Here is a 576,716-nt window from a genome sequence, read left to right as displayed (position 1 = left end):
CCAAGCCATAATATCATTGCTTTGTAAGACAGAAGCTTGAGATAATCGTTTGCCTCTAGCGATATCCTTTTTCTGGACTAAGACTACAGGCTTTTATGGTCATTTAGAAACATAGTGCAGTGGGCAAAGCGTCATTTTATGATGCAAATCCCCATGTTTTTAACCAAAATTCAGCATTTTCCCCAGAATTTCAGGATCATTTGTGGTTGCTGTGAGGTTTTTGTCTGTTGCAATTGCACACAAGGCATCAAAACCAATACAAGTGCAGGTCTTGGTCAAGGAGTTTGTTTAATGAACGGCGTCAACCTCAACATTTGTGTCAACCTCGACATTGCTCACAGGTAATGGTGGTTTTTGCAACAGACAAAAACCTCACAGCAACCACAAATGATCCTGAAATTCTGGGGAAAATGCTGCATTTTGGTTAAAAACATGGTGATTTGCATCTCAACATGACGCTTTGCCCACTGCACTATGTTCCTAAATGACCATAAAAGCCTGTAGCCTTGGTGGCTTAGAAGGTAAGAACAAAAATGGTATCTTTTGCAGGCATCTGGGCTAGATAGTTGATAAAAAAATACCCTCTCTGCCAGCCACTCACAGCTCAACTTGATACTTTGTGTGCACAGCAAAACGTTTGTCTTGCCAAACCCATGTACGTAAATGCCACCACTGCAAGAAGTATTTGGGAAATAGCCAGAGGAACACATATGGTAATCCAAGAGCCCAACCTAATGTATTAATTGGGGGCCTTAGCTCTTGCTACTGAAAGTGTGTGATGGAATCTATCCAGTCGTAAAGGTGGCCTTACATGTTAAAATCTGCTCGCTTGGCGAGGTTGCCAAGCAAGCGGATCTTTTCCTGGTATCCCCACCTACGCGTCCAAACAATTGAATTAGAACGTTGGTAATAGGCGCAGTCGGTTCAGGGACCGCATCAACGAGCCGATGTGCTACTAAATTTTTTAACCTGCCCGATTGATATCTGCCCGATTCCAGGCCAGATGTTGGTCGGGCAGGCCTGTCGTTAGTGCCCCTACACGGGCCGATAAGCTGCCGAATCGGTCTAAGGGACCGGTATTGGCAGCTACAATTGGCACGTGTATGGCAGCCTTTAGAATTACTGCCCCAACTCAGCAGCAAGACCATTCTGTTGAAGTAAGAGGGGGTAACTGGGCAACAATGAGTAGAGAGGTCCTGCCGAGAGTGCCCAGATTGCCAATGACCTTTATGACCAGTATGAAATGAATTTTTCTTCCACTTCCTTCCTCTTTACGCTGCGAAATTCAACTTAAATTAGACAAGATTCTAATTTTGGTCTAGAAAATCTAGAAATAAGGGTATTAATAGCTGTTGTAGAACATGTAGGAAAGGTGTAGAGAAGGGCATGTGGCTTTCTGTCTGAACTGTCACCATTTGATGTAATTTAGAAGGTGGGGAAGGTGTAAATGACTGATAAGACTCTACGCATTGCAGGGCCCTTATCTACAACCCTTGCAGAACACATGCACTCAATCATTAAACATACGAACGTCCATATTTGAAGAGAGAGATAAAACCCTCACATGGTGTAGACATGTCTGTAACATGGACGTGGAACGCCGCTGTATGCCATTCAGGCAAATGTCCAAGATTCTGTGTGAAGATATGAGAGGGGGGAGCAATCACATAGCTTTCAGAGGGGTTTATACAGAACGGAGAAGAAATGAATAAGTATGAGTGTGATTTTAATAGGGGATTGTTTGAAGAGTCACTTAGCCTTATGTCTATAGTAATTATAATAATATAGCACAGGTATGGGACTTGTTATCCAGAATGCTCGGGACCTGGGGTTTTCCGGATAAGGGATCTTTCCATAATTTGGATCTCCATAACTTAAGGTTACTAAACATGAACTAAATATGATATAAACCCAATAGGGCTGTTCTGCCCCCAATAAGGGGTAATTATATCTTAGTTGGGATCAAGTACAGGTACTGTTTTATTATTACAGAGAAAAGGGAATCATTTAACCATTAAATAAACCCAATAGGGCTGTTCTGCCCCAATAAGGGGTAATTATATCTTAGTTGGGATCAAGTACAGGTACTGTTTTATTATTACAGAGAAAAGGGAATCATTTAACCATTAAATAAACCCAATAGGGCTGTTCTGCCCCAATAAGGGGTAATTATATCTTAGTTGGGATCAAGTACAGGTACTGTTTTATTATTACAGAGAAAAGGGAAATCATTTAACCATTAAATAAACCCAATAGGGCTGTTCTGCCCCCAATAAGGGGTAATTATATCTTAGTTGGGATCAAGTACAGGTACTGTTTTATTATTACAGAGAAAAGGGAATCATTTAACCATTAAATAAACCCAATAGGGCTGTTCTGCCCCAATAAGGGGTAATTATATCTTAGTTGGGATCAAGTACAGGTACTGTTTTATTATTACAGAGAAAAGGGAATCATTTAACCATTAAATAAACCCAATAGGGCTGTTCTGCCCCCAATAAGGGGTAATTATATCTTAGTTGGGATCAAGTACAGGTACTGTTTTATTATTACAGAGAAAAGGGAAATCATTTAACTATTAAATAAACCCAATAGGGCTGTTCTGCCCCAATAAGGGGTAATTATATCTTAGTTGGGATCAAGTACAGGTACTGTTTTATTATTACAGAGAAAAGGGAATCATTTAACCATGAAATAAACCCAATAGGGCAGTTCTGCCCCAATAAGGGGTAATTATATCTTAGTTGGGATCAAGTACAGGTACTGTTTTATTATTACAGAGAAAAGGGAATCATTTAACCATTAAATAAACCCAATAGGACTGTTCTGCCCCAATAAGGGGTAATTATATCTTAGTTGGGATCAAGTACAGGTACTGTTTTATTATTACAGAGAAAAGGGAATCATTGGTAAAAATTTGAATTATTTGCTTATAATGGAGTCTATGGGAGATGGCCTTTCTGTAATTCGGAACTTTATGGATAAGGGGTTTCCGGATAAGGGATCCCATACCTGTAATATAAATATCCAAAGATTAGTGATATTAATCCTTCTTAATGCACACTTTTTTTCAGATTGCCATTGTCAGTGCCACTTCTTAAAAGGTGGTATGGTCCATGGTGTGGCCTGATATCAGTGGAGGCAAAATCAGCAAAAATGTCACTGAGAATATCCGGTAAAGCTGGAGCAAGTTCACCTATTTAGCTTTAACTCACAGATAAAATAGTATGGCACAATGGAGCGAAGTTCCCAGCTATGGAAGCCATATACAGCCTAGGTTCTTCCCATCCTCCTCCTCCTTCTTGTTGTACATGCTTAGTTACACTTTAGTAGAGTGGACTTCAGAGAAGGTGCGTTGAAACAGTCCATGATAAGTAATCGCCAGCCTTCTTTCCTATCAATCTTTTCTTCTCGAACCAATAACCTTATGTGAAACTAATCCATAAGTTTCCATCCCACACATTAAACCCTTTGAAAAAGAAATCAGGTGAGACTTCACTTATTCACACTAGTGACCTAGCAGGCAAAGTATCTCCAACCTCCGTGTCAGAAGTGAGGTGTGTTAGTGAAATCCCCCTCGTCCTTCATCCTCTAGTGAACTCAGCTATAAGCTCAGTAATGCCTGTAAAGCTTTAGACACAGAAGACTATCTATACAGATATTGTTTCAACCGGGAGAACAAAAGAGACATGGCAAAGAAAAATATAAAGACAGATGATATGACTGATGTTAAGAGTCATTCCCGTGTATACATGCACATACATGTAATAATTAAGAAACGTTGAGATCTTTATTGACCAAGAAAGGTGTTCTCAACCTTTCTTTAATACAGTTCCTCATGTTGTGGTGTCTCAGTTCCTAATGTAGTAATATGTTTACCTGACTAACACCTAAGACCAGGGGAAATATGTGTTTTCCGATGGTCTTAGGCGACCCCTGTGGAAGGGTTGTTCGATCCCCCCAAAGGGGTCCTGACCCAGAGGTTGAGAACCGATGTTCTATTTACTCGTATTGTCTATTTACTGATGTGCCAATGGTCCCACCTCAAGTCAACCCCACAGAGTGTAAGGATATCAATATCTATATTGCCTCCTACTGAAATGAAAGTTAGGGAGGGTCAAGGACATGATGCTTTTGATGGTCTCATAGGCTCCACTGTCTTAATGAAGAGGTAGGAACCAGAAGCTTCTGGGTAGCCACCACTGACCTCCATTCTTTCTAAATTTGCCTGTTGGTTTGTGGATGTTCTTCCCACAAGATTGGCAGTAAGAGGAATGGGAGACTTCTGATCCTCCATGAAAGCTGAATATATCCTCAATATCCGTTAATGGGACGCGCCACCATATTTTCGAAAGGTAAAAACTAAGTAAGCTTAATCAGAAAGGTCTATGTAAATACAGCCATAAGCACTCACAGAAACACTGCACTGAGTTCTCTGTCAAAAGATTTGTTGTCTCTGGTTTCCTGTGCCAGAGACACGCAGCTCTCTCCTCTCTCCCCTCTCCTGCTCCCCCCTCCCTCAAGAATGCTAAGAACTCAATTCTCCCCCCTAGAAATGTGGTTCTGAGCCAATCAGCATGAAGCTTCCTCATAGTCTTACTAACTGAGCATGTACAGGGGTCTTGATCTTGGTGCAGGAGCGAGGCATTATGGGAACTTTCTTTACACAGCTCAGCATTTTTTTTTCTATGAGGCTTTTGATCATCTGAACAGGAGAAATATGGGGAGACTTAAGGGCACTATTGAGAGAACTGAAGGTATGCCTGCAGCTTGAGATTAACTCTTTATTAGCCTTTCCTTCTCCTTTAAAATTCAAATAAACTAAAATGAGGTTGAAAATCTCTATAGAGATCATTTGTAGGCTGGGAGTAAGTCTTGTTGTGGGGGAAAGAGAATGCCAGAGATGGGTGTAGCTCAAGAACAATCTTGAATGTGAGATTTAGGACTGGGGAGAACACCAGAATATGTGAAGGGAGTCCGTGTAAACATGGGTTAATGGCAATGCTCCTTGTAGAGTGTAAGCTCTTTTGGGCAGGGCTCTCTTCCCCTCTTGTATCGGTTACTGATTGCTTTATATGTTACTCTGTATGTCCAATGTATGGAACCCACTTATTGTACAGAGCTGCGGGATATGTTGGCGCTTGAAGGTTCTCTTGGGGTTTGCAGGACAATGAAGCTTGATTAGATGTTGTGTTTTCACATAAAAAGTCCCCACATAGGCTTCTGTTCCATTAGCACATCCTTCACTGGAGGATGATCTGAGCAGAGGCTACCTAAGCTTGTCATGAACTGACACCTGTTCTGGGTATCATGTTATCCCTTTGCAGCAGTCTGGTTAGCAACGGTGATGGGAGAAAGGATAAGGTATCAACTACTATGTTTCCATAAGAGGATAAATAAAGCAGCGGTTAAAGGTTTTGTTTTGCTTAAGTGCCCCAGCACTAGTGCTTCATACTTTGGTCGTTCTGGTGTCGTTGGATGTTCTTTATCCACTGAGTGTTTCATTTTTATACATGGGTACTACAGTACAGGTATGGGATCCATTATCTGGAAAGCTCTGAATTATGGAAGGCCTGTCTCCCATAGACTCTATTCAGATTTTTATAACTGATTTCCTTTTTCTCTATAAAAGATATAATTACCCCTTATTTGGGGCAGAACAGCCCTATTGGGTTTATTTAATGGTTAAATGATTCCCTTTTCTCTGTAATAATAAAACAGTACCTGTACTTGATCCCAACTAAGATATAATTACCCCTTATTGGGGGGCAGAACAGCCCTATTGGGTTTATTTAATGGTTAAATGATTCCCTTTTCTCTGTAATAATAAAACAGTACCTGTACTTGATCCCAACTAAGATATAATTACCCCTTATTGGGGCAGAACAGCCCTATTGGGTTTATTTAATGGTTAAATGATTCCCTTTTCTCTGTAATAATAAAACAGTACCTGTACTTGATCCCAACTAAGATATAATTACCCCTTATTGGGGGGCAGAACAGCCCTATTGGGTTTATTTAATGGTTAAATGATTCCCTTTTCTCTGTAATAATAAAACAGTACCTGTACTTGATCCCAACTAAGATATAATTACCCCTTATTGGGGGCAGAACAGGCCTATTGGGTTTATTTAATGGTTAAATGATTCCTTTTTCTCTGTAATAATAAAACAGTACCTGTACTTGATCCCAACTAAGATATAATTACCCCTTATTGGGGGCAGAACAGCCCTATTGGGTTTATTTAATGGTTAAATGATTCCCTTTTCTCTGTAATAACAAAACAGTACCTGTACTTGATCCCAACTAAGATATAATTACCCCTTATTGGGGGCAGAACAGCCCTATTGGGTTTATTTAATGGTTAAATGATTCCCTTTTCTCTGTAATAATAAAACAGTACCTGTACTTGATCCCAACTAAGATATAATTACCCCTTATTGGGGCAGAACAGCCCTACTGGGTTTATTTAATGGTTAAATGATTCCCTTTTCTCTGTAATAATAAAACAGTACCTGTACTTGATCCCAACTAAGATATAATTACCCCTTATTGGGGGCAGAACAGCCCTATTGGGTTTATTTAATGGTTAAATGATTCCCTTTTCTCTGTAATAATAAAACAGTACCTGTACTTGATCCCAACTAAGATATAATTACCCCTTATTGGGGCAGAACAATCCTATTGGGTTTAATTAATGTTTTATTGATTTTTTAGTAGATGTAATGTATGAAGATCCAAATTACGGAAGGACCCCTTATACGAAAAACCCTTGGTCCCGAGCATTCTGGATAGTGGGTCCTATACCTGTATTGTGAAACATTCACCAAATCATAGAGACTAGCAACCTGCCGACTCAGCTTCAAAGGACTATAAGGAGCAATATATTTACTGAATGCCCCAAAGGGCAGAGAATGGCAGAGGGGCTCACGTTCCAAAACAGAAATGATTTCCAGAAGACAGGGAGCCATAGTATAGGTTGTAGCCGGAACAGGTAATATCCATTCCCCAGCTTGTAAATAAACCCTCCCAGCACAGCAAGAGAACAGAGAAGTGCCCTTGGCTTCCATTCAAAAATGTGCTTTCAATGAGCTACAAATTCCATTCTGCACTTCAGATATCTCTTTATGCCCCGTGCCCTCCCCATCAGGATAAACACTGACACTTTTGCCTAGCAACAACAGGGTCTTGATCATGAAGAAAACGTAAACGGAAGTCAAAAAGCAACTGCAGTAGATTATTCCCTATTTATTTTGCTATCTGTCTTTCCCAAAGGGGTCCTGGAAAAGTGGCATCTTGGTCCTACCCCTAATCATGCTTCTCCGAATACTTGCTTTTATACGCTATGCATGTACTTAGCAAATTTTAGGGGCCATTTAACTACACAAGATTGGATGCAAATCACCAAGGTTTTTTTTTTTACCCATAATGCAGTGTTTTCACCTATAATTGGAGCTGCATTATACCTGATGCGCCAAAGTGTACACAATTGCAGTGCAAACTACTATATAGGGTTGGACTAGGCCGACAGGACACCGGTGGGTCCTTTCTCTCATTGGCCCCATCACTACCGACCCAAGCCTGCTCCCCTACCCCGGCCACCCCTGCTCCTCTGCCTGGGCCACTCCCTCTCCCCTGCCCCCCTGCCTCCCTCCCATCTCTCATGGGCCCCATCACTGCCGACCCAAGCCTGCTCCCCTACCCCGGCCACCCCTGCTTCTCTGCCTGGGCCACTCCCTCTCCCCTGCCCCCCTGCCTCCCTCCCATCTCTCATGGGCCCCATCACTGCTGACCCAAGCCTGCTCCCCTACCCCGGCCACCCCTGCTCCTCTGCCTGGGCCACTCCCTCTCCCCTGCCCCCCTGCCTCCCTCCCATCTCTCATGGGCCCCATCACTGCTGACCCAAGCCTGCTCCCCTACCCCGGCCACCCCTGCTTCTCTGCCTGGGCCACTCCCTCTCCCCTGCCCCCCTCCCATCTCTCATGGGCCCCATCACTGCTGACCCAAGCCTGCTCCCCTACCCCGGCCACCCCTGCTTCTCTGCCTGGGCCACTCCCTCTCCCCTGCCCCCCTCCCATCTCTCATGGGCCCCATCACTACCGACCCAAGCCTGCTCCCCTACCCCTGCCACCCCTGCTCCTCTGCCTGGGCCACTCCCTCTCCCCTGCCCCCCTCCCATCTCTCATGGGCCCCATCACTACCGACCCAAGCCTGCTCCCCTACCCCTGCCACCCCTGCTCCTCTGCCTGGGCCACTCCCTCTCCCCTGCCTCCCTCCCATCTCTCATGGGCCCCATCACTGCCGACCCAAGCCTGCTCCCCTACCCCTGCCACCCCTGCTCCTCTGCCTGGGCCACTCCCTCTCCCCTGCCCCCCTCCCATCTCTCATGGGCCCCATCACTGCCGACCCAAGCCTGCTCCCCTACCCCGGCCACCCCTGCTCCTCTGCCTGGGCCACTCCCTCTCCCCTGCCCCCCTCCCATCTCTCATGGGCCCCATCACTGCCGACCCAAGCCTGCTCCCCTACCCCGGCCACCCCTGCTCCTCTGCCTGGGCCACTCCCTCTCCCCTGCCCCCCTCCCATCTCTCATGGGCCCCATCACTACCGACCCAAGCCTGCTCCCCTACCCCGGCCACCCCTGCTCCTCTGCCTGGGCCACTCCCTCTCCCCTGCCCCCTCCCATCTCTCATGGGCCCCATCACTGCCGACCCAAGCCTGCTCCCCTACCCCTGCCACCCCTGCTCCTCTGCCTGGGCCACTCCCTCTCCCCTGCCCCCCTGCCTCCCTCCCATCTCTCATGGGCCCCATCACTGCCGACCCAAGCCTACTCCCCTACCCCAGCCACCCCTGCTCCTCTGCCTGGGCCACTCCCTCTCCCCTGCCCCCCTCCCATCTCTCATGGGCCCCATCACTGCCGACCCAAGCCTGCTCCCCTACCCCTGCCACCCCTGCTCCTCTGCCTGGGCCACTCCCTCTCCCCTGCCCCCCTGCCTCCCTCCCATCTCTCATGGGCCCCATCACTGCCGACCCAAGCCTACTCCCCTACCCCAGCCACCCCTGCTCCTCTGCCTGGGCCACTCCCTCTTCCCTGCCCCCCTGCCCGAGCCCGCTCCCCAGGAGGTAAAAGAAATGTGGCATGGAGGCAAAGGGGAGAGGGATGGATGTTATGAGTAGAACCCTGAGGCCCCGGTGGGCCCTGTGCTTCAGTCTGACCCTGCCACTGTGGGACCACTGGCACTACCCCCGTGTCCAGGGTAGAGATTAGTGATGAGCGAATCTCTCCCGTTTCGCTTCACCATAAATTCACGAAACGACAAGAACAACAAGCATTTGTTGTGTGATTTTTTTTGTCGCCCACGCTTTTTTGACGCGACTGTGCTCAATTTGGTGCGACCTCGCCCTTTTTTGCTGTGACCGTGTCCAATTTATAGCAACCGCACCCTTTTTTTAGAGCAGCCGCAACACCCTTTTTTTTTGACGTGCCCGCGCCCAATTTATAGCGACCGCGCCCTTTTTTGGAGCAGCCGCAACACCCTTTTTTTTTGACGTGCCCGCGCCCAATTCGACGCCCAATTTATAGCGACCGCGCCCTTTTTTGGAGCAGCTGCAGCACCCTTTTTTTTGACGTGCCCGCGCCCAATTCGACGCCCAATTTATAGCGACCGCGCCCTTTTTTGGAGCAGCTGCAGCACCCTTTTTTTTGACGTGCCCGCGCCCAATTCGACGCCCAATTTATAGCGACTGTGCCCTTTTTTGGAGCGTCCGCAGCACCCTTTTTTTTGACGTGCCTGCAGCCAATTCGATGCATGAATTTTCACAGAAGTTTCGGGAGAAATGCGGACATTCGCCGCAAATCCATGCCTGGTGAAAAAATTTGCTCATTGTTAGTAGAGATAGCATTTGGCTTCCTCAGCATCCATAGGCTCAGTTGTGCCCCTTTCACCATAACAGGCAGGATGGGCACATTAGGGCCGATTCACTAAAGTGCGTTAAAACGTGCACTATTTATAGCATGTGTTAAAAAAATTTACCGCGTCTAATTTTTCGCGTCTTAACGCATGATTCACGAAAAGCATACTTGAGTTAATTTAGACGCGATGCTGTTTGCGTTATTTAAGTTGCAAAGACTATTTCATGCGGTATTTGACGGAACGCGCGCTAATTAACGCAGCACTCCATGTTAGCCATACACGCCATTACTTTCGTAAAACTACTGTACTGAAAATGCCCATTTCCCTGCAAACTGGCGGCTGCGTCACTCTGGGGCCAACACAGACTTGAATAAATCCCACTGCAAAGTCCTTATTGTGTTGCCAAAAGCTCATGAACTGTACTTTTCTATAATTACCACCTGCCCCAAGTAAGGGTTAATTTTCGCAACTAATTCGATATTTAGCACGTCTAAGGGGCACATTTACTAATCCACGAACGTCCGAAAAGCGTCCGAATGCGTTTTCCGTAATGATCGGTATTTTGCGATTTTTCCGTCCTCATCGCAACTTTTTCGCAAATTGTCGTGACTTTTTTGTCGCCGTCACGACTTTTTCGCGAATTGTCGCGACTTTTTCGTCGCCGTCGCGAAAACATCGGATTGGTTTTTATGCCGTTTACACTTGCTCAATACGAAAAAATCGCGACGGCGACGAAAAAGTCGCACAAAATACGATTAAGTCTTGACGGCGTCGAAAAAAACACGCAAAATACGAAAAAAATGCACTGGCGACGAAAAAGTCGCAAAATTTTGGTTTCCAATCCGATTTTTTCCCTTTTGGGATTCGGATTCGTGCCCCTAAGTGTTTGTGAATCATGCGTTAGTATTATGTCTGAGCGCTAATTACCGCAATGTGGTAAAATTAACTCACGCGACTTAACACACGAGGTAATACTTTAGTAAATCACGCGTTTTTTTTAACATCAATTTTAACATTCATTCATGGAGTTAAAGCTGGAGATCGATGATACAATGGTGTCCTATGACGTAACATCTCTGTTCACATGCATACCCACTGCCGAGGCAATTGATACAGTGAGGAAACGGCTGAAACAAGACACCACCCTCAGCAGCAGAACAAAGCTGACCCCAGAACAAGTTTGTTCCTTACTGGACCTATGTCTCAATACCCCTTACTTCAAGCACAAGGAAGTTTTCTATAGACAAAAACATGGCTGTGCCATGGGTTCGCCTGTGTCTCCAATTGTAGTGAACCTTTACATGGAAGAAGTGGAAAAGAAAGCTCTGAACACCTTCAAGGGAACAACACCAAGTCATTGGTTCAGATATGTGGATGACACCTGGGTCAAAATTAAAGAACGCGAGGTTCCAGCCTTCACCAAACACATAAACTCGGTGGACAAAAACATCACGTTCACAAGGGAAGATGTGAAAGACAGCAAACTGGCTTTTTTGGACTGTGCTATAGTTATCAAAGAGGGGAGGGACCTGGATATTGAAGTATACAGGAAACCCACCCACACAGACCAGTACTTGCTGTTTGATTCCCACCACCCTTTGGAACACAAACTGGGTGTAATTAGGACTCTACATCATCAGGCTGAAACTGTGGCATCCAATGCAGAGGCCAAGGAGAAAGAATATAAACATCTAAAAGGAGCTCTGAAAACTTGTGGGTACCCAGACTGGGCCTTCATCAAAACCAAATCAAAGACCAACAGAAAGACCAGACCTACAAACAGAAGGGAGGAACACAGCAGGCGAAACAACATAGTCTTTCCAAATGTTGCTGGAACATCAGAAAAACTTAGGAGAATTTTCAGCAAACATTGCATTCCTGTGTTTTTCAAACCCAGCAACACCCTGAGACAGAAGCTGGTGCACCCGAAAGACCCAACACCCAAGCACATGAAAAGTAATGTGGTCTATGCTGTCCAGTGTAGTGAAGAGTGCTCAGACTTATACATTGGGGAGACAAAACAACCTCTCTGTAAGAGAATGGCCCAACATAGGCGGGCAAACTCCTCAGGACAAGACTCAGCGGTCTATCTACACCTCAAAGAAAAAGGTCACTCTTTTGAGGACAGTAACGTGTATAGTTTGGACCGAGAGGACAGATGGTTTGAAAGAGGTGTGAAAGAGGCCATTTATGCCAACCTGGAAAAACCATCCCTGAACAGAGGAGGGGGCCTGAGACACCGCTTGTCACCAACATACAATGGCGCGTTGACATCCTTACCCCGGCAGTTTCACAACAGTTCACACTTCCAGTCATGTACTTTGAAGGATTAACACCTTCATCAATGAGAATCTTGGTACCATTGTGATTGGATCATACCTTCTTACACCTGTCAGTTTCAGCTAACACCTAACTGAATAAGTTCAATGGAACCATTGTGATTGGATGTCTGTGACTCTACTACCATCAAGAGTTTAAATACCGGGGAATTCCCTACCAGTCATTTGAACTGAAGAAGCCACTCGGATGAGTGGTGAAACGTTTTCAAGAAAAACTCAGAAAAGTCCAGTTGTTTTAGACTTAACTCTACTAGATACTGTATATCATGACCTGGATGAATGAGAATCTTCATAGACATCAATTTTAACGCAAAAAAAGTGCGATAAAACGCGACCTTTAGTGAATCAGCCCTATTGTGTAACCATGCATTTGAAAGCAAGTATATTTATGAGTTACATGAATCTCAGTTGCGTCCATGTTGGAGAACCCACATTCATATACAACGTCTTCTCTCTCATTGTTATCCCATCACCCCCTGAAGGAATGTTCCGACACTCTTTACATTCTAGCGGATGAATCGCATGATCTCTCATACTGTAAGTACTGTAAGCGGGGCAATATTCCCCGGCAAAGCTAATATCCTGCCAATTGATCCGGAACCATTCAATCTTAGTAGATCAATCTGACACAGTGTAGACCCCTCAACATTTTAATCAGTGCAATAATTCATCCTTGATTTATGGCGGCTTTTTACCCTAATTCAGGAGCTATTCTGACAGGTTCTTTTAGGCCGACTTGCTGTTTCTTTCTCTCTGTATCAATATCCATTTACATGTTGCTGATGTAGCGCATGATAAATACAGAGTCGGGGAACGGCCGACCCCCCCACTTTGGGGAAAGCGCTGCATCATCCAATAGGAATTATTGATGTCATAGGAGAGGCAGAAAAAAACACATTTAGACTTATTATTTCCTTCACTTTAGGAGCGTGCCTCCCCCTCTCCCCATCATTCTATCCATTGACAAAGATGTAAAAATCCCCGGGACAGAAGTGCTTGTCTGTTTCTCCAAAGCCATAACATGTTCAATCTAATGGAATGGATGGATTCTACGTCCCTTATGTGAACACGCAAGTAATCTCATTAGTTTCCCCCAGAAACACCGGTAACAAATAGAAATAATGTCATTAAAGGAAAACTATACCCCCAAACAATGTAGGTCTCTATAAAAAGATACCACATAAATAGCTCAAATGTAAAACTCTGCTTTATCTAAATAAAAAAAAAATAAATGTATTTTTTGGTAGTATACAAAGTATTTTGCAGAGAAAAGGGAATCATTTAACCATGAAATAAACCCAATAGGGCTGTTCTGCCCCCAATAAGGGGTAATTATATCTTAGTTGGGATCAAGTACAGGTACTGTTTTATTATTACAGAGAAAAGGGAATCATTTAACCATTAAATAAACCCAATAGGGCTGTTCTGCCCCAATAAGGGGTAATTATATCTTAGTTGGGATCAAGTACAGGTACTGTTTTATTATTACAGAGAAAAGGGAATCATTTAACCATGAAATAAACCCAATAGGGCTGTTCTGCCCCAATAAGGGGTAATTATATCTTAGTTGGGATCAAGTACAGGTACTGTTTTATTATTACAGAGAAAAGGGAATCATTTAACCATGAAATAAACCCAATAGGGCTGTTCTGCCCCAATAAGGGGTAATTATATCTTAGTTGGGATCAAGTACAGGTACTGTTTTATTATTACAGAGAAAAGGGAATCATTTAACCATGAAATAAACCCAATAGGGCTGTTCTGCCCCAATAAGGGGTAATTATATCTTAGTTGGGATCAAGTACAGGTACTGTTTTATTATTACAGAGAAAAGGGAATCATTTAACCATGAAATAAACCCAATAGGGCTGTTCTGCCCCAATAAGGGGTAATTATATCTTAGTTGGGATCAAGTACAGGTACTGTTTTATTATTACAGAGAAAAGGGAATCATTTAACCATTAAATAAACCCAATAGGGCTGTTCTGTCCCAATAAGGGGTAATTATATCTTAGTTGGGATCAAGTACAGGTACTGTTTTATTATTACAGAGAAAAGGGAATCATTTAACCATTAAATAAACCCAATAGGGCTGTTCTGCCCCCAATAAGGGGTAATTATATCTTAGTTGGGATCAAGTACAGGTAATGTTTTATTATTACAGAGAAAAGGGAATCATTTAACCATGAAATAAACCCAATAGGGCTGTTCTGCCCCAATAAGGGGTAATTATATCTTAGTTGGGATCAAGTACAGGTACTGTTTTATTATTACAGAGAAAAGGGAATCATTTAACCATTAAATAAACCCAATAGGGCTGTTCTGCCCCCAATAAGGGGTAATTATATCTTAGTTGGGATCAAGTACAGGTACTGTTTTATTATTACAGAGAAAAGGGAATCATTTAACCATTAAATAAACCCAATAGGGCTGTTCTGCCCCCAATAAGGGGTAATTATATCTTAGTTGGGATCAAGTACAGGTACTGTTTTATTATTACAGAGAAAGGGAAATAATTTTTATGTTTGAATGAATTAAAATGGAGCCTGTAGGAGATGGCCTTCCCCAAATTTGAAGCTTTCTGGATGATGGATCCCACACCTGTAATTCTGATCAGTTTTTTATACAGGAACGCAGTAATAGGCATAAATATAACAAGTGACCAAAATGCAGCACAAATACTAATACACTAGAGCAGCTCAATATTAAACACATCACTGAGTAATAAAGGGCAAGTCATACATTGCTCCATATACTCAGTAGGATGTTTTATTGTAAGGGATCTTTTTCACTAGTGATGTTACTACACTCTTTTATTATTATTTCAGGGGTTCAGTGAAAGGTTCTGTGTATAGTAGGAACCGACAGTGTTGTACGGAAGCACCGATAATAATAATAATAATAATGATAATAAAGACTTTCTATATACAAGGTATAAGGACATATGTATTAGTGTAGCAGCTTTGCTGATAGGAAACATTTGTCTGTCCTTAATATTATTCAGTTTCTCAGGTTCCCCCAGGCAACACACTGTAATAAACTCAAAATATGTTTGGCTCTTTATTCCTGTGAAACTTTCTTTTGTTATGGAGATATTGTGCTTGTGGGCAATGGGCCGGGGTACAGCGGGTACAACGTTGCCAGAGACCCATAGAGAGTAGATGAGTGTTACACTTAGGGGCTCAAAAACAGCCTGACTATTGACTGCTTTGTTAATGATTGTTTGGCTAATGACCACCAGGCTAATGACTGCCTGGCTAATGACCGCCAGGCTAATGACCACCAGGCTAATGACCGCCAGGCTAATGACCGCCAGGCTAATGACCACCAGGCTAATGACTGCCTGGCTAATGACCACCAGGCTAATGACAGCCTGGCTAATGACTGCCTGGCTAATGACCACCAGGCTAATGACTGCCTGGCTAATGACCACCAGGCTAATGACTGTCTGGCTAATGTCCACCAGGCTAATGACCACCAGGCTAATGTCCACCAGGCTAATGACTGCCTGGATAATGTCCACCAGGCTAATGACTGCCTGGCTAATGACCACCAGGCTAATGAACGCCAGGCTAATGACTTCCCTAGCTAATGTCCACCAGGCTAATGACCACCAGGCTAATGACAGCCTGGCTAATGACTGCTTGGCTAATGACAGCCTGGCTAATGACCACCAGGCTAATGACTGCCTGGCTAATCACTACCAGGCTAATGACTGCCAGGCTAATGACCACCAGGCTAATGACTTCCTGGCTAATGACCACCAGGCTAATGACCACCAGGCTAATGACTGCCTGGCTAATGTCCACCAGGCTAATGACAGCCTGGCTAATGACTGCCTGGCTAATGTCCACCAGGCTAATGACAGCCTGGCTAATGACTGCCTGGCTAATGACCACCAGGCTAATGACTGCCTGGCTAATGACCACCAGGCTAATGACCACCAGGCTAATGACTGCCTGGCTAATGACCACCAGGCTAATGACCACCAGGCTAATGACCGCCAGGCTAATGACTTCCCTAGCTAATGACCACCAGGCTAATGACAGCCTGGCTAATGACTGCCTGGCTAATGACCACCAGGCTAATGACTGCCTGGCTAATGACTGCCTGGCTAATGACCACCAGGCTAATGACTGCCTGGCTAATGACCACCAGGCTAATGACCACCAGGCTAATGACTGCCTGGCTAATGACCACCAGGCTAATGACAGCCTGGCTAATGACTGCCTGGCTAATGACCACTAGGCTAATGACTGCCTGGCTAATGACCACCAGGCTAATGACCACCAGGCTAATGACCGCCAGGCTAATGACTTCCCTAGCTAATGACCACCAGGCTAATGACAGCCTGGCTAATGACTGCCTGGCTAATGACAGCCTGGCTAATTACTGGCTGGCTAATCATTGTTTGGCTAATGACTGCCTGGCTAATAGTTGCCTGACTAATGACTTCCTGGCTAATGATTGGCTGGCTAATGACTGGCTGGCTAATGCCTGGACAAGCCTGTTGCTTTATTGCCCTGCTTATGCCTTCTTGCCCTCCTGCTATACCTGTTATTACCGATGCACCAAATCCAGGATTCAGTTTGGGATTCAGCCAATATTCACCCTTTTTTAGCAGGATTCAGATTTGGCCGAACCTTAAAATAACGTGATTTTTTGTCACATAAACACAGAAATGTTTCACTGGGCACAAAGTGCAAACGTTACTCAGTTGTTACCGGACTACAAACCCCAGAATAATGTAACATATAATGAAGGGTGAGGCATGCTGGGAGCTGTAGTCCAGCAACATCAGGGTTGTATTCTTAAAGCAATATTGCACAATAAAACTTTGAAATGAGGATTCGGTTCAGTATTCGGCTGAATCTTTTGCAAAGGATTCAGGGTTCGGCCGGATCCTAAAATAGTGGATTCTGTTCTACCTTCTCCTACCCAAGGCTGCCATATCTGCCCCTCACTACAGCCCCCCCTATAGAAAGAAGGCAACAGCAATAACATGGGAGCAGCTCTGCCTTTATTCATATTAATGTCCCCAATAGAATCCTTCCCAGCAAGTCACACTGAGACACCATGGAAACTGCACCCTATAATGTATAATAATAAGGTTATACAAACGAAGCTGCAGCTCAACCCCATAATCTGCTTTATTTTTTATTCAAACACATTGTGGGAAATCTAGAAAGAGAATCTGAAGGAATGAATGATCTCCAGTGAGTCCCATACCCCCATCCCCATTATAAATACTTGCTGAAAGGATTATTATTATTATTATCCAGCTTTTTGTATAAACTGTTGTTGCCATCGCTTTTATATTTCAATATTTGCATTCTGTTATGTAATGAGAACGATTATTGTATTGTGTTTATTCTACAAACGCACCGATGGAATTCTGCGGTGAAATTCTCCCCTTTGGCCGCTAGGTGTCTCCTTCTGCTTGAGGATGAAGGAGCCCCGGTTCCTGCGCTGCTCGGATTCTTATTGGCTGGGTGAATTAGTGATGCTCCAGGGTAACCCCTTTTAAGAGCAAATCTAAGTACATTATAGCTCTGTCTTTGCGTCCCTTAGTGGAAAGACAGCGGCGACCCTGAGGATTCCCACTGCAGAGCAGCCATGAGTGCGGTGAGTCCCTATCAATCCCTATGAATCCAATGCTGATAATGAGCTTTATTATAGAGCTGCAGGTGTCCCACATGTACTGCTCAGTATAATGATATGTGCAGGTATTGAGGGAAATTATATTATATTATTATATTTTTAGATAAAGAACATGATCTTTGTGCCAGTTATACACTGTATTCCAATGTAATATACTCATTATTGCCATGAACTAATTGCTCTCTCCTTATTTGTTGTTATTTGTCAGTTTTACTGTAATGCATTATATTAAGGGGAAGGCATTGACATCTTAAACCTGACAAACCTTTGAAATGGATTTTGATGGTGCTGTGGGTAGCACCGCTGCCTGGAACTACTGCCGGGGTCCCTGGATTTTGATTCCAGCCATGGCACTAACTGCCAGGTGTTTGCATGTTCGGCTATGGGGGTTTCCTAGGAAAACATACAGGCTTGTTAATTGGCTACTGATAAAACTGACCGCAGTGTGTGATCGGGTCCTTAGATTGTAAGCTCTGCCGGGGCAGGGAATGGTGCGTTGCGATATGATAACTGCTTAGTATAAATACCAAAACTGCACCCTAATACAATTAGTTCAGTGCAAGGCAAAGGTTAAGGGTAGGGTAGAAAGAATTAGCCCAAGATATATAGGTAAAAATAAAATACAAACATCAGTGGCCAACTTGCACTCTTCCATGGCCAACGGCCACCAAGAGGTGTAGCCAGCAACTGCTGGAGGGCTGCGGGCAGAATTATTATTATTATTAACATTTATTTATAAAGCGCCAACATATCCCGCAGCGCTGTACAATAAGTGGGTTACATGCATTGGGACATACAGAGTAACATATAAAGCAACCAATAACCGATACAGGAGGGGAAGGGAGCCCTGCCCAAAAGAGCTTACAATCTACAAGAGAGAAGAATGGATTAAGGTTCCCCCCTTGCCCAACACACACTGTGCCAATATGCCAATGTGCCAATGTGCCAAGGTATCGCTTCTGTGTTTGAACTCCTTTGGCAAAAGAGAAGGGGCAAGTATTGAGTAACAAACAGGACCAATTAAGCCAGGTGTAAATATTTCAGAAGAATTGATACCCCCCCTGTGGGGTAATCCAGCATCTACTGATACGGCCAGCCTGTGGCTCGTATGAATATTTCAGCATTTCTCGGGGAAAGCGGAGAGGTTACAAATGTCATTTGCAGAGAGAGATAGACAGGTATAGAGGGAGAGAGATAGACAGGTATAGAGGGAGATAGACTTATATAGAAAGAGACAGGTATAGAGGGAGATAGATGGACTTATATAGAAAGAGACAGGTATAGAGGCAGATAGACTTGTATAGAAAGAGACAGGTATAGAGGGAGATAGACAGGTATAGAGGGAGATAGACTTATATAGAAAGAGACAGGTATAGAGGCAGATAGACTTGTATAGAAAGAGACAGGTATAGAGGGAGATAGACAGGTATAGAGGGAGATAGACTTATATAGAAAGATACAGGTATAGAGGCAGATAGACTTGTATAGAAAGAGACAGGTATAGAGGGAGGTAGACAGGTATAGAGGGAGATAGACTTATATAGAAAGATACAGGTATAGAGGGAGATAGACTTATATAGAAAGAGACAGGTATAGAGGGAGATAGACTTATATAGAAAGAGACAGGTATAGATGAATCCATAGAAAGACCCTCCTTTGGGAAGTCTTAGTTGATTATGAGACCTGTCATTCCGTTTGCTGGAAATTTTAGGGGTTTTCCAACGGTGGCCCAAAACAATGAGGGTATCGGATAGGTATTTTGGTGGTGAAATTGCCAATATGCTACAGAAACAGCCACGGGCAGCCGTAGGGATACTCCATGAAAGGGGAGATCATTCCAACACATCACCTCTGGGTGTCCTTGTTCTGGACGTGGCCATAAAGAAGCAACAACTGGCCCTTCTACTCTGGAATTGCTTTATATATGAGTCCCCCCCACCTTTGCAGTAAGTGATGTCCCTGTACCCATCACTCTTTTCTCTTTATGTTCCCTCAGTTCCCCCCTTTATGCTGGGTCCCAGTACTACCCTTCTAAATTCACTTTATATATAAGAATGTTTCTATCAATTTGCCAATAGCTTTCTGTGGGCTGCGCCCCAAATCTTGAGCATTATATTTAAGTGGGGTCTCGGCAGTGACCTTATAACACCCCTTTCTGCTAGTTGCACCTCTTCCTATGCAGCCGAGTATATGAGTCTCCATTCCATCACTTTACCGTATTCCTTGCCCTCTACAATAATTCCTTTATACCATGATCCTGTTGCCTTTAGCTGTCCGAGGGTGCTGGGGGGTCATTTACAAATGTGCAATTCTGGATGCAATTTGCGATGGTTTTATCCATAATGCAGCATGTTTCCCAGCAGTATTACCTACGTACGTAGGTTCTCAGCACAATTGTGTCTGATCCATGAGAAGCAGTGCAATAGCTTTTATGAATTGGACTCACCTGCACTCATAATTGTAACCCTGGAATTTACCAACACCCTCCCTCGGGGCAGCGAATGTGCCAGGGTTTCCCTTCGTCCATTGGCGTGCTTGCATGCAATACATCCAAACAGACTGGGCAGTGGCGGTAGCACCAATACATGCAAGTCTGAAAAGTGTGTTGAGGCACAAGTACCTTTAATGAATAACATCAATACTCCCAACAACTGGGTCTATTTTTGTTCTTTAGGACTTATAAAAGAGCCCTAAAGTTTTAATGTCACCATATTGCCCTACACTTCCCATACAGACCCGCCTACCCTCTCAGTGGCATAACTATATGGCAATGGGCCCAGTGCCCACAGCTACCCCCTTTTGGCACCCCACCTCCTACCTACTCCCACCTCCCACTCACCACCCACACTGGGGAGGAACTGGGGAGGGGAGTATTTATATAACTATAGAGGAAGCAGACCCCACAGTCTGGGCCCCCATGTCCCCCCCCCCCGGCCCATCAGCAACTATGGGGTCTGTATACTTTAAAGTATAGTCAGGAAGTATCTGGTGTATTTGGGTGGAACAGGGCATGGTCAGGAAGTATCTGGCGTATTTGGGGGGAACAGGGCATGGTCAGGGTGTATCTGGTGTATTTGGGTGGAACATGGTCAGGAAGTATCTGGTGTATTTGGGTGGAACATGGTCAGGAAGTATCTGGTGTATTTGGGTGGAACAGGGCATGGTCAGGAAGTATCTGGTGTATTTGGGTGGAACATGGTCAGGAAGTATCTGGTGTATTTGGGTGGAACATGGTCAGGAAGTATCTGGTGTATTTGGGTGGAACATGGTCAGGAAGTATCTGGTGTATTTGGGTGGAACATGGTCAGGAAGTATCTGGTGTATTTGGGTGGAACATGGTCAGGAAGTATCTGGTGTATTTTTGTGGAACATGGTCAGGAAGTATCTGGTGTATTTGGGTGGAACATGGTCAGGAAGTATCTGGTGTATTTGGGTGGAACAGGGCATGGTCAGGAAGTATCTGGTGTATTTGGGTGGAACATGGTCAGGAAGTATCTGGTGTATTTGGGTGGAACATGGTCAGGAAGTATCTGGTGTATTTGGGTGGAACATGGTCAGGAAGTATCTGGTGTATTTGGGTGGAACAGGGCATGGTCAGGGTGTATCTGGTGTATTTGGGTGGAACAGGGCATGGTCAGGAAGTATCTAGTGTATTTGGGTGGAACAGGGCATGGTCAGGAAGTATCTGGTGTATTTGGGTGGAACAGGGCATGGTCAGGGTGTATCTGGTGTATTTGGGTGGAACAGGGCATAGTCAGGAAGTATCTAGTGTATTTGGGTGGAACAGGGCATGGTCAGGAAGTATCTGGTGTATTTGGGTGGAACATGGTCAGGAAGTATCTGGTGTATTTGGGTGGAACATGGTCAGGAAGTATCTGGTGTATTTGGGTGGAACATGGTCAGGAAGTATCTGGTGTATTTGGGTGGAACATGGTCAGGAAGTATCTGGTATATTTGGGTGGAACATGGTCAGGAAGTATCTACTCCCACCTCCCACTCACCGCCCACACTGGGGAGGAACTGGGGAGGGGAGTATTTATATAACTATAGAGGAAGCAGACCCCACAGTCTGGGCCCCCATGTCGTCCCCCCCCCCACTGGCCCATCAGCGACTATGGGGTCTGTATACTTTAAAGTATAGTCAGGAAGTATCTGGTGTATTTGGGTGGAACAGGGCATGGTCAGGAAGTATCTGGCGTATTTGGGGGGAACAGGGCATGGTCAGGGTGTATCTGGTGTATTTGGGTGGAACATGGTCAGGAAGTATCTGGTGTATTTGGGTGGAACATGGTCAGGAAGTATCTGGTGTATTTGGGTGGAACATGGTCAGGAAGTATCTGGTGTATTTGGGTGGAACATGGTCAGGAAGTATCTGGTGTATTTGGGTGGAACATGGTCAGGAAGTATCTGGTGTATTTGGGTGGAACAGGGCATGGTCAGGAAGTATCTGGTGTATTTGGGTGGAACAGGGCATAGTCAGGAAGTATCTAGTGTATTTGGGTGGAACAGGGCATGGTCAGGAAGTATCTGGTGTATTTGGGTGGAACATGGTCAGGAAGTATCTGGTGTATTTGGGTGGAACATGGTCAGGAAGTATCTGGTGTATTTTTGTGGAACATGGTCAGGAAGTATCTGGTGTATTTTGGTGGAACATGGTCAGGAAGTATCTGGTGTATTTGGGTGGAACAGGGCATGGTCAGGAAGTATCTGGTGTATTTGGGTGGAACAGGGCATGGTCAGGAAGTATCTGGTGTATTTGGGTGGAACAGGGCATGGTCAGGAAGTATCTGGTGTATTTGGGTGGAACAGGGCATGGTCAGGAAGTATCTGGTGTATTTGGGTGGAACAGGGCATAGTCAGGAAGTATCTGGTGTATTTGGGTGGAGCAGAGCATGGTCATGGTGTATCTGGCGTATTTGGGCGGAACAGGGCATGGTCAGGAAGTATCTGGCGTATTTTGGCGGAACAGAGCATGGTCAGGGATATGAGCAAATCTTCAAATATTATGTCATTGACCTTCAGGAGGTTGGCTTTGTTGGCCATATTGTTCTACTGTCTCAACCTCGGACTCCCTACAACTACTGATCCAATACCATGGCCTCTCTCTCCTATACCCAATGCCATGGCCTCTCTCTCATATACCCAATGCCATGGCCTCTCTCTCCTATACCCAATACCATGGCCTCTCTCCTATACCCAATACCATGGCCTCTCTCTTCTATACCCAATACCATGGCCTCTCTCCTATACCCAATACCATGGCCTCTCTCTTCTATACCCAATACCATGGCCTCTCTCCTATACCCAATACCATGGCCTCTCTCTTCTATACCCAATACCATGGCCTCTCTCTTCTATACCCAATACCATGGCCTCTCTCCTATACCCAATACCATGGCCTCTCTCTTCTATACCCAATACAATGCCCTCTCTCCTATACCCAATACAATGCCCTCTCTCCTATACCCAATACAATGCCCTCTCTCCTATACCCAATACAATGCCCTCTCTCCTCTCTGCAGTCCCTTCAGCCCAGCTAATGGCTGCTAGTTAGCTAATGAGAGTATGCTGGTTACCATGGTTCTGCTCGGATGTCAGCATTTCCACGCTTTGCCGGTGAGCCCTCCAGGATTTCCTATGCAAACCTTATTTTTGAATTTAAATTGAGCTTCACGCTTTGCCGTATTCAAATCAGACCTCTCTATTTCCATAAAATTCAATTAGCGCCTGTGGATTTTCACAACCCTGAAAGGGATTTCCATAATATTTTCCATGGAGTGGCTGCCAGTCAACGTGCCTTTTTCTCTCTCTTCGTGCCACTTTCTCATTAGGAGGCTGTGAAATCATAAAAGAACATTCCAGCGCTTATTAAAAATAGCATTTTTACAGCTGCGGAGAAACTTAAAATGAACAGTTTTATGCGCTCGCCAGGAAGCCGCTTCTAAGAAACGTCGCTCTGATTTATTGTCTTGTCAATTTTTATCTGCCATCCATTCGGCGGGATCAGTTGTAAAAATTCAGCAAAATGCTTGGTTTCAAATGCACTCAGCCCGCACAATGGATCTTATAGTTGGTTTTACTTCCCCTTTAAAACATCTTAGTAATTCTTGCTTTTAGCCACTGAACTCATTTCATTCCATATACAGAGGGTATGCATCTTGGTTCACTTATAGAAACACCATAAACCATAAAGCCCTTTACATTTGAGGTCATAGTTGCCCCTTAATTCTCTTCCTTTCATTTGCCAGTAGATACATTAGGGTTGCCAGCTCTTGCATAGAGTACACTGCCCATACCCACTGGTGGGCCTCAAGTGGGACTCTGATATTGTTGATTTTGTGGTGAATCAAAAGCCTTATAGAGCAGGACCATGGAATCACCACTGATGACTCAACTCAAGAAGGTTTATCCACCCAGAGTTATCAATACATGTGTATAATGGAGGCCAATAGAGCACACAGTCCTGGGGGGGCCTTGCTAAACTGGAAAGATATTGTGGGTGGTGGTTTGATATAATTGAAAAGCTTAATAGAGTAGAGCAGTGATCCCCAACCAGTGGCTCCATAGCAACATGCTGCTCCCCAACCCATTGGATGTTGCTCCTAGGTGCCTCAAAGAAGGTTCTTATTTTTGAATTCTTGGCTTGAAGACAATAAAGTAGTTGCATAAAAAACATGTGTACTGCCAAACAGAGCCTCCTGTAGGTGGGCAGTCCACATAGGGGCTACCAATAGCATCTTCTAACAGAGGTCAACAAAGGCCACACCCATAGGACCTTTCGTCCAGTATCAAGTTCTCATGATGCTTTTTTGCTCTTGGGTTCTCTGATAAAATGGTCCGAGATGGTCAATGGGACATGCTTTATTTTTAATTATTTTGGTTCCTCACCTAAACAGTTAGGTGAAAGAGCTGAAGCACCCAAAAATAATTCATTATAGGAGACTGAAGAAGATCTGTGTAGATATTGTGATATAATTGGCAGCTGAAGGACGTCCAGTGACCTCAGAGTGCTCTGTTGGGAAGCTATGAATGCTTGTTATATACAAACTTACCAATACAGGTAGACTACGCAGTCTGTGTGCCCAGGTAACCAATATAATTCCCATTTCATGCCTTGAAACCAATCTGTTCCACAGCATGAGTGTTTGCCTGGAGGTAAAGAAGCTTCACACTCTCTGAGTACTTATACTTCTTAACTGGGGGAGTGAGACATAATAGCAAAATAATTGATATACAGACTATAATTGGTACAAATGAATAGTTTAAAGGGGAAGTGCACCTTCAAATTATCTTTAAATATGTTATAGATATGCGGTTCTCAACCCAGGGTCGGACTGGGGGTTGAAGGGGCCACCGAGGCTCCTGCCCCAGGGGCCCTGCAGGTGCCCAACCCCCCCTTGCAGGGGGAGCGCCAGCAAGGGTCGGCGGCCCAGTCTGACCCTGGCTCAACCTGTGGGTCGGGACCCCTTCGGGGGTCGAAAGACCCTTTCACGGGGGTTGCCTAAGACCATCGGAAAACACATATTTCTGACGGTCTTAGGAATCATTTTATGTTTGGGGGTCACCACAACATGAGGAACTGTATTAAAGGGTCGTGGCATTAGGAAGGTTGAGAACCACTGCTATAGATGAACCTGTTCTAAGCCACTTTTCAAATGGTCTTAAATATTCGCAAATACGTTTATAATAGTGCTGGTTACATCTAATCTACTACCCCTTTAACATTCAGTGCCAGCAGCTTTCATTTATATTGTGCCTTAGACTCACTGTTAAACCTCCTCTATTTGCTAGATACAGCGCAGCCCCCGGTGACCAATTAAAGCATCAGAATTCCTCGCCAGAGTTGTGTTTATTAATGAATCGCATATTTCTGAGTGGAGCTGTAATTCTGGCTGCTTGCCTGTTTAGTGGGGTTTTACATGCTTATAATTTTCATGTTTATATAGAGGGGATTATACCATGCTTATAGGAGGGGTGGGTGCCCCATGCATGGAAAATTCCTCCTGTGCATATTTGGCTCTACAGAGTATATATGGCTGGAGTGGTGCCAATCGCTGCTTGGCTATTGTACATAACTGGGAGTTATGATGGGGATTTATCACACACAATCGCACAAAAGTGCAAAAAGCAAGTGCAAGTTGTAATGGGTTTTTTTTTGCACTTTGCACCCTGCCCCATGGGGGAGCACCTATAGATACAGTTCTTTGAGCTCCAAAATGGCGTGCAAGAATCTACCCACTCTTCATGAATACAGTGCTTTCTGCATTTGGCAGTGCTGCATTCACAATGGGAGGGTCGGTAGGGTGGGTGTGGCCTCTTATTTGTGTTACATCTGCAGTGGGGCATGTACTAAATGATACAAATTCTATACAAAGCACTAACAACGTATCAACCACTCAGGTAATCTCTTTCTTTGTCTAACGTACTATTGACCAAACAAAGCTCATTTCTGATTGGTTGCTAGGCAAATGTGAGGTGCTGTAAAGTGATGGTGCCCAGAGTTCAGTTCTGAACAGGGCTCTGCTAGGAGTTTGTATGTTGGCCCTGTTGCCTGAGTGGGTTTTCTCCTACACTCCAAGAATATACAGGCAGGTAAATTGGCCACTGATAGAATTGACTATACTGTATCTAAATGTGATATTTACCTTAAGGTGCCCATACACGGGCCAAATCTAGCTGCTGATATGGGTCCCTTAGACCAATTCGGCAGCTAATCGGCCCATGTATGGGCACTACCGACGGGCCTGCCCAACCGATATCTGACCTGAAATCGGGTTAAAAAATCTAGTCAGATCAGGGACTGCATCGGCTCGTTGATGTGGTCCCCGGACAAACTTTGCCTATACCCTTCGTTACAATTCAATCGTTTGGCCCCAGGGCCAAACCGAATTAGCTTGGATTCTCCCGATATCGCCCACCCGTAGGTGGGGATATCGGGAGAAGATCCACTCACTTGGCGACATCACCAAGCGAGCGGATCTGAAGGTGTATGGCCAGCCTTAGATTGTAAGCTCCAACTGGGCAGGGGCTGATGTAAAGTCTCTGTAAAGGGCTTTTTGCTATATAAATAAAGGCTAATAACCCAATCGGAATTACACATACCCCTACAGCCCCTAATATATACAGTATATTTATAGAAAGGAACGGTTTATACTCACTGTAAGGACCAGAAAGCCAATTCCCCCATATGGGAGAGAGCCGTACGAGGCACAGTAAACATGTCTATAAGCACCGGAACATTCTCTGTTCCTCCAGTCTAAGGGTAACCTTTCCAAATGACACGGATAATATTTTACTGAAATAAAAAGCCTCCTCTGGAAACATTAAGCAATCTCACAACTCGTGTGTCACTTACTGCTTATTATATAAGTCATTAGAGGTAGAAATGTCAGGGTTCCAGGTAATCAAAGGGTGTCAAAACAGAAATGGGATTTAGTTATATAAATGATGAGATATAAGGGCAAAATTCCAACACTGATCGCCTTTTTTTTTTCTGCCCAAAACTCATTTTCCCCCAGGATTCCAGTGTCATTGTTGGGGTCTGTTATATTGTATGCACCCCATTTTCACTAATGTGGACTCAATTCAATGTCTGCTTTGGTGCTTTGTGCACACTTCACACATTTTTATAGGGTACTCAGCATCAATAATGGCATTAGCACCCTATTTACTCACAGACCCAACCTGCTGAGGGAGCCTTGAACTCATTGGGCTTGAGTTCATAAATGAGCCTAATAATCTCATTACATTAGTAAGTAATAACATTACATTAGTAAGTAATTATACAAACTAACTGGGATGTAGGGGCACATTTAGTAAAGCCCAGGATACCATAGGCAGGTGTTAAGTAGAGGGTTCCATTATTCCTTTCAAGTCTGAATGAGCTAGGGGACACCTCTAGGACATTCTTCTCCTAGACTTCATGGGTATAACTTTGCTGAATGCATAACATACATGGTTTGCACTCCTTTCTGGGTATTTTTTCTTATAATTTCATAATGGGGATAATGAGAAATTAGTTTATGGATTTAAACTCCCAGAAAGCAAACCATGGAAGCTTTTGGCCATACCCATCCTTTATACAGTGACTACTCCACTTGCTCCTTCATTGCATCTCCATTTACTTAGGTGTTTACCACTGAGATGATCAGGGCAACAATTGTGGAAATGTAGCCATATAGGGGCAGATTTAAGCTGTCAATTTGGGTCCATCAGACTTATTTGGGAGATTTTCAGCCTGTGTATGGGGACCACTGACAGGCCTACCCAATTGATATGTAGCCTAAAGTTGGCCCAGTGTCAGTTGGGTAAGGTTGATTTTCCCACTGGATTGGGGACCACATCGGCTCTTTGATATGGTCCTCACTCTGACGGGTCCTATTCCTGTCATGGTAATTCAGTTGTCCCCTCGGGATTACTCAGATATCACCCACCTTAGATGGGCAAATCGGTGGAAAGATCCGTTTGCTTGGCGAACTCACCACCGAGCAGATGGTATAGTGTATGGCCATATTACAGATTTGTTTTGTCCTCAAGATCCTTTGTTTATTCTCTCTCAATCATAATTATCCCTACATTTCAGATTGTTGATGTGATGTCGTTAGCCAATCTTTACATTGTCACTTAATTGTCCAACCTTCCCTCCATGCATAAGTCTCTGCTAAAGTGCCCTAAACAAAATCCAGGCATGATCCCAATGGATTCCATCCCTCAGAAGAGAACATCTGATTATTACATTACTTCTTCTGGGGTTTGTTAGGCCACATCAGGTGCTATGGAAGAAGGGATGCCCAGGTAGTACACAGTCAGTTTAATGAAGATTTACCCCATGTATAATGGCTGAATTTGGCTTGTGTAACTAATACATACACAATAGGAGGTCTTCAGATATAGTCACATAGGCAGGGGGCTTTGCCTGATGCTACTAAGGAAGTAGTTGAAACCAGAAGAACCACTCATTTTGGTGTCCACCATACTAAGCAAGACCAAGAATAAAGATATATAAGGTCTCTTTTTACTTTACAGGTCTGTAAATATTCTGTATGAGAAATAGTGATTCTGAGAATACCTCTTTCTGTGCAAATAGCCTTATTGATTTGCACATTTGCATTTTTTATAATGAGCAGAAGCTTTCATACCGCAATATGGCCTTTGTTAGAGGTATCTGTGCCCTCAATGGATTCACTACCATGAACAAAAAATGGTAAAATAATTGCTTGGCCAATCAATAACCTGAAAAGGAACATGGGATGTACCCTTGTTTCACTATGCAGGGAAGGCTGAACAGAGATTGATAGCTATAGCCAATCCATAGTGTATATTGTCCTTCTTAGCTTGAAGGTCTCTCTTCAGAAAGGGAGCGATAGAGATCTACAGAAGTAGGTGGGAGAGAGTGAGAGACAGATACAGATATAGAAAGGGACAGTGTTCTACCTGATATCTCTACAATCAATATCTTTCAAATACCAGTTTGGGACACATTATCCAGAATGCTCGGGACCTGGGGTTTTTCAGGATAAGGGGTCTTTCCGTAATTCGGATCTCCTACCTAAAGTATGCTATAAACACTATTTAAATAGTAAATAAACCCAATAAGATTGTTTTTCCTCCAATAACGATTAATTATATCTTAGTTGGGATCAAGTACAGGTACTGTTATTATTACAGAGAAAAGGGAATCATTTAACCATTAATTAAACCCAATAGGGCTGTTCTGCCCCCAATAAGGGGTAATTATATCTTAGTTGGGATCAAGTACAGGTACTGTTTTATTATTACAGAGAAAAGGGAATCATTTAACCATTAAATAAACCCAATAGGGCTGTTCTGCCCCCAATAAGGAGTAATTATATCTTAGTTGGGATCAAGTACAGGTACTGTTTTATTATTACAGAGAAAAGGGAATCATTTAACCAATAAATAAACCCAATAGGGTTGTTCTGCCCCCAATAAGGGGTAATTATATCTTAGTTGGGATCAAGTACAGGTACTGTTTTATTATTACAGAGAAAAGGGAATCATTTAACCATTAAATAAACCCAATAGGGCTGTTCTGCCCCAATAAGGGGTAATTATATCTTAGTTGGGATCAAGTACAGGTACTGTTTTATTATTACAGAGAAAAGGGGATCATTTAAACATGAAATAAACCCAATAGGGCTGTTCTGCCCCCAATAAGGGGTAATTATATCTTAGTTGGGATCAAGTACAGGTACTGTTTTATTATTACAGAGAAAAGGGAATCATTTAACCATTAAATAAACCCAATAGGACTGTTCTGCCCCCAATAAGGGGTAATTATATCTTAGTTGGGATCAAGTACAGGTACTGTTTTATTATTACAGAGAAAAGGGAATCATTTAACCATTAAATAAACCCAATAGGGCTGTTCTGCCCCAATAAGGGGTAATTATATCTTAGTTGGGATCAAGTACAGGTACTGTTTTATTATTACAGAGAAAAGGGGATCATTTAAACATGAAATAAACCCAATAGGGCTGTTCTGCCCCCAATAAGGGGTAATTATATCTTAGTTGGGATCAAGTACAGCTACTGTTTTATTATTACAGAGAAAAGGGAATCATTTAACCATTAAATAAACCCAATAGGACTGTTCTGCCCCCAATAAGGGGTAATTATATCTTAGTTGGGATCAAGTACAGGTACTGTTTTATTATTACAGAGAAAAGGGAATCATGTAAACATGAAATAAACCCAATAGGACACATATTACAATGGTTAGGGCTGCAGAAATGGCCATGGGTTGGATACCTTATCGCAGACCAGTTCAACACACCCTAGAGCTTATTATAAAGCAGCGCAATCTGGAAAATCAATTGTGATTTTTCAACTTTGCCTGTTTAGGAGCAATAACATTTATAAAAACTGCTGATACGAGGATCCTTGTATATTGTGAGAGGCTGCACCATTACTGAATGAAAAGAGAAAGTGCAACGTGGGCATCTCATTAGGGAGAGTGCCTGCCTCAGCCTTAATATCCCGTATAGGGCAGCTTATAAATCTGCTCGTCTCACCCAGTAATAACATGTAAAAATCTTATTTATTATGGGATGAATCCTTGGCAGCATTCTAGCCCCTAAGAGAAATATAGCGACAGAGCATTATAATGGAATCACCACGAAGAGATGGAAGCTTTCCATTGGACGTTGGTGAGCATTATACTTTAAGCAAATATAATTAATATAATTATGTCCAATGGCAACACAATACACATAATGGCGCCTATTAAGCATGAACCTGAGTTATAGGAAATGGAAAAAAAACAGAATTTAATGTGTACTGTATTACAATAGGATCTGTCGCATTCTATGTGCATGTAATTATCACAATGCTCGTTAGCTGTTTGTTTACATTTACAAATTACTTTTTTTAGCTGCTACAGTATATCTGATAAAAGGCACTTACTACTGGTATATGGCCATTTATATTAATAGGAATCTAGGCTACAGATATTCCAAGAGATGCTGAAAGATATATATATATAACACAAGAGCCATGAATACTGTATAAAATATATCTTTAAAGAAATACTTATTTTTATGGGGTACTTTTTATTTCTAAATGACACTGTTACACAGCAAATAATTCCCTCTGTCATTTAACCTTTTATTCTTGAACCAAGAAATGTATTTGTAGCTGTAATATTGGTGTGTAGGCGCCATCTCAGTGCATTGTGCCTGAGTCTGAGCTTTCAGCCAGCGCTACACATTAGAACTGCTTTCAGCTAACCTATTGTTTCTCCTACTCCCATGTAACTGGAGGAGTCCCAAGCCGGACTTGGATTTCTTACTATTGAGTGCTATTCTGATACCTACTGGGAGCTGCTATCTTGCTCCCTTCCCATTGTTCTGCTGATCAGCTGCTGGGGGGGAGGGGGGGAAATCACTCCAACTTGCAGCGCAGCAGTAAAGTGTGACTGAAGTTTATCAGAGCACAGGTCACATGGCTGGGAAATGAAGAATATGGCTAGCCCCATGGGAAAAACAGATGACAATGCAGGATTCTGCTGGAGAAGCTCTATTAACTGATGGGTTTTATAAAAACAAACATGTTTTCCCATGACAGTATTGCTTTAATAACAGTGCTTAGTGATGGCATCTGTTATAATTGATGCATAGCGATATAAGATGTGTCCCATGACTCACTGAAATTTGTGTTTTATAACAAATATGTGAATATGAGAAGTCACCTTTGAATCCCCTGACCTGTAGTAATGGTCACGAATTGGTTAGTATTCTCTATATAATGCATTTATCGCCATAACTACTAAATTTAGGTGTAATGGATTACAATTCCTCTATTCTTAACTGGCCAATCAATGGCCAAGTATCTGTAGCCATTGGGATGGTGTTAGTAACTCTTCATGTAGATTCAGACTTGCATAAGAAGCCATTGTTCTCAGACTGTGGCCATTCCCATTCAAAGAACCAGTAGAGTACATGGGCTAGCAGCTGTGGCACTGTGGAACCAGGACCAGCAATGGAAATATATAGAAATAGCTACGGTGGGAACAACAATTTGCTGATCCTTCCATAGGGGCATTTAACATTTTTTTCACCTGATTCTCTTGAGCTCAGGGTTCTTCAGAAGCCAGTTATTAATGGTCTTTGGGGCAATTCAAGATTACTGTATATACTCGAGTATAAGCCTAGTTTATCAGCTCCCAAAATGTGCTGAAAAAGTCACCCTCGGCTTATACTCGAGTCGGGTGCCATGTGTCCCTCCAGACTAGCACCTTGATTGAGTTAAGGGGGGTAGTATTCTTAAGGCATAATTTTTGATACCATATTGTTTTTGTTGACCTTCTTCTCCGCTTGCAGAGCTAGTTTACTGTTTTTCTTTGAAATAAATATTTAGAAACATATACCCCACTGATGCCTCATTTAATGTAATTTTATTGGTATTTATTTTGATTATTGAAACTTAGCAGTAGCTGCTGCATTTCCCACCCTAGGCTTATACTCGAGTCAAAAAGTTTTTCCAGTTTTCTTAGGTAAAATTAGGTACCTCGGCTTATATTCGGATCGGCTTATACTCGAGTATATACGGTATACTTATTTATTTTTTACTCAATCAGCTCTCAGTATTACATTATATGTATTACACTATATATGGAGTATATTAGCACCCCCCACCCAAATCTCACCATAATTGGCTTTCAGGCTCAGCCCCCCCCAACCCCACCCAGCAATCATTTCCCTACATGGTGCAAACCATAAAATCCTTCTAGAAATACTTTCCAGCACAGAGATAGTTACATCTGATTAAATGTTCTATTCACCGAGTCAAACTGATGGGACTTTGAATGTCTATTAAACTTGGATCTATAAAGCTCTCTCTCTGCGCTGTTCCTGATATGGGCACAGACTGAGAACCGAGATCAATTCAATTCAACTTCCATTTTCTTCAGACATTGACAGCCCAAAAATACGCAGAACATTCTATTAATTCTGCACTTTAGAGTAATGTTCATATTATTAGGTCCTTGAGCCCTGCTCCCATGCTGATAGAGGGGTTGGGGGGTAGGATAAAGAGTAAAATAACTGGAGCAGTGACAATAAATTCACCCAACGTGTCGGAATCTTGGAGATTGTGGTTGGGAATTTTCTTTACATTCATTTGCTGCCAATTTGCACCTCGTTCAAAGCAATTTGTGGAGTGACTTGCAGCATCTGCCGCCCTAATTAGCAGCGTTTGGCTGGTGTTTATGTGATATTTTCTGCATTATGAATATCAACACAGCCATGTTGATATGATCGGATGATTGTCAGCGTATGCGGGTGTTGGGCCTGAGCAACACATTGTAAGGTTGGGTTGAACTGCAATATATTGGTGGCTGAGATGAACTAAGGACCTTACTGCCCATATAGGCACTGAAGGGCCCATACTGGGGATGGGGTAGGGGGTATCTGGTCTATTGCCCATGTACAGATGGAACATGCATTATGTCACTTCTATGTTGCTCACTTCTTGCTACTCACACAGTAATAGTTTAACTACTCACTAATTCAGTGATCCCCAACCAGTAGCTCGGGGGGAACATGTTGCTCCCCAACCCCTTGGGTGTTGCTCTCAGTGCCCCCAAACCAGGGAGTTATTTTTGAATTCCTGACTTGGGGGCAAGTTTTGGTTGAATAAAAACAAGATTTCCTACCAAATAAAGCCCCTGTAAGCTGATAGGGTGCATAGAGGCTGCCTAATAGCCAATCACAGCCCTTATTTAGCTCCTCCATGAACTTTTATGGTGCTTGTGTTGCTCCCCAAGGCTTTTTATATTTGACTGTGGCTCACAAGTAAGAAAGGTTGGGGAGCCCTGCACTAATTAATATAACCAACATGCAGATTTCTATTGTATACTTTTACTATGGCTCCTAAAGACATACCAGTACCTTTACAGTCTCAGCTAAAGCCTACAGGACACAATATTCAGTATCATCACAGTTTTAAAGGAGAAGTAAATCTTTATAACGCTTGATCTTGTTGGGCCGTCGTTTGAGTGTCAGTGGCACTGCACATGCTCAGTGTGCCCTCGGGCTGCTGGTGAGAAGCTAAGCTTAGGAGGTAGTTACATTAGCTGACCCTACAGGGCTGATTATACATGAATGCTGATGCAGGATACACGGGTTTCCATGCTGCCATGTTATGTGAACTTGAATTAAGGACTATGCTGACTTGTATTGTGACTGACTCTGAAGGTGCCCCTAGTAGCTTGACGTACACTTACCTCTGGGGTAGACATCAAGGGAACAGCAATGACCACTAATAGATGGCATTAATGGCTAATAGTGATGGGCGAAATGTTTCGCCAGGCATGGATTTGCGGCGAGTTTCGCCATTGGCGGATTGTTTCACAAAACGGATGAAAAAATTTGCCGCAGAAAAATTCGCCGCACATCCAAAAATTGTCGCCCGCATCAAAAGAAAAGTCGCGGGCGACAAAAGAATAGCCGTGCGACAAAAGAATAGCCACGGGCGACAAAAGAATAGCCGGGGGCAACGAAAGAATAGCCGCGCGATAAAAGAATAGCCACGGGGGACTAAAGAATAGCCGGGGGCAACGAAAGAATAGCCACGGGCAACAGAAGAATAGCCGTGCGACGAAAGAATAGCCGCGGGCAACGAAAGAATAGCCGCGGGCAACGAAAGAATAGCCGTGCGACAAAAGAATAGCCGTGGGTGACAATTTTTTTTTGATGTGCGACATTTTCGCCGTTTCGCGAATCTTTTGAAAGTTTCGCAAATCTTCCAGCGAAACGAAACGGGACAGATTCGCTCATCACTAAGGGCTAATTTACAGCGTTACCTCTGGCACAACATATTATATGATGAGATATAGAAATATAAATACATAGATTATGTCTGTTCTATGCACATGTAGGGATATAGTAACCTTAACTCATAGATTGTCAAGGGATTTTCGTAAAAGCCTAAATTAGCTAAATATATCAGATGTTCTATTAAAAGCATGAACAAAGTAATGTTTATATAAATACACCGTATATCTCCATACACAAAGGTGGCAGGTGTTATTGTTACTGGTATAAACACTGGGCCAGACTTATAGACTTATACAGCCCTCCCTGCACTAAGGACGTGTCCAAATATTATGAGTCCTGTTTATTTCTCACATAAATCCCCACGTTTATTACAATAAAACAATTAAGGAAATCTCGTCACAATGCCCCAGTGTTTAATATTGTTACTGTATCTACCATTAACTACTGGGGACCTGACTATTAGTCTCACATAATAAAATGAATAATACGATTAAAGGGGAAATCTGATTGCACCGTGCGTAAAACTGCTAATTGACCGGAACACAAGTATTTACACGCATTTTAATACATGCTCATGTTGTATAAGTGATGGGGGGGCAGATAGGCACCCCTTTTTTGCATGTTGCTCCTTAATATAAATCTAGGGGAGTACTAGGGGTCATTTACACTGTGCAGGGTGCAAAGTATTACAAACTTTGGCACTATTTTGGCACATTGCACCCTGCCCTGCATGAAGGGGATTTGCCACTATACTCAGAAACAGAGCACTGAGAGCAGAGTCCTCCCTGTGAATACATTGCTGCCTGGGTTCTGTGGTGCAGAGTACAGCCCGATGCCAGATAGAAACGCTTTCTGCTTTTGAGCCCCTTATTGCTCTTGCACCCAGTGTCGGACTGGGATCCCAGGGGCCCACCAGAAATCCTTAGCCCATTCACTCTGAAAACTATTTTTCCTCCTTTCCTCACTCAACCACGTTATTCTCCTAGTCTCTTTTATTTACATGCTAGCATTTATTCTTCCATCTATTTCTCCTCTTTGTTCCCATTCAGAAATAGGGAATGACCATGAAACAGGCCAAATGGTCAGGAGCAGGAGGGCCCACTGGCACCTGGGCCCACCGGGAGTTTTCCTGGTATCCTGGTGGGCCTGTCCGACACTGCTTGCACCCCTGTTCGGGGCAGTGGTATAGCTACAATACAGCAGACAATGGGGGAACCCGAGGGAGAGGGGAGCCCTGGCAGTCATGGGGTCTGCGCTACGGGTCCTAATCTGCTGCCCACTAAAACTTGCAGGGGACAACTTGTGCTTCCCTGCAGTCAGTTGCAAATAAAACCAATTTCATTGAAGGTACTTGTGTCAAAATGAGCTCCTTGTTCCTCCCAATAGTTACACTTGGTGCCGCTCAGTCCTTCTGTTCTGAATTGTGCACCTATTGACGCAACGCTACCCCCAACTCCGAACCAAGCGGTGGCTCCATTGTTTCTTCAATGCTTTGCACCAATCAGAAATGACGCCAGAGTACCCCGGGAATGACAACAGGCAGACCTCAAAAATAAATGGGGCAATTGCACCCAGTCGCATCCATTTTGGGGAATCGGATGCAGTTAGGTAGGCGCAGCACAGGTTCACCAAGAGAATCTCACATTTGCTTCCGCAATGAAGTTGGAATGCTGGGGGGGAAAAATGATGCATTGTAGGAAAAAAACATGGCAACTGCGCTTGAAATTGCACTTTGCTCACTGTACTTGCAGATATAAATGAGCCCTTTAATGTTATAGAAAGCAAACAGCATTATACAAGGACTGTATGGTGCTATTTCCCTTTTAGGAAGATGTTATGGCAGATACATAAAATCCGGTATTTTCCGACCATAAGAGCTTTATAGAGAATAGGAAATTTGGGTGCTACAGCGAAGTGCTAATTTAGGGTCCATTCGTTTGAAGTACAATTCAGCGCTGTGCCCAGACTGCCCTCCAATCCATCTTACGCCTTCAGATGAGACACTAATGCATTCATATTTAAACATGTCAAGAGACTTATTTGTCTTTAAAATGATGTATTATTTTTTGCTTTATGCCAACACACTCTAAAAGTCAATTTAAAGAGCCTCCTATTGTTTGTGTTAAAGCCAGGAAGAGCTTTCATGTCCGTTCCACATTGGAGCTCTGGAAAACACTATATTTAGGCAGATGCAATAAGGGCACCCAGATGGTTTAAGGAGTATATTGTGTATAAATTCACATAACTCGTTTGGCATTTACAGTGGAAGCGGCCGATGCCTGGAGCCAAGTCTTGAAACCACACAACGTAGTCTTTGTATTCAAAGCCACAGGGGTGTCTTGTCTAAAATACATATTTGGTAATGTGAGCGCCTAATACACCGAAAAACAGGAATTCCAGGCTTTTAATAAAGACATAAATAAGAGTTAATATATTAAGTCATGTACAGATGGGATGTAAGGCAATTAATAGGGGGGAAATGAGGTTACATGGAACACCTTCTTGAACAGAGAGCCATGAAAACAATAAGAGCTTTATTCACGGGGGGAATAATTCCGGGGGGGAGAGATTGTTATGTCATTGGGATGTTTGCAATATGGAACTCTTTATTTGTGTCCCTGTGTGTGTGGTCACTGTGGCCCCCACGTATCTCTTGTGGCCCATTCACAAAGCCAAAGCTTGGATAAATGGTGTTACTTGCTACTGTTGGGTTGTCCTCTCCTCATTCTCTGTTCTTCAACTTCGGTCAAGGTTTGATCAGTTGGTAAAAATCTCACGTTTCCTTTCTAGAATAGAAATAGCTCTGAAAACAGGTCTGCTCTAGAACCCAATGAGAAGGATCACTTGCAATTATGACTAGTCCATAGTATGGCTAGGCTTTGTTTGACCTTGCACTAGAAGCACAGAAATGTATTTCCACTAGTGATCAGCTTACAATAAGTGTTACAGTGGGTATAACTAAAGGCAAGGTAGATTGTAAGCTCTTTTGGGCAGGGCTCTCTTCCCCTCTTGTATCGGTTACTGATTGCTTTATATGTTACTCTGTATGTCCAATGTATGTAACCCACTTATTGTACAGCGCTGTGGGATATGTTGGCGCTTTATAAATAAATGTTAATAATAATAATAATAATGCTATGGTAAAGGTATGGTAAAGCAATGAATAATGGTAGCCTGGAAATGTTCACTATAGCTCCTCTATAGTTACCTACCTACATGCCAAGTGGGAAAAAGTTAACAGACCTTTTAAAAAATCAAAGAACAACTATAGAAGTGTATAAGGGCGAATTACTGGACTGCCCTGATTGGCCTTGAATGAAACAAACAATGCATTCCTTGTACAGGTATGGGGCCCGTTATCCAGAATGCTCAGGACCTGGGGTATGCTGGATAAGATCTCCTACCTTAAGTCTGCTAAAAGTACAGGTACTGTTTTATTATTACAGAGAAAAGGGAATCGTTTAACCATTAAATAAACCCAATAGGGCTGTTCTGCCCCCAATAAGGGGTAATTATATCTTAGTTGGGATCAAGTACAGGTACTGTTTTATTATTACAGAGAAAAGGGAATCATTTAACCATTAAATAAACCCAATAGGACTGTTCTGCCCTCAATAAGGGGCACAGTATAACTACTGTACTTCTGAAAGTAAGAGTAAGAAAGGATAATAGAAATGCTTTGCAGCCCATAGTCTGTAGCTTAAATGAAACAACTATAATAGATTTTATTTACACTTCTGTGTTCCCACTGCCACCCCAGGTCTCCTGATGGAATGAATGTCATGCTGAGAGATCCACCTGTCCAAAATAAAAAACAGCTCTCCATCTGAAACTGAGTTTAACGTGACCATAAACTTCCTTTACTGTAATACATTGAGAGCAGATGTCTCAAATTCATTAGGTGCTTACGGTTCAAGGGGAAATCAACAAGAAAGAAGCACTTTCTGCCCTCGCATCTCTTATATTCATACAACAAGAAGCGCTCAGCTGTAAATTCCTGCTGCTATTGAAATCAACACAGTCCAAATGTTCTATGTACGGCATGTCTAGCTGCATTGCAGTCATTTCAGGGCATCCTTATCTGCCGGGTAATAAAATAAAGGGAAAAGTAGCTTCTGGCTACTGAGATAACTGGGAAAGGCATTGACGCCAAATTGTAAAGCTTCACACACTCTCAGATGTTATTAAATAATCCATCGTAGTTACAGAATTCCCAGTTAGAAATGTAAGTTTGTGGTGCATGAAACTGGCAGTTCAGTCCTTGGCTAGATAGCCTAGATCTGCAAGTACTTGGTGCTCCCCCTCTTGCTCTGCTCTATAACCATGGACTAGAAACCCAACTCAAACCCATTATACAGTCTTTGATATTGCTGGTTGCAAATCCAGCTCAATCTGTTCTACCATTGACCTTAAATATGCAACATCATATGCAACATCTACCCCCTCCAATCTGTCTCCCTTTTCCATATCTGGCTCTAGTATAGGCATCCCCAACATCTGTGTCGGACTAGAAACCCACCAGGGGCCCACCAGAAATCCTTAGACAATAGGCCTGCTTTCCTTCTTTCCTCACCAACCTCTTCATTCTCCTAGTCTAACATCTATTCTTCCATCTATTTCTCCTCCTTCTTCCCATTCAGAAAGACCATGAAGTTGGCCAAATGGTTAGGAGCAGGAGGGCCCACTTATACCCAGGCCCACCGGGAGTTTTCCTGGTATCCTGGTGGGCCAGTCCAACGCTGCCCAACATTTTTAACTTGTGAGCTACACAAGCATGAAAGAAGTTCTTTGGGGATAGTTACAAAAGTGTAGTTTGGGGATGACAAATAAGGATTGGCTATTTGGTAGCCACATGGGGACTGCTGGTCTGCAGGAGGCTCTGTTTGGAATAAAACCATGTGCTTCAAAAACTTGTCTCCATGGCCTACTTTGAGGCCACTGGGAGCAACATCCAAAGGGGGTGGTTAGTAACATGTTACTAGGGATGCACCGAACCCACGTTTTTGGGTTTGTCCAAACCTCCGAACCCACCCAGCAGGATTCGGCCGAATCCCAAACCGAATCTGAATCCTAATTGGCATATGTTAATAAGCGAAAAAAATTTTCACTGACGATTTAACCCTTTCCGAATTCTAATTAGCATAATTAGGATTAGGATTCTGTTCGGCCGGGACCACAGATCCAACCGCAATCAAATCCTTAAAAAGACACTGGGATTCGGACAAATCCTGAACCGAATCTGGGATACAGTGCATCCCTACATGTTACTCACAAGCCATTGGTTGGGGATCACTGCTCTGGTGTATTGGCCGGAACATGTATATGCTCAAAAGACAGGGAAAAGAGCACATTTTAGGTAAAATAGACACCAAAAATGTAAATCTGGCCATAAATAGTGGGACGGACTTGTTTAGCAACCCTGGCAAATAAAAGGAGCGTATGGAGACCTTTTGGGATTTTCAAACCTGCCCAATAGATATCTGGGGGCCCCACAAAGCAATAAGTTGCCGACTCAGTCCGGAGGTGCTTAGGGGCATCATTGCTCTTCTATAGAAACACATTTGAGGAGATAAAGGAATTAACTCAATGACTTGAAGTGGCTACGGGGGCAGTAGTTTGAGTGCTTGTTACATTAATGTCCAACCATTGGTCGGTCTATGGACCCCTGTGCAGACAGAATGGATAAGATGTGGCCATAAAATGGGAAAACTATGGGGCACATTTACTTACTCACGAACGGGCCGAATGCGTCCGATTGCATTTTTTTCGTAATGATCGGTATTTGGCGATTTTTCGGAAAATTGTCGCGACTTTTTCATAGCCATTCCGAATGTTGCGCAAAATGTTGCGGTTTTTTCGTAGCGTTACTACTTGCGCGAAAAGTCGCGACTTTTTCGCATCTTTTGTGCCGAGTACGAAAGATTCGGATTCATTCAAGCTTCAGTATGGTGACTTTTCTTGGGCCAGGTTGGAGCTGCAGAGTGCCATTGAGCCCTATGGGAGACTTTCCTTGGGCCGGGTTGGAGCTGCAGAGTGCCATTGAGCCCTATGGGAGACTTTCCTTGGGCCGGGTTGGAGCTGCAGAGTGCCATTGAGCCCTATGGGAGACTTTCCTTGGGCCGGGTTGGAGCTGCAGAGTGACATTGAGCCCTATGGGAGACTTTCCTTGGGCCGGGTTGGAGCTGCAGAGTGCCATTGAGCCCTATGGGAGACTTTCCTTGGGCTGGGTTGGAGCTGCAGAGTGCCATTGAGCCCTATGGGAGACTTTCCTTGGGCCGGGTTGGAGCTGCAGAGTGCCATTGAGCCCTATGGGAGACTTTCCTTGGGCCGGGTTGGAGCTGCAGAGTGCCATTGAGCCCTATGGGAGACTTTCCTTGGGCCAGGTTGGAGCTGCAGAGTGCCATTGAGCCCTATGGGAGACTTTCCTTGGGCCGGGTTGGAGCTGCAGAGTGCCATTGAGCCCTATGGGAGACTTTCCTTGGGCCGGGTTGGAGCTGCAGGGTGCCATTGAGTCCTATGGGAGGCTTCCAAAATCATGCTAAGTCTGAAAGTTTCGCCCGCCGCTTACGAGCGCTCAATACGAAAAAGTTGCGACAAGATACGAGCGAATCGTAATGGCTACGAAAAACTCGTGTTGTTTCGCGCAAATCGCATTGGTAACGAAAAAGTCGTGACAATTTCCGAAAAGTCGTAAAGGCGACGAAAACATCGCAAAAAATACGAAAAAGTCGCAAAATGTTCGTTTTCGAATCGGAATTTTTCCAATTCGGATTTGGATTCGTGGGTTAGTAAATGTGCCCCTATGAGTTTACATCTGTTTGTTTGACTGATGGACCACTTGGGCAGACTACTGCTATTTGACTTCCAATGTGTACGGCCAATATTTATATAAATATAATACAATATAATACAATATCTTTACCCATAGGGTTGCCCCCTGGCTGGTAAAGCCCCTGCTAGGGCAGGGGCAGGTACACATTTACAGTCAATATAATTGCCGGTAAATTAGCAATTTCGGTTAATTTTTTTTAGTAATGACTGTCTGAACTGTCTGAGCTTAGGCACCAAACTTAGAATTAGTAGAACTATATAACAATAAAGCTGATAATAACGGCAGGTCAATGCTAATAGCCTGGTTATATTATCATGGATAGTTGGATAGAATAGATAGATATATCCATACACATATGCAGAATATAATAGAAAAGGCTTAGAACAAGGAATACACATTTGTGTATATTTTGCAGCATATGAAGCAGCCTGCCAATCTGTTAAACACTCTATTAAACATTCATATCCCTCCAAGCAGGCAACAGGAACAACCGCCCCCCATACGGGGAGAAAATGAGTTATTCTCTCATAGCGCCCCCCCACGGAGTCCTCTTTCCGAGCCGTTTCCATATTTCAGAGGCACTGGGGGGGGGGGGGGGGGGTATATTCACTCATACACTGATGCCCCCCCCATACACCTGTCTGTGTGCAGCTGCATTTATTTCCAGAAATAGCCTGAAATTCCCATTACAAAATATCATCGTTTTACAAAGAGGGAGATGTGATTGAATGTTGATGTTTGCAAAAGGCTGCAATGTAGTTAGTGGCTATTGACTGAACATTGATTGTGTGGGAAAATACAACATTTTAATCATAAAGGGAAAAGGTGCACAAACACTATCTGAGGTTCCAGAAATAATACACATGTATTTATGTGCACAGATATATCTGATTTATTCAATCTTCGGCACAGCACTTACTTGCATGCTTTGGGTGCATTCATCTCTCAAGTGGCTTCCAGGCCAGGAATAACAGTTATATTCCCAGTAGGATCAGACTGGGCCGGCGGGGCACCGGGAAAAAACCTGGTGGACCCCACCGGGTCAAAGCCGATCCAGCTGGCGCTTCCCCGGCCCACAGATCTCACCTTCCCGACGTGGGCGATACCGGGTGAATTCACCTACGGGTGGGCGATACCGGGTGAATTCACCTACGGGTGGGCGATACCGGGTGAATTCACCTACGGGTGGGCAATACCGGGTGAATTCACCTACGGGTGGGCAATACCGGGTGAATTCACCTACGGGTGGGCGATGTGGGCAATACTGGGTGAATTCACCTACGGGTGGGCGATACTGGGTGAATTCACCTACAGGTGGGCGATACTGGGTGAATTCACCTACGGGTGGGCAATACTGGGTGAATTCACCTACGGGTGGGTGATACCAGGTGAATTTAGGCTAATTTGGGCCAAACGAGCAAATTAAAATGCCGGTAATAGGCACAGTCGGTTCAACGATCCGACTAATTTTTTAACCTGCCTGATCGATATCTGCCCAATTTCAGGCCAGATATCGGTTGGGCAGGCCCGTCATTTGTGCCCCTACACGGGCCGATAACCTGCCGAAACGGTCTAAGGGACCCATATCGGTAGCTACAATCGGCCCCTGTATGGCCACCTTGAGACTCACAGTACAATGCTCCCCACCTTCATCTGGTTCCAACGTCAAGTAATGGATTCTGGGAATGAAGGTCCCTCTGCTTTGTGTGCCCAACACACCATGCAAAGCAGTGGCACTAGAAGTCCCTGAATCCATACATAGTTCCAAAAAACTCCTTGAGGTTTTCAACATCTTTAATAAACTTTGTTGTGCGTATATTTGCCATTGGAATTCTTGTTTCATCATGAGATCATGATTACATCACTCCGGAAGGGGCGTGTCTTGTGACCCCTCCCCTCACTTACCCTTTTTTTATACTGTAACCTGTCCGTGTATCACTAGGCTTGTAAAGGACCCATGTAGGGAACGATATGTTGCCCTTGGTACATGTGTATAGGGGCTAAATAAACACCCCTTTCACTTTTACCCCTGCTAATTGCATCATTGCTGCTACCCATATCAACCAATTAGATATATGTATAAGCATATGACTGTCACCCACACATAAAGAGCTGTATAATAAAAGTCCTTTCACAATTAAACATGAAACCCAAATCCTTTTTTTAATGAAATCATCCGCAGGCATAGAGGCGGGGCAGGCAATATATGATTGAAAGCTCAGATTTTTAATCACAATTACTTTCATTTTCCAATCAGCATTTCCTAGATATCCAATGAATGCTTAAGAACAAATGCAACAGAAAATACTTCTGTTTTTGCCACAGGCATAGAGGCGGGGCAGGCAATATACGATTGACAGCTCAGACTTTTAATTACAATTACTTTCATTTTCCAATCAGCATTTCCTAGATATCACCTAGAATGCTTAAGAATAAATGCAACAGAAAATACTTCTGTTTTTGCTGCAGGCATAGAGGCGGGGCAGGCAACATATGATTGACAGCTCAGATTTTTAATTACAATTACTTTCATTTTCCAATTAGCATTTCCTAGATATCACCCAGAATGCTTAAGAACAAATGCTTAAGAAAATACTTCTGTTTTTGCCGGAGGCATAGAGGCGGGGCAGGCAGTATATGATTGACAGCTCAGATTTTTAATTACAACTACTTTAACTTTCCAAAGGGATTTGGAAATATTTCTTAAGGTGACAGGTCCCCTTTAATGTTGTGTGTTATTTTGCCAATTGGTGTGATTCGTCTAAAGATATATGATCCCTAACATCAGCACGGAAGTGATATTTCCTTTCTCCACTCAAGTCCGGGACTATCCTTATTCATCTGGACCTGTCGGAAAAATGTTTTTCATTCCCACCCCCTCTCCGGGATGAGCCGGTACATAGTAATTTACTCCGAGTATCTGAGGAATAATTTATTGCCCCGGCTTTCTTACCCACTCTGCCAGATTGATGTTGCGGATGCGGCTCTGTGATTTAGGGAAAGAGAGACCCCCTTTGAGCGATATTTGTATAAATGTATCTCCCCCCCCCCCAGTATGGCAGGTTCTCTCTGGGTATATTGATTCCAAGGCTTCAGATATTGGATCTATAAATTATTTGCGTAACCGTAAGCCCGAAGTGCTGAGAAAGTGCTTGATGTTTGCGTGATGGAACGGCGCGAGGCAGATGTCTCCATTATTTATTAACCTGCGAGTGGAATAATTAAGAATGTGATATTCCAGCGGCATGTTCCGTGTAGCCTTTGCCTTCATTCATTTATTTACATCTCAGTTATTTATGGATCAGATATGTACAACGGCAATAGATCCTTAGTAAATCGGCCGGGGACAGATGGAAGCAAGAAAATCATCATTTTGGGGCTAATGTTCCTGGGGAATTAGTAATATTAGTAATATACGCTATAGGGACACTTTCATTTCCCAAACCAAGGGGAGTAATAATTAGTGATGAGCGAATCTGTCCCGTTTCACTTAGCCATAAAATTTGCGAAACGGCAAGAAAATTCGCAGAACGGCGAAAAATTTGTGAAATGCATTTGTCGCGTGATTTTTTTTGTCGCCCGCGTTTATTTTTTTGTCACGAGCGTCTATTTTTTTGTCGCCCGCACCTATTTTTTTGTCACCAGCGTCTATTTTTTTGTCGCCCGCACCTATTTTTTTGTCACCAGCGTCTATTTTTTTGTCACCCGCACCTATTTTTTTGTCACCAGCGTCTATTTTTTTGTCACCCGTATCTATTTTTTTGTAGCCCGCACCTATTTTTTTGTCGCCCGCGTCTATTTTTTTCACCAGCGTCTATTTTTTTGTCACCCGCATCTATTTTTTTGTCGCCTGCGCCTATTTTTTTGTCACCCGTATCTATTTTTTGTCGCCCGCACCTATTTTTTTGATGCGACTGCACCCTTTTTTATATCCGCGCCGAATTTGACGCGCAAAAAAAAATTCAGCCAAATTTTTTCAGGCCGAATTTCACGGCAGTTTCGCGAAACAATTCGCCAATGGCAAAACGCGGAAATTTGCTGGAAATCCATGCCTGCCGAAAAGAATCGATCATCGCAAGTAATAATCCCTTTCAATGCCAGGCCTAGCCGGCTGGTTGCCCTAGGCAACCCAGTTGGTTAACCCATTCCCCCACCATCATGAGAATGTGCTGTGGAGGGAAAAGGGCCTGGACTAGGCAACAAGAGTGGTAAGTGCCTAGCACCCCTACACCATGCCCTATCCATGTGATTTTTCTCTACCTGGTCCCTTCTTTGAAGGTTCCCACTAGAGCAGCGGTTCTCAACCTGTGGGTCGGGGCTCCTTTGGGGGTCCCTTTCACAGGGGTCGCCTAAGACAATTGGAAAACACATATTTCCGATGGTCTTAGGAATAATTTTATGGCTGGGGGTCACCACAACATGAGGAACTGTATTAAAGGGTCGCTGCACTAGAGTTTGGAACATTGTTGGAATTTGCTTCCATCCATGTGGAAGGGGTTGGGCACTGATGTTGGGGATCAGGCTTGGCTTGCAATTCATCCCACAGGAGTTTAGTTAGACTTATGTCAGGGTGTTGTACAGGCCAGTAAAGTTCTTCCAGTCCCATCTCAGGCCTTTATGGGCCTGGCTTTATGTATGGGGCATTATTGTGCTGAAAGAAGTTGTTGCCACAGTAGGGAGACCTATTTAGAATGTCATTGTATGGTGTAGCTTAAGGTTGGCTTTCAGTAGAACCAGCAGTAGCCCCATCCGACACCATGGAAAGCCATCCAGATTTCTTCTCCAGACTAGGCATTTTGCATTCAGACAGGTAGTGTTGTCCTGGAATCTGCCAAACTCAGACTGCCTACCAATTGCAGCTGACAGTTGGCATTGCACATGGATATGTTAGGCCCTCCTACCTTGTATGTATGTATGTATGTATGTATGTATAAATTTATTTATAAAGCGCCACAAGGGTACGCAGCGCTGTACAGTCTTACAATATACAAAATTACACACAGGGAGGGCAAGTGTTATATTAAATACAATAAATATGTATAAATACACAGGGAATAAGTGCCATGGGGTATGAGACACAGTAGGAAGGAGGTCCCTGCCCCGTAGAGCTTACAATCTGAGTGGTTGGGTAACATACAGGTACAAACTGGAAGGTAAGAGTGCATCAGGTATGGGCATTTGCCCTTAAGCGCAGGACTGGGCAAAATAATGTTTTAGTGCCCCAGAAGGTAACAGCTGAGCTTTTTCTTAAAGAGAGTGAGTGAGTGTTCCCTACGGAGGGATTCAGGGATAGAGTTCCAGAGGGAAGGAGCAGCGAGATAGAAAGGGTTAAGACGAGAGAGTGCAGTAGGTGTGGATGGTGTAAAAAGACGGAGGCTCTGAGAGGAGCAGAGGAGACGACCAGGAACATGCAGGGAGACCAGTGAGGGAATGTAGTGAGGAGCAGGGAGACCAGTGAGGGAATGTAGTGAGGAGCAGGGAGACCAGTGAGGGAATGTAGTGAGGAGCAGGGAGACCAGTGAGGGAATGTAGGGGCAGGGACCAGTGAGGATGTAGTGAGGAGCAGGGAGACCAGTGAGGGAATGTAGTGAGGAGCAGGGAGACCAGTGAGGGAATGTAGTGAGGAGCAGGGAGACCAGTGAGGGAATGTAGTGAGGAGCAGGGAGACCAGTGAGGGAATGTAGTGAGGAGCAGGGAGACCAGTGAGGGAATGTAGTGAGGAGCAGGGAGACCAGTGAGGGAATGTAGTGAGGAGCAGGGAGACCAGTGAGGGAATGTAGTGAGGAGCAGGGAGACCAGTGAGGGAATGTAGTGAGGAGCAGAGAGACCAGTGAGGGAATGTAGTGAGGAGCAGGGAGACCAGTGAGGGAATGTAGTGAGGAGCAGAGAAGTGAAGGGCTTTGAATGTTAAGGAGAAGGATTATTGAGACCAGGGAAAGCCTGAAACCTTCTCATTGTAGTATAAATACTCTGAAAATAAAGGAGTTTGTAGCCAAATGAATGGATAGCTGTGCAAGTCAAGCCAATGAATTAATTTAATCCCAAGGTAGTTGATAGGTGAGAGAAATGCATCTACACTTGTTTTGTTGGGCGCCCTCCTACCTCGTATTAGTAGCACAATATGGGATGAAACTATAAAATATATTCCATGTCTATTTTTATGTCGGTGACCTCTGACTTCTATGTTCCCAAGTGATACTTGTTTAATGAAATGACATTGCGTCACAGGGCAGCCGTTCCCTGTCCCATAAAGTGCCCCACGTACCTGCTTGTATTTCACTTGTTGCCCTTGTACTTACCCTTGACCAGACATTCATTTATGGTGTCCGAGTCCTTGAGGGACGGGAGGTCGTTGTATTAAATGTAATTACGTTTTTAGCTTATAAAAGTACATTCTCTGTTGATCAGGTTCCTCGCGACATTGATCGGCCTGAGTACTTGTCATAAATATTGTCATATTTTTTTTCTTTTTATGACTCCAGATAAACTTGATCCTTCCCCTTGGAAAGTAATATATTCAAAAAAAAGAAACAAATCATGCATTTATATCCCAGTAAATATCATTTGGGTTGTGTGTGGATTTCAGATGCAGGTATGGGATCCCTTATCCGGAAACCCGTTGTCCAGAAAGCTCCGAATTACGGAAAGCCCGTCTCCCATAGACTCCATTTTAATCAAATAATTTGGAATTTTAAAACTGATTCCCTTTTCTCTGTAATAATAAAACAGTACCTGTACTTGATCCCAACTAAGATATAATTACCCCTTATTGGGGCAGAACAGCCCTATTGGGGTTATTTAATGGTTAAATGATTCCCTTTTCTCTGTAATAATAAAACAGTACCTGTACTTGATCCCAACTAAGATATAATTACCCCTTATTGGGGGCAGAACAGCCCTATTGGGTTTATTTAATGGTTAAATGATTCCCTTTTCTCTGTAATAATAAAACAGTACCTGTACTTGATCCCAACTAAGATATAATTACCCCTTATTGGGGCAGAACAGCCCTATTGGGTTTATTTAATGGTTAAATGATTCCCTTTTCTCTGTAATAATAAAACAGTATCTGTACTTGATCCCAACTAAGATATAATTACCCCTTATTGGGGCAGAACAGCCCTATTGGGTTTATTTAATGGTTAAATGATTCCTTTTTCTCTGTAATAATAAAACAGTACCTGTACTTGATCCCAACTAAGATATAATTACCCCTTATTGGGGGCAGAACAGCCCTATTGGGTTTATTTAATGGTTAAATGATTCCCTTTTCTCTGTAATAATAAAACAGTACCTGTACTTGATCCCAACTAAGATATAATTACCCCTTATTGGGGCAGAACAGCCCTATTGGGTTTATTTCATGGTTAAATGATTCCCTTTTCTCTGTAGTAATAAAACAGTACCTGTACTTGATCCCAACTAAGATATAATTACCCCTTATTGGGGCAGAACAGCCCTATTGGGTTTATTTAATGGTTAAATGATTCCCTTTTCTCTGTAATAATAAAACAGTACCTGTACTTGATCCCAACTAAGATATAATTACCCCTTAATGGGGAAGAACAATCCTATTGGGTTTATTTAATGTTTTATTGATTTTTTAGTAGACTTAAGGTATGGAGATCCAAATTACGGAAAGACCCCTTATCCAGAATAACCTTGGTCCCGAGCATTCTGGATAATGGGTCCTGTACCTGTACTGTATTAGTACAACAGGCAGTAAGATGTCTTTCAACTTTGCCTATGTTTTTGGGACAAAATTGGAAGCCAGAGAAGGGCTAGGGTATATTGGATGACATGGGGTATGGAAGGGAGTAACTGGGGTGGCTGGGAGGGGTTACGGGTTCCTTTTTAAGCTTCCCAGTTTCTAATTCCAATACTATTCATATATCTAATGTTGGCATTGCAGCCTGACTATGGTAACGGGACAACCTAGATGGATGGAATTTTTGTCGAAATATATTTTCTCACCAATTTTGAGAATGTTATTTTAAGACAGAGTAGAAATAGCATTCAGAGTTATAAGGTCACTTCTTAGCTAATATTTAGCCCCATGCAGATCAGAACTGGCTGATTACTGACATTTGCTATGGGAGGGGCCATTGGCGCCCACCTCTCTCGTGCACCGTGATTGTCACTGGTTGTTTGAATATCAACAGCTGATTGCAGGCATTCAAGAACGGTTGCAGTTTCAAAGAAAGCTGCTATTTGCCGAATGGTACCCATTGTGTGTTATTTCCCTGCACTTTACCCCCTTGGTACAATTGTCAATTACCCCCAGAGCACATAGGCGTCAATATAAAGAAAGTAAGAAATTCTGAGCAGTGCCATATGTGAGATACCAGCAGATACCCAAGTCCTTCCAAATGGAATATTCCAACTAATGTCAAGAAAACCTATTGGTTTGCCAGAGCCTGGTTGGGTCTTAGCCCCCTCTTACCCCATGTATAAGCCTAAAACAATGCCCCCCCTGTTCAGCACTTGGTCATATATTGATGGGCAGGGGGAACAGTTCTCTACTGATCTAGAACCACATGGATGTTGTTTCGTGGACAACTGTGTGAATTGATAATAGAATGACTGGGTTGGCCCAATTTTATCTACCACTGTTGGGTCAGATATTTATGAGGCGGGGGGAAATCTGACTGACCCAGGGCTACATGAATGGTGTCTGTAGGTGGCTGTGATTTGGTTGCCAGCTCAAGAGGAGATCAACATCAGTCTAATTTTTGAGTGTATCCATAGGTCAGCGGGTTTACTTGGAAGGGTTGAACTTGATGGACTTTGGTCTTTTTTCAACCCAACTATGTAACTAAGTAACTATGTAAGCAAAGCTATAAAAACCCTTATGCTGCATGGCTTTGATGCATCCATCTGAGTGCACTGGATCCCAAGCAGCCCCAGTTCTCCTGTTTGGTTACATTTCCATGTGATCAAAATGTTTACAAACACAAATGGAAACAAGTAAAGGGCAAGTAGAACAGGGAATAATAACTTTCTTTGATTTTCAGGGCCATGAATGAATGTGATATTATAGCTGTATTTCTAGGGCCAAATCTGCTGGTATTGGGTTTCATTTCCGGCTACTAATTAATAGTATGGATACTATGGATTTACTATATATGTATGTATGTATATCTTTATTTATAAAGAGCTACTTATGTACGCAGCGCTGTACAGTGGGATATATATACATTCTGTAATATACTATTGATCATTAAGAGATATATATATGAAAAATACTTAAGCCTTGTTTCTTTCTTCCTACAGAGACCAGGTTCTGAGGCAGCAGGTGGAAAGGACAAGAAAGCAGATGGAAATGGTAAGAGTGAAAGCGGCTGCTCTTAATTATAGTATATAATAATATAATAATAATGACCTGGAATGCACGAACAATGGCAACTCAAGATCTTGAACCATTTACTTAACTAGAAGCTTCAAGTAAAAATAAACCATTTAGGTCAGGCCTCTGAGTCCCTCCCCTCCATCTATTGCATGGAATGTGCATGTGTATGGATAGATCCCTTCCCATTACCCTCCTGTTGTTCTATAATCCACTAACAGGACTCTTGGGATTCGGTGGGGGCTCGGCCAGCCCAGAGGAGCTGTAAAAGGAATTCCTTATAATGAAAACACTCGGACTGTATCACAGCCTGTATAGGGATATACCTACAAACAATGTCAGTATAGATATTACCCTCAACTAAGAATAATTCTGCAATTACAGTGGGGGTGCATTTTTCTCAATACACAAGAGCCTTAAATAACCTGTAAATTATATTCTCATAAACAGTGCTTGGTGATGTATTTTTGTCACATGGCTCACTGAAACTTGTATATTATAATGAATAAGTCCCCTATTATAAAATTTGAGGATATTAGAAATTACTTTGGATTTCCACAACCTGTACAAAAGCATTCAGTAGGGGGTACATTACCCCTTATAATACATGAGTGATACTCAGAGTTCCCTGTATAACTCAGCCTGCAGCCTTGTGCCTTTATATGGGCACAGAACCCCTCAGTGACTGCTAATATCCTTATCATTTACAGTAGGGGATACATTATCCCTTATAATACATGAGTGATACTCAGAGTTCCCTGTATAACTCAGCCTGCAGCCTTGTGCCTTTATATGGGCACAGAACCCCTCAGTGACTGCTAATATCCTTATCATTTACAGTAGGGGGTACATTATCCCTTATAATACATGAGTGATACTCAGAGTTCCCTGTATAACTCAGCCTGCAGCCTTGTGCCTTTATATGGGGGGCACAGAACCCCTCAGTGACTGCTAATATCCTTATCATTTACAGTAGGGGGTACATTATCCCTTATAATACATGAGTGATACTCAGAGTTCCCTGTATAACTCAGCCTGCAGCCTTGTGCCTTTATATGGGGGGCACAGAACCCCTCAGTGACTGCTAATATCCTTATCATTTACAGTAGGGGGTACATTATCCCTTATAATACATGAGTGATACTCAGAGTTCCCTGTATAACTCAGCCTGCAGCCTGGTGCCTTTATATGGGCACAGAACCCCTCAGTGACTGCTAATATCCTTATCATTTACAGTAGGGGGTACATTATCCCTTATAATACATGAGTGATACTCAGAGTTCCCTGTATAACTCAGCCTGCAGCCTTGTGCCTTTATATGGGCACAGAACCCCTCAGTGACTGCTAATATCCTTATCATTTACAGTAGGGGGTACAGTATCCCTTATAATACATGAGTGATACTCAGAGTTCCCTGTATAACTCAGCCTGCAGCCTTGTGCCTTTATATGGGGGGCACAGAACCCCTCAGTGACTGCTAATATCCTTATCATTTACAGTAGGGGGTACATTATCCCTTATAATACATGAGTGATACTCAGAGTTCCCTGTATAACTCAGCCTGCAGCCTTGTGCCTTTATATGGGCACAGAACCCCTCAGTGACTGCTAATATCCTTATCATTTACAGTAGGGGGTACATTATCCCTTATAATACATGAGTGATACTCAGAGTTCCCTGTATAACTCAGCCTGCAGCCTTGTGCCTTTATATGGGCACAGAACCCCTCAGTGTCTGCTAATATCCTTATCATTTACAGTAGGGGGTACATTATCCCTTATAATACATGAGTGATACTCAGAGTTCCCTGTATAGCTCAGCCTGCAGCCTTGTGCCTTTATATGGGCACAGAACCCCTCAGTGACTTCTAATATCCTTATCATTTACAATAGGGGGCACAGAACCCCTCAGTGACATTGATATATAGGCATGAAATCAGCCTTATGCAACCACGACCTCTATAAAAGCACAAAACCTGAGGCCTCGTTACTTTATAGGTCGTATGAATGTAACAGGTTTATAAGGCCACGAACCTCATTGACTTCCATCAACAAAGTGACATTTTATGGGGCTCGTTTATGCCGTACATCTCCCGTATCTATATACAATGTCATTACGGCAGTTTTGCATGTAAAAAGTTTAGCAAAATTGGACTTTTAAATGTCATATTTTTAAATCTGACACAGTGTCGTTGGTACATTTCCGCATGTTATTTCTAGGGGAGGCTGTAGTAGACATAAGGCAAGCTGGCGGATGAGTAATATAGATTCCTAATAACATTATACTGTTTAGCCTTGTTAATGTGCAGCTTTATTGTGAATATAAAGTGCATTCAGCCCCCAAGGCCACATTCTCTGTGCGTTCTCTCTCTCTATTCACTGCATTGTAGGCAGTTTCTCTCTGTCCTTGGAATATGTTACTGTTACCCTTCTGTATTCTATGGAGTAAAAAGGCCCAAGTACCCAGTCTATGTAGAACTTATACTCATTGTGATCATTTTATCCCTGAACTCCCACGTTCCCACCATACAGTAACTACAGGTGAATAAAATGTATTGTCAGTACTGGAAATGTCTAAAAGAAGTTTAAGTTCCTATTCAACATAATGGCTCCGGGCCTGGGTATTGGTTGCAACCAGACCTGTATCTCTAAGGAACCCACTAGATCCACTCGCAGCTATAGTCCTAGATCCTTACAACAAATAGTAACTGCAAGTCCCTGGTATCATTTGACCATGACCATCAATTAATTACTTTGGTCAGTTCATCTTTAAGCCCACTGGCTCAACTGGCCAATCACAACACAGAACGATTGGCTGCTTAGAATAGCAGATAAGGAGAGACTGGGCAGGGGTCCTTAGTGGGTTATAAAGAAAAAGGGCCTCTTGGGGTGGGATAGGCAGGGAGGTACAGTATTAACAGCAGGTTCTTAGTTTCCTAGCCCAGGGGGTATAAATGGCACAATGGCAATGTTATTAATGAAAGGGATGCGAGGACAATATCACTAGGGGGGCAATCCTGGGGACACAAGAAAATAAAAAGAAAGAAGGAGAAAAAGAGACCTATATAGGTGATAAGTTAAGACACGAGGGAGGAAAGGAGTAAGGAGGAAAGAAGGGGAAATATTTCTAGCAATAAGATGTTTTAAAGATGTTTTTAACTCTATTCTGCTCTATAGTTTGTATATGTACTGCTGGGACTCTATAGTCTTCTCATCTGTATGGCAAGGGTACTGTGGGCTCTGCATCTCTCCTACTGGGGCCCCTTGGCTCTGCATCTCTCCTACTGGGGCCCCTTGGCTCTGCACTTGTACTACTGGGGGCCCCTTGGCTCTGCCCTTGCACTACTAGGGCCCCTTGGCTCTGCACTTGTACTACTGGGGCCCCTTGGCTCTGCCCTTGCACTACTAGGGCCCCTTGGCTCTGCACTTGTACTACTGGGGGCCCCTTGGCTCTGCCCTTGCACTACTAGGGCCCCTTGGCTCTGCACTTGTACTACTAGGGCCCCTTGGCTCTGCACTTGTACTACTGGGGGCCCCTTGGCTCTGCCCTTGCACTACTAGGGCCCCTTGGCTCTGCACTTGTACTACTAGGGCCCCTTGGCTCTGCACTTGTACTACTGGGGCCCCTTGGCTCTGCACTTGTACTACTGGGGCCCCTTGGCTCTGCATCTCTCCTACTGGGGCCCCTTGGCTCTGCATCTCTCCTACTGGGGCCCCTTGGCTATGCCCTTGTACTACTGGGGTCCCTTGGCTCTGCACTTGTACTACTGGGGCCCCTTGGCTCTGCACTTGTACTACTGGGGCCCCTTGGCTCTGCACTTGTACTACTGGGGCCCCTTGGCTCTGCCCTTGTACTACTGGGGCCCCTTGGCTCTGCCCTTGTACTACTGGGGCCCCTTGGCTCTGCCCTTGTACTACTGGGGTCCCTTGGCTCTGCATCTCTCCTACTGGGGCCCCTTGGCTCTGCCCTTTTACTACTGGGGCCCCTTGGCTCTGCCCTTGTACTACTGGGGTCCCTTGGCTCTGCATCTCTTCTACTGGGGCCCCTTGGCTCTGCCCTTGTACTACTGGGGTCCCTTGGCTCTGCATCTCTCCTACTGGGGCCCCTTGGCTCTGCACTTGTACTACTGGGGCCCCTTGGCTCTGCATCTCTCCTACTGGGGCCCCTTGGCTCTGCACTTGTACTACTGGGGCCCCTTGGCTCTGCATCTCTCCTACTGGGGCCCCTTGGCTCTGCATCTCTCCTACTGGGGCCCCTTGGCTCTGCATCTCTCCTACTGGGGCCCCTTGGCTCTGCACTTGTACTACTGGGGCCCATTGGCTCTGCACTTGTACTACTGGGGTCCCTTGGCTCTGCACTTGTACTACTGGGGCCCATTGGCTCTGCATCTCTCCTACTGGGGCCCCTTGGCTCTGCATCTCTCCTACTGGGGCCCCTTGGCTCTGCATCTCTCCTACTGGGGCCCCTTGGCTCTGCATCTCTCCTACTGGGGCCCCTTGGCTCTGCACTTGTACTACTGAGCCCCCGAGACCTGTGGGGCCGGCTGCTTGGGTTTAATGATGGCGGATTTGCTGACAGGGAGGAATCGGCCCTTGATTATCAGCAGCCCCAAGGCAAACGCTCCATAGCTCATCCGTGTCTATAAATTATTACCAAAGGCTGCACAAAAGTCAATAGATGATTTTTCTTTAAAATTGCCAAGAAAAAAATCAATTAGGATTAACAGAATTCACTGTTAATATTGTAACGTGTCACTTCTGGTATATGTATGTCTGTATCATTATGCAGAAGATATTGCCTGCGGGAGAGAAATAATATTTGTAATGGGAAAGATTTTACAGAAAGGTTTGTTATGAGATAAGGGGGCCCAGCCTGAAGGCCAGTTAGGGGGGGATTTGGGGTGAGTGCTTATTTGTGCCCTGGGTACCCCTGGAACTATAGCAGGGTGACTGTTACCCCAATGTTTCTATATATCTGTAACCTTGTTATGAGCTAAGGGGGCCCAGCCTGAAGGCCAGTTAGGGGGGGATTTGGGGTGAGTGCTTATTTGTGCCCTGGGTACCCCTGGAACTATAGCGGGGTGACTGTTACCCCAATGTTTCTATATATCTGTAACCTTGTTATGGGCTAAGGGGGCCCAGCCTGAAGGCCAGTTAGGGGGGGATTTGGGGTGAGTGCTTATTTGTGCCCTGGGTACCCCTGGAACTATAGCAGGGTGACTGTTACCCCAATGTTTCTATATATCTGTAACCTTGTTATGGGCTAAGGGGGCCCAGCCTGAAGGCCAGTTAGGGGGGGATTTGGGGTGAGTGCTTATTTGTGCCCTGGGTACCCCTGGAACTATAGCGGGGTGACTGTTACCCCAATGTTTCTATATATCTGTAACCTTGTTATGGGCTAAGGGGGCCCAGCCTGAAGGCCAGTTAGGGGGGGATTTGGGGTGAGTGCTTATTTGTGCCCTGGGTACCCCTGGAACTATAGCAGGGTGACTGTTACCCCAATGTTTCTATATATCTGTAACCTTGTTATGGGCTAAGGGGGCCCAGCCTGAAGGCCAGTTAGGGGGGGATTTGGGGTGAGTGCTTATTTGTGCCCTGGGTACCCCTGGAACTATAGCGGGGTGACTGTTACCCCAATGTTTCTATATATCTGTAACCTTGTTATGGGCTAAGGGGGCCCAGCCTGAAGGCCAGTTAGGGGGGGATTTGGGGTGAGTGCTTATTTGTGCCCTGGGTACCCCTGGAACTATAGCGGGGTGACTGTTACCCCAATGTTTCTATATATCTGTAACCTTGTTATGGGCTAAGGGGGCCCAGCCTGAAGGCCAGTTAGGGGGGGATTTGGGGTGAGTGCTTATTTGTGCCCTGGGTACCCCTGGAACTATAGCGGGGTGACTGTTACCCCAATGTTTCTATATATCTGTAACCTTGTTATGGGCTAAGGGGGCCCAGCCTGAAGGCCAGTTAGGGGGGGATTTGGGGTGAGTGCTTATTTGTGCCCTGGGTACCCCTGGAACTATAGCGGGGTGACTGTTACCCCAATGTTTCTATATATCTGTAACCTTGTTATGGGCTAAGGGGGCCCAGCCTGAAGGCCAGTTAGGGGGGGATTTGGGGTGAGTGCTTATTTGTGCCCTGGGTACCCCTGGAACTATAGCGGGGTGACTGTTACCCCAATGTTTCTATATATCTGTAACCTTGTTATGGGCTAAGGGGGCCCAGCCTGAAGGCCAGTTAGGGGGGGATTTGGGGTGAGTGCTTATTTGTGCCCTGGGTACCCCTGGAACTATAGCGGGGTGACTGTTACCCCAATGTTTCTATATATCTGTAACCTTGTTATGGGCTAAGGGGCCCAGCCTGAAGGCCAGTTAGGGGGGATTTGGGGTGAGTGCTTATTTGTGCCCTGGGTACCCCTGGAACTATAGCAGGGTAACTGTTACCCCAATGTTTCTATATATCTGTAACCTTGTTATGGGCTAAGGGGGCCCAGCCTGAAGGCCAGTTAGGGGAGGGATTTGGGGTGAGTGCTTATTTGTGCCCTGGGTACCCCTGGAACTATAGCAGGGTGACTGTTACCCCAATGTTTCTATGTAGAACAATGGAGTAAGTCCTTATTCAGAATCAATGCAGGAAGAACCCACGCAGGGGGAATCCCCAGTACAGAATCTGTTTTCTATACAACGTGCCATTGTGCCCGTTCAGCCGTGATATGAATTGTGATATCATCAAAATCCGCTCTTTTATTTCCTTCCCTTGTTAGCATAATGTATAATGCCTCATAGAGCAGCTGGCAAATGTTATCATAGTGCATGATGGAGATGTATGAAGGCCATAAAAGAAAGCTTTAAAAGACCTTAAAATGTAGTATTTGTTCTGCCAGAGTCTGGAGCGACACGGGGAGACGGGGAGGCCGGGATGGCACAGTTCCCAGTATAGTAATATAATAAGAGACAATTCTCCCTGAGTTCAGCCAGTTGATCAGTAAATATAAATGGGCCAGGTGTGGGGAGGCACAAACTGCATTATGTGCGGAGGCAGCACAATAGGAATTCAACTTCTATTTTGTTTCTTTGTTTATTCTCAGCCTTAAAAACAATGGGCAAATTAAGATGAAAAGCTATGTACTGAGCCATGCCTACCTGGGCTGTAGCACCGGATCAAAGAAAGAAACAAGGGCAACATCTGAATGAGCAATGTCAGGGCGGCTTTTATACTGGGATCACAAGGTGGAGCTATTATAAACCCTTTTTATCTATCAAATGTAAAAAAGGGTAAGGGAGCAACACAAGCATAAAAGAAAGTTCCCAGGGTGACAAATTTGAGCTGTATTTGGCTATTTGGTAGCCACTATATGGGTTGTCGGCCTACAGGCAACTCTGTTTAGCAGTACTCATGGTTTTTATACAACTAAAACTTGCCCCCAAGTCAGAAATTCAAAAATAAGCACCTACTTTGAGGCCACTGGGAGCAACACCCAAGGGATTGGGGAGCAACATGTTGCCCCCGAGTCACTGGTTGGGGATCACTGGTCTAGATATAAGTAACACATTAAAATCTTTCAAATGACATTTTTTTCTAGTTTTCAAGATATTAGCAGTTTTTACAGTGCAAATTAAATGAATTTGAGACAACGCCGCTGCCCGCTGGTCATTTCGGAGGCTCAGTACACTTGATAGAAAATGACGTTGGTAAGAAAAGGAAAGTCTTGTGATGTTGTTCAGCTTAGAATTGACCAGGGAAACATCAGGTGACTCTTCACTGCTCACTAGCGTTACTTTCTAAGCACAGCAACATCACAAGACTTTCTTCTTATCACAAACTTTTTGTACCTTTTTGTATTTTCTACCAAATGTGATGTTGTCCAAAATGAACAGTAGGCGGTTTCAAATGTATTAGTAGAATGTAAAAACTAGAAATAATGTCAATTGAAAATAGGAAGCACTAAGGGCCGCCCCCTGGGATCATAGGATTCACAGTGCACACAAACAAGCCAAGGCACACATACATGCTAGGCCCCATCAGCCAATGAATGGGCAGAGATCTGTCTTTTGCTTCCTACTTTGCCTAGGGCAACTCCCATTGACTTCTACGCAAACTTGCACACTTTTAAATGCTGAAGTTTTACATTTGAGTACTTTATAAACATGGAACATTAAGTCTGATCACATGGGTATGGTGCAGCCAGTCATCAGTCAGTCTTTCTTCTATTTTAGAAGATGTGGAAGATACATGTAAATGGTTTCTCGGTAACCATTATAAAGAGGTATAGAATGTTAACATTGCCACAATAACCCCCCCAAATGGCAGTACTTTTTACTCATAAACATAAACCACAGAGAAGCTATGACTCCCTTGCCTTATTACTTACATCATTTTGCTGAGAAGCCAATAATATCCCAGTATGGGAAGGAGCAGGTTGCAGATTCATGGCATAACCAATATTGCTTAGTTTTAGGGAAAAACAAGGAGATAACCCTCGGCTCAGCGATCGTTCGTTATGTCCTTCCGTCGTGCAATGAGATATTCATTAATCTAGGGAAAATACATCAAACGTGTCAGCCGGCTGGTCAAGGACGATTGTAAATTGAGTGGTAAAAATTGATCATTTACAGGTAAAAATCCCCTGATATTAATAATGTGGATCATTAACAAGAAGAAGCTGCACCTCCTCCACATAATGCCCAATATATTTCCATCATGATAAACTCAATGTCTTTACACAACCCAACCATTACGGGTTCTAACTCCAACGAGTCCGTACAAGGCTCAGGTTGCAAACACAAAGATGGCGTCAACTGATCCAGTCGTATTGGGCATTCAAATAAAAACAACTGCATCAGTAATAACAGTGAAAAGTTCATAGTCTTAATATTCACATAGAAATATAAATAAGCCAATTATATAATGTACATTTGTCAAGAAACTTTGTCTGGAGGCGGGAAACAATTAGATCAAGTGTTGGTTAAACTGCCAAACATTGGTTAGATAAAGCCATTCGAATATCCAATATCATCACTCCTGGGTTTTTATGTTTTTTTTCATTGAAAAAAAAAAGCATGATGAATATAACTCAGACCGACATGCCAGCCAAGAATTCCAACAGCCCTATTGGGTTTATTTAATGGTTAAATGATTCCCTTTTCTCTGTAATAATAAAACAGTACCTGTACTTGATCCCAACTAAGATATAATTACCCCTTATTGGGGGCAGAACAGCCCTATTGGGTTTATTTAATGGTTAAATGATTCCCTTTTCTCTGTAATAATAAAACAGTACCTGTACTTGATCCCAACTAAGATATAATTACCCCTTATTGGGGGCAGAACAGCCCTATTGGGTTTATTTAATGGTTAAATGATTCCCTTTTCTCTGTAATAATAAAACAGTACCTGTACTTGATCCCAACTAAGATATAATTACCCCTTATTGGGGGCAGAACAGCCCTATTGGGTTTATTTAATGGTTAAATGATTCCCTTTTCTCTGTAATAATAAAACAGTACCTGTACTTGATCCCAACTAAGATATAATTACCCCTTATTGGGGCAGAACAGCCCTATTGGGTTTATTTCATGGTTAAATGATTCCCTTTTCTCTGTAATAATAAAACAGTACCTGTACTTGATCCCAACTAAGATATAATTACCCCTTATTGGGGGCAGAACAGCCCTATTGGGTTTATTTAATGGTTAAATGATTCCCTTTTCTCTGTAATAATAAAACAGTACCTGTACTTGATCCCAACTAAGATATAATTACCCCTTATTGGGGGCAGAACAGCCCTATTGGGTTTATTTAATGGTTAAATGATTTCCTTTTTCTCTGTAATAATAAAACAGTACCTGTACTTGATCCCAACTAAGATATAATTACCCCTTATTGGGGCAGAACAGCCCTATTGGGTTTATTTCATGTTTAAATAATCTTTTAGCAGACTTAAGGTATGGAGATCCAAATTACAGAAAGATCCCTTATCCGGAAAACCACGGGTCCAGAGCTTTCTCGATAATGGATCCCATACTTGTATTATATTAGAATATATTCTGGTAGTTTTTGAATATTTTGTTTTATTGTGTTATGCTTATTACTAATATAAATATATACATAGAGGCCCCTTTTCAAGTACAAAGAAAGTCACAGGGAAGCTGGTTAAGTCTCTTTTTTGTGGCTTATTATTCAATATTTTCTATAGAAGGCACAGAATTAAATGTGCAGTTAATCTTCCCAGTGAGTGCAGAACATATTGGGGGACGTTGCTGAGTTTCATTTAGTAAATATACAATAAAGCCAAGAAGGAAAAGTCCTACGGAGCATTGATTTCTCTGACCTCGAGCCATATGGTCATTAAAGCAGACAATGAACGGGAGAACTCAGCAGCTTTTACTCCTGCTCAACAATTTTCTGAATCTATTGATTTTTTTTTTTTATTAATTTTTTTTTTTAATGTTAGCTCAATGGAACAGGTTCATGTGATTTAGTTTAATTTTATGGGGAACGCCACCCAAAACATGATTTTGTACCTTAAGGTCTATTTGTTTATCTCTTTCTGTTCTTTGGTTATTGCATATGCTTTTTTATTTGTAAAACCACTGAAATATGCTTTTCTATCATCAGTTTTGGGTGGAGTTCCCCTTTACAAAATACAAATAGATTTTTTATTATTAATCTCTGGGTAAAATGGCTTCTGTCTATGTCATTCCCAACACATGATGAATGTGCATGTATTGTTACCAATTGTTTATAGGTATTATTTTATTGTTGGTCCTTCAGTGCATTTTTGATCTATTAATAGGCTATAAGTAGATAGTCCAAATGCCTAGTGGCCATTGGCTAATAGATAGTCCAAATGCCTAGTGGCCATTGGCTAATAGATAGTCCAAATGCCTAGTGGCCATTGGCTAATAGATAGTCCAAATGCCTAGTGGCCATTGGCTAATAGATAGTCCAAATGCCTAGTGGCCATTGGCTAATAGATAGTCCAAATGCCTAGTGGCCATTGGCTAATAGATAGTCCAAATGCCTAGTGGCCATTGGCTAATAGATAGTCCAAATGCCTAGTGGCCATTGGCTAATAGATAGTCCAAATGCCTAGTGGCCATTGGCTAATAGATAGTCCAAATGCCTAGTGGCCATTGGCTAATAGAAAGTCCAAATGCCTAGTGGCCATTGGCTAATAGATAGTCCAATTGGCTAGCTACTGTATGACTGGGGTCACGTGTCTTGAGTCTTTAGGTGACCTTGTATCTTGCTCATGTGCCTCTTGCTTATGGGTGTGTATAATACGCTGGTGATGTACATCATTGCTTTAATTAAGCTTGATACATAATTGGGGCTAATAACCTCTGCATGGCTCCAGGTTGACATCCCTAAAATCAACTACTGAAAGAAAAAGTTCTGGCCAATAGTCTGTGTTGTCTTGGTTCTCTGTCTTGGTTCTTCTGTAGGATTTTCTTGCTTGTCCAGATTGTACAGCTGAAGGGTAACAGGCTGGACACCCCCATGATTTCTTCTCCCTTTTTTTAAGGTTGGGGCCCACCTCTTCTGTAAGTCTGGCTTACAGCAAAATGTTTACTCAAGGGGAAGGTTTCCACTTCCTGTCATTTATATAGGGAATAATATACTTCCTATTGTAAAGCTATTAGATTTTATTCAGTGATCCCCAACCAGTGGCTCGTAAGCAGCACGTTATTCACCAACCCCTTGGATGTTGCTTCCAGTGGCCTAAAAAGTAGGTGGCTGGCTGTCTTGGAGGCAAGTTTTGGAAGCCCAGAAACATGAGGCCACATGGGGCTATCAAAAAGCCAATGACAGTCCTTACTTTGCATCATTACTTTACCCTTAATGGGACTGCACTAGGCAAACCCATAATAGAGAAGGATCTTGGAGTCCTTGTAGATAATAAACTTGGCTGTAGCAAGCAATGCCAGGCAGCAGCTGCAAGGGCAAACAGGGTCTGAGCTGTATTAAAAGGGGTATAGATTCACGGGAGGAGGGGGTTATTCTTCCCCTTTACAGAGCGCTGGTAAGGCCCCATCTAGAATATGCTGTTCAGTTTTGGTCTCCAGTGCTCAAACGGGACATTACTGAGTTAGAGAGGGTCCAGAGAAGGGCAACTAAGCTGGTAAAGGGTATGGAAAGTCTCCGTTATGGGGAAAGGCTGGCCAAGTTGGGTTTGTTTACACTGGAGAAGAGGCAAGTGAGGGAATACAGGGTTATGGGAGATAGCTCTTAGTACTAGTTGATCCAGGGACTGGTCCGATTGCCATCTTGGAGTCAGGAAGGAATTTTTTCCCCTCTGGGGCAAATTAGAGAGGCTTCAGATGGGGTTTTTGCCTTCCTCTGGATCAACTAGCAGTTAGGCAGGTTATATATAGGCATTATGGTTGAACGTGATGGACGTATGTCTTTTTTCAACCCAAGTTACTATGTTACTATCATGCGATACAAGTGACATCACAAAGCACTGTTGCTAAAGCTTTATTTACAGGTTACTCATCGCTACAATGTTGTACCATATTTCTGTTCTGGATATTCTTTGCGCTGAAACCAAAATGCACCGTGAGAATGAATTGCACGGTAACAGCATAAGAAGTTACCCTTCAGTGTTCAGCAAATGAGAGCTCTCCCAGCTAATGGGTTATTCTGCGCCGTTCCACAAACGAATTCCCCCGAGCGCCATGCACTCGGCGCGATAATGAACTTGTAAATAAAATGATGGAATTAAAACCAATTGTCAGTCCCTAGGAACAAATCGATGGATCTCATACCGCACTGTAAGAAATGTTTCTTTGGTAAAGATTTTGTCTCTTGGTCATTATTATTGTATGATTTTGTATAATATTCCTATGCCCTTCTGTACGGCTCGTTTATCATTTCACGGCAGAGACATATTGCAGTCGGCTGACGTTATTGCAAATGGCATAGAAATAAGAGTTTCTACTTCTGTAATGTGCGTGTTTTTAAATATATGAAAAGTCTCTTTTGATTTGAAAAATATTATTTTTAGTTCAGTAAGAAGATACAAACCGCAACTTAATCAAAGTAAAGATCGGGGGGAAAGAATTAATATTGGCCAAGTTATAATCATTTGGAGATCAATTGGATGACGTCTATGCTACTCGTTGGCTTTACCCTTTCCCAACGACCCTTAAGTTGGCTGGAATTGGCCCAAAAGCCATGTCTTTGTCTATCATTTTGTCATTATTTCATTTTCAAGTCTTGCCGTTGACAACAATGGAGATTTTTGGAGATAAACTTGTTTCTATGGCTCACACCTTGGCCAACAAGCATGTTGTATTTTACTGTAAATGTGAAAAAGAGGGTCAAATTGGTCCAATGGGATGGGAGAAAAGACCCCGGTGGGTCCCAACCCTGTTGGGTCCTGTCACTGCCAACAAGCTAGCCGCCACCGACCACCACTGCTTCCCACATCACTGTGCTAATTACTTCCCTGTTAAAAATTAATGATGGCCGTGCCTTCCACATCTTTAATTTTTAACAGCAAAGCGAGTAGCTCAGCAGAGTGGAATGACGGTGGCTAATTGGTGGTCCCTTAGGTGGTTGGGTGCTGGGTCTTGAGACAGGTACCCAATGGGCCCCAGTTTCACCAGTCCAATTCTGTGAAAAGGGTAGCCATTAGTGATGAGCGAATCTGTCACATTTTGCTTTGCCATAAAATTAGCGAAACGGCAAAAAATTCGCGAAAACGTTTTTTTTTGTCGCTCGCGTCTATTTTTTTGTCGCCTGCATCTATTTTTTGTCTCCCGCGTCTATTATTTTGTCACCTGCGTCTATTTTTTGTCGCCTGCGTCTATTATTTTGTCGCCTGCGTCTATTTTTGTGTCGCCCGCATCTATTTTTTGTCACACGGGTCTATTATTTTGTTGCCTGTGTCTATTTTTTGTCACCTGCGTCTATTATTTTGTTGCCCGTGTCTAATTTTTGTTGCCTGCGTCTATTATTTTGTCGCCCCGTGTCTATTTTTGTGTCGCCCGCGTCTATATTTTTGTCGCTCGTGTCTATTTTTTTTTTCGCCGCGTCTATTATTTTGTCACCCACGTCTATTATTTTGTCACCCGCGTCTATTTTTTTGTCACCCACGCGATGAATTTTTTTGCGGCAAATTTTCACGGAAGTTTCGCAAAACAATTCGCTGCGAATCCATGACTGCCGAAAAAATTTGCACATCACTAGTAGCCATACTTTAATTACATGCTCATACCCATCAACTGCATGCCACGGGACATGGTTATACCGATCCAAGGGGGTTCACAGCGCTAACATCGCATCATCATCATCCCGTTAGTGTCCTCGCTTAAACTGCTGGCATTCTGCAGGTAAAAGTCTCCCTGAATTTAGTAATGTATGGGATGAGCTTTACAAAGTGACCCCTGAGGGGATGAGAGACTGGATTTGATTTCTTGCCTTGTCGCTCTTCATTTAGACCTGGGTCCACTGAGTCACATTGCTAGGAGGCAGTTTGTAACTAATAACATATGAATTGTGAGAAGATGGAAAGAAAAGCAGAGTTTTGTTATCCTTTATTTATACACTGATTTATTCCACGGAAGCCTACAGAGATCATACATCAGGCCCTGGCCCAGTGGAGCTTCCAACGTCCCTATCCCATTCACACACAGTCGGGTCAGTTCCATCAGGAGCCAATTAACCTGCCTGTATGGGTTTGGAGTGTGGGAGGAAACTTGAGGAATCCCATGGATAGAACACGGGTAGAACATACAAACCCAATGCAGATAGAGCCCCGGTGGAAATAAAACCTAGGACCCAGTATTTATTCCTAAAATAGTCTTTATTTCCTTACGTTTGTTCAGAACAGACTGACGGTTCCCAGTTTGTCGAGAGTAAAATGAAGCTCAAATGTAAAATCATTTTCATCGAGTTTATACCTTCTCAAAGCTGAATTATTTCTCCAGATAATGACAGGCCTTTGACTTGCCCTTCGTCTGCTTTGTCTCCTGTATCGATTCATTGTCTTTCCTTCTGCCCGGCACCATTTTGTGGTTTAATACACTGAGGGAAAGGCGATTCATTGCTGTGCGGCCATAAAATGTTGAACGATTTTTGTGTAAAAGACTGTATGGAACATACGGAAATAGCAATGCTGTGGCTTTTATGTCTCAATTCAGTGTATTTGCAGTGCAGACTGGGTAAAACCTGGCTGTAAAGTATATTTCAGGAACGTATTTATAAAAGTCTTATAATGCCTTGGTACCTGTGTATAATTACACGTATGAATATAACTGGTTGTATGTGAATGTTTAGCCATAAGATTGTGGCATAAAAATGAGCCATACACAATCCAACTCCTTACCAAGAATCACACAACAACACATAACAATCAAACACAACATCCACAAATCAACCTCCTCCTTCATCTCCATGCCACCCATTTTCTTTAGCTGGTCCCCCAGGTATCCTCTTTGTGGCCTACAAACCCATCTGTATTTCCCAGAAACAGACAGGTTCAAACAGGTTCAGACAGTGAACCTTCTCCTGATATCTAACCATCACTTACTGCCCAGTATGATGGCCACTGGGCCACCACATTTCCCTTCTTCCTTGGCTTCTTACCCACAACACTTTCTTTCCAACTGCCTGATCCCTCTGCCACCTCACTGCTCCCCCACCAAGTACTTACCCACTAACTATATGGTTCCTCTTCCCAACCTCAACACACTGTCCAACCTGCTGCTTGCTCAATAATCCCCCAGCCTAATACGCCTACCCGCCCACTGCCCACTCTCTTCTTTACTAGGTTTTCCCTATGTCTGCCCTATCCCCTACCACAGTGTTCCCCAACCAGTGGCTCAGGAGTAACATGTTGCTCCCCAACCCCTTGGATGTTGCTCCCAGTGGCCTCAAAGCAGGGGCTTATTTTTGAATTTCTGGTAAGGAGGCAAGTTTTGGCTGCATAAAAACCAAGTGTATAGCCAAACTGAGACTTCTGTAGGCTGCCAGTCCTCATAGGGGCTATTAAGTAGCCAATTATAGCTCTTATTTGCACCCCATGAATCTTTTTCATGCTTGTGTTGCTCCCCAACACTTTTTCCATTTAAATGTGGCTCACAGGTATAAAAGGTTGGGGATCCCTGCCCTACCACAACACTCTCTACCAAGCTTACCACGATACTTGTCTTCCCATCCCATTGGTTTCTCTAAAAGCCCATAACTACCCCAATTTTACTGTGTTTCCCCTTTCACTGCTCAATCCTTCCACCTGGGCTTAGTGCTTTCAATAGTCGATCATCTCCCCACCCCACTGACTCACCCAACATCTGCCCAAACCCTCCACCACCACCTACAGTACAAAATGTAAGATACCCTACCATACATAAACACCCTCCCTATACATATATTTACATTGCAAATAATATCTGACGTTCATGTTCCTACAGATGACCAGAAGAAAGTCCAGGAAGACTTTGATATCGACATGGAAGCCCCAGAGACAGAGCGCGCAGCAGTGGCAATACAGTCCCAGTTCAGAAAATTCCAAAAGAAAAAGCAGAATGATGTCTCCTAGTACCCACCTGTTGCCCTAGAATAACAATCAAAAAATATAGAATGATTTATCAGGAACTAATAAAATATAGGATGCATGTACAGAACCCCCCTCTATTTATAGCCCATAAGCAGACATTCATCATTTAGAACTGAACTTTGCAAAGACCGACGCACTGCACGATGTTTATCTGAAAAGACGTCTAATCTGTAACCTCCTGTTTTATGTGATGTTAAAATAAATCATGGCTTCCATGAACTAAATAAACTCAACCTCGTTTTGTGGATTCTGTGGTTCAAATATGATCAAACACAACAAATGATTAGCGATAACGTTTCTCTTTGGTACACACATGTTTGGGGTTGGTATTGTTACCGTATGTGGCAGATGTAGGTGCCCCACTCAGTGCCAAATAAGACCGCCATTTTGGACTCTTCCAATAATAAATTGTGTTTCTCTAAATGAAGGGAAGGTCTTTCACATTTGTATTCACTCTCAATAACGTTGATACCGGTGGTTCTTAGATCAACAACAACTGTTTGTAGACCAAGATATACTGTGAAATATCGTCTGAAATATACATTCTATGTGGAACGAAAGAGGACAAAGTCATATGACTTTGTCCTCTATCGTTCTACAGAGAATGTATGTTAAATATTTTAGATGATAACGCATTGAAAACAGTGATGAGCTAATGTTTTTGCCAGACATGGATTCCCTGTGAAATCTGCATTTCACCATTGGCAAATTTTTTTGCAAAACGGCTGCAAAAATTGGCTAAATGAGGAAAAAAGTCACAGTCATGTCAAATATATTGCAGTCTGGTCAAATAAGTCACATCAAAAACATGATGCAATAACCGTATTTCCCCCGCCCCCCCCCAGGGGCCATTGCCAACCTCCCAACCCCATCTCCCCTTAGGGGTATGGAGTTCTGTGGCCTAGGGGAGGAGACCCTGCTGGCCTGGGGGAGGAGACCCTGCCAGCCTGGGGGAGGACACCCTGCCGGCCTGGGGGAGGAGACCCTGCCAGCCTGGGGGAGGAGACCCTGCTAGCCTGGGGGAGGAGACCCTGCCGGCCCGGGGGAGGAGACCCTGCCGGCCCGGAGGAGGAGATCCTGCTAGCCCGGTCCAACACTGTGGATTATGGATAAACAGTCAATGAAGTTTGAATGGCCACCATACAGATTTGCTTTCAGCCGGCAGTACAGTTCAGTTTAAATAAAAAGTACAAATCCCCTTATAACATAAAATTGCCTATTTTACAGCAATAACTAATGCCCCTGCTAGCGACACTGTATAGAATAATAAAGAGGATTCATTAAAACATAAGTACCAATGGATCCAGTGCTTCTACATTCTACATTTTTTATGAACTGCCTCCCCGTGGAACAGCCATTTGATTATTTCTTTTCTAGAAACAAATTTTCTCAAGCCACTTGAGCACAGGCACAGAAAACAAATATTTTCCAGAAATATTGAACATTGATGCTTAATTTTCTAGTAAAAGGCCTAGAGGCCAGGCTCACATCACTAGGTTGGCAGTTAGTAAGTTAGTCTCCTCCCACGACATCGGATCTCAAATAGAGACTCTGTGTAACCCCGGAGAGATAATTTTGCCCCCCAGAACCCTATAATGGTGCCTTCTATTCTCATAGGAGAAGAACATTATATAAATGTTACCCTTAGCTTAAAGAATAAGGAGTCTAAATAATCTACTGTAAGTGTAAGTAAAATTATATGTGGTCTATTGGTTTCCATAGTCTCCCTATGGGCTATAGAGAAGGTTTGGCAGTGTCAACTTAATGTTGTGGTGATGTGGTAAAGTAATGAAAGATGCAAAGTCCTTGTGGCTATACTGTAGGAACCAACCCTTGTGCCGCGTCTATAGAGATTGTAGCTAAGAAAAATAAAGCTTGGGTTAGAACTATAATAGGGTGGTTATGTCTTGTCTTTCCCTATATAAAGTAATAGAAGCCCAAGCCAAATGTTTCCCATAGACGGGGAATGAAGTCAATTTGAGTGCAGTAACCCAACTCAATCACATTTTGCTTTCATTCCTTCAGTTGAAAAGCCAGTGATTGGTTGTGGGCTATAGGTTATATTGTCTATAAGTGTAAATTAGCCCAGAGGGATACAATTATCCCTGACTCTGTAAAGCTCTAGACATTGTACCACTATACACCAGTCTGCCTTGAGGATCACATTCTAATACAGGTATGGGATCTGTTATCCGGAAACCCGTTATCCAGAAAGTTCTGAATTACGGAAAGGCCGTCTCCCATATACTCCATTATAAGCAAATAATTCTAATTTTTGAAAATGATTCCTTTTTCTCTGTAATAATAAAACAGTACCTGTACTTGATCCCAACTAAGATATAATTACCCCTTATTGGGGCAGAACAGCCCTATTGGGTTTATTTCATGGTTAAATGATTCCCTTTTCTCTGTAATAATAAAACAGTACCTGTACTTGATCCCAACTAAGATATAATTACCCCTTATTGGGGCAGAACAGCCCTATTGGGTTTATTTAATGGTTAAATGATTCCCTTTTCTCTGTAATAATAAAACAGTACCTGTACTTGATCCCAACTAAGATATAATTACCCCTTATTGGGGGCAGAACAGCCCTATTGGGTTTATTTCATGGTTAAATGATTCCCTTTTCTCTGTAATAATAAAACAGTACCTGTACTTGATCCCAACTAAGATATAATTACCCCTTATTGGGGGCAGAACAGCCCTATTGGGTTTATTTCATGGTTAAATGATTCCCTTTTCTCTGTAATAATAAAACAGTACCTGTACTTGATCCCAACTAAGATATAATTACCCCTTATTGGGGCAGAACAGCCCTATTGGGTTTATTTAATGGTTAAATGATTCCCTTTTCTCTGTAATAATAAAACAGTACCTGTACTTGATCCCAACTAAGATATAATTACCCCTTATTGGGGCAGAACAGCCCTATTGGGTTTATTTAATGGTTAAATGATTCCCTTTTCTCTGTAATAATAAAACAGTACCTGTACTTGATCCCAACTAAGATATAATTACCCCTTATTGGGGACAGAACAGCCCTATTGGGTTTATTTAATGGTTAAATGATTCCCTTTTCTCTGTAATAATAAAACAGTACCTGTACTTGATCCCAACTAAGATATAATTACCCCTTATTGGGGCAGAACAGCCCTATTGGGTTTATTTAATGGTTAAATGATTCCCTTTTCTCTGTAATAATAAGACAGTACCTGTACTTGATCCCAACTAAGATATAATTACCCCTTATTGGGGGCAGAACAGCCCTATTGGGTTTATTTAATGGTTAAATGATTCCCTTTTCTCTGTAATAATAAAACAGTACCTGTACTTGATCCCAACTAAGATATAATTACCCCTTATTGGGGGCAGAACAGCCCTATTGGGTTTATTTCATGGTTAAATGATTCCCTTGTGCGGAACACTGGCGCTTCACTCATTCTGCAGACGTGTGTGAGGCGCAGGGCAGGGCCGCGGATGCAATGAGCCCCTAATCACTAACATTGCTGCTCTATTAGCGGAGATTAGAAGGGGTTATATCTCAGGATCTCGCTTGGGTTAATGAGTTGCGTGTATGATGCGCCGTATAATCTGCACATTGATCTAAACATGTCGGGGTCACTTAACAACCAATGGGACGCCCTTATAAACCTACAATAAACTCTTAATGAGGTTCTGCTGGTGGAAGTAAATGATGGAAGTAAATAAAAATAAATTGAAAGACTATATATTTATAGATCTATTGTACTGTACTGTGTCAATCCTTTTGTTTATGTTTCATCCAATCACAGCATCACCTCCTACCTTCCCCCTTTATTAAAAAACAGACCCCCCCACATGAATTCTTTTGGGTGGAAAAAGCTGCAGTTTTTTTACTAACAGATTTACATGAATATTTAAAAACATCAGCAAAACATAAGACAAATGTAAACCATACACAGTAATGTCCCTGTAACCTCTGTTAGCCACTGAAGGCTGGAAGTTATAATAAAGAGTGAGGGGTCTCACTGCTACACATTCCCCTTCCATCAACCCCCTTTCCATGGCCCACACTTTGTACCCCTATCAACCACCTCCCCCAGGGAAGCCCCTCCCAAGCCAACTCATCACCCCTATCAACCACCTCCCCCAGGGAAGCCCCTCCCAAGCCAACTCATCACCCCCTATCACCACCTCCCCCAGGGAAGCCCCTCCCAAGCCAACTCATCACCCCTATCGCCACCTCCCCCAGGGAAGCCCCTCCCAAGCCAACTCATCACCCCTATCACCACCTCCCCCAGGGAAGCCCCTCCCAAGCCAACTCATCACCCCTATCACCACCTCCCCCAGGGAAGCCCCTCCCAAGCCAACTCATCACCCCTATCACCATCTCCCCCAGGGAAGCCCCTCCCAAGCCAACTCATCACCCCTATCACCATCTCCCCCATGGAAGCCCCTCCCAAGCCAACTCATCACCCCTATCACCATCTCCCCCATGGAAGCCCCTCCCAAGCCAACTCATCACCCCTATCACCATCTCCCCCAGAGAAGCCCCTCCCAAGCCAACTCATCACCCCTATCACCATCTCCCCCAGGAAAGCCCCTCCCAAGCCAACTCATCACCACCTCCCCCAGGAGAGCCCCACCCACGCCAACTCATCACCCCTATCACCAGCTCCCCTGACCCATTTTTGTGGTGGTGGGGTGCCACTCGTGGTAGAAAGGTCTGTAATACTTCTTCCTTCCTTTCTGAAACCCTTTATGACTTCTCCCTTCCAACAAAACTGTCTGCAAGATATAATAAAGATTGAGGAGTCTCACTGTTAAGCCCAACTCGCCCCCAAAACTCATGACCCTTCCATCGACCACCTTTCCATGGCCCACACTTTATACCCCTATCACTACCTCCCCCAGGGGAGCCCCACCCAAGCCAACTCATCACCCCAATCACCAGCTCCCCTGACCCATTTTTTTGGTGGTGGGGTGCCACTCATGGTAGAAAGGTCTGTAATACTTCTTCCTTCCTTTCTGAAACTCTTTATGACTTCTCCCTTCCAACAAAACTGCCTGCAAGATATAATAAAGATTGAGGAGTCTCACTGTTAAGCCCAACTCTCCCCCAAAAACTCATGCCCCTTCCATCGACTGCCTTTCCATGGCCCACACTTTGTACCCCTATCACCAGCTCCTCCAAGGGAAGCCCCTCCCAAGCCAACTCATCACCCCTATCACCCTCTGCCCCTGACCCATTTTTTGTGGTGGTGGTGGTGGTTGGGTGCCACTCAAGGTAGAAAGGTCTGTAATACTACTTCCTTCCTTTCTGAAACCTTTTATCACTTCTCCCCTCCTACAAAACCCATATAAACTACAACCACCCAACCTATCTTGCTCCCTATTCCTGGCCCTGTCCTGACACTGTCATTCCCCAGTTCCTCACTCACTCCCCATCTTTACCTCAATAATTGGATTGCAGTGTTCTGCCGTATAAAATGGATTTATAATGACGGATCATCACCGACAGCTTTTTTATCGAGAGTATGGGGTCAACTAATGAAGTTGTCCTCACAGTTTCAGAAGAACTGCTCTTGATGGGACTGAAGAAGAACAACTCCTAGAATCCCACAGACAGCCAAAGGTCACACCATCCATGTTGGTCTCTGCGTCAGTGGGAGGTTACTGTATCTAATGAAGCTCTTGTACTTGTAGCCAGAGGCACATTATAAAGTCATTCATTAGTTTCCATTTCTGAAACCTACCTGTAGAGATGGTCCTTCTCAGGGCTAATTTGCGGCTATAGAGAGAAACGCACCTCAATCTCACAAGCTAGGGAAGAACAGATGTTCTGTATCAGGCTGATCCTACTGCTTTCATCATTTTATCACTGGTTTTATCTCCAAATTTCCCTGCAGACTTCTAAAATATGAACATTTCATTCTTTTGTGACACCTTTTTATTTGTTCTGCCAGGTTATTTTGTAGTTTTACTTTCTGAATATACCCACGCTCTTTTTTCTCAGAGAAACCCAAATTCAACTTTTTTTGCCGAGGGAAATAGTAATAAAAGCCAGAGAACCACCCGAGGCACAAACAGAGGAGCCGCTAACATTATTAATACGGCCGGAGATATAAAAATACAGAAATTGGGAAATATAAAGGCTATGAGCCCCCAGGTGATATTATTCTTCTGTTTTTACTTTTTTTGGCAGGGCATTATCACTTATGAGACCTGATTTATGCAGTTTCAAAAGACAAATAACATGTAACTTCACTCTCAGCCAATTGCCATTCACACAGTTTTGAACATTTTGCCCCCCCCCCATGGAGCTCCGAAACTCCTGAGCAACATAATATATGGAATAAGTAATCAATAAACCATGGTTTTGCTCCATTTGCCCCAAAGAAAGTACAAAAGGCAGGCACGTGGACCCTTAAGGTCCCCATACAGGTAAGATCCGCTCGCTTGGCGAGATCGCCAAGTGAGCGGATCTTCCCCCGATATCCCCACCTACGGGTGGGCGATATCGGGGAGCTTGAAGTTAAAAAAAAAATAATCAGATCGTTTGGCCCTGGGGCCAAACGACCGGATTATGTAGGCAGCAATGGGGCAATCGGTTCGGGGACCGCATCAACGAGCCGATGCGGCCCCTGATCCGACTGAATCTTTTAACCTGGCCGAGCGATATCTGGCCAGATATTTTAGGCCAGATATCGGTCTGCCAGCCCGTTCGTTTCTGCCCCTACACGGGCAGACCGAGTCGGTCCAAGGGACCCATATCGGCAGCTATTATTGGGCCGTGTATGGGGGCCTTTAGGGGGAGATTTACTAATCCACGAACGGTCCGAAGGCATTTTTTTCGTAATGATCTGTATTTTTGCTACTTTTTCAGCGCCGTCGCAACTTTTCTGTATGTTCCGCAACTTTTTCGTCGCTGCCGCAACTTTTTCGTATATTTTCCGCGACTTTTTCTTCACCGTCGCGAAAAAATCGGATTGGTTTTTCCGCCGTTTACAATGGCTCAATATAAAAAAATTGCGACGGCAGCGAAAAAGTCGCGACAAATACGAACAAGTTGCAACGCCGACGAAAAGACGGCAAAATTTTCGTTTCCAATCTGAATTTTTCTATTTTGGGATTCGGATTCGTGGATTAATAAATCTCCCCCTTAGTCTAAAGTAGGCAAGTAGTGATGGGTGAAATTATTCGCCAGGCATGGATTTGCGGCAAATTTCAGTGTTTCGCCATTGGCAGATTGTTTTGTGAAATGGGCACCAAAATTTGCCGTGGAAAAATACACTGTGCGTCAAAAAAGATTCCCGAGCGGCGAAAACATTTCCAGCGCGGCAAAAAAAATGACGCACGGAAAAAAATATTGTCGTTATTTCAAAAATATTTCGATGCTCGGGAATTGTTTTTATGGCATTTTCGCCATCCCACGAATGTTTTGAAACATTCACAATTTTTTTTTACACTTTTACGCCATTTGAGAATTTTGAGAATCTTTTGAAAGATTCGCAAATTTTTCGCCGAAGTGAAACGCGACCGATTGGCTCATCACTATAGGCCATCTTATACATGTTTACGTTCAAGGAAAATACTTGTGATATAATTTTTTTCCCCTCTGCCAATCTCTGCCTTTCAGGGGCGGGCCAAGCCAACCGGGCGCCCTAGGCAACCCGGTCGGCCAACTCCACCCACCTCCCGGCCCCGGGGCGGGGCGATTAGATCGGTCATTGCCTCCGCCACTAATGACAAGCAGCGGAGGCAATGACAAAGTAGTACTAGGGGTAGACAGGAGAGGCTCCCTCAATCATTGCGCCCTAGGCAGCTGCCTCTTCTGCCTACCCCTAGTTCCGGCCCTGCTGCCTTTTGATAAAGCGGAAACGCGCGGCAAGGCATTGTGAAGTTTTTTTAATTGATCTTTTATTAAAAAAAAAATGTTCTCCTTTTTACTAATTGATTAATTTAGACACTGAGGTAATGATTTTGGTTAAGTAGGCGTCTAATTGGGGTCAAATTCTATATTATGGGTGAAAGGTTTGTTTTTAATAATTGATAATTCTTATTCTTTTTGATACTTTATCTTATCGGGGACCGCGTTGGCTTGTTGATGAGGTCTCCGAACCTATACCCATCTAATTCAATCATTTGCCCCCAGGTGGGGATATCGGGAGAAGATCCGCTCGCTTGGCGACCTTGCCAATCGAACTAAAGGTGGCCATACACACTAAGATCCATTTGCGAAATAGCAAAAAACGCCGCATATTTCCGCTAGGTCTGCCAGCTGCCTTTGCGGTTTTACGCAACCCTGTGTCAACAAAGTATTTTTCAGAGAAGTTTTTGCCCTTGATCCCCCTCCTGCATGCCACTGTCCAGGTCGTGGCACCCTTTAACTTTAAAATCAGTTTTCTGGCCAGAAATGGCTTTTCTAGGTTTTAAAGTTCGCCTTCCCATTGAAGTCTATGGGGTTCGCAAAGTTCGCGAATATTCACACTTTTTGGCGTAAGTTCGCGAACGGGTTTGCAAACTTTTTTTTTGAGGTTCGCTACATCCCTATCTGGGACCGCATCGGCTCATCGATAAGGTTGATGGCGACCTCGCCAAGCGAATGGATCTTAGTGTGTATGGCTGAGGTAATGATTTTGGTTAAGTAGGCGTCTAATTGGGTGGTCAAATTCTATTTTATGGGTGAGAAAGGGTTTTTTTTAATAATTGGTAATTCTTGTTCTCCTTGATACTTGATAGCAGCCAATATCGGCCCCTTAGATTGATTCGGCAGCTTATTGGCCAATGTAGGGGGACTACCGACAGGCCTGCCCGACCGATATCTGGCCTGAAATCGAGCAGATCTCAATCAGGCAGGATTGAAAATTAGTCGGATCTGGGACCGCGTTGGCTCGTTGATGAGGTCCCCGAACCTATACCCATCTAATTCAATCATTTGCCCCCAGGTGGGGATATCGGGAGAAGATCCGCTCGCTTGGCGACCTCGCCAATCGAACGTATCTTAGTGTGTATGGCCACCTTTAGCCAATGTTTTATATAGCTATAATTCGAGATATCTTGTATCTTTTTTCCTTTTCTCTTTGACTAATTTAGACGCTGAGGTAATGATTTTGGTTAAGTAGGCGTCTAATTGGGTGGTCAAATTCGATTTTATGGGTGAGAAAGGGTTTTTTTAAATAATTGGTCATTCTTGTTCTCCTTGATACTTGATAGCAGCCAATATTGGTCCCTTTGATCGATTTGGCAGCTTATCTGCTCCTGTATGGGCACTAACGACGGGCCTGCCCGACCGATATCTGGCCTGAAATCAGCCAGATCTCAGCCGGGCAGGTTTGAAAATTAGTCAGATCTGGGACTAGAGATGTAACGAACTGTTCGCCGGCGAACATCGGCTTTTCGCGTATATTCGCAATTTGGGTTCGCGTGGCGTTTTTCCGCTGCATTTTTTCTCGGCCTAAAAATGCCGCACAAGCCACACATGGCGTTTTTCAGCAAATCCCGTTTCCATGGTGCTAATAGTGCGAAATAGCAAAAAACGCCGCGTATTTCCGCTAGGTCTGCCAGCTGCCTTTGCGGTTTTACGCAACCCTGTGTCAACAAAGTATTTTTCAGAGAAGTTTTTGCCCTTGATCCCCCTCCTGCATGTCACTGTCCAGGTCGTGGCACCCTTTAACTTTAAAATCAGGTTTCTGGCCAGAAATGGCTTTTCTAGGTTTTAAAGTTCGCCTTCCCATTGAAGTCTATGGGGTTCGCAAAGTTCGCGAATATTCACACTTTTTGGCGTAAGTTCGCGAACGGGTTTGCAAACTTTTTTTTTGAGGTTCGCTACATCCCTATCTGGGACCGCATCGGCTCATCGATAAGGTTGATGGCGACCTCGCCAAGCGAATGGATCTTAGTGTGTATGGCCACCTTTAGTCAGCCAATGATTTATATAGCTATAATTCGTGATATCTCCATATCTTTTTTCCTTTTCTCTCTGTGTACTTAAGGTGTTTTTCATAACGATGATCTAGGAGGTAACTAATTGAATTAGTTGAATTATTTACAAATTAATTGTATTGTTTATTTAAACACTGGCACTTTATAATTAATGAATTAATTTATACAAAGAAATGTGGCACCGGCGTTTTATAGAATGTTTTTTTAAGTATTTCTCCTAAGTTGGAGTAAGTTTGGGTTTGAAACTGAGCACTATTTAAGCACGTGCACTTTATAATCAATAAGCACTGGGCACTTTGCTAGATTGGTTAATGAATTATATATGCCGTGATTATAATTGCAATTAAGGCAGTTAGTGGGAGCTTTTGAACATTTTTTTTTTTAACATTTTGAGCGTACGTTTAATATAAAGGGGTTGTCTTTCTCTTTAACATTTTTTATTTTTGTTCATTATACCCTTAAGGAGACACTTATCGTGGAGAATTTGTATATTTGATGAGAAGGATTCCCTCCTCCCTTTTTAAGATTTTTTCCCCTCTATCTCTAGCAAGAAAATGTTTGAAAAAAAATCATTGTGAACTCAAGAATATTCAAAATCACTTTTTTTGCCTCAAAGTGTGCATTGCCCTACTGTATTCTCTATGACCTCTTTGAATCCACTCCATGCCCTTTTACTTTCTCCTCTTTCTTCTCACCGTGCACACATATTAATAAATTAGCAGTAGTGATGAGCGAATCTGTTCCATTTCGCTTCGCCGAAAAATTTGCGAATCTTTAAAAAGATCCGCGAAACGGCGAAAAATTCGCGAAACGGCGAAAATGTCGTGCGACAAAAAAAATTTGTCGCCCGCGACTATTATTTTGTCGCGCGGCTATTGTTTAGTCGCCTGCAGCTATTATTTTGTTGCACGGCTATTGTTTCGTCGCCCGCGGCTATTATTTTGTTGCGCGGCTACTGTTTCGTCGCACGCGGCTATTATTTCGTCGCGCGTCTATTGTTTTGTCGCACGCGGCTATTATTTTGTCGCGCGGCTATTGTTTCGTCGCCCGCGGCTATTATTTTGTCACGCGCCTATTGTTTCGTCGCACGCGGCTATTATTTCGCCGCCCGCGGCTATTATTTCGTCGCGCGGCTATTCTTTTGATGCCCGCGACAATTCTTTTTTGACGCCGGCGACAATTTTTGGATGTGCGGCGAATTTTTCCGCAGCAAATTTTTTCATCCGTTTCGCGAAACAATCCGCCAATGGCGAAACGTGGAAATTCGCCGCGAATCCATGCCTGGCGAAACATTTCGCCCATCACTAATTAGCAGTCATTGGTAGATTTTAAAGAAAGGGGCGGTAGTGATGAGAGAAAATTTTTACCGGGTTTCATTCCACTCCATTGATCTCAATTCATTTTGCAATTTTTTTTGACAAAGCAAAGCAGGATAGTTGCGGTACGATACTAAGGGCTGTTCTTGCTGAATTGTTTAAAATGAATATCTATGGCAGATATACCGATTTTGAGCTGCTGGCCCTTCTCCATTACTGGCCTTATCCTAGCTCTTCTCCATTACTGGCCTATCCTATCTCTTCTCCATTACTGGCCTTATCCTAGCTCTTCTCCATTACTGGCCTATCCTATCTCTTCTCCATTACTGGCCTTATCCTATCTCTTCTCCATTACTGGCCTTATCCTAGCTCTTCTCCATTACTGGTCTATCCTATCTCTTCTCCATTACTGGCCTTATCCTAGCTCTTCTCCATTACTGGCCTTATCCTATCTCTTCTCCATTACTCGCCTATCCTAGCTCTTCTCCATTACTGGCCTTATCCTAGTTCTTCTCCATTACTGGCCTTATCCTAGCTCTTCTCCATTACTGGCCTTATCCTAGTTCTTCTCCATTACTGGCCTTATCCTAGCTCTTCTTTATAACTGGCCTTATCCTAGCTCTTCTCCATTACTGGCCTATCCTATCTCTTCTCCATTACTGGCCTATCCTATCTCTTCTCCATTACTGGCCTATCCTAGCTCTTCTCCATTACTGGCCTTATCCTAGCTCTTCTCCATTACTGGCCTTATCCTAGCTCTTCTCCATTACTGGCCATTTCTAGTTCTTCTCCATTCCTGGCCTATATTAGCTCTTCTTCATTACTGGCCTAACCCAGCTCTTCTCCATTACTGGCCTTATCCTAGCTCTTCTTTACAGTATAAATGGCCGTGTCCTAACTCTTCTCCATTACTGGCCTTATCCTAGCTCTTCTCCCCCTGCCCCTACACTGCTGGCAGGCCCAAAATTGTTAAAAGAGAATTAGGGAGCATTAGGGAATTAGCACACAGGAGATTTATATAGCTGTTTGAATGTTACTCAATTTTCGCTCGTTTGAACTAACAAGTGAGCATAGGTCCCCATCGGGGCCTAGGGGTGCCCTCACTGGAAAACCAGCTCTGACTACTGACTTGATACAAGGGTGTGAAGACGCTATAGAATATGTATAAAGTAAGAAAAAGGTTGCACCAGAAAGTAAAAAAAAAAAATAGTAGCTAATAAAAACCAGGTGTGGAGAGCAATACAAGCAAATACAATCATACATTTATTGTTTAATATCTCCAATAAAACAAACATAAAGCAAAATAAAATAAAACCTTTAATGGAATGTTACTGTGGACTCTGCCAAGTCCTGTGTTTTATTCCTGTTTTTGTCTTCAGTTTGCCTGACACGGGGGCAGGCTGGGGGCAGGCTGGGGGCAGGCACGGGGTCAGGCAGGGGGGCAGGCAGGGGGGCAGGCAGGGGGCAGGCAGGGGGCACGTAGCAGTGATTGGGAGAAACTGGCAGTTAATAGTTTGCTTGATAGGTTTCGGCTTATAGCGCTTCTGCTTGAATGATTCAGGCTGCATTGTGAATGTTTATTCTGTCTCGCGCCAGGACATCGGGGGAATTTTGATTTTGGAGTTTTGAAGTTAAGAAAAATAGCAGTTTATTATATATTTCTTGATGCCAGATAATGTTTTTCCAGTTTAAAATTCTAGAGAAATTGCATAATACACGACAAATTGTGAATGTATGTTTCCTATTGCCTTGGGAAAACTAAGAGAGAGAAATGGAAGAATTGGAATATAGGCATCAATGATATACCCCAATATATTAATGATATACCCCAATATATTAATGATATACCCCAATATATTAATGATATACCCCAATATATTAATGATATACCCCAATATATACCATAGCTAAAATCTTGGCGTCTGGTCAGTAAAGACTCCTCCTACACATATTTAGGGATATCCCCGCCGATTGACTTACTTTTTGGTAACATTATCTATGATATCAGTCATAAAACTGAATGCTCCAATACTTTTATTACTGACGTTTTTTTCATGATTCATATTTTTTTGTATAAAAATCCGATTTTGTCGGGGAAAAGTGATTTCTTTCACCATACAATGCGACAAAACTGCGACAAATCCGAAAGCAAAAATACGCCATCTAAAGGCTGTCGCCATCACATCGAAGCCAATGGCAGGTGTGCTTTCTACAACTGGAGGGTCTTTCTTTGCTTCGAGGTTTTTGGGGGGTTTTGATACGTTCATTGGTGAGACAACATGAAAACGTCACGGCTTTTGCGTTTTTTCTGCATCTTTTTGCGCCTGTGCTTTTTCAATTTGGATCTTTTCATAAAAGATTCGGCATTCGTGGCTTCTTTGAAGAATGAGTTTAGCGGTCGTTTAAAAAAAAAAACTTTAAACCCATGAAGATGCAAATGTTGATAAATCTGCTTCTTGGCGATAATTACAATAATTACATATAATTATATTAACTTTTCTTTTTTCTTTTAAAAGATTTGCGAATTTTTCGGCAAGGCGAAACGGGACAGATTCGCTCATTACTAGTCATGGATTTTCTTTTCTGCAGTTCAACAAAAAAGCCACACAAAGGGGCCGATTCACTTAAGTGCGATAAAACGTGCGCTATTTAGAGCGTGTGGTAAAAATGTTATCGCGTCTTAATTTTCGCAACTTTTCGCACGATTCACTATAAGCATACTTGCGCTATTTTACGCACGATATTGCATGCGTTATTTAACTCGCGAAGACTATTTCAATGCGGTATTTGCCGGTACATGCGCTAAATTACGCACGCGAATAGTCGCCGCATATGAATAGTAGCTTAGAAATAGTGTATAAAAACTGTCGCCGCATATAAATGGTAGCATATAAATAGTAGCATATAAATGGTAGCATATAAATGGTAGCATATAAATAGTAGCATATAAATGGTAGCATATAAATGGTGTATATAAATAGTAGCATATAAATAGTAGCATATAAATGGTAGCATATAAATGGTAGCATATAAATAGTAGCATATAAATGGTAGCATATAAATGGTGTATATAAATAGTAGCATATAAATAGTAGCATATAAATGGTAGCATATAAATGGTAGCATATAAATAGTAGCATATAAATGGTAGCATATAAATGGTAGCATATAAATGGTGTATATAAATAGTAGCATATAAATAGTAGCATATAAATGGTAGCATATAAATGGTAGCATATAAATGGTAGCATATAAATAGTAGCATATAAATAGTAGCATATAAATGGTAGCATATAAATGGTGTATATAAATAGTAGCATATAAATAGTAGCATATAAATGGTAGCATATAAATGGTAGCATATAAATAGTAGATGCTTATAAATAGTAGCCACTAGTGATGAGCAAATGTGTTCTGGTTATCTTTAGTGAAATATTAGCAAATCTTTCGAAAGATCCACGAAATGGCAAAAATGTTGTGCGGGCAAAAAAATTGTTGCCCACAACTATTATTTTTTGACGTTTGTATAAATGTTTGGACGTGCGGTGAATTTTTGCGTAGCGAATTTTTTCATGCGTTTTGCCATTGGCGGATTGTTTTGCGAAACGCATGAAAAAATCCGCCGCGGAAAAATTCACCGCACATCCAAAAATTTGCTGCGAATCCATGCCTGGCGAAACATTTCATCACTTGTAGCCGAATATAAATAGTCGCGCAAATGAACACACACCATGTTAGCCATACACGCCAATACTTGCGGAAAATTACTGTATTAAAAATGAATTTCGCTGCAAACTGGCGCCTGCGTCACTCTAGGAGAAACACAGACTTGAATAAATAACACTGTAAGTCCATATTTTATTGCAAAAAGCTCATTTACTGTACTTTTCTATAATTTTTCGCCTGACTCATTATGTAGCAATATTTTCTTATATGCCGCCGAGATCCTGCCGAGAGAACCCGTGGTCCCTGCAAGGCGGAAATGAATAAACAGACTCCCGTCAAATACAGAACTGATGAAGACACATTTTCTACTTTAAAAAACCTCAAAGAAGCCACAACTTTTGTAAAGGTTTTTTGGGGTACAGAAGATGGAAAATATTTTATAGTAGGGTGCGATGCCATTCCTGCCGTTAATGATCTTTCAACTGGAAAAGGGCTATTCCTTTGGCAAACAAAGGGACAGGACTAATGGGGGCAGGTGAAAAGCCTTCAAAACCTTCCGACTATCAATGTAGTATGTGTGTTTATCTATCTAAGAATATTAAGGGGGAGAATTATCAACAGTCGAGTTTGATTTTTTTTTCACAATTCAAAAATTTGAGTTGGAATTATGGTTCAGAAACTTGAATGTTTGCAAAAAAACCCGAAAACTTGAATGTCAAAATTCTCCATCTAAAAGCTTGGGAAGTCAATGGGAGTCGTTCTAGGGAAAGTCAGGCCATGCTTTCAAATTGAGATATTCAAGTTTTAGTTGAGTTTGTAAAGTCGAAAATTCGAGATGTTCAAGTTTTTTTAATCACACGTGTTTAGTGACCATTTGATATGAGAGTTTATTTGATTTCGAAAAATAAACTCAAGTTCAAAAAACTTGAAAATTGATGAATAAGCCCAGAAGTGTAGGCTTGAGGTACATTAGAAGTAGACAGAATAAAAAGATACCTGAAAGGGTAGTGGTTTTCCTGAGTTATATAATGGCAGAGAGTCACGTCCCATTGGAGGTTCTGTATGGCAATATAAGGGTGTCCCATATGATAGGAAGGATTAGGTGACTACTGAAGAAGTTTAAAAGGATAGGATGGGTTTAATCTCATGGATCCCCCGTATGTGTCCAATGAGGTGCATGGAAATCCCAACATTATATCCTTACATTATTGTGTTAGGGACAATTTACAGAGCTAAGCCAATCAATTCATAGATGTAAAACATCTATTAACCTTTAGACCAATGTATGGATAGCCAAAATGTACAGGGCTTTAAATACATGTAGCCAGTTAAAGTATTAGCACTTTCAAAGGACTGAACACCCCAGTACTCAGCCTGGGAGACCCAATGGGAGTGTAGTGCTAAGAAGCCCTGACTGGGCTAGGACAAGGCAGAAGATAAAATGGGCTGATTAGTAGAAGCAGGCAAGGAATTATGAGACAGGTTATCTGGCAGGTTATAGAGCGGAAGAGGTATTTGATGAGCAGATCCAAGGTAAGGCCAGGAGGCAGGGGCTACTAATTAGTTCAGGGGAAGGGGAGGTCTCTTTTTTGTTCCGGTTGGCACAGAGAACAGCATCCCGTCAACCCACCATGTAAAGTTGCCTTGGGGTGGGGAGTGTATGTATGGGTTCCTTTATTTTCCACATCTTGGAGAAATACTTGACATGGGTTGAGGGCCTATGTCCCAGATTGATATGTATTGGAAAAAAAATGGCGTTTGGTCTCCTTGGGCTGGAGGTCCCAGGAAGCAGCTATTATGGTGCTTTGCCCATCCAATGATTTTGCAGAAGGAGGAAACATGGTGGCTAGCTCATTGTGGTTTGGCAAGCATTCCAAAAGGTTGTTTGTATTCTTTATGTGGCCTGTTCCATCTTAACCTGGATATTCCTATTGTCTCCTGGGTGGGAAAGGGGACAAAGTAGGTGGTGATATAAAAATGGGTCAATGTGAAAGATGGTAGATAGGCTGCCAGACTGCCCAGGGTAAGACCAATGTGAAATAATCCCAAAATAAACCATTTTGTAACTGAAACAAACCTTTCTGGAAAGCAATAAAAAGTCATCTGAGCAACAAGAGGCTTCCCGTAGGCAGCAGCTGGTTATTAGTAGGATGAATGAGTAGGACATGGGAGCTCCAGGCCTCCTCGTTACTGATATTTTCTAGCTTGTCTGTTAATCAATTGACTTTTCTTTCCCGTATCAATCACTCAAGCTAGATTAGCTGGGTTATCAACCCTACTGCAGATTTGCTGTTACTAATTACTGTGCTTATAGGAGGGGAAAGTCCCGGGAATAGACAGAAAGCTAAGCCTGTAAATCATTTCAGAAGGACAATGTCCTCTCATTCCTACACAAGCAATACTTGTGCCTCGTAGTTTCTGATCAATTTGTGTCACATGGTACGCAGGGTTGAGTTCAAAATGGAGCAGAAATCAGAGGAACGAGCAGGAAAGAACCCAAACAGTTTCTTAGCTTTTGTGCCATTATATTAAAATAAGTGTGTTTTTCCCAAAGGGTAATTTAAAGAAGCTCTAAACAGTGTTGGACTGGGGAACCTGGCACCTAGCAGAGAACCTCGCCCCAGGGGCCCCCCAAATACATAAGCACAACTACTGCTGCAGCCACTGCGCTACCCTTCATAACCCTCAGTGCCCCTCCACCCCCTGCTATGTACACAGAGGAGCAGGGCTTTCTTAATAAAATTGATGGCCTAAGGGCAAAGTGAAGCTTGGGGCCCCAAAAAATCCACTGTGGGCTCGTTGCCACTCCTTTTAGTCTTCATTAACCCTAGACATGCCAGTAAGATCACTGCAGAAACAGAGGAGCACTCCATTAACTGCAGACATGCCAGTAAGATCACAGCAAAAATGGCCAGTGAGTACTCCAAGCACTCAAATGGATAATGAGCATATTAACCCCAGATATGATAGCGATATCGATACAGAATATGGACAATAAGCTTATTAACTCAAGACATGCCAGTAAGATGAATACAGAATATAAACAATGAGTATTTTAACCCCAGACATGCCAATTCAATCACTTAAAAAATGAATAAGCACTTCATTAACAACAGACATACCAGTAAGACCACTGCAAACCATGATGAGCACTCTATTAACAGCAGACATGTCAGTTAAATCACTGCAAACCATGATGAGCACTCTATTAACAGCAGACATGTCAGTTAAATCACTGCAAACCATGATGAGCACTCTATTAACAGCAGACATGTCAGTTTAATCACTGCAAACCATGATGAGCACTCTATTAACAGCAGACATGTCAGTAGGATCACTGCAAACCATGATGAGCACTCTATTAACAGCAGACATGTCAGTAAGATCACTGCAGAAATGGATGAGCACTCTATTAACAGCAGACATGCCAGTAGGAGCACTGGAGAAAAATGGATTGAAAGCATTAAATATTGAGCATTATATTGAAAGTGTTAACAGACCCCCAATTGCACAAGCAAAATACCACAAATGTTTTTCTCTCCCGTGCTGCCATGTTGCTTGCCTTTCTCTCCCTCCTTCATATCCCCAACTCCCTTACTTCTGTAAAACAAATTCAAGATGGCCTTGTGTTCCACAGTGGAACAACCAGATGTACTTTCTGCAGTTACAATGCATCACAGTTGTCCCAAATCTGTAGTGTTCATGGTTCCTAAATGTCACCCAACGTGTGACTAACTGTCCTCTACACAAGAGGGATGGCTGACAAACTTGGCGTTCAATAGTTTGTGAAGCTTGTTGAATCTTGGGGATCCACTTTATGAGCCAGATTGTTCAATTTGACCAAGGGGCCATCGTGTTACTGAGCTACACTGTATGGCCAAAGTACCTGTTTGGCAACCGTCTTATTCCAAAACCAAGGATGTTAATATAAAGTTGATCCTCTGTTTGCCGCTTGTACAGCTTTTACTGTCTACTGGGACGACCATCCACAAGATGTTGGAACATCAATGATAGGTTGGGCACCGATGTGATGAGGATGAGGATTGGCTCACATTGCTGTCCCAGTTCATCCTACTGGTGCTCAGTTGCGTTGAGGTCACGACTCTGTAAACCAATTATGTAAAGACCTTTTAAGAATGTGAGTTTCTGATATAGTAACTAGTGGTGGGCGAAATGTTTCACCAGGCATGGATTCGCGGCGGATTGTTTTGCGAAACGGATGAAAAAATTTGCAGCGGAAAAATTCACAGTGCGTCCAAAAATTGTCGTAGGCGTCAAAAGAATTGTTGCAGTGTCAAAATAAATAGTCGCGGGGTCAAAATAAATAGTCGTGGCGTCAAAATATATAGTCGCGGCGTCAAAATAAATAGTAGTGCGCCAAAATAAACAGTCGTGGCGTCAAAAGAATAGTCATGGCGTCAAAATAAATTGTCATGGCGTCAAAATAAATAGTCACTGCGTCAAAATAAATAGTCATGGCGTCAAAATAAATAGTCATGGCGTCAAAATAAATAGTCATGGTGTCAAAAGAAATAATTACGGCGTCATAATAAATAGTCGCGTGTCAAAAGAATAGTTGTGGGCGACAAAATTTTTTTACACGTGGCATTTTCGCTGTTTCGCAAATTTTTAGCCGTTTCAAAAGATTCGCAAATTTTTCGGCGAAGTGAAATGGGACAGATTCGCTCATTACTAATAGTAACACCTGTATGGGTGCAGCTGCAATAGCCAATAGGGGGTGCCTGGATGATTTTGGCCAAGCAGTGTATAAGCTGTTCTGATGCCAGCCTGCTGGGCCACCTTCTGCCATCTTGGAGCTAACTCCTCTGTGTAACCAAGAGACAGTGGGCAGAGCCGTAGTGTCACTTCAGGCAACAGAACTCACCTCATGTGACATTAAACCAACAGGAATCCATTCCGTTCTATTTGTGTTCATTTCAGTTCCTCAGGAAGAAGAGGTCCATTTTAATATTCCTCTCTGATTAGTGAGGCTACAGCAGCGATAGCCGCTCTGCCCCGGCCAACAAAACTACATCTGTCAGCAGTTTAACTAATAGGCCAAGCAAATGGGATTGCAGGCAAGTCGGTCACACAAGGAATGAGGTTATAGTTCCTAATAACACTTCCATTTTACAGCCCACGATAACAAATAAGACCTTAAACCCCCCCATCAAGTCTCAGAAATGTCGGAGGTTGGAGGTCGCTCTTCCCTAATCCCTAAATTGCATTTCTACATTAACAACAAAATCATATAAAACAGTTTTATTGGGCGGAAAGAAACATTTGATAGAAAATGTATTTGATATAAAAGTCAGAAGCCCCTCCTTCTGGTCAGTAGCCAAATGCGCACAGCGAGTTCCTAAATGTCAGCGAGTAGTAACAATAGTAATAAATATGTATAATAGAGACGGGAAACCGCCAAAGTACAACTGGGAATCGATGGGCGAAATAACTCAGCAGGCGTGGATTCCCCCGAAATTCCACGTTTCACCATTGCCGGATTGTTCCGTGAAGCAGGCAACAAAATGTCACCCATTCTCAATTTCCCACATTTTTCGGCAAAGTGAAACGGCACAGATTCGCTCATCACTACAGCTGGGTAAATGCACATTGGCGAGAAGGCCTTCGGCATTGGAAAGGAACTGCTATGGGCGTAAACGCGCCAAATGCGCACAGCACGTTCCTAAATGTCAGCGTGTAGTAACCATAGTAATAAATATGTATAATAGCGATGGGAAACCGCCAAAGTACAGCTGGGTAGTGATGGGCGAAACAATTCGGCAGGCATGGATTCAAGGTAAATTTCCACATTTCACCATTGCCGGATTGTTCCGTGAAGCAACAAAATGTCACCTGTGTCAAAAAATATGATGTGCGTAAAAAAAAAAGTTGCGCACGTCAATAAAAAAGTTGTTCATGTAAAAAAAAAAGACGCATGCAACATTTTCACCATTTCATGAATTTTTCGGCAAAGCGAAACGGCACAGATTCGCTCATCATTACAGCTGGGTAAATGCACATTGGCGAGAAGGCCTTCGACATTGGAAAGGAACTGCTATGGGCGGAAACGCGCCAAATGCGCACAGCAAGTTCCTAAATGTCAGTGAGTAGTAAACATAGTAATAAATATGTATAATAGCGATGGGAAACCGCCAAAGTACAGCTGGGTGTGATGGGCGAAATCATTCGGCAGGCATGGATTCTCAGCAAATTTCCACATTTCACCATTGCCGAATTGTTCCATGAAGCAACAAAATGTCACCCGTGTCAAAAAATATGATGTGCGTAAAAGTCACGCATGTCAATAAAAAAGTTGCAACTTTTCCATTTCACGAATTTTTCGGCAAAGCGAAACGGCACAGATTCGCTCATCACTACACATTGGCGAGAAGGCCTTCAACTTTTGAAAGGAACTGCTATGGCCGTAAACGCGCCAAATGGTACTGGATAGTGATGAGTCAATATTTTCGCCAGACATGGATTCACGGCGAATTTCCACATTTCCCCATTGGCGAATAGTTTTGCGAAACTTCAGCAAAAATTTGCCATGAAGAAATTCGGCGCGCTTCTAAAAAGGTTGTGGGTGAGTCAAAATAGACACGGTTGCGTCAAAATGGGCGCAATCACGTAAAAATGATTGCATGCAACTAAAAAGACGCACAACAATTTTTGATTTTTAGCCCGATTCGTGAGTTTTTCTGTCCTTTGGTGAATTTTTCAGCGAATCGAAACTGGACATCATCTCATCACTAGCAACGGACCTTTTTTTAAATTTCTTTGCATATTTTTCTTATTTATAGTTTTTGAGATGCTATTTCAGTTTCAATTCAATTTGATTTTTATTATTTTTTATCATCTCAAAAACTATAAATAACGGTTTATAAAGCACCCACTGCAACTGACTGCACGGTTAGGGCCACAGGAGATACTTTTCTAATGTTGACCAAGTTCACTTACCCAGATGTAAGTTGAATAGAACCGAGGGCTAATCATTTTTCTTTTAATTAATGAGTTATTTCAACATTTTTTTTTACCAGCTGTAACTTCAATGTGTTATTTTCGAGCTTTTTAAGTCATGGGACCTCTGGGAAATGTATCTGCAGGAGCAACGTCAGCAGTGGCGGCAAGGTAGAGTCTCCACTGGGTCCTTTTGGGGCCCTGGCTCAGGGTCGGACTGGGGGGTGCAGGGCCCACTGGCTGCGCCCCCCTAACCTCCCCTCCCAATGCCCTCCCCTGAGTGCACATAAGTGAAATGAGTCAAGGGAGGACACCGGCGGCTGGGGGAGCGGCAACAGGCATTGGATCTGTGGTCCAGTCCGACCCAGCCCCGGCTAATGCTTCATTTCCGTGAATCAGTTCCAGTGATTAGTGAATCTGTCCCCTTTTTGCTTCATAGAAAAATTCACGAAACTGCTGAAAAATTTGCAAACTGTGAAAAAGTCTAAAAAAAAAAAAAAAAGTCTATAGGCGACTTATTTATGCGCTTGACTTTTTTTTCTTACTCCAAATGCATTAAAGTCAATGGGCATTTTTGTCTCTGCTAATTTTTTTTTTTTTTTCAACCGAATTTTTCGCAATTGGGCTAATGGCGTGGAAAAATTCACCACGCAACCAAAAAAAGTTTGGTAAAAAAAAGTCAAACGCGCCAAACAAAATGTTTTTGATGTGCCTCATTTTTTCGATACATGCAACAACTTTTTTGGACAAACGATTCTTACTAGTGATGAATAAATTTGTTCGCCAGGCCTGGGTTCGCAGCGAATTTCGGCATTGGCGAATTGTTTAGTGAAACTTCAACGAAAAATCATTGCAGAGAAAAATTGTTGCGTGTCAAAGAAACTGTGATTGTGTCAAACTGGGCACGTTAACATAAAAATGGGCGTGGTTGTGACAACATGGGTGTGGTCACAGTAAAATGGGCGTGGCTGTAGCCAAATAGGCGCTGCAAAAAAAAAAAAAAACGCAGACAACAAAAAAGTTGCGCAACAAATGCATTTTACAGATTTGTTGCTGTTTTTGTGAATTTTCTTGCCACCTCGTGAATTTTCTGGAGAAACGGGACAGATTTGCTCATCACTAATTTTTACTCATTTTGGGAATTTTTTGCCTTTTTGCTAATTTTTCAGCGAAACGGGACAGATTTGCTCATCTACAGTATACTCATCACTAATCAGTTCCATATAACTGTATCACTGAAATATGGGAAGTCATGACTTTCCTGCAATGGCTCCGGGTCAATACGAGCGCCCAGTGGAACTGTCCCAATGGAACCCTCCCAATGGAACCCTCCTAATGGAACCCTCCCAGTGGAAACCTCCCAATGGAACCCTCCTAATGGAATCTTTCCAATGGAACCCTCCCAATGGAATCTTCCCAATGAAACCCTCCCAATGGAATCTTCCCAATGAAACCCTCCCAATGTAATCTTCCCAATGGAACCTCCCAATGGAATCTTCCCAATGAAACCCTCCCAATGGAATCTTCCCAATGGAACCTTCCCAATGGAACCTTCCCAATGAAACCCTCCCAATGGAACCCTCCCAACGGAATCTTCCCAATGAAACCCTCCCAATGGAATCTTCCCAATGGAACCCTCTCAGTGGAACTGTCCTAATGGAATCTTACAATGGAACCCTCCCAATGGAATCTTCCCAATGAAACCCTCCCAATGGAATCTTCCCAATGTAACTTCCCAATGGAATCTTCCCAATGGAACCCTCCCAATGGAACCTTCCCAATGGAACTCTCCCAATTGAATCTTCCCAATGAAACCCTCCCAATGGAACCCTCCCACCAGAAAGACAAACTGTAAAGCAATAATGTGCCTGATCTTTTAAGTGTATAGGTTTTTCTAAAAAGCCATAATCTGATTTGCCGCTATCATTATGGAAAGGCCTGAGGAAAACAAACAAGCGCCCCCCTTTGGGATTTCCGTTGGCTGCAGTCTGTGCCATTGATTGAGGGAATTTATTTGACATGTTTATTAAGACATTGCCTCCAAGGCTTTTCCTAATGGGCGGAATGTCCGGCCGATCATTTGCACCATACGAGACAAATCGCCAGCGTGTACATTCCCTTCAGCTATAAATATTCTCCTGCTCCGTGTGGAATAATGTTGTACATTGCGCAGCGGGGTCTGAGGGTTCCAGGTAGCGGCTGCTTTGTATGAAAGGAAAAGCTCTATGAGAAACATATTCAGCGTGACGGCTTCAGGCTCACCTTCAGGAGTTGGATTCATTCAGGGAAATAAGTTCTTCCGGCTTTAACTAAAGCTTCGGAAATTGCATTTATCCACTTTATGAATTCCCAGGCTGCTCCTGCGTCGGTCTGAGTGAGACAGAACCAAATTGCTTTGATGCTGGAAACGTTCTGCAGTCAGAAGAGATTGACGGAGCTGTAAAGTCTGAATTGTTATAAAATTAACCAGAAAGAATCATATTAACATCTCGCTGTTTCCGTGCTTCACAGTCGCACGATATTTAACCTTTGGGCATTTCAAAAACATTTGTCCCCCATTTAGTTATTGGTTTGATCTGGTCCAGCCAATTGCTCCAGCCAATTAGAAACTAGGGATGAACCGAATCCAGGATGTGGTTCGGGATTCAGCCTTTTTCATTAGGATTCGGATTCAGCCAAATCCGCGCTCTTGGCCGAACCGAATCCGAATCCTAAAATCACGTGACTTTTTGTCACATAAACATGGAATTTGAACATTTTTCCCTTCCGAAACCTCATTGGCACGTGGGAATTAGGATTCGGATTCAGTTTGGTATTCAACCAAATCCTTTACGAAGGATCCGGGGGTCTGGCCGAATTCAAAAAAGTGGATTTGGTGCATCCCTATTAGAAACAGACCAGAATGTTGAATGCCCCCAGTTAATGTCTCTAATAAAGCTCCGTTTCAATTGTCACTTTGCTATGAGTTCCCCATTACTCCACCTCTGGAGCGGTAACTACACAAATAACACAAATAATAATCAGTCTATAAGTTATTATTTTGCCTTTACTTGTGCATATACGGTCTGTGCACCATTACTGTGCTCCTTCAACATTTTTATCCAGGTCCAACCAACTCAACAATATTTTAGTCCTGGGCCAAACCAAAAGGCCACCATATTCATAATCAGCTGACCAGGGCCATGCAGTATTCCAAGGGGTCCCTCAACTTTTTTTCCTTGTGAGCAACATTTAAAAGGGGAGCAACACAAGTGTGTAAAAGGTTCCAAGATGGTGACCAATATGGGCTGTGATTTGTTATTTGGCAGCCCAATGTGGACTGGCCGCCTACAGGAGGCTCTGTTTGGCAGAACATGTGATCTTTATGGCTCTAAAACTTGCCCCCAAGTCAGGAATTCAAAAATAACTCCCTGGTTTGGGGGCACTGAGAGCAACATCCAAGGGGTTGGGGAGCAACATGTTCCCCCCATTGGTTGGGAATCCCTGCATTTATTCATCTAATCAGCTTTGCCTTGGGTTGGGCCCTATTCTAGACCTTCATCCTTCCCATAGTTAGTTTTACTCCCCATAGCAGGGTCTAGATAACAATATAATGTACAGAGCAATGTCTCCCCCATCTCTTTGGTTCTGGAGCACAACTGCCAATCACACACACACACACACACACACACACATTCATTTATTATGAAACCATTATACTCCGCCTGCATTGCTAGATTGCTTTTCCACTTTGGCAGCCACAATACACTGTTGTCAAATGCAATTTTCATGGCTAGATTAATTTTTATAATTATCTCCAGTATTTAAGAGCTGCCAGCATCCATAGATCAATGTTCAGTAAGTACAATAATACAACTCCTTGTCTGGTTACTATCTATTCATTAGACATAAGATAATTCCATAGTTGGCTTGTGTTACCCCCTAAATCACTTACATTCAAGTACAGGTATAGGACCTGTTATCCAGAATGCTCGGGACCAAGGGTATTCCGGATAAGAGGTCTGTAATTTGGATCTCCATACCTTGAGTCTAAAAATATCAATAAAACATTAATAAAAGCCAATAGGCTTGTTCTGCCCCCAATAAGGGGTAATTATATCTTAGTTGGGATCAAGTACAGGTACTGTTTTATTATTACAGAGAAAAGGGAATCATTTAACCATTAAATAAACCCAATAGGGCTGTTCTGTCCCCAATAAGGGGTAATTATATCTTAGTTGGGATCAAGTACAGGTACTGTTTTATTATTACAGAGAAAAGGGAATCATTTAACCATGAAATAAACCCAATAGGGCTGTTCTGCCCCAATAAGGGGTAATTATATCTTAGTTGGGATCAAGTACAGGTACTGTTTTATTATTACAGAGAAAAGGGAATCATTTAACCATGAAATAAACCCAATAGGGCTGTTCTGCCTCCAATAAGGGGTAATTATATCTTAGTTGGGATCAAGTACAGGTACTGTTTTATTATTACAGAGAAAAGGGAATCATTTAACCATGAAATAAACCCAATAGGGCTGTTCTGCCCCCAATAAGGGGTAATTATATCTTAGTTGGGATCAAGTACAGGTACTGTTTTATTATTACAGAGAAAAGGGAATCATTTAACCATTAAATAAACCCAATAGGGCTGTTCTGCCCCCAATAAGGGGTAATTATATCTTAGTTGGGATCAAGTACAGGTACTGTTTTATTATTACAGAGAAAAAGGAAATAATTTTTTAAAATTAGAATTATTTGCTTATAACGGAGTCTATGGGAGACGAGATTTCCATAATTCGGAACTTTCTGGATAACGGGTTTCCGGATAAAGGATCTCATACCTGTATATACAAATTATCCAAATAAATGTGTTATATCCATTTTCTGTTAATTCACTAGTTTTTTCGCACTACTTGCACTTTGTAGTCACAATTGGCATCTCCCCATTTCCAAGGTTACTTGACCTCGATGGTATTTTCGTTTCACACTGACTCCTCTCATTATGCACAAGGGACTTTGGGGATCTTTAACGAATTCAGTTAATTAAATGACACGTGAATGAGGTAACAGAGCACTTTGTTAAAAATAGTGATTTTTTCTAATTGGAACCCTACCCGGGGGGGGGGATGTGCCTTTCTTTATTACTATTTGGATAGAGCTGAACGACACCCACAGAGACATCATTTTTCTCTCAGAAGAATCTTGGTTTATCTGGGCTGTTCCATTGCCCCTTTCCCCTATTCCCTATTTTTATAGCTCTTCTATTCATCAAGCCAAAGAAGCCTCCATTTGCAGCAATTCTAGCTTTGCAGACCTTTAGCATTCTAGCTGCCGGCCTTTGAAGATTTTCATTGGAAATTTCAACCCAAAGCCTCTGTAGGTTTTCCCCATGGTTTGGCCAACACATTGGGGATTTTACTCTGATCTGTTCCTTCAGTTTCCCCAGTACAGGTGTTGGATTCCCTTATCCGGAAACCTGTTATCCAGAAAGCTCCAAATTACGGAAAGCCTGTCTCCCATAGACTCCATTTTAATCAAATAATTCAGAATTTTAAAATTGATTTCCTTTTTGATCCAACTAAGATATAATTACCCCTTATTGGGGGCAGAACAGCCCTATTGGGTTTATTTAATGGTTAAATGATTCCCTTTTCTCTGTAATAATAAAACAGTACCTGTACTTGATCCCAACTAAGATATAATTACCCCTTATTGGGGGCAGAACAGTCCTATTGGGTTTATTTCATGTTTAAATGATTCCCTTTTCTCTGTAATAATAAAACAGTACCTGTACTTGATCCCAACTAAGATATAATTACCCCTTATTGGGGGCAGAACAGCCCTATTGGGTTTATTTAATGGTTAAATGATTCCCTTTTCTCTGTAATAATAAAACAGTACCTGTACTTGATCCCAACTAAGATATAATTACCCCTTATTGGGGCAGAACAGCCCTATTGGGTTTATTTAATGGTTAAATGATTCCCTTTTCTCTGTAATAATAAAACAGTACCTGTACTTGATCCCAACTAAGATATAATTACCCCTTATTGGGGGCAAAACACTCCTATTGGGTTTATTTCATGTTTAAATAATCTTTTAGCAGACTTAAGGTATGGAGATCCAAATTACAGAAAGATCCCTTATCCAGAAAACCCCAGGTCCCAAGCATTCTGGATAACAGGTCCCATACCTGTATTAAAAAAAAACCTTATATAAAACTTCATTCTTATATTGCAAATGTTAAAACCACTTATTTGGAAAAATTAGGATCACAAGGGAAATTGATAGAGAGATGGAGGCGTCCCAGGGAAAACTTCTATATTAGTTACTGTCCCATCCCTCGGGATTCCATACAGTGGGAGAAGACAGGAACCCTAGGGACGTGGTCTCTATGGCAAACAAACCCCATGCAATGACCTGTTAAAACCTACATATATGTATATATCCGCTGGCATAGGCTATCACTCTCTCCTCTCCATCTTGGACTTGGGCAGCACAGCCCGTAACCCCTGCAGGCCGACATCTGTATACAGCTGAAATGGCAAATTGTAATCCCCATAGGCCAGTACTGGGGCCAAGGATAAACAGGTATTTAGTCTCTCAAATGATGCTGTTCAGACCCGTCTTTATATAATAACACGTCCCAGGTAAGCCAATGGCTTCTGAGCCAACCAACATTGGGTGGGCTTTCCTTTCCATTCCATAAAAGATCATGGAGGAGCCAAATAAGGGCTGTGATTGGCTATTAGGGGCCTCTATGCACCCTATCAGCTTACAGGGGCTTTATTTGGTAGGAAATCTTGTTTTTATTCAACCAAAACTTGCCCCCAAGTCAGGAATTCAAAAATAACTCCCTGGTTTGGGGGCACTGAGAGCAACATCCAAGGGGTTGGGGAGCAACATGTTCCCCCCGAGCTACTGGTTGGGGATTCCTGCTATAGATATATCAATGCAATGTCATAGTTCATATCTCCTAGACACCATTCCATTAGTCTTTGGAAACTTCTAGGTGCATTTGTCAGCCCAAAGGGAATTCTGTAAAACTCCTACAGGCCCATAGGGGTGATGAATGCCGTCTTCTCCTGGTCCTCTGGTCCCACGGCCACTTGCCAGTAACCACTGGCTAAATCCTAAAGGAAAAATAACGTTTCAATGTGGCTAGTGGGTACAAGCATTTAACCACTGATAGTCCACACAAAACCGGGGAGGGAGCCATCTTTCAGACCAGGCCAATGGGGGCTGCCCAAGGACTCATCTCGATGGGGAGGTCAGTGGCAAAGGAAACCTATAGTCCCCATCATCGCAGGCATTTACCCCCATGTTGCAGCCGTACTGTACTCAAGGCTGTGATTCAGTCAAGTTCCAGCTGCCTATACCCAATTGCTGTAGGATCCCTCGTTGTTCAGCTTCATTCGGGAGGCATTTGGGCTCAGTGGAGCCCTGCGGGCAATATCTCCCCTCAGTGGCATCCAATACGTCCTCTGGAGTAATAGCAAACACCTCCGCCACAATAGCATTGATGGGCATCATAAACAGTGAAGCGCCAGGGTTCATTATCCTTACTGGCACCAAACTGTCTTGCCCCATTTCCACCGAGCTTTGCTATCATGGCCCTTGTGCCAATGAGCCCTTCCTCTTGCTCCATGGGGCACATATCAGCTGTCCCCCCAGTCTGCCCCTCGACCCCAGGCTCCATTAGTTTAACTGTAGGTCTTCTGAGGCAGAGCCCCTCTCGTCCATAGGGCAAGACTGAGCAAAGTGTCCAGGTCCCCCCGCAGTGCCAACATCGTAGAGGCCCCACCGACTCTGGCCCCTTATTGGCACAGATTGATTGGTGTTCCCCCGGTGCAGGCTGGTCATCTCTTGGACTCCTTCACCCCTCCCTCCAGGCCATGGACTGTGGCTGTGAATGTTCTCTGTGTATAATATTATCCGTATCCCTTGGCCACAAAATAAAACCACATTTTGGAAATATCGTGCACCCGGCTCTTTTCATTAAAATTCAATCAGCGCTGAAATCAGATGCAAATCCATGCGATACCTGAGCAGCTGCAGCGGAATCTTCCCTGGAATTGGATTTGGGGATAAAACTCCCATTTTGCCGACTCTGAACTTCCCGGCTGGCGGCGGCGGCGGCGCAATGCGGATCAAACAGACTTAACATCTGCTGCCGCTTCCAGCAAATAGAAAGCGACTGAGATATCTCATTGCGAATGTTCCCCCAGCCTGGGCGCCCAATCCAGCCGCGCCGGGAATTCATTATCCGCTCACTTGTCAGACATGACGGTTATTAGTTCAGATGTGAAGCCAAAGAGAGAGACTCGCCGCCCCCATCTGCATTCACTGTCGCTGAGCTGATTATTTCTATATAATAGGAGCTGCCTGGGAGCAGGAGAGATATCATCAGAGATTTAATTCAAAAATGGGCGATAGAGTGAAGTCGTACAGCTGCTGTAATGTAATGTGGCTTCTGTAACAAAAGGAAAACTGCCATCATCATCATCATCATCAAGTGTTGTCTCATTTAATTGTATAATGTAATGTTTGCTCAATATTCATATTCTGTATTCTATATAATAGCCTCTGGGAAGGGACTGGGGCTGTGGGATAGCAGGTATAGTAGGGAGAGATGGTGCCTATAGTAGCAGTGGGGGAATAATAGCCTCTGGGAAGGGACTGGGGCTGTGGGATAGCAGGTATAGTAGGGAGAGATGGTGCCTATAGTAGCAGTGGGATAATAGCCTCTGGGAAGGGACTGGGGCTGTGGGATAGCAGGTATAGTAGGGAGAGATGGTGCCTATAGTAGCAGTGGGGGGATAATAGCCTCTGGGAAGGGACTGGGGCTGTGGGATAGCAGGTATAGTAGGGAGAGATGGTGCCTATAGTAGCAGTGGGATAATAGCCTCTGGGAAGGGACTGGGGCTGTGGGATAGCAGGTATAGTAGGGAGAGATGGTGCCTATAGTAGCAGTGGGATAATAGCCTCTGGGAAGGGACTGGGGCTGTGGGATAGCAGGTATAGTAGGGAGAGATGGTGCCTATAGTAGCAGTGGGGGGATAATAGCCTCTGGGAAGGGACTGGGGCTGTGGGATAGCAGGTATAGTAGGGAGAGATGGTGCCTATAGTAGCAGTGGGATAATAGCCTCTGGGAAGGGACTGGGGCTGTGGGATAGCAGGTATAGTAGGGAGAGATGGTGCCTATAGTAGCAGTGGGATAATAGCCTCTGGGAAGGGACTGTGGCTGTGGGATAGCAGGTATAGTAGGGAGAGATGGTGCCTATAGTAGCAGTGGGGGGATAATAGCCTCTGGGAAGGGACTGGGGCTGTGGGATAGCAGGTATAGTAGGGAGAGATGGTGCCTATAGTAGCAGTGGGGGGATAATAGCCTCTGGGAAGGGACTGGGGCTGTGGGACAGCAGGTATAGTAGGGAGAGATGGTACCTATAGTAGCAGTGGGGGGATAATAGCCTCTGGGAAGGGACTGGGGCTGTGGGATAGCAGGTATAGTAGGGAGAGATGGTGCCTATAGTAGCAGTGGGATAATAGCCTCTGGGAAGGGACTGGGGCTGTGGGATAGCAGGTATAGTAGGGGGAGATGGTGCCTATAGTAGCAGTGGGGGGATAATAGCCTCTGGGAAGGGACTGGGGCTGTGGGATAGCAGGTATAGTAGGGAGAGATGGTGCCTATAGTAGCAGTGGGGGGATAATAGCCTCTGGGAAGGGACTGTGGCTGTGGGATAGCAGGTATAGTAGGGAGAGATGGTGCCTATAGTAGCAGTGGGGGGATAATAGCCTCTGGGAAGGGACTGGGGCTGTGGGATAGCAGGTATAGTAGGGGGAGATGGTGCCTATAGTAGCAGTGGGGGGATAATAGCCTCTGGGAAGGGACTGGGGCTGTGGGATAGCAGGTATAGTAGGGAGAGATGGTGCCTATAGTAGCAGTGGGGGGATAATAGCCTCTGGGAAGGGACTGGGGCTGTGGGATAGCAGGTATAGTAGGGAGAGATGGTGCCTATAGTAGCAGTTGGATAATAGCCTCTGGGAAGGGACTGGGGCTGTGGGATAGCAGGTATAGTAGGGAGAGATGGTGCCTATAGTAGCAGTGGGGGGATAATAGCCTCTGGGAAGGGACTGGGGCTGTGGGATAGCAGGTATAGTAGGGAGAGATGGTGCCTATAGTAGCAGTGGGGGGATAATAGCCTCTGGGAAGGGACTGGGGCTGTGGGATAGCAGGTATAGTAGGGAGAGATGGTGCCTATAGTAGCAGTGGGGGGATAATAGCCTCTGGGAAGGGACTGGGGCTGTGGGATAGCAGGTATAGTAGGGAGAGATGGTGCCTATAGTAGCAGTGGGGGGATAATAGCCTCTGGGAAGGGACTGGGGCTGTGGGATAGCAGGTATAGTAGGGAGAGATGGTGCCTATAGTAGCAGTGGGGGGATAATAGCCTCTGGGAAGGGACTGGGGCTGTGGGATAGCAGGTATAGTAGGGAGAGATGGTGCCTATAGTAGCAGTGGGGGGGGGGGGGGGAGGGGATAGTAGCCTCTGGGATAGCGATTACAATAAATGAATGTTGGCTCAATAGTTTAGATATTGCTTCTTATTTTAAATTTACAGGTTTTAAACACATGATTTTCCCTGATTGGCCGGAGCTAAAAAGAAATCGTTTGAAGGGAAAATCCGAATGTTATTTATCATTTGATGAATTTGTCCAATTTCCGCCTGAAACCCAAAGCCGGAAGTGTAGGAGCCGCTCGAAGCAGAGTTTTTGGCAGAAGGATAATTGGAGACTCTCAGTAACACTCGGCCGGGGGGGCAATTACTGCTCGTTATTCAGCTGCACAAACAGAGACACAAGGTTGGGGGCAGATCTATAGTCCCGCAACAGAGAAGCCAATATGGAGGCCGGGCCTGTGTGTATTTATGTAACACTTGTTTGGCTATGAAAGGGTTAATCCAGGCTAGTAGTTATATGGAGAGCATGGGTTACATGCCACTCTCTTTCCTAGGATGGGTGGAAGAGACCTGACCGGAATGGATGGTGTAGTTGAACTACAACTCACTGTAGCTGTGTAGTGCAGGTGAAGTAAATAGGGATGTCAGAAAGGTTCTGGAAATTTATTGTCCAAGACACAGTTTCAAGCAGGGTTATCAATACTCACAGACAGGCAGAAGTTAATTGATAGTAGTACTCTGAGGGAGAAGAGAGGGTTCACACCGGTTTATCCCACCTCTTGGTAGAGTCTGGGCAGGGTAAATACACTTTTCAGCAAATACCCCTTGGGAGGTAGTCTGGGTAGTATCTGATCCTTCTGGTTGATAAACCCTAGTATATAAGTCCTCCGGGTGAGTAGGGATCAGGGTTTATTCTACGCCTGTCTCTATCTCTACTCCTTTGCCCTACACTGAGGCAACATTGCCGGATGGGAGAAATACTCCCAGAACTAACTCTCCTTTGCTGGGGCTATTAAACTGCCCTTGGTTACTAGAGCCAACTATGTCACTTTCCTAGAGAGTGCTATGATAGACCTGCTGTGCTTACCAAACCTCATTCACGGGGCCCTGTCCCAGACTTCTCCAGAGGAGATGGTATCCCCTGGGGTAATATGGCTTCTGGGGCCTATTTCTGCTCCCAGGCTCAATGGAGTGTTGCTTGGAAGGCAGACTGCAGCCAAAGAGGAAGCCACGCCCTCCTGCTAGACACTATATCAGTCGTGGGGGCGTGTACAACCTGACTAAACCAATAGGATATAGTTACATAACTGAAACCTGAGTACAAGGGCTCTGCCCAATAACAGTAAAGAGTGTGAAGAGGTAGGGAGCTTAACCCTATGAGTGCCTACATTTATATTACACATTTATACGAGTTGTATGTGCTGCAAAAAATAGTGGAGAACAAGGTATTGATGTCTACTGCTGGACCCTAGAGCTTCACAGATTCACACAAGCAGCACAATGGGGTTTATTTACAATGCTGGGAGTAGAGAGTTGTCCCATAATGTCCAATAAAGAAAAATAAAGCTACATAATTTAGTCTAGAAAGCCTGAATTCATATGCGTAATACACAGTTTTACAGTAAAGCAGCTCGGTAATGTGGAATTATGGGCAAGGTGAAGGCCTACATGGACCTACATGGACCTGCTTGGGCCTTTCCAACTTCCCAGTCTCCTTCTGACTGGGTGGAAAAGTTCTCACTGAATTCCTGAATCTCCTGGCCTGAGGGAATTATCTGACGGGACGTGTGGGGATGATGGGAAAGACCAATGGGAAAGAGGACCATGATTGGTGGATCAGTCATGGCCGCACTGAGGCTCTCTGCGATCGACAAGGGTAATGCAAACCAACCAAGCACAATGGTGCCCTACTGAGTAGTGAAGAATGTTTTATTATAACACACAGAATATTCCAACACTCTATAGTCCTAGGGACAATAAATAAATACTTAACGAAGACCATTTAACCTTCCTGCTGCCAGAGTTGTTGACCTATCCATGATAATAATGATACGGATATAACAAGGGATTGGCCAATGGTATAAGCCTGAGGGATCCCTTCTGGTTATTCTCATGTTACAGAAGTTCTTCCCAAGATTCACATCTCTCTTATCAATTCCATGTACATTGCACAAACCCACAATTCTCTGCTCTAGTCAGGTGTGTCTTCTCTTTAACAGTGGAAAGGTAATAGTATTGCGCAGTACAATCACCCCATATACTATAGATCAGTGGTTCCCAAACTCGGGGGGCCTATAACCTGGGGTGGCTCAGCCTGGGGGCCCAGTAGGGTAAGATTTGGGAAGAGGGACCATTTGCTCTAGATACTCCTAAAAACCAGCTTGAAGGTCGGTTTGGGTGAGATTTGGGGTGAAAACCTATTTTCTTGGTACTGGGGTTATACTATAACCTTGCTACCAGCTAAGAGGGTTCTAAACAGAGGTTGGACCTCAAAGGTGGATCTTATAATGAAAAAGACAAATTCCGTTTGCTTGGGTTCTTCTCAAAAACTGTGCAGACACTGTAGAACATTATCATTGTGGGTTCCTGGTATTAAAGGTATTTGGATCTTATTTTTCAGGCTTGCTCTGAGAAAGATTCAGGCAGTCGCCCAGGGCAACATGTGATGCTTCTTTCTCACAATGGTTTGGCCAACGCTACATCTCATTGGCCATGAATAAAGTAGACTGGTCCTTACAGCCAACAAGACTCAAGATAACACAAAAGGACTAAACGTGGGCACACACGGGCCATTTCATCTGCTGATATCGGCCCTTTAGACACATTCAGCAGCTTATCTACCCGTGTATGGGCACCAACTATGGGCCTCACCGACCAACATCTGGCCTGAAATCAGAAAGGTTTGCTTTTTCCATTGGATCTGACAGTGCCTATACCCGCCACTTTGATGTGATCATTTGGCCCTAGGGCCAAATTATTGAATTAGCCTAATACTGCCCACCTGTAGGTAGATATATCGGGAAAAGATCTAGGAAAGCCATTCCCCAACCTCACTGCCCTCACCGTGAGGAACCCCCTACCCAACATCCCCCGGCAGGGCATTCCCCAACCCCACTGCCCTCACCGTGAGGAACCCCCTACCCAACATCCCCCGGCAGGGCATTCCCCAACCTCACTGCCCTCACCGTGAGGAACCCCCTACCCAACATCCCCCGGCAGGGCATTCCCCAACCCCACTGCCCTCACCGTGAGGAACCCCCTACCCAACATCCCCCGGCAGGGCATTCCCCAACCCCCTCACAGCCCTCACCGTGAGGAACCTCCTACCCAACATCCCCCGGCAGGGCATTCCCCAACCCCCTCACTGCCCTCACCGTGAGGAACCCCCTACCCAACATCCCCCGGCAGGGCATTCCCCAACCCCCTCACTGCCCTCACCGTGAGGAACCCCCTACCCAACATCCCCCGGCAGGGCATTCCCCAACCTCACTGCCCTCACCGTGAGGAACCCCCTACCCAACATCCCCCGGCAGGGCATTCCCCAACCCCCTCACTGCCCTCACCGTGAGGAACCCCCTACCCAACATCCCCCGGCAGGGCATTCCCCAACCCCCTCACTGCCCTCCCCGTGAGGAACCCCCTACCCAACATCCCCCGGCAGGGCATTCCCCAACCTAACTGCCCTCACCGTGAGGAACCCCCTACCCAACATCCCCCGGCAGGGCATTTCCCAACCTCACTGCCCTCACCGTGAGGAACCCCCTATGCTGCTTCACATGGAAGCTCCGGTACTCTAATCTATAGGGGGGGGCCTTTTGTTCTTTTCTATAGGAAAATATGAAACCTCATAGCTTAACCCTTCCATCCCCTTTACCAGTTTAGTTGCAGTCTCTGCACTCTCTCCAGCTCATTAATATCCTTCTTAAGGACTGGAGCCCAAAACTGCCCCCATACTCAAGGTGAGGCCTTACCAGGGGCCTATAAAGGGGCAAAATGATGTTTCATCCCTTGAGTCAATGCCCTTTATATATGAGATGTACCAGCGCTGTGAGTAATTAGGAGACTGTTGAAGCCACAAGATTTTGCCGTTAATGAATCACTTATTAGACGAGTTATTACACTCATTTATTAAAGTCAGCCCCAAATATCACCGAAGCCAATGAAGCCGTATATAATGGCGCCATCGCCTGACCCTTCCTAATAATACAGGGAGCCTCACCTTATGTATCATTAATTAAATACACTCTGATTTATATTTCATTAACTGACTAATTAATGTAGGAGCCAGTTTGCTTTTTAATTATCTGTTTGGCAAAGAGTTTTAATATTTAAATTCCAGCAGCAAAGATGTTACTGTCAGCCTTAATGAAGGCCCCCGGCACACTGACTTACCATAAATAAGGCTCAGCGGGAAAGGAGGGGGGTACGGTACATAGGGTGCATAGGGTGCATAGGGTGCAAAGGGTGCATAGGGTGCATAGGGTGCATAGGGTGCATAGGGTGCAAAGGGTGCATAGGGTGCATAGGGTGCATAGGGTGCATAGGGTGCATAGGGTGCATAGGGTGCATAGGGTACATAGGGTGCAAAGGGTGCATAGGGTGCATAGGGTGCATAGGGTACACAGGGTGCAAAGGGTGCATAGGGTACATAGGGTGCATAGGGTGCATAGGGTACACAGGGTGCAAAGGGTGCATAGGGTACATAGGGTGCATAGGGTGCATAGGGTGCATAGGGTACATACGGTGCATAGGGTGCATAGGGTGCATATGGTACATAGGGTGCATAAGGTGCATAGGGTGCATAGGGTGCATAGGGTACATAGGGTACATAGGGTACATAGGGTACATAGGGTGCATAGGGTGCATAGGGTGCATAGGGTGCATAGGGTGCATAGGGTACATAGGGTACATAGGGTACATAGGGTGCATAGGGTACATAGGGTGCATAGGGTGCATAGGGTACATAGGGTGCATAGGGTACATAGGGTGCATAGGGTACATAGGGTGCATAGGGTACATAGGGTACATAGGGTACATAGGGTACATAGGGTGCATAGGGTACATAGGGTACATAGGGTGCATAGGGTACATAGGGTACATAGGGTACATAGGGTGCATAGGGTACATAGGGTGCATAGGGTGCATAGGGTGCATAGGGTGCATAGGTTACATAGGGTGCATAGGGTACATAGGGTACATAGGGTGCATAGGGTGCATAGGGTACATGTATATCATTAGGTCCCACATCAAAGGTTGATCACTTAACCTTTAACTCCTCTTCTGAACCATTTTCAGTCTCAGAAAGGTAATTGGTTCTGACCCGTAATCAACATTCTTCTATGTTAATGTTAGTAACTTTTTAATTTCTTCTTGTTAAAAAAGAATGAGACCCTTTGCCAAAGGAAATGTATCCACTAGTACAACTGTTTTAGGGGAGGAATCCCACAGCTTCAAAGCTTCACTATAAACCCCTTTTCCCACCTCCTGTCTTCTAATCCCAAGGCCTTTCCTTGGCTCCTGTAGAAGGGTCTACTGGTGAATATGGCATCAGAGAGTTTATGTATGGCCCCCTTATTAAGGAGACGACTTCAGATGATATCAAATATGGCAGCAACTCTACGTTCCCTTGGGTGAAACAACTCCACCTTGGCCAGCTCTTCTGATACACCCCCAATACACCCTATAATAAAGTCCCTTTTGCATATTGGGGAGCAAAACTGTATTGTAGGGACTGTAACATACCGGCTGCTATAGCTGAGTGTATTATATACAAACGCCCGTAGATCCTTCTGTATTAAGAATTCAGTTTACTCCCATCAAAGGAAAAGGCCCTCTGCATGTTTCTGTGAACACATATGAAATATTTGATCAAATCATAAAATATGTATTCCAGATCTTTTTTTCATCATTGGCCTGTGTGTTTTCTCTGTATAAAGCCGTTATCTAATGAGAAATATTTGATGACACGAGAGGCTCCAGTGGAACCGACCCAGATGGGATTCTGCCTATAGGAAATAGTTGCTGTGTAGCTGCTTAGTGACGCTTCTGGCCCCGAAGCTACTTGTTTACTCAGTAGAGAACTCAAGATGGCCATACACGTACCAATAATATGTTTAATATGATCATTGGTAAGTGTACAGGGGGTACCAATCCCGACCCATATCCATGTACTCTAGAGATCAGTCAGTTGGGAAAACTGAATCTACTGATGCGCCATGTTGGCCAATTCTTGGGTCAATGGCAGAGGAGGAAGTGAATGGAAGCCACAGCTCTTGTTGGTCAGGTGATTGGTTTGGCCTTGGTCAAATGACTGGAGCAGTAGGAAGGCAGCTACATCATGTGACCCCTTGTATTCCCTCCATCAGTTTGGTTTGTAGGGCGATTGCTGTATGTATAGGAGCCTTTCCAAATGGAGATGGATCAAGTAACGTGGGCTATTAGCTGTCTCTAAAACAAGATACATTACGACCCTACTGCAAAGGGGTAATATAGGGGATTGGAAGATTCCATAGCACATTTGGGGGGTGCTAATTTTTTTGCTTTTACCAATTACTACTCACTTGTAAAGGGTGCAGCATATCCCCTTATCCCATAAAAATGAGTCTCTTTCAGAGTATGGGCTGAAGCTGGACTGGTAACATGGTATATTCTGATTCACCTTTATTAAATCCAGTTCATAAACTTCTGGTTTCATGGTGGCCAGTGGGGTAGCGGGTGGGGTTGCTGATAAGGCACTTGTGGTTCCAAGTGGGTAAATATGTGGGTTGCTGGTATGGAGGGTCCAGGAAGGGTTTCAGAAAGACCTGATAACTGAAAACCATCACAATAAAGTCCAGAACATAAGCCAAGAGATACCTACGGAGATACCTACGGGTCTGGGCTAAACATATTGATGATAAAATCTTCTTCCCCATAGTTAGGGGCCCCCAAACTCAGCGCTACAGAACTAAAGCTCCCACAATGGCTGTCTCTTCCCCAAGAAAGAGAGTTGGGAACCATCATGGGAGCTTTTATGATTTTATTATGTACCTCAATGTCTATTTCTGAAGAGACTTCTGCCTCTCTCCGCCATATTCTCCGTCACCATTTATACAGATATATTCTTTTTTTAAACTTTCCTAAAAACTTTTTTTAATCTCTGCTCAGAACACGCCGCTCCGGTTCCCTTGGAAATGAATGCCAGTACACAATAACAGGAAGTATAATATCTCCGGATCATTCCGCCATTATATCCGCAGGCTCCGCTCATGTTCTTGAGATAATAGGTTTCGGAATAAAGGGAGCCGAGACCGTCGCGGCTGCTGAAATTATTGTCAAATTCTACACGATACAAAGAGAAGAAAACCCATTCCGGGATGATTATGCTGCAAATGGAAGATTATTGTTGAGGCTAGAGACATTTTCCAGCGGAACAAAGACGTTTCAGAGATGTAACGGAATCCCCGCGGGTGCGGCTTTCTGCCAATTCTAATTTCCATTTTTTCTTGAAATCAAAGAGAATGTGGGGATGTTTAATAATAAATGTGTAGGATTCCCCAGATCTTGATTATATTTGTTTTTATCAGGCCGATGGAATCGTCTTTCCTTTGTTCTTCCGGCAGTAATTGCCATGGAACAGCAGTAGAGAAAACTGCAACTCATCAGTCCTCATCGTATTGTCAGTTTGGATCCTTTTCCCACGTCAGCCCCAGTCTGTTTGGTTCTAGTGTAGAGTGTAAGCTCTTTTGGGCAGGGCTCCCTTCACCTCCTGTATCGGTTATTGATTGCTTTATATGTTACTCTGTATGTCCAATGTATGGAACCCACTTATTGTACAGCGCTGCGGGATATGTTGGCGCTTTATAAATAAATGTTAATAATAATAATAATGTAGATTGTAAGCTCTTTTGGGCAGGGCTCCCTTCCCCTCTTGTATCGGTTACTGATTGCTTTATATGTTACTCTGTATGTCCAATGTATGTAACCCACTTATTGTACAGCACTGCGGGATATGTTGGCACTTTATAAATAAATGTTAATAATAATAATAATAATAATAATAATGATAATAACACAATAGTGTGAAGTTAAATAGCTAAGTACCCTTCCCATGACTCCCTTGGTCCCAAACTGTGGTGTAGACTCCATAAAGGTCCATCTGTGGAGTGGGTAAGGGCTAAGCCTATGGGCCAGTTATGATTACTCAGTTGTTATTATATTTATATAACTAGTATATTCCATAGCACGTTGACTATGGAATGGTTGGGAATGAACAAATGTTGGTTCACAAAGCTCTATCCAATTAAATTAAAGTCTGAAGACCACACGTCTGTTGGCTATAACTTAGGACCCTGCTGCAACTACATACAGTAGTCTGGGGCCCTGTGAGCCTCTTTCACCCAAGTATTAAAATGTCAAACCACTCCCCTGCCTGTCATAGGCCACAGCCCCCCGTCTGGCTATTTGTTAGTGGGTTAGAACAGGTATGGGATGTTGTAATAAAAGTTTTGTTGAGCTAACTAGATAAACAATGGCACGGTCTTATAGAAACCATAAGCCTTACTACAGATATGGCTAAAAAACAAAAGGAGTTCTGGGAATTAATCCCAAAGGTCTCCAAGAAAATGCCATTTACGTGGGTTTACCCTATAGGCTACAGCTCCCCCACTGGGTATAAAGCAGAAGCCGGGATAATAACTGATCAGCTGATTCCCAACTACAGACCGGTTTTGCCCTTCTTGGGGCTCATCAGTGCAGGGTTTGCTGATCAGCTTGGGTAGAGTCGGGGGGGGGATCCACAACTATATCCAGTATTGGACTGGCCTACCAGGATACCAGGAAAACTCCCGGTGGGCCCAGGTGTCAGTGGGCCTCCTGCTCCTGACCATTTGGCCTACTTCATGGCCATTCCCTATTTCTGAATGGGAAGAAAGAGGAGAAATAGATGGAAGAATAGATGCTAGCATGTAAATAAAAGAGACTAGGAGAATAAAGTGGTTGAGTGAGGAAAGGAGGAAAAATAGTTTGGAGAGTGAAGGGTCTAAGGTGGCCCCTGGGGTCCTAGTCCAACATTGACTATATCATAAGGGTTGAGGAGACTGCCCCATACATATACATATAAACAAAAGGAATTCTAGGAACTAATCCCAAAGAGCTCCAAGAAAATTCCATTTACATGGGTTTATCCTATAACAGATATATCTAAAACTGAAAGCTAAAGTGGGGGAAGGGCCAAAGTAATATTATCAGATCGTCACTTCTTAATATTAAGATTGGACAAATACCAAGGGAAATAGAAAATGAAACCATACTTGACTTTAAAGGAGAAGGAAAGGTAAAAACTAAGGGGGAGATTTACTAAGGCAGGAACGCTTTGAATGCGTCCGAATGCGTTCTTTTCGCAACGATTGGTATTTTTGCGACTATTTAGTCGCCGTTGCAACTTTTTCGTATTTTCCACGACTTTTTTCGTTGCCATCGCAACTTTATTGTATATTTTCCGCGACTTTTTCGTCCCGTCGCGAAAAAATCGGACGACAATGTTTATAATCGCTCAATAAGAAAAAATCGCGATGGCGACGAAATAGTCACACAAAATACGATATAATCGCAACAGCGATGAAAAAGTCACGAAAAATACAAAAAAGTTGCGATGCCGACGAAAAGACGGCAAAATTTTCATTTCCAATCCGAATTTTTGCCATTCGGGATTCGAATTCGTGCTTTGGTAAATCTGCCCGTAAGTAAGCTTTATCAGAAAGGTAAATACAGCCATAAGCACTCACAGAAACACTGCACTGACTTCTCTGTCAAAGGATTTGTTGTGTCTATTTTCCTGTTCCAGAGACACGCAGCTCTCTGCTCTCCCCTCTTCTGCTCCCCCCCCCCAAGAATGCTAAGAACTTCCTCCCCCCCCTAGGAATGTGGATCTGAGCCAATCAGCAGGAAGCTGACTCATAGTCCAACTAACTGAGCATGATCACTTGGTCCCGGTGTCGGTGCAGGAGTGAGGCATTATGGGATTTTTTTTTACACAGCTCAACATTTTTTCTTCCTATTTAGCTTCTGATTATCTGAACGGGAGAAATATGGGGAGACTTAAGGGCACTATTGAGAGAACTGAAGGTATGCCTGCAGCTTGGGATTAACTCTTTATTAGCCTTTCCTTCTCCTTTAAACACCAAGTTGGGGGTTATAAAAGCATGCATGGGATTGGTCGCTGAATCACAGCCTGATTCCAAGTATCACTGACCTTTAGAAAAGGAACACAAATAAAACAACGAGCCCATATAGAAGTGATAAGTCTTTAATTGATAAATTATTTTAGAATTGGAAAACTGAGGCAAAGACGGGTGAGAGTTCTAGTAAAACAGCGAATCATTGGTTTAAGAGTCCCAGCTGATATTAAACAGCCCCCCCTATGCACTCCAACCCATCTCGTACCCAAACACAGTGAAAATTCTGTTGAAAAAAAAAAATAAAACTGCAAATATTTTGAAAGAACAGACATCTGTCATCTATGTATTCAGTAATGATCATATTTCAACCCAATATATAACCATAGTGCATAGTGCGGTGCCAAACAAGGGTGAAAACATCCGTGAGCCCCTTCATGCTCTCTCCCTCGGTACCAGTACAGTTACTCGCGTTCCTATTGGCCCAAATAGTGACATTAAAAAAAACAAAACAAAATGAATTCACGCAGAAAACTACGAGCAAGAACGAGTTTGTTGTGGGGTTTTTTTTCACCCGGTTTCAGAACTGTTCATTTAGACATTTTATCAAAAGCGACTGTCCCCGTTGGATGGGGACACAGTGGCGCCATTATACAAACATATAAATACATAAATTATAATAAGCATAAAAACAGACACGGGTTTCTTATGAACACAACAAAATGGCGGCTTTGATTTACCATGTTAATATCTCCCAGGAAATGAATCAAACCGGCGTGGAGTTCAGTGAAATACGCATTCCCCGGTCCCATTTAATTGCAACATATTTCAGGTAAATGTCATCATTACCGAGCTCATATGGGCGAGCGTTGGGCGACATTTTAGGGAAAAAAGCAAATGGCGTGTCAACGGAGATTTCTGTACTTGGAGCAGTTTATCAAGGAAACCAGAGTTCCGGAGGTTTATTTATCAATTTTTTTTTTTGCAATTCCAATAAACGGAAACGTTCGATTATTTATTTCAAAAATGTATATAAAAAAAACCCAATCAAACCGTGAAACGGATTTCCCATTTTTTATGCAGAGATTTTGCCCAGAACCACTCCCATTGGCTTCTACGTGAACTCACAAGCTTTTAGATGCCAACGTTTAATCGATTTTTTGCACATAATAAATATCGAACATTTGAGTTTGGGAAACCATCATCTGAATTTGGGAGTTTTGGCACAAAAAAAATTGAATTGTGGGAGAAATTGATTCGAACATTGATAAATCAGCCCCTTTTGAAAGAAGAAACCGTGATTCCAATAATATTGTAATATTTTTTTATACATTGTATGGGGGCGTAAATTATTTCTAGAGGTGTGGCTTCCATGATCGTCTCTCCCTACCTTCCTTGTCCATCTACCCCCACCCCATGTACATGCACAATGAGTTACTCAAGGTCGTAGGTTTCTTGCACACAAATGCTAATCTGTTAATCCCTGTGACATCATTAGAAGGAGGAGACTTGTGGAACTTGGGGGCGGGGCCAAATCTGGAGTTATGCAGGACGGCTGTATATGTGAAGTGGAAGAGTAGTATTATACAATGATACACATAAATTGGACAAAGCTTTCCATTGAATTTTCATGAGATGAACCAAGTTTTTCTTGTGAAAATGAAGCTGGCCCTATATCTATGGACCTAAATGGGGATTGAAAACATGGAGTAGATCTTAGGGCCAATCAGGTTGGTTTTAACTGAATTTATGGGACTGATGCATTCTTGAATTCTATTGGGTAATGTTTAGAAACATCAGAGTAGAATATTCCAGAGATTTTATAGTGAAGTAAATAAGACCATGAATTTATGGAAAATGGGTATTTATTAGTGATGAGCGAATCTGTCCCGTTTCGCCGGAAAATTTGCAAATCTTTCAAAAGATTCGCGAAACGGCGAAAATGTCACGCGGAAAAAAAAATTGTTGCTTGTGACTATTCTTGCAACAATTTTTGACATGCGACTATTCTTTTGACGCCCGTGACAATTTTTGGTGCGCGACTATTCTTTTGATGCCCGCTACTATTCTTGTGATAATTTTTGGACACGCGACTATTCTTGTGACAATTTTTGGACACGCGACTATTCTTGTGACAATTTTTGGACACGCGACTATTCTTGCGACAATTTTTGGACGCGTGGCTAATTTTTTCACCTGTTTTGCGAAACAATCCACCAATGGTGAAACACAGACATTTGCCGTGAATCCATGCCTGGCGCAACATTTCGCCCATCACTAGTATTTATATCACTAGTTTGGTGATATTGGATCATGGGGGTAGATTTATCAAAGTGTAAAATTACAGTACAGCACAGTCAAGTTCCGCCACTCTCTATGGGATTTTTTATCAATGGGTAAAAATTTGAGTTGACCATATGAATAAAAAGCGGTTGGACGGAACTTTACTGCGATGAGCCGAAATGTCACCGTTTGGAAGATCGGCCCCGTAATGCGGAGAGTGAACATGCCGACAACTGATACTATGCTCTTTGGTTCTCGTTTCTCTTGAACTGATGACGTTTCACCATAAAACATTTAAAGCAATTTAACACAAACGGGTTCTTCAGAAGACAATCTAGAACGAAGGAAGAGTCGCCTTTATAAAAATATATTATCCGTATCCGTGCTGCGGTATCATGCTTTGTGCGTATATAAGCCAAAAGGTGAATTCTCTCTTTGGGAACAGACTAAGATGCTTTCGATTGAATGGATTTCACCATAAAAATGATTGGCGATGCTATTGGCCGGAAACGTATATATAAATACCCTACAATAACCACTGAAAGCCTCTATGACAGGGGTAGGGAACTTTTGGCTCAGGAGCCAGATGTGGCTCTTTTGATGGCTGCATCTGGCTCGCTGCCAAATCTGTAATAAAATAAATAATGGGGGGTGTGGCCTGTGCGCGGTGGATAGAAGACGTGTTATAAGCCTTAGAACACGTCTTCTACCTGCTGAGCGCAGGCCACGCCCTCCTCTGCATCGCATCCGGCATACTTGGACCCACCCTACCTTGCCCCGCAGCATCCGCGGCCAAACATATTGTATGGCACTCACGGAATTACATTTTAAAATATGTGGTGTTTATGGCTCTCTCAGCCAAAAAGGTTCCCGACCCCTGCGCTATGACCTCTTCTTACCGTAGGAACTTTACTCAAGAATATTTTTTGGGAAAACCCTTTAGAAATGGTGTGTATTATGATGGATATTCATTGCCAATCAGAGCACCGGGAGTTACACATTGGAAAAAACATGTATTAAAATTCTAATTATATTGAAATTCAAGTTTTTGCCAAGAGTTTATGAACTCAAAATCTCAAAAATTTGGCAGCTACAACCTGGCAAGCTTCTACAGAAGGCAGTGGGAGATGTATATTCGACATTCAAGCTTTTTTTTTTGTTTTTTACACACTCGAACTTGTGGAAATGAATGGAATGTGATTCTTTAAGAAATTAACGAGATCGAGGGTTTGGATTCAAGTTTTTGTCTTAATCATTCTAGCCCGATTGCTACAAAAACTTCATTCGAGATTTTTTTTCACCATTGAGTTCCAGAACTTTGATCCATAAATGAGTGAATCGACCCTCCCTATTTAAGCATGATCTGATCTAAACCTAAAAAGGGCGACTTGGCAAGGACCTTCCTTCTTATTGGGTGATATTATTTTGAGGCCCAATCAGGCATGTAGGCTATTTTATAGATACTATAAAGCATTGTGGTTTGTATTCTGTGAATTGATCCAAAAGCCAACTAATGATTTATTGATCGGATCGCTACTGTTGTATATCTCCGCATCTTTCTTGGTCCAACAAGGGACACGGTTTGATGCCATTCTGGTCTACACTAAAAGGAACCCAATGGCCGAAGTCTCTAACCTTAGTGACAAAATGGCGGGCTAGTGATTTGGGAATAGACTCATCGTTACTTCTTTGGAAGGAGGAAACCCAACAGAAGCTGGTCAATTTGGTCTTCCACCACTACTGGCCCTAATATACCCAGATAAAGAAGACCACCTCCATATCAACTAGTAGTAGTAGTAGTAGAAATCTGGTTGGATAGACCAAAGTTGCACCATTGATTCCTGAATGCCCACTTAAGTAGGACGGTGAATACGCCCCTAATTTATTAAAACGATTTGACAAAAAGTATGATTTATGGTTTTGTGGTGCTTTCAAAGTCAATGACAATGGGGTAAATAGAATTCTTGGGGGGGCTACAGCTTTTGAAAAACTATTTCTTTACAGTGCACATCAAACACAAGTGAAATATTATCCAACATCCTTTCAAAATCACATTGTGCAGTAAAATGTGAATATACACATCTCAGTGATTACAGCCAGTATATAACGGTAGCGCCTAGGAACAGGCACGCAGTTAGGCAGGCATTCATTGGATCAGGGCTCTGACTATCTGTCATTATCTGGGCTTTACTTTATCACATGAAACGGGATTTATTGTATTTTATGTTCAACAAACATTTAAACTTGGTTTTCTCTTGAGTTTATCGATTCAATGGAAATTCAAAAGCATTCAAGATGGGCGTTATTGGACATCGCTTATATTGAATTTGGCACTTAAAGCATTCGGCAGTCATTGCCGAACAAATTGTACCAACCACCATTAAAAAACAATGCTGCTATGAGTCCTCTATCAAAAGAAACACACGATTTTTCGACTCCTTTTTTGTAAACATGTTCTTGGGTATCAGACTTCCTCTCTCAGAAAAATCCTTCATTCCTGGGGCCAGAGTCTGCGCAGCTCTCTCCTGCTCCCTCCCCCTCATAAAACTCACTCCCCCCCCCTCTCTTAGGAATGTGTAATCTGAGCTACCAATGGCTAAAGCTGCAACAGTAAGCTACAGAGACCAAGCTAAAATGGCAGCTGCTACCTTAAACAAATGGAGGGAGATTCTAGGGCTCTTTACTTAGGGTATGGTAAAGCTTTCTGCAGAATAAAATGGCAGTAAAATGCCAAAATGACTTTGCTTCACCTTTAAACTTGGTTGTTGGTAACCCCATTATAGAGGAATTTATTTCATTTGAGAAAGCCTTCTATAGAGCCAACTGAAAAACCAAAATGTCTTCCAACTGATTACACATTCTTCCCTTAGGAATGTATAATCTGAGCTATAATGGCTACAGCTCCCCCCACCCTTAGCAATGTGTAATCTGAGCTATAACGGCTAGAGCTGCAGCAGGAAGCTACAGAGACCAAGCTAAAATGGCAGCTGCAATCTTAAACAAATGGAGGGAGCTTCTAGGGCTGTTTACTCAGGTATGGTAAAGCTTTCTGCAGAATAAAATGGCAGTAAAATGCCAAAATGACTTTCCTTCTCCTTTAAACTTGGTTGTTGGTAACCCCATTATTTATTTAATATAAGACAGCCTTCTATAGAGCCAACTGAAAAACCAAAATGTCTTGCAACTGAAGATCATAAGCCTAAAGGTCAGAATATAATTAAATATGAATTAATGTCACTTTTTTTTATAATAGCTTCAAGTTTTATGTTTATATGCCAATTTAGTGCCCACAGCATGGCGCTGCATAAGAATTTTGAATTTCCATTGAAATTTCGAAGCCATTTATACCGATATCGATAATAAACGGCTCCACCAAGGGAATCCCAGTCTAACAGAGCCCTTAGTTTCTTCGTTTATAGCCCTTTGTCAAATGCCATGCCCAACGTCACATTAACAGTTCTGACATTTTCACCTGATAACGTAAAAGGAGGTATTGTTTGAATTGCCGTTTCATGGAGGTACAAAACGTGAACAACAAAATAAAAGAAGAGAAACCCCCTATTTTAAAGCCTTGTAGAGTGCATATTCTAGAAAATATTACTGAGCCGGCAAATCAAAGCAGGCGTCACAGCAAAAAGGCAAAAGACCTTTTTTTTTTATTTCTGAAAGACGAAATGTAAATCGATAAATTAAAAAAAAATCCAAAAAAAACCCTCTGATATCACTTATTCTATGTAACAAAAAATATCGACTTGAAATTTATTCATAAAAAAGTGCAAACAAAAAAGTCTTTTCTCTGTGTCGTCCCGCCGATAGCGATCCAATGTGAAGCCAATAATCGAGTGAAACCCTTTCAAGTAAGTTGTCCCCATGCACCACGGTGTATAAAAACGGCACAAATGTGGCGGCCGCTGATGGAAAAATGACTGAAAAATAATCCTATGAAGAGGCGGAGCTCCGGGAAGATGAATGGTGGTTGGACGAAAGAAAAGGTGAGGAGTCTTTGCACTGTCTGTAAATATCTCTTTTTTAAAGGTTTTGGCAAATTCTTTGTTTTGTTTGATGTTTTTTTTTTTTTTCCTTTTTTCTTTTTTTTTTTCTTTAAATTATAAATGTTGGAATTCAGTAGAAAAAGGTAGCTTTGATTTGCATGTTTATTTGTTAGTATTTACAGTCTTTGTTTGTTATACCAAGGTGTAGGATTTTGTGTAGGGATTGCTTCCTTTTAAATGGCCCCTGGAGTCCAGCAGTGATTCCTGGGAACTGCTTATTTTAGCGGCCTGTCCTAGTTCTGTCCCCTCCCGGGGAGGTAACGGCGCCGCAGCGCTAGGCTGCCATGACTGTACCTCTCTGCTCGAAGGGTTTTCCGTGGGTATTGGTTCAAGAACAGTTGGTCGCTTCAGGGACCGACTTTTTTGAGGTTCCAAGCAAGGCTGCCCCATGCCCACGTCTCTGCTAGTTCCTGAAGCACCTCGATTTAATAAAAAGTCCATTCTAAGGTACGGTGGTAAGTTCATCACGTCACCTTGCAAGGAAACAGAGGGCAGGCAAAGAAAATGTAATTAGTTTCATAATGAGCAAGGACAATATTCATATTAAACATAGGAAGAAACATAGGAAGAACATAGGAAGAACATAGGGAGAACATAGGAAGAACATAGGGAGAACATAGGGAGAACATAGGGAGAACATAGGAAGAACATAGGAAGAACATAGGAAGAACATAGGGAGAACATAGGGAGAACATAGGAAGAACATAGGAAGAACATAGGAAGAACATAGGGAGAACATAGGAAGAACATAGGGAGAACATAGGGAGAACATAGGAAGAACATAGGGAGAACATAGGAAGAACATAGGGAGAACATAGGAAGAAGAAGCCATTTCTGACTACAGTAAAACACTCATGATTGTGGGACTTCCCAGCTGTCCCTGGTTTGGAAGGATAGTCTCAACTACAGACTAGAGAGGCGGTACTTATTATGAAGTAGGTGGAGTTTGGGTAGATTGTAAGCAATGGCCAAAAACTACAGACTAGAGGGGCAGTACTTATTAGGAAGTAGGTGGAGTTTGGGTAGATTGTAAGCAATGGCCTAAAACTACAGACTAGAGGGGCAGTACTTATTAGGAAGTAGGTGGAGTTTGGGTAGATTGTAAGCAATGGCCTAAAACTACAGACTAGAGGGGCAGTACTTATTAGGAAGTAGGTGGAGTTTGGGTAGATTGTAAGCAATGGCCTAAAACTACAGACTAGAGGGGCAGTACTTATTAGAAAGTAGGTGGAGTTTGGGTAGATTGTAAGCAATGGCCTAAAACTACAGACTAGAGGGGCAGTACTTATTAGGAAGTAGGTGGAGTTTGGGTAGATCGTAAGCAATGGCCTAAAACTACAGACTAGAGGGGCAGTACTTCTTAGGAAGTAGGTGGAGTTTGGGTAGATCGTAAGCAATGGTCTAAAACTACAGACTAGAGGGGCAGTACTTATTAGGAAGTAGGTGGAGTTTGGGTAGATCGTAAGCAATGGCCTAAAACTACAGACTAGAGGGGCAGTACTTATTAGGAAGTAGGTGGAGTTTGGGTAGATTGTAAGCAATGGCCTAAAACTACAGACTAGAGGGGCAGTACTTATTAGGAAGTAGGTGGAGTTTGGGTAGATTGTAAGCAATGGCCTAAAACTACAGACTAGAGGGGCAGTACTTATTAGGAAGTAGGTGGAGTTTGGGTAGATCGTAAGCAATGGCCTAAAACTACAGACTAGAGGGGCAGTACTTATTAGGAAGTAGGTGGAGTTTGGGTAGATCGTAAGCAATGGCCTAAAACTACAGACTAGAGGGGCAGTACTTATTAGGAAGTAGGTGGAGTTTGGGTAGATTGTAAGCAATGGCCTAAAACTACAGACTAGAGGGGCAGTACTTATTAGGAAGTAGGTGGAGTTTGGGTAGATTGTAAGCAATGGCCTAAAACTACAGACTAGAGGGGCAGTACTTATTAGGAAGTAGGTGGAGTTTGGGTAGATCGTAGATTGTAAGCAATTACCTACAAATATCCTGATTTTTTAAACTGACCTGTTTGTGGGCTACTACCCTAAAAACAGTGGTTTGTGAGGGAATATTTTTGAAGTTTTATCAGTACAGCTGAAAGAGGCAATGTAGCCAATCAAGGTTGCTCTTAACTGGAAGAGGTAACGTTTATTGTTAGAATCAGAATTACCAGTATTAAGCTGAATATGCATGGAGTAATCTAGATATCTGACCTGAATGATAGAAATACAGATGTATGTCTGGTGATAACACACGGAGAACCAAACTGGGGGAATAACACCAGCTAGAGGGCCAAAAGTTGGCATTATTGGGGGCCCCAGCCTTTAGTCTCCCATAGGTATCACATAGTTATCAATCTGGAAGTTGTGCTCTAGGGAAAATGGACATCTACTTGGGCTTCCATCCATAGCTTGTATAGGTGGTCAGTACCATAGCCCTTCCAGGTGTTCCCATGGGGACAGGACTACCGGCTGTGTCCAAAGAATGGAAGTTAACGGTTACTTTCTAACAAGAACACAAGTAACATATTGCTTCATTATTCCCAATACCGCAGATCAGGGAGTTTGTTTTGGGTGATGGACAGACAGCTAGGGGGTTGGATTGTAATCCCACGGATCCTCACTTCTAACAGACTCACTTAATTCTCACCGACCGCCTGTGGAGTTACGAACAGACAAACGATAATTATGCCTTATTATTATTATATTATTATTATAACAGAATACCCATTACCCAAGTTATGCACTTGAACACCAGCCCAATGGCAGGACACTTTATTTGTGACATTTATGTACTGCAAAAAAGAATATTTAGCTTAAATATTTCCTAATAAGGACACGAGAGGGATGGGGGGCTCCATACGTTACTAGATGTGCCTTTGGGGAAGGAAATGAAGGCAGCCATACACGGGCGAATCTTCTACACTTTCTGACCAATCACCCACAGGCCAAATGGACGGAAAGCATATGGGGACACACATAGGGGCACATTTACTAACCCACGAACGGGCCGAATGCGTCCGATTGCGTTTTTTTCGGCGTCTTTTTGTGTAAAAACGCGAGTTTTTCGGCGTCTTTACGATTTTTGCGTAAAAACGCGAGTTTTTCGTAGCCATTACGAAAGTTGCGCAAAGTCGCGATTTTTTCGTAGCGTTAACACTTGCGCGCAAAGTCGCGCCTTTTTCGTAGCGTTAAAAGTTAAAAGGCGCGACGTTTCTTAATGGCTACGAAAAACTCGCGTTTTTACGCAAAAATCGTAAAGACGCCGAAAAACTCGCGTTTTTACGCAAAAATCGTAAAGACGCCGAAAAAAACGCAAAAAATACGAAAAAGTCGCAAAATGTTCGTTTACAATCGGAATTTTTCCAATTCGGATTCGAAATCGTGTCTTAGTAAATCAGCCCCATAGTGTGACATATCTTCATATTGTTTAATCGTTTGTGTAGAGTTCATTCCTCATCTGCTAATGGGTGATTATGGCAAATTAGGAAAGTAAAATTTCAAAATGGCCCAATCCCTGAACCAAGCCATACTGATAATATATACGGCAGACTATAAGTGACGTGCAGGTCGACAAAAAGTCTACTTGCACCCAACCCTAATCTGTCGACTTGTTATCTGCACCCAACTGTCTATGTCTATGTATATAAATGTCTATGTATTCATAGACCCTCCCCCTGCCTGCCCCCTCTGATGTCACAAAAGGGGCTGGGCATTTGGGCACGAATCAATAAATACTTACATCAAAAGGCAGAAGTGGGGCATTGTAAGGTCACAGGTGGGGTGGGCGAATGGAAAAGGACTACCCACGACCTGTGGAAGCCCAAACCCGCCCAACCCGTAGCTTTTGGGCCAGCCCACATATCACTATAGACTAGGCCTTTAATCTACAGGCAGCTTTAGATTGGAAATGCTATGGGCCTTGTGAATTATATGCATAAAATGAGAAAGACATATAAGAATAAAGATATTCTTGTCAGTTAAATAAGGTCCTTTTTTTGCCCTTTTCTTTCAGCTGCTTCAGCTTATGACAGAGGGATCAGGGGATCATAAATCTGAAGGGTGCTTGATGCTCCATTGTACTGGACGGAGCATTCTATTTGCTTTAAAGATGCTCCATAGAAATGCATGTTATAGTTGTTAGATTTAATCAAATGGACATGGATTTTGAAGCTCCAGAAATGCAGCTCAGTAGATTCTATGACCCCCGGTTCCAGGTCTGACTGAATTTTCCTGCGTTTTGTCCTTAGAAATAATGAGAGAAGATCAGGAGATGTGGGAAATAATGTACAAGGGAGCATCGTCCTGAATGAAAGGAGATTTATTTGTCTTGTTCTGTTGCTAATTTGTACAGGGACAATGCAGTTGAGGGATGTTGCCTTTCAGGCCGAGGGTTATTAGCTTTGCGCTATGGTCCGGTGCCCGCAGGCTCTAATTACCGCATTTCAGCGGCGCTGACATCTTATCACCGAGGAGCGTAAAACCTTTCAACTATCTTTGTCCTGCAGAAGAGCAACTCTCAATAATTTACGTGTTAAAACCCAATTAGCAGGAAAAAGAGCAGTAAATTCAGGCCTGTTTGTGAAGCAAGATACTGATACAATAGCGCAACGGAAGGCACATTGTTTCTTTATGTACGCGGGAAACAAGAGCCAATTCCTACTGGGAGTTTGGGCAAGTTGGTATCAGTCTAGTAGCCCAAATCAGCCAATCAGCACATGGTAAAGTGCACATAAATAATGAACTTGGGTTATGATTGGTGGGCTGAAAACCCAGAGGCAAAAAGCTCTTATTGGCATAAAATCATCAGTTGCAGTGGCCCAACAAGCTCAACCATTCCAAGAATGGAAAGGTGCCCCCCAAGAACCCCCAAATCCCCATTACAAGTTCCCAGTGAGTTGCGGTGGAACTATGGCATTATAGGCTTGGTTCCAGATAGCCCGAAGCAGTCACATTGGGGATCATTTCTAAACACTGGGCAAATATGCACCCAGGCAGTAACCTATAGCAACCAATCAATGATTAGCTTTTTTTTTTTCCAGCCAGCTGTAGGTTAAACATTAAAAGCCATCATCTGATTGGTTACCATTGGGTTCTGCCCAAGTGCAGAATAACCAAGGGTTTATAAATGACACCCATGGTGTTTTTTTCATAGCACATTAAAAGCTTTTTCTCCTCAAATAGAATCTTGTCTATGAGTTTTCATGTGATAAAACATGAGACAACTTTTTCTCACTGAACTGAATCAGGCTTCAAGCGAAGGCTAGAAATGTAGCTATTGGGCTACAGATGTTGATGGGCAAATGAAACCAGCTACAGCCAGTAGGGCAGGTCCACTAAGGTCATAGTTTTAGGTAGGATATGACCCTTAATCCCTTGTCGGTAGGGATTACTGGTTTCCATTGGCTAATGCAAATGTACTGGATTTTAGAGAAATCCCTCATTAAAGTGATTGTAACCCCAATCATAACCTGCCCCACTGCGCCCCCTAGTTTTGCTATAGAAGTTTCTGAAAAACGTAATTATAGAAAGAAAATTCACCAATGAGCATTCTACTGACTAAAAAAGTGACCAATGAGAATGCTGATTACCAGCACTGTGTCAGGCCCCTTGCTGGTACCTTACATATAGAGATAATGATGGCATTTTCCCGTCATTATATGGCACAGGAATCAGACATGGGGATAAAGGGACAGACTTGTTCAGTGCTGGGAAACTGTGCTTATTGCTCCCAACTCCAATTGCAGGAACAGAGAACAGGGAGCCGGATTTACACAGATCAGCTGGGATTCTCATTGGGGGATTTCTTGCATTTTAATGCAGCCGCTGGCCCTTGAGATTTTGGGGAAAGTATAGTTGTGCAATATTGCTTTAAGAATACAACCCTGATGTTGCTGGACTACAGCTCCCAGCATGCCTCACCCTTCATTATATGTTACATTATTCTGGGATTTGTAGTCCAACAACAGCTGAGTAAAGTGAGCTGCGCAGCAGGATTAAAATCCCCTTTAAAAGAGTCCCACATAAAGCAATAACCATGGTGTTGGGTTGGAATGATCACAAAGCACTAAGCAATCAGTGTTCTAAACCTGCAGCTTTAGGGATGTAAAGCCAAACACTGAATGGCTGGAATACAGTGGGGGGGCCCATATCCGACTAGTGGGTATTATTAGCCCTGTGGTACAGTGAGTATTGCAGCAGCCTACGTTATTCATGTACCATACCTAATTATAAACTCATTTAATCATTCATATTTTTTGCTCTCCTTCCGTTCTGTATTTTGAAACAAAGATATAAAAAGACGGAACGTTAACAAACAAGGAAACTGGTGCCGTTTGAGCTTTTGCACAAATAAACCTTCCATCATCTGCAAATGGGCACTATACTAGCTCTTTATTGTACCATTAGCAGCCATGGGGTGAGTGAGAGCCCATAAGCCAGTGAGTGAGTTACTGTAAGGCATTACTGGCTCCTCCTGTTCAGCCATTAGCCGGTTAGAGGTAAAGCAAAACATTTTAGGTTATTGCTGTCAAAAAAAGAACAGCAAATGGGGATGTTTATGAATAAAATGCTTTGGGTTTATAGAGCGTTTCGCCTGTTGCTGCGCAGAAACACTAAAAATGGAAACACTAAAATGTCACTTTACAGCTTAAGTCGTTGCCGATAATACCTGAAATAAAGTGTTTCTTTAAAAAAGTCTTATAAGAACATAAAATTGATCAAGAGAAAAAGGGATTCGAATCATTCCAATAAAGTCTAAAAAAATAGTCTGTGTTATTATTATTATTGTTATAGCGAAAAACAAAAATCAATTCATAATCCTACTTAGCTATACAGTGCTTTGGGTCACTGTGCCTTTTAATGTTGTGTGACTTCAGGCACACTTTACTGCTGCGCTGCAAGTTGGAGTGATATCCCCCCCCCTCACCCCCAGCAGCCGATCAGCAGAACAATGGGAAGGGAGCAAGATAGCAGCTCCCAGTAGGTATCAGAATAGCACTCAATAGTAAGAAACCCAAGTCCGGCTTGGGACTCCTCCAGTTACATGGGAGTAGGAGAAACAATAGGTTAGCTGAAAGCAGTTCTAATGTGTAGCGCTGGCTGAAAGCTCAGACTCAGGCACACTTTACTGCTGCGCTGCAAGTTGGAGTGATATCCCCCCCCCTCCCCCCAGCAGCCGATCAGCAGAACAATGGGAAGGGAGCAAGATAGCAGCTCCCAGTAGGTATCAGAATAGCACTCAATAGTAAGAAATCCAAGTCCGGCTTGGGACTCCTCCAGTTACATGGGAGTAGGAGAAACAATAGGTTATCTGAAAGCAGTTCTAATGTGTAGCGCTGGCTCCTTCTGAAAGCTCAGACTCAGGCACACTTTACTGCTGCGCTGCAAGTTGGAGTGATCACCCCTCCCCCCTCACCCCCAGCAGCCAATCAGCAGAACAAGGGGAAGGGAGCAAGATAGCAGCTCCCAGTAGGTATCAGAATAGCACTCAATAGTAAGAAATCCAAGTCCGGCTTGGGACTCCTCCAGTTACATGGGAGTAGGAGAAACAATAGGTTAGCTAAAAGCAGTTCTAATGTGTAGCGCCGGCTCCTTCTGAAAGCTCAGACTCACTCACACTTTACTGCTGCGCTGCAAGTTGGAGTGATATCCCCCCCCCCTCACCCCCAGCAGCCGATCAGCAGAACAATGGGAAGGGAGCAAGATAGCAGCTCCCAGTAGGTATCAGAATAGCACTCAATAGTAAGAAATCCAAGTCCGGCTTGGGACTCCTCCAGTTACATGGGAGTAGGAGAAACAATAGGTTAGCTAAAAGCAGTTCTAATGTGTAGCGCCGGCTCCTTCTGAAAGCTCAGACTCAGGCACACTTTACTGCTGCGCTGCAAGTTGGAGTGATATCCCCCCCCCCTCACCCCCAGCAGCCGATCAGCAGAACAATGGGAAGGGAGCAAGATAGCAGCTCTCAGTAGGTATCAGAATAGCACTCAATAGTAAGAAATCCAAGTCCGGCTTGGGACTCCTCCAGTTACATGGGAGTAGGAGAAACAATAGGTTAGCTGAAAGCAGTTCTAATGTGTAGCGCTGGCTGAAAGCTCAGACTCAGGCACAAGGCACTGAGATGGCGCCTACACACCAATATTACAGCTACAAATACATTTGTAAGTCCAAGAATAAAAGGTTAAATGACAGAGGGAATTATTTGCTGTGTAACAGTGTCATTTACTGTAGAAATAAAAACTACACCATAATGACTTGTTGACTCCAATGACAGAGAACACCCAATGGAACAGCTATTGTGTATAACCCTATAAACATCTCTAGTGGAATCCGAGGCTCGCATGTAGGGGTTTATGTGGCCGCGACGCCCGTTCTGCTGCCGGGAGTCAGAAGCAGCCGGGGATGCAGGAAACATGGAAATAGTCTGAATAAATAATAACAGGAGGAACCACGTGGCACTTAGTTTCCAAGCCGAGTGGAACACCTTCATATATTTTTTAGTTGCAGGCTGGGGAGAGCTACTCCTGTAGCCAGTCAGATGTGTAATTCAGCCGTGACTATCTCATTGCTCAGAAACAGATGCAGTTACTTCAGCCTTTCCCTATAGTGTTATTGGCACGTGCACCCAAGTGCACGTGGATCTTTATCAATCTGATTTGCCCGTTGCCTTCTGAATGATTCCCACCCAAACACAGCAGTTGTTTTTATTTTACTCTACTTTTTTAAAGGGAAACTATCCCCCCAGAATGAATACGTAACCAACAGACAGTTTATATTATATTCAGTGACCTATTAAAGAATCTCCCCAAACTGGAATATATATATCAGTAAATATTGCCCTTTTACATCCTTTCCCTTGAGCCGCCATTTAGTGATGGGCTGTGTGCTCCCTCAGAGATCAGCTGACAGGAAGTGATGCAGCTCTAACTGTAACAGGAAGTAGTGTGGGGGCAAAAGACAGAACTCTGCCCATTCATTGGCTGATGGGGCCTAGCATGTATGTGTGCCTTGGCTTGTTTGTGTGCACTGTGACTCCTATGGTCCCAGGGGGCGGCCCTTAATTCCATAGGCTTAGGATGTTTCTAACAATAAAAAAAATTAGTGTTTGTGCAGCTTATGAGTGTTTCTCTCTCATATAAGGATATTAAAAGACACGGCCATATACAGGTCATGGAACTCCAAGGTGACTTCTAATTTTATATTTCAGCAGGGGGCACTTTATTATAATACATATGTTTCAGTGGGTCATGTGACAGAAACTACATCACTGAGCACCGTTTATAAGGGTATAGTTTACAGAATATTCATGGCTCTTCTGTATTATATAGTGAATAATATATAATAATAGAGATATTAATAGAGATATTATAAGTCACTGAGGAGTTCCACAACCATGTACAGGTCATGGAGCTCCGTGTTGACTTCTAATATCATCATATTTTACAACAGGGGGTCCTTTATTTATTATAATATACAGATTTAGTGAGTCATGTGACAGAAATGACATCACTGAGCTCTGATTATAACTGATGACATCACTAAGCAGCGTTTATAAGGATATAATATACGGTTTGGTCCCACAGGGAAATGACCGCACTGTATATGATACAGTTACACTCTCAATGCCTAACATTACTCTCACATTAAATATCAGCACAAAGTGCTCTCCCCTACGTTTATCCCTGTCAGCAAGGTAGGCACCAAAGACAATGAAATTACGCCAGCATGAAATTAAAATGTGCCTTTCTTAATCCAACTGCAGTATAAAGCAGAGGGGAAACGGCGTGACTTGCTGCTAAACACACGCCTATGCCTCGCGTCGGCCAATTTGATGGTTGGTTGCTTCCCTGAAATGTGAAAATGCTTTATTGCTTTGGCGCACAAACAGGAGCTTTTTATTAACAGGATACGTATAAACATTGTTACCGGGGAGCTGGCGTCGCTGGCACATTGCTCTATTCCCAGGGATCGCTGAGGGCATAAACGCATGGGGTTAACCCCTTTATTTCTAAAAGGGAAGATGGAAGCAGGCTATTGTGTGCCCCCTGACTGTGTGCCCCCTGACTGTGTGCCCGCTGACTGTGTGCCCGCTGACTGTGTGCCCCCTGACTGTGTGCCCACTGACTGTGTGCCCCCTGACTGTGTGCCCGCTGACTGTGTGCCCGCTGACTGTGTGCCCGCTGACTGTGTGCCCCCTGACTGTGTGCCCGCTGACTGTGTGCCCGCTGACTGTGTGCCCCCTGACTGTGTGCCCCCTGACTGTGTGCCCCCTGACTGTGTGCCCGCTGACTGTGTGCCCGCTGACTGTGTGCCCCCTGACTGTGTGCTCCCTGACTGTGTGCCCGCTGACTGTGTGCCCCCTGACTGTGTGCCCCCTGACTGTGTGCCCCCTGACTGTGTGCCCCCTGACTGTGTGCTCCCTGACTGTGTGCCCCCTGACTGTGTGCCCCCTGACTGTGTGCCCGCTGACTGTGTGCCCCCTGACTGTGTGCCCGCTGACTGTGTGCCCGCTGACTGTGTGCCCCCTGACTGTGTGCTCCCTGACTGTGTGCCCGCTGACTGTGTGCCCCCTGACTGTGTGCCCCCTGACTGTGTGCCCACTGACTGCGTGCCCGCTGACTGTGCCCCCTGACTGCATGCCCCCGACTGCATGCCCCCCGACTATGCCCCCTGCTGGCACATTGCTCTATTCCCAGGGATCGCTGAGGGCATAAACGCATGGGGTTAACCCCTTTATTTCTAAAAGGGAAGATGGAAGCAGGCTATTGTGTGCTCCCTGACTGTGTGCTCTCTGACTGTGTGCCCCCTGACTGTGTGCCCCCTGACTGTGTGCCCCCTGACTGTGTGCCCCCTGACTGTGTGCCCCCTGACTGTGTGCCCCCTGACTGTGTGCTCCCTGACTGTGTGCCCCCTGACTGTGTGCCCACTGACTGTGTGCCCCCTGACTGTGTGCCCCGACTGCATGCCCCCAACTGTGTGCCCGCTGACTGTGCCCCCCAACTGCGTGCCCCCAACTGTGTGCCCGCTGACTGTGCCCAATGACTGTGTGCCTCCGACTGCGTGCCCCCTGACTGCGTGCCCCCGACTGCGCGCCCCCGACTGCGCGCCCCCAACTGCGTGCCCCACGACTGCGTGCCCCCCGACTGCGTGCCCCCCGACTGCATTCCCCTCGACTGCGTGCCCCCCGACTGCGTTCCCCCCGACTGCGTTCCCCCCAACTGCGTGCCCCCTGACTGCGTGCCCCCTGACTGTGCCCCCTGACTGTGTGCCCCAGACTGCGTGCCCCCTGACTGCGTGCCCTGACTGTGTGCCCGCTGACTGTGCCCCCTGACTGTGTGCCCCCTGACTGCGTGCCCCTGACAAAGAACCTCCTTTTCTGGTGGGGAGTTTGAAACGCGTTGGGTTTTATGTAAATAAATAAGAACATTGTTGTATATATCGTTTTGGAGTGCCCTGCTTTTCTTCTATTTTTTTTATAGTATTTGGGGATCTCACAGGGGACCCCAGAAGTGAGCACCCACCTTATTGGTGCTGATATTGAAGGTGTGCATCACCAAATATTGAATACTATTAATATAGATGAATAATAACTGCTGGGTATATTACAGGCATGTATGAACTGTATCCTTCCAATGTGTAAGGCCACAAGCTGGAAATCCCTACTGGCCCAGCTCCAGGCCTGGATAACAAATGGGTTTAATCAATCTTCCTCTAATTCCAGGGAGCCTCTCTCTGGCAAATGGAAAATGAGCTTAGAGCTATGGGGGGAATATAAGAGGCCGAGCTATAGGTTGTTCTGACCTTTCCTTCTACGGCGAGTAAATGGCTGGTCTGGGACTGGGGCTAGGAGTCAGCATCTCTAACAAGACCAGTAGAGTTATTGGCACAAATATACCCGGTGCCTTCACACAGATTCTACAGATGTTTCTCTGGATAACAGGAGCATATGATTTCCATGTAACAGCAGCGGGGAATGTAAATGATATGGCTCCTAAAGGAACCAGTAGATGTTGATGGGAACAATCCCTGAGGTACACATACCCAGTAATGTTGCCCATAGCAACCAGATCAGAAGAACCCCCTAGTGAAATGAGGGAAATTTACATACCAATTATATAAGAATGTAATGCATAAAAAGTAGATAAAAATATATTATTTATTTCAATCCATTACAACCCCATATGGATATCCCAACGCGTTTCGTGCTTACTCGGAACTTAATCATAGGCTCTGATCTTTGCTTTTGTTGTAGGTGATGATTCAATTCTAATTGCTGATTGGTAGCTGTGTATCACCCCAAAATATTATGCATCTGCCATCTAGGTGATATCTAGGAAGTGCTGAATGGAAAGTAAAAGTAATTGTAATGAAAAATCTGAGCTGTCAATCATATATTGCCTGGCGGGGCAGGCAATATATGATTGACAGCTCAGATTTTTAAATACATTTAGAACAGGTACGGATGATTTAATAAAAAAAAGAACTTGGAATGCATGCTTAATGTTTAAATTAAGCTTTATACTATACAGCTTTTTATGTGTGGGCGATGGTTCCCCTTTAAATGGGGTGTCCCCTCTGGTCCTGGTCTGTGGGAATGCTTTGTCATTCATCAGAAGCAACGTAGGATGTGAGTAGCCAATTACTATTCTGCTTTCATGCAAGGGAATATAGTTTACTGGGTAAGGGAACATCACCCTATGGGTGTTTTTACTTTTTCAGGGTAAGTTGCCCTTTAATCTGGGTCTTATCTCAAAATACACGGCTAATTTAGGAATAAAAGATGGAAATTCTCATTAGGAAAGACACAGAGAATCCTAGGCAGGAATGTCTATAACTAAAGGGTAAATGAGGATTGTGTATGTGATTAATAAAACTGCAGCGAAGTGGAAAGAGGTCGATTTGGCTAAAAAATGCCGAAAACCGTCCAAGTCCCATTAGAGAGGAGATCAGAGATTAATAAAATAATGTTTGTCAGCAAAAAAACGGAAGGCAAAGGACCAGGGAATTGACTTTTTGCTGAAGATAACGGAATGACTGGCGAGGAATCAGTCAGGCGTAATGAGTTTTTCTAGATAATTTCCAATCACTTGCAGAGCTTCAAAGCTGGAGCTTTAGTCTAGATAGGAGTTTTTCTAGATAATTTCCAATCACTTGCAGAGCTTCAAAGCTGGAGCTTTAGTCTAGATAGGAGTTTTTCTAGATAATTTCCAATCACTTGCAGAGCTTCAAAGCTGGAGCTTTAGTCTAGATAGGAGTTTTTCTAGATCATTTCCAATCACTTGCAGAGCTTCAAAGCTGGAGCTTTAGTCTAGATAGGAGTTTTTCTAGATCATTTCTAATCACTTGCAGAGCTTCAAAGTTTGAGCTTTAGTCTAGATAGGAGTTTTTCTAGATAATTTCCAATCACTTGCAGAGCTTCAAAGCTGGAGCTTTAGTCTAGATAGGAGTTTTTCTAGATAATTTCCAATCACTTGCAGAGCTTCAAAGTTTGAGCTTTAGTCTAGATAGGAGTTTTTCTAGATCATTTCCAATCACTTGCAGAGCTTCAAAGTTTGAGCTTTAGTCTAGATAGGAGTTTTTCTAGATCATTTCTAATCACTTGCAGAGCTTCAAAGTTTGAGCTTTAGTCTAGATAGGAGTTTTTCTAGATCATTTCCAATCACTTGCAGAGCTTCAAAGCTGGAGCTTTAGTCTAGATAAGAGTTTTTCTAGATAATTTCCAATCACTTGCAGAGCTTCAAAGCTGGAGCTTTAGTCTAGATAGGAGTTTTTCTAGATCATTTCTAATCACTTGCAGAGCTTCAAAGTTTGAGCTTTAGTCTAGATAGGAGTTTTTCTAGATCATTTCCAATCACTTGCAGAGCTTCAAAGCTGGAGCTTTAGTCTAGATAGGAGTTTTTCTAGATAATTTCCAATCACTTGCAGAGCTTCAAAGCTGGAGCTTTAGTCTAGATAGGAGTTTTTCTAGATAATTTCCAATCACTTGCAGAGCTTCAAAGTTTGAGCTTTAGTCTAGATAGGAGTTTTTCTAGATCATTTCCAATCACTTGCAGAGCTTCAAAGTTTGAGCTTTAGTCTAGATAGGAGTTTTTCTAGATCATTTCCAATCACTTGCAGAGCTTCAAAGTTTGAGCTTTAGTCTAGATAGGAGTTTTTCTAGATCATTTCCAATCACTTGCAGAGCTTCAAAGCTGGAGCTTTAGTCTAGATAAGAGTTTTTCTAGATAATTTCCAATCACTTGCAGAGCTTCAAAGTTTGAGCTTTTTTCTAGATAAGAGTTTTTCTAGATAATTTCCAATCATTTGCAGAGCTTCAAAGTTTGAGCTTTCATCTGCCACCATGACAAGGCAATATCGTGCACAGTCATTGGTTGGAAGAAAGAGCATGTGATTTACAGTATAGAGTAGAGCTACTGCCATTTCTTTCTATGTTGGAAAGAGCCAATCTAAACCCTACGCCTAGCCTACAGGGGGAGGAGCAAAAGGGCAACTGCTGTGGAGCTCAAGTTTTAGATCAGGACCACCCAACCTAATCTCTAAAGTGGTTATTCAACTCCAAGGGGTCCCTTGGGGTTACCTTTTGGACGGCCTTGGCCAAGGGGTCATGTATAGGGTCCCACACAAGCTTCACTGCTGGGATTAAAGCCCTGGGCCTATGTTGCGTAGCTGAATGGGCTATTAAGCGCAACAGAGAAAAATGTTGTTTTAGTCCAGCAATAAAGCACAATGTAAGGACAGACTGCAGCTAATAAACCATAATAAGCCATAATAAGCAACATATGACTATATATGGAGCAGACTCTGTCTCCCGTAACTGTAGGTAAGGTGTTTACACGCTGGATTGCAGAGGATGTCTGCAGATACAGTGCGGCAATGTCAATCCTAGTTCTGCCTCGATGCGCCACTGTATCATGCGGAAACCTCTTGGAATTCACGATGCATACACAATCAGCAGCAGTACAGAGACACAACAGAATGCTGAGGAGCCTATAGAGCTGATTCTCACCTGGTCTATGCGCCTTTGGAGCTGCCATAGTTTGCACCTTTCCTCCATCTAGAGGTTTTGGTGGAGATGCAGTAAATCTGCAGATTCCAGACTCTGACGGTGTGCTAGAAGTCAGGCTGTCTGTGTACTCATTGGTCCCTGCTGTGAGTTGCTCCGAGGATGTGTCAGAGATGAAGCATTCTGTGATGGTGAACTTGGCGTGACGCAGCTGCTCTTCCATCTTGGCATGTTCGTATGCTCTGGCTAGCTCTTCATAGGTGGAGGAGGCACTTTCGGTGGACACCATGCTACTCCGTGCTCTGTCTGTATAGAAATAAACACAAGGACATACAAGTACTTATCTGAAAATGGCAAAGCAGCAGGCATTCCCCTAGCCTAGTGATCCCACGGGGGCACCATGTTGTTCCCCAACCCCTTGGATGTTGCTCCCAGTGCCCCCAAACCAGGGAGTTATTTTTGAATTCCTGACTTGGGGGCAAGTTTTGGTTGAATAAAAACAAGATTTCCTACCAAATAAAGCCCCTGTAAGCTGATAGGGTGCATAGAGGCTGCCTAATAGCCAATCACAGCCCTTATTTGGCTCCTCCATGAACTTTTATGGTGCTTGTGTTGCTCTCCAAGGCTTTTTACATTTGACTGTGGCTCACAAGTAAGAAAGGCTGGGGTCCCTGGTCTAAGGCAAGCAACACAATATTGCGGATCTATTAAGTACTGGGTATATTGATTTAATAATCTATAATAATGTGTTTGTGTAGCTAAAAATTCCTGAACCAATTTTTTTTACCCAGCATTCCAATAAGTAATTATGGTGGTTGATAAAAGGCTATTTGGGCCATTGTAATGCTGAGGTTTAATCATGGGAAAAAACATGGCAACAAGGCAGCCCCAAACCCAAGGTGAGCCATGGGATGGAGGCAGAAATCCGGTACCCTCTTCTTACAGTTACAAACCTTTAAGGTCCTGAAGATGAAGACTCCTTTTGTCTAATCTCCTGGGAAGCTACTATGAACCCAAGGACAATCTACTGATGAACTATCCTCCACTTAATGGACCTAAATCACTCAACAGTCTTCTTACACATTTGCCTGATATGGTTGAGAGGTTCTTATAGTCTTCTGGTGGCCCTTTTTACCATACATAATCATACATAATACATAATTGTATCTTGGAAAATCTTGGAAATTCTTTCATCAATAAAAAACAGATCACTACTAAGTGATGTTGGCCAATGTGTCCTAGGGCTATAACTATCTACTGACCAATCTATTAGCCTCTACCTGCTGTAAAATCATTCTGCCGGAAAGGCCTGGGCTGCAAATAATTCATCGGTGTATTTACTTTTGTTCTTGTACAAACATTGGTTCGCTGCCATTTTGTGGTTAAAACAATCAGTATGATTCATTGTAGCACGTACGTTATGCAAAAACTCATTTACACGGGTATTTTGCTTAATCAACAGTTTACTCAATTTCTGTTTAATATGTATGATGGTCTAATTCTTATACACACAAACCCTTTGCATTCGGTTGCGTTGATGTCCCAAACCAGTTTTCCATAATAAAGATAAATATATGGCCCATTAGCCAAAGAACATTGGTACCTCCTTAGTGGTTATTAGCGGGTTCCCAACAGCTTGGCACTTGTATTCACATAGAGAAGTGCAATGGCAGCAGTTTTACAATAATTTTGCTGTATATTAATTATACTGTATAACTGTTTCCAGCATTATATACAAGTATATATATATATGGTCTCAGAGTGAACTACCAATGCTGGTATACTTTATGGTTTCTCTCTATACAGAATATAAACAAACTGTTCCTGATAGACTGTGCAGCACAATACAGGGAATTGCCTATTGAGGTTTAACTGTATAGCGTGTCTCTGTGCAGAATATGAGTGGGCTGTAACCGCAGAACTGTACTTAGTACAAAGAAATAACAGTGCTGACACTTTGCTCTCCCCAGGCTTAGAGAATATCTGATATCTAAGTGCCATGAAGTGTTCAGCTGCCCATTCAACCAGTGATGCCAGGCAATGCCCCCTCTAGCTCCTATTAGTGGTTTTGTAACACACAATAAGAGTACTGAAAGAGCTGCCAGCCAACCTGTGAGACAATGGTGGCTTAGGCAAGAATGAGACATTCTTCCTCTGGATCAACTAGCAGTTAGGCAGGTTATATATAGGCATTATGGTTGAACGTGATGGACGTGTCTTCTTTCAACCTAACTTACTATGTTATTATGTAAAGGTATAATGACCTCTTAACACGCATTTATGGGATTGAAGTCTAAAGCAAACTAATGGCTGTCTCATATAAATAATTAATATAACACTATTGGCTCTTGGTGTTCAATCATACAGCATTTGTAACAATGTTATTAATAACCTGGGGTTCATGGCTAGTATAGGATCAAGCCCAATCAATAGTCCATAGGGGAAAACAAATATCCTTCCTCTGCTGATAGTGAACCCTCCTTTCCCCAATTAATACGTGTTCTTGCCAAGTTTATAGTCCATAGTCTATACCTATGGTTATGGTGATTAATATGAAGATTCTCCTATACCTTCAGCCACCCTATCCAAACCCTCAACACACGTATATATTTACTGCTTTTAGGACAATGCACACAATCTGCAGTTGTGCTGGAACCCCTCACTATCCCCAGCAGAGACCCTCACATTACTATGTAGCTGTGTAGTAATTAACTGTTGGAATATTGCGTGTGGGTTTGAAAAGTCCTGTAACACCAAACAGGAATATTAAACATCCCGCAATGCACTAAGCAATTAATAACAGTTCAATAAACTGCTTTCTTTACTTGCAAATGAAAAAGTGTTTGCTAAAAACTTCATTAATAACCTTCCTGTATTTTTTAACACCGAGCTTTCCTGAAAGGTTGGCCCTCGTCCCTTTAGGTCCATCTTGACTAGTCAAGCTCTATACTAGTTCTTATACTAAATAAAGAGCTGTATTTATTTACTGGCATGCCCATAGCTCTATCAGTATTGCTCTCACTGCTATTCAATCAGGCTCTCTCAAGTCATTAGAGGGTATTGGGTTGAGCACAGGCTATGGGCCTACCCCTGGGACTTATCCCACATCTTGACATCTGGATTGTCCCCAGTGTGATCCTATCCATAGGGAATACCTGTATCTTGTGAAGGGCTGACACTGTAGCTGTCGCTTTCCTTGTCTACGGAGCCGGCGGCTCTGGGAGTCGGAAGCCTCCAGTCTGTTGTGAGTGTGTGCGCAGATATGGTGGGGTGAGGTCTATTGAGAGTCCACTGGCTGGCGTATCTGTTGCGGGCTGCCGGCCCGGCCTTTGCATTCTTTCTAGTAGTTGGATCTGTGCATAGGGAAAAAATCATATAAATTCACATGATGTGGAAGAACCAACAAATGGGGCTTTAGGTCCTTTGTAAATCCATGTTCTACAAAATGGAGATTTAGGTTTCTCATGAATATATATTGTATATCTATTAATACTCCTGCTTTTCAGCTTATTATTAAAGCCTCTCCAGTGCAGCACAAATATATACAATGGGAAACCTCAACCTCAAGGGCAACTGATCTTGCCACAAACCCTTTCGGACCAATTGCAACAACTGTAATCCTGCTTCCCAATATCAGTTTGGTCAACTAGCCAGCCGGACAAACCATGACTTAATTCAGGGCTCGTTGGCAGACCTGGGACCTATGACTACGTGTTGAAAGACACGAAACGCGTCAGGACAATTGTGAATAAAGCTATTTCTTAAACCTCCTTTACCCATGTCTGGAGTGCGTACCCATCAAGAAATTGTGCTTGAGACCTGGGACTTCCAAGCTGCACTTCTCATGAGCAATCTGATTATTTGGCTTGGCCAATTAATATCTCCATGAGTCTGAACAGATATCAATCAGTAAAAATGATCATTGGGCCCAATGTACATGAGTTTAAGCAATATACATTAAGTTCTTAATTAGTTTCTTAAAAAATCCCAAGACATCATAGCTGAGGAGCTGCAGGTGGGTGCATTAATCGCCTACTGCTAAATCCAGCCTTGGTTCTGCACACACAGCCCAAAATGATGAAAGAAGCGGAGGGATTCTGCCCAGAAGAGGGCGGTGCCTTCAGCAGCCTAAAGCCGCACTCACATTCTTATTGCTGCACAGACGGAGTCGGTTTCCTATATTTCTGCCTTTGCTCCTCCATCAAATACACTCTCAGGTTTGAAAGCTTGTAATCTTGATAACAGACTCGTTCTATAAAAGCCACAGTGATATTATTGCAACTTTTATTTATATATATATTAATTTCTAAAGACGTCTATGCACAGCTGCTCTGTAGTGATGAAAGAAGCCAGACAGATTCCCAGCGAATTTCCGCATTTCGCCATTGGCAAATTGTTTTGCGAAACTGTCAAATTTCAGCGCATCAAAAAAAGTGCCAGGAGGCCCCCATATGTAATAAACATGCAGTAGATAAACAGGCACAGAGGCAAATGTAATGTAAAATGCAAATGTATTTATTAATAAAATATAATTAGAGGCAACCCCTAACAGGGTCAGACTGGGCCGCGGCCCTAGTGGGCCCCGGTGGCCCAGACAAGACCCTTGCCTGCCCTCCCCTGGCCGACAGTTCCTCCCCTGATGCTTTAAACTTCTGCGCGCTCAGGGGAGGACGTTGGGTGGGGGACCCTGCGGGGGGTTAGGGAGGCTCAGCGGGGGGGTAAGGGAGGCTCAGCGGAGGCCTCTGTGGGGGGGTAAGGGGGGCTCAGCAGAGGCCTCTGCAGGGGGGGTAAGGGAAGCTCAGCGGAGGCCTCTGCAGGGGGGTAAGAGAGGCTCAGCGGGGGCCTCTACGGGGGTAAGGGAGGCTCAGCGGGGGCCTCTACAGGGGGGTAAGGGAGACTCAGCGGAGGCCTCTGCGGGGGGGTAAGGGAGGCTCAGCGGAGGCCTCTGCGGGGGGGTAAGGGAGGCTCAGCAGAGGCCTCTACAGGGGGGTTAGGGAGGCTCAGTGGGGGCCTCTGCGGGGGGGAAAGGGAGGATCAGGGGGGGTTAGGGGTTGTGGGGGATGCGGCCAGCAGGGGAACCTGCAGGGCCCCTGGGGCAGCAGCCCCGGTGGGCCCTGCACCCCCCAGTCCGACCCTGAAATGCTCATACACACTCAGCACATGAGATCCCATTTAAGAGGATGGCACAATGGCATTGCCCTTAGGAACTTTCTTTTACAGAATGTTGATGCTTATATGAACCTACAAACTGCTGGCTAACTCATTCTGGGAAGGCGTCAACAGAAAACTGCTGCTATCTAAGGCCAAGTGTGGGCCCCTGCTGATGCACAAGAAATGACAGTTTGTGCTTGTGTTATGTATCCGGCCTCCCCTATCCCTCACCTCCCCATATATCCCCGTACTTACAGGGCACTGGCATCACGTGACTTTATCTCTAATTTATGCAGGAAACAGTACGCAATGTGTATTTGGAGTAATTGTTATATATCTCTAACATGACAAGGGTAGAAAGGTAATGTATGAGCTAGGGATTTACCCAGCCTTTACCTGTAGGGAAAGTAATTACTGCACCATCAGCGCCAAACCGCCAGCGCCAAACTGCCAGCACATCTGATAAACTCTGTGTGTCGGTGCAGCCCCTACAGCGTAGCCTTAAAAATAAATGTGTTTCATCTTCCCTTGGATTTTCCGACCTGATTTTATTATTGTCTCCTGATTCTAAAAGAATTCTGTCAGGGCTGTCGGCGCCCTTGTGCTGTATTGTATTTTTAGGATGATGAGACTTAAAGCGTCTTTCATCTCCCTGAAATACAAATAGAAGCCCATTCTTCATCCTTTCAGCAGTGTCATATCTAATTCCATACTGTGCCCCCTCTGCCCTGCCTCCTGTCTTTTTAATATCCGAGTGTCAGGAACAGAGCTGGCTCCTCACTGCCATCCCAGAGCCTGAGGTGCTAGAGCTGCTGTGATGTTCCAAATAAATTGTCATTTCTCATTTAGTGCCTGTTTTCTACCTAACTGCCACCTTTCATGTGCATACCTTTGTTTTCTACCTGAATGGATTAATTCCATTAGCAAACATGTACATGGGCCCATAAATGGAATAATCATACGTATAAAGGTAAAAGCCTAAATGCCCAACCCAATAGTTAACTGTAGGACCAGCTTGGGCAAGCAGCGCCAGAACAAAGGGTAGGCAGAGGAAGTGACCAATGGGGGGCTGCACTGGCACTGGGGGGGGGGGGGGGGAAGGGTTGGGTTGCAAGTAGGTTGGGAATGGGCTTGGTAGCTTAATGCACAAATTTTCTTAACATCCTGTATATATTGATATAATGGGGGAGTGCAGAGGGGCTCTTGTTGCTGTCTGTATGTATTTTGCAATCACAGCCTCATTGCACCCCGGCCTAATGGTTTTAAAATTTAGCGGTGGGAACAGCTTTCCCTTTCTTGCTATAGTTTATACAGGAGCAGTGGCCAGCTCCATGTTATAGCTCCCACCCTTCCCAGCTGCAGTCAGGTGATCCCAGTGGGCCAATAAAAGGGCAGCCATTTGAGGGTTGTAACCTTGAAAGAAAGCAAGTTGCAGGTAAAACTCAGTCTCTGTGTAAAATGTATAATGATGTAGTAGAATTCTTAATGGATCAGATAAAAGTGAGTGTAAGACTGGCCAGACCGGGGGTGAGTGAGTGTAGGACTGGCCAGACCGGGGGTGAGTGAGTGTAGGACTGGCCAGACCGGGGGTGAGTGAGTGTAGGACTGGCCAGACCGGGGGTGAGTGAGTGTAGGACTGGCCAGACCGGGGGTGAGTGAGTGTAGGACTGGCCAGACCGGGGGTGAGTGAGTGTAGGACTGGCCAGACCGGGGGTGAGTGAGTGTAGGACTGGCCAGACCGGGGGTGAGTGAGTGTAGGACTGGCCAGACCGGGGGTGAGTGAGTGTAGGACTGGCCAGACCGGGGGTGAGTGAGTGTAGGACAGGCCAGACTGGGGGTGAGTGAGTGTAGGACAGGCCAGACTGGGGGTGAGTGAGTGTAGGACTGGCCAGACCGGGGGTGAGTGAGTGTAGGACAGGCCAGACCGGGGGTGAGTGAGTGTAGGACTGGCCAGACCGGGGGTGAGTGAGTGTAGGACAGGCCAGACCGGGGGTGAGTGAGTGTAGGACTGGCCAGACCGGGGGTGAGTGAGTGTAGGACTGGCCAGACCGGGGGTGAGTGAGTGTAGGACTGGCCAGACCGGGGGTGAGTGAGTGTAGGACTGGCCAGACCGGGGGTGAGTGTAGGACTGGCCAGACCGGGGGTGAGTGAGTGTAGGACAGGCCAGACCGGGGGTGAGTGAGTGTAGGACAGGCCAGACCGGGGGTGAGTGAGTGTAGGACAGGCCAGACCGGGGGTGAGTGAGTGTAGGACTGGCCAGACCGGGGGTGAGTGAGTGTAGGACAGGCCAGACCGGGGGTGAGTGAGTGTAGGACAGGCCAGACCGGGGGTGAGTGAGTGTAGGACAGGCCAGACCGGGGGTGAGTGAGTGTAGGACAGGCCAGACCGGGGGTGAGTGAGTGTAGGACAGGCCAGACCGGGGGTGAGTGAGTGTAGGACTGGGCAGACCGGGGGTGAGTGAGTGTAGGACTGGGCAGACCGGGGGTGAGTGAGTGTAGGACTGGCCAGACCGGGGGTGAGTGAGTGTAGGACTGGCCAGACTGGGGGTGAGTGAGTGTAGGACTGGCCAGACCGGGGGTGAGTGAGTGTAGGACTGGCCAGACTGGGGGTGAGTGAGTGTAGGACAGGCCAGACTGGGGGTGAGTGGGATATTGCAATATATGGACAACCCCTGTTTTGATTTAAGGGTATTTCTCTGTAGAAAACATACCAGTAAATGCCCAAGCCAACTGATGAGTATAAGTCCAGCTTAGACATACTGCCCCCCTCCCAGCACAGGGGCCAATGAGCAATGGGCTTGCTGGGTACTTTATTCCCTCGGCTGTATCCCTGAGAGCCTGTAATGCAGAGGCCTGAGTTACAGATTAAGGCTGGATCTTACAGGCCAATATTACATTGTGCCAATGCGATACAGACTTATCTGTTTAGTTTCAACTCAGCTGAGTGATGGGGGGTGCTCCCTGCCAGTCCCATAAAGGAAAGCAATATTCTGATGCAAAGTTGCAGGATTTTGTTTCAGCGCTTTAATCAATTAATCATTCAGCTAAAAGCTTCTCAAAATAAACCAATTTATTATTAAAAGCATTCGCAGCTGATTAAAGGAATGCAAATCACTTACTAGGAATTAGCAAATTACAATTACAAAATACTTCTTTCTCCCTCCAGACTCACAAAAAGGAATTTAATGGAAACATGGTTATTTTTTCACTTTAAATTAAAAAAAAAATAAAAAAAGAAAGCTACAAGATCAGTAATTAGAGGAATATAAATATTAAATATAATGTAGCCTATCACTCAAGTATTATAAGGGATAATGTACCCCCTACTGTAAATGATAAGGATATTAGCAGTCACTGAGGGGTTCTGTGCCCATATAAAGGCACAAGGCTGCAGGCTGAGTTATACAGGGAACTCTGAGTATCACTCATGTATTATAAGGGATAATGTACCCCCTACTGTAAATGATAAGGATATTAGCAGTCACTGAGGGGTTCTGTGCCCATATAAAGGCACAAGGCTGCAGGCTGAGTTATACAGGGAACTCTGAGTATCACTCATGTATTATAAGGGATACTGTACCCCCTACTGTAAATGATAAGGATATTAGCAGTCACTGAGGGGTTCTGTGCCCATATAAAGGCACAAGGCTGCAGGCTGAGTTATACAGGGAACTCTGAGTATCACTCATGTATTATAAGGGATAATGTACCCCCTACTGTAAATGATAAGGATATTAGCAGTCACTGAGGGGTTCTGTGCCCATATAAAGGCACAAGGCTGCAGGCTGAGTTATACAGGGAACTCTGAGTATCACTCATGTATTATAAGGGATAATGTACCCCCTACTGTAAATGATAAGGATATTAGCAGTCACTGAGGGGTTCTGTGCCCATATAAAGGCACAAGGCTGCAGGCTGAGTTATACAGGGAACTCTGAGTATCACTCATGTATTATAAGGGATAATGTACCCCCTACTGTAAATGATAAGGATATTAGCAGTCACTGAGGGGTTCTGTGCCCATATAAAGGCACAAGGCTGCAGGCTGAGTTATACAGGGAACTCTGAGTATCACTCATGTATTATAAGGGATAATGTACCCCCTACTGTAAATGATAAGGATATTAGAAGGTATCAAAGTGTTTAGTGACCATATAAAGGCACCATGACATAAAGAGAGCTTTTATAAAGGCCTTGGAACATTGAAGTGACTTTCTATAACATTTCATTTTAAAGAAAAGTACATTATTTCTTATAAATACAAGTCTGAATGAGCCACGTGAGTAGGCACAGTTAATAACATGACTACACAGCATTTATTAGGATATATTTCACAGGTTATTATTGGCTCCTGTATAATAAAGTGACTCACTTGTTCCGGGTCGGGCATCTGAGACATCCACCAGGGGCCCCGTAGCCTGCGACACCGACTGGTAATGCACCGTGTGAGTCACAGTTAGCGACTTCTGCTTTGATGACTCTCCGAAATCGGCGTCGGTCAGTAGCACCGTAGACCTGTCATCTGTTAGGGACGAGGATAAGATTTGTATTTAGTGGAATGAACGCTGATCAGGGCGCTACGCTCCAATGGCAATGTGCCCAGTTATTTAATAACAGACTGCCAAACATTGATTCACAGTTGGACTTTCCACAGCAGTTCTTGCAATTCTCTGTTTTGCTTCTGCAGAATATATGAATAAAATGCTACTTGCTGCGTATAAATCTTGGTTAAAGGGAAAGTAAACCCTGCTGCGCTGCTCAACCAAACGTTACTCAGCTGTTGCTGGACTACAAACCCCAGAATAATGTAACATAGTCAGTTAGGTTGAAAAAAGACGTACGTCCATCACGTTCAACCATAATGCCTATATATAACCTGCCTAACTGCTAGTTGATGTAACATATAATAAGGTTGAGGCATGCTGGGAGCTGTAGTTGTATTCTTAAAGCAATATTGCACAATAAAACTTTTCCTAAACTTTTCCCCACATCTCAAGGGCCAGTAACTGCATTAAAATGCAAGAAATCCCCCAATGAGAATCCCAGCTGATGTGAGTAAATCCGGCTCCCTGTTCTCTGTTCCTGCAATTGGAGTTGGGAGCAATAAGCACAGTTTCCCAGCACTGAACAAGTCTGTCCCTTTATCCCCATGTCTGATTCCTGTGCCATATAATGATGGGAAAATGCCATCATTATCTCTATATGTAAGGTACCAGCAAGGGGCCTGACACAGTGCTGGGAATCAGCATTCTCATTGGTCACTTCTCTTGCACTTAATATGAGATTTTTGGTCATTTTGGTGATTTTTCTTGCATCTATAATTTCGTTTTTTGGCAACTTCTATAGCAAAACAGTGTTATGATTGGGTTTACATCCCCTTTAAAGCATAAACCCACCTGAAATGGCTCAGGGAGGGCACAGTTTTGTTTACAAAACAATAGAAGCTAAGAGTAAGAGTTGCTACCCTAGCTAAACCCTAGCATCCTGCTAAACCCTAGCTGCTACCCTAGCTAAACCCTAGCATCCTGCTAAACCCTAGCTGCTACTCTAGCTAAACCCTAGCATCCTGCTAAACCCTAGCTGCTACTCTAGCTAAACCCTAGCATCCTGCTAAACCCTAGCTGCTACTCTAGCTAAACCCTAGCATCCTGCTAAACCCTAGCTGCTACTCTAGCTAAACCCTAGCAACCAGATAGCTGCAGACATTCCAAACTGGAGAGCTGCTGAACACAGAGCTAAATAATCTAAAAAACACAACACAAGACCAATTATACATTTTCCTAGACTATCACCCTCTGTGTCACACTAACAGTTAATTCCAAGGTGAACAACCCCTTTAAATACCCCACAAATATAATTAAACTGATATGTAGCCTTGCTTTCCTCTGATTTCCCATGTATCTATTAAACCTGCTCCACCCCAGTGATCCCATGTTCTATTTAATGTGGTTCATGGAACAAGAGCAAGGCAGTGCTTTGATACCTCCGAACGATTATATTATTTTTTGTACTTGCAGCATCTTGTACAATGTAATGGAAACAGTGTCAGCTAATAAATGAGAGGAGCAACAAGAGAGACACAGTCTGGCTGCTGCTGATTTCCTTCTGCGGCTGCAGAGCTCGCACCTTGCTCCGGCTCTGCATACAGTAACTGTGTATTATATCATCAATGAGCCTGACGGGGAAAGTGCCTCTGTACGAGGGGCAGAAATCATCCCACTGCAAATAGCGCTACACGGATTCTCAATCGTTAGGCTTATGGCAGATGGAAGGGGTTTACAACGAGGCATAGCGTCAATTCCGTGTTTGTGCCATTGAAATTGCACTTTTCCCTAATGATTAAAGCAGCCCAGTGTTTGTGCCCAACATGGGGTATGTATCTGCTGGTATAGGGCGAAGATTAAAGGTGCCCATACACGTAAAGATCTGCTAGCCTGGCGAGGTCACCAAGCGAGCGGATCTTCTCCCGATATCCCCACCTACGGGTGGGCGATATCGGGTGAATTTAGGCTAATTCAGTCGTTTGGCCCTGGGGCTAAAAGATCGAATTATAATGACTGGAATAGGTGCAGTCGGTTCGGGGACCACATCAACGAGCCGATGCGGTCCCCGATCTGACTGAATTTTTTAACCTGCCCAATCAAGATTTTGACGATTTTCAGCTCGTTCCTGCCCCTACACGGGCAGATAAGCTGCCAAATCTGTCTAAGGGATCAATATCAGCAGCTGCAATCGGCCTGTGTATGGCGACCTTAAGGAGAATGTTGTGCAATGAAATGTGTTAGGCTGTACACCTTGTGTGTTAATGAGTATTGAGCTTTAGGCCTGACTATGGGATTGTATGCCTGCTCATTTCTCTTTGTTCCTAAGCTTCTACCTTTATTATTTATACATTGGCCTTGGATGGTTCCCCTAATCCCCTGTTTGTGCTGGGGTTTGAGTTTTTAAAGATTTCCAAATAGCCATATCATCCCTTAGTCCACTGATCCCCAACCAGTGATTTGTAACATGTTGCTCCACAACCCCTTGGATGTTGCTCCCAGGGGCCTCACAGTTGGTGCTTATTTTTGGATTCCTGGCTTGGGGGCAAGTTCTGGTTGCATAAGAACCATGAGTACTGCCAAACAGAGCCTCCTGTAGGCTGCCAGTCCACATAGGAGCTACCAAATAGCCAATCACAGCCCATAATCAGCACCCCAGGAACATTTTTTATGCTTGTGTTGCTCCCCAATTCTTTTTACATTTGAATGTGGCTCACAGGTTAAGGCTGATGCCACACGAGGCGTAGGGCTGATATTTTCGGCAAGCAGAAAAACACTTGGCGACAATTCAGCCCTGCGCCCGCTACTTGTGCCTGCACCCGAGCGTATTCCATTCATTCGGGTGCAGGCACAAGTAGCAGGCGTATGGCTGAATTTTTGCCTGCCAAGCTTGCCGAAAAGATCAGCCCTACGCCTCGTGTGGCATCAGCCTAAAAGGGTTGGGGACCCCTGCCCTAATCCATTTCTTCAATGGTGATGAGCTGATTACTGGCCAAGAGAGGGACCAAGAGAGATATCAGTGGAGGATGGCCAGATATTAATTAGACTGCCTGAAAAAACTTGTCAAGCGCGGGCTGCGTCAGGTTGTATCCCGAGGGGTTCGCAAAGGCGCCTAATGTTATCTGATCATTGGCCTGAGGATGGAGTAATTTCATAAGCCTGATCTGACCCAACAACTGATCAAAGCTGCCAGCCAAGTATATGTAATGTTGGCCATGCACTGCCAGATCCGTTTATACACTGGAGCCTATGAATACCTGTCAGACGAGGATCTCATCAACTCATCAATATACCCTCTTTTTGCCCAGTTTTTGGCCAGATGCCGGTTGGGCAGGCCTGTCAGTGTGTACCATACATTAGCCAAAAATAGGGTTGCCACCTCTCTGATTTTGACCTGGACAGCCCAGTTTTCGGAAGAGTGCCAGGTCGGATTGAATGGAAATGTATTTTGTATTTATTTGCATTTTACAATTGTATTGACCCCTATGTGCTCTATTATTCCATTGTATTGTTCCAGTGTCGGACAGGGACCCACCAGAAAACCTTGGACCCTAGGCCCACTCTCCAAACTATTTTTCCTTCTTTTCTCACTCAACCTCTTTATTCTCCCAGTCTCTTTTATTTACATGCTAACATCTATTCTTCCAACTATTTCTCCTCTTCCTTGTCATTCACAAATAGGGAATGACCGTGAAACAGTCCAAATGGCCAGGAGCAGGAGGGGCCACTGACCCTTGGGCCCCCCGGGTATCCTGGTGGGCCAGTCCGACACTATATTGTTCTACTGTACAGCGCTGGGCGCACAAGAAGCCCTATAAGAATGAAAATATCGAGAAATACAAACAAACTGAGACAAGGAAACTGACAGTTAGCCCGCATTAGCTGTCATTAGGTACATCAGCTGATTTCCAGGCTGGATCGGTGCTCAGTCCAATAGTGTAGAAATGGCCAAATAAAGCAGTGTAGGAATATAATGAGTATATGAAAGAAAACAGAAGGGTTTGTGGCTTAGGGATACGCAGCAGGTGGAGCAGAGCCGGGGATGATGGGAAGGTTAGGGGGAGAGGGTGGGGGTTAGTATATAAGACTTATGAAAGGAAAGTTAAATGAGGCCTTACAGTATATAAACACATTGTATGACTTTGCCATCTGCATGGGCTGGAAACATTCCCCTTAACCATTAAAAGCCCCATTTGACAAGAGAGAGATGTGTAAAAAAAAAATACAAGCACTGGGTAGATTTTTTGCCCAAACAAGGCTGCAGGCAGATTGTACTCGAAAGCTTCATTTTGAGCTGATATACGAGTTATGAGCCTGGTTATTTGCCAAGAAACTCCCAACAAGGTCACATTGAACAAGAGCATTCTGTACAACGGGCTTTTGGTAAGATCCGATAATAATATAATAAGTACAAAGGCACAAATGAGAGTTTAAAGGAGAAGCTAAACAAAATAGAACTGGACTTTCCAGGCTGTACAAGGAGGGAGAATTATCATGCATCCAGATCTCTGATTGGCTTACCAATACACCCAGGCTTACCCTATTTATTGTAAATCCCACCCCCTCTCATTAGAGGGACTGAAGAATGTTTCTCAGTGTCAGTGTATTTATTATTTCAAAGCCAGTGTGATTTATCTGCCCTTTTGTTAAAGGTACAGTAACACCAAAAAATGAAAGGGTATTAAAGTAATTAATATATTATATACTGTTGCCCTGCACTGGTAAACATTGTGTGTTTGCTACAGAAACCCTACTATAGTTTATATAAATACCCCGCTGTGTAGCCCCGGGGGCAGCCATTCCTGCACTGGTACAGCTGGGGTGTTTGCTACAGAAACCCTACTATAGTTTATATAAATACCCCGCTGTGTAGCCCTGGGGGCAGCCATTCCTGCACTGGTACAGCTGGGGTGTTTGCTACAGAAACCCTACTATAGTTTATATAAATACCCCGCTGTGTAGCCCCGGGGGGGCAGCCATTCCTGCACTGGTACAGCTGGGGTGTTTGCTACAGAAACCCTACTATAGTTTATATAAATACCCCGCTGTGTAGCCCCGGGGGCAGCCATTCCTGCACTGGTACAACTGGGGTGTTTGCTACAGAAACCCTACTATAGTTTATATAAATACCCCGCTGTGTAGCCCCGGGGGCAGCCGTTCCTGCACTGGTACAGCTGGGGTGTTTGCTACAGAAACCCTACTATAGTTTATATAATGATAATGATTGATTAATGATAATTAAATCAGACTTACAAAGAAAGAACTGGGTTAGTATAAGTATATGGAACCTACCAATGGTCTCCATCGTGTCCCGTTCCTCTATTAGAAGCTGGGCTCGCGGGATATCAATGTGCATCCTTAGAGTCTGTTGCTTATTCAGGGTGTCTGAGGTCCGAGTATTTTTGCTATAAAAGATAAAAAAAGAAGTTCTAAGAGAACCATTTGGGAAACGTGAGTGTCTATAATGAGGGAACAGAAGCAAACTGCAAGCCTAGCCCTGCATTTAATGGAGTAGTGCTAAGAGGCCCAGGAAGGTGCGATTTGTCAGCAGCCACAGAGATAAAACCAGTCAACGTGAATGACGTAAGGTTACATTTCTACTCAGTCAGGAATCTGTACAGATGGTACATAGGCTCTCAGAGATACAAGAGAATAACTAAAAAAAGCCCAGGGGCAGGAAAATACAATGAGCTAGCACTCTAAAACTATCCGCGTTCCCTGTGTCATTCTTCCCATATGGTCACTACAAAGGCTGATCTGTACTGTGGGCAGAAGCTACAGTGCTTGTAGCATGGGCTCCTAGCTTTCATCCTATCCAGAACTCTATCTTCAAGGAGTCTGTATGTTCTACTGTTGCATGGATTTCATCCGGGTTCTCCAGTTTCACCATATGCTTCAAAAAACATAGAGCAAAAGGCCATTTATATCCATATATACATCCATATATATATATATATCAGTCAGGGTGTAAAATCTTTTCTCCCTAGGCATTAATAATGGTCCAGTCATTGACCTGGGGTTCAACTGATTGGATCATCCCGATTTGGCCCAGCTTGTTGGTGGCCAAACCGGCTTAAGATTCACTTATTGGGATTGCAAGCTCCACTGGGGCAGGGACTGATATGGATAATAATATTATCTACATGAAGGTTGAATACTTCATCAGAAGCAAGAACAAGCTAGTGTACATCAGCACCCACAGCTTACAGAAATCTATATAACAGAACCTCCCTACTGGGTTTCAGCAAGCTCTCTCTGTTAGTAGCAGCCCAAATGGTATTATTATCATTATCTGTTATTAATATAGGGTTGACACATTTATACAGTGCTTTACTCACATCAAACCCTGCCCTAATGGAGCTTACAATCTAAAGTCCTTATCACATACACACACTAGGGACAATATCAAGAAAAGCCAGAAAACCCATCTGAAGGTTTTGGAAGGAAACCCAGACAGACACAAGAAGAACATACAAATGCCTGACTGCCCGTGCCCAGGCCAGAACCAAACTCAGGACCCCAGTGCTGAAAGGCAGAAGGGCTCACCGTTGAGCCACCATGCTGCCTGTACCAAAGGGCTGCCTGTACCAAAGGGCTGCCTGTACCAAAGGGCTGTACCAAAGGGCTTCCTGTACCAAAGGGCTTCCTGTACCAAAGGGCTGCCTGTACCAAAGGGCTGTACCAAAGGGCTTCCTGTACCAAAGGGCTTCCTGTACCAAAGGGCTGCCTGTACCAAAGGGCTGTACCAAAGGGCTGTACCGAAGGGCTGCCTGTACCAAAGGGCTGTACCAAAGGGCTGCCTGTACCAAAGGGCTGTACCAAAGGGCTGTACCGAAGGGCTGTACCAAAGGGCTGCCTGTACCAAAGGGCTGTACCAAAGGGCTGTACCGAAGGGCTGCCTGTACCAAAGGGCTGTACCAAAGGGCTGTACCGAAGGGCTGCCTGTACCAAAGGGCTGTACCAAAGGGCTGTACCGAAGGGCTGCCTGTACCAAAGGGCTGTACCAAAGGGCTGTACCGAAGGGCTGACTGTACCAAAGGGCTGTACCAAAGGGCTGTACCGAAGGGCTGCCTGTACCAAAGGGCTGCCTGTACCAAAGGGCTGTACCAAAGGGCTGTACCGAAGGGCTGACTGTACCAAAGGGCTGTACCAAAGGGCTGTACCGAAGGGCTGCCTGTACCAAAGGGCTGTACCGAAGGGCTGCCTGTACCAAAGGGCTGTACCAAAGGGCTGCCTGTACCAAAGGGCTGTACCAAAGGGCTGTACCAAAGGGCTGCCTGTACCAAAGGGCTGTACCAAAGGGCTGTACCGAAGGGCTGCCTGTACCAAAGGGCTGTACCAAAGGGCTGCCTGTACCAAAGGGCTGCCTGTACCAAAGGGCTGTACCAAAGGGCTGCCTGTACCAAAGGGCTGTACCAAAGGGCTGTACCAAAGGGCTGCCTGTACCAAAGGGCTGTACCAAAGGGCTGCCTGTAACAAAGGGCTGTACCGAAGGGCTGCCTGTACCAAAGGGCTGTACCAAAGGGCTGCCTGTACCAAAGGGCTGTACCAAAGGGCTGCCTGTACCAAAGGGCTGCCTGTACCAAAGGGCTGTACCAAAGGGCTGTACCAAAGGGCTGCCTGTACCAAAGGGCTGTACCAAAGGGCTGCCTGTACCAAAGGGCTGCCTGTACCAAAGGGCTGTACCAAAGGGCTGTACCAAAGGGCTGTACCAAAGGGCTGCCTGTACCAAAGGGCTGTACCAAAGGGCTGCCTGTACCAAAGGGCTGCCTGTACCAAAGGGCTGTACCAAAGGGCTGTACCAAAGGGCTGTACCAAAGGGCTGTACCAAAGGGCTGCCTGTACCAAAGGGCTGTACCAAAGGGCTGTCTGTTCCTGGAATACAGCAGTGACAGAATAATTCTGGAACCCAAGCAGCTCTGAGCATCCCTTACTGCTGAAGTGCCAAAGGTTTCCTCACCCCCTAAATTTACATTTCAGATGAGGAAGTGCAATTTAATTTAATTCATTAAATCTCTCTAAGCCGCGCAGCCAATAATCACTCCTTTACAGCACTTCACAGAATCACCTTAGTTTGCAGAGTTGCTTAATTCATTCATTAATACAGTATTGATTCAACTAAAAGTATCACACCGTGCCAGTAGGTAGCTCCCAAGCAATGGAAACCTATTATTCAGGCTGTTTAATGATGAGACGAGGGGATTATTTTTAGGCTCGTCTGCAATTCTGTTTGAGAGAGGGAATGATTTTCCTTAACAGGCCTGAATGGCTCCAAGATTCACTAGCAGATTGTGGGATACAATACTGTATTTGGTCAAACTAATGAACTGGCTGCATTTTGCAATGCCAAAATGTATTTCAAAATAATGTTGGTAAAGACTAATATTCTACATGCAACTTTGGTAGCAATTCTGGATGCTCGAGAGTCTTTAGAAAAGAAAAAATGAAGAACCAGGAATGGCTTCATGAATAAAGGCAGAGAAATGTAGACCAATAATTAAAAATGGCTGAGGATATAGGGGCTCAGATATAGGAGGCAAAGTGGTTGATTACAGTTCTGTACAGTGGGTAAAGGCTCAGAGCTACAGATTTATTAGTAGGATGGATAAGTACATAAAGTCCTTCAATGGCACATACAGAAAAAATCCACTGGCTCATTGCATAAATGGGCACAACTGCAGATCTAGGAGTAGGAATGACTTGGTGGATAAATGGGCACAACTGCAGATCTAGGAGTAGGAATGACTTGGTGGATAAATGGGCACAACTGCAGATCTAGGAGCAGGAATGACTTGGTGGATAAATGTAGGAGTAGGAATGACTTGGTGGATAAATGGGCACAACTGCAGATCTAGGAGTAGGAATGACTTGGTGGATAAATGGGCACAACTGCAGATCTAGGAGTAGGAATGACTTGGTGGATAAATGTAGGAGTAGGAATGACTTGGTGGATAAATGGGCACAACTGCAGATCTAGGAGTAGGAATGACTTGGTGGATAAATGGGCACAACTGCAGATCTAGGAGTAGGAATGACTTGGTGGATACATGGGCACAACTGCAGATCTAGGAGTAGGAATAACTTGGTGGATAAATGGGCACAACTGCAGATCTAGGAGTAGGAATAACTTGGTGGATAAATGGGCACAACTGCAGATCTAGGAGTAGGAATGACTTGGTGGATAAATGGGCACAACTGCAGATCTAGGAGTAGGAATGACTTGGTGGATAAATGGGCACAACTGCAGATCTAGGAGTAGGAATGACTTGGTGGATAAATGGGCACAACTGCAGATCTAGGAGCAGGAATGACTTGGTGGATAAATGGGCACAACTGCAGATCTAGGAGCAGGAATGACTTGGTGGATAAATGGGCACAACTGCAGATCTAGGAGTGACTTTAGCTGGCCATACACAATACACCAGTATATGGAGGCTCATATTGAGCATACTGGGTAACCTATCAGTAACCAATCAGTTATTAGCTTTTTCAGAGAGCTGGAGGTTGAACAATAGAAGCAAACATTGAATTTTCTGCAATGGGTTACTGCATGGGTGCCCAGTGTTCTTTATGATCTGCAGGCCCAGGTGTGATTGCAACTCCTGTAGTCTAAAGTGCCTCTCTGGCATGTTATAGGCATGGCCATTTTCATTTATCATAAGCATATCATACTTTTTTTCCCATAAAACTAAATATATGAAAAACATCTACTATCAATGTATTATTGCCTCCCTGTGTGATGCCCTGAAGATTAGTGGCAGTCGTAGCTCTCCAATAGGGGGGATTTTAGGATTAGAATGATTGGAAGCTGGCAGGTTAGCAGTCAGGGCCTTATGACAGGAGAAAGAGACAGCAGTAAAACCACTCAAAGTTTACCAGGGATTAGGCAGCCAATACAAATAAAGGCAAGGAAGGGAGTTTAAATTAAACCTGTCAATTACTCTCTGCCATGCAGATCAGATAAGATGGATTTGCAGCATGTTGTCAGCAGATTAGCCCTGCAATATACACAAAGCGTAGACACTAAGTATACAGGGAGGCCAGTCATTGTATTGGGAGAATACATTAATAGAAATGCTCAGTGTGCATATAGGTTATTCTGCAGTGTAGGCCTTTCTGCCAGTATCTAGTCAGTATCTGCCAGTATCTAGTCAGTATCTGCCAGTATCTAGTCAGTATCTGCCAGTATCTAGTCAGTATCTAGTCAGTATCTAGTCAGTATCTGCCAGTATCTGCCAGTATTTAGTCAGTATCTGCCAGTATCTGCCAGTATCTAGTCAGTATCTGCCAGTATCTAGTCAGTATCTGCCAGTATCTAGGCAGTATCTGCCAGTATCTAGGCAGTATCTGCCAGTATCTAGTCAGTATCTGCCAGTATCTGCCAGTATCTAGTCAGTATCTGCCAGTATCTAGTCAGTATCTGCCAGTATCTAGTCAGTATCTGCCAGTATCTGCCAGTATCTAGTCAGTATCTGCCAGTATCTGCCAGTATCTGCCAGTATCTAGTCAGTATCTGCCAGTATCTAGTCAGTATCTGCCAGTATCTAGTCAGTATCTGCCAGTATCTGCCAGTATCTAGTCAGTATCTGCCAGTATCTAGTCAGTATCTGCCAGTATCTAGTCAGTATCTGCCAGTATCTAGTCAGTATCTGCCAGTATCTAGTCAGTATCTGCCAGTATCTAGTCAGTATCTGCCAGTATCTGCCAGTATCTAGTCAGTATCTGCCAGTATCTGCCAGTATCTAGTCAGTATCTGCCAGTATCTAGTCAGTATCTGCCAGTATCTAGTCAGTATCTGCCAGTATCTAGTCAGTATCTGCCAGTATCTAGTCAGTATCTGCCAGTATCTAGTCAGTATCTCTAGTCAGTATCTGCCAGTATCTAGTCAGTATCTGCCAGTATCTAGTCAGTATCTGCCAGTATCGAGTCAGTATCTGCCAGTATCGAGTCAGTATCTGCCAGTATCTAGTCAGTATCTGCCAGTATCTAGTCAGTATCTGCCAGTATCTAGTCAGTATCTGCCAGTATCTAGTCAGTATGTATAGTTTTTAAAGAGCTGGAATTTAAAAGGCAGAGGAAAGGTCCCCATACACCTTAAGATCTGCTCGCTCGGCGATGTCACCAAGCGAGTGGATCCTCTCCCGATATCCCCACCTACGGGTGGATGATATCGGGAGAATCCAGGCTAATTAGATCGTTCGGCCCTGGGGCCCAACGATCGAATTATAACGACGGGTATAGGCAAAGTCGGTTCGACTAGATTTTTAAACCTGCTTGATCGAGACCTGGCTGATTTCAGGCCAGATATCGGTCGGGCAGTCCCCTCGTTAGTGCCCATACACGGGCCGATTAGCTGCTGAATCGGTCTAAGGGACTGATATCGGCAGCTAGAATCGGCCCGTGTATGGGGACCTTAAGAAGAGGAGGCATCAAGAGAGTCAACAAACGGTGCATTCAAATTTCAGGGCTGGTCCTACCAGGGCTGAGAATCGGCTTGGGAGCCAGCATAAAGGCTAGTTGGGATGAGATTGGGGAGAATGCCTACATGGTGTTCTAGATACCCCTGGTAGCCCAGACTGAAGGTCAGGCAAGTCAGGGAGACATTTGGAGGACATACCTGCTGCCCTAGATATTCTTGTAACTATGACAAAAGGGCTCATATAACTGATTTCATATATATATGGCCAAATGTTGCAACTCAAAGCTTGGGTACAAACCCAGTGGGCGAGGGGCAGAGATCAGTTGGAAATGATAATAATAAGTTTCTTACCTCATGAGCATTTCAGCTAAACTCTTTGCATCTGTAATAGAAAAAAATAGCAGTCAGTATACTTAACACAATGGCGTAGACAGTCAAAGATAATACACAAATAATTATAACAAAAACACACAATGGCTTAGAGTTAGACAGTCAAAGATAATTCCTCTGTATTATAAGTTCAATACAACAAAGAGCGGGAAGGATAAAATTGTAGGGCTTGGTAAGCTGGGCAACCAATGTATTATGATCAGTTATGTTTTGGTCCTATAACAATTGATGGGTTCATATACTATTATTATTATCCTTTATAGTGGGAAGAAACCCACATAACCACAGGGAGAACATACAAACTCCCTGCAGAAAGTGACCTGCCTGGAATCAAACACAGAACCCCATAGTTACCCAACAATACTCTATACCACATTAATGGGGTTCTTCTATATTGCCATGATACTCCTTATAACAAGATCATGTCACTTATTCACAGAAATGCATTCACTGAGAATTGATTACAAATTGACCTTTACAACTGCCAATCAGTGTGTGAACCAATCATATTAATTAATGGTTTAGTGGGTAGAACTGCTGCCTTGCAGTGCTGGGGTCCTGAGTCAGGGCACTGTCTGTATGTTATCCTAATGTCGTGTAAGTTTCCCTTTATACTACAGACTAATTTAGTTGCCTTTTATGAGGAGGTGAGCAGAACCCTGGATGCTGGAATGGCAGTGGATGTCATCTACTTGGACTTTGCTAAAGCGTTTGATACAGTACCTCACAGAAGGTTAATGATCAAATTGAGGAATATTGGCCTAGAACATAATATTTGTACTTGGATAGAGAACTGGCTGAAGGATAGATTAAACAGAGTGGGGGTAAATGGAACATTTTCTAATTGGACCAGTGTTGTTAGGGGAGTACCGCAGGGGTCAGTCCTTGGTCCTTTGCTTTTTAACTTGTTTATTAATGACCTGGAGGTTCAGACTGGCTAATTGACAGGTTATTGACCAAAAGTGTATGTAATAGGGACCTTAGATAGTCAGCTCCATTGCAGCAGTGACTGATGAACAATCTCTGTAAACACATTGACTGTAATATAAATGGATTTTTGGGTGAGGGATGTTCTGCCGCTTTGTAATTATTCATTTCTTTTTGGAACAGAAAGGAAGCCGCACTGACAGACAGAATCAAGTCTGGGAAACAATGACAGGGCACGGTGTACAAACCCCCCAAACACATTCAAACTGGAGGAATGCGGATGTCAGAGCTTATGAGCTCTTAATGTGTTTCATCCCCTTTTCTCAAGGAAGAAACACATTTATTTTTCCCCTCGGCGGGCAGAGGGAATTAGACGCTGCTCGCCCCGTGCCACATCGCCTGTTGTTCCAACAAGGGCCAAGGTTAGCTGACCTCTCTGGATATCATTCAACGAGACAAAAAAAAGGGGTGATTGTGCACAATGCAGCCATTAGCCGGCGCGCAGAAACTGATGAAAGATACAGAGAGCCGCCGGCTCATTTTACAGGCGTGTAAATAATATATGGGAGCAGCGAGCTCCAAAAAGACACCTTTAAACTTTGTGCCGGCAGCGCTGCCCTTTGTGAGAGATTGTGTGACACGTGTATGGCTATACAGCGAGCTGCATCAGTAAAATCCATGGCACTTGGCACGATGCAGCCTCGGATGCAGTAATCCAAGAAGCACGGGGCTCGGGAGAAGTGGGGCATCTTGCATTATGGTAATTTCCCAGCAAAACAAGCCGCAGTCAGCTCTTTTGGGCAAGTCGATATTTTTTTTTTTCTGTACCACGGCAGAAAATTCATCATGAAGAGTGCAATCTGCTGTAACCCCCTCCTCCCGGTGCAAATAGTGTGTCCGGCACAGTGCAGCACGGTACTGCAACAGGAGTCCCCCCAATAACTAAGGCTGGTATTAGGGTACATTAGAAAGGTCCCCCGGGTTTGAAGAGCGGGAACATAGGCCAGGGGCAAACATTCATAAAGTACCCAAAGTTGATGTGAGGGCAACATTTTCACCATTTTGCGAATCTTTTGAAAGATTTGCGAATTTTTCAGCAAAGCAAAATGGGACAGATTCGCTCATCACTAGTGAGGGCTTGCAGCTCTATGAAAACAAGCGGTAAGCCCAACAAAAGTCATGTCCACCCACCCATATCTGCTCTAGGTGCTTCTATTCCTGTAGCACTTGGCACAACGACATGTTAAAGAGCCCCACACAACACAGAAACCCCTAATATCCCTATCCCTGTAATCTGTTCCTTCAAACAGTAGGAATAAATACCATTTTATATGCTGAAATCCAGCTGCAAAACAGTTCTACTCTTTCTGCATCATTTGTAATCCTGGCAGGGGAGGAGGGACTAAAACACTGATGTTACAAGTTGTAACAACTTCCCCACAGTTTACAGGCAGCATACAGGAACTACACAACCCACAATGCATTGCACTGGGATGTTCCTTTCCTTATTGACATCACGTGAGCAGCAGGGAATTGTGGGATTGGGAGGAGGCAGGCTGAAGGCAGGCTGAGGACAGGCGACTACTGTTACATTTTATTTGAGTCACAAAGTAGTCAGCCAGATCAGCAGGGGAACAGGGGGAGGGGCTTATGGAACAGGGGGCGGGGCTTAGGGAACTGTTCCAAACCATATTATTACATTAAACATCATGAAAAGGCTGCATATTTCTTAATGAATATATATTGCAAAGTTGCTTGAAATTATGTTTACTGTTTGGGTGGAGTTCTCCTTTAATAGATTACAACCTGACACACTTGTATTTTCCACTGCAGTGAATGGAAACTTTCTATGAAATGTGCCAGATATATATATAAAGCATGCTTCTGTGTATGAGTTGCTAGTGCTGGCTGGGAGGATGGGATATATGATAGAGATGCTAGGGGCAGTGTGTAGGCACCACGGGGGCCTGTCTTTGCCTGTGAGCCAGATGAGAAACACTAGATTGCATTAGTGTACAAATACTCAGAGATGTAGAGGTTTTGACCCAGACAGCCCTCCCCAAAACCGGCTGTTCGGGTCAAAACTGGACAGGTGGCAACCCTAGATGTAGCAGTCCCACATATGATAGGGCGCCTAGATACTGATCCCATGGCACTCACAGGCTTGGCACATTAGGGCACTCCCCTGACCGTTTCTACTCACCTCTGAGTCTTTTGAGTCTTTGCTCCCGCCGCCTTCTCCTGACAATCAGCAGTAGCGCAAACAGCAGCAGGACCCCAATCAGGATGCAGGAGATAGTAACCAGCATCTTTATCCCCTTGTTGTTACTCATTCCTTCCTCACTCGCCTCAACCGACTTTACTAGAGGGGGGATCGTACCTGTAAAGAGAGTTACAGACACCGTTAAGGGAAAACAGAAGCAATTTCTAATCCATCTTGTTGTTAAAAAAGCTGAATTCATAGTGAAAAGGAAAAAGAAGTGGCAAAGGCATTTCCTATTGACTTCAATTATATTATATTATTATTATATTCAATCAATTATAATAAGTATCAAGGATACACGCCGCAATACTGCCCCTAAATAAACAATATAGTAATACAAGGAGTAGGCAGTCTCACACATGAAAGGATCATTTGGGGGCACAAAACAATCCTCGATTTATCCAAAAGATTTATCACAATATGAGTTTAAAGCTCAATACAAAAAATGTATCCACATTCTATTCATTCCTATGGGATTTTTAGAAGTGTATTTATCAGTGGGTGAACGTTACAACTCACCATTTGATAAATACGCTTATAAAAATCCCATAGGAATTAATAGAACATGGGTGAGTTTTTATGTATTAAGTAGGGATGCACCCAATCCAGGATTCGGTTCAGTATTCGGCCTTTTTCAGTAGAGATGTAGCAAACTGTTTGCTGGCGAACTAATTCGCGCGAACATCGGGTGTTCGCAAGTTTGTGAACTTTTCGCGTATGTTCGCAATTTGGGTTCGCGTGGCGTTTTTCCGCTGCATTTTTTCTCGGCCTAAAAACGCCGCACAAGCCACACATAGTGTTTTTCAGCTAATCCCGTTTCCATGGTGCTAATAGTGCGAAATAGCAAAAAACGCTGTGTATTTCCGCTAGGTCTGCCAGCTGCCTTTGCGGTTTTACTCAACGCTGGGTCAACAAAGAAATTTTTGCCCTTGATCCCCCTCCTGCATGCCACTGTCCAGGTCGTGGCACCGGAAATGGCTTTTCTAGGTTTTAAAGTTCGCCTTCCCATTGAAGTCTATGGGGTTCGCAAAGTTCGTGAATATTCGCGCTTTTTGGCGGAAGTTCGCGAACGGGTTCGCAATCTTTTTTTTTGAGGTTCGCTACAACCCTATTTTTCAGCAGGGTTCGAAATCGGCCGAATTCACAGTCCTGGCCGAACCGTATTCGGACAAATCCCTTGGGATGGATTTGGGGGTTTGTCCGAATCCAAAAAACTGGGTTCGGTGCATCCCTACTGTAGTATTAAGCTCTAAACTCAATCTGTCCCTAACTGTCAACTCTGACCCGGCAACTAGACAACATTTTACATTGCACATTAGGGAGAGGTAGATTAAAAATTATTTAAAAAAAAAAAAAAAAAAAAACCAAAAATAGTAAAAGAGAGCCGATTCTAAGTGTAGTAGCAACGTGTAGGCGACACAAGGTCACTGTATAAGGAACTTCTCCTATAATCCATACTCAATAAACTTGATTGGAACAGCAATGCTGATAATTATACAGGCTCTCTGGGGGGCATTTAGTATGAGAGGTATTAGGGAATGGGGTACTTTCTCCCCCAACCGGCAGCTAAAACTTCTCAGTAGGAAACGATTGATGCGGTTTCTCAGTAAATAAGGCTGATTCATGCTCGACGGCAGAATTTCTGCTTGGATTCACGCGGCTTTCCTGCTGAAATCAATTGTTGTTTTTATAGATCTGCAAATCACGCGATTAGAAGATGTCATTTGCATATGCAAACTCATAATTATTGTATTTATACAGCAAAATCATAGCAGCGCCGCTTAATGACTTCCCAGTAAACTGTCGCTGTACCCTTGTAATACATTGTGCCGAGCCAACACTGCACTAATGATAGTTTAAAGGGGCACTAAACCCAACCGTAAAGGTGTCTGCGCCCCCTAGTTCTCTATAGAAGCTGATGAAAAACACAAGTACCCATGGAAACCAACTCACCACTGACTATTTTACTGATTGAAAACTCAATTATAAATGCAAGAGAAGTGACCAATGAGAATGCTGATTCCCAGCACTGTGTCAGGCCCCTTGCTGGTACCTTACATATAGAGATAATGATGGCATTTTCCCGTCATTATATGGCACAGGAATCAGACATGGGGATAAAGGGACAGACTTGTTCAGTGCTGGGAAACTGTGCTTATTGCTCCCAACTCCAATTGCAGGAACAGAGAACAGGGAGCCGGATTTACACAGATCAGCTGGGATTCTCATTGGGGGATTAGTTTGCATTTTTGTGCCTCAGGATTTGCACCCCTGGGGTGCCAGGATTCACACACTTGCACTTTATCTGTGATCACGGCACTTTAATTCTCTGGCACCTTATTGCAAACACTGCTCTTATACCCCAGTCCTTTCGGCAGTGGGTGTATCTGAGAATTTATAACATCCGGCCAATTGGCTGGCCACCTTTTTATAATTTTATCTATTTATTTCACTCTTCACATTTGTTACTTTCACTTTTATGTCTTTTTTTTGTTTGGATCAGTGCAATTGTCTCCTTGGTCTTGCCTGGCTCTAGGGTGGAGATGTGTGGCCATTATGTGCCTTCTCCCCCTGAAACCTGGCCCCGCAGAAGGCGCTAACGACTATGGGACCTCTTCGGTGGTCATTTGTTTATCCTTTCTCCTTAAAGACATGAGGCCGCAGAGGATTGGACTTTGGGCTGATACAAGAGCCCAAAACATATAGCCAATCATTTCTAGCCATAGTCTTTTTAAAGCTTTAGTGTCCCTTTAAACAAAACAGGGATTGTTTGTCCATATATTGCAAACTGGCCAACTATGGTGTAAGATTAGTGTAAATCTATCTCAGTCTATTGTTGCCTTTACATTATTTATTTCAGGTGCTGTGCGGAGACTGTGATTTGTCTGTGAGTCTGGGGTGAAACTACCAGAATGCTCCTGTTTAATGGGTTGGTTGGAAATGTTCCTTCAGTAGTGATAAATTAGGCAATAAGGATGTGACTTTAGAAAAAAATGGACTTACATATTAGGCTGCCACTGTTATGTGCAGGGAAAATGGCAGATCAATTTGGAATTCATTTGCGCTTAGAGGGTTTGTGGCTGAGTAATGGAACGTAATATTTCACTTGGGAATTAGCACCGGGACGTTTCACAGCACAACAGGCTTCTCCGTGGGGAAACTTCTCTCTTTCTATTAACAAGGGGAAACTTGGTTTTCTCAGATGGAGCTGAAAAGGTCAGTGCAAGGAAGTCGTAGAAAAGTCGCGAAGATTCCGAATTCTCCGACTTGAAAACTGAATTTTTCGACAAAAACCGGCATCAAAAATCTGAAACATCTAAAGGCAAAAGAAGGAGAGGGAAGGGACATTTGCCATTGACTTCTACATCATCTCGGCACGTTTTAGCTGGCAAATTGTTGGATTTGGATTCCTAGCCGTTTGGACACATAGTAAAGGTGACAATACACGGGCTGATTCTAGCTGCCGATATCGGTCCCTTAGACCAATTCGGCAGCTAATCGGCCCGTGTAGGGGCACTACCGACGGGCCTGCCAGTGTTCGAAAATCTAGTCGGATCGGGGACCGCATCAATGAGCCAATGCGGTCCCCGATCCGACTAGATTTTCAAACCGACTTTCCCTATACCCGTCATTATAATTCGATCGTTTGGCCCCAAGTGGGGGATATCGGGAGAAGATCCGCTCACTTGGCCACATCGCCAAGCGAGCGGATCTGAAGGTGTATGGGCACCTTAAGTCTCAAAAAAGTTGCGACTTTAGCACTAAAAGTCCTAATAGGAAAAATAAAAATCTGTCAGTCAGTAAATGGCCCCCTAAGTGGCACAAAGTACAGCTTGTGGCAGTTGTGGGGGGGGGGGGGGGTGCAGATTGGATATTATCCTGCAGTACCTTGGTGGCACCAAGACCAGTGACCGCCTATTCAGCAAGTTTATCAGTGACTGGGAACCCCAACTGGCATTCTCTGGCATTGGAGAATACAAAATATGTGCAGCTGAAACAAAACCAAATCTATTTCCTATTCTGTGTAGCAAAGAGCAGTAAGACCCCCAGGGAGTGGCTACCGGGGAATTAGGGGTGCACTTTTTAACCCTCACCCATGCCAGTGACAGGCAGAGCAGGTTTACAAAGGCAGAAATGGTAGCCCAATGTGTTGTCATTAGGATTCCGGGACACATAATAGGTTATACACATAGGTATAATTTGGACAGTATATATATATATATACATTCAATACCAAGCGTCTTGGTTAAGAGGAAAATAATACACTGATCCTTGGTTTGAGGGTGGAGGGGTCACTGAACCATCTCACCAGTTATTGACCGTTGCCCCCTAGGGTTTAGGGGTCAGACTTTGCTTGAACCTTCTTTACTTTTCCCTGTAACTCCATGGAGGACAGTGTGGCATTAAAGCAATGGAGCCCTCCAGTTCAACACCCCCACCTTTCCTGTCGGAAAAAATAATGCCCCAACCAATATAAGAGAAACAGGCAGCATACCATAGTCTCATTCTAATCTATAGCACAGACTGCCTAACTGCCCTTAAGTATACTACAGGTATTGGACCCGTTATCCAGAATGCTCGGGACCAAAGGTATTCCGGATAAGGGGTCTTTCCGTAATTTGGATCTCTATACCTTAAGTCTACTAAAAAAATCAATAAAACATTAAATAAACCCAGTAGGCTTGTTTTGCATCCGATAAGGATTATTTATATCTTAACTGGAGTCAAGTACAGGTACTGTTTTATTATTACAGAGAAAAGGGAATCATTTAACCATTAAATAAACCCAATAGGGCTGTTCTGCCCCCAATAAGGGGTAATTATATCTTAGTTGGGATCAAGTACAGGTACTGTTTTATTATTACAGAGAAAAGGGAATCATTTAACCATGAAATAAACCCAATAGGGCTGTTCTGCCCCCAATAAGGGGTAATTATATCTTAGTTGGGATCAAGTACAGGTACTGTTTTATTATTACAGAGAAAAGGGAATCATTTAACCATGAAATAAACCCAATAGGGCTGTTCTGCCCCAATAAGGGGTAATTATATCTTAGTTGGGATCAAGTACAGGTACTGTTTTATTATTACAGAGAAAAGGGAATAATTTAACCATTAAATAAACCCAATAGGGCTGTTCTGCCCCCAATAAGGGGTAATTATATCTTAGTTGGGATCAAGTACAGGTACTGTTTTATTATTACAGAGAAAAGGGAATCATTTAACCATGAAATAAACCCAATAGGGCTGTTCTGCCCCCAATAAGGGGTAATTATATCTTAGTTGGGATCAAGTACAGGTACTGTTTTATTATTACAGAGAAAAGGGAATCATTTAACCATTAAATAAACCCAATAGGGCTGTTCTGCCCCAATAAGGGGTAATTATATCTTAGTTGGGATCAAGTACAGGTACTGTTTTATTATTACAGAGAAAAGGGAATCATTTAACCATGAAATAAACCCAATAGGGCTGTTCTGCCCCCAATAAGGGGTAATTATATCTTAGTTGGGATCAAGTACAGGTATTGTTTTATTATTACAGAGAAAAAGGAAATTCGTTTTAAAATTCTGAATTATTTGATTAAAATGGAGTCTATATGAGACAGGCGTTCCGTAATTCTGAGCTTTCTGGATAACGGGTTTCCGGAAAATGGATCCCATACCTGTACTTTACATTAGGGGAAATGGGGGCTTAGTTATACCAATAACGTAGTGTAATCGGAGGAGACGGGATACTGTCCCACCATGAAGTGTATATAATGTGATTATGAAATGCTTGTATGTAGGTTTCCATATCCGTTCTTGTATCTGGGTTCCCATCAGTGAATGTAATGGGGTATAGGCACCAGGAATAATGCATTTGCTCACTCTGCGAAACCCTCAGCCCTTAATTCATTCCTAATCGGAACATCACCCGACTGACACTGCAACTGAAATTGGCCAATTAACTGCCGAGTTCCATCATTTCAGGGGGAATTATTGCCCTCGTAAGAGCGCAGAAAGCCAATTCCAATTCAGCCCATCTAACAACCTGGAACGGCTCTTCTTTTGTCTGCCTAATGAAATCAATAAGTACCATTATGCAAAATAATACAGTCAGAATGTGTTCATTAAACACAAGGAGATGTTACCATAATGGAGTTCGGCGCTACAAAAAACAGACAGTTATGGCCCTAGATATTAGCAGGAAGGTGACAGTTACTTGAGCAGAACAATCAATGTTTTAAACTAAAAAATAAAGATTTTGCAAGGTGGGAATGTAGGAAAATGGCTGATCCTTCTGAAGGTAGGAGAAATGATTGGGCCTTTCATGATTAGATATGTCCTCGTTAGCTATGGAATAAAATAGTAATTGCACCTGGTTAACAACACGTAAAGCCTCATTTACAACTGTGTGGTTAAAGGACATGTAACCCACCCCCCCCCCAAAAAAAAATATTTAATCAGAGAACAGCCTCTTTAAAATCTTTAATTACCTCCCACCCTGTTGTTCAAAGGTTAATAGTAAGGCTACAACATCCCATTAATCATTTGGGATTCCTTCTCCTCCCCTAACGCCCTCATCCCCCCTCCCTTAGGAACTGACTTTGGCTGTTGGCTACTGAGCATGCTCAGTTCTTCTCAACCCAGGATACCAAACACACCCCCCAGCTAGCAGCCAATAAAGAGATGGCATTGCTGGTTTCCATAGAAACTCTGTTCTAGTTGTGCACTCCAATCTATAAGATGTTTGCTTTCAAACCAGTGATCAGTAAATGCTTCCAGCTGATTTGTTGCTATGGGTTACTGCTCCTGGGCAAACTTAGTGCCTCTTATTACATAACCCCCTAAGACTACAGATATACACACAAGAGAGTGATCATCTCACAAGGCTGGAGCAATCTTCCTTTATCTGGAATAGGCTGAATTACAGCACTGCTAGCTGAAGGAGCCTGCTCAGCATGGTGTAAGTGTAGCACCATACACTGTTGCTGTAGGAAGAGCAATTCAGTACCTGAGCTATGGAATTATCATGCATCTTTCAGTTGAAAATACATTTTATCCTATTAATTTGTCACCGTGCTAAATTTATCAAGAGCCTTCTCTCTGGAGTTCCATTTACCGCGCCGGCTCCCAATGATCTGTGATAGCAATAACACACTTTAATAAGATGTTCAAATATCGTATCTGCAAATTCACACGGCTATAAAAGAGAGCATTGTAGCATGCAAGGAATAGAAAAAAGCCCTTTCTAGCTCCACGGTGATACAGCATGACTAACTGCCAGCTACTGGGAGAGAACATCTCGCCCCCCCCCCCAACCCCACAGGACATGGGTTCTGTATATAATATAAAGAAAGGGAGGATTAGGGAGAAACGAGCAAGGAAGGACAACAAAAGGGGCAACAGAAAAAGGGCACGGGGTGGATGGGACCTTCTCTCCCACTATCAAACCCCAAGTTCCTGGTAGCCAATCCCTACTGATTCCCATTTCCCACCCCCCTGAATACAAAAGGTGCGTTTCGCGCTTGCAGAGAGAGTTTAAACTGAAATATTTCTATTACACCATTTGAACTTAAGAATTCTCTAGTCACAGAGACGCCTATGGGAACTATTTGCCGGAAGGAACCGGTGTCTTCACGCCAAAATGATAACACTCTAGTAAAAAAAAATATGGGGAATGGAGAAGGAAAAACGGGGGAGGGAGAAAAACTAAGAATATTTCTTGATTTTTGGATAGCTGCCAAAGTACTGGGAATCAGCATTCTCATTGGTCAGTTGCTGGGGGCACAGTGCCCGTTAGCAGATGGGTATTTTTTTCCACATCCAGAGTGTGGGCTCTATTTACCCATGCCTCCAGTGGGGTAAATAATTTATAACCCATAGGTGCTCTTTAAGTAGCTGATTTGAGTCTGTCAGACTGATTCAGCAGCTTATCTGCCTGTGTATGGGGCCCTCCCTGACCGATATCTGGCCAAAAATCGCCCAGATGTCCATTGGGCAGGCTTGACTTTTGTTGGATCGAGGACTGTATCGACCCATTGATGTAGTCCTCACTCTGCCCTTTCCTATCCCCTTCATTGTAATGCAATTGTTTGGCCCTAGGTATCATAGGTAGCACGGTATCACCCACCCGTGGCGGGAATATTGGGGGGAAGATTTGCTCATTTGGTGACCTCACCAAACGAGTGAATCTTACCGTGTATGGCCACATTAAAGTACGGTTGCTAAACGCCTGCCTTGTATTTGTCCACTCTGTTTAGGGATGTATTGAATCCAGAATTCGGCCAGAATCAGCTGAATCCACACTCCTGGCCGATCCGAATCCAAATCCTTAATACAGGGGTCCCCAACCTTTTTTACTCATTAGCCACAGTCAAATGTAAAAAGACTTGGAGAGCAACACAAGCACCATAAAAGTTCATGGAGGAGCCAAATAAGGGCTGTGATTGGCTATTAGGGGCCTCTATGCACCCTATCAGCTTACAGGGGCTTTATTTGGTAGGAAATCTTGTTTTTATTCAACCAAAACTTGCCCCCAAGTCAGGAATTCAAAAATAACTCCCTGGTAGAGATGTAGCGAACTGTTCGCCGGCGAACTAATTCGCACGAAAATCGGGTGTTCGCAAGTTCGCGAACTTTTAGCGAAGTACGCAATTTTGGGTTCGCCTTAGCTGGAGCCAAATTTTGACCTCTCACCCCAGAGCCAGCAGATACATGGCAGCCAATCAGGCAGCTCTACCTCCTGGACCACCCCCGGACCACTGCCTTCCATATATAAACCGTAGCCCAGCAGCCATTTTACATTCTGCCTGTGTGTGCTTGATGAGTTAGCATAGGGAGAGAGCTGTGCAGGGGTTTGAGGGACAGTTTAGGTAGCTTTGCTGACTAGTAATCTACTTTCTACTGCTCTTTATGTAGCTGCTGTGGGCAGCTGTCCTGCTGATCTCATCTGCTGTAACCCAATAGTCCTTGTAAGGACTGCTTTTATTTTCTGATTACTGTTACTCTTCTTTTCATTGTGTACTGCAGCTCCATCTGTGTGTGTTGGAGACAGGTGTGCTGCTCATAGTAGTGCACTAAGCACCAACCGCACATTCACATCATTTTTTTTTTATTTGTGTTTTTTTACTTTGCTACTGTAATTTATAGAGCCCAGTGCTATTAGTCTAGCTGTGTTGGGGGACTGGTGTGCTGCTCCTAGTAGTTCACCCCCAGCACCAACCAGAGATCACTTTTTTTTCATTATTAATTTTTTTTTTTTTATTATTTAACTTACTGTTCTTTAACGTGTCCAGTGCTGTTTGCTGTTGTTCATAGTAGTGCACCAAACACGTTACACATAGTAGTGATATTGCATTGCAATAAAATCACCTGAGCAACGTTTTTCCACCAGCAATAATATATTCCGTATCCACTACTGCGGCGTTTTGTCTTTGCGTGTGAACCGGCCGTAACCTTTACACGACTTGATTGGCATGTAGGCGCCGGACGTTTTAAAGCAGTTTATTACACAAGTTTAGGAATGTAGTGTGATTTCTGCCCTTTACAGCACAAAACGCAACCCTGTGTCAACAACGTATTTTTCAGAGAAATTTTTGCCCTTGATCCCCCTCCTGCATGCCCCTGTCCAGGTCGTGGCACCCTTTAAACAACTTTAAAATCAGTTTTCTGGCCAGAAATGGCTTTTCTAGGTTTTAAAGTTCGCCTTCTCATTGAAGTCTATGGGGTTCGCAAAGTTCGCAAAAGTTCGCACTTTTTGGCGGAAGTTCGCAAACGGGTTCGCGAACTTTTTTTGTGAGGTTCGCTACATCTCTACTACCTGGTTTGGGGGCACGGAGAGCAACATCCAAGGGGTTGGGGAGCAACATGGTGCCCCTGAGCCACTGGTTGGGGATCCTTCCCTTAATATCATGACTTTTCGTCACCTAAACACGGAAGTTGAACTTTTTTCCGCTGCGTACTTCGCATGCGGTTCTTTTTAACCCTTCTGTGTCTTTATTTGCATATACAAATCGAACATGCCCACATCTTTCACAAAGGATTCGGGCTTCGGCCAAATCCCAAAATAGTGGATTCAGCAATTCTGTTTCACAAACACTGGTAAATGACATTACACTGGTTGTTGGAATGAAGCCCATATATATATATATATATTAATGCCACCATACGGGACCTTATTGTAATCAAACTGCATAGGTGAGAGTTTCGGAAATGGCAACCAGCAAGGGAAAAAAAAAGACCATATGAAGGAATTATTTCCCCTCTGGGGCAAATTAGAGAGGCTTCAGATGGGGTTTTTTGCCTTCCTCTGGATCAACTAGCAGTTAGGCAGGTTATATATAGGCATTATGGTTGAACTTGATGGACGTATGTCTTTTTTCAACCCAACTTACTATGTTATTATGTTACCACGGAGGGTTTGGAAGTCAGTGTTGTTTGCAAGCTGTCTCCACCCCGAGCTACAGTACAGTATGGAAGGCATAGATCTCCATTAGCCCAGCGCTAGCATCAAACACTCTAATCACCCTCATAAATCTTACTGTTCCGCTTGACTTTGTGAGATTTTCCAGCCCGTCACAGTAAAAAGGCAAATACAATTGAAGCCAGGCGCATTTTTTACGGTTTGTTTTTATTGGTGAAGTTGACGGTCGGATGCAAGTGCCATCTGAGGTTACACAAAATGATGTCTCCCGTTGGAGAACTTTAAATTGTATTTGCAAAATGCAATTACGCCCTATGATCGATCGAGCCAATAAAAGGCCCGGGTTCAGCGTTATTTTTGTGTGAGACCGAAATAGCGAAGCAGCTTTTCATTTATGCAATGTCTTTCTAAAGCAAGACTTAAGCTGCTGTAATGTAATAGAGAGATTCAGTTAGAGATGTGCAGCCATAGCGAGAGCTTTATTATAAAAATAACACATTGCACTGTATTTTCTCTATGGCTCGGCCTCGTGGTTCTTTGGTTAAATCTAGCCGGGACCAAATATTGGATTTGGGGTTATGTAATAAAAGGCACCAGGTTTGCTCAGGAACAGTAACCTATAGTAACCAATCAGCAGATAGCATTTACTGGTCAACTATTTAAAATCAGACATGTTATTGGTTGCTATGGGTTACTGCTCATGGGCAAACTTATTTATTAGATATGGGGGTTTGAGTTCTAAAGAAGAGCCAGAGTTCTTGGGCACATTGCCTTGATAAGGCAGAAGCCAAATGCCACCAAAATGCCACCATTATGCCCTGTCACTCCCTATTTATGCATTTTTACTATGGGTAAGAGTTTTAATCATATGGACCATATATTGGGTTGAATTTTGATGTTCATAGTCACTTCTCCTAGGGATTTTCTGACTTGGGTTTTTCCTGCCAGATTTGACCCAAAGTCCACATTAAATAGCAACAACGGAAATATCCAAATTCAGCCTTTAGACTTGGGCTCCTCTTGTTTTTTATGTCAACTTTGGCTGCAATTTTAGGGTTTAGACTAAAGATCCCCATACACTGGCAGATCCGCTCGCTTGGCGATGTCGCCAAGCATGCGGATCTTCTCCCGATATCCCCCACCTACGGTTGGGCGATATCGGGAGAATCCAGGGTAATTCGATCGTTTGGCCCTGACGGGCATAGGCAAAGTCGGTCCGGGGACAGCATCAACAAGCCGATCTTCTAACCTGGCCAATCGATATCTGTCCAATTTCAGGCCAGATATCGGTCGGGCAGGCCCGTCGGTAACTGTTACTTGAAGTTCCTAAACCTGACTGTTTTGCCAACCTGACTGTCCCTTCCCAACCTGTCAGTTACAGCTTCTAATGCTAACAGACAAATATGGCCGCCCCCTCATAGAGGAACACAGGGATCAGACAGGGAATGTAAACGCATCAGGCAAATATTTATATGGCAAAATTATAAAGTTCTTGCAAAGACAATGTTATGATAGATGTAAAAAAAATTACTTTCTGGTGTCAGTATCTCTTTAATATCTACTACATTACTATGTCATATTTTCTTTTTTATTCAGATATCTTTAAGGTGGTGCAACATTTACCGCTATTTTTGAGAGGTGTCTAAACCAATCTATTGACCCATGTCTCCTACTCATGTTTGCAATTTAATACCTTCAGTCTTAGTGTATTTAGTGTCCCATCAAGTAGCAAACATGAACAGATAATTACTTAACAACTGCCCCCCAGTATAAAACAAGAATATAACACAGCAGTCTATGCTGTTACTTTGGTCTGTGCAGAAAGCAAATCTATCCTGTTTGTTAAGGCAATGTTAAAACTGGATTTAGGATAGGACAGAATAACGATTAAATCTGGCTTCCCAGCATTAAAAAGGCTGCTATGATAATATCAGAAATGCCCGACCTGTGACCCCATCATTACATTAGAACCCCACATATCTGACTGACTAGAGCTAAAATGAAATATATTATGAGAATTGTATTTTCAATATAATGTTCTGGATTAAAATTCTTATATTTGTTATTAGAATTATCATATACTAACCAGCCCCCCACCAGGAATAGGGGCAGCAAGTATTTCAATTATATCAGCTTACAAGCAGCCAGAGTATCAAGATATAATTAATGTCCAATACATTTCAAGGTACATTGCAAACCAACCAATCAGGATGTAGCTTTGAGTGGCTGAATACTACTAGAATAATAAAAGCAAACAGCTGTTTGGTTCAGAGTGGGTTACTGTACCTTGCCTGACCTTCTATGTTTTCACTAGGGAGTTGCCAAAATAATGATCACAATGTGTCTATACTAGAGATTTCATTATTTCTGCCATTTATTCTAATAGGGAAAGTTGTTTTGGCCACAGACATCCTGACCAATATAAAGCAATATGGATGAGCTGGACACTTACTTCCATCATAGTTAAGTGTTGAAAAGGTAGCTTGTTTCTCAGCGCAGCCGGCACTGTTACACACTCTCATCTGCAGCTCGTACCACATAGCCTCCTGCAGGTCATATAAAATATAAGATTTGGATAGAGACGTCCTTTGGGCTAAGGTCCATACAGTGGTTCCAAAAGGCCTGTACTCCAGGTTAAATGAGGTAATTGGGCATCCCCCATCATTCCAGCCAATAAGATTCAGTCTCACACGCGTCGTATTGGTGCTGGCAACCAAGTCCTGCTCTTTGGAAAACTGCGGCTCTATAAAGCATGAAAGAAATGTCAAATAAACCTAATAAACCAAATAAATCTATATATATATTCTTTCACCAAATACTATAAAAGCTAAAGAAGTATTCTGCTGACTTTATAAAGATAAGGTAAAAACAAATACTATTTGAAAGATGAATATCTGAAAAGGGACCCTATTGGATCTTGTAGGATATGGGTACACATGTCAGACCAATGACTGAAATTCTTCATTGATTGTATCTCCATGTTACTTGTTATTAGCAGTGTTATTTGTATCTCATGTAAGAAGAATTTGCTAAAGCTTTAGTTACAGAAAACTGGCTGAAGTTTGCAATATATGGGTGGATGGACATCAGGGATTGTCCCTATTCACTCAAGTGATAATAATAAGGTATGGGATCCATTATTATCCAGAAAGCTCCGAAATTACAGTGATCGCCCATAGACTCCATTTTAATTTAATAATTCAACATTATAAAACATATTTCATTTTTCTCTGTAATAATAAAACAGTACCTGTACTTGATCCCAACTAAGATATAATTTCCCCCTTATTGGGGGCAGAACAGCCCTATTGGGTTTATTTCATGGTTAAATGATTCCCTTTTCTCTGTAATAATAAAACAGTACCTGTACTTGATCCCAACTAAGATATAATTACCCCTTATTGGGGGCAGAACAGCCCTATTGGGTTTATTTAATGGTTAAATGATTCCCTTTTCTCTGTAATAATAAAACAGTACCTGTACTTGATCCCAACTAAGATATAATTACCCCTTATTGGGGCAGAACAGCCCTATTGGGTTTATTTCATGGTTAAATGATTCCCTTTTCTCTGTAATAATAAAACAGTACCTGTACTTGATCCCAACTAAGATATAATTACCTCTTATTGGGGGCAGAACAGCCCTATTGGGTTTATTTAATGGTTAAATGATTCCCTTTTCTCTGTAATAATAAAACAGTACCTGTACTTGATCCCAACTAAGATATAATTACCCCTTATTGGGGCAGAACAGCCCTATTGGGTTTATTTAATGGTTAAATGATTCCCTTTTCTCTGTAATAATAAAACAGTACCTGTACTTGATCCCAACTAAGATATAATTACCCCAGGGGCGGGCCAAGCCGACCGGGCGCCCTAGGCAACCCGGTCGGCCAACTCCGCCCACCGGCCCAGATCGGTCATTGCCTCCGCCGCTAATGACAAGCGGCGGAGGCAATGACAAAGTAGCACTAGGGGTAGGCAGGAGAGGCTCCAGCCTGGCGCTCCTCAATCGTTGCGCCCTAGGCAGCTGCCTCTTCTGCCTACCCCTAGTTCCGGCCCTGAATTACCCCTTATTGGGGGCAGAACAGCCCTATTGGGTTTATTTCATGGTTACATGATTCCCTTTTCTCTGTAATAATAAAACAGTACCTGTACTTGATCCCAACTAAGATATAATTACCCCTTATTGGGGGCAGAACAGCCCTATTGGGTTTATTTCATGGTTAAATGATTCCCTTTTCTCTGTAATAATAAAACAGTACCTGTACTTGATCCCAACTAAGATATAATTACCCCTTATTGGCAGAGGCACAGGGCAGATCCTGTGTCTGTGGGGGGCCCAGGGGAACTGGGGACTGTGAGGGGGGAGCAGATGACCAAACTCCGCCCAAAAAATTAAGGGTGACCCATAATTTTGAGAGCAGGGCCCCCAAAGTTACACTGCAGAATTCCTATTCAGATTTGTAAGGATAATAAAGTCATGAATGGGTTCCCATTAATCTCAGCTCAGATGCTTATGGAGGTGATACGGTTTTACTCCCCATGTACTAGTGATTCACTGAATCAACTATTTTCGGATTTGCCCGAAATACGGAAAGGCAGAGATACGAGTGCTATATAATGGAAACATTTGGAGAGACAAGTGATTATCTAATTTAAAGCAGAATATATTTCATTTTCAAACAAAAAATGAGAAAAGAAACTGGATAACGTATAATTACTTCCTGCTTTGGATGGGCAGGACAAGACTCCAGTACCTTTCCCAAGGGTTTTTGCCTCTATGATCTCACTGATGCGCCCTGGGCCGACGCCGTTCTGGGCTGTCAGAGTGAACTTGTACCAAGTGCCGCATTTTAAATTCTCCAGGCGGTACGATCTCTCGCTGGGGCTGATGGGAAAACTGCCCCATTGTTCACTGTTATCCTCTGAATATTGCAATATATATCCTACAATACATAAAGGCAAACGTTAGAACCACCATAAGTCTTTTAAATACAAACTAAAAGAAACCTGTAGTGGTATAATTAGCTTTTTCCTACATTTTAACCCAAAAACCACTATATACAAATATTTATACATTTCATAAATAGGCACCAACCTAAGTAAGCACTAAGGGACAAGATATTGAACCTCGATAATTTCTCAGTTTCCAAAATGGTTTTGAAAGTGTCCTATGGGGTGAAAATACTTACCAACCTTCACTAAGAAATGGACATGAAGGGGCAGATTTATAAAAATGCGAGATTATAGTTCACTCACTTTCTATTTACAGGTATTGGACCTATTATCCAGAATGCTCGGGACCTGGGGGTTTACAGATAGGGGATCTTTCCATAATTTGGATCTCCATACCTCAAGGATACTAAAAAAACGTTTAAACATGAAATATACCCAATAGGGCTGTTCTGCCCCAATAAGGGGTAATTATATCTTAGTTGGGATCAAGTACAGGTACTGTTTTATTATTACAGAGAAAAGGGAATCATTTAACCATTAAATAAACCCAATAGGGCTGTTCTGCCCCAATAAGGGGTAATTATATCTTAGTTGGGATCAAGTACAGGTACTGTTTTATTATTACAGAGAAAAGGGAATCATTTAACCATTAAATAAACCCAATAGGGCTGTTCTGCCCCAATAAGGGGTAATTATATCTTAGTTGGGATCAAGTACAGGTACTGTTTTATTATTACAGAGAAAAGGGAATCATTTAACCATTAAATAAACCCAATAGGGCTGTTCTGCCCCAATAAGGGGTAATTATATCTTAGTTGGGATCAAGTACAGGTACTGTTTTATTATTACAGAGAAAAGGGAATCATTTAACCATTAAATAAACCCAATAGGGCTGTTCTGCCCCAATAAGGGGTAATTATATCTTAGTTGGGACCAAGTACAGGTACTGTTTTATTATTACAGAGAAAAGGGAATCATTTAACCATTAAATAAACCCAATAGGGCTGTTCTGCCCCAATAAGGGGTAATTATATCTTAGTTGGGATCAAGTACAGGTACTGTTTTATTATTACAGAGAAAAGGGAATCATTTAACCATTAAATAAACCCAATAGGGCTGTTCTGCCCCCAATAAGGGGTAATTATATCTTAGTTGGGATCAAGTACAGGTACTGTTTTATTATTACAGAGAAAAGGGAATCATTTAACCATTAAATAAACCCAATAGGGCTGTTCTGCCCCCAATAAGGGGTAATTATATCTTAGTTGGGATCAAGTACAGGTACTGTTTTATTATTACAGAGAAAAGGGAATCATTTAACCGTTAAATAAACCCAATAGGGCTGTTCTGCCCCAATAAGGGGTAATTATATCTTAGTTGGGATCAAGTACAGGTACTGTTTTATTATTGCAGAGAAAAAGGAAACCATTTTTAAAAATGAGAATCATTTGCTTATAATGGAGTCTATGGGAGATGGCCTTTCCATAATTCGGAGTTTTCTGAATAAAGTGTTTCTGGATAATCGATCCCATACCTGTATTACTATAGGATTTTTAGAATTGTACTTATTAAATGTTAAACTCTAACGTTCACCCAGTAATAAACATGGTTCTCCAAATCCCATAGGAAGGAATAGAAAGTAAGTGGAAAGCTCTGATTTCCCCTTTTTTTATAAATTTGCCCCCAAATGTGTAGCAATTTAAGACATAGACCAATACAACAATATCACATGTTTAAAGATATTACTTTCATAAAATGTATTTGGCTGCCTATTAATTGAACTGGATTAATAATTGTGTGTTGCTAATGACTGTCTTAGTAATGTACAGCTTCTTTAATAGTTACTTATAGACTTTTCCTTGGTCTATGAAACAATAAGACAGTGATGTAACACTAAATAGGCTTACAAACTATGATATAAAGATGATTAAACCTCTGATGGATCAGCCACAAGCCCCCCCCCCCCCCCTATAAGAGCAGTGTATAAAGGACTGAGCGAGCATACCGTGGGCGCACTCTTTGGCTTATCAGCAGATTCCATGATATGATTTGCTAGCACAAGAATATATTCTCACCCGTCTGAACAAAGCTATCATCTCGATAGTAAATTGCCACTCTAAAAATAAATAATCTCATTCTGGGGAGCAACAAAGCAGAGGAATAGTTATGGCTCATTCATTCACTCTTGTCAGGGGTAAGAGCCAGCGACTCCCCAAGTCCTTTATCTGGGAAGCTGAGCCAGTATATGGCATTAGGGACATTAATAAAGAAATAGTTAGAGCTGTCAGGGCCATTCCATCCGTCTATTTCTTTTCTGTCTGTGCCCAAACAAGTTCCCCCAGTTACTGGGCAAAAACACACACACTTTTTATTGTTTTTAACATTAATGTAATGTGGTACTTTTTATTTCTAAATAATTTTTATTTGCAAATAATTCCCTCTGCCATTTAACCTTTTATTCTTGAACCAACAAATGTATTTGTAGCTGTAATATTGGTGTGTAGGCGCCATCTCAGTGCCTTGTGCCTGAGTCTGAGCTTTCAGCCAGCGCTACACATTAGAACTGCTTTCAGCTAACCTATTGTTTCTCCTACTCCCATGTAACTGGAGGAGTCCCAAGCCGGACTTGGATTTCTTACTATTGAGTGCTATTCTGATACCTACTGGGAGCTGCTATCTTGCTCCCTTCCCATTGTTCTGCTGATCGGCTGCTGGGGGTGAGGGGGGGGGATATCACTCCAACTTGCAGCGCAGCAGTAAAGTGTGCCTGAGTCTGAGCTTTCAGAAGGAGTCAGCGCTACACATTAGAACTGCTTTCAGCTAACCTATTGTTTCTCCTACTCCCATGTAACTGGAAGAGTCCCAAGCCGGACTTGGATTTCTTACTATTGAGTGCTATTCTGATACCTACTGGGAGCTGCTATCTTGCTCCCTTCCCATTGTTCTGCTGATTGGCTGCTGGGGGTGAGGGGGGGGGATATCACTCCAACTTGCAGCGCAGCAGTAAAGTGTGCCTGAGTCTGAGCTTTCAGAAGGAGTCAGCGCTACACATTAGAACTGCTTTCAGCTAACCTATTGTTTCTCCTACTCCCATGTAACTGGAAGAGTCCCAAGCCGGACTTGGATTTCTTACTATTGAGTGCTATTCTGATACCTACTGGGAGCTGCTATCTTGCTCCCTTCCCATTGTTCTGCTGATCGGCTGCTGGGGGTGAGGGGGGGGATATCACTCCAACTTGCAGCGCAGCAGTAAAGTGTGCCTGAGTCTGAGCTTTCAGAAGGAGTCAGCGCTACACATTAGAACTGCTTTCAGCTAACCTATTGTTTCTCCTACTCCCATGTAACTGGAGGAGTCCCAAGCCGGACTTGGATTTCTTACTATTGAGTGCTATTCTGATACCTACTGGGAGCTGCTATCTTGCTCCCTTCCCATTGTTCTGCTGATTGGCTGCTGGGGGTGAGGGGGGACGGATATCACTCCAACTTGCAGCGCAGCAGTAAAGTGTGAGTGAAGTTTATCAGAGCACAGATCACATGGCTGTGGCACCCTGGGAAATGAAGAATATGGCTAGCCCCATGGGGCTGCTGGAGAAGCTCTATTAACTGATGGGTTTTGAAAAAAACATGTTTTTCCTTGACGGTATTGTTTTAGAAATATAAATGGAGACCAGCAAATGCCGATTGGTTGCTGTAGGCTGTAATACTGTCCATAATTAGATCCCATTTTATTAAATGCTACTTTTATTTTGCTCACTGCAAACCAACCAGCAGGCTTGCCTTGATGGGAGTATATAAAGGGCAGTCTGCTATGAGCAAAACATTGCAATGATTTATTTGGTAGGTGTAAATAAATCTCCAGCATTTACTTAGTACTGCTGCGCACTGCACATTTCTACTGCTCCCCCCAGATCACAGCTTGCTGGGTTAGGCTGAATCCATCGCTTCCTTTGTAAATAATTGAATGCCTCGTGTTACCTCTGATGGAGCTTCCACCATTGTCCCCAGGAGTCCAGGAAAGGGTGATGGAGGAAGAGGTGGTTTTGGACACGGTGAGCCGCGGCTGGTCAGGTGGTACTGAATAGGAATTAAAATGGTTAAAATATGAATTAACCAGGATGTTTTGTTTGATCTGAACCATATATATCATTGCAACCACTGAAGCATCTTAATGAATAAGAAATATGTTTTAAAGGAAAACTACACCCCCAGAATGAATACGTAGCCAACAGATAGTTTATATTATGTTAAGTGGCCTATTAAAGAATCTCCCCAAACTGGAATATATATATCAGTAAATATTGCCCTTTTACATCCTTTCCCTTGAGCCGCCATTTAGTGATGGGCTGTGTGCTCCCTCAGAGATCAGCTGACAGGAAGTGATGCAGCTCTAACTGTAACAGGAAGTAGTGTGGGAGTAAAAGACAGAACTCTGCCCATTCATTGGCTGATGGGGCCTAGCATGTATGTGTGCCTTGGCTTGTTTGTGTGCACTGTGAATCCTATGATCCCAGGGGGCGGCCCTTAGTATGTAAAATGGCAGTTTCCTATTTAGGATTACCCAATGGCACATACTACTAAAAATTATATTTATATGAAAATGGTTTATTTAGATGAAGCAGGGCTTTACATATGAGCTGTTTATGCAATATATTTTTATAGAGAGATGGGAACATGGTGTATGTTGAGGAAACACAGCATTGCCTTCATGTGGAAGAGGACACCAGCTGACATGGTTCCAAAGCAGAATAAATGAAACCGTAACTGTATCAGCCAGAATGCATTCCCTGCCATATCATTAATGCAGTGTATGTGTAGCTTGCAAATGAGGCCCATACTGCGCAGAATTTTACCGAACCACCTCCCAATGGTGCTGCATGAACTGTAAACTGCATATTATCAAACCAAGGCCACTTTTACGCAACAAAATATATATGAATTTGAAAATATTAAAGGGACAATATTAATAAATATGAGCGTCCTATAGCTCAATTTCTACTTGAACAGCTGCCTTGGCTACACAGCAGCTTATTGATATTATCTGTAGAAGTAAAAACACTATTTGTAGCAGTGCACGGTAATATTACAATATACAGATGCAGCCAGGAGGTTTTTATATTTTCTCTCATCATGTCCAGACACCATTTTTTGAGTGTTAAATCCTGCCTCTAGATGGTGCTAGAGTGCAAAGACTTGCCAGCAAAACACAATAGAAAATGCCATAGATCACAGACCATGTATTGGTATTTTTTTCCCGTGTTAACTGGAACACAATAAACCTGTATTTAAATACATTCAACCCCTTTGTTTGTGTGTGTTACTGGTCCTTTAAAGAAACAAGTGACAATAAAAAAATATTGCGTGACTACAGAATGGGGATAAAAGAGGAATAATGACAGGTGACAGAATCCATAGACGGCAGGGCCAGAATATAAGCTGCATAGGGCTACTCACTATGGCAGGGATCCCCAACCTTTATTAGTTGTGAGCCACACTCAGATGTAAAAAGTGTTGGGGAGCCACACAAGCATGAAAGAAGTTCATTGGGGGCCAAATAAGGGCTGTGATTGGCTATTTGGCAGCCCCATGTGGACTGCTGGCCTGCAGGTACAGCTTGGAACCCACAGGGAGCCATGTAAATAATGGCCATTTCAATAAAGGGTTCAACCTTCACTTAATCTGGCCTAGTGCTTTATCAACGAGGCCCCAGGTTCTAAACCTGGACAAGCAAAGTCTGATTTATTGTATATTTGCCATTTAGTTAGATAAGAAAGTGGCTTATCTTAAAAATGGAACACTGTTATGAGGATAATAAAGCTGTATAAGTTATTGCTGATTAATGCACACAGATGGTAGGGTTCCCCCATAACTATGGGTCAGTGAAGGTGTAGGTGTACGGGGGGCTTACCTTGCACTTGGAGATTCAGCACAATCTCATCAGATCCCCAGCTGTTGGTGGCAATGCAGCTGTAGTAGCCAGAATCCTCGGCTTTGACCGTGCGGATGATGAAACTTCCGTTGCTGTAGATACTTCTTCGCCCATCAATCATGACTAGACTGGGTGTCCCGTTACTACCTCACAGAAAACAAAAGTCATAAATTAAAGGAATTACAATCAAAATAAGGCACGCCTGGGGAAAGCAAAAGCATAGCTAGGCACATATTCCTCAGTGGGGCTCGCTTGGCCTTCTGTCTGAGGTTTTATGGGTTCTTTGTTATATAATGCATTGCTCCCCTTTATCTAAATATTGTATGGTCCACTGCAGGGATATAAGGGCTGAGAATGGGACATAAGGGCTGAGAATGGGACATAAGGGCTGAGAATGGGACATAAGGGCTGAGAATGGGACATAAGGGCTGAGAATGGGACATAAGGGCTGAGAATGGGACATAAGGGCCGAGAATGGGACATAAGGGCCGAGAATGGGACATAAGGACTGAGAATGGGACATAAGGGCCGAGAATGGGACATAAGGGCCGAGAAAGGGACATAAGGACTGAGAATGGGACATAAGGGCTGAGAAAGGGACATAAGGGCTGAGAAAGGGACATAAGGGCTGAGAAAGGGACATAAGGGCTGAGAATGGGACATAAGGGCTGAGAATGGGACATAAGGGCTGAGAATGGGACATAAGGACTGAGAATGGGACATAAGGGCTGAGAATGGGACATAAGGGCTGAGAATGGGACATAAGGGCTGAGAATGGGACATAAGGGCCGAGAAAGGGACATAAGGGCTGAGAAAGGGACATAAGGGCCGAGAAAGGGACATAAGGGCTGAAAAAGGGACATAAGGGCTGAGAATGGGACATAAGGGCTGAGAATGGGACATAAGGGCCGAGAAAGGGACATAAGGGCTGAGAAAGGGGCATAAGGGCTGAGAATGGGACATAAGGACTGAGAATGGGACATAAGGGCTGAGAATGGGACATAAGGGCTGAGAATGGGACATAAGGACTGAGAAAGGGACATAATCATAAATTCATTCCTAAATAATGAACAGCAGTACAGTATATATTCATAACCAGATATAAATATTTAGGATCAGAATGTGGTTTCTGTGCCATGGGTATGGTAGCTTTGCCATTTGATGACCCTGGGGAGATGCAGGCACCTGGAAGAATGAATGAGTAGCTAGACACGGCCAGATCAGCAGCAAATTAGCCTTCCTACTTCCCCTTGTATTTCTGGAATCAAATTGTGACCCCTACTATAAGCTGTCGGTATCCCTTTAAGAGCCTTGTGTTGGGCTTCTGACAGCCAAAACATGTTAAATCACTGATGCCAAGAACAGATTTGATTTGAGGTATTTGAGATTTCATTAGTTTTAAATTATATCCGAGGAAGCAGTAAATATTCATGGCCAGGCACGACCCATATCTATCAGTGAGACTATAGAGCAAGTGATACAGTTAATTTAGCAGTTAGATTGGATAGCTGCCATATGCAGCCCATCCATCATCTCCGCTAATTCATTCCTCAGCAGCTCCGTACCAATGGAACAGACGAATGGCTCCATCTGGCCAGTAAAGCAGACAACCGAGAGCCTTACGGGACCTTTACGCACAAGTGAAGTACCCTGAGATGCCCTCGGGTAACCCGGTTGTGCCTCAGACTTCTGCAGCTTCAAATCATTTGGTGCAATGTTGTAAATAAAGTATGAACTGCATCCCCTTAAAGCAACAGTTCAGTGTAAAAATGAAACTGGGTAAAATAGACAGACTGCGCTAAATAAAAAATGTTTTCAATATAGTAAAGGCACCATACATGTAAAGATCTTCTATCCCCACCTACGGGTGGGTGATATCGGGGGAATTTAGGCTAATTCAGTCGTTTGGCCCTGGGGCCAAACAAACGAATTATAACGAAGGGTATAGGCAAAGTCGGTTCGGGGACCACATCAATGAGCCGATGCAGTCCCCGATCTGACTAAATTTTCTAACCTGCCCGATCGATATCTGGCCGATTTCAGGCCAGATATCGTTCGGGCAAGCCAGTCGTTATCTCCCCTACATCAGTCCAAGGGACCGATATCGGCAGCTACAATCGGCCCGTGTATGGCCACCTTTAGTGGCAAAAAGCTATAAAGGCTGCAGTGGGCAGATGTCTAACATAATAGCCAGAACACTACTTCCTCCTTTGCAGCTCTCTAAGCTGTTAGCAGTCAGTAACCAATCAGTAAGGTGAGGGGGGGCCATATGAGACATAACTGTCAGTTAGTTTGCTTTTGAATCTGACCTGCGGGCTCACAAACTAACTGACAGTTATGTCCCATGTGGCCCCCGCTAAAGTCACTGACTAACTGTGAGGTTAGAGAGCTGAAAGCAGGAAGTAGTGTTCTGGCTATTACGTTAGACATCTGCCCACTCCAGCCTTTATAGATGACATTTGTGCCTAACTAACTATATTACACATATTATTTATTTGGCGAGTCTGTCTATTTTACCCAGTTCCATTTTTACACTGAGCTGTCCCTTTAATCCTTGCCCACGTTACTATATAACCCACTAGGTTCGGAAAGAATACTTTGGTTCCTTGTATGTTGGTCATTTAATAAAGACATGGCGCCTGATGAGCTGGAGGACAAGCCTATGCAGCATGTAACCAGTATAAGTGAGAAGCACGTACGTTGCGCAGAGCATTCCAAGGTGACATTTGCCTCTCGCAGAGCCCCCAGCAGCACTATCACACAGTAAATGTTTACACAGTGATGTCAGTGCAGAACTTGCTGCCTGTGCTTCTCCTGTCTCCCCATCAGCAGCCACTCAGCCCAAAGAACAGCAGACTGATCGGCCGCTCCCGGGGTTGCAATGATATCTGCTGGCAAGGGGGGCTTTTCTCTCCCTAAGCTGAGAGTTCACTCTGAACTTGTGAATCTTGGTACAGTTGATAGGGATCTTTGGGGGGCATGGCTATATTTATCATACTGAGTCCTCCAACGTGTCCTCCGCTTATTTGTCCCATCCCTGACCCACGGCAATGCCTTCTGCAGCACAGGTTGGAAATGTCAAAGCCGTTACCATGTTCAGGAATGATAAGGACAGCAGCAAAGGTCGTTATGTGCAAACTGTTCTTTTAAAGAGATAGTTCCCCTTCATGCTAACTTTTAGTACAGGTATAGGACCCATTATCTTTCTGTAATTTGGATCTTCAAAATAAACCCAATAGGGCTGTTCTGCCCCCAATAAGGGGTAATTATATCTTAGTTGGGATCAAGTACAGGTACTGTTTTATTATTACAGAGAAAAGGGAATCATTTAACCATTAAATAAACCCAATAGGGCTGTTCTGCCCCAATAAGGGGTAATTATATCTTAGTTGGGATCAAGTACAGGTACTGTTTTATTATTACAGAGAAAAGGGAATCATTTAACCATTAAATAAACCCAATAGGGCTGTTCTGCCCCAATAAGGGGTAATTATATCTTAGTTGGGATCAAGTACAGGTACTGTTTTATTATTACAGAGAAAAGGGAATCATTTAACCATGAAATAAACCCAATAAGGCTGTTCTGCCCCCAATAAGGGGTAATTATATCTTAGTTGGGATCAAGTACAGGTACTGTTTTATTATTACAGAGAAAAGGGAATCATTTAACCATGAAATAAACCCAATAGGGCTGTTCTGCCCCCAATAAGGGGTAATTATATCTTAGTTGGGATCAAGTACAGGTACTGTTTTATTATTACAGAGAAAAGGGAATCATTTAACCATGAAATAAACCCAATAGGGCTGTTCTGCCCCCAATAAGGGGTAATTATATCTTAGTTGGGATCAAGTACAGGTACTGTTTTATTAGCTTATTTCCTTGCATCTATAATTATGTTTTTCACCAACTCCCATAGCAAAACTAGGGGGCGCAGTGGGACAGTGTTATGATTGGGTTTACAACCCCTTAAACACTGGCTCTAGTTTATGGATATGTTATATAGGTCTTTATAATGGGATTAAGAGGGTCATTAAGTTGGGGGTTGGGGGAAAATCCAACTTAATGAGTTACCCACTGGTGCTTTTTGCACTAAAGCTCTCAGCATTAGATAGAAGCTGGAATATACCATTCAGTGCAGAGAGCCATGCTCATGAGTCCATTTGTATTACACAACACATGCAAACACTGTCTCCTAGTAACTTTTAATTAACTTTGCAATTAGCGCTTCTTAAATGACTTCCTGCAACTTTATTTTTCTATCTGGTTCCAGCCCAGTGAGTAGAGAATAATATAAATAAGAAAAAAGTCATTTCAATGTTTCATGTGATTATGCATGGAAGGAATGGAACCCTTATATTCTGCCAGTGCAGTTTCTAAGCTTCTAAGCAAAGGTTTTACTTACGGCAATAATACAATGAGGGGTGCAACGCCCTGGAATTCGCATTCACTAACACGTGTGCTCAATGTGCGGTGCAACAAATGGACACAAAGTGCATGTTTATTTAACCAAAGGCAGAATTCCAACACTGCAGCACTTGTGCATGGGTTTAGTTAACGTGTATACGCATGGTTAGTGTGGGATTGGCCAGCTGAAAGGTGGCTGCGTGTTTACATGAAAGAAGCAAAATAAAGATCAACTTTAAACTAGAATTTAGCTGAAAAAGCATCATTCTATTTTAAAGGAACAGCTCAGTATAAAAATGAAACTGGGTAAAATAACAGATATTTGTAATATAGTTCGTTAGGCAAAAATTTCATCTATAAAGGCTGGAGTGGGCAGATGTCTAAAATAATAGCCAGAACACTACTTCCTGCTTTACAGCTCTCTAATCTCTTAGTAAGTCAGTGGGGCTCATTTATCAACACCGGGCAAATTTGCACGTGGGCCATAGCAACCAATCAGCAAGTTGCTTTTTCTAGTAAGCTGCAGGTAGAACAATGAATGCAGCACTTTGATTGGTTTCCAAGGGTTACTGCCCGTGGGCAATTTTGTCCATTTTTGATAAATGACCCCCAGTGACTTTAGTGGGGGGGCGGTATGGGACATAGCTGTCAGTTAGTTTGCATTTGAATCTGACCTGTATGCTCACACACTAACTGACAGTTATGTCCCATGTGCCCCCCACTAAAGTCACTGACTGACTAAGAGGTTAGAGAGTTAAGTCACTGATTGGTTACTGACTGCTAACAGCTTAGAGAGCTGTAATGCAGGAAGTAGTGTTCTGGCCATTATGTTAGACATCTGCCCACTCCAGCCTTTATAGATGACATTTTTGCCTAACTAACTATATTGAAAACATTTTTTCTTTTGCGCAGTTTGTCTTTTTTATCCAGTTTCATTTTTACACTGAACTGTTCCTTTAAGACTGTAAAGGTGATGTAACAAAAGATGCACCTGGTGTAATAACCAACAGCAACCTGTTCAATGTTGGCTATCAAACACATGGCCAGTAAATGCTCCCAGCCGCGGGCCAACAGGACTGGTGCAAAGATTGTATCTCTGATTTCATGAACCACTTTGACAAAATGTAGAAGCAGGTAATACATTTAGTTGCCGGTTACCTTTCCTTCATCCACTTGACAGTAGGAGAGGGGTCCCCGACAGCTTTGCAAGGCAGGACGATATCTCTCATCCATGGAGTTGTGACGGTACCACTGAACGTTAAGATCCGAGCCGGAGCTGGGGGCAGATGAGAGTTGCGTCAGTATTGCAAAGGGACCCTACCATCATCTGTTGGGGCTCCCAGGGAACGCGGCACAATAGACTGTTTATTTTCTGCTATTCATTTCACATGTCTGAGTCAGAATTCTATTTTGATGTGCCAGGAAAAACTATTTTTTCCCACATGGCCTGCAAGTAATTCAAAGCAGCACAAAAAAATTGGTGAAGGTGATAATGACTAAAACTTAAAGAAAAATCTGGATTCCTACATAATTGTAAAGTATACTGTAAAGAATATAAAAATATTATCAGGGAAGTAGTGAATTGTTGCATTCAATAACAATATCTGTTCCGCTGCAACAATGAGTAAGGAACAAAATCTACAAATCTGCTATAGAGGCAGCTAGAATCCTTATACTGGAGGTGGGAAGAATTACATTTGTTCCCTCACATATATATATATATATATATATATATATATAGCAATAGCAATCCAAGCTGCCGGCACTCACGAAACAAACCAGTCAAGGTCGCCTGGGTGCAAAAAATCAGCAAAGCGTACAGAAAAAGAATTCAGCAGTCGCACTCACAGGTCTTAAATGAAAATAAAAAGTTGTTTATTGCCAAAAAGGGTGAACTAACGTTTTTACATTTGTTCCCTCACATATATATATATATATATATATATATATATATATATATATATATATATATATATATATATATATATATATATATACATATATTGTAGATCCTTAAGCCCTAAGGTTTGATTGACTGATCCCCTACAATGCCTCCAAACCCAAAACCCCTACTAAAAAAAATGCAATGCAGGGCCCTCTCCATGAATACATAGGCTTCCCCATCATTTAGATGTGCAAGTTAGGCCGCACCAGTGCACACAGACGCCAACAGAGCCCTGTACTTGATCCCTCGGAAGTTAGTAAGGACAAGGCTGCCTTGTGCCTGTTGGTACTAGTTATAGATTGCAGCCAGATCCTGGAAGCAACTACTTTTTGACTAGCCATTAAGGGGTGCATTTTTGTTTTGCACTTGCATCCAGCGCCTCAGTGTGTTAACCCTCTTGTCTTTAAAAGAATGAGCTAAAGATCCCACAGAAACTGGAAGGACTTAGCTTCCCAAACACACAGCTCTAATACAGGGCATCACTGCATAACAGCTATTATAATGGCCCCTTCCCCTACCTGCAATGGCTGAGGTTAAGTAGAAACAAAAGCACTAAAACCCAACTGCCTAAACCATTTGCCTTAGTTTAGGTGAATAAGGAACATTTCCTTGGGCTTAAAAAGCTTCATAGTGCTCCCACATCTCCTTTATATATATAAGCACCTACAACATCTGACTCTCTGCCGACGGCTGGATCTCTTACTCTGGGATCAGGTCCATGATGCAGGTCACACTGATACAATCTATGCAATGTTGGAAATCAATGCTGTAACTTGTTCTACATGGACTGGAACAACCATGTTTGCCCTTATTCCCCTCTTTCTTATCCCCTCTTACTTCAGCCAAGGCTTTCCTGGTTATTTTCCCTTTCCTTTTGCCTTTTTTCAGCAGAGAATGTTTTTTGCAAAAGGTCAAGTTACATAAAAAGCACCATTAAAACTCTGATGTATCTGAGTAACAAATCTAATAAAAACATGCAATTACTAAAGAAATTAATGCTAAATCTAACATTAAAAAAGGCACAACTCAGAAGGTCAATTAAAATGTGAAATGTGTGTGTGTTTCTCCCTCCCCAAACAATCCCAGGCATATTATTAAGCTATTTATCTCAGCCTAAATTATTATCAAGAGGGTGATTTTCCACACAAGCCTGTCCCCGAGGGCAGGGAAGCCAAACGATGTAAGAAAGGGAAAATATTCTCTGCATGGTGCCTGGCAAAATACGTTAGCATTTCCAGAAATATATAAATATATATGAGAAAAAAAGCCCCACTCGCACAACATGAATTATTTAAGGTGAGACCTTTGTTTCCCATGTCCCTGTGTCCTTTGGCTAATCTGAAGGTGGTGCCTACGCAGCAGGAGTTCTCTCAGCATTACCCACACAGGCTTCTCTATCTGACAAGCACATTGTGCCACTCCCTCAGCAGTGCCCTTGGCGCAGAGCTTACAATCCATCATCCTGAGCCAAATACCAGTTGCACTTTATTACACCCTAATTACACCTTTGGCGGTGCTTCCTCAGTGGTCATTTATTTGTTCATTGAAAGCTTGAGCCAGATTTCCTTGGTGGCATAAAAATCAAACCTGTAGCCGATTTATTTCCCTGCCGCTATCGGCATACGGGGGGAATAGGCAGGGTCATCTACATTTGTCATTGAATTGGCATCACTGCCAAGAGTTTACCTAAATTGAAGAAAATGTTTAATACTCTCTTTATTTTTTTGCCTTAAAATGTATACGACAGCTCAGCAGCATATCTTGGTGGCAACAGGCCCCCTGCAGAAAAATCTTTTGAGAGGGCCTGGCGCGACTAGTCCCTCCTCCATGCCCCCTTCTCCTGGTCCAACCACAGCACTATATTTAAGGTAGGAGAGGGGCCGGGGAGGGGGGGCTAAGGTACAGCAGATCGTGCCGCCCGGTCCCCCCAGTGACCATGGGGTCTTCTGTATATAAAGTTACGCCACAGCCACAATCCAGGATTCGGTTCAGAATTCAGCCAAGATTCGGCCTTTATCAGCAGGATTCGGATTCGAATAAATCCACGCTCCTGGCCGAACTGGATCTGAATCTTTAAAATCACATGACTTTTTGTCACAAACACGGAAGCTGAAAATATTCCACCGTATGCTCTTTAGCCCTTCTGTATCCTAATTTGTAAATTATATAAATTAGGATTCGGTTAAGTATTTGGACGAATCCTTTATGAAGGATTCAGGGTTTGGCTGAATCCAAATATAGTGGATTCGGTTCATCCCTAATATGCAACTTCTGCGATCTACAATGGCCAAATGGCAGGTACTTCTACCATTTGGTTAAATGTCACTCTATAGGGCTTATTTACACAAACAGTGTACTGTGATAAGTGCAAATGATCAACAGAAATTTGCTTTTAGTGCCCACAATGTTTTATTTTTTTCTGTCAATGGCTCAATGAGGTGGGGACATCAGCGTTCCCTTGCAAGTCCCCTACTTGGGTTTGATTCAGGCAGGAGAACCAATGATCCAACAATTCCTTGTGCCCCACTAGTTGGCTACTGACACAGGGGCCCAGAGGCTTATAGGAGCAGGTGTGTGGCTAACGTATTTCTTGGAGCACACAGGGATGGAAGATAGGCTTCTTGTTGCTAGCCAACCCCTGATGAGCCTCCCAGATCCTTTCCAATGATTTATTTACAGACAGTGGCTTCAGCATCTTCATTTTCCTTTGGTTGTTAAGGTGTAAGGTTTAGACTGTAGGACTGAATCCATCACTGTCATAAAAATGCACCTTGCTTGTCCACCATTCGATTTCTGGGCTGCATCCAGCAGAAGGGGGACGCATTGATTGCTCATTAATCTGCGTTTCACCGGACATTTATAAATGAAGACTCTTTGCTGACTGGGAACAAAACCAAACCAACAGTTTAGGAAATGTGGCTAAAAACAACAGACTTCAGAAACGAAAGCCCATCATTACTCTCAGCTCAAGAGAAGACGTAGCGATGGATATGGGTGAAATGTGCGATTCTTTTATTGTGGCACTGAAATATGGATGCTACGGGGAGACTCTTACGGTTTTTATCAGCGCTGCAATCACGAGGGGCCGACTGTGGGTGGTACTAGCGTGCAAGTTAGCGGGTGGTAACAAGCACAAGGTACTATGGAGCCCTATACTAATTACCTGCCTGGGGCAAGTGGTAACTAAAGAGCCACCTTGCTGCTCTCTGGCCAAATTGTGGAGCACATAATCCAGCAACCATTGCCCCAGAAACAACCCCTGAGCCCCAAAGGGCATCATCTTCCCCCCCTTGTGGCAATGGTATATGGCCCCTGTGGTCAGAAGTGGCCAAATCTCCAGTCATTTGAATGACCAATTAACATCTCAGTTACTACTGGAAGAGCCAATAAAGTACCCCCTTTTATTTTCCTCCTTGTAAAGCTCTATGCAGAGATATATTCAGTGTCGGACGGGCCCACAGAGATACCAGGAATATTCCCGGTGGGGCCAGGTGTCAGTAGGCCCTCCTGCTTCTAGCCATTTGGCCTAATTCATGGTCATTACTTATTTTTCTATGGGAACAAAGCAACTAAATATATAGAAGAATAGACTATAGTATGTAAAGATAAAAAAAAATAGGAAAATAGTGACTGATTAAGAAATGGATAAAAAATAGTTTGGGAGTGGGCCCATGGTGTAAGGTTAGGGGCCCAGTCCGACGCTGGATATATTATATGGATTTAATTGAATCCAGCCTCATGTGAAACTACACACAGAGCTGAGACTTCATTTCTCATGTATAATTGCAAGCGGTTTCCTTGGAACCACGTTTGGTTATGTTTTAATTTTTCCCATTTCAAGCGGTGAGAATCCGAGTTCTTTTCTCCTTAATGACCAAGGTTTTGTTTTTCGGTTGTACAGCACGATGGCAGACAAGTGGAGTCTCTGCAAGGAGAGGCATAAATCATCCCCGCGCAGGCACTTTAGAAGATTTTCAACTTTCATTCTGCCGATGCCACTCTGCTTTAGTTTGCCGTGAAAATAATGAGCGTAATAATGAGATTCTGATGCCGCTGGGAGCTTCCCTGCAGCGAATCCCTGCCATGGTTATCCATTACTCCAGCTAAAAGCAGCGACCCCCGGCTTAGATGTCACGGATAAGACACCCACCCGCCTCTACTAACATAACACAAGAATTAGGCTTTCTGGATTGAATGCCTCTGGGTAGGAAATAAGAACTACTGTGCATAAGTGTAGTTAAAAAAAAAACCCCAAAACATAATTTCTTCATTTTTTTGTGTGTATTATAAAAACATTTCCCGGTGAGATTAAGTCACACCATTTACACCAGAGGGAACGCGCGGTAATTGCGCTTTAGCACAGACAGCTTGTTGGGAAGGTTCCCATTATGAATGTGAAGGCTGGAGGCAAAAGGTTTGCGGGAACGGGAGAGAGACAAGAGTTACTAAAGGAGACAGGGTGCATAAAGGCATTCAGGCAAATCTATTCCGGTGTAAAGCTGATAATTCCATTCACGGCACATTCCCTGTTCCTGAGTATCTCCCAGAATCATTAGCTCCATGCCACTCGCAATGAAACATTACTGCCTAATATGTAAGGGAGTATTCAGGGCACAACTGAATCCCTGTTACAGCACCATTTCAGGCTTTATTAGTATTGATGCGGCTATATATCCAAGGCTATCTTATGCTCTGCAACAGGGATCCCCAACCAGTGGCTCGGGGGGAACATGTTGCTCCCCAACCCCTTGGATGTTGCTCTCAGTGCCCCCAAACCAGGGAGTTATTTTTGAATTCCTGACTTGGGGGCAAGTTTTGGTTGAATAAAAACAAGATTTCCTACCAAATAAAGCCCCTGTAAGCTGATAGGGTGCATAGAGGCTGCCTAATAGCCAATCACAGCCCTTATTTGGTATCTTTCATGGTGCTTGTGTTGCTCTCCAAGTCTTTTTACATTTGACTGTGGGTAAGAAAGCTTGGGGTCCCCTGCCCTACAATATAAATTACCCTTGCATACTTACCATTGAGGAGACACTATGTGCTGGAACAAGGGCAGTTGCCCCCTCTGTGGAGCCCCTAAAGACAACTGACTAGTACCTCTGGGGAAGACAATACAATGGCATTGATATAATGGGGTAATTATAATAATGCCTAAGGCCCCATTTTTTCTTCAACAATGGACATTTGATGTGAAAGACAATACTGTGCCAATGAATTTTCCTCATCTAAGTACAGAAGGAAAGCGCTCTAAAAAGTAGTATTGCTGGCTGATTTATTGAAAATGTCTCCAAAACCCCCACTAGTCCCGCCCATCTGTTCCACTTCCTGCTGCCTCCTTCCCAGGCTGTGCAGGGGGGCCAGTGGCACTTAGCACATTGCACTGTAGGATAGGAACCAATCAGCAGCTAGGCTGACCTGATAGGGAACTGAAGCCTGTTTTCAGGGCTGTCATTGGCTATCCCCCTCCTACTGTTCTTCCAGCAGGGACCATTAGGACACGCCCACCCCCCATTTAAGACACGGACAAGGATCTGAGAGGATCTATAGGGAGCTCCAATAAAGGGGTCATTTTTACAGACAGTATTAATTTTCAGACCAAAGTGAAACCAGCACCATGTATTATTCATAACCGCCTACAGGATTAGATGTATCCTTTAATGTCTATGTGCCCATTTGGGTTAATCTGCATGATCCCTGTGAGGTTCTATGCTAAACTCTATTCTGCACAGATAAACAACATTGCACAAAATGGCTTCAGCCTAAACATCCTGAGAAGTGGGGGGTCTGTAGTTGAGCGGACCCCAACATTACCTTTAGCCACTGGCTCCACAGTGATAATGTCGCTGCTGTTGCCACGGCCCGCTGCCGTTACGGCTACCACCCACACACTGTATTGCCTGTTCCGACTCAAGCTTGGTATTCGGTAGAAAAAAGAATCAGGGGCAGCCTCAAAGTCACTGATTACCTGAAAGGAAAAGCACATTTAACATTAGGAAGAGCTTTCCTGCAGACATGTCAGTAAGTGCACGCTCAGTCCAACTCCATGATGGGTTCCTTACCTGCCGACTCCCACCAAGTGATTAAACCAATGCACTGGGAAATGGAACATATTAAATTCTAATACATGATATGCACTTATATTGTAGTGTCACCCACTGTGACCTACAGCACTTATATTTGCCTATTTGTGTCTGTTAGTTCCCCTTCCATATAGATTGTAAGCTCTACGGGGCAGGGACCTCCATCCTCTTGTGTCTTTGACTCTTAACTTATTGCAACTGTATCTTGTATTTATCTGTATTTATTGTTATACTTTGTATTTATCTATTATTATCTTAATAACCCCCTGTTTGTATTAATGTATCCTACTGTACAGCGCTGGGTACATAAGTAGCACTTTATAAATAAAGTTATACATACATACATACATACATATGCACCAACCCCAGGGGCGGGCCAAGCCGACCGGGTGCCCTAGGCAACCCGGTCGGCCAACTCCGCCCACCTCCCCGCCCCCCCGAACGGCGCATGCGCACCAAAGCACAGAAGGTGGTGCAGGGGGGGGGGCAATTAGATCGGTCATTGCCTCAGCCGCTAATAACAAGCGGCGGAGGCAATGACAAAGTAGTACTAGGGGTAGGCAGGAGAGGCTCCTGCCTGGTGCCCTCCAATCGTTGCGCCCTAGGCAGCTGCCTCTTCTGCCTACCCCTAGTTCCGGCCCTGACCACCCCAATAGGAACCTCCCAACACACCAAGGACTAAACCAAATGCTTATAAAAGATCAGATGTCTATGGTGATTGATAATACTGAATAATATCCTTAAATATACCAATGGGAACTCAGGGCAGATGGTTGCAAAGGCACTAATTCTGGAGACCAAAATGGGGACCCGGACCATCGTGGGTGCCACAGTAACCGTACCCCACCCTTCCCTGCCAGACTGACAAATATACCCCACCCTGCATTCAATCAAACACGGGTACCGCCATCATACATCCTTGTCTCTTTTCGTGCATTTAGGGCAAAAACAGTCCCAGAACCCCCACTACACCAAACATAGATAGGTACACCCTTGGCTGGTTTAAATGCATTTCGGATATGCCACAAAAAATGAAGAAATACACATGGTATCCACCATGACTTGATCAGAGAGCCCATTGCTGTATAAACATCTATATCCATCACAACTGAAAGTAAATGTCTGTACATTATAAAATATTGATACATTTGGCTGTTATACAATAACACACACATGCCAGGTCTATGTACACTGTGGAAGGTAACATCAATTATCCGGACAAATATTTACAGAACTTTATTGGACTTGCTCTGTTTGTGCCTAGACAGCAAATCCAAGGTCAAATCAATATTCCAATTCATAGGCAATGGGTTGTTAAATGATTGTATTGCGATGCGGTGGTGGAATGGAGCAGGGGTACGGGGAAGGGATTACTCTGGCACTAGTCTTCTCCGGCACTGCTTATTAAATATAATAAACAATAACAGCCTTTTTTTAAGAAGGGGTTGCCTTAGAGTAAGGTATGAAGGCACAGAATGGGTGACCCACCTATTGCTCCCAACACACTTCGAGTTCCATCATGAACCAAAGCAAATAATGTCTAATTATCTATCAATGTGTGGGGACAAGCACAGTGACGCAATATACACAATATACTACATGTTGCACGGTTGGAGTACTTGACCCAGTGGCAAATCTGTGCCCTTATCGACCAATCTGAAGACCCCAGTGATAAGAACACACCGCAAATGGAGGTCATACTCCCAGTCAAATACATTGCAGAGGTCACGCTGCATTGTGGGTAAAAAAGAAACATGGCAATTTGCATCCAAAAACTGCTTTGCACGCTGCACATTGTCTGTATTTGACCCTTTTTATCTTTGTAATTGCTTTACCCATTCACACTTATATACTTGATCTATGTGCAAAAATGCCCGTTTTACAATTTTATAATGAAATAGGAAAAAACATATGTTAAATGTTTTATATATTTCCAATTAACTGGATAAACTTACATTGTAGATAAACAAAAAAAAAAATGAGCCCCTCGGTGACAATCAATGCACGCTATGAAATCAATGTGTGTTTACTACAAAAGCCATTCACGTGCTGTCAACCGCTAATGGAACCCGGTTGCCATTTAGTAAATGAAGTTGCTCTATGAGATCATTAGCTAGAAGGCTTTGTAAGTGCTCGTGTTTCTTAAAGCTTTCCGATAAACCAACGAACATGTGACCCGTGGCTCTCACCATATCCCCATAGCTGATATTTATGGATGTGCAGCCCTTGGTGGCACCTTAGTGACAGGGCCTCCGCCATGTTTGGCTGCAACAGTCATTGTGCTCAGTTTCTGCATTTGTATATGAACTTACCATATATATATTTGACCACCAACACACACCGATCATAGGGCCTATTTATCCCTGTTTATGTGGGTTGTGTAAGTTACCCATCCCTACAGTGAGGATGTGTATCTATGCCCTTGGGACGGATAGGTTTGCATAAGCCCAGGGCTAGTAGTTGCATTTCTTGCTCCCTAGAGGAGGAAGAAAATGTCTCTTTGGACTCCACTTGCTGCCAGGGGTGGATGCTGCCGGAAAGCCTGGAGTAGGGGCTTCAGTAGAAGAGCAAACCCTAAGGTAAGCAAGGCCTAAGTGAAGTCTGGGATAAGGGAACCTTGAATGAAGTAAAAGTAGGGCAGGATTAGGGTTGCAACCTGTCTTGTTTTGGCCAAAAACCGGGCTGTCCGGGCCAAAACTGCCTGCCTGGTTTTCCCAGTTTGGAAGACTGGGCTGGATTCTCCAAATCTGACGTAGGGATTTGCCAATCTCCGATCACCGTGTCACAGCCCCATCCCATGATGTCAGCGGGCCGCCCCTTGTAAAATCACTGCCCTGCCCAGTGACGCCATGCCCCTCCTCCCTGCCCAGAGTTCCCAGGCAGGAGAGGTGGTAACCTTAGCCCCTGTTAGAGAACACTCTAGGAGACAGGGCTAAATAAAGAGCAGATTTGTGCTCAACTGAGGAGGATTAAGGGGGTAATTTACGTATCACCTGCATACAAGTGCAAGGGCAGCACCTCTGCCCAGGGGAACGGCCGCAATGGCCACCTCTCTTGTACCTCCCAACATAAGAAGACCATAGACAGGAATATAGTTACCTGTCATGCCCAAAGCGACAGCAACATTTTGACCATGTCCACCTTTAAGCCACACACCCCAAATACAATGACCCCTCCCATGTAAACTGGAACAGTTGAGAGTTTACGCCCTTGTAGGGTAAAAAAAATCAGGGAGTAGTGCACAGTGCAGTACCAGAGGGTGCAGGCCAGCCCTGCATTGACACCTGTCATGGAGCAGGCAGTAAGCATAGGGCCCCACTGAGTCCTGTGGCCTCTGTGGCTCCCTAACGTGCATGTCTAAAGGGGAGGGTATGGGGCTGAAAGTGGGAGGCCTATGCTATCACCCCCACCCCTCATTTCAAGTTTTTATTGTCATATAAAAATAACAATGAAGCATCATTACTGTAATGAAATTTTTTGACCCGTGTTCCTCCCAACTTTACACAGACAAAAAAAAAAAAATACAAATATTAAATATAATAAAAGTGAGCAATAAAGGGCACATTAAACCTATTTTTTGCACTTTGCACACTGCCTCAGAGGTTATTATTTACCCCTCAGTGTGGGGTACTCCCCTGAATGACACCCACCAGTTTGTAGAGACTCCAGTGGGCAGAGAAATCTTAGTGTAATCCCTTGTAGCACCCTATGAGCAATGTGGTAGAATGGGAGCAGAGTGGGAGTAGGATGAGGTAAAACAACCCAAAGGCAACCCAACCTCACAACCCAACAACACATCACAGTTTCATATATATATATATTACTGCTGTCACTCAACAGGACACTAAAGGTTACTCTCAAGTTCGACTCCTACTTAAACATATTGCTTTGTCCATTGTGAGCGCTCAGCTTTATTCCATTATTCAGTTTTCCATAAGAGAAGTCAGTTTATAGTGTATTATTCTATGGAAATACAACTGAGACCAAGCTATGTGTAATAAATCATTTGTCTGCTGAACATATGAAAAGCCATTTATATATTTGGCAAGAAGCTCAGTGCAAGTTGATGTGTACCTTGGCATACAGCTGGCATGTATCTGGCATATAGCTGGCATATAGGTGGCATGTAGCTGGCATGTATCTGGCATATAGCTGGCATTTATCTGGCATATAGCTGGCATGTATCTGGCATATAGCTGGCATGTATCTGGCATATAGCTGGCATGAAGCTGGCATATAGCTGGCATGAAGCTGGCATATAGCAGGCATATAGCTGGCATGTAGCTGGCATATAGCTGGCATGTAGCTGGCATATAGCTGGCATGTAGCTGGCATATAGGTGGCATGTAGCTGGCATGTATCTGGCATATAGCTGGCATTTATCTGGCATATAGCTGGCATGTATCTGGCATATAGCTGGCATGTATCTGGCATATAGCTGGCATGAAGCTGGCATATAGCTGGCATGAAGCTGGCATATAGCTGGCATGAAGCTGGCATATAGCTGGCATGAAGCTGGCATATAGCAGGCATATAGCTGGCATGTAGCTGGCATATAGCTGGCATGTAGCTGGCATACTGTCTATTTAGAAAAATGCACAGTAGAGATACTTTACCTGGCACAAGTGGCTTCATGTACATAAATATATTAATATATCCCATAAAAGGGGTGGGTTTGGTCTTCATTTTTTATTTCTCATAGATTTTTTTTAATTATTTGCCTTTTTCTTCGGACTCCAGCTTCAAATGGGGGTCACGGACCCCGGCAGCCAAACACTATTGCTCTGTGAGGCTACAATTCTTTCCATGTAGGCCCTTGTCTATTCATATTCCTGTTCCTTTTTACAAGCCACTACCTGGTTACTAGATTATTCTGGGACCTAGCAACCACATAGCTGATGAAATTCCAACATGGAGAGCTGCTGAACAGAAAGCTAAATTATTCAAAAACCGCAAATAGTAAAAGATGAATATCAATTGTTTTATTGTCTGGTTTTCTTTTTCCCTTTAGAAATGGGTTGCCGGGTTTTTGGTGGCATCTCTTTGCTTAGTAGTTGCCCAAAGAAGCTGGGCAGCTTTGTGCAGGCTCGGATGGAGTGAAGGATGAAGGATGGCTCGGAGAGGGAGTGGGAAATATACCTTTCTATGTATATATAGTATAGGTATATACACATACTGGCTTTCAGATTTCTCACACCACCATTCGGGATTCTTAGCTTTGCCCGGTGCCGACAGGGTAAGCCCCGCAGTGTAAAAGTGCAGCCGTAGCGGAGGATTCACTGGGAACTAATGACATTTAGGAAGAACAGAGCAGGCTGAGAGTACAGAGCAGCGTGACACATACAGTAAGAGCATTTTAGTGGAACATCCATTTTCCCTCCTGGAAGGAAATGATATAAATTCAGTTGGTCGTTGTTACAGCACAGAGGAGCAGCAACAGGGAGCTGAGATCCAATCAGAACAGGTATATAGTTCTTGAAGTGCTTGGGGTAGCTGTTTGATCTAATGCCCCCGGGGTTGTTACGGCCTTATGTACAGAAAGTTCCGCCATGGCCAGTTGCTTTGTAAGTCGGAAAGGGTTTGTTACTGTGAGAGCTGTGAGGTTGTGGGAGTCCCTCCCTGAATCAGTCGTACTGGCTGATACATTATATAGGTACAAGAAGGGGATGGGTGGGTATTTAGCAAGTGAGGGAATACAGGGGTAGGGGGATAGCTCTCAGTACAAGTGAGGGAATACAGGGGTAGGGGGGATAGCTCTCAGTACAAGTGAGGGAATACAGGGGTAGGGGAGATAGCTCTCAGTACAAGTGAGGGAATACAGGGGTAGGGGGGATAGCTCTCAGTACAAGTGAGGGAATACAGGGGTAGGGGAGATAGCTCTCAGTACAAGTGAGGGAATACAGGGGTAGGGGGGATAGCTCTCAGTACAAGTGAGGCAATACAGGGGTATGGGAGATAGCTCTCAGTACAAGTGAGGGAATACAGGGGTAGGGGGGATAGCTCTCAGTACAAGTGAGGGAATACAGGGTAGGGGAGATAGCTCTCAGTACAAGTGAGGGAATACAGGGGTAGGGGGGATAGCTCTCAGTACAAGTGAGGGAATACAGGGGTATGGGGGATAGCTCTCAGTACAAGTGAGGGAATACAGGGGTAGGGGGATAGCTCTCAGTACAAGTGAGGAATACAGGGGTAGGGGGATAGCTCTCAGTACAAGTGAGGGAATACAGGGGTATGGGGGATAGCTCTCAGTACAAGTGAGGGAATACAGGGGTAGGGGGGATAGCTCTCAGTACAAGTGAGGGAATACAGGGGTAGGGGGGATAGCTCTCAGTACAAGTGAGGGAATACAGGGGTAGGGGGATAGCTCTCAGTACAAGTGAGGGAATACAGGGGTAGGGGAGATAGCTCTCAGTACAAGTGAGGGAATACAGGGGTAGGGGGGATAGCTCTCAGTACAAGTGAGGGAATACAGGGGTAGGGGGATAGCTCTCAGTACAAGTGAGGGAATACAGGGTAGGGGAGATAGCTCTCAGTACAAGTGAGGGAATACAGGGGTAGGGGGGATAGCTCTCAGTACAAGTGAGGGAATACAGGGGTAGGGGAGATAGCTCTCAGTACAAGTGAGGGAATACAGGGGTAGGGGGGATAGCTCTCAGTACAAGTGAGGGAATACAGGGGTAGGGGGGGATAGCTCTCAGTACAAGTGAGGGAATACAGGGGTAGGGGGGATAGCTCTCAGTACAAGTGAGGGAATACAGGGGTAGGGGGATAGCTCTCAGTACAAGTGAGGGAATACAGGGGTAGGGGAGATAGCTCTCAGTACAAGTGAGGGAATACAGGGGTAGGGGAGATAGCTCTCAGTACAAGTGAGGGAATACAGGGGTAGGGGGATAGCTCTCAGTACAAGTGAGGGAATACAGGGGTAGGGGGGATAGCTCTCAGTACAAGTGAGGGAATACAGGGTAGGGGGATAGCTCTCAGTACAAGTGAGGGAATACAGGGTAGGGGGGATAGCTCTCAGTACAAGTGAGGAATACAGGGGTAGGGAGATAGCTCTCAGTACAAGTGAGGGAATACAGGGGTAGGGGGGATAGCTCTCAGTACAAGTGAGGGAATACAGGGGTAGGGGATAGCTCTCAGTACAAGTGAGGGAATACAGGGGTAGGGGAGATAGCTCTCAGTACAAGTGAGGGAATACAGGGGTAGGGGGATAGCTCTCAGTACAAGTGAGGGAATACAGGGGTAGGGGGGATAGCTCTCAGTACAAGTGAGGGGAATACAAAGGGGTAGGGGGGATAGCTCTCAGTACAAGTGAGGGAATACAGGGGTAGGGGGATAGCTCTCAGTACAAGTGAGGGAATACAGGGGGTAGGGGAGATAGCTCTCAGTACAAGTGAGGAATACAGGGGTAGGGGAGATAGCTCTCAGTACAAGTGAGGGAATACAGGGGTAGGGGGGATAGCTCTCAGTACAAGTGAGGGAATACAGGGGTAAGGGGGATAGCTCTCAGTACAAGTGAGGGAATACAGGGGTAGGGGGATAGCTCTCAGTACAAGTGAGGGAATACAGGGGTAGGGGGGATAGCTCTCAGTACAAGTGAGGGAATACAGGGGTAGGGGGGATAGCTCTCCAGTACAAGTGAGGGAATACAGGGGTAGGGGGGATAGCTCTCAGTACAAGTGAGGGAATACAGGGGGTATGGGAAGATAGCTCTCAGTACAAGTGAGGGAATACAGGGGTATGGGAGATAGCTCTCAGTACAAGTGAGGGAATACAGGGTAGGGGGGATAGCTCTCAGTACAAGTGAGGGAATACAGGGGTAGGGGGATAGCTCTCAGTACAAGTGAGGGAATACAGGGGTATGGGAGATAGCTCTCAGTACAAGTGAGGAATACAGGGGTAGGGGAGATAGTTCTCAGTACAAGTGAGGGAATACAGGGGTATGGGAGATAGCTCTCAGTACAAGTGAGGGAATACAGGGGTATGGGAGATAGCTCTCAGTACAAGTGAGGGAATACAGGGGTATGGGGGATAGCTCTCAGTACAAGTGAGGGAATACAGGGGTAGGGGAGATAGCTCTCAGTACAAGTGAGGGAATACAGGGGTAGGGGAGATAGCTCTCAGTACAAGTGAGGGAATACAGGGGTAGGGGAGATAGCTCTCAGTACAAGTGAGGGAATACAGGGGTAGGGGAGATAGCTCTCAGTACAAGTGAGGGAATACAGGGGTAGGGGAGATAGCTCTCAGTACAAGTGAGGGAATACAGGGGTAGGGGAGATAGCTCTCAGTACAAGTGAGGGAATACAGGGGTAGGGGAGATAGCTTCTCAGTACAAGTGAGGGAATACAGGGGTAAGGGAGATAGCTCTCAGTACAAGTGAGGGAATACAGGGGTATGGGGGATAGCTCTCAGTACAAGTGAGGGAATACAGGGGTAGGGGGGATAGCTCTCAGTACAAGTGAGGGAATACAGGGGTAGGGGGGATAGCTCTCAGTACAAGTGAGGGAATACAGGGGTAGGGAGATAGCTCTCAGTACACAGTGAGGGAATACAGGGGTAGGGGATAGCTCTCAGTACAAGTGAGGGAATACAGGGGTATGGGGATAGCTCTCAGTACAAGTGAGGAATACAGGGGTAGGGGGGATAGCTCTCAGTACAAGTGAGGGAATACAGGGGGTATGGGAGATAGGCTCTCAGTACAAGTGAGGGGAATACAGGGGTAGGGGGATAGCTCTCAGTACAAGTGAGGGAATACAGGGGTAGGGAGATAGCTCTCAGTACAAGTGAGGGAATACAGGGGTATGGGAGGATAGCTCTCAGTACAAGTGAGGGAATACAGGGGTAGGGGGATAGCTCTCAGTACAAGTGAGGGGAATACAGGGGTAGGGAGATAGCTCTCAGTACAAGTGAGGGAATACAGGGGTAGGGGGATAGCTCTCAGTACAAGTGAGGAATACAGGGGTAGGGGGATAGCTCTCAGTACAAGTGAGGGAATACAGGGGTATGGGGAGATAGCTCTCAGTACAAGTGAGGGAATACAGGGGTAGGGGGATAGCTCTCAGTACAAGTGAGGGAATACAGGGGTAGGGGAGATAGCTCTCAGTACAAGTGAGGGAATACAGGGGTAGGGGAGATAGCTCTCAGTACAAGTGAGGGAATACAGGGGTAGGGGAGATAGCTCTCAGTACAAGTGAGGGAATACAGGGGTAGGGGAGATAGCTCTCAGTACAAGTGAGGGAATACAGGGGTAGGGGGAGATAGCTCTCAGTACAAGTGAGGGAATACAGGGGTATGGGAGATAGCTCTCAGTACAAGTGAGGGAATACAGGGGTAGGGGAGATAGCTCTCAGTACAAGTGAGGGAATACAGGGGTAGGAGGGGATAGCTCTCAGTACAAGTGAGGGAATACAGGGGTAGGGGGGATAGCTCTCAGTACAAGTGAGGGAATACAGGGGTAGGGGGATAGCTCTCAGTACAAGTGAGGGAATACAGGGGTAGGGGGGATAGCTCTCAGTACAAGTGAGGGAATACAGGGGTAGGGGGGATAGCTCTCAGTACAAGTGAGGGAATACAGGGGTAGGGGGGATAGCTCTCAGTACAAGTGAGGGAATACAGGGGTAGGGGAGATAGCTCTCAGTACAAGTGAGGGAATACAGGGGTATGGGAGATAGCTCTCAGTACAAGTGAGGGAATACAGGGGTAGGGGATAGCTCTCAGTACAAGTGAGGGAATACAGGGGTAGGGGAGATAGCTCTCAGTACAAGTGAGGGAATACAGGGGTAGGGAGATAGCTCTCAGTACAAGTGAGGGAATACAGGGGTAGGGGAGATAGCTCTCAGTACAAGTGAGGGAATACAGGGGTATGGGAGATAGCTCTCAGTACAAGTGAGGGAATACAGGGGTAGGGGGGATAGCTCTCAGTACAAGTGAGGGAATACAGGGGTATGGGAGATAGCTCTCAGTACAAGTGAGGGAATACAGGGGTAGGGGAGATAGCTCTCAGTACAAGTGAGGGAATACAGGGGTAGGGGGGATAGCTCCAGTACAGTGAGGGAATAAGGGGTAGGGAGATAGCTCTCAGTACAAGTGAGGGAATACAGGGGTAGGGGGGATAGCTCTCAGTACAAGTGAGGGAATACAGGGGTAGGGGGATAGCTCTCAGTACAAGTGAGGGAATACAGGGGTATGGGAGATAGCTCTCAGTACAAGTGAGGGATTACAGGGGTAGGGGGATAGCTCTCAGTACAAGTGAGGGAATACAGGGGTATGGGAGATAGCTCTCAGTACAAGTGAGGGAATACAGGGGTAGGGGGGATAGCTCTCAGTACAAGTGAGGGAATACAGGGGTAGGGGGGATAGCTTCAGTACAAGTGAGGGAATACAGGGGTATGGGAGATAGCTCTCAGTACAAGTGAGGGAATACAGGGGTAGGGGGATAGCTCTCAGTACCAGTGAGGGAATACAGGGGTAGGGGGGATAGCTCTCAGTACAAGTGAGGGAATACAGGGGTAGGGGGATAGCTCTCAGTCACAAGTGAGGGAATACAGGGGTAGGGGGATAGCTCTCAGTACAAGTGAGGGAAACAGGGGGATTATGGGAGATAGCTCTCAGTAACAAGTGAGGGAATACAGGGGTAGGGGGGATAGCTCTCAGTAACAAGTGAGGGAATACAGGGGTAGGGGAGATAGCTCTCAGTACAAGTGAGGGAATACAGGGTAGGGGGGATAGCTCTCAGTACAAGTGAGGGAATACAGGGGTAGGGGGATAGCTCTCAGTACAAGTGAGGGAATACAGGGGGGGGGGATAGCTCTCAGTACAAGTGAGGGAATACAGGGGTAGGGGGATAGCTCTCAGTACAAGTGAGGGAATACAGGGGTAGGGGGATAGCTCTCAGTACAAGTGAGGGAATACAGGGGTAGGGGAGATAGCTCTCAGTACAAGTGAGGGAATACAGGGGTAGGGGGATAGCTCTCAGTACAAGTGAGGGAATACAGGGGTAGGGGGATAGCTCTCAGTACAAGTGAGGGAATACAGGGGTAGGGCTCAGTACAAGTGAGGGAATACAGGGGGGAGATAGCTCTCAGTACAAGTGAGGGAATACAGGGGTAGGGGGGATAGCTCTCAGTACAAGTGAGGGAATACAGGGGTAGGGGGATAGCTCTCAGTACAAGTGGGGAATACAGGGGTAGGGGAGATAGCTCTCAGTACAAGTGAGGGAATACAGGGGTAGGGGGGATAGCTCTCAGTACCAGTGAGGGAATACAGGGGTAGGGGGATAGCTCTCAGTACAAGTGAGGGAATACAGGGGTAGGGGGATAGCTCTCAGTACAAGTGAGGGAATACAGGGTAGGGGATAGCTCTCAGTACAAGTGAGGGAATACAGGGGTATGGGAGATAGCTCTCAGTACAAGTGAGGGAATACAGGGGTAGGGGGGATAGCTCTCAGTACAAGTGAGGGAATACAGGGGTAGGGGAGATAGCTCTCAGTACAAGTGAGGGAATACAGGGGGATAGGTACGGATAGCTCTCAGTACAAGTGAGGGAATACAGGGGTAGGGGGGATAGCTCTCAGTACAAGTGAGGGAATACAGGGGTAGGGGGATAGCTCTCAGTACAGGGGTAGGGGGATAGCTCTCAGTACAAGTGAGGGACTACAGGTAAGTACAAGTTAGGAGATAGCTCTCAGTACAAGTGAGGGAATACAGGGTGAGGGATAGCTCTCAGTACAAGTGAGGGAATACAGGGTAGCTCTCAGTACAAGTGAGGGAATACAGGGGTAGGGGAGATAGCTCTCAGTACAAGTGAGGGAATACAGGGGTAGGGGGGATAGCTCTCAGTACAAGTGAGGGAATACAGGGGTAGGGGAGATAGCTCTCAGTACAAGTGAGGGAATACAGGGGTAGGGGAGATAGCTCTCAGTACAAGTGAGGGAATACAGGGGTAGGGGAGATAGCTCTCAGTACAAGTGAGGGAATACAGGGGTAGGGGAGATAGCTCTCAGTACAAGTGAGGGAATACAGGGGTATGGGGGATAGCTCTCAGTACAAGTTGATCCAGGGACCGGTACGATTGCCATCTTGGAGTCAGGAAGGAATTTTTTTCCCCTCTGGGGCAAATTAGAGAGGCTTCAGATGGGGTTTTTGCCTTCCTCTGGATCAACTAGTAGTTAGGCAGGTTATATATAGGCATTATGGTTGAACTTGATGGATATGAGTCTTTTTCAACTGACCTTACTGTGTTACTATGTAAGCCTCAGTGGCAATATAACATTGAGTTTTTGACACCTCTATGAGGTTCTAGTGGGCCTGACCCTTGATACATTGCCGCCTCCCAATGCACCAAAGACTATGACTCCTGCATAGTCGTATTGCTGAATTTGCTCTTTACATTAAACAGAGATATCTGTATTCAAGACACGTTCGCGGTTGGTCTGATGTGCTCTGGACACCATCTCAGCCTGGAACTATTGTAGGGCGGCCGATCTGTTGCCTTTAGAGGGAATAAAATGATACGGAAGGTAAATGAGCACAAACAGTGGAACCCACTGGGATTTGTCTTCATCCCGACGAGGCGCAGGGGTTTAACTGCTACAGACAAGGCAGTGAGGCCGTGCATTCTGCTTAGTGCTTGAAGCTGGAAAGTAACGGTTGCTACGTTGCATTTTATGCTGCCTCGGAACATGTATTATTTATACAAACCATAAATCCTCCAGCAGCCAAGGCTTAGTAACTCAGTGCTGCAACACAGCGGCATCTTTGATGTAGACTGGATTCATTTTGACATGTTCGTAGCATATATCATACGTGTATATCCTCTGAAATGCACTTGAACTGCAGTATATACATGTATATATATATATATATACAGTCCAGTTTATCGGCACTCACCATACGCAAAAGTCAGAAGCCGGGTGCACATCAAATATCACATACGCTCCATAGAAGGCACGCACGGCATGTAGATTTATGTAGAAATTCTTTATTGATTCTCCAAATCAACGCGTTTCGACCCACTGGGGATCGTCGTCAGGATGACGACGATCCCCAGTGGGTCGAAACGCGTTGATTTGGAGAATCAATAAAGAATTTCTACATAAATCTACATGCCGTGAGTGCCTTCTATGGAGCGAATATATATATATATATATATATATATACTGCGTCCTGCCTTCTACAGATACAGATTGCTATTTGCCTGAGAGCTTTATATGCTGTACCTTCAGTGGGATTCATGCAATTTAGCTTCTCCGGCAGGAATATAGTAGACAAGCTGTGAGCTAAATCTCCCGACGCTTTCACACGTTCCCCCTACAGTTGACAAGAGCCGATTCCTGCAGCTCAGCAATGATAGCGCTCGTACAGATACCCACATATTCGGTGAAGGGTGGAAAGTCTCCCCGTGGGGGTCTCCAAATAAAGCTTCATTACAAATGATATTAGCAGTCTAAGGTAAAGTTCTGTCAGTGTGTGTGTCTAGATATTAGAATTGTTAAAGCAATACTGTCATGGGAAAACTCATCAGTTAATAGAGCTTCTCCAGCAGAATCCTGCATTGTAATCCCATGGGGCTAGCTATATTCTTCATTTCCCAGGGTGCCACAGCCATGTGACCTGTGCTCTGATAAACTTCACTCACACTTTACTGCTGCGCTGCAAGTTGGAGTGATATCCCCCCCCTCCCCCCCAGCAGCCGATCAGCAGAACAATGGGAAGGGAGCAAGATAGCAGCTCCCAGTAAGTATCAGAATAGCACTCAATAGTAAGAAATCCAAGTCCGGCTTGGGACTCCTCCAGTTACATGGGAGTAGGAGAAACAATAGGTTAGCTGAAAGCAGTTCTAATGTGTAGCGCTGGCTGAAAGCTCAGACTCAGGCACACTTTACTGCTGCGCTGCAAGTTGGAGTGATATCCCCCCTCCCCCACCCCCAGCAGCCGATCAGCAGAACAATGGGAAGGGAGCAAGATAGCAGCTCCCAGTAGGTATCAGAATAGCACTCAATAGTAAGAAATCCAAGTCCGGCTTGGGACTCCTCCAGTTACATGGGAGTAGGAGAAACAATAGGTTAGCTGAAAGCAGTTCTAATGTGTAGCGCTGGCTGAAAGCTCAGACTCAGGCACAAGGCACTGAGATGGCGCCTACACACCAATATTACAACTACAAATAAAAAATAAACCCTTCAGCTTTTGCCTGGCTTTGTTTGATCCAATTGGAGTAATGGTGGGGGCCCAGCAAGGCACTTATTGAGATGTGGAAATGTCGAGAGCAATTCCCATTGGTCTGTGGTTTTACACCCAAGGCCGGGAAGTGAGGGCATTCCTCCTTCTGTTGCTGAAATGCAACTCCCAGCATTCCAGTGAACCCCCCCTTCTGCCCCATTAGCAGCATTAGATGGATATCTCCCATCAGTAGGGTCCTGGCAGATACAATATGGATGTAGGAGGGCCTTTTTTTTACCCTACCACTGCCCCCAGACCGGTACCTAGTGGACGGCAGGCACGACAGGTATTCCTGTACCTACGCTATACAGAGCTGTACATGATCTGGGAGTCGTTATTATACTCACAATGACAGTTAGTAATTACCCTAATGACTAAACGGTATCTCGTTGCATGTCAGAACATAACAGCAGAGAGCAGTCTCTGTGCGATGCACTCGTATCACACAGAATTCAGTTTGCGTGGGTGGCTACTGTTACATGTATGAAATAAAAGAAAAAGCACAATACTGCCCTCTGCTGTTACAAATCTTTAACTACATTACATCAAGTGACTACAGTGCAAATTAGAAGCTTTTTGTGCATTCTCCCCTGGGGGGGTGTTGTGTGGGACAATTTTTGGGATCCCTTACGGGGGGTGGAGGGCCCCTGCACCCCCCAGTCTGACCCTGTTCTGGATAACAGGTCCCATAGCTGCAGAATTATAATGCAGCATAAACCTCAAAATATAAGGCCTGCTTTTATTTCTACATAGTAATTTCTTTGCCCAATCAGACAACTAGAATGGACAAGTGATCGGATCTGCTGGGGATTGGGGGGGCGGTCCATGTTGACCCCCATGGAATGTATCAGTATGTCTGATTGGAAGCTACATCTCTAACCCTATACTTATTGGGGCTGGCAGTATTTTGAGACCATACGGGGGCAAACCTGCGCCTTATTTTACCCTATGGCCTGCAAATCTCTGCAACAATTATATTCGCAAGCCTGATTATGGATTTTACTGCTTGAGAAAAAAATTGGGGAAATTGGGAAAAGATGAAGAAAAAGCTCCCCCTTGTGGAGTATGATATAATTTATGTTATAATGATAAAATAGGTTAAACTAATTACACTACCTAGCAACCAGGGAAAGCCTACTGGCATTTAGCCATATTAATTCTGCATTTCAGAATAACTTCCCTTAAATGTAAATAAACTAAATCTCAGTCCATTGTGTCTGAGTTATCTGAGTCTCTTTTAATCATATAAAGTGTTTACCTGCAATAAGCCATTACTGGTACCCCCAAGAGGACAGGCTAATGGTAAAGCCTACAAGTTTGGGGAGCCAGTAGGAACTGCAGTACAAGCAATGGCACTGGTGTCGGCCTTCACGGGAAGTCAATGGATTTGTGATTACCCAGTCAGCACGGGGCTCAGTAGAGAAGCTGTACTCCCTATCACCTCGACTCTTCTCCCATCCCTACTCTTGTAACACAAACAAACCCCACCCCAACCCTCCTCCCTTCTCCCATCAACCCCCTTGTAACCTAAAGCAAACCCCACCCCAACCCTCCTCCCTTCTCCCATCAACCCTCTTGTAACCCAAAGCAAACCCCCACCCTCCTCCCTTCTCCCATCAACCCTCTTGTAACCCAAAGCAAACCCCCACCCCAACCCTCCTCCCTTCTCCCATCAACCCTCTTGTAACCCAAAGCAAACCCCCACCCCAACCCTCCTCCCTTCTCCCATCAACCCTCTTGTAACCCAAAGCAAACCCCCACCCCAACCCTCCTCCCTTCTCCCATCAACCCTCTTGTAACCCAAAGCAAACCCCCACCCCAACCCTCCTCCCTTCTCCCATCAACCCTCTTGTAACCCAAAGCAAACCCCCACCCCAACCCTCCTCCCTTCTCTCATCACCCACTCTTGTAACCCAAAGCAAACCCCCACCCCAACCCTCCTCCCTTCTCTCATCACCCACTCTTGTAACCCAAAGCAAACCCCCAACCCTCCTCCCTTCTCCCATCAACCCTCTTGTAACCCAAAGCAAACCCCACCCCAACCCTCCTCCCTTCTCTCATCACCCACTCTTGTAACCCAAAGCAAACCCCCACCCCAACCCTCCTCCCTTCTCCCATCTCCCATCAACCCTCTTGTAACCCAAAGCAAACCCAGACCCCAACCCTCCTCCCTTCTCCCATCTCCCATCAACCCTCTTGTAACCCAAAGCAAACCCCCACCCCAACCCTCCTCCCTTCTCCCATCTCCCATCAACCCTCTTGTAACCCAAAGCAAACCCCCACCCCAACCCTCCTCCCTTCTCCCATCTCCCATCAACCCTCTTGTAACCCAAAGCAAACCCCCACCCCAACCCTCCTCCCTTCTCTCATCACCCACTCTTGTAACCCAAAGCAAACCCCCACCCCAACCCTCCTCCCTTCTCTCATCACCCACTCTTGTAACCCAAAGCAAACCCCCACCCCAAACCTCCTCCCTTCTCCCATCTCCCATCAACCCTCTTGTAACCCAAAGTAAACCCCCACCCCAACCCTCCTCCCTTTTCCAATCACCCACTCGTATAACCCAAAGTAAACCCCCACCCCAACCCTCCTCCCTTTTCCAATCACCCACTCGTATAACCCAAAGTAAACCCCCACCCCAACCCTCCTCCCTTTTCCAATCACCCACTCATATAACCCAAAGCAAACCCCCACCCCAACCCTCCTCCCCCTTCAAGTTGTGCCCCCCTCAAGTCGTGCCCTAGGCAGCTGCCAACCCTGCCTACCCCTAGTTCTGGCCCTGTTTGCTGTTATTAATCTCTCAGCATCAGACTGACCAAAGCTAACTGCTGATTGGTTAATACAAATTCTTTTGTTGGGGCACATTTGTGCCACGTTACTGCCCAAGTCTAACAGTGTATGGGAAAGTGCCAATACATTCAATAGTCTACTTGATACTTTCCCTTAGTAATGAATGTGTGCCATTAGCTGTACTGGGGATAGGATTGTGTGTGTCAGACTCAGGGCTGTATTTATAACGTATAACGTGTCGGCCTTCACGGGAAGTCAATGGATTTGTGATTACCCAGTCAGCACGGGGCTCAGTAGAGAAGCTGTACTCCCTATCACCTCGACTCTTCTCCCATCCCTACTCTTGTAACACAAACAAACCCCACCCCAACCCTCCTCCCTTCTCCCATCAACCCCCTTGTAACCTAAAGCAAACCCCACCCCAACCCTCCTCCCTTCTCCCATCAACCCTCTTGTAACCCAAAGCAAACCCCCACCCTCCTCCCTTCTCCCATCAACCCTCTTGTAACCCAAAGCAAACCCCCACCCCAACCCTCCTCCCTTCTCCCATCAACCCTCTTGTAACCCAAAGCAAACCCCCACCCCAACCCTCCTCCCTTCTCCCATCAACCCTCTTGTAACCCAAAGCAAACCCCCACCCCAACCCTCCTCCCTTCTCCCATCTCCCATCAACCCTCTTGTAACCCAAAGCAAACCCCCACCCCAACCCTCCTCCCTTCTCCCATCTCCCATCAACCCTCTTGTAACCCAAAGCAAACCCCCACCCCAACCCTCCTCCCTTCTCTCATCACCCACTCTTGTAACCCAAAGCAAACCCCCACCCCAACCCTCCTCCCTTCTCTCATCACCCACTCTTGTAACCCAAAGCAAACCCCCACCCCAAACCTCCTCCCTTCTCCCATCTCCCATCAACCCTCTTGTAACCCAAAGTAAACCCCCACCCCAACCCTCCTCCCTTTTCCAATCACCCACTCGTATAACCCAAAGTAAACCCCCACCCCAACCCTCCTCCCTTTTCCAATCACCCACTCGTATAACCCAAAGTAAACCCCCACCCCAACCCTCCTCCCTTTTCCAATCACCCACTCATATAACCCAAAGCAAACCCCCACCCCAACCCTCCTCCCCCTTCAAGTTGTGCCCCCCTCAAGTCGTGCCCTAGGCAGCTGCCAACCCTGCCTACCCCTAGTTCTGGCCCTGTTTGCTGTTATTAATCTCTCAGCATCAGACTGACCAAAGCTAACTGCTGATTGGTTAATACAAATTCTTTTGTTGGGGCACATTTGTGCCACGTTACTGCCCAAGTCTAACAGTGTATGGGAAAGTGCCAATACATTCAATAGTCTACTTGATACTTTCCCTTAGTAATGAATGTGTGCCATTAGCTGTACTGGGGATAGGATTGTGTGTGTCAGACTCAGGGCTGTATTTATAACGTTTTCTCTAACAAACTATTTCAGCTATTGAAGTTCTATATACACAGGGCAAAGTGAGAAAAAAACAGCCAGCAGCCGATCAGCAGAACAATGGGAAGGGAGCAAGATAGCAGCTCCCAGTAGGTATCAGAATAGCACTCAATAGTAAGAAATCCAAGTCCGGCTTGGGACTCCTCCAGTTACATGGGAGTAGGAGAAACAATAGGTTAGCTGAAAGCAGTTCTAATGTGTAGCGCTGGCTGAAAGCTCAGACTCAGGCACAAGGCACTGAGATGGCGCCTACACACCAATATTACAGCTACAAATACATTTGTTGGTTCAAGAATAAAATGTTTATTATTTGCTGTGTAACAGTGTCATTTAGTATTAAAAAGTACCCCATAAAATAATGATGGTATCACAGTTTGGCGAATTCCATCCCTTAGAAGGGTACAGAACTAGCCCAACCTGCTGCAAAGTATCAAAAAAGTTGACCCATTTGACAGAAAACCAACCAACCTGGATACCCTGCTGTCACCAATACTTTATTACTGTTACACATGCAAATACTATTTTGGATACTTGTACTTTCTAAAAAGTTGAACTTGTACGTTGGCTTACACACCCTGTATTTCGGTAAGATTCAACTAGATTCAGCGTAACCACAGACTAGAGAGGGAATAGCAGTGTTTATTACAAGAAGGAGAGGAAAGTCATACAGTTTGAGGCCCCACACAAGGGATTACAGCAGTGAGTCTTGAGCAAAAGATACAAAGCTTATAGCCGGGCTGTAGATTTTATAAGAAGCAGACTGACAGCCTTTTGATTGGTTAGACTGTATGCATACTTAATAGTGAATGGGCAGTGACTGGAGTGGGAAGAGAAAGTTATAAGAAAGCATAAATCAAACTTATAGAGATTATTGTGTCATTTTGGCTTCATGATATTACATTGGAATAAACATCAGGAGGGAAGACTTACTGCTGCTTAGTTGCTCCGTGGCAGAAACAGAACTGTGTTTAAAAACTCCAGCTCCAATTCCAGGAAGCCAGGGTTACTCATTGGAGGATTCCTTTGCATATTAATGATGGCATTGACACTGGGAGGCTCTTCAGAAAAAGCAATGTTTATTTAAAGGAGAAGGAAAGTTAAAAATCACTGGGGGTGCCAAATATTAGCCCCCCTTTACCCAGTGATTGTAATCGCTTACCTTTTACCCTGGGCTGGTGCTCTGAAGTTTAACAAAAAAGCCAGATTTTTCACTCCAGGATCCCAAAGATAGAAGAGAGATGCCCTGCATTTACCCCAGGCTGGTACACTTTTCCCCTAACTGGGGCACCAGCCCAAGGTAAAAGGTAAGTGATTACAATCACTGGGTAAGAGGGGCACTAATATTTGGCACCCCCTTTAAAGCAACTTTGCTTTTTCTAAAGAGCTTGCCAGTGTCAATGCCATCATTAAAATGCAAAAGAATCCTCCAATGAGAATTCCAGCCGATCTGTGTAAACCTGGTTTTAAGAACAACCCTTAGGGCTCTGGCACACGGGGAGATTAGTCGCCCGTGACAAATCTCCCTGTTCGCGGGCGACTAATCTCCCCGAGTTGCCATCAGTTGCCATCCCACCGGCGAACATGTAAGTCGCCGGTGGGATGGCACACGCGGCGGCGCGATTTCGGCAAATCGACGAAAATGGCGCGAGGCAACTTCGACGATTTGCCGAAATCGCCTGCGCAGCGTGTGCCATCCCACCGACGACTTACATGAGGATGGCAACTGATGGCAACTCGGGGAGATTAGTCGCCCGCAAACAGGGAGATTTGTCGCGGGCGACTAATCTCCCTGTCCGACATTGTCGCAGGTGGGATGGCAATTCAGGGAGATTAGTCGCCCGCGAACAGGGAGATTTGCCGCGGGCGACTAATATTTCCATGTGCCAGAGCCCTTATGCAGCAGTACTGCAACTCCCAGACATGCCTCAAGTTGCTGGAGTTGTAGCCCACCGACAATTTATAACAATGGGATTGGGATCTAAACTGCAATTAGACCCCCTTTGAACACTCTTTCATTTCATTATTGATGTGCACTCTCATTGCTTTGTTCATTGCACAGTGCTTAATTGGGAGCATAGCGCTGCTATAGACTATAAATGAATACTATACTGGCTACAGGGGCTCCCCACAATCAGTGAGGCATTGGAACATTGCTACTGTATTGTATGTGATTGTGTGAAGTTAAATAAGTTGCCACTTACGGTTGGGTAGGGATGTGAGCAGAACACCATGTACTTGCGGATGATGCCGTTTGGCTTGAGAGGAGGAAGCCAGGACACATAGACCGTAGAAGCCGAGGCGGCAGCTGCTTTGACGCCAGCGGTGGGGCCTGGAACTACATCATGGAATGGAATGAATACAAGGACAGATATTACTGGGCAACTGAGATGTAACCTTGTAAAAGCTTCATTTACTGCACTGTACCTTCAGATTGCAAGAAGATGTATCCATGTAGAAGAGAATTTTTTTAAAAAGAACAAATATCTGAACACTTAAAGGTCAACAGACAGTGATTGAGTTGTATAATATCAGCCTCCATCTAACTCCCTGGCCCCAGCGATCTCAGCAGCTCAGGTAGAATAGTAAGGAAGGAATGAGAAACTGAATTAAAGTTCACATACATTGTAAGATCCGAGGATCTTCTCCCTATATGCCCACCTATGGGTGGGTGATATGAAGCAATTAAAATGGCAGACATAGGCGCCGTCAACGAGCCAATGTGGTCCCCAATCCGATGGAAAAATCAAACCTGCCCGATTTCAGGCCAGATGTCGGTCGGGCAGGCGCGTCGTTGGTGCCCATACACGGGCAGATAATAAGAATAGTGGCACACAGTAAGGCAATGGTGGATGTGTGCCCAAATGGTTACATTTCCCATCATGCACTTAGTTTCCTAAAAGTGATTTGGATATGAAGGGAATGTACACTAGGGGCCTCATGATAAAATCTTTTTTAAAAATCTGCCACCAGGGGGCAGGTTTTTGTCACTTTGCATCTTGCGCCATTGAAATGTGCTCATTACACCCTAAGGCCTTTCCTATTGCTTGTTATGCAGCAATATATCCAGGAAGGTGGAGGCTCGTTGGTGTCCTATGGAACTCCCATATTAAGTGTGAGTGGATATTAGGGTGCACAAGGCTCCCCTGTGCCTCCAGGTGCCATTGGTACAGGCATAAGCGCCCTGTAGGGTACTGGAGTATCCTTGCATCCCTGTAGCAATCCTGCACTTTGCGCCTGTACCAGTGCTAAATGATCCCTATTATGTTATCAAACAGTGATTTCACCAGAGGAATTCATGACAAACCGTAATGGGGCAGTGGCAGTTTAAATTCATGCAACATAGAATCTCAAATTTATTTTCAAATTAACACTACAAATTAACAGACTATTAGCCCAATACATCGGAAATGATACTTTGCTGATTGTGTTATATAATGTGGGCAATTAGCTACCTCTAGTGGCTGATCCTTGTAATAGCATTTTCATATACCTACTATAAAAGCTACAGTATTTAAAGGGGTGGTTCACCCCTTTATTGTTATAGAATGGCCATTTCTGAGCAACTCTTCCATTGGTCTTCTTTCTTTATTTTTTATAAGTTTTGATTATTTGCTTTCTTGTACAGTCAGGGCACTTACCATCTTCCTTGGTGCGGGTGAATATCTGCTCACTGCGCACCCCGTCCCCTGCCCGGGTGAAGGCCAGCACCTGGATGCTGTAGTTGGTATATTTCTCTAGATTGTCCAGCTCTAGTAAGGGTTGCGTTGTGGTCACATTCTTTATTTCACCCAGCTCTAGGAAACAAAGAAAGAATAATTGCATATTATTTGCCCCCACTATAGACTGGAGTAACCTACTGACATTAATGGAGCAAACCATTTCTGGGTGGAAATCACAGCTTTATATATTACAGAGTACCATCAACTTAAAGTAAGTAAATATATACTGTTTCTTCTATGCACCTTTAAAGAAATGCCCCTAGATGTGGAATAACCCATTGATAAATGCTTTCTAGAATTTGAGAATTGTGCATGTGATGTGCTGCCAAATGCACCTTCCTGCTCGGCACCTTACTTCTCATACCCCTAGAATTCACAATATTCTCCCTGCTTAATGCCGTCCTAGTCCCAGACCTATGGTAGAGTATAACAGAGGTATAATAGAGTAAATTAGCACTTATATTGCAGTGCCACCCACTGTGACCTACAGCCCTTATATTTGCCTATTTGTGTCTGTAAGTTCCCCTCCCATATAGATTGTAAGCTCTACGGGGCAGGGACCTCCATCCTCTTGTGTCTGACTCTTAACTTATTGCAACTGTATCTTGTATTTATTGTTATACTTTGTGTTTATTATTATCTTAATAACCCCCTGTTTGTATTAATGTATCCTACTGTACAGCGCTGCGTACATAAGTAGCACTTTATAAATAAACATATACATACATACATACATACAATTTAGAGATTAAACTAATGTAGCTGAAACTGGCTATTGAACTAAAAAGAAATAAAGTAGAATTCACATTGGTTGTTCAATCAGATAAGTACGACTTAACTATGGAGAGGGCGGTGATAGAGGTTGCGATGTCAGATCTGTTGGTATTTTATATTTTGTGATTATGTGTATGATAATATGCCTATAACTACGTGATGAAAGACAAGAAACATGTCAGGATTGATGTGAAATAACCTTTGATTCTAAACCATTTCCATTGGTGTTTGGAGTGCGCACCCATCTGAGAAATTGTGCTCGTCACTGCCAGACCTACGGTGCTTCCCACATACCCGGCCCTGACTCTGCTACACATTTAGTTATTGTAGGCTGATAGCAGTATGGATACCCATGATTTGCCTCTGGAGAGGGTACAGGCAACTGAGGCAATATAGGGGAGGGAAATACAGTGTTGGACTGGCCCATAAGAATACCAGGAAAACTCCCGGTGGGCCCAGGTGTCAGTGGGCCCTCCTGCTTCTAACCATTTGGCCTAATTCATTCCCTATTGCCCTATGGGAACAAAGCCACTAAATATATAGAAGAATAGATTATAGTATGTAAAGATAAAAAAAACTATAGAGTAAGAAGTGGATGAAAAAATGTTTGGAGAGTGTGTCCGTGGTGTAAGGTTTTCTGATGGGCCCCTGGCCAGTCCGACACTGGTGAAATGTAGTGCCAAGCTACCACTATATTATCTAACATGGTGCAGAATTCTCAGTAGGATTCAGGCTGAAGTGAATGTCAGAGTACATTTAGCCCACATTGGCTCTCAGCCTCGGAATGGCTTAGGGGCAGCACCAGAAGGAATCCATACCATATCGCAGTAAATTTAGTCCTGCTCAGATTTCCCACGTACCTCCATCCATTAGGTTAGCCCAGTAAATCACCCGGAATCCCTGCAGAATGCCATTTAGGGCTTCTTTGGAAGGAGTAGACCAAGATATGGTTATTGTCTCCGGGGAAGTGGAAGATGCCTGGACATTTTCAGGGGAGCGACTGGGCACTGAAAGGAAAACATATATTATTAGCATTCCATTCCTTCAGCTGGGAACACATTTCACTGAAGTACTGCACACAGTGTATAATGCCAGCTATACGGCCTAAACACTTCCCTCACTGAACCACAGGGGGCACTACACTGGCACTACCTTCCACTTCTATAAATCCAATAAAGTACATTTTTAGGGTTATGCTCATTTAGAAATGATGGTTGCTCTGTAACCTATAGCAACCGTAGCTTTTAAGTTCTAACTTATTGGACTAACTTATTGGTTAAATTAGGACATGGATACAACTGACATCAGATAGTGATGGGGCAGCAAATTGAGAGCCATCGCTGGAACTGCAGCACTAGGGCACAAAAAGCGTAGGCCTATTGGAGAAATTTGTTTTTTTAATTCAACATAACTAAGAACTACCGGGATACAGTTAATTCTAATATGTTTACTGGCATCATAAAGAGTGTCCCAGCTCCGCCACATCTCAGCAAAATTACCTGTTTTGGTCCTTCAGTCTTATTGGTCCTCTTATTGGCTTACTAGATTGATATCTGGCCAAATACTGGGCAAACAATGGGCAAATGATCTGATCAGTCCAATATATTCCAACTCTAGGTGGGCTTTAGAGGGTCAGGCGCAGCACTTGTTATTATGTTCTGAAAGACCATCTCCCATAGACTCCATTATAAGCAAATAATTCTAATTTTTAAAAATGATTTCCTTTTTCCCTGTAATAATAAAACAGTACCTGTACTTGATCCCAACTAAGATATAATTACCCCTTATTGGGGGCAGAACAGCCCTATTGGGTTTATTTAATGGTTAAATGATTCCCTTTTCTCTGTAATAATAAAACAGTACCTGTACTTGATCCCAACTAAGATATAATTACCCCTTATTGGGGGCAGAACAGCCCTATTGGGTTTATTTCATGGTTAAATGATTCCCTTTTCTCTGTAATAATAAAACAGTACCTGTACTTGATCCCAACTAAGATATAATTACCCCTTATTGGGGGCAAAACAGCCCTATTGGGTTTATTTAATGGTTAAATGATTCCCTTTTCTCTGTAATAATAAAACAGTACCTGTACTTGATCCCAACTAAGATATAATTACCCCTTATTGGGGGCAGAACAGCCCTATTGGGTTTATTTAATGGTTAAATGATTCCCTTTTCTCTGTAATAATAAAACAGTACCTGTACTTGATCCCAACTAAGATATAATTACCCCTTATTGGGGGCAGAACAGCCCTATTGGGTTTATTTAATGGTTAAATGATTCCCTTTTCTCTGTAATAATAAAACAGTACCTGTACTTGATCCCAACTAAGATATAATTACCCCTTATTGGGGCAGAACAGCCCTATTGGGTTTATTTAATGGTTAAATTATTCCCTTTTCTCTGTAATAATAAAACAGTACCTGTACTTGATCCCAACTAAGATATAATTACCCCTTATTGGGGGCAGAACAGCCCTATTGGGTTTATTTGATCTTATCCTCATAACCCCAGGTCCCGAGCATTCTGGATAATAGGTCCTATATCTTTACACATAGACTTACCATCCTCTAAAGTGGTAGTGATGATTTCCTGAGAGGACGGCCCAGTCCCAGCCCGGTTACAAGCCTGCACCACTACGCCGTACTGCGTAAATTTTTTAAGGTTATCCAGAGTATAAACCTCGCTGTCCCCAGTGGTGTCCACGTCGATGATATTGAACTGGTAGTTTCCACCTGTGCTGTATTCCCGGAAGCCGATCTTGTAGCCTCGGATAATGCCGTTCTGGAGATGCTTTTTTGGTGCCTGTATGTAAAGAAAGAAAAGTAAAAATAATTTCACATATTATTAGATATTTATCGGCGGAATGTCACTTTAAGATAATTAGCAAGAGCCATTTTTTTGTTTATCAATTGCCTCTTGTAAGGAAGTGTATGTGTATATCAGGAATGTATATAACTATACCGATGTGAGGATTAGGGGCTACCTCAGTGTACAGCATATATTGTACCCTACGTGCCCTACTACCCAGATACAGCCCCAGTACGTAATCAGTGTTGCAATGACTTGTGCTCCATCTGTAGATGAACAGTACATTAGCCGTTACAGTACCTTCCAGGTAACCCTGATGCTCTGGGATGAAATAGGATCAAGTTGAACTTCTTGAGGGGGTCCGTCTGGAGCTGAAAAGAAAGGAAACAGTCAATTTATTTTACCTTGTCTTAGTAAATGATTGTCCAGTGTTGAGCTGCCATATTAAAGGGGATGTAAACCCAATTTAACAATTATAGATGCTAGAAAATTCACCAATGAGAATTCTACTGACCAAAAACCTTATTATAAATGCAAGAGAAGTGACCAATGAGAATGCTGATTCCCAGCACTGTGTCAGGCCCCTTGCTGGTACCTTACATATAGAGATAATGATGGCATTTTCCCGTCATTATATGGCACAGGAATCAGACATGGGGATAAAGGGACAGACTTGTTCAGTGCTGGGAAACTGTGCTTATTGCTCCCAACTCCAATTGCAGGAACAGAGAACAGGGAGCCGGATTTACTCACATCAGCTGGGATTCTCATTGGGGGATTTCTTGCATTTTAATGCAGCCGCCGGCCCTTGAGATTTTGGGAAACGTGTAGGAAAAGTTTTATTGTGCAATATTGCTTTAAGAATACAACCCTGATGTTGCTGGACTACAGCTCCCAGCATGCCTCACCCTTCATTATATGTTACATTATTCTGGGATTTGTAGTTCAGCAACAACTGAGTAACATTTGGTTGAGCAGTGCAGCAGGGTTTACATCCCATTTAACAAGGAAAGCCAGCCCAATGCTTCTTGTCAATTATATCTTTATTGTGGATACATGGGTAACATTGTAACTAAGAAATAAATGACTTACCATAGCCACAGTTGTACCACACAGTCTAATCCACAAATATATTCTGAGCAAGGTGAGCAGTGCATACAGAATTCAGTATAAAGGAATGGGTAATCACATACTGTATGAACCATAAAATAAGAATGATGTACCAGAGACATGGCAAGGTGATTGGTACATAGCACATATGCAACCCCACTAACCAGACCGAGGGAAAGGTAAGGGGTACATACAGAATGCATAAGCCCACACTCTGAAAAAGGTTGAATCCCAAACTGACTAATGGATTTGGTGCATCCCTAGTTTTAATTGTATAAAAACCCAGTGTAAAGCCAAACAGAGCCTTCTATAGGCTGCCAGTCCTTATAGGGGCTACCCAATAGCCAATTATAGCTCTTATTTGGCACCCTTGGAACTTTTCCATGCTTGTGTTGCTCCCCAATACTTTTCCATTTCAATGTGGTTCACAGGTATAAAAGGTTATAGGGTAGGGATTAAAGATTATTCCATTGTATTTCATTGTATAATAAATTCCCATTAAGGTGCCCATACACGAGCCGATTCTAGCTGTCGATATGGGCAGCTAATTGGCCCGTGTATGGGCACTACCGACGAGACTGCCCAACCGTTATCTGGCCTGAAATTGGGCAGATCTCGATCGGGCAAGGTTTAAAAATCTAGTCGGATCGGGGGCCGCATTGATGCGGTCCCCAGACTGACTTTGCCTATACCCGCTGTTTGGCCCCAGGGCCAAACGATCGAATTAGCCTGGACTCTCCCGATATCGCCCACCCGTAGGTGGGGGATATTGGGAGAAGATCCGCTCGCTTGGCGATGTGTATGGGGATCTTTAGACAGCTTTATGTCTCCAGCTGAAAATAAAAAACATTATATAATAGAATAGAATATATTTTAGCCGCATTTCCTTGGGGTGTAAGGGCCAGTTGAAATCAGGGAGACAGAGTCTGTTGGGGTGAGGGAAGCAAGGACTGGGGTAAGGGGATTATGCTGAAACATCTGGGGATTTACTAATGTCGGGCAATAATTCCATGCAAGTGGAGCAAACAGCTGGCAGGCCGCGTAACGACGGCTTCATGTTTAATGGTGTAATTATGTGAAACCAACCGGCTTTGCCCTGATGTTATGACAAACATTTATATGGAAATCATCTGCTGCGGAGCAGGCAAAGCAAATTGATCATTTAAAGGGATTTATTTACAGACACTGAATATGAGTAAATAAACAGACGCCATATGCTCGCCAGGCGCGGGCAGCTCAATATTACAGCAAATGAAGTGCTCCCTGCTAGTTACACTCGCTCTGCTCTCTATGTGCCGCCAAGTCAGGTGGCAAAACACTGGCGCAAGGGAAGTGCTTTGTCTGTTTTTATTTACAAAACAATGTTAATGTTACATTGGTGGCAATTACGCTGGGAGTGGAGGAAAGGAGATTTCATAATCAGCATATTAAGGAGGAACATTGCTGTAAGGTGATGATAAGCTACACAATGAGTGAAATATGCAAGACACGCAATGGTGCAAAATGTGTAAGGAGGGTGGAGCATGGGGATGCACCCTTATATTGTTTGGTACAGTTTGGCCAACTACATGTTTTGATTTGTAATTAACTATAACCATTAAATGTTTGCCCTATTTCACTTGTTGTGTAGTTTATGTATATCTGTATGTATATTTATTTAGAACCTTAGCAGTGAAGTATAAGAATAAGATGGCTTCCTTCTCAATCATTTATTGGTTTAAGGCAGGGGTCCCCAAACTTTTCAAGTAAGGGGCCAGTTCATGGTCCCTCAGACTGTTGGGGGGCCGGACTGTAGTCCCCTCCCAGCTCCCTGCTGCGGGGTCAAACTAATTCTCAAAGGCATAGAGGCGGGTCAGGCAATATATGATTGACAGCTGGGACTTTTAAATGCTTATAAAATGGGTAAAGATGTGTTAATTAAAAAATGATTTTGGGTTACATGTTTAATTTGAAAAGGGCTTTTATTATACAGGTTTTTATGTCTGGGTGACAGGTCCACTTTAAGGTGATAATAATCAATTAATTGTTGGGGATTTTCAATAGCAGTTACAGTTGGAAACAACTTGAAAACCAGCAAACGTATATGGGGAAAAAATGCTTGGAATTACACTTGCTTTCATTCATTTTCATATTTGTTTCTTTTTGGGTTTACATCCCCTTTAAAAGTATCATTGCCTATTTTGACCACTAGATGTCACCTGATTCCTGGTAGCAACACAAACTGCCTGTACCTTGAGCTGATTAATAAAAGACCTATAATGCATTGTGGCTCTATGATAGAATAAAATATACATATATATAATTCCTATAAAAACAATTATTTTACCATCAATAAAAAAAATACATTATTGGATATAAAAGTGTCTATTAAAGGCCCCTACCTGCTTCCTCAGTTGTGATGGTGAGCTCGTTGCTGGCCTCACTTTTGCCGATACGATTTTTGGCGTACATCCGGATGTTGTACGTGGATGCCGGATGGAGGTCAATGATGGTGGCCTGGTTTAGCTGAGGAGATACGTCTTTGGTTCTCTGCACAGAATCCCACGAGTCTTGAAAGAAAAAGTCACATGTTGCGTCAGTGCCCGTACTCGGGTGGGGCCCTTAGGGTGAAGCTGGGGGGTTGCAGGACCTTACAGGGCACTTTGTCCCCACAATGCAAATTAGGATTCAATTCTGTATTTGGCTGAATGTTTCACCAGGGATTTGGGGTTCAGCCGAACCCTAAAATAATGGATTCAGTGCATTATATAGATTGTAAGCTCTATGGGGCAGGGACCTCCATCCTCTTGTGTCTTTGACTCTTACTTTATTGCAGCTGTACCTTGTATTTATTTGTATTTATTGTTATACTTTGTATTTATCTATTATTATCTTAATAACCCCCCGTTTGTATTAATGTATTCTACTGTAAGATATACATACATACATTCCTATCGATTTGTAGCTCGTGTCTTACTCTAAAACTGGAATTTCAAGGGTTAAAAAGCTGCCATCTATGGCGCTACTTGTTTACTAGCAGCCAACTGCAGTATTTGCTCAAGAACCTTACTATTCATTATATACACTGATGGATGTTGCTGAGATTTTTCCCGAAATCTGCAGTCAGAAAGATGGCGTGTCAGCGAATTTTCCTGACATTTGCCAATGGGATAAGCAGTCACTGAGCAGATCCCACATCCTACAGTCACGGCCCTAATCTGTTGTTTCTACTGGCACAGGCATTAGCAACCCTGCATAGGATTCATACTGGGCTCTGTGCATTTATAGAGTCACTGATCTTACTGAATTGGTATGTTGTGATTTAGTAGGTGGGGGGAAAAATCTAGAGTATGCTGGTATTATTATACAGGCACATCCCTGTACAGGCTATGAGCAAACTTAGGGGGCTGTTCCTGCTGAATTGGGCTTAGTACAGGGGAATCCCTATGTGCCATAGTTTTATGGTATCTCTCTGTACAGGCTATGAGCAAACTTAGGGGGCTGTTCCTGCTGAATTGTGCTTAGTATAGGGGAATCCCTATGTGCCATAGTTTTATGGTATCTCTCTGTACAGGCTATGAGCAAACTTAGGGGGCTGTTCCTGCTGAATTGTGCTTAGTACAGGGGAATCCCTATGCTGCCATAGTTTTATGGTATCTCTCTGTACAGGCTATGAGCAAACTTAGGGGTCTGTTCCTGCTGAATTGTGCTTAGTACAGGGGAATCCCTATGTGCCATAGTTTTATGGTATCTCTCTGTACAGGCTATGAGCAAACTTAGGGGGCTGTTCCTGCTGAATTGTGCTTAGTACAGGGGAATCCCTATGCTGCCATAGTTTTATGGTATCTCTCTGTACAGGCTATGAGCAAACTTAGAGGGCTGTTCCTGCTGAATTGTGCTTAGTACAGGGGAATCCCTATGTGCCATAGTTTTATGGTATCTCTCTGTACAGGCTATGAGCAAACTTAGGGGGCTGTTCCTGCTGAATTGTGCTTAGTACAGGGGAATCCCTATGCTGCCATAGTTTTATGGTATCTCTCTGTACAGGCTATGAGCAAACTTAGGGGGCTGTTCCTGCTGAATTGTGCTTAGTACAGGGGAATCCCTATGTGCCATAGTTTTATGGTATCTCTCTGTACAGGCTATGAGCAAACTTAGGGGGCTGTTCCTGCTGAATTGTGCTTAGTACAGGGGAATCCCTATGTGCCATAGTTTTATGGTATCTCTCTGTACAGGCTATGAGCAAACTTAGGGGGCTGTTCCTGCTGAATTGTGCTTAGTACAGGGGAATCCCTATGTGCCATAGTTTTATGGTATCTCTCTGTACAGGCTATGAGCAAACTTAGGGGGCTGTTCCTGCTGAATTGTGCTTAGTACAGGAGAATCCCTATGCTGCCATAGTTTTATGGTATCTCTCTGTACAGGCTATGAGCAAATTTAGGGGCTGTTCCTGCTGAACTGTGCTTAGTAGAAGGGAATCCCTATGTGCCATAGTTTTATGGTATCTCTCTGTACAGGCAATGAGCAAACGTAAGGGGCTGTTCCTGCTGAATTGTCCTTAGTACAGGGGAATCCCTATGTTGTTATAGGTTTATGCGGTGTCTCTGTACAGGATATACAGTAGTCGCTGGACTATATGCTCATACTGTTACAAGTTCCATTGCGGTGGCAAAAGGCTCAGCTTCACTTACAGTTTGCCTGATACTTTGGTGAGATGCTGATCTTGCAGAAAAGGATCCGCTTACCTTGTGCTCTTTAGCAATTCATGTAAGTGGCTGCACAGTCAGTTCTGAGGCCTCGCCCAGTTGTATTTTAATTCCCTTCTAAACCTGCAGCTCCCCCTTGATACTTCTACTGTAAAGACCCCCCAACATCATCATCAGCAGACCCTTTATTTACATCTCTGCTCTACAAGGTCTCCATGACAGAACACTTGGCTAAATGACTTGAAACCAAAGCCAGCACTATGAACTTACATTGTGTCCCCATAATGGCTGATACCTAATGTTTCAACAAGGTTAATTAGTTGGCATTACAGTCAGTCATGCCCTCAAGCTATTGGCATGGTGGCCTACAGGCTGGATGGTTCTCTCCAAGAGATTTTCATGTCCCTTAAGCTGCAATGACGTCTTTGGATTTCATCATCATTTTTTTTTGTTCTTTAGTGAATATATATATATATATATTATGATATATGTATTATGATACTGCCATGAAAGTACCTGATTTATTTTTGCATTCAATATCATAGCCTGTAATTGGGCTGTTGCCATCAAATCCCATCGTCCATCTCAAAGCAATGCTCCTAGCTCGCACCTCTCGTATCTCTATTTCCGGTGGGTCTGGGGGCTCTGTCAAAAAAATCAAGGCATGAAAGTCACTCAGAGCTGTAAATGAGAAGATATTGGGTAGTTTAGGGTATGAACCCTCTGGCACTTCCTTTAGGGTGAAGACACACGGAGCTACTAGTAGCAGCTACTTGTCGTGGCTACTAAAACAGACAATGCTGATCATTTACTGATAATTGTCTCTACGTGTGTTTTAGCAGAGGCAATTCTCAGTATTGTCTATGGCAGGGGATTTTCTGGTGTTTAGTAGCCGTGACAAGTAGCTGCTACTAAGTAGCTCTGTGTGTCTTCACTCTTAGCGGTGGCTGTGCTGAGGCAGAGATTAATGAAGGCATAGGGACCATCTGAACCATCTATTGCAAATAAACGATTCACCACCTCTACCCTCTCACTGTGAAAACAGGGAAATTAGTAAACCCCTTATTTTCATAATAAATAGGAAAACTAGAAAACAAAAGAAAACCTGTAGGCCAAGAGCCTTGCAGATTCTGTATTGCACAGCATAAAGCGTGTATGTAGGAAATTGCACCAGTAACATTTGACACGAGTAGTGTGCTGATATATGTGTGTATCTTGAACACATTTCTTTCTGCATTCAAAGCTCATTTTCAATCCTGCGGGCAGAGAGCAATGCAGCTCAGTGGGACCAATTACATGAGGTGCCACGTGTCTGACTCCCTTGCAATGTACAGGGGTGGGACACACAGCAACCCACCAATAAGTTCACACCCTTAGACAAAACTGTACTGATTCCTAGATAGGAATGGCAGCTTTTCATTTTTTGCACCTTACCTTGCACCGTCAGCTGAATTATCCCTCTGTCCTCTCCAAAAGAATTAATGGCATGGCAAGAAAAGAAGCCGGAATCTTCCCGAACGGTTGGCAAAATCTGCATTGGCCAAAGATAATAAATATATTAGTAGCAAAGTGGTTAAACCTTTCTTTATATACAAATTCAGTTCATGCCTCACATTTATCTCTCTTTTCTTTCCACTAGGGGGAGTATTTATTCCATTTGTAGCAAGATATTAGCACATACAATCAAACAATCATTGAAAGATGGACATATTCAACATGGACCCTATTAGTGAGCTAAAATAGGGGGCATTATGTAGTTAAAGTAGCCGTGCACTAAAGCCGGGCATACACAATTAGATTTTAGTTGCTGTACGATGAATGTTTCGATATTGATCCTACATTTTAATGCAGTGGTTCTCAACCTGTGGGTCGGGACCCCTTTGGGGGCGCCTTTCACAGAGGTCGCCTAAGACCATAGGAAAACACATATTTCTGAAGGTCTTAGGAATAATTTTATGGTTGTGGGTCACCACAACATGAGGAACTGTATTAAAGGGTCCCGGCATTAGGAAGGTTGAGAACCACTGTTTTAATGCAACAATCTAACACTAACTTCAGATTTAAATTCTAAGATTAAAGTTGGAGAAATAACAAAGGGGACAATGTTCTGGCCATTAATTGGCAGATAACCATTGCACGAAAGCTGTCTTGGAAATAGTAGTGACACATGAAAACTTTCATCCCAAGGATGACATTCTCGCTTAAACGTATAGTAGGTGTTTATACAAAGGAACGTGCTACAATCGATTGTGTGCACTAAGCTGCCTCAGTTTTTATTCACAAGAAACTGACAGAGAAACAGCTTTTGTAGGGTGAAACTTTGACAAACTTACACAGGTCACCCATGGATATCAAAGTTGTTATCGTTATCCGACTGAACGGCCGATCGCCGTGGCACAAAATTTGTCGGGCTGATTATTCAGAGCCCACACACAGTCCAATTGATTAGTACAATTATATCGGCACATGTATGGCCAGCTTTACAATAGAGAAAGTTGACCGCCTTCCTGCTGGGATACAGCATTCCCACCTAACTAAAGGTGGCCATACACAATGCAATGGTAGGGCCAAATTAAAATGGCAGGTATATGGCCCATCAGACAAGACTGTATCAATGAGCCGATGTGGTCCCTGATCCGATGGGAAAATCAAACCTGTCCCATTAAGATCTAGGCCAGATGGCTTCTGGGTAGGCCCGTCGGGGGTGCCCATACTAGGGCAGATAATATTTGGTCTGAAGGACCCAAATCAGCAGCTGAAATAGGCTCGTGTATAGCCACCTTAAGAGCTTTAGCAAAAATTAATAGTGAATTATGGCAAATCTCGTTGTACAGGAACAGTGTTTACTACAGTGTACAAAGGCTGCTCAACCTGTTTGCAGATAAATGACTGTGTAATATACACAATAATAATATGTATACCACTGAATTAAATAGAATCTCCAAACACTTTTGCATCTTCCAAATGGGTGAAAGAAACTCTTTAAAGTCTGTTATACAGAAAATAACTAAAAAATCCATTCCAAAACCTTTGAAATAATAATAAATGAGCGTCAGTCAGAGTATGTGTTGTATAAATTGAGGATTTTTGGTGTCACATGGAATAAAAACCCCCGCTCGCTGTACCTGCAGAGTCGATATCACTTCCTCCCCCACTTCTTTGGTGGATACCAAGTATCGAGACATTTCCGGAACATTAATCATACGATCCTCCTTTTCCCAGCGGACTATGATGGGTTTTTCTCCATGGGCCGTGCAGCTCATCTCCTTCTTCTGCCCTTGGGTTGCTAGCGTGGTGTTCGGATACGATGTGATCATTGCCGGGACTGTATATCGGAAATAAACATACATGTGAGCAATTATTTTTGTTTTACCAAAAAAACATTAGATTATGTAATTACAGGCACAAAGTTTGCCCCTGCTTTAGTTACCCCTAGAAGCCAATCAGATATTTGCTTTCAAACAGCTGACCAATAAGTACTACATGCTGACTGGTTGCTATGGGTAACTACTAGACCTGAAGTAAACTTGAGATCATACAGAGGAACCACGCCATGCTTTGTCCATGGACACTGACCATGTCCACCCTGCTGGGGGTATAAATACTTCCATAAAAATCCAGACTTCCTTACAATCCAGAAAGGTTCACAAGTCTGCTACAGTCTGATGTTTCCCTGTGATGTTCTAGCATCATGATTGGCTGCAGGTTGGTCTGTGCCTTTAAATTTTCAAATGGTTCTTCTAGCCCTGTAAAGTTTACCGTGCTCTGACTGGCTACAGCTTAATCTATCCATGGGGAGTTCTAATGCTGTGATTGGCTACAGGTTGGTGTAGTCTTGTGATAGATTTTCATGCTCTGATTGGCTGTAGTATGGTCTTTCCATGTGAAATTCTCCTGTGATTGGTTACACGTTGGTGTAGTCTTGTGATGGATTTTAATGCTTGGATTGGCTACAGTATAGTCTATCCAAGTCAAGTTCTCCTGTGATTGGCTACACGTTGGTGTAGTCTTGTGATGGATTTTAATGCTTGGATTGGCTACAGTATAGTCTATCCAAGTCAAGTTCTCCTGTGATTGGTTACACGTTGGTGTAGTCTTGTGATGGATTTTAATGCTTGGATTGGCTACAGTATAGTCTATCAATGTGAAGTTTCCCTGTGATTGGATACAGGTTGTTGTATTCCTACGATGAATTTTAATGCTCTGATTGGCTACAGTATGGTCTATCCATGTGAAGCATCCCAGTGATTGGCTACACGTTGGTTTAGTCTTACAATGGATTTTAATGCTCTGATTGGCTATAGCATGGTCTATCCATGTGAAGTTCTCCTGTGATGATAAATCTAATGCTCTGAATAACTCCGGTTTGGTTTACCCATGTGATGTTCTAATGCTATGATTGGCTACGATTTGATCTAGTCTTATAATGTAATAATGCTCTGACTGGCTATAGTTTGGTCTATACATATGAAGGTCTAATGCTGGGTTTGGCTACAGGCTGGTGTAGCAGAATATTGATGGTTATATGGCTGTAACTGGTTATGGTTCAGCCTGACCCTGCTAACATTCTAATGCCATAACTATAGGTTGGCTACTGTCCTGTCCGCTTCCTAATGTTACAGTTAGTTTATACATGTACTACATATTTGTTATACTTTGTATTTATCTATTATTTTAATAACCCCCTGTTTGTATTTATCCATTATACTGTGCAGCGCTGCACACAAATGGTTAAAAAGCAAGCGCTCCATGTCAGATGCTGGGTAAGTGGCAGGACGGCAAAATCAGAAGAGTTTTTGAGTAAATGACTGTAATTATGGTTTATTAGCGCTAATGGAAAGTGGCGTGACCTTTTCACATGGCAGCGCCACTGATTCGAGAGCCTGGCAATATGTCAGCCTAAAACTTCACTAAGGGAAGGAATTTTGCAAGAAAACCACAAGAGACATAATGGCCGGCACCGTATGCCTCATAGAGGTTAATTGGAGAGTGGGAGGGAAACCACCAGGTTGATTTTCTCAGGATTAAATTAGGATTGAGTTAAGAGATTTCCATGAGAGAGAATGTGTGGAACAGAGCGCTAACCTTTAGCAGCTATCAGACCCCCGGCGAGAGACACCAGTCGGCAAGGGTTAAGCTGAGAAAATGAACATACAGTAAATGCCCTAATCATGGTAATCATAAAGCACCCAAAGGTGGGGGCAGCGTTGGGGGCTTCATGGATGTAAATGGACATGGCCAGGGTGTAATGGGGTTCAGACAGGGCCAATAAAATCCCCCAAATTTCCAGAATGTTGGCATCTCTGTCTCTGAAACGTTATTTAGCATCAGGTCAATCGTTGTGGCCCCATGAACTTGGTACATCCCAGCCTTCTTCTGCACCACAATCTAACCATTCCCTCCTTCCTTTCCTTCAGAGTGATCCAGATGACTAAGAATGGACCTCCCTTGTATACATGTATATCAACACTGGGGCAATAGAGGGAAACAGTCACCATAGTGCATGTAGTTACATAGTTATGTTGGGTTGAAAAAAAAAACATCAACTTCAAGTTCAACCCCTCCAAACAAACCCCAGTGCATATATATATATATATACACATACTTATACCAACCTATATATACACTTACATATATAAACTATATATACTAATACCTACTGTATACTAGCTAAGGGAAGATCTTCAATAGCCTTGGATATTCTGCTTGTTCATCCAAGCCCCTCTTATAGGCATTAACAGAATCTGCCACACTGAGAAGACCACCTAGGCTGCTTCCAATGAAAATTCAGTTCCTCAAGTCTGGTGACTGTTAGCCAATCATAATCGTTGTTTCGGGAGAACAGGGAGTGGCCAAAAAAGATAACCCATGTTTATACAGGGGGGGATAACCTGATTTTTGCACTTTTGCTGCACCCATTAATAGTATTTGAGGCCCTTAAGATCCATGGCACTCAGTATAAAAATTACATTTAGGCAACATAATATTAACTGTATTCTTGTGTTTTGCTTTCTATATTATATATATAATATATATTATTATATCATTGGTGCTTTTTTTTAGCTATTTATTAGGCTTGTACCTAGAGGTTTAGAGACTATGATTTCCGATTTCCTTTAGAAAAATGTAAAAAAAAGAAAACCTCAAAGCAGAAGGGTAAAGCTGTGAATTGATGCAACTGTCATACACAGAGCAGCCTCTCACTGTCATTATCCTGCAGGTTACAGATTGCCAGCCCCCCGCTGAAGGCAAACACTGCACAAACTAGGCCAGGAATGTCAGCCTCCCATCCCTCAAGCTCCAGCCCACTATGGAACTGCTCCCAGCTAATAAGCAGGGGGGTTGCACACCACAACAACTGGAGGCTACAGGACTTATACATTTAAGGGCAGATGTATTGTAAGGTGAAAATTGTATCCAAAAAAATCTATGTGCTAAGTACAGAGAATACGGACACAGGGAAGTCCTGTCACGAGTCCAAGGGGAGCTGTTATTTCCTGGGCTCCCTTTGTCCATTGCACCTCACAAAATATATACATAAATATCATATATACCGCCATCTTGTATTCCATTGGTCTAGCTGATAAATCACCAGTTAGAGTTGGACCAGTATTACAAAGTTGTGGGAATATACTTGCAGTGTACCCAGCTGGCTTAGGAACAAGGGCCACTTACCACCTGAAAAAATGTGCAAAACACAGTGCAACCTGCCTTCCTCTACTAGAGAAATGTACTAGGTCTCCATTTTGATGTTCCCCACCCCGAATACAGCCTTGCCAGTCGCAATTTAATTCACCAATGAGCTCATCTCTCTAATAAATATAGAACTTAAGCATATTACAGATTTATCGGCTATTACAAACAATAAATCTATCCTTGTAATCTGGTAAACAATAAATCTATCCTTGTTTAGTAAGGGGGGCTATTAAAGGGATTCTGCATGATTTTTATGGGGTACTTTTTATTCTAAATTTTATTCTAAATGACACTGTTACACAGCAAATAATTCCCTCTGCCATTTAGCCTTTTATTCTTGAACCAACAAATGTATTTGTAGCTGTAATATTGGTGTGTAGGCGCCATCTCAGTGCCTTGTGCCTGAGTCTGAGCTTTCAGCCAGCGCTACACATTAGAACTGCTTTCAGCTAACCTATTGTTTCTCCTACTCCCATGTAACTGGAGGAGTCCCAAGCCGGACTTGGATTTCTTACTATTGAGTGCTATTCTGATACCTACTGGGAGCTGCTATCTTGCTCCCTTCCCATTGTTCTGCTGATTGGCTGCTGGGGGTGAGGGGGGGATATCACTCCAACTTGCAGCGCAGCAGTAAAGTGTGAGTGAAGTTTATCAGAGCACAGGTCACATGGCTGTTGCACCCTGGGAAATGAAGAATATGGCTAGCCCCATGGGAAAAAAAGATTACAATGCAGGAGATTCTGCTGGAGAAGCTCTATTAACTGATGGGGTTTAAAAAAAAAACATGTTTTCCTATGACAGTATTGCTTTAACTAAAGCTGGATGAAAAAGTAGGGCTTGACTTGAAAGAGTCTGTATGGCTTTACAGGAACTGGATTGCTCCTATATGTATGCACTAGAACATTCCAATTGGAACATGTATGTAATAGATAATGCAGGTATGTAATCGATAATACACAGCTCCTAAAATCCCCTTGGTAGAGCTGCGGCTCCATACGGACAGGGAGCTCCTCATTGGAGCCTTTCTAATGAGCAGGAGGTGTATTTTCTCATACATCATGCAAAAAGTGGCTGCGTAAGGGTTAATAATAACGACCAGATTGTGCCAGGTAAAGATTTAATAGTCTACACTGCAAGTCTATTAAAAACTGGGATCTGATTTGTGTCTTTCAGCAAGAAGATTAAGGTATTTCAGAGTATTCCGACTTCAAAGTCCCTTTGTAGTACTGAGCGAGCCAGCGTGCCACTGAGTGCAGTCAGTTTAGTGAAATTTTGCTAAATATTTAATATGAAAGATGGATGACCTCGCTCGGGTTTCAGGCTGTGCTCTTCTCTATTCATGTAGGAATACATTCCAAGCTGACTTATTACATGAAAAGCAGAATGGAGACTGTCTGTTTGGCCAAGGCCCGCGTCACTTATGAACAGTATTTATTCTGAATGCCAAAATGGGGACATGACCTGTATTGGTCAAGGTGACATTGAATGGTTTCTAAATGTCAGAGTTTCCAACCAATTACAGATTCTTCATTCCCAGTAGAGTTTAGGGGCATTCAGGGTCGGACTGGGCCGCCGGGACACCGGGAAAAATCCGGGTGGGCCCCGGCGGGCCAAACCCGACCGTTGTGTCGCTCCCCCTGCCCGACCGCTCCTGCCCCGATGCGTTAAATTTACACGCTCAGGGAAGAACGACGGGTGGGGGGCCCTCGGTGGGGGAGGCCCTCCACACCCCAGTCCAACCCTGGGGGCGTTTAGCAGCATAGAATGGGCCTGATATTGTAGAATGTTGATCTATTTTTCATGCTCAGTGGTTCCCAAGCTGCAGGGCTGGGGGGCTGGGAGTCTGAATGTAAAGGCAGGGCTCTTTTAATAAATGGGCAAAAGGGGCATTTGATCAGGGTCCATTAGTACAGGGGGGCCCACTAGACCTGTCATCTGCTTATAACCATTGACTCAATCATCCCCCAACATGGCAGACCCCTCATTTTTAATCCACTTTGTAATCTGTTTTCCCACTTTTTAATGATGGTTCATTCAGTCTATGAAGATTCTCATTCATCCAGGTCATGATATACAGTATCTAGTAGAGTTAAGTTGAGTTTTTCTAGAAAAGTCCTGTTGTTTTTTAGACTTAATTCTACTAGATACTGGATGGTTCATTCACTACCATGACTGATGGTCCAGGGACGGTGCAGCTGAACCCCACTTAAACATGTCTTTATTGCCTCCCTTATTATATAAGTCCATCTGCTTGTGGGTAGTATAATAATTAAAGCCACAGCGGGCTAGCTAATGAGATCTTTGCCCTGGGCCTGCTTGAATGATGTAAACTATACATTCTCCTACCATGTATATAAGTTGGGCATGTCTTCCCAACCCAAACCACACCGTTTGTACTGCACTTATCCCCTCCGTTCACCAGCACCATCACATTTACGTAAAACTTGAAAATGTATTTGCTGGCCTAGATATTTTACCCAGAATCCCCTGGTAATCTTCATGATGGTAGCACTTGCTGAACAAAATGGGGAGGGCTGCCATTTAGATATCTCTTGCTTGCCTGCCGTATAGCTAAAGGTCCCCATACACGAGACGATTCTAGCTGCCGATATTGGTCCCTTAGACTGATTCGGCAGCTAATCAGCCCGTGTAGGGGCAGGAACAAGGGGGCCTGCCCGACCAATATCTGGCCTGAAATCGGGCACATATCGATTAGGCGGGTTAAAAAATCTAGTTGAATCAGGGACCGCATTGGCTTGTTGCTGTGGTCACTCGGACCAACTTTTCCTATACCCGTCATTATAATTCGATCGTTTGGCCTCAAATTAGCTTGGATTCTCCTGATATCGCCCACCCATAGGTGGGAGATATCGGGAGAAGATCCGCTCGCTTGGCGACATTGCCAAGCGAGCGGATTGGCCCGTGTATGGGGACCTTTAGGATACCTCTGCTCCGTGTAACCATATATATGTATATATCTATAGAGCACACATTGCAGCAAGGTAATGGTACTGTCCATATTAGTTAAATTAATTTATATTGTTTGTGTGCTCCACTAGTCAAGGCTAAATATATTCATATTGAGACACTTACAAATAATACTGTAATTTCCCTGCCGTTCCCAGGTATACACACGGCAATACAAGGAGCACAAGTTCATTTGGAAAATCATTTTCCTTTTGCATTTCTGTCAGTTAGAAAAGGGCCTGTGGGGCATTTCAGCGTTCTGCCCCCCCTTCCTAGTGCCCGCTCTGAGAAGAAACAAGACAGTTAGGGTGACCTTGCAAAGGCTCATGGGCACATTATGCATGACCAATGAAAGGCTACCGGAGGGGAGCTCACTGCTGGGGGTTCCATCAGGCATTCCGTTACTGTAAGTACATGAGGCCCGGCTCACACATCCCACAGTGGAGCACCGGATAATAAGGCCAGGCTGTTCCAAAAAAGCACACAAAACTGTATTTATGGATATTCCTACACCTCCAGTGTCATTGCTCCGTAGTCTGGATCTTCCACCAAACAAAGATGGAAACCCTACACAGAGATACAGTTGCAACATGGCAGTAATATACTGACCCGGCCTGGTTAGTGCAGCCTTCCTGCTGCTCTCTCACTCTCTCTGATGCTTTGCAACAGTAAAGGTAAATGGGTGCCCTTTATACAGGCCTATGTATGCACAGGACTCCCTTGGCTATGGGGCAGCAACGCAGAACTCTTGAAAGGCTACAGGATCAGACCAACCACCAATTAGACTAGTGATCCAACCCTTTGGATGTTGCTCCCAGTGGCCTCAAAGTAGGGGCTTATTTTTGGATTCCTGACTTGGAGGCAAGTTTTGGTTGCATAAAACCCAGTGTAAAGCCAAACAGAGCCTCCTGTAGGCTGTCAGTCAACATTGGGCTACCAAATAACCAATCACCACCCTTATTGGGCACCCCTAGCAACTTTTTTGATGCTTTTGTTGCTCCCCAACTTATTTTTATATTTAAATGTTGCTCACAGGTAAACAATGGTTGGGGACCCTGAATTAGAGCATTTTATCAGCCCTTTGCCATATACAGGTATAGGATCTGTTATCCGGAAACCCGCTATCCAGAAAGCTCTAAATTATGGGAAGGCCGTCTCCCATACTTCATTATAATGAAATCATTTGTAATAATAAAATAGAACCGTGTACTTGATCCCAAGTTAATCCTTATTGAAGGCAGAACAATCCTATTTAATGTTAAAATGATTTTACCCCGAAATCTAATAAAAGGCACTAAGTTTGCCCAGGAGCATTAACCCATAGCAACCAATACGATGTTTGCTTTAAAACAGGTGACCAGTAGAGACTATATGCTGATTAGTTGCTATGGGTTACTGCTCCTGGGCAAACTTAGTGCCTTTTATTACATAACCCCAATAGTATGAAGAACCAGATTACGCAAAAACCCCCAGGTCCCGAGCATTCTGGATAACAGGTCCCATACCAGTATAGTATTAGAACAAATACTGGGCTGAACAGCACTTAGGGCTCAGTAATTTTCACAAGTCCCTATAAACCACCCTATAACCAATCACAGCATAAGCATTCATGGTACCTATCATAGACTATGCTACAGGTAATTCCATAAGTGTGCCCTCTATTATTGAGGTTCCAGGGCAAAAGCCCTACACTAAAACCAGCACTGTTGTCTTAGACTTGTAACTTATAGCAAATGTTTTGCTTACTGAACTAGGGACAGTCAAAAGCCAACTGCTAGCTTGTTGCTATGGGTTACAGGGCTAGGGCACATGTTGCTATGGGTTACAGGGCTAGGGCACATGTTGCTATGGGTTACAGGGCTAGGGCACATGTTGCTATGGGTTACAGGGCTAGGGCACATGGTCATCATTAGGGATGCACCTAATACATGATTAGATTCGGGAATTTGACGACGGTTCTGCCTTTTTCAGCAGGATTTGTATTGGTCCAAATCCAAGCTTCTTGCCAAACCAAATCCGAATCTTTATAATCACGTGACTTTTGGTTACATGAACATGGAAGTTAAAAAAAATATATTATTTTTAACCCTTCTGTAACCTAATTTTCACGTGCAAATTAGGATTTGGTTTGGTATTAGTCCAAATCTTTAACAAAGCATTTGGGGTTCGCCCTAGTCATGTGTCCCTGTGTGTATGCTCTTTTATGCACTTTACCTGCCTCAGTCTGAGGAATACATCATATTATTTCATTAAAAGACAATTCAATTGCCCTTTGCTATAAAACTCCTTCGTTAGGAAATAAGAAACATTTTTGGTTCTTACTTTTAACTGTGAGATACATGGACTTGCTGACGTCTGCTCCCACATCATTGCTGACCTTGCAGAGGTAGTATCCGCTATCTTCTTCCAGAACGTGCTTAATCAGTAAGGAGCCGTTGGTCAGAAGCTGTATTCGTCCATTCAGCGCAATAGGCTGGAACTGGGGCACTCCGGCACCTGCAGTCACACACAATAAACATTTTATCTGATACCTTTACAGACCTGATCAATAGTAACTGCACTAACAGAAAACATAAAAACACTGCTTAATGAAAGAAAATGTCATTTTAAGCAACTGTGCCATATACATTCATTGCTTTATAGTTACTTGGAAATGGCATTGCAGCTGAAAGCACCATTCACTTCGAGCGGAATGCTACATTGTTCCTGGAGTCAGAGCCAGCAGTGCAGAGAATATAAACAGGCAGACGGATACTGCTTTCAATTGCTATTGCACTTACTAATCACTTGGACATTTTTAAATAATGTATATTGGAAGTTGCTTAGAATGCTGTTGTCTTTTATTATAAAAAAAAAACCCTCTGCTGCCACATTTCCTTTACTGCCAAAGAATAACAATGTTACAGAGCCCTCTGGTGGAGCATTGATAGAATGCAGCTATTGCTTTGCTGTAGTGGCTGGGGGGCTTACTGGCAGAAACCTATTCTATGTATTCCCTGCATGTATACTATATAGAGTAAAAAGCCTTTAATCTTGTGAAAAAGAATCCTATAAGCATAACAGCAATACATATAAACATAATGTGAAATAACAAGGATAGTTACAGGAGAGCCATTTGTGAGCATCAACTGAAATAACAATCTCAAGGCTTTTTGTGACCAAAGGAAGGAATTATAATATACAGTACATAATGAAAAGCAGATGCTCTCTCACATATGGGCAAGATTACCTCTAAATGAACTGTTAGTATGTAATATATATATATCAGGGGTCCCTGCCGGGGGGCTATGTGCCCTTGATGCCAATATACTACCCATGTGATTAGGGACAGGCAATGGTTCCTTGCACAGAACCACAAAACCTTTTTGCCCTATATAAAATATATCTTAGTTATAAGTAAACGTTCCCCACCATTTATCTATACATAAGCAGGACAGAAGTCTGGGCCTCAGCAAGCCTTTCAACCCTGCTTATATGTTTGTACGTATGAACGGGGGCTGCCATATTGCTCACATCCCATAATTCCCTGCCACAAGTAGATGCACTAGATTTTACCTACCTTTTGAGTACTTCCACACGATAGTTGGCACCGGGTAGCCTTCGGCGGAGCAGTTGAGGATCACGGCTTTGCCATAGATTCCATCTTGATCGGTGGGTTGAACCACAAATCTAGGAGGAACTTAAGATATTGGGACATGTTAGCAATGGTATCTCCCAAAGGGAAGTTCCCTGTGTGTGAGCCCCCAGGAACTGATCTAGAACAGATAACTGTGACTATTATGCTACGTCCCCTGGTAGAAATCAGGCCTGGCAGTTTTTCCTTACGACAGGGCTGATTTTTACAGCATTAAGATGTAAAGCACATTCTGCAATTTTCTCCTTTCAATGGCAGAGCTGGGGGTGAGCAGGCCGCTAGGAAGAAACATGCCGGGTACGGCTGCTTGTCTCTAAGCAACCGCACTCATTTCCATGTTGCCTTGTTTCCCTATGGCTTTAGCACTGACCTGTGAGGCTGCAGCTGCAGATACACGGTTATTGCTTATGGTAGAGGCCCTAATAGAAGGGAAAAGGACCTTCCATTGTAGTGGGTACTGTAGAATATATACAAAAAAGCAGGGTAGGCCCATCACGGGTGCCCATACACAGGCAGATAAGATGTTCGTTCTAAAGGACTTGAATCGGCAGCTCAAATCTGCACGTGTATGGCCACCTTTACTCAGTCAGCTTCTGCTACATTGTTTGGGGAGTCAGAACCAGGAGGGCAGAGAACACTATGGGGAAAATTTATTGTTATTTATTTATAACATTCTGATTTTCATTGTTTAATAAGTTTTGAAACGACCTTGAGTAAATGGGCCAATGCTCAATTTCACATCAGTAAATGTGTACAGGTTGTAATGATACAGATGGAGCATTTTGCTCAGCCCTAAGTAACAGTTACATGGTTACTATGTAACTATGTAAATGTGTACAGCTTGTGATAATACAGATGGAGCATTTTGCTGAGCCCTAAGTAACATAGTTACATAGTAACTATGTAACTATGTATATGTGTACAGCTTGTGATAATACAGATGGAGCATTTTGTTTAGCCCTAAGTAACATAGTTACATAGTAACTATGTAACTATGTATATGTGTACAGCTTGTGATAATACAGATGGAGCATTTTGCTTAGCCCTAAGTAACATAGTTACATGGTTACTATGTAACTATGTAACTATGTATATGTGTACAGCTTGTGATAATACAGATGGAGCATTTTGCTTAGCCCTAAGTAACATAGTTACATAGTAACTATGTATATGTGTACAGCTTGTAATAATACAGATGGAGCATTTTGCTTAGCCCTAAGTAACATAGTTACATAGTAACTATGTAACTATGTATATGTGTACAGCTTGTAATAATACAGATGGAGCATTTTGCTTAGCCCTAAGTAACAGTTACATGGTTACTATGTAACTATGTAAATGTGTACAGCTTGTAATAATACAGATGGAGCATTTTGCTTAGCCCTAAGTAACATAGTTACATAGTAACTATGTATATGTGTACAGCTTGTAATAATACAGAGGGAGCATTTTGCTTAGCCCTAAGTAACATAGTTACATAGTAACTATGTAACTATGTATATGTGTACAGCTTGTAATAATACAGATGGAGCATTTTGCTTAGCCCTAAGTAACATAGTTACATGGTTATTATGTAACTATGTAACTATGTATATGTGTACAGCTTGTGATAATACAGATGGAGCATTTTGCTTAGCCCTAAGTAACATAGTTACATAGTAACTATGTATATGTGTACAGCTTGTAATAATACAGATGGAGCATTTTGCTTAGCCCTAAGTAACATAGTTACATAGTAACTATGTAACTATGTATATGTGTACAGCTTGTAATAATACAGATGGAGCATTTTGCTTAGCCCTAAGTAACATAGTTACATAGTAACTATGTAACTATGTATATGTGTACAGCTTGTAATAATACAGATGGAGCATTTTGCTTAGCCCTAAGTAACATAGTTACATAGTAACTATGTAACTATGTATATGTGTACAGCTTGTAATAATACAGATGGAGCATTTTGCTTAGCCCTAAGTAACATAGTTACATAGTAACTATGTAACTATGTAAATGTGTACAGCTTGTAATAATACAGATGGAGCATTTTGCTCAGCCCTAAGTAACATAGTTACATAGTAACTATGTAACTATGTATATGTGTACAGCTTGTAATAATACAGATGGAGCATTTTGCTTAGCCCTAAGTAACATAGTTACATAGTAACTATGTAACTATGTATATGTGTACAGCTTGTAATAATACAGATGGAGCATTTTGCTTAGCCCTAAGTAACATAGTTACATAGTAACTATGTAACTATGTATATGTGTACAGCTTGTAATAATACAGATGGAGCATTTTGCTTAGCCCTAAGTAACATAGTTACATAGTAACTATGTAACTATGTATATGTGTACAGCTTGTAATAATACAGATGGAGCATTTTGCTTAGCCCTAAGTAACATAGTTACATAGTAACTATGTAACTATGTATATGTGTACAGCTTGTAATAATACAGATGGAGCATTTTGCTTAGCCCTAAGTAACATAGTTACATAGTAACTATGTAACTATGTATATGTGTACAGCTTGTAATAATACAGATGGAGCATTTTGCTTAGCCCTAAGTAACATAGTTACATAGTAACTATGTAACTATGTATATGTGTACAGCTTGTAATAATACAGATGGAGCATTTTGCTTAGCCCTAAGTAACAGTTACATGGTTACTATGTAACTATGTAAATGTGTACAGCTTGTAATAATACAGATGGAGCATTTTGCTTAGCCCTAAGTAACATAGTTACATAGTAGCTACAGTGGAGGAAATAATTATTTGACCCCTCACTGATTTTGTAAGTTTGTCCAATGACAAAGAAATGAAAAGTCTCAGAACAGTATCATTTCAATGGTAGGTTTATTTTAACAGTGGCAGATAGCACATCAAAAGGAAAATCGAAAAAATAACTTTAAATAAAAGATAGCAACTGATTTGCATTTCATTGAGTGAAATAAGTTTTTGAACCCTCTAACAAAAAAAGACTTAATATTTAGTGGAAAAACCCTTGTTTGCAAGCACAGAGGTCAAACGTTTCTTGTAATTGATGACCAAGTTTGCACACATTTTAGGAGGAATGTTGGTCCCACTCCTCTTTGCAGATCATCTCTAAATCCCTAAGGTTTCGAGGCTGTCTCTGTGCAACTCTGAGCTTGAGCTCCCTCCATCGGTTTTCTATTGGATTAAGGTCCGGAGACTGACTAGGCCACTCCATGACCTTAATGTGCTTCTTCTTGAGCCACTCCTTTGTTGCCTTTGCTGTATGTTTTGGGTCATTGTCGTGCTGGAACACCCATCCACGACCCATTTTCAGTTTCCTGGCAGAGGGAAGGAGGTTGTCGTTCAGGATTTCACGATACATGGCTCCGTCCATTTTCCCGTTAATGCGAATAAGTTGTCCTGTGCCCTTAGCAGAAAAACACCCCCAAAGCAAAATGTTTCCACCCCCATGCTTGACGGCGGGGACGGTGTTTTGGGGGTCATAGGCAGCATTTTTCTTCCTCCAAACACAGCGAGTTGAGTTAATGCCAAAGAGCTCTATTTTGGTCTCATCAGACCACAGCACCTTCTCCCAGTCACTCACAGAATCATTCAGGTGTTCATTGGCAAACTTCAGACGGGCCTGCACATGTGCCTTCTTGAGCAGGGGGACCTTGCGAGCCCTGCAGGATTTTAATCCATTGCGGTGTAATGTGTTTCCAATGGTTTTCTTGGTGACTGTGGTCCCTGCTAATTTGAGGTCATTAACTAACTCCTCCCGTGTAGTTCTAGGATGCTTTTTCACCTTTCTCAGAATCATTGACACCCCACGAGGTGAGATCTTGCGTGGAGCCCCAGAGCGAGGTCGATTGATGGTCATTTTGTGCTCCTTCCATTTTCGAACAATCGCACCAACAGTTGTCACCTTCTCTCCCAGCTTCTTGCTAATGGTTTTGTAGCCCATTCCAGCCTTGTGCAGGTCTACAATTTTGTCTCTGACATCCTTGGGCAGCTCTTTGGTCTTTCCCATGTTGGAGAGTTTGGAGTCTGCTTGATTGATTGATTCTGTGGACAGGTGTCTTTTATACAGGTGACTAGTTAAGTCAGGTGTCCTTAATGAGGTTGACTAATTGAGTAGAAGTGTCTAACCACTCTGTGGGAGCCAGAACTCTTAATGGTTGGTAGGGGTTCAAAAACTTATTTCACTCAATGAAATGCAAATCAGTTGCTATCTTTTACTTAAAGTTATTTTTTCGATTTTCCTTTTGATGTGCTATCTGCCACTGTTAAAATAAACCTACCATTGAAATGATACTGTTCTGAGACTTTTCATTTCTTTGTCATTGGACAAACTTACAAAATCAGTGAGGGGTCAAATAATTATTTCCTCCACTGTATGTAACTATGTAAATGTGTACAGCTTGTAATAATACAGATGGAGCATTTTGCTCAGCCCTAAATAACGACACAACCTTTATCCCTTTATGATGGAAGTTGTTGAACAGTGCTGAGCTATAATGCACGAAGGTGGCTCCATCTGTATTTAAGCCCACTTACCTCTCACTATTAACTGGCTCTGGTGCTCCACGGCGGCTGCGTCATTCCTTGCGATGCACGTATAGTTCCCATTATGCATCAGGGAGAGATTGGAAATTCTTAAAGAACTGGTGAAATCGATGTTGTCAATGGTAACGCCGAGGCTCGCTGGGATCGGCCTCCCGTCCTTCTGCCAAGTGATGGTGATGGGCAAATCTCCCGACACCACAACGCAAGGTATGAACACTCTCTGCCCAATGGAGAACCTCTGGGACTCAAACGGCTGGATAAATGGGGGGACTGGGTTTAAAATGAAATAAAAATGTAAAAATGTATTATTGCAGAGAATAGAATACAATTAAACAAATTGGGCTGACTTTAATATTTCACTGTATGATCAGTCATTTCACTAACCCTTAAGGAGATATACACCTGCCTGTGCAACATTTCATTCATTGTAAAACCAGGGATATTAAAGAACAAGTAACCCCTCCCTTCACTGGGGGGGGGGGGTTACTATTTGCACACCCCATGTTGAGGATTCATTGTTCCTTAATACAAAGTAAGCTTTATCAGAAAGCTCTATGTAAATACAGCCATAAGCACTCACAGAAACACTGCACTGACTTCTCTGTCAAAAGATTTGTTGTGTCTATTTTCCTCTGCCAGAGACACACAGCTCTCTCCTCTCTGCTGCTCCCCCCTCCCTCATGAATGCTAAGAACTCACTCCCCCCCTTAGAAATGTGTATCTGAGCCAATCAGCAGGAAGCTGACTCATAGTCTTACTAACTGAGCATGTACAAGGGTTTGGGTCTTGGTGCAGGAGTGAGGCATTATGGGAACTTTCTTTACACAGCTCAGCGTTTTTTCTTCCTGTTTGGCTTCTGATCATCTGAACGGGAGAAATATGGGGAGGCACTATTGAGACAACTAAAGGTATGCCTGCAGCTTGGGATTAACTCTTTATTAGCCTTTCCTTCTTTATGGCTATAAATATATATGGCTATAACGGCCTTTACTCTTATCAGAAGGTTTTCCACTAGATGCTGAAAGACAGGGTTTCAATTGATAAGTGAGACAATGATGTTGAGGATCAATCCTGGCTCACAAATCTAAGGAAAGAAAGGAATGCTGGGAATAATAAGAACTCACCTTTGACTGTTACATGGACGCTCTGGCTTGTCGATAGTTGCGGCTGGACGAGGACGTTACACATGTATTCTCCTTCATCCACGTCTTTCTGTACATCCGAGAGCTTTAACGTGCCGTTGTTTTCGAATGCCACTTGCCGGTGATTGAACGGGAGAAGGTTGGAATTTTTGTACCACTTGATGGAGTAGTAGGGATACCCAATGACGCGGCAGTGAATGTAAGTGTCCCGCCCAGCTATGGCCGTGATGTTTTTCATTGGGCGGATACTTGCCGGACCTAAAAAAGAAACACAGGCACACACTATATACATCTAAATTAATTACGGAACCCCTCCGTGCAAAAGGTGTGTTGAGAAATTGATACTGTAGTGAGTGTGTTTCATACATCTGCAATACATAGGTCACATTTATTTTAAAGAAACGAGAAAGGTTACAAGGTAGAAGTTGAGTTTTTTTCTCTCTTTTATTTTAAAATAAAAAAACGGATATCATATTACTGGCATGGGCAAATATCCCTTTTAAAAGTGCCATATAATAAGGCATATAATTCCAATGGGTGCTGGACTTTTCTCTCACCATCTTGTGGGTGAAGCTGCCACGTTGCTTACCTCAGAAGACTTCTCCAGATTACTCCAGATATAAAGGTAGCCATTCAAGGCCAAGCGAGTGGGTGGGCGACCAAAAGTGGGACCAAATGATCGAATTAGAACGCTGTCCAAAAATCAAACCTGCCCGATCGAGATATGGCCGATTTCAGGCCAGATGTCGATCGGAAAGGCCCATTGTTAGTGCTCATACACAGGTAGAAACAGCCCGTGTATGGCCACCTTAATACCATGGTGCTAAAAGGACAGTGTTGCAGAACTTTCTAGTATATCTCAGCTGAGCCATGCAACATGGCAGCCTTTGGGTTTAAAGATAAATGCAAATATAGAGAAAGGGTGCTTGTCTATGTTAACATTACTTCTTCATGGACATCTATAGATATTATATAACAGACTACTCAATACCATAGCTATTGGGGATTTTGGATTTTGTTTTCCTCCCACTGATGAACAAGGGTAAAATAACCCCCAATATGCAATAAAAGGCACTAAGCTTGCCCTGTAGCAATAACCCATAGCAACCAATAAAAGATGTGCTTTTAAACAGGCGACCAGTAAATTCTACCTGCTGATTGGTAGCTATGGGTTACTGCTCCTGGGCAAACTTAGTGCATTTTATTACATAAGCCACTTTGTGCAACAAAGTTAGACACATGGCTACCTATCTGCTATAAAGCCACTCCCAGAATCCTCAGCGATAAGGAGCTACAGATGGAGCATGTTTTTATAGTATTAATGGCTCCACATGGTTGCATAGGAATGCCATACAAACAATGGAATAACATAATGATCCAGTTGTACCATTAAAGCCCATCTGTAGCTGAGCGCACAGAGGTACAGGCATATTTACATTCTAAGGGGGTGGTTCCCCTAGTATGTTATAGAAAGGCCAGTTCTAATCAACTTATCAATTAGTCTTCATTATTTGTTTTTAACAGTTTTTTTTAATTATTTGCCTTCTTCGCCTAACTCTTTGCAGCTTTCAAATGGTCACTGACCCCGGCAGCCAAAAAAAACTACTGGTCTTTGAGGCTACAGTTTTATTGTTATTGTTACTTAATATAACATATTTTTCTATTTAGGTCCTCTCCTATTTATATATCAGTTTCTCATTCAAACCACTCCCTGGTTGCTAAGGTAATTTGGACGCTAGCAACCAGATAGCTGCTGAACAAAAACTGAAATAATTAAAAAACTACAAATAATACAAAATGAAGACCGACTGCAGAATATTACTCTCAATAGGTTCAATGGGGAGGAAGTTAGAAAGTGACTGGGAAACTATAAATGGGGTTTCAGACAGTATCATGCATTGTGTGTATGTGTGTTTTCGAGGAGCTGATTTGACAAGCACCTCTTACGTTTATTCGAGCCTGGTACAAGACGACGCCCGCAGAGTTGTTGGCCGTGCACCGGTACACCCCGCCGTCCCGGACCTGAGTGTTGGTGATGTTCAGGTAGCTGACGACGTTGCCCTCGGAGGTGATTAGCTGACTTATTCTGTGGTTGCCGTTCTTGATGATGGGGTCGTCGTCCAGTGTCCAGGTAATGGTGGGAAGAGGGGTGCCTTTGACATTGCACATAAGGGACACGGGCTCTCCGGGGCTCACCACTTTCTCGCTGAAGGCAGAAATGATTTTGGGCGTACCATCTTTGAGAAGAGAAAACACAAAGAAATAGATATACTGTTAGTTATTATAGCATTAGTAAATGTATTAGTTGGTCATAAGACGTTTGGTGCAGGAACAGCTGGAACTCAAAGTCCCATGAATTATACAGGCAGAGCCGCAGGCTGTTTGGGTTCAAGTTGCCTATTAAATGTTTGGTTGTCCCTTTTATGCTCAGAACAAGGCTACGGATATAGGAAAACATTATTACAGAAGTCATAGTTATAGATTTAGGCCTAGAACCAAAGCACATCCTGAGACTGGCCTATCCGCTGCCATGGTGGGTAGTACACATTGGGAACCTCTGCACTGAGGTCAGGTTTGGCCTGAGCAACCGGAACACCAGGAAAAACCCAGTGGGCCCTTCTGATCCAGACCCTATCCCTGCTAGAAAGTATTGGCGTTCCCCCACCCCCCAGCCTACCCCCAATAGTGGCAAAGTAAGTATAATGTTTGCATGGGGAGGGGGGATAGATGTACAGGCAGTGGGGCATCTGAGGCACAACTGGGGGTTCCTGAGAGGGTGTGGCAGGCCTAGCGGCCCCAGATGCCCTAGTCTGATGATGTCTTCTGTCCGTTGTTTTACTAATATCTCCTATAGTTTTGCTATAGAAGTTGGTGAAAACATAATTACAGATGCAAGAAAATTCACCAATGATTAAAAACTTAATTATTAATGCAAGAGAAGTGACCAATGAGAATGCTGATTCCCAGCACTGTGTCAGGCCCCTTGCTGGTACCTTACATATAGAGATAATTATGGCATTTTCCCGTCATTATATGGCACAGGAATCAGACATGGGGATAAAGGGACAGACTTGTTCAGTGCTGGGAAACTGTGCTTATTGCTCCCAACTCCAATTGCAGGAACAGAGAACAGGGAGCCGGATTTACTCACATCAGCTGGGATTCTCATTGGGGGATTTCTTGCATTTTAAAGCAGCTGCCGGCCATTGAGATTTGGGGGAAAGTTTTATTGTGCAATATTGCTTTAAGAATACAACCCTGATGTTGCTGGACTACAGCTCCCAGCATGCCTCAACCTCGTTACATTATTCTGGGGTTTGTAGTCCAGCAACAGCTGAATAAAGTTTGGTTGAGCAGTGCAGCAGGGTCTATATCCCCTTTAATTGGCAGGTACTTTTCGCTTTTGGACTTCTGAGATCCTATTGCTTTAAATATCTTTTTGTTTGAGGGAATGAGGAATCAAAATATTACAACGAACCTCGCAGGTAATTTGCAACGTAATTTCTTTCTTCTTTGTCTTCTCCCAGAAAAATTAGTGTCACAAATCATCATCTTCATGAATTAATGTCTTAATATTTCAGCTTCAAACATTTCAGCAGCAAGAGACAGGGCTGAACATAATATTCACTCTCTCTGTTGGTACCTTAATAAAAAAATCTATCCTCTCCTTAATGTTCTCTGTGCATGTGTCTAATGGTTACTGTATATTAAAAGGGGATTTTGGAATAATTCCCCCCTTGCTGTTCCCCCTGGCTCCTATGGACATGTTACTGACTCAGCTTACAGTTGTTATTTTAATAAGCCTTCACTGCTGCTCATATTCTTTTGCAATAAAACTTCATTATCAACATCCAATGCCCTAATGTAGGGTTTAATCACTTTACATAGAGAGAGACTGTGGGTCTGGGTGGCTTTATATCACTGGGGACATGGGCAGCATGGAATCTCTCTGTACAGGCTATGGGCAAACTTAGGGGACTGTTCCTGCTGAATTGTGCTTAGTACAGGGGAATCCCTATGTGCCATAGTTTATGGTATCTCTCTGTACAGGCTATGAGCAAACTTAGGGGCTGTTCCTGCTGAATTGTGCTCAGTACAGGGGAATCCCTATGTGCCATAGTTTTATGGTATCTCTCTGTACAGGCTATGAGCAAACTTAGGGGGCTGTTCCTGCTGAATTGTGCTTAGTACAGGGGAATCCCTATGTGCCATAGTTTTATGGTATCTCTCTGTACAGGCTATGAGCAAACTTAGGGGGCTGTTCCTGCTGAATTGTGCTTAGTACAGGGGAATCCCTATGTGCCATAGTTTTATGGTATCTCTCTGTACAGGCTCTGAGCAAACTTAGGGGGCTGTTTCTGCTGAATTGTGCTTAGTATAGGGGAATCCCTATGTGCCATAGTTTATGGTATCTCTCTGTACAGGCTATGGGCAAACTTAGGGGGCTGTTCCTGCTGAATTGTGCTTAGTACAGGGGAATCCCTATGTGCCATAGTTTTATGGTATCTCTCTGTACAGGCTATGGGCAAACTTAGGGGGCTGTTCCTGCTGAATTGTGCTTAGTACAGGGGAATCCCTATGTGCCATAGTTTTATGGTATCTCTCTGTACAGGCTATGAGCAAACTTAGGGGCTGTTCCTGCTGAATTGTGCTTAGTACAGGGGAATCCCTATGTGCCATAGTTTTATGGTATCTCTCTGTACAGGCTATGAGCAAACTTAGGGGGCTGTTCCTGCTGAATTGTGCTTAGTACAGGGGAATCCCTATGTGCCATAGTTTTATGGTATCTCTCTGTACAGGCTATGAGCAAACTTAGGGGCTGTTCCTGCTGAATTGTGCTCAGTACAGGGGAATCCCTATGTGCCATAGTTTTATGGTATCTCTCTGTACAGGCTATGGGCAAACTTAGGGGGCTGTTCCTGCTGAATTGTGCTTAGCACAGGGGAATCCCTATGCTGCCATAGTTTTATGGTATCTCTCTGTACAGGCTATGAGCAAACTTAGGGGGCTGTTCCTGCTGAATTGTGCTTAGTACAGGGGAATCCCTATGCTGCCATAGTTTTATGGTATCTCTCTGTACAGGCTATGAGCAAACTTAGGGGGCTGTTCCTGCTGAATTGTGCTTAGTACAGGGGAATCCCTATGTGCCATAGTTTATGGTATCTCTCTGTACAGGCTATGAGCAAACTTAGGGGGCTGTTCCTGCTGAATTGTGCTTAGTACAGGGGAATCCCTATGCTGCCATAGTTTTATGGTATCTCTCTGTACAGGCTATGAGCAAACTTAGGGGCTGTTCCTGCTGAACTGTGCTTAGTACACGGCAATCCCTATGCTGCCACACTTATACAAATGTAGTACTAATCATAAAGTAGATTTGATTAAGATTTGTGATTGGCTCGGCATAAGTACCCTACTGAATCTGGGGGTGTGGACTTCAGTGCCTTAAGCTTTAATTTTGGAGAATATGACTCATACTGACCTTCAAGTACCACCTGAACATAATCCTGGGCAGACATCTTTTCCCGGCGCACAAAGCACTGGTAAGCGCCACTATCACTTTTTGCCATTCCGTCCATGATGAGTGTTTCGCGGTTGACGCCAGTGATCCTCACATTGTTCCCGGCGTTAATTATCTCCCCGTTCCTGTACCAGGACAGATCGGGGTCATCTGTTCCGGTGACACTGCAAGCCAACGAGATCTGGCTCCCGACGCTACTCTTTACTTTCCTTGGGCTGATGTTGACCTTCAGCGGTTCTGCGGTTTTAAAGAGGAAAAGGTTTTATGAGAACTGGAACAATAAAGCAAACCCGACAATAAAACGTATTGATCAGACGGGTTGTCGAAATAAACAGACAGGGGAGGCTCTATTAAACTTAATGCAATTAACCTAAATAAAAATATTGCCTTTTGTGTAATTTCCCCCTCTCTACGTTAAAGGGAAGAGTAATAAAAACCATTCCAGCAAACTGGGGTCGATGCTGAATAAACAGTGTATTGTGTTTACCTCCTTCTCATTTTTATATATTAAATTACTTCTCTGTAAGCCAAGTCAGCATAACATGTTTCTCTGCTGCAAATAACTCACCTGTGCTTTGAATCTCAGACTAACAGCAGAAGAAGTTAGTGGCTCTTTTGCCAGGTCCAGATTGGTCTTCAAAATAGGCCCTGGCATTTCAAGTACACAGAGACCTAAACAGCCCCCCAGCAGCCCAATAAATAGTGACTGTCTATGGAAGTGATCTTCAATCAGTGGCCCAGGGGCAACATGTTGTACCGGGAATAAATCCGGTGGGCCCCGGCAGCCCAGATCCATTCCCCCCCAGGGCGCACCCGCAATCTGCTGTCTCCCTAACCTGACACGCTGCAGTTAAGTTTCTTTTAGGAGCGCTCAGGGAAGGTGGTCGGAGGGTGTTGGGGGCCTCTGCGAAGGGGGGTGGGGTTTGGGGTGAAGACACCTCCGCAATAAAGATTTTTTATAGGGTTATTCCCGTTTGCAGCTCTGAGTGCCAGTGCTGTTGTTGCTTCTTGGAATTTTGGGAGGGTGCCGATCCCTTCAGCAGTGTGCAGCGAACGCTAAATTGCTTTGGAGAGTCAAGGAAGGTCTTCTGTTCAGAAGGCAGCAGGGGCCATTGGGGAGTGCAGGGGCCCCTGAGGCAGAAGCCCCAGTGGTCACTACACCCCGGTGGGCAAGTTTTGGTTGCATAAAAACCAGATGTACTGCCCAACAGAGCCTCCTTTAGGCTGCCAGTCCGAATAGGGGCTACCAAATAGCCAATCACAGCCCTTATTTGGTACCCAAGGAACTTGTTTTATGCTTGTGTTGCTCCCCAAGTCTTCTTACATTTGAATGAGGCTCACAGGTTAAAAAGTTTGGGGACCCCTGGTCTATGGCATGTTACACCAGTCCGGGCCTGCAGTTTGGATAACATTTTTATCTAAGACAGACTCCATGTAAAGGATATATGTTAAGCCAGGGGTCGGGAACCTATGGCTCGCGAGCCAGATGTGGCTCTTTTGATGGCTGCATCTGGCTCACTGCCAAATCTTGTGTTCTAGGTCTTCTATCCCCCGAGTGCAGGGCATGCCCTCCTCCACATCGCATCCGGCATCCTTGGGACCCACCCTACCTTGCCCCGCAGCATCCGTGGCCGAACAGGCCTGAAGCCACATCGTCCTCCACAGGCAGCCACAAACATTTTAAAATATGTGGTGTTTATGGCTCTCTCAGCCAAAAAGGTTCCCGACCCCTGTGTTAAGCAATTTAGTGTTCCAATGCTCCACTTTGAGAAGGAATTGGCAATATGATATATGTGATTGGGCTTGGTTGCAGTATGGGACTTACAAACCAGCAATGGACTTACGTTTCACATACAAGGATCCTATCACCTCGGCGTTGCCATAATTGTTCCACACCTCACACACGTAGCTGCCGGAATCCGACGGCCTTGTGTTCTCTATTAATAAACCGACTACAGTGTGCTGAAATCTGCTGTCCGGCTCCAGCAGGACATTGTTCTTTAGCCAGCGGTACTTTGGTATAGGGTGCCCAGACGCTTTGCATGGAAGCTCCACTCTCTCTCCTGCCATGGCTTTGTGATGCTCAAATCCGTCAATAATGGATGGGGCTGAATTAGCTGGATCTACAATTCAAGCACAGCGTACAGTCAGACTGAGGCTTCTAGTGCAGCCCTATGGCCACGTTATAAGTGATAATAGCTATGTGTCAGCTTGGCTTTAGGTGCCACTTAATTATCACTATGCACAATAGTCAGCTCAATGACAATAAATCATCCTATAGTAACGCCAGCCCTATAAATATGGGCCACGTGGCATTCTCACTGCCAAGCCTGCTTTATTATTAACGCTAAAGGTTCTGCGCTAAAAAACCTTGAATTCAAATTATGTTTAAAAAACTCGAACTTCTGGTATTTATTAAGCACAAAAAACTTGAAAAGTTTCTATAGAAGTCAGCGGGTGTCGTACTAGGCAAAGTCAAGCCATATTGTCAAACTCTAGTTTTTGGAGGTGTTCGAGTTCTTTAATCAAATGAGTTTTCCTTATTAATGAATAAGTCACCATTCGAAATGCAATTTTGTTCGATTTAGAAAAACAAACTTGAATTTGCAAACTCAAAAACTGGTAAATAAGGCCATTAATAATGGGAATCCTTTGGGGGGCAAGCAATATTGTGTAGGAAGGGAGGTAGGGTCGTGCCAGCTGTTGGATTCCCTACCCAGCACTTATATAAAGATCTAAGTCCAAGAGGAAATAAAAGTGGTTATTTATATACAGTAAACTGTCCTGCCCCACAGCAGTAAACTCAAAGAAGCTAATTCCAATTTCTGTAATGTTACACTGATTGTTTATATTATCCAATCACTACAAAAATTAATTCCATCCACAGGGATCCATATATTCTCTTCACAAATATATCACTTCGCCCCCTTTCCTTTCCAATCCATTTTTGTTCTTCCGTCTCATTACTGACAGATTCACTACGGCTCTAGAATCTTGACTTGTAGTCCTTCCTAATAAGCAACTGAATAATACACCTTTGCCCCATAGTGTTCTAGCTCATCACTAATAGATCCACCTGGTGCATAGAAATAATCAGGTTTGCCTAATGATTAGCTGGCCATACACGGTAAGGGTATCTTCTCCCAATATGCCCACCTACGTATCTTCTCCCAATATGGCCACCTATGGATCTTCTCCCAATATGCCCACCTACGTATCTTCTCCCAATATGCCCATCTACGGATCTTCTCCCAATATGCCCACCTACGTATCTTCTCCCAATATGCCCACCTACGGATCTTCTCCCAATATGCCCATCTACGGATCTTCTCCCAATATGCCCACCTACGTATCTTCTCCCAATATGGCCACCTATGGATCTTCTCCCAATATGCCCACCTACGTATCTTCTCCCAATATGCCCATCTACGGATCTTCTCCCAATATGCCCACCTACGTATCTTCTCCCAATATGCCCACCTACGGATCTTCTCCCAATATGCCCATCTACGGATCTTCTCCCAATATGCCCACCTACGTATCTTCTCCCAATATGCCCATCTACGGATCTTCTCCCAATATGCCCATCTACGGATCTTCTCCCAATATGCCTACCTACGTATCTTTTCCCAATATGCCCATCTACAGATCTTCTCCAAATATGCCCACCTACGTATCTTCTCCCAATATGCCCGCCCACAGGTATCTTCTCCCAATATGCCCTTCTACAGATCTTCTCCAAATATGCCCACCTACGTATCTTCTCCCAATATGCCCGCCCACAGGTATCTTCTCCCAATATGCCCACCTATGGATCTTCTCCCAATATGGCCACCTATGGATCTTCTCCCAATATGCCCACCTACGGATCTTCTCCCAATATGCCCATCTACGTATCTTCTCCCAATATGGCCACCTATGGATCTTCTCCCAATATGCCCACCTACGTATCTTCTCCCAATATGGCCACCTATGGATCTTCTCCCAATATGCCCACCTACGGATCTTCTCCCAATATGCCCATCTACGTATCTTCTCCCAATATGCCCATCTACGGATCTTCTCCCAATATGCCCATCTACGGATCTTCTCCCAATATGCCTACCTACGTATCTTTTCCCAATATGCCCATCTACAGATCTTCTCCAAATATGCCCACCTACGTATCTTCTCCCAATATGCCCGCCCACAGGTATCTTCTCCCAATATGCCCATTTACAGATCTTCTCCAAATATGCCCACCTACGTATCTTCTCCCAATATGCCCGCCCACAGGTATCTTCTCCCAATATGCCCACCTATGGATCTTCTCCCAATATGGCCACCTATGGATCTTCTCCCAATATGCCCACCTACGGATCTTCTCCCAATATGCCCATCTACGTATCTTCTCCCAATATGGCCACCTATGGATCTTCTCCCAATATGCCCACCTACGTATCTTCTCCCAATATGGCCACCTATGGATCTTCTCCCAATATGCCCACCTACGTATCTTCTCCCAATATGCCCATCTACGGATCTTCTCCCAATATGCCTACCTACGTATCTTCTCCCAATATGCCCATCTACGGATCTTCTCCCAATATGCCCACCTACGTATCTTCTCTCAATATGCCCGCCCACAGGTATCTTCTCCCAATATGCCCACCTATGGATCTTCTCCCAATATGCCCATCTACGGATCTTCTCTCAATATGGCCACCTACGGATCTTCTCCCAATATGCCCACCTACGGATCTTCTCCCAATATGCCCACCTACGGATCTTCTCCCAATATGCCCACCTACGGATCTTCTCCCAATATGCCCACCTTTGGGATTGTTTGGCCTAATGGCTGGTATAGGCAGCGTCAGTTCGGAGACCGCATCACTGAGGCGATACGGTCCCCGTAGCAAACCTGCCTGATTGAGATCTGGTCAGTTTCAGAGAACATGTTGGTCAGGGAGGCCTGTCATTCGTGCCCATACATAGGCAGATACGCTGCCAAATGAGTCTAAAGGACAAATATCAGCAGCTAAAATCGGCCCGTATACGGCCACCTTTAGAAATGGATCCGATTGTGCTAATAATCCTTTTACTTACAATAACGCGTGTTTATAGCTAATATATGGCTTTGACAAAATAACACAGTAAAGAGCTTGGAGAGATAAGGAAATAAACTTCTGGTACCTGAGACCGTCAGTCTGGCGCTGTTACTCTGACGTGTTTCTCCAGTGTATTTGTGCCGTGTTGTGCATCGATAATTATTTAACCCATCTTCATTCTGTACATCTGCAATATACAAGGCTCCCGTGGATGTAATGAGAAATCTAGATCCTGAAGAAAAAAAAAACAGAAAGGCATTATTGTCAGCTTACCAAGTAATGTGCATGGCTCTGCTCTGTAGGGGGAAATTCAGGTGGTTACAAACAGCTACAGACAGGAACCAATGGAAGCAGGGTTGGGTTGGGCTGGCCTGCCTTAATACCACAGGATCTCCCAGTGAGCCCCAGCCAGAAAGATAGTAGGCATCAGCCCTTTCTCATTTCCATTATTGGTCTTTATGACCCCTATTTCAATTAGCACTGTCCGTGTCCAATTGTTGTCCTGCTCATAAAAGCTTACAATCTATCCAAGTGGTACCCAAACAGTAGGGCTTCCCCCCTTGAAGAGTTAACGCTGTGACAAGTGGGATCAGACTTAAGGGCAACAAAAGCAACATCTGGGGTAAATACATATTCCGTAGCCTAGATATTCTTGTAACTTTGGCTGAATGAATGATACACCCATGTTCTCCTATATCATTAAGTTTGTTCTTAGCCAAAGGGGGTCCTGATTATATGGTGAAAATGTTTGTCATCTAATGATCTAGACTCTGTTCTAGATTGTAGAGGTCCTAGATAGATTACCCTAACAGTTATTGAATGTTTATAAAACACGATAGTCAGTGACCCCCATTTAAAAACTGGAAAGAGTTGGAAGCAGGCAAATAATAAAAATAATGAAGACCAATTGAAAAGTTGCTTAGAATTGGTCATTCTATAACATACTAAAAGTGTACTTAAAGGTGAACCACCCCTTTAAAGAAGAAAGAAATGGTTATTTAATAGGGGATGCCAAATTTTTTTTCAAGCTCCCCCATATTGTGCCCATTTAATAAATAAAATGTAGATGCACAAGACACTCCCTACTTATACAATGGGAAACTCCATCTATAAAATTTACCATTGTGCTCATTTATAATTTAGAAACAACACAAAAAACTGCTTAACTGGGAAAAAAAGAGGCAAACAGTCAGTAATGCACAGATAGAAAAATCATTTCTAGGCCATCATTCCTGGTACATGGTAAATAGATCAGCCATTCAGTGACCATGGTGTAAACAGTTCCCCTGGGAACAGACTAATTGATTCATATCTATTATTTACACACCTATATCTTTGCATTCATTTCATTTTTCCCATTGTTTTTTTGTACAGAAAAGAAAAAAAAAGGCTCTGGATGAATTCATCTGGGTTTCTGTACCAGCCCAAGGCCAAAGCAGCCCTTTAGCAGAGTAGATCTGTGCCCCTGAAGATGCCCCCTATGATTTCCTATGACCCCTAAGCATAGCTTCCCAACAGCAGCCCTGAGCACACTGAGCATGTGCGGTGCCACTGACACAAAGATAACCTATCAAGATCCTAGTTGGGGAGCTGCTCTGCTTTAGAGACCTAGATCATTAACGTGATAGGGCTTCTGAATGTCTGGGCTGGTATAGTAAGTGCTGTAAATAAAATATTTTTAGTATAATTGTCTTTAGTTATCCTTTAAAGGGGTGGTTTTAGTATGTTACAGAATGGCCAGTTCTACTCAACTTTTCAATTAGTCTTCATCATTTGTTTTTCATAGTTTTTGAATTATATGCCTTCTTCTTCTAACTCTGCAGATTTCAAATAGGGGTCACTGACCCCACAGCCAAAAAACGATTGCTTTGTACGGCTCCAGTTTTATTGTTATTGTTAGTTTATATTACTCATTTTTCTATTCAGCCCCTCTCCTATACCAGTCTGTCAATCAAACCACACCCTGGTCGCTAAGGTAATCTGGATTCTAGCAACCAACTAGCTGCTGAAACTCCAAGCTGGAGAGCTGCTGAACAAAAACTAAAACCATTAACAAAAACTACAAATAATAAAAAATGAAGACCAATTGCAAATTATCTCAGAATATTACTCTCTACATCATACTAAAAGTTCACTCAAACAACCCATTTAATAAAAACAAGGCTCACAGTGAAAATAAATATGTCTAGTTAAATAAAGAACTAGCTTTCAAATGGGGGTCACTGACCCCACAGCCAAAAAACTATTGCTTTGTAAGGCTCCAGTTTTATTGTTATTGTTACTTTATATTACTTATTTTTATATTCAGCTCCTCTCCTATTCATATATCAGTCTGTCAATCAAACCACACCCTGGTTGCTAAGGCAATTTGGATTCTAGCAACCAAATAGCTGCTGAAACTCCAAGCTGGAGTTCTGCTCAACACAAACTAAAACCATTAAAAAAAAACTACAAACAATACAAAATGAAGACCAATTGCAAATTGTCTCAGAATATTACTCTCTACATCATACTAAAAGTTAACTCAAATAATAAAAACAAGGCTCACAGTGAAAATAAATATGTCTAGTACAGGTATAGGACCCGTTATCCAGAATGCGCGGGACCAAGGGTATTTCCATAATTTGGATCTCCATACCTTAAGTCTACTAAAGAATTAATACAATATTAATTAAACCCAATAGGACTGTTCTGCCCCCAATAAGGGGTAATTATATCTTAGTTGGGATCAAGTACAGGTACTGTTTTATTATTACAGAGAAAAGGGAATCATTTAACCATGAAATAAACCCAATAGGGCTGTTCTGCCCCAATAAGGGTTAATTATATCTTAGTTGGGATCAAGTACAGGTACTGTTTTATTATTACAGAGAAAAGGGAATCATTTAACCATTAAATAAACCCAATAGGGCTGTTCTGCCCCAATAAGGGGTAATTATATCTTAGTTGGGATCAAGTACAGGTACTGTTTTATTATTACAGAGAAAAGGGAATCATTTAACCATGAAATAAACCCAATAGGGCTGTTCTGCCCCCAATAAGGGGTAATTATATCTTAGTTGGGATCAAGTACAGGTACTGTTTTATTATTACAGAGAAAAGGGAATCATTTAACCATTAAATAAACCCAATAGGGCTGTTCTGCCCCCAATAAGGGGTAATTATATCTTAGTTGGGATCAAGTACAGGTACTGTTTTATTATTACAGAGAAAAAGGAAATCAGTTACAAAATTCTGAATTATTTGATTAAAATGGAGTCTATGGGAGACTCAATTCCATATTTAATCCCTGTGGCTGTCAATGAGAGCTGGGAGTTTTAGTTCAACCCTCCCTGCCTATGAAGAATACATGAAACTGGGATTCCTATTCTCCTATTGTTTGCCTGTATAAATAGAATACATTTCAAGCCCTCGTCCCCCCCCCCCCCCCCATGCAGGATATGCTTTGTGAACCCCATCTAATGATTTAATAATCAGCCCTTTGAGTCAATAAAGATTTTGCATATTTTTTCCAGCAGAAACCGCGTGTAAATGAAAGCGGATACATTAATAGTGACAGGCTGCCATCTGCGGCGAGGCTTTGGCGGGGAGTTTCCCCGTGTACTTCAAACGCACGCTGTAGGAACGCGCAGGGAAGGGGAATGGCGCGCGGTTATTGCCCTGTCGATCTCACCCACAGCTCTGTTCCCTTAATAGAATCACTCTGGCTCTGCAGCCACACATATTAATTGTTGTGACTCGCCCGCTTAGCATGCTAAGTACAGACTTGCAGCGCTTCCACATGGCGTAAACAGACGATTTGCCGTTAGGGACCGTGCCGGGAGTGTCTAGCCACTCTATGGCCCAAATACCTTATGAGATATTCGGCCTAATACCGAACCAAATCCAAATTGCCATAGGCAAATTTTCAACTTCCGTGTTTATGTGACAAAAAGTGGTTTTAAGGATTTGGATTGGGTTCGGCCAGGAGGGTGGATTCCAAATCCTGCCCAGAAAGGCAGAATCTTGGGCAAATCCCGAACCGAATCCTGGACTCGGCGCATCCCTAACTTATAGCATTCACATACACACAGACCCAACTTTGGTTACTGGCATCAGGCATTGTATGTGGAGCACCACAAAACAAAAATGAGACAAAAGTAATTTTAAAGGCTGTGATGGGACTGGCATAGTGGTACACGGTGAGCCCTCTGTGCCGAATGTCAACATAAGATCGGCTGCAATTTAGATATAACAACTCCCCAAATTCTACCCATGTGACCCAAACAATCTCACTCCATTCACTCACTGACTCCATTCATACTCACCTCAGGCCACCCACTGTCTTCTGTCTCTAGTTCCCCAACTTCAGTCTCACCTCATGTATTTTACTACGTCGCCAATCTTCACTATATTTCTTCCACCATATTTTGCCTCTACTCCTCCCACCTCAGGGTCTCCCCCATTTATTTTATGCACATTACCTATCCATTACCATGCCTTCATTCTCTTTTCGGTTCACATTCCATGCTGCTCCAACTTCTCCATTGTCGGACTGGCCCACAGAGATACCAGAATATTCCCATTGGGCCCAGGTGTCAGTGGGCCCTCCTGCTTCTAGCCATTTGGCCTAATTCATGGTCATTACTTATTTTTCTATTGGAACACAGCAACTAAATATATAGAAGTATAGATTATAGTATGTAAAGATAAAACAAAAACTAGGAAAATATAGAGACTGAGTAAGAAGTGGATGAAAAATAGTTGGGAGTGGATCCATGGTGTAAGGTTTTCTGGTGGGCCCCTGGCATCCCAGTCCGACAATGAATTCTCCCCTATTTAATATAACCCCCATTACCCATTTTACTTCCCTTCTCACTGTTTAGAGTCTCAATCAAAGTCTCAAGTCTAAAGTTGGCCATACATGGAGTGATCCGCCCCTTTGGGGTGGTCACCAAACGAGCAAATCGTCTCCCAATATGCCCAACCTTGGTGGCCGATATCAGGCTAATTCGGTCCTTTGGCCCTGGGGCCAAAAGATCAAATTAACAAGGTGGGTATATGGCCCGTCAGACCAAGGACTCTATCAATAAGCTGATGTGGTCTCCGATGTAAAATCAAACATGCCCTGGCCAATTTTAGGCCGGATGTTGGTCGGGTAGGTCCATCGTGGGTGCCCATACACAGGCACATTAGCTGCCGAATGCATCTGAAGGACCCGAATCAGCAGCTCGAATCTGCCCGTGTATGGCCACCTTAAGGAACCTCCTCCTCAAGCATTCATTACTTCAGAGCCATGCTCCTCCTCCTATTTGTTAATAAATGGAAATGGCAGAACAAAGCATTGTGTGAGGCTGGACACACAGGACACAGTATAGAAGGGGGTCCAGAATATTTCCCCCTAAGTACACACTGAAAGAGAAAATATTATTCTTTATAAACTGTGGGCCCTATTCAATGAGACAAACCAAATGCATAATTTCCCATGATAATCCATTTTGGATAATTTCTCATGAAGCTCAATGTGCATTTTTCATTTCCAAGGCCTGCTCCCTATAAAAGAGCACTAATTATTATTATTATGATTGGATGTGATGAGAATCCCCACTTGACAGAGTTCCCTTCATCCTATATAGTGCTGCTAATTACACCATGAAGAATTAAAAAAAAAACCAAACTTCCGGAGTTTAGGAAATCTGGCAATCTGGTCATGTTGCATATTTTCTTTAGCGAAAAGCCGTTGGAAAGAAGCAGAGTGTTGTCATTAACTAACAGATGTAGGGCCGCAGGGTTGGCCCAGCCCACTGTAAATTATCTGAAAGGCCACCTGTTGCTCTTGTAGCTGAAGGGCCTGGCAGATGTTGCTGGTACTTGCTAAGGATGGATGGAATCACTGTAACAATTTTGCCTTCATGCACAAGATCTGAGGCTCAAATACACAGGTTTTGTTAAGATGGGAAATGCTTTATTCTGATGGGGTTTCCTGAGCAGCAGCCATTCTTTAAGCCTCACGTATCTACATACCCTTGCTATGGACCTGTTCAAGTCAGACTATGACCTTAAACAACCTATGGATGTGATCTACCCAATGTGGCTTGTCTAGAGGGAAATGCTGAGAGAACTGGCTTTAGTAATGGTCTGGAGTCTTGCCAGCAACATCCTACATTTGTCACTAGTTAATTTTCTTTGCATTCTCCACCTAGTGGCCAGATGTGGAATGAATAATATTGGGTTCATAAATGTGCAGTTTGATCATTTCCCTGTGGGACCAAACTGTAAATTATATCCTTATAAATAGTCATCAGTTATAATTAGAGCTAAGTGATGTGATTTAGTCACGTCTCACTGAAACTTGTATATTATAATAAATATGGTACCCCCTGTTGTAAAATATAAGGATATTAGAAGTCACCTCGGAGTTCTATGACCTTCGGCCTTGTGCTTTTATTGTCATGAAACTCCTCAGTGACTTATAATATCCCTATATGTTACAATAGGGGGCACTTTATTCACTATATATTATAAGGAACCCCTCTGGGACTTATAATATCCCTATATGTTACAATAGGGGGTACTTTATTCACTATATAAGGAACTCCTCGGGGACTTATAATATCCCTATATGTTACAATAGGGGGCACTTTATTCACTATATATTATAAGGAACTCCTAGGGGGCTTATAATATCCCTATATGTTACAATAGGGGGTACTTTATTCACTATATATTATAAGGAACTCCTCGGGGACTTATAATATCCCTATATGTTACAATAGGGGGTACTTTATTCACTATATATTATAAGGAACTCCTCGGGGGCTTATAATATCCCTATATGTTACAATAGGGGGTACTTTATTCACTATATATTATAAGGAACTCCTCGGGGGCTTATAATATCCCTATATGTTACAATAGGGGGTATTTTATTCACTATATATTATAAGGAACTCCTCGGGGACTTATAATATCCCTATATGTTACAATAGGGGGTACTTTATTCACTATATATTATAAGGAACCCCTCTGGGACTTATAATATCCCTATATGTTACAATAGGGGGTACTTTATTCACTATATATTATAAGGAACTCCTCGGGGACTTATATATAACATAAATAATATTTAGTGCCCCTTTAATATAGAACTGCCTCCAAAAGAAATAAAAGCACAAACAGCATCATTGAAACACATTAAGGTTCTGATATTTGATCAGCTTGTACCAATCGGTACCATATGTACACACTGTGCATTAATAAACAATATATAATAGTGAATGGGCTGGGAGACAAGGGAATTCAGCCTTATCATTGCTGCTGTGTCGGCCATAGGAGATAACTGGCTACTGACAAGCAAAGGAAGTGGGAAGAAAAATGACTTTTCCAGGCCCATGTATAACAATTATCTCTCAATCTTTCAAGATAAGAAAACCTTTGTGACATGACATTAAATTATTACAGAACCCAGCATCAATTCTATAAAAAAAAATGTAAGTTGCAGTTGTGCAATAGCTGTAGCGCCGGTGTATGTGACACAGACAGGTTTTGCCTCTTGTCATACAGTGGGGAAATAGTGGGCAATTAGCTGTAAGTCACAATCATGTAATTGCCTAAGGGAATGTCACTATCAGTCAGCACAGAAAGAAATGCAATCTAGGTGAATGCTAAATGTATTAATTAAAAACTGTACTGCGTACTGAGACACTCCCTGCAACTGCAACTCCCCCACAACAGCCAGCATAGGGCAGTGTAATGGGTAGGGAACGTGGGGTAAACACTGTGTAGCTTCCAATCACAAGAGATAATGTGTTTGGGAGAACTGTCTTTATAATTAAGCAAAAAAAAAAAGAAATTTACTTTGTAGAAAAGAGTTTCTCCGTACTATTATGCCCCCTCCCCTGTTTGCATTGTAGTAATTATAATGCAGCACTTGATCATTATCAGGGCTTAATGGTACTGTAGGGACCCATAGGGTTAATGGCTTTAAATCCCTACAGGTTCAGTTCCCTTAGTTGCTGGGCAGAAGGGAATGTATCTAAGTGGGTTTATTTACATATGCGTGCTATTGGCTAGCAGGGAAGGTGACCACTTCCTGCCTCACTTTGGTATAGTGCTGGGAGAGGGGTGGCACAGGGTGGTTTTTGCTGGGAGCCTGGGGCACAGGCCCAGTGAAGTCGGGGAACAGGGCCCCATGAATGACGCATTATATAGAGGCAGGTGTAGCTCCCGTACCAATACCACCCTAGGGGTGTAAGGCAGTTAGGGCTGAGCCCCTGTATCAGTACCGCTCTAGGGGTGTAAGGCAGTTAGGGTTGGGCCCCTGTATCAGTACCACTCTAGGGGTGTAAGGCAGTTAGGGCTGAGCCCCTGTATCAGTACCACTCTAGGGGTGTAAGGCAGTTAGGGCTGAGCCCCTGTATCAGTACCACTCTAGGGGTGTAAGGCAGTTAGGGCTGAGCCCCTGTATCAGTACCACTCTAGGGGTGTAAGGCAGTTAGGGTTGGGCCCCTGTATAGTACCACTCTAGGGGTGTAAGGCAGTTAGGGTTGGGCCCCTGTATAGTACCACTCTAGGGGTGTAAGGCAGTTAGGGTTCAGCCCCTGTATCAGTACCACTCTAGGGGTGTAAGGCAGTTAGGGTTCAGCCCCTGTACCAGTACCGCTCTAGGGGTGTAAGGCAGTTAGGGTTCAGCCCTGTACCAGTACCGCTCTAGGGGTGTAAGGCAGTTAGGGTTCAGCCCCTGTACCAGTACCGCTCTAGGGGTGTAAGGCAGTTAGGGTTCAGCCCCTGTATCAGTACCACTCTAGGGGTGTAAGGCAGTTAGGGTTCAGCCCCTGTACCAGTACCGCTCTAGGGGTGTAAGGCAGTTAGGGTTCAGCCCCTGTACCAGTACCGCTCTAGGGGTGTAAGGCAGTTAGGGTTCAGCCCCTGTACCAGTACCACTCTAGGGGTGTAAGGCAGTTAGGGTTCAGCCCCTGTATCAGTACCACTCTAGGGGTGTAAGGCAGTTAGGGTTCAGCCCCTGTACCAGTACCGCTCTAGGGGTGTAAGGCAGTTAGGGCTGAGCCCCTGTATCAGTACCACCCTAGGGGTGTAAGGCAGTTAGGGTTGGGCCCCTGTATCAGTACCACTCCAGGGGTGTAAGGCAGTTAGGGCTGAGCCCCTGTATCAGTACCACTCTAGGGGTGTAAGGCAGTTAGGGCTGAGCCCCTGTATCAGTACCACTCTAGGGGTGTAAGGCAGTTAGGGTTCAGCCCCTGTATAGTACCACCCTAGGGGTGTAAGGCAGTTAGGGTTCAGCCCCTGTATCAGTACCACTCTAGGGGTGTAAGGCAGTTAGGTTTCAGCCCCTGTATCAGTACCACTCTAGGGGTGTAAGGCAGTTAGGTTTCAGCCCCTGTATCAGTACCACTCTAGGGGTGTAAGGCAGTTAGGGTTCAGCCCCTGTATCAGTACCACTCTAGGGGTGTAAGGCAGTTAGGGTTCAGCCCCTGTATCAGTACCACTCTAGGGGTGTAAGGCAGTTAGGGTTCAGCCCCTGTATCAGTACCACTCTAGGGGTGTAAGGCAGTTAGGGTTGATCTAGAAAGAGCAGCCCTGAGCTCCACCATAGGAGAGGCAGATTGGAGGGAGATCACAGTGGATAGGGAATCAGGAAAGAGGAATTCCCTACTGAAGGTGAAATTGCGAAAATCAGGACAGTTGGGAGGTATGCTTTCTGTTTTGTTATTTGCAAGAACCTCTGGCGCCCTCTGTTTTCATTTTTCTGCATAGCAGTAAGAGAGGTGTAGTTGCACAACACCCTCACCTTCCGCTTCCACTTAGTGAAGGCCCATTCTGGGTGAGAGAGTCCAGTCTAACCCATGTTCTACTGGTACTAGTCGGGGAAGGCAGTTATTGAGCCCAAATACAGGTTACAGTACATCATTTATTCTGACTGCTCAAATTTGTCAAACACAGACTTAGTTTTTTTTTTATATATTTAATGACGTGTCAGTTTCTCTGTCTATTTTTTCCTGCTGCAAAGAAATGATTCATGCTGTTAGAGATCTGAAATTCCCAACTAAAGCCGGACATACACCGTAAGATCCGCACAGGTCACCAAATGATCAGGCCTTTACCAGATTTGGCCCCCAAGGTGCTTCAATAAATCTGTATGCTCCAAATCATCAAGGATTTCAAGGTTTTAGTATTTGTTTTTATTCATTAATGGTTTTTATATTCAGATTTATTTATGAGCCGCCATTTAGTGATGGGCTGAGTGCCCCCTCAGAGATTGAGAAATTGTATTTTAAAGATCTGACACTGTTACTGGTTCAAACATTAACTCTGTTATTGGTTGAAGGGGTATCTAAGCCAATGTAGGGCAATGCCTTGCAAAGCTTTGAATGTAGGTTTTATAGGGTTGCAGCTATCATTTTAAAAATATATGAACAATAAAACTGTATTTCATTGAATTTACTTATAACTAAGCACCTCTGCATCAGGGATTCATATGGCTGGCACGGTGCTGCCGATGCTGAAATAACAGCACATTCCCCCCATATGTAATAAACGGCAGTAAGTTTGCCCAGGAGCAGTAACCCATAGCAACCAATAAGATATGTGCTTTAAAAGAGGTGACCAGTAAATGCTGCCTGGTAATTGGTTGCTATGGGTTACTGCTCCTGGGCAAACTTAATGCCTTTTATTATATATCTACCTTTGTGCCTTATAGAAACAAAAGTACCAACCGCTTGCAATAATTATACTAATTAGTGGCTAATATGACTAGCCCAGCTTTAGTAAACCCAGCTTACAGGGTATTTGATGAAAAACTTGGAGGCAAAGTACAACTTCCAGAGCTCCAGGGCAATGTATATATATTACTATACAATAAGGGAAATATAACGTTATATATGATTCTAACCCAAACCGGGCAAAATTGCTTTTTTTTCAGTTATTCAATCAAGCAAACTTGCAGGGTTTCCTCGGAGGCATCTAGTCCAATATTAATGACTTTTCCCTGCTTCATAGCAACAGCCCTTCCGTCCGAGAGCCCTTCGATGTGATGTGACATGTGCACAGGGAACCGCTCTGAATAATTCATTGTGATTGGCTGAATGCGGCTACTAGCCCGGCCACCAGCTTCATTATCTGGGATGCCGATTAGGCCTATTTTTTTTTTTATCGTCACAGAGGATATGACCTAAATATTGTGATCCAGTCAATCGAGTCACGCAGTCCTATGAATCCTTTTACTGCCTGACGAACCCGTTGCACGATGTGGTTGCTCTGTGATTAAAGGTCAAGTGGGGCCAAACTGTATTCAAATAAAGGGTATTCATTTGCTTTGCTCTGTGTATAATTGACTCTGCCATAACTTCCTAGAGGAACCCAGTAACTCAGATTCCCCCCCCCCCCCCGCCTCCATCAGCATCTGAACTACAACATTTCTATAGGGTGACTGGCAATTGGCACCAACGTATGTTATAGATAAAGACAGAGGATCCATGAAAAGGTTCATTCAGTGTGTTAGTGTGTTAGTATTTCCTTACACATGTCCAATGACTACAATGACATTTTATCTATATAGGCTTCCAATGTCCATGCCCCTAAATGTGGCACCCTAGGCATGCCTATATACAAAATATAACCCCACTTACATGCCCATTTATATATAGGCACAGCATTCAAAAGGCACCCCGAGTTCCAAATCATTTAAAAGTGGGCGTATTTATGCAAGGAAGTCCTGGAGCTACTGCCACCAGGGTCGGACTGGGGAATGCAGAGCCCACTGGGGCTGCCTCCCCAGGGGCCCTATAGGTGCCCCCGCCGGCCGTGTCCCCATAACCCCCTGCAGGGGCCCCCGCTGAGCCTCCCTAACCCCCCCACCCAACATCCTTCCCTGAGCATAAGTTTAACGCGTCAGGGGAGGAACACTGTCGGCTAAGGAAGCGCAAGCAAGGGTCTGGTCTAGGTCCGACCCGGACTGCCACCTTCAAGCTGGCGGTAATTCCAGGTCTCCCACTGCGACCACATCAATGCATGCAGCGGACTCGGGCCTTAAAGGGGTTGTAAACCCAATTATAACGCTGTCCCACTGCGCCCCCTAGCTTTGCTATAGAAGTTGGTGAAAAATGTAATTATAGATGCAAGAAAATTCACCAATGAGAATTCTACTGATCAAAAACCTCATTATAAATGCAAGAGAAGTGACCAATGAGAATGCTGATTCCCAGCACTGTGTCAGGCCCCTTGCTGGTACCTTACATATAGAGATAATGATGGCATTTTTCCCTTCATTATATGGCACAGGAATCAGACATTTATGGCCCTTGAGTTTTGGTGAAAAGTTTTGGAAAAGTTTTATTGTGCAATATCGCTTTAAGAATACAACCCTGATGTTGCTGGACTACAGCTCCCAGCATGCCTCACCCTTCATTATATGTTACATTATTCTGGGGTTTGTAGGCAAGCAGGCATCCAGATCAAAATGCAAATGCAGTTTTATGCAATTTCATACAACTGGGTAGAACACAACTTCCACTCAGGGAATGAAAGAAAAACACATTCTGGGTGAATTATTTCCATAATTGCCCTCTGCACACTGCAATTGTGTTAACTGTAAGTAAATTACCCCTTTAGTGTACAACATGGTGACGGGTGCAATTCTACTCCCATCTCAGTAGCGATGGCTGCGGCTAGTGAGGCTAAACGAGCCCTTGCCTGGCTACAGTGCTTCTCTGCAAACTGATTGTCAATTTTGCTTCGTTATGGGTGAGAAATATTAAAAGCCCCCAGGGAGCCCTTGAGTACATCAGACCTTGCATGCTATTGGCTGTCAGATTACAATTCAGCCTGTCAGAAGCGATTAGTGTAACCTGGACAGAGAGGCTTCTAGGCCATTAGTCTGATCCCAAATAGGCTGCAATCTATGGGGAAACTCTATTCTTACTACAGTTTATTCTAAGGGCTCTGGCAGACGGGGAGATTAGTCGCCCACAACAAAACTCCCTGTTCGCGGGCGACTAATCTCCCCAGATTGCCATCCCACCGGCGAAAATGTAAATCGCCGGTGGGATGGCATACGCGGCGGCGCAATTTCACTGAAATCGTGCAAGTTGCCTCAAGAGGAAACTTGCGCCGCCGCGCATGCCATCCGACCGGCGATTTACATTTTCGCCGGTGGGATGGCAATCCGGGGAGATTAGTTGCCTGCGAACAGGGAGTTTTGTCTCGGGCGACTTAGTAGCAGCTACTTTTTCACAACTACTAAACGCCAGAAAATCCCCTGCCATAGACAATACTGAGAATTGCCTCTGCTAAACACACGTAGAGACAATTATCAGTAAATGATCAGCATTGTCTGTTTTAGTAGCCGCGAAAGTAGCTGCTACTAGTAGCTCCGTGTGTCTTCCTCTCGAGGCAACTTGCGCGATTTCAGTGAAATTGCGCCGCCGCGTATGCCATCCCACCGGCTGTTGACTGTTGTATGAAGCATTCAGTCGACAGCCTTGGGGCTTTAAATGGTGATGGAGACTTGTATTATGCATATAGAATAGTGGGTATGTTATTCCCTGTATTATACAACATTATTATCTTTCTGTGTGTGCAGTTGCTATTTCACTGATACAAACTGTTATCCGGTTGCTAGGGTCCTTTTTACCCCAGCAACCAGAAATGAATGACAAACTGAAATATGAATAAGAACGGGCCTGAATAGAAAGGTGTGCAATAAAAATATGAATCCTTTATGACAAAACCCTATAGGAAATCCATAGAAAATAACAAGTCGGAGGACAGACAGTGTTAAAACCTATTAAGCAGAGCTGAATGTTCCATATACGGTCTGGGGGTTGCTTAGCAACCGTCACCTCTGAAACCACTAGTGACTATTGTTTCATTGTTCCGTTAATTGAGGCCCTGTGCTCATTGGCTGGGGGAGACAATCCTGTAATACTCCCAGGGTATGTGAGTATTAGTCACAACAAAACAACCTTGGCAAAGCAGAATGTCTAATTGCAATTAAACTTTAAGCGTCTGCGTTATCACCACCAACCTCATGTTCTTTGCAGCAAGGGGGCGACCTCTGGTATTAAACTCACAAAATGATTAATAAGAAAAGTCACAAATTAGGATTTGCAGTGGGGGAGCTTTAGCCTATAGGATAAACCCATGTAAATGGGATATTCTTGGGATCAGTTCCCAGAATTCCTTGTGTTTATTTGCATCCGTATGTCACTCCCATATTTAAAAAGGGAATAAGATCTCAGCCTGGCAATTATAGGCCTGTAAGTTTGACATCCGTGGTGGGCAAGTTATTTGAAGGCTTGTTAAGGGATCACATTCAAAATTATGTAGTGGAGAATGGCATTATGAGCAGTAATCAGCATGGCTTTATGAAGGACAGGTCATGTCAGACCAATTTAATTGCTTTTTATGATGAGGTAAGTAAGAAGCTGGACAGTGGGGATGCAGTAGATATCATCTATTTGGATTTTGCCAAAGCATTTGATACCGTTCCCCACAAACGACTGCTTTCTAAGCTAAGGTCTATTGGTCTTAGTGAAGTCGTTTGCACATGGATAGAAAACTGGCTACAGGATCGGGTACAGAGGGTGGTTGTTAATGGTACATTCTCTACTTGGAGTAAGGTTCTCAGTGGGGTCCCTCAGGGTTCTGTACTGGGTCCACTTTTGTTTAATTTGTTCATAAATGACTTAGGGGAGGGGATTATGAGTAATGTATCAGTGTTTGCAGATGACACAAAACTCTGCAGACCAGTCAATTCTATCCAGGATGTGACATCCCTGCAGCAGGATCTTGACCAACTGGCAATCTGGGCGGCTAAGTGGCAGATGAGATTTAATGTGGATAAATGTAAGGTCATGCACCTGGGATGTAAAAATATGCAAGCCCCGTATAACCTTAATGGGACTGCACTAGGCAAATCCATAATGGAGAAGGATCTTGGAGTCCTTGTAGATAATAAACTTGGCTGTAGCAAGAAATGCCAGGCAGCAGCTGCAAGGGCAAACAAGGTTCTGAGCTGTATTAAAAGGGGTATAGATTCACGGGAGGAGGGGGTTATTCTTCCCCTTTACAGAGCACTGGTAAGGCCCCATCTAGAATATGCTGTTCAGTTTTGGTCTCCAGTGCTCAAACGGGACATTATTGAGCTAGAGAGGGTCCAGAGAAGGGCAACTAAGCTGGTAAAGGGTATGGAAAGTCTCAGTTATGAAGAAAGACTGGCCAAGTTGGGTCTGTTTACACTGGAGAAGAGGCGCTTAAGAGGTGACATGATAACTATGTATAAATATATAAGGGGATCATATAATAACCTCTCTAATGTTTTATTTACCAGTAGGTCCTTCCAACGGACACGAGGGCACCCACTCCGTTTAGAAGAAGGGAGGTTCCGTTTATATATTCGGAAAGGATTTTTTACAGTGAGAGCTGTGAGGTTCTGGAATTCCCTCCCCGAATCAGTCGTACTGGCTGATACATTATATAGCTTTAAGAAGGGGCTGGATGGATTCTTAGCAAGTGAGGGAATACACGGTTATGGGAGATAGCTCTTAGTACAAGTTGATACAGGGACTGGTCCGATTGCCATCTTGGAGTCAGGAAGGAATTTTTTCCCCTCTGAGGCAAATTAGAGAGGCTTCAGATGGGGTTTTTTGCCTTCCTCTGGATCAACTTGTAGTTAGGCAGGTTAGGTATAGGCATTATGGTTGAACTTGATGGACGTATGTCTTTTTTCAACCCAACTTACTATGTTACTATGTATGAAGTGGTCTCCTCAACCCTTTAGTATGATGGAGATAGTGATATTCTGAGAAAATTTGCAATTGGTCTTCATTTTTTATTTTCCATGCTTTTTTTTAATTATTTAGCTTTTTGTTCGGCAGCTCTCCAGTTTGGAATTTTCAGCAGGTATCTGGTTGCTAGGGTTCAAATTACCCTAGCAATCAAGTAGTGGTTTAAATAAGAAACTGGAATATGATAAACTATATATATATATATATATATATATAGTTTATGTATATATATATAGTTTATGTATGTGAGTGTATAGATAGGTAAGTATAGGTTGTGTGGGTGCTGGGTTTACTTGGAAGGGTTGAACTTGATGGATTCTTGATGGTCTTTTTTCAACCCTATGTAACTATGTAACTATGATAGGAGAGGAGCTGAATAGAAAGATAAGTAATAAAAAGTAACAATAAATCTGTTGCCTCACAGAACAATAGTTATTTTTGTTTTCTGGGGTCGGTGACCCCCCCATTTGAAAGCTGGAAGGAGTCAGAAGAAAAAGGCAAATAGTTCAAAGCCTGACTGCCGAAGCGTTCCAAATAAGCAGCTCAAACCACCACACTTAAGTACAGAAAAACATTAGTCTGGATTAAGGACATATTGCAATTAACTCCGGGCAGCTAGATTATGTGCCCCCTTGGGGATGTGGATCCTGGAGATTTATATGGATTGTAGGTGCAGCTGCCTTGACAGTTTAGTCAATAAGTACAGAAACTGGAAATTTACTAGAGTGGAGAGGAAAATGTAAGCCTAAATATGGCTAGAAATGTATTTTATATACAGATATGGGATCCATTATCCAGAAAGGTGTTATCCAGAAAGCTCAGAATTACAGAAAGCCTGTCTCCCATAGACTCCATTATAAGCAAATAATTCACATTTTTAAAAATGATTTCCCTTTTCTCTGTAATAATAAAACAGTACCTGTACTTGATCCCAACTAAGATATAATTACCCCTTATTGGGGGCAGAACAGCCCTATTGGGTTTATTTAATGGTTAAATGATTCCCTTTTCTCTGTAATAATAAAACAGTACCTGTACTTGATCCCAACTAAGATATAATTACCCCTTATTGGGGGCAGAACAGCCCTATTGGGTTTATTTCATGGTTAAATGATTCCCTTTTCTCTGTAATAATAAAACAGTACCTGTACTTGATCCCAACTAAGATATAATTACCCCTTATTGGGGGCAGAACAGCCCAATTGGGTTTATTTAATGGTTAAATGATTCCCTTTTCTCTGTAATAATAAAGCAGTACCTGTACTTGATCCCAACTAAGATATAATTACCCCTTATTGGGGGCAGAACAGCCCAATTGGGTTTATTTAATGGTTAAATTATTCCCTTTTCTCTGTAATAATAAAACAGTACCTGTACTTGATCCCAACTAAGATATAATTACCCCTTATTGGGGCAGAACAGCCCTATTGGGTTTATTTCATGGTTAAATGATTCCCTTTTCTCTGTAATAATAAAACAGTACCTGTACTTGATCCCAACTAAGATATAATTACCCCTTATTGGGGCAGAACAGCCCTATTGGGTTTATTTCATGTTTAAATGATTTTTTAGACTTAAGGTAGGAGATCCAAATTACAGAAAGACCCATGGGAGGATTTGGGGTTCGGCTGAATCTGAAAAAAAAGTGTATTTGGTGCATAAGGTCTGGTGTTACTTCTAGGAAAATGCCAAGTCCATAAAAGACAAAGCAAAGTGTGAGCAAATCATTGTATTTACCCTCCCCAAGCCGGCGGATTTAATACCCGCTCAGTGGGAATCTGCTAGGCCTCAATACAAACTCTATGGTACATGACAAATAATGACATATTTTTGTTTATTCGCTGGATAAGTGCGTTTTTGCCTCACTATAAAGCGCACGTGTTCTGTCTCTGAAGCTCTCACAACCCTTGTTTATAAATGTTAACATAACCGCCTCAGGCCCTTTAGGTGTAATCAGTAAGCAAACAAGCGAGCCGGAAAAGTGGCTTCTCTCCCTAACAGATGTGCGCGCCAGAGAGAAAGAAAAGAGGTGATAATAGGTAAAGCGGTATTACGGAGACTAATGACATACAATAACATGCTCACGCAATTGTAAAGATTTAATTAGGGAAAGCGCCGTGCTGATTCCCTGAGAATCAAAACATCTGATTAAATCAGGCAATGCTGCATTTTCATTGGAGCGGAAAATAATGGAGGCTGATTGGACAGTAACCGTTGGCCCAATCGGCATATTTGTGCCCAGATTTTATATGTTAAAACTTTTTATTAGCGGGGGAAGAAGTGGTAAGGGCTTTCCCAATAATAACCTACACTTGGTTCCCAGATGGGGCCCCTCGTAGGCCAAATGGCCCCTGCAGGGATATAACACCAGGGGAAGCAAATGCTGGGAAACCCTGGGGTGTATTGGGCCCAGTGGTGCCATGACGGCTCAGCGATATCAACAGATAATTATAAATTGCACAATGGGTTTTTGCCCTGGCCTCAGCTGTATCAGCTCATTAATATGAAATTGGTTAAATAATAACAAAAAAACAGAAACCCTTTAATGAATAATGTTACATATCACACTGTGAATAAAGCTAGTGCATTTGTCCATAGCAACCAACCAGTTTTTAGTCTGATCAATGCTAATTTTCTGCGCTAATCAGATTATATCTGGTCATTTTGTACATAAATGTGGCCCCATCTATGTTGATGATAAATGTAATGTGACTGCAGCCCTGCCCGAAGCACATTACACGTATATTTACTTGCACGGCTAAGGTTATGTATTAGGAGACAAAGCCAATGATTATCCTTCTGTTGAGTTTAATAATTGCTCATTGAAATGAGTGTTTCCCCGGCGGTTTATTCCAAGCACGCAGGTGCGCGCCAGAGCCACAGGCCTCCCATGTTTGCACAATACATGACGGCGGAGCAGTATTCGCACTGCCCAATAGAGTGGCATTGGCTATTTTTGGCCCTGCTGTAGAACAATTGCCTGGCAACACATCAGTGAGCCGCGGGAGCCGGAGGGATCAGATTAGAGTGGATACAGGCAGGGTGTACATTGATTTAGCTGCGTAATTGTTTATGGCAAAGTGGCATGTGCGAACATCCTTATTGCTGACTTCCAACAGGGGGATAATATTCATGGGCTTTGTGGCAGAGAGAGGGGGGATATAGGGTGCAGGGGAGGAATAGCAGGGAGAGAGAGGGGGGATAGGGTGCAGGGGGGGAATAGCAGGGAGAGAGAGGGGGGATAGGGTGCAGGGGGGGAATAGCAGGGAGAGAGGGGGGACATAGGGTGCAGGGGGGGAATAGCAGGGAGAGAGAGGGGATAGGGTGCAGGGGGGTATAGCAGGGAGAGAGGGGGGATATAGGGTGCAGGGGGGGTATAGCAGGGAGAGAGGGGGGATAGGGTGCAGGGGGGAATAGCAGGGAGAGAGGGGGGATAGGGTGCAGGGGGGGGGAATAGCAGGGAGAGAGAGGGGGGACAGAGTGCAGGGGGGGTATATCAGGGAGAGAGAGGGGGGGCAGAGTACAGGGGGGAATAGCAGGGAGAGAGAGGGGGGATAGGGTGCAGGGGGGAATAGCAGGGAGAGAGAGGGGGATAGGGTGCAGGGGGGAATAGCAGGGAGAGAGAGGGGGATAGGGTGTGGGGGGGAATAGCAGGGAGAGAGAGGGGGATAGGGTGCAGGGGGGGTATAGCAGGGAGAGAGAGGGGGGATATAAGGTGCAGGGGGGAATAGCAGGGAGACAGAGGGGGAGATAGGGTGCAGGGGGGAATAGCAGGGAGAGAGGGGGGATAGGGTGCAGGGGGGAATAGCAGGGAGAGAGGGGGGATAGGGTGCAGGGGGGGAATAGCAGGGAGAGAGAGGGGGGATAGGGTGCAGGGGGGGGGAATAGCAGGGAGAGAGGGAGTGGGGGAGACTGACAAAAAATATATGTACCAGCAAGGGAGAAGGAGGGAAATGGTGTAGTATGGGGAGAGAGGGAAAAGTAAATGTGCCGGCAAGAGAGAGAGAGAGAGAGAGAGAGAGAATGCAGTAAGTGAGAGGGTGCAGTAAGGTGGGGAGTGTGTGTATAGAAGGGAAAAGAGTGAATGTGCAGGGAAGGGAGACAGAGAGAATGCAGTAAGGGAGAGACTGTGGGTAAGAAGGGTAATAAGGGAAAGAAAGAGAGAGAATGTGCAGGGAGGAAAAGAGAGAGTGTGGGTAAGAAGGGTAAGAAGGGAAAGAAAGAGAGAGAATGTGCAGGGAGGAAAAGAGAGAGTGTGGGTAAGAAGGGTAATAAGGGAAAGAAAGAGAGAGAATGTGCAGGGAGGAAAAACCAAAGTGTGTCTGAAAAAGAGTCTCTTTCCGCAATAGAAGTAGAACCTTGCCCATCTCCTCCCGCAATGGAAGAAAGGGGTCCCAAATTGCTTCCTGGGGCCACATTTGGTCTCAATCCAGCTAAGTGCCTTGTATGTGGCCCTCCAGCTGCTTCTGGGCTGCATTTCCTAGAATACCACTGGCAGCTAGACACATTACCAGGGAAAGATGGGATCTGTAGTTCAGCAACAGGCTGAACATCACTGTTTTATTACATTTCTTTGGGCATGGCCAAGGTGCCCACTCAACTCTCACTCTACAAGCCACCAAACTCTTCATTCGTTTCAACTTTTTCAGAACAAAACATACTGGCTTCAACCTATAGCAGGTACAATATTTGTCTGGGGTCTTGTAACCTATAGCAACCAGTGAGAGTAGAGAGGGTTGCTTGAGACATGAGAGACAGCTGGGCCAGAACTAGGGGTAGGCAGAAGAGGCAGCTGCCTAGGGCGCAACAATTGGGGGGCCTCTCCTGTCTACCCCTAGTCCGCGCTCCTTTGTTAATGACCCAACGCATAGCACCGGTGACTCAAAGCAGCTTTTCTGCCATAGGGTACTTTTTTAAAAGTGCATATAGTATTTAAACACCACGTGGGTCATGAAATAAAAGTCACAGCTTTTTAGGTCTAGTAATTAGCAGGCAGCATTTACTGTTTGTAAGCAAATGTCTCATTGGTTGTTACCCAGATATACATAATAACATAGTAAGTTAGGTCGAAAAAAGACATGTGTCCATCACGTTCAACCATAATGCCTATATATAACCTGCCTAACTGCCAGTTGATCCAGAGGAAGGCAAAAACCCCATCTGAAGCCTCTCTAATTTGCCGCAGAGGGGAAATAATTCCTTCCTGACTCCAAGATGGCAATCGGACCAGTCCCTGAGGCAACTTGAGTGCCCTTGATATTATATATATATTGATATTATTCAAGGCTGATTGGTGCCACATATCCAAGTGCAATTTAGCGACAATGAGGAGGCAGGAGTATAGCGAGCCCTGATGTAGTGCAATGATCACAATTTTTTCTGGCTCAACAAACTGATAAACTGTTTCCAGTAACGGTTGGAAATGCGCTGTGACAGATGGCGAAATCCTTGCGCGGCTCTCTGCCTTCCCCTCAGAACGCCTGCACTCTTGACTTCACAGAGCGCCACTGGAGCGGAAGGCCCTTTCGCTGCACCAGGCGAGCGCGCTTGTAGCCTCCAGGGGGTGGGAAATACCGCTACGGAATGCAGAGGATGCGTTTCCCCATTGCTCTCAATTACATCGGAAGAACTTCTACTCATTTAGGCTTCTTGCCAAATGATTAACCAGCAGTAAAAGTAGCATTTATTTTCTGAGAATATGTCGGAGTTGCCAAATGTCAGACACTAAACACTGACTAATCTGTAAATGGGAGCAAACTGCGAGCACGTTGGATGGGAATTCAGCTCGCAAATAAAACAGGAAAGGAACTCGTTTGCTTGGCAAGGGAAACCTTTTAGGCTGATGCCACACATGGCGTTTTTCTGCTGCGTTTCTTCTCAGCCTAAAAACGCCGCACAAGCCACACAGCCCCTGACTATGGCGTTTTTCAGCCTAGTACTGGTGACGGAGCAAATCCCGTTTCCATGGTGCTAATAGTGCAAAAAATGCAGCATATTTCCGCTAGGTCTGGCAGCTGCCTTTGTGTACACATAGGAATAGCTTGCTGTGCAAATACTGGCGTATTTCGGCCTACGCTTGAAAAATCCGTGCTAAGGCGTTTTCTAGCGTATTTCCGTATTGTGTGGTTTGCGTCAAGCCTTTTCAAGTTATTTCTATGGATGATGATATCGGGCGTTTTTCAGCCGCCGAGAGAATTAGAAAATACGCAGCGTAAAAACGCCACATGTGGCATCAGCCTTAAACTTAGGGCCACGTTTACTAAAACTTGTTTTTTTTCTGGCCTTGAAAGTCGTATAAACTCGACATCATTGTTGTATTTATTAGGGATGCACTGAATCCCGGATTGGGTTCGGGATTCGGGCCGAATCCAGACTTTTTTTGATGGATTCGGCCGAACCGAATCCTAATTAGCATAAATTAACATATGCTAATTGGCATGCCGAAAGGGTTAAAATCTAGGGGGGGGGACTTTTAACTCTTCCCAATCCCAATTAGCATATGCTAATTAGGATTCCGATTCGGTTCGGGATTCAGCAGAATCCATCAGGGTGGGTTTGGGGGTTCGGCAGAAACCAAAAAAGTGGGTTTGGTGCATCCCTAGTATTTATAAACTGTAGGGATGCACTGAACCCATATTTTTGGGTTCGGCCAAACCTCCAAACCCACCCTGATGGATTCTAACAAATCCCGAACCAAATCAGAATCCTTATTAGCATATGCTGATTAGGGTTGGAAAGGGTTAAAAATCGCCCAGAAATTTTTTTCACTGCCCATTTAACCCTTTCCGGATTCTAATTAGCATATGCTAATTTCTGCTAATTAGGATTCGGATTCGGTTCAGCCGAGACCACAGATCCGGCCGAAACCGAATCCTTAAAAAAAAACCTGGGATTCGGCCGAATCCTGAACTGAATCTGGGATTCGGTGCATCCCTAATAAAATGTCACGATAGTGCTTGAATCGTACTAACATTTCGAGTTTACATTTAAAAATCCCTAATTTTTCGAGTTGAAAGTAATGTTAAATTCATACGGACATTCATTTCCATGAATCCCCTTTATTTTTCCCCAAACAGGAAGTGCTCCAGCGGCCATTTTAGGAGCATTGGCACTCATTCTTGGAAAATGATAATGTGTTTTAGTTTCACTTCAAACTGGGCGAAATAAAAAAAACAACAAGGGGTTTGACTTCTCCTTGAAACTGGGTGAAATAAAAAAAAACAACAAGGGGTTTGACTTCTCCTTGAAACTGGGTGAAATAGAAAACAATGAGGGGATTGACTTCTCCTTGAAACTGGGTGAAATAGAAAACAATAAGGGGATTGACTTCTCCTTGAAACTGGGTGAAATAGAAAACAATGAGGGGATTGACTTCTCCTTGAAACTGGGTGAAATAGAAAACAATGAGGGGATTGACTTCTCCTTGAAACTGGGTGAAATAGAAAACAATGAGGGGATTGGCTTCTCCTTGAAACTGGGTGAAATAGAAAACAATGAGGGGATTGACTCCTCCTTGAAACTGGGTGAAACAGAAAACAATGAGGGGATTGACTTCTCCTTGAAACTGGGTGAAACAGAAAACAATGAGGGGATTGACTTCTCCTTGAAACTGGGTGAAATAGAAAACAATGAGGGGATTGACTTCTCCTTGAAACTGGGTGAAATAGAAAACAACGAGGGGATTGACTCCTCCTTGAAACTGGGTGAAACAGAAAACAATGAGGGGATTGACTTCTCCTTGAAACTGGGTGAAATAGAAAACAATGAGGGGATTGACTTCTCCTTGAAACTGGGTGAAATAGAAAACAATGAATAATCACGAATTATGGGAGTTATTTTCGAAAAACTCAAATTTTCCGGGGGGAAAATTTCCGAAAAATATTTTTCAGAGTAACAAAAATCCATTTGTAAATCTCAAAAATTTCTAGTCGTAAAAAAAAAAAAACGACTTTTTCTCAAAATTACTTAGTAAATGTGCCCCTATGTGTTTCAAAGGCAGACTGAGTATTATTATTATTATTATTATTTATATAGCGCCATCAGTTTACGCAGCGCTTTACAGAATAGAGGGGTACAGAAGACAGAACAGTTAACATGTACACAATTCCCAGTTAACATGTACACAATTCACAGTTAACATGTACATATAAACAATTCACAAAAATGGCTTGCAGTTACATTGGATGAGGATCGGAGACACTAGGGGGAGGGCCCTGCTCGCAAGAGCTTACATTCTAAAAGGGAGGGCATAGAATATACAAAGCCACAAATAACCTAGAAAATGTATCATGTTTATCATGTTGACCTTGGAGTAGTATGACATGTACAAAAGCACAACCCAGGACCCTCTGTACAGTCATGATACTCCTCAATGAATTCTAATATCCTTATTGTTTACAAAAGGGGTTTAATAACTAAAGATCATTCCTGATGCCATATTGGACATTCAGCTACTAAGAAGGGTAAGAAGGTAGGCTGGCACATACAAATGTAAGCACTGACACTAATTTGTGTGAATTTTGTTTGCTAGAATGTTAGCAATGGTGTGAGAGTAATTACATCTGCCCTCACACATATTAGGGATATGCGCCGAATACCGGATTTCGTTTGGGATTCTGCCTTTATCAGCAGGATTCGGATACGGCCAACCGAATCCGAATCTTTAAAATCATGTGACTTTTGGCAACATGAACATGGAAGTAAAAAAAAATGTTGTAGTTCTGTTGTAGTTAACCCTTTCATAACCTGATTTTCATATGCAGTTAGGAGTCAGATTCGGTTTGGTATTTGGCCGAACTTCGGATTCGGGGTTTGGGCGGAACCCAAATATAATGGTTTATATACATCCCTAATGCTTATTAATGGCAGCCCTTTGTAACTCTACAGCACAAAGCTTCTGTAATTCAAGCAATTGCTTTGATGACTGAGCACTAAATACAGATGTATTTATAATTCTTACTGCAGGCGTTTAGTTAATACTGAGGGGCAATGGCACACTAGAGACTGCCAGGGCTTTGCCTCCCCCCACAATGCCTGATTTACAGATCAGTGGGCTGCCAGCAAATTGCTTGCAATGCTGCTACTCCTGGGCGCTGCCGGCACACCACTGGCTCACATGATTAGCACTTGGAAATGCAGAAAGGAATAGCTGCCTGGCCTGGCAATGCACTGGTAGGGTCACGGTAATTACCACCCAGGTCAGTGTAGGGGGAAATGGAAGGCACTTTGTCACCTGCCTTCTGACCTAAAAAATCTTGTCATAAGCCCCATTGTCAGTGTCATAGGCCCCTCGTGCCACTGTCCTATAAAGGCCAATTCAGCAGCTACCGTCACGTACCAGTGTGTGTATGCAAGAGACCTATATAATAAAGTATATAAAGTATCTATATAATAAAGTAAAATGCTTCCAACCTACCTGTATAACCAGAAAACATACAGACTATATAATAATACTTATAGCAAGAGAATGTAGAGAATATACAGATATACAGAGTATGAGCGTATGTATATATGTACACTGTGGTTCATAAGAAGGGGTTGAACTTGATAGTCTTTTTTCAGCCCAAATTAACTTTGTGATTATGTATATTACATAATAACATTATTGCGCACTCCCTCTGGTGGCAGTAATAGTGCTGGAATTTTGGGGAAAAAATTGGGGTAAAAAATATCTGCCCTTTGCACACTACGGTGCGGTAAGGAAATAATCCCTTTTATTGGTTCAGCTTTAACCCACCCATTTGCCTTTAATTAGCATGCAGGCTGCTGATATTGAATGTGGCATGCTCCTCTCAGGACTATATATATATATGTATATAATATACAGTTGGGTCATTTCCCTATGGGACCAAACTGTAAATTATATCCTTATAAACGCTGCTTATAATCGGAGCTTACTGATGTCATTTTTGTCACATGACTCACCAAAGTTTGTATATTATAATACATAAAGTGCCCCCTGTTGTAAAATATGAGGATATTATATTCCTCTGTGACTTATAATATCCCTATATTTTACAACAGGAGGTACTTTATTCACTATATATATATATATAACATTAACTTCTATTTATATATTAATATCTATATATATATATATATATATATATATATATATACTTCTTTATTTCATCTGATGTCTCCAAGTGTGAAAATTCCTGTGAGTGCCGTCACTACTTCTTTATCTATATATATATATATTCTCTTTTTCGCTAGGTTAGGACTGACGCAAGGACACTGCCTTGACGGGGCGCGTCAGCTTATGCATACTTCGTACAAACCGTGTAACTAAACGTGTCTCTTTTCACTAAAATGCAGACGTTTTTTCCTTCAGTGTGTGCAAAATTGGTTTTTAATTTTCTATTGAAGCTATATAATGGAGTGCTGGGGTAATGTGTATAGTATATATGTATATATATATATATATATATATATATATATATATAGAGTCCAGAGTGGGAGCACACCAAATGATCAGACAAAACCTAGGTGCCAGAGCTGAAATTTTTTTTAAATGGATACAAAAGTGTCGGCACTCTCAGGGTTTACGCAACAGAAGCAAAGAAAATAGAAGTATTTTTAAATGCAGGTGATCGAGTTTATTTATCCGACGTTTCAGTCCTTTACTAGGACTTTCATCAGGGAGTGCAGGAGAACAAACATATCGGCGCTTTAAAAGACAAATTTGGCGCCACTTAAACTGTTGCTAGGCAACAGAACATAAACAGCCCATGTTTCCACGATCGCCAGGCAGACCCCAACTCCTGACAAGCAGGAGTTGATTGCGCACACGTCCCTACTGTCCCTACTGTACGTTTGCGTAATCAACTCCTGCTTGTCAGGAGTTGGGGTCTGCCTGGCGATCGTGGAAACATGGGCTGTGAGTACCCTACATTTAGCGCTGTTAAAGGCTAGTGGAGGTTGGGCGGGCTAATGTTACCAATTATACTTTTTCCTTATACTTTAGTTTTATGACACGGGCACGTTCTGTTTATGTTCTGTTGCCTAGCAACAGTTTAAGTGGCGCCAAATTTGTCTTTTAAAGCGCCGATATGTTTGTTCTCCTGCACTCCCTGATGAAAGTCCTAGTAAAGGACTGAAACGTCGGATAAATAAACTCGATCACCTGCATTTAAAAATACTTCTATTTTCTTTGCTTCTGTTGCGTAAACCCTGAGAGTGCCGACACTTTTGTATCCATTTATATATATATATATATATATATATATATATATATATATATATATATAATAGAAAGAGTGCCGCACACATAGAGACTTGATACAAAAGAAAAAGTGGTTTTATTGAAAAAATTCCAACGTTTCGAGCACAATCTGTGCTCTTCCTCAGGGACAAACCAACAGGATATATATATATGTATATATAGTATAAAAAAGACCAGCAACTTCGGGATTTCTTGTGAAAAATGAAAACATATATTCAAAGTAGCATAAACAGCCGACGTAACGTTTCAGTCCCCATCGGGACAGAAACGATGGCGGAAACGATGGGGACTGAAGCGTTACGTCGGCTGTTTATGCTACTTTGAATATATGTTTTCATTTTTCACAAGAAATCCCGGAGTTGCTGGTCTTTTTTATACTATTGGAACCCTTTACCGAGCACCCGAGGTATGTTATGTAGCGGTGTGCCATCCTTTGTGTATATATATATATATATTAACTTCTGCACACCATGACAGCACATATACAAGAAACTATCATCCCACAACACTTCCTGGTACATATAAAAGACATTTAATTGCATACAGAGGACACTATGCAGTATATATATATATATATATATATATATATATATATATATATTTACATTTTCAATACCCCCTTACCATCCCTGCATGCAGAAACCAAGTACATAAGAAACAATAATCCCCCCTCCCGTTGCTGTCCACAGAGAGCACACAGTAAGTGTAATACTAATACGGTCCATCTGGCTGCTCAGCATTCAGCACCATGGACAGTGGGAGCTCTGCACTGTTGCTAGCGACTGTGTGCCGCACTACATGCTCCTATAGGATACGTCTATATATGGGCCGTGTACCAGACCCGATGCCCTCGGGGGGTAGGGGGGGACTCTGCATATAAGAAATATACACCGCAGGGTTACACAAAACTACTCTTGCCATTCAGTATTCATTTTTCCGAATATGAAATGTCACATCTCTTGGTTCCACATAAGCCAGACGGTGACTTGCCTGGGAGTGAAATCCTTAGCATATAGCTTAAATCCATAAGATGTTTTTTTTGGAAGCACAAGACATCTGTCTTGTCAAGTTCCTAATCTGTGCGATGAGTAGGATTAAGTCACATGGTGAGGGAAGACTTCTGAAAGATTGCCGCTCCCCGCTCCGCGCAACTCCCCGGCATTCTCCCAATTATACAAATAGATCACCTCACTTGATGACAGCAAACGCACCGTTTTACATTTTTCCCCCTGCGGCAGCCAGATTTAGATACAAGACATTTTTTTTTCCGGCGGCATCCTCAGGAGAAGTACTTAAGTCTATTTTCTTTTCAATAACACTTGTTATCATCATTTGTAGGAGCAAAACGGTTCAAGGACAACTGCATGCAAATGTCGTGCAACCAACCAGACGGGCACTCCAAACATGAAAGTCATCCTGCTTGCTACTCCATGTTATGTGGCCAATTATTATCTTCATCAAAGCAAAGAAAAGACACCGCAGTGAACAATTAGGGGAATTAGACTTTCCAGCCGAATGAGAGCGGAGTTGATACAATCAAACGCTGTGTAATCAAAGCAGAGCACCCAAGAATGAAACTGAGGAGGAGGAGAAGGCAGGGAAACATTGGGAATATTAATATAAGTATAAAGATTATATATAGCAATATAGAAAGAAAAAAGGCGAAGGCAAGTGCATAGCGTCAGGTTACCATCAGTCCCCATTTCAGGGGGATTGACCCCATTTCGGATTCCCTGATCCCATGGAAAATTGTCCCCGGCAAGTGTCCCCGGCAGTCCCCGTAGCTGCCTCCCAGCCAATCACTGCTATTCCAGGACAGGAGGAAGGAATGATTTTCTCTCACCTGACACCCTTCCCTCCTCCCACGTCCTTCAAACTTCCCACACCAAATTATTATGGAGATTTTCTATAGAAATACAGGTATCGGACCCCTTATCCGGAAACCCGTTATCCAGAAAGCTCCGAATTACGGAAAGCCCGTCTCCCATAGACTCCATTTTAATCAAATAATTCAGAATTTTAAAACTGATTTCCTTTTTCTCTGTAATAATAAAACAGTACCTGTACTTGATCCCAACTAAGATATAATTACCCCTTATTGGGGCAGAACAGTCCTATTGGGTTTATTTCATGGTTAAATGATTCCCTTTTCTCTGTAATAATAAAACAGTACCTGTACTTGATCCCAACTAAGATATAATTACCCCTTATTGGGGCAGAACAGCCCTATTGGGTTTATTTAATTGTTAAATGATTCCCTTTTCACTGTAATAATAAAACTGTACCTGTACTTGATCCCAACTAAGATATAATTACCCCTTATTGGGGGCAGAACAGCCCTATTGGGTTTATTTAATGGTTAAATGATTCCCTTTTCACTGTAATAATAAAACAGTACCTTGTAATTGATCCCAACTAAGATATAATCGATCCTTATTGGATGCAAAACAATTCTATTGGGTTTAATTAATGTTTTATTGATTTTTTAGCAGACTTAAGGTATGGAGATCCAAATTACAGAAAGACCCCTTATCCGGAATACCCTTGGTCCCGAGCATTCTGGATAACGGGTCCTATACCTGTATATCAAAGGGGTTATAAACCCAACCATAACACTGTCCCACTGCGCCCCCTAGTTTTGCTATAGAAGTTGCTGAAAAACATAATTATAGATGCAAGGAAATTCACCAATGAGCAAAAACTTCATTATAAATGCAAGAGAAGTGACCAATGAGAATGCTGATTCCCAGCACTGTGTCAGGCCCCTTGCTGGTACCTTACATATAGAGATAATTATGGCATTTTCCCGTCATTATATGGCACAGGAATCAGACATGGGGATAAAGGGACAGACTTGTTCAGTGCTGGGAAACTGTGCTTATTGCTCCCAACTCCAATTGCAGGAACAGAGAACAGGGAGCCGGATTTACTCACATCAGCTGGGATTCCCATTGGGGGATTTCTTGCATTTTATTGGGGATTTGGGGGAAAGTTTTATTGTGCAATATTGCTTTAAGAATACAACCCTGATGTTGCTGGACTACAGCTCCCAGCATGCCTCACCCTTCATTATATGTTACATTATTCTGGGGTTTGTAGTCCAGTAACAGAGTAAAGTTTATTTGAGCAGTGCAGCAGGGTTTACATCCCCTTTAAGATGATCTGGAGTGGGTGTATGGCAATGGGGGAGTGGCCAAAAAGTGGGCAATATTGTGTGGTGTACTGTGTGTGCTGCAACACAGATTTCACTTGGTATCCTATCCCTAGCATAGGGGGCAAGTATTTTGGGAAAGAAGGGGACAATTTCCATAAATCTTTATTGGGGTTTTATTGTCCGAATCAAATTAAGAATCAATAACACACCTTTTACAATCATGGCCTTATAAATTCTTTCCCATGATGCTCTGTACCCCCATGGATTCACCTGCGCCTACCTGAAATGGGGGTAATGGCTTGCCTTCCTTTAGCATAGGTGCCAATAACAATAATATTTATAATGTAGCCAGAACTTAATCATTTCAGTTGCGGGAGAGACAAATGTGGGAGCTGCAGGGCTGAGTAGAGTAAAAGAAGGGCATTACTATAAAGGCTGAGCAGGACGGGGTGCTGTGTGTATTCTGTCACTGACATCAAACAGCGGGAAGAGCCAGGGAGCCAATGCAAATTTCCTTACAGAGATGTCAGGCTTCACTAACAGATGCAGCTTTTTTTTTTTTCATCCTCAGAAGCTGCCATGTAGCCTTCATTGCTAATAACAACGGATCATTTTGAATCAATCCCTTAGAGAAAGTTATCCCAGTGGTATAAGAACCCCAAAATAATGGTTATGTACAGCGAGCCTTCAGTATCAGCATAGGGAAGGCTTATGTAGTGTAAGGCCTATGGCATAAAGGCATTTAGACTGGAGGAGGTCAGAAAGAAAACCAGTATGCCTGTTACTGTTTTATTGATAATCAAAGGAAAGCTGTATAATAAAAGTCTTTTAAAAATTAAACATGAAAACCAAATTATTTTTTTAATTAAATCATCCGTACCTGTTATAAATGTATTTAAAAATCTGAGCTGTCAATCATATATTGCCTGCCCCGCCTCTATGCCGCAGGCATAGAGGCGGGGCAGGCAATATATGATTGACAGCTCAGATTTTTAATTACAATTACTTTAACTTTCCATTTAGGACTTCCTAGATGGCAAATGCTTAATATTTCGGGGTGATACAAAGCTTTGGCTTAATAACAGTGCCCACAAAATGGCGCCGGCCTTCTGGCTGTGATCATGAATTCCAAGACTGAAGGCAGCAAGATTGAAATTGTTTATATAGTGTAGATATAGTTTGTTTTGCTCGACTAACATGACAGAAAAGGATCTGGAATCATTTCTTAGGGTGACAGGTCCCCTTTAATTGCTTGAGCATGTTTGTGTGGAGGTCTGTTTGCCCCCTTCTCCGTCTCTAACACATGGTGGCGACAGGCGGATAAGGGGATTCTGACCAACGTCCCGGGTACCATTAGCATTGTGTAAATCGCAGCAATCACAAAAATGATCAATAGATAACCCTTTTGGGTATTTAACCACTAAACTCCAGAAAGGGGATCCTTCTGGCTCCTATTTGATCCTAAAATGAAGAACTGTGGGGGATGGGGGGCAAGCAACCGCCATGTCTGGCTGCAACACATCCTATTGGGGAACCAATAGGGGCGGATCAATGGTATCACCAATTGTACATACCCCATTTGTACAATACCCCTTATCTCCCAACATTTGAAAAATGCAAAGTGGGACAAAAAGAAATATTGTGCATAGCACTGTGAAAACTATTGACCACACCCATTTGTGTGACCCCCACCCCCTAAATACCACCCCCATTTTACAAAATGTGGCAGATTATGTAAAGTTTGAACACATTTCTGGGAGTTTTGGGGGTCGTGTTATTACAGTTTTCCTAATGAAGGTGAAATTGCCCTTTAAGCTGTGAGTCTCCGTTCCCCCAAGAGACCTGTTTAGCTTGAGTAGGTGAGTATTCTGGGCTGTGTCAAACGCTACTTATCTAATTAAATTTGAGAAACTTTGTATCTTTTTTAGTGTTTAGTGCAGGAGATCAAAGGGAAATGAGGGACTTTTCAGTAAGAATCCAGGACTGCAAGCTGAGCTGTTAAAATCGTGACTGTCCCGTGAAAATCGGCCAGTTGGGTGGTATGTTACCCTGGGATAATGCTACGGCGTTAGCTCCCATGGCAAAATACTTACAAAGCAGAAGGTAGAGCTTACCCTATGTATTCAACCTTGCCACCTATAACACTCCCAGTCCTTGTCCTTGGTTTTAGGCCCAAATGAGATTTTTTTTTTCCATAAAGCAATATGGTTTAGCTGTAATGTTCCTTAATATAATACAATAAACACATTGATTGAAAGCAGGTTATAAATCCTCAGTGCTTAATATATGCTGCATGGGTTCCATGAAGAACATTAAGACAATAACAAATAACAGTAGTAAGCTATTGCCGTTGCTCTGGCGTTCTGACAAGTCATAAAGCAAGCCTCTTCTGTCTAATTAAAGTCATGAATTCTGAGCATTGACCTAATTTCCCAGTACTGCTGCATAGGCAGAGTGCTTTGGCAGCGCATTCCCCCTGCCTGCAATGTACAGTGTTTCATATTTATTGGCAGGCAACGTATCTCTCTGTATGGCTTTATCAGAAAGCAACCAACGCTATAATGCTGCAAAGCATAATATAAAAAAAGAAACCCAAACTGTTTTCTATACAGATAAATACTTTTAATTAAGGGACGCGTCAACCCCATTTTTTGCCTAATAAAAGAAAACATAATTCTAAGCAACTTTACAATATGAATTTATTTTTTTACGTAGCCCTAAGGTGACATAAAGCAGTGTATTTTATGACATAACCCCTGGAGAGTTCCTGATCCACAGAACTGTCCCCACTAGGACTGATAAACCTTCTCCATGTCGTGGGCTGATTATACATTGGATGCCTCATTTAGAAACACAGACACTATTACGCTTATGCTAAAATGTTGTGTTTATTGATGCCATTTTTAACTAAAGAAGTAGGGCAGGAACGCTAAACATTGTGTTTGGGGGTTTCAGTACCAGCCCAAGGCCCCCACAGGCCTTTAGCAGGGAAGATCTGTGCCCCTGAAGATGCCCCAGTAGCCCCCATCTTCTTTCCCGCTGATTCCCAGGACAGCTCTGGGCTGCTGTCACTTATATAGATTGTAAGCTCTACGGGGCAGGGTCCTCCATCCTCTTTGACTCTTAACTTATTGCAACTGTACCTTGTATTTATCTGTATTTATTGTTATACTGTGTATTTATCTATTATTATCTTAATAACCCCCTGTTTGTATTAATGTATCCTACTGTACAGCGCTGCGTACATAAGTAGCACTTTATAAATAAAGACATACGTACGTACGTACATACATACATACATACTTGAGCTTGGGGGTATTCTATATACTACATATATATCTCTGAAACCAGTCCAATTAGCATCAGAATTTAATAATCAGCCCTGTAGCATCAGCTTATGTGACAGTTAAACCTTATTTTATGCTTGATAATTTGCGACCAGGGTCGGACTGGGGGGGTGCAGGCCTCAGGGGCCCCTATCACATAAATTAAACTTACCTTGGGGGAGGAAGATCAGGCCCAGTCTGACCCTGTTTGCAACAACCCCAAAGCCTGACTTCTCAACAGCTGCCTAGAGCACACTGAGCATGTGCAGAGTCACTAACTCTAACAGAATCCAAGATGGGGAGCGTCTGTAGCAACTTTGAAGGCCTGAAACTTTACTACCATAGATATGCTGAACCTTTAGTCTGATGCAATAAGTTATAAAATATGGCATCTAGCCATGTTCATTTTTAGGGTCTAGTTCTCCTTTAAAGGTACTTGCATCCCAGCTGATCATTCCCTTAATGGCTATACTGTCTCACAAAACAATATGTCTCTGAACAATGTTGTAAAAAAAAGGTGTTAAGACCTACTATTGTAGGCTGCACTATGACTGGAGGACGTGTATGAATAATGGTTTTGGCCACAGTGAGGACAATATCCTACCTCTTCTACCGGTTTGTTCTCAGATCAGTAAAGATCCTCTCATTCTAACCAAACAAGTGACTCTAAAGCTGGCAACAATCTTTCCCTGATATACCCACCTCAAGGTTGGATTGGTCCAAACATTGACCCTTAGGCCAAATGATAGGATCACATTGCCGGGATAAAGGCCGTCTCAAAGGACTGTATCAATGCGCCAATGTGCTCCTTGTCCTGATGGGATTTTTTAACCTGCCCAATCAACATCTGCTCGATTTTTAGCCAGATATCGGTTGGGCAGGCCCATGTATGGCCACCTTTACAGTGTATGTCCAGCTTTAGATCAGCATAAATAAAGGACTACGCTGTGGAACTCCAGTAGACAAGTTCTTCTAGGAATCAAGTTCAAAGTAAAGTCTGTACTCCATCACCTGATGGGATTTTTGAACCTGCCCAATCAACATCTGCTCGATTTGTAGCCAGATATCGGTTGGGCAGGCCCCTGTATAACTAGCTTTAGACCACCATAAATAAAGGACTACATTGTGGAACTCCAGTAGACAAGTTCTTCTAGGAATCAAGTTCAAAGTAAAGTCTGTGCTCCATCACCTGATGGGATTTTTTAACCTGCCCAATCAACATCTGCTCGATTTTTAGTCAGATATCGGTTGGGCAGGCCCGTGTATAACTAGCTTTAGAACAGCATAAATCAAGGACTACACTGTGGAACTCCAGTAGACAAGTTCTTCAAACAGCTCTAGGAAACAAGTTCAAAGTAAAGTCTGTGCTCCTTGACCTGACGGGATTATTACACCTGCCCAATCAACATCTGCTCGATTTTTAGCCAGATATCGGTTGGGCAGGCCTGTGTATGGCCACCTTTACAGTGTATATCCAGCTTTAGAACAGCATAAATCAAGGACTACACTGTGGAACTCCAGTAGACAAGTTCTTCTAGGAATCAAGTTCAAAGTAAAGTCTGTGCTCCATCACCTGATGGGATTTTTTAACCTGCACAATCAACATCTGCTCGATTTTTAGCCAGATATCGTTTGGGCAGGCCCATGTATGGCCACCTTTACAGTGTATATCCAGCTTTAGATCAGCATAAATAAAGGACTACGCTGTGGAACTCCAGTAGACAAGTTCTTCAAACAGCTCAAGCTCAAAGTAAAGTCTTCAGAAAGAAAGAAGAGCACTGTAAGAAGGAGTTTTCCCACTCTAGGTCTGAGGGAATCCATACATTTTATTAAATTACGATAAATGTAAAACTCAATTAGCCCAATTTCAGAGAAACCCGACCCGCTAGATCCTTTGGATTCTTTCCTTATGTCGGCTCGTATGTTAATATAAGGGAAGGCACGGAAAGCTGATTGCTCATTATCATGCAGAATGGAATGGTTCGGGCTCACAAAACAGAACTCTGCTTGATCCTGTGTTCTTCTGTATTTACTGAAGCCATAAAAGCCAACCAGCTTGCACTGATGCATATTTTAATGCCTGATGGTAATATCTAATGGTGTGAACAAGATGGAAAACAGTTGATAACAGTTTAAATGGCACAACTGTTTTGCTTTATTACCCATGGAAATAATGTGCATTGCAATCCGTTGCAAATAGGCTTCTAAAATGTTTAGACACATTCCCTCCCCCTTGATAGTCTGGCAAATTCACTGCAGAGCGAGAACGAGCGTCAGCCCACAGTGTAATAGGCCCTGGTTTGCTGCCATTTCAATCACGGCTAACAGAACACATTGCTTGTGATGCTATTTAATGAGCTTTAGTGGAACCTCGATTAAAGAGGGTGGAAAATAACCGTTTTCATGATATAAAGGACATATAAACCATGTTAAAGAGATTCTGCCCCCCCCCCCCAAAAAAAAAAACTGCATAGAAACTAGCAAGGGGCCATGGCTACAATGACACTCCAACATGGATAGGGTTAGACAGGGCGGCAAGTTCTAATCCTTCAGCTATAAACCAATTTGTACAAATGTGCAGAATCCAACACTAGGTGGCACTGTACTGCAATGGGGTATTTCTAGAAAGAAAGGTGAGGGCTAGATTTCTGTAGAGCAGGGATCCCCAACCAGTGGCTCAGGGGTAACATGTAGCTCCCCAACCCCTGGGATGTTGCTCTCAGTGCCCCCAAACCAGGGAGTTATTTTGTGAATTCCTGACTTGGGGGCAAGTTTTGGTTGAATAAAAACAAGATTTACTCCCAAATAAAGCACCAGTAAGCTGATAGGGGGCATAGAAGCTGCCTAATAGCCAATCACAGCCCTTATTTGGCACCTCCATGAACTTTTATGGTGCTTTTGTAGCTCTCCAAGTCTTTTTACCCTTCTCCTATGGTTGTTGGTTCCCATACATAAATAGCCTAAGATAAAGTGTGTAAGCATGAGCATGGATACTGGGGTAGGTATCCCCTAAGGGTGGGTTGGAATTCCCCATAGGTGTGGAGATATCAGGTGTTTTCCCCTATCATGGGCACTCCTGATGGGTCTAAAATTGGCCAGATCTAAATTGAGCAGGTTGGATTTTCTGTCGGATCAGGGGGCCATGCTGGTTCATTGATGTGGTCCTCGGTCCAACGGCGCCTTTGCCCGCCATAGAGTCAAACAATCGAATTAGCCCAATATCAGAGACTTTTAGGTAGTCATATCGGGAGAAGATCCACTCGTTTGGCAACCTTGCCAAATAAGCGAATCTTACCCTGTATGGCCACCTAAAGAGACACATTCATTGTTATGGACTCTCTCATGGATGAGGGAGAGAGTACTGGGAGTCTGGGGGGAAGGTGATTATGAAAGCAAACACTGGATTGGCTGCTATGAAATACTACAAAAGGCCATTCAAGGAAGGCTCTCTTGACTGATATTCATCAGTAGATAAAGCGCTATAACAAGTTCCCCCTAATATTAAACATATTTTAGTCTCTCATTAGTCACATTATTATTCACACATTAAACCAGTGAAAACATATATATATATATATATAGAAAGCGTTAGCAACAATGTATATTTGAATAGAAATGCAAGGTCTCCTTAAAGCCAGCTGTTCAAAAATGTGAAGCTCCACAGGATTCATATTTACATTCATGAAACCGCAATGTGTTTTTGGGGCTCGGGGCGGACACAGTTTAGGCTATGGGTCTGCAAATCTTTAGGACTTATATTTTCCTCCAAATCGAATGGAAACCCTCAACCCAAGGTAAATCTGCTGCAGTGGGGCTTCTCCCACATACCCATACACAGACAGATACTCTTCGGAATATGACCATATGACCATACGTCTGGACAGAGATTCAAAACAAGCCCTGGCATTTCCATTACACAGAGGCCCAAACAGCCCCCTACTAGCCCAATAAATAATGGTTGTCTATGAAATCTTACAGCAGCCCCTGGCATTTGCCAGAACCCACAAATTGCCAGTCCGGCCCTTCCTGGTGCCATTTTCTCCCCACCATGGTGCATTGGCAGATGTAATTATCAAACATGTCTGATCATCTATTGCAATGCTGTCCAACTGGCCGCCTGGCCCCCCATCTGTCTGGCTGCTGTGACTGCTTACCTTTGTGTAAGCTTTAAAAGGTATCAGTATGGTGATATCAGGCTGTAAGCCCCTGTATTGTTTACACCTGTAAGTCCCTTTATTGTTCACAACTGTAAGACCTTCCATTGTTCACACCTTAGATCTCTCTCTAAGGCCCGTCCTACCCTGCCTGTGTGTGCCATACTCTGCCTGCCCTATGCTGCCTGTGTGTGCCATACTCTGCCTGCCCTATGCTGCCTGTGTGTGCCATACTCTGCCTGCCCTATGCTGCCTGTGTGTGTCATACTCTGCCTGCCCTATGCTGCCTGTGTGTGCCATACTCTGCTTGCCCTATGCTGCCTGTGTGTGCTATACTCTGCCTGCCCTATGCTGCCTGTGTGTGCATGCTCTGCCGGCCCTATGCTGCCTGTGTGTGCCATACTCTGCCTGCCCTATGCTGCCTGTGTGTGCCATACTCTGCCTGCCCTATGCTGCCTGTGTGTGCCATTCTCCGCCTTCCCTACCCTGCCTGTGTGTGCCATACTCTGCCTGCCCTATGCTGCCTGTGTGTGCCATACTCTGCCTGTCCTATGCTGCCTGTGTGTGCCATACTCTGCCTGCCCTATGCTGCCTGTGTGTGCCATACTCTGCCTGCCCTATGCTGCCTGTGTGTGCAATACTCTGCCTGCCCTATGCTGCCTGTGTGTGCCATACTCTGCCTGCCCTATGCTGCCTGTGTGTGCAATACTCTCTCTGCCCTATGCTGCCTGTGTGTGTCATACTCTGCCTGCCCTATGCTGCCTGTGTGTGCCATAGTCTGCCTGCCCTATGCTGCCTGTGTGTGCCATTCTCCGCCTTCCCTACCCTGCCTGTGTGTGCCATACTCTGCCTGCCCTATGCTGCCTGTGTGTGCCATACTCTGCCTGTCCTATGCTGCCTGTGTGTGCCATACTCTGCCTGCCCTATGCTGCCTGTGTGTGCCATACTCTGCCTGCCCTATGCTGCCTGTGTGTGCAATACTCTCTCTGCCCTATGCTGCCTGTGTGTGTCATACTCTGCCTGCCCTATGCTGCCTGTGTGTGCCATAGTCTGCCTGCCCTATGCTGCCTGTGTGTGCCAAGTGGGTATGGTATACGGACACTGCACTCCTATTTTTTAAAAATACTCTGCAATCAAATACATAATCCCATGTTTTTCCCTACACACTTTGAAATTCAGAAACAATCATGTAATTATTTTGTGAATGATTAATCTCCCATTAGGAGTGAGGCCATAAATATATGTGTTTAGGCTTGTGGAATAAGAGGCTGCAGGCTTGGATCAGAAATAGCTTGCATGTCACAGGGCGCCTTCCTTCTCGTCTGCGGCCTCGCTGCCTGTGACTGTACCTGCAGAATGTCGATTGATATTGCCATGGAAACAAGGCAACTCTCCCTCCTGACCTGTCACAGAAGCCTAGTCCGGAGCAGTTGCAGGAAAGGCCGTGACTGTATTAAAAACATTGAAGGCGCTCTCGCTCTTATTATTTCAAAGAAAGTAAATTGTGTTATATGTGACTGAGAGAAGTAACCCAGTATTTTTTCTTAGCGGCCCAATCACTTGAACTGATATACTGATGATGAAATAATTGGGTGTGTAACTGTGTTCTTACGCCTCACACTGACAACATTTCCCTGTACAACTAGATGTGCCGGGGCCAATATGTATAATGTACCCTTTCCCTGTACCTGCAGGGCCCAATAGATGGCTGCCCAGGCCAGATGTCCCCATATGCACTCCTCTAATGACAAATCTGCTACAGAGACCCTACTGGCTTAATACCAATTAACGAAAGAACATTCTATAAAAATAACATTTTCTATTTCAAGAATAGGAATTTACTGCAGAAATACATGGATTCCACTGAGCCTCGATGACCCCACATTTAATCGTTAGAATATTAACCTTTTCTTCCTTAGATTCAGCTCTGTTTGGTCACCATGGGAATGAACTCTGTGCATGTACTGCACATATAGTCCTCTAGAGGGCCCCCTTCCCAGCCATACAATGCACAGCATACGTACACTGAAGCTCTGTGTGACTAGTAAGGCAAAGGGCAGTTTGCTATGGGGGTACCCACTGCAGAAATGGGTACATTTTGCCAAATACCAGTTTGAATTAAACTATATAAGCCAGTTACCTTCCATGCACAACATCAATATTCTCTTTATTAAATTATAGTTTTGCCTACACAGATAGCTACAGAGAGATACACAGCTAGCATGGGCGTCCGCAGAAAATTTTCCAAGGGGGGGCAAGTAAGCTAGTATCATCCTGCAACAGACAAATATATATATATATATATATATATATAAATATATTTTTTTTTTTGCAGGATGATACTAGGGGAGGCTAAAGATGGCCCACACACAGACTGACCTACAGCTAATGTGACACTTAGTGGATTCGCTGCTGGCGTAAAAAGTTAACCTCCCAACTCCCTCTTGCCGTTCCCACTGACTCCCAGGGATACTGTACAAAAGTGCGGGGAGGAGCTTTTTTTTTTTTACCCTAAAATGTTTAGGATGTAAAAGTATTCATAAGCGCACTTCTGTGAGGGGATCTGCAAACATTTGTGTCTGGGATCAGTTAGCTTAAAGGGCTAGTTCGCATTCGAATTCACTTTTATTTTTAATGGTTTTTCAGTTATTTAGCTTTTTGTTCAGCAGCTCTCCATTTGGTATTTCAGCAGCTATCTGGTTGCTAGGGTCTTATTTACCCTAGCAACCAGGTAGTGGTTTAAACAAGAGATGGGAATATGAATAGTTAAGGGGCCTACTTGGAAAAATAAGTAATACAAAATTATAATAATAATAAAATTGTAGCCTCACAGAGCAATATTTTTGGCCCCCATTTGAAATCTGTATAGAGGCAGAACAGAGGCAAATTATTCAAAAAAATTAATTAGGAAGACCAATTGCAAAGTTGCTAGGAATAGGCCATTTTATAACATACTAAAGGTTAACTTAAAAGTAAAACACCCCTTTAAATGTGTTTATGTTTTATAGCAAGAAAGGCAGTGGGTACTGACTCCCCATTATATACAGTGAGACGCAGTCCTTATTTACAAACCCAGCACATTATATACAGTGAGGAGCAGTGGGTACAGATGGCAGATATTCAGGCCCTGGCACTATAACACTGGCACTGATACACAGCATTGGCTCCACTGTAACTTACTATAAATGAACAAAACAATGACAAAAAAAAAAAAATATATAGTAAGTGCAAAAAACAACAACAAATATATAAACACACAATGAGCTTTTTCAGAGGGAAAGAGTTAACTTACCCTCCATCTGTTAGGGTAGGGGATAGATTATAAATTATTATAGATGTCAGGTCAGGCAAAAAACAATTTAATGTCAGCTAGTGATTCTTTAGAACTGTATAGTGCCTGTGTATAGTACCTGTGTATAGTACCTGTGTATAGTGCCTGGGTATAGTACCTGGGTATAGTACCTGGGTATAGTGCCTGTGTATAGTACCTGGGTATAGTGCCTGGGTATAGTACCTGTGTATAGTACCTGTGTATAGTGCCTGTGTATAGTACCTGGGTATAGTGCCTGTGTATAGTACCTGGGTATAGTACCTGTGTATAGTACCTGTGTATAGTACCTGGGTATAGTGCCTGGGTATAGTGCCTGGGTATAGTACCTGGGTATAGTACCTGGGTGTATAGTACCTGGGTATAGTGCCTGGGTATAGTATCTGTGTATAGTGCCTGTGTATAGTACCTGTGTATAGTGCCTGTGTATAGTACCTGGGTATAGTGCCTGTGTATAGTACCTGGGTATAGTACCTGTGTATAGTACCTGTATATAGTACCTGTGTATAGTACCTGGGTATAGTGCCTGGGTATAGTACCTGGGTATAGTGCCTGTGTATAGTACCTGGGTATAGTACCTGTGTATAGTACCTGGGTATAGTACCTGTGTATAGTACCTGGGTATAGTGCCTGGGTATAGTGCCTGTGTATAGTACCTGTGTATAGTACCTGGGTATAGTGCCTGCGCATAGTACCTGGGTATAGTGCCTGCGTATAGTACCTGGGTTTAGTGCCTGTGTATAGTACCTGTGTATAGTGCCTGTGCATAGTACCTGGGTATAGTGCCTGTGTATAGTACCTGTGTATAGTGCCTGGGTATAGTACCTGTGTATAGTACCTGTGCATAGTACCTGGGTATAGTACCTGGGTATAGTGCCTGTGCATAGTACCTGGGTATAGTACCTGGGTATAGTGCCTGTGTATAGTGCCTGGGTATAGTGCCTGCGCATAGTACCTGGGTATAGTGCCTGCGTATAGTGCCTGGGTATAGTACCTGTGTATAGTGCCTGTGCATAGTACCTGGGTATAGTGCCTGTGTATAGTACCTGTGTATAGTGCCTGGGTATAGTACCTGGGTATAGTGCCTGTGTATAGTGCCTGGGTATAGTACCTGTGTATAGTGCCTGCGTATAGTACCTGGGTATAGTGCCTGGGTATAGTGCCTGTGTATAGTACCTGTGTATAGTACCTGTGTATAGTACCTGGGTATAGTGCCTGCGCATAGTACCTGGGTATAGTGCCTGCGTATAGTGCCTGGGTATAGTACCTGTGTATAGTGCCTGTGCATAGTACCTGGGTATAGTGCCTGTGTATAGTACCTGTGTATAGTGCCTGGGTATAGTACCTGGGTATAGTGCCTGTGTATAGTGCCTGGGTATAGTACCTGTGTATAGTGCCTGCGTATAGTACCTGGGTATAGTGCCTGCGTATAGTACCTGCGTATAGTACCTGGGTATAGTACCTGTGTATAGTGCCTGTGTATAGTACCTGGGTATAGTACCTGTGTATAGTGCCTGTGCATAGTACCTGGGTATAGTGCCTGTGTATAGTACCTGGGTATAGTACCTGTGTATAGTGCCTGCGCATAGTACCTGGGTATAGTGCCTGCGTATAGTGCCTGGGTATAGTACCTGTGTATAGTGCCTGTGTATAGTACCTGTGTATAGTGCCTGTGCATAGTACCTGGGTATAGTGCCTGTGTATAGTACCTGTGTATAGTGCCTGGGTATAGTACCTGGGTATAGTGCCTGTGTATAGTACCTGGGTATAGTACCTGTGTATAGTGCCTGCGTATAGTACCTGGGTATAGTGCCTGGGTATAGTGCCTGGGTATAGTACCTGTGTATAGTACCTGTGTATAGTAACTGGGTATAGTACCTGGGTATAGTACCTGTGTATAGTACCTGGGTATAGTACCTGTGTATAGTATCTGTGGGATGAAATCTGCAGCAAAAGTTGAGAGTTGGTTCTCAGGTAAAGTTACAGCTGCAGATTCTTCTTTTCAGTCTTAATTTCTATTTCCAGTTTGCAAAATCTCCCGATCCCTGTGTGCATCTGTGCTCTGATTGGTCAATTTTACTGTCTGTCAAGGAAGCTGTGCTCTGATTGGAGAATCCACAAGAAGAAATATCCAATCGGAGCACAGCAAAACGGGCTTGAGGAGACAGTGCAGAAAGTAAGGTTTTTTTTGCTACTTTTCCAGGGGGGGGCAAGTGCCCCCTCTTGCCCCCTTCTGTGGACGCCCATGACAGCTAGATAGATAAACAGAAAGATAGGCAGTCAGAGAAGAGAAGATAGGTGAATAATACATGATACAGATAGATAGATAGAAATATAGAGAGATAGACAGATAGATAGCGATAGATACATAGAAAGATATAGATAGATAGATAGACAGACAGACAGACAGACAGACAGACAGACAGACAGATAGATAGATAGATGATAGATAGATAGATAGATAGATAGATAGATAGATAGATAGAGATAGATAGATAGATAGATAGATAGATAGATAGATAGATAGATGATAGATAGATAGATAGATAGATAGATAGATAGATAATAGATAGATAGATAGATAGATAGATAGATAGATAGATAGATAGATGATAGATAGATAGTTAGATAGATGATAGATAGATAGATGATAGATAGATAGATAGATAGATCGATAGATAGATGATAGATAGATAGATGGATGATAGATAGATAGACAGACAGACAGACAGACAGATAGATAGATAGATAGATAGATAGACAGATAGTAGACAGATAGATAGTAGATGGATGATAGATGATAGATAGATAGATAGATAGATAGATAGACCTGTATAAGGCAAATGCGCTGATGTGAAGGGAATGGAGTTGTGGAGGCAAAAGAAAGAAGAATAACATGTCTGCGCATCTGTCTCGCCCCCGGGGGGAATAAAGAGACATCCCCATGGCAGTGTGTGACAGTGTGTGACAGTGTGTGACAGCGCTTACAGCTTCCCTTTGGGGGAAAAAAAGACAAAGGGGAGAGTGAGAAGCAGGAGAAGAACCTTACAGGGGAACAAATAGATACTACTCTATCCTGCAGGATATTTTACATAACAGCGATGCTACATCCATCATACCAATGAAAAAAGGGCTGTTATTCTCTAAAGTCGCAAATTCCAAAGTGCGCCGGCGCTAATTTCTCCCGAGACGTTCCCCGGTATGTAATTATTGCACTGATGAATAAGCAGAAAAGCCCCTTGCAGCCCCGCAGGCAGGGAGAGAATGTGCTGAGTGTTGCGCTGGTGTCGCTCCCATTAGCAGAGCCCATATTACTGGAACAGCCCCTTTATTCCCCGCTACATTTACGTTTCAGGGGAACTTCCTGCATTTGCACGGTAATAAGGCGTTTTGTCTTAAAAGTGTCGGTTTTTAAGAAGGATGACAGTAATTTGGCTGCCCAGGCAGCGCGGCCATTGTTGGGAACATTCAGCAAACACAATGGAGCAGACAAGCCTCATTTTACAGCCCAGAATTAAATCCCGGCTTTTCCAAACATTACCCACTTCAGCATAAAGGGACCCGCTTATATATGATTTGGGTGTCTATATAGTCCCCCCCCCCCCCACCCCACCGGCTCTGCACCCATTAACCCTTTATTGTAAGGATGCGCAGCATTCTCTTCTTTCATTAACACTGCAGCCTCCACTACTGTTACTGTGAGCTGTTCCTTCCATTCATGCCCCCCGCTGCCCCAGCTGCAATGAATAGTTGGGGGCACAGTTATCATAAAAGAGAAAATAACGTTCACCAGAGGTTGCCAGAAGGAAATTCCATCACTTCTCTTCACTAGTATAGGATTTTAAAAGGCATATTTTTTTAGGAAGAACTCTTTTTTACTCATTACTACATACAGTGTTGAAGTCCCCAAACAATAAAGAAGCAACAACAGTATTTGTAGCTGTAATATTGGTGTGTAGGCGCCATCTCAGTGCATTGTGCCTGAGTCTGAGCTTTCAGCCAGCGCTACACATTAGAACTGCTTTCAGCTAACCTATTGTTTCTCCTACTCCCATGTAACTGGAGGAGTCCCAAGCCGGACTTGGATTTCTTACTATTGAGTGTTATTCTGATACCTACTGGGAGCTGCTATCTTGCTCCCTTCCCATTGTTCTGCTGATCGGCTGATGGGGGGGAGGGGGGGGGGATATCACTCCAACTTGCAGTGCAGCAGTAAAGTGTGAGTGAAGTTTATCAGAGCACAGGTCACATGGCTGTGGCACCCTGGGAAATGAGGAATATGGCTCAGATGTAAAAACTGTTGGGGAGCCACCCAAGCATTAAAGAAGTTCTTTAATGAAACTGATTCTCTCTATGCTACACAATGGTGACAGTAAGGGAAGAAGGTAACATTAAAGCTATATATAAGCTTTATATTAACAGCCATGTTATTAAAGGAACAGTTACACCAAAAAATTAAAGTGTATCAAAGTAATCAAAATATAATGTACTGTTGCCCCGCACTGGTAAAACCTGTATGTTTGCCTCAGAAACACCACTATAGTTTATATAAACAAAGCTGCTGTGTAGCTGTTCAAACTGAAGTAGGGCTACATGATGCTTATGTAAAACACCATTGTATTCTACTGAGCTTATCTATCATCGGTTAGTAACCTGCCCTTTTCTTCTTTATTCCATCTTAAATGGCTACACAGCAGCTAACTTATATAAACTACAGTATCTATCTGAAGCAAACACAACTTTTACCAGTGCAGGGCAACAGTACATTGTAACTTAATTGCTTTAAAATAATTTCAATTTTTGGTGTTACCTTTCCCTTAAGCTTCTGTTGTTAAACTCCCCAAACCCTCCAACAGCTAACTAATGTTTCAAGAAATGCCGTTAAATTAGATAAATCTCCCAGCAAAAAGATATTAGGGATGCAAATATTGTTACAAATGCCTACAAAGCTCCTGTAATAGTAACCGGCAAACACAGAGGAGGGAGATGCAAAGAGTTCAGGGAATATTCCCAGATACAGACAGCAGTTTGTGTATACTCGGAATATTCATACCGTGCCTTTTCTTGTTGGTTGTGAGTAATTAAAAACAGAAATGAGAGCCATTTGGGTCTCCAGTGAACAAGAAGAGCACTAGAGAGGGGTTGCCCCTGGCTAGAATATCACAGCTGGGGCTACGGCAGGTGTAAAAACTGCCCGGCAATGGATTTGCCAGTAAATTTAGGCTCCAGCGTTTTTACTACTAAAATTCCAGGTAAGAGAACTCCTCCTGCAGGCAACTTCATGGGACTTCAGAAAACCATTGACCATTTCCTTTATTGCTGGTGGAAAAGCTTTTCAACGAGATTAGTCGCACGTGGTAGCAGAAATTTATTGCGGACGACTAATTTCCCCATGGGACATTAGCCTTAACCAAAGGAAGCTGGCCAGTCAGCTTCCCGGTGGGCCCTGGCCCTTGTGGGACCCTATTCCTCCCTCCCAATCCCTGCAGGGAGCTTCCCCAAGTCACCGGTCTACCTCCCAGATGTGCTTATGGTAAGTTTAATTTACGTGTGCTTGGGAGAGAGGGTTGGACGGGTGGTGGGGGCCCCTGCGGGTAGGGTTGGCACCTTTTATGAAAAAAAGACGGCCTTCCTATATTTGAATCTTTATTTCCTATTAATAACATTAGCATTAGGCATAATTTTTACCAGCCGGTAAATTATCGGCCAGGTGGCAACCCTACCTGCGTGGGTGTGAAGGCCACAGCGGGGCCCCATTGGGAGCTGCAGGCAGCGCCAGATTTGTCTTTCTGATGCCCCGAAGCTGGCCCCCATGTGTAAAACCCCCCTGCGCGGCCGCAAACATTTAAACTCCCATACGGAGCAGTGGGGAGAGGACCCCACTGCTCCGTATGGGGGCCAAATTTGAAAATTTTATTGCGGCGGGGCGGCATGCCACCCCTAAATTTGTGCTGCCCTAGGCCCAGGTCTTTGTGGCCTCTCCACAAATAGTCCCAGTGTGCCCTGCACCCCCCAGTCCGACCCTGTTTATAGGGAACATAATATAATAACATGATATTTAAGGCAGTAGGTATTCATGCAGCTTCCGCCCTATAGTATGTTTATTCAATGACTCCCCCAGATAGGGTGTAAATGAGCAAAAACATCCATTTACTTTATTTATATCACGTTAGTGTTACTACTGCTTTAATATTACTCTTTATCCCCACCCCCTGTTTAATTAAAGTGGCACTGTCCATTCATATAAATAAGCAGCCAATTAGCACCGCACAGTTACATTTAATGTCTTATTGATTTCATGGTTCATTCTCGAGGTTAAAGCATTTCCTCTCCTACAAACCGCCGTCCCTTTTCCACATCACGTGATTACACACAAGTCACTCACATATTACATACCCACCCCCATGGGAAAAAATGAAAATGCTCACAAAATAGCCCAAAATATTCAGAGTGGGGATAGTGTTGGGGCTGCGGCCTGGAAAGATGGCAGGGTGTCTGTGGGTGGAATAAGCGCCGTTTGGTTAGATCGGGGGCACAGACAAGATGTCGTCTCTGGATAGGGGGGCTCAGTTGAAAGGCCAGACACACAGAGCTACTAGTAGCAGCTACATGTCATGGCTACTAAAACAGACAATGCTGATCATTTACTGATAATTGTCTCTATGTGTGTTTAGCAGAGGCAATTCTCAGTATTGTCTATGGCAGGGGATTTTCTGGCGTTTAGTCGCTGTGACAAGTAGCTGCTACTATTAGCTCTGTATGTCTTTACCTCAATGTCCCATGGAGCAATTTAGTTGCCCATGAAAGATCTCTGCTACCACAGGTAACTAATCACTTTTGAAATGCCTTTCCACTGGCAACAAAGGCAATCACCGGTGGAAAGGCATCGCTTCGGTTTTCCAAAGTCGTGCAAAGTTGAAACTGTGAAACTGTGTGCAACTTCGGAAACTGAAGCAATTTGTTGGCCTTTCCACCGGGACATTAGCCTTAGGGTGAGATTTGAGGGAATACATATTTTCTCTCCTAGATACACCAGAAAGTAGAATGATTTGCTTATTTGTGCTTTAGCCCCACCCTGTTATTCCCTGATCATTCACTGTTCACACCCAATCACATCCCCCAGATCTGGCAGTATCTCAGGTAAATCACGGTCATTGCACCTACTACCTTAAAGGGAAACTATACCCCCAGAATATATAATTAACCAAACTGGAATATATATATCAGTAAATATTGCCCTTTTACATCCTTTCCCTTGAGCCGCCATTTAGTGATGGGCTGTGTGCTCCCTCAGAGATCAGCTGACAGGAAGTGATGCAGCTCTAACTGTAACAGGAAGTAGTGTGGGAGTAAAAGGCAGAACTCTGCCCATTCATTGGCTGATGGGGCCTAGCATGTGTGTGTGCCTTGGCTTGTTTGTGTGCACTGTGAATCCTATGATCCCAGGGGGCGGCCCTTAGTGCTTAAAATGGCAGTTTTCTATTTAGGATTACCCAATGGCACATACTACTAAACAAGTATATTTTTATGAAAATAGTTTATTTAGATGAAGCAGGGCTTTACATATGAGCTGTTTCTGCAATATATTTTATAGAGACCTACATTGTTCAGGGGTATAGTTTCCCTTTAATGGCTATGTGCGCTGTTGCACACCACAACTCCCAGCATCCTGACCAACACATGCAAAAGCCTCAGGAAAGCAGGTTTGTAGCTGTAGAGATGGTGAGAGGCTTAGGGAAGCAGTGGGGGTCAGGGGGGGGGGCTCTATGGCTGCAGGTTGGCATATGGTGCCTTGAATTTCTCAGTGACAAGTGTCATGTTAGCAGTGCAACAAAATGGCACGGAGAGAAGAAGTTGCACTAATCACTCCCTGTTGCCTGTGCCCCGCGGCTGAATCATATTGCTTTATGCAGATGGGCTTATAACAGTTGCTTCAATTTGCTTTTATACGAGGAAGAAGCGCCAGTTTCCCAGCGTTGTGTCAACAGACACCCGAGGGCCCGGCGCTTTACATGGCAAGGCTATTACTATTTAAAGAGGAGCATTTAGCAGAACATCGGCACTCGCCTTCCAAGTTTAATTACCGCCCTCCCCGGGGGCCCCAGCCTTCCCTTCCTCATGGGGGGGGATTTGCATGGTATTGAGCTTTAACTAATGCCAAATCTGCTCTCCAAATCAGCGTACGTTATTGGTGCCCACTAAGCGCCAAACAGCAGCAGATTTTCTTTCCACTTGGCAGAGATTTAATGTGCAATTATTTTTATTCAAGTTCAGTTCGTCTGTAATTAATGTTTAACGTCAATTAAAATGCGCTGTCAAACATGATTTTTTTTTTCTGATTTGCTTAAGAGATGAGAACCTTTAATAGTATTTTATTTAGATAATGTTATATCCGGTGTCTGTCTGTACCTTAATCATTATTACACTGGGAACACTATGATTGAGTTATACAGAGCACACAGTAGCCATGATGTTTATATTAACCTACTTATACTCAGCACTATACAGAGAATTCACAGGAACATAAAGCCCCATCCCCAGAGAGCTTACAGTCTAAAGGGTGTATGTAATAAAAGGCACTGAGTTTGCACAGGAGCACTAACCCATAGCAACCAATCACCAGGTAGAATTTACTGGTCACATGTTTAAAAGCAAATATCTTATTGGTTGCTATGGGTTACTGCTACTGGGCAAACTTTAGTGCCTTTAATTACATACGTGGAAATATAGTAGTGGGAATAATGGGACTATGGCTGTGGGATAGCAGGTATAGTAGGGAGAGATGGTGCCTATAGTAGCAGTGGGGGGATAATAGCCTCTGGGAAGGGACTGGGGCTGTGGGATAGCAGGTATAGTAGGGAGAGATGGTGCCTATAGTAGCAGTGGGGGGATAATAGCCTCTGGGAAGGGACTGGGGCTGTGGGATAGCAGGTATAGTAGGGAGAGATGGTGCCTATAGTAGCAGTGGGGGGATAATAGCCTCTGGGAAGGGACTGGGGCTGTGGGATAGCAGGTATAGTAGGGAGAGATGGTGCCTATAGTAGCAGTGGGGGGATAATAGCCTCTGGGAAGGGACTGGGGCTGTGGGATAGCAGGTATAGTAGGGAGAGATGGTGCCTATAGTAGCAGTGGGGGATAATAGCCTCTGGGAAGGGACTGGGGCTGTGGGATAGCAGGTATAGTAGGGAGAGATGGTGCCTATAGTAGCAGTGGGATAATAGCCTCTGGGAAGGGACTGGGGCTGTGGGATAGCAGGTATAGTAGGGAGAGATGGTGCCTATAGTAGCAGTGGGGGGATAATAGCCTCTGGGAAGGGACTGGGGCTGTGGGATAGCAGGTATAGTAGGGAGAGATGGTGCCTATAGTAGCAGTGGGGGGATAATAGCCTCTGGGAAGGGACTGGGGCTGTGGGATAGCAGGTATAGTAGGGAGAGATGGTGCCTATAGTAGCAGTGGGGGGATAATAGCCTCTGGGAAGGGACTGGGGCTGTGGGATAGCAGGTATAGTAGGGAGAGATGGTGCCTATAGTAACAGTGGGGGGATAATAGCCTCTGGGAAGGGACTGGGGCTGTGGGATAGCAGGTATAGTAGGGAGAGATGGTGCCTATAGTAGCAGTGGGGGGATAATAGCCTCTGGGAAGGGACTGGGGCTGTGGGATAGCAGGTATAGTAGGGAGAGATGGTGCCTATAGTAGCAGTGGGGGGATAATAGCCTCTGGGAAGGGACTGGGGCTGTGGGATAGCAGGTATAGTAGGGAGAGATGGTGCCTATAGTAGCAGTGGGGGGATAATAGCCTCTGGGAAGGGACTGGGGCTGTGGGATAGCAGGTATAGTAGGGAGAGATGGTGCCTATAGTAGCAGTGGGGGATAATAGCCTCTGGGAAGGGACTGGGGCTGTGGGATAGCAGGTATAGTAGGGAGAGATGGTGCCTATAGTAGCAGTGGGATAATAGCCTCTGGGAAGGGACTGGGGCTGTGGGATAGCAGGTATAGTAGGGAGAGATGGTGCCTATAGTAGCAGTGGGGGATAATAGCCTCTGGGAAGGGACTGGGGCTGTGGGATAGCAGGTATAGTAGGGAGAGATGGTGCCTATAGTAGCAGTGGGGGGATAATAGCCTGCTGGGGAAAGGGGACTGGGGGGACTGGTGGGGGGATAGCAGGTATAGTAGGGAGAGATGGTGCCTATAGTAGCAGTGGGGGGATAATAGCCTCTGGGAAGGGACTGGGGCTGTGGGATAGCAGGTATAGTAGGGAGAGATGGTGCCTATAGTAGCAGTGGGGGGATAATAGCCTCTGGGAAGGGACTGGGGCTGTGGGATACCAGGTATAGTAGGGAGAGATGGTGCCTATAGTAGCAGTGGGGGGATAATAGCCTCTGGGAAGGGACTGGGGCTGTGGGATAGCAGGTATAGTAGGGAGAGATGGTGCCTATAGTAGCAGTGGGATAATAGCCTCTGGGAAGGGACTGGGGCTGTGGGATAGCAGGTATAGTAGGGAGAGATGGTGCCTATAGTAGCAGTGGGATAATAGCCTCTGGGAAGGGACTGGGGCTGTGGGATAGCAGGTATAGTAGGGAGAGATGGTGCCTATAGTAGCAGTGGGGGGATAATAGCCTCTGGGAAGGGACTGGGGCTGTGGGATAGCAGGTATAGTAGGGAGAGATGGTGCCTATAGTAGCAGTGGGGGGATAATAGCCTCTGGGAAGGGACTGGGGCTGTGGGATAGCAGGTATAGTAGGGAGAGATGGTGCCTATAGTAGCAGTGGGGGGATAATAGCCTCTGGGAAGGGACTGTGGCTGTGGGATAGCAGGTATAGTAGGGAGAGATTGTGCCTATAGTAGCAGTGGGGGATAATAGCCTCTGGGAAGGGACTGGGGCTGTGGGATAGCAGGTATAGTAGGGAGAGATGGTGCCCATAGTAGCAGTGGGGGGGATAATAGCCTCTGGGAAGGGACTGGGGCTGTGGGATAACAGGTATAGTAGGGAGAGATGGTGCCTATAGTAGCAGTGGGGGGATAATAGCCTCTGGGAAGGGACTGGGGCTGTGGGATAGCAGGTATAGTAGGGAGAGATGGTGCCTATAGTAGCCGTGGGATAATAGCCTCTGGGAAGGGACTGGGGCTGTGGGATAGCAGGTATAGTAGGGAGAGATGGTGCCTATAGTAGCAGTGGGGAGGTAATAGCCTCTGGGAAGGGACTGGGGCTGTGGGATAGCAGGTATAGTAGGGAGAGATGGTGCCTATAGTAGCAGTGGGGGGATAATAGCCTCTGGGAAGGGACTGGGGCTGTGGGATAGCAGGTATAGTACGGAGAGATGGTGCCTATAGTAGCAGTGGGATAATAGCCTCTGGGAAGGGACTGGGGCTGTGGGATAGCAGGTATAGTAGGGAGAGATGGTGCCTATAGTAGCAGTGGGGGGATAATAGCCTCTGGGAAGGGACTGGGGCTGTGGGATAGCAGGTATAGTAGGGAGAGATGGTGCCTATAGTAGCAGTGGGATAATAGCCTCTGGGAAGGGACTGGGGCTGTGGGATAGCAGGTATAGTAGGGAGAGATGGTGCCTATAGTAGCAGTGGGGGGATAATAGCCTCTGGGAAGGGACTGGGGCTGTGGGATAGCAGGTATAGTAGGGAGAGATGGTGCCTATAGTAGCAGTGGGGGGATAATAGCCTCTGGGAAGGGACTGGGGCTGTGGGATAGCAGGTATAGTAGGGAGAGATGGTGCCTATAGTAGCAGTGGGGGGATAATAGCCTCTGGGAAGGGACTGGGGCTGTGGGATAGCAGGTATAGTAGGGAGAGATGGTGCCTATAGTAGCAGTGTGGGGATAATAGCCTCTGGGAAGGGACTGGGGCTGTGGGATAGCAGGTATAGTAGGGAGAGATGGTGCCTATAGTAGCAGTGGGGGGATAATAGCCTCTGGGAAGGGACTGGGGCTGTGGGATAGCAGGTATAGTAGGGAGAGATGATGCCTATAGTAACAGTGGGGGGATAATAGCCTCTGGGAAGGGACTGGGGCTGTGGGATAGCAGGTATAGTAGGGAGAGATGGTGCCTATAGTAGCAGTGGGGGGATAATAGCCTCTGGGAAGGGACTGGGGCTGTGGGATAGCAGGTATAGTAGGGAGAGATGGTGCCTATAGTAGCAGTGGGGGGATAATAGCCTCTGGGAAGGGACTGGGGCTGTGGGATAGCAGGTATAGTAGGGAGAGATGGTGCCTATAGTAGCAGTGGGGGGATAATAGCCTCTGGGAAGGGACTGGGGCTGTGGGATAGCAGGTATAGTAGGGAGAGATGGTGCCTATAGTAGCAGTGGGGGGATAATAGCCTCTGGGAAGGGACTGGGGCTGTGGGATAGCAGGTATAGTAGGGAGAGATGGTGCCTATAGTAGCAGTGGGGGGATAATAGCCTCTGGGAAGGGACTGGGGCTGTGGGATAACACTCAAATGCATGAATCAAAAATGCCCCATAAGCTATACCCAGCCTTTACAAATAATTCTGCACAGAAAATAGCTGTATATAAAAGCCAAACCTGCGCATCCTTACTCTTTCCCCATTAGTAGCCTATGCTGAAAAATATAACTTGTATTACAGAAAAATGATATAAGAAGCATTATATGAAATGAAGGCAAATTGCAAACATATTGAAGTGATTACAAGAAGAGAGCATTAAATGTGAGATGAAACAGATTTCCCATGCTTTGGGTCTGGATTACAGGAAAAGAATCCAACCCGGAAATTGAACAAGGACTAAGCATATCTGTTTATCTGTATTACAGCCCCAAACCATCTGTACATAATTGTAACAACCAATTGTATAACAATCAACATGGATTAAAGGGCAAATCTTCTTAAGAACAGTTTATATTGGTAAATTTCTTGTAGGCAGATGAGTTCTATACTGTCTCCCTATACATGTATACTGTTTAAAAAAAAAAAAGGAAGACCGGAAAAAAACATTTATATATACACATTACCCTGATTGTCTCCTTTATGATTTATACCAAGCAAAGCAATGAAAAATATTAATCCTTAAAGGAATACTGTCATGATCATTTATGGTAAATTTCACTGTTACACAACAAATAATTCCCTCTGCCATTTAACATTTTATTCTTGAACTGACAAATGTATTTGTAGCTGTAATATTGGTGTGTAGGCGCCATCTCAGTGCCTTGTGCCTGAGTCTGAGCTTTCAGCCAGCGCTACACATTAGAACTGCTTTCAGCTAACCTATTGTTTCTCCTACTCCCATGTAACTGGAGGAGTCCCAAGCCGGACTTGGATTTCTTACTATTGAGTGCTATTCTGATACCTACTGGGAGCTGCTATCTTGCTCCCTTCCCATTGTTCTGCTGATTGGCTGCTGGGGGTGAGGGGGGGGATTTCACTCCAACTTGCAGCGCAGCAGTAAAGTGTGCCTGAGTCTGAGCTTTCAGAAGGAGCCGGCGACACACATTAGAACTGCTTTCAGCTAACCTATTGTTTCTCCTACTCCCATGTAACTGGAGGAGTCCCAAGCCGGACTTGGATTTCTTACTATTGAGTGCTATTCTGATACCTACTGGGAGCTGCTATCTTGCTCCCTTCCCATTGTTCTGCTGATCGGCTGCTGGGGGTGGGGGAGGGGGGATATCACTCCAACTTGCAGCACAGCAGGAAAGTTTGACTGATTTTATCAGAGAACAGGTCACATGGCTGTGGCACCCTGGGAAATGAAGAATATGGCTAGCCCCATGGGAAAAACAGATTACAATGCAGGATTCTGCTGGAGAAGCTCTATTAACTGATGGATTTTGAAAAAAAACATGTTTTCCTATGACAGTATTGCTTTAAGGTGGTGAAGTCTGTAGAAGTATAATAGTAGGAGTGTTTTGCCAGAGGATATGTGCTATAGGCTTCCACACCACTGGCAATCTGTGGGTTCTGGCAAATGCCAGAGGGGCTGCTGTAAGATGCCCTACAGTCACTATTTAGACTGTCAGACTAGTGAGTGAGTATATAAATACCCTGTGTACACACCTTTACCATACAGGGAATATGTGATTCTTCCTATTCAGTCATTGGCCAGTTAAGAGATGACCAGTTTAGGTGCATACTGCGTAGCTACACAAAAACCAGTACAGGCACTAATCAATGGCTCGACGCCATCTAGTAAACAAGGTAACCTTCCTCACTGCAAAGCCAAACAAATCCAAGGCTCAGTCTGTATTCTCATCCAGAGCGAGGATTAGTGATGCCTCATCCGCTGAGTGACAGTAAAAAGCGAAGCAGGGCCGGGGCACAGAAGAAGAGTGTCCTTAAATGGGCTGTGACCTGGGGTTTAAGGCAACATTAATGAAACTGTGTAATATAGACAGTGGGCAGTTTGCAATTTTTTAATTCTTTGAGATTTTTCAGCAATTTAGCTGACTGCCCTGCAGCTCCCCAGCTTGGGATATAGAGTACTTACACCGTGCTGTTTATATGCTTTTATAAATTCAGTCGACATGGGGCCTGGGCTTATAATGGGGAATGGAGGTTGGGTTGCTAAAATCAGGACTGTCATGAAAATTGAGACAGTTGGGAGGTATGCTTCTCCTAGTTATTTTGGCCAATCGCAGCTTTCTATGCATTTTCGAGTCATTTGAATGGTCATGAGATAATGCAGCATTCAGGTGTCTCAGGAAAAAACAGGACAATATTCGATTAATATTCTTTTATTCGATTTCTATAGCATCTTGTAGATCAGAGTTGACAAGATGAAACTTCTGGACATTTCGAGTCCCTTGTATCTGGAAATTTGGGATTGCAAAAAGCCACATTGAATATTTCATTAATAAAACTTCCCCATGATTACTTACTGTGCTTATGCGCAAGTGCACCTACTGGGGCAAGAGAACCCTGGCGCTGTTTCCACCCTGAACCTGGTAATAATTTCAGGGTTTCTTCAACAGGTCTTGTCAACAGGGGCAACAGGTTTCCACCCCAAAGAATCCTAGTCTATAGCCACCTTAATGGCAAACATCGGAAGTGACCCCCATTTGATACGAAGATTTTATGTGCACAAACGCCTGCACAATTGCATTTGTTTTATTATATCATATTACATATGTGAATTAGGATATAGAAGGGCTAAAGAGCGCCGCGCATACATTGTGCAGGGAAAAAATTTCAACTTCTGTCACGTGATTTTCTGGATTTGGATTCAGTTCAGCCAGGATCATGGATTCGGGAGAATCCTACTGAAAAAGGCTGAAACTTGGCCGAATCCCAAATCGAATTCTGGATTCGGTGCATCCCTACTTCCCATAGAAAATAATGGTATTCCTGAGACAAATTTCAGGGCTATTATGGGTATAAACAGGGTGGGACTGGGGGGTGCAGGGCCAACTGGGGCTCCCGCACCTCCAAGATACGCGTCCTCTGCAGGGGGCCCCCACCACGCACCCTTAAACCCCCCCGCCGGGGCCCCCACCCGACGTCCTCTCCTGAATGTGCATATGTGAACGCATTAGGGGAGGACATCAGCGACCAGGGAAACCACCAACAGGGTCCCACTGGGTATTTTCCTTGTGTCCGACCCTGGGTATAAAAGTCTTTAATAAATAGGAAGATGTGAGGAAAAAAATTGATGCCGTCAACATCAACAAATACAAAAATAAACAAATATTTTATCCAACTTCTATGCTTTATAAATAGGCGTCTAGTCTCACCTTCCTCTAGTCTCAATTAAGTCATCATAGAAGAAGAAGTCTGAAATGTACATGATATTCTTGGCTTCCTTTTGCCTGTAACGTGCCGGATGCAGTTCAGTGGCAGATTATAAAGAGTATTACTCACTGACTACTAATTAACCTAGAATTTCCATATCATTTCTATATGAGAACAAATCCCACAAGTCTTTTGGCATGAGAATGAATCGACAGGAGTCGAGTGTAAGGAGTGTAAATGACAGAGGCAATATCGGGAAATGAGTTTGTATGAAAATGTCCATGGATAGCTCAGATAACCCTTTGAAACATCCAGTTTCTATCTAATGAATGAGTGCTGTTCATAAACGCTATTCAAGCTGGATGTTTGCTCATGAAACCTCTATTCACATACGTATTGAACCTGTAACAATGGAATCTTCCAGCCAATAATAGGAGAGTTATCAGCCCAATGCAGGCTCAGACCTCACTCGCAGGCCTATTGTTCAGTGGGGTCAACTGTACCTTGGACCATTATCAATGACAATAAAGAGGCCTGAATAGGAGAATGCTGTAAGGAGGAGCTGTAACGGCAGTGCCCGAAACCCTTGGGAACACATATTTACAGCTGCTGAATAAATGCTATTGGATTTTCATTCCAAAAATGAAACTGTCACATCCTAATGGCCGTTGAGGCTAAAACCCAATAATTATTGATGGCTAGGCTGAGTGCAAATGATAACTAGCAAAAAGACCCCCACGTGTGCTCCATGTCTTTTGTTTTACTTACCCTTATTCATTAGGCTCATGGAGAAGCTCTTGAGGCCGTTTTAATATATTTTAAATGATAAATTCCTAATGTATCAGCCCAAAAACGTCCACTACAGAATTCTTGGGGCTGATAAATTCACCCGCTGGTGTGCTGTTTCCTATCCAAGGGAATGTGAGTTGGTAAGGACGGCATCTGGTGCTTCTCTATCAGCCACACAATGACCTCTGTGCCAGAACCCTTAGGGCAATGACATACTTAGTGGTTTGACACCCATGGCAGAGGTTATCTCCAAAGACTTCAGAAAATACCTTGTAATCCAGGACAATGATAGATGACTGTATGTGAAACACGTTACATGTGGCTGATTCAGCCTGATGGCAATTCTATCATTGGCCTTAGCAAGCAGAGAGAGCACCAGAGGCCGTGCACTCTAATCCTCAGGCCCATAGGGCATTTGGCTTTTTGATGGCTTCCTTTACCCCAGGGATACCTGTAACAACCGTGCTTCCCTCTGTCCTCGTTTCACATTCAAAACAATAGGAAACACCCCCCCTGGGGCAGAGTTCTTCCTGAGAGCAGTTTAGTCCCACATTTGTAATCAAAGGTACTACATTTGCCCAGGAGCAGTAACCCATAGCAACCAATATGATGTCTGCATGAAAACAGATGACCAGTAAATGCTGCTTGTTGATTGGTTGCTATGGGTTACTGCTCCTGGGCAAACGGAGTGCCTTTTATTACATAACCCCCTAGATGTGCCATAGTGGTTTGCAGAATACATGTGAATTTAGGGTAGGCTACACTGAAACTAAACATCAACCAATGTTCACAAAGTTCAAAGAAAGTTGCTTTTCACTATATCACACCTTCATTAAACCACATTTTTTTTGTGGTTAAAATCACGATATGCAAAAAATTCGGTGTAACTACGATAATTTCTGATGTTGCGTTCCAAAAGTTACAAATTGTTCAGATCCGAGCGTTCACAACCGGTGCGAAAACCTTCAGTGTATGGTTTTGGAAGCCTTCCAAAGAACTCAGTGGCACTCTACAGATCCAACCTGGCCAATCGATACCAAAGCTTGAATGAATTCCAAAATGATCGTAGTCTTTGCGAAAAATACAACAACTTTTTGTGGAAGTTAACAAAAACCACGAAAAAGTAGTGGAATTTTAACGAAATTATCGTGGACACTAACAAAAGTTAGAAAAAATACTAATTTTCTCAAAGAAACTAAATCGTGGTTTAATGAATGGGCCCCTTTGTGTAGCTTCAGGTGCAAGCTCCTCCCCACTGCCAGGGGCAATCGATAATACGCAATTAAATACGGTGCAGCACTCCGAAATGGTGAAAACGGTGAATTTTATTTGTGCCAAAGACTGTACTATACTCCAGATCCACACGATGTGCTTCCTTTATCAACCTCCCAATCCATGTCTAGAACATCATGCATTTCCTATACAAAATAGGATTAGTCCTATGAATACTTTTCCAGAATCTTTTTTTTTTGCCAAATCCAGGGAGTGTTTAGTAGTTCCAGATCCTTTGTTGTATATTACACATCCCTCTGAGCTGTACCTGTACATAATAATAACACATTTCCCTACCCACTGAGTTCCTTGCTGTTAATTCCCTAGTTCCATATGCCGCTCAGATTACTGCCGTGCCCAGTACAGTCTGGGGGGAGATGCTGATGGTAATTATGTTTGATAGCTGTCATTCTGTGGGTTTGGATTAAATCCCAGGGTATTGATTTTGAACAAGGGCCCCTCTTGGAGACTAGAGTTTCTGCTCTCAGGTTCCAGGGCGCTGGGTGCATGATGGGAGAGTGAAACCCAAGCCATCAGCCAGGCCCGTACATCAATATTCCCTAATATATGTTGATGAGCAGCTTAGTGTTCGATTAAAGAATTCCCTGTTCTACAGCTACATTGCGCGCTCGCTCACATATATATTGAACGTACGGCACAGCATCTGAAGGAAAAATATTTACTACAACAGATATCCGGTTACCTTGCTGTGTGCAGTGGGTACTTAAAAGATTGAGAAATGAAAGAAGGAGACAGAAGAGACCTTAAGGGATTACATGGGGCTTACAATGTGTGTAATAAAACAATAAATCACCTATTTTAAAGGGAAAATTAGTAAAGAATATAAGACAGAATGTTGATTTGCACAGAGAAGATAATATTTGGGGAGGGTGCGGTGGCTGCTCAGATGAGATTTAAAGTGACCTCTAGTAGCAGGACTTTACATGGCGAAACGCTTGCATGGCTACGGCAAGCAATAACTTTAGTACAAATCTTCTTCTTCGTCATAAAATGCATAAAATGCTACCTAAATCTGTTACAAGAAGTTAACTTTTAATATGTTATAGAATGGCCAATTCTATATCGGTCCTCATTTTTCATAGTTTTTGAAATATTTGCCTTCCTCTTCTATCTCTCTTAAGCTCCCAAATGGGGGGCCCTGACTCCATCAGCCAATCAACTATCGCTGTGTGAGCCTACGGTTTTATTGTTATTGTCATTTTTTACTACTTATTCTTCTATTCATGCCCACTCCTACTCATACTTCAGTCTCTCATTCCAATCTCTGCCTGGCTGCTAAGGTCATTTGGACCCTAGCAACCAAATAGCTTCTCTCTGTGGCATACAGAATAAGGAGTAAAAAGAAAATTGGAACACTTCCTATACTGGCATTTATGACCTGAAAATGCTGTCTGGTAGTTGAGGGTCACTGACTGTTCTTATTTTTTGTTGCTTATTTTTCAGGCCTGCTATTAATTATTATTTCATTCTAGAATTCTGCTGTCAACACCAGAGTACTGGGTGTATTTATTAATGTTGGAGACAAACATCACGGTGATGTATCCCATAGCAACCAATTAGCAATTTGATTTGAATGGTTGACCTACAAGTTAAAAAACAAAAGCAAAGATCCGATTGGTTGCTATGGGCAACATCACCGGTGATGTTTGTCTCCAGTGTTAATAAATACACCCCTAAAAGTATTCTAAGCTCTATTGGGCTCTTCACCTCTTGTATTGGTTATTGGTTGCTTTATATATTACTCTGTATGTCCAATGTATGGAACCCACTTATTGTACAGCGCTGCGGGATATGTTGGCGCTTTATAAATAAATGTTAATAATAATAGTCAAATAGATTGTAAGCTCTTTTGGGCAGGGCTCTCTTCACCTCTTGTATCGGTTACTGATTGCTTTATATGTTACTCTGTATGTCCCATGTATGTAACCCACTTATTGTACAGCGCTGCGGGGTATGTTGGCGCTTTATAAATAAATGTTAATAATAATAATAATAGTCAAATAGATTGTAAGCTCTTTTGGGCAGGGCTCTCTTCCCCTCTTGTATCGGTTACTGATTGCTTTATATGTTACTCTGTATGTCCAATGTATGAAACCCACTTATTGTACAGCGCTGCGGGATATGTTGGCGCTTTATAAATAAATGTTAATAATAATAATAATAATAAAGTATATTTTATGATAAATTACCCCTTTAGCCCATACTTTGTTCCCTCTGCATCGCAGAAGAAGCCGCAGTATATCTAAACCTGCCCACTATCTAATGACAAGTGAAAAGTTGATAGAAAACAAATTGCAAATGAAGAATGGCACCAATATCTGGCTCAATAAAAAGCCGCTTATTGCCATAAAGTGCCTCCGATCGCTGTCAAGTGCTTAGAATCTCATTTCCCTGAGCTCCCCCGGGACACGTTCCCTGCAAACACTGCAACATACTGGGTTTCAAAGGTTCTCCCCCGCCGTGTGTCCCATATCATACGTAGATAGCATGTCGGCTGCTAATGAAATCCCGCTTACATCAAATCATCATTATGTCGACTTGTATTCTTTTTGGATAATCAGTTTATCTTCTCAGCAGATTTATGTGACTTTTCCTTATAGATAAATTCAGGGCGAAACAGAGAATAAACCAAATAAAGAATAATGACCTTGTTCTACTCCCAAAAATGATTCCAATAAAAATAGGATATCGGGATAAGTCGGCCATGAATGTCTGGCTGTTTTAACAAAATGGGAACATCACTTTTCAACAGAAAATAAAAACCTTATTCTGACGATGTTTATCATTATACAAAGGAACAGACAAAAGGGTTATTTAGTAGTAGGGATGCACCGAATTATATATGTAACTATGTAAGTATGTAAGTAGCAAAGCAGAGAATACAGTATAAACAGAGAAACAAATACCTATTTCAATGGCAATTATATTTACGAATAACCTTAACACCATCAAAATGTTTAATCGGTGTATTTCATTGTGTGTAAAAAGTTTTTTTGGATTCAGAACCTTTTTAAATACACTTAAATGACACACCATTACTAAAAACATCACTAGAATACTGCATAAGACAATAATAATGGTTGCTATGCCAGAATGAGAACCATACAAACCTATAGTAATTGGGTGATTATGTGCCCACTGCACAGAGATGGTGCAAGTTACATAGTTACATAGGGTTGAAAAAAGACCAGAGTCCATCAAGTTCAACCCTTCCAAGTAAACCCAGCACCCACACCCTATACTTACCCATCTATACACTCACATACATAAACTATATATACAACCACTAATACTAACTGTAGGTATTAGTATCACAATAGCCTTGGATATTCTGATTGTTCAAGAACTCATCCAGGCCCCTCTTATAGGCATTAACAGAATCTGCCATTACCCCATCACTAGGAAGGGCATTCCCCAACCCCCTCACTGCCCTCACCGTGAGGAACCCCCTACCCAACATCCCCCGGCAGGGCATTCCCCAACCCCCTCACTGCCCTCACCGTGAGGAACCCCCTACCCAACATCCCCCGGCAGGGCATTCCCCAACCTAACTGCCCTCACCGTGAGGAACCCCCTACCCAACATCCCCCGGCAGGGCATTCCCCAACCTAACTGCCCTCACTGTGAGGAACCCCCTACCCAACATCCCCCGGCAGGGCATTCCCCAACCTCACTGCCCTCACCGTGAGGAACCCCCTACCCAACATCCCCCGGCAGGGCATTCCCCAACCTCCTCACTGCCCTCACCGTGAGGAACCCCCTACCCAACATCCCCTGGCAGGGCATTCCCCAACCCCCTCACTGCCCTCACCGTGAGGAACCCCCTACCCAACATCCCCCGGCAGGGCATTCCCCAACCCCCTCACTGCCCTCACCGTGAGGAACCCCCTACCCAACATCCCCCGGCAGGGCATTCCCCAACCCCACTGCCCTCACCGTGAGGAACCCCCTACCCAACATCCCCTGACAGGGCATTCCCCAACCCCCTTACTGCCCTCACCGTGAGGAACCCCCTACCCAACATCCCCCGGCAGGGCATTCCCCAACCCCCTCACTGCCCTCACCGTGAGGAACCCCCTACCCAACATCCCCCGGCAGGGCATTCCCCAACCTCACTGCCCTCACCGTGAGGAACCCCCTACCCAACATCCCCCGGCAGGGCATTCCCCAACCCCCTCACTGCCCTCACCGTGAGGAACCCCCTACCCAACATCCCCCGGCAGGGCATTCCCCAACCCCCTCACTGCCCTCACCGTGAGGAACCCCCTATACTGCTTCAAATGGAAGCTCCATTTTCCATACTTGTGGTATCAAGTTCTGCTATTTCATTCCTGTCACATGGTGCTTAAATCTGAGACGTATTTTGCCAAGCGTTAAAAATGATTAATATTTCTCTCCCAAAGTGTCATCGGTTAAATGAATAAAATATAAATGATAATGTAAATGAAAGGTGTGATAATTTTGGTTACAGCTGCCGTCAGCGGCCATTATAGTCTCACTCGTCAGAAACGTTCCATCTCCGGAACCAATGAAAAAGGAAAAGATCCTGTCAACAATGTTCTGGTTGTTTCCTGAAGATGATTCCCCCTACCCAAGATGGGGTCGTAGGGTTTCCTGCTATGGCTGCTTTGTTTCTGCATTATTAACTCCTGAAGCCCCTAACGGTAAGATTTCCTGACATCATTTTATTTTTGCAGACGTCTGGCATCCCTATATCCATGGCATCAGATCTAGCAGACAAGGTACATACCTGCCCAGATGCACACTGTATGGCAAGAACTACCAACATCTGATTGTCAAGTCAAATATGAGTTATTAATATTGCTGCTGTAACAGTCTTACACTTTTGGAAGGTTACACTGTTGGTGGGATTGGCCTCCATTCAGCCACAAGAGTATCAGTAAGGTTGGGCACTGATATTGGGGTTCAGGCCTAGTTCACTCTATGGGTTCCAGTTTATCCCACAGGGGTTCAGTTGGGGTGAGTAGATGGTTTACTAAAGGCCAATAAAGTTCTTCCACTCCCACCTTATGCAGATCCATTCTGAATGGACCTAGCTGTGTTCATGGGGACATTATAGTTCTAAAACAGAAAAGGGTCTTTCCCAAACTGTTACTAAGGAAGCAACATAACTGTTTAGAACACTGTAGCCTTAGGGTAAAGACACACAGAGCTACTTAGTAGCAGCTACTTGTCACAGCTACTAAACCCCAGAAAATACCCTGCCATAGACAATACTGAGAATTGCTGAATTGCCTCTGACAAAACACACATAGAGACAATTATCAGTAAATGATCCGCATTGTCTATCTAGTAGTAGCTGCTACTAGTAGCACTCGCGAGTCTTTTTCGGCGATTTCGGGAAATCGCGCCGCCGCGTGTGCCATCCCGCCGGCGACTTACATGTTCGCCGGTGGGATGGGGGGTCATGGCAACTCGGGGAGTTTTGTCGCGGGCGACTAATCTCCCCGTGTGCCAGAGCCCTAAAGGAACAGTAACACCAAAATTGAAAGTGATTTAAAGTGTTTAAAATGTAATGTAGTAATAGATACACTCTGCAAAATACAATGGTGTTTTATCATTGATCTGCTTCTTACAGTGGAACCAGGAGCTACCTCAAACCATGGAGAACAGCCCCAGCCAATTACTCCTCCTCCATCGAACTTCACTGTAAATATTATGCATTCCGGCAGGATGTTTGGGGTTGCACATAGTGATGCTAGACTTGATTGGCAGAAAAAAAGAAAATAATTTAAAAACTACAAAATATAAAACAAAAGCTGCTTACTTTCTATATTAATACTTTAAATACTTACCCCATATATAATAAAAAGCCCTAAGTTTGCCCAGGAGCAGTAACCTACAACAACCAATAAGATGTGTGCTTATAAACAGGTGTCCAGTAAATGCTACCTGCTGATTGGTTGCTATGGGTTACTGCTCCTGGGCAAGCCAAGTGCTTTTTATTACATAACCCCCCTAAAGTTATTTTTTAAGAGCTACCCCTTTAATGCAGTGCAATGTAAGATCAGTAAAGTTCCCAGTGCAGGGGAAAGTGGAGCAGAACTGCCACGTTGGGCATGAAACTAAATTCCACCGAGGTACGGCCGGCCAATTTCCTATATAAATTTGGCACACGTAAATTAGCAGTCCATTAATAGTCTGCTGCCTCCTCGTACTCTGATATTTTAATAATAATGGGATTGACCTAAAAAGAAATATCATCGTTGCCTGAATTTCCTATTAACGTCTCCCAGCAGGGAGCGAGATTTTGCTTTTTTGTTTTTTTTTTTATTTTTTATCTTCATGCAGCAGAGGTGAAAAAGGATAAAATATGTGCCCTTAGTCCTTAATGGATTGAAATGATAAATATTGTCGGGCAAACAAACAACATAGCTGTGAAGTTTATACAGAGTACGAGGGAGCAATGTGACCTACATTACTGCAACGGCTAATCATTTTCCCAGTTGCATTGCTAAAAGGAAGCCAGTCCTGTTCTTACATGTAGGACCGTTATTGGGAGAGGGCAGGAATAGTCAGACTGGGGTGCCAAACACGTGACCAGTAAAATCAAGCTACTAAATGGTTGCTATGGGTTACTAGACCTCATGCAAATATTCCAAAAACTGATGCAGTTGTTGCACAATTTAAAGGCCAAAAGATCGAATAAGAACGATGGATATAGGTATCCGTCGGTTTGGGGGCCGCATCAATGAGCCAATGCGGTCCCCAATCCAACTAAAAATCAAACCTGCCCGATCGAGATCTGCCCGATTTCAGGACAGATGTTGGTCAGGCAAGCCCGTCGTTAGTGCTCCTACACGGGCCGATAAGCTACCGAATAGGTCTGAGGGACAGATGTCAGCAGCTACAATCGGCCCGTGTATGGCCACCTTAACTGGCCTTTAGGCTGCTCCCTACCACCCACTATAACCAGACATGACGCTGTCCCACTGCCCCCCTAGTTTTGCTATAGAAGTTGGTGAAAAATGTAATTATAGACGCAAGGAAATTCACCAATGAGAATTCTACTGACCAAAAACCTTATTATAAATGCAAGAAGTGACCAATGAGAATGCGGATTCCCAGCACTGTGTCAGGCCCCTTGCTGGTACCTTACATATAGAGATAATGATGGCATTTTCCCGTCATTATATGGCACAGGAATCAGACATGGGGATAAAGGGACAGACTTGTTCAGTGCTGGGAAACTGTGCTTATTGCTCCCAACTCCAATTGCAGGAACAGAGAACAGGGAGCTGGATTTACTCACATCAGCTGGGATTCTGATTGGAGGATTTCTTGCATTTTAATGCAGCCGCTGGTCCTTGAGATTTGGGGGAAAGTTTTATTGTGCAATATTGCTTTAAGAATACAACCCTGATGTTGCTGGACTACAACTCCCAGCATGCCTCACCCTTCATTATATGTTACATTATTCTAGGATTTGTAGTCCAAGTTTGGTTGAGCAGTGCAGTGCAGCAGGGTTTACTGATCCCTTAGGGAGCCAAACCCACAGCTACTGTTTGAAGTACCCATTCTTATTCAATATCCTTGTAGCAGAGACAGGGGACACCCCCAATACTATCTCATCAGGCCTCAGTAAGTGCTATATAGCCTGCGACTGTTTCATTTTCACTCAGAGGTTGCATGGAGGCAATGGCTGGGGAGTACGAGCTGTACATCAATATTATTGGTATGAAACACTGAGATAAAGGGAATGCAAACCCTACTTAGAAATAAGGACTATAATGGATTCTATGTATGGCCTTTAGCAAGACTCAATGTCCCACTGCAGGCTTTGATAGTAACTATGTAGTGCAGTGTGTATTAGTAGTATTATTATAGAATAATCATGATATCACTGCACAAATTCACAAAAATATATCCCTTATTTGTCCATATACATATAATATCTATACAAGTCACGGCCCCCGGCACTCAGCTATTCTCTCCGGAATCGAATTTGTAGTTTTGCCACAACTTTCAGTATCTTCTGTATTCTCGCAAAATCTGCCTCTTTTGCCCAACAGCAACTCTTTTATCCTCCGCAGTTTGTTTGATCAGCTTTGTCTTTCTTCCCATGCTTTGAACAGTTCCACCAAACCTCCTGGACATTTCATCTTGTAAGAACAGCTATACTACAAAGTGGGGCACAGAGTTTGGCTTGCCTAGATAAAAAATCATTAGAGATGGAAAAAAACTACCAAGTAAAATACAAATGCATGGCATTCTGAACTCTTTACATGGCTTAAATGTATGTGGGGTGTGTCACAAACAAGGGATGGGTTTGTTTATACAGAGCTCATTATCACTCATATGGAGGGGAAGGTAGAAAGGATAGAAAAATGGAATCCTTTCATATTTTATAAGTAAACAAAGCAAAGGAGCTCCTTAAATATGACCTGCTGACCTATATTTCTCTGACCTGCTTGGATACTGTGAGCCGCAAATGGTTGGTTATAAGATCGACTATTGTAGATCCTGAAGCAAAAGATCAGGCTGAAACTTATATAGAAATGTAGTTTGACTCTATGTTTGTGCCTGAGCCTCAACAGTGCCCAGATAGTGCCAGGGCCACCCTGTAAACATGGAACTAGCCATAACATACATGGATTTTTAAATATATTATTTCATTGGTCTTTCTGCTTTAGTTCCAAGCATATCCAAAACAGTAACTAAGCATTCAACCCAAATCTAGAGACAGAAAAGTCCTTCCATGTACCCTTCACCTGCTGTCAGTTCTACCAAACCCTCAGAAGCCGTAACTTGCCAGTTAGTAACAAGCCAGTTAGTAACTTGCCAGTTAGTAACATGCCAGTTAGTACAGCACAAAGCCATTTTACAAAACGCTTAATTCAAAACACTAAGTAAAAAGCATATTTCAGCTGCACTTCTGAAACGGGAACTTTCTGTGGGTAACATATGGCATACTCACTCCCACATACGCTATTAATGATACAATACCCAAAAGCACAACTGCTGCTGAGAGACTGATGCTGGGAAGCTCCGTGCCGCCACTCGGGGTGCATCGCAGCTCGCTTTAATGCGCTTTTCCTGCTGTACAGAGATGCTTTTTAATAACACTATTTGGCATCAGAAACAGCTCTAGATGGCCAAGTATTCAGCAGCTAATTTCCCTTGGAGTCTTTTCCGCATCTACCTGACTACTTGCTGTTCTAACGTCTCCAGCGGCCATTCCCTCGCCCTAAGCCAAAGGGAACCCAGAGCTTTGCTGTCATTGTGGTTTTGTTATGGTTGAAGGAACCATGATGATCTGTATGTGACTTGCAGATACATTCATATTTCATGTTGCACTTAGCATACAGCCCATATACATGTCCTTTGGCATCATAGTATGGTAAAACCTCAGGGTGATGGCAATTCTTATTATGGTTTAGGTTTGAGAGAAACTATAAGAAGATAAATCTATTTTGGTGCATGGCTAAGTGGGGATTGGGTTTCTATGGCTTTGCCGCCCGTATGAGTAAATACTGACATAGGCCATTGATGACGTTGGCCATTGACGTAGGTACCAAAGTTTCTTGGCCCAGGTCTGCCTAAGATGTGAAACAGAATTGGCTGAATAGTCCCTTATGTTACCTGTATAACAGCATGCTGGATAGTTCTCTACCCACGCTTCTGCTCTTCATTTTCTCCCAATACACATAGCAGACCACTGTTTGTTATTTTAGGTAGAACAGAGAGATGCCGTTAAAATATGGCAGTAGTTATTCCCCTGTACTAAGCACAATTCAGCAGGAACAGCCCCCTAAGTCTGCTTATAGCCTGTACAGAGAGATACCATAAAACTATGGCACATAGGGATTCCCCTGTACTAAGCACAATTCAGCAGGAACAGCCCCCTAAGTTTGCTCATAGCCTGTACAGAGAGATACCATAAACTATGGCAGCATAGGGATTCCCCTGTACTAAGCACAATACAGCAGGAACAGCCCCCTAAGTTTGCTCATAGCCTGTACAGAGAGATACCATAAAACTATGGCAGCATAGGGATTCCCCTGTACTAAGCACTATTCAGCAGGAACAGCCCCCTAAGTTTGCTCATAGCCTGTACAGAGAAATAACATAAAACTATGGCACATAGGGACCCCCCTGTACTAAGCACAATTCAGCAGGAACAGCCCCCTAAGTTTGCTCATAGCCTGTACAGAGAGATACCATAAAACTATGGCACATAGAGATTCCCCTGTACTAAGCACAATTCAGCAGGAACAGCCCCCTAAGTTTGCTCATAGCCTGTACAGAGAGATACCATAAAACTATGGCAGCATAGGGATTCCCCTGTACTAAGCACAATTCAGCAGGAACAGCCCCCTAAGTTTGCTCATAGCCTGTACAGAGAGATACCATAAAACTATGGCAGCATAGGGATTCCCCTGTACTAAGCACTATTCAGCAGGAACAGCCCCCTAAGTTTGCTCATAGCCTGTACAGAGAGATACCATAAAACTATGGGTTAAATGAGAGACCCTGCACCAGAGGGCTGACAATTCACAGCCCTTATGCAATGGGCCACTGATCAGCTTTCTTTACGGCTGAGCAAGATGCCTGTTTAGATAAAGCTGGAGGGGCCGGTAGAGATGGGAGAGATGGTAGACATGAGAGAGATGGGAGAGATGGGAGAGATGGGAGAGATGGGAGAGATGGGAGAGATGGGAGAGATGGGAGAGATGGGAGAGATGGGAGAGATAGGCGACGCTGGAAAGAAAAGGCTGATTTCGCTTGATTTCCTTTTCAGCGTATAAATGTGTCAGTCTGCGCTGCATCACGGGACTGAACTCTCGCTTACCCTGAGCCAACTCCAATATTTAGCAGCGTTTCCTACACACTTGCGAGTCAGACGGTGGGAAATCATATTAATGGCGAGTTAAAAATAAATGAGTCTAATAAACTAGAAAGGAGAGAAGGAACACATAAGGCCCCATTTAAAAGAAGATTTGTTCCCTTCATGTTATGCTAAGAAGATTTATACGGCACGGGGAAGGCTGCTGAGATTATGCAAAGGAATAATTTGATTTTAGAAGCTCTCTGGTGAAGTATCCGGGGCTCTAATATCCCACTATCTCTCCCGTACAGCTGCCGAGTGACTCCAAAGGATTATTCAGATGGGCAGCGTCCTGAAACCCAGATGCATCTACTGAGATTTGGAAATAGTCAAAAAAAAACCATTTCTCTTCCTCGAGGCAAAGATGATAAGGCTACATTTTGGGTGTGCATATAATCTACAGGCTCAGCTATAGGGAGAAAGAGTCACAGTGAGGCTAATGTTGCACTTTGTCTTCTCCATTGGCCGAAATCTGCATTATTCTTCCGGCTGTAACATTGTTGTTCCACAGTCTTTATAAAGGAACAGTAACACCAAAAATGCAAAATGTATCAAAGTAATTAAAATATAATGTACTGTTGCCCTGCACTGGTAAACCTGTGTGTTTGCTTCAGATAGACTACAGGTACCTGTACTTGATCCCAACTAAGATATAATTACCCCTTATTGGGGCAGAACAGTCCTATTGGGTTTATTTAATGGTTAAATGATTCCCTTTTCTCTGTAATAATAAAACAGTACCTGTACTTGATCCCAACTAAGATATAATTACCCCTTATTGGGGGTAGAACAGCCCTATTGGGTTTATTTAATGATTAAATGATTCCCTTTTCTCTGTAATAATAAAACAGTACCTGTACTTGATCCCAACTAAGATATAATTACCCCTTATTGGGGGTAGAACAGCCCTATTGGGTTTATTTAATGATTAAATGATTCCCTTTTCTCTGTAATAATAAAACAGTACCTGTACTTGATCCCAACTAAGATATAATTACCCCTTATTGGGGCAGAACAGCCCTATTGGGTTTATTTCATGGTTAAATGATTCCCTTTTCTCTGTAATAATAAAACAGTACCTGTACTTGATCCCAACTAAGATATAATTACCCCTTATTGGGGCAGAACAGCCCTATTGGGTTTATTTCATGGTTAAATAATTCCCTTTTCTCTGTAATAATAAAACAGTACCTGTACTTGATCCCAACTAAGATATAATTACCCCTTATTGGGGCAGAACAGCCCTATTGGGTTTATTTAATGGTTAAATGATTCCCTTTTCTCTGTAATAATAAAACAGTACCTGTACTTGATCCCAACTAAGATATAATTACCCCTTATTGGGGGCAGAACAGCCCTATTGGGTTTATTTAATGGTTAAATAATTCCCTTTTCTCTGTAATAATAAAACAGTACCTGTACTTGATCCCAACTAAGATATAATTACCCCTTATTGGGGCAGAACAGCCCTATTGGGTTTATTTAATGGTTAAATGATTCCCTTTTCTCTGTAATAATAAAACAGTACCTGTACTTGATCCCAACTAAGATATAATTACCCCTTATTGGGGGCAGAACAGCCCTATTGGGTTCATTTAATGGTTAAATGATTCCCTTTTCTCTGTAATAATAAAACAGTACCTGTACTTGATCCCAACTAAGATATGAATAATCCTTATTGGATGCAAAACAATCCTATTGGGTTTAATATTTGTTTTATTGATTTTTTAGTAGACTTAAGGTATGAAGATCCAAATTACAGAAAGACCCCTTATCCGGAATACCGTTGGTCCCAAGCATTTTGGATAATGGGTCCTATACCTGTACCTTGGAGCTGATTGCATTCATAGACTACTAAGGGTGAAGACACACGGAGCTACTTGTCACGGCTACTAAACCCCAGAAAATCCCCTGCCATAGACAGTACTGAGAATTGCCTCTGCTAAACACACATAGAGACAGTAATCAGTAAATGATCAGCATTGTCAGTTTTAATGGCTGTGACAAGTAGCTGCTACTAGTAGCTCTGTGTGTCTTCACCTTAACAATCACAACGAGACCTCAAAGAGTCAATGGCAGTAGAATGCAGATAGGAAATCCCTACATTAGTGCACGGGGGGCAAAAACATGGGAATTTGAGTTTTCGTACACTTAGCACCACTCAGTAAATGAGCCCTTTGCTTTATATATCAAAAAGAAAGGTGCGAATAAATGTAAATACGAACAAAAATAAGAAGGAATTAAAATATCTACTGATAGACACATCAGCTAGTTTTAAAATAAATCTAATATGTTTTAATATTTACAACAAAACAACACTGATACACTATATAGATTTTTCAGATGCAGCTAGTTTTTTTATTTTCATTTGTTTAGAAATTCCTGGAAAAACAATCTGCAGAGTCAGCCGGCAAAGTTTAAATTTGATGGATGGAGAACGCACTGGCAAGGAATCAGCAACGTGTTACTGCTGAGTAAAAGTGACACATTAATAAATTAGGACCTGTTCGGGGTTTTATTGCTCAGCAGAACCACAAGCACCGAGGGAATATCTTATAAATCTTCATAGTCGTGAGGATCAATTAGAATAAAATTGCCGGGGAAAAAGACACGGTGACCCCGTTAGAGATGTGTCTGACAACAAGGAAAAAAGACATATAAAGTAATGAAACAAAGACTAAGAAAGACAAGGGTGGTGCACTATGGGATATGTGCAAATGGGGGTTTGGGGGTGGGAAAGGAACACAAGGAATTCTGGGAATGAATCTCCAAAAAAATATTTTTTATATGGGTGGGAAAGCCATGGAACCCAAGCATAGTAGGGATTAGAGACCCTGCCAAAATAGTGTCTCTCCCCATTGACAAACCAAATCGTCTTTACAGGGTTCAGAAGCGGTTTTGGGGTCCAACACCTCATGGTACCAATATGGCAACAGTTTAACGTAGGTGGAGTAGAGATTACTAGGTATAGTAGAGTTGTATAGTAGAGTAGAACAGTAGGACAATAAAAAGCCCGTAACCGGTAAAGACAATATTGTTTTTCTGCTGCTTTGAACTGAGGAAGGAGGTTGCCCCCGAAACGTTGGCTAAAGGTCCCCATACACGGGCCAATTCTAGCTGCCAATATCGGTCCCTTAGACCGACAGGGCCTGCCCGAATGATATCTGGCCTGAAATCGGCCAGATCTCGATCGGGAAGGTTTGAAAATCTAGTCGGATCAGGGAACGAATCAGCTTGTTGACTTTGCCTATGCCCGTCATTAAAATTTTATCATTTGGCCCCAGGGCCAAATGATCGAATTAGCCTAAATTCCCCCGATATCGCCCACCCGTAGGTGGCGAGCGGATCCTAAGGTGTATGGGCACCTTAAGTTCTTCAATAAAACTTTACAATGGCTGCAAGTTGCTGAATTGTGTGAGTGCCATATGGAGAAAATTGGGATATATGTGTATATTCCTCCTAGCAGAAGTACCAAATGGAGCACCATGTACTTACAGATTCAATGTTAGATTCACTCAGGACTGATTTTTTTGTTCTGCTTTGACTGGGGTTCCTAGGCAGAGGTAGACCCCACTAGAAATTAGGGCCAAGCCCCAACGAAGGGCCTAAGGAACCATATAAATAGTGATGTTTTGTTGCCCACTGGAGACAAACATTAGCGGTGAAGTTGCCCATAGCAACCAATCAGATGTTTGCTTTAGTTTTCTACCTTGTATATGTTCAAATCTAATTGCTGATTGGTTGCTATGGGCAACATCGCCGGTGATGTTTGTCTCCAATGTTCAGAAAGATGCCCCTTAATGTAAACATTTTATAATGCATTAACAGATTCTGCATTCGGATTGGAAAATTCCTTGGAAGACCACATTGCTGTAAAGTCTCCAGACATCAATGAAAGCAGCCCGCCAAGAATTCTTCTTACCCCCTCTCTAGATACACCAAATAAGAGCAAATTACATACATACAGTTCAGGGTGAATTGTATCCCCCTGTGCAATATGAACAGAGCTTTGGGGACCTTCTACTTAAATTTGATTTTACCCAGGGGCTTCATTGACCCTTGCACACTGAGAAAACTGAGATATATATATATATATAATTTAACAGAAAAAGCATTTTAACACCTCTAAACCAATTTTGCACAAATGTAAGTAAGGAAATAATTAGTGCAAAGTTCTCCTTAGTAACCCACAGCAACCAATCAGCACACTGCCTTTACTAGTCTGCTGTTTGAAAGCATTTATCATATTAGTTATTATTTCACTGCCCCCTTTATCAGGTCTTGATCTCCAATTACTTTTTAGGGGTTGGGGAATATAGCAAAATAAAAGTATCAACATTTGATACATTTTCACATGGAATCCAGCTGTTTCGCTGCAATATGTAGATGGGGCTGTGATAAAAACCCGATTTGTAAAATGAAATTACTCAGCGTAATTTACCCCAGGATTAGACAATAAATAGGTTATCTGAATGAACTACTACGGCAATCTGAGCCAGTCTGGCTTTTTATTAAAGCTCAAAGCCATGAATATATTGAGGAACGTTGGAGATAGATCTTATGCTTTGCTGTTCTTTAGAATCATCTTCACTGGGGAAAATGTCATTCCTCTGCGGTTATTCCCTCAGGTAAAAGATTAATGGGCTCAGTAGATGCCCCGTGTGAAGGCTGAACTAAAGCTCTGCCCAAACCAGCTAAATCTGTTCGGCTCTATAGAAATGTGTGAAACGGCTGAACATTTCCACTGATTGTACAAATGGTAAATGCTAACAAAAACTACATAAATATATACAGGTATAGGACTCATTATCCAGAATGCTCAGGACCAAGGGTTTTCCGGATGAGGGTTTTTTCTGTAATTTGGATCTCCATACCTTAAAGGTGGCCATACACGGGCCGACTATAGCTGCTGATATGGGTCCCTTGGACCGATTCGGCAGCTAATCGGCCCGTGTATGGGGAGAGCAGAGCGGCCTGGCCGACCGATATCTGGCCTGAAATTGGCCAGATATCGATCGGCCAGGTTAGAAAATCTGGTCGGATCGGGGACCGCATCGGCTCGTTGATGCGGTCCCCGATCCGACTGCCCCATTGCCGCCCACATAATCCGATCGTTTGGCCCCAGGGCCAAACGATCGGATTATTATTTTTTTTACCTAAATGCTCCCCGATATCGCCCACCCGTAGGTGGGGATATCGGGGGAAGATCCGCTCGTGTATGGCCACCTTAAGTCTACTAAAATATCAATAAAACATTAATTAAACCCCATAGGATTGTTTTGCATACAATAAGGATTATTTATATCTTAGTTGGGATCAAGTACAGGTACTGTTTTATTATTACAGAGAAAAGGGAATCATTTAACCATGAAATAAACCCAATAGGGCTGTTCTGCCCCAATAAGGGGTAATTATATCTTAGTTGGGATCAAGTACAGGTACTGTTTTATTATTACAGAGAAAAGGGAATCATTTAACCATGAAATAAACCCAATAGGGCTGTTCTCCCCCAATAAGGGGTAATTATATCTTAGTTGGGACCAAGTACAGGTACTGTTTTATTATTACAGAGAAAAGGGAATCATTTAACCATTAAATAAACCCAATAGGGCTGTTCTGCCCCCAATAAGGGGTAATTATATCTTAGTTGGGATCAAGTACAGGTACTGTTTTATTATTACAGAGAAAAGGGAATCATTTAACCATTAAATAAACCCAATAGGGCTGTTCTGCCCCCAATAAGGGGTAATTATATCTTAGTTGGGATCAAGTACAGGTACAGGAAATCAGTTTTAAAATTCTATATTATTTGATTAAAATTGAGTCGGAGATGGGCTTTCTGTAATTCTGATCTTTCTGGATAATGGGTTTCCGGATAAGGGATCCCATACCTGTACAGGGATCTCTTATAGCAGCGGTTACCAAATTGTTCTGTTCAGTTATAGTGAATTCTGTGCAATTCTGTCAGTTACAGTGAGACATGGGGTGCACGCTATACTGTAATTGAAGATATTCTTGGAACAATGGCTGAATGGCTCCTACAGCAATCAATCACATAGTGCTGTGACCTTGTTATGAGCAACGAAGGGCCCTGGGCACATTTTGGAAATCTAAGGGGAATCTGAAACAAAATAACCAATTACACGCTGTTTAAATAGGAAATTGATTGGATTTTTTTAAGCAAATGTTTTCCCACATGTTATTAACTATAAAAAACTATACCCCCAAACAATGTAGGTCTCAATAGAAATATATTACATAAACAGGTCATATGTAAAACCCTGCTTCAGCTAAATAAACCATTTTCATAAAAATATACTTTTTTAGTAATATGTGCCATTGGGTAATCCTAAATAGAAAACTGCCATTTTAAGTACTAAGGGCCGCCCCCTGGGATCATAGGAGTCACAGTGCACACAAACAAGCCAAGGCACACATACATGCTAGGCCCCATCAGCCAATGAATGGGCAGAGTTCTCACTTCTTCCTGTTACAGTTAGAGCTGCATCACTTCCTGTCAGCTGATCTCTGAGGGAGCACACAGCCCATCACTAAATGGCGGCTCAAGGGAAAGGATATAAAAGGGCAATATTTACTGATATATATATTCCAATTTGGCGAGATTCCTTAATAGGCCAATTAATATGATATAAACTGTCTGTTGGTCACGTATTCATTCTGGGGGTATAGGTTTCCTAAAGTTTTAATAAATAAAAGAGTATCCAAAACCAGTGTTTGGACTTGTAATTAAAAAATGAGGTTAATAATGGAAAAGGCCATAACTTGTAAAATTGATGTGGTGATTGGTCAATCGCCAAAAGTCTTGTCATAGCCCCACCCAGTAAAGTTACAGCCCTGCCTCTTTTCCACCCCATGACATCACGGTCCCGCCTCTTCCCCATCCCCAGTGACGTCACTGCCCACCCCTACCCGGCATCAAACCTCGGCACCCTGTGCCATAACGAAATATCTTTAGATATGTATGCATAACAGGGCAGGGCTAAACAAATCTATAAGTACAGGTATGGAACCTCTTATCCAGAATGCTGTGAACTTTTCTGGAGTTTCTGGATAATGAATCTTTTCATAATTTGGATCTCCATAGAAAAAAAATCATTCTTTTATCACATGGCACTTAATATCTGATTATTCCTATATATTTACTCAAACCTTTATATGGAGAGGTAAATAAAAGAGTGAAATGATGGGACAACAGCTAAACATGAAAAAACAAAGCTTTTTAACAACAGGAAAGACAGCCAGCATTAAAGCGTATGGTAAATACATAGAAGTGGTGATAGCTTTTGCCTCTTTAGATCAATTATTAACAAAAAAAGCATCCAGCTGCCAAAAAATACGTCACTGATTGGCACTTGGCAGAAAGTGATAAAAAAGACCTAGAAAAGATGCTCAAATGTATTCATGTGTCTGGGAAAACAAAGATCAGACGTGTTTAGGTAATGGGATTTTCTATGATTCTTTATAGACGTGAAAGTTGGACAATAAAGCAGCAGGAAAGGAAGTATTGATGCCTTTAGGGTAAAGACACACGGAGCTACTTGTCACAGCTACTAAAATAGACAGTGCTGATAACTGCTGATAACTGTCTCTATGTGTGTTTTTGAAGAGGCAATTCTCAGTGTTGTCTATGATTTTCTGGTGTTTAGTAGTCGTGACAAGTAGCTGCTACTAAGTAGCCATGTGTCTCCACCCTAAAACTTTGGTCTTCTTGGAGACACTTAAAAATACAATGGGTGGCAATAAAAACTAACAAAGTGGATCCTTGACCAAATCACCCTGAATTTCACAAATGACCAGACTGAAGAGGTCTTATTTAACACCTTCATAGAAGTTTGGGGAAAAACAGAGCAAAAAGAAAGGAGTCAGGAAGGAGTTTTTCCCCTCTGCGGCAAATTAGAGAGGCTTCAGATGGGGTTTTTGCCTTCCTCTGGATCAGCTAGCAGTTAGGCAGGTTATATATAGGCATTATGGTTGAACGTGATGGACGTATGTCTTTTTTCAACCTAACTTACTATGTTACTAGGAATAGTGATGAGCGAATCTGTCCCATATTGCTTCACTGAAAAAGACGGTGAACAATTTCTGACGAAAAACAACGAAAATGTAGCCCATCAAAAATTGTTTTTTTGACGCGAGTGACACATTTTTTAGGTGTGCTACAATTTCTTTTGCTGAAACAATCTGCCAATGGCGAAACACGGAAATCCGCCGTGAATCTATGCCTGCCGAAAAATGTTGCCCATCACTAGCTATGAATATTTCCATTACAAAAGAATGGAATAGTAGCAATGTTTGCAGTTTAATAATATACAGAATTTACAGTACTTTGCTAATGAATGCAAAATGAAAAAAGCAGGCTAAAATAAAGCAATACAGGTATAGGACCCATTATCCAGAATGCTCGGGACCAAGGGTATTCCGGATAAGGGGTCTTTCCGTAATTTGGATCTCAATACCTTAAGTCTACTAAAAAATCAATAAAACATTAATTAAACCCAATAGGATTGTTTTCCATCCAATAAGGATTCATTATATCTTAGTTGGAATCAATTACAAGGTTCTGTTTTATTTCTACATAGAAAAAGGAAATCAGTTTTAAAATTCTGAATTATTTGATTAAAATGGAGTCTATGGCATTCTGTAATTCGGAGCTTTCTGGATAACGGGTTTCCGGATAAGGGGTCCGATACCTGTATAATGAAACACTGATTTTAATTACAAACCTTGGGCACCATCCATGATAGTGGCTGCCAAACTCAACCTGCTGCCTGAATTACACTTAGCCAGTGCCTAATGCAATATGTCAATTTATGTTAGCAAATCTACTTTATATACTATCACTTAATTGTGTTTTAACGGCTGTTTTCGGCTAGTTAGAAGGCAAAGTATTCATTTTCTAAGTAACAGACTTTATTTACGCCACCATGTGAAAAATAAAAAAATATACTGAGACATTGATTTTTTTTTTATCATAAAAATGAGTCTCTAGAAGTAAAGGAAAACCGTAGCCATCTCTGACATATTTGGGGCACTTCTAGATTAGTTGAAAGTAATACCCTGCGGGGGGATTTTGCCCAATACAGGTCCTATAAGCAAGAGAACGCTAAGTGGCTTATTTATAAAGGGAAATGTAAAAAAAATAAGCCCTGAAATCACCACCGTACCCTGAGTAAAATCATACGTATTTATAAAACTGTGCATTGATTTTTTATTGTGAATGTGTAGCCGAGTGTAAAGCTGTGGAGTCAAAAGAGGTGTTAGCTTGATAAAAGCCACATAAACACCACTGTTGATTGCCTTCACTTTTTTTTTATCAATTTTCATGCCATAAATGATTTTCCACCTAAATTGTCCCATTGTTTTCAAAACAAAGGCCCTAGCAGGGACCGAAACAGACACAAGTGATATGTGAAATAAAGACATTTTGTTGTTTTTATACTTGAAAGTGCTGGTCCTTACCAAACATATACAGTATATATATATTTTTTTTTTACATAACATTAATGAACCTTAAACCTCCCTTAAATGTAGCATCATTTAATGATGAAACAAAGGCAATTGCATATGATCCTTGTAGATTGTAAGCTCTTTTGGGCAGGGCTCTCTTCACCTCCTGTATCGGTTACTGATTGCTTTATATGTTACTCATTGTAGATTGTAAGCTCTTTTGGGCAGGGCTCTCTTCCCCTCCTGTATCGGTTATTGATTGCTTTATAGGTTACTCCTTGTAGAGTGTAAGCTCTTTTGGGCAGGGCTCTCTTCCCCTCCTGTATCGGTTACTGATTGCTTTATATGTTACTCCTTGTAGAGTGTAAGCTCTTTTGGGCAGGGCTCTCTTCCTCTCTTGTATCGGTTATTGATTGCTTTATATGTTACTCCTTGTAGAGTGTAAGCTCTTTTGGGCAGGGCTCTCTTCCTCTCTTGTATCGGTTATTGATTGCTTTATATGTTACTCCTTGTAGAGTGTAAGCTCTTTTGGGCAGGGCTCTCTTCCTCTCTTGTATCGGTTATTGATTGCTTTATATGTTACTCCTTGTAGATTGTAAGCTCTTTTGGGCAGGGCTCTCTTCCCCTCTTGTATCGGTTACTGATTGCTTTATATGTTACTCTGTATGTCCAATGTATGTAACCCACTTATTGTACAGCGCTGCGGGATATGTTGGTGCTTTATAAATAAATGTTAATAATAATAATAATTCTCATAATGTTTGCTAACAAGCAGGGCAGGGCTTGAGGTGTAAGGATAAGTTCCAAGGGGAGAAGTTCCGGAGGCAGATATTTCCCTTGCTGTGGTTGCCTTGTTCAGGGGCGGGCAAACTTTTTGGCTCAGGGGCCACATTGACTTTTAAAATTTGACAGACGGGCCGGGCCAGTGTTACGCTGTTTCTGCTAGTCAGTCCCCAGACTCCAAGTCTCGCGTGATGAGACTTACGGGGTTGGCGGGCTGAATTAAAAAGACCAACGGGCTGGAAGTGGCCCACAGGCCATGGATTGCCCACCCCTGCCCTAAGCCATGCCTGTTCCACTGCCAAACCCCAATCATACACAGGTAGGGTTGCCAACCGTCCGATGTCTAACCTAGTCATTAACACACCTGCCATGTCCAATATTACAAATTTGGCAGCAATGCACTTACATGCTAGGCCCCATCAGCCAATGAATGGACAGAGTTCTCACTTCTTCCTGTTACAGTTAGAGCTGCATCACTTCCTGTCAGCTGATCTCTGAGGGGGCACACAGCCCATCACTAAATGGCGGCTCAAGGGAAAGGATGTAAAAGGGCAATATTTACTGATATACTGTATATATTCCAGTTTGGGGAGATTCTTTAATAGGTCACTTAATATGATATAAACTGTCTGTTGGCTACGTATTCATTCTGGGGGCAGGCCCGGATTTGCGGAGAGGCCACAAAGGCCCGGGCCTAGGGCGGCAGAAGTTTAGGGGCGGCATGCCGCCCCGCCGCAAGAACATTTTTTAATTTTGCTCCCATACGGAGCAGTCGGGACCTCTCCCCACTGCTCCGTATGGGAGTTAAAAAGAGCGTTCGCGCATGCGCTGGCGCTTTGCGCATGCGCAATGGGGAGCTGGCGCTTTGCGCATGCGCACTGGGGGTGCGCTTGCGCATGCGCACCGGGAGCGCGTTTGCGCATGCGCACTGGGGTGCGCGTTCGCGCATGCGCATGGGGGACTCCCACAGGGGCGGCCTCGGGGCGCACCAAAGAGAAATCCGGCCCTGTCTGGGGGTAACGTTTCCTTTGAAGGCCCGATCTGTCCCAATTTTGTACTTAATTATAGCAGCCCCCCCCCCAATGATGTCATTGCCCTGCCCTGTGTGTCACCGCCCATCTTGCTATAATAGCAGCAAAATTATAAAAATAAATATACAGGTATCTTTGGGAGCTGATATCAAGACTGGTTGGTATTTGGGGGCTTTCTGGGTAAAGGATCATTCTGTAATTTGTATCGCCATACCTCTACAAAAAAAAATAATTTAAACAATAATTAAAACCCAATAGGATTTATAAGGATTAATTATATCTTAGTTGGGATCAAGTACAGGTACTGTTTTATTATTACAGAGAAAAGGGAATCATTTAACCATGAAATAAACCCAATAGGGCTGTTCTGCCCCAATAAGGGGTAATTATATCTTAGTTGGGATCAAGTACAGGTACTGTTTTATTATTACAGAGAAAAGGGAATCATTTAACCATGAAATAAACCCAATAGGGCTGTTCTGCCCCCAATAAGGGGTAATTATATCTTAGTTGGGATCAAGTACAGGTACTGTTTTATTATTACAGAGAAAAGGGAATCATTTAACCATGAAATAAACCCAATAGGGCTGTTCTGCCCCAATAAGGGGTAATTATATCTTAGTTGGGATCAAGTACAGGTACTGTTTTATTATTACAGAGAAAAGGGAATCATTTAACCATTAAATAAACCCAATAGGACTGTTCTGCCCCCAATAAGGGGTAATTATATCTTAGTAGGGATCAAGTACAGGTACTGTTTTATTATTACAGAGAAAAGGGAATCATTTAACCATGAAATAAACCCAATAGGGCTGTTCTGCCCCCAATAAGGGGTAATTATATCTTAGTTGGGATCAAGTACAGGTACTGTTTTATTATTACAGAGAAAAGGGAATCATTTAACCATTAAATAAACCCAATAGGGCTGTTCTGCCCCAATAAGGGGTAATTATATCTTAGTTGGGATCAAGTACAGGTACTGTTTTATTATTACAGAGAAAAGGGAATCATTTAACCATGAAATAAACCCAATAGGGCTGTTCTGCCCCAATAAGGGGTAATTATATCTTAGTTGGGATCAAGTACAGGTACTGTTTTATTATTACAGAGAAAAGGGAAATTAGTTTAAAAATTAGAATTGTTTGCTTATACTGAAGTCTATGGGAGATGGCCTTTCCGTAATTCTGAACTTTCTGGATAACTGGTTTCTGGATATTGGATCCCATACCTGTAGTACAGAACACAACAGAGCAGTTGTATATTTATTGGACCCATTAAAGGAATGAGGCAGGTTATGTTCCAGTTCTTTGACTACTGTATTCATTTATCAATTCAGTAACCTTTAGATACTGTAACACATTTAGTAGTTCCCACTTGTTTACATCCACTGGTGTTAAGTATTAAAGGCAAAGTAGAGGATTATGACACATTCAGGTCATTTACTGATTAAAGCTGATTATAAGAAAGTGCTTAGTGAGTGATTAAACAAAAACTGGTGGGAAAAAAAGCACAGAAAGTGTTAGGTTTCTTTTTACAATACAACAACACAAATTAGAATTTAATTAGGACCAGCAGAGCAAACGACTGTGTGAACATAAGATACTGAGCTGCTACAAAACATTAGTTGAATTCAGATATGTCAAACTTCTTTCACACTTGCTGGTTACGGGCACTGGAGCTCACACTTCATAGCTGTTATGCAGACACCTCGGGTTTATACTAATTGCACAAAATATTGAAGCTAAAGAGCTAAGTTTGTGCTGTTGGGAGACATTAGGGCTCAATTATAACTGGGAAGGAACAAGAATGGCCGCAGGTCTGGGGGTGTCTCCGTCTATACAATGCTGCACCACATATTGCCCTATTCTGCACTCTGTGAAAGGGTAATGCTGCACTAAACATTCATTTCTTCCAATCTCACACATTGTGCATCAAAAACTATGGGAAGCATTGGTGTAATTTCCATTTCCTGGGACTCCTTGCAAAAATATTTCTGGGGCCCCACCCCAGAGCTACCTCTGCCTCCCAAACCAGGCAGCCCCCCCCCACCCCCTAGGACTACATAGATTGGACACTTAGGTGGAGGATGGAGGGTGTGGGGAATACAGATATGTTTAAAGTTTTTTTTTGTGGTTTTTCAGTTATTTAGCATTTTGTTCAGCAGCTCATTTCATCAGCTGCCTGGTTGCTAGGGTCTAAATTACCCAAGTAACCAGGCAGTGGTGTGAATGAGAGGCGGGAATATAAATAGGAGAGGGTCTAAAAAGGAAGACAAGCTATAAAAATGAACAATAACATTAAAACTGTAGCTTCACAGAGCAATTGTTTTTTGGTTGCCGGGGTCAGTGACCCCCTATTTGAAACCTGTGAAGAGGCAGAAAAAAAAAGGCAAATAAAAAAACTATAGAAAGTAAATAATGAAGACCAATTCAATAGTTGCTATGAATAGTACACTCCATAACATACTAAAAGTTAATGTATAGGGAACCGCCTCTTTAAGCATCAACAACAGAAGGGCAGGGGAATACAGACAGAAGCGCATTACTGCAGTGCTGCAAATGTATTTTCGGCATATACACCAGAGACGTTCAACCTGAAACTGTTGTTAGACTGCAACTCCCAACTTCTGGTTGTCAGGGAATGCTGTAACTCGCTAGCAGCCGTAACCCTTAATACTTGCTCTGTAGCAAATACCTTCCCAGAGGCCCGGCTGCATTAATAACAGAGATGAATCTCGCCAGCAATGGAGCAATTAATTTATAGACAATAAAAATCTATTGGCAGACTGCAAAACGTATCCATGGTTTGCTGACCGGGCTAAAATCAAGAAAAAAAAAAAAAAAAAAAGTCTACACCTTAAGCCTATACTCATAATGACCACAAAATGGTTACTATGGACACATACCAGCCGTTTCATTTCAAGCACCCATAATTCTCCTTGGCAGCGGCATGATTAATTCAAAGATTTATTGATTTCTTTTTTTTTTCCCCCTCCTCGCTCAATGTGGCTGAGGGGCCTGCGTGGATCCCACTCTCCCATGAAGGCACGGCGCTATATGTCAGACTATGCGGCTTCTGTGACGGCTTAGTGGTGCAGTGTTTAAGCAGCGGCCATCAGATTCATTAGCAAATAAGTTTTACTGCACTGCCGACCGATACATAATAAATGGCTTATGCATATGTACGGCGCAAAGTGCTCATTGGGGGATTGGGCTTTTTTTCCAGCTTATGAGTACAGTCCATCATAGGGAGGGCATTCCGGCATTCTGTGAAATCTGCAGCAATAACTCCTGGGGGGAATGCAGCACAGAATGCCCTTCCCAAACAACTGGGGTAGGCAAATATGTACCTCAGGGGCTCCCACACCTACACCATAGCTAGTACCACTGTAAATCCTGTTACAGGTATGGGATCCCTTATCCGGAAACCCATTATCCACAAAGTTCAGAATTACAGAAAGGCCATATTCCATAAACTCCATTATAAGCAAATAATTCTAATTTTTAAAAATGATTCCCTTTTCTCTGTAATAATAAAACAGTACCTGTACTTGATCCCAACTAAGATATAATTACCCCTTATTGGGGGCAGAACAGCCCTATTGGGTTTATTTAATGGTTAAATGATTCCCTTTTCTCTGTAATAATAAAACAGTACCTGTACTTGATCCCAACTAAGATATAATTACCCCTTATTGGGGGCAGAACAGCCCTATTGGGTTTATTTAATGGTTAAATGATTCCCTTTTCTCTGTAATAATAAAACAGTACCTGTACTTGATCCCAACTAAGATATAATTACCCCTTATTGGGGGCAGAACAGCCCTATTGGGTTTATTTAATGGTTAAATGATTCCCTTTTCTCTGTAATAATAAAACAGTACCTGTACTTGATCCCAACTAAGATATAATTAATCCTTATTGGGGGCAGAACAGCCCTATTGGGTTTATTTAATGGTTAAATGATTCCCTTTTCTCTGTAATAATAAAACAGTACCTGTACTTGATCCCAACTAAGATATAATTACCCCTTATTGGGGCAGAACAGCCCTATTGGGTTTATTCAATATATAAATAAGTTATGGAGATCCAAATTACGGAAAGATCCCTTATCTGAAAAATTCCAGGTCCTGAGCATTCTGGATAGCAGGTCCCATACCTGTACATATTAAATAGGTTTTAAGAGACTGATGGCAAAGCATTTTCTTTCATTTTATAAAAATATTCACCAGCAACCTTTAATAGATATTAAAAGACAGGGAAATAAGTGTTAGTGTCAGTGTCACTTAAAAGACCAGTTATCCCAGGCATTCTGTATAAAGGATCCCATACCCATGTCTTTAATATGCTACAGTAGGACCCACAGCCACTAGGGGTGCTACACAATTGCAATAATGATGCTGCCAATGCTGACAGCTTGTGAATAGTGAATATTGAAACATGGCTTTCAGTTTAACTACATTTCTGGACACGGCTCTGGATTGACTTTTGTACAATGCTTGTGTACCTGATCCACTAATCTGGAACCTTAATTGGTTCATATTGGTGTATAGAAACAGAAAGGGAAGATGATCTCTCTAAGGAATAGCACAATAATATCTTTGTTAAACCATCCCAATATAAATAAATGCTTATGAGGCTTTCTGCTTGCAGTGGGCCAATATGCATTAGTGTTCAGCTAGACAGAATCTTAAATGAACTTGCTTAATATCTATTTGTGTTCTACATTCCCTTCCTATGTAATTGCTGGCATGCAAAATAACCTAGTGATGACTTTAATGATGACTTTAATGTCTGGTCTGGGGGTCCCTGGATCTACAGAAGGTCAGAAATGCTCATAAAAGAACACATGGCAGCCAACCATTTCTAACGGTCAACTGCAACTCGATATATGTCATCAACCCTTGCCCTATTCTGATTGGCTCAGACTTGTAGCAGTGGATGAATGACAAAACTCGGCCTATCAGAACTGTTTGTTGATGCTATACATACAGCAACATTATTCCAGACGCACAGTGATTTAATGGCATTAAATGCTCTATACTCAGCAGGTAAGGTTCTTACACACAGGTGTTTCTCTGTGCAATTCCATGGCTCCCCCATAATGACAGCATCCACTGCGCAACACTAAGGGGCACATTTACTAATCCACGAACATCCGAAAAGCGTCCGAATGCGTTTTTTTCGTAATGATCGGTATTTTGCGACTTTTTCGCGAATTTTCAAGCCGAAAAAGTCGCGACAATTTGGGAAAGTCATAATGGCAATGAAAAAGTCGCGACAATTCATGAAAGTCATAATGGCTATGCAAAAGTCGCGACAATTCACGAAAGTCATAATGGCTATGAAAAAGTTGCGACAATTCACGAAAGTCATAATGGCTATGAAAAAGTCGCGACAATTCACGCAAGTCGTAACGGCTACAAAAAAGTCGCGACGGTGACAAAAAAATCGCAAAACATACAAAAAAGTAGCAAAATGTTCGTTTCCAATCCAATTTTTTCCCATTCGGGATTCGGATTCGTGGATTAGTAAATCAGCCCCTTAGACACACATTTATCAACATTGGGCAAATTTGCCTGTGAGCAAAAACCCATAGCAACCAATCAATGATTGGCTTTTTTCAGACAGCTGCAGGTAGAACAATGAATACAACTATTTGATTTGTTGCCATGGGTTACTGCCAATGGGCAAATTTGCCTAGTGTTAATAAATGGCCCCCACTGATGGGACACTGCTTGTTGTGTCTTACCTGTACTCAGCTGAGTGCAATGGGACCTGTCATTATAGGACAGAATGGGTTCTATTAACTCATGAATTACTGGCAAATGGGCTTGTATGTAGAAAAAAGTGGACTAGAGCCCTTAGTTTTCACTTTCCAAAGTTTTATAATTTCTATACATATACAGGTATCGGACCCCATATCCGGAAACCTGTTATCCAGAAAGCTCCGAATTACGGAAAGCCATTCTCCCATAGACTCCATTTTAGTCAAATAATTCAGAATTTTAAAACTGATTTCCTTTTTCTCTGTAGTAATAAAACTGTACCTGTACTTGATCCCAACTAAGATATAATTACCCCTTATTGGGGCAGAACAGCCCTATTGGGTTTATTTCATGGTTAAATGATTCCCTTTTCTCTGTAATAATAAAACAGTACCTGTACTTGATCCCAACTAAGATATAATTACCCCTTATTGGGGGCAGAACAGCCCTATTGGGTTTATTTCATGGTTAAATGATTCCCTTTTCTCTGTAATAATAAAACAGTACCTGTACTTGATCCCAACTAAGATATAATTACCCCTTATTGGGGCAGAACAGCCCTATTGGGTTTATTTAATGGTTAAATGATTCCCTTTTCTCTGTAATAATAAAACAGTACCTGTACTTGATCCCAACTAAGATATAATTACCCCTTATTGGGGGCAGAACAGCCCTATTGGGTTTATTTAATGGTTAAATGATTCCCTTTTCTCTGTAGTAATAAAACTGTACCTTGTAATTGATCCCAACTAAGATATAAATAATCCTTATTGGATGCAAAACAATCCTATTGGGGTTAATTAATGTTTTATTGATTTTTTAGCAGACTTAGGGTATGAAGATCCAAATTACGGAAAGACCCCTTATCCGGGATACCCTTGGTCCCGAGCATTCTGGATAATGGGTCCTATAACTGTATATTCATCTGCAAATAAATGGGGGACAAGAGGCGGGGGGCAGCCACATTGGGTAACTCCCATCAAGATTGTGGGAATTGACAGCTATAAGCCATACCCTAGTTATAAGTGCTTTTTGAATAATCATTAAGTGATGCAGGGTATGAACTTTTAAACATGTTTATCATTTGTAAAAAAAAAATATTGAAACGCTGAAGCCAATCTCCTCTGGTTTCAGACCTGCTCATTAGATCCATATAAATATGTGTATTACACACGGTGTTAGGAGAGCTTCATCCAAAGTAGTCAAACCATGGGTCTCAGAAAACAAACGAGCAGAGGTTTAGGTAAATAGTAATCCAACTGCAAATCATCAGGCAAATACATTTTGATATGATATAAACAAACACACTCACATTCAGGATTTGAAAACAAAATCTCTTTGGATACCCCAGATATTATTGAAGCAATACTGTCATGGGAAAACATGTTTTCTTCAAAACCCATCAGTTAATAGAGCTTCTCCAGCAGAATCCTGCATTGTAATCTGTTTTTCCCATGGGGCTAGCCATATTCTTCATTTCCCAGGGTGCCACAGTCATGTGACCTGTGCTCTGATAAACTTCACTCACACTTTACTGCTGCGCTGCAAGTTGGAGTGATATCCCCCCCCCTCCCCCCCAGCAGCCGATCAGCAGAACAATGGGAAGGGAGCAAGATAGCAGCTCCCAGTAGGTATCAGAATAGCACTCAATAGTAAGAAATCCAAGTCCGACTTGAGACTCCTCCAGTTACATGGGAGTAGGAGAAACAATAGGTTAGCTGAAAGCAGTTCTAATGTGTAGCGCTGGCTGAAAGCTCAGACTCAGGCACACTTTACTGCTGCGCTGCAAGTTGGAGTGATATCCCCCCCTCACCCCCAGCAGCCGATCAGCAGAACAATGGGAAGGGAGCAAGATAGCAGCTCCCAGTAGGTATCAGAATAGCACTCAATAGTAAGAAATCCAAGTCCGGCTTGGGACTCCTCCAGTTACATGGGAGTAGGAGAAACAATAGGTTAGCTGAAAGCAGTTCTAATGGGTAGCGCTGGCTGAAAGCTCAGACTCAGGCACAATGCACTGAGATGGCGCCTACACACCAATATTACAGCTACAAATACATTTGTTGGTTCAAGAATAAAAGGTTAAATGGCAGAGGGAATTATTTGCTGTGTAACAGTGTCATTTAGAAATAAAAAGTACCCCATAAAAATAATGACAGAATACATGTAAGATTTCTGGGTACTATTGTTAAAAAAACACCTAGGTGGCTACACATTGGCCATTCCCACTATTCCGCCTCCAGTCCCAGCATCCCTCTCATCAGACGGCAGTAACACAGCTGACCATTTCATTCCAGGAGCCAAATCAATGACTTTCATTTAGTTCCCATTATGAGTTACGATGGCAGAGACCTTGTTCCTAAGCAACTGGACTCATTCATAAAGCTTTTAACAGAGCATGGTAATTCTCCGATCACACTTAGAGCCACAATAATACAATAACATGCAATTTTCTTTTCACATTTTCCATCGTATAGTCACAAAATTATGATATAAGGAAAAAAATGGCAGTGAGAAAATCCCATTCAGCACAGACCACGAACTGAATATCTGAATATCTGCTTTAAAGGAACAGAAAAACGACTCTTCTGGGAATCAGAGGCTACTGTTAATATTTAGCAGCAGTTATTGTTCTTTATATTTACTAAAGCTGAGTTTTACATTCACATTTCCAAGTGATTTTAAAATAAAAACGCATCAGAGAAGAGTTTAGTTGGCTAGTGACTATTGCCTGATGAATCTCTGTACAGGTACTGGACCTGTTATCCAGAATGCTAGGGACCTGGAGTTTTTCGGATAAGGGATCTTTCTGTAATTTGGATCACCTTACCTTAAATCTACTGAAACATAATTTAAACATTAAATAAACCCAATAGGATTGCTTTGCCTCAAATAAGGATTCATTATAGCTTATTTCCCATCAAGTATAAGCTCCTGTTTTATTATTACAGAGAAAAGGGAATCATTTTTAAAAATTAGAATTATTTGCTTATAATGGAGTCTATGGGAGATGACCTTCCCGCAATTTGGAGCTTTCTGGATAACTGGTTTCTGGAAAACGGATCCCATACCTGTAAAGCAGCTAACACCTAGTAACAGGAATACAGAAGCTACAAAACAGAAATTGATACCAGAGATAAGGTCCCCATACCCGGGCCGATCCGCTCGCTTGGCTTGGCGGATCTTCTCCCGATATCCCCACCTATGGGTGTGCGATATCGGGAGAATCCAGGATAATTCGATCGTTTGGCCCTGGGGCCAAACGATCCAATTATAACGACGGGCATAGGAAAAGTCAGTCCGGGGACCGCATCAACGAGCCGATGCAGTCCCCGATCCGACTAGATTTTCTAACCTGGCCGATCGAGATGTGACCGATTTCAGGCCAGATATCGGTCGGGCAGGCCCGTCGGTAGTGCCCATATGGGCCGAATAGCTGCCAAATCACTCTAAGGGACCCATGTCGGCACCTCTACCGGCTCTTTTTGCCAGGCAGGGGGCTGATGGTGATGTCATGGGGGCGGGAAAGAGGTGGGCCGTAATGCCACGGGGGCGGGTCACATCAATCTCAGTGAGTCCTGTCCAGTTTTCCTAATTTGGCAAACCTGGCAGGAGGTTTTAACCCGGACAGCCCTTCTTAAAACCGGGTTTTCTAGGTCAAAACCAGACAGGTGGCAACCCTAACCAGAGTAGTTTTTTATTTTGCACTAGAACCTCTGATGGTTATTTTGACATTTACATAGAAATAAAACCAGAGCACTCCTACCTGAGACAAGTGAGACTGTGTCTTTCTCCCATGAGACAACAGTGACGTACGCCTCCACAGAGGAGGGGATAATGCACTTGAAAACTACTGCATTGCCTCTCATGGCTTTCTGATCATCCACACGGACCGTGTAGGGCTCCCGTAGAACTAAAATGGAAGCAAACATAATCATGAGAAAAGAAATACACTAGCATGAGTTACTAACATTTGTAAATCTGCTATTGGGTAATCCTAAATAGAAAGTACTAAGGGCCGCCCCCTGGGATCATAGGATTCACAGTGCACACAAACAAGCCAAGGCACACATACATGCTAGGCCCCATCAGCCAATGAATGGGCAGAGTTCTGTATTTTGCTCCCACACTACTTCCTGTTACAGTTAAAGCTGCATCACTTCCTGTCAGCTGATCTCTGAGGGAGCACACAGCCCATCACTAAATGGCGGCTCAAGGGAAAGGATGTAAAAGGACAATATTTACTGATATATATTTTCCAGTTTGGGGAGATTCTTTAATAGGTCACTGAACATAATATAAACTGTCTGTTGGTTACGTATTCATTCTGGGGGTGCAGTTTTTCTTTAAGAGTTAGCAGGGCACTCTTGTGTCCTAAAATAAGATGTCAATTTTGTATTAGGGACACAGAAAACCAATTTCGGATCTGCAGAAACTTTCCCTAGGGGAACTCTGTAGATAACTTAATTTATTAATTTATTACTTAATTATTTTAAAAAAAGAGATATTGTGCAAAACAGAGCGTAATTGTTGGCCAGGCTGGGGGTTGATAACATTCCCCTGGGGTGCCATATTTGGCCCACGGGCCACTAACTACATGGCCCTGCTCTACAGTAAGAGATTTCTCATTTAACTTTTCATGTTCTTCAATTTTTTGGTAAACCATTCTTCTACTGGGCAGAGGGAACACAAAACCCACGGTTCATGGTAGGATTCTCTCTCACTCTGAAGGTACCAATGCAAGCTGCACAACATGGGTATCACCTATTAAGCATCTTCACGGGCCAGGGGTTGGCATCACATGGATGAACAAACTATTAGAACCTCTATGTGAGATACACCTGATTTCCAGTAGCTTCCTGTTTGGCTCAACAAACTGCCCAAACACCAAGGCTTTAACCCCCATATGTAATAAAAGGCACTAAGTTTGCCCAGTAGCAGTAACCCATAGCAACCAATAAGCAAGGGCGTATTTATAATAAGTCACCTGATGTTTTGGGGGGGGGCGGCCCTCAGGTGCATATATATATATTTTTTTTTCTTAATTAAAAATAAATGCCCCCAGCCTCTACTGTGGATTTCCCTAGGAAATAATCAGGCAACGGAGCTGGCAGGTGAGGGGGGTAAGGGGGTCATGGGCTTTGGGAGAAGTGACGTCCAGGGTCGGACTGGGCCGCCGGAAAAAATCCCAGTGGGCCTCAGCGGCCCAGTCCGACCTTTGCCGGCGCACCCCCTACTGACTGTTCCTCCCCTGACGCGTTCAATTTATACGTGCTCACAGCGGGCGTCAGGCAGGGGCCCTGCAAGGGGGGGTTAGGGGGGCCACTGGGGGGGGTTAGGGGACGCGGCTGGGGCACCTGCAGGGCCCCTGGGGCGAGAGCCCTGGTGGGCCCTGCACCCCCCAGTCCGACCCTGGTGACGTCATGCGCAAAACGTAGGGGTGTAGTAAGGTCCGGTGTTGCCCTAGGCAAATACACTCCTTCCAATAAGATGTTTTCTTTTAAACAGGTGACCAGTAAATTCTACCTGCTGATTGGTTGCTATGGGTTACTGCCCCTGGGCAAACTAAGGGCCTTTTATTACATAGCCCCATTCATTTGTTCCCACACAAAGTGTGACAGTCTGATTCCAAACTTCCTGGTTTCTGTGCCACCATACCTGCTTAGTAACCTGCAGTTACAAATATACCATGAAGATAGGAGAGCATCTTTGAAAACATCAGCCTTCACTGTCAAAACTTTCCTGTATCACCTAAATTGGACAGCCTTCAGCATAACATATTTAATTCTTACCTTTATTATTATGGCAACACTTCACTAGAGAGAAGACACACGGAGCTACTAGTAGCAGCTACTTCTCATGGATACAGAAACAGACAATGCTGATCATTTACTGATAATGCCTCTACGTGTCTTTTAGCAGAGGCAATTCTCAGTATTGTCTATGGCAGGGGATTTTCTGGCGTTTAGTAGCTGTGACAAGTAGCTGCTATTAAGTTGCTCCATGAGTTAGCCCTTAGGCATAACATATTTAATTCTTACCTTTAATTATTATGGCAACACTTCACTAGAGTGAAGACACACGGAGTTACTAGTAGCAGCTACTTGTCGTGGCTACAGAAACAGACAATGCTGATCATTTACTGATAACTGTCTCTACGTGTCTTTTAGCAGAGGCAATTTTAAGTATTGTCTATAGCAGGGGATTCGTAGCCGTCATAAGTAGCTCTGTGTGTCTTCACTCTTATATGTCAATCATTTTAAAAAGAAAATGGGTGTTCTTATGTACGTGTAGCAGAATTCTACTGCTTCAATATACATTATATTCCACGTTGCAGCTCCCACCCTTCCCAGCTACAGGCAGGTGATCCCAGTGGAGCCAATTGAGGGTTTTAACCTTGAAAGCACGTAAGTTGCAGGTAAAACTCAGTCCCTGTGTAAAATGTATAATAAAGCAGTAGAATTCTTAATGAATTGCCTCTATGTGTCTTTTAGCAGAGGCAATTCTCAGTATTGTCTATAGCAGGGTATTTGTAGCCTTCCTTAGTAGCTCTGTGTGTCTTCGCCCTTATATGTCAATCATTTTAAAAAGGAAATGGGTGTTCTTATGTACGTGGAAATAATATAACACCTTCCCAATTTTGGAAAGCATTCAGAAAGGATGATGTAAATCTGAACATTGTATTCAGTGCAGTGTTGGATATACATTGTAGGGAGAGCACTAGAGTATTATTGCCGTGAATATATGTCCATGTCACTGACCTCCTTATGCCCCAGAAAAATGGAAAACAAGCGTACGATTTCATCTATAGGCTGCTAAATACAGCGAGAGCTCTTGGCACGCAACCTTCAGCAGATCAACTCGCTCTCTTGAACCTAGCATTCCCTTAGCAGGATATATATAGATATATGTATAGCTATATATATATATATATATACAGTAGGCTGTTAATCTATATAGGTGACTTACAACAATTACAGGAGAGCCCTTTGTGCATAATATGGGCCACAGTATATCCAAGCATTAAAGCAAACATTGTTTGTAATACATTTAAATCCTTTGAGGATTCCATCTTAAATGGATATTGTGATGTAGTCAAAATAAAAATGACTTAAATAATATATAACTTGTTAAAAATGCATGTATTGGAGTGTACCTTGGCAGTAAACATTGTCTATATTTGAGTTTGAAGAAGGGCCTATATTTGTATTTTAGTTTCACAGAATGAAATGTACCAGGTGATGTGAAAGTTTATATTTCCCAGAAAAACCTGTATTTTCAAAAAAATATTTTATTTTATGGAACAATGAGACCCTCAGAGAAGGTACATAATAGTCATGTTCAATTCATTATACACATGCAATATCCCAATAAGTAACTAGATCATGGATGAACCTACAGCCTATGGAAAAATGATTATTTTTTGGACTATAACCAAAATAGCTGTAACTACAGAAAAAGTCTAGGATAAAAAATCACTATTAAACACATGCATCTTGCCAGAAATTTGGGAATATCTGTAAGAGCTATTTAGAATTCATTATAGCCTTTCAGTGAATGGAGACAATTTTGAATGTCAATTCCAATTTAATGATGTTGAGCCAATCAACTCCGCAGGCCCACTCCTAAACTGCACTTTTGTGATTATTAAAGTGTTACCAGGCTCATCTTATCTTTAAAGTTATAATATCCACAATACCATTGCAGGGACGCCATTTGTATTATGTTTTTAGGATTTTAGCAGAATTCTACTGCTTTTAATATACATTTCACAAAGCTCCATGTTGAAGCTCCCATCATTCCAAGCTACATTCAGGTGATCCCAGTGGAGCCAATAAAAGGGGGGTAAATTTGGGGGTTTTAACCTTGAAAGAAAGCAAGTTGGAGGTAAAACTCAGTCCCTGTGTAAAATGTATAATGAAGTAGTAGAATTCTTAATGGATCAGATAAAAGTGAGTGTAGGACTGGCCAGACTGGGGGTGAGTGAGTGTAGGACTGGCCAGACTGGGGGTGAGTGAGTGTAGGACTGGCCAGACCGGGGGTGAGTGAGTGTAGGACAGACCAGACCGGGGGTGAGTGAGTGTAGGACAGGCCAGACCGGGGGTGAGTGAGTGTAGGACAGACCAGACCGGGGGTGAGTGAGTGTAGGACTGCCCAGACCGGGGGTGAGTGAGTGTAGGACAGGCCAGACCGGGAGGTGAGTGAGTGTAGGACTGGCCAGACCGGGAGGTGAGTGAGTGTAGGACAGACCAGACCGGGGGTGAGTGAGTGTAGGACAGGCCAGACCGGGGGTGAGTGAGTGTAGGACAGACCAGACCGGGGGTGAGTGAGTGTAGGACTGGCCAGACCGGGGGTGAGTGTGTATAGGACAGGCCAGACCGGGGGTGAGTGAGTGTAGGACAGGCCAGACCGGGGGTGAGTGTGTATAGGACTGGCCAGACCGGGGGTGAGTGAGTGTAGGACAGGCCAGACCGGGGGTGAGTGAGTGTAGGACAGGCCAGACCGGGGGTGAGTGAGTGTAGGACAGGCCAGACCGGGGGTGAGTGTGTATAGGACTGGCCAGACCGGGGGTGAGTGTGTATAGGACTGGCCAGACCGGGGGTGAGTGAGTGTAGGACAGGCCAGACCGGGGGTGAGTGAGTGTAGGACAGGCCAGACCGGGAGGTGAGTGAGTGTAGGACTGGCCAGACCGGGAGGTGAGTGAGTGTAGGACAGGCCAGACCGGGAGGTGAGTGAGTGTAGGACTGGCCAGACCGGGAGGTGAGTGAGTGTAGGACAGGCCAGACCGGGGGTGAGTGAGTGTAGGACAGGCCAGACCGGGGGTGAGTGTAGGACAGGCCAGACCGGGGGTGAGTGAGTGTAGGACAGGCCAGACCGGGGGTGAGTGTGTATAGGACTGGCCAGACCGGGGGTGAGTGAGTGTAGGACAGGCCAGACCGGGGGTGAGTGAGTGTAGGACTGGCCAGACCGGGGGTGAGTGAGTATAGGACTGGCCAGACCGGGGGTGAGTGTGTATAGGACTGGCCAGACCGGGGGTGAGTGAGTGTAGGACAGGCCAGACCGGGGGTGAGTGAGTGTAGGACAGGCCAGACCGGGGGTGAGTGAGTATAGGACAGACCAGACCGGGGGTGAGTGAGTATAGGACAGGCCAGACCGGGGGTGAGTGAGTATAGGACAGGCCAGACCGGGGGTGAGTGAGTGTAGGACAGGCCAGACCGGGGGTGAGTGAGTGTAGGACAGGCCAGACCGGGGGTGGGTGAGTGTAGGACAGGCCAGACCGGGGGTGAGTGAGTGTAGGACAGGCCAGACCGGGGGTGAGTGAGTATAGGACAGGCCAGACTGGGGGTGAGTGAGTATAGGACAGACCGGGGGTGAGTGAGTATAGGACAGGCCAGACCGGGGGTGAGTGAGTATAGGACAGGCCAGACCGGGGGTGAGTGAGTGTAGGACAGGCCAGACCGGGAGGTGAGTGAGTGTAGGACTGGCCAGACCGGGAGGTGAGTGAGTGTAGGACAGGCCAGACCGGGAGGTGAGTGAGTGTAGGACTGGCCAGACCGGGAGGTGAGTGAGTGTAGGACAGGCCAGACCGGGGGTGAGTGAGTGTAGGACAGGCCAGACCGGGGGTGAGTGTAGGACAGGCCAGACCGGGGGTGAGTGAGTGTAGGACAGGCCAGACCGGGGGTGAGTGTGTATAGGACTGGCCAGACCGGGGGTGAGTGAGTGTAGGACAGGCCAGACCGGGGGTGAGTGAGTGTAGGACTGGCCAGACCGGGGGTGAGTGAGTATAGGACTGGCCAGACCGGGGGTGAGTGTGTATAGGACTGGCCAGACCGGGGGTGAGTGAGTGTAGGACAGGCCAGACCGGGGGTGAGTGAGTGTAGGACAGGCCAGACCGGGGGTGAGTGAGTATAGGACAGACCAGACCGGGGGTGAGTGAGTATAGGACAGGCCAGACCGGGGGTGAGTGAGTATAGGACAGGCCAGACCGGGGGTGAGTGAGTGTAGGACAGGCCAGACCGGGGGTGAGTGAGTGTAGGACAGGCCAGACCGGGGGTGGGTGAGTGTAGGACAGGCCAGACCGGGGGTGAGTGAGTGTAGGACAGGCCAGACCGGGGGTGAGTGAGTATAGGACAGGCCAGACTGGGGGTGAGTGAGTATAGGACAGACCGGGGGTGAGTGAGTATAGGACAGGCCAGACCGGGGGTGAGTGAGTATAGGACAGGCCAGACCGGGGGTGAGTGAGTGTAGGACAGGCCAGACCGGGGGTGAGTGAGTATAGGACAGACCAGACCGGGGGTGGGTGAGTGTAGGACAGGCCAGACCGGGAGGTGAGTGAGTGTAGGACAGGCCAGACCGGGAGGTGAGTGAATGTAGGACTGGCCAGACCGGGGGTGGGTGAGTGTAGGACTGGCCAGACCGGGGGTGAGTGAGTGTAGGACTGGCCAGACCGGGGGTGAGTGAGTGTAGGACTGGCCAGACCGGGGGTGGGTGAGTGTAGGACTGGCCAGACCGGGGGTGAGTGAGTGTAGGACTGGCCAGACCGGGGGTGAGTGAGTGTAGGACTGGCCAGACCGGGGGTGGGTGAGTGTAGGACTGGCCAGACCGGGGGTGAGTGAGTGTAGGACTGGCCAGACCGGGGGTGAGTGAGTGTAGGACAGGCCAGACCGGGAGGTGAGTGAGTGTAGGACAGGCCAGACCGGGAGGTGAGTGAGTGTAGGACTGGCCAGACCGGGAGGTGAGTGAGTGTAGGACAGGCCAGACCGGGGGTGAGTGAGTGTAGGACAGGCCAGACCGGGGGTGAGTGGGTATAGGACAGGCCAGACCGGGGGTGAGTGAGTGTAGGACAGGCCAGACCGGGGGTGAGTGAGTGTAGGACAGGCCAGACCGGGGGTGAGTGAGTGTAGGACAGGCCAGACCGGGAGGTGAGTGAGTGTAGGACAGGCCAGACCGGGGGTGAGTGAGTGTAGGACAGGCCAGACCGGGGGTGAGTGAGTGTAGGACAGGCCAGACCGGGGGTGAGTGAGTGTAGGACAGGCCAGACCGGGGGTGAGTGAGTGTAGGACAGGCCAGACCGGGGGTGGGTGAGTGTAGGACAGGCCAGACCGGGGGTGGGTGAGTGTAGGACTGGCCAGACCGGGAGGTGAGTGAGTGTAGGACAGGCCAGACCGGGAGGTGAGTGAGTGTAGGACAGGCCAGACCGGGAGGTGAGTGAGTGTAGGACAGGCCAGACCGGGAGGTGAGTGAGTGTAGGACAGGCCAGACCGGGAGGTGAGTGAGTGTAGGACAGGCCAGACCGGGAGGTGAGTGAGTGTAGGACAGGCCAGACCGGGAGGTGAGTGAGTGTAGGACAGGCCAGACCGGGAGGTGAGTGAGTGTAGGACAGGCCAGACCGGGAGGTGAGTGAGTGTAGGACAGGCCAGACCGGGAGGTGAGTGAGTGTAGGACAGGCCAGACCGGGAGGTGAGTGAGTGTAGGACTGGCCATTGGCCAGCTTGAAGTATATGGACAAACAATTCCTGTTTTGCTTAAAGGGGAGGGCATTGCTTGGCAGCTTAATGTACAGAATGTCTAAATGCCCTATATATATTGATAATGGTGAGTCCAGAGGAGCCCTTGTTGCTGTCAGCATGAAGTTTGAGAGACAAGTCGGTAAAGTTTATACCTGTAAAGCTAAGTGTGCATAACTGGTATGTATGGGGTACCATATGGCAACTCCTACTCATTATTTTTAATAGAAACATGCCATAAGGCAAGTCCCACTCGTTATATCACAAGAAAAATTAATTAAATTAAGGTTGACAGATTCTTACCTTTTGATGTTTTTTTTTTTAATGCATGTAGCTAAAATTTGTTTTGACAACATGACTGAATAGCAAGTGGATGGGATTCTGTGTTAGCTGCTACTGGTGTACAGTAAAGCATGTTTTCTTTTACCACTATAAGAACAGCTGATTCAGGGGCCTGCTCCATGTGATGTTGCACCTAAATAGAGTAAATGCTGTAATAGCATAATGGAATAAAAGGCATAAAGGTTACCCAGGTCTAGTTACCCATAGCAACCTTGCTTTTAAACAGTAAATCAGTAAATAGTCCCTCCTGATTCACTGCTATGAGTTACTAAACTTCATATATTTTATTAGATTATCAACCAGAGGCTCAGGGGCAACATGTTGCTCACCAACCCCTTGGATGTTGCTCCCAGGGGCCTCAAAGCAGGGACTTATTTTTGAATTCTTGGATTGGAGGCAAGTTCTGGGTTACCAAATAGCCAATCATAGCTCTTAGGCACCACCTCCGGAACTTTTTTCATGCTGGTGTTGCTCCTCAACACTTTTTCCACTTGAATGATGCTCAAGCATATAAAAGGTTGGGGCCCCCTGGGTTAGGGAAACAGTTATTACTCATAATGGAAATCTGCTTGACCCACCCAGAGTGGTGACAGGTGGACTTCAACGCCAAAACACAAGGTCCTCCTGTCACCCGTCTACTTAATAGGTAGATCCCTGTACACAAGCTGGAAAAATCTACAAAAACACATCATGTTCATTCATGTACATTTTTAAAGAACAAGTGGCCCTCTCTGTACACTTTCTCCACTGGAGCTAAAGGCAGATACAGTCCACCCAGTTATGTTTATATGACATATTATATATATATATATATATATATGAACATGGTGGCATACAACAAATAATAATAGAGAGAATATGTATTTAATACAAGACTTGGACATGACTCAATGGAAAATGTTATAACTTGTCTTTTCCGCTTGGAATAATGTTTCAAAAACATATATATTATTATATGTACACACGTATACACCTACCGGCCTTAATGTGGACATCCTGACTTCTGATTTTCCCTGAAGGATTTTCAGCTGTGCAATAGTAAGTATTATCATGGATTAAGTTATTAAAGCTTGAAGGAGGGAAGGGGAAAATTTGGAGAGTGCCATTGTGGTGGACGTGGCGGATCCCAGGGACATCGTAGATCTCCTCGCCCGTTGCTAGGTACCATCTGAGTGTCACAGGAGGGATCCCTCCTGCAGGACAGGGCACCAGTGTCCCTGTGGTACTTGCAAACACTACCTCTTGCAGAGATGCATTGACAAAATATAGGCTGGCATGTAGATCTTCACTGGACACTGAAAGAGAAGAAAAAGAAATTGTGATTCTCAGATATATCAGCAGTAACAACTACTGGGGACTAAATAGGTACAAAGCAAAAACAATATAATCTTGGGGGTATAAGAACCTGATGGTTACAAGAGTTTGCTCCAGTGACCATGGGTCTATAGTTCAACCACTGGCTGTACTGGTACAGGTATATGTACATGGTTTTTTTTATTCTAAAATGCATAGTAACCTCATATAAATATGCTTTTACTTTGTAGGGCAGTTGTCTCAGGTTATACATGTCATCTAAATCTTAGTTAAAGTTAATAGCTCTATAACTAATCACAAATTCCCAACCTGCAGGCCTATAACAATGGGTGGACTACTAACCGACAACCCCCTGACAGCTAACGGCCAGAGAGTCACTGACACTTCCATTGTTGTCATTTAGCTAGGCACATAAAAGCTAATTAGTCATTGGATGAGAGGGGGTTCATCAATAGCCCACATAAGGACTATGTTACTGTGTCGCCTCTGTATGTCATCTTGCACTGCCTTCATCCAATAACAACATTATGGTGTCTGTCGTATCTGTCACTGTGGCAGTAATTGCACCAGTCATCAATCACACAGATAAATATTCTGCATTAAACTTTAATAAGGTTGAATATATACAATGAACAGTTGAACAAATTTATATATAAGACTGAGCTGAGGGGTAAAAAATAAAAAAATACCATGAATGATGATGACTAACATTATTCAAAGACGTATTATGTACGTTTGTGACATTAACAATGCAGGAAAAGTGATGTACTGTGCTAGCCAGTCAAAATGTAAAGTTCCCCATACACGGGCCGATGTCGCCAAGCGAGTGGATCTTCTCCCTATATCCCCACCTACGGGTGGGTGATATCGGCCCTGGGGCCAAACGATCGAATTATAGCGACGGGCATAGGAAAAGTCAGTCCGGGGACCGCATCAACGAGCCGATGGGGTCCCCGATCTGACTAGATTTTCTAACCTGCCCGATCGAGATCTGCACGATTTCAGGCCAGATATCGGTCGGGCAGGCCCGTCGGTAGTGCCCATACACGGGCCGATTAGCTGCCGAATCAGTCTAAGGGACCCATATCGACAGCTAGAATCGGCCCGTGTATGGGGACCTTTACCTTTTTGAAATAAAAAATAACAAAAGTGGTATAAAGGTGATGCCTTGATTGGCTAACTAGGATAACCATAAAGCTTTCTGAACATTTTAGTTCCTTTTTCAAGCTGATTACAATTAAGCCGTGTTGCTCTCTTTGTTTGCTCATTGTAATCAGCTTGAAAAAGGAACTAAAATGTTCAGAAAGCTTTATGGGTATCCTAGTTAGCCAATCAAGGCATCACCTTTATACCACTTTTGTTATTTTTTTTTAATTTCAAAAGGGTTACCCTGTAACATTAACAATGTATTGTATGTTCATGTACACAAAGAAGGGATCTCAGTTCTCCTTATTTTTCAGGTTATTCCCTTGGTTTTTTTGTACAGTTCCTCAACAAATGAATGACATTTAATTTCAACACAAGTATTCACTCACATTTGCAGAAGTGTATTTAGTACAGGGGAATACCTACAGGAGCACAGATTTATGTTATCTCTCTGTACAGGCTATGGCAGAGCTCGAGGCATTTTTCCAGTTTAAAGGAAAACTATAATCCAAACAATGTAGGTCTCTATAAAAATATATTGCATAAACAGCTCATGTAAATCCCTGTTTCATCTAAATAAACTATTTTCAGTAAAATATACTTTTTTAGTAGTATGTGCTATTGGGTAATCCTAAATAGAAAACTGCCATTTTAAGTACTAAGGGCCGCCCCCTGGGATTATAGGAGTCACAGTGCACACAAACAAGCCAAGGCACACATACATGCTAGGCCCCATCAGCCAATGAATGGGCAGAGTTCTGCCTTTTACTCCCACACTACTTCCTGTTACAGTTAGAGCCCCATCACTTCCTGTCAGCTGATCTCTGAGGGAGCACACAGCCCATCACTAAATGGCGGCTCAAGGGAAAGGATGTAAAAGGGCAATATTTACTGATATATATATTTGCAGAACAGCCCTATTGGGCTTATTTAATGGTTAAATGATTCCCTTTTCTCTGTAATAATAAAACAGTACCTGTACTTGATCCCAACTAAGATATAATTACCCCTTATTGGGGCAGAACAGCCCTATTGGGTTTATTTCATGGTTAAATGATTCCCTTTTCTCTGTAATAATAAAACAGTACCTGTACTTGATCCCAACTAAGATATAATTACCCCTTATTGGGGGCAGAACAGCCCTATTGGGTTTATTTAATGGTTAAATGATTCCCTTTTCTCTGTAATAATAAAACAGTACCTGTACTTGATCCCAACTAAGATATAATTACCCCTTATTGGGGGCAGAACAGCCCTATTGGGTTTATTTAATGGTTAAATGATTCCCTTTTCTCTGTAATAATAAAACAGTACCTGTACTTGATCCCAACTAAGATATAATTACCCCTTATTGGGGCAGAACAGCCCTATTGGGTTTATTTAATGGTTAAATGATTCCCTTTTCTCTGTAATAATAAAACAGTACCTGTACTTGATCCCAACTAAGATATAATTACCCCTTATTGGGGCAGAACAGCCCTATTGGGTTTATTTCATGGTTAAATGATTCCCTTTTCTCTGTAATAATAAAACAGTACCTGTACTTGATCCCAACTAAGATATAATTACCCCTTATTGGGGGCAGAACAGCCCTATTGGGTTTATTTAATGGTTAAATGATTCCCTTTTCTCTGTAATAATAAAACAGTACCTGTACTTGATCCCAACTAAGATATAATTACCCCTTATTGGGGCAGAACAGCCCTATTGGGTTTATTTAATGGTTAAATGATTCCCTTTTCTCTGTAATAATAAAACAGTACCTGTACTTGAAATAGCCATGGCCATGTGTGCAGGAGGCCCGGCTAGCCATCTCTGTGGCAACCTGAAAGGCAGTGATGTTAACAGCTATTGATTTGCAGTTTGTCTGCACCCACTCTTCTCCCTATCATGCTACGAAGATTGTATACTTTTCATATAAACAAAAAGAAAAAAAATTGCAGTTGTGCCCTCAAATTGAATTTTCACCTTTTTAATGTTATGAAATTGCTGGGGCCCGTTCCCCAGAGCTCCAAGCAATAAGATGCCAATCTCTGATATTACAGCTGGAATGAATGCACGAGACGACTGCTCGCCGATTCTATATGGAGTTGAAAATGTTCAATATAATTACCATCTAATGTTCTGTGTCTTATAAGCACTCTAATAAAGCGTCTGAGAAACATTCACATTAATTAAAGAGCAAGGCTATCATTTGAAAACACCAGGCGCGGGAGCTGGCGCTTTGTACACGGGCAATTAGAGGAAGCGATGTACATAATAACATCAGCCGAGCCGTCGTTGTTCTGGCAGACTCGTTGCTATGGAAGGTCAAACGCTGAGAATGATATGGGGAAACGTTCATTACAGCTCCCTTGTGATCAAAAATGGAGATATGTTCCAATTTTTCATTATCTCATTAATTTTTTAACAAATCTTTTTTTTTCAGATGCATTCCTTAGAGTTTAGATATCACTTATTATTTAAAAAAAAAATTATATTAACAAAAAAGTGTAATACCCTTTAAATAATACTAAATAAGTACAGGTATAGGACCCATTATCCAGAATGCTCCTGACCAAGGGTATTCCCTATAAGGGGTCTTTCCGTAATTTGGATCTCGATACCTTAAGTCTACTTAAAAATGAATAAAACATTAATTAACCCCAATAGGATTGTGTTGGATCCAATAAGGATTAATTATATCTTTGGAATCAATTACAAGGTACTGTTTTATTATTACAGAGAAAAGGGAATCATTTAACCATTAAATAAACCCAATAGGGCTGTTCTGCCCCAATAAGGGGTAATTATATCTTAGTTGGGATCAAGTACAGGTACTGTTTTATTATTACAGAGAAAAGGGAATCATTTAACCATGAAATAAACCCAATAGGGCTGTTCTGCCCCCAATAAGGGGTAATTATATCTTAGTTGGGATCAAGTACAGGTACTGTTTTATTATTACAGAGAAAAGGGAATCATTTAACCATGAAATAAACCCAATAGGGCTGTTCTGCCCCAATAAGGGGTAATTATATCTTAGTTGGGATCAAGTACAGGTACTGTTTTATTATTACAGAGAAAAGGGAATCATTTAACCATTAAATAAACCCAATAGGGCTGTTCTGCCCCAATAAGGGGTTAATTATATCTTAGTTGGAATCAAGTACAGGTACTGTTTTATTATTACAGAGAAAAGGGAATCATTTAACCATTAAATAAACCCAATAGGGCTGTTCTGCCCCCAATAAGGGGTAATTATATCTTAGTTGGGATCAAGTACAGGTACTGTTTTATTATTACAGAGAAAAGGGAATCATTTAACCATTAAATAAACCCAATAGGGCTGTTCTGCCCCAATAAGGGGTAATTATATCTTAGTTGGGATCAAGTACAGGTACTGTTTTATTATTACAGAGAAAAGGGAATCATTTAACCATTAAATAAACCCAATAGGGCTGTTCTGCCCCCAATAAGGGGTAATTATATCTTAGTTGGGATCAAGTACAGGTACTGTTTTATTACTACAAAGAAAAATGAAATCAGTTTTAAAATTCTGAATTATTTTATTAAAATGGAGTCTAAGGGAGACGGGTTTTCCATAATTCAGAGCTTTCTGGATAACGGGTTTCCGGGTAACGGATCCCATACCTGTACACTGACCCTGGCAACCAAGAAACAGGTCCTAACTGCCTGAGACGACCAAGTTGATGCTTCCCCCTCTCGCTCCCCTTGCGTTTAGCTTTTTTGCGTTAGAGGGGAGCCACATCGCTATTGTAAACAGCACAATTACGCTTTCTGCACTAAAGAAAAATCAGGTTTTTGGCTCTTTAAGTTACCAGGAGCGGCTTTTTGCCCCCCTGGTAACTTGGCAGACGATGCCGCCTGAAATGAGTTTAGCAACTGGCGTCATGGCAGTAGCACCCGTCTGTATATCCCGAGTTGGCACCCATTTACTGTACAGAACTATGAAATATGTTGGTGCTTTATAAATAGGTGGTAATAATAATATTCTCTATAATCTCTAGTCCCATTTAAACCTGTCATTTAACAGTAACAGAGTCAATTTTAACCAATTTCAAATACCCCAGTGCAATAAATTTTCGAGAGAGCAAAAAAAACAACAACCCTCAAAAGGAATCCACACAAACCAGGATAAAGCGAAAGCTTCACAGCCTAATCAGAACTGAACTCAAGACCCAAATGCAGCAATGCACACTATTAGCCTTGATTTCCCCATTGCAATACATATATTTTTAATATTGTAGCAAGTGTTTAACAAAAAGACAATGGTTTAAATGGCAAAACTGAAAAGTGAAGAAAGCTGTATTGGAAGAAAAAGGCAGAAACTACCTACAGAAAACATATGTAAGTAAGTAAAAAGGTCTGGTTGCTATGGTCAATTCCAGATAGCACAGAGGCATAAATAAACACAAACTGGCAATTTCAATTTTTACTGCAGGTGTGGGATCTATGATCCAGAAGGCTTGGGAACTGGATGATGGGTCTTTCTGTATTATGGAACACAATGCCTTAGGTTGCTAAAACATTTAACAATTAAACAAAATGTGAATAGGGTTGTTGTGCCATCAGTGTGGATCCCTGCAACTTAGTCATCATGAAGTACAGGTATAGGACCCATTATCCAGAATGCACGGGACCAAGGGTATTCCGGATAAGGGGTCTTTCCGTAATTTGGATCTCAATACCTTAAGTCTACTAAAAAATCAATAAAACATTAATTAAACCCAATAGGATTGTTTTGCATCCAATAAGGATTAATTATATCTTAGTTGGAATCAATTACAAGGTTCTGTTTTTTTTCTACATAGAAAAAGGAAATCAGTTTTAAAATTCTGAATTATTTGATTAAAATGGAGTCTATGGGAGACAGGCATTCCATAATTCGGAGCTTTCTGGATAACGGGTTTCCGGATAAGGGGTCCGATACCTGTACAAGTCACTGTCAAAAAAGTAGAATTCAGACCTAACAATAAAAGTATAAAAAAAAAAAGATCTTGAAAAATACACATGTTCATTTATTCCAAAAAAATCAGCACTCAGACTTGAAATAGAATCAACTGTGCAAAGCTGTGTCACCGAATACATATTCTATTATTTGCTTTTATTTTTGACACAATATGAAAATAGGAAAATGCCGCCAAAGAAATTCCCTGTCAAGCCCATTAATAAAAATGAATGTGCCTATACAGACAGTGAGATAAGTGATCACGTTCCCCCTGTATAAGGCCCACGCTGACAAGCGTTTGTTCCCTTGCTCCCCTGCAGTGGCGCAGACACACATCCTATTCTTCCTAATGGGGCTGTACTAACACCGGCGCGTGTAAGCGCCAAAACGCTCATCAATACGTGCCCTTAGAATCCTAACTATAACGTCTCAAAGATACACAGATACTGTCTCGCTGTTGGGCAAAAGGAGCTGTTTTTATGGAAATGTGTTTCTGATAAACGACAGAATTATATTGTGATGTTAAAGGAACAGTAACACCAAAAAAAACCCGAAAGTGTATAAAAGTAATTACAATATAATGAACGTTGCCGAGCACTGTTGAAAGTTGTGTGTTTGCCTCATAAAGACGACTATAGTTTATATAAAGAAAGCTGCTGTGTACCAGTGGGGCAGCCATTCAAAGGAGAAAAGGCACAGGTTACATAGCAGATAACAGATAAAACACCATTATATTCTACAGATCTGATATCTGCTATGTAACATGTGAATTTTCACCTTGGTACACAGCAGCTAATTTATATAAACTATAGCAGAGTTTCTGTAGCAAATACACAACTTTTACCAGTGCAGGGCAACAGTAAATTATATTTTCGTTACATGTATGTATGTATAACTTTAATTATAAAGCGCCACAAGGGTACGCAGCGCTGTACAATCTTACAGAATACAAAATTACACACAGGGAGGACAAGTGATATAATAAATAAATACAATAAATACATATATGTATATATATAAGTGCCATGTGGTATGAGACACAGTAGGAAGGAGGTCCCTGCCCCGTAGAGCTTACAATCTGAGTGGTTGGGTAACATACAGGCACAAATTGGAAGGTAAGAGGCACCAGGTATGGGCATTTGCCCTTAAGCGCAGGACTGGGCAAAATAATGTTTTAATGCCCCAGAAGGTAACAGCTGAGCTTTTTCTTAAAGAGAGTGGGTGAGTGTTCCCTACGGAGGGATTCAGGGATAGAGTTCCAGAGGTAAGGAGCTCTTTCATTTTTTGGTGCTACTGTTCCTTTAAGTGTGTCTGTGTTTATTTACAGAGTAACCATTTTGAAATAAAAAATAACAAAAGTGGTATAGAGGTGATACCTTTATTGGCTAACTAAGATAACTGTAGCAAGCTTTCAGAACATTTTAGTTCCTTTTTCAAGCATGAAAAAGGAACTAAAGTGTTCTGAAAGCTTGCTACAGTTATCTTAGTTAGCCAATAAAGGTACATCGCCTTTTCCTGTGTTTATTTACTGTAGGGAAATACCTGAATACCTTACTAATAGCCTTGAGAAACTGATTGCTGATGGCTATCTGGATGGTAGCGCAGCATAACAAACACTGAGCATAGTAACAACCTACTTTTGTTAAGGGTCGGACTGGGGGGTGCAGGGCCCACTGCATCCCCTGCACCCCCTAAGCCCCCACAGAACGTGCCTAACCCCCTGAAGGTTCCCACACCCGACGACCCCCTCTTGAGTGAGCATAACTTTAATGCGCCAGGGGAGGAACAGTTGGCCGGGGGAGCGCCGGCAAGGGTTGGGTCTTCAGGTTGGGTTGGGTTTTTTCCCGGTGTCCCGGTGGCCCAGTCCAACCCTGCTTTTGTTACACAGTTCCAAATAGCATTTAAAAATATCACATGTAAAGAGATCAGACAAATATGTCAGTGGTGAGTTGAAGAGCACACGCATAGGCCCACATCCAGTTTGATTTGTTTCTCATTCAAAGACTATAAATTAAACTGTATTCTGTATTTTTTAACAGGCAATAGCATTAAAGCTTTAATACTTAATATTTTCGTTGGCAATTTTACAACTGACACTTTTGGTCCAAATATTCCAGATTCAGATTAGTATCTGTACAGAATCATGTAGATTCTAATTGGACAAGTTGGTACATCCATTTGGCCAACAACTGTGTTAGCCCATGTACACCAGGGGTCTCCAACCCTTTTCACCTGTGAGCCACATTCAATTGTAAAAAGAGTTGGGGAGCAACACCAGCATGAAAAATGTTCCTGGGATGCCAAATAAGGGCTGTGATTGGCTGTTTGGTAGCCCCTATATGGACTGGCAGCCTACAGGAGGCTCTATTTGGCAGTACATCTAGATTTTATTCAACCAAAACTTGCCCCCAAGTCAGGAATTCAAAAATAACTCCCTGGTTTGGGGGCACTGAGAGCAACACCCAAGGGGTTGGGGAGCAACATGTTCCCCCCGAGCCACTGGTTGGGGATCACTTCCATAGACTTAACGACAGCCCTCCGCTTTAAATTGTTTAACTGAATTCCCCATGAGTGAAACCAGGGCCTTTTTAGACTTCTGACTTCTTATACCCTGGAAACATTAAAGCTAATTTATCAAAGACCAAATTACAATGGATTCCCAGCAGTTCATTCTTGTTTAGGAAGTAATAAAGGACAAGTAAACACAGAATATAAATTTATGCCTAATAAAGAAAACATAATTGTAAGCAGCTTTGCATTCACTACAAACATTCATTACAAATTTGCAATGGTTTTTGACTTATTTGTATATATAATTGCTATTATCTGTATTTTTCTATTCACTGCCCTGGTGGATCTGACATATGAACCAATGTAACATTAGACTCTGGTTAGTCTTCATTTATTTTCCTTCATTAACCTTTTGTATCTGCACCCAGGTCACTGACCCTGGCAACAAGGCAGAGAAGTAAATGACAGAATGGAAAATATATACTGTAGATGGAGCCATGGATTGATCTAGCTTTCTGTTAGTCGGGTTGTCAAGCTCCTGCATTATTAAGAAAGGCACCAAAACAACTACAAAGCTGCTTTCATAGCATCAGTCTGAAGCAAATTGTTAAGTATAAGAAAATAACAAATTCTGCCTCTTTTTCTATAACTGCCTATATATAAATATTTAACCGAGGTGCATCCGCGGCAAGCAGCTGTGCCCAAGCGCAACATACGAGTTGTATAGAGACCTATGAACATTTTAAGCAGCACTTACATGGTTTTATCACTGATGTGTGATATATTTAACACGAATACGCACAAAAGAGAAAGAGGAGATTGCATCCTTAATGGCCCAAATGGAGTCCGAACTTTATGCAAGTACTGCTTTTAGCAGCCCAGAAAGACACATGAAAGGTATGTCATGACCTGCGGGTCAGCTGAAAGGGTCTTTTGGGAATAAAGGTCCATGCCTGATTTAATTCCCTGTGACGTGCCTCTGTCCAAGGACATATCCAAGAACAAGCTAACCCAAAAAAACATTTACCGTTGGAAAGAAAAAAAAAAACAAAACAAAAGCTAAGATGCAAAAAGGATTGGCTGTTTGACATCTAGATTGAATACATGTCAAGCAATAAGGTTCCATATGTCAGAAACAACAAGGCGGATGCCAGGGAGGAGAGTGTTTACGTAATTACTCAGTATTAGTATTATTTCTATAGCACATATTCCACAGCACTTTACAGGGGCTAATCATCATTTGGGGCAGAACAATCCTATTGGGTTTATTTCATGTTTAAATTATTCCCGTTTCTCTTTAATAATAAAACAGTATCTGTACTTGATCCCAACTAAGATATAATTACCCCTTATTGGGGGCAGAACAGTCCTATTGGGTTTATTTAATGGTTAAATGATTCCCTTTTCTCTGTAATAATAAAACAGTACCTGTACTTGATCCCAACTAAGATATAATTACCCCTTATTGGGGGCAGAACAGCCCTATTGGGTTTATTTCATGGTTAAATGATTCCCTTTTCTCTGTAATAATAAAACAGTACCTGTACTTGATCCCAACTAAGATATAATTACCCCTTATTGGGGGCAGAACAGCCCTATTGGGTTTATTTCATGGTTAAATGATTCCCTTTTCTCTGTAATAATAAAACAGTACCTGTACTTGATCCCAACTAAGATATAATTACCCCTTATTGGGGCAGAACAGCCCTATTGGGTTTATTTCATGGTTAAATGATTCCCTTTTCTCTGTAATAATAAAACAGTACCTGTACTTGATCCCAACTAAGATATAATTACCCCTTATTGGGGTAGAACAGCCCCATTGGGTTTATTTAATGGTTAAATGATTCCCTTTTCTCTGTAATAATAAAACAGTACCTGTACTTGATCCCAACTAAGATATAATTACCCCTTATTGGGGTAGAACAGCCCCATTGGGTTTATTTAATGGTTAAATGATTCCCTTTTCTCTGTAATAATAAAACAGTACCTGTACTTGATCCCAACTAAGATATAATTACCCCTTATTGGGGCAGAACAGTCCTATTGGGTTTATTTAATGGTTAAATGATTCCCTTTTCTCTGTAATAATAAAACAGTACCTGTACTTGATCCCAACTAAGATATAATTACCCCTTATTGGGGTAGAACAGCCCCATTGGGTTTATTTAATGGTTAAATGATTCCCTTTTCTCTGTAATAATAAAACAGTACCTGTACTTGATCCCAACTAAGATATAATTACCCCTTATTGGGGCAGAACAGTCCTATTGGGTTTATTTAATGGTTAAATGATTCCCTTTTCTCTGTAATAATAAAACAGTACCTGTACTTGATCCCAACTAAGATATAATTACCCCTTATTGGGGGCAGAACAGCCCTATTGGGTTTATTTCATGGTTAAATGATTCCCTTTTCTCTGTAATAATAAAACAGTACCTGTACTTGATCCCAACTAAGATATAATTAATCCTTATTGGAGTCAAAATAATCCTATTGGGTTTAATTATTGTTGAATATATTTTTTAGACTTAAGGTAGGAGATCTGAATTACGAGAAGACCCCTTATCCAGGAAACCCCAGGTCCCGAGCATCCTGGATAACAGGTCCCATACCTGTAACATGCCTATATGATTTTGGAGTGTAGGAGGAAAAACTGGAATACGTGGGTGAAACCCTTGCAGACATGGAGAGAACATATAAACCCTCCTTTGATGGAATCAAACCTAGGAACCTAGTGCCTGAAGCGGAAATAAATAGAATATGGTAAATTATTCAGAGAGACAACATAAGATAAAATAATGAATTAGGATTTTCCTTTACAGTATAAGTAAACATTTCATGAGAAACCCAGATGTCGATGAGGGTGCAGCATTATCTAGTAGAATTAAGTGTAAAGCAACTGGACCTTTTGAGTTTTCTTAAAAAAAGGTTTAACCGCCATCCAAGTGACTTCTTCAGTTTTAATGAGTGGTAGGGAATTAAGGGTAGTACATCCAATCACAATGATTCCATTAAACTTATTCAGTTAGGTTCTGGCTGAAAATCACAGGTGTGAGAACGTGTGATCCAGTTACCATGGTATCATGATTCTCTTCGAGGCAAGTGTGAAGTGTGAAACCACCAGGGTAAGGATGTCAAAGCATCGTAGTATGTAGTGGCAGGTCCCCTTCTCTCTGTTCAGGGATGGTTTTTCCAGTCTGGCAAATATGGCCTCTTTTACATCTCTTTCAAAGCTTTTGGGTCCAAAATATGCACATTTCTGTCCTCAAAGGAGATGTAGATAGACTGCTGAGTCTTGTCCTGAGGAGCAAGTACAGATCTGAGCACTCTTCACCACATTGGAAACCATATTACTTTTCATGTGCTTTGGTGTTTGGTGATTAGGGTGTACTAACTTCTGTCTTTTGCGATGTTTGTTGAACATTCTCTTAAGGTTTTCTGATGTTCCAGCAACATATAGGATTTCTACGTTGCTTTGCCTGCTATGCTTCTCCCCTCTGTTTGTAGGTCTGGTCTTTTTGCTTGACTTGGATTTTCACCATTCTCACCCTTTGTTGCCACAGTTTCAGCCCAATAATGTAGAGTCTTTATAACCCCCAGTTTATATTGCAGAGGGTGGTGGGAATCAAACAGCAAATACCGATCAGTGCAAGTTGGTTTCCTGTATACATCAATATCCAGGCTCCCCCGCTCTTTGATAAGTATTGTACAGTCTAAAAATGCCAGTCTGCTGTCTTTCCCATCTTCCCTTGTCCACCGCATTTATTTGTTCAGTGACAGTTGGAACTTTAATTTTGACCCAGGTGTAATCTACATATCTGAACCAATGACTTGGAGCTGTTTCCTTGAAGGTGTTCAGAGCTTTCTTTTCCACTTCTTCCATGTAACTGTTCACTACAATTGGCAACACAGGGGAACCCATAGGCACAGCCATGTTTTTGTCTATTGAAAAAGTCCTTGTGCTTGAAGTAAGTGGTATTAGGACATAGGTCCAGTAAGGAACAAACTTGTTCTGGGTAGTATCTTGTTTCAGCCATTTCCTTACTGTTTCAATTTCCTCGGTCACGGGTATACATGTGAATAGAGATGTAACATAATAGGACACCATTGTCTCCAGCTTTACCTCATGCACTTTGTTGACAGAGTCGAGTTCTGAATGTGGTGTACTGTGTTGCCAACTAATGGAGCTAAGATGTTGGCCACGTATTTAGAGATGTTGTAGGTTACAGAGTTTATGCTGCTGACAATTAAAGTGGAGTCCATATAGGCATGGAGTGGCTTCACCTGGGTAGAGGAGACAGTACAAAGCTGGACTGATTACCTTGTCCTTCTCAAGCTGTTGCAAGCAGTCTATAACCTTTTTCTTGTAGCTGCTTGTTGGATCTCTCTTGGTTGGAAACACAGTAGACCACATTCAGAACTTCATGTACTTTGTCTACATGAGGTCAAACTGGAGACAGATGAGACAATGGTGTCCTATGATGTTACATCTCCATTCACGTGTATACATACGAATGAGGCAATTGGAACAGTGAGGTAACGGCTGAAACAAGACACTACTCTCGGCTTTAGACTACTAGATACTGTATATCATGACCTCAGGGCCGGAACTAGGGGTAGGCAGAAGAGGCAGCTGCCTAGGGCGCAACGATTGAGGGGCACCAGGCAGGAGCCTCTCCTACCTACCCCTAGTGCTACTTTGTCATTGCCTCCGCCGCTTGTCATTAGCAGCGGAGGCAATGACCGATCTAATCACGGGGCGGGGAGGTGGGCGGAGTTGGCCGATCGGGTTGCCTAGGGCGCCCGGTCGGCTTGGCCCACCCCTGCATGACCTGGATGAATGAGAATTTTCATAGAGAAGGTGCAGCACGGTAGCATGGAGGTATGCCTTGCACGGGTTTCCTCTGCTATGCTCATTATATCCTACAGTGCAGAACTGGTTGTCAGTTAACTAGTCTGGAATTGTGATGGTATCATATATGGAAAAAAAAAAAAAACATACACGCATTTTCCAGTGCATCTCTGTAATGTTATCATTGGATGAAACGTTGACTTGTCAAATCAGAATATCAGATCTGTCAGACAAAGCGTTCTCCCTCCGGCCAAATAATTCAGCATAACAGCCAATTTCACTTGTGTCCTTAATTTACTCGACCTTCAAAGGTGCCGTTTCATTTGTCAGCAAAATGCATGTTTGGGGATAGCTGTTTACCATATATATATACAGTGGTGTGAAAAACTATTTGCCCCCTTCCTGATTTCTTATTTTTTTGCATGTTTGTCACACTTAAATGTTTCTGCTCATCAAAAACCGTTAACTATTAGTCAAAGATAACATAATTGAACACAAAATGCAGTTTTTAAATGAAGGTTTACGTTATTAAGGGAGAAAAAAAACTCCAAATCTACATGGCCCTGTGTGAAAAAGTGATTGCCCCCCTTGTTAAAAAATAACTTAACTGTGGTTTATCAATTTCAATTTTCAATTTCAATATCAATTTCTGTAGTCACCTCCAGGCCTGATTACTGCCACACCTGTTTCAATCAAGAAATCACTTAAATAGGAGCTACCTGACACAGAGAAGTAGCCCAAAAGCACCTCAAAAGCTACACATCATGCCAAGATCCAAAGAAATTCAGGAACAAATGAGAACAAAAGTAATTGAGATCTATCAGTCTGGTAAAGGTTATAAAGCCATTTCTAAACCTTTGGGACTCCAGCGAACCACAGTGAGAGCCATTATCCACAAATGGCAAAAACATGGAACAGTGGTGAACCATCCCAGGAGTGGCCGGCCGACCAAAATTACCCCAAGAGCGCAGAGACAACTCATCCGAGAGGCCACAAAAGACCCCAGGACAACATCTAAAGAACTGCAGGCCTCACTTGCCTCAATTAAGGTCAGTGTTCACGACTCCACCATAAGAAAGAGACTGGGCAAAAACGGCCTGCATGGCAGATTTCCAAGGCGCAAACCACTTTTAAGCAAAAAGAACATTATGGCTCGTCTCAATTTTGCTAAAAAACATCTCAATGATTGCCAAGACTTTTGGGAAAATACCGTGTGGACCGACGAGACAAAAGTTGAACTTTTTGGAAGGTGCGTGTCCCGTTACATCTGGCGTAAAAGTAACACAGCATTTCAGAAAAAGAACATCATACCAACAGTAAAATATGGTGGTGGTAGTGTGATGGTCTGGGGTTGTTTTGCTGCTTCAGGACCTGGAAGGCTTGCTGTGATAGATGGAACCATGAATTCTACTGTCTACCAAAAAATCCTGAAGGAGAATGTCCGGCCATCTGTTCGTCAACTCAAGCTGAAGCGATCTTGGGTGCTGCAGCAGGACAATGACCCAAAACACACCAGCAAATCCACCTCTGAATGGCTGAAGAAAAACAAAATGAAGACTTTGGAGTGACCTAGTCAAAGTCCTGACCTGAATCCTATTGAGATGTTGTGGCATGACCTTAAAAAGGCGGTTCATGCGAGAAAACCCTCAAATAAAGCTGAATTACAACAATTCTGCAAAGATGAGTGGGCCAAAATTCCTCCAGAGCGCTGTAAAAGACTCGTTGCAAGTTATCGCAAACGCTTGATTGCAGTTATTGCTGCTAAGGGTGGCCCAACCAGTTATTAGGTTCAGGGGGCAATTACTTTTTCACACAGGGCCATGTAGGTTTGGATTTTTTTTCTCTCTAAATAATAAAAACCCTCATTTAAAAACTGCATTTTGTGTTTACTTGTGTTATCTTTGACTAATAGTTAAATGTGTTTGATGATCAGAAACATTTAAGTGTGACAAACATGCAAAAGAATAAGAAATCAGGAAGGGGGCAAATAGTTTTTCACACCACTGTATATATATAAGCCATTTTATAACAAGGAGATTCCTCATCCCAATATACGTTTATACAAAACCATCCAATCCTTATTTGAATTCGTTTCATAATACAGAATAAATGAGGGATTATTAGGCATTTAATTCACTTCAGAATCAGATCTGGGATGAGGCAGTGCATGACTCGAGGATTAGGATTAATGTCGAGAGGAGACGTCAGTTTTGCTGACATCAAATGGAGACTTAATGCCCTAACAATTAATGTAAGACATCTGCAAAGATGACAAAAAATCAACAATGTGTTGTCGTTCTTCCATTAAACAATCAGGGTATAAGGCAGGAAGGAGCAACAGATGCACAACTTAAATCAGTTTAAATTCTAAGGCTAATTTCATAACGGTAATTTTGTCATCAGTCACAATAATTGCTTTTCCCACTGAGAAATAAGGAGCAGCAGCAAATATTTGGACCCATGCAGGAAGGAAATGGGGGGTAGTAAATGAAAGTTGGCTCTCCATACTTTAATTCTACTTAGAAATAATTTAATCATTAAATAAACCCAATAGGGCTGTTCTGCCCCCAATAAGGGGTAATTATATCTTAGTTGGGATCAAGTACAGGTACTGTTTTATTATTACAGAGAAAAGGGAATCATTTAACCATTAAATAAACCCAATAGGGCTGTTCTGCCCCAATAAGGGGTAATTATATCTTAGTTGGGATCAAGTACAGGTACTGTTTTATTATTACAGAGAAAAGGGAATCATTTAACCATTAAATAAACCCAATAGGGCTGTTCTGCCCCCAATAAGGGGTAATTATATCTTAGTTGGGATCAAGTACAGGTACTGTTTTATTATTACAGAGAAAAGGGAATCATTTAACCATTAAATAAACCCAATAGGGCTGCTCTGCACCAATAAGGGGTAATTATATCTTAGTTGGGATCAAGTACAGGTACTGTTTTATTATTACAGAGAAAAGGGAATCATTTAACCATTAAATAAACCCAATAGGGCTGTTCTGCCCCCAATAAGGGGTAATTATATCTTAGTTGGGATCGAGTACAGGTACTGTTTTATTATTACAGAGAAAAGGGAATCATTTAACCATTAAATAAACCCAATAGGGCTGTTCTGCCCCAATAAGGGGTAATTATATCTTAGTTGGGATCAAGTACAGGTACTGTTTTATTATTACAGAGAAAAGGGAATCATTTAACCATTAAATAAACCCAATAGGGCTGTTCTGCCCCCAATAAGGGGTAATTATATCTTAGTTGGGATCAAGTACAAGGTATTATTTTTTTTAAAGTGCAAAAGGAAATACTGTATGGTTAAAATGTTGAATTATTTGATTAAAATTGAGTCTATAGGTGGAGACCTTCCTGTAATTTGGACTTTCTGGATAATGGATCCCATACCTGTAATAACAAATATATGGGGAAAATGTAATATATTGTCGCAATTGGACAAAATTTTAGCTTTGCGATTGCGGGGTGTTTGTAATAAAACTTCTTAACCCATTTTTGCATTTAGATTTATGCCATCTTCAAGCGTGTAATAAATGTTTAGTGAGCAGTATTACATTAAACATTCGTAAAAACGCCATTTTACCCGCGGCTCGCGATTTGGTTTATATAAGGGCCATCCTGCAGGTGTCTCTGTTCCGTACAGCCTGAAATTCCCGGGGAGGATTTCCCCAGCCTGGCAATAAGGCTACACTGTTCCATTCTGTTTATCCCTGAGCATCTGCATCTAATAAGAACACGAGGAAACATCAACAGGCTCTTTGTAACCGCTAAATACTAAACTGACACTTATTTACCAAAGTGTGGGAGAGAAAAAAAGACAAGGGCAAATAACATCCTTTGTACAAATACCAGATGATTTGGAAGCAGGGAAAGAAGCGCATATGTGTTATCTGTTGATAAGTGGAGTTTTGGATGCAAATATAATGCCGATGAAGAGATTCTTTGTGCGGAATCAAAGTTGGCCGGTTTATTTGCTGAAATCCCTATGACGGGCGAGGGAAGCAGGGCTCTGGCAATAGAATAGCGCTTTGTGCCATGCAGAGGGGTTTTTTTTCTCTCTTTGCAGCTGCATGTTCTGATTTTTCTTTCCCCCTCCGGCGGCTTGTCCATCAAACCTCTCAGAAGGGAAGCCTACTGCAGTCTTCAGCCCAGCAGCTTTCCTCATGGACTGGAATATAAATACCCAGAGCTATCTCTACCATAGAATATATGTCCTGCCATGCACAGGACCTGAGGATTCAGGCTATTGATTAGCACAGCTGGATTATTACCTAAACCAAATGGATTATTAAAGCAATACTGTCATGGGAAAACAGTTAATAGAGCTTCTCCAGCAGAATCCTGCATTGTAATCTGTTTGTCCCATGGGGCTAGCCATATTCTTCATTTCCCAGGGTGCCACAGCCATGTGACCTGTGCTCTGATAAACTTCACTCACACTTTACTGCTGCGCTACAGCCAATCATCAGCAGAACAATGGGAAGGGAGCAAGATAGCAGCTCCCAGTAGGTATCAGAATAGCACTCAATAGTAAGAAATCCAAGTCCGGCTTGGGACTCCTCCAGTTACATGGGAGTAGGAGAAACAATAGTTTAGCTGAAAGCAGTTCCTATGTGTAGCGCTGGCTCCTTCTAAAAGCTCAGACTCAGGCACACTTTACTGCTGCGCTGCAAGATGGAGTGATCACCCCTCCCCCCTCACCCCCAGCAGCCGATCAGCAGAACAATGGGAAGGGAGCAAGATAGCAGCTCCCAGTAGGTATCAGAATAGCACTCAATAGTAAGAAATCCAAGTCTGGCTTGGGACTCCTCCAGTTACATGGGAGTAGGAGAAACAATAGGTTAGCTGAAAGCAGTTCTTATGTGTAGCGCTGGCTCCTTCTAAAAGCTCAGACTCAGGCACACTTTACTGCTGCGCTGCAAGATGGAGTGATCACCCCTCCCCCCTCACCCCCAGCAGCCGATCAGCAGAACAATGGGAAGGGAGCAAGATAGCAGCTCCCAGTAGGTATCAGAATAGCACTCAATAGTAAGAAATCCAAGTCCGGCTTGGGACTCCTCCAGTTACATGGGAGTAGGAGAAACAATAGGTTAGCTGAAAGCAGTTCTAATGTGTAGCGCTGGCTGAAAGCTCAGACTCAGGCACAAGGCACTGAGATGGCGCCTACACACCAATATTACAGCTACAAATACATTTGTTGGTTCAAGAATAATGTTAAATGACAGAGGGAATTATTTGTTGTGTAACAGTGTCATTTAGAAATAAAAAGTACCCCTTAAAAATCATGGCAGTATCCCTTTAAGATTACACATTAACCTGAGATCTATAAAAGGAATAATCAGTAGTGAGGATCCTAGCTGACGGAAAATGTGACGCAGATATATATACACACTCATGCCTGTTTTCTCTCATCCATCCAGACTTTGTCAGTAATCGTCTCTACTAAAGGGCAGATGTAGATGTTAGTAATCGAAGGCCTTAGTGAATGGACATGGTAGAACAAAGCAGTAGTATGAACAGCAAACACATTGCTCATTGCCTGTATAGAAAGGAAAAATAAAGCTGTCACAACTGGTTTTCAGCACAGTTCAGCAGGAACAGCCCATCTGCTCATAGTCTGTATTGACTATTCCAGTATAGATAACTTTCTGTACTAAGAAAAATTCTGTGGGAAGAGCCTCCAGTGATGCTTTTAACTTGCACAAATAGATACCATAACATTATTCTATTATATGTATCATCCTGTAAACATACATTCGATAAATGCTCAATCTGCTTTGGAGAAGCCAACACACATTTTAGGTTCTAAAGGTGGCTATACACGGGTACATGTAAGCTGCAGAAATCGGCAACGTTAGACCGGGTTGGCTGCTTATCTGCCCATGTGTATGGCTAACCACAGGCCTGCCTGGCTTATATCTGGCTAAATGTTGGCACATTAATGTAGTCCTACTCCAATGGGTCTTCTTAGGCACCAATGGATAACCCAATCCTTAGCCATAGGGTGAAAATTCTATCTGATTTGTCCCAGGGTGTCGGTGATCTGGTCCCAGGTCCACTCATTGGGTGACCATGAGAAACAAGCAGATTGGACCTTCTATGGCCACCTTTAAGCTGGTACTCTGGTCAGTAGAACCCAATATCCATATAAGTTCTCAACCTGGTTTGTAAAGCCCAACATGTAAATATGCTAACTCCTTATTTGCAACACTGGGTAAGTATCTGCTCATTTGACAACCTAGCAAAATGCCATGTATGGCCAAATTATGAGCAATTACTCCCATGGAAATATGGGGAAAGCTTTCAGAATCACAGTTACAGTATATAACACTAGTGATGGGTGAAATGTTTCGCCAGGCATGTATTCGCGGCGAATGGATTGGTGGATTGTTTCGCGAAATGGATGAAAAAATTTGCCGCACGTCCAAAAATTGTCGCGGGCGTCAAAAGAATAGCCGCGCGTCAAAAAAATAGCCGCGCAACGAAATAATAGCCGCATGCGACGATCAATAGCCTCGTGCGACGATCAATAGCCGCGTGCGACGATCAATAGCCGTGCGACAAAATAATAGCCACGGGCGACGAAACAATAGCCGCGGGCGACAAAATAATAGCCGCGGGCGACAAAACAATAGCCGCGCGACGAAATAATAGCCGCGGGCGACGAAACAATAGCCGCGTGACAAAATAATAGCCGCGGGCGACGAAACAATAGCCGCGCGACAAAATAATAGCTGCGGGCGACAAATTTTTTTTGTCGCACGACATTTTCGCCGTTTCGCGAATTTTTCGCCATTTCGCGGATCTTTTTAAAGATTCGCGAATTTTTCGGCGAAGCGAAACGGAACAGATTCGCTCATCACTATATAACACTTTAACACAATTATCATGGATGTTCCATTGCTTTTTAGACCATTAAAACTGGACTTCTGTTCACATTCTAGCAGGTTTGCTTGTACCTGGCAAGAGAGCTCCATTCACATTTGTAGCTAGTTCCACTGGGTTGTTATCGCAAACAAACTGCATAAAAAAAGGCACTATATTTCTAGGAAATATGGCCAAAATAATGGAACATAATTGCAGATATAATAGGAGCTCCATGACACAAGTAAACCAATCAATACATATGGTATTAAAGAAACAGTATACATGTTGCCAGCTAGAAAATCCCTTTAATAGCATTAACGAATTAATCATAGGAAATGAAAAATTGCATTATGGCAGCAGTTAGAAATCTAATCAAGGCAGGGCGGACACAGCAATCCCCCCCCTATTCCATAGGGAATACATGATGAAAGAACAAGAGATTAGACAGATGGGACATTTGACAGCCAGAAAGGAGCACAGAATAGGGATTTGTTGTGGTCACGCAGAGACAACACACAGTTACACTGATAAAGGGGCTCAGTGGGTAGCGCCTCTGATTCCGGCCTGGGCATTATTAGCAAGGAGTTTGTATGTTCCCTCTGTGTCTGCAGAGTTACATTCACAGCTATATTAAGTCATGTGTGGCCACTGTAATAATTATGATTGATAATTAATAATAAATATAAGTGAATCACTGAAACATTTCTGACTGGTGATCCACACTACAAACTGTTTTGCATTTCTTCTCATTTTTAGATGATGGCGATTGTACCTTACCTAGTTAATAGGGCACCGGAACCCACAGTTAGACTGCAACTATACCGAAATGAGCTTGGAGGCAACCTTTACTACCCAATGATAATTAAGGATTATTCCATTTATTGATTGTATGATGATATGATGGCAGATCCCACTTCCAAATGGCAAATACAGGTATCGGACCCCTTATCCGGAAACCCGTTATCCAGAAAGCTCCGAATTACGGAAAGCCCATCTCCCATAGACTCCATTATAATCAAATAATTCAGAATTTTAAAACCGATTCCCTTTTTCTCTGTAGTAATAAAACAGTACCTGTACTTAATCCCAACTAAGATATAATTACCCCTTATTGGGGGCAGAACAGCCCTATTGGGTTTATTTAATGGTTAAATGATTCCCTTTTTCTCTGTAGTAATAAAACAGTACCTGTACTTGATCCCAACTAAGATATAATTACCCCTTATTGGGGGCAGAACAGCCCTATTGGGTTTATTTAATGGTTAAATGATTCCCTTTTTCTCTGTAGTAATAAAACAGTACCTGTACTTGATCCCAACTAAGATATAATTACCCCTTATTGGGGGCAGAACAGCCCTATTGGGTTTATTTAATGGTTAAATGATTCCCTTTTCTCTGTAATAATAAAACAGTACCTGTACTTGATCCCAACTAAGATATAATTACCCCTTATTGGGGGCAGAACAGCCCTATTGGGTTTATTTAATGGTTAAATGATTCCCTTTTCTCTGTAATAATAAAACAGTACCTGTACTTAATCCCAACTAAGATACAAAGAATCCTTATTGGATGCAAAACAACCCTGTTGGGTTTAATTAATGTTTTATTGATTTTCTAGCAGACTTAAGGTATGGAGATCCAAATTACGGAAAGATCCCTTATCCGGAATACCCTTGGTCCCGAGCATTCTGGATAACAGGTCCTATACCTGTACAATGTTTCTGAATAGTGTTTTGGTGTTTTGGCACTTCCCTTGTATGAAAAAGGTGGCATCTGATTAATTAGTGGCAGATGTAGTTGCATTAACTGTTGCTGGAGAAGCAAAAGTGATTTTAGGCAGCATAGCAAAAAGCTACTCCTTTTACTAGGGTGATATAGTGAGAATTATAACACCTCTGGTGGGTGTGGGCAAATCTCTAAGGCTGATGCCACACGTAGCGTTTTTACGCTGCGTATTTTCGGCGGCTGAAAAACGCCTGATATCATCATCCATAGAAATAACTTGAAAAGACTCGAGGCAAACCACACAATGCGTAAATACGCTAGAAAACGCCTTAGCACGGATTTTTCAAGCGTAGGCTGAAATACGCCAGTACTTGCAAAGCAAGCTATTCCTATGTATACGCAAAGGCAGCTGCCAGACCTAGCGGAAATACGCTGCGTTTTTTGCTATTTCACACTATTAGCACCATGGCAACGGGATTTGCTTACGTCACCAGTACTAGGCTGAAAAACGCCATGTGTGGCTTGTGCGGCGTTTTTAGGCTGAGAAAAAACGCAGCGTAAAAACGCCACGTGTGGCATCAGCCTAAGGTGCTTATTGCCTGAAACATAGACCAGCTGATCCTGCAACTTCCAGTCGGTCAGTCGCGAATAACTGTCTGATTGATAATATACCTTTTCCCAGGTACAGCAAATTGCTCCTAGGAGCAAGGTGTTTGCAAAATAAAACAAATGATAGGCCGAGGGGCTCCCTAAATATCTGTAAAACTAAAAGAAAAAAAAATGAAGTGCTATTTTGAAACAAATGCTTTAATTATCGTGTTTTTGAATTTTGGTGTCACAAAAAGAGCTCCCTTTTAAAATAGATATTTAGTGGAATACATGAACACACTGCAGCAATGGTGCAGAGAGCAATAGGCTGTTTAGTTCCTGGCACCTAGACATAATCATCATAGATTCCAATGCCTCCTCACAGGAACCACCTAAACGGCCACACTGAACAAAAAAGAATTATATTTCAAATTGAAGCAAGAGAGTTTCTAGAAATGTGATAGAAAAGAGAAATTCAGAACAGAAGAAGTTAATAATCTGGTTTCTCAAGCAACTAATTTGCTCCTATCTGATGATCAATCACATCTGCTTTGCTTGCCCATGCACAACTCAACCTGGCACCCTTCCTGGAGAAAGCCGCTACAATTTCCAGGGTGAGCTTCTACTCAGGCCATAATCTCATTTCACAAACTGCCAAAAGTACCTTTAACTAAATACTAACTGCCACAAAATATTTATAGACCAGTCTTACCCTTACTTAGGGAGGAAGGAAGGAAGGGAAGGAGGGTGAGAGGGTGGAATGAAAGGAAGGAAAGGAGGGAAAGAAGGAAGGAAGGAAGGAAGGAAGGAAGGAAGGAAGGAAGGAAGGAAGGAAGGAAGGAAGGAAGGAAGGAAGGAAGGAAGGAAGGAAGGAAGGAAGGAAGGAAGGAAGGAAGGGGAAGAAGGTAGAGAGGGAGGGTAAGAGGGAGGAAGGAAGGAAAGGAGGGTGAGAGGGAGGAATGAAAGGAAGGAAGGAAGGAAGGGAAGGGAAGGGAAGGGAAGGGAAGGGAAGGGAAGGGAAGGGAGGAAGGAAGGAAGGAAGGAAGGAAGGAAGGAAGGAAGGAAGGAAGGAAGGAAGGAAGGAAGGAAGGAAGGAAGGAAGGAAGGAAGGGAAGGAAGGGAGGGAGGAAAGGAAGTGAGGAAAAGAAGGAAGGAAGGAAGGAAGGGGAAGAAGGTAGAGAGGGAGGGTGAGACGGAGGAAGGAAAGGAGGGTGGGAGGAAGGGAGGGAGGGAGGAAGGAAAGGAGGGTGAGAGGGAGGGAGGGAGGGAGGAAGGAAAGGAGGGTGAGAGGGAGGAAGGAAGGGAGGGAGGAATGGAAGGGAACAAGGGAGAGAGGGAGGGTGAGAGGAAGGAAGGAAAGGAGGGTGAGAGGAAGTATGAGAGGAAGGAAGGGAGGGAGGAAGGGAAGGATGGTGATAGGAAGGAAGGAAGGAAGGAAGATAAGGACGGTGATAGGATGGAAGGAAGGAAGGAAGGAAGGGAGGAAGGAAGGAAGGAAGGAAGAGAAGGAAGGTGAGAGGGAGGAAGGAAGGAAGGAAGGAAGGAAGGAAGGAAGGAAGGAAGGAAGGAAGGAAGGAAGGAAGGAAGGGAGGAAGGAAGGGAGGAAGGAAGGAAGGAAGGTGAGAGGGAGGAAGGAAGAGAAGGAGGAAGGAAGGAAGAGAAGGAGGATGAGAGGGATCATATGAGATCATGCCCCTGTCATTGTTACATTGGCTTCACCCAACCCAGCCATTTGGATGGCGAATGCCGAACTTTCTGATTAATTAATAAAGATTTAAAGACAGCTTATTGGAAGCCTGGAAACAATACAAGAAAATTAACGAACAGCACATAGAAAATGCAGTTCTGTTTTGGCACGCTGCCAAGGCAATCCTACGAGGACATATTATTTCCTGCATGGCCATACGGAAAAGGGATAATACATAAATTATTGTATACTATGCAACTCCAATGTAAGCAATGTACTACTCCCTACAGCTCTCTCTCCTCTGTCCAGAATTTCAGATACAAGACACATAAGTGAAATACAGTCAGAATGAAAAACTGTCCATGGGTACTCAGTTCACAGGACAAAAGCGAATGTTGTTTATCCCCTGGCTAACAATGACAGTAACATGCACTTAGAGGACAGGTCTGGGGGGTCAGTTAGGCATACAATCAATAGAAGTAAAATGTGTATAAAATGTAGGTGGGAAAAGCCATTTCTCTGCTCCTGGCACTTCCATATTGTTTGCTCTGCCTCCTGTTCCAAAACAAGCGCAGTTGCACCCATTAATGCTGGTCCCTGGGGAACCCTGGAACTACATCTCCAAACCAGTTGGTCGTTCCAATGTTCCCAAAGCAGCCTGTGTCAATTGCTGTTTCAAGAAAAGTTGCAATGAAAGAATCGGGTGCACATGTATCTCTCAGGCCACAAAATGGAAATTATTCAACCGGTCTAAGAAAATTTTAAGAGCATCCGATTCCCTTTGATGCGGAAGCACAACAGCATCAATTTCATAATGCCCGCTGGCAACAATTATGCTGCATTCATGAGAAAAAACAATGCATTGTGGGTAATAGGACACTGTGATTGCTCTTAAAACTGAACTGAACCAACTGTGGTGTAGTAAGTATATAAGTAAGGGAGGTAGCCTCTGGCAAGATTTTTAAAGCTATCAGAGACTGCTACTATAGGCACCATCTCTCCCTACTATACCTGCTATCCCACAGCCCCAGTCCCTTCCCAGAGGCTTTTATCCCCCCACTGCTACTATAGGCACCATCTCTCCCTACTATACCTGCTATCCCACAGCCCCAGTCCCTTCCCAGAGGCTATTATCCCCCACTGCTACTATAGGCACCATCTCTCCCTACTATACCTGCTATCCCACAGCCCCAGTCCCTTCCCAGAGGCTATTATCCCCCCACTGCTACTATAGGCACCATCTCTCCCTACTATACCTGCTATCCCACAGCCCCAGTCCCTTCCCAGAGGCTATTATCCCACTGCTACTATAGGCACCATCTCTCCCTACTATACCTGCTATCCCACAGCCCCAGTCCCTTCCCAGAGGCTATTATCCCCCCACTGCTACTATAGGCACCATCTCTCCCTACTATACCTGCTATCCCACAGCCCCCAGTCCCTTCCCAGAGGCTATTATCCCCCCACTGCTACTATAGGCACCATCTCTCCCTACTATACCTGCTATCCCACAGCCCCAGTCCCTTCCCAGAGGCTATTATCCCACTGCTACTATAGGCACCATCTCTCCCTACTATACCTGCTATCCCACAGCCCCAGTCCCTTCCCAGAGGCTATTATCCCCCCACTGCTACTATAGGCACCATCTCTCCCTACTATACCTGCTATCCCACAGCCCCAGTCCCTTCCCAGAGGCTATTATCCCACTGCTACTATAGGCACCATCTCTCCCTACTATACCTGCTATCCCACAGCCCCAGTCCCTTCCCAGAGGCTATTATCCCCCCACTGCTACTATAGGCACCATCTCTCCCTACTATACCTGCTATCCCACAGCCCCAGTCCCTTCCCAGAGGCTATTATCCCACTGCTACTATAGGCACCATCTCTCCCTACTATACCTGCTATCCCACAGCCCCAGTCCCTTCCCAGAGGCTATTATCCCCCCACTGCTACTATAGGCACCATCTCTCCCTACTATACCTGCTATCCCACAGCCCCAGTCCCTTCCCAGAGGCTATTATCCCCCCACTGCTACTATAGGCACCATCTCTCCCTACTATACCTGCTATCCCACAGCCCCAGTCCCTTCCCAGAGGCTATTATCCCACTGCTACTATAGGCACCATCTCTCCCTACTATACCTGCTATCCCACAGCCCCAGTCCCTTCCCAGAGGCTATTATCCCACTGCTACTATAGGCACCATCTCTCCCTACTATACCTGCTATCCCACAGCCCCAGTCCCTTCCCAGAGGCTATTATCCCCCCACTGCTACTATAGGCACCATCTCTCCCTACTATACCTGCTATCCCACAGCCCCAGTCCCTTCCCAGAGGCTATTATCCCACTGCTACTATAGGCACCATCTCTCCCTACTATACCTGCTATCCCACAGCCCCAGTCCCTTCCCAGAGGCTATTATCCCCCCACTGCTACTATAGGCACCATCTCTCCCTACTATACCTGCTATCCCACAGCCCCAGTCCCTTCCCAGAGGCTATTATCCCCCCACTGCTACTATAGGCACCATCTCTCCCTACTATACCTGCTATCCCACAGCCCCAGTCCCTTCCCAGAGGCTATTATCCCCCCACTGCTACTATAGGCACCATCTCTCCCTACTATACCTGCTATCCCACAGCCCCAGTCCCTTCCCAGAGGCTATTATCCCCCCACTGCTACTATAGGCACCATCTCTCCCTACTATACCTGCTATCCCACAGCCCCAGTCCCTTCCCAGAGGCTATTATCCCCCCACTGCTACTATAGGCACCATCCCTCCCTACTATACCTGCTATCCCACAGCCCCAGTCCCTTCCCAGAGGCTATTATCCCCCCACTGCTACTATAGGCACCATCTCTCCCTACTATACCTCACTCTATACACACAGAAAAGTTAAATCTGTGTTGCATTACTGGGATTCCTACTTACAGAAGGTGCTCTGTAGGACCCCACTATGTGAGGGATGCAGGGCACCCACCAGTGTTTAAGCCCCTTCCTTCTTACAACAGCTTTGTTATAGTCCAACAACATCTGCAAGGTTGTAGGTGGGTCATCCCAACCGCATTTATTATCATTTATGACAGCCAAATGTTAAGAGCATGTACCTGCCACCTGTGCATTGCTATCACACACTTTGCGGCCAATAAATGACTTAGATACAGCAGCTGGCAAACCATCCAATGTAAATAAAACATTTTAGCACTTCATAAATGAGTAAGTAGGTTTCAAATGAAATGCCACCCCACACACATTCTGTCACAGTTTATTCAGCACAGATAGGCAGCAATGATAACACAATAGGATAAAATCACTGGGTGCGGGCAAGGAGAAAAGGTTAATTAAATGTTCTTTTGGACAGCTCACAAAGTAGTTAGTTGAATTTCCCAAGGTGCAATTAATTTGTTACTAAGAATCCAGAGAGGAACCAGAAGCAGTAATGAAAAACTGTAACAATGATAACCCGGTTAATGTTTAACCCCTTTTACAAAAATGTCAATGCAGCTGTAACATGTTATTCTAATCGGCTGTTAACCCGGGGTTTTCCGGATAAGGGATCTTTACGTAATTTGGATCTCCATAACTTAAGTCTGCTAAAAATAATTTAAATATTAAATAAACCCAATGGGGCTGTTCTGCCCCCAATAAGGGGTAATTATATCTTAGTTGGGATCAAGTACAGGTACTGTTTTATTATTACAGAGAAAAGGGAATCATTTAACCATTAAATAAACCCAATAGGGCTGTTCTGCCCCAATAAGGGGTAATTATATCTTAGTTGGGATCAAGTACAGGTACTGTTTTATTATTACAGAGAAAAGGGAATCATTTAACCATTAAATAAACCCAATAGGGCTGTTCTGCCCCCAATAAGGGGTAATTATATCTTAGTTGGGATCAAGTACAGGTACTGTTTTATTATTACAGAGAAAAGGGAATCATTTAACCATTAAATAAACCCAATAGGGCTGTTCTGCCCCAATAAGGGGTAATTATATCTTAGTTGGGATCAAGTACAGGTACTGTTTTATTATTACAGAGAAAAGGGAATCATTTAACCATTAAATAAACCCAATAGGGCTGTTCTGCCCCCAATAAGGGGTAATTATATCTTAGTTGGGATCAAGTACAGGTACTGTTTTATTCTTACAGAGAAAAGGGAATCATTTAACCATTAACTAAACCCAATAGGATTGTTCTGCCCCCAATAAGGGGTAATTATATCTTAGTTGGGATCAAGTACAGGTACTGTTTTATTATTACAGAGAAAAGGGAATCATTTAACCATTAAATAAACCCAATAGGATTGTTCTGCCCCAATAAGGGGTAATTATATCTTAGTTGGGATCAAGTACAGGTACTGTTTTATTATTACAGAGAAAAGGGGATCATTTAACCATTAAATAAACCCAATAGGATTGTTCTGCCCCAATAAGGGGTAATTATATCTTAGTTGGGATCAAGTACAGGTACTGTTTTATTATTACAGAGAAAAGGGAATCATTTAACCATTAAATAAACCCAATAGGGCTGTTCTGCCCCCAATAAGGGGTAATTATATCTTAGTTGGGATCAAGTACAGGTACTGTTTTATTATTACAGAGAAAAGGGAATCATTTAACCATTAAATAAACCCAATAGGACTATTCTGCCCCCCAATAAGGGGTAATTATATCTTAGTTTGGATCAAGTACAGGTACTGTTTTATTATTACAGAGAAAAGAAATCATTTTTCAAAATTATAATTATTTAGTTATAATGGCGTCTATGGGAGACGGCCTTTCCGTAATTTGGAACTTTCTGGATAACGGGTTTGCGGATAAGGGATCCCATACCTGTACTTATGCTGCATCCCATCTATAGAAATGCCAAGCTCCTCTTTGGCTTCTTTTTATGGTATTATTAAACAACAGAAGGCACCTTCATGGATGTATGGTGGGAAGCACATTGTTCGTTCTTAATATTTCTATTACACTGCACAAATCCAGAGGGAAAACAAAAACAAGCAAGTATAGGGGACCTTTAGAATGTAGTTTTTTTGTCCTAGACTAGAGGATATTTTTACTTTAGTTTCCCGTTATATGCTCTGTGCCTTTCTATTTACATGAGAAATTTCCATTGACTGTGTAACCTGTAGACAATTTCAAGCTATTCCATTATACTCTATATACTTTTCACACTGTACGCACCCTTTGATAATGATCCAGAGTGCATCTCGGAAGAAAAATGTAAGTAAAAGACAAATTATCTGACAGCCGGCATGTATAAATGTATCAGAAACAACATAATACACTATGCACGGGCTCGCCGGTGCCTTGCTTCCCTTTGGAAGCCACTTGTTACATTTTATTTTACGTTGCTACTCTTGCTAAGAATAATTTACCCATCTATTTTACATTCACTGCTCTAGTTTTTATTTTCTACAAAACAGTATGTGACTCCAAATCAAGACGAGGGAACGCGGAGACGCTTTGATCCGCTGTCAGAGCTGCCCGGGTTGACAAAATGCTCATTTGCACAAAAGTAGAAATGGATCCTGCGGAGGTGTGTTGTGTGTAACATTTGTTTTCTACTGCCTAATTCATCTCTCTGCTTTAATAGATATCTCGGCAGCATTACATGTGCAGATCACTAGGCAATACCTGGTTCCTTGCAAGTACTAATGAGCGAAAACAAATCTTTCATGGCTTATCTATCATACATTCCGCCCCGCAACCTAAGTGGTTGTGACAGCAGATTTCTGACATGCTCTTTGATAAGTATGAAATATTTAGGTCAGTGTTATTCTTGTATGTCGCTTCTCTTGAGAGAAAAGTAAAATAATTGTTTTTTTTTTCGAGCAAGGCAGCAAATAGATTATTAATATTCTCCAAATTAGTTGCATTCTCATACACACAACAGAGATTTGGCAACATTTCTGCAGACCTTGAACCTGAAATGGTTGTACAAAAACATTAGGTAAAAGTGAAGATGGTGGAAACTGGGAGTGAAATATAATTTTGATGGACCCCTGGGCAAGGATAGGCTCTGAGCTCCCTTCCTCCACCATTTCCAGAGCCAACTGGCTGATATACTATGGGTAGAACTGAACCACATGGCTGATATACTATGGGTAGAACTGAACCCCATGGCTGATATACTATGGGTAGAACTGAACCCCATGGCTGATATACTATGGATAGAACTGAACCACATGGCTGATATACTATGGGTAGAACTGAACCCCATGGCTGATATACTATGGATAGAACTGAACCCCATGGCTGATATACTATGAGTAGAACTGAACCCCATGGCTGATATACTATGAGTAGAACTGAACCCCATGGCTGATATACTATGGGTAGAACTGAACCCCATGGCTGATATACTATGGGTAGAACTGAACCCCATGGCTGATATACTATGGGTAGAACTGAACCCCATGGCTGATATACTATGGGTAGAACTGGACCACATGGCTGATATACTATGGGTAGAACTGAACCCCATGGCTGATATACTATGGGTAGAACTGAACCCCATGGATGATATACTATGGGTAGAACTGAACCACATGGCTGATATACTATGGGTAGAACTGAACCCCATGGCTGATATACTATGGGTAGAACTAAACCCCATGGCTGATATACTATGAGTAGAACTGAACCCCATGGCTGATATACTATGGGTAGAACTGAACCCCATGGCTGATATACTATGGGTAGAACTGAACCCCATGGCTGATATACTATGGGTAGAACTGAACCCCATGGCTGATATACTATGGGTAGAACTGAACCACATGGCGGATATACTATGGGTAGAACTGAACCCCATGGCTGATATACTATGGGTAGAACTGAACCCCATGGATGATATACTATGGGTAGAACTGAACCACATGGCTGATATACTATGGGTAGAACTGAACCACATGGCGGATATACTATGGGTAGAACTGAACCCCATGGATGATATACTATGGGTAGAACTGAACCACATGGCTGATGTACTATGGGTAGAACTGAACCCCATGGCTGATATACTATGAGTAGAACTGAACCCCATGGCTGATATACTATGGGTAGAACTGAACCCCATGGCTGATATACTATGGGTAGAACTGAACCCCATGGCTGATATACTATGGGTAGAACTGAACCCCATGGCTGATATACTATGGGTAGAACTGAACCACATGGCGGATATACTATGGGTAGAACTGAACCACATGGCAGATATACTATGGGTAGAACTGGACCACATGGCTGATATACTATGGGTAGAACTGAACCCCATGGCTGATATACTATGGGTAGAACTGAACCCCATGGCTGATATACTATGGGTAGAACTGAACCACATGGCGGATATACTATGGGTAGAACTGAACCACATGGCGGATATACTATGGGTAGAACTGAACCACATGGCGGATATACTATGGGTAGAACTGGACCACATGGCTGATATACTATGGGTAGAACTGAACCACATGGCTGATATACTATGGGTAGAACTGAACCACATGGCTGATATACTATGGGTAGAACTGAACCACATGGTTGATATATTATGGGTAACACTTCTCTCTGTACTAACAATGTGACCAAGCTTTGACCCACTCGAAGTGGACAATGCATATCGATATTTCCCAAATAAGCTACTTTTTCCTAAAGACAACTTGTCCCTTCAGTCAGTTACAAGCCATGCTAAGATACATATTCGAACAATCTCATATTGCCAATACCAGCCTAGATCGTGGATGCGCAGAGTTTAACTGCCCTGGCATTTCTGTCTTGTGGTATTAATGCTTACAATTAAAATGATATAGATGATGCCCTGCTGAGGGATTGATTTCATGCTCTACTTCCTTATCTCTCAACATCGTCCCAGAACCCTCAGATCAGCCCCAAACCCATATGTTGTTAGAATGATTAGCTGGCATCATTGTGCAGCCTATAATCTTGTATGTAACTATTACATTCCCACACAAAGGCTGTCCGCAAAAATAAAGACAGTTTTAACAAAGGCAAGCTTGGTAGCCTTTTATGAGATAAAGAGGTTTGGGCAGATTACTGTGCAATTCTGGCTTGCCAATCAGACTTTGTATAAAGGGAGTCAATGTCATTATAGGGTGCAGGGTGAGTGTATATAAACAAGCCCTGTTAGTAGTGGGGTTACAATGGAGAGTTCGGGGATTTGCTGGGCTGGTGGCGGCTACCTGCCTCTTGGGCAAAGTGGTTGGTCCAAACCAAGAATCTCCACTAGAGTCTTATTTACCCTAGCAACCAGGCAGTGGTTTAAACGAGAAATGGGAATGTGAATAGGAGAGGGCCTGCATAGAAAGATAAGCTATAAAAAGTAACAATAATAATACAATTGTAGCCTCAGCTAATACAACTGAAAGCTGGAAAGAGGAAGAAGAAGTAGGCAAATAATTCAAAAACTATAAAAATAATTAATAATTACTGCCAATAGATTCTCCGAATTATTGCCACCTAGAACACACATACCTGAGTAATCAGCCCTAGAAGCTCCCTCCATTTGTTCAAGATAGCAGCTGCCATTATAGCTTGATCTTAGTAGCTTTCTGCTGCAGCTTTAGCCATTGGTAGCTCAGATCACATGTTCTGATGGGAGGGGGCATACATTTTTATGAATTCTTATGGGAGGGGAGAGTGGGAGAAAGGAGAGAACTGCACAGACAGAGTTAAGGATATGGAAGAACATGTTACACAAAAGGAGACAAGAAATCCTGTGTTTCTTTTGATAGAGGACTCAGCGCAGCATTTCTGTGAGTGCTTATGGCTGTATTTACACAGACCTTTCTGATAAAGCTTATTGAGTTTTTACCTTTCCTTCTCCTTCAACTAAAAATGACAAGTGATGAGCAATTTTTTTTGCCAGGTATGGATTCGCAGCGAATTACTGCATTTGTTTCACAAACTTTTTGCGAAAACTCCCTATGGAAAAATTTTGACGGTGTGCGTCAAAAAAGTTGCGGCCACGTCAAATTGGGCGCGGTTGCTTCAAAATGGCTGTGTCAAATTGGGCACGGTCCCAGCAAAATAGGCACAGTCACGGCAAAAAAGACGCGGTCGTCAAAAGTCACGCATTTCATGCATTTTTCGCCATTCTGTGAATTTTACTGTTGCTTTGCGAATTTTCCAGCAAAGCGAAACGGGACAGATTCACTCGTCACTAAAAATGACAAGCTGGCAAGTGGCTTGGGTTCGGCTGCCAATCAAATTCATTGGTGTTCAAAGATCCCTCCAACCAATGACTGGAGCACCTACCATCACGGGTGCTGCTAATTGGATGAAACGAGAGTCCCTGTAACTTGCGTTTTGGACCTGAAACCAGAACCTTTCAGCAGGGCCGGAACTAGGGGTAGGCAGAAGAGGCAGCTGCCTAGGGTGCAACGATTAGGGGGTGTCAGGCAGGAGCCTCTCCTGCCTACCCCTAGTCCTCCTCCTTTGTCATTGCCCACGCCGCTTGTTATTATCGGTGGGGGCAATGACCCATCGCATCGCACCCCCCCCGAACTGCGCATGAGCGCCAAAGAACGGGTGGGGAGGCGGGGTGGCCTGGTTGCCTAGGGCGCCCGTTCGGCTTGGCCCGCCCCTGTCTTTCAGTGAATATAAACCAGCTACATCTGATGTTTAACGTAATAAAATTCAATCCCCCATCAATTCCTTCCCATAGTGCGCAGCCCACTCAGGATTCCGGCGTGATTAGCGCAGTAAATGTACATAGCAAATGACTAATGGAGTTTGTTTCCCTAATCGCATGCGTTGCCGTTTAATTCCACAACATTTCTTTACCGCCTCGAAGGCTAAACTGAGTTGAAATGTCTAATTGGTCTAATTTTTCATGCTTTAAAGCATTCAAGTGCAAATAAGTGATACCTTTAAATTATTTATTTGTCCCATTTATAATTAAGGAGGCTTTTGGCGCGTTGCTTAGCGAGGCGCTGAGTACGTGGGCACAGGCAGCCTGCTATCAGAGAGTATAGATGGGTGAGTGGGTTTAACAGGTTCTTTTTTTCCTTTTAGCAGTTTACTCCCCACCCCCCCACCCCCAGGGGCCCATATTGCTTAATGGCACTTTATTAACAGTTTATTAAGACAAACTGACAGAAATTCACACATTCCCACAGTGGGGGGGGGGGAGGAAAAACACGCACAATAAGGAGGCTTTTTGATGGCCGGCGGATGTAGATGGAGCAGTTGCCGAGGAGAGAATAATTCACAGTGCATGGGATTCACAGGAAAGGCGGCAATTCTCTGCAGGCTCCTCGCTCGAGCGGATAATACAGGTTCTATGGAAGGGCGATGGATCTGCTCCAAACGCTTCCATAAACAGAGGCAAGGGCTGTGTGATTTAGATTTTAAATGGTTAAAGGGGACCTGTCACCCACCATAAATAGCTGTATAATAAAAGTTCTTTACAAATTAAACATGAAACCCAAATTATTTTTTTAATTAAATCATCCGTACCTGTTATAAATGTATTTCAAAATCTGAGCTGTCAATCATATATTGCCTGCCCCGCCTCTATGCCGCAGCAATTTTTTTTGCCAGGTATGGATTCGCAGCGAATTACTGCATTTGTTTCACAAACTTTTTGCGAAAACTCCCTATGGAAAAATTTTGACGGTGTGCGTCAAAAAAGTTGCGGCCACGTCAAATTGGGCGTGGTTGCTTCAAAATGGCTGTGTCAAATTGGGCACGGTCCCAGCAAAATAGGCACAGTCACGGCAAAAAAAGACGCGGTCGTGGTCGTTTTGCGAATTTTCCAGCAAAGCGAAAAGGGACAGATTCACTCGTCACTAAAAATGACAAGCTGGCAAGTGGCTTGGGTTCGGCTGCCAATCAAATTCCTTGGTGTTCAAAGATCCCTCCAACCAATGACTGGAGCACCTACCATCACGGGTGCTGCTAATTGGATGAAACGAGAGTCCCTGTAACTTGCGTTTTGGACCTGAAACCAGAATCTTTTAGCAGGGCCGGAACTAGGGGTAGGCAGAAGAGGCAGCTGCCTAGGGTGCAACGATTAGGGGGTGTCAGGCAGGATCCTCTCCTGCCTACCCCTAGTACTACTCCTTTGTCATTGCCCACACCGCTTGTTATTATCTATGGGGGCAATGACCCATTGCATCGTACCCCCCCCCCCGAACTGCGCATGAGCGCCAAAGAACAGGTGGGGAGGCGGGGTGGCCTGGTTGCCTAGGGCGCCTGTTCGGCTTGGCCGGCGGATGCAGATGGAGCAGTTGCCGAGGAGAGAATAATTCACAGTGCATGGGATTCACAGGAAAGGCGGCAATTCTCTGCAGGCCCCTCGCTCGAGCGGATAATACAGGTTCTATGGAAGGGCGATGGATCTGCTCCAAACGCTTCCATAAACAGAGGCAAGGGCTGTGTGATTTAGATTTTAAATGGTTAAAGGGGACCTGTCACCCACCATAAATAGCTGTATAATAAAAGTTCTTTACAAATTAAACATGAAACCCAAATTATTTTTTTAATTAAATCATCCGTACCTGTTATAAATGTATTTCAAAATCTGAGCTGTCAATCATATATTGCCTGCCCCGCCTCTATGCCGCAGGCATAGAGGCGGGGCAGGCAATATATGATTGACAGCTCAGATTTTTCATTACAATTTCTTTAACCTTCCATTCAGCACTTCCTAGATAGATTTTGGACTGATATAAAGCTTCCCTTAATAACAGTGCCCACAAAATGGCGCCGGCCTGCTGGCTGTGACTGTAAGTTCCAAGACTGAAGGGGGAAAAAAAATAATATTATATAGTATAAGTAAAGTTTATTTTGCTCTGCTAACATGATACAAAAGAATTTGGAATTATTTCTTAGGGTGACGGGACACCTTCAAAAAAAAAAATCAATTGCAAATCTTCATTATTTTCATATCTTTTTATGTATTTTATTACAAAGGAAAACCTTGGGAAAACAAATGGGAGGACTGGGCCGCTGGGACACCGGGAAAAATCCCTGTGGACCCCGACCCTTGCCGGCGCTCCCTCTGACTGACTGTTCCTCCCCTGATGCGTTAAATTTACGCGTGTTTAGGGGAGGACGTTGGGTGGGGGACCCTGTGAGGGGGTTAGGGGGGCCCCTGCGGGAGGGGTTAGGGGACGCAGCCGGTGGGGGCACCTGCCCCAATCCGACCCTGTGGGAGGATGTCCTAAACATGAAATAGTAAAAAAAAAAAAAATCTTCATTATCTTTATCTTTTTATGTATTTTATTACAAAGGAAAACCTTGGAAAACAAATGGCAGGATGTTCTGAACATGGCAAGCACCAATCATACGAAAGTGACTTCCATCACTTAGATGGCAAACACATAAGATTTTGGGGTGACACAAACCTTTGCCTAAATAACAATGCCCACAAAATGGCGCCGGCCTGCTGGTTGTGGTTGTAAATTCCAAAACTGAAGGGAAAAAAAAATTTATATAGTGTAAGTAAAGTTTATTTACTCTACTAACATGATAGAAAGGGATTTGGAATTATTTCTTAAGGTGGCCATACACCAGCAGATCCGCTCGCTTGGCGATGTCGCCAAGCGAGCGGATCTTCCCCCGATATCCCCACCTACGGGTGGGCGATATCGGGGAGCATTTAGGTTAAAAAAAAATAATCCGATCGTTTGGCCCTGGGGCCAAACGATCGGATTATGTGGGCGGCAATGGGGCAGTCGGATCGGGGACCGCATCAACGAGCCGATGCGGTCCCCGATCCGACCAGATTTTCTAACCTGGCCGATCGAGATCTGGCCAATTTCAGGCCAGATATCGGTCGGCCAGGCCGCTCTGCTCTCCCCATACACGGGCCGATTAGCTGCCGATATCGGCAGCTATAGTTGGCCCGTGTATGGGGACCTTTAGGGTGACAGGTCCCCCCTTAATTAGTTCTGCTGCTGTATAAAACACGTCTACAGCCCAAAGCAGATGATTAAGCTTCCCAACAGTCAGATCCTTTGTAGTCATACAAGTTTTGTTTAAACAAAATAGTATGTTCCTAATATATTCTACAGCCTTTTGCAAACAGGCACATTATTTAGCAGCAAAGTAAACATCTGTGCTACGAGGGGTAACATATACAGCGGCAGGTGGCTTTACAGATTGAGGGCTTTTGTTTTTATGCCTTTTGTGCATTGTCCCTTCAGATGAAATAAGCCACTTGGGCATTGGTCATAAGTAAATAATATGTTTATTTATCTGAGATATAGTACTGAGGAACACAATGCCCCCCCCACGAATTCCAGCATAATTGCACCAGTGAATTTCACCAGCAACAAAACGTGTGTGTAAATTATAGGCTATTGCTCATACAAATTTCTGACTTCCAACATCTAGGGGCACATTTACTAAGCAATTTTGAGAAAAAGACGATTTTTTTCGGCCGGTTTGATCTGTCGAGTACCATTGAGTCCTATGGAGGCAGAGTTCGACAGGGGTTCCAAGGGCCCACCAGAAAACCTTAGACTCTTCTCTATTGACTCACTTTCTTTAGTCTTCTAATTACTTCTTTTTACATACTATTATCTATCCTTTCTTCTGTTTCTTCTCATATAGAATTGAGTAATGGCCATAGTATAGGCATACAGAGCAAATGGTTGGGTGCGCAGGAGGGCCCAGGAGTTTTCCTGGTATCCTGGTGGGCCAGTCTGACACTGTATGGGGGTTTAAAACAGTAGAGGAATAGACTAGTCAGTAGGGATGCACCGAATGTCAAGACCAGAAAAAAAATGAATTATAGTAAATCAGCCCGTAAGTATGAACAATGGAAGGTGTAAAGGACGGGGCACACTTGCACCTTGTTGTGTTGCCCCTTGCATCTCATTCATATAAAGATTTGCAACAAGCATTTTGGCACAAGGCACAAGGAAACATCAGTGCAACCACATTTACTGCAATTTAATTTCAAATTTGTGGAATTCCCTCTCTGAATCAGTCGTTCTGGCTGATACATTAGATAGGTACAAGAAGGGGCTGGGTGGGTATTTAGCAAGTGAGGGAATACAGGGGTAGGGGGGGATAGCTCTCAGTACAAGTGAGGGAATACAGGGGTAGGGGAGATAGCTCTCAGTACAAGTGAGGGAATACAGGGGTAGGGGAGATAGCTCTCAGTACAAGTGAGGGAATACAGGGGTAGGGGAGATAGCTCTCAGTACAAGTGAGGGAATACAGGGGTAGGGGAGATAGCTCTCAGTACAAGTGAGGGAATACAGGGGTAGGGGAGATAGCTCTCAGTACAAGTGAGGGAATACAGGGGTAGGGCAGATAGCTCTCAGTACAAGTGAGGGAATACAGGGGTAGGGGGGATAGCTCTCAGTACAAGTGAGGGAATACAGGGGTAGGGGGGATAGCTCTCAGTACAAGTGAGGGAATACAGGGGTAGGGGGGATAGCTCTCAGTACAAGTGAGGGAATACAGGGGTAGGGGGGATAGCTCTCAGTACAAGTGAGGGAATACAGGGGTAGGGGAGATAGCTCTCAGTACAAGTGAGGGAATACAGGGGTAGGGAGATAGCTCTCAGTACAAGTGAGGGAATACAGGGGTAGGGCAGATAGCTCTCAGTACAAGTGAGGGAATACAGGGGTAGGGGGGATAGCTCTCAGTACAAGTGAGGGAATACAGGGGTAGGGGAGATAGCTCTCAGTACAAGTGAGGGAATACAGGGGTAGGGGAGATAGCTCTCAGTACAAGTGAGGGAATACAGGGGTAGGGGGATAGCTCTCAGTACAAGTGAGGGAATACAGGGGTAGGGGGGATAGCTCTCAGTACAAGTGAGGGAATACAGGGGTAGGGGGGATAGCTCTCAGTACAAGTGAGGGAATACAGGGGTAGGGGGGATAGCTCTCAGTACAAGTGAGGGAATACAGGGGTAGGGGAGATAGCTCTCAGTACAAGTGAGGGAATACAGGGGTAGGGGAGATAGCTCTCAGTACAAGTGAGGGAATACAGGGGTAGGGCAGATAGCTCTCAGTACAAGTGAGGGAATACAGGGGTAGGGGAGATAGCTCTCAGTACAAGTGAGGGAATACAGGGGTAGGGGAGATAGCTCTCAGTACAAGTGAGGGAATACAGGGGTATGGGAGATAGCTCTCAGTACAAGTGAGGGAATACAGGGGTAGGGGGGATAGCTCTCAGTACAAGTGAGGGAATACAGGGGTAGGGGGGATAGCTCTCAGTACAAGTGAGGGAATACAGGGGTAGGGGGATAGCTCTCAGTACAAGTGAGGGAATACAGGGGTAGGGGGGATAGCTCTCAGTACAAGTGAGGGAATACAGGGGTAGGGGGATAGCTCTCAGTACAAGTGAGGGAATACAGGGGTAGGGGGGATAGCTCTCAGTACAAGTGAGGGAATACAGGGGTAGGGGATAGCTCTCAGTACAAGTGAGGGAATACAGGGGTAGGGGAGATAGCTCTCAGTACAAGTGAGGGAATACAGGGGTAGGGGGGATAGCTCTCAGTACAAGTGAGGGAATACAGGGGTAGGGGGATAGCTCTCAGTACAAGTGAGGGAATACAGGGGTAGGGGGATAGCTCTCAGTACAAGTGAGGGAATACAGAGGTAGGGGAGATAGCTCTCAGTACAAGTGAGGGAATACAGGGGTAGGGGAGATAGCTCTCAGTACAAGTGAGGGAATACAGGGGTAGGGGGGATAGCTCTCAGTACAAGTGAGGGAATACAGGGGTAGGGGGATAGCTCTCAGTACAAGTGAGGGAATACAGGGGTAGGGGGATAGCTCTCAGTACAAGTGAGGGAATACAGGGGTAGGGGGATAGCTCTCAGTACAAGTGAGGGAATACAGGGGTAGGGGGATAGCTCTCAGTACAAGTGAGGGAATACAGGGGTAAGGGGGATAGCTCTCAGTACAAGTGAGGGAATACAGGGGTAGGGGGATAGCTCTCAGTACAAGTGAGGGAATACAGGGGTAGGGGGATAGCTCTCAGTACAAGTGAGGGAATACAGGGGTAGGGGGGATAGCTCTCAGTACAAGTGAGGGAATACAGGGGTAGGGGGGATAGCTCTCAGTACAAGTGAGGGAATACAGGGGTAGGGGGGATAGCTCTCAGTACAAGTGAGGGAATACAGGGGTAGGGGGGATAGCTCTCAGTACAAGTGAGGGAATACAGGGGTAGGGGGGATAGCTCTCAGTACAAGTGAGGGAATACAGGGGTAGGGGAGATAGCTCTCAGTACAAGTGAGGGAATACAGGGGTAGGGGAGATAGCTCTCAGTACAAGTGAGGGAATACAGGGGTAGGGGGGATAGCTCTCAGTACAAGTGAGGGAATACAGGGGTATGGGGGATAGCTCTCAGTACAAGTGAGGGAATACAGGGGTAGGGGGGATAGCTCTCAGTACAAGTGAGGGAATACAGGGGTAGGGGGGATAGCTCTCAGTACCAGTGAGGGAATACAGGGGTAGGGGGGATAGCTCTCAGTACAAGTGAGGGAATACAGGGGTAGGGGAGATAGCTCTCAGTACAAGTGAGGGAATACAGGGGTAGGGGAGATAGCTCTCAGTACAAGTGAGGGAATACAGGGGTAGGGGGATAGCTCTCAGTACAAGTGAGGGAATACAGGGGTAGGGGAGATAGCTCTCAGTACAAGTGAGGGAATACAGGGGTAGGGGGAGATAGCTCTTAGTACAAGTGAGGGAATACAGGGGTAGGGGGGATAGCTCTCAGTACAAGTAAGGGAATACAGGGGTAGGGGAGATAGCTCTCAGTACAAGTGAGGGAATACAGGGGTAGGGGAGATAGCTCTCAGTACAAGTGAGGGAATACAGGGGTATGGGAGATAGCTCTCAGTACAAGTGAGGGAATACAGGGGTATGGGGATAGCTCTCAGTACAAGTGAGGGAATACAGGGGTAGGGGGGATAGCTCTCAGTACAAGTGAGGGAATACAGGGGTAGGGGGATAGCTCTCAGTACAAGTGAGGGAATACAGGGGTAGGGGGATAGCTCTCAGTACAAGTGAGGGAATACAGGGGTAGGGGAGATAGCTCTCAGTACAAGTGAGGGAATACAGGGGTAGGGGGAGATAGCTCTTAGTACAAGTGAGGGAATACAGGGGTAGGGGGGATAGCTCTCAGTACAAGTGAGGGAATACAGGGGTAGGGGAGATAGCTCTCAGTACAAGTGAGGGAATACAGGGGTAGGGGAGATAGCTCTCAGTACAAGTGAGGGAATACAGGGGTATGGGAGATAGCTCTCAGTACAAGTGAGGGAATACAGGGGTAGGGGGGATAGCTCTCAGTACAAGTGAGGGAATACAGGGGTATGGGGATAGCTCTCAGTACAAGTGAGGGAATACAGGGGTAGGGGGGATAGCTCTCAGTACAAGTGAGGGAATACAGGGGTAGGGGGATAGCTCTCAGTACAAGTGAGGGAATACAGGGGTAGGGGGGATAGCTCTCAGTACAAGTGAGGGAATACAGGGGTAGGGGGGATAGCTCTCAGTACAAGTGAGGGAATACAGGGGTAGGGGGATAGCTCTCAGTACAAGTGAGGGAATACAGGGGTAGGGGGGATAGCTCTCAGTACAAGTGAGGGAATACAGGGGTAGGGGGGATAGCTCTCAGTACAAGTGAGGGAATACAGGGGTAGGGGGGATAGCTCTCAGTACAAGTGAGGGAATACAGGGGTAGGGGAGATAGCTCTCAGTACAAGTGAGGGAATACAGGGGTAGGGGAGATAGCTCTCAGTACAAGTGAGGGAATACAGGGGTAGGGGGGATAGCTCTCAGTACAAGTGAGGGAATACAGGGGTATGGGGGATAGCTCTCAGTACAAGTGAGGGAATACAGGGGTAGGGGGGATAGCTCTCAGTACAAGTGAGGGAATACAGGGTATGGGGGATAGCTCTCAGTACAAGTGAGGGAATACAGGGGTAGGGGGGATAGCTCTCAGTACCAGTGAGGGAATACAGGGGTAGGGGGGATAGCTCTCAGTACAAGTGAGGGAATACAGGGGTAGGGGAGATAGCTCTCAGTACAAGTGAGGGAATACAGGGGTAGGGGAGATAGCTCTCAGTACAAGTGAGGGAATACAGGGGTAGGGGGATAGCTCTCAGTACAAGTGAGGGAATACAGGGGTAGGGGGATAGCTCTCAGTACAAGTGAGGGAATACAGGGGTAGGGGAGATAGCTCTCAGTACAAGTGAGGGAATACAGGGGTAGGGGGAGATAGCTCTTAGTACAAGTGAGGGAATACAGGGGTAGGGGGGATAGCTCTCAGTACAAGTGAGGGAATACAGGGGTAGGGGAGATAGCTCTCAGTACAAGTGAGGGAATACAGGGGTAGGGGAGATAGCTCTCAGTACAAGTGAGGGAATACAGGGGTATGGGAGATAGCTCTCAGTACAAGTGAGGGAATACAGGGGTAGGGGGGGATAGCTCTCAGTACAAGTGAGGGAATACAGGGGTAGGGGAGATAGCTCTCAGTACAAGTGAGGGAATACAGGGGTAGGGGAGATAGCTCTCAGTACAAGTGAGGGAATACAGGGGTATGGGAGATAGCTCTTAGTACAAGTTGATCCAGGGACTGGTCCAATTTTGGAGTAAGTTAGGAATTTTTTCCCCTCTGCAGCAAATTAGAGAGGCTTCAGATGGGGTTTTTTGCCTTCCTGTGGATCAACTGGCAGTTAGGCAGGTTATATATAGGCATTATGGTTGAACTTGATGGGCGTATGTCTTTTTCAACCTAACTTACTATGTTACTATGTTATGCATTATTTTGTGGCTAGCGTAAAGTGTAAAGAGCGTAAAGAGTAAATAAGGCACATTAACTAAAGCCATATCATCAGGGTGATAGTAGACCAAAGTGTATTTATATTAACTCAAATAGTAACCTGGAAAAAGATCTTTCAAAAGCAAGCAATAAAGAACTATGGGCTGTATAATCTCGAGATGGGAAAGTAATACAGAGCAATGGGCTTTGTGCATATTAACTCAGACAGGGCAGCAATAATATCATATAATTCAACAGGCAGGGCAATATGAATATTACTCCAGATAGACCAGTAATACATTAATCTTTATGGTTGGCAATACAACACAAATGCACATTACCCCAGACAAGTCAGTAATACCGTGCAGTGAGGTTTGTGCATATTAGCACAGACATGCCAATAATACAGTTCACTGAGCACAATACAGGTTACCATAGACAAGCCAGAAATAGAATGCAGTGAGCTTTATGCATATTATGGCAGACAATCCAGTAATACTGTGTGTGCAAAGTGTTAATGCGCATTACCATAAATATTTCAGAAATACAAAGCAATAAATGTTATGGATATTACTGCAGACAGGCCAGTTAAACAGAGCAATGTGGTTTATGTGTATTACCACAGACAGTTTACAATCCCACATGGAAATTAACTACTGGCTAGCCCACAGTTGGTTCTCCTATGGGCTTCCCAGGGGCTTGAGAGTGGCTACTACACTAGAGACTTTAAAGGATAAGGAAGGTATAATTGCTTACCTCAGACACAGGGCCGGTGCTCCTATTAGGTTAAAAACTGCACCGGTACTAGAGTAAAGATAACTGCCCTATGGGCAGAGTTTCCTAAGCGACTCCGCAGAATTCTTTGTATTCTTTGTTTGGGTTTTGGGGGAATATTAAAAAACAATAATACTGGTAAAGCATTAATTTAGTGATTTTGATGTAATACTTGCCTATACAGGTATGGGATCCCTTATCCAGAAACCCGTTATCCAGAAAGCTCCGAATTCCGGAAAGCCCGTCTCTCATAGACTCCATTTTAATCAAATAATTAAGAATTTTAAAAATGATTTCCTTTTCTCTGTAATAATAAAACAGTACCTGTACTTGATCCCAACTAAGATATAATTACCCCTTATTGGGGGCAGAACAGCCCTATTGGGTTTATTTAATGGTTAAATGATTCCCTTTTCTCTGTAATAATAAAACAGTACCTGTACTTGATCCCAACTAAGATATAATTACCCCTTATTGGGGGCAGAACAGCCCTATTGGGTTTATTTAATGGTTAAATGATTCCCTTTTCTCTGTAATAATAAAACAGTACCTGTACTTGATCCCAACTAAGATATAATTAATCCTTATTGGGGGCAGACCAGCCCTATTGGGTTTATTTCATGGTTAAATGATTCCCTTTTCTCTGTAATAATAAAACAGTACCTGTACTTGATCCCAACTAAGATATAATTACCCCTTATTGGGGCAGAACAGCCCTATTGGGTTTATTTCATGGTTAAATGATTCCCTTTTCTCTGTAATAATAAAACAGTACCTGTACTTGATCCCAACTAAGATATAATTACCCCTTATTGGGGGCAGAACAGCCCTATTGGGTCACTTGCACGTGAAGGTTACGAATGGCGGCCACAGGCTGGCAGACAAAGCCGCTGTGTGTAACCAGCTGGAAACTCCCTGCGTAAATCAATATCACAAAACAGTTGGGAAAAAAAACTCTGGGCTGACAGTATGGTCCAAGCCCCAAGCAAATATGCTTAAACACAAGGCATCCAAGCAATGCAGAATGCGTTCAAAGCACTTAGCACAAAGGATTAATCGAATTATAATTTAATCATCTGATCAAACACTCTTTAGCATAATCACTCGAGGGGAAAGTTGCTGAACACGCGACAGGAAAAAGGAACCCTGCACTGCGAACTAAAAATGAAAATAAATACACAGATCTTGTCAAGATTCAGAGATATGAGAAGCAAAATAAGAAACAACTTCGTTAAGCGAACGGACTCCCCTTCAAACTGGAGGTTTCTGCCGCAGCTGTGATATTAAGGAGGGCACTTCAGCATCAAGCGGCTTTAGTGTCTTCCATTCTAGACTGTGCCATCTGCAAGTAGGCTAATCACTATTTAATTGGGTACCATGGGTGCCCAGGCTCTCCAAACGCCATTCAACCAATTTAAAACAACGTGTTCCGAATTCAATAAATAGCTTTCACGGGTGAAGTACCCATTTGGCAGTTCATCAAGGATAGACATACATAAATATCATTTGCCTACTAGTATATCAATAGGAACGACCCAGAATTTGTTTGGCCATTGGGCATGGACTCCAGTGGATTTGGAAAATGTGTGGAAAAAAGGCCCATTGACTTCAATGTGTTTCATTCACTCCAACTAAAGGACAAATTGCTGGTGGGGAAACACATACGAGAAGCAGCTTTAGGCATCTTTGTGAAATCGCGTATATGTTATTTGCATTTTAGCCAGGGGCAAAGCATTTGAAGGATACTAATTTTCATGGGTGACTACTCTTACGGTGTGTCATTGCCCTTAAGGGAGGGTTGAGAAAGGTGTACAATTTAATAATTGGTTTAAAGGGATTCTACCATGATTTTTATGGAGTACGTTTTATCTCTAAATGACACTGTTACACAGCAAATAATTCCCTCTGCCATTTAACCTTTTATTCTTGAACCAACAAATGTATTTGTAGCTGTAATATTGGTGTGTAGGCGCCATCTCAGTGCCTTGTGCCTGAGTCTGAGCTTTCAGCCAGCGCTACACATTAGAACTGCTTTCAGCTAACCTATTGTTTCTCCTACTCCCATGTAACTGGAGGAGTCCCAAGCCGGACTTGGATTTCTTACTATTGAGTGCTGTTCTGATACCTACTGGGAGCTACTATCTTGCTCTCTTCCCATTGTTCTGCTGATCGGCTGCTGGGGGTGAGGGGGGGGGATATCACTCCAACTTGCAGCGCAGCAGTAAAGTGTGCCTGAGTCTGAGCTTTCAGCCAGTGCTACACATTAGAACTGCTTTCAGCTAACCTATTGTTTCTCCTACTCCCATGTAACTGGAGGAGTCCCAAGCCGGACTTGGATTTCTTACTATTGAGTGCTATTCTGATACCTACTGGGAGCTGCTATCTTGCTCCCTTCCCATTGTTCTGCTGATCGGCTTCTGGGGGGGAGGGGGGGGGGAAATCACTCCAACTTGCAGCGCAGCAGTAAAGTGTGACAGGTCACATGGCTGTGGCACCCTGGGAAATGAAGAACATGGCTAGCCCCATGTGAAATTTCAAAATTAAATATAAAACAAATATTTTTGTTTTTGAAAAAATGGATTTTTCCCATGACAGTATTTCTTTAAATGATTATCCTGAGCTGAGCAAAAGACTTACCATGGGGGCCCCAGTTGGTGGAGGTACTACAGTTATGCCATGTCATGTAGCCATCCTCTCCTCAAACCACCAATGGGAAACCTGACTTTGACCATTCCACTGTACATGAGACCCTACTAAAGTGCAACATCATAGACTGATACCAAGAATATCTAAATTAATATTACTGCATTGCATAGCAATCTAGTCTGTGTCAAGGCCCAATGGCCCTCACCAGGTTTGGATTCAGGACCATGGAAGATACTGAGTTCAGAGAGTCCAATGCAGTATCCAAGGGGTTAAGAAAGCTCAAAGTTGTGTTCAGGCAAAAGGTCAAGGCAGGCAGCAATCAATGTAGTCAGGAACATGGCAAAAAAGTCAGAAAACAGGAAGATCAAGTCAGAATGGCATTTAGTTGAAAAATGCGCATCCCTTTCCTGCACCAGAAGGGGTCCAAGGGGGCCACATTGCTAGATTAGAGAATTGCGCTCTCTGCACCAGCAGAGACAAATACATTTGGCTCTTATGTTTACCAGGAGGAGAATTTTTGCTGCCCCTGGTAACTTTGGGGGTGCTGCCGAATGAGTCGAGCTGCTCAACTTGCTTTATGGCAGCAGCGCCCCAGCTCACAGCTATCCTTTATGTTTCACAGACACTCTTATTTATTTTGCATATATTCCAAAAATAAGATTTGGAAAATGAATTGGATGTCACAAGGGGATGCACTTACTGTTTACTGAACTCATAAAGCACATTCCATTAAGGGCTAAATGGCAGTAAAAGCCAATAAACGAGGGCTGTAAAGTTATATAAAAGCTTGCATAAACTAGCTTACATACAGCGCAGCTTATATTCCGTATGCATTTTCCACTAAGGGGGAAGGGCTCTCCATTCTTTTGTTTTGTTTTTTTTGCAACCACTGAAATATAAAAGCCCCAGAGATTTTACTTATCCATGTGCTATGGTTTTTAACTAGAGGAGGGCACAGCTGGCCTGTTCACTAGCGTGTAAAGCTGTAACTTGGGAGGTACAGTGCAGCATTTGCTCTCCAATTGAGTTTCACTGCGCATCAATATGCAGCTGATTGAGCGCTTCAGCTTAGTCATTTGCCTAGGAATGTGCAGCCGCGGAGCAAACACATTATCCGCTATATGTGGGTGTTTGTGCTGTTTCATTATGGCCTCAGACTTCACAAAATATATCACAAAACAGATCAGTTGACATTTATATATATATATTTATTTATTATAAACCCACTGTTTCTTTTAAACAGTCTGTTACAATAGGGCAGTTTTAGTTTAATCCCCCTGAAAGATCCAGGAACACCCTTAAGGTGGCCATACAGGGGCTGATTTCAGTTTATCTGCCCGTGTATGGGCACCACCAATGGGCCTCCTCAACAACCATCTGGTCAGAAATTGACCAGTCCCCGAACCAACGGCGCCTATACCCACCATTTTGATTCGATCCTTTGGCCCTACATCTTACAGTGTATGGCCAACCTTACTTTACAGAGCTCATGACAAGGTTACAGATACACGAAAATACTGATAGTTCCAAGAATATATAGAGCATTTGATAAGTTTTCACCCCATCCCTGGGCTTTCAGATTTGTATAGGCATTCTCTCCAAATATCTTACTGTCAGTCAGGCTGAGCTCCCCCTGCCACTGTTCCAAGGTTTGTCAGCGCCACCGTTCTGGGACCACTGCCTTATGGCCATCAACAGCCAAAGTAAGAACAGGCCGTGCCTAAAATACGCTTGGTGTGCTTGCAGGATGCTTAGATTAGGATGAAGTCCAACCATTGCCTCATCAAATGCTCCAGATAACCAATCCCCTGCTAATAACCTGTGCTACAAACGGATGGATGCAGCCTATAAACCAAATATAACAGGTGCCGTAAGCCACAGAACAACACATATAAATAGGAAATAGGTGTGTATCATAGAAAGAGCCATGGTGAGATTTTTCTTGTTGCATAAAAAAATTGTTTATTATTCTAGAAGTGTGTGTAGGCTTTCACTCATAGGATCCATTTCCTTACCTGAGTTCTACCTTACACGAGGAGACCCAAGAGTGTATCATCCCTTTCATTTAATTCACTGTACAATGGGGTAACCTGACTCATCATTAGTAGTGGCATAACAATTAAATAGCAGGCCCCTCAGCTCCAGGAAGACCCAGTAAGGACCCACAATTCCTCCAACAATCACTATAATTACTGTTGACATGGGGGTCTAACATGGGGTTACAAAAAGTACATAGGCATGGCTTTCCACTGCAACCTTAGCGCAACGACATACAGGGCGATTCAAGATGGCCATACGACCTTTACTGCTACCATTGGTCTCAGGAAAGATCTTTCATACCCTCCACTAATGTTCAGGGCTCAAACTTCCGATATGGAGGTAGAAACAATAGGAATTCTACCCCTATCGGACGATTCAGTCCTTTGCTTGGGCATCTTCAACGCGGCCCAATGAAAATCTTCTGTCCTGCCCGATCGCCGAGATGACTTTTTCAATACCGATTGCCTTGACAATCCACCGTACACGCACTGAATATCGTACGAAACCTCGCTCCGTACGATAATATCGATTAGCGTATGGCCAGCTTTATTATTCACAATAAATCTCTTCTCCCTCGGATGAAAAAGTGCCCAAAACTCCTGCCCCTCCGCATTCATTTGAATTAGGGATGCACAGAATCCCGGATTCGGTTCGGGATTCGGCCGAATCCCGGCGTTTTTTTAAGAGCTGCACATAAAACACTTTAAATGCAGCGATCCCAGGTAATGGTGCAAAAATGGATCACTGCATGTAAAGTGTTTTATGTGCAGTAATTATAATTAATACTGAGGGAAAGGTATTTTCTGGCACCCTGTCTGTCATCACTGTCAAACTAATAAAGGTTGCCCTTGTTTTTGATATGCTGTAATATACACGTTGCCAGAAGGGAACCTCTTGTTGTGTTCTAGGGGTATATTCACTAGGCTAGCCAAGCCCTGCATAAGGTGGATGATCAAAACGCCAACACAAATCAACATGCAATGTAATTTAATTCAAATAAAAAAAAAATCTTAGAAAATATGTTGCAGAAAATAATCCCATTTCTGTCAATGGTGACTCATGAAAGACAAAACACTGAATACTGGCTGAAAGGTGAGGCTGAATGTGCAGTTTAGTGCAAGGTTACGCAGCACCGGAATACATTATTGTGGCGCGAGTGCGCAGCATGGCAGTCTGCAGTCGCCTGGCCAACCAATCCCATTATTATTTAACCTTCCATGTATCAGACACGATTATTTAGACACATAGCCTCGGCTCAGATTGTAGGTAACTCGGCACGTCTGCAACTATGTTCCACCCAAATCTTACGCTCTATTACATCTATGGGTTTGCAGCATCCTGGGCTGGTTAACCCCTTGCATTTCTTTAAAAAATAATAATAATAATGCAGTGAGATATCCATAAAGCACTGAGTGTGTTAAACCATCAGCACAAGGGCAGATTTACAAGGTCAGAAGCTTATAAGGGAAAATCCACAGCCTTATCAACAGAAGCAGTGAGTATGGCCAGTCTTTGCTTCTCCTGATCTTTATGCCTGGCTAAGGCTCATGGGAGTTTAACCATGTAGATACTAGCTGCAGCCGTCCTTGTGTTAAATATTTACATATATATATATATATAGATATATATATAAATACATAATTATATATATATATTATTTACTGGAGCCTTCAGGGGCAGTTCCCCTTGGTCTAAAAGGTCAGTGACATTTTACAGTAAATAATGCACCTTCATTGTAAAAAGTCACCAAGGAGTTCCACCACCTTATAGAAGTGCAAGCCCAGGGGCCAAGCTTCGAGGTGATTTCTGATAGCTTCATATTTTACAAGATGGGGGTATATTATTTGTTATAATACACAAGTCTCAGTGAGTCATGTGACACAAATGATATCAATAAGCGCCCACTGTAACGGATGTTAACTTTTTGTATTTTATAGAATTGCCTATTCTAAGCAAATTTTCAATTGGTCTTCATTATTTATTTCTTATAGTTTTTTATCTATTTGTCTTTTTCTTCTAACTCTTTGCAGCTTTCAAATGGGGGTCACTGACCCTGGCAGCCAAAAAACTATTGCTTAGTGAGGCTAAAGTTTAATTTTTTTTGTTACTTTTTATAACTTGTTTTTCTATTCCACTTCTCTTCTATACATTTACCATCCTCTCATTCAAACTGCTCCATGGTCGCTAAGGTAATGTGGACCCTAGCAACCAGACAGCTGCTGAAACTCTAAACTGCAGAGCTGCTGAACAAAAAGTAAAATAACTAAAATGACTACAGATGATAAAAAATCAAGACCAACTGCAAATTGACTCAGAATAATCGCTCTCTACATCATACTAAGACTTAACTTAATGGTAAATAACTCTTTTAAGCAACCTTTATATAAATATAGGAAAACAATTTAATGTAATTCAGGAATATCCATCTGTGAGGTGTATAGTTCACCGAAATAAATGGGGTTTAGAGAACAGCAATTCAGCTGATTTTGGCAACTCTCTCTCCTTCCACCAAACCTATTTAGATGTAGGTGACTCTGTCAATACAATGTACAGCTAAGGGGGAGGCTGGTTTCTATATATATATATATAGGCCTGCGGGATCCCTCTTAAATCATACACCCTTCCTGCAGCATAAAAATAGAAAACAAATGAAATCTATAGAAAACTGATGCCCTGATCATTAATCATGTCTTTTATTTTTTTACCATCTCTCTAAAGGAGTGGGAATAAAATAAAAAATAAAATGTATGTTTTCCCTCAGTGAAGTGATGACAGTATTGCTGCCTGCTTTGTTGTGTAGTTAATGGAAACAGTCATAGGTTCAACACGAGAGCTCCATTTTCATACAAAATTGATGGCTAAAGAGTATCTGGCTATGAGAGTAACAGGCCTTGATAATACATGACTTGCTATCCATTGTCGTGCCTATCCACAGTCATGCCAATTGACAATACAGGTATGGAACCCGTTTTCCAGAATGCTCAGGACCGGTGGTTTTCCAGATAAGGGGTCTTTCCGTAATTCGGATCTCCTACCTTAAGTTTGTTAAAAAAAAAATATTTAAACAGTAATTAATCCCAATAGGATTGTTTTGGCTCCAATAATGATTAATTATATCTTAGTTGGGATCAAGTACAGGTACTGTTTTATTATTTCAGAGAAAAGGGAATCATTTAACCATTAAATAAACCCAATAGGGCTGTTCTGCCCCAATAAGGGGTAATTATATCTTAGTTGGGATCAAGTACAGGTACTGTTTTATTATTTCAGAGAAAAGGGAATCATTTAACCATTAAATAAACCCAATAGGGCTGTTCTGCCCCCAATAAGGGGTAATTATATCTTAGTTGGGATCAAGTACAGGTACTGTTTTATTATTACAGAGAAAAGGGAATCATTTAACAATTAAATAAACCCAATAGGGCTGTTCTGCCCCAATAAGGGGTAATTATATCTTAGTTGGGATCAAGTACAGGTCCTGTTTTATTTTTACAGAGAAAAGGGAATCATTTAACCATGAAATAAACCCAATAGGGCTGTTCTGCCCCCAATAAGGGGTAATTATATCTTAGTTGGGGTCAAGTACAGGTACTGTTTTATTATTACAGAGAAAAGGGAATCATTTAACCATTAAATAAACCCAATAGGGCTGTTCTGCCCCCAATAAGGGGTAATTATATCTTAGTTGGGATCAAGTACAGGTACTGTTTTATTATTACAGAGAAAAGGGAATCATTTAACCATTAAATAAACCCAATAGGGCTGTTCTGCCCCCAATAAGGGGTAATTATATCTTAGTTGGGATCAAGTACAGGTACTGTTTTATTATTACAGAGAAAAGGGAATCATTTAACCATTAAATAAACCCAATAGGGCTGTTCTGCCCCCAATAAGGGGTAATTATATCTTAGTTGGGATCAAGTACAGGTACTGTTTTATTATTACAGAGAAAAGGGAATCATTTTTAAAAATGTGCATTTGATCAAAATGGAGTCTATGGGAGAGGGCCTTTCTGTAATTCAGAACTTTCTGGATAATGGGTTTCCGGATAAGGGGCCCGATACCTGTATAATAATTAGCGTTTCATTGTAACAATTTCACATTAATACTGTAACACTTCATTGTAACAGTTTAATAACACCACAGGGTAAAAGTGCTTTAATTGCACTTCTTAACAACTATCCAAGCATAAGCTGATTTTATATGTAGGCTTATATTCTTACTTGTTCGGAAGCTAATATTATTTATATAGAATTATTATCATTTCCTGTTATTCACGGGCCTTTGCTTCCCTTCCGGCCAAGGAGCAGCGTTCATGTGCTACTTTGTGGCTGGAACGCCATATACACTTTCCCGGTCACAGTTACGGCATCAAAAGACACCACGAGATCGGCTTTCCTTTGAAATGCAAATATACAGGGCTTCTGGGTTTAGATGCAGATTTAACTAATACATTCTTACAGATAAAATAAAAAAGGCCGGACTAAGACAGAGCAAACGAAAGTACTGAAATTTTGATATACGGCACCTAGTAAAACCGAGTGAGGTGGCATTGTTAATAAGTGTATGGCTTATACATATGTACAAATGCCTCTCCCTTCTTGCACTAAGGGCAAACAAAATCCTCGAACTGATAAGGTCCTTCTTTGTACATGTGTATTACCTCCTCGGCCTGCGAGCACCCTTGTCTTCACTATGTGCACCCACCCCTTCTAATGAAGCTGACGAACCCATCCGCTGAATGAGCAGCGCTGTATCCTGCTGGTGATTCCCTCTCTATTGATAATAAACTCATGCATGTGTAATGACGTTGGGGCACTAGACCCTTACATTGATGCAGTGTATTTAAATACAGATAAATGACCTGCTGCGCTATATAATGATGTATCCACACACTAATAATGAAAAATCACATGCCATAAAATTGTTGCGGCAATTGTTCCATCAGCGAGGGGTCGTTACTGGCAGACTAAATGAGGAGTTCGAGCTAGAGTGGTAAAGTGGTGAATTAAATAGAGACTCAAAGAAAGCAAGGATACATCAAGCATGCCCAATGTATTGCTACTGGTTGATGCACTACAACTCCCAGAAACCACCATTAGCCTTCAGCTTGGAGTGGGATTTTAAAAAGCTGTCATTTCACAACAAGCTGTGGGCTTCATTGTGCCTTCCAACCCCCTTGCTCTACTCTGTATTTTTTAAGACAGGTACAGGTATGGAACCCATTATCCAGAATGCTCGGATCCTGGGGTCTTTCCGTAATTCAGATCTCCTACCTTAAGTCTAATAAAAGAATTATTTAAACAGTAATTAAGTCCAATAGGATTGTTTGGGTTCCAATAAGGATTAATTATATCTTAGTTGGGATCAAGTACAGGTACTGTTTTATTATTACAGAGAAAAGGGGATCATTTAACCATTAAATAAACCCAATAGGGCTGTTCTGCCCCCAATAAGGGGTAATTATATCTTAGTTGGGATCAAGTACAGGTACTGTTTTATTATTACAGAGAAAAGGGAATCATTTAACCATTAAATAAACCCAATAGGGCTGTTCTGCCCCCAATAAGGGGTAATTATATCTTAGTTGGGATCAAGTACAGGTACTGTTTTATTATTACAGAGAAAAGGGAATCATTTAACCATGAAATAAACCCAATAGGGCTGTTCTGCCCCAATAAGGGGTAATTATATCTTAGTTGGGATCAAGTACAGGTACTGTTTTATTATTACAGAGAAAAGGGAATCATTTAACCATTAAATAAACCCAATAGGGCTGTTCTGCCCCCAATAAGGGGTAATTATATCTTAGTTGGGATCAAGTACAGGTACTGTTTTATTATTACAGAGAAAAGGGAATCATTTAACCATGAAATAAACCCAATAGGGCTGTTCTGCCCCAATAAGGGGTAATTATATCTTAGTTGGGATCAAGTACAGGTACTGTTTTATTATTACAGAGAAAAGGGGAATCATTTAACCATTAAATAAACCCAATAGGGCTGTTCTGCCCCAATAAGGGGTAATTATATCTTAGTTGGGATCAAGTACAGGTACTGTTTTATTATTACAGAGAAAAGGGAATCATTTAACCATGAAATAAACCCAATAGGGCTGTTCTGCCCCCAATAAGGGGTAATTATATCTTAGTTGGGATCAAGTACAGGTACTGTTTTATTATTACAGAGAAAAGGGAATCATTTAACCATTAAATAAACCCAATAGGACTGTTCTGTCCCCAATAAGGGGTAATTATATCTTAGTTGGGATCAAGTACAGGTACTGTTTTATTATTACAGAGAAAAGGGAATCATTTAACCATTAAATAAACCCAATAGGGCTGTTCTGCCCCAATAAGGGGTAATTATATCTTAGTTGGGATCAAGTACAGGTACTGTTTTATTATTAAAGAGAAAAAAGAAAACCATTTTTAAAAATGTGAATAATTTCATTAAAATGGAGTCTATGGGAGATGGCTTTTCCATAATAATTCAGAACTTTTTGGATAATGGGTTTCCGGATAAGGGGTCCGATACCTGTACATACATAGATACAGTCCTATGCTCAGTAGGTGTCAACAAGAAAGCCTTTGGGTGGACAACCTTGAAGACAATTTATCAATTGTCAAGGCTAAAGTCATATAAACTATAAGGCAAACAAGCAAAATGAAAATATTTGTATATTCCCCTGGCCCAGTAACATCCAAATAGGTGAAAAATAATTAAAATGATATTGTTGTGACCCACACAACGTCCATATGTTCTACCCCCGCCCCCCTAGAATTCCCTTTGGGGCTGACTCATAAATACATAAATCCAGCATCGAATTCCCCCGAGGCAAAGAGAGATTTCAGCTTAATTAACAAACCCCAAAGTCTTTATTTGTGACAGTTTAACTGAAAAAATAACAGCTGCCCCTATTTATCAATAAATTGCCCATAAAATATTAATCCCTTAACGACACTTTTGAATAATTTATGCACTGAAGCATTTCAGAAATATATGGATATCTTTTGATAACTTAACACAGTAATAAAAGATACAATACCAGTAATTTTTATGTTTATTGTAATTATCTTGTTACGGCTGTGTGTGTACTACAAGTACATGGACCCTATAAATGTCTTTAAATTCAAGGATTTATACATGTGTTCAGAACGTGACCACTAGCCAAAGCTACTGTTTTAGAGCCCTGATATGAAGATTGTTGAGATTTTATTATTATTATTAACATTTATTTATAAAGCGCCAACATATCCCGCAGCGCTGTACAATAAGTGGGTTACATACATTGGGCATACAGAGTAACATATAAAGCAATCAGTAACCGATACAGGAGGTGAAGAGAGCCCTGCCCAAAAGAGCTTACAATCTACAATAGTATATAATGTATGTTTATGGCCACAGGCTACCTGTCATTGACTCTATTCTATCTGCCTCATCAACACATAAAAATGTCACACAGATATACGCACTCCATCTTATCCCTTGTTTTAACCATTGTTATTGAGCCATCAAATGCTTTCTGGTGTGGATAGCATTAAATTTTGACTGTGAAAAGAAAACATAACAGCCCAGCAGTAAAGTGTGCCTGAGTCTGAGCTTTCAGAAGGAGCCGTCGCTACACATTAGAACTGCTTTCAGCTAACCTATTGTTTCTCCTACTCCCATGTAACTGGAGGAGTCCCAAGCCGGACTTGGATTTCTTACTATTGAGTGCTATTCAGATACCTACTGGGAGCTGCTATCTTGCTCCCTTCCCATTGTTCAGCTGATCGGCTCTGGGGGGGATATCACTCCAACTTGCAACGCAGCAGTAAAGTGTGCCTGAAGTTTATCAGAGCACAGGTCACATGGCTGTGGCACCCTGGGAAATGAAGAATATGGCTAGCCCCATGTGAAATTTCAAAATTAAATATAAGAATGGATGAAAACAGATTTCAATGCAGGATTCTAATGGAGAAGTTCTATTAACTGATGGTTTTTGAAAAAAAAACATCTTTTCCAATGACAGTATTGCTTTAAAAACAAGGAAACTTATAAAGGGCATGCCACCAAACTTATACAGTAGTGTCAAGTTGATAATAATTCCTAGCCAGAAATGCAATATTGTAACAAAGCAGATTATGGTACTGTTGCCTGTCCCCTTGTGTCGTAACTGTAATTACTCTACAGAGTCAAAGAGAAAACTGCTTGTTCTCCTGAGGACAGAAGGACAAAAGTCTTTAGCAGGAAAGAGAACTTTTATCCAGGCTGCAAGTAATTAACAAGGAAATTGTGTCCAGTACTTGAAGGCTGCTGATATGGAAATTACGAGAGAAGATTCATAAACTGCACTAAAGGGACAGAGGTACAAGCAGCCAGGCATTTTACTGTTTAATTTCCAGAGAGGTTACTGAGCAGATGTCCTCAGATGCTCCACGGATAATGCCACATGTAAAAAGCTTCATTTGCACAGTCATGGTGGCGACACAGTGTAGCATCCCTTGGTTTAACCCACAACAGAAAGCCAAAGATTTCCCTGGGACACGGGCACTTTTAGCAATGCAAGTAGCCAAAAATGTAATGCTAAACCACCAAAAACCACCCCTTTTACATATCAGACCTGGGTAAGGGAGGGCATAATTGCTGTTGAAAATAGTGTTCGCTTCAATTATAAGCCAAATTTCAGATTACAGAAAAAAAAGAAGAAATGTGGCTTTTTGAAGACAACTGCCCCCTGGGGCAAGATTCTCACCTTCCCACATGACAGAAGCAGCCGTGCATGTAGAAAAGCACACTGAGGATATTGCCCATTGTGATATAATAAGGGAAATAATTCTGACATCTCAGAAATGAATATGAATGGAAAAATCTTCCTCGCTAGTGCAGAATTTCCAGTTTTCAAACCGGACTTTAGTCTATTTTAGCCCAGAGGGCAGAATTGTGCTCTGTCCACTAAGGCTGCCAGTGTCGGACTGGGCCCCGGCAGTCCAGACCCGATCCCCCCCCCCCTGCCGGCGTCTCCCCCCCCAATGCGCCGCAGGTAAGTTTCTTAGGAGCGCTCGGGGGAGGGGTTCGAAGGGTGTTGGAGGGAGTTGGGGGCCTCTGCGGGGGGGGGGGGAGTGAAAGAGGAGGGGGCCATTGGGAGGGTGCAGGGGCCCCTGATTCAGAAGCCCCAGTGAACCCTGCACCCCCCAGTCCGACCCTGAAGGTTGCAATCAGGGGAGACAGGCAGGCCCGTCAATGTAAGGGGCCCACATGAGTATGAAAAGGGTGGGTAAGTACAAGAGCCCGGGGGTGAAGGGAAATGGTATTGGGTACATCTACTTCAGACACCAAGAGGGTCCCAATGTAACGTGTCATCACATGGAATTGTTCTTATGTTCTGGTTGGTTATGTTCAAATCAGTGTGCAAATGTCTTAATGACTGCCAATTATTTTTACTCCTGTAAATGTACTAGTACAATGATTGGTCACAGACTGGCCTAACCCTATGAATGTATTAAAGGAAAACTATACCCCCGGAATGAATACGTAACCAACAGTTTATATTATGTTAAGTGGCCTATTAAAGAATCTTGCCAAACTGGAATATATATATCAGTAAATATTGCCCTTTTACACCCTTTCCCTTGAGCCGCCATTTAGTGATGGGCTGTGTGCTCCCTCAGAGATCAGCTGACAGGAAGTGATGCAGCTCTGTAACAGGAAGTAGTGTGGGAGTAAAAGGCAAAACTCTGCCCATTCATTGGCTGATGGGGCCTAGCATGTATGTGTGCCTTGGCTTGTTTGTGACTCCTATGATCCCAGGAGGCGGCCAGTAATTCTTAAAATGGCAGTTTTCTATTTAGCATTACCCAATTGCAAATAAAAAAGTATATTTTTTAATGAAAATGGCTTATTTAGATGAAGCAGGGTTCTACATACAAGCTTGTTTATGCAATATATTTTGTAGACACCTCCATTGTTTGGGGGTATAGTTTTTCTTTAATAGGTTGTTTATTCTCTGTGAATGTCCAAATGATGTTATTTAATGCTCTGACGGGTATATTGTATCTCCCTTAATAACAAATCTGATCCATTCAGCCAACAGAATGCTGACCTATTAAAAAAGTACATACCAAGATGCACAAGAAAGTCTCATTTAATTCTGCTGCCTTTACAGGCAATACAGAATGAAAATGAACAAACTTTTGTTGCTCAGCTGCCACACAAACTCTGTCGTAGATTGGAGTCAGGCTGCTCTTGCTTTATGGGAATCCAAAGGATGCTGCTGCCAGACAGGGCCTTTTATTGATGCAGCTGTGATTCTGAGTGCTGCCCTCTAGCTTAATTGCACTTTATAGCGGAGTCAGTTCTCTAAGCGAATATAGGCTGCCAGTCCATGAAGACGTTACCCAGCTGGTAAAAATCATCATTAACATAAAGAAAATGACAAGACAGACATGGTGCAATGATCTTTATGACAATTTCTGGTGACCTTTTTTAGTGTATATTATATGGCTCTTACACTGACCTCTTATAATGAACCTCTGACATGTCGTTTTGGCTTTGAGTCAGGATCGTGTATTTAAACACTTCTTTAACCATGAATTGGAACACTACTGTTTTAGTTATTTATTTTATAAATTATGCTTTTGTAAAATGCAACTGAGATCTTCTATTGTGACCCAGTAATTTAAATAATGACAATGTATCTGAACTGTATAAGCTGCTAATAGCGTAAGGCAACAGCAGTGCAATAGGTACAAAAGGAAGAGATGGTGCCTATAGTAGCAGTGGGATAATAGCCTCTGGGAAGGGACTGTGGCTGTGGGATAGCAGGTATAGTAGGGAGAGATGGTGCCTATAGTAGCAGTAGGGGGATAATAGCCTCTGGGAAGGGACTGGGGCTGTGGGATAGCAGGTATAGTAGGGAGAGATGGTGCCTATAGTAGCAGTGGGGGGATAATAGCCTCTGGGAAGGGACTGGGGCTGTGGGATAGCAGGTATAGTAGGGAGAGATGGTGCCTATAGTAGCAGTGGGGGGGATAATAGCCTCTGGGAAGGGACTGGGGCTGTGGGATAACAGGTATAGTAGGGAGAGATGGTGCCTATAGTAGCAGTGGGGGGATAATAGCCTCTGGGAAGGGACTGGGGTTGTGGGATAGCAGGTATAGTAGGGAGAGATGGTGCCTATAGTAGCAGTGGGGGGGATAATAGCCTCTGGGAAGGGACTGGGGCTGTGGGATAACAGGTATAGTAGGGAGAGATGGTGCCTATAGTAGCAGTGGGATAATAGCCTCTGGGAAGGGATTGGGGCTGTGGGATAGCAGGTATAGTAGGGAGAGATGGTGCCTATAGTAGCAGTGGGGGGATAATAGCCTCTGGGAAGGGACTGGGGCTGTGGGATAGCAGGTATAGTAGGGAGAGATGGTGCCTATAGTAGCAGTGGGGGGATAATAGCCTCTGGGAAGGGACTGGGGCTGTGGGATAGCAGGTATAGTAGGGAGAGATGGTGCCTATAGTAGCAGTGGGGGGATAATAGCCTCTGGGAAGGGACTGGGGCTGTGGGATAGCAGGTATAGTAGGGAGAGATGGTGCCTATAGTAGCAGTGGGGGGATAATAGCCTCTGGGAAGGGACTGGGGCTGTGGGATAGCAGGTATAGTAGGGAGAGATGGTGCCTATAGTAGCAGTGGGGGGATAATAGCCTCTGGGAAGGGACTGGGGCTGTGGGATAGCAGGTATAGTAGGGAGAGATGGTGCCTATAGTAGCAGTGGGGGGATAATAGCCTCTGGGAAGGGACTGTGGGAAGTGAAACAGCACTCCCTTTAATTCATGGGTGAAATATAAAGTAACCTGGCACACGGATGTAGTTCAACACAATTTATTGTGCCAAATGGATGTATAAACACAACATTATTTATATATAAACACAACGATTTCTCTGTGTATCTGTTTAACCCAGTAAATCACAGGGTTAAAACTGCCCCCGTGTGCCAGGTTGGTTTCTCTTGTACCAGAGAAATAGCAAAGGTAGTGCTTTATATCACTGTTAGCCAACCTGCAGGAAACAAGAAAAAAAAGGCCAGTTGCACAAATTCTGCCCTATAGACAGCTTCTCAGCAGCAGTTGTTGAACCCTACGACAATTATTATTATTAATATTAACATTTATTTATAAAGCACCAACATATTCTGCAGCGCTGTACAATAAGTGGGTTACATACACTGGACATATACATGACATAACAACATCATGAATAAATCTTGCAGAGAGGTGACCCCCCCCAAAGTAGACCATGTGCTTCTCCCCTCTTTTCTGGTTTCCCATGGAAAGTATTTGCTTAGAACATCAACAGATTTAGTTGTACCAACAAATATCCAGAAGTGAGTGGCACAATGACATTTCTTTGAACAGCAATGTACCGATTAGTGCCAATGTACTGATTACTAAGAAAACCTATTCTATTCCTCATCAACATACACTTAAGTCCTTTAAAAGATCAGAGGATAAGATCCTAAAGTTAAAAAATAATCCTTAAAAGCTTCTTAAAACACTACTGTTCTACCCATCAAATCCCATGCCAGATGGAGATTTCAAGTTAAAAAAACCTCATATTGACCAGATTAACTATAGTTTTGAGATGATTAGAGGTAACGATGTTTAGCCGGTATAGACTCACTCACAGACATTCTCACATTGACTAGATTAACTCAGTCTAGAGGGTAACTAGAGGTAACGAAGAAATCTCCGGCACTGTGCTGACTGTCACTACTCTTTTGGGTTTTGATCAGTTCTAAGAGGTTAGAAATGAAAAGTTAAAAATAAAATGCCAATAATCTTCTTTCTTTTATTTTCTCAATAGTATAAAGTGTTAGCCCTAAAGTTAATAATTTGGAAGAACGCTTATTTGCTCTCCAAGATACCCCTGGAACTATAGCGGGGTGACTGTTACCCCAATGTTTCTATATATCTGTAACCTTGTTATGGGCTAAGGGGGCCCAGCCTGAAGGCCAGTTAGGGGGGGATTTGGGGTGAGTGCTTATTTGTGCCCTGGGTACCCCTGGAACTATAGCAGGGTGACTGTTACCCCAATGTTTCTATATATCTGTAACCTTGTTATGGGCTAAGGGGGCCCAGCCTGAAGGCCAGTTAGGGGGGGATTTGGGGTGAGTGCTTATTTGTGCCCTGGGTACCCCTGGAACTATAGCGGGGTAACTGTTACCCCAGTGTTTCTATATATCTGTAACCTTGTTATGGGCTAAGGGGGCCCAGCCTGAAGGCCAGTTAGGGGGGGATTTGGGGTGAGTACTTATTTGTGCCCTGGGTACCCCTGGAACTATAGCGGGGTGACTGTTACCCCAATGTTTCTATATATCTGTAACCTTGTTATGGGCTAAGGGGGCCCAGCCTGAAGGCCAGTTAGGGGGGGATTTGGGGTGAGTGCTTATTTGTGCCCTGGGTACCCCTGGAACTATAGCAGGGTGACTGTTACCCCAATGTTTCTATATATCTGTAACCTTGTTATGGGCTAAGGGGGCCCAGCCTGAAGGCCAGTTAGGGGGGGATTTGGGGTGAGTGCTTATTTGTGCCCTGGGTACCCCTGGAACTATAGCGGGGTGACTGTTACCCCAATGTTTCTATATATCTGTAACCTTGTTATGGGCTAAGGGGGCCCAGCCTGAAGGCCAGTTAGGGGGGGATTTGGGGTGAGTGCTTATTTGTGCCCTGGGTACCCCTGGAACTATAGCAGGGTGACTGTCCCTGCTATCTATCTATCGATCTATCTATCTGTAACCCTGTTATGAGCTTAGGTACATCCCATACAAAGGTTGAACCAAAGAGGTCAGACAACCCTTAGCAGTATTTTCTTTACGGGCAACAAGACATACAAATCCAGCAGAGATAACTACCACAGTTCTGGTGAAATCTGGGGAGAATTCCTCTGCAAAGACAAATGCTTTATATATTTTATATTTACACAGTAGTGATGTTGGTGTTACAATAGTTATATCTTAAAAGAAAAACACAACAGACTTTAATTATTTTTTAAGTTTGCATTTAAACATAAAATTATAAAGTGATTAAGAAGCTGCCTGCCCGTCACCAGCCACAATTTAAACAAAGAATATTGATTTGACCTTTGGGGTTAATATTTAGGGGAAAAAAAGAAAAAGAATAATGACAATGCAGCAGAAAAATTGCCAGAAGCAACCTATTTAATTGCCTGGAAAATCTGGGATAATTTCTTAACCACTGTTTCCCTTTGACATAAACAGAAGTCTTTATCACAGATTATGCACCCATGAGTTCCCCCATTGTTTTCCTTGCAAACAAAGCAGCCACATAAAATCCATACATAAAAAAAATATTACTGAGAATTTTTATTCCCAAAGCCACATGCGGAACCCAAATAACTATTTTTTTTAGTATGTTATGGAACGGCCTATACTTAGTGGCTTTTCAGTTGGTCTTCATTTTGTATCGTTTTTTAATTATTTGCCTTCTTCTTCTGAGGGGTCACTGACACCGGAAGCCAAGAAAAACCTCTGTGTGGCTACAGTTTTATTGTTATTGTTACATTTTATTATTTATCTTTCTATTCAGACCCTCCCCTATTCATATTCCTGTCTTTCTTTCAAATCACTGCCTGGTTGCTAGATTAAATTGGACCCTAGCAACCAGATAGCTGATGGAATTCCAAAATGGAGAGCTGCTGAGCAAAAAGCTAAATAATTAAAAAACCGCAAATAATACAAAATAAAGACTTGTTGCAAATAGGCTCAGAGTACCATTCTCTATATCATACTAAAAGTTTGAATTGAAAAGGTGAACAACACCTTTAATGTGTAATTGTAATATTTTCTAATCCACTTATTTATAAAGGTTTAGTTCCCCTTCAATTGAAAATTATTAACAAACAAAACTGAATGCAGTTTCCATCTATTCTTTCCTGTTCCCTATCTGTTTTCCCCTTCTACAGAAACAGTATAAGAAATCAGCTTTTCTCCGTCCCACAATTCACGTAATGCCTTGTGGACTTCTTATTTTCCTTCTGTATTTCCATTATTTTTTTATTCTGCCTCTACTTAATATCAGGGATTTAACAAACAAAAAAAATAACATTTATAAAGAAACTGAAATGTTGAAAATGGAAAATGACAAAAATGTATTTATTCTTAAAGTCATAGTGACAGGTTCCGATTTCAAAGCCTAAGGGTGCCAGGCCATCTCTTTAGGTGGTTCAAGCAAGAAAAAAAATCTAAGACCGGCAATCTGATCGCTAGGTTTCTGTGAATCAGGCTGTAATCCCATCCCGTTTATCCTACAGAGTAGGGGAATGAAATCCAACTCGGTAGCTGAAAGTAACCTCAGTAAGGCCAAAGTCATACAGGGTAACTATAATCACCTGATGTGACACTGCAGCCAAGGCAAACTCTCTTGGAGAGAAAGAGACTGCTCACCATACACTCATTTTAGAGTTAATATTTATTGAGTTTACCATTTTCCATGCCATAGACTGCATAATCATTGGCTTTGGCGCATAGATTCCATGTTTCAAGTATACAAGTGCAAATGAACCTGCCAGCATGGAAACGTTTAGGATGATGCCACACATGGCGTAGGGCTGATTTTTTCGGCAAGCGGAAAAACGCTTGCCGAAAATTCAGCCCTACGCCTGCTACTTGTGCCTGCACCGGAATGAATGGGATACGCTCGGGTGCAGGCACATGTAGCCGATATACGCATGAAAACGCGCGAGAATGCAAAGTGTGGCATCAGCCTTAAGCCTCTACAATGTTCTTCTCCTCATACAACCATTACCACAGCCGGTTTGTATTAGTATTACCCTCATTTACCCAATGCATGCAAACTATTTAAATACCAAGAGACCTATACAACAAATTTAAGTAAAATAGTCAATTGAAAAAAATGCTTTTTTTTTTGGCAGAGATTTAACATAAAATGTGTTAAACGAGAATATGATTTTTAACAATGTTCCCTCTTCACCTATTGTGCCATAAATAAAAAATATAATCACTGAAGACATAATAGTTCATAAGGGGTGCAAAGCTAGACTACTACTGCGGGTGGGCCCAGGGGTCCGTGGGCCCTCCTGCTCCTGACCATTTGGCCTACTTCATGGCCATTCCCTATTTCTGAATGGGAACAAAGAGGAGAAATAGATGGAAGAATAGATGTTAGCATGTAAATAAAAGAGACTGGGAGAATAAAGTGGTTGGGTGAGGAAAGGAGGAAAAATTGTTTAGAGAGTGAATGGTCTAAGGTTTTCTTGTGGGCCCTGGGGTCCCATCCCGACACTGGCTGAACTTATTAGTAGAGCCTCAGCCTACAGAAGTTATATCTTGCTGAATTTTCTAAGACAGAGCTGGTATAAGACATAGCATGGGGGAGTTTATTTAAGGCCAAGTTTTAATACAGGCCAGAGGAAAATTAGTATATGAATTGACGGCTATATTATATAATTTGAACAAAGCCACCTTTGGGGTAAGGCCCCACAAGGCAAATGGCAATTTATAATCCACCAGAAGCTTAAAAAACTCTATATCCTATACAGGCATAGGACCCATTATCCAGAATGCTCGGGACCAAGGGCATTCCGGATAAGGGATCTTTCCGTAATTTGGATCTTCACACCTTAAGTCTACTAAAAAATCAATAAAACATTAATTAAACCCAATAGGAATCTTTTGCATCCAATAAGGATTATTTATATCTTAGTTGGGATCAATTACAAGGTACTGTTTTATTTCTACATAGAAAAAGGAAATCAGTTTTAAAATTCTGAATTATTTGATTAAAATGGAGTCTATGGGAGACGGGCTTTCCGTAATTCGGAGCTTTCTGGATAACGGGTTTCCGGATAAGGGGTCCGATACCTGTACAGGATTTCCAGGTTTCCATATCAAATTCATAGGTCAAATGCAAGTCCTGCAGGGCTAATAAGCCGTTTTATTTAAGCCACAGACTGCACTGGTTTCCCATGCAGCATGAAAGCCAAAGCCTTCAATCTCGATGGGGATTCAATTTGTAACTAGTTTTAATAGGTCAGTGGGCAACATAATTCATTTCATACCTCCCCATTACACACTTGGGAGCATTAAAAAGCCAAAGGAATTTAAAAACATTTCCCTTCACTATTTCTTGACCTGTATATTCTGGGATACAATTTAAAATGAAAAGCTTACAATTAATGACACAATTACAATTAATCATGTACACGTTGTATAACTTCATTTATTGCATCATTCAACGTAGTATTGTTATTAAAATATACATTTCACCCTAAGTCACAAAGCAGGTTAACCTGTTAATAAGCCACAATAGGTTTTAATTCAAATATAATATTGTGTATTTCTATTTATCAATGCTGAGAGAGCATTACGGTGCATTTATTTGGAATATTACATCTTCCTGTGATATTCAAATGCCGCTGTGAGCTTACCCAGTTAGCCAGCAAATCCTCCTACACCTCAGCATTATGTAAAACAAGCTCGTTGCTAAAAGGCCTCTTTAGTGGGTGCCAAGATGATTTGCACAGCGCTGATATTCATAGAGATTCCTGATTTTATATCAGACGCGCACGATGGGCGAGGGCTTCCCATCTCCTGCATGATACGGCCTCTCTGTATTATCCCAGCAAATCTCTAAATCCTATTTATTTTGTATGCTTTTCTGGTAAACATTTAAAAGCCTCCTGTCCACTGATAGGTTTTCTTAGCCGGTATAATTAGCAATTAGGCCACGTCGTTAGGGAAGGCACCAAGCTATCTATGGCTACAGCTGCCTTGTGACCCCCTTTTTTTTTTAAAGAGAGACACAGATAAACGACCCCGGTAGATGAACCAGGAGAATAACAGCATTAGGTACAAAGGCTGAAAAGATAATTATAGGAAACTTAGATATAAATGTATTTAATACTAAACGTATTTTCTATTTTTCTCAAATTTAATTTTTTGCTATTTTCTTCATTTGTGTCCTTAGGAAGTTACTTTACAGAATTAAGGATATGTGTGTGTGTCTTGGAGTGATGTGCCTATTGAATGATATTCCTACCCGCCCAGGTGCTAGGCGCAGGAATGGCGTTGTGACGTACAGAGTCTTCCCCTCCCAGTCTGTGTTGGATACGTGACCTGCTACTTGCTGAGTTGTGTTTATAGACACGCTCCGCATTTTACCCATTTGTGTCCTCCACTGATAAGAATGTGTATCAGCCAGAATTATATATTACGGTGCTGATCTCTGGAGGCTCGCCGACTGATAAGGCATAATTGTTAGGAGACGTCTGTTGGGGAGGTGTACATCAAACTGCTCTGGTGTATTTAAAATGTCGCTCATTACCCCTGCACCCACTTATCTAAAGCATTTCTCATTCCTAAAAATGTAGGAAAACATATATACAGTGTATTTTCAATGTACTCCTACCCTGACACCATCTTACAGTATTATACACACTGTCCCACAGTGACAGCCCCTACCCTGACACCATCTTACAGTATTATACACACTGTCCCACAGTGACAGCCCCTACCCTGACACCATCTTACAGTATTATACACACTGTCCCACAGTGACAGCCCCTTACGTGACACCATCTTACAGTATTATACACACTGTCCCACAGTGACAGCCCCTTACGTGACACCATCTTGCCTTACTATACACATTGACCAACAATGACAGCCTCTTCCTTTTACACCATCTTGCCTTACTATACACACTGTCCCACAGTGACAGCCTCTTTCTTTGACACCATCTTGCCTTACTGAACTCACTATCCCACAGTGACACCTTCTTCTATTGAAACCCTCTTGCCTTACTATACACACTGACCCACAATGGCAGCCCCTTCCATTTACACCATCTTGCCAAACTGCATTCACCATCACACAGTGATAGCCTCTTCCATTGGCACCATCTTGCCTTACTATACACACTGTCCCACAGTGACAGCCTCTTCCATTGACACCATCTTGCCTTACTATACACACTGTCCCACAGTGACAGCCTCTTCCATTGACACCATCTTGCCTTACTATACACACTGTCCCACAGTAACAGCCTCTTCCATTGATACCATATTACCTTACTGTACTCACTATCCCACAGTAACAGTGCTTTCCACTGCCTTCCACTCCCCATACACAGTCTTGCCTTACTATACTCACTATCCCCCAGTAACAGTGCCTTCCACTCCCCATACACAGTCTTGCCTTACTATACTCACTATCCCCCAGTAACAGTGCCTTCCACTCCCCATACACAGTCTTGCCTTACTATACTCACTATCCCCCAGTAACAGTGCCTTCCACTCGCCATACACAGTCTTGCCTTACAATACTCACTATCCCACAGTAACAGTGCCTTCCACTCCCCATACACAGTCTTGCCTTACTATACTCACTATCCCATAGTAACAGTGCCTTCCACTCCCCATACACAGTCTTGCCTTACTATACTCACTATCCCATAGTAACAGTGCCTTCTACTCCCCATACACAGTCTTGCCTTACTATACTCACTATCCCATAGTAACAGTGCCTTGCACTCCCCATACACAGTCTTGCCTTACTATACTCACTATCCCCTAGTAACAGTGCCTTCTACTCCCCATACACAGTGGTGCCTTACTATACTCACTATCCCCTAGTAACAGTGCCTTCCACTCCCCATACACAGTCTTGCCTTACTATACTCACTATCCCCTAGTAACAGTGCCTTCTACTCCCCATACACAGTTGTGCCTTACTCTATCATTACAGACCCTTTCCAGAAAACAGTTAAATCTGTAGGATGCAATGCAGTTTTTCATATTTGCATTCAACTGCTGTTTCACTGGGCCCCATAAATACTGAGTTCAGGGCCCCCAGCTCACAACTCCTATGATGCATATAAAAAGCAATACTATGCCTAGATTAATAATTGTGTTAATTACATTTTAGACTGGACCTTGAATAACAGATTTCATTCAAATGTAAAAATTTTATAGAATAAAATATATTACTACAAATTTTGAACCGTTTTTGTTTTGCATCAGTAAAAATTCTACGTACAACCACACAAACCCATTCGTGGGCTCAGCTTTATACGTAGATCCCAAGATCCCTTGAAGAAGAGGCGCTCCCCCCCCGCCCCACCCCCTGGAGGCAGCATTCCCTGAGGAAGGCACAAAATGGGACTGCTTGTGACACACTTGTTGCAGTCGCATTGCAATCAGGCATTCTGGGCAGAGAATGTTCAAATGCAATGTTATATATATTTCAATATTTATTTTTAAAAGGAGAGCTTTATTTATATTTTTATTTTTGCGAAACTAAAAGCAATTGAATTGACTTTGCTGTGGAGGTTGGGAAATGATAAGACGATTCCCACCCCCAACCCTGCCCTCGTGGGCCCTTCTCCTGCAATGCGTTATTAGTGCTGCAGGTGACAAGATCAGGCCGTACTTAAACCACAAATGGGGGGGATGGTTACAGTATCCTTAGCTTTTTTTTTCTCTGTCGCAAATCGAGGCCCTCTGTAGTGGACCGGGGTTAATTAACAGCTTCTGCCCTTCCTAGGGCAATACCTTGCCTGTCACTGCCTTCACTAAAGCCCCCTACTGCACAGCCATTAAGCCAAGGCTTCTGTAGCGTATGCCTTGGGAATATAAACCCCATTCACATAGACACAAAAACCAACACTTTACATTTTATTTAGTTCCTTCCAAAGGCCATTCCTTATTATGATTTTTTTTTTTATCTCCAATAAATTGCACTCAACTCTCTCCAATTACTGGTACAATAAAAAAAAAATTCTGGACTGTGGACGCACCTACAAAATGGAAATTGTGTCTTTGGCTGCAGTGTTGTGCACCCATATGTGTATATGTATATATATATATAAACACTTTATATATTAAGTGTTTACCATTAAATGACAGCAAACACCAACAGACAGGAACACATTAAATATGTACATACACACATCCACTAAATACACACACACAATATGCAAACACAACCACTAGACACATACACACTAGTCACAGGCATACAATACAAAAAAGATATGCACAATATTAATATATACATATATATATATATACACACTTACAAACACTAAGCACACATACATGCACACACTTTACAAAATCCCATTCCCCAGAGGGCAGAATTAATGTATACCTAATGCATTTAAAAAAAAAAAAAGGAAACAAATATTTGCAAAAACTTCATTTAAATGTAGAATCCTGGATCAGCCTGTTACATGTAAAAACACCAATGATGCTCAATTGCTTACAGTACTGTCCCTTACCAGAACTTATATATATATACGTACAAATGTGTGTAAAGATATGATATTTCTGTATGTATGTATATACATTTGCACATAAATATACACATATCTATGTGTGTGTGTATGTATATGTATGCATGTAAACACACACACATATGCACTCACACACAAATAAACACACAATGACACACAGACACACCTTTTTCCCCCAACATATAAATTGCACCCATGACCCAAGCCCAGTTGCACGCCTCCTGCCCCACATACAGACAGAGCCCCCGTGTGCATGCGTGTGACACCCATAGAACATGCCAGGTGACTGCTGAATGTGGCTGAGAATTTGGAGGCAGCAATATAGCAGAGCCAGGAGCCAATAGCAGCTGTCTCCGGATGGCTACTTCCATCATGCAGAACCTTTCTGCTCCCCACAGCCCAGATAGGGGGTAATTGTGAATCTGCATGAGTTAGAGATGCCCGGCAAATTAGCAAATAATGCTACTCTGCTAGGAAAGATAGTTTACATGAATATAAATCGCTTTCTCTGCCCAGCAGTAACGTACAGCGAATTATTATTTTTTTTTTTTCTGTTTTTTTTCCCCCTATCCCCATGTACATAATGCAAGAGGCAATTATCCAGTATCCTATAACAAGCAGCAGAAATGATTGCTCACCATTCAAGATGCTTTGGAAGAAGAAGAGAGCCAGTATCCACATGCCCCTGCTGCAGTCAGTCCTCCCAGCCACCGGCTCAGCTACCCGCTCCTTATCCTGCTATCTCTCTCGCTCTCTCTCCTGCTCACTAGCCACAGGCAAGGTTATAGATCCAAGCTGACAGGCAGGAGAGAGTCCGGCTTCTCTGTAGGATGCTGCCTCGCCGATGCGTGAATGGATCTGATTGTCCTTAAACCCGATCAGTCTTTTCTCTCCTTTAATTCCAATTCAGCCCTTGCAGAGCGGAGGATGCAGCACAGGGGTAGGCGGGTGCTCTTAAGTCCAGGTGTGTTTTTCCAGCTAAAGGAAACAGCACAAGGTTGGCAGATTCAAGTCCACAGGTGAAAAAACCCATAAATGCAATGAATGCAAACAGAAGATCATTCCCGGTTCTATCCAGTCCCCTTTATAAAAATCTGCAGGAAAACACACACGCACACACACACATGCACAAGCTTCAGCCACCAGATCCAAGCAGCAGGCAAGCAGACAAGCACATCTTTCCTTCCCTTCAGCTTTAATCACATTGATCCCTGTGGTAACCTTCCCTGCCTCTCAGCAGAGCAGAGGAAAGTATTAACCCTCTCCTAGACCAGGCGTCACTCTGAGCACTCCCAGCAACCAGCAGCCATATCCATTGCGAGGAGAGCAGCCCGGCATTGGGTTCTGAACTTTCTGCAAATGTCGATCGTGTCACTGCAAGAATCCAATTGGTAAAAAGCTGCTTTTTTTTCTCTCCCCCCAATGAGAGTCCATTTTTATTGGTGCACCTCCTCGCTGCGGGCTTTTTTTTTTCTTTTTTTTTTTTATAGTAGGACGGTCAGAAAGACACAAAATCCATGCGAATAATTTCAGGCGTCCATTTTTCTTTTCCTTTTAACATTAATCCATTTTTTTTTTTATTAGATTTTTCCTAAAATAGAATTTTTATACTAAAGGGAGGGCTCCAACCAAATACTGAAATTGTAAATCTAAGCAATTTGTCAATATACATGTTCAATTTATTTGTAAATGTTTATATTACAGGTATCGGAGCCCTTATCTGGAAACCCGTTATCCAGAAAGTTCCAAATTACGGAAAGGCCATCTCCCATAGACTCCATTTTAATTAAATAATTCACATTTTTAAAAATGGTTTTGTTTTTCTCTGTAATAATAAAACAGTACCTGTACTTGATCCCAACTAAGATATAATTACCCCTTATTGGGGGCAGAACAGCCCTATTGGGTTTATTTAATGGTTAAATGATTCCCTTTTCTCTGTAATAATAAAACAGTACCTGTACTTGATCCCAACTAAGATATAATTACCCCTTATTGGGGCAGAACAGCCCTATTGGGTTTATTTAATGGTTAAATGATTCCCTTTTCTCTGTAATAATAAAACAGTACCTGTACTTGATCCCAACTAAGATATAATTACCCCTTATTGGGGGCAGAACAGCCCTATTGGGTTTATTTAATGGTTAAATGATTCCCTTTTCTCTGTAATAATAAAACAGTACCTGTACTTGATCCCAACTAAGATATAATTACCCCTTATTGGGGCAGAACAGCCCTAATGGGTTTATTTAATGGTTAAATGATTCCCTTTTCTCTGTAATAATAAAACAGTACCTGTACTTGATCCCAACTAAGATATAATTACCCCTTATTGGGGGCAGAACAGCCCTATTGGTTTTATTTAATGGTTAAATGATTCCCTTTTCTCTGTAATAATAAAACAGTACCTGTACTTGATCCCAACTAAGATATAATTACCCCTTATTGGGGCAGAACAGCCCTAATGGGTTTATTTAATGGTTAAATGATTCCCTTTTCTCTGTAATAATAAAACAGTACCTGTACTTGATCCCAACTAAGATATAATTACCCCTTATTGGGGGCAGAACAGTCCTATTGGGTTTTTTAATGGTTAAATGATTCCCTTTTCTCTGTAATAATAAAACAGTACCTGTACTTGATCCCAACTAAGATATAATTACCCCTTATTGGGGGCAGAACAGCCCTATTGGGTTTATTTAATGGTTAAATGATTCCCTTTTCTCTGTAATAATAAAACAGTACCTGTACTTGATCCCAACTAAGATATAATTACCCCTTATTGGGGCAGAACAGTCCTATTGGGTTTATTTCATGGTTAAATGATTCCCTTTTCTCTGTGATAATAAAACAGTACCTGTACTTGATCCCAGCTAAGATATAAGTAATCCCTTTTTTAGCCAAAACAATCCTATTGGGTTTAATTACTGTTTAAATGATTTTTTTAGTAGACTTAAGGTAGGAGATCCAGATTACGGAAAGACCCCTTATCCCCAGGTCCCAAGCATTCTGGATAACAGGTCTTATACCTGTATATATTGTTTACACTGCTGGCTCTGACTTCTGAAACAATGTAACAGAAGCCAGCTGATTATCAGAACTGTAAGAAAACTGCCGTTACATTGTTTCAAGAGTCACAACTAGACAACAGAAAGGGATACACAGATACTGCTTTCATCTGCAGTTACCTTTGCAAACATAGTAGAACCCCTTTTTTATGTGTTTTAGGGGACCTGGAATCCTTAGTGTAAAATCTGTGAAAATGTAAAATCGGGGAAATGCATTATGTATTATATATTGGTGGGGCCACAAAAAACATAATGTAAAATAAGGGGAAACTTAAAATGAGGGAATGTAAAACTGAGGTTTCTGAAAATCATCGAAACATTAAAGGAGAACTAAAAGTTAAACTCACCACAGTAAGAAAAATCCCTAACCTTGTGGCACAGGCTGAGGCAAATATTTGAATGGATGGGATGAGACAAAGGGTTGGGGCTTGCTCTGGGTTCCAGACCATCTCAGCAGAAAAGAGGTAAGACTAAAGGTGGCCATACACTGTAAGGTCGCCAAGCGAGCGGATCTTCTCCCAATATGTCCACCTACGAGTGGATGATATAGGACAAAACAATCAAACAGAAATGGTGGGTATAGGCGCTGTCGGTTTGGCAGGTTTCATTTTTCGGTTGGATTGAGGATTGCATTGGCTCATTGATGCTGCCCCCCAATCCAACGGCAAAATCAAACCTGCCCGATTTCAGGCCAGATGTCAGTTAGGGAGGCCCTTTGTTGGTGCCCATACACAGGCTGATAAGCTGCCAAATCGGTCTAAAGGTGGCCACACATGTGGCGACCATCGGTCGCACGAAAGATCGTCAAATCTGCCACTAACCTTCAGAGCTGAAACGGCAGATAAGGAGGTAGAAACAATAGGATTTCTACCTCCTTCGGCCGATTCAGCCCTGACGGTAGATTTTGCTCAGGCGCCTTCAATGGCGCCCGATCAAAATCTTTTAACCTGGCTGATTGCCGAGTCGACCGATATCAGCAGCCTCCTGCGATATAGGTCGACTCGCCGACTTCCCCACTCACACCGAATATCGCACGAAACAAGGTTTCGTACGATATTATCAGTGCGTGTATGGCCAACTTAAAGGACCGATATTGGCAGCTGAAATAGGCTAGAGCAGGGGTGGCCAAAACATCGAACGCGGTCCACCAGACGATCCCCTTAGGACTTCTGGTGGACCATGACTATGCCAGGAAATGGTAAATGCGGAAGTGCGACGCAAATGCGGAAGTGCGGCACTTTAATTGGGTATGCGCATGTACGCTGCGTCTTGGGAGGAGCCAAAGTCGATCGCCATGCAAAAAAGTCTGGGCACCCCTGGGCTAGAGTATGGCCACTTTAAGCCAAACTTGGGGCAGATCAGGGATTAAAGTGATACTGACACTAAAAAACTACACTTCAAAATATTAATGTACATTAAAAGTTCCCTATAGGTCATGTTGATAGTTTTTCACTGATAGGGCTGCTTGTGTAAGTAATTGTTACTTGCAGTTCCTAAACCTGACTGTTTGGCCAACCTGACTGTCTCTTATCAACCTGTCAGTTACAGCTTCTAAGGGCTCTGGCACACGGGGGAGATTAGTCGCCCGCGACAAAACTCCATGTTCGCGGGCGACTAATCTCCCCGAGTTGCCTACCCCTGCCATCCCACCGGCGAACATGTAAGTCGCCGGCGGGATGGCAGATGCGGCGGTGCGATTTTGCGCAAATCGCCGAAAAAGACACGCAAGTCTTTTTCGGCGATTTCCTGAAATCGCCCCGCCGCGTGTGCCATCCCGCCGGCGACTTACATGTTCGCCGGCGGGATGGCTGGTCATGGCAACTCGGGGAGATTAGTTGCCTGCGAACAGGGAGTTTTGTCGCGGGCGACTAATCTCCCCCGTGTGCCAGAGCCCTAATGCTAATGGCCATCTGCTGCACAAATATGGCCGCCCCCTCATAGGGGAACAGATAGGGAATGTAAAAGCATTGGGCAAATACTTTTAAGGGAAAATTATAAATAACACGTAAAGACAATGTTATAATAGATGTACAAAAAGTATTAATTTCTGCTGTCAGTATATCTTTAAGTGGGCATTCTGGGGGCAGAACAAGAGGGTATTAGAAAGTTACCAGCAAGGACATTGTGAGCAAATTTGTAATAATGGCCCTGAACTGTGCTAGACCAGTAAAATACTGGCTGGGTGGCAACCCATCATGGGCAGATGGCAGGCTTAATTCTGCCTACAGCCCTTCCTGCCTGCATCAGCACATCCCAGTCCTCTTATATCCCTCCTCCAGCAGGCTGCCATATTTACTATAAATGGCCAGGTTGGGCGAGGGTATATAAGTGATGATGGCACAGCAGGTCAGGTTGGGTTCAGGTTGGGGCAAGTAAGGTTTGGATGCTGGGTGGCTATCTGTTGGCTGTTGCACACTATAGCACAGTAGTAAGGTTTCCAGGGCAGTTTTGCTTTTCAGGGGGTGGCCAATGTATTAACCTTTTACTTCTCCTTTAATGCTTAATGGAAATCCCTTAATAAAAAAAAACTGAAATACTGTATATACTCGAGTATAAGCCGATCCGAATATAAGCCGAGGTACCTAATTTTACCTAAGAAAACTGGAAAAACTTATTGACTCGAGTATAAGCCTAGGGTGGGAAATGCAGCAGCTACTGCTAAGTTTCAATGATCAAAATAAATACCAATAAAATTACATTAATTGAAGCATCAGTGGGGTATATGTTTTTAAATATTTATTCCAAAGAAAAACAGTAAATTAGCTCTGTAAGTGGAGAAGAGGGTCAACAAAAACAATATGATTACTACCCCACGCTCATTGCGCATTGGCAAACTGGCAGCAGACCCAGTCCCGGAGGATTGCGACTGGGAGTGGGCCAGGTCACTGGAGGGTCTGGTTGCAGGTGGCTTAATTTGCAAAGGACAGAGGGTGCTAGTCTGGAGGGACCCATGGCACCCAACTCGAGTATAAGCCGAGGGTGACTTTTTCAGCACATTTTGGGTGCTGCAAAACTAGGCTTATACTTGAGTATATACAGTAAATTCATTTGGAGCAGGTTAAAAAGAAAAAATCCCACAAATGCCACCAGGCGCCACCATATTTTTACCTTCTGGCGTTTTCTTACCTTAGCTTTCTAATGCCTTTCTGCGTGTGCGGCACGGTGGGAAGCAGACACGTCATGAGTCTTGCACTACAGAAATAGCACCCGTCGTAATGTGTATCATTTAATCTGATGTGGTAGTGGTAGTTGCGCTACGCCTGTGTATAGAAACATTTCTGTGTGATATTTTGATGGTGTCACAAACTGTATGTGCATGCACGAGCGCACAGCCTGAGGGGAATAGTGCCGGCCAAAGAGCAGAAGAGAAAGGGGTCTGATCCAATATAGATGAATTCTAAATGTTAGATATCGGCTGCTGACTCGGCAGCCCACTGACCCCTGTATAAGGCCAAATCTATGCCCCCTATTCAATACCCGATCAGGCAGAGAGTCAGGAACATCTTTAGCCGTGGATTGGGGATGCTTCCAGATTTCTAATGAAATCCCAGTCCACTTCTATATATATTGCCCCCTCGTCTCAGCCAGCAAAGTAATGCATAGTAACCAATCAGAAACTAGCTCTAGTGCAGCAAACATAAACAGGATTGGTTGCTATGGGTTACTGGGATGGGATAAACGTCCTTTTTTGATTGTAAATGTTCTTACACTAGCACTCCCTCACTATTCCTCTCACTCACAATAAAACTGCCTAGCAACTCTTCTTTCTCACACTAACACACTATCACAATTCTATCTACACTACCAAGCTGCTCAGAACAAGAAGTGTATCTGCACATTAATGCAGTCCTCATCCCAAAGGCCTGTATCTCATCAACGCCATTCAATACTTTGGCCCTTGGGCTAAACGACTGGATCAATCCGATACTGCCCGCCTCTAAGGGAACACATCTGTGTAAGATCTGCTGGACTGGTGAGCTAGCCAAACAAGTGGATATTCATGGCCACCTTCCCTGCCTGGCACACTCAAAATCCCTCTCACACACCCTCACAGTTACTGTCACACACACCTTAACAATTCCTGCAACACGCTCACAATAACTATCACACACTCACACAATTCCTGTCACACACACCTCACAATTACTATCACACACACACACACAATTCCTGTCACAAAAACACACACATAATTCCTGTCAGACACACTCACAATTACTATCTCAAACTCCCACAATTCCTGTCACAAAAACACACACACAATTCCTGTCAGACACACTCACACTTACTATCACACACAATTACTGTCACACACACACAATTACTATCACACACACAGACACACACAATTCCTGTCACAAAAACAGACACACAATTCCTGTCAGACACACACACAATTCAAGTCAGACACACACACAATTACTATCACACACACACAATTACTATCTCACACACACACTCACACAATTACTATCACACACACACACACAATTACTGTCTCACACACACTCACACAATTACTATCACACACACACACACAATTACTATCACACACAATTACTATCACACACTCACACAATTACTATCTCACACACACACACACACACACAATTACTATCACACACACACAATTACTATCACACACACACACAATTACTATCACACACACACAATTACTATCACACACACAATTACTATCACACACACACAATTACTATCACACACACAATTACTATCACACACACACAGACAATTACTTTCACACACACACAATTACTATCACACACACACAATTACTATCACACACACACTATCACACACACAATTACTATCACACACACACACAATTACTATCACACACACAATTACTATCACACACACACAATTACTATCACACACACACAATTACTATCACACACACAATTACTATCTCACACACACACAATTACTATCACACACACAATTACTATCACACACACACAATTACTATCACACACACAATTACTATCACACACACAATTACTATCACACACACACACAATTACTATCACACACAATTACTATCTCACACACACACAATTACTATCACACACACAATTACTATCACACACACACAATTACTATCACACACACCACAATTACTATCACACACAAAATTACTATCACACACACACAATTACTATCTCACACACACACACAATTACTATCACACACACAAACACAATTGCTATCACACACACACACAATTACTATCTCACACACACACTCACACAATTACTATCTCATACACACACACACACAATTACTATCACACACACACACAATTACTATCACACACACACACAATTACTATCACACACACACACACAATTACTATCTCACACACACACAATTACTATCACACACACACAATTACTATCACACACACACACACACAATTACTATCACACACACAATTACTATCACACACACACACACACAATTACTATCACACACACACACACACACTATCACACACACAATTACTATCACACACACACACAATTACTATCACACACACACACACAATTACTATCACACACACAATTACTATCACACACACACACACAATTACTATCACACACACACACACACACACACACACACACTATCACACACACAATTACTATCACACACACACACAATTACTATCACACACACACACACACTATCACACACACAATTACTATCACACACACACACACAATTACTATCACACACACACACAATTACTATCACACACACACACACACAATTACTGTCTCACAAAAACTCACACAATTACTATCACACACACACACACAATTACTATCACACACAATTACTATCACACACTCACACAATTACTATCTCACACACACACACAATTACTATCACACACACACAATTACTATCACACACACACAATTACTATCACACACACAATTACTATCACACACACACAATTACTATCACACACACAATTACTATCACACACACACAGACAATTACTTTCACACACACACAATTACTATCACACACACACACAATTACTATCACACACACACAATTACTATCACACACACACACAATTACTATCACACACACACACAATTACTATCACACACACACACAATTACTATCACACACACACACAATTACTATCACACACACACACAATTACTATCACACACACAATTACTATCACACACACACACACACACACAATTACTATCACACACACACACACACACACTATCACACACACAATTACTATCACACACACACACAATTACTATCACACACACACACACAATTACTATCACACACACAATTACTATCACACACACAATTACTATCACACACACACACACACACACACACACACTATCACACACACAATTACTATCACACACACACACAATTACTATCACACACACACACACACACACACACTATCACACACACAATTACTATCACACACACACACACAATTACTATCACACACACACACAATTACTATCACACACACACACACACAATTACTGTCTCAAACACACTCACACAATTACTATCACACACACACACACAATTACTATCACACACTCACACAATTACTATCTCACACACACACACAATTACTATCACACACACACAATTACTATCACACACACACAATTACTATCACACACACACAATTACTATCACACACACAATTACTATCACACACACACAATTACTATCACACACACAATTACTATCACACACACACAGACAATTACTTTCACACACACACAATTACTATCACACACACACACAATTACTATCACACACACACAATTACTATCACACACACACTATCACACACACAATTACTATCACACACAATTACTATCACACACACAATTACTATCACACACACACAATTACTATCACACACACACAATTACTATCACACACACACAATTACTATCACACACACACACAATTACTATCTCACACACACACACAATTACTATCACACACACAATTACTATCACACACACACAATTACTATCACACACACACAATTACTATCACACACACACACAATTACTATCACACACACAATTACTATCACACACACACAATTACTATCACACACACAATTACTATCACACACACAATTACTATCACACACACACACAATTACTATCACACACAATTACTATCTCACACACACAATTACTATCACACACACAATTACTATCACACACACACAATTACTATCACACACACACAATTACTATCACACACAAAATTACTATCACACACACACAATTACTATCTCACACACACACACAATTACTATCACACACACAAACACAATTACTATCACACACACACACAATTACTATCTCACACACACACTCACACAATTACTATCTCACACACACACACACAATTACTATCACACACACACACAATTACTATCACACACACACACAATTACTATCACACACACACACAATTACTATCTCACACACACACAATTACTATCACACACACACAATTACTATCACACACACACAATTACTATCACACACACAATTACTATCACACACACACACACACAATTACTATCACACACACACACACACACTATCACACACACAATTACTATCACACACACACACAATTACTATCACACACACACACAATTACTATCACACACACAATTACTATCACACACACACAATTACTATCACACACACACACACACACACACACACACACACACACACTATCACACACACAATTACTATCACACACACACACAATTACTATCACACACACACACACAATTACTATCACACACACACACACAATTACTATCACACACACACACACACTATCACACACACAATTACTATCACACACACACAATTACTTTCACACACACACAATTACTATCACACACACAATTACTATCACACACACACACACACACACAATTACTATCACACACACACACACACTATCACACACACAATTACTATCACACACACACACACAATTACTATCACACACACACAATTACTATCACACACACACACACACACACAATTACTATCACACACACACACAATTACTATCTCACACACACACAATTACTATCACACACACAATTACTATCACACACACACAATTACTATCACACACACACACACAATTACTATCACACACAAAATTACTATCACACACACACAATTACTATCTCACACACACACACACAATTACTATCACACACACAAACACAATTACTATCACACACACACACAATTACTATCTCACACACACACTCACACAATTACTATCTCACACACACACACACACACACAATTACTATCACACACACACAATTACTATCACACACACACACACACACACAATTACTATCACACACACACACAATTACTATCTCACACACACACAATTACTATCACACACACACAATTACTATCACACACACACAATTACTATCACACACACAATTACTATCACACACACACACACACAATTACTATCACAAACACACACACTATCACATACACAATTACTATCACACACACACACAATTACTACCACACACACACAATTACTATCACACACACAATTACTATCACACACACACAATTACTATCACACACACACACACACACACACACACACTATCACACACACAATTACTATCACACACACACACAATTACTATCACACACACACACACACACACACACACTATCACACACACAATTACTATCACACACACAAACAATTACTATCACACACACACAATTACTATCACACACACAATTACTATCACACACACACACACACACAATTACTATCACACACACACACTATCACACACACAATTACTATCACACACACACACAATTACTATCACACACACACAATTACTATCACACACACACAATTACTATCACACACACAATTACTATCACACACACACACAATTACTATCTCACACACACACAATTACTATCACACACACAATTACTATCACACACACACAATTACTATCAGACACACACACAATTACTATCACACACACAATTACTATCACACACACAATTACTATCACACACAATTACTATCACACACACAATTACTATCACACACACACAATTACTATCACACACACACAATTACTATCACACACAAAATTACTATCACACACACACAATTACTATCTCACACACACACACAATTACTATCACACACACAAACACAATTACTATCACACACACACACAATTACTATCACACACACACACACACAATTACTATCACACACACACACACACAATTACTATCTCACACACACACAATTACTATCACACACACACACACACAATTACTATCACACACACACAATTACTATCACACACACACACACACACAATTATTATCTCACACACACACAATTACTATCACACACACACAATTACTATCACACACACACACACACACACAATTACTATCACACACACAATTACTATCACACACACACACACACACAATTACTATCACACACACACACAATTACTATCACACACACACACACACACACACAATTACTATCACACACACACACACACACAATTACTATCACACACACAATTACTATCACACACACATTACTATCACACACACACACAATTACTATCTCACACACACACAATTACTATCACACACACACAATTACTATCACACACACACACAATTACTATCACACACACAATTACTATCACACACACACAATTACTATCACACACACACAATTACTATCACACACACACACAATTACTATCACACACACAATTACTATCTCACACACACACAATTACTATCACACACACAATTACTATCACACACACACACACACAATTACTAACACACACACACAATTACTATCACACACACAATTACTATCACACACAAAATTACTATCACACACACACAATTACTATCACACACACACACACACACACACAAAATTACTATCACACACACAATTACTATCACACACACACAATTACTATCACACACACACACACAATTACTATCACACACACACACACACACACACAATTACTATCACACACACAATTACTATCACACACACACACAATTACTATCACACACACACACACACACACACACAATTACTATCACACACACACACACACACACACACACACAATTACTATCACACACACACACACACACACACACACACAATTACTATCACACACACAATTACTATCACACACACACACAATTACTATCACACACACACACACACACACACAATTACTATCACACACACACACACACACAATTACTATCACACACACACACACAATTACTATCACACACACAATTACTATCACACACACAATTACTATCACACACACACAATTACTATCACACACACAATTACTATCACACACAATTACTATCACACACACAATTACTATCACACACACACACAATTACTATCACACACACACACACAATTACTATCACACACACAATTACTATCACACACACACACACACACACACACACACACACAATTACTATCACACACACAATTACTATCACACACACAATTACTATCACACACACAATTACTATCACACACACACACACAATTACTATCACACACACACACACACAATTACTATCACACACACAATTACTATCACACACACACACACACACACAATTACTATCACACACACAATTACTATCACACACACACAATTACTATCACACACACAATTACTATCACACACACACACAATTACTATCACACACACACAATTACTATCACACACACAATTACTATCACACACACACACACACACACACAATTACTATCACACACACAATTACTATCACACACACACAATTACTATCACACACACAATTACTATCACACACACACAATTACTATCACACACACAATTACTATCACACACACACAATTACTATCACACACACAATTACTATCACACACACACAATTACTATCACACACACAATTACTATCACACACACACACACACACAATTACTATCACAAAACACAATTACTATCACACACACAATTACTATCACACACACACACAATTACTATCACACACACACAATTACTATCACACACACAATTACTATCACACACACACACACAATTACTATCACACACACACACAATTACTATCACACACACACACACAATTACTATCACACACACAATTACTATCACACACACACACACACACACACAATTACTATCACACACACAATTACTATCACACACACACACAATTACTATCACACACACAATTACTATCACACACACACACACACACAATTACTATCACACACACACACACACACAATTACTATCACACACACAATTACTATCACACACACACACACACACACACACAATTACTATCACACACACAATTACTATCACACACACAATTACTATCACACACACAATTACTATCACACACACAATTACTATCACACACACACACACACACAATTACTATCACACACACAATTACTATCACACACACAATTACTATCACACACACACAATTACTATCACACACACAATTACTATCACACACACACAATTACTATCACACACACAATTACTATCACACACACACAATTACTATCACACACACAATTACTATCACACACACACACACACACAATTACTATCACAAACACAATTACTATCACACACACAATTACTATCACACACACACACAATTACTATCACACACACACAATTACTATCACACACACAATTACTATCACACACACACACACAATTACTATCACACACCACACACACAATTACTATCACACACACACACACAATTACTATCACACACACAATTACTATCACACACACACACACACACAATTACTATCACACACACACAATACTATCACACACACAATTACTATCACACACACACACACAATTACTATCACACACACACACACACACAATTACTATCACACACACAATTACTATCACACACACACACACACAATTACTATCACACACACAATTACTATCACACACACACAATTACTATCACACACACAATTACTATCACACACACACACAATTACTATCACACACACACACACAATTACTATCACACACACAATTACTATCACACACACACACACACACAATTACTATCACACACACAATTACTATCACACACACACAATTACTATCACACACACAATTACTATCACACACACACAATTACTATCACACACACAATTACTATCACACACACACAATTACTATCACACACACAATTACTATCACACACACACAATTACTATCACACACACAATTACTATCACACACACACACACACACACACACACAATTACTATCACAAACACAATTACTATCACACACACAATTACTATCACACACACACAATTACTATCACACACACACACACAATTACTATCACACACACACACACACACACACACAATTACTATCACACACACAATTACTATCACACACACACACACAATTACTATCACACACACACACACACACACACAATTACTATCACACACACACACACACACACACAATTACTATCACACACACACACACACAATTACTATCACACACACACACACACACAATTACTATCACACACACAATTACTATCACACACACAATTACTATCACACACACACAATTACTATCACACACACAATTACTATCACACACAATTACTATCACACACACAATTACTATCACACACACACACCAATTACTATCACACACACACACACAATTACTATCACACACACAATTACTATCACACACACACACACACACACACACACAATTACTATCACACACACAATTACTATCACACACACACAATTACTATCACACACACACACACAATTACTATCACACACACACACACACACACACACACACACAATTACTATCACACACACACACACACACACACAATTACTATCACACACACAATTACTATCACACACACACACACACAATTACTATCACACACACAATTACTATCACACACACACAATTACTATCACACACACAATTACTATCACACACACACACACAATTACTATCACACACACACACACAATTACTATCACACACACAATTACTATCACACACACACACACACACACAATTACTATCACACACACAATTACTATCACACACACACAATTACTATCACACACACAATTACTATCACACACACACAATTACTATCACACACACAATTACTATCACACACACACAATTACTATCACACACACAATTACTATCACACACACACAATTACTATCACACACACAATTACTATCACACACACACACACACACACAATTACTATCACAAACACAATTACTATCACACACACAATTACTATCACACACACACACAATTACTATCACACACACACAATTACTATCACACACACAATTACTATCACACACAACACACACAATTACTATCACACACACACACAATTACTATCACACACACACACACAATTACTATCACACACACAATTACTATCACACACACACACACACACACACACACACAATTACTATCACACACACAATTACTATCACACACACACAATTACTATCACACACACAATTACTATCACACACACACACACACACAATTACTATCACACACACACACAATTACTATCACACACACAATTACTATCACACACACACACACACACACACACACACACACACACAATTACTATCACACACACAATTACTATCACACACACAATTACTATCACACACACACACAATTACTATCACACACACAATTACTATCACACACACACACACACACACACAATTACTATCACACACACAATTACTATCACACACACAATTACTATCACACACACACACACACACACAATTACTATCACACACACAATTACTATCACACACACAATTACTATCACACACACACAATTACTATCACACACACAATTACTATCACACACACACAATTACTATCACACACACAATTACTATCACACACACACACACACACACACACACAATTACTATCACAAACACAATTACTATCACACACACAATTACTATCACACACACACACAATTTACTATCACACACACACAATTACTATCACACACACAATTACTATCACACACACACAATTACTATCACACACACACACAATTACTATCACACACACACACACAATTACTATCACACACACAATTACTATCACACACACACACACACACACAATTACTATCACACACACAATTACTATCACACACACACAATTACTATCACACACACAATTACTATCACACACACACAATTACTATCACACACACACACACACACACAATTACTATCACACACACAATTACTATCACACACACACACACACACACAATTACTATCACACACACAATTACTATCACACACACACAATTACTATCACACACACAATTACTATCACACACACACACAATTACTATCACACACACACACACAATTACTATCACACACACAATTACTATCACACACACACACACAATTACTATCACACACACAATTACTATCACACACACACACACACACAATTACTATCACACACACAATTACTATCACACACACACAATTACTATCACACACACAATTACTATCACACACACACACAATTACTATCACACACACACACACACAATTACTATCACACACACAATTACTATCACACACACACACACACAATTACTATCACACACACAATTACTATCACACACACACAATTACTATCACACACACAATTACTATCACACACACACAATTACTATCACACACACAATTACTATCACACACACACAATTACTATCACACACACAATTACTATCACACACACACAATTACTATCACACACACAATTACTATCACACACACACACACACACACAATTACTATCACAAACACAATTACTATCACACACACAATTACTATCACACACACACACAATTACTATCACACACACACAATTACTATCACACACACAATTACTATCACACACACACACACACAATTACTATCACACACACACACAATTACTATCACACACACACACACACACAATTACTATCACACACACAATTACTATCACACACACACACACACACAATTACTATCACACACACAATTACTATCACACACACACAATTACTATCACACACACAATTACTATCACACACACACACACACAATTACTATCACACACACACACAATTACTATCACACACACAATTACTATCACACACACACACACACACACACACAATTACTATCACACACACACAATTACTATCACACACACAATTACTATCACACACACACACAATTACTATCACACACACAATTACTATCACACACACACACACACACAATTACTATCACACACACAATTACTATCACACACACAATTACTATCACACACACACAATTACTATCACACACACAATTACTATCACACACACACCAATTACTATCACACACACAATTACTATCACACACACACAATTACTATCACACACACAATTTACTATCACACACACACACACACACACACACACAATTACTATCACAAACACAATTACTATCACACACACAATTACTATCACACACACACACAATTACTATCACACACACACAATTACTATCACACACACAATTACTATCACACACACACAATTACTATCACACACACACACACAATTACTATCACACACACACACACAATTACTATCACACACACAATTACTATCACACACACACACACACACACACACACACACACAATTACTATCACACACACACACACAATTACTATCACACACACACAATTACTATCACACACACAATTACTATCACACACACACACACACAATTACTATCACACACACACACACACACACACACAATTACTATCACACACACAATTACTATCACACACACACACACACACACAATTACTATCACACACACAATTACTATCACACACACACAATTACTATCACACACACAATTACTATCACACACACACACAATTACTATCACACACACACACACAATTACTATCACACACACAATTACTATCACACACACACACACAATTACTATCACACACACAATTACTATCACACACACACAATTACTATCACACACACAATTACTATCACACACACACAATTACTATCACACACACAATTACTATCACACACACACAATTACTATCACACACACAATTACTATCACACACACACACACACACACACACAATTACTATCACAAACACAATTATTATCACACACACAATTACTATCACACACACACACAATTACTATCACACACACACAATTACTATCACACACACAATTACTATCACACACACACACACAATTACTATCACACACAATTATTGTCACACTCACATACGGGTCTCCCAATACTCACAGCTGATGTACTGGCCCTGCTCCTGCCCCCACACTAACACACTGCCCAGATGACACACCCGGGTAAGCTCAGCCAATGGGGTTTCTCAGTTATTCTGTATATACATTTCTCTAAACAAATGAACATAGAGCGTGTATCCCCAGTGCATGTAACCCCCTCCCCTGACATAAGGGGCACTTTCCGTATGTTTCCGCCCCTCCACCTACCGGCCGAGCTCTGTACCAGCCCCCATGGCCCTACCCGCCTCAGCCCCCCCCAGGCCAGGGTACATAGCAGCTATTCGGATTAACGTCAAATAGCGTTATTTGAACCCTTGGCTTTGTATAACAGTGCGCCACCTAGCGGCTAGAGTCGAGTTCGCATAGCATTCTGGGCTATATTTTGTGGCGGTAGTGGGGTTCCTCCTGTGGGAACAGCTTACCCCCCACCCAGAGTCGCACTGTCCCTAAGAGATAGGATTCAGCCTTACCCAGTTGCCCTATCAGTTGTGCTATGTCCGCTAGTGAGAGTCTGTGCTAAACTGCTCATGTGGCTTGTCCCATAGGAAACAAGTTGTGCTATGTCCGCTAGTGAGAGTCTGTGCTAAAGCTGCTCATGTGGCTTGTCCCATAGGAAACAAGTTGTGCTATGTCCGCTAGTGAGAGTCTGTGCTAAACTGCTCATGTGGCTTGTCCCATAGGAAACAAGTTGTGCTATATCCACTAGTGAGCGTCTGTGCTAAAGCTGCTCATGTGGCTTGTCCCATAGGAAACAAGTTGTGCTATGTCCACTAGTGAGCGTCTGTGCTAAAGCTGCTCATGTGGCTTGTCCCATAGGAAACAAGTTGTGCTATGTCCACTAGTGAGAGTCTGTGCTAAAGCTGCTCATGTGGCTTGTCCCATAGGAAACAAGTTGTGCTATATTCACTAGTGAGAGTCTGTGCTAAAGCTGCTCATGTGGCTTGTCCCATAGGAAACAAGTTGTGCTATATTCACTAGTGAGAGTCTGTGCTAAAGCTGCTCATGTGGCTTATCCCATAGGAAACAAGTTGTGCTATATCCACTAGTGAGAGTCTGTGCTAAAGCTGCTCATGTGGCTTGTCCCATAGGAAACAAGTTGTGCTATATCCACTAGTGAGAGTTCTGTTCAGACCTTTTATTAGTCTTACAGTCTCCTTCGGAAATGACTGCCTGGTTTCTAAGGCCAGTGAGACCCTAGCAACCAGATAAACATTTAAACTTCACCCTAAAAAGCTACAGAATGAAAACTTACTTAATAAAAACTAAATCCCAGTTTCAATGTATGCCACAGTCCCTATTATTTTAATATTTTTTAAAGTACTGTACCTTTAGGATCAGCCCCAAATCCTACTGTGTAATAAAATATATTACTGGTATTTCTGTGCCTGTGTGTTTGTCAGGTAATGGGGCTTTTGTCATTGTGTGTCCTGATGCCGATGTAGGACAGCCGGCTGGGGATGATTAATTATATACAAATGATACAATATGCTGAAAAGGCAGCAATGCTCCCCAAGAGCACTAATTAAAAAGGAGGAAACGGTAAATGAAGGGCATATTAGCACTTCCAGCAATGATCTGCAGGTCACGTTACACTGCAAAACCCAGAGAATAAATAACATTCCCTCCTTTGGCTTCATTTGCTGGATACATGGATACAGACTGATAGGTTCTTTGTACTCCCATATTCCCACTAACAGACAAGACATATCATAATAATAATAATAATAATATTTATGTATATATATACTCAGTATTTCACAGAAACACCCTGGCAAAAGTGTTTATTATCTCTTTATACAGGCTATTGAAACCCTGGGGGCTGTTCCTGCTGAATTGTGCTTAGTACAGGGGAATCCCTATGCTGCCATAGTTTTATGGTTTCTCTCTGTACAGGCTATGAGCAAACTTAGGGGGCTGTTCCTGCTGAATTGTGCTTAGTACAGGGGAATCCCTATGTGCCATAGTTTTATGGTATCTCTCTGTACAGGCTATGAGCAAACTTAGGGGGCTGTTCCTGCTGAATTGTGCTTAGTACAGGGGAATCCCTATGCTGCCATAGTTTTATGGTATCTCTCTGTACAGGCTATGAGCAAACTTAGGGGGCTGTTCCTGCTGAATTGTGCTTAGTACAGGGGAATCCCTATGTGCCATAGTTTTATGGTATCTCTCTGTACAGGCTATGAGCAAACTTAGGGGGCTGTTCCTGCTGAATTGTGCTTAGTACAGGGGAATCCCTATGTGCCATAGTTTTATGGTATCTCTCTGTACAGGCTATGAGCAAACTTAGGGGGCTGTTCCTGCTGAATTGTGCTTAGTACAGGGGAATCCCTATGCTGCCATAGTTTTATGGTATCTCTCTGTACAGGCTATGAGCAAACTTAGGGGGCTGTTCCTGCTGAATTGTGCTTAGTACAGGGGAATCCCTATGTGCCATAGTTTTATGGTATCTCTCTGTACAGGCTATGAGCAAACTTAGGGGGCTGTTCCTGCTGAATTGTGCTTAGTACAGGGGAATCCCTATGTGCCATAGTTTTATGGTTTCTCTCTGTACAGGCTATGAGCAAACTTAGGGGGCTGTTCCTGCTGAATTGTGCTTAGTACAGGGGAATCCCTATGTGCCATAGTTTTATGGTATCTCTCTGTACAGGCTATGAGCAAACTTAGGGGGCTGTTCCTGCTGAATTGTGCTTAGTACAGGGGAATCCCTATGCTGCCATAGTTTTATGGTATCTCTCTGTACAGGCTATGAGCAAACTTAGGGGGCTGTTCCTGCTGAATTGTGCTTAGTACAGGGGAATCCCTATGTGCCATAGTTTTATGGTATCTCTCTGTACAGGCTATGAGCAAACTTAGGGGGCTGTTCCTGCTGAATTGTGCTTAGTACAGGGGAATCCCTATGTGCCATAGTTTTATGGTATCTCTCTGTACAGGCTATGAGCAAACTTAGGGGGCTGTTCCTGCTGAATTGTGCTTAGTACAGGGGAATCCCTATGTGCCATAGTTTTATGGTATCTCTCTGTACAGGCTATGAGCAAACTTAGGGGGCTGTTCCTGCTGAATTGTGCTTAGTACAGGGGAATCCCTATGTGCCATAGTTTTATGGTATCTCTCTGTACAGGCTATGAGCAAACTTAAGGGGCTGTTCCTGCTGAATTGTGCTTAGTACAGGGGAATCCCTATGTGCCATAGTTTTATGGTATCTCTCCATCATATTTGTAAAACTGACGGATCCAATAAATAGTTTTAGCAAATGAAGGCTGTTTCAGCAACTAAGAAACACAATGTTACAGGCACTATGCTAGTGAACATTTTTTTCCCTTTCTTGGGAATTTCTGATGCTCTTATTTGAATTCTGTCTGTGTGAGGTGAAACCCAATAGTTCCTTATTCTTGTTACTTCTTACATGGGACTCTTCCGCTTTTGTATTAACCTGCTGATTGTGCATTGCCATGTCAGCACTATAATCATATTTTATTTGCTGAAAATCTATATTTCTGTTAAAAAAAAGTTGCTGATGTAAAGGGTTTGGCCCTATTGGGTGACAGCTACCAACAAATGTATTTGTAGCTGTAATATTGGTGTGTAGGCGCCATCTCAGTGCCTTGTGCCTGAGTCTGAGCTTTCAGCCAGCGCTACACATTACAACTGCTTTCAGCTAACCTATTGTTTCTCCTACTCCCATGTAACTGGAGGAGTCCCAAGCCGGACTTGGATTTCTTACTATTGAGTGCTATTCTGATACCTACTGAGAGCTGCTATCTTGCTCCCTTCCCATTGTTCTGCTGATCGGCTGCTGGGGGTGATGGGGGGGGATATCACTCCAACTTGCAGCGCAGCAGTAAAGTGTGCCTGAGTCTGAGCTTTCAGCCAGCGCTACACATTAGAACTGCTTTCAGCTAACCTATTGTTTCTCCTACTGCCATGTAACTGGAGGAGTCCCAAGCTGGACTTGGATTTCTTACTATTGAGTGCTATTCTGATACCTACTGGGAGCTGCTATCTTGCTCCCTTCCCATTGTTCTGCTGATCGGCTGCTGGGGGGGAGGGGGGGAATATCACTCCAACTTGCAGCGCAACAGTAAAGTGTGCCTGAGTCTGAGCTTCCAGAAGGAGCCGGCGCTACACATTAGAACTGCTTTCAGCTAACCTATTGTTTCTCTTACTCCCATGTAACTGGAGGAGTCCCAAGCCGGACTTGGATTTCTTACTATTGAGTGCTATTCTGATACCTACTGGGAGCTGCTATCTTGCTCCCTTCCCATTGTTCTGCTGATCGGCTGCTGGGGGTGAGGGGGGGGGGGGATATCACTCCAACTTGCAGCACAGCAGTAAAGTGTGCCTGAGTCTGAGCTTTCAGCCAGCGCTACACATTAGAACTGCTTTCAGCTAACCTATTGTTTCTCCTACTCCCATGTAACTGGAGGAGTCCCAAGCCGGACTTGGATTTCTTACTATTGAGTGCTATTCTGATACCTACTGGGAGCTGCTATCTTGCTCCCTTCCCATTGTTCTGCTGATCGGCTGCTGGGGGGGAGGGGGGGGGGATATCACTCCAACTTGCAGCGCAGCAGTAAAGTGTGAGTGAAGTTTATCAGAGCACAGGTCACATGGCTGTGGCACCCTGGGAAATGAAGAATATGGCTAGCCCCATGGGAAAAACAGATTACAATGCAGGATTCTGCTGGAGAAACTCTATTAACTGATGGGTTTTGAAAAAAACATGTTTTCCCATGACAGTATTGCTTTAAATATATCTGATATATGTTGACCCTCTTTTACAAACAGATGAGCAGGAACCTGTACCAACCAGTCTTATATTTGTTTCCCCTGCCTCAAAGGTGTCTGGTCAAGGCTGATTGGTTGCTATTGGTTACTGCCCTGGTACAATTTACTTTCTATGTCAGCAAATGTGCCATAGTAACATATATGAGAAATTGCCAGGCATAAATGAAAACTAAATATGGACTCTGTGAAGGGTGGTCATCAGCAAATGGGGGTGACAAGTGCTTAGCCAGATCTGGCAACCCATAACAACTGGATATTGGCTATTAAGCAGTAGGCCAGTAAAGCTTCTATGCTCATTGGTTGCTATGTGGGAATGAACATGTTTAACATAGGACTGTGCAGCAGTTGCAAAAGATGTAGCAAAAGCCATGTGAAATTGCATCTGTACCTAATATCTCAAGGAAGCAACTTGATTTTCTGATTCAGCTCTGAGCCCCTTTCATGAACCTCCCAGAATAGCTCCATAATGAATGCAATTACTCACTGAATAGTACATTCAGCATGAAATAAAGCAGATTTTTTTTTTTTTTACCCAATCAAAAATACTACAAATGAATAATAACATGGTGAAGTCGTCAAATTGATTCTCATTCTTGGAAAATACCAGTCTGTGTAATCGTCGTTCTTAAAGCATAAAGGGAAATCAGCAGCCCCACGTTGCACTCAAATGATTTCAACTTTATGACAGGGAAGCTGGCAGGCAATTCAGCATGTGTCTGAGCTCAGCCACGAGGCAACAAGCAACACACTAGCAAAGTTCTATATCTCAACTGGTTACTGGGAATGGTTGCAGGGCAGTGATGTCCCCAGTGTGGCTCCCTGGCAATAGGGCAATTGGACAGCATGCCTTTGTGGCCTTCCCACAAATCCTGGCCTGAATGGTTGGCTTCCTATAATCCTTCCTAGGTTTTCCTATGTTCCTAGGGCAGCATTTTGGGGATACTGATGAGCAGATATCAATCAGGTGGCCTATATCGCATGGGCTTTACTTAGATCATAGGTAACAGGGCAATGTTTCAGGTTTTGCCACCATTCTTGAGGCTCAATAATGTGCAATACAAAGCATATAATGGCATAAATGATAAAAGAAATGAAGGCACCTGTATATAGGTAAGCCCTACGTTCAGTTTACAGAGGTAGCCATGAGTGGGTCTAAGGCATGTCAATGATCACTTGCTCTTTAAATACCAGATGTTATGCTTTGTACCTCAAGGTTGAGGAAGAGTGGAGATATTCCCAAAATGTTGCCTATAACAAAGGCTATGGGATGTCTAATTGAAAACTGCCATTTTTCTACCTGAAGAGCAGTTGCAACAAATTGTTCTGGAAGTTCTGTAGGGTGTCCATTGGTGGCACCTACTGTTGCTGTTTAGGAGACATCATGTCTTGAGTTCTGCAAAAGTTCTTGAACGTGCCTTGATCAGTGTCTTTTTATTGATCTTTATAGAACTTCTTCCTCATGGAGGTGGTAATAAACACATTTAAGAAATTATTAGATGGATTTTTAGCTGCTGTCCAAGGTTACTGATCCAAGAAAAAGTATATCATATTGGGTCCGGAAGGATGGCATACATAACAACGCAGATTATGTCACCCACCCTATTGAAGTATTGGTCTATGGTCTAGAGCAGGGGTCACCATCCTTTCTTACACGTGAGCCACAGTCAAATGTAATAAGACTTGGAGAGCAACACAAGCACCATAAAAGTTCATGGAGCAGCCAAATAAGGGCTGTGATTGGCTATTAGGCAGCCTCTATGCACCCTATCAGCTTACAGGGGCTTTATTTGGTAGTAAATCTTGTTTTTATTCAACCAAAACTTGCCCCCAAGTCAGGAATTCAAAAATAACTCCCTGGTTTGGGGGCACTGAGAGCAACATCCAAGGGATTGGTGAGCAACATGTTCCCCCCGAGCCACTGGTTGGGGATCACTGGCCTAGAGCAACCTTTTTTTTACCCGTGAGGAACATTTCAAAGAAAAAAAATCTGGGGAGCAACACAAGCACAAAAACTTTCCTAGTAGGTTACTAATAAGGACTGGTTAATTAGTAGCCCAATGTGGACTGGCAGACTACTAGAGACTCTGTTTATCAGTACACATGGTCTTTATGCCTCCAAAACATGCCTCCAAGCCAGATATTCAAATATGGGCACAAACCTTGAGGCCACTGGAAGCAACATCCAAGGGGGTGGTGGGCAACATGTTGCCCCTGAGGCACTGGTTGGTGATCACTGGTTTTCTCAGCAGGAATGTCTGTAGGAAGGGAGAGAACAATCACTCACAACCTTGTCTGTGCAAATATATTAATTAGAGATGCCCTGAATCCACAATTTTAGGATCTGGCCGAACCCTGAATCCTTTTTAGAAATATTTGCCCGAATACTGAATCGGAGTTGGGGCCGAAGAGAAAAATTTTTCAACTTCCTTGTTTATTTGACAAAAAGTCACATGATTTTAAAGATTCAGATTTGGTTTGGCCAGAGGCCTAGATTCGGACGAATCTGAATCCTGCTGAAAAAGGCGGGATCTTGGCTGAATCCCAAACCGAACCCTGGATTCAGTGCATCCATCATATTAATTCTGTATCTGTTCGTTAATTATGGATATGATAACCGTTATAATTTTATTTCTACAAACACAAAAAGGTGAAGCTCAGCTCAATGTGGTGTAAACTGCCTGTGGAATGGCTCATTTATTTTTCAATTTTAGTAAATAAAGGCTCTTTCCAAGGATAAAAGAGTTCCCCGTATGGAAAATATTAAATATTACTTTTACACTTCTGAAAGACTGTTCTTTAGAAGCAACATGCTGTGTTCAAGAGCCCCATCGAGAGAAACACAAGAATAACTAGCATTCGCAAAGCTGGCAAATGTTCCGTCTGTCTCTTTCCATCATTATCTCTAATGCAAAGGAATCCACTGAATAATTCCAAAAAAATATTCTCTCCCATTACCCAGGCTGTTAATGCTTTGCAACTCTGGAATATTGCAATATTTGCCAATATTTCATCTTAAATTATCAGAGAACACTCATGGAGGTTACAGTGCTTTGTGGATTATTGTAATACCATTGTCGAGGGCATTAAATTTATGTATACACGTAAACACATTTACTGGATTTACCTTTTCTAGATGTGATCTGCTATACAGGTATACAGGCAGATAGGATTGCTACAGATCTTTACCGTAAGCCAATCACTGGTGCAGGAATGGGATCGCTTATCCAGAAACCAGAAAGCTCCAAATTAAGGAAAGCCCGTCTCCCATAGACTCCATTTTAAACAAATCATTCAGAATTTTAAAACTGATTCCTTTTTCTCTGTAATAATAAAACAGTACCTGTACTTGATCCCAACTAAGATATAATTACCCCTTATTGGGGCAGAACAGCCCTATTGGGTTTATTTAATGGTTAAATGATTCCCTTTTCTCTGTAATAATAAAACAGTACCTGTACTTGATCCCAACTAAGATATAATTACCCCTTATTGGGGGCAGAACAGCCCTATTGGGTTTATTTCATGGTTAAATGATTCCCTTTTCTCTGTAATAATAAAACAGTACCTGTACTTGATCCCAACTAAGATATAATTACCCCTTATTGGGGGCAGAACAGCCCTATTGGGTTTATTTAATGGTTAAATGATTCCCTTTTCTCTGTAATAATAAAACAGTACCTGTACTTGATCCCAACTAAGATATAATTACCCCTTATTGGGGGCAGAACAGCCCTATTGGGTTTATTTCATGGTTAAATGATTCCCTTTTCTCTGTAATAATAAAACAGTACCTGTACTTGATCCCAACTAAGATATAATTACCCCTTATTGGGGCAGAACAGCCCTATTGGGTTTATTTAATGGTTAAATGATTCCCTTTTCTCTGTAATAATAAAACAGTACCTGTACTTGATCCCAACTAAGATATAATTACCCCTTATTGGATGCAAAACAATCCTATTGGGTTTATTTAATGTTTTATTAATTTTTTAGTAGACTCAAGGTATGGAGATCCAAATTACAGAAAGACCCCTTATCCGGAATACCATTGGTCCAGAGCATTCTGGATAACGGGTCCTATACCTGTAATACCCTTTTGCATGCCCAGAGTGGGCATCCGGCCTCTTATTTGAGAGGTTTCCCAGTGGGACAATATATTTGCAATGTGTTTGTTCCTCCTGGGATGTCTTTCAACAACAGTCGATACAGCTCTGGGATAGATTTATGCAGAGGGGGGTATAAACTAAAGGATGTGAAGGCTGCTTATGATAGGGCAGTTATGGCTAATTGCCAGACCCTTCTGTGCTCTGGGAGGGGGTCCCACTCATTTGAGGACAGTTGAGCGGGGTTTTTCTGTTATAAAACCTTACATTGTTACACTAACCTTAAGTTACATTGGAACATTCTCCTATAACTCTCTAGTATGGAGATGTACCGGCTGCCGAGGTAAGTGCTAATGAGCCCTAGCTTATGGCTTATATTGCTACTTTAAGCCTATCAGTGAGGTTCTCCGCACCTTGCATCAGATTCCTAACCCAGTGCATTGTGCAGAGCACAGAACACACAGTAGGGATTGAAAGACCAAAATGTTTTGGCCTTTATCAACCCTAAACATGTGTGTTGCCTTTCGTAAGGTGGACTTAGTGCTGTTCATACTTGATCCCAACCTCTGGAGAATATTCAATTGAGCTAAATTCTTTCTCAAGCATACCTTCGTTTTATTGAAAATAATGTTGCCATCTTAGACAGGATTAATAATGATCAACAAAAGCCAAACAAGGGAGCATTATATAAAATACCTTTATAAATGAATAAAACAAATTGACTTGTCAATGTCTATAAATAATTCCCAGCAAGACTCATTCGGGGCAGACACTGTAACCAAGTTGTTCCGAATCAGGAGCAGAATTGAGTGAGATGAAAGCAAGTAACCAATCAGAACTGTATCCAGGCAGTTGGTCTCTGTCGCTCTCCATAGTCCTGAAGCCATGAATGAGCAAGGGTGCTGTCCAAGGTGCTGAAATAGTTACCTTTCCAACTCCTTCTGCACTGGCTGCCTGCTCCGGGGCTTATACCATCTTAGGCCAAAAAATGCTCCTAGGGAGGGGGCCCCCTGTGCGGGCGGCCATGTTTGGTCACATGCATGTACATTATGAGTACTGGGACTCTTCCCATTATTGGCATTCTTGGAGGCACATATATCAACCTTTTTATTTTTATGGTTTTAGGTGATTTATTAAAACAGACTTTAAAAAAAAAAAGCACAAACAAAAAAAAGCAGAAAAAATGTGGAAACTATGATTTTTTTAAAATTGTCGTACTAATAAAATGGTCAAAAAAGCCTGAAAAGCTCTAAAACCATGAAGCAAGATTAGCCAACTGCAAAAAGGACACCTTGTCTTTGACTTGCACAGCTTAAGGAAAGGTAAACACTAAGTAAGCTTTATCAGAAAGGTCTATGTAAATACAGCCATAAGCACTCACAGAGTCCTCTATCAAAAGAAACACAGGATTTGTTGTCACTTTGTTTTCCTGTGCCAGAGACACGCAGCTCTCTGCTCTCTCCTCTCTCCTGATCCCACCTCCCTCAAGAATGCTAAGAACTCACTCCCCCCCCCCCTTAGGAATGTGGATCTGAGCCAATCAGCAGGAAGCTTCCTCATAGTCTTACAAACTGAGCATGTACACCGGTCTGGGTCTCAGTGCAGGAGTGAGGCATTATGGGAATTTTGTTTACAGAACTCAGCATTATTTTCCTATGAGGCTTCTGATCATCTGAACAGGTGAAATATGTAAGGGCAATACGTAAAGGCACTATTGAGAGAACTGAAGGTATGCCTGCAGCTTGAGATTAACTCTTTATCAGCCTTTCCTTCTACTTTAAACAGTGTATTTTTACGCTAGGATTTGTCGCATTTTTTAAGTATAATAAATGTCAAAAAGTCACCTTTTTTTTACACCAAAAATTTGAGTTTTATAGCAAAAACTCACAAACTATAGTAAATGCTAATAATGATAGTCCCGACATTTTCCTATGATAGGTGCCCTTTACACAGCTCTGCTTGTGACTGCTGCGGTCTTTCTGCTTATTCCATATAGATACTGTGCATTAAAGGGCTTAATTACAAACATAGGTGCTATATTGCACAAGTGCAGTAGCAGCCAGTCAGATCTTTGCTTTAATTTCCAGCTTGCAGCAGACTGCTCACAATTACCACGTAATAGCTGACAATGGCAACGTCACCTACGTTCATAAATTGACCCTTTGAGTCTTAGCTAGTGCAGACTACATGAATTGTTTTTCCTAACTGAATCCCTTTCTTGCCAACTGCGGTGCCCTTCACACTAAGGTCTGTATTTAACAAGGAGGCAGAGATGAAATAAATACACCACATCAATAGCAGAATAGCCAAATGCTGGGGGGGTTGGGGCTCGCAACAGCTGAAGAAGTGGGTTTGACAACCATGACAACCATAATTAACAGCGATGGCAGTCATTTTCCTGCATTTTGGCCATTGCAGCCCTATGTTTCTCTTGTCAAGGATACCATAGTAATCTATGTAGCATATTCTGCTGCTCTTACTGGCCTCCCTATTCCTATTAAGAACATGCACCGTGTTTCTGATTATTGCACAAATACATGTCGGAAGCGGTGTAGTCATTAACTTAGGTAAAGGCAAAGTTGGCTGAATAGAGTGCATGTAATATTGAAATAAATGCAATATCTCCCGGCTCATGATAAACAACATGTCTGCTGTACGAGACAGATCCTTGTGCTGTAATTGACATGGATTTGAACCGGAAAGCTACTCTGATATGGATGTGCCTGACTCTTGTTGCTAAGGAAACTATTGTCCAGCTTCAGTGTAACTATTACAATCGTATTTATATCAGATGACTTGAAAGATGCATTCTCTCCGTCAAGGTCAAAGTCTACATATCTGTGAAAAAGAAATGATTTTTATCATTTTTGTGGATTGCCGTTCCTGGTGGACTCATTACTATAGAAATGCTGAAAACAATTAGAGGCGGGCAAGTCATAAATTCAAGAGGAATACCTAGGGTCCTATTGATTTGCTTTATTATGTAACATTATATGAATATTATAAAGCCTAGAAATGCCAAGTAACTCTGGGATAAAACTCTGATCCAGTCTCAACAGAACTCACACACATTGATCCAGACATGAATAGTAAACACTGATCCCCAGTCTCTGGGGCTCTTCCCTTCCCCAATTCATGATGATCATGGCATTATTGTGGTTCCTAAGATAATAATTTGGGTCACTTGACCAAACTGCGCCAGCTCCCACTGGTTCCACTGATCTAGAAACCATAGATACTCTTCCAGCAACATACTGTAGGTACAGGATAATGAATATTTAGGGCGGCTTAACCTTTCTAAAAAGTGACTAACTGCAAAATATCCAGTTGTAAATGGAATAACGTGTTGGTAGCCATCTCAAACAAAAAAGTGTCACCCTCCTTTCAGCTAACAGAGCCACAGACATATAGGTGCCTGTTGGGTGAGCCCTAGAGCTTCTCAGAACATGCCACGGCCTAAGGAGCCAGTTGGTAGTGCATTCGTTGGAAAGGATGGTGTTCATCATTTCATGTTGCTAGGGTTCTCATGTCTCCAGTTTTCAGACTGCAAAACCTTTAAAAAATATGAATACTCCTGCCCAGACTTCCCAAGCTGTTATTTCTGTTTACCTTGTGGACTTTTAAGGAACGTGATGTATATAAAAGAGAGACACACTCGGCCTCTCTTTATCAGACACTCCCCATGTCTCAGGCTCAACTGGCTCCTTGGCTCTTTCTCCAGTTTCCTCTCACACCCCACAACAACCAGGACCATGTCCCTCCTTCAAACACACCGGACAGACCCGTCTCCTCCAAACATCCAAGAAAGAGCCCTATCCCCTCCAAACGTCCAAGAAAGAGCCCTATCCCCTCCAAACGTCCAAGAAAGAGCCCTATCCCCTCCAAACGTCCAAGAAAGAGCCCTATCCCCTCCAAACGTCCAAGAAAGAGCCCTATCCCCTCCAAACGTCCAAGGAAGGACCCATAGGTGTGGGAACACACCCCTGCCTCAAATGCCTCACTGCTTCATAAAGGACTGCATAAAGAAACACAAAATTAGGTTTATTTAACGTTTTAGCTCAAACATGAGCCTTCATCAGGTTTATTTATAAAGTCCTGCTTTCTCATTCTACACAAATAGGAAGATAGCAACGGCACTCAAGAGCTTAATACGGGACTATGCCCTTCAAATACTTTATTGCGGAAAATGCTTTTGCATTTTCCGCAATAAAGTATTTGAAGGGCATAGTCCCGTATTAAGCTCTTGAGTGCCGTTGCTATCTACCTATTTGGAATCTGTGGGGGGGTGCCGATCCCTCCGAGCACTGTGCACCGAGCGTTGAGTGACTATCGGAGAGTGGAGGGAGTGCGGGTGAAGGTTCAATTTGTATTCTCATTATACACACACATATATGGGGCCCATTTACTAAAGAATTTTGAGATAATTTCGTATTTTTTGCGAACTTTTTTTTAACTTATAGAACATTTCGGAATGTATGCGAAAAGTTCGTTAAAATTCCACAACTTTTTTGTGGTTTTTTAACGAAAACCACAAAAAAAGTTGTGGGATTTTAACGAACTTTGGTTAAACTTTCCTCGGGACTATCTTTTCGCCAGGTTTGATCTGGCGAGAACCATTGAGTCCTATGGAAGGGTTCCAAAGCAAGACATGGAAGGCATCAAAGCCAGAAAGGTTTTCGTGGCTTAACGAACTTTTCGGCACGGAGATTTCATGACTTTCGGAACACAACTGTGATATTTTCGTACGACCGATAAAAGAATTTTTTGTAGTAACCATTTTCGTGGTTACTACAAATTTTTACCATATCGTGATTTAAGCCCAGAAAACCATTGGATCCTAGTAAATGTGCCCTATATATATATATATATACACAGGGGCTTGATGCAAAACAAAAAATGTTTTTATTGAAAAAATTCTAACGTTTCGAACACGACCAGTGCTCTTCCTCAGGGACAAAACCACAAAACCTGGTTTTGTCCCTGAGGAAGAGCACTGGTCGTGCTCGAAACGTTGGAATTTTTTCAATAAAAACATTTTTTCTTTGCATCAAACCCCTGTGTGTGCGGCACTCTTTCTATTATATTTTTGTATACACCAAGGGCATTTGGACTTGTATAGGGGGTGCTCCTCTCTGTGCCCTATATATATATATATATTGTACTTGCCATAACCCATTAGGATTGTGCTTCCCTGAGCTAAAGATTGCGGAGCCTAGCGTAAAAATAACTAGACAAGTTGTAGGATTTGCATTAGTCATTCCTGGATCCAGTGCCCGAGATGTGCTTTAGAAGTCGGATATCTTCCCTCACTGATCTTGTTGAAGGTCGTGTTATTTTAAAGCCTAATATCTAATGTCAGTGATATGGGAATGTATATATTCCCTGGTTCTTCTCCATTAACCAGTGGCATAACTATAGATGAAGCAGACCCTGCAGTCACAGGGGGGTACGGTGGACAAGGGGGCCCAGAGAGCAGGGTTTGGTTCCTTTATAGCTTTATTGAACCCCCTCCCCACCGTTCTCCTACCTGAGAGTTAATGGAGATGGGAACGCAAGGGAGATTTGGGGGGTCTAGGAACGTCACTGCCATTAACCATGGCCATTTGAGTGCTCAGTACACGAGCACAAAAAGTATCCTAGAGGTGCCACTAAGAGCAATAATTGGCTACTTAATAGACCCTATGTGGATTGGCAGCCTTCAGAAGGCTATGTTTGGCATTATACTGGGTTTTTTTTCAACCAAAACTTGCCCCCAAGCCAGGAATTCAAAAACGGGCACCTGCTTTGAGGCCACTGGGAGCAACACCCAAGGGGTTGGGGAGCAACATGTTGCCCCTGAGCCACTGATTGGGGATCACTGGCATACAGTATAGCACAGAGTGCCATTGATTCTACAGCTACGGAACTCGAGGTGCCGGCGTCTCATATCCAAGATGCAGACAACACAGATTCAATTTATCACCAGTCCCCACAAAACTTCATTTTCCCTGTATTGTTTGCAAGTAAGAAATTATAAAGCCGGTTTGCAAATTGTCGTGCACATGGCTCATTATTACTTAAAGAAAGACAATAACAGTGAGCAGAAATTCTTCACCGCAATCTCGAGCAATTTCAGCAGCAATTTAGCTCTGCACAAATGGCTCATAACTGCATTAGGAAAATTGTTCTATCGAGACGCAGCGCTGTTAAGCCTGGTGTAATGCCTTCTGCTTGTCTGCCTATTTATCTCTCCAAAAATATCGATCAGTAATGGCCATGCAAGTCTTCCAATTAATTAGCAATAGGTAGTATATGGTGTGGTTAAAGGGGTAATACACCTTTAAGTGTACTTTTAGTGTGACATAGAATGCCCTATTCTTTGCAACTTCCAAATTGCCTTTTTTTTTATAGTTCTTGACTTATTTGCCTTCATCTTTTGCTTCTTTCCAGCTTTCAGATGGGGGTCGCTGACCCCGACACCCAAAACTATTACTCTGCGACGCTATAATCTCATTGTCATTGTTATTTTTTATTCCATATTTTGCCATTCAGGCTTCTCCTATTCATCTTCCCGTCTCTCACGCAAACTACTACCTGGTTGCTAGGGTAAATTGGACCCTAGCAACCAGATAGCTGCTGAAATTCCTAACTGAAGACCTGCCAAATAATTTAAAACCCACACAAAATACATTTTTGTAGGGAAAAAATACTGTTTTACAATTAATATTTGTATTCTACATAACAAAAAATACATTTTTATAGGGAAAAAATACTGTTTTACAAGTAATAGTTGTATTCTACATAACACACCAAACCAAAGAATATCCTGTAAAAACATATCCTTCTAAACCATACCTAATGATGTTATCCATTAATTAGTGCTTAGTGATTTCATGAGAGTAGGTTCCTCTGATCCATGAAACTATTCACTTACAGTGATATTATCCCCAGAATGTGGTCGACCTTAGATAAATGTGAAGGAAAAACAATTTGCAAGGAAAGTAGGAAAACGCAATTAATTTTCTTCAGTTAACTGTATTCAGTGCTTCATAAATCTGTCCCTAAAGCCAACACTTTGAAGATATGCTATACCTTTTGGATGTTCTTTATAATCCATATATACAAACACTAGTACTAACTGTAGATATTAGTATCACAATAGCCCTGGATATTCTGCTTGTTCAAAAACTCATCCAGGCCCCTCTTATAGGCATTAACAGAATCTGCCATTACCCCATCACTAGGAAGGGCATTCCCCAACCCCCTCACTGCCCTCACCGTGAGGAACCCCCTACCCAACATCCCCCGGCAGGGCATTCCCCAACCCCCTCACTGCCCTCACCGTGAGGAACCCCCTACCCAACATCCCCCGGCAGGGCATTCCCCAACCCCCTCACTGCCCTCACCGTGAGGAACCCCCTACCCAACATCCCCCAGCAGAGCATTCCCCAACCTCACTGCCCTCACCGTGAGGAACCCCCTACCCAACATCCCCCGGCAGGGCATTCCCCAACCCCCTCACTGCCCTCACCGTGAGGAACCCCCTACCCAACATCCCCCGGCAGGGCATTCCCCAACCCCCTCACTGCCCTCACCATGAGGAACCCCCTACCCAACATCCCCCGGCAGGGCATTCCCCAACCCCCTCACTGCCCTCACTGTGAGGAACCCCCTACCCAACATCCCCCGGCAGGGCATTCCCCAACCCCCTCACTGCCCTCACCGTGAGGAACCCCCTACCCAACATCCCCCTGGCAGGGCATTCCCCAACCTCACTGCCCTCACCATGAGGAACCCCATAATTGGCTACTTAATAGCCCCTATGTGGACTGGCAGCCTACAGAAGGCTCTGTTTGGCATAATACTTGGTTTTTATGCAACCAAAACTTGCCTCCTTACCAGAAATTCAAAAACTTGCACCTACTTTGAGGCCACTGGGAGCAACATCCAAGGGGTTGGGGAGCACCATGTTTCTCCTGAGCCACTGATTGGGGATCACTGCCTTAGAGGCAAAACATCAGTGTTCTTGGTCTAGTGCAGACAGCATCAGACTGGGACCCTAGGAGCCCACCAGAAAACCTTAAACTCTAGGCCCGCTTTCCAAACTATTTTTCCTCTTTTCGTCAACCAACCTCTTTATTCCCCAAGTCTCTTATATTTACATGCTAGCATCTCTTCTTCCATCTATTTCTCCTCTTTGTTCCCATTCAGAAATAGGGAATGACCATGAAACAGGCCAAATGGTCAGGAGCAGGAGGGCCCACTGACCCCTGGGCCCACCGGGAGTTTTCCTGGTATCCTGATGGGCCAGTCTGACACTGAGTGCAGAAGAGTAAAGAATCTACTGAGGCAAAGCATAAATGTGGCCAGGAGTGACTGGCATCACAGAGGGCCAGGCAAACCAGCAGGGCACACAACTCCAGTGATTGTATAATATATGGGAGCACAGGATCTTGTTTAATTGGGACCTGGGCAGAATGTATGTGGGGTCTGTATGTCCTCACTCTTTCCTGCATGGCTATTCTCAGGGGCCTTGGCTTAAGCTCCTCATGAAACTGCCCCTTGTGTGTTTGATTGTGAGCTTCAGCGAGGCAGGGACTGTGTGAATGATTATACTTTCTCCTTATGGAGCTCATTCCTATTTTGTGCTATATAAATAAGAAAAAATAATAAAATATTTAATATAAATCTTTTGCTCACTTGGAGCACAGAAATCCCTGGTGTCCTTATACTGTTTCCCAAGCAATAGGCCCAAACTGGCAATCTGGGGATTCTGGCAAATCCCAGAGGGGCTGCTGTAAAAAGCCATAAACACAGGGCCGCTCCTGCAATGAGACAAGATGAGAACCTTACCTAGCAAAATGCCACCTCTAGTAACTTTAAGGGCTCTGGCACATGGGGAGATTAATCGCCCGCGACAAATCTCCCTGTTCGCGGGCGACTAATCTCCCCGAGTTGCCATCAGTTGCCAAATTTGCCGAAATTACTTACTTACATTGTCGCCAGTGGGATGGCAATTCGGGGAGATTAGTCGCCCACGAACAGGGAGATTTGTCGCGGGCGACTAATCTCCCCGTGTGCCAGAGCCCTAAGAGCCAAATTTTTGACTTTTAAAATGGAAACTCAACTCTACTAGTGCAATAGAACTCACCACTAGCAATGCGGCCCCCTCTGGACCCCCCCACCTCCAAGTTATAAGCACAGAGTGTGAGAGAGGGGGCAGAGCAACCCCAGAATCACCGCTGCATAGACAATGGGGCTCATTTAAAAACAATGGGCAAATTTGCATCCCATAGCAACCAATAAGTTATTTTTTAGTCAGCTGCATGTTGAACAATGAAAGCAAAAATTTGAGTGGTTGTCAGGGGTTACTGCCCAGGTGCAAATTTGCCCAGTGTTTACAAATGAGCCCCATATGAGTATTTATAGGGCTGGTGAAGGCTGTTTGGGCCTCTATGTACTTGGAATGCCAGGGCCTGTATTGACTCCCAGTCCAGACCTGCCAAGTTACATGTCCTAACCTTTGCCGAGAATCAATATGACAAACGCACCGGTTTACAGCTTCGCGTGAAGTTGAATGGAGCCTTTTGTTTAATACGATGTAAGAATGGGCATAAACAAGGCCACATCCAACTCCCAGACTATCTCTGTAGCAAATAACATATGGTTTAGACAAGGGAGAACGTCTGAAGCATTTAAAGACATCTGCTGGACCAGCTGTGTGAGAAATGCAAAACACAATGGGCAGAGATACAGAGATTTTCAAAAGATTAAACAAAATTGTGTGTATTGAAGCTATAATAAGCACTCGCGGGCATCCATGGCAATCAGCGCAAGTCAAGATGTTTGTCCCTCTTTTATACTCACAGAAATGCGGCGCTGAAGGACCGGTTTTATAGGATGTTATCATTGCCCTTTGTTAGTGCCAGAAGGTTTTTCCACATGTACAGCCATGGGGGGGTCCGGCAAGGGGCTCACTGATAGGTGCATATATAATGCTCACTGCCAAACAACCAATAGGAACAGGGTCGGGTAAAAACCTGGTGGGCTCCAGCCCTAGTAGTGTAGTGAATAAGATATTGTATAAGGGATACTTTTTATTTCTAAATTACACTGATTACATAGGAAATAATTCACTCTGCCATTTAAACTTTTATTCCAATGACTTCAGATGGAGTGCTGTTATCCCTAACAATATCTCTAAATACCCCTAGAAGTTACGTTTCTAAGCCGGACTCCCTCGGGTTAATGTGATTAAACTGCTCAAAATAATCTGGAGGCTCCGAATTATGGGAAGGATATCTTAATTTAACCTTTTTAAAAAAGGGTTTCCTTTTGCTCTGAAAAAATAAAACTGTACCTTGTACTTGATCCCAACTAAGATATAATTACCCCTTATTGGGGGCAGAACAGCCCTATTGGGTTTATTTAATGGTTAAATGATTCAATTTTCTCTGTAATAATAAAACAGTACCTGTACTTGATCCCAACTAAGATATAATTACCCCTTATTGGGGGCAGAACAGCCCTATTGGGTTTATTTCATGGTTAAATGATTCAATTTTCTCTGTAATAATAAAACAGTACCTGTACTTGATCCCAACTAAGATATAATTACCCCTTATTGGGGCAGAACAGCCCTATTGGGTTTATTTCATGGTTAAATGATTCCCTTTTCTCTGTAATAATAAAACAGTACCTGTACTTGATCCCAACTAAGATATAATTACCCCTTATTGGGGCAGAACAGCCCTATTGGGTTTATTTCATGGTTAAATGATTCCCTTTTCTCTGTAATAATAAAACAGTACCTGTACTTGATCCCAACTAAGATATAATTACCCCTTATTGGGGCAGAACAGCCCTATTGGGTTTATTTCATGGTTAAATGATTCCCTTTTCTCTGTAATAATAAAACAGTACCTGTACTTGATCCCAACTAAGATATAATTACCCCTTATTGGGGGCAGAACAGCCCTATTGGGTTTATTTCATGGTTAAATGATTCCTATTTCTCTGTAATAATAAAACAGTACCTGTACTTGATCCCAACTAAGATATAATTACCCCTTATTGGGGCAGAACAGCCCTATTGGGTTTATTTCATGGTTAAATGATTCCCTTTTCTCTGTAATAATAAAACAGTACCTGTACTTGATCCCAACTAAGATATAATTACCCCTTATTGGGGCAGAACAGCCCTATTGGGTTTATTTAATGGTTAAATGATTACCTTTTCTCTGTAATAATAAAACAGTACCTGTACTTGATCCCAACTAAGATATCATGAATCCTTATTGTGGCAAAACAATCCTATGGGGTTCATCTACTGTTTAAATGATTTTTCACAGACTTTGGGTACAGAGATCCAAATTAAGAAAAGATCCCTAATCTGGAAAACCCCAGGTCCTGAGTATTCTGGACATTAGGCCCCAAACCTGCAATTATTTAAGGTATCCAGGCTTGATATATATATATATATATACAAACCACGAGGGTTCAGCACTCCTTAGCAAATGGCTAATTGACCCAGGTGCTACCGATTTAAGCAATTTTCAATAAAGTCCACAGGTATAGCGGTGCACACTGGGAATCCTTTAAAAATTAGCTTTTATTGAAATATATAAAAAACTTAATACATGGAGAAATAGGTCAACGTTTCGGCCCCCATCTTGGGCCTTTGTCAAGAGGTCTTGACAAAGGCCCAAGATGGGGGCCGAAACGTTGACCTATTTCTCCATGTATTAAGTTTTTTATATATTTCAATAAAAGCTAATTTTTAAAGGATTCCCAGAGTGCACCGCTATACCTGTGGACTTTATATATATATATATATATATATATATATATAAAGGAGTGGGGTTGAGTATAATATAGCCTTTATTATAGTTTGTAAGGATATTAGATGTCACAAATTGTCACTTATGTATTATAAGGGATAATGTACCCCCTACTGTAAATGATAAGGATATTAGCAGTCACTGAGGGGTTCTGTGCCCATATAAAGGCACAAGGCTGCAGGCTGAGTTATACAGGGAACTCTGAGTATCACTTGTGTATTATAAGGGATAATTTACCCCCTACTCTACATTATAAGGATATTAGAAGTCACTGCAGGCACAAGGCTGGAGGCTGAGTTATACAGGGAACCCTGGAGCCCCAACATTCCTTGTATGACCCCCCCCCTATGTTTCTTTACCTCCAGTTTTCTGTATCATCAGACTAGCTTTATTGTGGCCTAGACAACTCCTTCTCTTGTATTAATGGAGCCTGCATTATTACTGTGTATACTATAATGCTCCTTATTATTAGTGTGCTTTATTATTATTATTTTACTGAAGTAGAAGAAACTAGCAGGGGAGCTGGGAAAAATACTCTTACAAGAAGATGAAAAATAGATGAAAACTATAATTCCTAAGAAAAAGGTTGGGGTGGGGGAATTAAATTATAATTAATATAGTCTCAAGCAGAAGGTAGGCAAAGAAAATATTCAACAAGGGCTTTATATCAAAGTAAATAGTTAATTCCTTCTATATCTGTGCTGTATAGCCTAAGTACATTCATGTGTGTGTATTCCTTTCTATACCTGATCTCTGGTTCCGACTATTGCAACCTGACCTCCAGGTCTGTTTACTGCCACCTCCTACATTGTTTTATGGGTTAGAGTTTCCAATACAGAGAATATAATCAGATATTATTATTATTAACATTTATTTATAAAGCGCTAACATATCCCGCAGCGCTGTACAATAAGTGGGTTACATACATTGGACATACAGAGTAACATATAAAGCAATCAGTAACCGATACAGGAGGGGAAGGGAGCCCTGCCCAAAAGAGCTTACAATCTACATTATTATTATTATTAACATTTATTTATAAAGCGCCAACATACCCCGCAGCGCTGTACAATAAGTGGGTTACATACATTGGACATACAGAGTAACATATAAAGCAATCAGTAACCGATACAAGAGAGCCCTGCCCAAAAGAGCTTACAATCTAGAAGGAGAAAGGGATGGTGCTTAGAATGATATGGAATGCACAACTGTTTTTAGGTGTAGGGCCCCTTTAAGATATTGTATAGCAATATGTGTATTCATTTATTCTCATACTGATGGAAATGACTGTAACACATGTGAGTATATATATATATATATGTGAGTATATGGGCAGTGTTACCATCTCACAGAGCAGGTAATGTAGGGGGGGGTATAGCTGCCTCTAATAACATATTCTAAAGTACCTTCCTTTGTAGTGGACTCCGGTTGCTTGGTAACTGCTGCTCCATTCATCTTTTAAAAGATCATGGGAAAATGGCAAGAAGCAGGTCTGAAAGGCATGGGCGTGCAGCACGCAGGGATCACTATCATCTGTATACACAGCAACGTCCCCTACACTATATGTGTGTGTGTCCTTATATCTGCTATTCAATCCATTAAATATATTGCCAGGGACAGATGGACAGACAGACACAGAATATAAACTAGCCAGATAGATAGATAGATAGATAGATAGATAGATAGATAGATAGATAGATGATAGATAGATAATGATAGATAGATGATGATAGATAGATAGATAGATAGATAGATAGATAGATAGATAGATGATAGATAGATAATGATATATAGATGATAGATATATAGATGATAGATAGATAGATGATAGATAGATAGATAATGATATATAGATGATAGATAGATAGATAGATAGATAGATAGATAGAAAAATAGATAGATAGATAGACTAATTATATATATGTATATAAGTTCACTCCCCTGGCAATAAAAAAAAATTTCTTTTTGCATTAGACCTGTGTGTGCGGCTTCCGAGTTTTTTCCTTATATACAGTATATATATATATATAGAGAGAGAGAGGGAGGGAGAGAAAATAGATAGATAGATAGATAGATAGACAGACAGACAGACAGACAGACAGACAGATAGATAGATAGATAGATAGATAGATAGATAGACAGATAGACAGACAGACAGACAGACAGACAGACAGACAGACAGACAGACAGATAGATAGATAGATAGATAGATAGATAGATAGATAGATAGATAGATAGATAGACAGACAGATAGATAAATAGATAGACATATAGACAGATTGATAGATAGAGATAGACAGGCAGACAGACTGATAAATATATAGATAGATGAATTATATATATATATATATATATATATAGAGAGAGAGAGAGAGAGAGACAGAGAGGGGGGGCATAGGGAGACAGAGACAGAGAGAGAAAATGAAAGATAGATGATAGATAGATAGATAGATAGATAGATAGATAGATAGATAGATGATAAATAGATAGATAGATAGATAGATAGATAGATAGATAGATAGATAGAAGAAGATGATAGATAGATGATAGCTAGATAGATTGATAGATAGATAGATAGATAGATAGATAGATAGATAGATAGATAGATAGATAGATAGATAGATAGATGATAGATAGATAGATAGAAGATGATAGATACAGTAGATAGACAATAGATAGATAGATAGATAGATAGATAGATAGATAGATAGGTAGATAGATAGATAGATAGATAGATAGATAGATAGATGATAGATAGATAGATAGATAGATAGATAGATAGATGATAGATGATATATAGATAGATATAGATACCCCCTTTATACTGTACTAGGGTTGCAACTCACTCTCATGCCCACTGTCTTTACTGTACATTTAAAGTGGGCTATAGGTTGGCAGCTAAAGAGGGAAAGAGGTAGAGGGCACAGATGGGCAAAGGACACATTGGGATCAGTGGGGCAGTCTAATAGCCAGAGAGGCAGGCAGGCATCAGGCAGGTCTCTTGGGCACACATAGAGCCCTGCCCCCATTCATCTTGGGTTGTTTTGCTGCCTGGGCAGCTTATAATGAACAGAAGTACTGAAAGAAAAAGTATTTTGAATTACAATATAATATAATTGTTGGCAATTGACTGTGTGTGACTTTGTCCCCCAGAGCCATGGACCACCTGGTACCCATCCAATCCACATATATTATATCCCAGTGCTGTTTTGTACCATAATATTACAACAATTAATGTAATAATCTGGCAGAAATGTTATGCCTGGACTGACACACCAGGGGTATATATATACGTGTGCAAGGGATGCGCAATTCCACTGGAATTCTAAACAAAAGTGTTGCATTTTGGGTAAAAAGCATGTGGGGAAAAAAGCAAATTGTGCAGATTTTTCTGCTCTTTTCATTTAAAAAAGCCCCATAGTCCCCTCACATTCCCCAGTCTAAAGAACCCAGACAGATGAGTATGAAAGTGCTGCTGATGCTGCAGGGAGGGGATATCAACCGAATCAAAGAGAAAATCCCACTGCACAACGTCAAAGCATTTAATGTGAGTCTCTGCCAGTAGGGGGCGATAGAGTACTGCTGTAATATCCAGTAAGGGAAGGCTATTTCCTGCATGGTAACTACAGTCAGAGAGCTGCCTGTTTTGTTGACTGCCTTGATTTATTTGCCTTTTTATACTGACTATGTTGATGTTTGTAGGCTTATAAAAGCTGGTGTAAACTGTATATTTGGTGCTCTATTGGATACAGAACTACAACTCCCATAATGCCTTAAGCAGCTGAACAGATACAAGGCAGGTTGAGGTTTTCAGTACATACATCAGCATGTCCAACCTGATATCCCTAATTTACCCCCTTTAGCCAAAGTTATATAATACAAAATCATAGCCAATACAGAAAGGACTGGGAACCCAAAGCCTTGGAGAGAAGCAGACTGTTTTCCTTCTGACTTACAACATTGCAGCAAAAAAAATAATCTGATAATCTTCTACCACATTGTTTCTGAAGTCAGAACCAGTAGGGCAGAGAATATAAACAGGCAGATCCTAAAATTGCATTTTCTTTAATGCAAAAGGCAGTATTTAGGTGGAGTTGCCCTTTAGCTGTATAAATAGAAAATACTTTGAAGGCAGAGGAGAGTTCAACCAATGAGAGCAGCTTTTTAGGCAGTCGTCACGGAAAACCAAGGAGTGTGGTTTGTTTTATTCTCTGATTCTTTAGCGCCCCCTTCTGTTATATGAAGACAATAAGCATTCCCTGCAGTGGGAGGCTGTTCCCAGTGCCGTCTGCGGCATTATTTATTGGTGTTTCTTACATTTGTAAAATCCATGTGAAACAGGTGGAGGATGCTGTTATAGTTATTAATTCCCATATTGTGCTCTGTTGTAGCCTTACAATAGGAGATTGGAGCAGCTGAATAGTGAAGATTACAGAAGAAATGTTGTTTCCAATGAACTATGTCCATATGGCATGCAGTTTCAGTCAGACAGATATTAGACAGACATTAGCCCTCAGTATAGTACATATTCTGCGTGGAACAGGCCCAAATCAGTCCTGAACTGCTTTGGTGTTGATCTGTTTTTATTCTAAAGGCGTTTTTGCTTGTGATTATGGGGTGAGAGTCTTCTTCTCACTAGGGGCTGTAGTTAGATGCATCATGTGGTGTAAGGCACCCTCCTTATTGTTCCAAAGACATGACCACAGTGATTAACAATTACTCAATACCACCCCTGGCCCAATCAGGAGATGACTGGGATGTCACTCCCCACATTACATAACAACACCCACCGCCTGTAAGGGGGTGAAAAGAGTTCACAAAAGCTGTTTTGGGGTAATTTTAGTGTTTGACTACTAGATGGCAGTGTTGAGTAATTGAGTAATTTAGATAAGCGTTAAGTTGTAGTTTTTGTGCCTAGCCATCAGAGGGAGCTAGAGAGAAGGGAAACAACTAGGAAGTTCTAGAGGTGTGTGGCTAGTTGGGGTATAAAGGGGATAGCACACAAGCCCAGGCCCATGTCATGGAAGGGCATCTACCAAACAGCATCTGTGAGGAAGAACCACACCAGCTCAAGAGTGAGTAGGACAGGTTTAGCCAACATAGGATAGGTCAGTTATAGCACATATAGTAGTGTAAGATAGTTCAGGCCAGTGAGTTTGAGCAGCTAAAAGCCCCACTGTGGGGTAAGTGGGAGTAGTTAACAGGTACCACAGCAGGTAGGGCAACTGTGTAAAGAACCAGGGTAGTGTGGGCTCTGGGATTTCAGAAGAAACTAAAGAAGTGCTGGGACCCATCGGAGTGGCTGGTAAGTCCGGTGTTGTGGGCTCAGTCCTGTAGTGGGACAGGTTACCCTGGGGTGACACTGGAGGCTGATGGTAAGGGTGGGAGAGGGAACATTCCATAGGGGTGTGTGTGTAACCGAAATTAGTTTTGTTCACTGAACCGATCTGTGTGACTTACTGTAAAGATTTATTGGGTGGCCGGTGTGATTGTGTTAACATCTTGGGCTCTGAAAAGCATAAATGCTTGGAAGTTACAACTTTGTGTTACTTAGTGTGGGTTACAGTGATTAAGAGGGAATTAATGCCTACAAGCCTGGGTATTGCATATGGTAAAGTCTGTGTGGGGCGTTGGGGAGGGAGGCTGGCACTGTTTCTATCATGAAAGGCTTGGTGGCCCATACTATCATGAAATGCTTAGGGGTACAGTGTGTTGTGAAAAGGTTGGGGGCCAGTGACACAAGGGTTAGAGGTTAATTCATGTTTAATCCCTGTTGGGACCCCTTAGGTTCCTTAGCCTCACATTAGCCAGCCAATGCAGTCCCCAGTCCGGCAGAAAATCAAACCTGCCCTATTGATATCTGCCCAATATTAGGCCATGAATCAGTCGGGTAGGCCCATCGGGGGTGCCCATACACAGGCAGATAAGCTGCTGAATTGGTCTGAAGGGCCCCCAACAAACTACATAACAGCAGCCAAAAGTGATGTCACTATGGAGAAATATATCAACCAATAACAGAGGCCCATGCCATGACCTAAGCGGCCCATACAAATGCCCATGATCCATTCACCATTAACAGTATATATCTTTTTTGGTATTATGGATTTAAAAAACTTAAGAAAGGAATAACAAATAAAGAGCAAATGCTAATTAGAACATTTCTATCATTTAACCGTTAACAGAGAGTAACAGAGAGTAACCGAGAGTAACCGAGAGTAACAGAGAGTAACCGAGAGTAACAGAGAGTAACAGAGAGTAACCAAGAGTAACACAGAGTAACACAGAGTAACCGAGAGTAACCGAGAGTAACCGAGAGTAACAGAGAGTAACAGAGAGTAACCAAGAGTAACACAGAGTAACCGAGAGTAACCGAGAGTAACAGAGAGTAACAGAGAGTAACCAAGAGTAACAGAGAGTAACAGAGAGTAACCGAGAGTAACAGAGAGTAACCAAGAGTAACCGAGAGTAACCGAGAGTAACAGAGAGTAACAGAGAGTAACAGAGAGTAACCAAGAGTAACACAGAGTAACCGAGAGTAACAGAGAGTAACCGAGAGTAACAGAGAGTAACCGAGAGTAACCGAGAGTAACAGAGAGTAACCAAGAGTAACCGAGAGTAACAGAGAGTAACCGAGAGTAACAGAGAGTAACAGAGAGTAACCAAGAGTAACACAGAGTAACCGAGAGTAACAGAGAGTAACCGAGAGTAACAGAGAGTAACAGAGAGTAACCAAGAGTAACACAGAGTAACCGAGAGTAACAGAGAGTAACAGAGAGTAACCGAGAGTAACAGAGAGTAACAGAGAGTAACCAAGAGTAACACAGAGTAACCGAGAGTAACAGAGAGTAACCGAGAGTAACCGAGAGTAATAGAGAGTAACCAAGAGTAACAGAGAGTAACCGAGAGTAACCGAGAGTAACAGAGAGTAACAGAGAGTAACCAAGAGTAACACAGAGTAACCGAGAGTAACCGAGAGTAACAGAGAGTAACCGAGAGTAACCGAGAGTAACAGAGAGTAACAGAGAGTAACCGAGAGTAACCGAGAGTAACCGAGAGTAACAGAGAGTAACCGAGAGTAACAGAGAGTAACCAAGAGTAACACAGAGTAACCGAGAGTAACCGAGAGTAACAGAGAGTAACAGAGAGTAACCGAGAGTAACCGAGAGTAACAGAGAGTAACAGAGAGTAACAGAGAGTAACCGAGAGTAACCGAGAGTAACAGAGAGTAACCGAGAGTAACAGAGAGTAACAGAGAGTAACCAAGAGTAACACAGAGTAACCGAGAGTAACAGAGAGTAACCGAGAGTAACAGAGAGTAACAGAGAGTAACCGAGAGTAACCGAGAGTAACCGAGAGTAACAGAGAGCAACCGAGAGTAACAGAGAGTAACCGAGAGTAACAGAGAGTAACAGAGAGTAACAGAGAGTAACCGAGAGTAACACAGAGTAACCGAGAGTAACCGAGAGTAACCGAGAGTAACAGAGAGTAACCGAGAGTAACCGAGAGTAACCGAGAGTAACAGAGAGTAACCGAGAGTAACCGAGAGTAACCGAGAGTAACAGAGAGTAACCGAGAGTAACAGAGAGTAACCGAGAGTAACCGAGAGTAACCGAGAGTAACAGAGAGTAACAGAGAGTAACAGAGAGTAAAGGAAACACCGGCCCCTGCCCTGCAGCCATAGGAATCAGCAAAGAAGGTTATTTTGTTTGAAGGCACCAAACTGGGGCTTTTATTAAGCCGGCAGCTAATTAGGGATCCGCGGCGAGTATATAAGCACTCAGTGCCGGCTCTGCCGCTTCCCAAGGTTAAAGGAGGAGAGAAAAATGCAGAAATCTGTTTCATTCCTTGGGAACAAACCAGGGAGTCACTGAGAATAAAATTCATCTTCCCTGTGTCACTGTATCTTTTATTGTTATCATTATGGTTAGTATGGCCGGACACACACAGCCCGACCTTCACCGAGTTCTGGTATTTATATGGCCAGTAAGGTGCACATTTAATAGTTTCAAGTGGATATAAATAGATAGATTGGATAGATAGATGATAGATAGATAGATATAGATACCCCCTTTATACTGTACTAGGGTTGCAACTCACTCTCATGCCCACTGTCTTTACTGTAATATACTCGGTGATACAGGTGCTGCATTCCATTTAAATTGGGCTATATGTTGGCAGCTAAGGAGGGAAAGAGGCAGAGGGCATCATCTGTATACACAGCAACGTCCCCTACACTATATGTGTGTGTGTCCTTATATCTGCTATTCAATCCATTAAATATATTGCCAGGGACAGATGGACAGACAGACATAGAATATAAACTAGCCAGTCACGCTTAAGACTAACCGAGAGAGAGAATGTAGAGAAATATATAGATAACAGGTACATAGAAAGAGAATCGATAGAGGATTGATAGATAGATAGATAGATAGATGATAGATAGATAGATAGATAGATAGATAGATAATAGATAGATAGATGATGATAGATAGATAGATAGATAGATAGATAGATAGATAGATAGATGATAGATAGATAGATAGATAGATAGATAGATAGATAGATAGATAGATGATAGATAATAGATAGATAGATAATAGATAGATAGATGATAGATAGATAGATAGATAGATAGATAGATAATAGATAGATAGATGATAGATAGATAGATAGATAGATAGATAGATAATAGATAGATAGATAATAGATAGATAGATAATAGATAGATAGATGATAGATAGATAGATAGATAGATAGAAGACATATATAGATAGATAGATAGATAGATAGATAATAGATAGATAGATAATAGATAGATAGATAGATAGATAGAAAGATAGAAGACATATATAGATAGATAGATAGATAGATAGATAGATAGATAGATAGATAGATAGAAGACATATATAGATAGATAGATAGATAGATAGATAGATAGATAGATAGATAGATAGATAGATAGATAGATGGCACACACTCTAATAACACTGGGTCCCTCATCCCAGCCCTGCCCTATTCACCTCAGGTTGTTTTTCTGGCAGGATAGATAAAGGGTACTGGCCCCCCCCCCCCCTCAATCTACTACAAGTTCAGAACTCTAGGAGCATATTCTACTTCCCTTGTGAGATACAGAAGGTTGGGCCACAGGGCTGTCCCTGTAAGGTACGATGGGCCTGGGGCCACAGAGACTCTCCTACGGCTGCACTAGAAGTCACTGGGTCCCAAACTTTTGCAAAGAAATTCTTAAACTGATCGTCAGTCAGTGTCCTGCTGGGCCCTCAGGCCGTTGCACCCAGGCCGTTTGCTTGTGCGGGCACCCTGACCAAAACCATAGTCCACCATTACTACATGGCCAGTTACTAATGTATTAGCCACCAACTTGATAATATTATAGGTGCAAACTTAAAGGTACTTAACCCTTGGGAAGGAAAATAAGGAACGAGAATGGGAGAGACAAGCTGAGAAGGTAAAGAGCGTGGAGCTTGTGGAAGGTAGAGATCAGTGAGCAGGAGGAGGAGATCCAACTGGGGATCAGACTGGGAAAGAAGGGGCATCTGGTAGGGAGAGACAGTGGAGAATTGAAAAGGTTACAACATGGAACTGGAAAGAGGAGGCTGTAATTGAAAAAGGCAGGGTGAGGACCATGGAACATGAAAAGGGGGACATTATGAAGCTTGTAAATGAGCGAGCATTGGGCCCCTGGGAAATAACAGTGAATAGAGATAGGAAGATAGATAGATAGATAGATAGATAGATAGATAGATAGATAGATAGATAGATAAATAGTACTGACAGATAGAAGATAGATATATAGATAGATGATTGATAGATAGATAAATAGATAGATAGATAGATAGATAGATAGATAGATAGATGATAGATAGATAAATAGTACTGACAGATAGAAGATAGATATATAGATAGATAGATGATTGATAGATAGATAGATAGATAGATAAATAGATAGATAGATATATAGATAGATAGATAGATGATAGATAGATAAATAGTACTGACAGATAGAAGATAGATATATAGATAGATGATAGATAGATAGATAGATAGATAGATAGATAGATAGATAAATAGTACTGACAGATAGAAGATAGATTTATATTCAACATATTGATTTTATGCGTCCATTCACATTTTTGAATTGATTTATATTGCCAAGTTTCTTGAAATTATATTTACTTTTCAAAAAGCTTTAAGCTCTGTTTGGGTGGAGTTCCCCTTTAGGGACTGAAGTTAAAGGAACAGTAACCCTAAAAAATAAAAATGTTTTAAAATAATTAAAATATAATGTACTGTTGCCCTGCACTGGTAAAAGTTGTGTGTTTGCTTCAGAAAGACTACTGTAGTTAATAGAAATAGCTGCTGTGTAGCCATGGGGGCAGCCATTTAAATTGAAAAAAGGAGAAAAGGCACAGGTTACATAAGAAGATAACAGATAAACTGTGTAGAATACAATGGGAATCTGCTACTTATCTGTTATCTGCTTAGTAACCTGTGCCTTTTCTCTTTTTTCAATTTAAATGGCTGCCCCCAGGGCTACACAGCGGGGTATTTATATAAACTATAGTAGGATTTCTGTAGCAAACACCCCAGCTGTACCAGTGCAGGAATGGCTGCCCCCGGGGCTACACAGCGGGGTATTTATATAAACTATAGTAGGATTTCTGTAGCAAACACCCCAGCTGTACCGGTGCAGGAATGGCTGCCCCCGGGGCTACACAGCGGGGTATTTATATAAACTATAGTAGGGTTTCTGTAGCAAACACCCCAGCTGTACCAGTGCAGGAATGGCTGCCCCCGGGGCTACACAGCGGGGTATTTATATAAACTATAGTAGGGTTTCTGTAGCAAACACCCCAGTTGTACCAGTGCAGGAACGGCTTCCCCCGGGGCTACACAGCGGGGTATTTATATAAACTATAGTAGGGTTTCTGTAGCAAACACCCCAGTTGTACCAGTGCAGGAATGGCTGGCCCCGGGGCTACACAGCGGGGTATTTATATAAACTATAGTAGGGTTTCTGTAGCAAACACCCCAGCTGTACCAGTGCAGGAATGGCTGCCCCCGGGGCTACACAGCGGGGTATTTATATAAACTATAGTAGGGTTTCTGTAGCAAACACCCCAGCTGTACCAGTGCAGGAAGGGCTGCCCCCGGGGCTACACAGCGGGGTATTTATATAAACTATAGTAGGGTTTCTGTAGCAAACACCCCAGCTGTACCAGTGCAGGAATGGCTGCCCCCGGGGCTACACAGCGGGGTATTTATATAAACTATAGTAGGGTTTCTGTAGCAAACACCCCAGCTGTACCAGTGCAGGAATGGCTGCCCCCGGGGCTACACAGCGGGGTATTTATATAAACTATAGTAGGGTTTCTGTAGCAAACACCCCAGCTGTACCGGTGCAGGAATGGCTGCCCCCGGGGCTACACAGCGGGGTATTTATATAAACTATAGTAGGGTTTCTGTAGCAAACACCCCAGCTGTACCAGTGCAGGAATGGCTGCCCCCGGGGCTACACAGCGGGGTATTTATATAAACTGTAGTAGGGTTTATGAAGAAAACACCCCAGCTGTACCAGTGCAGGGCAATAGTACATAATATATTAATTATTTTTATACACTTTCATTTTTTGGTGTTACTGTTCCTTTAAACACAAGTCTGAGCGCAGCACAAAGGCGCAGGACAAACGCACTGCCCAGAGACCGCCACCAGGGGGCGCATTTAGCGGCTCTTTGCGATCCACTCTCCTAAACTTGTTTTTGAAGCTATTGTTCCTTTAAGAGACTCTGCAAAACTTTTTCTGACTCCTCCCCGCCCCCGCCCCCGCCCCCTCCTTAGTTTGGCCCCAGGCTGGGTCTGGTGAGAGCAGGAATTCCCTTTCCCAGAGACCGACAGGCTGCAGCTCCTTACCCGTTCCCTGGTTCCGAGGATTCTGACCCGACCCGCGGCGCAAAGAGAGCCTGACCCCCAGCGCAAAGGGAGCCTGACCCACAGCGCAAAGGGAGCCTGATCCACAGAGACTGACCCGCAGCGCAAAGGGAGTCTGACCCACACAGACTGACCCCCAGCGCAAAGGGAGTCTGACCCACAGAGACTGACCCCCAGCGCAAAGGGAGTCTGACCCACAGAGACTGACCCCCAGCGCAAAGGGAGTCTGACCCACAGAGACTGACCCCCAGCGCAAAGGGAGTCTGACCCACAGAGACTGACCCCCAGCGCAAAGGGAGTCTGACCCACAGAGACTGACCCGCAGCGCAAAGAGTGCGTGACCCGCTACAGAACGTCCCACATTGGAGGGTCCTACAGGGAGCTCCGCTGGGGACAAGGGGGGCTAAGGGATAGCTGATTGCCCCCCTAGCACCCAGCATGCGTACTGAGGCCGGGCTCTGGGCTAGTACTTACCCCTTCTGACTTGCCCCCCACCCCAAGCCACACCATGAAGGTCCCGTTGCTCGCCGTGCTGCTGCTGGGTGCTGCCTGCGCCTCTGCCAACTTTATATTCCCATTAAAGGTCTCCCCTGCTGAAATGAAGGGCGCAGTGCCTGTGGCCCCAGTAACCCCCAAGGGTGCGCCTGGGCTTCTCCTGGCATCCGACCCCGGGGGCCAAATAAACTTCTTCTCTATGGTGGACAATCTGGAAGGGGACTCTGGCAGGGGCTACTACTTGGAGTTACTGATTGGCACTCCTCCTCAGAAGGTGAGTGGGCTCTTGTACTGCTGTCTGGCCCCTCTAGCATTGGGCTCTGCACATAGTGGGGCCACATGGAATACTGGGGTGCAGATAGAATAGTCCCCCCTAGTGCCTCACTGACAGGAGGGGGCTGCAGAGAGCACTGTGTTGTACAGCACAATCCCAAGGGGCCATGAGAATATTAAGGAGAGCCAAATGTTATAATGTTATCCATTGGCTTCTGGCTGGACCTCCCTGTGTATAGTAAGGCAGGATAGTGGGGTGGGGGCTTATGGGATAGTGTCTGTATAATGTTGTGTTATCAGGGGAAGGTGTATTTATCAAGGCAATATGACATTGGAGAAAGGTGTAAAATCACTTTTGTGTGTATAGTAAGGCAAAAGGGTTTAGTGAACAGGCTTTAACATGGGACTGTGTGCACAGTAAGCAAGGCTGCATTTGGCAAATAGGACAGTGAGAGTAAGAATAGTAAGCCCAGATGCAAAGGGGCTGAAACTATGGGATAGTGTGTATAGTAAGGCAAGATAATGTCAAGGGCTGTAACTATGGGATAGTGTGTATAGTAAGGCAAGATAATGTCAGGGACTGTTACACTGGGAAAGTGTGTATAGTAAGGCAAGATAATATCAGGGGCTGTTACACTGGGAAAGTGTGTATAGTAAGGCAAGATAATGTCAGGGGCTGTAACTGTGGGATAGTGTGTATAGTAAGGCAAGATAATGTCAGGGGCTGTAACTGTGGGATAGTGTGTATAGTAAGGCAAGATAATGTCAGGGGCTGTAACTGTGGGATAGTGTGTATTATAAGGCAAGATAATGTCAGGGGCTGTAACTGTGGGATAGTGTGTATAGTAAGGCAAGATAATGTCAGGGGCTGTAACTGTGGGATAGTGTGTATTATAAGGCAAGATAATGTCAGGGGCTGTAACTATGGGATAGTGTGTATAGTAAGGCAAGATAATGTCAGGGGCTGTTACACTGGGAAAGTGTGTATAGTAAGGCAAGATGATGTCAGGGGCTGTAACTGTGGGATAGTGTGTATAGTAAGGCAAGATAATGTCAGGGGCTGTTACACTGGGAAAGTGTGTATAGTAAGGCAAGATAATATCAGGGGCTGTTACACTGGGAAAGTGTGTATAGTAAGGCAAGATAATGTCAGGGGCTGTAACTGTGGGATAGTGTGTATAGTAAGGCAAGATAATGTCAGGGGCTGTAACTGTGGGATAGTGTGTATAGTAAGGCAAGATAATGTCAGGGGCTGTAACTGTGGGATAGTGTGTATTATAAGGCAAGATAATGTCAGGGGCTGTAACTGTGGGATAGTGTGTATAGTAAGGCAAGATAATGTCAGGGGCTGTAACTGTGGGATAGTGTGTATTATAAGGCAAGATAATGTCAGGGGCTGTAACTGTGGGATAGTGTGTATAGTAAGGCAAGATAATGTCAGGGGCTGTAACTGTGGGATAGTGAGTATAGTAAGGCAAGATAATGTCAGGGGCTGTAACTGTGGGATAGTGTGTATTATAAGGCAAATGTAATTAATACTTCATACCATGCCTCTTCAATCTGCAGCAGTTGTTAAACTATAACCCACGGATCAGCTGAAGGCTGCTTTATAGTTATATACATAATGTGCCCCCGGTGTATTTAAGTGTATGAGTCTGGGCCGGATAGAGTGGGCTGCCAGCTAGTGCCGAGTGCCCCGTGGGAATAGTGGTACCAGCAGGGATCGGCCAGCTGGTTATGTTCATGGTTGCTAAAGATACACATAAAGGGAAACATGTAGAAACCCACACGGTGAATACGTTATGGGCAGAGAATCATTAGATGTATGTGCTTCATGGCAGAATGGAAGCTGGTGCAGCCTGCAGCAGGCATACAATGTAATGCTGGGTGCTTAGGGGCAGGACCCTAGTCAGTGTCTGTGATTAGGTGCAAAGGGTGCCATGTAAATGTGTCTCTGTGGGTTCCTTTGAGCGGACCCCCAACAAATACATTCCCAAATTTTCATACCCTCGAGGGGTATTTTCATTTTATAACTCGGCGCTGCCGGAGCTGCCATGTGACTGCACATCACAAGGGATGGGATCCAATTAGCACAGAATGTGTACGTGCTTCATACTGCTATGGGATAAGTGCATGTAAGGGGGGGCAAGGTCACATGATCCCTGTCACATGACTGGGCCCAGTCTGGTTCTGGCCCGTATGGTGCTCACGTGAGTTGGCCTTGAATTGACCGGAGTCTCAGTACAAGTCCAGGCAGAGATTTATTTGGGCGGATTGGCAGGAACATGGGAATCGGATACAATCTCCTTGCCTCGCTATGTCCCGGCACTACTACACACACGGCTATTCCCTGTGTTTGTGTATAGCTGGAGAGATCTGCTGCACTCATTAGGCCAGCTCCCCAAGCCAGTGGATCTTATAGAGCTTAACACTTTCTCCACTACATCCCCAGCCCAAGACTTTTGGGGTGTTATCTGTGTTGTGACAGGTACAACGTTAGATCTAGGTCTAGTATCCCATGGCAACAAGGTAGCATTTATCACATACAAGAATTTGTTTGGTTATTGGCCGAGAGACTCTGCCCCTGCGTCTTGCTGTACTGACCTGCTGCCTGGGCACTTACACAGCCCTACTGATCACTGCTAGAAGGTATTTTCCCATAATCCGTGTGTTTGCTTGGTGCAATCCCGGGAATGGCCTGAGGCTGCCTATAGTATCTGCCTATAGTATCTGCCTATAGTATCTGCCTATAGTATCCCCCCCCCCCAGGGAAAGCAGCTTGGGGCTGAGCTCTCCGCTCATTGGCCTAGATGTGTATGTATAATATCTGCTTGGAACTTGGTACATAATTAGGGAAAGCCATAATAACATGTTTACTTTGCCTTTAAAATCCTTTTTTCTTTTTTTCTTTTTTCTTTAACCCTTTGTTGATTTCTACATTCAGTACTTGCATGATTGGATTATAACAGGGGCCTATGCAGTCCTGTTGAAAGAGGATCTCATCCACGACTTGTCCAGTAGATAACTTGCCCAATAGATAGCTGGCCGGGTATTGGTCAGGCAGGCCATTTTGGCCTCTCTAGTGGGAAGTGAGCGGGCCTGTGTATGGACATAAACCAAAGTTACCTGCCTGGCTCCCCTAACTTCACATCCCTTTTGTCCAGCCGTACCTTCACGAGTCCTTTTGTATTTGACTGGCCAATTGCAGTGACTTCAACCTCTGCTGTACTCGATAGGCCAGCCACAAATTTATTCCCTGTTCAAGTGATACAGGAAGTTAAATAGAGCCGACAGCTAAATTCCAACTTCCTATCTCTAAACCAGCTCAGCAGGAACAGCAGCAACGTAACTAGTACTGTAATGAACTGACTGGTAGTGTTATTTTCTGTTATTTCCTTAACACACACCTGGGGCTTAACCAGTACTACAGCCCTTAGCCTACATGTATAGTGCGGTTAGTCCTTTTGTACCTACTGGTCTGCTTTCCCCTCAAGAAGTAGTAAAGCCTAAAGGGTCTAGTAACCCATAGCAACCATTCATATTTTAAAAGAGAAAGCCAGTTTAACCTGCATATCTGCAGTGTTTTTGGACTATGAACCAGCAGCTGAACTTGGGGGGCACAGTGGAGGCATTTGTCTGTGTAAAGGGGTATGGTGAGGCCTAGCCAGGGCTGAGGGTAGGTGTACTTTGCAGGCGCTGTTATACAGATAGCTAGAATCTCAGCCATAAAGCAGGGCAGGACTGCTGCTTACAATGGGGGGATCAGATAGGATCTGTGCCACTGTGACAGAATGCTCTGTTATACAGATAGCTAGAATCTCAGCCATAAAGCAGGGCAGGACTGCTGCTTACAATGGGGGGGGGGGGGGGGGGGGGGGGGTCAGAGAGGATCTGTGCCACATCACATTTAAAAGGAATTGCTTTATATACAGGTCCTTTTCAAAAAATTAGCATATTGTGATAAAGTTCATTATTTTCTGTAATGTACTGATAAACATTAGACTTTCATATATTTTAGATTCATTACACACAACTGAAGTAGTTCAAGCCTTTTCTTGTTTTAATATTGATGATTGTGGCATACAGCTCATGAAAACCCAAAATTCCTATCTCAAAAAATTAGCATATCATGAAAAGGTTCTCTAAACGAGCTATTAACCTAATCATCTGAATCAACAAATTAACTCTAAAAACCTGCAAAAGATTCCTGAGGCTTTTAAAAACTCCCAGCCTGGTTCATTACTCAAAACCGCAATCATGGGTAAGACTGCCGACCTGACTGCTGCCCAGAAGGCCATCATTGACACCCTCAAGCAAGAGGGTAAGACACAGAAAGAAAATTTCTGAACAAATAGGCTGTTCCCAGAGTGCTGTATCAAGGCACCTCAGTGGGAAGTCTGTGGGAAGGAAAAAGTGTGGCAGAAAATGCTGCACAACGAGAAGAGGTGACTGGGCCCTGAGGAAGATTGTGGAGAAGGACCGATTCCTGACCTTGGGGGACCTGCGGAAGCAGTGGACTGAGTCTGGAGTAGAAACATCCAGAGCCACCGTGTACAGGCGCGTGCAGGAATGGGCTACAGGTGCCGCATTCCCCAGGTCAAGCCACTTTTGAACCAGAAACAGCGGCAGAAGCGCCTGACCTGGGCTACAGAGAAGCAGCACTGGACTGTTGCTCAGTGGTCCAAAGTATGTCATTCGGAAATCAAGGTGCCAGAGTCTGGAGGAAGACTGGGGAGAGGGAAATGCCAAAATGCCTGAAGTCCAGTGTCAAGTACCCACAGTCAGTGATGGTCTGGGGTGCCATGTCAGTTGCTGGTGTTGGGCCACTGTGTTTTATCAAGGGCAGGGTCAATGCAGCTAGCTATCAGGAGATTTTGGAGCACTTCATGCTTCCATCTGCTGAAAAGCTTTATGGAGATGAAGATTTCATTTTTCAGCACGACCTGGCACCTGCTCACAGTGCCAAAACCACTGGTAAATGGTTTACTGACCATGGTATTACTGTGGCTCAATTGGCCTGCCAACTCTCCTGACCTGAACCCCATAGAGATTCTGTGGGATATTGTGAAGAGAAAGTTGAGAGACACAAGACCCAACACTCTGGATGAGCTTAAGGCCGCTATTGAAGCATCCTGGGCCTCCATAACACCTGAGCAGTGCCACAGGCTGATTGCCTCCATGCCACGCCACATTGAAGCAGTCATTTCTGCAAAAGGATTCCCGACCAAGTATTGAGTGCATAACTGAACATAATTATTTGAAGGTTGACTTTTTTTGTATTAAAAACACTTTTCTTTTATTGGGCGGATGAAATATGCTAATTTTTTGAGATAGGAATTTTGGGTTTTCATGAGCTGTATGCCACAATCATCAATATTAAAACAAGAAAAGGCTTGAACTACTTCAGTTGTGTGTAATGAATCTAAAATATATGAAAGTCTAATGTTTATCAGTACATTACAGAAAATAATGAACTTTATCACAATATGCTAATTTTTTGAAAAGGACCTGTATATATATAATGATTATTTGCTTTTGGAAACCTTATGTATCTCTATACACACCTGTTGTTGCTCAGTTACACACCCATTACACAGGCAGGAATGACACAGCTCTGAGCTGATCCCACACAACAAACAAATGACACTAAAATGGACTTTGCTTTATTTTTTACATAAATGGGTTGTTCACCTTTAGTAGGATGTAGAGCATAATATTCTGAGACAATTTGCAGTTGGTCTTCATTTTTTATTATTTGTAGTTTGTTTGTTTTTAAACTTTTTGTTTATCAACTCTTCAGTTTGGAGTTTCAGCAGGTATCTGGTTGCTAGGATTCAAATGACCTTAGCAACCAAGGAGTGGTCTGAGTGAGAGGCTGGGAGAGGGGCTGAATAGGAAAATAAGTTATAAAAAGTAACAATAACACTGGAGCCTCACAGAGCAATAGTTTTTTTGGCTGCCGGGGTCAGTGACCCCCGTTGGAAATCTGCAAAGAGATAGAAGACAAAAACTATAAAAAATAAATAATGAAGACCAGTTGAAAAGTTGCTTAGAACTGGCCATTCTATAACATACTAAAAAAGTTTACTCAAAGGTAACCCCCCCATTAATTTTGGAAAATTTTATTAATATTCCATGTGAAAAGTGATGTCATAAATGGGCGGAGTTTACTTAGCAACTCACAGAATGAGGGTTCTAACAAGTAGATCATGCATTTGCTCTCACTATGTCATGTGACTGAGGACCATGTGACCAGGGACCATGTGACGCCAGACAGTTCCTCCTTTGAGCTTTATTCCCAGCAGTAGAGCTATGGGAGGATAAAGGGGCCATACCCACTCCCAGACTGGCATGTACCCCTGTTTTTGTGATTTGAATGGCCCTAGGGCCAAAGGATCAGATTAGCCCAACATTGCCAAATCTAGGGGGCCATATCCGGTCATGATCTGTTCATTTGGTAACCTCTTCAATCTAGAAGATTTTATAATGTATGGCCAGCTTAATAGGGTTGAGTTAACCTTTAGTATAATGTAGAGAGTGATATTCTGAGGCAATTTGCAATTGGTCTTCATTTTTATTTTTGCCGTTTTTTAGTTATTTCACTTCTTGTGGAGCAGCTCTCCATTTCTGAGTTTCAGCAGCTATCTGGTTGCTAGGGTCCAAATGACCAGCCAGGATGGGGTTTGAATGAGAGACTTATGAATAGGAGAGGGGCTGAATGGAAAAATAAGCTATAAAAAGTAAAAAAAAAAAATTATAGCCTCACAAAGCAGTAGCTTTTTGGTTGCTGGAGTCAGTGACCCCAATTTGAAAGCTGTAAAGAGTTAGTAGTAAGTAGAAGGGAAATAATGTAAGGCACCCTATTAGTCAAGAAGGCACCCTATTAATCAAAAAGGCACCCTATTAAGCAAAAAGGCACCCTATTAAGCAAAATGGCACCCTATTAAGCAAAAAGGCACCCTATTAGCCAAAAAGGAACCCTATTAAAAAGGCACCCTATGGGGCAGGAAGGCACCCTATGGGGCAAGAAGGCACCCTATTGGGCAAGAAGGCACTACATAGAAGCCAGGGGAAAGCAAAGTAAGCTGCTCATTCAGATACAAAGCCACCTCCATTGCTGATGTGTTTCTGTACCTGTGGAATGAAAAGGGTTAAATGTAATAAAAGCAGCATTGCAAAGGGTTAAAATACAGGGGCAGGAGTATGACGGGGCAAAGGATTCTCTAGGCAAGGGATATACTAAAGTCCGGAGATTAGAATCACACGCGCTGGCTTTAGGGATATTGTTGGTCCCTGGCTGGACACGTTCTGTGTGTGTGAAAAGAATTCATCCTTGTCGCAGCTACAGGGCAGCTCCACCCCACGTGTATTTATTTAACCGCTTCTTATTGCTCCCCTCCCCCATGGGGTAAGATACAAAAGCAGAGAGGCCAACTAAATACCCCAGTGCCACCATACAGAGCCTTGCTGTGGTGTCGGTGAGATTATGGGGGTTGTAGTTCAACATCGCCCGCAGAGAAGCTGTTTAGACGTCCCTATCATGGCAGTACAAGTGAAGGGGAAAGCGATTCTTATTCCCAGTGCACCTAGTGGGGTCTGACCTCTGACTGGGCCACTAGTCCACGCTAAGTCCCACGGATAAACAAGCAATTAGTGTAGGCGCTCACACCCCGGGCATGTCCTGCTAATGAGCAGCTGTAGTACATGTGAACTGCTTGTGAGCCTATCACTGTGCTCCTAATGTGGAACTAAAGCCCCGACTTAGCTTTGTATTCATTGGCTGCTTGTATGGCAGGGGGCTGCTGTGACGGTTCCCATAGGGGCAAATACCTCATTGTCTTCATTGCCCCAGGCATGGGCAGTTCCCTAGGAGAATACAGGCTGCATGTATAAAGCTTAGGGGCCTATTAATTGTGCTAAATTTGCCAAAAAAACCCAGTGTAAAACGCTGTGTAAAATAAATGGTGAATTTCACCGTCCGAACGCCAGGTTTATGCAAGTTTTGGTGTAAACAAAAATGATGCTGTTTGTATACGTGGTGAGGCCTGGGGATGTGTGGCGAGTTTTGTCATCGTTTGTTTACGCAGCATAATAAATGGATTCCTCGGGCTGTTGCCCCGCGCACAGATTAGTCGCCCGTGATAGATCTTCGGGCGACTAATCTCTCATTTATACTTTTCAATCGGCAAAGGGAATCGCTGGTGGAAGGCCTACACATCGCTTTGGTTTTCCGAAGTCTCCCAAAGTTGCAACTTCAGAAAACTGAAGCAGCGCGTAGACCTAACGTGGCGACTAATCTCTGCGTGGGACGTCGGCCTTAGCCTGGCTCCTGTGGATTCCTCTAGCATGCTGAGTGTCCCAGCTGGCACTAGTGGGGCTTATTTATAAACACTGGGCAAATTTACACCTGGGCAGTAACCCATAGCAACCAATAAGCAATTAGCTTTTTTCAGCCAGCTGCAAGTTGAACAATTAAAACAAACATCTGATTGGGCGCAAATTTGCCCAGTGTTTAAAAATGACCCCCAGTGTCTTTGTGGCTACATTAGTGCCTTAGGGTGGGTCACCTTTCAAGATAAGTTTTGGTATGTTATAGAATGTCCTATTCCTAGCAGCTTTGCAATTGGTCTTCCTTATTTATTCTTTATGGTTTTTGAATTATTTGACTACTACTTCGACATCTTTCCAGCATTCAAATAGGGGGTCACGGACCCCATCAGCCAAATAAACTCCTGCTCTTTAAGGCTGGAATTTTATTTGTATTGTTACATTTTATTCCTTATCTTTCTGTTCAGTCCCTCTTCTAATCATATTCCAGTCTTTCATTCACACCACTGCCTGGTTGCTAAGGCAAACAAGACCCTTGCAACCAGATAGCTGCTGAAACAAAAGCTACATAACTGAAAAACTGCAAAAAAAAAAATATAAACTGAAGACCAATTGCAAATAGTCTCAGAATATCATTGCATAATACTATAAGTTAATTTCAAGGTGAACTTTCCCTTTAAGCAGGGGTTTTGTTCTGGAATTTTAATACAGGGTCTGTGGGGCTAATTGCCGGTGTGGCCGGGCCGTGGTTGGGTTTGTTATATTGAGGAGGTGCCACGCGGCGCACTTTCCTGCCGTCACTCGTCACTGTGTCGCTTACGCTTTTGTGTACACAATGATGGCTCTGGGGGTGACCGAGGCGATAAGGATTTTCTCTCTCAGTGATTTTCTTTGTTGGAAGGAACTCGCCCGTCCTCACCCCTGTCATGGGATCCCATGTGGCTAATTCACGGGTTTATCAGCTGATGAGGATTTTAGACGTCTCCCCCCCCCCAGGCGCCCAGTAGGGACGTATTATGGAGGATCCGTGGAAATTCAGAGATTCCCTGCCCCTTTATTCACTGTATATGCAGGTCTGTCTGCTGACCTGGGAGCCCCATTTGTTTCATTGAGCAGTACTGTATCTCACCATTATTACAAACTAATAATATTATTTAATAATTACACTCAGGAGGGACAGGCATTATAAAAAGCATCACTCTGTCTAGCCCCTCCTCCTTAGCCCATGATTCTGTGCAGAGCACTGACCCAGTAGAACCAGATGGAATTGGATCAGGAGCTACCTGTGCCTGTATAGCTTTTAGGGCAAAAAATAACGTTTACATAGAACCGACTGCTCTGGGAACTGCTAATGGCTGAATGTCAGTCTGTTACATATAAAGGGGAGCGACTCCCTTAACAATGCTCCGTCCCTTCTAGGGGAATAACGCGCGAATAGAATACTCGCACGGGGGAACAAGCTCTGACAGTGCCGGGCGTGTAGATTGTAATCTCATCTGTTGATTTTGACTTTTGCACGTTGACTTGGAAAGTACAAAATGGGAACAAAATGTCTGTGTGAGATTTGTGATTAAGTAGAATTAGAGAATTGATCCAGCAATGTTTATATGGTCACAGAACCCCTCAGTGACTGCTAATATCCTTATCATTTACAGTAGGGGGTACATTATCCCTTATAATACATGAGTGATACTCAGAGTTCCCTGTATAACTCAGCCTGCAGCCTTGTGCCTTTATATGGGCACAGAACCCCTCAGTGACTGCTAATATCCTTATCATTTACAGTAGGGGGTACATTATCCCTTATAATACATGAGTGATACTCAGAGTTCCCGGTATAACTCAGCCTGCAGCCTTGTGCCTTTATATGGGCACAGAACCCCTCAGTGACTGCTAATATCCTTATCATTTACAGTAGGGGGTACATTATCCCTTATAATACATGAGTGATACTCAGAGTTCCCTGTATAACTCAGCCTGCAGCCTTGTGCCTTTATATGGGGGGCACAGAACCCCTCAGTGACTGCTAATATCCTTATCATTTACAGTAGGGGGTACATTATCCCTTATAATACATGAGTGATACTCAGAGTTCCCTGTATAACTCAGCCTGCAGCCTTGTGCCTTTATATGGTCACAGAACCCCTCAGTGACTGCTAATATCCTTATCATTTACAGTAGGGGGTACATTATCCCTTATAATACATGAGTGATACTCAGAGTTCCCTGTATAACTCAGCCTGCAGCCTTGTGCCTTTATATGGTCACAGAACCCCTCAGTGACTGCTAATATCCTTATCATTTACAGTAGGGGGTACATTATCCCTTATAATACATGAGTGATACTCAGAGTTCCCTGTATAACTCAGCCTGCAGCCTTGTGCCTTTATATGGTCACAGAACCCCTCAGTGACTGCTAATATCCTTATCATTTACAGTAGGGGGTACATTATCCCTTATAATACATGAGTGATACTCAGAGTTCCCTGTATAACTCAGCCTGCAGCCTTGTGCCTTTATATGGGCACAGAACCCCTCAGTGACTGCTAATATCCTTATCATTTACAGTAGGGGGTACATTATCCCTTATAATACATGAGTGATACTCAGAGTTCCCTGTATAACTCAGCCTGCAGCCTTGTGCCTTTATATGGGCACAGAACCCCTCAGTGACTGCTAATATCCTTATCATTTACAGTAGGGGGTACATTATCCCTTATAATACATGAGTGATACTCAGAGTTCCCTGTATAACTCAGCCTGCAGCCTTGTGCCTTTATATGGGCACAGAACCCCTCAGTGACTTCTATTTGGAAAATAAAGGGATAAATGGAATAAGAATGATATTATATCTAACACAATTGTAGATCTCTCATTGCCATTATAATTGTTACTATTACATTTCTAAAGAGCCTACAGATTTTGCAGTGCTGGTATATTTGCTCTTATTTACAGACCCTCATTGCCAAGGCCAAATGCCCAATATCTGTTATTGTGTGAAATTCATCACATGGGCCCACGGCCCCTACTGAATATAATGTAACATTCCTCATCTGCTCTGAGCTCTAACACCTACCTTCTAAATTGTGCTGTTATTCATGAAGCCCTGTATTGTGTATGTACATGTGTGTCACCCTCCCCGCTAAGGGGGATCCGTAGCCCCCCCCCCCCTTAGCTTTTATACCCCAAGTGTTGGAGGAGGATCTATAAAGGCTCTTATATCACTAGGGTTGCCAGTCGCCCAGATATTTCAGCAGCATAGCTGGAAAAATAGCAGCCAGGGCCAGACCCGGAACAGGTATTACGGAAAGGCCATTTCCTATAGACTCCGTTATAAGCAAATAATTCTAATTTTTAAAATGTTTCCCTTTTCTCTAATAATAAAACAGTACCTGTACTTGATCTCAACTAAGATATAATTACCCCTTATTGGGGCAGAACAGCCCTATTGGGTTTATTTAATGGTTAAATGATTCCCTTTTCTCTGTAATAATAAAACAGTACCTGTACTTGATCCCAACTAAGATATAATTACCCCTTATTGGGGGCAGAACAGCCCTATTGGGTTTATTTAATGGTTAAATGATTCCCTTTTCTCTGTAATAATAAAACAGTACCTGTACTTGATCCCAACTAAGATATAATTACCCCTTATTGGGGCAGAACAGCCCTATTGGGTTTATTTAATGGTTAAATGATTCCCTTTTCTCTGTAATAATAAAACAGTACCTGTACTTGATCCCAACTAAGATATAATTACCCCTTATTGGGGGCAGAACAGCCCTATTGGGTTTATTTAATGGTTAAATGATTCCCTTTTCTCTGTAATAATAAAACAGTACCTGTACTTGATCCCAACTAAGATATAATTACCCCTTATTGGGGGCAGAACAGCCCTATTGGGTTTATTTAATGGTTAAATGATTCCCTTTTCTCTGTAATAATAAAACAGTACCTGTACTTGATCCCAACTAAGATATAATTACCCCTTATTGGGGGCAGAACAGCCCTATTGGGTTTATTTAATGGTTAAATGATTCCCTTTTCTCTGTAATAATAAAACAGTACCTGTACTTGATCCCAACTAAGATATAATTACCCCTTATTGGGGGCAGAACAGCCCTATTGGGTTTATTTCATGGTTAAATGATTCCCTTTTCTCTGTAATAATAAAACAGTACCTGTACTTGATCCCAACTAAGATATAATTACCCCTTATTGGGGCAGAACAGCCCTATTGGGATTAAATGATGTTTAAATGATTTTATAGTAGACTTAAGGTATGGAGATCCAAATTATGGAAACATCTTTTATCCGGAAAGCCCCAGGTCCCAAGCATTCTGGATAACAGGTCCCGTACCTGTATTACAGATTTACTGGCAAGGTCCTTGCTGGTAAATTTGTAATCTTGAATGTTCTGCCTCTTACCCCAATCCTACCCCCACTCCTCCTCCATTCCACCCCCACTCCTCCTCCATCCTACCCCCATTCCTCCTCCATCCTACCCCCACTCCTCCTCTATCCCACCCCCACTCCTCCTCTATCCCACCCCCACTCCTCCTCCATTCCACCCCCATTCCTCCTCCATCCTACCCCCACTCCTCCTCTATCCCACCCCCACTCCTCCTCCATTCCACCCCCATTCCTCCTCCATCCTACCCCCACTCCTCCTCTATCCCACCCCCACTCCTCCTCCATTCCACCCCCATTCCTCCCCATCCTACCCCCACTCCTCCTCTATCCCACCCCCACTCCTCCTCTATCCCACCCCCACTCCTCCTCCATTCCACCCCCATTCCTCCTCCATCCTACCCCCACTCCTCCTCCATCCTACCCCCACTCCTCCTCTATCCCACCCCCACTCCTCCTCTATCCTACCCCCATTCCTCCTCTATCCTACCCCCATTCCTCCTCTATCCCACCCCCACTCCTCCTCTATCCCACCCCCACTCCTCCTCTATCCCACCCCCACTCCTCCTCCATCCCACCCCCACTCCTCCTCCATCCCACCCCCACTCCTCCTCCATCCCACCCATTACCTCTTCCACCTTGCAGCTCCCTCCGGTTTTCCAACAGTAGAAGCTCAGCCCCCCCTCTGTGTCATAGCCCCGCCCCCTCTACACCATAGCCCCGCTGTTTTTTGTTTCCGCCTCACATCATTGGCCAGTAAGAGGCCACGAAAAAGGTGGTAACCCTTTATATCAACATAGTGGGGTAACTACTCAGCCCCAAGTAAACACCTTCTTGCCCTCTCTCTCTCTATAATTGGATATATACCCGAAGTAGATCTATAGGAACACGTCTTTAACTACATAGCTGTGACTCTCCAGGCACGGCAGAACTACACCCCCCAATGATAATATTATGGTACGGCACAGCCTATCACTAGTGAGGAACCAATAGTCTGGCTGCTGGCCGTGGTGCATACAGTTTGTATTTTTCCATTTATACAAATTGTCGTGTTTTGCTGTTGACTTTCAGCTGAAACATTGGGATTAAGTGAATATACAAAGTCTGGCTTGGTCACTGGCCAACAGAAAGGTTATTCTGAGTTGCCTTATTTTATATGGAATTTTTGTTTTGCCTGTTCCTTATCCAAGGAGGGATTGGGGCCTCGTCGGTTGGAGAATACAAGTTAATGCAGCCGGTACTGACCCAGAGAAGTAATTGCTAGAAAGTTGCAGCCGTCGCCCTTGTGGTCTTTCCAGAATAGGTTGGCGGGAACACCAGGAAGGGCTTAAAATGAACTATAAATATCCAACTGCTCCAATAGCACCGATGTCCATAGGCTCGTATGGAGCTGCAATAAAGGGCCCTGTTGGCTCGAGGTTCCACTTAGTTTGGCCAGAAATGGTTTATAACCACATAAAGGGAAAGGCAGTTTCTATTATAGGAATGGCCAAGCTGAGAGCATTACATTGGAGAAGAGGTGCATTATGGGGGATATGATCAATTAGTATAAGGTAAAGGACACAAGGCTCCTTGTGTTTTGAAGGAGGTTTTATTCTAAAGGAAAACTAAACCCTAAAAACCAGTCTGGCTAGAAATGCAGTGTTTCATATACTGATCTTGCTGTACCAGCCCTGAGGTTCAGCAGCCCAATAATGATCTTGTGATCTTGTTCGGCCATCTTCTGAATGTCAGTGGCACTGCACATGCTCAGTGCGATCTGGGCTGCTGTTGGGAAGCTGAGCTTAGGGGTCGTGGGAAATCATCAAGCAGACGATAAGCTTTGTCTGTCTTAACAGTTGATGCTACAGAGCTGATGATTATTAAATTCTGATGCAGAAAGCATTGGTTCCTGTGCTGCCAAGTAATGTGAATCTGAATTGAATTCTAAGTAGTCTTGTATGCTGGGGATCAGCAGAAGATGGGGGGCTCCTGGGGGCATTTCAGAGGCACTGATCTTCTCTGCTAAAAACCCAAAATATAGTGTATTAATTTTCCTATATCTTTAAGCTTTACTTCTCCTTGTGTAACCCCAAAATCCTGTGTATGAGGCATCCAGGTGACATGTAGGAAGTGCTGAATGGACAGTGAAAGTAATTGTAACTAAAAATCTAATCTGTCAATCATATATTGCCTGCCCCACCTCTTTGCATGGGCTGGTACAGAAACCCAAAATGTAGTGTATTCATTTTCCTATATCTTTAAGCTTTACTTCTCCTTGTGTAACCCCAAAATCTTGTGTATAAGGCATCCAGGTGACATTTAGGAAGTGCTGAATGGACAGTGAAAGTAATTGTAACTAAAAATCTGATCTGTCAATCATATATTGCCTGCCCCGCCTCTATGCCTGCGGCATAGAGGCGGGGCAGGCAATATATGATTGACAGATCAGATTTTAAAATACATTTATTACACATATGGATGATTTAATGTCAAAAAGAATTTGGTTTCCATGTTTAATGTGCAAAGGACTTTTATTATACAGTTTTTTGAGTCTGAGTGAAGGGTCCACCACTGTCTGGTTCTGTGCACTGCTGGTCCTGACCCGTGAAACCATGAGGCAGAAGCCAGCAGAGTAATATACGGATATAGGAATTAAAACAACAGAGGAGAAATAGCTGAGGCCTTCGGAGTGCTCGGGGTATCCGTACAGGCGGCGGGATCTCTGGGAGGGAAGCGGTGCGTGGCGGTGCGTCCCTGCCAGAGAATTTCCAGAAACATATGCTGAAACAGATGAGATCCTTTCTGCCGAACGAAGTGCCAAGAGGACGTGATTAGCAGAACGAGCTCCAATAATAACATGTAATAATTGCAGGCAAAGGCAGCCGAGCCAGGAAGGGACTTAGTATGCAGAGCTCGCAGGCCGCCGCAGCAGATGGCTTTGTAATGTAATTAGGAATCTTTGTGTTAAACGAGGCATTATTTAAATTGGCTGCTAATTTTCCCATCTATTAACCTGCTGAAAAATCTGAGCAGAGAGAGAAAGTTCCCTAAGTGATGTCTGACTGTCGGGGAACCCGCAAACGCTTCTGTTTCCCTCCGCTTCTGTCTATGGCCGGGGCTGGGAGGGGACGAATCTGGGCAGCTCACTGAGGCCCCCCTACAGTTACTTTTCTGACAGCTGCATGGGGATGAACTAGAACACACCAATGGCAGCATAGGGAATGGGCAGGGAATCTGTATCTCAAGCAGTGGGTGGGACTAGAGCCCTCTGATGGGATATTGCAGGGGAGGGGCAGAGAGTCTGTATCTCAAGCAGTGGGTGGGACTAGAACACTCTGATGGGATATTGCAGGGGAGGGGCAGAGAGTCTGTATGTCAAGCAGTGGGTGGGACTAGAACACTCTGATGGCATTGAAGGGGAGGGGCAGAGAGTCTGTATGTCAAGCAGTGGGTAAGACTAGAACACTCTGATGGAATTGCAGGGGAGGGGCAGAGAGTCTGTATCTCAAGCATTGGGTGGGACTAGAACACTCTGATGGGATATTGTAGGGAATGGGCAGGGAATCTGACTAGAACACTCTGTATCTCAAGCAGTGGGTGGGACTAGAACACTCTGATGGGATATTGCAGGGGAGGGGCAGAGAGTCTGTATCTCAAGCAGTGGGTGGGACTAGAACACTCTGATGGGATATTGTAGGGGAGGGGCAGAGAGTCTGTATCTCAAGCAGTGGGTGGGACTAGAACACTCTGATGGGATATTGCAGGGGAGGGGCAGAGAGTCTGTATCTCAAGCAGTGGGTGGGACTAGAACACTCTGATGGGATATTGCAGGGGAGGGGCAGAGAGTCTGTATGTCAAGCAGTGGGTGGGACTAGAACACTCTGATGGCATTGAAGGGGAGGGGCAGAGAGTCTGTATGTCAAGCAGTGGGTAAGACTAGAACACTCTGATGGAATTGCAGGGGAGGGGCAGAGAGTCTGTATCTCAAGCATTGGGTGGGACTAGAACACTCTGATGGGATATTGTAGGGAATGGGCAGGGAATCTGACTAGAACACTCTGTATCTCAAGCAGTGGGTGGGACTAGAACACTCTGATGGGATATTGCAGGGGAGGGGCAGAGAGTCTGTATCTCAAGCAGTGGGTGGGACTAGAACACTCTGATGGGATATTGTAGGGGAGGGGCAGAGAGTCTGTATCTCAAGCAGTGGGTGGGACTAGAACACTCTGATGGGATATTGCAGGGGAGGGGCAAAAAGTGTATTTCAAGCAGTGGGTGGGACTAGAACACTCTGATGGGATATTGCAGGGGAGGGGCAAAAAGTCTGTATTTCAAGCAGTGGGTGGGACTAGAACACTCTGATGGGATATTGTAGGGGAGGGGCAGAGAGTCTGTATCTCAAGAAGTGGGTGGGACTAGAACACTCTGATGGGATATTGTAGGGGAGGGGCAGAGAGTCTGTATCTCAAGAAGTGGGTGGGACTAGAACACTCTGATGGGATATTACAGGGGAGGGGCAGAGAGTCTGTATCTCAAGCAGTGGGTGGGACTAGAACACTCTGATGGGATATTGCAGGGGAGGGGCAGAGAGTCTGTATCTCAAGCAGTGGGTGGGACTAGAACACTCTGATGGGATATTGCAGGGGAGAGGCAGAGAGTCTGTATGTCAAGCAGTGGGTGGGACTAGAACAATCTGATGGCATTGAAGGGGAGGGGCAGAGAGTTTGTATGTCAAGCAGTGGGTGAGACTAGAACACTCTGATGGAATTGCAGGGGAGGGGCAGAGAGTCTGTATCTCAAGCATTGGGTGGGACTAGAACACTCTGATGGGATATTGTAGGGAATGGGCAGGGAATCTGACTAGAACACTCTGTATCTCAAGCAGTGGGTGGGACTAGAACACTCTGATGGGATATTGCAGGGGAGGGGCAGAGAGTCTGTATCTCAAGCAGTGGGTGGGACTAGAACACTCTGATGGGATATTGTAGGGGAGGGGCAGAGAGTCTGTATCTCAAGCAGTGGGTGGGACTAGAACACTCTGATGGGATATTGCAGGGGAGGGGCAAAAAGTCTGTATTTCAAGCAGTGGGTGGGACTAGAACACTCTGATGGGATATTGCAGGGGAGGGGCAAAAAGTCTGTATTTCAAGCAGTGGGTGGGACTAGAGCCCTCTGATGGGATATTGCAGGGGAGGGGCAGAGAGTCTGTATCTCAAGAAGTGGGTGGGACTAGAACACTCTGATGGGATATTGTAGGGGAGGGGCAGAGAGTCTGTATCTCAAGAAGTGGGTGGGACTAGAACACTCTGATGGGATATTGCAGGGGAGGGGCAGAGAGTCTGTATCTCAAGCAGTGGGTGGGACTAGAATGGTCTGATGGGATATTGCAGGAGAGGGGCAGAGAGTCTGTAATTCAAGCAGTGGGTGGGACAAGAACACTAATGGCAGCTTATGGGGGGGGGGGGGGGGGGGGTGTCTGGGAAAGCCAACCCATGCCTTTTCAGCTGAACCTGCAGAAAATCCCAGCAGGCTTAGCTAGACAGAATGACAGGTTTGGTGATAGCTGCTTTATTATGATAAAAGTTGTGATAAAACTGTACTTTTGTGTTGCTTTTTCCTGGCTTGTTTAGTTAAATGTATATCAATAAAACTACATTCTCTGTTTATTATCCGGTGCATGTGTGTTACAGGCGCGTGACTTCATAGCCCCCGGGGGCACGGGGATAATTGCAAAGCCGTCCGTTATTTATCTCACTGCATTGTTTCTGGTGCTTAGAGGGTTAATTGAGTGCTGTACAGAAGGAAATCTGCCCCAAACTGCCTGCCTGCCCTATGAACTCTTCAGGTGCCCCCGGGCTCTGCTTACATGCCTGTCATATAGGGGCCCCTGTGCCCCCAGCGTGCGCGGAATAAACATACACAGATGCTGAGCTGGGGGTTTATTAACATGCATTTAATTTGATATAAACACGGACATTCTAATAATAATAATAATATCTTTACACACAATCAGCACATGATAGATGGAAAAGAACCTTTGCCGGCACTTTATATCTAGTTCCAGCAGCTGGCCCCCCTTTCCTCAGGATCCCCGAGCCCCCCGGCCCATGTTTATTATTATCCTTTATTTATATGGCGCCAGTGTGTTATACAGCACTTTATACAGATTGTCCATCATTTGCACCAGGCCCAAAGGGGATCTACTGGGGGGGAAACCAGAGTCTGCAGGGGAGACAAACACGTCTCCATTTTATATTTTTTGAATTAGGGGTGCTGCTATTATGGGTACAGGGGGATCTCCAGTCAGGGACCCAGTGGCATAGGGGCCCCGGAGAGGGGAAGATTCGACTCCTGGATTACAATGGGGACAGGGTGTAGGATGGGTTTGGCAAATTACTCCTTGTAGATTGTAAGCTCTTTTGGGCAGGGCTCTCTTCACCTCTTGTATCGGTTACTGATTGCTTTATATATTACTCTGTATGCCCAATGTATGTAACCCACTTATTGTACAGCGCTGCGGGATATGTTGGCGCTTTATAAATAAATGTTAATAATAATAATAATAATAAAAAAAAAATAGGGCAACAGTGGTATAACTACAGAGAAAGCAGACCCTGGGGGTACAGGGGGTTCTTTTGGGGTCTGCTTCTTCACTTGCAGGTATGTGTGGCGGGGGAGGAGTTCTGGTGACCCCCAAATTTGCTTCCGTCATGGGTCACCCACGATTATGTGAAGAGGGGGCCCGGAAATATGTTTTCGTTGGGGTGGGGTGGGAGTAGGCCCCCAAAGTTACATCCCCGGGGGGAAAAATGAGGGCCTTATCCACATGCAGGGCTTTTTTTATTGGAGCTTCAGTAACCTCTGGGCTTATAACTGGGGGGAGGGACATGTTAAATGATTAGTTTGGGGGCCTTCCATCACTGATGTTGGCCCTGTGCCCCCCCTTTACAGATTAGTTATATGATATACTAGCGCAGTGCCCTCTCTAACTGTCATGAGAAGGGGGCAAAGTGCCTGCTTAGCCTCACCCAAATGTAACAAAGCCCTTCTCAGACTTAGGGTAACCCTATGGCACCCCAGAAAAGGTGGAGACTCTACTCTACTCTACTGGAATGGGGGAGAGGGGCTGTCCCTTTTATATATGGTGGAATTGAATGGGCGCAGCGGGGAGGGAGGGGGCGGAAGGATTAGGTTATGGAATGTTTTTCTTTGCATGATATAATAAGGAGAAGGGTTATTTACGCATTGGTGCATATGTAGCACATTCCCATGCTCTGCTTGCCATCCCCTCAATGATCCCGCCATTCCTCATAGTCTGTCTGTTTGTTTGTACGTAGTCAGAACTCCATGGCGGAACGAATAAACCCTGGCAACAGCTACGTGTATAAATCCCTCTCCGGATGCCAAAGAGCAGCGCGGGCAGATTGCAGCCATATTTAGTGGAGTGGTTGTAGTAAATAGACATGATAAGGACTCCAGCTGTTCCCTATTGGTTCTGCCTAGGAGCGCGCTCATTGATTTCTGCTGCTTCTGTTAGACTGGGTCATAAACCGTGGCACGCTCCATAAACCTTCCCTTTCCCGCAGCCATAACAAGTCCTTTTAATTACATACAGGGGCTGCCAACTTGTTACAGTCTCATTATCCTTTATATTCACCAGCGCCTTACAGAGATGATCATTCCCATCAGTGGAGCTGACAATCTATATCCCTATCACACACATTAGGGTCAGTTCCATAGGGAGCAATTAACCTGCTTATATGGTTTGGGAAACCAGGGTACCTGGAGGGAACACACACAGACACAGGGGGAACATACCAACTCCTTGCAGATAGTGCCCTGGCTGGGATTGAACCTAGGTCCACAGTGCTAACCCATTGTGCCAGTGTTGTATAATCACCTTTATATCCAGGTGTTTTTGGCCAAGATAAATAGGGGGTCATTCTAGGGAGTTATATTATGACAACTACAATTTTTTTGTCTCTGTGCATCATGTTTGTACCCCCTTTGTATTCTGGGGTACTTTAAAGGCCATGTAAACCTCTCTCTGCCTAACACAAAGAAATGTAGTTCTAAGCAACTGGCTTCTGCTACATTGTTTGCATTAGTTTGGGGTAGAAAGTTTCCGAATTACCCACCAGATGGGCAGTCCATGGGTACCCTGCCTGGGTATCTGGGTCAGCTACGGGTCTGAGACCTCCCACCCACCCCTGACCATTAAGCATTTTTTTCCCTGTACCTGGTTGATTCACCTCCATAGTGACATCACTTCTGATCAATAGTGACATCACTTCTGATTAATAGTGACGTCACTTCTGGTTTTTTGGGTCCATGGGTTGAGTGTTAAGTAAATGATTGCATGTAGGGTAGCGGGCTTGGCTAGAGGGCATAGCAAGCAGGGTGGTGGGTGCTGGTTGGGTAGCGGGTCCAGGTTGGGTATGGGTCTGCCCAACTGGACCCACACAGGACTCAAAGGCAGATACTGATTTCAGTAGTAATAATATTTATATTTTAAGCAAGAGGCGGGTCAGTCACCCAAACAAAGGGATATCAGAGCAGAGAATCCTCTGGTATGTTTGAGGGGGTGGGTTCCATGCAAACTTGCATATATATAAATAATCTATGGCATCTCCCTGGTATTGCGAGCCGGGCACGTGTGCCAGTGGCACCATCAGAGCACAAATCCGACTGTGTTTCCAGGGACTGGCATTTTCTTTTACTCGCTTTACTATAAGTGTGTGGTACGGAGCCCTGTCAATGGGTTCTTTGCTTTACTGCCCGGGAGTGGGATGGGAGTTATGGGAAGCTCTTACTGGGCTCCGGGCGCACAAGAGAACGCTCCATTGTCCCCTAGGGATGGTCCGACTCTGAATTACACACCATGAATCATGGGAGAAAATGTATTTCTGGGCAACTTTCCGACATATTTCTGTTACACATTCTCCCTGGTTTTAACATGTGCCAGTGTCATGGCTACTGAAAGCAGTGTCTGTCTGTCTGTCCCTGTCTGTCTGTCTGTCCCTGTCTGTCTGTCCCTGTCTGTCTGTCCCTGTCTGTCTGTCTTTCTGTCTGTCCCTGTCTGTCTGTCTGTCTGTCTGTCCCTGTCTGTCTGTCCCTGTCTGTCTGTCTGTCCCTGTCTGTCTGTCTATCCCTGTCTGTCTGTCTATCCCTGTCTGTCTGTCTATGTCTGTCTGTCCCTGTCTGTCCCTGTCTGTCTGTCTGTCCCTGTCTGTCTGTCTGTCCCTGTCTGTCTGTCTGTCCCTGTCTGTCTGTCTGTCTGTCCCTGTCTGTCTGTCTCTCTGTCCCTGTCTGTCTGTCTCTCTGTCCCTGTCTGTCTGTCTGTCTGTCTCTCTGTCCCTGTCTGTCTGTCCCTGTCTGTCTGTCTGTCCCTGTCTGTCTGTCTGTCCCTGTCTGTCCCTGTCTGTCCCTGTCTGTCTGTCTGTCTGTCCCTGTCTGTCTGTCTGTCCCTGTCTGTCTGTCTGTCCCTGTCTGTCTGTCTGTCCCTGTCTGTCTGTCTGTCTGTCCCTGTCTGTCTGTCCCATCTGTCTGTCTGTCTGTCCCATCTGTCTGTCTGTCTGTCCCATCTGTCTGTCTGTCTGTCCCATCTGTCTGTCTGTCTGTCCCATCTGTCTGTCTGTCCCTGTCTGTCTGTCCCATCTGCCTGTCCCATCTGCCTGTCCGTCTGTCCCTGTCTGCCTGTCCCTGTCTGTCTGTCCCTGTTTGGTCTCTGGTTCTCCCTGTAGCAGACATTCCCCCCCAAGCCATTTCCATGCTATTGTAATGCAAGAAGCAGTGAAGCCCTACAAGCTATAAGGAAGGGTTGGGTATCTAATATCATATTGAGTGTTTGTGCTCGAGATAAACCCTGGTGGCTTCTCCTGCCCCATAGGGAATAGTGGGGGGGGCAGTTGTGTGCCGGGACAGGACCATTACGACTTGTTCTTGCTCTGAGATTCAGGCTGCGGCCGGTTCCTAGATCCTCTGATAACAACGTGTCTGTATTTATCTGATTTACGTTTGGGTAGAAATTTTCCATTACTCTAATTTGTTGCTGGTGAGATGGCTATAGAGTGCTGTACAGCAGCCCCATCGGGCAACGCATTTAATAATGCAGCCAGGTCTTCTGAGCTGCCTACCCTAGTGTGTGCTCTCATAGAGTGTAAGCTCCACTGCAGCAGGGGCTGATGGGAATGGGATAGGGACCTTAGATTGTAAGCTCACTGGGGCAGGGACTGATGGGAATGGGATAGGGACCTTAGATTGTAAGCTCCACTGGGGCAGGGAATGATGGGAATGGGATAGGGACCTTAGATTGTAAGCTCCACTGGGGTAGGGACTGATGGGAATGTGATAGGGACCTTAGATTTTAAGCTCACTGGGGCAGGGGCTGATAGGAATGTGATAGGGACCTTAGATTGTAAGCTCCACTGGGGCAGGGACTGATGGGAATGTGATAGGGACCTTAGATTGTAAGCTCACTGGGGCAGGGACTGATGGGAATGGGATAGGGACCTTAGATTGTAAGCTCCACTGGGGCAGGGGCTGATGGGAATGTGATAGGGACCTTAGATTGTAAGCTCACTGGGGCAGGGACTGATGGGAATGTGATAGGGACCTTAGATTGTAAGCTCACTGGGGCAGGGGCTGATGGGAATGAGATAGGGACCTTAGATTGTAAGCTCACTGGGGCAGGGGCTGATGGGAATGTGATAGGGACCTTGGATTGTAAGCTCACTGGGGCAGGGGCTGATGGGAATGTGATAGGGACCTTAAGGTGGCCATACACGTGGCGATCTGACGATGTTTCGTACGACCATCGGTCGCACGAAACATCGTAAGATCCGCCACACACCATTCAGGGCTGAATCGCCAGGTAAGGAGGTAGAAACAATAGGATTTCTACCTCCTTCTGCCGATTCAGCGCTGAAGGGAGAATTTTGGTCAGGCGCCTTCTATGGCGCCCGATCAAAATTTTCAAACTGGTCCGATCGGCGAGTCGTCCGATATCAGCAGCTTCCTGCGATATCGGTCGACTCGCCGACATGCCATACATGCACCGATTATCGTACGAAACGAGGTTTCGTACGATAATATCGGTGCGTGTATGGCCACCTTTAGATTGTAAGCTCACTGGGGCAGGGGCTGATGGGAATTTAATAGGGACCTTAGATTGTAAGCTCACTGGGGCAGGGACTGATGGGAATGTGATAGGGACCTTAGATTGTAAGCTCACTGGGGCAGGTACTGATGGGAATGTGATAGGGACCTTAGATTGTAAGCTCCACTGGGGCAGGGGCTGATGGGAATGTGATAGGGACCTTAGATTGTAAGCTCCACTGGGGCAGGGACTGATGGGAATGTGATAGGGACCTTAGATTGTAAGCTCACTGGGGCCTAGTGCCCAGTATATATAATTTATATAGTAAGAGCGTTCTTGTGCTATAATTAAATGCTGTTTTCCTTCCTTGTTATCTTCCCAGCAAATAGGACAAAGGTAGGAGAGCAGCAGTTTTCCATTCTGCTTTAGGGAACATTACACGCAGGTTTGACCGGTTTATTTGGGCACCGGCGGCACTGATAGCCGGATAGGGACTCGCCAATAGCCAGACGGGGAACATGTCCCATTCCAGCCCTCGATGGACTCTCGTATGGGTTGCGTGACGTTACGGAGAGCCCATCAAATCGTGCAAACAGCGGCTGGGAAATAAAACAGATCGGATCCAGCTGCGAGTGTCGCTTTATGGCCAGGTTTGGGGGATATTTATAGGAATTACTGGGAAAACAACAAGCCAATTGGATTTATGTAATCTCTCTTGGTCCTGTAACAATGTGTTCCTCTCGCACCACGGCACGTACGGCTGTAACCGCTGCACTCTCGGCTGTTATTTATACTATTTATACTATTTATACAGCTCACATACCATTGTTTCCCTGTAAAATACGTCCGGTCGTACATTGATCTTATATAAATACCTACTGACGCTGCTTTGCCTTAAAGGAGAGTCACCTGTTCCGAACTGTAGTGTTGTTTCCTTCAGGGGCCCAAAGTAGGGAGTGTAGAGGCCCCTGAGAGCCAGTTAGGGGGGGATTTGGGGTGAGTGCTTATTTGTACCCTGGGTACCCCTGGAACTATAGCGGGGTGACTGTTACCCCAATGTTTCTATATATCTGTAACCTTGTTATGGGCTAAGGGGGCCCAGCCTGAAGGCCAGTTAGGGGGGGATTTGGGGTGAGTGCTTATTTGTGCCCTGGGTACCCCTGGAACTATAGCGGGGTGACTGTTACCCCAATGTTTCTATATATCTGTAACCTTGTTATGGGCTAAGGGGGCCAAGCCTGAAGGCCAGTTAGGGGGAGATTTGGGGCGAGTGCTTATTTGTGCCCTGGGTACCCCTGGAACTATAGCGGGGTGACTGTTCCCCATGTTTCTATATATCTGTAACCTTGTTATGGGCTAAGGGGGCCCAGCCTGAAGGCCAGTTAGGGGGGGATTTGGGGCGAGTGCTTATTTGTGCCCTGGGTACCCCTGGAACTATAGCAGGGTGACTGTTACCCCAATGTTTCTATATATCTGTAACCTTGTTATGGGCTAAGGGGGCCCAGCCTGAAGGCCAGTTAGGGGGGGATTTGGGGTGAGTGCTTATTTGTGCCCTGGGTACCCCTGGAACTATAGCAGGGTGACTGTTACCCCAATGTTTCTATATATCTGTAACCTTGTTATGGGCTAAGGGGGCCCAGCCTGAAGGCCAGTTAGGGGGGGATTTGGGGGGAGTGCTTATTTGTGCCCTGGGTACCCCTGGAACTATAGCGGGGTGACTGTTACCCCAATGTTTCTATATATCTGTAACCTTGTTATGGGCTAAGGGGGCCCAGCCTGAAGGCCAGTTAGGGGGATTTGGGGTGAGTGCTTATTTGTGCCCTGGGTACCCCTGGAACTATAGCAGGCTGACTGTTACCCCAATGTTTCTATATATCTGTAACCTTGTTATGGGCTAAGGGGGCCCAGCCTGAAGGCCAGTTAGGGGGATTTGGGGTGAGTGCTTATTTGTGCCCTGGGTACCCCTGGAACTATAGCAGGCTGACTGTTACCCCAATGTTTCTATATATCTGTAACCTTGTTATGGGCTAAGGGGGCCCAGCCTGAAGGCCAGTTAGGAGGGGATTTGGGGTGAGTGCTTATTTGTGCCCTGGGTACCCCTGGAACTATAGCAGGGTGACTGTTACCCCAATGTTTCTATATATCTGTAACCTTGTTATGGGCTAAGGGGGCCCAGCCTGAAGGCCAGTTAGGGGGAGATTTGGGGTGAGTGCTTATTTGTGCCCTGGGTACCCCTGGAACTATAGCAGGGTGACTGTTACCCCAATGTTTCTAAATATCTGTAACCTTGTTATGGGCTAAGGGGGCCCAGCCTGAAGGCCAGTTAGGGGGAGATTTGGGGTGAGTGCTTATTTGTGCCCTGGGTACCCCTGGAACTATAGCGGGGTGACTGTTACCCCAATGTTTCTATATATCTGTAACCTTGTTATGGGCTAAGGGGGCCCAGCCTGAAGGCCAGTTAGGGGGGGATTTGGGGTGAGTGCTTATTTGTGCCCTGGGCGGTGCATATGTTCTGTATTAGCTTTGCTGATCTCTGTTAGGCCCCCCTAGAATAAGATTTATTGCTTGCACGGCTGAGGCTTTCAAATACTGGCATCTTCTTTTTCTTTATACACGTAAGTTAATTCATTTAACTTAATCTAGATATTTATATATATATATTTTTTTTTTAATTCGGGTTTTAGTTACATGTTTGTATAAAACAGCACAACTGGAAATTTGAAATAGGAAGTGAGGCTAAAAGGAACTCTGAGAGGCTTGAAGATCTATCCAGATAATATTCAGATAATATTGGCAGAGTCCTCCATAAACTCACTGATAAAAGAAAGGCTTATTGGGATCGGTCCCTCACTCCAACTAAACTAATATCTATGAATGACCCCCCACACCCCGAGGCTGCAGTGAGTGATCAGGTGACTTTGTACATGGCGGATATGTCCCATAATGAAACTTGGGAAAGAAATATTGGGCCTGTTCAGTATCTAAACATTTTGTTGAATATTCTTCTTCTAGATGAACATCTTGGTGGACACGGGAAGCAGTAATTTCGCTGTTGCTGGCGCCCTAAATCCTGACATTACGACGTTCTTCGACTCAAAGTTGTGAGTATTAATCTATGGAATACTGGAATACTGGTGGCTGGGAGTGTAGGGAAACACACCATCTTGCCTCTAGCATTGCCATTGGCTAGTGTTTTCCCAGCCCGGACACTAAAGATAGCATTAGACTGTATGTCAAGGAGTATGGGGACACCTACTTGTCCAACATCAACCAAGGGTATTCATACGAAGTTGCCCCTCCCTTTGCTGCTGTAACTGCCCCTGCCCTTCTAGGAAGGCTCCCATTAGATACTGGAACATTGTTACTGGGAGTTGCTTCCATTCAGCCTCAGGGGCATTAGTGAGTTTGGGCAGTGATATTGGGGTCAGGCCTGGTTCACAGGTAAGGTTCCAGTTCATCCCACAGGGGTTCAGTTGGGTTGAAGTCAGGGTTCTGTGCCGGCCATTTGAGTTTTGCCACTAGTCAGTAAGGAGAGTCCACATACAGATACACTGGGTCAAACCCATGGGCAGTAACCCATGGCAACCAATCAAATTGTTGCATTTATTGTTCTACCTGCAGCTAGCTGAAAAAAAAACACTCACTGATAGGTTGCTATGGGCAAATTTGCCCAGTGTTGATAAATGTGCCGAAAGTGGATAGACGGCCCATAGCGTATATTTTCCTCCAGCCTATTTCACCCGGCCAATAAGCACCCACAAACCTACCTGCTGCCTCCCATTGTATAGCTGAGTAGAACCAGTACCAGTACTTTGACACATTTCCCAATGAAGATAGTTTTGGGCGAGTGGTAGCTCTTAGGGCTGAAATAGGCCGGTATAGAAGCACAGTTTGCCATAGCAGCCAATCACACGCAGCCTACTAACGTCCCCTTCAGCTCTAACACCCAAGTGCCCCATGTGTGACTCACAGCTCAAAGAGAGACTGTTGCTGGGCAGCCATTGGGCAGACAGTCTCGCTGGGCAGCCATTGGGCAAACAGTCTCGCTGGGCAGCCATTGGGCAAACAGTCTCGCTGGGTGACCTCCCACTGTAACTGCACCTTCATGTCCGGACTGCTGAGCTGTACGGGGAAGGGACAGCCGGGTGAGGAGGAGTCCGGTTACACTGTTTGTACACGGCACATTAATACCTGTCAACTCGATAAGAACTTAAAAGGCCAAGCTAAGCCAAAGCTCTTTCCAGTGACAGCTTTAGCCAGGCCCTGAAATCCTTCCTGAAGCTGGGGCTGTAGTACATAGGGTGTGTCCCTACAGTTTTATTGTTACTTCTAATCTTTCTGTTTAGGACCTCCTGCATTTATATTCCTGATTCTCTTGTTGCTACGTTAAATTGGAACCTAGTAACCAGATAGCTTCCGAAATTCCAAACTGGAGAGCGGATGAACATAAAGCTAAATAATTCAAAAAACACAAATAATAAATAAAGACCAATTGCAAATTGTCTCAGAATAGACAACATACTCTCCGACACAGTAAAAGTTAATCTGAAGGTGAACAACCCCTTTAAAGAACAGACGTCAATTAAACTTATGATAATGGCTAATGAATGTATATTGGGAAGAATGACACTTTCTTTCATTAGGCAAATGGCAGTGCTGTATCTCTGGGCTTATACAGCAGCAGGTGAGGGTGTAACATTCCATAGAGATAAGACTTGGGTGCTGCTGTGCAGGGAACAAGATGGCTTTAATGGCTTTTATGACCTGAAAAATAAATATATTGGGAGATATATGGCTCTGTGGGGGCAGGGGGTATAGACAGGGTGTATAAAATAAATATATAGGGAGATGTATGGTTCTACGGGGCAGGGGGTATAGACAGGGTGTATAAAATAAATATATAGGGAGATGTATGGTTCTACAGGGCAGGGGGCATGGACAGGGTGTATAAAATAAATATATAGGGAGATGTATGGTTCTATGGGAGCAGGGGGTATAGACAGGGTGTATAAAATAAATATATAGGGAGATGTATGGTTCTATGGGAGCAGGGGGTATAGACAGGGTGTATATAATAAATATATAGGGAGATGTATGGTTCTATGGGAGCAGGGGGCATGGACAGGGTGTATAAAATAAATATATAGGGAGATGTATGGTTCTACGGGGCAGGGGGTATAGACAGGGTGTATATAATAAATATATAGGGAGATGTATGGTTCTATGGGGGCAGGGGGCATGGACAGGGTGTATAAAATAAATATATAGGGAGATGTATGGTTCTACGGGGCAGGGGGTATAGACAGGGTGTATATAATAAATATATAGGGAGATGTATGGTTCTACGGGGCAGGGGGTATAGACAGGGTGTATAAAATAAATATATAGGGAGATGCATGGTTCTATGGGGGCAGGGGGTATAGACAGGGTGTATAAAATAAATATATAGGGAGATGTATGGTTCTATGGGGGCAGGGGGCATGGACAGGGTGTATAAAATAAATATATAGGGAGATGTATGGTTCTACAGGGCAGGGGGCATGGACAGGGTGTATATAATAAATATATAGGGAGATGTATGGTTCTACAGGGCAGGGGGCATGGACAGGGTGTATAAAATAAATATATAGGGAGATGTATGGTTCTACAGGGCAGGGGGTATAGACAGGGTGTATAAAATAAATATATAGGGAGATGTATGGTTCTACAGGGCAGGGGGTATAGACAGGGTGTATAAAATAAATATATAGGGAGATGTATGGTTCTACAGGGCAGGGGGCATGGACAGGGTGTATATAATAAATATATAGGGAGATGTATGGTTCTACAGGGCGGGGGGCATGGATAGGGTGTATACACAGGGCAGCAGGGAGTAATAAAATATTCATGGAATTCTCCAAATGGAGAGATGAAAGCAGAAATAGGGAGTAGTTGTCAGTGGGAGAAGCCTGCAAGTCTGCTATTTGCTTGTTACAGGGGAGATAAGGATATTATGGGCTGTAAAGAAGGGCTCTGGGGCCTCCACCAGTCCCGACCTTATCTATCACTTTTGTTTCTGTTCCTACATATATAAGTTCTGTGACTATTTGGTGGTGTTTGGGCTTCAGACTGTGTATTTCAGTGATCTGCAGGCAGGTCAGGGGCAGGCAGGTCAGGGGCAGGCAGGTCAGGGGCAGGCAGGTCAGGGGCAGGCAGGTCAGGGGCAGGCAGATGCTCTGGGGCAGCTTGGCGGAGCGCTAATTGCCTGTTCTAATGCTGTTGTTTTATTGGGGCAGTGTGCCTGAAACACTATTTGTGCAAGTGGCTGAGGCCTAAAGGTCCCCATACACGGGCCGATTCTAACTGCCGATATGGGTCCCTTAGACTGATTCAGCAGCTAATCGGCCCATGTAGGGGCACTACCTACGGGCCTGCCCGACCGATATCTGGCCTGAAATCGGGCAGATATCAATCGGGCAGGTTAAAAATTCTAGTCAGATCGGGGACTGCATCGGCTCGTTGATGCGGCCAGTCCCCAAACCGACTGTGCCTATACCCTTCATTATAATTCCATCGTTGGCCCCAGGGCCAAGCGATCGAATTAGCCTACACGTTCCCTGATATCGGCCGCCCGTAGGTGGGGGATATCGGGTGAAGATCCGCTCGCTTGGCGACATCACCAAACGAACAAATCTTCACGTGTATGGGGACCTTAAGAGGGGCCCATGATGACCCTGTACAGCCTGGGGCTGCAGATAAGTTATGCACAAACACCACGGACATTCAGAGTAGACCCATAAAGAGGCCAATATACTATATATACTATATACTGTATATGGCTGAGCAGACCCCAGGCTGAATGAATGTGTAGCGTACGAGGGGCCACACATGAAACCTGCAAGTGGAATTCCTCTGTGGGTGGCGATGTTGCTGAGGGAACATATTGTGCTGCTTCTGATCAGTTGGGAGGATTCTCATTTCCATTATATTGCCCCCCCCCCCCAGGCTCCTGTGTCATTGGACAATGCCTGACTTAATTTCTAAACTTTTGTAGACTTGTATTTGCCCTTTAGCCTGGGCTTCCATGTGGCATGTTGTTACTGTGACTTTCCCAAGACTTGTGGCTTTATCTCCCCTTTGTTGTGGGGGGGGGGGGGGGGGGTCAGCCTTCTTGTAAAATAGAGGCCATTGCTATTAGTGCCATAAACAAGGAATCCTGTGCCTTAATGACTGTATTGTGATTATCCTTTGTTTATATAGCGCTGACATTCCCATCAGTCCCTGCCCCAGTGGAGCTGACAGTCTAAAGTCCCCATTACAGTCACACACAATAGGGACAAATCTATTAGGAGTCAGTTAACCTACCTGTATGATTTTGGAATTTGGAAAGAAACAGAGTTTCTTCCCAGTCTTTCAGATATTTCCTTCTTTTTCTATTTTTTTTTCTATTATTTCTCCATTCCATTCTCCAGAGCTGCATACACTGCATTTATCCCAGTGTCAACCCACTGCCCCCTAGTGTTGTTTTAAGGAACTGCAAATATTTGGCAATTACGCTCGGCATTCCTGCCTTACGCTGAAATCCACCTGTGCCAACACTTTTGCCTGTTAAACTCTATGAGAAATCTGGTTAGTCAGTAAAATTGCCCCAATGCTGGCCTAATATTGAGACTGATGTACGAATGGGGCTCCGGGATGTTTCTCTCGGCCGCTGCTGTGAAACTGTGAGCGATAGGATTCTGTGCTGGAAAAGCCAACGGTCTGAGTCCTTGTTTTTACTTGTTTTCTGCTGTTTACTTTCACTTCATCATGTTTTGCTCCCTGCCTGCAGCCTCATTGGAGCTCATTGTGGAATGTCACAGAACTGGTTGGGTCTCAGTAACTAATACACATGCATAGGCCAGGCACATTGCTCTATGTATTGCCCCAACAGGGTGACTGTTACCCCAATGTTTCTATATATCTGTAACCTTGTTATGGGCTAAGGGGGCCCAGCCTGAAGGCCAGTTAGGGGGGGATTTGGGGTGAGTGCTTATTTGTGCCCTGGGTACCCCTGGAACTATAGCAGGGTGACTGTTACCCCAATGTTTCTATATATCTGTAACCTTGTTATGGGCTAAGGGGGCCCAGCCTGAAGGCCAGTTAGGGGGGGGATTTGGGGTGAGTGCTTATTTGTGCCCTGGGTACCCCTGGAACTATAGCAGGGTGACTGTTACCCCAATGTTTCTATATATATCTGTAACCTTGTTATGGGCTAAGGGGGCCCAGCCTGAAGGCCAGTTAGGGGGGGATTTGGGGTGAGTGCTTATTTGTGCCCTGGGTACCCCTGGAACTATAGCAGGGTGACTGTTACCCCAATGTTTCTATATATCTATAACCTTGTTATGGGCTAAGGGGGCCCAGCCTGAAGGCCAGTTAGGGGGGGGATTTGGGGTGAGTGCTTATTTGTGCCCTCGGTACCCCTGGAACTATAGCAGGGTGACTGTTACCCCAATGTTTCTATAAATCTGTAACCTTGTTATGGGCTAAGGGGGCCCAGCCTGAAGGCCAGTTAGGGGGGGATTTGGGGTGAGTGCTTATTTGTGCCCTGGGTACCCCTGGAACTATAGCAGGGTGACTGTTACCCCAATGTTTCTATATATCTATAATCTTGTTATGGGCTAAGGGGGCCCAGCCTGAAGGCCAGTTAGGGGGGGGATTTGGGGTGAGTGCTTATTTGTGCCCTGGGTACCCCTGGAACTATAGCAGGGTGACTGTTACCCCAATGTTTCTATATATATCTGTAACCTTGTTATGGGCTAAGGGGGCCCAGCCTGAAGGCCAGTTAGGGGGGGATTTGGGGTGAGTGCTTATTTGTGCCCTGGGTACCCCTGGAACTATAGCGGGGTGACTGTTACCCCAATGTTTCTATATATCTGTAACCTTGTTATGGGCTAAGGGGGCCCAGCCTGAAGGCCAGTTAGGGGGGGATTTGGGGTGAGTGCTTATTTGTGCCCTGGGTACCCCTGGAACTATAGCGGGGTGACTGTTACCCCAATGTTTCTATATATCTGTAACCTTGTTATGGGCTAAGGGGGCCCAGCCTGAAGGCCAGTTAGGGGGGGATTTGGGGTGAGTGCTTATTTGTGCCCTGGGTACCCCTGGAACTATAGCAGGGTGACTGTTACCCCAATGTTTCTATATATCTGTAACCTTGTTATGGGCTAAGGGGGCCCAGCCTGAAGGCCAGTTAGGGGGGGATTTGGGGTGAGTGCTTATTTGTGCCCTGGGTACCCCTGGAGGTACCTGAAGGCCAGTTAGGATTGCACTAAACATTATTTCTCTGACAGGCTGGATTTCTCAGAAACACAGATATGAAATGATCCTCCCTTTCTCCTTTTGCAGGTCGACATCGTATGAGCCCCTAAATACACAAGTGACAGTTAGATACACACAAGGCAGCTGGACCGGGCTGCTCGGGAAGGATGTGATCTCCATGCCCAAAGGAGTGAATGGCACGTTCCTGATCAACATCGCTTCGATCTTTCAGTCTGAGAACTTCTTTCTGCCCAACATCAACTGGCAAGGGATCCTAGGCCTGGCATACAGCACTTTGGCAAAGGTATTTTTATTTCTTACATAATGCTGAAACACATATATATTGGCTTCAGTGTAACGTTATAGACCAGGGGGCCCAGCTCTGATTCTGGGAGGCCATATTTGCAGGGCAGAGGGAAGTCATTAAAGTGAAGTCAGTGCTTTTTGGCACTGCTGCTTTTGTAGAGTAAAACTATAGCTACAGAAATTGGGCGAATCTGATGAAACGCAAGACATAGAAGAGAAGTATGTATGTATGTGTATATATATATATAATTATGTACGCAGTGCTGTACAGCAGAACAGATTAATAAAACAGGGGGTTATTACAATAATAATAGATAAATTCAAAGTATAACAATAAATACAAGGTACAGTTGCAATAAGTTAAGAATCAAAGAGGATGGAGGTCCCTGCCCAGTAGAGCTTGCAATCTAAATGGTGAAGTGAAGCTGTTCTCTAGTTTAGTACACGGCACTTTCTGCTTATGTGCTTATTAATATGAGTGGGAGTAGCCATGATGGCTCGTACCATTTCCACACTTGAATGAAACATTCGCCGAGGGATCTAGTATAATTCCTGGTTGACTTTACCAGTCAGCAGGGATAACTGTAGAATGTGCAGATTTTTGACCATCCGGGCACATGGAAATAAGTGGTTGGGAGTGTGGGAGTTTGTCAGTGCCCATAAATACAGATGATATGTGCTTCTCCCAGCCCTCAAGCTCCGTGGAACCATTCTTCGATTCCCTGGTTCAACAAGAGAACATTCCCAATATATTCTCCATGCAGATGTGTGGGGCGGGCCAGCCCTCTCCTGGCATTGGCATCAACGCGGGCAGCCTGGTGAGTATCATACGTGTAGCTACTTCATTCAGTGTCGGCAGTAAATCAATGAACCATGGATTCTCCCCACAAATGGGTCACACACATCTTCCCTTCCGGTCAGGGCTCCCAGTCCCAGGCCAGAGATGTGATCCGACTGCCGACCTGCTCAACTAGTCTCTCCTTCTGCTTCCAGGTTCTGGGCGGCATTGAGCCGAGCTTGTACCAAGGGGACATCTGGTACACCCCCATTACAGAGGAGTGGTACTATCAGGTTGAAGTGCTGAAGTTTGAAGTTGGCGGTCAGAACCTAAACCTGGACTGCACAGTGGTACCGTGGCGCCTTTATAACATTATATGGGGGGGACTATGATTATTATGTTGTTCAGTGGGTGCTCTGTATTCATGGATACCCTTCTAATATCTGGACATCTGCAGACTCCATGCCTGCTAAATAATGCCCTTACAGTGATATTACCCAGGTAAAGCTCCTATGTGGCTATTTATACACAAGGGAATGATAAAACGTCACTCTGGGACGTGCTGATGGCAAGCTCTTGGGTCCCAATCTCTTGTCACTTCCTGTGGTAATGATCATGGCTGGAACTAGGGGTAGGCAGAAGAGGCACGTGGCTAGGGGGCAGTGGTTGGGGGAGCATTAGGCACTTACCTCTTTTGCCTACACCTAGTCCAGGCACTTGCGCCCCTTCTGCCCACTTGCCTGTATTACCCCCCTCCCCTGACTTAAATCAATGCTTACCTTTTGGTTTTTCCAGTACAACTCTGATAAAGCCATCGTGGATAGTGGAACAACTCTGTTGCGCCTTCCTGACAAGGTCTTTAATGCCATGGTGGATGCCATTGTACAGACCTCTCTGGTATGTTTAAACCCTAGTAATCTGGGGTAGTCAGCTTGTATGAAATGTCTCTCAGCCTGCATATATGGGCACAGAACCCCTCGGTGACTGCTAATATCCTTATCATTTACAGTAGGGGGTACATTATCCCTTATAATACATGAGTGATACTCAGAGTTCCCTGTATAACTCAGCCTGCAGCCTTGTGCCTTTATATGGGCACAGAACCCCTCAGTGACTGCTAATATCCTTATCATTTACAGTAGGGGGTACATTATCCCTTATAATACATGAGTGATACTCAGAGTTCCCTGTATAACTCAGCCTGCAGCCTTGTGCCTTTATATGGGGGGCACAGAACCCCTCAGTGACTGCTAATATCCTTATCATTTACAGTAGGGGGTACAGTATCCCTTATAATACATGAGTGATACTCAGAAATCCAGTAAATAATGGTATCTGCACATAACAGAATGTTTTGCTGAAATATCTGTCCCATTTGAGTGTTTCTGTTGTATTTCTCTATCTAATCTTGCGGAAATATTTTGCATCCTGTTGAGAAATACCTGGCAGCCCAGACAGGATTGTTCCACGTAATTGGGAGGGGTGGGGGATTTTTTTTATGACGGACACTTTTGAGCACTGTTTAGCTGGTTAATCACCTCCTGATTGGCCCATATGTCCCCATACAAGAATGAAATTTGCAGCCCCTATGATACTTAATGGACTTTCCCAGCCCCTGTCTGTCCTGCTTTAAAGGGGAAGTATACCCCGTACGTAGGTATGATTTATCTCTATTATATAATAACCTGCCTGTTTTCCTCTGCAGATACAGAATTTTAATGCCGAGTTCTGGGCCGGCCTGCAGCTTGCCTGTTGGGATAAGACTCAAGACCCGTGGAACTACTTCCCAGATATCTCCATCTATCTAAGGGATACCAACAGCAGCCGATCTTTCCGTCTAACTCTGAAACCTCAGGTTGGCACTTGGTTGGGTATTTCCCCTTTAATACGGATCTATCATATGTTATTTTTATTGTATCAGTGTTTATATCTAGATGTAGCCCTGGGCATCTCACCCAGCCACCCCCGCATTTTGATTGGTCTATTCCTTCCCCTCAGCTCTATATCCAGTCCGTGTTGACCTTCCAGGAGAGTCTGAACTGCTTCCGCTTTGGGATCTCCCAGTCGGCCAGCGCTTTGGTGATCGGGGCCACGGTAATGGAAGGCTTTTATGTCATCTTCGACAGAGCCGAGAAGCGAGTTGGCTTCGCCGTCAGCAGCTGCGCAGGTAGGGAACGTGGAACCGGACTGGCGAGAACTAAGGCACTCACAGCTCTTGTAGGGAGAAGGTGTAGGTGGAAATCAGATAATGTCAAAAGGGAACCGAGTCACAGTCGTTGTACAGGATTAAACTAGAATCGGCCCGTTATTAAATGTAAATAGAAGGAACATTCCTGCCAAACCTGAGCAAGTACAGGGGAATGAGCAAACTTAGGGGGCTGTTCCTGCTCAATTGTGCTTAGTACAGGGGAATCCCTATGTGCCATAGTTTTATGGTATCTCTCTGTACAGGCTATGAGCAAACTTAGGGGGCTGTTCCTGCTGAATTGTGCTTAGTACAGGGGAATCCCTATGTGCCATAGTTTTATGGTATCTCTCTGTACAGGCTATGAGCAAACTTAGGGGGCTGTTCCTGCTGAACTGTGCTTAGTACAGGGGAATCCCTATGTGCCATAGTTTTATGGTTTCTCTCTGTACAGGCTATGAGCAAACTTAGGGGGCTGTTCCTGCTGAATTGTGCTTAGTACAGGGGAATCCCTATGTGCCATAGTTTTATGGTTTCTCTCTGTACAGGCTATGAGCAAACTTAGGGGACTGTTCCTGCTGAATTGTGCTTAGTACAGGGGAATCCCTATGTGCCATAGTTTTATGGTTTCTCTCTGTACAGGCTATGAGCAAACTTAGGGGGCTGTTCCTGCTGAATTGTGCTTAGTACAGGGGAATCCCTATGCTGCCATAGTTTTATGGTATCTCTCTGTACAGGCTATGAGCAAACTTAGGGGGCTGTTCCTGCTGAATTGTGCTTAGTACAGGGGAATCCCTATGCTGCCATAGTTTTATGGTATCTCTCTGTACAGGCTATGAGCAAACTTAGGGGGCTGTTCCTGCTGAATTGTGCTTAGTACAGGGGAATCCCTATGTGCCATAGTTTTATGGTATCTCTCTGTACAGGCTATGAGCAGACTTAGGGGGCTGTTCCTGCTGAATTGTGCTTAGTACAGGGGAATCCCTATGTGCCATAGTTTTATGGTTTCTCTCTGTACAGGCTATGAGCAAACTTAGGGGGCTGTTCCTGCTGAATTGTGCTTAGTACAGGGGAATCCCTATGTGCCATAGTTTTATATTATGTGGGACAGTTTCCTGGGTGTGGGCAAAGCAAAATTCAGTGTACTCACTCTCTGTGTGAGTAAAGCTGGCCATACACGTGGCGATCCGACGATGTTTCGTACGACCATCGGTCGCACGAAACATCGTCAGATCCGCCACACACCATTCAGGGCTGAATCGGCAGGTAAGGAGGTAGAAACAATAGGATTTCTACCTCCTTCTGCCGATTCAGCTCTGAAGGGAGAATTTTGGTCAGGCGCCTTCTATGGCGCCCGATCAAAATTTTCTAACCTGGCCGATCGACGAGCCGACCGATTTCAGCAGCTTCCTGCGACATCGGTCGGCTCGCTGACATACCATACACGCACCGATTATCGTACGAAACGAGGTTTCGTACGATAATATCGGTGCGTGTATGGCCACCTTAAGAGACCAGTAACATTTGGCTGCAGTCACTGTGCCCCCCCAGGCCCCGGTGTAGAGTAAAGATGTTTTTAAGAGCCATGTACATATTCATCATGAAGGGCTTACTTTGTCATTCAAGAAGTGGCCAAACAACAATTATAGCCTTTTCCTTTGATCAGAGCAGGATTTTAGGGCTTGGCAGGGTCACTGCCCCAGGCAACACAACCATTCATCTGATTTTAACAACACAGATTTGGAGATTTGCCTGTTGATTGGGCAGCCAGTGCCTATAGTAGGGTGGGATTGGGCCTGTGGGGCGGGACTGGAATTGTTGGTGGCAGAGGGTGGGTGGGAATAGTAGTATTTATAGTAATAATAGTAATAATAGACCTTCATGCCCTGCTTCCCAACTGATTTGGGAGTATATTCCTGCACCAATTGGGCTCATTCTGGTGTATAAGGAGCGGGGTGGAATGGCTGTGGCGGTGCCAGAGTTCATTATGTGATTGGGAGCACTTTGGAGACCTCTAGTGGAAGCTGTCGGTACTGTTTCAAAATTTTAAAATGATTGGGACCTTGGATTTTCTTTTTGTCATAAATAATTTAAATACAGGTATAGGACCCGTAATCCAGAATGTTGGGGACCAAGGGTATTCCGGATAAGGGGTTGTTCCGTAATTTGGATCTCTATACCTTAAGTCTACTAAAAAATCAGTAAAACATTAATTAAACCCAATAGGACTGTTCTGCCCCAATAAGGATTAATTATATCTTAGTTGGGATCAAGTACAGGTACTGTTTTATTATTACAGAGAAAAGGGAATCATTTAACCATGAAATAAACCCAATAGGGCTGTTCTGCCCCCAATAAGGGGTAATTATATCTTAGTTGGGATCAAGTACAGGTACTGTTTTATTATTACAGAGAAAAGGGAATCATTTAACCATTAAATAAACCCAATAGGGCTGTTCTGCCCCCAATAAGGGGTAATTATATCTTAGTTGGGATCAAGTACAGGTACTGTTTTATTATTACAGAGAAAAGGGAATCAGTTTTAAAATTCTAAATTATTTAATTAAAATGGAGTTTATGGGAGACGGGTTTCCGTAATTCAGAGCTTTCTGGATAACGGGTTTCCGGATAAAGGATCCCATACCTGTAATAAAAAGGTAATGGGTTTGTTGTGCCCTCATTTACAGTGTGCTAGCTAATAGAGCTCCTAGTGCAAGCATCACTATTAGCAGCCAGACAATAATGTAGAATTGTTGGTTTATAGACAACACTATGGGAAACAGCAATGCCATATTCCGGGTTTTTCTGTTTCTGGATATTAGATCCCCTGCCATAGGAATGTGGCTAAAATCAATGTACTGAACACTGTAGATCTTCAAATCCCCTTGTGTTTCGCCTGAAAGGATTGATATATAATATAATGTTGTATGATCATAAATCATATAATGTGCCAAACACAGACATTCATAGGAAGATGCAGGTTGTTGCAAAGTGCCATGTTTTTTGCACTCTGTAATTTGCCCCGTAGTTCGCATCCAAAGGCATAAGCCTGCCCTGTGCTTCATGAATGAGGCCTGTAATCTTTTTTTTTTTTTTAATTGAACATATAATTATTTTTCTTTTATTATATAGTTGTGTATTGCCTCCCATAGACCTTCTGTAGTGTTATCTTCTACAGGAATCTAGAAAGGAGTGTGGTCTGGTCATACTTATTAAGTTTTATTGCCTTGTAGATGTGTTCTTAGCGTCTACAGAGAGATACCATAAAACTATGGCACATAGGGATTCCCCTGTACTAAGCACAATTCAGCAGGAACAGCCTCCTAAGTTTGCTCATAGCCTGTACAGAGAGATACCATAAAACTATGGCACATAGGGATTCCCCTGTACTAAGCACAATTCAGCAGGAACAGCCTCCTAAGTTTGCTCATAGCCTGTACAGAGAGATAGCATAAAACTATTGCACATAGGGATTCCCCTGTACTAAGCACAATTCAGCAGGAACAGCCCCCTAAGTTTGCTCATAGCCTGTACAGAGAGATACCATAAAACTATGGCACATAGGGATTCCCCTGTACTAAGCACAATTCAGCAGGAACAGCCCCCTAAGTTTGCTCATAGCCTGTACAGAGAGATACCATAAAACTATGGCACATAGGGATTCCCCTGTACTAAGCACAATTCAGCAGGAACAGCCCCCTAAGTTTGCTCATAGGCTGTAAAGAGAGATACCATAAAACTACGGCAGCATAGGGATTCCCCTGTACTAAGCACAATTCAGCAGGAACAGCCCCCTAAGTTTGCTCATAGGCTGTAAAGAGAGATACCATAAAACTATGGCACATAGGGATTCCCCTGTACTAAGCACAATTCAGCAGGAACAGCCCCCTAAGTTTGCTCATAGGCTGTACAGAGAGATACCATAAAACTATGGCACATAGGGATTCCCCTGTACTAAGCACAATTCAGCAGGAACAGCCCCCTAAGTTTGCTCATAGGCTGTAAAGAGAGATACCATAAAACTATGGCACATAGGGATTCCCCTGTACTAAGCACAATTCAGCAGGAACAAATTTGGGATTCGTGACTCTTCAAAAAGGCCTGTTCCTGTGGGAAGGTATATGTGTTGCTTCATTTTCCTGCAGGCTATTACTCTAACGAGTGAATATTTAAGAATCCAACACCCACTAAACAAACATATCCGCAAACACTGTATGAAACATTCAGGCTGAATTACAGGGATTGGTGGCAGGAGAGTTTGCTTTGCACTGTATTGATAACATTATAACCTTTATGTGTTGGCTACAAAGTAAAGAGCAGGGTTATTCCATGTGCGGTGAATACCCAGGTCAGATTGTGGGAGGGAGGAAGAGGAGGTTGCAGATGAAGCATAAGGGCACAGAGATAAGGGACAGGGAGGGGGAGAGGGCACACAAGTCATGGAAGACATGGGCAGGGCACAGGAATCAGGGAAAATCAAGGAGGAAAATGCACTTAGACTGGAAAACAGTCAGTGTAGAGGAAAAGACTTGGAAAGCCAAGCATAATCCATTATGTGCCGTGTATGTGCCAGTGGGTGAATGTGCCGTGTATGTGGCAGTGGGTGAATGTGCCGTGTATGTGGCAGTGGGTGAATGTGCCGTGTATGTGCCAGTGGGTGGATGTGCCGTGTATGTGCCAGTGGGTGGATGTGCCGTGTATGTGCCAGTGGGTGGATGTGCCGTGTATGTGCCAGTGGGTGGATGTGCCGTGTATGTGCCAGTGGGTGGATGTGCCGTGTATGTGCCAGTGGGTGGATGTGCCGTGTATGTGCCAGTGGGTGGATGTGCCGTGTATGTGGCAGTGGGTGGATGTGCCGTGTATGTGGCAGTGGGTGGATGTGCCGTGTATGTGCCAGTGGGTGAATGTGCCATGTATGTGCCAGTGGGTGGATGTGCCGTGTATGTGCCAGTGGGTGAATGTGCCATGTATGTGCCAGTGGGTGGATGTGCCGTGTATGTGCCAGTAGCTGGATGTGCCGTGTATGTGCCAGTGGGTGGATGTGCCGTGGATGTGCCATGTATGTGCCAGTGGGTGGATGTGCCATGTATGTGCCAGTAGCTGGATGTGCCATGGATGTGCCGTGTATGTGCCAGTGGGTGGATGTGCCATGTATGTGCCAGTGGGTGAATGTGCCGTGTATGTGCCAGTGGGTGAATGTGCCGTGTATGTGCCAGTGGGTGAATGTGCCGTGTATGTGCCAGTAGTTGGATGTGCCATGTATGTGCCAGTGGGTGGATGTGCCGTGTATGTGCCAGTAGTTGGATGTGCCGTGTATGTGCCAGTAGTTGGATGTGCCGTGTATGTGCCAGTGGGTGGATGTGCCGTGTATGTGCCAGTAGGTTAATGTGCCGTGTATGTGCCAGTGGGTGGATGTGCCGTGTATGTGCCAGTAGTTGGATGTGCTGTGTATGTGCCAGTAGGTTAATGTGCCATGTATGTGCCAGTGGTTGAATGTGCCGTGTATGTGCCAGTGGGTGGATGTGCCGTGTATGTGCCAGTGGGTGGATGTGCCGTGGATGTGCCATGTATGTGCCAGTGGGTGGTTGTGCCATGTATGTGCCAGAAGCTGTAAGGCAGGGGTCCCCAACCTTTCTTACTCCATAAAACACCATAAAAGTTCATGGAGGAGCCAAATAAGGGCTGTGATTGGCTATTAGGCAGCCTCCATGCACCCTATCAGCTTACAGGGGGCTTTATTTGGGAGTACATCTTGTTTTTATTCAACCAAAACTTGCCCCCAAGTCAGGAATTCAAAAATAACTCCCTGGTTTGGGGGCACTGGGAGCAACATCCAAGGGGTTGGGGAGCAACATGTTGCCCCCGTGGGATCACTAGGCTAGGGGAATGCCTGCTGTAAGGTAACAAGGTGCCTTTCCTATGGGTGAGAGGAGAGCTGTGCATGCAGGAGCGGGCGCTACTAACGCGTCTCTGTCGCTTTCTCCCCAGAGGTGTCCGGCATCACCGTGTCTGAAATCGCAGGGCCGTTTGGCACGTCGGACGTATCGAGCAACTGCATCGCCCGGAACCCCCTCAGGGAGCCAATCATGTGGATCATATCGTACTCCCTAATGAGCCTGTGCGGGATGATCCTCCTGGTGCTCGTCATTCTGCTCCTGCTGCCCAACCGGCACCGCCGCGACGACATGGAAACCGTCAACGACGAGTCTTCGTTGGTCCAACACCGCTGGAAATGACTCCCGTTGGCCGGGGAGGGGAGCGTACGGTCTGAACTCCAACCCAGCTAATAAAGAGTTAAACCTTTATTTCCTCCTTTGCTGCTCGAGACTGTGTTTAGTGCAGCCGATTGGTCGGCTCCTGCTGCCAAATCCGCCGCCACTGACGACATTCCCGTATCTCGTAAAACTTGAAATGACGGAAATTGGCGACTCCAGAGAGGAGACTCCCGATACTACTGTACTGAGTGGCTCGTTCTTCGGCTGGATGCACTGTGTTCTACGTGCCTTCGGGTTAAAGCCTAGAACCTTCGTGGCGAAGGAACGGTTATTACCTTTATTAATTTTCCTATGCACTTACTGTATGTAATGGCTCTCAGGCTCTCCTGTCTTTCCTAAACCCCCCCCCCCCCCAAATTATAATGTTGAGGTACCTCCCAATATGTAAGTAAGTATGGGGGCGGGGCATAAGTCCTTATAACATGCAAGGGTCAATGCATTATGTCACGGTGACATCACAAAGCACTGATAATGATCTCATAATGCACCGGTTATAAGGGTATATAGTCTATTCTGTACAATATAAATAACTTATATTGCCCCCCCTTGTTACACCTTAGTGCCTTATTTCACCCAGAAACATGAGACTGTGCAACCGGGCTTAATGTGATGCCAACGTGGACTTTTGTCACCAACCAACGTGGACTTTTGTCACCAACCAACGTGGACTTTTGTCACCAACCAACGTGGACTTTTGTCACCAACCAACGTGGACTTTTGTCACCAACCAACGTGGACTTTTGTCACCAACCAACGTGGACTTTTGTCACCAACCAACGTGGACTTCTGTCACCATTCTGTCAGGGCGCGGAAAGATTGTGAGGCCCTTGCCACGGGTCACCGTACTCAGGATTTGTTTGGCGTCACCGAAGGGCGTATGCCATGAACACGTCACTCAGTGTACTAGCCACGGGGCTAGCTGCTGCTGCTGCTGCTGTGTGTATGGGGATAGCGGAGAGACCAGTGCAAAGATTTACACTTGGGTTATATCACTAGAGCTTTTTTTTTTATTTCACTACAGTTGTGCAAAAGGTGTAACTTGTTATTGTGGGCCAGTAATTTAGGGATAAGTAAACCTCAATATAATGGATTTTGTAACCACAGCGCCACCTGCTGGTCAGTTCCAGTAACTGTACAGACAGGCAGAGAGACTTCCCTTTAGAAAGAAAACAGAGAAGGGTTCTGATGTTGCTCAGGGAAGACGATCCGAAGCCTCAGATGCCCTTTCCCATCTCCTTCCCGAGCATAGCAACATCAGAACCCTTCTCTGTTTTCCTTCCCTTTTAAGGTTTACTTATCCTTTAATGTAGTATTTGTATTCCCAGTAATTTTTGTGTAGTGTCGGACTGGGCCTTGTCGGGCTGACCAGAGAAGCTGCCACTGTCACACCGAACAATGAACATGTTGTAGAATGCAAAAAATTACAGTAAAGTGCAAAGGTGCTCGGAAGATTTTGCGTTATTTTTCTTTTCCTCTGTTTTCGTGATACTAGCAGTTTTGCGCTGCTAATGTCATAAATGAGTAATATTGGCGCCCCCTGGTGTTCTGTCCGGTATAAATGCAAACGTTTTCATTCCGGTTACATCTTGTGGCGCTTCTCTGCTCAGTCCTATTGATTGAGGAGGCTCCATGTTGTACGTTTATGATAAAAGCAGCGTATAAACTGCTAAAGTAACGAAAACAAAAAGAATAGAATTATTCATGTACGTTAAGGTGGGGGCGTAGCATCACTCGGCAGAGGGCGGGGCCTTGGATCCTGAAGGGGAACTTGGGCATAGGGAGTCTGAACATTTGAGGATTGGGGGTTGAAAATAATAAAGGGGTGATGTGACCCAGGGCCCAGTCCTACCAGAACATCCCATGGTACTGTGGGCAGGCCAGTCTGACCTATATTCCTAAGGGCACACAGCGTATTCTCACTGTATGAAAAATACTGCATTTCATGTTTGTTTTTTTACAGCAAACGTCGATGTACTTTTTTCAACGTCATTAAACAGGTTTTTCTTCTTTCATATCAGTCCGTGTCCTGTGCGTTACCTAAATGCCCCACTGAGACGGCAGCTAGAACTGCCCCTGTGCCTGTCTCTCCTATATACAGTGCAAACAGGGTGCTGGGCATTTACTAATAAAGGGATAAGGCTGCCAGTAATACAGGTGCAAGTATGCGGGGGGGGGGGGGGTACTGTGGCCAGGGAGGGGGGGTACTGTGGCCAGGGAGGGGGGTACAGGGGGTACTGTGGCCAGGGAGGGGGGTACAAGGGGTACTGTGGCCAGGGAGGGGGGGTACAGGGGGTACTGTGGCCAGGAAGGGGGGTACAAGGGGTACTGTGGCCAGGGAGGGGGGGTACAGGGGGTACTGTGGCCAGGAAGGGGGGGTACAGGGAGTGCTGTGGCCAGGGAGGGGGGTACTGTGGCCAGGGAGGGGGGGTACAGGGGGTACTGTGGCCAGGGAGGGGGGTACAGGGGGTACTGTGGCCAGGGAGGGGGGGTACAGGGGGTACTGTGGCCAGGGAGGGGGGTACAGGGGGTACTGTGGCCAGGGAGGGGGGGTACAGGGGGTACTGTGGCCAGGGAGGGGGGGTACAGGGGGTACTGTGGCCAGGGAGGGGGGGTACAGGGGGTACTGTGGCCAGGGAGGGGGGTACAGGGGGTACTGTGGCCAGGAAGGGGGGGTACAGGGGGTACTGTGGCCAGGAAGGGGGGTACAGGGGGTACTGTGGCCAGGGAGGGGGGTACAGGGGGTACTGTGGCCAGGGAGGGGGTATAGGGGGTACTGTGGCCAGGAAGGGGGGGTACAGGGGGTACTGTGGCCAGGGAGGGGGGGTACAGGGGGTACTGTGGCCAGGGAGGGGGGGTACAGGGGGTACTGTGGCCAGGGAGGGGGGGTACAGGGGGTACTGTGGCCAGGGAGGGGGGGTACAGGGGGTAATGTGGTGGAGTGAGGGGGCAGGGACGGAAATGTGTGCAGGTTTGGTTACTTTCAGAAATAGATATAATTTATGTTGTAGAGACTGTTGCTGGTAAATAAACCTTCCCTGTGGAGTTGTAGTTATTTCTGTTGCTGCTGTATAATGGGGCATTATGTCTGTACTGGGGCGGACATTTACCCTCCCGGGGTAGTGTTACAGGGACCTGTGCGAAAATCATTCTGTAACCCCTGTTTGGCTGTAAAACGGTCCAACACCAGCTAGAATAGGTTAGAGCATGGGGTACACTCTCTTAAACAGGATGGGCCTTTCGCTATATGGAAGTAGCCTGGGGTGTAGTGCAACTACAACTCACAGTAGCTGTGTGCAGAGTAATTTAGCTAATAATGGAGGCCAGAGGGTTCTTTGCTGATAAACAAATAACAACTGGGTTTATTGTCAGAGACAAATCAAGATGCAGGGTTATGGTATATACTCACAGAGCAGATGTAATATGCAGTATTATACTCTGAGGACAACGAGAGAGGATGCACACCGGTTTATCCCACCTCTTTGGGAGACTGGGCAGGGTAAATGCATCTCGTCAGCTCGGCACCACTATGGAGGGCAGTCTGGATAGATACCTCAGTCCTCAGGTTGAATACCTCTAGCTTTAAGAGTCCTACAGCCTTAACCGTGGCCCTATGCTAAGGCAACAGTGCCGGTATGGAAGGTACTTCCAGCTACTTTCCTTGGTGGAGCCAAAACTGCTCTTGCTTCCTTCCCTCTCTACCTCACTTAACTAGAAAGTGCTCTACGGAGTGTAACTATATAACTGGTCCTCATTCACGGGGTCCCTGTCCCAACTTCACTAGAGTGCAGATGGATATTCTAGGGTAGGATTTGGCTTTACTGGGGCCCTGTTGATCCCAGGCTTAGTGGAACTCCCGCCTGAGACACAGAGGCAGCCAATCAGGAAGCCCCACCCCTTCGCTAAACACTATATTGGAGTGCAAAGGGTGGAGTCAACCTTAGAACCCATAAGGCACATATGCAAAGCTATAAACTGGATACATGGGTCTTTGCCCAGTAACAGCACAGACTAAGGAAGTTGTAGGGTTTAAAGCCACAGGGGCATGTTAACCCTATGGGTCCCTACAATTCCATTGTACCTTTTATTTTTTTCCCACTTTTGTACAGACATGGTATATTAAAAGTGATCTCCAACCAAAAGGAAAAAAATATCTAATTCTAAGCAACTTCCCAATAAATTCATTTAATTGTACATTCTCTGTGGTTTTAAAGTTAATGTGCAAATGTAATTTTTTTTCTTTTTATCCCTCTTCATTCATTGTGTCTGACTCTTGAAACAATGTAGCAATAGTCAGTTCGCCTCCTAATTTGTTAATCAGCTTTAAGCCAAACCTGACCTGACAAAAGATGAAGGGAGGGGGTTGTTTACATAGAGCTCGTTATTTTTTTTTTATTTTTTTTTTAACTAACTCCAGCACTGTATTTGGATCTGGTACTGCCTTAGGCACATGGTCTCTGCCGGCCCCTCCCCTCGTTGATTAGTCCATATGCAGAATATAGAGTTCAGCACACCTTCCGTGTATTGTGTTCATGTTGAATAAAGGTGTCAGTGGGTGTCGGGTCCCCTTTCTGCCCGGCATTGTGGTTAAACCTTAGTCATTGTGAGGATAATGAAGTCACCGAGCCGCCACTCAGTACAGGTTCTGTAAAGGTCAGTTTACTTTGTTGACACTTACATGTGACGCACGCAGTAGCGCCTGCTTCTCATTATGTGAGTGCTGCTTTCATTTGGAACTTAAGGGTTATTTTTGGGAGGTTTCAGCACCTGTCCTTCTCACTGTGTTTCTCTTCATCCCCTTTCTGGATTTTCATATTTAAATTGACACTGACAAATCCCTTTAACTGCATTGGGGTCCAAGGTTCAATTCCAGCCAGGGCACAATTGGCAAAGGGTGTGCTTGTTCTCCCTGTGTCTCCATGGTTACCAACGGGTGCTCAGGTTTCCTCCCACACTCCAAACACATACAAGCAGGTTCACTGGCTCCTAATAAAACTGCCACTAATGTGTTTGACTGTGATAAGAACCTTAGAGTGTCAGCTCCAGTGGGGCAGAGACTGATGGGAATGATACATAATCTGACTCCAGTTCTAGGACTGTGTCAGAGGTACCACTCTATGGTTGGGGTGTGGTGTAATATAAACAGTCACATCTAACTTCAGGCCAGACTACAAACATGTTCTAGGTTATTCTAGCTGTAGGCTTCATGTTCCCAACATGTTCAGGCTGAACTGAACCCATGGACATCAGTTAATACATAAAATGCTCTACCGACTTTAAACTGGTTGCTAGGGTCAGTTTTAAGCATTATTATGTCAGTTGGAGACCAACGGAATGCCATTATCTACATCAGCGATCCTGAACCTATGGGTCGGAACTCTAAGATGGGTCTCCCTGCTTGTAGGGTTCCTCCTGATTGACTATTTGAAATTGGTCATTTTTCTTTCAGCTTTTTAATTATTAACATTTGTTCTCTGCAGCTTTTGGGAAGTTTAAGTTACATTTGGTTGCTAGGACTTTATAACTTTAGCAACCAAGCAGCGGTTTAGAAGTCAGAACGGACAAGGTTTGAGGGAACAGGTAGGGGGAAGAGGTGGGGAATGGACCAATTATAGGGCCAACAGGAGCAGAAAGTAACAGGAGTACAGGAACAGGGGGAAGTGATGCGCCCAACCCGGCTTCTCCCCTTAATTTATATAAGGATGGGGGGTGCGGAAGGGGCTGGTGGTGGGTGGACATATGTTAAGGGCCCCTGAGGGGATGTGGGGGCCCCTGGGGTGGCCTCGGACAACCCAGTACAACACTGGAATTACCATTGAGCAGAAGGTGCAGGAGGCAGACACATGTAGGAGCCATCAAATCCCTCTTTCTACAATTATGGCAGCAATGGGAGGTACTTAATCAACTAAAGCAAAAAATAATAAATCATAAATAATATTAGTCTGAAAAATAATAAACTAATTAATTAATGAATTACTTAAGTGATGGGAAAAGGAGGTAACCAAAGTTGATCATACCAAACACAACATGGAGACCTGGTTGTGTAAACCCCAAGTCTCTCTCTCAATAGATCTAAGTCAAAATCCCAACACGATCAATTTGGCTCTCAACGCGTGATAATAGAAAAACCAAAAGGCTCACCGCTATCCAGAGATGGTCCGGGTGCTTAAAGGCCCGAACCCGTAGCTGGGGAAGGCAGGATCATGTGTATATGAAAAGGCTCCAAGTACACCGGACACAGGCGGCTTGCTTAAAACTCCATCTTTATTGCTCCATTTAAAATCAGTACACCTGACGCGTTTCGTGCGTTTGCGCACTTAATCATAGGCAGGATGCCTATGATTATGTGCGCAAACGCACGAAACGCGTCAGGCGTACTGATTTTAAATGGAGCAATAAAGAGGGAGCAGACGGTTCGAAGCCAGCCATTTGGGGTGCAGGAAACCTGAGGCCACTGGTTTCTTTGATCTGTTGATCATAGAAAGGCAATTGTGGACCTAAGAACGGCAGGGGGTGCAGCTAGGAGAAAATATGGATTATAGAAAGGGATCCATATCTCCTTTGCTTTAGGGTTCACAAATCATATATTGGTTATGGGGAGGCCCCATGCTTCCCAATGATACCAAACAGGGACTGCCTATACCCACCAGTTAGGGGGGATAGCTTCTGGGGGACTGGGACAGGAGTCACCCCTCATGTTTGGTATCATTCTGATCGCCCACATATGGGTTAAAACAAGCCCCTATTTTCATAATAATATTGGGTACTGGCAAGTGCCAACATCATATGACAAGAAACTGGCATGAGAAGTGCAGCTCTCTACAGGGGTGGTCATGTCACAAGTTTCTGGACACTCCCCCATCATGCGTACAGTAATAAGGGAGGGGCCCAGTGGGACATAAAAAGGGCCACAGACCCAGGTATTCTTTAGCTCATTCTTGGGGTTCCAATCTCTGTTGGAGGGTGGGCTCAGGGTTTCCATACTCTTGCCTCAGGAGGACACAAAGGATAACTCAGTAACGTACATAGGGTTTCTCTGTGTTTTATTCCCTTTTATTTTAGTTACTGTTTGTATGTGTATGTCTCTTTTTGTAAAATCTTTTTTAAATGCACTGTTTACCTTTGTAATATTAAATATAACATTTAATAAGTTTTGTCCTTTGGCTCTAAAGACGCACGTACCTTGTTTACATGTGGATATTAACTGCTTGGCTGTGAGTGTATTGAGTTCTGGGTAAATGCTAATTAACTAGTTGACTGCCAGCAGGAGAGTGTGTTTGACTGTAATTAACCCTTTGGCTGCTGTTGAATTAGTGGAAACCCACCCTAACTACAGTAAGCAAGCTTGTGTATTGGGAAGTAGTACCTGTTGTAGAGAGCAGGGAGATATTTGTGTATTAGGTTTCTATCGCCTGTTAATGATAGATGGTGGCAGCGAATAGTTATTTGGGGCGGTGGTGTGTTTGGGGGGGCTTGATGTTAGTCTAACCTGTGTGAAAGGTGACTGAGTGTAACCCCTTGTTGCCCTGTCCCGGTGTCACGTGCGTCTGAGAGTGGCGTGTTCCTGACAGAGAATATATCTGGCCCCCATCTACAGTATATCCAGGATACAACCGGCTGGGGTTGGCCCAGTGGAATCCCCATATATGAATATCCCACACAAAGATGGCATTGCAGCATCGGATCCCTACATACAAAAACACCAAATGGAACCAGGGAACAAAGGCATGCACTCCATCTTGTCCCATAACTACGTCTCTTTCAGCATTTAGATTTACATTCAACAGATGGGGACGGCAATGGGCTCAATGTGCAAATCTATTGATGGCTACATTGGGAGAGGACTTTATTTCATCCTGTAGTTCTAAATCAATGGTATAGCTTTGCTACATAGATGATATAGTGAATAAAGTACCCCCTATTGTAAAATAAAGGGATATTATAAGCCCCCGAGGAGTTCCTTATAATATATAGTGAATAAAGTACCCCCTATTGTAACATATAGGGATATTATAAGCCCCCAAGGAGTTCCTTATAATATATAGTGAATAAAGTGCCCCCTATTGTAACATATAGGGATATTATAAGCCCCCGAGGAGTTCCTTATAATATATAGTGAATAAAGTACCCCCTATTGTAACATATAGGGATATTATAAGCCCCCGAGGAGTTCCTTATAATATATAGTGAATAAAGTACCCCCTATTGTAACATATAGGGATATTATAAGCCCCTGAGGAGTTCCTGATAATATATAGTGAATAAAGTACCCCCTATTGTAACATATAGGGATATTATAAGCCCCCGAGGAGTTCCTTATAATATATAGTGAATAAAGTACCCCCTATTGTAACATATAGGGATATTATAAGCCCCTGAGGAGTTCCTGATAATATATAGTGAATAAAGTACCCCCTATTGTAACATATAGGGATATTATAAGCCCCCGAGGAGTTCCTTATAATATATAGTGAATTAAGTACCCCCTATTGTAACATATAGGGATATTATAAGTCCCCGAGGAGTTCCTTATACAAAGTAATATATAGTGAATAAAGTACCCCCCGATTGTAAAATATAGGGATATTATAAGTCACGGAGGAGGCCGAAGGCTGAGTGCTTTTATACAGGTCATGGAACTCCAAGGTGACTTCTAATATCCTCATATTTTACAACAGGGGGTCCTTTAATTTTTATAATATACAAGTTTCAGTGAGTCATGTGACAGAAATGACATCACTAAGCTCCAATTATAACTGATGACATCACTAAGCACCCTTTATAAGAATATAATTTACAGTTTGGTCCCATAGGGAAATGACCCACCTGTTTATTTCAGAGGGGGATCTTGGGGAACTCAGAAATCGGAAATACATTCCTTACTATTCTCAGTCCCAGAAATCTCTTAATGAAAGATAATCCAGTGACACCTTTTTTGGGGGGGAACTCAACATATAACATGGGGGGGGGCAGGTGTACATGCCCCAGACCTTCATCTTAGGGGAGCTTCTTCCAAACGGATCACTTTGCAGTGAAAAAGCCTGGCACAAAACTGGGCCATTAAAAATAATGTGGTAAAAGTTAAAACATATTTTATTTTCTGGAAAAAAAAGCATCTTAAACAAGGATAGCCTGACGCATTTTGTGCCAAAAAGAACGGGCATTTATTCATAGGCTTAAACAAGGATAGCTTGTCAATAGAATGGTTATATATATATAATGTTATACACACAGGGCCGGATTTCAAATCCGGCCGCCCCGAGGGCGCCCCCGGTCGCACGACCCCCCCCCCGAGTGCGCATGTGCGCGTGAACAGCAGGAGTGTGCATGCACGAACGGGGAGTGGGTGTTTAGGGGGCGCGTGCGCATGTGCGAACAGCGGGGGCGGGGGGTAGGGGTTGAGGATCCAAGTGGGCGTGCGCCGTAGGCCAAACTAGCATACGGAGCAGTGGGGAGAAGTCCCCATTGCTCCGTATGGGAACACAAATTTTAAAATTTTGGTGCGGCGGAGCGGCATGCCGCCCCTAGGTTTCTGCCGCCCTAAGCCCGGGCCTTTGTGGCCTCTCCACAAATCTGGGCCTGTATACACAATGGCCAGAGTGGGGGGTGCAGGGCCCACCAGGACTTCCACCCCAGGGGCCCCAGCCGTGGCCCCCACTGCCCGCCCAACCAGGGTTGTTTAACCTTAGGCGCTTCGGGGGAGGGAGATCTTTGGCCAGGGGGATCGCCAGTGGGGATCGGGTACAACCCTGGTTATATATTATTATTAACATTTATTTATAAAGCGCCAACATACCCCGCAGCACTGTACAATAAGTGGGTTTCATACACTGGACATACAGAGTAACATATAAAGCAATCAGTAACCGATACAAGAGGGGAAGAGAGCCCTGCCCAAAAGAGCTTACAATCTACATTATTATTATTATTAACATTTATTTATAAAGCGCCAACATACCCCGCAGCGCTGTACAATAAGTGGGTTTCATACATTGGACATACAGAGTAACATATAAAGCAATAAGTAACCGATACAAGAGGGGAAGAGAGCCCTGCCCAAAAGAGCTTACAATCTACAACAATATTATGGTTATATATAATGTTGGGGGACAACATATTGGCACCCCCACCCATTGATTTAACCTTTATTTCTCCTATAAAAATGATAAAATGCAGATTTTAGTGAAATAGGTGGTTATGACTTGTGACCCCACTTTGGTTCCCGACCCCACTTGGTCTCCCAGCATTCTTCAACATTCAATGAAGGCACAAAGCATGCTGGGAATTGTAGTGTTAGCACCCTGAGACTTTAGTGAATGGCACCCCCTTCTCCCAGCTGTGGGGCTCAGTAGGAAAGTGTGAGAAAAGACAGAACCAGGAAGTTCTTTGATAAGAAATGAATAGCAGCTCCCTCCCTACATTCACTCCCAGGCCAGTCACCCGTCCAACCTGTATGGTTAATGGTGGGTGTGGGAGTTGAGAGTCCAAAGCGACTGAGCATGCGCAGTGCGGAGCTTCCTTCTCGCCTGTGAGCGCTGCGCTGTGAGTCGGAGTGAGTCGCTGCTGGGGTTGCTGTGCGCCAGGGGAGTGTAAAGCGCTGTCCAGACTGAGAGAATGGTCAACTTACGGTTCCTGTCTAACAGTAAGTGGCTCACCCCAATATTCAGTGTTTGTACCAGATCCTCTGAGGATCCCAAAGTTTTAGTAACTTGATCCTCTTGCGAGTAGGAGCGTTACCATCTGTTTGTAGCTGCTGTGTGACAGCTGTGTGTCTTTTATATAGTCAGGATCTAACAACCTATTGTTTAACTACAACTCCCTGCATCGTTTAACAACCAGCTTCAAGGGGGGAAAGCGTTTTGCAGTGGGGAAAACGCTCCGAAGTTGCAGCTAAGCTTATTTCTGTGACTACATTACAACTACTGTGGGCAAGTGCAGCATGAATGCTGAGAGTTGTAGTTCAGTTATATCTTAGTATCACACATAGAGTAAAAAGACTTTCAAAAGCTCTGGGCATGGTCTGCTCTAGTGCAGCATGTTGGCACTGTGCTTGATGGTAAGGGTGAAGACACATGGAGCTACTGAGTAGCAGCTACTTTTTCACAACTACTGAACGCCCCTTCCATAGCAAATACTGAGAATTGCCCCTGCTGAAACACACAGACACAGTTATCAGTAAATGATCAGCATTGTCAATTTTAGTAGCCACGACAAATAGCTGCTACTAGTAGCTCCGTGTGTCTTCACCCTAAGGGTTTCATTGGCTGCAGGGAGAGACTAGATCAGGGATCCCCAACCTTTTATACCTGTGAGCCACATTCAAATGGGAAAAAGCATTGGGGAGCAACACAAGCATGAAAATGGTTCCTGGGGGTACAAATTATAGCTATAATTGGCTATTTAATAGCCCCATGTGAACTGGCAGCCTATAGAAGGCTCTGTTTGGCTTTATACTGGGTTTTATGCAACCAAAACTTGCCCCCAAGTCAGGAATTAAAAAATAACTCCCTGGTTTGGGGGCACTGAGAGCAACATCCAAGGGGTTGGAGAGCAACATGTTCCCCCCGAGCCACTGGTTGGGGATCCCTGGACTAGATGGACAGAGCTGTCTGTTTGGGGACAAAAGAGGGGTGACTACTGAGGGCCCAGCACATATTGGGGCCCCCATAGAGCATAACTGTAGGTAGGGGAAAGTATAGCCAGATGGTGACAGTACCTCTCAGTACCTATCATTCTTGCCCAAACTGTAGCCCTTCAGCACCTACTGAGAACCATAGCAGGGTCACGTCTACCTTCTAAATGATATGTCCTGCCCCACACAGGGTTAAAACTTCAGCCCCCTTCTCATTCCTAAAAACAGAATCTTTTTTTATTTCCCCCCCCCCCCAGCAGATTTATCCTGTCCTACCCCTCTGGCGCCCGGGGTTACTGACGTAGATCTGCTACGTTCTTCCCCACGGAGGGTTAATAGTAATGTTTCCTATTTCTTTGCTACTTTTGCTTGGAGTTAATCGTCTCTCCCATGATGAGTTTTAGTTTTGCTTCCCCTCCGGGGCCCGGGGTTACCCTTGTGCAGCTGGTCTGTATTAACCCAGTGAGGCTGAACATTTCCCTTCCCAAACGAACGTGGCTCATTTTTGGTTCTACCAAGAACCAGGAATCGAAACCACGATCTCTGTAAAAAAAAAAATGGAAGGTTGAGAGGTTGTGGTTGCCCCTCGCCGCCAGTCAGGTCGCTTCCGTGTGGCTTCCTGCGCTGCTTATCTACTGGCTGCAGGGGTTCCACGTGGAATTATGAAATGTATTAAAGAAAGGGGTGATTCCCCTTTAAGTTAACCTTTAGTATGTTATAGAATGGCTAATTCGAAGCAACTTTTCAATTGGTCTTCATTATTTTTTATAGTTTTTGAGTTATGTTTCTTCTTCTTCTTCTGACTTTTTCCAGCTTTCTCTGTGAGGCTACAGTTTTATTGTTACTTTTTAATTATTTACTTTGCCATTCAGTCCCTCTCCTATAAATATATTAGTCTCTCATTCAAACCACTGGTTGCTGAGGTCATTTGAACCCTAGCAACCAGATTGCTGCCGGAATTGCAAACTGGAGCGCTGCTGAACCAATAGTAAAATAATAAAAAAAAAACCCCACAAATAATAAAAAATGAAGACCAATTGCAAACTGTCTCAGAATATTACTTACTACATCATACCAACAACCCCTTTCATGTTCTGCAGATCCTATAACAACCCCCTTCCCAACAACATGAGAAAATACAGCTTCCGTTTAACGGTATCGACACCAAAATAGAAATTGAAACTTATTTCAGCTGCACCTCTGAGCACATCTGCAATTTACATTTCATTTTCTATCAGCCCAAAGCCCTGGTATCAGCAGTCTAAAATCGCTAATATCTCAGAAACAACTGAGAAAATGAATGTAAACTGCCAATGTGCTCAGAGGAGCAGCTGAAATAAGTTTTATGTTCTATTGTTCTTGGCGGGTATCTTCTTCTTCTTACTCCACCTTCATTCATTTTTAGTTGTTAGTTAGCGGTTTTGGACTGCTGTTACTAGGGAATCCACAGAAATAGAGCAATATCTGTTCTATGGAAATTAGTTTATTGAAAGAAATGTAGATGAGCTGTTAAACCAGTCAAACCATTTGGGTTAATTAGAGATTTCACCTGACTGCATGTCGTTAGGGAGATAATGACCCTATTTGGGCTCATCAAAGACCTTATTTCATGTCACTGATTAGTGTGAAGAGGAATAACAAATTCAGGACTGGATCTCTATCTCCATGGTTGCTATGGGCCCCATAGGACAGAAGCTGTAGGTAAATAGCATGTGTAGCAAAACAGTTGTGGCGGTTGTTGATTGTAGGGTAAGATAGTAACTAAAGCAAAATGGGATGTCAACTTACCCCATATCATTATCACACAAATGGCATGGGGTAAGTTAATGAGTTTTGTGCCAAAAAGCAAGGGGCACTTAGCGGGAACAGCACTTTAAGTTTGCTTATAGCCTGTACAGAGAGATACCATAAAACTATGGCACATAGGGATTCCCCTGTACTAAGCACAATTCAGCAGGAACAGCCCCCTAAGTTTGCTCATAGCCTGTACAGAGAGATACCATAAAACTACGGCAGGATAGTGATTCCCCTGTACTAAGCACAATTCAGCAGGAACAGCCCCCTGAGTTTGCTTATAGCCTGTACAGAGAGATACCATAAAACTATGGCACATAGGGATTCCCCTGTACTAAGCACAATTCAGCAGGAACAGTCCCCTAAGTTTGCTCATAGCCTGTACAGAGAGATACCATAAAACTATGGCACATAGGGATTCCCCTGTACTAAGCACAATTCAGCAGGAACAGCCCCCTAAGTTTGCTCATAGCCTGTACAGAGAGATACCATAAAACTATGGCACATAGGGATTCCCCCGTACTAAGCACAATTCAGCAGGAACAGCCCCCTAAGTTTGCTCATAGCCTGTACAGAGAGACACCATAAAACTATGGCACATAGGGATTCCCCTGTACTAAGCACAATTCAGCAGGAACAGTCCCCTAAGTTTGCTCATAGCCTGCACAGAGATATACCATAAAACTATGGCACATAGGGATTCCCCTGTACTAAGCACAATTCAGCAGGAACAGCCCCCTAAGTTTGCTCATAGCCTGTACAGAGAGACACCATAAAACTATGGCACATAGGGATTCCCCTGTACTAAGCACAATTCAGCAGGAACAGTCCCCTAAGTTTGCTCATAGCCTGCACAGAGAGATACCATAAAACTATGGCACATAGGGATTCCCCTGTACTAAGCACAATTCAGCAGGAACAGCCCCCTAAGTTTGCTCATAGCCTGTACAGAGAGATACCATAAAACTATGGCACATGGTACAGGCAAGTTAAATTCACTAAGATAATGTAAGGTCATTTAAGCATGGAGGGAGGGCAATATGATCATTTAGTCTAGACATAAGAGCCCCTGCCGGGGTATTTATAGATAGGCCTAGGCAGGGAGTGCAAGGGCCAAGGGATTAGATGAAAGGAGGTTTGATCATCAGGTGAAGAACCTGCTTTTTTTTCTAGTAAGAGAAGTGAAAAGGAGGAATCCTGCCCGTGAAGCTATTGTACTACTGCAAACAATAGATACTGACAAGAAAGTCTTCCTCACATTAAAGTAAAAGACAAAACGCCACGTATTTCTGTACAGAGTTAATCCGGGGCCGGGCGATTGTCACGCCTGTGTCACACCAACATTTTCTGCATTCTGTGCTTTAGAATTCATTTTGTGCCTTTCCTTCAGCCCTAAGAACCTTATACTGGGGGGGGGGCACGTGTCCTTTGTCACTCGCTGTTACAGTGGGCCAATAAGCAAACAGTCCAATGCATTGGGGCTCATTTATCAACACTGGGCACATTTGCCCGTGTGCAGTAACCCATAGCAACCAATCCATGATTGACTTTTTTTTAAGCCAGCTGCTGGTAGAAGAATGAATGCAGCAATTTGATTGTTGTCATGAGTTACTGCCCATGGGCAAATCTGCCCAGTGCTGATAAATGACCCCCAGTAAAGGCTGTTTGTACTGCATAAGGTATATCTTGCCCAGTACTGCCCGCCCTTCCTAGTGCAACAGTCCTGCTGCTGGGGGGTATCTAGAACCCCCCACGTGCCACAAGTGATGGGGCCTATTTTTGGGTGGTTCCTGCTCCTTGCTATTAACCTGTCGAATGCCGGTCCCAGTGTCAGGGCTAAGCATCTGTCCCTGTATCCCCACACCCCACCTAAACACCTACTGTCCCCCGATAGTTACGCCCTGGATCGGAGCCTTGTTATATACACAAACACACAACTTTAGAACAAAGCTTCTTTGTGGCCCGTGCAAGTTTTGAAACCAAACAAGGGCTCAGATCTTCTTTCCCACCCACGGGTTCAGGTGTGGGACAATATTGAGTCATATTTTGGGCAGAATCCATTGGGCTCAGGGGGAAAACCTGCTACTTGCAAGTGAGTTCTGGTGGGTCTGGAGGTGTCGGAAGCTGTCGGATGGCGGCCGCACTTCATTATTGGGGGGAACCCATTGTCTTTGTGTTTTTGGCCTGTTCCTACAAACTCACATATACAGGTATGGGACCTGTTATACAGAATACTCAGGACCTGAGGTTTTCTGGATAAGAGATCTTTCTGTAATTTGAATCTCTATAACTTAAGTCTAAAAATCATTTAAATATTGAGTAAACCCAATAGGGCTGTTCTGCCCCCAATAAGGGGTAATTATATCTTAGTTGGGATCAAGTACAGGTACTGTTTTATTATTACAGAGAAAAGGGAATCATTTAACCATGAAATAAACCCAATAGGGCTGTTCTGCCCCAATAAGGGGTAATTATATCTTAGTTGGGATCAAGTACAGGTACTGTTTTATTATTACAGAGAAAAGGGAATCATTTAACCATTAAATAAACCCAATAGGGCTGTTCTGCCCCAATAAGGGGTAATTATATCTTAGTTGGGATCAAGTACAGGTACTGTTTTATTATTACAGAGAAAAGGGAATCATTTAACCATGAAATAAACCCAATAGGGCTGTTCTGCCCCCAATAAGGGGTAATTATATCTTAGTTGGGATCAAGTACAGGTACTGTTTTATTATTACAGAGAAAAGGGAATCATTTAACCATTAAATAAACCCAATAGGACTGTTCTGCCCCCAATAAGGGGTAATTATATCTTAGTTGGGATCAAGTACAGGTACTGTTTTATTATTTCAGAGAAAAAGGGAAATCATTTTTAAAAATTAGAATTATTTGCTTATAATGGAGTCTGTGGCAGATAGCCTTTCCGTAATTTGGAACTTTCTGGTTTCCGGTTTCCGGATAAGGAATGTATGGAGTTGTGCAGGTGTTAGTGCCTGCATGAACCCCCCCCCCCCCCATTCATTGTTACGGACACTGCGGCATCTGACTACAGGTCGGTCTGGTCCTGTGAATACTGCTCCAGGGCTACAGGTCAGTTACAGCCCTACGCAGAAACAAAATAAAAACATCACAACAGTCGCTCAAGCCCCAGGGAAATGTCAAAAATTGACACAGACCCTACCCCCTCATTCCCTTGACAAATGAATTCTCCCTCAGACTCATTGGGTGCAGTGTGCAGAGTAATTCCACGGGCGCACAAGCTGTTTGCACCCAGGGTAGGAATGCTGCATCCCTGGGACCCCTGGCCAAGTGTATTTTTTTGCCCAAGGTGGTATTGCAGGTTGTGCGTAGGGTGGTGTGGGGCCCACAAGTGCAGCCAGGCAGAGCGGCGGTGGGGTAATGAGACCTTAGCAGACCCCCTCTATCAATGGGGTCTCCTCCCCTTCAGTTACCCCACTGTCTGCACCTCTGTAACTGCCCTGCCCCTGCCCATAGTACCACTGGCTCTCCCATGGCAGCCCCTGGGTATGTGGGCGATACAGCTGAGCGGCAGTGAAGTGACATTGGCTCTATTAGTGTAATTTTCACTGTCGGATAAATGAATCCCACTCCTCATTCTGGAGCAACTCGCTGCCGTTTCCTTATATATTATTTATGGCCGCAGTGCCAGACCTGTTTTTCAGGTTGTCCTTATTAAAGGAAAAGTGGATCCATGGAATGTAGTGGCAGTTGAATTGCGCATTGCGGTGTTGTTTAGCTTGGAGCACCCTGCACGGCCAAAGAATTCCGGGAGTACTTGTTTTACAGCACGCCATTTACATTGTGACGTCACTTAATGTGTATGTATCATAAATACTTAGGTGGTGTAATTACGGCCAATTTATATAGGTAATTAGTATCAGGGATAAAGGTACATACGTATGGCAGGGTGAGTTCTGATCCACACAGTCCTGCCTACACTTGGGATCAAGCTTAGCCTGTCTGTAATACAACCATCCAGGGGCTTTAACTACAGAAAGGGGGGGAGCTGGAGTGTAGGGGACCAAGTAAAGGCCAAATTAATGATCAGTTTCAATATATCTCGATAGAACAGGTCAACTTACCAATGTTTTGGGGCCCTAAATTGAATCAGTAACATCTGGTGATGCCACTGCAGCCATCCTGTCAATACAATTTTTATATCCTTACGAACTGCATATTTTTCAGTTGGGGCCACGTTGATTTCACGCCAGGGATTCGTTTCCTGCCCTGTAAGTTCTGCCCAGACAATGGCAGGAACTGCACTGCCTTCTGTAATGAAAGCGAAAGAACTCTGCTTTGCTCTCATTAAACAGCTGAGCAGATTCCATCCCATTCCAACAGTAGGTTATCATGAGGCCCCTAGAATCGAACAGGGGGCTCTGTAGGAAATATCTTATTACTTGCACTGGACAGTGAAGCCAAAAGTACTTTCATTTTGCACTTTCTTGGTTTATCTAAGCAATTGTGATCATTCCACAGAACAGCGATCTTCTACTGATCTTTTAACCTAAGACAGCTGGGGAAAAGAGGAGCTTGTTTATACAGAGCTCTTTATGTACTTTTAATCGTTAGCATGCCAGGCATTTTTTTTCTCCAAACTACGTTTGCGGGTAAGTCCAACAAGGCAGAATACATTATCAATGCAATTCCTATGTATTGTGCTTATGTTGAACAAAGGTGTATATGGGTGTATACTGACCCTGTAACCCTGTAAATGGCAGTAAGCATTAGTCATCTAGCCTGTTATGGCATAGTATGTAGTAATAGTATATATATACTATTATATATTACAATATATATATATATATATATATATATATATATATATATATATATATATATATATATATATATATATACTATAAATACCATAAAAATGACCAGCAATACCTAGATCTCTTGTGAAAAAAAGTGTATTTTTAAAACAGCATAAACAGCCGACATTATGTTTCGGTCCACATTGGGACCTTTCTCAAGGCAACTATGCTTATACCGCACACCCTTAAATATCCAAAATCATCAAATCAATAGGAAGTGACCTCAAAGTGAAGTGCCAAAAATGGCTGAAGCCAGAAAGCAAGTGAAGGTGCTGAAAAGTGCTGTAACGTGTCCAGTGCTAGAAAAAAATCAGCATTTTAGAGTGATAAAAATGACCAATAATACAACCTCAGGTTATAATATGTGTAAAATACATAGTTTAGATATACATTAGCGTGAAAAATTGTTATAGATATACAGTGTCATAATCACACACAATAAAACTAGCATTTACAAAGCTATGCAGTGCTGGTGCAAATCACAATAAATCCCATAAAAACAAACATAGACTAATCCAGGGTAGTAAAGTTATGTTAGACTAATCAGCCTGCGCAGCGAAATAAATAACTTTGTTTTTATGGGATTTTACTGTGGAAATATGATTCGCACCAGCACTTTCTGCATAGCTTTGTAAATGCTAGTTTTATTGTATGTGATTATGGTGTGCAGTATAAGCATGGTTGCCTTGAGAAAGGTCCCGATGGGGAGCGAAACGTAACGTCGGCTGTTTATGCTGTTTTAAAAATACACGTTTTTTTTCACAAGAGAACTCGGTGTTGCTGGTCATTTTTAGCGTATTGGAACCCCAATGATAATGGCCTTAGGAGGAGACCGAAACGTTGGCCTTATATATTTTAAAATGACAAAGAATTCTGATGATTACTCTTGAATTTTTGGATAAATTGGCATAATCTGGTAGCACCCAGGTCATTTTTACTGTTGGTGGGCTGAATTTCCATGGATACAGGTATAGGATCCCTTATCCGGAAACCCATTATCCAGAAAGCTCCGAATTATGGGAAGCCCGTCTCCCGTAGACTCCATTTTAATCAAATAATTCAGAATTTTGAAACTGATTCCCTTTTTCTCTGTAGCAATAAAACGGTGCTTTGTAATTGATCCCAACTAAAATATAAATAATCCTTATTGGATGCAAAACAATCCTATCAGGAATACCCTTGGTCCCGAGCATTCTGGATAATGGGTCCTATACCTGTATATATATATATATCCAAAAATATATCCTAAAAACAATCAACTGCCCCAGGTGCTGGGCAGAAGTTTATATAAATGAAGAACAGAGTGCCGCACACACAGGGACTTTAAAAAAGAACAAAAAATCTTTATTAATCCAACGTTTCGAACACTAAGGGGCAGATTTACTAATCCATGAAAGGTCCAAAGGCGTCCGAATGCGTTTTTTTCATAATGATCTGTATTTTTGAGACTTTTCGTTGCAACTTATCCGTATGTTCCGCAACTTTTTCGTCGCCATCGCAACTTTTTCGTATATTTTCTGCAAATTTTTTGTTGCCGTTGCGAAAAAATTGGATTGGTTTTTCCACCGTTTACAATCGCTAAATACGAAAAAATCACGACGGCGATGAAATAGTCGCGCAAAATACGATAAAGTCATGGCGGCAACAAAAAAGTCGAGACAAACAAACAAACAAGGCGCCACAGCGACAAAAAGACGGCAAAATTTTCGTTTCCAATCCGAATTTTTCCCTTTCGGGGTTCGGATTTGTCGATTAGTTAATCTCCCCCTAAATGTGTTGTCCCCGAAGAAGAACCCATTTAGAAATGTTGGATTAATAAAGATTTTTTGTTCTTTTTTAAAGTCCCTGTGTGTGCGGCACTCTGTTCTTCATTTATATTTATATATATAATCCTGTGAGTGCTGAGTTTTCTGTTTTCTGTATTGTTTATCTCCTCACCTGGCACCCAGGCAATCTATTTATATTTTGGAGTGACCCTTCCCTTTTATTATGTTATATATATCTACTCTTTTAAATTGAGATACATGTAATAACATAAATGTGCTGGCCTAATAACATAGATTTGCTGTGATTCAGCAATAAATGATCTTTTTTTTTTCCATGCCAATTGAAGCAGTAATTGCTTGGAATTTATGCCCAGCTCAAGACCAAACCTCACTGGGATATGGAGCAGAGGTTCTGCCAATGCCGTGCCTTGGGCTGGGTGGCAAATGTGCCAAGTCATTGCACTGAGTCATGTTCCTTATATACCATCTTGCAGGTTTCCCTTAAGCCTGCTTGAATTTAAGGGGTGTTAAACGGCCACTAAACCCCCATGAGTCTGCAAGTGACTGCTGTACCTGGTTATGGATACAGCAGCTCTGTTGCTTGGTGTAATTACAAGACATTCTTTTCATAGGGATTTTTGTTTCCTTCTATGCTACAGGAGTAAACAAGTTAGAAACTTAGAGTAACCTTTGATAAATACAAGGAGCAAATGGACTTTACACCTCACAAAACACTTGGTTTGTGCCATCTGTTACTACAGGTATGGGACCTGTTATCCAGAATGCTCGGGACATGAGGTTTTCCTGATAAGGGATCTTTCTGTAATTTGGATCTCCATAATTTAAGTTTGCTAAAAATCATTCAAATATTAAATAAACTCAGTAGGCATGTTTTGCCCCCAATAAGGGGTAATTATATCTTAGTTGGGATCAAGTACAGGTACTGTTTTATTATTACAGAGAAAAGGGAATCATTTAACCATTAAATAAACCCAATAGGGCTGTTCTGCCCCCAATAAGGGGTAATTATATCTTAGTTGGGATCAAGTACAGGTACTGTTTTATTATTACAGAGAAAAGGGAATCATTTAACCATTAAATAAACCCAATAGGGCTGTTCTGCCCCCAATAAGGGGTAATTATATCTTAGTTGGGATCAAGTACAGGTACTGCTTTATTATTACAGAGAAAAGGGAATCATTTAACCATGAAATAAACCCAATAGGGCTGTTCTGCCCCAATAAGGGGTAATTATATCTTAGTTGGGATCAAGTACAGGTACTGTTTTATTATTACAGAGAAAAGGGAATCATTTAACCATGAAATAAACCCAATAGGGCTGTTCCGCCCCAATAAGGGGTAATTATATCTTAGTTGGGATCAAGTACAGGTACTGCTTTATTATTACAGAGAAAAAGGAGAATTATTTGCTTATAATGGAGTCTATGGCAGATGGCCTCTCTGTAATTCGGAACTTTCTGGATAACAGGGTTTCCGGATAAGGGATCCTATACCTGTATACCGACCTAACTGTGCCATTGTGCCCCCCTAAAAACACACCAGGGTTGGACCACGTAATTGTCTCTTCCAAGATACGGCTTTCAGTAGCTGTTGGTACAAATAACTCTAGTGAATTCATGCGGCTACATGGTTTATTTTGTTGAAAGAAGACACTTGTCCGTTAAGTTCAACCCTTTAAAGGAATACTGTCATGGGAAAACATGTTTGTTACAAACCCCATCAGTTAATAGAGATTCTCCAGCAGAATCCTGCATTGTAATCTGTTTTTCATAAACACAAATAGATTTTTTTATATTTAATTTTGAAATTTCATATGGGGCTAGCCATATTCTTAATTTCCCAGGGTGCCACAGCCATGTGACCTGTGCTCTGATAAACTTCACTCACACTTTACTGCTGTGCTGCAAGTTGGAGTGATATCCCCCCCCCCTCACCCCCAGCAGCCGATCAGCAGAACAATGGGAAGGGAGCAAGATAGCAGCTCCCAGTAGGTATCAGAATAGCACTCAATAGTAAGAAATCCAAGTCCGGCTTGGGACTCCTCCAGTTACATGGGAGTAGGAGAAACAATAGGTTAGCTGAAAGCAGTTCTAATGTGTAGTGCTGGCTGAAAGCTCAGACTCAGGCACAAGGCACTGAGATGGCGCCTACACACCAATATTACAGCTAAACAAATACATTTGTTGGTTCAAGAACAACATGTTAAATGTCAGAGGGAATTATTTGTTATGTAACAGTGTCATTTAGAAATAAAGAGTATACCATAAAAATCATGACAGTAACCCTTTAATGTGCTCCCCAGAGAAGTTCAGCAGCTATTGCTCTTGCCATGGCTTTTTGGTCTAGCAAACCATTTTGCTGTTACCTTAGTGAAGGGGGGGCTGATGGGTCTTCCTCCTTCCCTCAGTAGCTCTGGAAAGAGCATAGAGTTTTGGGGGGTTCACTGGATCAGCCCCATTCAAACAGCTTAAAGATGGCCAACTTATTGTCCCATGTATGGAGCCCACAGACAGCCTGTGTGATTTATAGCTGGGAAAAAATTGGACAGATATCTATCCATCAGGTATAATTATTCCGTCAGATGAAAAACACATTGGCACATTGATGCAGTCCTTATCCTACTGATCTGTAGACTCCTTCATATGATCCAATTCTTGTCCCCTGGGTCAAAGATCTGATCAGCCTGATTTGGCCCAGCGTATGGGTGGCGATTAGGCCCAGGTCTGCCCATTTCAGCACATTTCTCATGCTCAAATACAAATCCTGAATATGATCTTGATTATAAGCAGGCATATTTCTTAGTTCTTTGAACGTCCCCTCTGAAAATACTACTGGAGATTTAAGTTGATTAGGTTTAAGGCTGAAAAATACCAGCGGATGATACGCCCTATGTGCTGTGGCCCTAACGAGACACCAAGGGATGCTATGACTGCCCCTGTGCTTATGCAGAAATTAGCCACAGCCCAAGCAACACCCCATGTCCCATAGCTGTGGCAGACCTGATGGGGACAAGTAGGCCAACACAAGCTTGCTTTGGCCTTTCTGAACACTGATCCCCCTGTCAATGCCAGGTGTGCCATATACAGGTCAGTTCCTAATTGGAAAGCAATTACAGGTAGATAGGGCCCTTTTGACCAACACCGTATTCTACCCAAGCACGTATTCAGTTGAAAGTCTGTGTAGCTAGTGGCTTAAGCTGGACATACACAGGCTAAAAGCTTCCAACTCTACCCCTCCAGACTGATTTGGCAACTTATTGACATGTGTGGGGGTACTCTAGACTGGCTGCCTGACTAATATATAGACAAAATTCAGGCAGGTTTGAAACTCCCATCAGATGTGGATCATATTGGCATGTAGACGCAGCCCTTACCTGACGGATCCATGTAGGCCCAGAAGGCACAGATCTTTCTTGGATCTTCTTCAGCCATCTTTTGTGTGTCAGTGGCACTGCACATGCTCTGTGTGCTCTGGGCCATGGTTAAAAAGCTAGTTCTCCTTTATCGTCCAATTATTTCTTTTAAAGAAGGGCCTTTTTATGACTTACTAAGCCTTTCTTTGTCCTGCTTGCACCTCTGCCAATGTATTTTAGCTGCCAGAGAAGAGCCCAAAGCCAGTAACTTACATGAGAGCCATCTGAGATCTCCATTTAGTAACATTTCCTGGGTTGGAAATGTGAACTCTAGACAAAATACGTCAGCCCCATACGCCCCATGGGTCTTTGGTCTAACATTTCTTTATCAACTATTTACATTACATTAAATGGCAGGCCTTGTGTGGAACCAAGACAGATCTAGTAGAACCTGTTTACTCCGCTTTCATGTGGCTGTAGCCGGTGTTTATTGATTATTATCATGCTGGGGGCAACAGCGCTCATAAAACAGCAGTGGGCCCATTCACAGGGGTGGTTCTGTTGCTCTAATTACAAGAACTACAATGTGAATTATCAGCAGTTCCCCATGAAGGTCTGTGTTGGGTTGGGTGGCGATGCAGAAGAATACGGCAGCTTATTTGCACCAGTGACTTCCCCCTATACATCACAATTGACTTGCAAGGAAACAGAAGTTACTGAAACCGCAAAATAACCTTTTGCCTCATGAAAATAAAGGGTTTAATAAGCAACTTCAAAATACAGAAATCACACATTTTCAGTGGCTTTAGAGCATATATGTCAAACACAAGGCCCGGGGGCCAAATCCGGCCCACCTGGCTGTTTTATGTGGCCCTTGGTGACTGTGTCTGACCATCCAGCCTGATCAATTTCCATTTTCCTCACATAGTAACTAAGACTAAGGGGTATATTTATCATGCTGTGTAAAAAGTGAAGTGAAGCATTACCAGTAATGTTGCCCAAGGCATCCAATCAGTAATCAGATTTCAGCAGTAACAAAGCATCTATTGGCTGCTATGAGCAACGTCACCGGTAATGTCTTACTCCACTTTTTACACATTGTGATAAATATACCCCTTAGTATCTTACTAAGTATATTAATAAAAAATTTGGCCCGCAACTTTTTTTGTGTTTTAGATTTCGGCCCCTTTATATGATTGAGTTTGACACCCCTGCTTTAGAGTAAATCTGTAAATATGACTGCTTGAGAACGTGGTGCTAGTCTCTGCCCTGGTGGTTGTGACTTTTGCAACAATGTGGTTTAGTTTATTGAGACAATAATGCAGAAATCGGCTTGTTAAAAGGGCCTATGAAAACGCATGGCAGACGGATTTATCCTTCATTGTTTCAGGAGACCTAACCAGCGGGGCAGAAAGTTCATAAATAATATTGAAACCACCGATGGCTGTATATTGAAAAGTTACTTATAATTACATTTTCTTTTGTTCTATTGACTTTACTTGCCCTTTACAGTGCTTGCACCAATAAACTTGCCAATGAAACCTTAAAAGGACACTATATCAAGAGGGAACAAGATGGCCTCGGCCGTTGACTTCATACTAATGCATTGCCAGTGCCAGGGGTTCATGTTAACTCTTGACCAGGCCTGGACTGGGATTCAAAATAGGCCCTGATAGTTGAAAAACACAGAGGCCCAAACAGCCCCCCCCCCCAGCCCAATAAATAGTGACTGTCTATGGCATCTTACAGCAGCCCCTTTGACATTTCCCAGGACCCACCGATTACGGCAGGATTGTTTACTTAAGGGTGAAGACACAGGGAGCTACTAGTAGCAGCTACATGTCGTGGCTACTAAAACAGACAATGCTGATCATTTACTGATAACTGTCTCTACGTTTGTTTTAGCAGAGGCAATTCTCAGTATTGTCTATGGCAGGGGATTTTTTGGCATTTAGTAGCCATGACAAGTAGCTGCTACTAAGTAAAGGTGGCCACACACGGGCCGATTGTAGCTGCCGATATTGGTCCCTTTAGAACGATTCAGCAGCTTAACGTGTATGGCCACCTTAACTCTGTGTGTCGTCTGCCTTCGCCCTGAGAGAGGTAAAGCTGCTGGCTGGTTGCCGTGGGTTACCATGGCCTAGTTCCCAACATGTCTGCCACTTCCTGTTTGAGACAAGGGGATTCTGTGACAGAATAATCTCAGCACATTTGCATGGTTTGACACTGAATATCAGTTAAATATAAACCTGAGACATATGAACAGTTATAGTTTCTTCTCTCCCTCTTCTTAACTTTCTGTCTCATTGCTCCCTCACCCCCGTTTACCTCTGTCTGTCATTGGGGCCTTAAGAACAATGAACTAAACTCTGTGGGGCCCTTATGTGCTACTTGTACATGTACAGAGCCATGAAGTTCTGACTGGGTTCCTATTGGTGGACTTTGATAGTATGGGAGCTTTGGCATTTGGCATTGACGCTCCCACTGCGGCCCAGGGTAAGAGAGGAGGGCCATAGTGTTATCATGGAACCTACTGGGCAGGGAGGGGCCCCGCTGTGTACTCCTGGCAGCATTCTGGCTGTATTGCCACTTTGTAAAATGGCAGAACGTAGGTTTGACCATTAAAAATGACGTGCAGATTGGTCAGTTCCCTATGTTGTTTTCTCCACAGACACGGTGAAGGTGGTCGGCCTGTTATGTGCCTCTGCGTGTGCCTGGTACATGGGATACCTGTTTGCGGAGGTATTGCCTGAGGAACCATGGCAGGCAGCAGTTGGAAGCATGCAAAGCCTAGCGCAGAAACCCGTACTGAAAGGTACCTACAGATCTGACTGGATAAATGAAAGAGGGCGATGGGCAGGTTTGGGGCATTGGGAACATTAATATTTGGCAATTTTGCTTATAGAGGTATGGAACCTGTTATCCAGAATGCTCAGGACCTGGGGTTTTCCGGATAAGGGGTCTTTCCGTAATTCGGATCTCCTACATTAAGTCTGCTAAAAAAATTATTTAAACAGTAATTAAACCCAATAGGATTGCTTTGGCTCCAATAAGGATTAATTATAACTTAGTTGGGATCAAGTACAAGGTACTGTTTTATTATTACAGAGAAAAGGGAATCATTTAACCATTAAATAAACCCAATAGGGCTGTTCTGCCCCCAATAAGGATTCATTATATCTTAGTTGGGATCAAGTACAGGTACTGTTTTATTATTACAGAGAAAAGGGAATCATTTAACCATTAAATAAACCCAATAGGGCTGTTCTGCCCCCAATAAGGGGTAATTATATCTTAGTTGGGATCAAGTACAAGTACTGTTTTATTATTACAGAGAAAAGGGAATCATTTAACCATTAAATAAACCCAATAGGGCTGTTCTGCCCCCAATAAGGATTCATTATATCTTAGTTGGGATCAAGTACAGTTTTATTATTACAGAGAAAAGGGAATCATTTAACCATGAAATAAACCCAATAGGGCTGTTCTGCCCCAATAAGGGGTAATTATATCTTAGTTGGGATCAATTACAGGTACTGTTTTATTATTACAGAGAAAAGGGAATCATTTAACCATTAAATAAACCCAATAGGGCTGTTCTGCCCCCAATAAGGGGTAATTATATCTTAGTTGGGATCAAGTACAAGTACTGTTTTATTATTACAGAGAAAAGGGAATCATTTAACCATTAAATAAACCCAATAGGGCTGTTCTGCCCCCAATAAGGATTCATTATATCTTAGTTGGGATCAAGTACAGTTTTATTATTACAGAGAAAAGGGAATCATTTAACCATGAAATAAACCCAATAGGGCTGTTCTGCCCCAATAAGGGGTAATTATATCTTAGTTGGGATCAATTACAGGTACTGTTTTATTATTACAGAGAAAAGGGAATCATTTAACCATGAAATAAACCCAATAGGGCTGTTCTGCCCCAATAAGGGGTAATTATATCTTAGTTGGGATCAAGTACAGGTACTGTTTTATTATTACAGAGAAAAGGGAATCATTTAACCATTAAATAAACCCAATAGGGCTGTTCTGCCCCCAAAAAGGGGTAATTATATCTTAGTTGGGATCAAGTACAAGGTACTGTTTTATTATTACAGAGAAAATGTAAAAATGTGACTTATTTGATTACAATAGATTCTATGGGAGATGGCCTTTCCGTAATTCGGAACTTTCTGGATAATGGGTTTCCGGATAAGGGGTCCAATACCTGTAGTATAAAGGGGAGATTTCTCATGTAATATTGAGGGATATTTTTATTTTACTTCAGCCCCCAATCCAAAAAGGCAGAAATGTGACATCTGGGTGTCCTGTGCGCCAAACCAGCTGGCATATCGCATACGGACTGGCGGAGCGAAAGACATCATGCCTGAAGTTTGTTTGGATGATAACATGTGAGTACATATGGATTTTCCTTCTGTCATGGTTATCTTGGAGATTGAAAGCCTTGATAAGCACTGCCTGCAGAATACATCTACATTTATGTGCATACAGTATTGTAACTGAGCAAAGCCACACAGACTGGGAGAATTTGAACATCTAATTTTGTATAAACTTTTTGGGCATAACTATTTTTATTATGTTTTTTTAAAAAGCCCCATCTTTTTATTTTTTTTGGAAAGCTGTGAGGAAATGCATTTTTCCGGCTTTCAAATATGGGTCACTTTTGCTCTGTGAGCTTACAGTTTTATTTATGATTGCTACTTTCTATTCCTTATCTTTTATATTTAGTCCCTTTCACATTCATAATCCAGTCTCTCATTCAAACCCCTGCCTGGGTGCTAAGGTAAACAAGGCCCTAGCAACCAGATAGCTGCTGAAATTCCAAACTGGAGACTGGCTGAACAAAAAGTGGAATAACTGAAAAACCAGTCCTCTCCCTACGGTCTGTATAGGCCGGCGATTTAACCTTATAATTGACCCAGGGGCCAAATGATCAGATCCCAGGCATAGATCTGATAGAATGGTGACCTTGCCAAATAAGCAGATCTTGCTGTATTTGTCCAGTTGGCCGAAATGAACAGTAGGTGGTGCTGTTGTATTAAACTCATTATATTAGCAGTGTAAAAACGTACAAAATCTTGAAATCTAGAAGAAAAAAAATTAAAGTAAATTGCAAAAGTGCTCAGAGGAGTGCTCTTCAGCAATTTTGCATTAAAATACTCTCAGAGGCCGTTCTGCCTCTTTCTGGTTTCCTGTGTAACAAAGGGCGGAAATTACTCTCTGCTTGTGGGTTGCGAATGTTTTGAAACTGAAGGCAGCACCCAACCAGTGCATTCGGAGCAGTAAGGCCCACCCTCTGACACCGCAAAGAACAGAAGGAAGTCTGTGAGCAGGCCGGGATGCTAAACTTATATAATGTAATAATAATATAATTAAAAAAAACATTAGCCTGGGGTCCTCCTAGTGTCGGGGGAATCCTGGGATCTGTTTTAGTCTACAATGACTTGAGGGGTATATATGTGTCAGTGATTTCCCTGCTATTATTCATTATAGTTTGTTTGATTGTTTCTGTTTCTGACCAAGCACTGGTAACCCCTATTCTGAAAAAACCCTCCCTAGATCCTTCCAATCCTACTAACCTCCGACCTATCTCTCTGCTCCCATTCATTTCCAAACTGCTTGAGCGCCTAGTATACAACCGACTGGCGCTATTCCTCTCTGACAATAACCTCCTGGATCCCCTACAATCTGGTTTTAGACAACAACATTCCACCGAAACTGCTCTAACCCGACTAACAAATGACCTCCTTTCGGCTAAAGCCAAAAAACACTACTCGCTACTAATACTTCTCGATCTCTCTGCTGCTTTTGACACTGTGGATCACCCTCTTCTCCTCCAGACTCTCCGCTCTATTGGCCTTCGTGACACTGCCTTATCCTGGTTTTCATCTTATCTCTCAGATCGATCCTTCAGTGTCTCTAACAATGGGGAATCATCTTCTCCCTTGCCTCTTTCTGTCGGGGTTCCTCAAGGCTCTGTCCTGGGCCCCTTACTATTTTCTCTCTATACCTCCTCACTTGGCAAACTAATCAGTTCTTTTGGCTTTCAGTACCACCTCTATGCTGACGATACTCAGATGTATCTTTCCTCTCCTGATCTCAACCCAGAGCTTCTAACTCGCGTCTCTTCCTGCCTGTCCGCTATCTCCACTTGGATGTCCCAACGTTACCTCAAATTAAACCTCTCTAAAACTGAACTGGTTCTCTTTCCCCCATCCAACGCCCACATTGTTCCCGAGGTATCTATAACGGTTAACAATTCTACCATCACCCTATCTTCCCAGGCCCGGTGCCTTGGGGTTATCCTTGATTCTGCCCTGTCCTTCACCCCTCATATCCAATCACTTATCAAATCATGTCACTTTCACCTAAGAAATATCTCCAAAATCCGATCATTTATCACCCAAGATGCTGCCAAAATTCTTATTCACTCTCTTATAATATCTCGCCTGGACTACTGTAACTCCCTACTAATTGGCCTTCCCCTCCAAAGACTGTCCCCTCTCCAGTCCATAATGAATACTGCTGCCAGGCTCATACACCTCTCCAACCGCTCCTCCTCTGCCGTGCCACTCTGCCAATCCCTGCACTGGCTTCCCCTACCATCCAGGATAAAATTCAAGCTATTGACCCTCACATTTAAAGCAGTCCATAACTCTGCCCCACCCTACATCTCTGAACTCATCTCTAGGTACCATCCAACCCGCTTGTTACATTCCTCTACTGACCTGCTCCTCAACTCCTCTCTCATTCCCTCCTCACACGCTCGCATTCAAGACTTTGCAAGGGCTGCCCCCCTTCTCTGGAATTCGCTCCCACAAACTGTCAGACTTTCTCCCAATCTCTCTGCCTTCAAGAGATCTCTAAAAACACATTTATTTAGAGAGGCTTACCCTAATCTAGTTTAGCAACACCCTGTGCCCCACCTCTCACAACTCTGGTCATGCCCATTCCCACACCTTGTGTCTCAACCCTTTCTCCTTGTAGATTGTAAGCTCTTTTGGGCAGGGCCCTCTTCACCTCTTGTATCGGTTATTGATTGCTTTATATGTTACTCTGTATGTCCAATGTATGTAACCCACTTATTGTACAGCGCTGCGGGATATGTTGGCGCTTTATAAATAAATGTTAATGTAATATGTTGCAGGCTCATCACAGGAAAGAATTCCAACCGAGGCATAAACATTGCTGTTATTAGCTGTAAGTGAAATCATTTGATTGTATTTGGTACCTGTAGGCCCCCCTAAGACCAAGACCTGGGGGCCCTGCAACTTCTACCCCAAAGCTCTAAATGTAAAAGTGGGAGATGGGTTCTAAAATGGGAATTGTGGATGCAGGGGTGCCGTAGGTGGTACAAAATAATTGCCCTTCCATGGGAGGCTGTATGGGGCGGGGTGGTCCCAGGTCCCTGTGGCTGGCATGGCCTTGCCTTGGGCTACTCCCAGTTGCCAACTCCCAGGATGCTTCTCTGTGCAAAGCCATTTCTAAAGAGCCCGTCAGAAATTAATTGACAGCATTGGTCACAATAATGTGTTTTATTTCAGCAGAGACCTGGAAGCTCGTTGAGACGAAGACGTTTGACATGTATGAAGGAGGTAGGTGCTCTCTGCATGATCTGCCGCTGTTGATGCATCTGGTATAAGTAATGTAGTGCAAACAAATTGAGATGGCAGTTGCCATAAACATACCTTGTTTTACTGAATTGTACAAGCAAATCTGTGGGAAATAAACCCTTTCTAAATTGATCTAAATTAGTGCTCTTTGGACTTCTTGGCTTAACGTCATGCGTTTAGCCCAAAGGTTGTGCAGTATATAGTTTACCCATTACAAGGTTACAGATATATAGAAACATTGGGGTAACAGTCACCTATAGTTCCAGGGGTACCCAGGGCACAAATAAGCACTCACCCCAAATCCCCCCCTAACTGGCCTTCAGGCTGGGCCCCCTTAGCCCATAACAAGGTTACAGATATATAGAAACATTGGGGTAACAGTCACCCTGCTATAGTTCCAGGGGTACCCAGGGCACAAATAAGCACTCACCCCAAATCCCCCCCTAACTGGCCTTCAGGCTGGGCCCCCTTAGCCCATAACAAGGTTACAGATATATAGAAACATTGGGGTAACAGTCACCCTGCTATAGTTCCAGGGGTACCCAGGGCACAAATAAGCACTCACCCCAAATCCCCCCCTAACTGGCCTTCAGGCTGGGCCCCCTTAGCCCATAACAAGGTTACAGATATATAGAAACATTGGGGTAACAGTCACCCTGCTATAGTTCCAGGGGTACCCAGGGCACAAATAAGCACTCACCCCAAATCCCCCCCTAACTGGCCTTCAGGCTGGGCCCCCTTAGCCCATAACAAGGTTACAGATATATAGAAACATTGGGGTAACAGTCACCCTGCTATAGTTCCAGGGGTACCCAGGGTACAAATAAGCACTCTTATTGCTGCACAATACAGTACTGACACATTCAGGTTTGTGCCACTTTAGCATGAAATAAGTCAGAATAAAAGTCTTTCCGCACAGGAGATTTAAAGAAACTATTCCATTCCCTCTGCAGATTTTTCAGGCCCTATGATTGAATACCTTAACAAGATACCAAAAGGGGCTCTCGTCATGGTCGCCACTCACGATGACGCAGCTACCAAGTAAGTGAATCTTTTATACATTAAGGGGCATACTTATAGTATATAAGCCAATGGCACGGGTGATGTTGCCCATAGCAACCAATCAGCAATTAAATTACCTACAAGTTAGAAAACAAAAGTGGCATAAAAAACACAATAGCTTTAGCAATTGTAGCCTATTATATGGGTTCAGAATTGATGGCTTTTACATCCATGTATTTCTGCATTGCTTTTTATGCAGCTTTATGCACCCTTGAGCGATTGTATTATACTGAATATATAACTACAGAAAGGTGCTTTAAAGAGAACCCAGTGAGCTTTGGTTGCATAAACTTGCTGGTTAAATAGATATATATCATCAGCACTGTGTAACTTTCCTTGTTATCCTATACTGCCACCTACTGGCTTTATATGGATGTTGAGTCAAAGGAGACCTAAAGCCTAAAAACTTAATCTAGATAGAAATATTGTATTGTATATACAGAACTTACTATACCAGCCCAGAGGTTCAGCATCTCAATAACAGTAAGGATCCAGCTCTTCACAGTTGCCTACAGCAGCTCCCCATCTTGGATCTTGTTCGGACAGCTTTTGTATGTCAGTGGCACCGCACGTGCTCAGTGGGCTCTGGGCTGCTGTTGAGAAGCAAAGCTTAGGGGTCGTCGGTAATCAAATAGAAAATAAGCTTCATCTGTCATAGAAGCTAACATTACAAGGTTGACTATTACTTCTGATGCAAACTACACTGATTTCTGAGCTGCCATGTAATGGGAATATATATATTTATAATCAGTCCTTAAGCTCAGGTATCTGACAGCCGCCCAGAGCATGTAATGGGAATTGGTAGAAAAGAAGATGGGGGGCTACTGGGGCATCTTTAGGGGCACATATTTCCCTGCTAAAGGGCTGTGGTTTCTTTGGGCTAGGGAGAAAGTCCTCAGTATAATGTGTAGCACTTCTAGATTAACTCTTTCTTAGGCACACAAGATGAAGCAGCTTAGTTTGCCTTTACGCACAGAATTAGGGACATTTCCCATTGTCTCCTCATTCTTACATTGGCGCTTTTGTCATGTCAGGTTGAACGACCCAGCGAAAAAAGCTTTTGAAGACCTCGGGAGCAAGGAAGTTCGAAATCTTCGTTTCCGGTCAGCCTGGGCGTTTATAAGCTTTAAAGGATCTCAAATACCGGACAACATTGAAAAAGAAAAGGTAAGTTTGAGAGACACGAGTACGAGTGACCCTTTATGAATGCTGGGAGTGTTATCCCAGCACCCACTGGGGAACCAACGCTAACCTACTCCTTTGTGGGACAAAAACGCAGCCTAAGCAGCAGGATTCCCCTGTACTAAGCACAATTCAGCAGGAACAGCCCGTAAGTTTGCTCATAGCCTGTACAGAGAGATACCATAAAACTATGGCACATAGGGATTCCCCTGTACTAAGCACAATTCAGCAGGAACAGCCCCCTAAGTTTGCTCATAGCCTGTACAGAGAGATACCATAAAACTATGGCACATAAGGATCCCCCTGTACTAAGCACAATTCAGCAGGAACAGCCCCCTAAGTTTGCTCATAGCCTGTACAGAGAGATACCATAAAACTATGGTACATAGGGATTCCCCTGTACTAAGCACAGTTCAGCAGGAACAGCCCCCTAAGTTTGCTCATAGCCTGTACAGAGAGAAACCATAAAACTATGGCACATAGGGATTCCCCTGTACTAAGCACAATTCAGCAGGAACAGCCCCCTAAGTTTGCTCATAGCCTGTACAGAGAGATACCATAAAACTGTGGCACATAGGGATTCCCCTGTACTAAGCACAATTCAGCAGGAACAGCCCCCTAAGTTTGCTCATAGCCTGTACAGAGAGATACCATAAAACTATGGCAGCATAGGAATTCCCCTGTACTAAGCACAATTCAGCAGGAACAGCCCCCTATGCAAGCATAGGTTAGAAAGAAAAAAAAATGAGCTAGTACAGTGTCCCCTACTTACCTCACATAGGCTGGTGGTTAATTTGTGGTTAAAATGCACCTTGCGCCCCACTAGTGCTCCCTAATTTGGGCATCTCATTGGCTTGCCAGCTAGGGGGGATCCAAAGTGACACCCACCCTTTATGAATTCAGTGCTTTCAAACTCAGGCAGCACTCTGTTCATAGGAAACGGCATCTTGTCGTGATCCTGTTAGTGAGCGGGGCAGGATGCAAAGTGCTCAGTTATTGGTGCCTTGGGTCTGTCCCTGATAGGCCACTCAGACCACCAATAGGAACAGACCTCCTATATAATCTGCACTTTCTCTGTTTCAGATCAACCACTCAGACGGAAGCAAGAACAGATATTCCGGTTGGCCGGCAGAAATCCAGATTGACGGCTGTCTCCCCAAACCATAAACAAGCCCCATTGGGTCAAGCCGGCAGGAATCCATCCTCTCTTCCAATGGAGGCAGAGCATATGGAGCGAATAAAAGGACCGGATTGCCGAAGGGAACCTGCCCACCAACTACTAATGATTTTGAACAACTGGCTGAAACCAATATGGCATTTAATTTATATAAATTTATAGAAAGAGGCCGACGTGCTTCTGTGCCGAATACCACCAAATATATGTATGTGCCCCCTTACGGGCTTGTTTCATACACTCCATTCCATCATCACTGGAGCCGGGAATCATCTCCGTGGTGACCGTTGTCCTGTTGATTCTGATCCGGTAGAAGATCAGGAAACTGGTGCTCTCAAATACAGACTGACACAACATCCAGGGTTTTTAGGCTGTAAATAATGGTGTTTTGGTTATGTTCCATAGCACAGAGATAATGATTATTCACTATAGGGTTTGGCTGTGGGATTCCTATGGTCACATGGGGAGAGGAAGACTCTGTGTGACCCTTAATGATCCGGCAAAAGCGATTGCCCATTTCCTCCCTTGTGGTGCATCAGTAAGGCTTAGGGATACATGGCGCTTCCACTGGCGCTATTTTACCACCGTCAGACTGACATTGGGATTTGCACAAAGCTGTGACTTTTTTTCATACAAATCCCATTACAGGGTGGTGTATCCATCTGTCCAATGCCAAGCGTCAATTCCTCCAGCCTTCAGATTTGCTAAGTGTTGCACTACAGCTTATTTAAAGGGGACATTTATTCTAAAATAAATATTTTGTTATAATGCCAGTACAGGTATTGGACCCCTTATCCGGAAACCCATTATCCAGAAAGTTCCGAATTACAGAAAGGCCATCTCCCATAGACTCCATTATGATCAAATAATTCACATTTTTAAAAATGGTTTCCTTTTTCTCTGAAATAATAAAACAGTACCTGTACTTGATTCCAACTAAGATATAATTACCCCTTATTGGGGCAGAACAGCCCTATTGGGTTTATTTCATGGTTAAATGATTCCTTTTTCTCTGTAATAATAAAACAGTACCTGTACTTGATCCCAACTAAGATATAATTACCCCTTATTGGGGCAGAACAGCCCTATTGGGTTTATTTAATGGTTAAATGATTCCCTTTTCTCTGTAATAATAAAACAGTACCTGTACTTGATCCCAACTAAGATATAAATACCCCTTATTGGGGGCAGAACAGCCCTATTGGGTTTATTTAATGGTTAAATGATTCCCTTTTCTCTGTAATAATAAAACAGTACCTGTACTTGATCCCAACTAAGATATAATTACCCCTTATTGGGGGCAGAACAGCCCTATTGGGTTTATTTAATGGTTAAATGATTCCCTTTTCTCTGTAATAATAAAACAGTACTTGTACTTGATCCCAACTAAGATATAATTACCCCTTATTGGGGGCAGAACAGCCCTATTGGGTTTATTTAATGGTTAAATGATTCCCTTTTCTCTGTAATAATAAAACAGTGCCTGTACTTGATCCCAACTAAGATATAATTACCCCTTATTGGGGCAGAACAGCCCTATTGGGTTTATTTCATGGTTAAATGATTCCCTTTTCTCTGTAATAATAAAACAGTACCTGTACTTGATCCCAACTAAGATATAATTACCCCTTATTGGGGGCAGAACAGCCCTATTGGGTTTATTTAATGGTTAAATGATTCCCTTTTCTCTGTAATAATAAAACAGTACCTGTACTTGATCCCAACTAAGATATAATTACCCCTTATTGGGGGCAGAACAGCCCTATTGGGTTTAATTACTGTTAAAATATTTTTTTTAGTACCCTAAAGGTAGGAGATCCGAATTACAGAAAGACCCCTTATCTTAAAAAAACACCAGGTCCCAAGTATTCTAGATTACGGGTCCCATACCTGTACTAGCATTTACTTTTAAGAATTGTTATTTAGCAAACTGGCATTTAATAAGACTTCAATCAAAAGAGAAGACCTGTATTTGTGGCTGAAAAAAGTGTTATTTAGTAAAAATAATGTAGGAATTGGGGGAAAGGGTTCACTTAAAGTCACTCTATGCTTTTTAGGAAACTCTTTAAGAAATCTTTGGTACATAAAAATGAAATAAATGTTTTTTTTTCTAAGATATTAGTACTTTTTTACCGTAATAATGAATTTATAACAACAGCGCCACCTGCTGTTCATTTCAGCCAAGTGGCCCCAATCTGCAGAAAATTAATTTTTCGAGAAGAGAAAAGTCTTGGGAAGAGTCTTCTGACTTTTCTTTCGCCAGCTCTAAGCAGAGCAACATCCCAAGATGTAACTTTTTCTGCTGACTGTACTGGCGTGCCGAAATAAACAGCAGGTGGCGCTGTTTCAGATTCATTATACTAGCAGTGTGAAAACTGGTTATATCTTGATACAGACAGAATTGAAAAATCAAAACAAAACAGAAGACCGACTGCATTGTTCTTAGATTAACAAGATCTACTGGATATTCATTTGCAGGCCAGTTTCCCCTTTAAAATAAATATATGTATATAAACAAAGTACATTTTAGATTAAATTTTTTACATCTAGTTCTATTTTTTTGGTTCTGGACTGTAATATCCTATAAATATGGAGTTTGGGGGGAAATGTACATATAATCTGAGATGATTAATAAATTGTATCACTGTATTTATTTGTCTTTGGCAAATAAATGCTGAGGTGGTGACTTATTTTACACCCCTTATGTATGTGTGTGTGTGTATGTGTATATATGTATATGTATATAATATGTATGTGTGTGTATGTGTATATATATATATGTTTTGATGTTTCGTCATCCGACCGGCCTTCTCTGCATTGGTATTTTGAATGAAGAAAGCCGGTCGGATGACTGGTAAAAAGTCTTCAAGTTAAAAACACAGCAAGTCCAGTTAATTTGACTTATTATAGGTATAGGACCCATTATCCAGAATGCTCGGGGCCAAGGGTATTCCGGGTAAGGGGTCTTTCCATACCTTAAGTCTGCTAAAAATCATTAAATATTGAATAAACCCAATAGGATTGTTCTGCCCCCAATAAGGGGTAATTATATCTTAGTTGGGATCAAGTACAGGTACTGTTTTATTATTACAGAGAGAAGGGAATCATTTAACCATTAAATAAACCCAATAGGGCTGTTCTGCCCCAATAAGGGGTAATTATATCTTAGTTGGGATCAAGTACAGGTACTGTTTTATTATTACAGAGAAAAGGGAATCATTTAACCATTAAATAAACCCAATAGGGCTGTTCTGCCCCCAATAAGGGGTAATTATATCTTAGTTGGGATCAATTACAAGGTACTGTTTTATTATTACAGAGAAAAATGAAATCAGTTTTAAAATTTCCGAATTATTTGATTAAAATGGAGTCTATGGGAGATGGGCTTTCCGTAATTCTGAGCTTTCTGGATAATGGGTTTCCGGATAAGGGATCCCATACCTCTACTATAAATATAGTTACATAAAAATGATAAAAATAGGACAGAAAGAGAAAAATATGGGATGGGGGCTGGGATTATTTTCCAAAAAGATGCGACCCTAGCAACAAAGTTAATGGAAAAAGTGCTTTTCTCACTGGAGAAGTCAGTATTTTGTACTGAAAACGCCACAAAAATGTCACTCACTGCTTATGGGAGTCAGAACCAACAGTGCAGAGAAAGAGATAGACAGACACTGCTTTCAAGAGCAAACTGCATTTACCAATATGTTGTGGAAAGTTGTTTGGAATTCTAATTTCTATCTAATTTTATCTTATTTATGTAGGGACCCATAGGGTTAAGCTCCCCATGGTGTTATCCCTATCCTTATCTTATCTGTGCTGTTATAGGGCAGAGACCTCTACACTCAGATTACAGTTATTAGGCTACCCCCCATAGGTTTAGCCCAGGTTGACCACTCCCCTTGGCAGACTATATAGTGTCTTGCACAAGGAAGTGTCTTCCTCTTTGGCTGCCGGTCTGCTACCTGAAGCAGATCTCCATTGAGCCTGGGTACAGATCCGGCCCAGTAAGCCATTATCCATCCAAATTAAGTCGGGGACAGGGCCCCGTGAATGAGGAAAAGACAGTATAGCAGCATATTTCATAGCACCCTCTAGAAGTGGTGAGTTCAGACAGAATTATACAGAAAGAGCAGCCATTTGCTCCATCCAGGATAATAGCAAAGGAGTAGTCTTCCTAACAGGCATTACTGGCCTTAGATTAGGGACACAGAAGTGCTAGGGAAATAGGTTAGCAAATATGCCTTGCCCTAACCTCCAAAAGAGCATGGGACTATGCCGGTGAGCTTTCCTACCTATCACGCTGTTGCTGTTCTACCTGCCCAATCCTCTTGATGAGAAGGGATACACAGGGGAGCATCATATTTCTGCTATTGATCCATTTTACATCAAGTGTATAACTGCATACTGTTCTGCAACTATTAAGTGAGTATTGAAATACCCTGAATACCTTTGTCTTGGACAAATAAAGTATTATCCAGTTATTCTGCAAGAGCTCCTGGCGTCCTATTACTTTAATCTATTGCACAACACCAGTGTGAGTTGTAGTTCAACAACATCATCTAGCCCTGACATAGCTCCCACGTAGCGGAGGCCCACTCCTGTGCATTAAGGTCGCATGTAACACATGCTCTACAGCACACTACTAGCCTGGGTTTGGCCATATTATAGCCAAATAGGTGTTACATTTAATTAGGAAAAAACCAGTTTCTGATCGGAGTTCCCCTTTAACACAAAGCCAGGAAATAGGGGGAACTTTCTATTCAGCAATTAAGCCTCACTCCTCTGTTTCACTTTCATTTCAGTGCAAGGGGGGAGCCAGTGCCGGGTATACAGTGGCTTGCAAAAGTATTCGGCCCCCTTGAACTTTTCTACATTTTGTCACATTACAGCCACAAACATGAATCAATTTTATTGGAATTCCACGTGAAAGACCAATACAAAGTGGTGTACACGTGAGAAGTGGAGAGCCATACAATATGTTTGGCCGCGGATGCTGCGGGGCAAGGTAGGGTGGGTGCCAAGGATGCCAGATGCGATGCGGAGGAGGGCTTAGAACATGTCTTCTATCCGCTGATTGCAGGGGCAAGGTAGGGTGGGTCCCAAGGATGCTGGATGCGGATGTGATGCGGAGGAGGGCATGGCCTGCGCTCGGTGAATAGAACGCGTCTTCTATCCGCCAAGCGCAGGCCACGCCCCCATTATCTTTTTTATTAAAGATTTGGCAGCGAGCCAGATGCAGCCATCAAAAGAGCCACATCTGGCTCCCGAGCCATAGGTTCCCTACCCCTGGCCTAGGGTAAAATTCACACCAATAATTTGGGAAAAACTTTCAATTTTGAGGCTTTATAATTAACACTTTACAGTCCTTTGCTACACCCTAATGCAATTACCTGGCTGGCCTAGCAACACATAAGTTTCAAACAGGACTTCAAAAGACACCAACCGTAACAATCAGACAAAGCACAAATATAGGGTCATATACATATACACAGAGCCGCTTATTTTCACTTTTTCTTTTGTTTTGTTTTTTTTCTCTCAAGCAGCAGATGATCTTTCCCTTCCTATTCTCCCGAGGCAACTTAATCCAGAATCCCAAAATACCCAGGGGGCAAAGATTACATGTAAATTATTAAATAAAGTTGCATTTTCTGAGAGTAGCGATTAGGATGCAGCCTTACCCAAGGACAGAAAGAATAGTGACCAACAACTAAGCACAAAATTAAGTAAAAGCTTACCTTATGGGCCCGGTTTGTACACAGTTATGGTCAATAATTCCAGGTTCCGTCCCAAGGTACAGTGCATCCCATCCTCGTCGCCAACTGAAAGGTCTAAGGTCATTTCCAAGGAATGACAGAACAGGAGATTTTAAAATGCTCACTCAGAAAAGGAAATGTATTGATGCGGGGCACCAAGCATAGAATAGCAGTACAGCATTCATCAGCTTCTCACAAATTTGTGTGTCACCTACCCTGTGACATAATTTTTTATACCTGGTAAGGCAAGATGCCCAGAGAAACAGGACTATATCTTGTCTATTTTCACTTCCCTCTGTACCTAAAGCCGTTGGGCCACATCCTGACCATCAGAACATTTGCAGAACCATGTTCCAGACATGGAAGTCTGCCAGGTATATTATGTAGGTAAAAGGTTATTTGAGCCAATCTTCTGAGCAAAACAGACTCAGGACTAAGAGGAAAAGCAAAAATCAGACCTAGCACCTGTACAGAGAGATACCATAAAACTATGGCAGCATAGGGATTCCCCTGTACTAAGCACAATTCAGCAGGAACAGCCCCCTAAGTTTGCCCATAGCCTGTACAGAGAGATACCATAAAACTATGGCAGCATAGGGATTCCCCTGTACTAAGCACAATTCAGCAGGAACAGCCCCCTAAGTTTGCTCATAGCCTGTACAGAGAGATACCATAAAACTATGGCAGCATAGGGATTCCCCTGTACTAAGCACAATTCAGCAGGAACAGCCCCCTAAGTTTGCTCATAGCCTGTACAGAGAGATACCATAAAACTATGGCAGCATAGGGATTCCCCTGTACTAAGCACAATTCAGCAGGAACAGCCCCCTAAGTTTGCTCATAGCCTGTACAGAGAGATACCATAAAACTATGGCAGCATAGGGATTCCCCTGTACTAAGCACAATTCAGCAGGAACAGCCCCCTAAGTTTGCTCATAGCCTGTACAGAGAGATACCATAAAACTATGGCATCATAGGGATTCCCCTGTACTAAGCACAATTCAGCAGGAACAGCCCCCTAAGTTTGCTCATAGCCTGTACAGAGAGATATCATAAAACTATGGCACATAGGGATTCCCCTGTACTAAGCACAATTCAGCAGGAACAGCCCCCTAAGTTTGCTCATAGCCTGTACAGAGAGATATCATAAAACTAGGGCACATAGGGATTCCCCTGTACTAAGCACAATTCAGCAGGAACAGCTCTTGGAGGATTTTGCTCCTAAACAGTGCACCATATGCAGCCCCTCAGTAAATCTATACTTGTCCCCTTGAGGTCTGATATAGGGCCCCTTTTGATCAGCCAAAAAAACTAATTTAAGGATGCTTTATTAAGTTTGAGAAACATTGTATCTTTTTTAGCTTCAGTGCAGGATATCAAAGGCACTTAATCATAGGCTCAGCCTATGATTAAGTGCCCCGAACGCACGAAACGCGTCAGGCCTTTGTTTTTAAACATGATGGAATAAAGTTTGAGTTTTTTTATAAGATCCCTCAGAGTCCGGAATGCTTGTTGTCCTTTTGAAAATTTGAAGAAATCTCCTTACAGCTGCGGGTTCGGGGCTACAAGCACCCGGACCACCACAAAAATTTGGTGAGCATTTGTTGATTTCTTTGCCTTTATGTCACCGGTTGATCATATCCAGACCTTAAGCGACTGACTCGGGGTCCCTACACCCGAGTCGAACTAACTGTTTGGTATTTACTTACTTACTTATATATTATATTTTATTTATTTATTAAACTTATTTCAGCGGCCAGGTTGTGCTTATTATAGCCAACTTGGTCGGCTGTTTGTTTCTACACTTTGGTTTAACACATTAGCTATATTTTACTAATTTGATTTTTCACAAGCGGGAAATTCAACATAAGTCTACGCTTCCAAAGCGTATATAATTTGTGCAGGATATCAAAGGGAAATAAGGGAATTTTCAGTAAGAATCCGGGACTGGGGGCTGAGCTTTCAAAATTGGAACTGTCCCATGAAAATGGGGCCAGTTGGGAGGTATGCTTATTATAAAGAAAGAGTTGTTCCTACCTGTAATCCTGCGGCAGAGAGACACTCAGTAGGCAGGGACGGTGCTTATACAGTGGCTTGCGAAAGTATTCGGCCCCCTTGAACTTTTCCACATTTTGTCACATTACAGCCACAAACATGAATCAATTTTATTGGAATTCCACGTGAAAGACCAATACAAAGTGGTGTACACGTGAGAAGTGGAAGGAAAATCATACATGATTCCAAACATTTTTTACAAATAAATAACTGCAAAGTGGGGTGTGCGTAATTATTCAGCCCCCTTTGGTCTGAGTGCAGTCAGTTGCCCATAGACATTGCCTGATGAGTGCTAATGACTAAATAGAGTGCCCCTGTGTGTAATCTAATATCAGTACAAATATAGCTGCTCTGTGACGGCCTCAGAGGGTGTCTAAGAGAATATTGGGAGCAACAACACCATGAAGTCCAAAGAACACACCAGACAGGTCAGGGATAAAGTTATTGGGAAATTTAAAGCAGGCTTAGGCTACAAAAAGATTTCCAAAGCCTTGAACATCCCACGGAGCACTGTTCCACCGATCATTCAGAAATGGAAGGAGTATGGCACAACTGTAACCCTACCAAGACAAGGCCGTCCCCCTAAACTCACAGGCCGAACAAGGAGAGCGCTGATCAGAAATGCAGCCAAGAGGCCCATGGTGACTCTGGGGGGGCTGCAGAGATCTACAGCTCAGGTGGGGGAATCTGTCCATAGGCAACAATTAGTCGTGCACTGCACAAAGTTGGCCTTTATGGAAGAGTGGCAAGAAGAAAGCCATTGTTAACGGAAAACCATAAGAAGTCCCGTTTGCAGTTTGCCACAAGCCCTGTGGGGGGGGGCAGCAAACATGTGGAAGAAGGTGCTCTGGTCAGATGAGACCAAAATGGAACTTTTTGGCCAAAATGCAAAACGCTATGTGTGGCGGAAAACTAACACTGCACATCACTCTGAACCAGGGCCGGAACTAGGGGTAGGCAAAAGAGGCAGCTGCCTAGGGCGCAACGATGGAGGGGCGCGAGGCAGGAGCCTCTCCTGCCTACCCCTAGCGCTACTTTGTCATTGCCTCCGCCGCTTGTCATTAGTGGCGGAGGCAATGACCGAACTAACCGCCCCCCCTGCACCTCCTCCTGTGCATTGGCGCGCATGCGCCGTTCGGGGAGGTGGGCGGAGTTTGCCGACCGGGTTGCCTAGGGTGCCCGGTCGGCTTGGCCCGCCCCTGCTCTGAACACACCATCCCCACTGTCACATATGGGGGGGCAGCATCATGCTCTGGGGGGGCTTCTCTTCAGCAGGGACAGGGAAGCTGGTCAGAGTTGATGGGAAGATGGATGGAGCCAAATACAGGGCAATCTTGGAAGAAAACCTCTTGGAGTCTGCAAAAGACTTGAGACTGGGGCGGAGGTTCACCTTCCAGCAGGACAAGGACCCTAAACATAAAGCCAGGGCAACAATGGAATGGTTTAAAAGAAAACATATCCATGTGTTAGAATGGCCCAGTCACAGTCCAGATCTAAATCCAATGGAGAATCTGTGGCAAGATCTGAAAACTGCTGTTCACAAACGCTGTCCATCTAATCTGACTGAGCTGGAGCTGTTTTGCAAAGAAGAATGGGCAAGGATTTCAGTCTCTAGATGGGCAAAGCTGGTAGAGACATACCCTAAAGCCTGGCAGCTGGAATTGCAGCAAAAGGTGGTTCTACAAAGTATTGACTCAGGGGGCTGAATAATTACGCACACCCCACTTTGCAGTTATTTATTTGTAAAAAATGTTTGGAATCATGTATGATTTTCCTTCCACTTCTCACGTGTACACCACTTTGTATTGGTCTTTCACGTGGAATTCCAATAAAATTGATTCATGTTTGTGGCTGTAATGTGACAAAATGTGGAAAAGTTCAAGGGGGCCGAATACTTTTGCAAGCCACTGTATAAGCACCGTCCCTGCCTCCTGAGTGTCTCTCTGCCGCAGGATTACAGGTAGGAACAACTCTTTCTTTATAATAAGCATACCTCCCAACTGGCCTCATTTTCATGGGACAGTTCCAATTTTGAAAGCTCAGCCCCCAGTCCCGGATTCTTACTGAAAATTCCCTCATTTCCCTTTGATATCCTGCACTGAAGCTAAAAAAGATACAATGTTTCTCAAACTTAATAAAGCATCCTTAAATTAGTTTTTTTGGCTGATCAAAAGGGGCCCTATATCAGACCTCAAGGGGACAAGTATAGATTTACTGAGGGGCTGCATATGGTGCACTGTTTAGGAGCAAAATCCTCCAAGAGCTGTTCCTGCTGAATTGTGCTTAGTACAGGGGAATCCCTATGTGCCATAGTTTTATGATATCTCTCTGTACAGGCTATGAGCAAACTTAGGGGGCTGTTCCTGCTGAATTGTGCTTAGTACAGGGGAATCCCTATGTGCCCTAGTTTTATGATATCTCTCTGTACAGGCTATGAGCAAACTTAGGGGGCTGTTCCTGCTGAATTGTGCTTAGTACAGGGGAATCCCTATGTGCCATAGTTTTATGATATCTCTCTGTACAGGCTATGAGCAAACTTAGGGGGCTGTTCCTGCTGAATTGTGCTTAGTACAGGGGAATCCCTATGATGCCATAGTTTTATGGTATCTCTCTGTACAGGCTATGAGCAAACTTAGGGGGCTGTTCCTGCTGAATTGTGCTTAGTACAGGGGAATCCCTATGCTGCCATAGTTTTATGGTATCTCTCTGTACAGGCTATGAGCAAACTTAGGGGGCTGTTCCTGCTGAATTGTGCTTAGTACAGGGGAATCCCAATGCTGCCATAGTTTTATGGTATCTCTCTGTACAGGTGTTAGGTCTGATTTTTGTCTTTTTTGCTCAGAAGATTGGCTCAGATAACCTTTTACCTACATAATATGCCTGGCAGACTTCCATGTCTGGAACATGGTTCTGCAAATGTTCTGATGGTCAGGATGTGGCCCAACGGCTTTAGGTACAGAGGGAAGTGAAAATAGACAAGATATAGTCCTGTTTCTCTGGGCATCTTGCCTTACCAGGTATAAAAAATTATGTCACAGGGTAGGTGACACACAAATTTGTGAGAAGCTGATGAATGCTGTACTGCTATTCTATGCTTGGTGCCCCGCATCAATACATTTCCTTTTCTGAGTGAGCATTTTAAAATCTCCTGTTCTGTCATTCCTTGGAAATGACCTTAGACCTTTCAGTTGGTGACGAGGATGGGATGCACTGTACCTTGGGACGGAACCTGGAATTATTGACCATAACTGTGTACAAACCGGGCCCATAAGGTAAGCTTTTACTTAATTTTGTGCTCAGTTGTTGGTCACTATTCTTTCTGTCCTTGGGTAAGGCTGCATCCTAATCGCTACTCTCAGAAAATGCAACTTTATTTAATAATTTACATGTAATCTTTGCCCCCTGGGTATTTTGGGATTCTGGATTAAGTTGCCTCGGGAGAATAGGAAGGGAAAGATCATCTGCTGCTTGAGAGAAAAAAAACAAAACAAAAGAAAAAGTGAAAATAAGCGGCTCTGTGTATATGTATATGACCCTATATTTGTGCTTTGTCTGATTGTTACGGTTGGTGTCTTTTGAAGTCCTGTTTGAAACTTATGTGTTGCTAGGCCAGCCAGGTAATTGCATTAGGGTGTAGCAAAGGACTGTAAAGTGTTAATTATAAAGCCTCAAAATTGAAAGTTTTTCCCAAATTATTGGTGTGAATTTTACCCTAGGCCAGGGGTAGGGAACCTATGGCTCGGGAGCCAGATGTGGCTCTTTTGATGGCTGCATCTGGCTCGCTGCCAAATCTTTAATAAAAAAGATAATGGGGGCGTGGCCTGCGCTCGGCGGATAGAAGACGCGTTCTATTCACCGAGCGCAGGCCATGCCCTCCTCCGCATCACATCCGCATCCAGCATCCTTGGGACCCACCCTACCTTGCCCCTGCAATCAGCGGATAGAAGACATGTTCTAAGCCCTCCTCCGCATCGCATCTGGCATCCTTGGCACCCACCCTACCTTGCCCCGCAGCATCCGTGGCCAAACATATTGTATGGCTCTCACAGAAATACATTTTAAAAGATGTGGTGTTTATGGCTCTCTCAGCCAAAAAGGTTCCTGACCCCTGCCCTAGGCTATAACATTGTCTTGAGTTACACCAAATTATAGTTGCTGCAGACAGACCTGTTGCTTGCACCCGTCACTATTGGTCAGAGGCATTTGCCTAAAGTTATTATAACTATTGGTTCGGCGATTTTTGCAACCGCACTGACGGAAGAGTATACAGGAAAGGTGGAATGTTTTAAAGTGGATAAATGCCACCTGTGTTAAAGAGTATAAGAAAAAAAAGAGAATTTGATCAACCACTATAAAGAGAGAATTAGAGGGTCAGGTGGTTGAACTGAACTATCTTCTAATTAGAGAGAAAGTAACAGAGCCTAGAAGGTAGTTACACAGGGACAGATATGGGGAACAATAGATCTAGGGTGGCAGAATACCCAGACGGCAAAAAGGTAACTATAAGAAATGGCATTTGTTTCCTGCCAGGTGGTAATACGGAGCAGACAACATGGGCTACCAATGACCCAGATATGATTTGGCCATAATGTATAATGTAGCTTGTGTAAGGTTTCTAGAAACTCTGTTAATGCAACGTAAGGTTCCATATGATAGTGAATGGGCAATGTTCACCTTGTGGAAAGAGGAGGCTAATGCTTGTAAAGATTCAAAATCACCACCTCCTCCTCCTTATTCAGGGAAAGATCGGGGACAGACTGGAAAGAGAACTGAAAGACTTTGACATCAGTATGCCAATCAAAGGGTGATAGTGATGTAGAACCAAGATTTGATTGTTGTTGTGAATCTAAATTATATGCTAAGGCTACTTATGTTCCAGTGTTGCAACCAACAACCTTAAAAGCAGAGGCTAAGGTTGAGGCTGCTGATTTAATTGACTTGGGACCACAGATGCTAGAATCCAAGCAAAAGAAGTTGGAGTTTGATACCTTAAAAGCTAAAAAAAAAAACTTTAATAGCTGACAGAAAGCAAACTACTGAGCAAGCTAAACAGGCTGATTCTCAACAAAGTGAAACAGCAATCTTAAACAGTACTGATAAAATTAAACAAAGCATGCAATTAATGATGAATGCCATTTCTACCCTTAACTTGCAGCCAACGCCCTTTCTCCCCTGTCCCTAGCCCCCAGTTTCAATTTACTGCGCCTGCCCAAATTAACCCATACCAGTACTTTGGCTATAAGCCAGGACATTAATATTGTGGGAGGAGTAGAGAAAGAGGGCGTGGTTATTATAACAATTGGAGTGGCCCCTTGCAACAAATACCAAATTCCCTTCCTGCTCCAGTTTCACAAGCTCCTCAAATAGTGATCCCTGCACAACCAGCATTCCCACCCGCCACCTCCTCCGTTAGATCAGCCTTACCAATTTACCTCCTTAGCTTCCTCCTCAATGCTGGCAATGTTGGCAAGCGGGACACCTTAGGTGTAGTTGCCCACAACTGACAGGGTATCAGGGCTAGAGCAATACTGATAAGCAGGGAGCTGCGCAGCGAACTAAAACAGATGCTTTATACTTATTCATTGATGCAAATGCCTTTCAAAGTATGTAATTTCAACTACTGAATTTGTCATTAATTGTGTTATTAACGGTTCACTTGTTTCCTGCCTTGTAGACACTGGTGCTTCAAAATCTCTACTACGACCAAGTGATGTACACTTCTAGCTATCATTGTCCGGCACTACTTTAACCACTGTTGGTGTAACCAATACTCCTCGACAACTGCCATTAACCAAGGGTGTGCCAGTTACCATACGTGATTGTTCTATTGACCACAGTTTTTTTTTGTTGCTATGATTTCTCAGCAAATTAGGTGCTACTATTCCCTGCACTGCAGATGGAGTTTATTTACAAATAACTGATGATCCTATTACTTTGCAGGCCTTAACTGTCTTTCCTTTTTTATGTTCTACTACTAATCAAACTACTAATTCAACTACTAATATTAAAACAATTGATATACCTGCTGAGCTTTTTAACGGTACCTTACAGTGTATGGTCCACTGGCCCTAATGATGTTGATCATATGAAAATTCCACCAATTAAGATTACTGTTGACCCCACCAAACCTATTCCTAGAATTCCACAATATCCAATCTCTTTCCAAGCACAACTAGGAATTCTTCCAGTTATTCAGGATTTACTACAACAAGGAGTCATAGTGCCTAGTACAAATCCAGCCAATACCCCTATTTTACCTGTCAAAAATTTTTTTAGTATAGAGGTTTATAAAGATTCGCAGTGGTTATTTGCCTTCACCTTTGACCACCGCCAATATAAATTTACACGATGTCCACAAGGCTATATTGAGAGTATGGCTATATACTCATGTGCTCTGAAGGAGGATTTAGACTCTCTAACACTACCGGGATGACATTTTAATTGCCTCCCCCACAGAACAGGCTTGCAAAATTGACACTCATGCCTTACTTTGCCAGTTGGCTGCACTAGGCCATAAAATATCTTTCCAAAAATTACAGTATTGTAAGCCTAAGGTGCATTATCTAGGACATTGCATTTCTGCTGGATTACGTCATTTAAGTCCCATGCGTGTACAAGCCATTCGTGATTTTACCCCTTCTTTCACAAGCTTCCCAATTACGCACTTTCCTAAGTATGCTAGGGTATTGTAGACAGTGGATTGCAAATTACTCTAAACTAACCAGACCTTTGTTAGACTTACTTCAACAGGTGCAGCCTGATGACACTCTATCCTGGTCAGTTGACAATGAGGACACCTTTAATGCTTTAAAAGATATTCTTCAGCATGCTCCTGCTTTGGGATTACCAGACTATTCAAAGCCATTTACCTTATACTGTCATGAGCGGAATGGACATACTATGGGAGTTTTAACACAGGCTCATCTTGACAGACAAGAAACCTATCGCCTTTTACAGTTACCATCTTGATCCTGTTGAAAGAGGCCTTTGGAGATGTCCATCTCCACAAAAAGTAAGTAATAGAGAGGTAATACGGTTTAAAGACATTTCAGTCACTGGACAGTTTGTATGGAGATGCCCTATAGATTTCCATTTTCAGATATGGCCTTAAGGAAATAATATTTAATTAACCCAATAATGACCCCAACCCCTAAAATAAACACTACTAATCACTATCGGCCATGAATTGTGGGTAAATTCTTTCTAATCATTTCTGGAACCCATGTGATTTTAATGAGACTTGAGGATCCAGCACTGTATCTGCTATATAGATGAGATCTGCCCCTGTACAATCAATATATCCTTAAATGCTGGCATTTCCTTTCAGATCCACACAAACACTTGGGGATTCAATTGTATTTACAAAAAAAAAAATGGCCGACTCAAAATTGTAATTGTTTTTTTTGAGAAGGAATATTCAATTCTACAATCTTTGTATAATTAAGGAATAATCCTACTAATGCAGATTCCCCTCCACTAGTAGGTATAGCAGAACAAACCCAACACTCAGTGAGACTTAAGGTAGCCATACACAAGCAGATCCGCTCGCTTGGCAATGTCGCCAAGCGAGCGGATCTTCCCCCGATATCCCCACCTACGGGTGGGCGATATCGGGGAGCATTTAGGTAAAAAAAAAAAAAACGCCCTGGGGCCAAACGATCGGATTATGTGGGCGGCAATGGGGCAGTCGGATCGGGGACCGCATCAACGAGCCGATGCGGTCCCCGATCCGACCGGATTTTCTAACCTGGCCGATCGAGATCTGGCCAATTTCAGGCCAGATATCGGCCAGGCCACTCTGCTCTCCCCATACACGGGCCGATTAGCTGCCGAATCGGTCCAAGGGACCCATATCAGCAGCTATAGTCGGCCCGTGTATGGGGACCTTTAGAATCTTACCAATATGAACAAGCATTTGAAATACTATGTTATCATTGTAGGAAATACTATAAGGAAATAGGAAAGAAAGTAAAAAAATGTTGCAAACATCATTGGTGATAGAATGACCAACTACTCTCAGGAAGTAAGTGACTTATCAATTACCACAAACTCCTTGCACACAATGTCTCACTGGTTTACACCAGTCAGCCACAAAAGATGTGTTGTCCTGTTGGTGACTTATTGTCTTCTTCCTTGTCTGTGTCTTTGAATAAGTTTCCGGGTCTTTCTTCCACACCTTGGTCTGGAGTTGTGGTCAATTCAGTAATCTTTTTAACTTTCGTTTGTGCTCTCGTCACCGGAGGGCTATAAGTAGGGTTACACTTTTGCAGTTCCACGTTTTTAGCTATAGCATTAGCATGCACCTTTTTTGCAGTGTGAAGCATGGACCCAATAGTCTTTACCCTCAAGTTTAACTGATGTTGGTGACACAAGCAAGACTTGAAAAGGACCTTTCCACCTTGGCTCCAAAGCACTCTTTTGAGTATGGTGCTTGTAGTAGACCCAGTCTCCTGGCTGTAACTGATGTGCTTGATCCGTTGATGTCTTTGGCTGAGCGGCTTTAACCTGTGATTTAAGCATTGACAAATTGTGTGAAAGTTGAATGCAATACTGGACAACTTTATCACTGCAAGTCCTGAGCTCTGCAGGGATAATCATTGAAATATTAGTAGCCATCATTCTACCAAACAATATCTCATAAGGAGACAGGAATGAATCACTTCATCCCCCCTTTTCTAAGTGTGAAACACCATGGCAATTGCTGCTAAATGGGGAAGCAAAACCTTTGGTGCTACCATTTTCCCTCTAAAGGTAACAGAGTGGTAGGATTAAGAGTGGAACATTTCTTTAAAATTATGTTGGTATTGGACAATAATGCAATTTCATACTTAGACAAGCGCACAATCGAAACATGTCTGGTATTGGAGTTAAGCAAAGTATAGAATGAATGAGGACAGCATAATATAAGCTTATTGCTAAGGACCAAGTCACTGCATTTTTCCACAATCAAAGCAGCTGCTGCAAGAGAATGTAAACATCCTGGAAGGTCTGATTTTTGCTTTTCTTCTTAGTCCTGAGTCTGTTTTGCTCAGAAGATTGGCTCAGATAACCTTTTACTTACATAATAATATACCTGGCAGACTTCCATGTCTGGAACGTTTCTGCAAATGTTCTGCCAACGGCTTTAGGTACAGAGGGAAGTGAAAATAGACAAGATATAGTCCTGTTTCTCTGGGCATCTTGCCTTACCACAGGTGATGCTTAACTACCTAATCCAATAAAATAATTGTCTTATTCTGCATATTAATGTGTTAACCAATGAAATTACAAAGGTAATAATACGTAATGACTTATGAAAATGAGGTTTATTCAAAGGTATAAAAAATTATGTCACAGGGTTGGTGACACACAAATTTGTGAGAAGCTGATGAATGCTGTACTGCTATTCTATGCTTGGTGCCCCGCATCAATACATTTCCTTTTCTGAGTGAGCATTTTAAAATCTCCTGTTCTGTCATTCCTTGGAAATGACCTTAAACCTTTCACAGGCTAAGAGCAAACTTAGGGGGCTGTTCCTGCTGAATTGTGCTTAGTACAGGGGAATCCCTATGTGCCATAGTTTTATGGGATCTCTCTGTACAGGCTATGAGCAAACTTAGGGGACTGTTCCTGCTGAATTGTGCTTAGTACAGGGGAATCCCTATGTGCCATAGTTTTATGGTATCTCTCTGTACAGGCTATGAGCAAACTTAGGGGGCTGTTCCTGCTGAATTGTGCTTAGTACAGGGGAATCCCTATGTGCCATAGTTTTATGGTATCTCTCTGTACAGGCTATGAGCAAACTTAGGGGCTGTTCCTGCTGAATTGTGCTTAGTACAGGGGAATCCCTATGTGCCATAGTTTTATGGTATCTCTCTGTACAGGCTATGAGCAAACTTAGGGGACTGTTCCTGCTGAATTGTGCTTAGTACAGGGGAATCCCTATGTGCCATAGTTTTATGGTATCTCTCTGTACAGGCTATGAGCAAACTTAGGGGCTGTTCCTGCTGAATTGTGCTTAGTACAGGGGAATCCCTATGTGCCATAGTTTTATGGTATCTCTCTGTACAGGCTATGAGCAAACTTAGGGGGCTGTTCCTGCTGAATTGTGCTTAGTACAGGGGAATCCCTATGTGCCATAGTTTTATGGTATCTCTCTGTACAGGCTATGAGCAAACTTATGGGGCTGTTCCTGCTGAATTGTGCTTAGTACAGGGGAATCCCTATGTGCCATAGTTTTATGGTATCTCTCTGTACAGGCTATGAGCAAACTTAGGGGGCTGTTCCTGCTGAATTGTGCTTAGTACAGGGGAATCCCTATGCTGCCATAGTTTTTTTTTTTTTAATTTGACAATTTTTATTTTTTCCAAAAAAAGGGAACAAACAACATAGCTGTGGCCATTGCACATATTATAACAGTACAAATGTATGTTTCAGGCCATACACATTCAAAAATACCATAACTTGTACTCTACCTAAATATAAGGTAGGGAGTAAGAAAGAAGGAAGAAAAGGACAAAGGAAAAAGAGGATATAGAGGGGAGAAGAAGGGGGAAGAGAGATATAAGAAAGAAAAAAAAAAAAAAAAAAAGGGCTTTAGTTTAGGAAGGAGAGAAAAAGAAAAAAAAAAAAACCAGGAGATATTTATATACCAAAGTTCTATAGTCATCTTTAGACAGACTTATACCTTTTCCATAAAGACCACTTTTTATCAAATGAGGTTAAAGCGTTTTTGTTTCTAGCATCAAAGAATTCAAATTTCTCAGTTAGGTCTAATAGAGTTACCATATCATTCATGCTTGGAATAGAGTCTGATTTCCATCTCTGTGCTATTAACAGTCTAGCTATTTCTAGAAAGTGTACCACCAACTTTTTTTGGGCAAATTTCAGAGAGTCAAGATCTAAGTTTAGTAAAGCAGAGAGCGGTGTTTTCGGGACTGGGGTACCAATAACAATGTTTATTAAATCGAATATCTGGTTCCAATACGGGAGTAGTTTAGGGCAGTCCCACCAAATATGAGTAAAGGTGCCTTCCTGGCCACAACCTCTCCAGCATCCACTGGTCGATGTTTGTGGGTAAATTTTGTGTAGTCTCGTTGGAACCAAATACCAACGGTACATTAGCTTAATACTGGATTCCAATAGTCTGGCTGACTTAGTTGTTGCTGTGATCAGTGAGAATGCAATATTCCAGTCTATTGGATCTATTATCATGTTTAGCTCTTTTCCCCAGGCTATCAGGTATGAGTCAGGAGGTTTAGAGGCTTGATCGTTAATAGCAGTATAGAAATGAGAGATCCGTGCAGCAGACATTGTTGCTGAGGAAATTTTTTGTTGAATAGCAGACAGTTGTTTCGAAGTACAGTATGGATTCGCTTTAACAAAGCTGGAGAGTTGAAGATAGATATAAAATGACTTTATGGGTAAATGCCACTTTCTTTGCAGAGCTCCAAATGTGGGAAATTGGTTGTTAATCAGAACATTATTCCATGTAGTCATTCCTGCTTGTATCCATAAGTGAGGGTTGAAATCTGGTATGATCCCCTTAAACGCTGAGAGGGGGAAATTAGGGTGGAGACCTTGAGTCAGAGGATCAGAGTGCATATATAAGTCCCATATCTTCATTGAAGCTTGGAATGTTGGGAAAGGTTTAATAGATTTTAGCCTTAATTGTGGTGGGATCCATATTAGTTCATCAAGGTAGAGGTCTGTCGGCGTGGTTAGGCTTTTTTCTTGAAGTACCCATTGAGGTTGATTTGAGGTAGTGCAAAGTCGTTGGATAAAATTTAGATGGGAAGCTTGATAGTACTTTTTAAAATTGGGGAAACCTAGGCCCCCTTGTGTTTTGCTTTTGGAGAGTGCTGCCGTCCTGATTCTGGGTTTTTTGGTTTTCCATATATATTTCGATATCAACTTTTGTAGTAGTGAAAAATAATTATTGGAGATCCTTATCGGTATTGTCCGAAATAGATAAAGTATTTTAGGTAATATCATAGTCTTTATAGCAGATAGTCTGCCCAACCATGAGATTTCTTTGAAAACCCAAGTTTTAAAGTATTGTTCTATTTTTCCTAGCATAGGTTTGAAATTAGAGTTGTACAAACTTGCAACTGAGAAACCAACTTTTATGCCTAAGTATGAAATAACAGATTGCTGCCACATAAATTTATATGATGCTTTCAATTCGTTTAAAGTGTTTTGGGCGACCCAGATTGGTAGGGCTTCAGTTTTGGTTGAATTAATTTTATAGTAGGAAATCTCTGAGAACTGATTGAGTAGTTGGAACAGTGCCTGTAAGGATTCTGATGGGTTAGTAAGCGTTAGTATTATATCGTCTGCAAATAGCGATATTTTGTAAGATTTTTTACCTATCTGGAAACCAGAAACTTGTGAATGTTGTCTTATAGCTTCTGCCAGCGGCTCCATTAATAAAACAAAAATCAAAGGTGATAAGGGGCAACCCTGTCTCGTGCCGTTTGAGAGTGTAAAAGTAGGAGATGATTGGCCATTAGCTCGGATTGATGCCGATGGAAATTTATATAAGGTAAGGACATGTTCTAGGAAAGTACCTGAGAAGCCGAACTTTTCCAATACTTTTTGCAAATAAAGCCAGGAAACCCTATCGAACGCTTTTTCTGCGTCTAATGCAACTAGCAAGCATGGGGATCTGGTCTGATTAGCACTAATAGCAATGTTAATTACCTTTCTTGTATTGTCTGGGGCTTGTCTTGTGGGAACAAATCCAACTTGATCATTAGAAATTAAACCTCTTAAAATTGGGTTTAACCGATTTGCCAAAATTTTTGCGTAAATCTTGATATCCGAGTTAAGTAAGGAAATCGGGTGATAATTTTCTACTTTTGTAGTATCTTTGTTGGGTTTCGGTATAGTCGTTATAGTGGCTTGGAAAAGTTCTTTTCTCGGTGCCTGTGATAAATGCAAGGAATTAAACAATTTAGTTAATTGGGGAGCTACAGGACTTGAAAGTTTTTTAAAGAAATTGTTTGAAAACCCATCTGGTCCTGGGGCCTTATTATTTTGAAGTGATTTAATTGTGGAGATCACTTCTTCTTGTGTTATGGGAGCATTGAGATGGGCAGATTGAGTATCTGACAATGTTGGCATTGTTAGTTTCGATAGGAAATTGTTAATAGAGTTTAAATGCGGCTGTGGAGTTAAGGGGTCATCCTTTAAATTGTATAGTTTAGAATAGTATTTAGCAAATTCTTGTGCTATATGTTTTGGATTGGATATATTACTTCCATCTACTGTTTTAAGAGATAGAATTCTGTTGTCTGCCCTTGCATCCTTTAATTTACTAGCCAGCAATCTGCCATTTTTGTTGTCCTCAATATAATACCGTTGCTTAGTCAATAAAATTTGATACGCCACTCTTTCCATATTTAAAGCATTAATTTCTTTATTCAGGGATGCCACTTTGTGAGCCAGCCTCTTGGTAGGATGTAATTTATGTTGCCTTGAGGTTTCAGCAAGTTTGGCAAGTAGTTCTGCAGCTTTAGTAATTCTGTTTTTCTTCTCTCTAGTAGCTATGGCTATTAAATGACCTCTAATGAAGGCCTTATAGGAGCACCAAAGTAGGTCATTTGAAATTTCTGGGGTTGAGTTTAAAGTAAAATATTCCTCAGTTAATTTCGTTATTTTTTCTGCGTGATTTTTATTTTGTAATAACATATTATTTAATTTCCAATTATAGGATGGATTAGGAATTTGGCGAAGCTCAATAAAACATCCGACCGGGGCATGGTCTGACCAAGTGGCAATCCCTATATAAGCCTTAACCACTTGCTGTAAAGTGTTCCTATCAGTGAGAATTAAGTCTATCCTGGAGTAAGAGGCATGTACATGTGAAAAAAAGGTGTAATCTCGCTCCGAAGGATGGGCTGATCTCCAGACATCAAAAAGTTCCATTTGTTTTATGGCAGAGAAAAAGGCCTTAGACAAACGGGTATTGACTCTTAATGCATTGCCTTTTGGAGTTGGAGCTTTATCTATTAATGGGTCAGGGGATAGATTGAAATCTCCTGTGATTAGGAGTTTGGTTTCAGGTTCCTGTTTAACTCTACGGAAAAGTTTGTTTATAAAAGACATTTGGTGAAAGTTTGGGGCATATAAATTCAGTAATAGATATGATTGAGAAAAAACCTCTAATTTAACGATTAAGAATCTACCTTTCTTATCTGCCTGGGTCTCGATAACTTTAATGGGAAGGGACTTTCTAAATAATATAGCCACACCATTTTTTTTTACAGGAGCATTGGCATAAATGATCTCATTAAAGTGTCTGGAGACAAGTTTAGGGTGGTCTTTACCTGCTAAGTGTGTTTCCTGGATACATAGTATGTCTATTTTTGAATCTTGTGCCCAATTTAATAACAATTTCCGTTTCTGAGGACTGTTCAGTCCTTTAACATTAAGTGAGGAGATATGGAGTTGCATAATGGCTTAATCTCTCCTAATTTAGTGAAACGTAGTATTTATAAAGAGCAGGGACACAACAGGAGAAAGGAAAAAAAAAAAAAAAGGGGAGGGAAGGGAAAGAAAGACTAAGTATGAAGGAACCAGAAATAGAGGAAAGGGGGAAATAGAGAAGACCTATTGACAGCACTAAGGGCTTGTCAAGTCACTAAGGCCAGTAAGGGCAAACTGCCAAACTGTGCCTACTGGCTGCACTTTTCAGCCGGCTATTGGGGGGTGAACCCTGGTACAGATGTCAACTAAAAAAAAAAAAAAAGGCACACTCAAAATTATATACTTTAGAATAAAAGAAAGGTGGTCTCCTGGACCTTCCCCGTTTCGGGAACCCCTGTAAAATAAAATCAGATATTCTGCCAACCTTTCAAGTTAGCGTCTCAATAACCATATGGTAAGTGACATTCATTACCCTATAACTAAGTATGTATAAGGGTGAAATAAGTTTCTGTATATAAGCATTTAACAATCAAACATATAACAACCCTTTTCCTTAAAGAATTTTGCACAACAGTGTTAGCATAAATTTCTATCTTATCAGGTAGGTGCCGAGCGTAAAGCCAACTTATCCTTCCTAGGTGAGACGGTGGACCAGTCTAGCGATCTTTTTTTGGAAGGTTTAGGAGCAGTGGTGTCCATCTCCTCCATCGTACAGTTCCAATCCTGCATAGCTTTAATTGCTTCCTCTGGCCTTTGAAATGCTCTGTGAACCCCATTTCTGAGAACAATCAGGCGTACCGGGAAACCCCAATGATACGGGATACCGTTTTTGCGTAGGACTGCCATTATTGGGTGAATTCCCTTCGTTGCGATAAAGTATATGCGGATAAGTCAGCAAAAAATCGAAGTGCGGAGTATTGCTCAGGGGCATTATTTCCCCCTCGGATTGCTTGCATTAATAGCTCTTTGGTGGTGAAAAAGTGGATCCTGACAATTGTGTCTCTGGGAGCTTCTAAAGGTGCAAACTTTGATTTAGGCAGTCTATGGATTCTATCAACTTTTGTTTCCATTTCCGTAAGTTGTGGTAGGAAAGCTTGAATAAGAGAGCACATATATGGTTGTAATTGTTCTTGAGAAATTTCCTCTGGTATGCCTCTAATTCTCAAATTATTTCTGCGAGTGCGGTCCTCAAGATCTGCCAATTTGCTCTTCAAAGAGCATATTTGTACTGCTTGATTTTTGACTGTGTCAGAAAGAACAGCATAGGAATTAAGTGCCTCATCTGCCTTAGTTTCAGTTGCCTGGACCCTAGTAGCCACTTCTGCAATTTCTAATGAGAGATTTTTTAAGGCCCCCACAATATCAGATTGGATAGAGTCCTTGAATTCAACTAGCAGGAGTCGCATAGTTTTTTCAGTAATAGGCACAGTTAAAGGCTCACCTTCAGAAGTATGCTCGACTTCTGATTCCGTGGGTGATTGCGAGGCGAAAGTTTGTTCTGGCAGTTGAGCGGCCGCATCCGTCTTTGCTTGCGCGCCGCCATCTTGTTGTTTTGCAGCCGTCTTGTTTTTCATCAGAAACGACTGCAGTTCTGTTTGTGTCGGCTTCTTAACCACTTTAGGTGGCATCCCGGAGGTGAGTAGGTTATTGAGCTGAATATTTCAGGGGAGGTTGCTGGCTTGCAAAGAGGTAGACTGGGTTCCCGATACGGAGCTCCTCTCTATGCGACCGTTCCGTTCGCTGCCATGGCCACGCCCCCATGCTGCCATAGTTTTATGGTATCTCTCTGTACAGGCTATGAGCAAACTTAGGGGGCTGTTCCTGCTGAATTGTGCTTAGTACAGGGGAATCCCTATACTGCCATAGTTTTATGGTATCTCTCTGTACAGGCTATGAGCAAACTTAGGGGGCTGTTCCTGCTGAATTGTGCTTAGTAGGGCACTGCCAGTGGCATTAAGTTACGATTTACATAAATGTCTATGAAGGTTCTCAGTCATCCAGGCCATGGTATATCTGTAGTAATAAGTCAAATCAGCTGGACTTGCTGTGTTTTTCTTGAAGATGTTTTGATGTTTCGTCATCCGACCGGCCTTCTCTGCATTGGTATTTTGAATGAAGAAAGCCAGTCGGATGACTGGTAAAAAGTCTTCAAGTTAAAAACACAGCAAGTCCAGTTGATTACTTATTATAGGTATAGGACCCATTATCCAGAATGCTCGGGGCCAAGGGTATTCCGGGTAAGGGGTCTTTCCGTAATTTGGATTTCCATACCTTAAGTCTGCTAGAAAATCAATAAAACATTAAATAAACCCAATAGGGCTGTTCTGCCCCAATAAGGGGTAATTATATCTTAGTTGGGATCAAGTACAGGTACTGTTTTATTATTACAGAGAAAAGGGAATCATTTAACCATTAAATAAACCCAATAGGGCTGTTCTGCCCCAATAAGGGGTAATTATATCTTAGTTGAGATCAAGTACAGGTACTGTTTTATTATTACAGAGAAAAGGGAATCATTTAACCATGAAATAAACCCAATAGGGCTGTTCTGCCCCCAATAAGGGGTAATTATATCTTAGTTGGGATCAAGTACAGGTACTGTTTTATTATTACAGAGAAAAGGGAATCATTTAACCATGAAATAAACCCAATAGGGCTGTTCTGCCCCCAATAAGGGGTAATTATATCTTAGTTGGGATCAAGTACAGGTACTGTTTTATTATTACAGAGAAAAGGGAATCATTTAACCATGAAATAAACCCAATAGGGCTGTTCTGCCCCCAATAAGGGGTAATTATATCTTAGTTGGGATCAAGTACAGGTACTGTTTTATTATTACAGAGAAAAGGGAATCATTTAACCATGAAATAAACCCAATAGGGCTGTTCTGCCCCCAATAAGGGGTAATTATATCTTAGTTGGGATCAAGTACAGGTACAGTTTTATTATTACAGAGAAAAAGGAAATCAGTTTTAAAATTCCGAATTATTTGATTAAAATGGAGTCTATGGGAGATGGGCTTTCCGTAATTCTGAGCTTTCTGGATAATGGGTTTCTGGATAAGGGATCCAATACCTGTACTATAAATATAGTTACATAAAAATGATAACAATAGGACAGAAAGAGAAAAATATGGGATGGGGGCTGGGATTATTTTCCAAAAAGATGCGACCCTAGCAACAAAGTTAATGGAAAAAGTGCTTTTCTCACTGGAAAAGTCAGTATTTTGTACTGAAAACGCCA

General features: G+C 43.3%; 3 protein-coding genes across 7 annotated transcripts; 2 read left to right on the top strand and 1 right to left on the bottom strand.

The window, feature by feature from the left end:
- Positions 1-116,286: 116,286 nt before the first annotated feature.
- On the bottom strand, positions 116,287-422,320 carry dscam (Down syndrome cell adhesion molecule). 4 transcript variants are annotated; one of them, XM_031895759.1, is made up of 34 exons: positions 421,617-422,320; positions 350,772-351,089; positions 341,712-341,858; positions 251,391-251,537; positions 248,063-248,341; positions 246,180-246,455; positions 242,641-242,937; positions 240,683-240,958; positions 239,550-239,828; positions 234,938-235,057; positions 233,701-233,874; positions 224,841-225,040; positions 223,150-223,246; positions 222,232-222,360; positions 219,412-219,579; positions 216,221-216,291; positions 215,674-215,914; positions 213,966-214,112; positions 212,251-212,406; positions 210,814-210,947; positions 189,872-190,025; positions 183,274-183,391; positions 177,690-177,853; positions 175,760-175,858; positions 171,550-171,774; positions 169,279-169,569; positions 156,361-156,537; positions 153,192-153,222; positions 151,363-151,419; positions 146,714-146,826; positions 141,253-141,402; positions 134,886-135,083; positions 131,734-132,036; positions 116,287-117,215 (listed from the first exon to the last, which is right to left on the bottom strand). In XM_031895759.1, the coding sequence occupies exons 1-34, from the start codon at positions 421,657-421,659 to the stop codon at positions 116,875-116,877; spliced, it is 6,120 nt and encodes a 2,039-aa protein (XP_031751619.1). In that variant the 5' UTR covers positions 421,660-422,320; the 3' UTR covers positions 116,287-116,874.
- Positions 422,321-473,366: 51,046 nt separating this feature from the next.
- On the top strand, positions 473,367-518,817 carry bace2 (beta-secretase 2). The gene is given in 10 exon segments (NM_001142118.1): positions 473,367-474,168; positions 500,998-501,086; positions 507,349-507,565; positions 508,257-508,385; positions 508,561-508,695; positions 509,141-509,242; positions 510,051-510,200; positions 510,344-510,512; positions 516,519-517,956; positions 518,068-518,817. Coding segments are annotated over 9 exon segments (1,500 nt in total). The 5' UTR covers positions 473,367-473,907; the 3' UTR covers positions 516,767-517,956; positions 518,068-518,817.
- Positions 518,818-527,237: 8,420 nt separating this feature from the next.
- Positions 527,238-555,747, top strand: fam3b (FAM3 metabolism regulating signaling molecule B). Of its 2 annotated transcripts, NM_001015990.2 has the most exons (9): positions 527,378-527,444; positions 542,880-543,023; positions 544,490-544,613; positions 547,370-547,422; positions 547,767-547,817; positions 548,789-548,876; positions 549,932-550,064; positions 551,163-552,017; positions 554,664-555,747. In NM_001015990.2, exons 1-8 carry the CDS (start codon positions 527,417-527,419, stop codon positions 551,244-551,246), a joined length of 705 nt encoding a protein of 234 aa, NP_001015990.1. In that variant the 5' UTR covers positions 527,378-527,416; the 3' UTR covers positions 551,247-552,017; positions 554,664-555,747. The 2 variants fall into 2 exon arrangements, with proteins under 2 accessions (XP_031751802.1, NP_001015990.1); XM_031895942.1 differs by lacking the exon at positions 554,664-555,747 and having other exon boundaries at positions 527,238-527,444; positions 551,163-552,162.
- Positions 555,748-576,716: the final 20,969 nt, after the last annotated feature.

This window comes from Xenopus tropicalis, chromosome 2, assembly GCF_000004195.4.
Source record: "Xenopus tropicalis strain Nigerian chromosome 2, UCB_Xtro_10.0, whole genome shotgun sequence".
Classification (NCBI taxonomy): Eukaryota; Metazoa; Chordata; class Amphibia; order Anura; family Pipidae; genus Xenopus; species Xenopus tropicalis.
The sequence above is the reverse complement of the archived record's forward strand: the minus strand, read 5'-3'. Positions and strand labels throughout refer to the sequence as shown.

Bases quoted from the DNA above. Each gene is read 5' to 3' on its own strand.
- dscam (XM_031895759.1), bottom strand. From the start codon at position 421,659: ATGTGGATACTGGCTCTCTTCTTCTTCCAAAGCATCTTGAATG. The intron at 219,580-222,231 runs GTACTTTCATGG...TTTTCTTTCAAG, and splicing joins TGAATGCAAAAATAAATCAG to ACTCGTGGGATTCTGTGCAG. The intron at 169,570-171,549 runs GTAATTATACGT...CATGCTTTATAG, and splicing joins CTGCCCATCCAAAGCAGGAA to AGCCGCAGTTTTCCAAAGAG.
- fam3b (NM_001015990.2), top strand. From the start codon at position 527,417: ATGGTCAACTTACGGTTCCTGTCTAACA. The intron at 548,877-549,931 runs GTAAGTGAATCT...TTGTCATGTCAG, and splicing joins CACGATGACGCAGCTACCAA to GTTGAACGACCCAGCGAAAA. The intron at 550,065-551,162 runs GTAAGTTTGAGA...TCTCTGTTTCAG, and splicing joins ACAACATTGAAAAAGAAAAG to ATCAACCACTCAGACGGAAG.